The 576,716-nt window shown below is 37.8% G+C and overlaps 7 protein-coding genes and 1 long non-coding RNA gene across 12 annotated transcripts; 6 read left to right on the forward strand and 2 right to left on the reverse strand.

Moving 5' to 3' along the window:
• The first annotated feature begins 820 nt into the window (after window positions 1-820).
• Window positions 821-5,178, forward strand: LOC113996817 (alcohol dehydrogenase 1-like). Of its 2 annotated transcripts, XM_027738143.2 has the most exons (9): window positions 821-1,049; window positions 1,962-2,063; window positions 2,521-2,662; window positions 2,772-2,859; window positions 2,971-3,190; window positions 3,298-3,558; window positions 3,883-4,018; window positions 4,363-4,501; window positions 4,934-5,178. In XM_027738143.2, the coding sequence occupies exons 1-9, from the start codon at window positions 1,032-1,034 to the stop codon at window positions 4,956-4,958; spliced, it is 1,131 nt and encodes a 376-aa protein (XP_027593944.2). In that variant the 5' UTR covers window positions 821-1,031; the 3' UTR covers window positions 4,959-5,178. The 2 variants fall into 2 exon arrangements, with proteins under 2 accessions (XP_027593944.2, XP_039240168.1); XM_039384234.1 differs by lacking the exon at window positions 821-1,049 and having other exon boundaries at window positions 1,881-2,063.
• Window positions 5,179-8,819: 3,641 nt separating this feature from the next.
• LOC113996820 (alcohol dehydrogenase 1) lies at window positions 8,820-13,279 on the forward strand. The gene is given in 10 exon segments (XM_027738147.2): window positions 8,820-8,963; window positions 10,184-10,285; window positions 10,523-10,664; window positions 10,939-11,026; window positions 11,134-11,353; window positions 11,461-11,678; window positions 11,680-11,698; window positions 11,985-12,120; window positions 12,465-12,603; window positions 13,035-13,279. Coding segments are annotated over 10 exon segments (1,107 nt in total). The 5' UTR covers window positions 8,820-8,945; the 3' UTR covers window positions 13,060-13,279.
• Window positions 13,280-18,467: 5,188 nt separating this feature from the next.
• LOC113996830 (alcohol dehydrogenase class-3) lies at window positions 18,468-28,761 on the forward strand. 2 transcript variants are annotated; one of them, XM_027738165.2, is made up of 9 exons: window positions 18,468-18,557; window positions 21,501-21,602; window positions 22,524-22,665; window positions 23,263-23,350; window positions 24,150-24,369; window positions 24,915-25,175; window positions 25,912-26,047; window positions 26,915-27,053; window positions 28,463-28,761. In XM_027738165.2, the coding sequence occupies exons 1-9, from the start codon at window positions 18,546-18,548 to the stop codon at window positions 28,485-28,487; spliced, it is 1,125 nt and encodes a 374-aa protein (XP_027593966.1). In that variant the 5' UTR covers window positions 18,468-18,545; the 3' UTR covers window positions 28,488-28,761. The 2 variants fall into 2 exon arrangements, with proteins under 2 accessions (XP_027593966.1, XP_039240172.1); XM_039384238.1 differs by lacking the exon at window positions 18,468-18,557 and adding an exon at window positions 19,411-19,476.
• A 2,682-nt stretch (window positions 28,762-31,443) lies between these two features.
• Window positions 31,444-57,826, reverse strand: METAP1 (methionyl aminopeptidase 1). Its single transcript, XM_027738166.2, has 11 exons — window positions 57,684-57,826; window positions 48,063-48,114; window positions 45,926-46,038; window positions 44,158-44,218; window positions 42,936-43,027; window positions 42,129-42,212; window positions 40,474-40,612; window positions 38,625-38,756; window positions 36,093-36,236; window positions 33,710-33,775; window positions 31,444-33,545 (listed from the first exon to the last, which is right to left on the reverse strand). The coding sequence occupies exons 1-11, from the start codon at window positions 57,801-57,803 to the stop codon at window positions 33,385-33,387; spliced, it is 1,164 nt and encodes a 387-aa protein (XP_027593967.1). The 5' UTR covers window positions 57,804-57,826; the 3' UTR covers window positions 31,444-33,384.
• A 7,865-nt stretch (window positions 57,827-65,691) lies between these two features.
• Window positions 65,692-90,500, forward strand: EIF4E (eukaryotic translation initiation factor 4E). The gene is made up of 7 exons (XM_027738170.2): window positions 65,692-65,759; window positions 75,064-75,173; window positions 76,796-76,891; window positions 78,930-78,993; window positions 80,886-80,999; window positions 84,144-84,283; window positions 85,380-90,500. The coding sequence occupies exons 1-7, from the start codon at window positions 65,742-65,744 to the stop codon at window positions 85,492-85,494; spliced, it is 657 nt and encodes a 218-aa protein (XP_027593971.1). The 5' UTR covers window positions 65,692-65,741; the 3' UTR covers window positions 85,495-90,500.
• A 2,435-nt stretch (window positions 90,501-92,935) lies between these two features.
• LOC113996835 lies at window positions 92,936-101,107 on the forward strand. Its single transcript, XR_003543899.2, has 3 exons — window positions 92,936-96,854; window positions 97,648-100,362; window positions 100,915-101,107. It is a non-coding gene; the product is annotated as an uncharacterized LOC113996835 (long non-coding RNA).
• Window positions 101,108-112,752: 11,645 nt separating this feature from the next.
• TSPAN5 (tetraspanin 5) lies at window positions 112,753-197,574 on the forward strand. The gene is made up of 8 exons (XM_027738168.2): window positions 112,753-113,273; window positions 173,622-173,672; window positions 184,182-184,328; window positions 186,157-186,327; window positions 188,260-188,385; window positions 191,429-191,476; window positions 191,609-191,725; window positions 192,292-197,574. The coding sequence occupies exons 1-8, from the start codon at window positions 113,193-113,195 to the stop codon at window positions 192,355-192,357; spliced, it is 807 nt and encodes a 268-aa protein (XP_027593969.1). The 5' UTR covers window positions 112,753-113,192; the 3' UTR covers window positions 192,358-197,574.
• Window positions 197,575-200,290: 2,716 nt separating this feature from the next.
• Window positions 200,291-294,099, reverse strand: RAP1GDS1 (Rap1 GTPase-GDP dissociation stimulator 1). 3 transcript variants are annotated; one of them, XM_027738161.2, is made up of 15 exons: window positions 293,887-294,098; window positions 259,041-259,148; window positions 244,730-244,852; window positions 239,613-239,738; window positions 225,519-225,665; window positions 217,613-217,741; window positions 215,086-215,211; window positions 213,060-213,203; window positions 212,567-212,698; window positions 212,030-212,164; window positions 210,321-210,446; window positions 209,234-209,373; window positions 206,653-206,779; window positions 205,103-205,231; window positions 200,291-200,956 (listed from the first exon to the last, which is right to left on the reverse strand). In XM_027738161.2, exons 1-15 carry the CDS (start codon window positions 293,888-293,890, stop codon window positions 200,829-200,831), a joined length of 1,824 nt encoding a protein of 607 aa, XP_027593962.1. In that variant the 5' UTR covers window positions 293,891-294,098; the 3' UTR covers window positions 200,291-200,828. The 3 variants fall into 3 exon arrangements, with proteins under 3 accessions (XP_027593962.1, XP_039240170.1, XP_039240171.1); XM_039384236.1 differs by lacking the exon at window positions 244,730-244,852 and having other exon boundaries at window positions 293,887-294,099; XM_039384237.1 differs by lacking the exon at window positions 225,519-225,665 and having other exon boundaries at window positions 293,887-294,095.
• Window positions 294,100-576,716: the final 282,617 nt, after the last annotated feature.

Consider the following 576,716-nt stretch of genomic DNA (forward strand, 5'->3'; position numbering starts at 1 on the left):
CGTCAACAGGCGTCTTTTGATTTAGAAAAAAAATAAAATCAATATATGTATAATCTTGTTCAACAGCTAAAGAGTTAAGTTCCACTCATTACAGCATTCTAAACATTTCCTGATCCAAAAAGGATTTTTATTTCATTAGTGGCAGTCTTCTAGGAAATTGTCCCATTCCCTAGGTATACAAATGCACCCTTTCAAGGCACAGAGGAGGATTCCTTTCTAACCATGGGGGTTACGTCACCCACGGGGTGCTCATCTTGGCCAGGTTCTCCAACAAGCTCTTATTCATCCAATCCTCCCTCTAAATCACCTTGTCCAATGCCTCAGCAGAAAACAGCTCTGTGGGAACCCAGAGAGCCTGGGGTGACGGAACCCACTCACGGACCTGGTTCCATATCAGTGAAACAAATGCGTCCTTGGGAAAAAATCCCTTCCTTACACATTCTCCCCTACTACTCAGGTGAAAACAGCGGCAACAGCACAGACAGTAGAGCTTCAATCCAGAAGGCCACGTGTATTTGTACATCACATCATGTTTTCACTACCTTTTGTTTTACCTTTTTTTTTTAAATTTTTAATCCTTTAGCAAATATCTTGGTGTGAATCGCCACCAGCTCAAATGCTCTGCCTTGGCAACAAGGGGACTCCGAGGAAGCCCCAGCAGTGCTGCAAATCTCCTCCCTCCACACCTGCCAGAAAACAACAGGAGGGAAAAAAATCTTCCTATGCTCTTCATGCCTTTCAGGCAGGGGAAGCAGGGAATGGCCCGAAGGCAGAGTCACTGATAAAAGCCACCCTGGAGGACTTCTGACCCCATCCAGCTATCCGGCTCCTCCCCTCAGCACTCCCTGTGCTCCTCAGCGTCCAGCATCCGACACAGATTAAACACAGCTCTCTGCTCTCCAGCGACAGTGCCACACCGGGAGTGCTCCAGTTCCACAGCTGGGGGATTCCACAACACAGAGCTTCGGCCAGACAGGCAGCAGCTTCCCTCCAGCCCGATACAGCAACGGGAACGCCTCTGCTAAGACCACATGGCCACTTCAGGAAAAGTAAGGACAATGCCTTTTCCATCTTCCTTTCCGAGCTGCCCTGCTCTTGGGGAAATACTCTGCAAATGGCTCAGCCTGTGCACTGCTACTGCACGCCCTCTCTCCTCCCACCTTACTCCCCCAGCTCTTCCAAACCCCTTTGAATTACACGAGCTTCTGCTTTCCTACAACTGCACCTGTCAGTACCTGCATTAGGTAGTGCCTTTCTCCTCTGTCCCGCCCACCAGCTCAGGAATAAAAATACGGATTTGTACTGCTCTGGAAAAACCCTTCTGCTCAATCCCTCTCTGTGCCCTTGCTTTGGCAGGAAATGTAGCTCTTCAATGGTTCCATCTTGAAGCCACTCATCTCCTGCATTCAACTTGTCCATGGCAATACGGTTTCAATCTGCAAGTTCCATTTTGCTGATGTCAAACCAGCTTTGAGTTGATTGGTTGAGCAGGATTTGAGCAATGTCACACACAAATCATCCTTTTGGCAAGGGCAAAATGGTCCAGTTGTCAACCAGATGGGGACTGTTCCCTAACCCCTCTCAGTTACCTTCAGCCCAGTGTCTTACAAGGCTGACATCAAAGCTCTTAGTGGCATTGGCACTAGGTAGGGTCCACAGTCACCATGGGAGCACAATCTGTCCATTAACATATGACAACGTTAGGAAAAATCCCCTGAAGCCATAAAACTCCAATCATTTTCCAAGGTTATACCTGATACTCTTTGCGTGACAAAGCACAAATGGTGTTTCCTCAGACCCTAAACTAAGCCAGTGTTTACTGAGTATCACTTGGCTTCCGGTGAAGCTGAGCACTACCAAGTTTGTCCACCTCTGGTTTAGATGCTTGCAGGATGACTGTCCCCAAGCGTGTGCTAAAGGAAAATGTTCCCATGCAGCGTAATCCTCTTGGTTGCTTCCAGGTTATCAGATGCAGAGCTGCTGTTGCCTGGGCTGCAGGACACCCACTCTCCATTGAGGAGGTGGAGGTTGCACCTCCAAAGGCAGGTGAAGTCCGGATCAAGGTAAAAACACATTTCAATTACTTCTTCTTCACCCTTGTGGGAATTGCTTTTCTTGTGGCTACACCTTGGATATAACTCAGGGATCTGTGTCTGCCAGTAGGCTTTAATTGTCCAGAGCTGCCTTAGCTCAAAGGCACCATCTGCCAGGGCCTCTGTTTCAAACTAGTCCTTGCCTAAGCTGTCTCATAGGAATTGGCATCTCCAGCCCGTGCTCTGCTGGATTGACCCCTGCGATCCTCACTGTGGCCTCCTCTCCAGTCCCACCTCCAGCTCAGTCGGGAGGAAAGCCACATGGAGCATTCAGCGTGAGGAGAAGGGGAAAGCCCAGCCCAGGCATAGCGTGCTGTCATGGAGTGTCAGCACTGACTGTGGGGGCATCATAACACCCCGGGGAAAATTACTTCCACAAACTGAATAAGTCAGAGGCCAGGTCACCAACTCTTTCCTCTCCAAACAGCTTGTGGCTGCAGGCATCTGTCGCACGGATGAACACCTCTTGCAAGGCTGCTTTCCCAGTGCGGAATTCCCAGTTATCCCAGGCCACGAAGGAGCTGGAATCGTGGAAAGCATTGGAGAAGGAGTGACCTCTGTGAAACCAGGTAACTGGCACACACACAAACACATGCCCAGGATTCAGCTCTCCAACAGGAAGCACCCTGAGGGTCTTCCCGCAGAGGGGCACCTAACAAGGGATATGTGTTCTTCCAGGTGACAAAGTCATTCCCATTTGCGTCCCTCAGTGTGGGGAATGCAGCTTCTGTTTGAATCCCGAATCCAATTACTGCTTGAAATCCCAGTGAGTTTGCTTCACCTTCCCTTACACCTACACCTACTCTCTGACAATAAGTCTGACACCTCCCATCAGTATTTTAGTCAATGAAATACAAATGTTTGCACCTCCCTACAGTTTCTCTGAACCACAAAACCTGCTGCCTGACAAGACCACCCGGTTCACTTGCAAAGGGAAGCAGATCCACCACTTCCTGTGGATGAGTACCTTTGCAGAATACACTGTGGTCCCAGAGTACGCCGTTGCCAAGATAGATCCTGCAGCACCTCTGGACAAAGTCTGCTTGCTCGGCTGTGGGTTTTCCACAGGCTATGGGGCTGCCATCAACACCGCCAAGGTTGGTGTTCAGGCGTGTCGAGCACCCCAAGGCTGCCCTCACACCCTCACCAACCCCTCTCCTCCTCCTCCTCACGCTGGAGACTCACAGGGCCCTGTGCTGTGCAGGTAAAGCCAGGCTCCACCTGTGCCATCTTCGGCCTCGGAGGAGTTGGCCTCTCTGTTGTCATGGGCTGCAAGGCAGCTGGAGCTTCCCGCATCATTGCTGTGGATATCAACAAGGACAAGTTTGCCAAGGCCAAGGAGCTGGGAGCCACCGACTGCATCAACCCTCGAGACTGCCAGAAGCCCATCCAGGAGGTGCTCACTGACATGACAGGACAGGGTGTGGACTACTCCTTTGAGGCCATTGGCCTCAAAGAAACCATGGTAGGCAGCATTTTGGCACGTGTCTTCCCTCTCAGATCATTCACAGGCTCCTGGGAAATTTTCCAGGGAAAAATTCACGCAGGTGGGAAATTCCTTGCCTGCTGCCTGCACTGCTGGGCACACCTTTGTGAGACAAAGGCAGTCTGTTGGCTTGGGGAGAAAACAGTGTATGGCTCTTAAAAGAGGCCTCGAACTGTCAGTGTCTCCTGCATAAGGGAGGATGTGTTTTCAGATGAGCGGGGAGGGTCAGATGACAGCTCAGAAAGAACACTTTCCTGACCAACTCGCCAGTGCTTTCTCTAACTCATCTCCCTGTCCCATCAGATTGCTGCCCTGGCCTCCTGCAATATGAACACTGGCATCTGTGTGATGATTGGGGAACTGGATGCTGGTTCAGAGATTTCCCTTAATCCTATGATTCTGCTGACTGGGCGTGCATGGAAGGGGACCCTGGTTGGAGGTATGAAAGTTAAGAAAACATTTTAGAAATTTCAGCTTTTCCTTTCATGGCAGCTTACAAATCCTACTAAAAGAGGATTTTCAAGAAGAAGTGAACTAAAGAGGAGCACTGCATTAAAGAGTAGCATTAAAAATGCTAATAAAAATGCTAATAAACATGTATAGTTCATACAGTATAACATATACAACTGTCTCTGCTATCCCACCCATTCCAAAGAGGGGAAATTACCACACAAGAGAGTGGCACCAGTACTGGTCCCTCAGTCCTGACCCTCACAGTAACACTCCCTTCCCAAAACTGCATTTCTCTCATCATTCACTGCAGCTGTTTGCTCTTGTTTCTAGGCTGGAAGATGAGAGATTGTATCCCCAGATTAGTTTCCAGCTATTTGGAGAAGAAATTCAATTCAGACTTGCTGATCACGCACACGCTGCCCTTCGCTCAAGTGAACGAGGGATTTGAGTTGTTACGGGCAGGAAAAAGGTGAGACCCTGACTAGCAGGAGCGAGGCACAGCAAACAGCACCTCCTCCTAAAAGTCAAACAGCCCAAATGCTCGGGCAGGCAGAGCACACAACACTGTCTTCTCAAAAAGCACCTGAGTCTTTTGAGGAAGCAGGGCCCAGAGCCGAGTGTGGGGACAATCTGCCATAACGCAGAGGGAAGAGCCCACGTTCAGCACAGGGAACCCTGCAGCTCATGGTTCAGCTCAACCGAGATCCTGTGGCCTTATCACCTGAGGGGTTCCCTTCAGCAGAGATTTGAAGGCTCCCCCACTGCTGCACGTCTCAGGCAGCTGAGTGAGGAAGAGGCTGGAGGGAAAGAAGGCAGCCGGTCCCCAGGCACACCTGCCGACCCCGCTGCCTGCTCCTGAACCGCAGCACCAGTAAACCCTCCCTTCCCTTCCACTTTTCAGTATTCGCAGCGTCCTGCTCTTCTGAGGGACACAGCCATGGAAAGCTGAGAGAAGGGACCAGCCCAGCAGATGCTCTCCTGGCCCAGCCCCTTCTCAACCAGCCCCTCACCTGGTGGGGCACAAGGAGACGAGAATAAGGAACTCGCCTATGCTGGTGTTGCTGCTGGTCCTCCTGTGCCCAGGCAAGACCCAGAAGCATCCCTCTTCTGACAAAACGCTTTTACCAATAAAAGGTTTCAGTCAAACTCGTCCCATGCAGTGCACTCAATCAACAGAGGTCCCACGGGGCATGACGAGCTCCTCCTCATCCCGCAGGCCCTTCCACCCCACCCCTGGTCTCAGCAGTGAGCAGCTGCCTTTGCCCCTCCACTGCCACTGCCTCCCACCTTCACCCACCTCAGACAGCTCTGTCCCCAGCTCTGGCACACCTCTCTGTCCCCATCTCAGCTGGGTGAATGCTGCAGCCTCAACCAAAGTCCAGCAGGTAAATCACCGCTCCTGCTGCTGCTGCTGCTGCTGCTCTCTGGTCTCACTCACAGGACCCCAGTGTGTTCTGCTACTTGATGTTATCCCTGCGCCAAACCTGTCACTCCAGCACCTTGTATTTAAACATCTGGTTTTCTTATCACTTTACTTTGTACTAGTCTCTCCTCATTTTTCCTTCCTCAATTCATATTTGTCCTCTTTAGACCCTTTTGCCTCCTTATCTTAGTGTGGTGGCTTCTCTCCTGACCTAGCTTTGTTCTGGATAACAACTTCAGAGAAATTTACAGACTGGAATAAGGAAGAGAAATTCCAGGTGCATTTATGTCCCACCTTATGTAAATGTGGGTGCTAGAGGTACTCTACCTAGCCTTTCAGAAACTATAAAGCAAAATTGCTCCTTACATGGCAGAATTAAATTCTGTAGGAGCTAGCAGGATCACAACCAGTCTGGCAACTAAATTTGTTCTATGCACAAAATGAGTCTCTTCCAATTTGAGATATTCTAGGATTTTATCATTCTGTGATAGAATGGACTCACAATCAGCAATGGCTGTAGGAGTCCTGATCTTTATTTAATATATTATTCCCCTCTACCATTCTCCTTCACTAGAGTGAACGGAATCAACTGATTCTTTAATAGACTTGGATCAATGGTTTTCTTATATCTCTTCAGTGTAAAATATGTCAGGGTGGATCCAACTCTCGCATTCCTTACCTCCTTTGACTCGTCCCCCTTTCGTTTTGTATCAGGTATACAATATTTTTGGTCCTAATGGAGATGAAAGCAACAGGGCATGGTAGAGAATAGTGAGTTATCAATCCTGCAAACAAATGCAGGATATGATTCAGTTTGTCCTTCACGGTAGCATGTAAAAATGGTCTCTGAAACCAATGCCCAGGTACACTGAAGACAAAAATTTAATGCTGAGTCAGTAAAAAAGGCAATAATATCTGCCTTTGTCTTTTAACTAAACGTTACAGGGGACTTGAAACTGCCACCAGCAGGGGAAAAGGCAAGATTTGTACTTAACCCTCACAAGTGCATTTCAGGGTCTTTTCCACAGAGATTTCTGACAAAGATTCTTCCAATTTTCCACTGCGTTGATACAGACAGTAAACAAACTTAATGCACACAGGGGGTCAGAGCCCTGACTACCAAGATGAAGACAAACACCTTGAGGCCTGGGCCTATCTGTACAAACATCTGACCTCCCTGATCAATTCTTAAGTCTTGTCTAACACATGAATACATAGAGCAAGTCAGGATAGGAAATACTGTGGAATGGAGATACACAGCATCTACCATTAAGAAGTTAATCATTAAATCCGTGTCTGCTGACATACAAGTTTGATTTGATTTTCCCTCTATTAATTGGATAAGAAAAAAACAACCTCTTGTCTTAAGTATACACAAAGCTGCACAGCAGCAGGATCTCACTATCAACTCCCTGCCATAATCACACACATGTCGAATCCTTTGCAGAGATGCCAGCTACCCATGGCACTTCACAACTGCAAGCACGGCAGACAGCAGCTCTGTGTTGTCTCCCCATCAATGTTGGGTTTGCAAGTTTGGTGGACTAGAGCATCACATGGATGTTTTAAGGGAAGATAATATTACACCTTTGAAAGACCTTTCTACAACCAGTTTTTAGGTTATAAACTCAACAGCAGATACTAGACATGTCTTAACAGGGGTGAAATACAGGTAGCACTGTTCACATTTATGTCCTTATGTGTGAGATGAAAACATAGGCCAATGTATGGAATGTTATCTAGGAAGCAGTTGAATGATTTCAGTATCTGTTACAGCTCTTTTAAAATTTGTTGGTTTAAACTTTGAACACTTCCAATCACACAGGATATCAGCCATAGAGCATTTGTCATCTGGAATTGCTTTCCAACTGTGGTGCAATGTAGAAAATGGATTGGTAATCAAAACCAACCAAACTATGGCCCAAAAGCTGTGTAAAGTTGGCCTGCCTGAACCTCCTAAAGGGTATTTTTAGGTTTTGGCTAACCAGTCCACTTTCAGAGTGAAATGAGGATTGCAAAGCACATGAAAATACATGAAAGTCCTGGAGAAGAACCATATCTTTGCTCCACCAAATCTGTTGATTGAACTGATAGGAAAACAGGCATGAAAAAGAGTAGCTTAGATTAGATTTTAGTGAGAAATTCTTTTATTATATTCCAGTGGTCAGACACTGGAACAGGTTGTAGAGAAGTTGTGGATGCCCTGTACCTGGAACCATTCAAGGGCGGTTGGATGGAGCTCTGAGCAATCTGGTCTAGTGAAAGGTGTTCCTGCCCATGGCAAAGAGGTTGAAACTAGCTGATCTTTAAGGTCCCTTCCAATCCAAACCATTCTGAGATTCTGTGATTCTATGGAGGACATCAGAATCAATTGTAGAGCAGGGTGTCCTAAGCATGACTCTACAGAGTAATGCCTTCCTGATTCATGAATGCTGCATTTTTTTATGGTCACATCTACTCTTTTTTGCATCCTAACGTCAACAGGAATCTTTTGATTTCAAAAAAAAATAAAATCAATATATGTATAATCTTGTTCAACAGCTAAAGAGTTAAGTTCCACTCATTACAGCATTCTAAACATTTCCTGATCCAAAAAGGATTTTTATTTCATTAGTGGCAGTCTTCTAGGAAATTGTCCCATTCCCTAGGTATACAAATGCACCCTTTCAAGGCACAGAGGAGGATTCCTTTCTAACCATGGGGGTTGCGTCACCCTCAGGGTGCTCATCTTGGCCAGGTTCTCCAACAAGCTCTCATTCATCCAATCCTCCCTATAAAATCATCTTGTCCATTGCCTCAGCAGAAAACAGCTCTGTGGGAACCCAGAGAGCCTGGGGTGACGGAACCCACTCACGGACCTGGTTCCATATCAGTGAAACAAATGCGTCCTTGGAAAAAAATCCCTTCCTCACACATTCTCCCCTACTGCTCAGGTGAAAACAGCGGCAACAGCACAGACAGTAGAGCTTCAATCCAGAAGGCCACGTGTATTTGTACGTCACATCATGTTTTCACTACCTTTTGTTTCACCTTTTTTTTAAATTTTTAATCCTTGTGAATGGCCACCAGCTCAAATGCTCTACCTTGGCAACAAGGGGACTCCGAGGAAGCCCCAGCAGTGCTGCAAATCTCCTCCCTCCACACCTGCCAGAAAACAACTGGAGGGAAAAAAAATCTTCCTATGCTCTTCATGCCTTTCAGGCAGGGGAAGCAGGGAATGGCCCAAGGGCAGAGTCACTGATAAAAGCCACCCTGGAGGACTTCTGACCCCATTCAGCTATCCAGCTCCTCCCCTCAGCACTCCCTGTGCTCCTTATCATCCAGCATCCGACACAGATTAAACACAGCTCTCTGCTCTCCAGCGACAGTGCCACACCGGGAGTGCTCCAGTTCCACAGCTGGGGGATTCCACAACACAGAGCTTCGGCCAGACAGGCAGCAGCTTCCCTCCAGCCCGATACAGCAACGGGAACGCCTCTGCTAAGACCACATGGCCACTTCAGGAAAAGTAAGGACAATGCCTTTTCCATCTTCCTTTCCGAGCTGCCCTGCTCTTGGGGAAATACTCTGCAAATGGCTCAGCCTGTGCACTGCTACTGCATGCCCTCTCTCCTCCCACCTTAGTCCCCCAGCTCTTCCAAACCCCTTTGAATTACACGAGCTTCTGCTTTCCTACAACTGCACCTGTCAGTACCTGCATTAGGTAGTGCCTTTCTCCTCTGTCCCGCCCACCAGCTCAGGAAGGAGATACTGAATTGTACTGCTCTGAAAAACACCCTCCTGCTCAATCCCACTCTCTGCTCCTGCTTTGGCAGGAAATGTAGCTCTTCCATCTTGCAGCCACTCATCTCCTGCATTCAGCCTTGTCCACAGTGATACTTTTTTCAAGCTTCAAGCTCCATTTTGCTGATGTCAGAGCAGTTTTGGGTTGATTGGTGCAGGATTTGTGTGATGTCACACACAAAGCATCGCTTTGGTAAGGCAAGCAATTATCCAATTGCCAGCCAGACATGGACCATTTCCTAATCCCTCTTAGTTACCTTCAGCCCACTGAAACTCTAAGTACTGTTCTTCTTGCCTGAAGCTGCAGAAGCGCTTGTGTTGCTGTCACACCTGTCTAGTACACCAGAGTCTTTTCCCTTCAGGGATCTTCTCCATGTCGCCTACCAAAAGCCAGTTTGGAACTCACTTGGTGTTTACATGGCAAACATGAGAGGGGCCAGAGCTATCCTCAGCTTCTCCTTAGCACAGACCAGTCCAAGGCCAGGCAGATATCAGCACTCAGTGCTGTTGGAAGGGCCCACAGCCTCTCTTGTGCCACAGCAGCTCAGCCCTGCTGCCCTGCTGTCATCCACAGAGCCCTGTCCTGCAGATACAAGGCAGGTGGATTCTTTTCAGTTTCCAGGGAAAACACAACCCTTACTCTCTCTGGACTGGTCACTTTGTCTTTGCATTTCACTCTTCACACTATGCCAGTGTTTACTGAACATCACTTGGTTTCATGGACAGCTGAGCACTCACGTGTTGCTGCTCTCCCACCACATCCCACTCACCCAGCAAGATCCCCAGGAAACAGCACAGGACAGTTGTGTAGCTCCACGAGTGCACTGCAGTCTGCAGAGACAAGTGTTGGGCAGTTGTAGGTTTGGTGATTGTAGGACAACCATCCCCAGCCGTTTCCCAAAGGTGAACATTCCCATGCAGCGTAATCCTCTTGGTTGCTTCCAGGTTATCAGATGCAGAGCTGCTGTTGCCTGGGCCGTGGGCAAAGAACTCTCTGTCGAGGAGGTGGAGGTTGCACCTCCAAAGGCAGGTGAAGTCCGGATCAAGGTAAAAAGACATTTCAATAATTTTTTTCTCCCTTGCAGGAACTGCACTTCTTGTGGCTATAATTTGGATATAACCAAATGATAGCCACAAGAATATAACCCATGTAATAAGGCCTGGGGTCTGCCCATAGGCCTTAACTGTCCAGAGAAGTCCTGTGGAAAATCATTCCACAAATTCAGTTAAACAAAGGCTGGGCTATTTCTGAAGTTCATCATCTACTCTTTCCCCTCCAAACAGATTGTGGCCACCGGCATCTGTCACACAGATGAACATGTTTTGAAAGGTTGCATTCCTACTGTGGAATTCCCAGTTATCCTAGGCCATGAAGGAGCTGGGATTGTGGAAAGTGTTGGAGAAGGAGTGACCTCTGTGAAACCAGGTAATCCATGCACACCCAAACACATGTGCATAAGTCAGCCCTCAAAGTGGATGAGGCTCAAAATCTGAGTGCACACTCATTGCACTGGACTGTCACATACACTTTCCTGGTCTGTTCCTCATGTACATGAGTGGGGCTTGGAGCATTTCATCCTGACAGAGGAAGGCACGGGTTTGTGGTGGGTTGCTGCAATTGGAAAGCTCAGCAGAGGTGCTCCAGCACCCTCAGAGCCTGCTTAGCAAGAGGTACCAAGAAGGGATCCACTTTGTTGCAGGAGACAAAGTCATTCCCCTTTGCGTCCCTCAGTGTGGGGAATGCAGCTTCTGCCTGAATCCCGAATCCAGTCACTGCCTGAAATCCCAGTGAGTTTGCTTCACCATCCCCTACACCTACATGGGTGACAACAAGTCTGACACCCCCCCATCAGTACTTTAGTCAATGAAATACAAATGATTTCTCTTCTCCACAGTCTCTCTGAACCACAAAACCTGCTGCCTGACAAGACCACCCGGTTCACTTGCAAAGGGAAGCAGATCCACCACTTCATGTGGGTCAGCACCTTTGCAGAATACACCGTGGTCCCAGAGTACGCCGTTGCCAAGATAGATCCTGCAGCACCTCTGGACAAAGTCTGCTTGCTCGGCTGTGGGTTTTCCACAGGCTATGGGGCTGCCATCAACACCGCCAAGGTTGGTGTTCAGGCGTGTCGAGCACCCCAAGGCTGCCCTCACACCCTCACCAACCCCTCTCCTCCTCCTCCTCACGCTGGAGACTCACAGGGACCCATGCTGTGCAGGTAAAGCCAGGCTCCACCTGTGCCATCTTCGGCCTCGGAGGAGTTGGCCTCTCTGTTGTCATGGGCTGCAAGGCAGCTGGAGCTTCCCGCATCATTGCTGTGGATATCAACAAGGACAAGTTTGCCAAGGCCAAGGAGCTGGGAGCCACCGACTGCATCAACCCTCGAGACTGCCAGAAGCCCATCCAGGAGGTGCTCACTGAGATGACAGGACAGGGTTGGCCTCAAAGAAACCATGGTAGGTGGCATTTTGGCGTCTTCCCTCCCAGATCATTCACAGGCTGCCATCAGGGAAAAATTCACACAGGTGGGAAATTCCTTGCCTGCTGCCTACTCTGCTGGGCACACCTTTGTGAGAGACAGCTGTGTACAGGTCCTAAAAGAGGCCTCGAACTCTCAGTGTCTCCTGCATAAGGGAGGATGTGTTTTCAGATGAGCGGGGAGGGCCAGATGACAGCTCAGAAAGAACACTTTCCTGACCAACTCGCCAGTGCTTTCTCTAACTCACCTCTCTGTCCCATCAGATTGCTGCCCTGGCCTCCTGCAATATGAACACTGGCATCTGTGTGATGATTGGGGTACCGGATTTGGCTTCAGAGATTTCCCTTGATCCTATGATTCTGCTGACTGGGCGTACATGCAAGGGGTCACTGCTTGGAGGTATGAAAGTTAGGAAAACATTTTAGAAATTTCAGCTTTTCCTTTCATGGCAGCTTACAAATCCTACTAAAAGAGGATTTTCAAGAAGAAGTGAACTAAAGAGGAGCACTGCATTAAAGAGTAGCATCAAAAATGTTAATAACAATGCTAATAAACCTGTAAAGTTCATACAGTATAACACATACAACTGTCTCTGCTATCCCACCCATTCCAAAGAGGGGAAATTACCACACAAGAGAGTGGCACCAGTACTGGTCCCTCAGTCCTGACCCTCACAGTAACACTCCCTTCCCAAAACTGCATTTCTCCCATCATTCACTGTAGCTGCTTGCTCTTCTTTCTAGGCTGGAAGTCAAGAGATTCTATGCCCAAACTAGTTTCCAGCTATTTGGAGAAGAAATTCAATTCAGACTTGCTGATCACGCACACGCTGCCCTTCGCTCAAGTGAACGAGGGATTTGAGTTGTTACGGGCAGGAAAAAGGTGAGACCCTGACTAGCAGGAGCGAGGCACAGCAAACAGCACCTCCTCCTAAAAGTCAAACAGCCAAATGCTCGGGCAGGCAGAGCACACAACACTGTCTTCTCAAAAAGCACCTGAGTCTTTTGAGGAAGCAGGGCCCAGAGCCAGGTGTGGGGACAATCTGCCATAACGCAGAGGGAAGAGCCCACGTTCAGCACAGGGAACCCTGCAGCTCATGGTTCAGCTCAACCGAGATCCTGTGGCCTTATCACCTGAGGGGTTCCCTTCAGCAGAGATTTGAAGGCTCCCCCACTGCTGCACATCTCAGGCAGCTGAGTGAGGAAGAGGCTGGAGGGAAAGAAGGCAGCCGGTCCCCAGGCACACCTGCCGACCCCACTGCCTGCTCCTGAACCGCAGCACCAGTAAACCCTCCCTTCCCTTCCACTTTTCAGTATTCGCAGCGTCCTGCTCTTCTGAGGGACACAGCCATGGAAAGCTGAGAGGAGGCACCAGCCCAGCAGATGCTCTCCTGGCCCAGCCCCTTCTCAACCAGCCCCTCACCTGGTGGGGCACAAGGAGACGAGAATAAGGAACTTGCCTATGCTTGTGTTGCTGCTGGTCCTCCTGTGCCCAGGCAAGACCCAGAAGCATCCCTCTTCTGACAAAATGCTTTTACCAATAAAGGGTTTCAGTCAAACTCGTCCCATGCAGTGCACTCAATCAACTGAGGTCCCACGGGGCATGACGAGCTCCTCCTCATCCCGCAGGCCCTTCCACCACACCCCTGGTCTCAGCAGTGAGCAGCTGCCTTTGACCCTCCACTGCCACTGCCTCCCACCTTCACCCACCTCAGACAGCTCTGTCCCCAGCTCTGGCACACCTCTCTGTCCCCATCTCAGCTGGGTGAATGCTGCAGCCTCACCCAAAGTCCAGCAGGTAAATCACCGCTCCTGCTGCTGCTGCTGCTGCTGCTCTCTGGTCTCGCTCACAGGACCCCAGTGTGTTCTGCTACTTGATGTTATCCCTGCGCCAAACCTGTCACTCCAGCACCTTTCAGCCTTTTCTAATAGGGGAGATACTCCCGGCCACTAATCATCTTTATGGCCCTTTGCTGGACAAATGTTTTTGTCATACTCTCCTTTAATATGACTTTATCTCTGTGAAGGACAGTTTAGCAAAAAGCAAGGGAAGAAAACTTTCCCAAATTTCTCTTCTGCATGAGGTCAGTTTCCATGGGGATTCCAAGAAAGCTACAGAGCCAATCAATTAAACTAACACTTTCAAGGCCTGCGAAAGGAGAGCAGTGCCACTAAGCTGATAAAGAGCCCACAGCAATAGGATTGCCCAAAGCCCTAATGGAACAGGAACATTTAAAGACTATAAGTGAATACTACATATATCCAGGTTCCTTATCACCGCTGGTTTGTGTTTGTGCGTTGGGCTTTTTTCTTTTCTTTAAAACAAACTTTCACATGGTTGATACTCTTTGTTGCAGCAATCAAACTGTCCTTGTTTTTTAAGGATTGATCTCAATTTTTGAAGATTCTCACTAGAACTTAAACCTCAGTTTTGGCTGGTCTTACTATTTAACAAAATTATTTAATATTTAATAAATTTGTATTAAGAATGAATGTGTATTTAACAAAGTGCAGCTCACACAAATATGGGATGGTTAGCATTGAAAAGAAATAAGGGACAGTAACTAGTACTATACTATTTGAAGTATATTATATAAAGCAGGAGATAACTTTCTTATTATTGTGTAACTCTTATACATGCATACACGGATGTGGTTTCATTTTGGAAAATGCTGTTGTACTTTTAATATATTTCCAGGACCAACTTCCATAGAATATTACAGTACAACTATGCAAAATCTTCCCCAGAGAACAAGATTATCACTCCAAACCGGTCATTCTGCCAAATGGACCCTTCTTTCGGTGCTGAATATTGGACACATAACACTATAATGCCTTTTGACCTCTTTTAAGGCAACTCTTATCCCAGCCCATAGCCCTTTGAACTTTTGGAAACCCCTCAGCACAATCAGCAATTACACAGCATATCATAAACGCACAAACAAGCGTTCAAAGGTTAACAAATCCCATGCTGTCTGCCAAATTATAATAACTGCACATATCGCTTTGCCATTACATAAGCTACCCATAATTCTCTTAACTACTTTTTAAACATAAAACTATAAGACTGCAGGTAAGGAGATAACACCAAAATAAATCAATAAATGTTAATTAATTGAGTTCTAGCACTTGCCTACTGAGAAAACACTACAAGAAGTTTCTTCCAATAAGCAATGTTTCCCTAACATTGCACGTGCATCTTCAGAGTCTTAATTTTATGAGTGACAAAGTCTCAAAAAAAGTAATCAATTAGCCGAGTGTTTGTGTAATAAACACATATAAATAGATCTGTGCAGGATCGGCACCAAAAACAAAAATCCTTTTTTGAAAAAAATGCTAAAACTAGATGATACAAAATTCGATCGCTATAAAATAACTCTGCCTTACGACAACTGTAACTTGCACTTTTATCACTTATTTTGCACTGTTGCTACATGAGCTCTGTCGCTATAGCAGGGCCACCTGGTGGCCACCTGTCCCTGCTGTCTGGGTATGCTGTCCCACCGCCTTCTGAACATGCTGGAAGAGCTGGATTTCTGCACGGCTGGAGCCCCCTCCTGTAGCACACACCCGTGGCCGAGGTTTATCCCGCTCCCAGCGGGGTGTGAGGGCACACGCGCGGGCAGCTCCCAGCCCCGCACGCCGCCCTGCCACCCTCATTCCTAAGCTCTGCTCCCAGCTGCCACACAACGGGTGCCACAAGGAAGCTGTTCAGCTGCCCTTGCCTCGAGCCAGCAGATGTGTTACTGCATAACCCTTTCCCCCTTTTTATCTTTAAAATTTTCCTTGCATTAGTATAATACTAACATACGAGAATCAGCATATATTAGATCACCTTTTCTGCGTTTTATTTGATTTTCAATGAGAATATTTAATCATAAAACTCCCCAAATTACTTATGTCCATATCTAAAATATTAAAAATCTTTCAGTATCCCAGCTTCATGTGTTTACTGCAAAACTGTCATGGTCATTTTCACACTTATTTTGAATTTGTCTAATTAATATAGCCCTTTGTTTTGAAATGTTATTTTACTCTATTATACAGAATGATACTAGTGTTAATTAGCAACATTATTCCTAAAGTTTTTCCCTTGGAACCAATCATTTCTTGAATTACCAGATAATATTTTAAATTTATATTTGTGTTTACAAAACCAGAGTATTTTAATTACCTAAGAATTATCCAAGAAAATATCAACCAACTTTGAGCATTTTTGGACTTAGTCTCCCACTGCATCAAGGGAGGTTTAGGTTGGACTTTAGGATTAATTTCTTTACAGAAATGGTGATTAAACATTGAAATGGTTGCCCAGGGAGGCAGTGGAGTCACCAGCCCTGGAGGTGTTTAAGAAAAGACTGGACATGGCATGTAGTGCCATGGTCTAGTTGACAGGGTTGTGTTTAGTCACAGGTTGGTCTCAACGATCTCAGAGGTCTTTTCCAATCTAATTTATTCTGTAATTCTAAATTAAAATAATTTTGATTTTTTAAACGTTTCCCTTTTTCAACCAGCTATATTTATACTTTACAAAAATAAATTTATGCTGACTTGAAGAATGAAAAGAATTTCTAATTATTTTTTTATGCTATGCAAGTATTATCCTCTGATACTTCACAGGAAAATCTAGGAAACGTAAATCAGAATTCAAAATGCTGGTTTTGAGAAACAGACAACATCCTCCAAGCAAGAACATGATTGCCAGGGCTCTCTCCTACATGTGGTCTCACAGTGCTTCTAAGCCCTCCTTTTTTCTCAATTCAAATTGATATTCCCAATTAGCACCTAACATCTGCTAGAACAACACCAAAACCAACCCAGTGTAAAATCCAGAGCAGCACTGGGAGCCCTCACCTACAGAACTTATGTACATAAACCTGAAACACACATGACAAAGCATAAATAGTTCAGTCAAGAGCACAGAATGGTAACTTGATTTAAGTGAATGGTGCTGAGAACAGAAAGAAACTTGCAAAACCACTTCCCGTGTCCAGGGGCTTCCAATAGTACACAGCAACACTGGAGGCAGCATTACAAAACTGCAAAGGAAAGAAAAATGAAAAGCAACCCCTTTAATTGCTGAAATTGGACAGTGAGCATTAAGGAGTTAGATTTATGTATCTGTCCCTATGCCTACCGAAATCAGTGCCTGCAATTTCCAGAATGTCAAAGATACTAACAAAAGCAGAGCACCTGCAGAGTTCAGCTAAATGTAAAATGCTTGGAGACTTTTTGGAAGCACTAACAAACCAGGTGTGGCCAAGAGCACAAAATTCACAGGAGAGGTTGGCAGAACTGTATTTAACCAAGGACATGGACAAGGCCTGCTATGATTTCAACAACAAGGATTTGGTGGTAGCTCATGAACACAAACTGAAGAAGCCACTGGAAGCCTTAAGAAGGCCATTGGATAGATAGCCTGATCACACATCCTTTCATTCCTTCTCAACATCTTTCACCGTATGCGAAACCTGTATAATACTCTCATTGCCCAAATTACATTCCACCTAAGTGTCAGCTTTCCTGAGCCTACAGATTTAGTTTGTAATTTTAGTTATGTTATTAAACATTATGTTATTTTTATGTTATTTATTAAATGCTATAGTTATGTCATATTAATTAAGTTTAATTTTTCCCAAGCTGTTGCTATTGCCTAACTGTGGTATTTGCTAAGCTTTGTTAGCGTGTCACTGGAAAATAAAAATTCCATTTCTTACTGAGGGGGACTTAGTTACACTCTGAATTCCTCAAGCACCAGCACCTCTCATGTAAAATCCCAAGAGCCCATTGCAGAACCATTCCCCTGATCTTACATGGCCATGTCTGCAGGCCTCACAAGAAGCCTTTCTTACCGTACCAGGAGAAAGAAGGTTCTTCAGAAAATTAAACAACAGCGTGAGGAGTTTAACAATCCCATCCTGTATAAATAGCCCCTTTGCTTCAAAGGTTGGTGGATGCAATGTCAAGAGGCCCAGCCAAAACTTCCATCTCACTGCAGATCCCTTTGCCTGGCCTGGAAAGGGGCTGTCTTCACACAGTTGGAAACACACTGCTGCCCAGTAAAGCCTCCACCCCTGCAGTTTAGCCAGCTGAGAATAGATTTAGGTGCAAAGGACCTGCACTGGAGATATAGTCAGCTCCCACCTGTGTCCAGGTGAGATACAGGAGGTACCAAGCATCTCCAGAGTGGGACTGCCCTGCAGAGGCAAGGCAGGCACATGCACGCAGGGCTGAGTTCCTCAGGGAATGGTGCGGGAGGGGTCCATGACCTTCCGTTACTCGGGAAGAATCTGGGCAACCTGGTGCCGGCAGGATCTGCAGACAAGGCTCATTAGCCAGGACAAGGGGCCTCTTCCCTCACAGGCAGAACAACATCCATCTGCCCGTGAGACTGAAGGGACCAGGATGTGAGACGCTGGTGCAGCCGCCGGAAGCCACAAAAGCAGCCACATCGCAATGCAACACTGCGGCCACCGTCAGGAAACACACGGATCTTCCCGGGGTCTGCGGGAAGAAAAGCACTGCAACGGGAATGTGACCGGCCGCGGGCGCTCCAGCCCTGCGAGGGAGGGAGGGAGGGAGGGAGGGAGGGAGGAAGGAAGGAGGAAAGGAGGAAAGGAGGAAAGGAAAAGGAAAAGGAAAAGGAAAAGGAAAAGGAAAAGGAAAAGGAAAAGGAAAAGGAAAAGGAAAAGGAAGGAAAGAAGTAAGGAAAGAAGCGAACTGAGGGAGGGAGGGGCCAGTTCCTTCGACCGCCCCGGGGAGAGAGGCGGGAGAGAGGGAGGCGGGCTCCCTTTCCCCTTCCGGCGGGAGGCCGAGCGGTGCGCGATGGCGAGCGGGGTAAGGAGGCTTGCGCGGGTCTGCGTTCCGTGGTGGGAATGTCGCCCGGGGTCCCGCGGGGGTTCCCGCGCAGGGCAGGATGAGGCGGGCGAGCCCTGCCCTGCCCTCCCTGCCGGTGCCCGGCCGTGCCGGGGGACTGCCCTCGGCCGGGGGTGCGGGCCCTGCCCGCCCTGCCCGCCCTGTCCGCCCTGGCGCTGCCGCCAGCGGGAGCCGGGACACGGGGGGTGTCCCGGTGTCTCCGCGCTCCCGCCCCCGCCTGTTTTGTGGATGTGAGGGTCGCGGTGATGGAAGGACGAGCAGAAGACCTTGAGCTTGGCGTGGTTTCTTGTGGGCTTTGGGCAGATGTGACCGACTTGCGTCGGAGGAGGGGGTGCTCGCTCAGAAAGCCATTGCCTGGCAGGTTCGCTGCACTGCTCTGGGAACAGCGCGGTAGTCCAGACCTACTGCTAATCCTGCGCCTAATTCCTGCAGCTGCCCTGGGCCCGAGCGGGATGGGTGGCCTCGCTTGGCCGGACGCTCCCGGTGGTTTCGGAGCAGATAGGGCAGCTCGGTTTCGTCTCGAGTGAGAGAGCTGATCCTGTGTGTAGCTACAGGCAACTCAACAGCTGTGCTCCTGGACTAGTGTGTTAATAGAGAAGATGAAGAACTGCTAAAAGTTGGTGCTTTGGGGTTTTTTTTCCAGTTGTTGGCTTCAAGATTTTCAGCAAAGCAAAAGCAGAGAGATTTGAATAATGAGAGGGCAGAAGATGGGGCTTTCCTGATATCCACTTCTGAATAGTCCAGGCGCCTTTGTGGCTGTGTGAACTGACTGCAGTTTCAAAAGCCAGCTTCTTTTAAAAGTTTCTGAACCAGAAGTTACTGTTTGAAAATGTGCTTCCAGATGTGTACTCTTGGTTTTAGGAGGATCAGAATTTATCCCGTAAGGAGACACTTTTCCCTCCCCTCTTTAATTTCGCGTTTAACTAAGCTTGTGGAAATGACAGTTTTAGGAATGCGCAGTCTCCTGTGCAAGAACAAGCGATGACTTAATGAGGGGAAGATGAGGGATGGATTGAAAACCAGTAAATGATTTACCGAATGATGGCTCCTCTTGCACTTTGTGTTTGAATTTAGATTTTCTGGCAAAATCTTTGGTAGATTTAGAGATTATGACCGATTGCTCACACTGTGATTCCACAGTTGGTTACTTTGGCACAGTCTGTGCATTTTTGTAATATTTACCCTGGTAATAAAAAGCAGGAGAAGGAGATTTCATGTTTCTAGGTTAAGGGTGTTTGTGTCTAATCTAGACCCTGCTGGCTGTAGGAATGGATACCTGTTTTCTGTTACAAAGCTTTTAGGGCCTGCAGTATTTATTTTACCAAGTTTAAGCCAAGGTAAACATCTGCAATTCTGCTGTTACAGGTACACTGAGGATTTTAACTGGTTCTGCCAAAGTCTCATGTTGTTTGTTGTACAAGAAAAGTACAACAGAAAGTCATAGACTAGCCATTATTTTCTCCTGATCACAGGTGCTGAATCAGACCTGCCAAGTGCAACCATAACAGTGGTCTTGGCACTGTTATTTCTTCCAGACAGTGAAATTTCAAAAAGGCTGGGTGACTGTATATTTGGTCTTGGGAATTTGCATTAATCCCCTTTCTGTGATTCCATGGGAACACCACAGCTATTTTGAATGCACAAAATGTAATTTTCTTCTATTGGTTTATAGAGCATGTTATGAAATGCTTCATATTTCCAATAGCAATGGCCTAGACCTTGTTTAACTGGAAGAAAATCAGTGCAAGTCTCTGCTGTAACTGAATTATTCCAAAATACGTGCACACCATTCTGGAGTAGATTGCATTCCAAAGCAGTCTAGTCTGTGACAGCATTCCTTGTCAGGTTTTATGTAGATAAGGTCTTGAATTTGATTTCACAACTCATCTGTGTATCATTTAAGAAGCTATTCAATACCGTATTTGCTGAAAGATGTTCCTGTCAGAAAGCAAAATTCAGAGTATTTGATACACTGCCCACTTCATCCTGAAGGACAGACCTGGAGTCATCTTCATAAAACTGACCTCTAAGGGGACTCCAGATGCTTATCCTTTTAGCACCTGAATCTGTAATGCCTGCTGATTTTCTCAGTCAGTTGTGCATATGTACCTGTCAACAGAGTTTACAAATCCAGAAGCTCTGCTCTTTCATCCAGGCTCTGCACCGTTGGGCTTCAGAAGCTTCCTGAGATGTTTGGTATGGTTGCAGAGCAGGATTTGTCACAGCAAGTGCCAAGAGCAGCAGATGAAGACTTGCTAACAGTAAATCCATGCAGAGTTGTTAGTCCACAGTAACTCGCTGACAGGAGCCTTACAGCAAAGTTTCTCTGGTCCCTATGGATTATTGCAGGTCTCTGCTGCATGCACACACATCTCCTTGCCAAAATCCTACTTGGAAACCATAAGAAATTCACTCTTGATGTGTGTCTTGGACCATTATGTGTCCTCCAGTTTCCTTTAAGAACTTTCTTAACTTCGAACACTCTGTGCTTAAGGAACATACATGAAATGAATGCCAGTCTCTTACTTTAAATCAACATTTTTATTATGCATTATTACATTTATTATGCATTATATATTTATTATGCATAATCTTTGCATTCCTACTGCTCACTTCACTGCAGTATTTGAGTGTCTCCTAAGCACTCCTGGGCTTATTATATTTTTTGCTCAATAAGAGAATGACATCCAAATTTCAGATCATGGTTTGCTCATTATTATTTAGCTTCCTGAAAGCAAATGTGGGGCAATTAAACCTTTGTGTTGAAATTATGAATTTCAGATCTGGGACTCTTTCCAAAAATCAGTAGTGTCTCTCTCATTTTCTCACTTGGCTGAACAAGAATTATTTTAAATGAACCATACAACAGATGTCCTATTTTCTGTTGTTGTTTTTGTCTTTTAGGTTATTAAATGCAAGGCTGCTGTTGCCTGGGGGGCAGGTAAACCTCTCTCTATTGAGGAGGTGGAGGTTGCTCCACCAAAAGCTCATGAAGTTCGTATCAAGGTAATTAAATCATTTGTTAGCTATATGTATTGCATTTTGGGAGACTAAGTATTAAAGCTGAACAATTTGTTTGCCAACAGAAGAAATATTGGATAGCATTAGTTCATTAGTATCTCAGCTAGCCTTACAAATAAAAAAATTATAGTATTTAGATCTTCTGTTTTTGAAAAACACTTTTAATTTCTGCTGGTCTCACTTCACAGTCTGGTCTAAAGATAATGGCTAACCTTGGGGATCAGTTCCAGTTGTTACAGACCACACTCCCACAAACATCTGAACTGGGAACATCTTTGATCTTGTTTGAAGGGCGGCAGCTTGTGAGTTGTTACAGCTGTGTAACGTGCTGGATTTTACTTCAGTCAGGCCATAAGTTATGGCTGCTGAGCTGTGATTAGTCTCTTGGATTCCCAATACCCAAGTCTATGATTTCATCGGGATTTTCCAGTAGCCTATATCTGCCAAAAAGTATACATTAAGAGGAAACTTATTTCTGTGGAAAGGGTCTCTGCATGGTGCTTAAGACCATGGATTTATTTATTTTATTTAAAGTGGATTAATGCAGTACTGAGAGTTCTGTGTGGTCTCCCTGGTAATTTTACCTTTAAGAGACTAAATTAATTCAAATCTGAGATGCTAACCTACTTTGAGATGACATGGAGTACTGAGTTAAGAAACCACTTGTCATCTTTTACCCCTTTCAATGTCAGAATTTAATTGATGGAAATTATAAAAATGTACTCTCATGTCTTCTTAAAAGTAAGAAAAAGTGCCTTGCCAAGAGTTGAGGGTATGTTGGCCATATTACCACTGCTGCCAGAACTGGTAAATTTGACTTGGCTGTTGTTCTGAATTTCTGACCAAGTGGAATTACTTAGATCTGTGCTACTGTTCTGTTCTTCAAGATTATAAATTTCTTCACAGATAGTTGCCACTGCTGTCTGTCACACTGATGCCTATACTCTGAGTGGTGCTGATCCCGAAGGGTGTTTCCCTGTCATCTTGGGACATGAAGGAGCAGGAATTGTAGAGAGTGTTGGAGAAGGAGTAACAAAAGTAAAGAAGGGTAAGAAAATATCTTACAAGTCTTCTGCCTTTCTTAAAAGTGTTACTTTATTTCAAGGCCCACTGTCAAATTGGGCCACTGAAATGCTGTATTGCAGGAGTTAATGTTTTATTCTGCAATGTATGCCTGTGTGGATTCCTTTGTCTGTGAGATACAACACTAATCTATTCAATGTGCTCTTGGTTTAATGCTTCAAAGAGCCCAGAATATCAATTTCTTGCTCAAAGTCATATCAGTATGTAGTTAGAAGGCTGTTTTGGTTTTTTTTTTTCAAATGATAGTTCTTACCTGTTGGTTTAATAAAAGGCTTAAAGTGTTTATTCATGTTTTTCAGGTTGATTTGGGGTTGTTTTGATTTATCGTAACATTTCTATTTGTTTTGGAATGATGAATTTCTGATAGGCTGTCTGCTCAGACATGATTGGTTTATCTAACAGTCTATAAATGATATCATTGTGTACCGTAAACAGTTTTTAATACACAGAGGTTTTAAGTGAATAGAAAGTCACATAAAAACATAATGACCATCAAGTAACTTCATTTTTTTCAGAATGCCTTACTTGACTCAATAACTACTCACATGATATTTTTTATCAGGGGACACTGTTATCCCTCTATATATCCCCCAGTGTGGAGAGTGCAAGTTCTGTAAAAATCCTAAAACAAACCTGTGCCAGAAGATAAGGTCTGTATGGCTTTTTTTATTTTTTTGACACACAATTTGTTCAATGTATACCTGTTTTAGTTATTGATAGTAATTGACAGGAGTTTTCTTTGAAGAATAATTCTGTTGATGCATCATTTAATGACTTGGAAAGTACGTCTTTTAGGAGTCAGTTATGCACTATTTTCATTCTTCCTTAATTTTTTTTTTCTTCCCCTTACATAAATCTGTTTCTCTGTTTTCATGTATGTGAAGGTGCAAACCGCTAGCTTTTGTCCACAGTTTTGAAAACATAACTGCTGTGACTCCATATTTAATCCATATTTAAGGGAAGCTCTTCAGGGAATTTAGCTCTTGGTAGTGAACACCAAAGCTTTCAAGCGGTACAAAATTATATAGACAATGCTTTTTTCTTTAACACTTGCTTCCCAGATAATTTTCCAGCTCTTATTCTAAAGAAAAAGTCTCACAAACCCAAACAAAGGCCCTAGTGACATCACTGACAGGTGCTACTCAAGGGGAGGGTACTGAAGTAGGGGAAGATGGCAGTGTGGTACTGTGGCACAAGCAGTTAGCATTGGTAGCTAACAAGGTCAGCACGTTAATAAACTCCATTTCTTCCACTGCTTCCTTGGAGGAATTAACAACATGAAGTTTTAGGAGTTTAGCATCTAATTTCTGTAAACTCCTAGGTTTATTGAAATGGTTAAAATATAAAGGTGCAAGTATGCATCTGCCTCTCTGCTGCTTAGTTGATACTGTCTGGTGACAGTATTTACTGCTTAAAACTCTGACTGCACTTTCCTGTCTTTGCCTTAAGAATTACTCAAGGGAAAGGAGTCATGCCTGATGGCACCAGCAGATTCACCTGCAAAGGAAAGCAGATTTACCACTTCATGGGGACCAGCACCTTCTCGGAGTATACTGTGGTGGCTGATATCTCAGTAGCCAAGATAGATGCTGCAGCACCTCTGGATAAAGTGTGCCTGCTGGGTTGTGGCATCTCCACCGGCTATGGGGCTGCTGTCAACACTGCTAAGGTAAAGGCTGTGGTTGTTGTTACATAGCTTAGGGACTAGATTAGGACTGTAAACATCAGGTACCAAATCTATGTTTCTTCTTCCTCTTCAACTGATGAAGTTGAGCTAAGAATTTTTAACTTCTCCATAGAGGCCAGATCAGGTTAAAAGAACCTTGATGCCCTTTTGAGGAAATACAGGTAGAGAATTTTGCATCCCTTTTGACACCATGTATATATAAATTACTTTTCCAATTCATCTTCCTCTTGCTGCAAGTCATTATGCTAGTTTGAAGCTCAGGGTGAGACAGAGCTGGTAGGTGAGTGTACTTGAGTCTAGGGCAGGTTACGGGAGCCAAGTCTTTGGGGACAAAGAAAAGCTTAGTACCTAAAGAGCTTTTTGGATGTAATATCTATATAGTTTTCCTTATCTAAGTGGTAAAGTCTCATAGCCATATATATTTGCTTCCATTTTTTCCTTTAGCACAGGCTTCTTAACCTGTCTTTCCCACTTACCTGGAAGGATGGATTTTTTTTCTGCTGCTCATGACTCTGTTCTTATTCTAGGTGGAGCCTGGCTCTACATGTGCTGTCTTTGGTTTAGGAGGAGTTGGGCTGGCAGTTATTATGGGCTGTAAAATAGCAGGAGCATCCCGGATCATTGGCATCGACATTAACAAGGATAAGTACGCCAAAGCCAAGGAGTTTGGAGCTACTGAGTGCATCAGCCCTCAGGACTCCAAGAAGCCCATACAGGAGGTGCTGGTTGAGATGACCGACGGTGGTGTGGACTATTCGTTTGAGTGCATCGGCAATGTTGGAGTCATGGTGAGTGCTGCCTGACAGGAGTGCCTAGAGGGAGGGGCTAGGCAGCTGCCACTGGGCTGCTCAGCTAAATAGCAAAATGAGCTGCTTTTCTTCTTACAGATAACATGCCATACGCATTACATTTTTTTAAAGTAGTAATGATAACTGCTGTGACTAAAAAGGACAACTTATGTTCAATCGTAATTATGTAATGAAAGCAGCTGCTACTTCTTGGGTTGAAAATGGCATAACTTACAAACTTTTTTCCTTAATGGGACTTCTTTGAAATCCTGAATTTTTGTATGTTGACAGTTGAAAAATTAACAAAACTCACATAAAATATATTGTACAATGAACAGTAAAATCTCAGGGACTGCTCAGTATTTCCGTCATTCCTCAAGGATTTAATTTCACCTTTGGAAATGCAGAAGTATTACTGAATGTAAGGCTGTGTTTTCAGGAATTACAACAGCATTTCCAACTGCAGTAACATGGTCTGTGATTACAGTTCATCCCAACTCTCAGTGGGAGTTCAGAGTGACTTCTTTGGAAGCCAGATGGGATATAAAAAGTGCAAAGCGTACCTTTAACAGTATAAGGAATCTGAACCAATGGAAAATTTAATGTAATTTTCAGTGTATTTATTGTTCCTTAAATACTGGTGTGATTAATTAACTGGCGGAAGGGAAGTGCAACCTGTCAAGGCAGCACAGACATTAGCAATAAATGCTCTGCTTTGTCCTGTCTCCTCTTGAAGAGGGCTGCCTTGGAAGCCTGCCACAAAGGCTGGGGAGTCAGTGTGATTGTTGGAGTAGCTGCTGCTGGCCAGGAGATCTCCACACGGCCATTCCAGCTGGTAACTGGGCGGACATGGAAAGGGACCGCGTTTGGAGGTAACTCTCCTTTGGTGTGGGGATAAAAATAATCTATGGGTTAAAGCTGGGAAGAACACACCACCTCATTTTTGCTTGTGCAAGAAATGTACTACTGACAGGCTATTCATAAATGATGTATTGACTTCTAAGATAAAGACTTTTAAAATCTGTTATTCCTACAGACAGGGCACAAATTAACACATTGATGATATCTCACATATTCTAAAGAGAGAATATATCTATATGCTATTCAGTATTAAAGGAGGGGTATGCAGAGACTGCTTTATCACCAAGTGAAGATTTGGTTCAGTTTAGTCCAGTGAAAGTCTTTGAGGAGATGGCAACTTGCATCAGTATGTCTGTGTTGCTTAACCACGAAGCAAATTGTGGGGATAACATGAGAATGTGCTATAAAGATCTTTAAAATAAAAAGCAAGAAGTGCTTGATACATATTTTCTGCTATCAACCCAAAACCACATTGAGATTTTTACAGCTGCTGCTAACTTGGGGATTCAGTAATTGCTGAAGTTCATTAAAGTATTCAAATTTGGAATTATTACACTGCTCTTTGTTCAAGTAATACAAGACTTAAGACTTAATCTCTATCAGGGAGGCTGATAGAGATGCCAAGTGTATGCTTTCCTAGGTGAGGGCTGCTGTTGTGTTGAATGCTGAAATAGCTGGTGAAAGATCTGTGCACTTGTTTATGGCTAAGGTGTGCTTTTGCCAGACCTCTTGCATTCCTGGGGCAGGACGGACTAACATGTCACTCATCTTGGTTTCTTTTTATACTGATCACACAAATGCCTGTGTAAGGGTTGTATTTTTAATTTTCTGAGATGGATGGAAAGGGGAAAAACCAAGGCATGCTTGCTTTCTTTCAGGCTGGAAGAGCGTAGACAATGTGCCAAAACTGGTGACTGACTACATGTCCAAAAAGATCAAGGTTGATGAGTTTGTGACACACACCCTGCCTTTTGACAAAATTAACGAGGCTTTTGAGCTGATGCATTCAGGAAAGAGGTAATGTTCCTAATATTGAAAGGTGTAGAAGACATTTCTTGATGAGACACTGTCAAAATACAGGTTCCCTGCCCCTGTCATGTTTTAAACAGCGAGGCTAAAGTGAGACATACGCCATGCACATTCATTCTGAGATAATGACACTTTCTCTGAGCTTCCAGGCACGTGCCAAACACAGGCAGAGAGCAGAAAGCAAGCAACAGTGTATAAGGGAAATACACACCTGTGTAAAGCTGATAAAGGGGACAAGTCAGTCTCATGCTTTCAACATCCCTAGAACGTTCTTCCTCACGAAAAGAAATGTAAAGAGAATAAAGGAGGCTTCACGTTAAAACATTTTTATTAGTCATTAAGCTATTAGTCTATTTTAATTAAGTAGCAGATTTCAGTATATTTTTCAAATTACTTAGGGTAGATTACCAGCACAGTCAGTCACTTGGAATGATCTTTTAATATGCTACATTGTAAATTTTTTTTTCCTCTAGTCTGAACTGGGGTAGAAGGTTAATATGATGGGTTTGTACTTCACATACAGGAGTTCCTGCCTTTATTAAGATAAATGGCAATTTGGACTGTTCATACTGCAGACCTAGGCCATAGCTGTATAAACCTTCCTAGTGAGGCCCAACTCCTTTACATATTGGAGTGACCCTATTGCTGGTTAAAAAACCTGCTGGACGTGTGATGAGTCTTGCTGCACTTAAAGCAGTGTATGGTGCAAGTACTGATCAACTGCAAAAGCAGTGCAAAGTAGGGTATTCTGATCAGAGGATATGTTTGCACTAATGCAGGCAACTATGTTTATCCATATTTAGGTTCATCTGCAGATAGATAAATAGTTATGAGCATTATCTCCAGAAACCAACATGGTCTTTGTACTTGATCTCAGTCTATATTTATGTATTGTGTATGACTTTCTCAAAAATAGTAATTTTATCTGCTTAATTTCATGATTCCTATTTTTGGTAAATCAGTTAACATAACTGCATTTGTTACAATGCTGCCTTTACAAAAGTTTCACAAGCAGTTGCTCCCCTTTCCCTACTACAAACTTCTGTGACATTGCAGTGCTTTATTCTTCCATGAGCATGTCCTAGGAAATTAATAATGAAAGTTATTTAACATTTTCCAAGGAGCCAAGAGAGAATGCTTGTACATATTACTGTTCCTGATCAGTCTTCTTGGCTAGCTACTGAAAACTGACCCGTAGTTTGAAAAAGCATCCATTTTGATAACAAGCATTACAAACCCATTTTTAACCAGGATTTTTAATAAATATTATAAGCATAAGCATAACTCCATTCTTACAAAAGACAGAAGTTAAAATGTGTCAGCAATGAAGGGGAGGGCAGAGATAGGGAGAAAATGGACTTATTGGTAACTTTTTTCTTTTTCTTTTCCATTTCAAGCATTCGAACTGTCTTAAAACTTTAGAGCCAAACATGGATGTAGTCGGCCAGCACCATGGTAACTGCCTTTTTAAAATGGAATTTTTGATAGAGGAGGAATCAAGCAAATGAAAACTCACTGGGACTAGGAAGACTACGTATTTTAGGGTGAGCATTCTGAGTATTAAATAATAAATAATTGTTAACCACTGAATAGCATTACAGAATCAGTCTTGGCTGTGGAACTTCTATTTCTGTACTCCTTCACATTCAATAGTGGCTAACTCAATCTACTTAATAAAAGCTTATTTCTAAACACAGTGTTGGAATTATTGAGCATTAACAGTTTGACTATGATTGTTGTGTCTTGTTTTCCTCTAGTGATTTTACAGTGTATTGTGTATATGACAGAGGAAGAGCATTCTTCATAGTCAGCAGCAAATGATGTGGGATTCACTGCACAAGGCAGTTTGCTGAGCACAGCTGGGGTGAGAAGCAGCATTGTTTTGCTGCACCTGTGCTGAAAGTGGCCAGAACTCCAGCAGTTCTCAAGCTTCTGAGGCTATTCTAGGACTACAATAGATTGCAGCATCCAGCTCAACCTTGAAGCCAACCGTAGAGCAGAGTGTGGTTGGATGTGTGACTTCAGTGTCCAGGTGTACCCATGTTCACTTGGGAGGTCCATATTTTGCCTTATTTCCCTTTTGTCTTATTGGCAAGCCTCTTGTAAAGATCATAGCATAGACTACTCTAGTCACTTGCTCTAGTAGTGTCCTCCAAGACTGCAGTAGGGCAGTTTTGCCATTTCCTTAAAGTTACTGGCAAATGATGCAAACATTGCAGCCAACACTGCAAAAACAAACAGCGTGGAATTGTCACCTCCAGTGAGAAACAGGATCCATGCCACTGAAGCAGGAAATATTACTGTTAAAGCAAGAGTCTGCTCTTAACGGGTGCAGGGGAACAACAGTATAGAACATTGTCTGATGAAGGCTTCAGGGTTTTGTGGCATTTTTCTGTTCTTTGGACGGTAGGAGTTAAGGCTCAATTTTGGAGTTGCAGGTTTTCTTAACTCTAGTTGAAGTGATCTGACTGGATAAATTTCTTTGTATTGAAATGTGGAAGCAGTGCCTTATAGCCAGAAAAACATAGAGGAACAGCAGAAAACAGACTGCAAAGCAGAGGCAGAAAGACCAGCCAGTTAAAGAAAAGTCAGATACATAAAAACTCAGTGTTTTTCAGTGAACCGAGGACACTGATTAAGAGAGAAGTTTCATGTTTTAAGAAGCCTGGTGAAAACAACTGCTACACAGAATGCTGAATGCAAACCATAATCTTATTAGAAGAAATTCCTCTCACCACTTACAACTACAAGACACTGCTTGACAACAGGGAAAATTACATCTTTTCCATCTGTCATTAAAAAGATATCCCTAGAGCATTCTGAAAATAGTTGAGGTAGCTGCATTTCTAACTTCATTTCAGACAGCAAAGAACAAATGTGAATGTCATAAGAATTCAATTTTGAACATCAGGAAGAAATAAAAAGTGGATTTGTACCAGGAAAGTGAGCCCTCCAACACAGCAGTGAACTGATTCTCAGTACCTTGTAGCTCCAGAAAGGCTGGCTGAACATCAGAAAATTCAGTAGGCTACTTGCTGTTAGGCTGTTCCTGCAGGAGTACTCTATAAATACAAGATGGGATCAATACAATATTAGCCCAACATCTTGGCAAACTACTGCCCGCTAGATCTAACAGATTTAAAATACTTATACTGGAACAGTTGTTCCTCTATGCTGCACAGACTAGATCAAGACCACACAACCATGTCTGCATTACATTATTACTTCAGAGAATCTGCATCTCAGAGTGTTTGTGGTGATGGTAAGTGAACAACAAAGACATTTAGTAATACCAGAGCACTTGGGTCAAAGACATGCAGCTTCTTCCCAGCTTGAAGAACTGATGTCCTGTCCACGGTGTAGCTGAGCTTCCAGACTACTCTGTCCTGCAAAGCACTTGACTGAATGGAGCATGTTTGAAATAGTTTTTCTGAAGTTGTTGATCAAACAAAAGGACTCAAACACAAGAGCTCGTATTGCATGTTTGATGGTCAAGGTACTGCACCAGTATTGAACTGCACCATCTAGACAATGGTAAGAACTTTGGTGGACAAAAATTTTCCACCAAATGACTGTATGTGAAATGTGCATGTCCTCTGCTGGCTGTCATGTAAAATATGCAGTTTTTCACCTCTCCTCATGCTGTTACTTTTATTCAACACTATCAAATCTTCTGTCCTTAAATATTCATGTCAAATTGCAGAAACAGCATGAAGAATTTCCACACTCTCTTACATGATAGCAAAGGGAAAATATTTTAAAGAGATTGAACTAATTGTAGGATTATGTTTCTGGCAAAATTGTATATAATTTCTAAAAATGGCATTAGAAACCAGATTTAAGTTGGGGTTTGTATTTAAATGGATAGCAACTTACATAAGAATCAAAAATATTTAATTTCCCCAGTCCAGTCAGCACAAGTCTAATATGTCATGTTCAAGCAAAGACACAGATAGGTGAAAAATAGCTTTTCACAATGTTTTTATTTAGTAAGTTTTGTTCTGTGATGTGCCATCTCATGTTGAAAGAACTGGTATAGATGCTAACTAAGCTTTCCACTCTTTTAAAAACACTGTAGTAGTATGGAATCAGTATAAGCAGTTATCATGCTGTGATTCCCACTTATAGGCAGAAATGCATAGCATCATAGATTGCCTGTATTAAAAATGTGCAGAGCTAAATTTGGTTGTATTGGTGCAACAACAAAGAGGTATTCAAGTGGCACATGTGTGGGTTTAAGAGTGAGTTTTAAATGGTTGCATGCACCTGCCAGTGCAGCTTGCACTACTGCAAGCAAACCTGGATATAACTGAGAATTCTATGTGTGGTTTTGGATTACCAAAAAAAAAAAAAAAAGAAAAAAAAAAGGTTCTTTCTGTTAAAAGCAGCTGCAACTTTTATTTTATAGACCAAAAATGAAGCCCCCCCCCATCATACACACACACATAGAAAAGGCAAGACCGTTGTAGCCATTCAAGTGAATGATATGGTGGGCAAACCTCCAGGACAGTCATCTCCCCAGTACATCTCATTCAACACAGGTAATTCCACTCAAGTACTACAGTCTGTTTTGTTAAAAATCTATACACACACACGCATATGCACACACACACGCCCTGTATGCATCATTTCAGGTCACTTTACTGCATAATTAAAAATAATAATAAAGGTAATGAAAAGATCGCAATGATACTCTTACAGCAACAGAGGTCTGAGGCACTCAGGGCAGAGAAGACATTTTCTGGCAAATTTGGGAGTACACGAGTCCAGTTCTGTGAAGCACTAATTAACCCCTTTTCCCTAATTACCTAAATTCTGCAGTGCCAGGGGGAGCCAAGGGTATGCAGTACTTCACGTTCTTGGGTCTGTGGCAACAAATCCAAGTACACCTTGTAAAAGGTGTATTTTGTGCCCATGATTGTATGATTTAATGTCTGCATTGGTTTATTTCGTGCATTACAGTGGTGTAAGACTAAGTCTGCAATGGGGTCTGAAAAATTTTTAATTACAATTCAGAAGAAAAAACAAATCCCCTCAGCAGAGAAACTAAAGATTATGGAAGGGAAGTGAGCATGGGAAAAAAAAGGGGGGAGAGAAGAGAGGTCTAATCAATCCACTCTCCTTAACATAACAGTTTCCAGCTCATCATGACCCATTAAAAAAAATAAAGGGGTATATATACTAACACTGCCCACTCTATACCCAGTTTGAGGAAAAAAAGATCAGTTTTCATAGCTGCCCCCCTAAGACTTTCCAAAAGCATGAAACTCACTCAACTGAGGGGGGGGGGGAAAATGACCCGTTTAAAAATTACCAAAAGAAAACAAATACAGCATTGAACACATTTCATTTTCACACACTCAGACTGGTTTTGAGATATATACTCATTTCACTGTAAGTCTTGCAAATCCACTCCCCCACAGCTACTGTGGATGTACCTTTAAAAAACGCCCCACAGCTAACACACGTAGGGATCCCATGAATCATGGGATCTTTTTGGTTCTTGTTTCATTCCTTTACCTAGGCAAGTCTGATACATCAGCTTCACCAAGCTTTTGGAGCGGGAGGCTGCCTGTAAGTACCGCTTCGCCAAGAAGCAGCTTATTCCAGGGAGCTGCATATAGAACAGAATTTATTAATTTTCTCTGTAGGAAGCCCATACTATCCAATCTCCATCAAGAGAAACAAGTCCTGCCATTAACACAGTGTGTCACCTACAGCTGGAATCACCACAGAAGCCATCAGCAGAGAGATGGGGACAGAAGTAAGGTAGCCTGCTTTCAGAAGTATGTGTCTTTCTCCCTTCTGCCCCCTTCTCAACTGATAAACAAACAAGGCCCAGCCCATTAGAACAGTATCTGCAGAAGCAGGAGCAAGTCTTTGGAACTAGAAATGTTTAAAATCTCAGGTGCCACTCATATGCCAAGAGCAACAGGGCACACTGAAGTGGTGAAAAAAACCTGGATCCCAAAATATCAAGTCCCAGTGGGAAAGGTTACCCACACTTTTCTAGCTAATATCATGGCAGCAACAGAAGCAATTGTGGGTCTAATTGGAAGAAAGGTGCTAAAGAGATAATTAAAGAAAAAACGAAAATATAGTGTGAATGTTGTAGGTAGGAGGAAAGAAGAAGATTCTTTCCATTCTTCTCTGCTTTTCCAGACATTGGGTCAGGTTCTTCAAGATATTCCTCTTATCTACAATCACTGAGAACAAAGTAAAGGATGAAATCTTTCTATTCTGTACTCTTAAAAAAATGCATAGTACAGAGACAATAAAAAGTATGTATCGTTCCGATCTCCCTGCTCAGCCTGGGGTCTCACTGGGACATGAAATGGGGACGAATACTATCCAGCCGCCGGGTCAGGATCTCACAGCCTGTGTCGGTGACCAGGAGTGTGTGTTCAAACTGGGCCGATCGCTTTCCGTCTCTCGTCACCGCAGTCCAACCATCAGGCCATGTCTCATCCTGCCAACCACCTAAAAACAGAAATGGTGACTTTTTGCCAGTCTTCAAGTAACAGATAACAGTTCCCCAAAGAGAACTGGAAAAATCTGTCAGCTACACAGAATAGAACCAGCATCCTATTCCATCACTACTGAAGAGTAAACAAGAGTAACCATTTTATTGCTAAATTGCTCACCTTCACAGATCATTGGTTCAATTGTAAATACATGACCTGGCTTCATGACTCCAACTGCCTTATTTTCTGCAATAAAATAAACACAAGTTAGAAAAAGGGATACCATCTTAGTAAATGAATGAATCCTTGTCCTAGAATAATACTGTAGAGTCAGAAAAGCCCTTCCAAGATGACCTGTTCACTTGTCCATTTTTACTTCTACATTAAAATTTCCTTTAATTCTTTCCTTCTCCATCCATCCTCCAACACTAAAATATTTATTCAAGGAGCTTAAAATTAATTGCTGTCTTTCTCTCCAACAACAAGAATTTCAACCCTAGCTCTATAAAAACACTGAACAAATGTAATACAGGAATTTCTGCACACTTCTATAATGAAAAGCATTACTTTAAAAAACCAATAAAAAGAAGCACTTAAGATACCCAAAGAAGGCTTGAAACCTCCTTATTTGTTTCCACCAAGCCATTAGCTCCAATATGGTCAAAATATGACAGCGGTTAAGTAATCCCATGACTCCATTTATGCTCCCCTCATTACTCTGGGTAATGGGGTCATAATAGTGTCAGGGTGACAATGCTGTGTTCTTTAGCTAACATAAAATAGCAAAGAATTTCAAGGCACCCAAGACAAGAAGACAGGAGCTTTTTGATGTTATATGCACCAAAAATATTTAGGTGGAGGCACATGAACTGAAGCACAGCACGACTCTAGGAGGGTAGTTTGACTGAAGAAAGGTTTCAGCCCTTTTCCACTGCCCTGTTTCACCTAGAATGGCAGTGCAGCTTAGATGTGACTCGGCCTGAGGGCTGCAGGATTGCACAGGAACCATCAGCTCCAAGCTACTTTGCTGCTGTAGACAATTTGCATCAATTTTTACACACAGATTCTTCATCCCCCTAACTCTTAATTGTGTAAATTTATTAAACTGCCTCAACCACGTAGACGCTTTAAAAATCTCAGACATCAAGCTGCCACAACAGCAACCAGAATATTTTTCTTTTACTTAAATGGTCTTGTCTCTGTCTCAATCATCTTCTGGTATTTCTTGTCTCAACACTTACATTTAAGTTCCTGGTCTTCTGCATCTGAATAAATTTTGTCCTTTATTCCCTGTAGTTTTCATGGTTTTATTAAATAATTTAAAGGCTTATAAAATGAGCTTTTTGCTTTTCAAACTACTTTCACAGTAAGCCAGAAATAAGCAGCAGCATTCTTTTTATCTCATTTTCTCATGAGCCTTTAAGTCCCTCAGATCTTTCCACTTTGTTTTTGCTGTGAATCTGTATTTAAAAATACCAGGAAAAAAAAAATCCTGCACCTTTCTTTTTAGGAACACCTTTCTTTTTAGAATATTTGCTCAATGAAGGGGAAAAAAAAAAGTTCTAAATAGCCAGGAAAGAGAGGAATTTTCTTTTTCTCAGACTGAATTTTAATTGGTATAAAATGCTCTCCATCTCTGAAGAATCCAGATTTTCTTCATTCTACACAACAAAAAGTACACAACAGGAATCTTGATACCCTTTTACCCCACAATTAACAGATTTTTTCAGATGTTCTCTGAAAAAATAACTTAGGGAAATGATGACTTGAAAAGTCAGGAATCAGTAGTCTATAACCATAATGTGTTAAAACTCATTAGGAGATGAGAAGATGGAGGCACCTGTCAGGTCTGAGAAAATAAGTGACCTGTCGAGGAAGCTTTACAGCTCAAGTGAGTGTGAACTGTTCATCACAGCTTCATGATATTTACTCTATCCTTAGTTGTCCACTGGCATTTAGCTGTGGATGCTGTTCCTTAGTCCTGCTGGAAAAACTGTTACAGGGCCATGGGTATTTCCAAAAACCAGCACTGCTGGCATTATTCCTCCTCTGCCAAACATTATAAAGAAGCTTCCAGGAGTACCAGATCACAACACTCAAATGAGGAAACGTAAAGAAACAGGATCCGGATTCAGACACAACACCCATCTATACTATCCAAAATGCTTTTTATTTACATCTGGAAATGGGAGTAAGTTTTTGCTTAGACTTTCTAAGGAGACAAACATTTGCCTGTTCATGTCAGACAAGAATGTCTAAGGGAATTGAGTTAAGAATTCAGGCAAAAACTTTGAGCACTTAACCCGTACAGATGAAAGCTGACACTTACCTCTGGTGTAGGCACAGAATGTTTTATTATATAATATATTCACCTTATTTAGGTTCATAGAGGATGCTATTGTACAGAGTTAAAAAAAAAAGAACTCCCAAGTGCCAAAAGGCTAACTTGATCACTGTCAGGCAACATGCTACTTTAACAGAATATAATCAAGAAATAAATTGAGTGCATTCACTGCAAACCCCCTCTTGTCTACAGGACAGCACAAAGGGAATGAATACTCACTGGCATAATGTGGCACGTTAGGGGCCGTATGGAAAAGTTTATGGATTCCATGCCCACAGTAGCTCCGAACCACTGAAAATCCATTTGCTTGAGCGTGTTTCTGAATGATGTTTCCCAGTTCTCTGTACCGAACACCAGGTTTTACTGCAAAATTAAGGAGATATAGATGGAAATTTAAAGAGCTTTCCTTCCACATAACTAACCATCAAACACCATCTCTGTAGCGCTCATGGCTTGTATGTCCATCTGTTCTAGTATGTAACTTCCTATGATCACTTAATCCACTAAGTACATAAATGAGTGCAATAACATGAGAGAGGGAGGAAATGGTCTCATATAAAAGAAAAAAACAAGAGAGAAAGAAGAAAACTCCTCTTCCACAAGAACACTATTTTCTTCCTTTCATGGATGCAAATGCTTACACCCTGAGCTGCAGTGCTTCTTGCAATGAATGTATGAACTATATTTTAATACACACTTACCCCTCTACTACTATGTGAAAAATGTACACAAAGGACTAAGAATGTATTAAAAAAAAAGAAAAATGGGTATCTCTACTCTTAGACAAGATTCTCAATGACAACGCTACAGCAAATAAGTGTGTTCGTATTCAGGGCTAACTTTTTTGACAAGCCCTTTGAGAAGCCTTAAAGAGTGTGAAATGCATGAAAATGGTGTGAGAAATTCACTTTGAGCACTTGGACAAGGGAGTAATAATATCATAAAAGCAACAATGTTTCATCCATCGGCTAATGAAGATTCATACCAAACGCAACCTTGAGCCACTAAAAATAAAAAAATCATGTAAATGCTTTTTCAAGAGCATTTGCAACTCCCTGAGTATATGCTGTTCCTTCAGGAGCCAGATGTCATGTGGTTGTGTGAAGCCACCTTAAGCAGGGTTCACATAAAGCTAAAACTTTACATTAAGAAACCATTTAGTTCAATTCTCTGCTAATGTAAGCAACTACAACTGAAATCTCCATGTTAAATTTACAGAAAATAACAAGAAAATCAGATTACTGAAGTATGCATGCTTTTCCCAAAATTAAAAAAAAAAAAGTCTGGGCAAGAGATTAATCTGTTGGTTTTGTACCATCTCCCTTGGGCCTGACAGCACAAGCAACTCATTTCAATGCAGCAAGGAGCCCTCTGCTTCTCTCTTATTCAGCTCTCCTAGTTAGAGCTCTGCTGGTCCAATGCCAAGAAATTAAGATGATTTAAGGAGGGGAGAGGTGACCCTTTTTAACAGCTAAGACACTCGCTGCCAGAATCCCTACTTGCAGGCAATGTCTAAAATCCATTAAAACCTGTTACAGCATCTAAAAAGATGGTAAAGAAAACTTACAGTGAGAATTTAAATCTCATTATAATGAACACAGAGGGGAATTTCTGTCATAGTTTATACATCAAAGCCAGGAAATAAAAAGATAAGAGACAACACATGTAACATTTGCTATAAAAATAAAAATAAAAGTACAGGAGCAAAGATAAACATTGTTCTGGTTTAGCTCGGAAAAACAAAGCAGTCATTTCAGAACAATAATCCCACATAAACAGACAATCTACATTCTTCACAGCTCAACTCTGCAGTATTTTTGTTTGGATCATACAACGGATACACAAGACATCATTCCTATGGCTTTCTGTCTTTTCAGCTTGGCTGGCCATCTCCAAATTATTAACCAAATTTATATTCATTATAACTTTTTTTTCATTTACTTTTGATTAAATGCAAGTTTAAAGCCTTCCTATAGAACACCTTAAACTTCAGTCTCTAGAGGCCTTAAAGGGAGTAAATTATATTGGGAATTTTAAGAAGCTACAGGGTATAAAAGATACAGATGATACAAGTATTTCCAGGGACTTTGGAGATTTTTGTTTTTATTTTCAGAAGTTGAACATGACTGAGTTACCTTTCTCTCTCATTGTATGTCTCAATACAGCTGTCCTGAGTTATAACTAAGCAATATAGTTGAAGTTCTGTGCGTACTGAAGGATATGGATCTGTCTTCTCTGGCACATTCCCACAGCTGAAAATCAAGAGTTCTAACTTGCTTTATGAAATAACCATCATGTTTGGCTGGGGTAAAGAAATATGTTTAAGTGTTCAAAAGGTGTTTTACCTTACTGGTTGACTGTGCAACACCATACAAATTATAAAAGTAAGGTCTTCCAAAACACACTTTTGCTTGTAATATTCTCTAACCTACTCACATCAAGGATGTCTTATTCATCTAACTAACAGTCAAAAAAGGCTGTTTCCATGTAAATATAATCATCTGTGGGTCAGGTCAGCATTGAGTACATTTTTCTCATCAGTTCACATTCCAAACAGGAGTTGCAACCGCTGCCCACAGAACTGTGTCATTTGAAGGATCACTGTATTATACAACATCCATCATCTGCTGGTGACAACACACCGGTGCTTCTGCGTGCGGCAAGAGAAGTCACTCTGGGCAGTGGCAAATACGAGCAATCACATTTGAGAACCAAAACCTTAATGCTTTGGGCTCTGGTCAGAGGGTTTACCTGCATCGATGGCTTGCATTAGGCACTCGTAAGTTGTCTGGACAAGTCTCCTTGCACCCTCGTCAACTTCTCCAACATAAAACGTCTCGTTCAGATCTCCGTGGTAGCCATTGCGATAGACAGTAATATCCACTGCAAAGAACACAAGACATGTTGGACTATGAGCACCGTATTCCTCACTTCTTGATTTGTGAAGGGACAAACACAAACATGTGAAAATGGGGTATTCTAATTGTGAAGTCAAGATTACTTCACAGGTGTAAACTCTTCCAGCAGAATCAATCTGTCATGCTTATCTTGTAGATTCTATGGAATTAATTAATAAGATAGTGTTTCACTGGTCAAACATTTGATGTAATAAAAATGACTAAACCCCCTTATAGAAGGCGTTCTCTAAGGCTGAGGTACAGCCTTGGCAAGCAAATAGCAGAGACATAAGGCACTGTGTAGATGAAGCCAATCAAGTTGATTAGAGGGATGAAGAACCTCTCCTATGAGGAAAGGCTGAGAGAATTTGGATTGTTCAGTCTGGAAAAGAGAAGGTTTTGGGGTGACCTAATTGCAGCCTTCCAGTACTTGAAGGGAGGCAATAACAAAGATGGAGAGGGACTTTTTACAAGAGCATGTAGGGACAGGACAAGGGGGAATGGCTTCAAAATGAAATGAGTAGGTTTAGATTAGGTATTAGGAAGAAATTCTTTACTGTGAGAGCAGTGAGGCACTGGAACACATTGCCCAGAGAAGGTGTGGATGCCCCATCCCTGCAAGTGTTCAAGGCCAGGTTGGATGGAGCTTTGAGCAACCTGGTCTAGTGGACAGTGTCCCTGCCCACAGCACGAGGCTTGGAACTAGACGGTCTTTAAGGTCACTTCCCACACAAACCATTCTATGGTTCTATGAACTGAGCCTCTTAGTTTGGACTCCAGCAACGCCAGAAAAGCTGGCAACAGTAGAGAGCTGTGCAAAGGCATCATCTTTGAAATTAAAGAAAGATAAAAGGAGCTTGGCACACATTGTTACATGTACACATCAGCCAGACCAAACCTCCCCTAGAAAGGGGCAGCAATCATAAGACTTTTCCTGAAAAGGCTGGTACCCACAGCACTGAGATGCAGACTTAGTAGCTATTATTACATGCTAATATATATCAAATATCTGATCATCTAAAATGATTCCAACCTGCTTCTAGAGGCAGGCCTGGGACCTGCTGGATATTTATTTATGGATAAGAGAAAAACAAACCAATGCAATAAAAAAAGGTTCAAGTGTTTGTACGAAACAATTATCATTAATTTTTGCTGCCAAACCAGGATGAAAATGAAAACAAAAAATGGTCAAGTAATTTATAGAAGTATCCCTCACCACCTAAGAAGGTGTAAGTACCTTAAGTACCATGAGCAAAAAGCAACTGGTACTGTTAGGATGCTCAAAAAAAAGGATATGTTTTTCAATACACACCTATACCGTGCCTCACCATTAGGATCCTTTACAGTCATCATAATCATCATGTCCACAGCAAAACCATAAGGATCTAGAGCCATCTAATTAAGAATTCACATAGAACTAATCCAGCTGAATAATTCAGTACACATTTTATTCACTATATATATATATAGCCTGGAACAACTGGGCAGAAGAATTATGAAGCCCTAAAGTGGATCAAACTTTGCAAGTTATTTTATTAAATAAACTCACAAATTTAATAAGAAAAAATAATAAGAAATAAGAAAAAAAAGGTTCTCTTAAGAAGCTATTTCAATTACGTTGTCTGCGAATGAAAACACCTCACTGCATGGTTTTAACTGGACAGAAGGTAGAAATGTTAAAGGTCAATTTTCACAGCACTTACCATTAACGATATCTCCTTCCTGCAACGGCCTCCTGTCGGGAATTCCATGACAGATCACTTCATTCACTGACGTACAACACGACTTAGGGAAATTATAATAATTCAGAGGGGAAGGATAGCAATTCCTTGCAATACAAGCCTAAATAGAGAAAAGGCAATTTACACTTTACATCAGTAAGTTCTGTACAAAGAAAAAAGGTAGAAAAAACATAAACAACAGCTTTACAGTAAGAATGATAGGCTGAAAAGCAGTGACTCTTGAAAATAAGACTCTTCAAGCATTTCTTGGTATTACAGTATTTTGTTATGCTTTGCATTTCTTACCAGGATGAAAGTAAAACTACTTCAATTTTGTTTCTGCTCATTTTTATGTTCAACTACAGATGCTGAAATATTCAGGTTTAAAACAATGCATGGCAATATTTATTCAGTTAAAAAACCAGTCATTTTCAATTACTGTTTTTAAGCACCCGGTCTAAGACTCTTAAGTGTTTTTGCAAGACACACAAACAAAGTAACATTTAGCACCACTCTTTCACCCCTAGCTTTAAAACCTTAAGCTGCTTCCCTGGCACTCTAATAACACTTTTGGTATTTTTGCAAAATGGACACATTTTATATATACTTACATATACATACATACATACACTTTGTGACGTACTGAGCAAAATACTGGAAAAAAATATTGTGTTAACTTTTTTTTTTAATTTAAAAAAATAATACTGTTTTAAAACTGCAAAGTACCAATTAAGGATATCAGTCAGTATCAACAGTCTGCCACACAAAAGTTTCCAGAAACTGCTGAGGAGAGGTAACATCATTTTAACTACTAGTTCTTCATATCAGACATTATGGCTAAGCAAATAATTTGGTTTTTAATGCAGTTCAACACAAATCTCTAGCCTAATGAAACCAGAGTAAGTTCCTTACAATCTTGGCTCAAGAGCTGCAAATGCAGATAAAAAGAACCACAAAGCTCTCTAACAAACTTAACCATAATCGAATCGTTCCCTTCGTCACAGTGGACAGAAGCATCCTCAATTATCGGACTACTTGATTCATAGAAAAGACAGCAAAGAAAAAGAAATCACACAATTCAAATACCTATGAACAGTTAAGCCAGGAAGATTCTTGAACATGTATTTCAAACACTTCACTGGACTGTGGCTTTAATTTGTCTGACTGCACCAAAAATCTTGTTTCAATTCTCTCTGAGGCACCTCGGTTTTGATTCCAATCATAAATAACTAAACTTTCTCCTCTGTACATTTTAGCCAACAACAGAGAGCACAGGAAATCCATGGCTTACAAATTATATATAATGGTATCTGTGGAGCAAAAAGGGTTTAGAAGAAAGAAAATTATATGATGCTAACTGAGAAAGCAGGTGAAGAAACTTAGAAGAAACCTGAAGCCAGAAATCATGGAAGCTGCTGATACAGAGAGAGGCCCACGAGTTCCTAACTCATTCTGAATCTCCCATTGCGCTGGAGCACACTTCTACCATCTGCACTACCCACTAGCTTCAAACTGGGAAACAGTTCAAAAAAAAGAAAAGGAATTCATGCATCAAAGAAAACCACACAACAATCATTCAAGAACAGAGACAGCAGAAAGCACTTGGAAACACCAGAAGAAAAATAAAATAATCTTACTAAATGGACAGCATGATCAATTTCTTCAGTAGTTACTCCTGGTTTCACCATCATGGCAGCAACATCCAATACTTCTCTAGCAAGCTGCAAATCAAACAATTTAAAATAGATTTAAAATTGATCTATTGGCCTACTTTTAATTATTTAAAATAGGCCAGGACTACTCTCCAGAAGATTAGCAACTCATTTTGACAGCTACACTGAGATTGCTAGGAAAGCTGTGTGTAGTTGGGCTCTAGAAAGACTTTGAGACGTCTCCAGGTTACATTACTAAACCACATCTGTGAGATTTGAAAATACCTCATTTAAGATTTTGGCCACAATTTCCCTGAATATCATAATCTTAAATCAGACTACCTAAATACATTTCAAAGTTTGACTTCATGCACAAGGAAGTGATTACAACTGAACAGCTCTTTTTCAAAAATTGTTAGGGACAGGGCTTTGTTTTGCTGTTTTTTAGTTTTTACACAGTACTCCAAGAGAGGAAAAAATTCTGTTCTCATTTATGCACTATAAAACATATTCTTAACAGCAACGATGTCTCAGCCACAGATTGTCTCACTAGTAATAACAAAGCCAGGAAACAGATAAAAGTCATCTTTCTGCTTGAAAAACAGCATACTATGAATAAGGAGCCACAAGGAGAGAAAAAGCAAGAAAACATCAAGTTTCCTGAACTATTTTTCAGTGCTCTACAGTGGTTTGAAAGTTGGTACTCTCATACGTGCTGTCACAAACTGGTAAAATCACTACAGATTTTTAGAGAACAAAGGCACTTTGAAACAAAAATCAAAACCCCCTTACCCTACACACTACTCGCATCCCTTCTATATCCTCAGATGACAGTATTTTTATTTGAGAGGTTCCTTTTAAAGCCTGTTCTGATTCAGACATTCCTGAAAAGGGGGAGAGGGGAGGAAAAAAAAAAAGAAAGAAAAAACCCACGTTATACACAGAGGAGTGATTAATCACTACGTATGTCCAATCAAGCAACTTCCTTAGCGTGCCAATGGCAATGAAGTACAGACTTTCTCACCACAGACTAAAGTAACGAGCCCACCAAACCATAGCATTATCATCATTATTCAGATTAATTTGAATTCATAAGCCTTCCACAATATTGTAATGCCCACATGTGCTCAGAAGGCCCATTCACTTACTGCATAAACACAATCTTAAAAATCAGATTTACACGGAAATTATTTTACTCATAGAAAATTATTTTTAGCTGCTTTTAGAAAATAAATAGTAATAAATAATATTCTGAAAGAGCCATAAAGGATTATATGAGCTTGTGAATATATCTGGTTATACTACTGCACCAATCATCTGATAAAAACATGTAAATTCTTCCTAGCAAATTCCGTGCAAGCTCAGCTTTATAGATGAACGACACCCTAAAATACAGTATTTTGTGTTGTTTAAATACTTACATTCTGCAAAGAATAACTAAAGAACAGCATAAGATTAAAAAATAATGCTAACATACTTTATAGCTGCTCTTTGGGGAAATACAAAGTACAAATACCGATATCAAAAGGGGAAAATATCAAAACAAACCAATAAGCAAGTAATGCATTCCCTCTGTGTCCAAAAATAGCTGGAACTCATACATGAGTTTTCTTCTGGGAGTTGCTTACTGCAGGTTTTTCTTTTGTTATTTCATAACACATTTTCTACAGTTACACTGATGCCACTGAGAATGGCTTAGAATTCACCTGTGACAGTCAACTACTTGTTGTTTGTTATGAAGTCAACAACAGGACTGGGACATGTATGTTTAGGGTTTTTTAAATTCCCTGAACACCTCTCAAAGATAACACAAACTTTGGACTTCCAAAAAATACTTGTAACCATTATTTTTGAAAAATCAGTAAGTTAACAAGAGGAAGAAGTAAAGTGAGAAAAACAGATAGAAGAGGTTCCCTTCTCCAGTATCTCCTTCGTGCTTTATAGGCTTTTTCGATTAAAAGGAAAATAGAAGAATAGAAAGCAAACTCCATAATTGTGATTTGTTTCAAGTTACCTAGTGGATGATCAGCATAGTCAGGTCTCTGAATATAACTTGGCACAGGTCTTGTTGGCGTCTAAATAAATCACAGGCAAAGCTGGTTAGGTTGCAAGAACACTTACTATAGTCACAAAAACTCATGCAGCAAAATTAAATACAGTAAAATATGGCTAAGTCCACTTAGAAAAGGTTGTGAAGTATGCAAACACTGCAGAACAGTTCAAATTTTTATTTCTCAAACACTCTCCTGTTACTCTTTGTTGCCTTCATATTATACAACTTCTAGTATCCAACTCCACGCTTTTGTAAAAATCAAACTTTTATGTTTAAACTAAATTGGTTTTATGACATATTATCCCTGTTACACCGCAGTGTTTTTTCTGCTACTTTCCAGAGTACAAGTGCACTGGTTCCAAATACATCCTTCCTCTCTCTAGCAACATTGCTATTTCTAATCATCGCCGTATTCATTAGCACTAGTTTCGTTTGCATCAGTCCTGCAGCAGTCAGAAGACAAAAAAGCCAATGTTCAGCAATAACATCACTATTACTTGGCCGGTGAAATATCCAAAACACCCTTTTCTCCAACAACACTAACAAACTCACGTGGGCTCAGGCTCTGTTAATCTGTTCTCTGATAAGCCTGTAACAGATGGAGAAGACTATAGAGGGGATGCCACTGAGGCAGCATTTCCAGCACAGGCCAATTAGAAGAGACAAATGTAAGCAAAACACCACTACTCCTGTAAAAAAGCTTCGGCTTATTCCATATACAAACTTGTACCAATTCAAAAACACACCTATACTGAGGTCATCATCTTCTAAACCCACCTTTCATAGCCAAAGATCTTACTGACCTCTAGTGCTGGAGATTACTATAACCTCTGTTCCTTCAAAAGAGCTGTTCACCAGTTCAGTCACCAGGTTATTTCAAACCACTAACGTAAAATAATATAAAACCATTTATTTAAACTTTAAATTAATTCACCTGAGTTTTTCTGAAAATAGACTGCTTCATAATTGGCGAGGACACTAAACAGCTAGGAGACATCATATGAACTAGCAGTAGCTTTCTTGTAAAATAAATGTCAGCTAAAAGGTATGAGCTTAAGCCTGTTACTGATGCGTGTTACCCCACTTCTTTAATTTTAAATATACCAAGAGATAGAACAAGTTAAATCAAAATGAACCACAGTAAGGACAGTCATATATGTCCCTGCCATCAGGTTCAGAGTGCTTAAGAAGCTTGCCTCTCTCAGCTAAAATGTGGGAGGTAATCAGGTCAGGAGTGGTCCATTAGTTGTTACAGAATCATAGAATCAGCCGGGTTGGAAAAGACCTCTGAGATCATCAAGTCCAACCCTTGATCCAACACTGTGGTTACTAGACCATGGCACTAAGTGCCACATCCAGTCTCATCTTAAAAACCCCCAGGGACGGAGAATCCACCACTTCCATGGGCAGTCCATTCCAATGTCTGATTACTCTTTCTGTAAAGAATTTCTTCCTAATATCTAACCTAAACCTGCCCTGGCAGAGCTTTAAGACCATGCCCTCTTGTCTTACTGAGAGCTGCCTGGGAGAAGGCAACTCACCTGGCTACAACCTCCTTTCAGGTAGTTGTAGAGAGTGATGAGGTCTCCCCCCAGCCTCCTCTTTTCCAGGCTAAAAAACCCCAGCTCCCTCAGCCTCTCCTCACAGGACTTCTGTTCTATGTAGCAATGTAGCAGTTCTAGGTAGGAATGTAGCAGTGCTGGAGTAAGGAGTGGCACCTACTGCTTACCAGTGGATAGTGTGGCCTGAGTTTACCAGTATATCGATACCCAGACCAGGGATTTGTGTTAATGTCACCTTCCAGGGTCCATGAAGACACTTCACGCTTGGCTTTTTCATCTTCTGAAAATACAAGAAAAAGTGGGAAAAAAATTGCAGCAGCAAGATCAGTCCTACTTAAGAATAAGAACTGTGGGGTCTAGAAAATGACTTAGAGGTACGTAAGTCTAGATCTGACTCGTTCTGGCATTTTAGATATTGATACACGAAAGCATAACTAGCAGTTATCATTTTGTATTGCCCTTAAGTTCTTCGCATTCGAAATTCACAATTTTCCAACTCTATTCAATCACAAACTGGGGAATGTCAGGACTTAATGCACAAATGAGGTGTAGCAACTAAGTTGTTCTTCATTTGTAGTTTTATAATCTAGTGCTTGTTTTCATTCCTGGGAAAAAGCATATTTCTACAGAGACACTCACTATCCCTTCAATTAACACTCTTGCACATCCTTTTCTGTGATCTCTCTTAGCATCCAGGGACAGAAATGACCTGAGGTGGGAAAGAGACCACCCAGCTGTCAGTTTTGATACATGGAGCCTGCTACCTCTCCAGAGCTGATGAAGGGAGTGCAGGTGCTGCCACTTCTGCATTTCTGGACAAGCACCGTGCACACCTTATAAGATGGTCCCAAACTGCTGGAGGTTCCCAGCTCTCTTGACCTTGTGAAATTCATGCCTGATGTGGTCCAGTGACTAACTTCATTCACAAATAACACAGTCCTAAGAGGGCAGATTGAAGACGTTTATTTAAAGGCAAGTAGATTGCAAGCATTACCAAAAGGAGAAATATTGACTCAGAAAGAGGAGGTCAGGATTGAGGAAGAGCATGGTAGTATTAATCTTTAACTCGTAACATGATAACTTGTTTGTTTTCTCTTTTTATATCTCACCAGGATGAAGAGATGGCAAAAGGTCTGCCATACCAAGCCCTAATGTGAATTCCTCAGTCTCTGTGGCTTACATCTGAGCCATCTGCTCACATGATATTCAGTTTAGATGAACCACTGAGAAATAATAATTTAAAAATCCAAACTTTTTCATATCCATGCAGATGCAAAGTAATAGGATACAAAATGCAAGCGTGAACTATGAGATCCCTACACTGGGAAGGCAGAACAAAGGAATACATTCGTAATTGTCTGTACTACTCAAACCTATCATTTGATATTTATTATGGAAAAAGGAGCTTTACTGGGTTTTAGAAAAGGAGGTAAATTATTCGAGGATTTGAATTTCTGACGTCCTACCTCCCTTTAAAGCAGGGCTTAATGAAGACAGGCAGGGTGATGGGGGAGAGGAGGCAAGGGGGGCAGAACTGAGGACTGCTCTCTTTTTGGTTTTAAACTCATAGAGTATTTTCACTACTCAGATAAGGCAGAATCTACCAGTCTACTCGTATTTGTGTGCCAGAGCTACCAGCTGTAACTAAGGCATACAGATACTCTTATTACCTTTAAACTCAGGAAAATCCTAGTTATGACACATCCTCCTATCAATGGCTGCACCATGCACACAAGCATTTTCCCTTTTTTTTTCCAAAGGGGTACACTCCAAATTGTACAGAGCAGCTGCACTCTGACTTGCTTGAAACACACCAAGTGTCTGATCACAAAGACTTTGCACAGACATTTCCCACTTTATTGTCTTTTACTGCAATAGACGCCAAAATGCTATGAAGGAACAAGTCTGAAATAATGATTTATTATTCTCCTTGCCCTTTATTTCAGCATCCTTCTTTCTCTGTTCATACACCTGCCAATGTAGCTCAAGCAATAATTCATACAAATAGAAAAGTGTACAGAAAGAGAGACTGCTGTGCACTTCCGTCTCTGAAATTTTACACAACACTTTAGATTACTGCAAACTGGTCAAAACTTCAGACATGCAGAACCCAGTGCCCCATACCTTGGAAAAAACCCAACACCATTCTTAGACAAAGAAGCACAGAACAGCTGAGCTTGGAAGGGACTTCTGGAGGCCATCTGGTCCAGTCCCCTGCTCAAGCAGGGCCACCCAGAGCTCACTGCACAGGACAAAACCAACTCAAAACAATATTAAAGTGGACTAAAAAAAGAGTGAACTTACTTGCTTTCTTGTGTAATAACTTGTGAGTGGCCCAGCTTCCCTTAAAGCACTCCTAGAATTGCAAACAAAATATGTGTTTTAAGTAGCATTAACGTGGTCATCCTCACAAAATAGAGAAGCAACTGTATTTTAAAAGAAAACTAGAAGAGTGTTTTATTAACCCTTGTAGCAACATGCATGAAACTGCTAGTCTTAACAATAGAAAATACTACATTCAAAAGTTTATTAACCAGAATAGGCAGAAAGAGCAGTCAAACACTTGTGGTAGTGAGATACATTGACCTAATCTTATATACTAAATATTGTCCCTTTATCATTTTAATGAGTAACTAAGCACCATGGTTGCTCTGGGTTGGCTGAAGCACAGAGTCTATCTCTGTACATGATCTTACAGCATTGCAGCGGGCAGGATGGTCCTCCCTTGGCTCCTACAACCAGCCATCTCCTCCTGCTAACTGCATCCCTTCTGCCTCCTTCTCCAGCACAGGAAAGCAACAGAGATCAATCAGCACAATCACAGGGGAACTAATGAAGTAGATTAAAGGGTGGGAAATGAAGGTTGCTGAACAAAAATAGGAAATGGAAAGAAAAAAAAAAGAGAAATGTGAAATGGAAATCAAGAAAAGAGTGACTGTGGAGGAGTCTGGCTTTTTCTCTTTTTTCCAAGCAATAAAAGAGCAGTATCACAGACAATGAATCAGCAACGGGGCAGATGGAAATGGCTGGCAGCTGGAGAAGAATAAAGAAAGATTAAGAGGAAGGAAAAACATGAAAAAAGAGAGAGATTTAAGCAGAAAAGCTGCAGAAGGCAGCATTAAAGGTGATCCTTTAAGGTGCTAATTAGTAAATTACTCGGGTTTTAGCAGAAATTCTAATTGAATGGCTACATGCACTCAAAACAACCATTAGGAAACAGCTAATTCCAATAATTTACAATAAAGAGCCAGGAAGCAAACTGTTTTCCTTTATAAGGAAAGACAATACTAATGCTGAATCATCATTGTAGAACTACCATCCAGAGCCAACAACTGATTCAACCTAATGTATACAACACTCAAGCAGTCCAAGACAACAAATCTGTAAACTAAACCCAGTGTATAACATTCTACCCCTGCTTCACAGTTGCTACTGAGTGGTCTTAGCTGTCTGCTCCTGTCGAGCCATCTTCTCCCCTTTTCCTCTTTAGTTCTTGCAACCAGTAGTTACCAAAATGCCTCCTCAAAAACACAGTAAAGTGGTGCACAAGTACACCCACGTTCAAAAAGACCCTGCTGTGTGCTGTTTCCCTCATTACCAAAACCAGTTGCTTGCTGTCTTCTGCTTCCTACGCCACATACCAGGAGTCACCACGCTCTCTGGACCAGCACAAGACGTGCTGTGGCGCTACGAAATGGTCTGTCTGTGCAACAAGATGCTCTGAAACCAACATTTTGGATGACCAGAGAGAATGTCACTTTGAACGAGCAGCAGGAGGTTTTCCTGTACAACCCACTGCATACAGACCTTTGCAATGCACTAATTTCTGTTTTCTGTTGGAGAGCTGGGAGAAAAGGAGCAGGTTTTAACTGAGGCCTATTTAAAAAAAAGAAATTAAAAAGCTAAAAACGCTATTTTCAAGGACACTGGAAGCACCAGTATGGTTTTAATCCCCTTTCAAACGTGAGGTCTCTGTTCTGAAGCAGAAGGATTACACAACTAAGGACTTAGAGCAGCTACCAGGTATGCAAACCTAGAATCCACTTATTTGAATACAAAAGAGCATTTGGTGAATGAAGATGTACATAAGCTGTGGTAATTCCTGGCTGTAGTTCATTCTCTCCTTCCCTATGGAATTTTGGGATATACTCTCCAATGTTGTTCCTTTGTCCTATACCAACAGTCTTTTCCTCTTTGATGGCCTATAGCCAGAAAACACCAGGCAAACACGGCACCACTGACAGTACCCTAACCTGACAACAGGCTCCATTTGGGCTTTTTATCCCCTGCAGCTGCGAACAGCCGAAGAGGATCCTGCATAAGGCTGCCGTGAGTCTGAATTTTCCCAAACACGATTCCCAGATTCTACTTGCCCTCTATTTCTAGAGGAGCGGCAGCTCCGTCAGAACTCCTAGAGCACAGCTCCACAGGAGCTGCTGTACAGCGGGACATCCCAGACGTGTGGAGATGTGGACATCCATCCACTGCAACAAGCCCAGCGAAGCAGTAAGTCTAAAGCATTTTTGTGAGCACGGGCTATTACATGTGCAGTGTACAATTAATGAGTATCTCTGCCTTGGTCTGACACCTTTGGAAGTCGCTCAAAGGATATGCTGAACATCCACCTACAACCCATCTATTTTGTGTAAGATCAGTCATACGCTTCCTGTAAGCACTGGACTTGCCGGGTACACACAAATTATTTATATTCAACAACTTACTGCACAAGTACCACGTTGCACATGACTGCAGAGCTCTGCCTTGGCAATTCCAAATAAAACTACGGCAGCTGTCATCTCACGGGTTGGAGAATCACAGCCCTGGCAACAAAGCACTACCAAGGTACTACTGCACATTGCAAGCACCCTCACCTTCTATACCTCAGACTTCCTGACAAGCTATGGAAGAAAGTTGCTCTTTCTCTCCACCTGGGCCACCTTCTGAAAATTTTTTTGAAAAAATGATGCTTTTCACGGAGCCTTCTCCTGAGACATCTACTTCAATCTTCCTATTACCATTGCTGTCTCCTAACGATTCTTCCACGTTCCTATGCCCCTATACAGGTCAGGATAGAAAATTTTCAATGACTAAATAAAATAAACCTAGAAAAAAAATATCCAGGGTGATTTTTAATATTAAAATTAAGAAAATGAAGATTTTTTTTTTCCTGATATGGTGAAAAAAGGAACATGTAAGATGGCATGGCTATATTTTAAAATATTAAATAGCTTCATGGGGGAAGTACGCAGGAATAATATGAATTTGGCTTCAAGTTTCTTGGAAGACTTTCTGGATTTAATTTCAAAAACTACATTATCCATCAGTATGCCTGATATTAATACCCCCACCCTTCTTACCTGAAGCATTTTTCTTTTTATGGAATGTGGCTTTTATATAGCGAACAGGACAGACTTGGAAACACTGGAGAGGACTGTACAAGAAGAGAGGCTAAATGTACGACAAAAATGAAGGCAGAGGGGTAATCCTTGATTTGTTTAGAGCAATCCTGAGTACAACTATTCTATCAGTAAGAAACCTTTAACAACATTTCTGGCTTCAAGCCGTTCTTAAGTCAATCCCACCAGTTCTGTGTTTACAAACAAGCTCAACACAGTGTTCATCAGAACCTGTGCATATATGAAAAGGTAACCAAAGGCACAACCAGCATTACCATCCGGAAAGATTCCTTCTGGATCAACTTGTGGAAGCCATGTTATTGCTGTAAATGATTTTTACCTTAAGGACTCAGCCCAAAATCTATTTACTGGTTGAAATATTGACAGAATCATTCAGCATAGCAGAATTTGTTTTACAGTACAGTGCATTTTCATTATTAACACAATGATCACTACTAAACAACTTAAGCTTTCTTTTTTCTTTAAATCAGTCATTGAAAGAACAAAACAAAACCCTTTAAAAGAGTTACTGAACTAATTAGGAAAAAAAATTCCGCACTATGTTTATCGTCATCCTTACAGTAATAACAGAGAGTTTCTTATTCTTTCAGTTCATGTATCCATGCAACCTGATTAAGAGGTGGAAAAGTACAGCCAACTGCAAATTCCAGAGGAGAAAAGGATGCTAAATCAACCAAGATTAGGATACTACTACACTGCAAACCTCTGTATAGCACAGATATAACCAAACTATATTTAAATAAGCCACCCAGAGAAGTTGTGGACACCCCATTCCTGGAAGTGTTCAAGGACAGGCTGGACGGAGCTCTGAGCACCCTGAGGGTGTCCCTGCCCATGGCAGGGGAGTTGGAAGTAGGTGATCTTTAAGGTCCCTTCCAAACCAGGCCATTCTATGATACCCAAGCACAGGAAGCTATGAAGGCACCACAGCACAGAATTCAAGGCATACTCATAAATGGTGTTTCTGAACTGCCTTTGCATGGGAGTAGATCATTTAAAGTTAGCTCTGGAAACCCTCTATCAGCACTTTCCAGCCTTAAGGCTGGCACTCCTCTTCAGGCTCCCCTTCCCCTTCGGATATGGCTTCTTTACACAACCCGGCATTCGATACTGTCAATACACCTATTAGCAGGTATACAAAAACCACCCCACTGTACAGTTAGAGAGAACTTGTGTCCAACTGTCACAAAATTACTGCCTCCATCCTCTGTGCTCATCATTTAGAGCCACTGTGATGAACTTCCAAAAATACCTATCTCATAGCAAAAAAAAGAAAAAAAAAAGGAAAGAAAAGACAGTTGGAACCAAGACTGTGGGGACAGACTGTCTGTCTCTTTGCATGCCATTACACCCTGAATTGTAATAGACAAACATCTAGGAAACAGTGCCAAGCAGTACACTGTATTTAAAAATATTTTGAGCAATCATTTTAATTGAATTTACACATGTCCTTTAGAATGTAAAATTGTCTTGGGCTTAATCTGACATCATGCCGTTTTGCTTAATGAGAACTCGTTTCTAACCAAATACCTTGAAGGTATGCAAAACAGAAGACAAAAAAACCCCACTTAAGTACAGCATTTAGCTGAAGAAAAATATAAGGCTATCAGTGAGATATATATATAAACCACACAATACAAATTAACTGTACATTTTATCCATAAATACAAATATGTCAAGGAATGCAATAGGTAATACATCTGATGCTAAAATAAAACAGTTGCTTCTTTTCAGCATGCTGAAATCCTTCTAGGGCAGTACAAGCCCACAGAAACAGCCTCCGGCCTGAAAACTCTGTACAAAATTCCCAAACTAGCCTAAGCAGCATACATGAATAGTCAGTTTTCCGGAAAAGTCAAATATGTGTTTTCAGATTCAACTCCAATGGAGGCAGCTATACGCAGCATGTCGGTATCAGATCAGCTTTCTCCTTCATCTAAAGCATGATCTTAATCTGAGACTCCTAGATCCCACACAACCGAGCCCTTCCTTTGAGGAAGGGACTGCATTTTGCAGCTCTTCAGATTTACAGAGATATACAAGTGATTTTTGGGAGTAGTGAAGGAACAACAGAACAAAGAAATACAAACTGGACTATCCTTTCAGTATATTCAACACTAGCTCAGAAAGCCTGCCTACAGGAGTCTGAAGTTTTACTCTCAGAAAGTTATGAGGGCTCACTTTCTGTGCCTCAACAATAATCAGGCATTTAGCTCAGACACAGGTATTCATGGTGGTTTATAGGCAATTAAAAATGTCAACTTCCTGATGAAGGAAATCTGTCAAAAAGATTTTCTAGAAGATAGTATCTGCTGAGTGCCATTTATACCTGAAGTAATCCCTATGTGTTGCAGTTGGATATGAGCAGCAGGTTTTAGCCTATATTCTGCACATCAAAGAACAGTGAACCAAGAATGAAGTATGGCACTTATGTGACAGAGGACAAAAAATAGTTCCATCCAGGTCCACTGCTCCCACCTCCCACCCCCAACACACTGATGGTGAAAGGAAACAGCGAAGTGGGAGATGGGACAACACCAGTCTTCTCTTCAGGACCACAATTTTTCACAAATTACTGTGACCTTGAGTCACACAAGCATCCAGTCCACACCACAGAAAACCTACTGCTTTGTTCAAGACACTTACACAGATATTAGTATGAGAGAGGAAGTTTCCAGGAAAGCAACACAAAATCTTTAACAAGAGATCCATTTACCATTAAAAGGTTTGCATGAAAATGGTAACTGGAGATCTCACGAACAGTCACTACTTTCCCCTTCTTTATCATTAAGCCTCTTCTGGAGGAGACATAGAAGAAATGTAAATTGTCCATTTAAATACAAACTGTTTATGTATACTACATACAATTTACACACAAGTGACTGTGTCTATAAGGTAGATTTTACAATAGCAAATTCATCTTAACAAGAGAAACAATATGCCTGAGACGCGATGCTGCACATCTGTGTTATTTCCACATTCAGAAGCTAGCCTGAATTACTCTATCTAAGATGATGAACACATACAACACTGCAGTAGCTCTCTAAAAAAAAGAAAGCAAGACAGTGAAAGAAGGTAGCCAGTAGTGACAGTACTTGATTTACTAGCCTAAAATATTATTAAGGGTTAACAGCAGACAGAACCCCAAAGCAGAACAGTCCCTCATGTTATACCTTGAAGCAAAAGAAAAAAAATTATGCCAAGGTTCAACACATCACCTCAGAGCTCCTCCACTGCTAAATGCCATCCCTACCCTGTCTCCACTACCAGTTCAAAACCTCTCTGTTAGGTCAGAACCCGGCTGCCTTGGCCCCCTTTCCATGTATGAGCACAAGCACAACTATTATTCAACAGCTGTGCTCAGTTTCCGAGGTACCCCATAGCCAGACAAGAAACAGCGTTGGCTCAAAGAAATCTCAGAGAATGCTGAAGTACTTCAGCATGAGCATTTTCAGGGCACATTAGTGAGGCATATGTTTTGATGCAGAGAGGTGGGAAAAAATAAATTACCAGAATAATAGCCTTTCTCAAGGAAAGGAGAAACACAAATGATAAATCCACTGGGGAAATCATTGTCTTGATGCAATCTACTTGAAAAGTTCAATTCTTTATGTGCAATAATGAAAAATAATGCTTAATCAATCTCCACACTTCACTGAGATTCTCAGTCCTATAATTCCTGCATTTTCTTAGCAAACTGATACGTTACTAATTTATAATCCACATTGCTTCATGCTAGTTACCTTTCTACATCGGTACACACTTTCCTACTGTTTATTCTTAGCACTGGAGAATATAAACTCCTACAAATTTGGGCTTAGCTCTGACTGGAGTTTTGGCTGTATGAAAAAGTCCTTGTAGGCTTCCAAGCAGTTAATTAATAGAGCCTGTGTCCATACAGATGCTTTTACCCCTCAAGGAGACACCGGTAGCTTCTTGCTCCCACCCCACCCTCAGCCCAGAGTAAGTGCCTGCACACCCAACTAACACCACCGCATTCCATAAGGACGGGTTGACTTTACGGCTGGGCCAAACTGGGCCACAACACTCTTCAGCAGCATGTTCCCCAACTGTTTTATGACCCTGCAGTGCACAGCTTTGGAGAGCTAAACCAGCAAAAGAATTAATGCAACTGCTTGTCCTTCATTAAAAGAAAACCCTGAAAACCCCAGAGGTGGTTCAGCTTAAGAGAAATAGTAGAAGTGTGCATCCTTGGGTGCTACATAACAGCATGTGCTGTGAGGTGGAATAATATCCTAGGTCTGTCCGCTCACTAACTTATCTAACAGTTATTTATGCATGTAAGACCACAGTGGAAAGAAAACCACCAAAGAGAGAACTTAGGAAAAGTTTCACAGATGATAACCAGTCCACTGCTGTCAGCTGAAACTTGCTGGAAGTTCAGAGAAAATTTCCTGGCTTTTAATCTCCTTCACCTGTCATGTGCTTATCTGAGCAGGCAGCCAGGTCGTCAGCAGCACCTCACCTACCCCTCCTGCCTGTCCTCGCCAGACACCAGTGGAGGACTGTCCAAGGCTCCTCCATGGCACACACACACCAGATGATAGATGAGGAGAGCTGGAACCTCGGGGCAGTCCCGTACTGGGCCCCACAGAAGGTACTAAGGAGGTGCTGAGGGTCCTTGCTACGGAACATGGGCACTGCATGATGCTTCTTTCCTGTCTTTAAACAGGCTGCTGTTAATTTCCTTCTCTCTTCAGTAACACATCGCCCCAAAACCTTCAAAGCACCTTCCATGTGCTTACCTACTTTACTGATCGAGGCACAATTAGGAGGAATAACACACCCAAGGTCACTCAGAAGTGGGATTCCCAGTTCAATATTTTATTTTCTAGGCAGGACAGCTTTATAAGCATGTAGTCAGTTATCCAGCAGCCTATTTTAACAAGCCAATAAATATTTCAGGTAATTCCCCTTTTAGCTTACAAATATAGCAGATATTTCAAAAGAATTAAACCTAGTATATAGATAACAAAAATCTCTGCATCCTATATGACATTAGCTGATTTGGGGATGGGAAAGAAGGAAGTAAAGATGTAACTAGAGCTCTTCATATTGCCCTGTTTGGTCTGTTAAAAAATAGTTTTGCCATCACGAACTAATATTTGTATATGCTGAAGACACATTATGATGAGTTTTATATCAGACATGTCAAAACGGGTAGTAAAATGTAGAGCAAATCCTCCAAGCCAACTACAAGCTCTTACATGGGAACTAGAGATACAGAATCGTCAGAAAAATTTTGAGTTGCAGTCGATGTAACTTGGCATTGATTTCCAGCATATGGCACAGAGACTTCAGGGGAAAGTACCAGAAACTGTGCAGTGGGTGTGTCACATGCACGTGGGAAGTTTTCCCCTAGTTCTATGCAAACTATAACTATCAGTTTACACCCTAACTCAGAAGAAAACCCTGCCAAATAAATAAGTGAATCTAGCTGATGTGACTGTATGATTTTCTTATGTTAATCTACAAAACTTCAATGATTTTACCCTGGGTTATAATTGTGACAAGGAAGGTCAGCTGTAATCTCTGAATTAAACATGTGTCCTCACTGATTTTGACAGAAATTACACATACATAAAGTTCAAAGGATTGGATCATGTATTTTACTGCGCATTGTAAATTTAATAAAAAAAAACGAAAATACCACCCACAACCCAAAAACCCCACTCAACAGTCATAAGACAGTTCTTTCTATTTAAGGACCACACTCCATTACCACTGTGGTAATAGGTGAGGATGGCCGAGGCCTACAGAATACATTTAATTCTCTAATTTACACGGAGGAGCTGATGGCTGTATGACAAGTGGCCTAACCTGAACCTCCTTGTTAGGCACCTTTAAAGTAAAACATCAAAAGATATATATTAAAAAAAAAAAATAAAAAGGAGGAAAGAAAACGGAATTAAAGAAAAAAAGGAAGAGTATAAAATAATTTTCAAGAAAACCTCATAATTTAAAGAAAATCTGTTTTCAGAGCAACAAGTCTCCCAGTGTCTATCAAAGCCGAGCAACTCCAGAGCCAGAGCTGCTGCAGACACAGACACGCACCCGCTGGAATTTGATGAGCACGTCTCATTTTGTCCCACTAAGCCATTATTTTTAAGGGGGGCACAGGGACCACAGACACCTCCAGGCAGAGAAACACACGTGCCCCCTCTCACGAACGTCCCGGCCGCTCTTTAGCCCGCTCAAGTCCCGCATCGCCCGTGGCCACGAGGTGCGACGGGGCTCCCGCCCCGCCCGGGGCCGCCGGCCCGGCACCCCCGGCACCAACAACCGGGGAACCGAGGGGGAACTTCGTGCGGCGTCCCTGCCCGGACCCTCCTGCCCGGCGCTGGCCGGGCCCGGGCGGGCAGGGAGGCAGAGCCGGGCACGCCGGGCCGGGCCCGGGCGGCCGGGAGCCGGCGCGGGGAGCTGGATCCTGCGCCCCGCCGCACGCCCGGAGCGCGGCAGCGCGGCGCTGGGGCCGGGGGAACCTCACCTGGGAGCAGAAGTAGGAGCCCTGGATGCCCAGCTTGAGGCAGGTGGGACACTGGAGCTTGGCCTCGCTGCTGCAGCCGGCGGTCTCGCACACTCTGCGGGTCTCCACCGCCGCCGCCATGCTGCCGGGCGGCCACGGGGGAGGAGCCGCCGCCCGGAGCTGCCGCCGGCTGGGGCGGGCGGGAGAGCAGCGAGGGAGGGCAGGGAGGAGGTTGTGAGGTCTCAAAGCCCGGCCAACCTGGGCTTTGGACGCTCCCAGTCGCGGGGCATCCACAGCTTCTCTGCGCCAGCACCTCACCACCCCTCGCAGTGAAGAGGGTGTTTAGAGGATGTTTAGTGTGGAGAAGAAAAGACTGAGAGCGGATCTCATTAACGCATGTAAGTATCTCAAAGGTGGGGGTGCCAAGAGGATGGTGCCAGACTCTTTTCGGTGGTGCCCTACGACACGACGAGGAGCGGTGGCCGTAAACTAAAACACAAGAAGTTCCACCTCAACACGAGGAAGAACTTCTTTCCATTAAGGGTGGCACTGGAACAGGCTGCCTAGGGAGGCCGTGGAGTCTCCCTCTCTGCAGACATTCAAAACCCACCTGGATGAGTTCCCGTGTCACCTGCTCTAGGTAACCCTGCCGTGGCAGGGGTTTGGACTAGAGGATCTCCAGAGGTCCCTCCTAACCCTAAGAATTCTCTGATTCTGTGAAAAACTTGTGGTTTTCATCAGTGAGGTTATACCAGAAGTTTTTCAAGCATATCTTCTTTATTATGGAGTGTTGGTATGTAGGGCTGTCTCTATGGTTTATAACAATTCTTCCACTCTATTTTTAGCCCAGGTAAAACCATCACAAATTCAACATTCAGTAAGGCAGTAACTAAAATTAGAAAAATAAGCTGCAGAGTCATAGTGGCATTGTCACAGGAAGGACACTGATTTTCTTCCTGGAAAGAGAAAGATTAGATACCAGTGATCTGTCATAAAAATAAGTCTGATTAATACACACATTACATTTCTCCTATTTACATGGGTTGGTTGTGAAAAAAGATACTACCTGTGCCTGTGAAGCTGACTGTGCTTATGTTCTCTGAGGATTGTTGTCAAACTTAGTGTCAATATAGGAAAGACCTTTAATATCATCAAGCCCAACTGTAAATGTAGCAGCACCATCAAATTCACCACTAAACCATGTCCTAAGTGCCATATCCACTTGGTTTTTTAACACTTCCAGGGATGGTGACTCCACCACTTCCCTAGGCACTGTTTCAATGCTTTACAACCCTTTTCATGAAGAAATTTTTCCTGCTTCAATGTCATTGACTTCAATGAAACTACACCAATCCTTTTTCTGATCTATATACGCAAAATATTCTTTTGATTTCTTGGAATCCAGATAAATCCCCAGAAAGTGTGATTCAAAGTCCAAACTATAATCTCAGTATTTCCTGCGATTGTTTTATTCCCTGTGGTCTTCTGGCCCCATCTTTAACAAATAATAACAAAAAAAAGCTCTTTATCTCCTAGGCTTAGATGTTAAGTGAAAAATTCTACTGTTCCAGAACAGAAAAGTATACATCTTATTCTTTAGTCAGAATAAATGTATTCATATAAATATACTTGATATCTTATGACAGTGTTAATTGCCAAAAAGTGGCTAAATAGCCCTGCTGACTACAGGACCACAGCAAGAGATAAAGGATCTGACCCTGTTTTGCTGTGTGATAAGCGCTTTCACTAGCATGGTCAAATAACCGAAGGAATTTGATGCCATGCTATTACTGAAGCGTAGTTGCTACTTGTGTTTCTGACATTTCTCACCTTCATTTCTCTAGTATTGATAATACTTGTGTCAGACTACCATTTGTAGAAGGAGTGAATTAGGAAACGTTTCTAGGATGCTTGAAAAATGTAAAGATTACAACTATTATTTTCTTCACCGAGTGAAAATAGCTATGTACTGAGTCATGCAGCTCATGCCATGAGAGCATTTATGTTCAAATTCTGAAGACACGCAACCAGCTGCCAACCAACATCATCAAATATCTTTAAAGGGCACATTATTAAGTTCTTAGTTTAATCTTCTTAAAGCACAATGTTACTGAACTGGCAGAATCACTCTTAAATGACCCATGTTGCTAGCAGGTATTTTACTGTGAAAAATCAGTGCTCCTTTTCCAAGTAACCAACAAACAAAGCTATTAAGCAATGCAGGACAGGTACCTTTGTGCACTTTAGTTGCCTCTGTGCCATTTGAAGAACCCTAAAGAGTTGCAGACATTGTTTACCTGGTTAAGCAGGGTTTGCAAGTACTTGGTGACACTGACATGGTATAAAAAACCTGAAGCATACTGGTTGATCTAGTTCAATGTCTTCTGCTCAAATGTCATCACTTGCGTCTCGATGAGATTTCAGTATAACCAATATTAATAATTTAAGATACTTTACTAAATTTTATGAGCATCTAATTCACATTTAAATTCATATCTGAGTATAACCTCACAATATATTCCTATTTTTGTCTTCAGTATCCTTGCTTGAACAATGTCAGTAGATGTTTGTGCTCATTTTGCAGTGGTCGACAATGATGCAGGTTAGGAAAAAAGAGGACTCCTGCTCTAACTAGTAGATAAGGTTCCTCCTGTTACTCGGTTTTATTTATTTGTTCTATTTCTGCAAATTTGAAGCAAGCTGTTTCCCTGCTTCCTTAGAAAAGCCGAGGATGCCTATATTAATTAAACAGTTTAAAAATATATGTAATTTAAAGAACTGTGAGCACCCTAATTGAGGGATTAACAAACTTGCATGCTTGTCCTCCTCAGTCTTTGGAAAGAACAGAGTGCAATTGCTGGTCAACCTAGAATAACAAACTCTGGCAGATTTGACCTAAGATTTGTTGTTGAGATCTTTTTTTAAACAGCCCTGTATCATCATTCCCATTGTAAAAATTATGTGGTTTCTATGCTATTTCAATGCTTTTGTTTTCCAATTTGGCCCTGATTTTCTGATTTACTAAGTGAACCGACTAATACCTCCTGGAGGTCCATCCACTGACACTTCCCATTATCTGGTGGCACACTCATTCTCACTGGGGAAGTTCACTGATCTTTGCTGTGACCTTCCCTGAGTAGAGCTCTTTTTTCTCTGTCAGGCTTTTCATGTCACTTTCTAGCTGCCTGTCCCCCTGTGTCACAGACAAACGCACAGAGAGGCACATGAGTCAGAAATTTTATAGCCCATTCATGTTCCTTGATTTATGTCCATGCTGTCCTCCCAACTTCTCCGAAGTGATGCAAGGCTGGGAGTGCGTAAGGCAAGCAAACAAGGGCAGAAGGAGAGGTCAGCAATGTCTCATGGGTCAGATGGCTGCTGCAAAAAAGCCAGAGCAGCTGGCAGCTGAGACAGCTGCTGCTTAGGAAGAAAATGGCCACTGAATTTGACATTACTTAATTAAGAGAGTGCCTTAGCTCGGGTTCCCCCCTTTGCTTCTCTACAGTGCAGTAGTGGGGGCTGGGCAATCCCACTTTCCCAGTGAAACTCCTGGGCATCGTAGCTGTCTTCTGTTCAGGCTCATTGAAGACACAATTAAATGCCTCTTTGTTCATCGATAGCTGAAACAATGCAAAAATACCACCCAGGAGCCAGATCACATGCAAATGTGCACTGATGTGGCTTGGCACTTACTGAGATTCTCATACCAAATGCAGCAGTTACTAGGTTGTGTATGTCTGTATGGGCATGTAAAAAAAGAGAAACTGCAAAACCATCACAAACGGAAAGACAAATGTCTCAAAGATAAATATATGTAGCATGATCTTAAAAAGTAAGACAGCCCTGTAGGAAACATTACCCAGAGCAAAAGACAAACCTGAGGTCAAAGCAAAACAGTCTTCCTATGACCAGAGGGAAAAAAAAAATTCTTTGTAAACATCCTTGTAAATGAACAGAGTTGCATTAAAGAAATACCTGTCTCCGTTTTTCCTCTTTAAGGATTTCAGGTTAAGTGCAATTCTGTAAGTCAAAAGGCATTGCAATATATTTTAAGCCCCTGCATCACTCTTTTTCCTTTCAATTGGTGCAGATGCAAACTAAACTACTGAAAGGCCCACTCCAGCCAAAGTCCTGTCTGTAGCAGGCTTCCTTAAAGCTAATTCCAAGTATGCTTTAGCTGTGGTGAAAAGGAAGATCCTGCACATTCTTTTGTTTTGTTTTGATTGTTCAAGTGGCACTGCCTCTTGCAGCATCTGTATTAATATAGCACATCAAAATTACCGCTGTGATTTAAGAATGGTTCTCTCTGCATTCAAGAACACTATTCTGCTATCCAAGAATCTTGGCATTTTCTAATATATGCATATGAAACCGGTTGTTTTATAATGTGACAAGATCCAAGGAAAACAAGCCACATCTTTTTAAACAAAATGGTGTTTTATAAAAAGCATTCCTATTTAACCAAAAAGTTGCAAGCTTTAAAGAGAGAAACTCCACTGCTTGTAATAGTTGAAAGAATCCATGAATGTGTCTTGAAGTGGTGAAAAATTTTATTCTTTACTATGGAAACACAATAAAAGTCATAGAGTGAAGTTCTGGTCCAATGAATTCAACAGGAACATTACTGATACCAATAGGGATTTCACTCAGTCTGTGTCATCAGAGTCAAGGCCATAAAAATAGACTTTCAAGTAGCAAAATACGATCAGTATTTTATTTCCACTTTAGATATCTTGGACAATACTGTGAGACATTAAAAATTCTTTTTATTTTCAGGTTTCAAAATCAAACTAAGATGATCAGATTTTTAATCACATAAAATACAATGATTCTAACTCACCGATGTGAGGATCTGCTCCATTTCCACTCAAACCAGTGAGATACAGGTGTGCGGTTCAATTAGAGCTTGTACTTGCACACCTTTGACTTGGGTGCCACACTTTGCAGAATGAAGCAGATGTTCCCAACAGCTACTTAAATTCACACTGGAAATTGATAAATCCCTGAAGTGTGTGAGGATTCCTGAAGATGAGATATCCAGCATTTCTTTACTTCAGCCCCTTCTTTTTTTCCACTATAACTTCAAAGGGTGGGATTTTCTGGTTGTATTGATGATATCTCTTTGCCTTCTATCTTAAATTTCATTTTAGTTTGAAGACGATATCACTTGCAAGGCAGCCACATCACTTCTGAGCATCTTCTTTATTATGTGTGTTAGTGACTTGAAGAAAAGATTACAGTAGCTCATAATCCTCTCATTGCTACTATAAGTTGTTGGATAACTTTCGATGTCATCTTTAGAGGCTTTGTGCCTCCATAACTCAAGAAATCAAAGAAAAACATACCAAATCACAACATGCTTACTTCCTGTTTGCATAATAAGGAATTATGGCAATAAGGTAGGCCATGTTCTGAACTCAGTGGTACTATATTCGTCTATCTAATTAAACATTGTTAATAAGCATAGCTGTCTTATAAGGGACTTCATGCTGTTAGCCCTGTGTTGCATAAGAAACATGAAATAGCCAAATGCTATATGACATTCATTGATTTGGTTGTTATCACTCATTTATAGTTCTTCTCAGTAAAATGACTTTCACAGCTATAAAATTTAGGTCTGTGCACTTGGTTCATTGAGAATATAAATAGAAAGTTGAACACAGAAGAAGCTGAAGAAAAAATTATCAGGGAGGAAGACGATTCTGGGTGGATTATCTTTATTTATGTTAAGACACTTAAAGACAGGATTAAAACAGGCAGTCAAAGAATGTGCACGGCTGCCAAACAAGTAAAATGGAATATCAGATCCATCTGGCATTCCCCATTCTGGGAAATAAATAGGAAGACCTATTAATTACTCTATTCACATTAAAAAGCCTATAAAGAATTAGCAGAAACCAAATTGTATAAAATGGGTTAAATGGACAGTATGTCACTGGACAAAAAAAAAAAGCTGCTGCATGTCTTGGTGTACTTTCTGAATGTACAAATGTAATAGATTATGTTCTTATTTTGCTGTCATAACATGATTTAACATTATACAGTTTAGAGAGAAATATTTTCTTTCTCAATTTCTGTTTTATTGATGGGATAAAGATATGTCCTAGTTCTTTTACTTTGAAAACTGTTATGGTATTTATTATTATAAAAGGTTAAGAACTTAAATATATTTTTGTTGTGTTTTTCTTTAGAGATGTGAGGTGGCAGATGAAATATTACTTTATTGAACCCTCTGCCTTTGTCAAACAAAAATCAAATCATAACACTGAGCTGAATTCCGTGGCTGGGATTACCTGGTTTAACAGGCTGCCCAGGGGAGTGGTGGAATCACCAGAAAACATGTGCTTATGGATATGGTTTAGGAGTGGGCTTGGTGGTGCTGTGTTAACTGTTGGACTCGATCTTAGAGTTCTTTTCCAAAATAAACCATTATGTGATTTTACCTCTGCCAACATACGGCTTCCCACGGAGTTGGGGAAGTGAGGGGAAGAGATGGGAAGGCTGCATCAATGGGCTGAGATCAATGGAATGCAGTCCAACAAGGCCAAGTGCTGGGTCCTGCTCTTGGGTCACAACCACCCCATGCAGCGCTGCAGGCTGGGGGCAGAGTGCCTGGAAAGCAAACCAGTGGAAAAGGACCTGGGGGTGCTGGTCAACAGCAGCTGAGCATGAGCCAGCAGTGTGCCCAGGTGGCTGAGAAGGGGAATGGCATCCTGGCTTGGATCAGGAATAGTGTCTGTACTCAGCACTGGTGAGGCCGCACCTCAAGTCCTATGTCCAGTTCTGGACCTCTCATTTACAAGAAGGACATTGAGGTGCTGGAGCGAGTCCAGAGAAGGGCAATGAAGCTGGTGAAGGGTTTGGAGGGTAAGTCCTATGAGGAGTGGCTGTGGGAGCTGGGGTTGTTTAGCCTGGAGAAAAGGAGGCTCAGAGCGGGCCTTGTTGCTCTCTACAACAACTTGAAAGTAGATTGAAAGTAGCCAGATGGGGATCAGTCTCTTCTTCCAGGCAATAAGAGACAGGACAAGAGAACATTGCCTCAAGCTACACTAGGGGTGGTTCTAGTTGGACATAAGGAGGAATTTCTTCACAGAAAGGGTGATTAGACATTGGAATGGGCTACCCAGGGAGGTGGTGGAGTCATCGTCCTGGAGGTGTTTTAAGAAAAGACTGGATGTGGCACTTGGTGCCATGGCCTAGGTGACAGGGAGGTGTTTCGTCATAGGTTGAACCTGATGATCTCAGAAGTCTTTTCCAACCTAATTGATTCTGTGATTCTGGGAAGTGCCTCTTACTTTTCCCTTATCCTACAAACTTCTCTTTCTCCATATGTGGAAGGCATCCCACCTCCTGGCTTCATTCATTGCTGTCCCGTACTTCCCTGCCAGAAGTGTGAGCGCGCTCAGACAGGGGCAATCTCGCTCCTTGGATGCGATGGCATTCCCGACACCAAAATGCAGGTACCTCCTGTCCGTCAGGTTCGGGAAGAAGCGGAATTTCATGTTTGCTGCCTTTTTCTGCCTGGTGAGCCAAGGTCACCGGCCGTGTCCCCGGAGTGACAAGTCAATTAAGTGTGGAATCGGCAAAAGATCAAATTCAATGAAACAAACAAAGCGCGTGACCCGAGACACCGTGCCCGTCTGCGATGAGTGAAAGTTCTACTATGCCGGTAGCTTTTCCCTGGGGAGCACGGGGCAGCTAAAACCACTTCTCACGAGCCACCCCCTCCTGCATGGCCAATCCCAACGTGCCCGTTCCCGGTGTGGCCGGGGGACCAGGGGATGTGAATCCCGGTGACCCCCGAGCGCCCCGGCGGCTCCGGCGCTCCCCGAGGGCGGGCGGTGCCGCCACCGCCGCCAGGGGGCGCCACCCCTCGGCCGCCCGCCCCTTCCTGCCCAGGCGGGAGCGGGAGGGTTTCCCGGCGTCCCCCGCGCCAGAGGACTACACCTCCCGGCGGGCACCGCGCCCCAAACGGCCGCCGGCTCCACGTGACCTCCGGGCGGCCAATCGTGTGTGGTCCGCGGCCTTTACCCGCCCCCGCCCCGCCTCGCGGCGCGTCGGCGATCCGAGCGCTGTAAGATGGCGGCGGTGGAGCCGGTGAGTGCCGCGCTCCCTTCTCCCGCCCGCCTCCTCCTCGCCTTTCTCCTGCGGCATCCTCCTCTTTCTTCTTCTTCTTCTCCTTCTCTTCCTCCTTCTCCTCCTCCTTCTCGAGCTGCCGGCCGCGGCGGGCGCCTGGCGGAGCGGGCGGGTGGCCGGAGAGGCCGGCGAGGAGCGCACGCTCGCCGGGGCCGGGGCTGGGGCGGGGGAGGGGGCCGCGGGGCCGGGGCCGTGGCTGTGCCGGCACCGCCGCGCTGGTGCGGGGGGCGCGGTCGCGGCTCCGGGAGGGCCCGGCGGGAGCGGGTTGGGCGGCCCGGCGGCGCCCATTGTGTGTCGGCCCGGCGGCCGCCCGGCCCGGCCGGCGCATGTGGCGCGGTGGGGGTGGCCATGTTGGTTCCCGCCGCCGCGGCCGTCCGGGAACCGCGGGGCGGCTCCTGCCAGAGCGGGAAGGGCCGGGTGCGCGGCGCTCACAGGGCCCGAGGGGCCCCGCGGGGAGGGGGCGAGCGGTCGGTCGGTCCCAGACGCGCTTCTGGGGCAGCCGGAGCGACAGCGTGGCTGCTGAGACTGGGTAGACGGAATTGCCTTTTTCAGGCTGTGTCATCGTTCTGGATAAAAGTTATAATTTTATTCAAGTTTTTTTATAAATATATATCCACTATTCATGATAATAAAGTAATTCTTTCTTTTTCCAGGTGTTAAATTATGGTCATGGTACTATGCTCCGTCTTATAAATGTTGCCCCCAGCCTGCGCTTCCATAATGAGCTGAAGCATCTGGAAGTGATCCAAGTGCAGTTGTTATTCTAATCCCACATGATTGTGTATCATGAGGAGTAGACAGCAGAAAGCTGGGTGTTAGTGTTTCAAGAAAACACAGCTAGGGAAGGCTGGTCTCTTGCTGCTGCACTTACTAGCTGTGGTTAAATAGCCAGTCTGCTCTTTGGAGATGCCTTGTAACATTTAGGCAAAAACTACTTCAGTTTGAAAATCACTGGGTTTAAATAAAGACTAACCTTACCTTTCTGTGTAAGGGACATTGGTCCTTCTCCTAATGGTTTTCGTCAGTGAACAAAAGAAAAAATTTCTACCCATAAGGAAGAGATTTAGGTTAGTCAGCATTTATAAATTCCTTGGCAACAGTTCTGAACAGGAAGAATGTCAGTTATTAATATAGGAAGACAGACCACCAGCAACACCCTTCCCATGTTCTCCAGCCACAGTGTTACACTTGTTTTGCCATCCAAAGGCCAGTCTTTCTGAGTTGTAGCCCATGTATCTGAAGATGAGAGCTTACTGTCAGTGCAGTGCTCTGTTATGGCTGTGGAACTTGGCAGGAATTGTAATAAATAATTTTTAATATTCATAGCCTCTAAAAATTGAAATTACTCTAAAGACCTGGCTGTGTGGGGCTGTCTGCACCACGCTGCTGGCACAAGCCTGTCTTTGCACCATTTTCTCCACTGTTTATACATCAGTGTTAAGCTGGACATGGAGGTAGATCGGGGCCCTAATTTAGCCAAAAGCAAACAATTGATCTTGCCACACTATTTCCTAGCAGGATTGATTTGCCAGATCCAGCTCACCACGAGCAGTCATGCTAAGCTGGTAGAAGTGGAAGATGCGGCAACACAACTGTTCAAGTAATGCAGTTGTGCAGTGTTCTGCTGTAGCTGAAGTATGTTTGACTTCGGGAGTCAGATATTGGCTGTGCTTGCTTACTTTCCAATTGAAGTAAATAATAAAGTTTTTGTTTGTCCTCTTAGGTGGCTCACTTCTCCTGCCTAAGCTTAAGGTTAGACTCGTGTAGTGACCAAGGTCAGAAGATGCGCAATGTCACGGAAATGCTGTTGCTTTCCACTTGAACAATTAAATTGCGTGTGTGGTTAAGATTACCTCTTGATCATGGGGAAGCCTTTCTGTTCCTGACCTTCAAAATCTGGACTTGTGTTTCTAGAAATGTCATCTGTGATGCTTCCCTGGTGTGAAAATGTGTTTTTTGGGAAATGCAAAATATGACTGAGCGTGGGTTTGTTTGGTTTGGTTTTTTTTTTTAAAGTAGGCTCCTACTAAAATCATTGCTTCTTACTTCCATACTTTCAGATTGTTAAGAAGCTTGAAAAGTGTTTCAAACTCTTCACAAATATGAAAACTTGAGTTTAAAGTTGTGTAGAGAGTCCCATGAAAGCTGCTAAGAAAAAGATGATTATTCTAAGTAAATACAGACCTACTGCACAGGGGTTTACTTCTCCACTGCAGGGAAGACTTAACCCTTTGCAACACTGACAGGTTAAAACTCTTTTTTTTTTCTCATGTGAACCAGATTTTTTCTTTTAAGAATATTCTAGGTTAATTTGTGAGAATATGCAGGAGTGTGTCCTGTTCAAGTGCTCTCACTGTAGCCTTTGAGGATTAAATGTGATCAGATAACGCTGTGCAAAAGTCAACAAAGTCAACAACAAAACCAGTAGTAATGCTTTAGTAAATAGTAGTTTGCCAAAGGTGACTTTAAATTGTAACTGCCTGTAACTTTTCGGCGCATATGAATCTGATCCCTCATCATTCAAATTGGAAATGGGTGTCATGGTGTCATTTTTGTTTAATGGCAGTTATTGTTGTAAGTGCAATTCTTAGGAATTTAACTCTGCACTTTAGGATACAAGGGTGAAATTTCAATTACCTAGAATTTGAAAAAATGCTTGTTTAAGCAGCTAATTATCAGTAGGTGGGACTCAAAACTTATTTTAAATGAAACTATTATCTTAAGGGCTTACATAGTGGTGTAAGGCCTTGAAATTCTGGAAAGTTCAAAATAGCTCCTAAAATTCAAGGTAGGCTGAAAGGTATTTCTTTTGTATTATTTGCAGACAGATAACATGTAAGATGAGTGTTCAACTTTAGACTTGCTCTTTTGCTGGGTGTTTCTGCTGTAATAGTTGATGACCTGCTGTGGTTGAAGTCAGTACAGTACTGAGCTGCAGGATTGTGAACACAGTTGCTTGCTCATTGCATTTTTCTGAAAAGATACAGGATAGATATGTCTGTCATGCTGTTTAATAATTGAGAATATCTGTTACAAGCTTTTGTAAATTTCTGTCTGAAAACAAAGCTTCCTCTAAGAGGAGGAGTATGTTGGACAACTTAAATCTTTTGAGATAAATATTTTTTAAAAGCAATTTTGAAAAATTACATTTCACACAGCATATAAAGTACCAAGCTTATTTCAAGGTAATGCATAAAAATAGCATATGAGACGGAGCTGTGTTTCATTTACCAGTACTGCCTGCAGGTGTGGAGGTACATGGGAAACTTTGAGAAAATGTGCCCTGTAAAGTAAAGGTTAGTTTGAATTTTGAGGGGACAGAGGGAGAATCAAATAAGGGATTTGGTAGAGAGCCGGCATTGAGGAAGAAAAGTGCAGACTTTAGAAGTGAATTAATGCGACTTTCTCCTTAACTAAATTTTTCTTTCACTTTTGAAATATTCTAAAGTCAAGGCTAAACATGAGTTTGGAAACTGTTTTTAGCTTACAACAGTCCTCATTTCTTGAAGTTTGAAAGCCTCTTGCTCTATAAAATGTTCATGTTATGAAGGTAACAAGTGTGTGATCTACAGATTTAAGGGTACTGTGTAATATAAATGTCTTGTTAGCTGCCTGAAAGTGGCAGCTTGATTCTATATAGTGGATGGAAGCCAGAAAAATTTTAACTGTTTAAAAGTCCTTTTTTTCCCCTAAATGCATGGAGCAGTTGTTTAAATGAATGATTTTTTAAACAGTAGTCTGTCTCAAGCTCAGTGCTGTTTATCAAAGTAGCTTGTGTGTATTGCATCCTTTATAAGCATCAGGCATACCAGTAGTGTGTCCAACACTTTCTGTTTGAAGACTGACCTCTTGACATTATATGTTGTTTTAAATTCTTTTCTGAAGATTGAGTGTGTTCTAATTTTTCATCTGATGGAGAATTCTATGCTTAGTTGTACCAGTGACTCAGTATACTCATGGAAATTTGGAGTGGTTTTGTGTAGAGGTGTGTGGGGAGATTAGAGGGTTTTTGTCCTTTGAGTCATCTGAACTGTTCTCCTCAGTGTTTTGGGAAGTTTTTGTTTCCTTGTTAGAGTGCCTTAGAAGTTACAAAATGTTAGATGTGGAAAGTCATCCCATGGATAGATTTTATGTTCCAGTAGCAGAGGCAGCAGCAGAGTGCTGACTGGTGTGAGGGGTGTTAGCACAAGGGCAGCTTGCTTGGACAGCTACAAAATCACAAAGATATTGAAGTGTTTTGATGTTCCTTGTAACTTGTTTGATAATGCTAGTCGGGAGGTTGTGGGTTAAATGGATACGTTCAAGTGTATGTAACCCATTTTTCAGAAGTCAAAAGGGCTATAAATATCCTTTGTATCTTTTAAAGCTGAGGTGATGATTAGTATAAAACCTCTGACTTTTTCTCTTAAGCCTTTTGTTCCTGTCCTCGTGTACACGTGTTGCACTTCAGTTGTAATTTGAGGGGATGTCACTCAGTTAAAATCAGGTTCTAACGTTTGTGTTCTTCCTAAAAATCTGTGGTAGTCTAAATGATGCTATATGCAGTTAGGATAGTTGCTCTATATTAGGCCTTGTTATGTCACATCTAGGAATCTTTTCTCTGTCCTGGTGTCTGGAAGTCTACTTCACACTGTTAAATTGGTAACAGGTGCCTGTTAGTACCACTTTTCCAGTTGCTCTTACACTACCTGTGGTTTTTACCGCTGTATGCTCATTCCTCAGAGTTGCATATCAGATTGTTGCTTGGTTTGTTTTCTTACAGAACACAATACTTGCTTCTTGGGTGGGCTTTAATCCTTTTTGTTCTGTCCAGAATATTTTTAAATAAATAGCTCTTGATTTTGGGTCTTGTGAATTGTTATCCCGACTGTAGCATAGCAGCAGTTACGTGCAAGAAGCAGAAGAGCCAGGAGACAGTCAACATGTTTTTCCCTATACATCAGATAACTGGCACATACAGGTTTCTCATTCTGTTGTAAACCCTAAATGAGAAGGTGAAAACTCTGGAATGTGACTTATTTTGGTTTAGTGCAAGAAACCTTTGGAAGCCTTTTCCACTAATTAATTCTCTTAGCCTTCACCAAAAGTGCATAATAGTGCTGAGTTACATCCTTTTAGGCAATAAACGTTGCACTCCCTCAACTGGTCTTGCTGAACAGCTTCCGTAGACAATTAATGACACAAACGTGGTCTGGGCAGCATCTGAAAACCCTTGGTAAAACCCAGTCAAGCTTGTTGTTCTCTTCAACAGACAAACCTGATGAGGCAGTTTTTACTGTAAATGCTATTTGTTTCCTGTCCTGGTGACATGCACACCTTCCTTTGATATGTTGGTCATTATGTGCTGTGGAGAAAGAGTAAATAGCACCAATTAAATCTGCAAGTGTCAGAATCCAAGTAATGTGCAGATACAGTCATTAAATGCTGAGTAGGCAGATGTTTCGTGGACTTTTGCAAGCTGATTCCTACATCAAAAACCATGTGGGTAGTGAATAAATGTCACTTTTAATTATGTGCTGTCCTGTGTATGAGAAGTGGGATTGGCCATATGAAGCTTTCCAGTTTATCTGGTAATACTACTTCATGACATACATTTTAAAAGCAGCAAACCAAATGGTTACTTAGTTTAGTTCTAGATGCAAAGTCGATTTTAGGTTAAAGAATGCATTAGTTGTGAGCAATAGTCAAGTATTAAGAAGGATTTTAAATTTAGTAGACCAGAAACTACTGGTGGAGTCAATCTGACTTCAGGTTAATAGTGTTGCAATTTTAAGGTTTCAAGGTGTGAATTGGTAAAATGTGGATGGTGTAACATTAATTCATGTAGTATTTATAGAATAGAATTCTAGATAATTTCCTGTAGAATTTCTTGGATACCAGGGATGGACTTTGAATGACAATTAGTAAACTTACATACTTCCTGTTTGACTAATAATGAAAAGTGCTTTCATATACAAACACTTCAGTTTCATAGTCAAAAGAGTGAGATAAATGTAAGATGAAAAAATAGGAGCTGATAACGATTAACCAGCCAAAAATTAAAATGTTTCTTTTTGTTTTCCTTGATGGCTGTGGGAAATATAAGGAAGTGAATACCACCTGCTTTAGGCTTCTGTCTGAGATCAGCCACAAAACTGTTTTGTGATAAAAAGCTCTACTTCCAACTTTATACCTGGCACATGGAGCTGTACCTATCCTTGATGGGGCAGCTTGGTGTTTTAAAAAAAAAAAAAAAAAGTTTATTCTGGTTGGGTTAGTTTTTGAGGGGAGTGGCACAGTCCTGAGTCAAGGTCATAGTTAGCTAGGCCTTGGAGGTGAGCTGTCACGTTCTGTTTTTGGACAGGAGCTTGAAATAATGGTTAGTCCGAGTTTCATTAATGCTTTGTAGCTTTCTAAAGGGACTTGTTATTGTTGTGGCTTAACTAAAATGTGCTGAGTCAGATATCTTTCATTTGTAATTGTGCAGAGGGGGACTGTTGGTGTACTAGGCAGGTATGGAGGCTCATTGGTTTGTTTGTTTTGGTGGTGTTTATTTTTTTTGACTGGATGTGCTACCTTAATCCTTTCGGATATTGTCTTGTATTGGAAGTTATGAAACAGCATAGCTCTGCATGTCCTCAATGGCTTTGTGTTGATTGTTTCAGTTTATAGTTATGACATAGGGGCCTCTGGTGGTCTAGTGGTTAGAGTGTCTGACTCTCACCGCTGCGACCCGGGTTCAATTCCCGGCCCCCTGGGCAGGTGGAGCTCGTCAGCCGTGGAAGGCAATCCACCTAAGAGAAGGTCACTCTAAACAAACCTACATCCTGGGGACCTCACTGCCACTGTCCAAGCTTTGCTCGGCCCCGGCAGATGAACCTCAGGACTAAAGGGTGGGCTCAGTTCAGCGCACGCTGTGTCTCACCTAAAAATCCACTGCGCAGGCTGGAAGGGTAATGACCTTTCCCAAATCTTCGCTCGCGAAGACTGGCCATTAGATAGATAGTTATGACACTTCTGGAAGAGTGACAGGTAGACTTTGGTATTAGTTCTTTGTATATTGAAAACTAGTTGCTGAGCAAACGTGAATGAGATTCTCAACTGAAATTATTTTTGGAAGATAGACTCACTCTTGCCGAATGCAGACTATTTGTAAAAATTTTAGTATAATAGCACTTGTAAATGAGTTGTAAATATTAGATATCACAACTGCAGAGTATTGTGAATGAAAGCAAGCCTTAGCACAAAACCTAGTGCTATTCCAAAATATCAGCAAGATTTTTCTTGTATGGTCACTGTATTTGCGCATGTAATTTTTCTGAATCTTCTAGTTAGAAGTCCTTAAAGGGGCAACAAATTTTAGTTGTCTGTACTTGACTTTTTGTAATTCAACACAGATGATAAATTGAATGAGGAAATATTGCAGTGCCTCCTTGATGTATTCTGCAGCTGGTTGTGTGTAGTTAAAGATGTATGTTTGATACCATCAAGTTAAACATGAATGGGGGTAACACTAGAAATTTTATTCTAGGTAGAATTTGAAGAACTTAGTAAGTTTTTTGAAGATCTGTTTAGCTTTTTATGGTACTACACTTGAGGAGATATGACAGATTGTTCAACACTGTTTTTCGATGGGTTTGTTAGTGATGATCCCTTTGGATAATCTTCAGAAAGCATTTAGTTTTATTAGGAGGCAGGAATTTGCCCCTTGTACTGGATAAATCAAAGCACTGGCCTAGTGCTCCTGTTAGGCCTTCACACTTCAGTCTCTTTGCTGTGGACAGGGGTGCATGTGGAAGTATTTGAAATGTGATGTAAACCAGCTTTTGAACTGAGGTGTTTTTCTAGGTGAGCTGTTAAACTAAAGCATACTCGATTATTTTCAACCATGAAGGAGTAGCTTCTCTGATGTAAAACATATTGTGGTTAATAATGCTAAATATATTGATAATGAAAAGAAAATCCCTGTTAAGCCAGATCTTTAAGTGTTATCAGAAGAGCTTGCCAGCTGGGTCTGTGAAGATTGAACAGTGTTATCACTTCCAATCCATTCCACTTTTTTCAGCAGCTTTGGTGTGATGATAAACTGAGTTGTGTGGAAGCCTGGAGTAAACTGTTCCATTAATTAAATGACTTACCATTACTTAATCCACCCCATGTTAATTTGTTCTCTTAAGACCACAGAGTTTAAATTACTTCTTAAAGACTACTTTTGCGTTGCTGCATTTAGAAATGTCTGAAGTCTTTGAGTCTGTAGTTAGCTTTTGTTTGTATTACTGAAGTGGTTTTTCTTTCATGGGGTCAGCTGTATAGGCATTTTTGTGTTAGCTGTAGGGAATGAGCTATAGTCATCATTCCATGTTTCTGTGATTTTTCTAGCATGGATTGCCAGATTAGGGAGAGACGGTGGAAACTGGCAGGGACACTTGGCCTCACAATAAACCTTTGTATTCCCTGATTTGAAGGAATGGCATTAGAATTTCAAACCTGACACAGTGGCTTCTCGAACTGAATGATGAGCCTGAGAGAGTTTGCATGCAAAGAGAATATATTTTACTATTTTGTGTTTAAGTATCTTTAACGTTTCTATCACTGTTTCTAGACAGTTGAAAAAATAACACTTGGAATCAGTCTAATCTGTGCTAAATCAGTAATTACATTTATTTCAGTTTGAAATTTGAGAACCTATGCATGTTTAAATTCTGCTGTTTGGTTGGTGATGATGTTGCAAATACAAAGATAACTACTAACTGGCTTGGCTTCTATCTGCTTGCAGTAGTGGATTTCAGACCTCAGAAAAGCAGGTCTATCTTCTACTTGTCTTAGATTTTTCTAAATAACAGGGACTGTACACCTGTTTCCAATAATGCTTTGTCAGAAACTAATTAAAAATAATTTTCCTTCTGAAATCATTACTCTCTAAATTTATTTTAGATGTGCATATTCTAGATAACATAGTATATTGTATATTTCTGAAGTAACTCTCAAAACTGTTTCAAAATGACACAAGTATGTAAAGTGAACCATTCTGAAAACAAATGACATAGGAAGCAAATCACCGAACAGCAAAATGTGAATTCCTGCTGTTAGTATTTATTGTAGGGCCTATTCAGATGTTGAAGAATAAAGGGATACAAATTGTGCTTCCATGATGTGATTTAGGCCCTCTAATCAGAATTAATTGTAGGAACTCTTGGCTTCAGCCTTCTTAAAGTTACTTCAAAGAACAAAATCACCTCAATAAAAATTGAGAAGGAATGTATTAATAACTCCTTTCTTCAAACAGGAAACCACTCCCAACCCCCCTCAACCTGCAGAAGAGGAGAAAACCGAGCCAGCACCTAGTCAGGAGGTTGCCAGCCCTGAACAGTATATTAAACATCCACTACAAAACAGGTAAATAGTACAGAAGCATGATTGTAGTTTTGCCAAAGACAGAAAAATGCCTGTGACTTTGCAGTTCTTGTTTACCTTGCATTTTCTAGCAGTATTTTGACAGTTCTTGGGGAGTTTTTTTGAGGATTTTTGCAATGAGGTTGCAGATTAAATAGAATCTGATCCAGTTGTTAATATTGAGAGTCTTTTCAGATAGTGCAGTTACAGAAGGTGAAAGTCTTTGCAAATTTTCAAAATGCAGCCAGGTACTTGGAAAGAGCATGGCTTTGCTTTTAGTTGGAGATGAGCAGAGCTTTTGTTGCTTTTGTCTGGTGTGTTTTAATAGGCTGACACTGAGCTGAAGTTGCTGTCCAGCAGAACTGGAAAGCCTTGCCTTATACTTGGGTAAATTGAGGTGCCAGTGGTAAAAACTTGTAGTTAAAATTATAGTTAAAAGTTAGTGAGAAATCCAAGCCTTCCTACAGCTTCAAAGAGACCAACTAGAAAGTAATTTTCTCCAAATCAGCTGAAGAGTTAATGTGGGATGCTCAGTACTTTGTGTTAGTAGGTAGGCACTGCTCCAAAGTGAACCTTTTGCCAAGTGACACCTTACTCTTTTCCAAAGTTTTGAGTAAGTGTGGAAAACCATTCTACCCTGTAGTGCTATGCTGCATGCATCCCATTTTCCTTGTTGTCTTTCAGCTTCCATCCTTCCACTATTTCCTCAAAATGCCTTGAATAAATTGGTGCTGACACTCCTTTACAAGTGGTAGTGAGGCTATTACTGGAAAGGAGTAAACTTGTAAAACAAGATTTGGAACGTCAGGAAGGGTCAGTTGATTGATCAATACGTTCAGATCTGGTAACTTAAAGTTCTTTTCTGTGAGAAGATAAATCTACTCTAGTGCAAACCTGAGTGATTTCAACACTACTGGAACGATTGGAGTGAAAAATAAACCTGTTTAATTAAATGCCTCATCGGGTATTCTGTTCCAGCTTTTTAAATGATGCATTTTAAATCCAGAAAGAGAATCTTTATGTGAAGGGTTTGATTTATAATGTGTTGAGATTTGTACTCAGTAGAGATGATTTTTTTCATTTAGTCCTGTCTTTATATATGCTGATTTTAGAACTTGAAACAATGAACTTGTGGGGGTTTAAGAATGTTGCCGTTAGTAAGCTTAAGGCAGCTTCCCTTTTAAAATGTATGCTTTCTTTTATGTGCATGTATAGCTTTGGAGTGATATAACTAGCTTATGTAACCTCTACAAGGAAATTACTGGACAGGGAGCTGTGCTGCTGGTTTTATTAGTTGTTGGTTTAGACCATAATCAGTTATTTGTGGTAGGGGACTGCAGTTTAGTAGTGACTGCAAGGAGAAATGGAACGTGTGAAGTTTAGAGTCTTAGTAAAGTTCCAAAAATATTTAAAATGTTTACCTAAAGGGATTGATCAAATCTGCCATGATTCTTGTAATGGGAACACAAATATCGTTATCTGTAAAGTATTTGAGAACAGAATATATCATGTAGCTTATTGATGAAAACTGACCTCTGTGCTGATTAATATCTTAGGGTTTGCAATTAGTTTGGATATAACAATACTAATTATTATATTTTTTTATACACTTTATTTTCCTTTAGATGGGCACTCTGGTTTTTTAAAAATGACAAGAGCAAAACTTGGCAAGCAAATCTTCGTCTTATCTCAAAGTTTGATACTGTTGAAGACTTTTGGGCGTAAGTAAAAATTTTTCTATCTGCATGATAATTCTGGGATTTGTTGGCAAAGTTTATGTCAAAGTCAAAAAACCCGTTAAGTACTCCATTAACCACAAATTTTTGGGGTGTAAACTGAAATATTTGCAAAATTGAAGGTGAAGTCTATGCCTTGGGGTAGAATGTCACCTTTGAAGAGAATGTCAATGGAAAAGTTGTTCACAGTTTCAATGCATGTTGTCTTGCTGTAACACTGCAACACTGCTTATATTCATATGTACATGACACATGTAGAAAATCTTATTTGTGCAGTAGCTGTCTCATAGAAGCGTGGACTTGTAAATTCTGATGACCAACTGATTGTCACTTCCTTGCTCCTACATTTTCCCCCTTGACTAAATTCTCGGGCTGCTGTCTCGCTGCACATGTTCAAGGGTACCTGAATCTTGAGCAGAGTACTTGAGATTCATGCAGATTAATGGCATCCCTAAAAGAAGCGTGTTAGAGGTTACGGAAGAAATTACCTTCATTCTAATTTGAAGGTCTGTGAAAGAACTTAGGCTTCCAAAGCCTTTGAAGGTAGGCCCGTACTTTCCGAACAGTGGCTTCAGTCAGATTTGGGTGGTTGGCTTGAAAGGTTTTGCCTGCCATAATGATGAAAATGTAGAGAAAATTCAAGTGACATGAAATTGAGGGTGAAAAAAAGCACTGTTGCTTTCTTAGTGTTTCATGCTACATTGAGTGGTAGGGTTTTTAAAGTTTTTGTTGCATTCTTCTTTTGGATGTGATCAGCAAGGAAGAGACATGGTGCCTTAGTAGAATAAGATGACTAATTAGCACAAATAGAGAAGAAAAATGCTTCTGCATTTTCAGGAACTTCATCAGTGCAATTGTCACAGGGAGGGGAATGAGATTCTGGGCTCGTAACCAGATTTTCCATTCCTACTCTGGGAGTGATTAATGGTTGAGTGAACCGTAGTTTGCAGACTTGTGGTACGTGATGTGAGCTTTAAAGAAATTTAGCTGCCCTATTAAAGTTGGTTAAGGGTAAATTTTTGAGCTCCTATAACCAAGATTGTTTGGGTAATGAAAAGAAGTGCTTAATGGAGATGTCTGCAGTGAGGGTATAAAATCAGTCAGAAGCAACTGAGAAGTTAAACCTCCTTTGTGGTTGGAGTGAGGAATAGGTGTGTTCTTCTGGAAAGAAAATGTTATGGTCAAGATACACATTTACCAGCTTGCTTCTTTTAAGTTTAATGGCATTGTAAATTCCTGTGCCTGATTTCTCATTGTTAGAACATCACACTAATTAATTTTCTTTTTGATGCTGAACTGTGCCTGAATGTTAGTCTTGGGCTACAGGTTGCTGTAATATGTGCAGGCAGAAGGGAACAAAAGTAATCTCTCTCCTTGCTAGAGGAGGAGACAGTATGTACTCCTTTGAATGTTTTTCTCTGAATTGCACAGTTGTAAATTTAATTCTGAATATAAATTTTGTTTTGTTGTCAATCATCTGTTCTTGCCTTTTGAGTCCTTAATTCAAACTATCAGGCCTAGAACATTTAAACCTAGAGTACTGTATTAAATTCCTAAATCTTCGTTCACAAAGCCTAACCATGATGATGACTGTATTAAATACAAAGTCGATTACTTCTCTTTAAAAACATTCTCTGCAGTGAGATTAGCTTTAGAAATATAAACAATTATTCCATGTATGTATACGTCCAGAATACACACGTATGCAGGACTTGTTGCTGTGAAAGCTCAGTGAGTTACATTCCTAATAACTTTGTTAGAATTAGGTTTAGAAGAGGCATTGGTATAGGAACCCTACAAGTGTTCATAAACTGGCTTCCATTCTGCTGCTTTAAGACCAGAGCATCTTAAAGCAAGTGCTTTTATACTGTTGAAAAATACTTAAGAAGTAGGATTGCTTTTGAAATAACTTAATTGCTCTTTAATTTTTGGGTCTTGTTTGGTCATATGTCTTAGATTCTTTAAGAATTTTGTACTGTAAAATGATGCTTAGTTTTTAATCCCGCTTTTTTCCCTCCAATAGTTTATACAACCATATCCAGCTCTCTAGTAATTTAATGCCTGGCTGTGACTACTCGCTCTTTAAGGTATGCTTGCTAACCTTTTTTTTTTCTTTTTCAGTTATGGATGTTTATGGATGGTTTCCTGACAAAGCAAGATACTGTCCAGATATTTTACTTAAGACATTTAGGAACATGGTTGGGAGTATTCTAAAGGTGTTAGTTTTTTTTAGAAAGTCCCAATTATGTGCTGTCTGAAAATCAGGCTGTCACTAACTTCTGAAAATGCAAATACTTGCTTTAACACTCAGACAGTACGTTTTAATCTGTTACTGTTTGTCTCCATTCTACATTTGAGATTTGTGCAAATAATTGTGTAAATTTTTATAATATGAAATGTTTTCCAGCTCTGTCACTTGATGTGAAATGAGTTAAAATGTCTACGGGAGGCAGCAATGTTTTCCAGTATTCTTTACGGATTCTACTAGCCAAGTGGACAAGGCTCCTATTAATTTTCATGCTGCCAATTAAATGATGTATTACTTGTGTATGAAATAGAAAATTGTGCTCAACACGGACACGTAAAGCATGCTGAGGAAGTGCCCAAACTGGTGAATAGAAAATGCTTATGGGAAAGGGCACGTGAAATCGTGCCTCAGCTGGAGTGGAGATCTGAATTGGAGCTCTAAATTAAATCCTTACCTCTTGGAAGAGCTTCTAACATACAGCTTCCTTTCTGGATTCAAATATCTAAATAGTCCCTGAAGTACTGATGCCTGGTTCCTCCTTTGCTCATAAAGCCCAGCAATGGGCTGGGACTCCTCAGCAAACTGTACATTGTTTGTAAACCCCAGCAGCTTTAGATAGTGAAGAGGTGCTGCTGATTGGGTTTGGGAAGGTAATGATATTCTAAGTGACTGAAATTCCTTACTAGAATTTTTAGAAGCTGTAGGCCCTTCAGAGGGTAGGATATCTATGGATCATACTTGTATTTTTCACATGAATCTTAAATTTGTGTTTTAAGTACATGTATCTATCCTGTGTTTGCTTATCATCAAGCAGTAAAAACTTAAATATGTAACTGAAACAGGTATAAATTGGCAACTGTTGCAGGCTCATGAACCATCTCTTACTGTTGTCCTTCAGTTGTGACCTCCTAAGAGTGCCTCTTAAAGGTGATGAAGTAGTTTAAGATCTGCAGCTGCCAGTGAGGGTGTTATATTTAAAGTGAGCTGACACCACTCCACTCCACATCCTGCATGTTGAACACTTTTTGTTTTCAGCCTAAGTTCTGTAGTGCAGTTCTCTTAATGGACAGTTCTTAACCAAATTCCTTTGTCTAGACAATTACTTAGTTTTTGAATGACCTTCTGAAGTGCAACATAGCTGGTGGATCAGCACATCCAGAGTCATTTAATTCAGTGCAGGGCCATTGGTAAAATGTGAATCAGAACTTGCTTTGAAATGATGTGTCGATTTTTTTTTTCTTTTTTTTTTTTTTTTGTCCTGACAATGAAAACCCTTATTCTCACCTTGTGTGTGAAGTAAATCAGTGAGGTAGACTGCCAAAGGTGTCTGTTCCAGTGAAATAGTCTGTATGCATAAGTGAAGCGCTTGGCTGACATTGCACTGAGTCCAAAGCATAAAATAAGGACTCCAGATAAAATTAGCAGCTACATTCTAGTTTCATGCAGGGCAAAGTGGGTGGTTGACTTTGCCTGTTGCCTCAGGTTTTTTTAATGTAATATGTAGCTAAGACTTGCCTGGGCTGTGAGTCTTCTGTAGAAATAAAGATTAATTAGGGAAAGTGTACTTGTTGAGCTGTTTTGGAACTTTGGTATTGTTGTGAGACAGTGTTTAATGATCTTAGTCTATACATTTTTTTCTTAACTTAGTATTTCAGCTGTCATTGGCCTTTTGGTTATTCTATAGGAAAAATACAGACTGAGTCTAATGTAACTTCTGGCCATTTTTTGCAGGATGGGATTGAACCCATGTGGGAAGATGAAAAAAACAAGCGAGGAGGACGATGGCTAATTACACTAAACAAACAGCAGAGACGAAGTGACCTTGATCGCTTCTGGCTAGAGACAGTAAGCACTATGGCCTGACTAGTTGCAGCTGAGGAGTCTTGTGTTTGCATTAAAATATTTTTAACTGGTTTGATCTTTGTGTGCCACACTAATCTTCTAAACTTCTTGTCAGCAGTGTCCTGTAAGTTTTGATTGACAGGCTGTATTTGAAACATGATTTTTCAATAGTGATCCTTAATGTAGTTGTATTCTGTTCAATACTTCGTTGTAACAGGCAGAGAGATCTCTGCAGGGCAGATTAATCTTTTCCTGTGGAATGTACAGAGCAGCTGTTGAGCTACTGTGAAAATACTATGTTGTCTTGAGTGTAACTTGCAGATTCAACTGCTGGAATATAAAAATTTACTTTACAAATACTTCTGGAAAAATGAATAGTTCTCAGGTTTTGGCCTTGCTGAAACAAGGGACTTTGATTTATTTTTTTCTTCCTGTTTTTATCTTAACACCAGGGCAGGCAAGTAATAGCATGTTCATCCTGTATGTACACTATAAATATGTTTTCTATTGCTGTTCTCTCTTAGGAATAGATTTAACTGAATGGTAAATATATTTCTAGAGATTATGTGGGTTGCATTAAATGTGTTGTAGAAAAGGATATGACTGTATTGTTTAGGAACTGACTCAGAAGAGCCTAAAACAGTCTAGTGTGATCTAGGTTTAGAATCATGGATTGTAGACAGGACAACAAAAGCAGTCTTAGCAAATCTCTGATCTTTTTTCCTTGCTTGTGTGAGAGGCAAGAAGTATTGTGTCCCTTCAAAAGGGAGAAATGGCTTTCAGAATGAAAGCAGAGGTATCAAAAACACCTGAACTTTCAGGATCTTTCTAATCACTGTAGTTATGATTTGCAGAGAGGATTGGGAGCATTATGCTACTAGGCTGTGTGACTGCACATGAGTAAATTAACATCTTACAGTGTGCATTTGGCCTACACACGTGTATGAGTCCTGATTCCTGCCAGCCATTACATGTGGCTTGGAAACATGCAGGTAGTTTGTGTAGACTTAGGGTTAGAGGGCTCTGATTTTTGTTTAGCAGCAAGCAATGGCACAGAGCCTAAATACCCGGGTGACTGATATGTGCTCTAAAGCAACCCTGTCACTTCTAATTCCAGTAATTATATGTAACCAATTTCTCCAATAAAAACCAAAGCCTTTATGACTCTCATTTGGAACAAATTTTTTTTGTAATACAATGATCTTAACTGTAAATGAAACTTGAGTTGAGAAGACTTTTTTCCCCTGTTGTGCAGCATTCATGAAGAGTGTACCTGACTAGTGTTTATTGAGCATAGTAGTCATCTTTGCTTATGTGTGTACTAAGGCTGTTGATCAATATTTTGCATGTTTGTGTGTGGTTTAATCTTAGCCATTTATGGCTTGCATTACTCATCGAGTGTGTGCAACCTGCGGTTGGGTGTAACATTTAAAGCACAAGTTATACCTGATTTATTCATTAGCACACTTTGTCCTTTTTGTATTTCCTCGATGGGGCCAACCCTTGTAGGTCTCATGGGTACTGGAAGACCTGCTTTGTTTGAAAAGTTGCAAATGTGTTGAATTTCCAAATGTTATAAGTGATTCTGGAAAACTGATGTAATAGCACTGTATTTAATGTACTGTGCAAGTGAATTAAACAAGCGTTCATTGGAGATTAGTACTTCAGTGTGTAGAAGGATTTTTAATTCAGCATAGACTAGATGAATCTGTCTCAAAGACAAGAAACTATAAGTTTTGGTTATCTGTATTGCTTGTTTTATAGGTTGCAAGTTGAAGATTTTAAATATCACTTTGACAATTAGCATATTGTGTGGGGATGTGACCCCCCCTCAGTATGATGTTCCTGAAGTAAAATACCTCTACCAGTTCCAAGCTTTACCATTAGAAGCCTGTTGGGAAGAATCTTGTGTTACTTGTTGATATGGTTTGAAGCTGGCTCCCTGCCAAGTCTCCAAACCTTACCACAAGAGTTCCCCCCCTCCAAAACCTAAGGGAGAAGAGGCAGAAAAACAACCAAGAAAAACCTGAAACAAGAGAGAGACAACTAAAGTAATATATATAAATATATTTACACCTATGTTACACTTATATACAATTAAAATATATACAATTTTCCAAGGGAAGGGGGAAGGGAAAAGGAACAAAACCAAAATAAATATATATATATATATATATCTCCTGATTAGTGGCCTGAGATCTAGTAACTAAAAGAGTTAGCAAGGAAATATCTCACACTTTCCTTTGGACAACTGAGAGTCACTCTGGACCGATAGCCGGCAACCTCCACCTCCCAAGGTTGGCAAGGCCTAACCAGGCCTCGCTCCCCAACATGGCAGACCTGACAGCAGGGAACCGGCACCTCCAAGCCGCCGGAAGGAAAGAGAGCGAAGGCCTCTCCTCCTTTCTTCTTATAATCTGGCTTACGTAAAAATCGTAGGGAATACTGGGTAAATCTGGACCCTTCCTTGGTTACAAACTGGTCACCAAGGAAGGCCTAGCCCAAACCACCACACTTGTACGCTTGTATTGGTGCACTTGTATTGCACACTGTTCAGGAGCACTGATGCCCACTGTAGAGTTTATGGAAACACTGAAGCTTCCTGACTGTGTTGCTGGAAGTAGCACTTCATTGAATAGCACTTCTCATCTGACTGCAGTGTGATTTACCTCTGCATTGATAGACTTCGGCATTGAAGTTAAACCTTACATGGCTGATATTATGCAAATAGTTCTTCACAGGTACTTTCTAGGTAATGGATGGAAACAAAATTTCAGATTTGTCTACCTATGTTAAATGTACTGTAGAAAGAATATATTCCTTTAATTCTTACCTTGTTTTGGATTGGGAGTATGAGGAGAGAGGCAGCACTGTGTAAATGATCAGTTGTGTCAGAACTCGTAACTGGTGGGACAGGAGGAGGAGTGGAAAATTCAGAATCAGTGGAAGATGTCCTACTACACCTGAGTTGATGTTCACTTGTAACATTTGGAACTTCAAGAAGATACTGCAATAAACAGAAAATGATTGCTATACGGCAAGTGACTGTAGGCAGTAAAGTGTAGCATTCCTCAGTTCTTGTTGTGTACACTGAGTGTTTGCCTGTGGAGCAGGATTCTGACTCTGAACTACTGCTTTGTTTTCTAGCTGCTGTGCCTTATTGGGGAGTCGTTTGATGACTACAGCGATGATGTATGTGGTGCTGTTGTTAATGTTAGAACTAAGGGTGATAAAATAGCAATATGGACAACTGAATGTGAAAACAGGGATGCAGTTACACATATAGGGTAAGTAATGTGATTGGTGTCTTGAATATATGAAGTGTAACCATTCATTTAAAGCCAGCTAACTTAATAGAGAATGCACTTCAGGAAAATGTAGCCTGTGCAGAGCTGTATCCCAAGTTTTAAGTAATTCTGTGCCAAATCTGTGGTATGGTGTAGTTTTTTATATGGGCATGTGCTAGTAACTACTTTGTACTGCTGCACTGCCTTCATTGTAGATTAGAAATAATGAACAATTCAACACAAATCTTGGCAGAAGTTCTCATTTGTTGCACTTAATGCCTGTAGATAATGTGGGTTCTGTTGCAGTGTGCCAGTTTGTAAAGGTGGGAGGTAAGTAGCAGTAGAGCAAGGTAAGTTGTGTTGATCGTCAGCTGTCATATTGCCATGACTGAGGACAGGAGTGGCCCTTAGTGTCTCGTACCTCACTCACTCTATGCTAAGGAACAGTGTGTGTGTCTAAGGGAAGTACTGCTGCTTCCTTATCTTAAGACATAAGGTCCAAGCTGATTTTTCTTAAAGCTGCTGTTGATTTCTTAAAGCTTCTGTTGAGTAACTGATCATGGCCACTACCATGAGGAGGCTGCTTTCTATCAGTAGTTAAAGCAAAGACAGCCACTCCGCAATGGAGTTGTGATTGTTGATTAAAACTGACTGTTCCAGGGAATTGCTGTTTTGTTTGGCTCAGGTGACTATCATCTCAGTAGTTCTGGAATCCTGGACCATGGCTTATGCATGACTATTTTGTTGCTGTATGTGGGAATACAGCTTGCTGATAATAATGATACTCATATGAGTGCAGTAGAATCCTTGCATTCTACATTTATGTAAGCCTGTTAATTTTTTGCAAAGGCTTATCCTATTATATACGGTAAGTCATTTTACAAAACTGTAAGGGGGTTTTAGATGCAATAAGCTAGAAAAATCATATTTCAAGTCCTTCATTCACGTCTGAGAAACTGTTTCTAAGTAGGCAACTCTTTTTGATGGTGTCAGCATATGTTAAAAGCAGGTGTCCTGATACTAATTCCTTCCTAAGGACTTTGCTTAAACTGTTGTTCTGTTGTTTTTTTGTTTGTTTGTTTTTTTTTTCCTCCAGGAGGGTATACAAGGAAAGATTAGGACTTCCTCCAAAGATAGTGATTGGTTATCAGTCCCATGCAGACACAGCTACTAAGAGCGGCTCCACCACTAAAAATAGGTTTGTTGTTTAAGACGACACCTTCTGAGTATTCTTTCATAGGAGACTGCGTCAAGCAATCGAGATTGGGAGCTGAACCAAAGCCTCTTCAAAAGCAGAGTGGACTACATTTAAATTTGATTTCCATCTAAATGTTGCTAAGATTTGTGAGAAGTCTCATTCGCCTTTGTCTTGTACTTCTGTGTTCAATTCTTCTATTTTGGCTGAAGTAACCATTACCAATCAATTTTAGTACACTTCACCCCCCAAATCCATAAATGTGTTTCTGGCCCACTCTGTATTAGCTTGGTAGAAACATTACTATTACAAAAAAATTATTTGTTTATCCACAGTATTCAGAAAAGAAGTTGCATTTCTGTACCTGCAGGAAATTACTCTGTTCTACGTTTGCATTGTATGCAGTAACATTTTGCTGGTTTGGAAAAGAGTATGGTGCATACAGTTTTCTAGCAATTTTTTTATACAGCATCATCTTTGCTGTAACCTATGCTGATGGCTGCTAGATTAATTTATTTGTTTTCCCTATTTGATAACATTAGTGATATTTTGATTTCAGTTGTTTTTGCTCATGTAACACTTGGTGAAGAATCTGGGAATATGACAAAGGTGGAATAAACATTAATTTTGTGCATTCTTTGGCAATTTTTTGGGTTTTTTGTAACATCAAAGCTTTGCTACGAACTTATGCATTTCAGTCAAATCAGTGATCTGTTTGTGTGATTTCCTAAACATAAATGTGGATTTTTTTTTTTATGTAACACCGTAATTTACATTCCTTACTAGAAATAGTATGTCTGTTTTTGTATCTTATGCTGTATTTTAACACTTTGTATTACTTAGGTTATTTTGCTTTGGTTAAAATGGCTCAAGTAGAAAAGCGGTCCCATTCATATTAAGACAGTGTACAAAACTGTAAATAAAATGTGTACAGTGAATTGTCTTTTAGACAACTAGATTTGTCCTTTTATTTCTCCATCTATACAGCAAGTATTTGTACCTCTTGTGACAAGGCAGTCTCTACTGTGGCTTCTTTTGTAGTAGTGTCTTCCAAGAAAGGTAAAGTCTGGAGCTATAGTCTGTTGAAACTTTTAATAAATCTATTAGATAGCACTCTATATCAAAGTGAAATTATATTGATGTGGCTACTGTTTTTTCTTAGTGGTTGGTCTAATTGATAACGGTTTGCGTTGTTTCTCTTTTGGTTTTGTTTTGTGCCAACCAGGAATTTCAAGGGTACATAGAAAGCTGTTTAGTTTCAGATAGGAGCTACACTGAAAGTGCTTTAGTGAGTGATTCTGCTCTGAGGATGTAATTAGTGTACAAAGTACAAGTAAAGTGCACTAAAGACATGGCTACAAAACGAAAGTATGCAAGGACCTAGATAGTGTTGCTAACCGAAGTTTCATTTCACCATTTGAAAGTTGCTGTGGGAGCTGTAAGTTTGCTTGACTTGCAGGATGGGGGGAAATTGAGGGTCATTGAGTTAACTTGTTTTGAGCAAAAGATGAGATACTTTTTCTTTCCACTCATTTAAAGCAGAGTATGCAGGAAAGTCAGTGCTTTATTGCTTTTCATATTTTCTTACTTTGTGAGTAAAGGTCTTGCCAGGGCTACGTAGCCTTTCTTCAGTGAAATGTTAAGGCAGGTGCTTATTGGTGTTTTGATCTTTGATAACTCCTTAAAGGAAGTTTAGTCACTGTGGCAGTAAAGCTTCAGTTGAATCTGCCCGATTAAGGCACTGAAGTATCTGTTGTGTGCTAAAATAGACTTGAACACTTTTTTGCGTGTTTTATCAGAAACGTTTGTCATAAAGAGCATATCAGACTATACCAAAAAGGTCTAGATCATTAATTACAGTAATGTCTGGATCATTATTATGGCTGTTTAATAGGAACACTTAGAGTAGGTATCTATATCTAATGGTACTATGCCTTCAGTATCGGTCATTAACCAGGATAGGTGTTGGATGTGGAGAGAGCTATTAAGGCAGGTTTTTGTGGATTCTGGTGAAACTGGTTGCCTGTCCCGATTCTGCAGGTGTGCAAAGCAAGTCAGGTTAGTTTAATAAGACCACAGATAATAGAATAGAGCAATTCCTGCCTGTTTTCCAGCTTACAGCTTCAGCTACTCATCAGTAACGCTTGCATGCATGGGAATGTGAAGATGAATTGGCTTCCCGAGTGGTGACATTAGGTTGTCTTTGTGTGTGTAATTTGGGAGCGCTGTGACCAGGCTCACAGAAAGAAGTGTCATTCAGAAGCGTTAATAGTGCTGCCATTTTGTAAAGAGTGCTGAGATTAACTGGAATGCTGTTATGAGAAGTACATAGTATTGGTTTTGTTTCATTTCACTGCAAGTCTGAGTAGAATATTGTTTAGGGCAGCAGCATTTTGTTCATCTAGAGAAGTGATTGATTTCTTTTGGTATGGTCTCAGGTTTTTGAGCCTGAACCTCTTTAAGCAGCCAACTGACTTACACTGTAATATGAAACTGCATGTAGGTTGATTTGAGGCTCTTTGCTGCTCCTGTAACAATTGTGATATTTCTAGAAGACTTTGAGAGAAAATTAGCTGGCATAGTTGCTTTATCAAACATATAACCTATGCCTCTAATTCACTGTTAGAAGAAGTAAATAACCATGAACCCAGTTTTCTCCAGCTTGCAAATCACTTTGTGCTGCATTCTAATGTTCTTCTGATTATAATGGTGTGGTTTGTATTTGTGCTACAGGAGAAAACTGAAAGCTCTCCATTCTGTGTATCAATAAAACAACCACAGGCTCAAGAGAGGAAAAAAGCAGTAAATGTTTAAGTATCTAATGTTGGTGCAAAATATTCAGTGTTGTTAAACTCTGAAGGGTTAGTAGCCATTGTCAGCGTGTGGTTTTAGTAAGCCTGGGAAGACTAAAGAGTCCAAAGCATCTTCATTCAGAAGTGGTTTTCTGTGATGCAAAACCAGCAGAGCAAGGAAAGCAGAAGCTTGCTGTGTTTTAAGAGGTGTAAGAATGTGCCGAAATACAGCCTGGGAAGATGGGTAACAGATGAGGAGTATGTGTGAATTGTCAGCTTCTGGGTGTACTGGAAGTCTTGGGCTGTGCAATGCTTTTCATTGTCACTTCCTGTTTGTCTTGCTTGTCGCTGTTTTGTGTTTCAGGCTGTCTCTAGCTCAGGAAACTTAATTTTAATGTTAGCCAAATTCTGGAAACTTGGAACAGTAGCTTTTAGCCAAGCTTGGACTGAGCTCAAAACTTCCATCCTACCTAATGGAATCTTTTCCTACTGAAATGCTTGGAAAAAATGTTCTGGACTCCATGGGGCCTTTACTAAAAGAAAAAATAAATTTGTTGCATTTCAGTCTGTAAAAGTCACATATATCTTCCCTTCGATATATGACCTTCCCTGTTTCCGAGAAGCTTTATTTTTGAGTCTAGGCCTGATGGTTTTAAAACTAGATTTTAAGAACATCCTCCACTGAAGTACTCAATCAAATAGTTGAGCTTGATAGTTAAACCCGTAAAGCTTTCAGACTGGCACTTCACTTTTATATGACTTTTGTCCTCTTAAGAACAGTCAATGGTTTCTACAAAATTTTTTTGTAACTAGGTTTTAGTTAGGTCTTACAGTAAACTTTTTTTAATGCAGAATTTGTGCCTTTCCACATTGGGCAAGAAACAGACAAATGAAAATGACATGACCAGTAAGGACATAGTTATACCTGGTTCGCTTTGAGACATTTCATACCTGTCTATCCAAATTAGAGAGGAGAAGTGCAGAGCATATTAACAAGCAGTGTGGAACCAGACCTATTGAATGCACCTGCTGAACCTCTCCATCACTTCCAAGCTCCAGAAGCTGTTAAATCTTGAAGGTTTGCCATTTTGATCTCTGTGGGGCACCCATTTACTTTAGCTGCTAGAACAGATTTTCTGCCTTTTAGCTCTTAGTTTTGTATTCCACCAGAATTTGTTGTCAGGCATCTGGCTCTGGCACTGCAGCAAAGCCCTTAATAAGCACTTAAATTCCTTTCCCTGTGATAAAAACCATGGTCACTCCTGCTCTTGCCTGTTGGCTGCCTGGCACTTTCCCAAAAGACTATGGGATTCCCTTCTAGCCTTTCTATTTTGAAATAAAGCAGGTTCTGATGTCCAGAGATAAATGTGAACTGTGGCTGTGCACATGATGACTGTTATGTTTCCCAGTATTAACTTGTTCTGTGTGATGCCTTAAATGTAAAAACATCCTAGCTGAAGTCTGTCTGTTGGTATCAGTTTGCCTGCTAACCAAACATAACTCAGTTTTATTTTTTTTGTTACTCCCCGCTAGTATTGAGTGTGTGACAAGCTTAGCTGAGAATTTGTGGGGTTTATGGCTGCCTCTGCTTTTCTCATCTCCATTTTTCTAAATCCTGATACTTTTCAAGCCTTATTAAAACATGTTTAATAAAGGGAAAAATTACACTGAGTCTTAGTCACTGCTTTTTTAGTCACTGTGATACCATGGAGAATTCCAGGTGTTGCTAAACCCAGATAAAGACTGTGTGACTTCTTTGGCATAATAATCTGCTTATGGGATTTCGTTTTTTTTATCTCTAGCCATGTAAGTATGATAATAGTGAAAATGATACTTGAAAGTGTGTGTGTGAATATATCATATATAAAGGAAAAATGACTCATCTATTTTTTCAAAGTAGAAAACTGTTTTTTTTATTTCTAAAAGGTTTCTTTGACTTTCTGTAATGAATTATTGGATTTTGCTTACAATAGGTAGTTTAGATAATCTTTTTTCCTATGTTGTGCCTATTAATGTTATCAAAGAGTTGGAGCCAACCTCATAGGTAAGGTTTGGCATTCTTTGAAGTAAAGCTAGTTTTTGAGCCTTATATTCCTCCGTATGTACAGGGTAGTTTATCCTAGTGCATCTCACCCTGAGCCGTACAAATACACAGAAAATATGATGGGAAATTGGAAGGTACTACTTTATTTCTGTAGCTTGAATGAAAATAAAGTTTCTGAGGAACTAATGTCTCAGCTTCTTGACTCTGTCTGGGATGTAGAGAAACACAGATCAAAGATGAATGAGTGTGGGGCTACTTGGAAATGTGTGTTCACTCTACAGTTTGGAGCTTTTGCGTAGCTGGGGCTCCTTCAGCTCACCCACAGATGAGCCTTGTTCTGAACAGAACTGGAGTGAATCAAGGGCAGAACTGAGGTTTGATTTTTGTCAGGCTGTGATGGGTTGTGAAGTGGTGCAGACTAGTACTGAGCTGTAACAGCAGTAACTGTTAGGGCAACGTACTGCAAAAAAAAATTAAATCTGTTTGGATATGGATGGCTTCTTAAGCAATAGGTGGTTCTTTCACATTTGTGTGAAATGTGAAAATGATGCAAAGGGGGGAATTGGATTTTTTTCTAACAGATTTGTGGCCTTTCCTTGCGCATCGTTTCTTGGTAGATGTGGTGCTGTCCAGCCATCTCCCTGCACTGTGCAGCAGGGTCTCACCACAGTGGGCAGTGCTGAGGGCATACCCAAACAGAGAGCTCTCAGCAGTGGGAGCTGGTTCTCCTGTAAGCTTTTATCGTCACTGCTATTGGTTACCTTCAGGAAGCCCCAGGACTGAGACACTTCTACCCTCTGACATAATCTTCTCCAACTATATTTGTATTATAATGTAGAAACATAGTCCTGGTTCTGTGCACTTGATGTTGTTGCACTAACTCTTTCAGCTGTATGGTTTTCAAGGTTGAGATTGTAATCCAGGATGAATATTTATGTGAAATTCTAGGTGGTCTGCCTGAATAGGATTAATTCTGGTTTGAATACAGCCCAAACGGTCTTTCCTCTTTTATGCTCTTGAGGTTACATCTTAATTGCACTGGAAGTGGTATGGTTTAGGGTCATCTCTAGTTAAATTAGCTTGAGGCGACTCGGTCCTACTCCTTGTCTAATTTTAAAATTTTTCTAGGTTTTAGCAAGAGAGACTCAGCTTTTTGGAAATGCTGGACTGTATATACCTTTGTTGCAATACAGGTAAGCTTCAACTGCCGCCTAGGTCTGCCTTCCTGCCGCCTAAAAGAAGCAGTTACTGGAATTTGCAGCAGACTTGACATGTGTCAGGAAGGGAGTAAAACACCTTGCCAGCTGGCTATCCTGTTGCCAACTGCTGTACCTTGCAGTGCTGAGCCTGGAGTTTGTAAGGAGGTTTGTACAGGTGCATAACCGTGCTTGATAATACTTCTACCTTAAAATCATGGTGTCTTCCCTGCATTGTGTCAGTTTTGAGAGGCTTTATTTCTGCCTATTTTATAACAGTTTCTGAGAATTTCCCTGGCATTGTTGAGATGTGCCAAGATTTTTTAACATCTCTGGAACTGTATGTTGGTTAATTCACCTGCATGCTGGCTGCAGCTGGACTTGGCTCACTTGGAAAAGCAAAGAAGAGATTCCTAGCTGCCTGGTGCATCTATTTAGTTTTTTGGTTGCGTGGTTTTTTTTTCCCAAAGCTGACCTGTGCTATTAAAGTGGAGAGTGTACATAGCTATGGTAGCCTTTCAGTTGTACCCTTTAATATCTTCCTGTAGAGGGGATGGCCAGCAGCAGGTAGAGGAGCAGCCTCACAGGAATATGCCAAAGGGCAGTGAAGCTGTTACTCAAAAGTGACCGAGCTACTGGGTCAGTGAAACAGCTGCTTCTGAATCTGAAGAGGTCAACCCAAAATACTATTAAAACTTGTAGGTTTTGTCCTAAGCGTTATAGTTCCCTCTTTCCATAGGTCTGAGCCTAAATACTTCAGAACGTCTTCAAGAAAACATTTCACACTTTGCTCTGCATGTTTTAGGGGCCAGTATAAGCTGTGCTCATACAATTGATGCCACTTTGCTGACGTAGATAAAAGCTGTGTGAGAGGGGCAGAAGCACAGTGCTGATCCGCACAAGAGGAGCTGCGTGTAGAGCATGTTTACACCAGCCAGAGTGCCTCAAGCACTGAGCTTTTTCCAGCTGCCTTTGTGCTCTTCCTCTTCAGGTAATCTTTTGCTTAGTTAAGCTACAGCTGCTGGGCTGTAAGCAGTCAAAAGTCCTTTACTGGACATGAAGTTTCAGCACAGCTCAGAGGCACAGCATGTGTGAGCTGTTCCATACCTGGTGATGGCATTAGGGGATGGGTGACTTGTGCTGCAGTTTTCGTGCCAGTATATTCAGCAAGTGCCATCTCAATGTTAATTCCAGTGAGAAAACAAGTATTATTGATGGGGATAAAGACAAATTGAAGGCATCTGAGCCAAAGCACTTCCCTGGGCCCAAGCCAGATGCTGAATCTGAAATCAGATATAATAGAGATTGAACAAGTTTTACAACTCATCCTTGATCAGCATCAAATGCTTTTGATACAGCAGCTGCTCTGTGAGGTCAGGACTGTGCATGTGACAGTTTTATCAACTTTATTGCTTACCTTAATGCTATATTTTTGGGATTTCCAGTTTACCCCGTGCTGCTCCTTTACTACAGCAGACAGAAACTGGAGTTTCCGAACTGGTATTGTTGGACAGGGCAGTTCATATTTTCCAGTTTGTAGTCTAAGCTGTCCCTTGAGTCTTGAGACAATTGACTTTAAAAGGCCTTTTAACTGCAGAAGTCTAAATGGGAGTAGAAAATAAGTTTGCAGTTCTGTTCAGCAAAGTCCCCATATAAACATCAGTCAGTCCTCAACCTGACAAGAAAAGGCTTTTGCTGTGTGGACAGTTTTCTGCAGCATTAGTCCAATGTTCACCTCAGGGGTTAGCAGATGGCTCTGGGGCGACATGAAAGTAGTAAAGGGAGAGAAAAACAAGTTTTTGTCACTTCCTGATAGTTTGCCAGAGTCCATCCTGGTCTTCATATCTGTGTGGGGAGTGCTGGGGTAGAAAATTCAATCCACGGACTTCTCTACCTGTTTCCTATCTCTGTCCATGTGATATTTTACAGAGGAAGAATTCAATTGAGTTTGAGATCTTGTAGAAAAGGAAAAAATTCAGATAAGGTGCTACTTAAATCTTTTGTTTCAGCATTTAGTGAGACTTAGATATTTCCAAAATAAAACAAAAAATTAAAAAAAAAAATCACTGAGTTCTTGTTTTCCAGTGACTTCAGGCCTGTGGTGTTTGATCTGTTCTGTTCTGGCTCCATTGTTACCCATGGAGAAAACAGTAGTTGACAGCTTAAAAAACTTAGCTTGTTGGAGTTTTTTTTCCTTTCAGTGAAGTTCCTTTTGTGCTTTGTCATTAAGCAGCATGGGGCAATTTTTTGTGGTTTAGATTTTGCTGCAGGGGCTATAGAAACGGGTGGGGATAGGAATGTGTGGATTAAGAATTTCGCCCTGGAAAAAGCTTCTCAGTGGCACAGAACTGGAAGATACTAGGAAGATATAGCAGGATGATGTGCTCCCTTAGGGAGATGGTATGCTGGAGGCACGGCTTAGAACAGCTCCAGTCCAGCTGGGCAGCAAGCTCCCTCTCTGACTCCAGTGCTGTCCCTGGCTTTTAGGCATCCTCCCTTCTCTGCTTTGTGTGTGGCTGCACTGCTGAGGGAATGTAGCCTTGTATTTCCCTGCAGCAGGCTGTGGATGGCACACAAAGGAGTGTTTGAGAGCTTCACCAGGTGTGTGTATTGTTTCCAGATACGCTCTGGAAAGGCTTAACAGCTGGGCCTGTTCCCACCTCCTTCCTGGCTGAGATGATTGGATGCTAACTCAAATACTTGCAAGCACACACTTACCAGGTGCTGGCCTCCAGCTATCATCTGCCCTCATGCAGTAATAAGATGGTAGCATAAAAAATTTCAAGCAGTAAACACATGTGGAGGGAGACATTTTGCACAGCAGTAGGCAAGCATGTCCCAAACAGAACTCCAGTAAAAAGTGAGACAGAAACCAGCAGTGCCTTCCCTTTTCACAACAGTTGGTATTGTGTTTGTTGTGATTAGGATCACCTAAAAAAACTTTTCAGCATGTTTTCCTGTACAGCTGTTCATATCTGCCCCAGCAAGAGGGACTTAACACATTTGGAAAAATCAATAGACTTCAGCTGCAGGGGGAAGGGGCATGGGCTGGCTTTTGCACTGAGCCCTTTAGAGACCTTATTTATCTAGTGGCATGAGATGTGCAAGAGGAAAATAACTGTTACATGATTCTTGTGCCTTGCCAGAGTCCAAAGCAGGAAATGCCGTAATTACAGCGGTTCTGTGTAGTTGCCTGGATTAGAAAGGTAACTCTTAAACCATGGTAGATGTTTTTGAACTTGTTGAAAGCGGTTTCCGGCATGCAGTTTGATGTGATTGTTGCTCTCCCTTCAGGGCAGGAGGACAAAAATGTGAACATTTTTTGTTCATATAGTTAGTTGTTATCGCTATGAGTTGTGGTATAAATAGGAAAATTAAGATTATGTGTAACTATAATACTGAACTGGGCTGACAGGAACTTATGTTCTATAGACTAAAATGTCGCTAAAAAGGGGATATTCTTTACTTTGCAACATGTGGTGAAATCCAGGACCTGTTTATTCTTTGGAGGCAATTTAAAAGCAAAAAAAATCCCCCAAATGCAGGTGTTCCATTACTGCTAGTAGAGCTTTAAAGATACTTTATTACTTGGAGCATTCCATGCAGAAAATTAGTTTTCTAGCTCACTTGGGAGGCAGGAGCTCTGCTGTTTGCCTTCCTTTGGCACATACTGTATTCTTGACCATGCTTATTTGAATCTTGGGGCTGACAGCAAAGATGTCCTCCTATCTACTGACTTGGTTAAAATATTGACTGAACTTTGTGTCCTGTTTCCAACAGTAGCTCATGACAGATGATTAGGAAACAGCTTAAGAATTGGAAGATCTGTAGTGTAATCCTTGCACTGGGACACCTTGTTAACTTCTGGCAGAAGTACCTAGACCATCATATATAATAGCTCCTGATTGATCTGTCTCCATTAATTTGGTGAGTCCCTTTATGAATGAATTTATAGTATTGTTCTTCAAAGTTGTCATGGCAGTTGAATTTCCAGCACAGCGATGCCTTGTGAGGAGGCAGTTCCGCCTGTGTCATCCTCTGTAGCACCTTCCCACAAACAAACCTGTCTTGGATTGAACCTCCCCTTTCAATTCAGTCTGGTGTCAGACATGTCAAAACTACCACTTAACAGAGGAGGTGGAGATACTTGTCTTTGCTTTAGGTTTTGGGTTTTTTTAAAAAACCTATGCTCTCTACCAATCCCATTTACGGTTTAGCTTGCATATTTTGTTGGGTTTTCAGTTGTTGAATACTGGAAACCTGGTTAACAACTTCATTTCTTCCACCTAGGGCAATGCAAACAGCGCAGTTACAGTATGTAAATAAAAGTATTGCAATTTAGCAGACTATGTTGTAGAAAGGATGGAATTACAGAAGCAGAAAATCTGTTTTTCAAATTAAAAAAAGAAAGGGGCAACTCCTGATAATTAGTACAACTTTTCCAAAGTAGTTCTGTCTGCCTTTCTCCAAGTCTACCTCACCTTATAAAGCAGACCAGGGGTGTTTCAAATGCAAGCTTTATTTTTTGACCCTAGTAATAGTTAGATCATTAAGCCCAGATGTCACTTGGCAAAACTATCTGTAGGTACTGTGGGCTTTTCACTTTGCTGCTGCTGTAAATCCTCTTTCATTTAAAAGTAAGCAAATACAAATGGTGTATATTTGTAGGGGAACCCTCTCTCCTGTACTCCATCCTCTTGTGTTAACTATTTTAAAGCAGCTCCATGGGTTCCCAATTACTTTAGGAACCTTGTGCTCTAATAAATGAAACAGCCATAAACAAAGCCAGCTTAATCTCGTCACGTCAGGCATTTTGCCATGGGAAGTCATCGTTAGCTGGCTCAACTCTGTCAAATTGAAGAGGTACTGAGAGAGAGAGAGATGACCCATCATGTAAACTCATCTTTCTCTGTCGTGGTGAGAGAGCTTTATACATTGCCCTCTCTCTGGGCTCTGCAGACCAGGAACCACACTAACTCGACCAGCAGGACCCTGTTTGCAACTCTGCAGTATGAGGTGTATTTCCATGGAGCAACATCTCCTTGGGTGAGTACGTGCCTGTGTCTTCAGGTTGCCTCCTTCCAGAGTTCAGACTCCTTCCTCCATAAAAAAATGCTTCACAGGCTTTTGAGGTAGCTACAGTAGCTTGCTCTTTTAAAGCTGACCTTCAAAGGAATAAATGCTGTCAGCATGTTTGAGGAGGTCCTGATTACTTTTTCTTTCTTTTCTGCTTGTTCTTTATGTCACTGATTAAGATCTTGTCTATCCTGGATGACAGAGTGGCAGATCTGGAAATGTAACAGAAATGTGAATTCACAAGAGCAAAACTTGGATCTGCTTGAGGGTAAGGGTCTTTTTTTTTTTTTTCCCTTTGATTGTTCTAGAATAATTAATTAATGGTGAAGCTTGCAAAAAGGAAGGAGCTACTGTTCCTGATAAATAGAAATGTATATAAGACCCTCACTCTCATAGGTATAAGTTTTTTATTTTTTAGGGTATCTGACCTATTACTGGAGCCTGAATTTCAGGTGCATGGACTTTCCCTATTGAGAGACCTTGCTGTAATTGCTACAATTCTTCTTTATAGAACTGTTAGTTTTTCTCTGCCAAAGAAACATCTTATTTGATGTGTTATGTCGCGTCCTGAAAAACTTAACTCCTTTTTAGACAAATTCAGTTGAAGATAAAAATACTTCCAAAACCCATTGTGCTTCATTTGTGCACAAGTTTTGCCAGTAAGGGAAGTTTTATAAATATCCCTCATCTTGCCTCCATAAAATTAACTTTCATACATCTGTACTGTAATTTATTAATAAAAAATTTCTTAGTTCATAAGCTTACAAAAATACCAGCCATTCCACATAATAACTACTTTAAGATAAGTTTTTTACATTCCAGGAGTAAGAGGATATAAATCTTACAACAACTGATAGAAGACAGGCTCAAATAACAGAAAATTCCAGCTATAACCTACTTTCCCTTGGAGAAAAAATAAAAAAAGGGAGGAAGAATGTAAGATTTTATAAATATGCCAAGTTTGCATTTTATTTCAGTCCTCGGATTTAGTTGAAATAACTGTATCTGTGTTATGGACCTGCATTGTAATGCATAGGCTCTGTTTGGTGTCTTTACTTTAGGTAAAGTTTCTGGAGAGACCTGTAATGCAGCGGTAAACTCTGCGCACAAGATTCAAAAGCTGAATGTGAAAACTGGATGCTGGTGGTTGTTGCTGAGTCATGCTGACAGCTCAGCCTGGTTAGCTTTAATGAAGGTTCAAAGTGGAACAGGGCATCTTCTTGAGTAATGAGGTAAGACCGAAGAAGTCCTGCAGGCAGTACCCGTGCTCAGTCTGATTCCTGCTGAACTTGCTGTGCCTCTGAGCTGACAGTAAGGGAAAGAATTTGGCTTCTGATTCTCGGGTTTCTGGTGCTGTAATTAGGGCTTTGGCTTTTTGGCTCTCTGCAGAGCAGCATCTTAAAGCAATCTGAACAGTTCCTTTGCTGTCAGATATCACTGGGGTGTAAACAAATTTTCATTGACTTCAACGATGGTGCCCAAAGTTTTACTTTTTAATTTTTCTTAAATGTGATTAGGCACTCTTGCAGTGAAGGCTACCATTGCTGCCAAGGGATTCTGGGAACACATATAAAATACAATTTACATGTGAGTAAACTACGAATGGATGAACTTTCTTTTGATAACCAGTTAGGTTAGAACTCAATCGTGCCCTGGAAAGCCAGTGGAAAAGGGACATGGAACCTCAAGGCAAAAGTATTTTCTCCCTAAATCAATCCTTTGTGGTATCTGTCACAGGATGTCCTTTTGCAAATGTGTGTCCGCCATAGAAAATGGCTTAATGAAAAAGTTGTATAGCAACAGATGTTGTTTGTCTTCAGGTGGGTTTACTCAAGGTGCAAAGGATGTGCTTCCTGTTTTCTGACTTTGTGGGCACGTATTTGGCTGGGGAAAAAAGATGCCATTAGTGTGTGGTAGTTCATACCCTACCAAGGATAGAGCTGTTTGCCCTTTCGGTATGAATCACCCTGGACTAAGCACTGCATGATGCCAATCAGTTGTTTCATCCTGTTAGTTCTTGTGAAAAATAAAGTTTCTTGCTCTCTCACCTGCCTTGCATTAGTAATCTGGCCTTGCACATAAACTAAGATCACTCCTTTTCTCACGACCAAACAAAGCCCACTTTGAAAGTGCGCATGACTCCTGCTAGCTCTGACAGCTCTGGTCTGCAGCCCCTGTCAGTTATTATTTTGTGAAAGTTCAGGTTTCAAACTCACCTGTCTGCCTGACACTACAAGGTTTCCCTTTGGATATATTCATTGGATGTGACTTTAGCTTTATTTACCACTAGGCTTGTTTTACTGTTCCAAGTAAGGGCTAGCCGCTTCCTAGAGCAGAACGTGTGGTATTTGTCAGAAGGAGACTGCTTTAAGGCTTCCAGATAACCTGACCAGCCTGCTCCTCTGTAAACAATTTTGTGGGCCCTGCTGATAAGGATAAAGCAACTGCACTGAAGATGATTAGAAGATGCTGATATCTGTAGGGGAGCAGACTAGTACTGCTCTGGCATATGACTACCCTTGAAGAAAAGCACTTACAAACTTATGAACATTTATAACATCTTGTTACTGGTGATGGCACTGATCTGCAGTTTTTCTGCTGTCAGTGTATGCCATCAAGCCCCAGATGCTTGTTATTTTGTTCTGATCAGAATCCCTGCATTGGTTTGCAGGCCCACAAGAAACTCTCTGTGGCTCTTTGCAACAAACTAAATGATGAACAAACTCCCTCCAGACCAGTCTGGGTGATGTTTATCAAAGGGTTACTCATATAGATCTTGCCTGTACTGGAAAAGGTATTATACCCCTAGAATGAGGCAGCTGGATCCATGGAGCTGCTGGTTCCCCTAACTGTTCAATCTTTATCTGAAATTGATTTTAAGCCTTGCAGGATTTATATAAGATTTTGCAGTTAGGGATTACGTAGACCTATGAGGTCATGCCAGTGACATTTTGCTTGTTAAAAATTGTGTTGTAGATTAGATTCTAAGGGACTCAAGTATTTTAAAACTGTCATTCAACCTTTACAGGTGGACCAAATTTATCTGGTGGCCATGTATAATGAAAACCCTGAGAAGAAGAGTGGAGATCTGTTTTCTCGTTATAATGGCAGCAACAGAGAAGTGATGGCTTTAGGTTAAACCTGTCAGGTTTCACCACTGCAGGCAGGGTAAGGAGAGCAACACCTTCATCCTTCCAGCAAACCGGCAAATAGAAAAGCGAAGACTACAAAGCAGAAGAGGCTGAAAGGAGAATCTGGGGTCTAAGGAGAAGATGGCTCAAACAGAAGCACTGCGTATCCTGCAAATACTTGCTGTGTTGAAGCATGGGAAGCCATAAAAGCAGTCTGAAAATCTGAGTATTTACCATCTGCAGAAAGAGAGAAGGGGAACCAGAGAGCAGGTATTAGCTTTTTTTCCTCTGGTTCTATTGCCAGAGGGCCAAGACAGGTAATGGTTGCAGCTGTCTCCAGGATATGTGGGCAAACCTATCAGAATCCTTGCATTGCTTTCATTTCAGTGCAACTCTGCTCCTTACACCAAATTCTTTTAGAAGATCTATAGACTGCTACTGCCTGCCCTTGCCTTTCCCTGTGTAATTTTTGCAGGAGAAATGGATCAATTTTGCTTGATGTCTGCTGCTTTTAAATCAGCTTCAACTGATGTGAGACTCAAGTGGTGGCAGCTGGGAGACTGCTTAGCTTCAAGCATGGCTGGAGTTGTTCTGTGACCCGAAGAAGATGGCAGAATGCCATGCATTAAGGGTGATGGAAAATAGGTATGTGGGAGGAAGCCCTAACTCAAACAGTTAATACACCTAAATGTGAAGAAAAGAGGATTTGGTGTCAAAGTACATCTGTTGCCTGTGGTTTGATGCAGTCAGCATGACGTATTGCTAAACCTTTGTTCCAGCTGTCATAGGCACCTAAGTTTATGTGATTTTTCATTGACTGCTGCTTTTGAAATTTAGTGCTTCTGACATACAGGAAAATTTTTTTTCAAAGTGTGAGCGAGCCTGCAGGATGGGTGTGTTGGTAGTACATGGCTGACCACTGTGCTGAGAGCTTTAGTGCAGCAGCATTTAAACTCCTGGCTGCAAGGGTAGTTAGAAACAAAGAGAATCAAACTGGATAGCTCTTGTCAAGTCCTCTGATTCATAGTTCCTGAAGAGATTCTTGTCCTAGTCTACTCCTATGTGCTATATAAAGGAAAACATATAAACTCTTCCCTTTGTATTTAGAAAGCAGGCACGGATTAGGCTTACTAAGCAATAATCAGCTTTCACTGGTTTAAAATTAACTAAAACAGCACTAGTCTTTTTTTCTCTCAGCTGGTGGCAGTGGGGGACAGAAGATGTCTGGAGGAGGTGGCTCAGGCTTTTGTCACAGTGTGAAGAGAGATGTGACCTGCAGCAAGCTCTGTCCATTGCCAGAGGCATGGTGCTATGTCCATCCTGGATGAGTTTTCCTGGCCTATCTTCCCAGCTACCAGAATGGCTGTACTGGAGAGGTGAAGACTGCACTATTAGGGAGGGGGGAGGGAGAGGTGTTGTTCTGATGGGATGGGACTGCATGTCCTGGGGCTGGTGGCATGCCAGCAACAGCAGGTGTCCTTTGCTGTCCACCATCCTCAACCTGTTACCCTAAAGAGAATTTCTCTGGGCACTCTCCTCTCCTCCCCTGCGCTGATAGTTGAGCTATTTATTTGAGTTGTAATTGAAACAGGCACGTTGGGGATTTTAAGCCCCTGCCCATTTCAGGGGTAAGGACACTGAGATGCCTTTGCTACCTTCTCTTCCTTTGCTCCCCTGATAACATGCTAAGAACTTCAATGACAGAGGATGTTTCTGATAGCTCAGGTGAGTTTGGTTTTGTTTTATTTTGGCTGAATAGCAGCTAAAGTTTTCCCCTTTCCACTGCTGAGCAGTTAAGCCAATGGCCTCCTCCTGAAATCACAACTGCAATCCATTTTCTCTGTTAAAGCAGCAATGATGCAATAGTGCACAGCATAGCACAGAGCAGTGCCTAGGAGGCAACACTCACAATTTCTTCTGTTTGCCAAGTTTCTTCTGTTTGCCAAGTCATGCTGGGAGTTGTAACTTAAGGCTAAAAACCCTCCACAGGGTGTGGAAGGCCTATGTGTCAAGCATCTTTGCGTCTCCTTTTAGATGGCACTGAATAGTAGAAGGCTATTTTCCTTTTCTAGCATTAGGGGGAGCACAGCTGTTAAGAGAAAGATACTACATGGTAAAAAAAAAAAAGAAAAAGAAAAAGAAAAAAGATACAAACTGGAAAAAAGTTCTGAACCTTATGAGTCCATTTAAACCCTGTCCCTACACAATGGTCTGTTTATAATCCCTGTGCCACCGGTAACAAAGTGTCTGCAGGCACCCAGGACTGTAGGACCTTGCTCCCAGAGATGTCAGGCAAAGAGGAGGAATAGAAATGGACAGCCTGCTAATTTTTCAGTCCCCTAGAAAGAAGCAAATAAAACTGAGTGACATTAACAACTGTTTTAAGCTTTCTTGGCGTTCCAGAAACCACGTTGACAATGTTACAACAGCTATTCAGGAATGCTGTTATACCACCAGGGCTGTCTTTGAGAATTTATAGACTGTAATTTCTTGTTTTAGCTTCCAGTGGTGTCACTGATGATTGTACATAAGGCCTTGGCTACAGGGGAAAATACTCTTCTCTTGTTCCAAACCCTTGACTCTGCAAATTGATTTTGTTTTGCACTTTGGTAGGAACATTGCCCAATAAGCTGTGTGGTAAAGCCTCTCTACCCATAAAATCCCCAAACTCTTAATGATTTTCTCAGAGCTAGGATTTCACATGTGAGCTCAAAGTTCATAGGCCTATGTAATTCCTCTGCTTCTACCTCTACTGGCTTGTGCTTGCTTCCTCTGCTTATGAAAATACTTTATTGATCAGATCTCTTTAAAACCATAAGGATACTTCCTGGCTACTCAATGAGCAAGGCTAGCAGAATCAGTCCCTGTGTGCATAAAAGGTACCAGATAATGACATTTAGGCCAAATTCTATCAGGGATATTTTACTTCATGTATTTTTCCTCAACTCAGCACACGCTTTAATCATTGGAATGGACAGGCTGATTGATTGCTTGGCTGATTCCTCTACACTCAGCACCTAAAAATAAATGTTTAAAAGTTACATAATCTTGGAGTTAAGGCTGCTGTCTGCATATTCTTTGGAAGTGAGAAGTCCAAGTTAGGGCTTATGCTTTGGGAGAGCAGAGAGGATCCTCTGAGAGCAGACAACGTACCAGACTTGGTTTGTAAAGAAAGGTCAAGAGAGAGCATTGTAGTTTGATTCTGCTCTTTCCACAGGTGTGATCAGCCGGCTCTTGGTGGTGTTACTGATTTGGTTCTGTCAGGTTCACAGGAACATGTCAGCATCCATGCATCTCAAGCTAGTCCATTCTAGCACATGTTCAATTTGCTTCTTTAGGAATATACCAAAGTTAGTATTGTGAGGAGAAATGAAGGACAAAGTATTTAAGAAGAATTGTTCCTTCCAAGGGAAAAGTTTGAGATGCCCAAAAGAGGCATGCCTGGGTGCCAAACAATAGTACTGCTACCTGCAAGAATACTGTGCAAGGAGGAAAAATTGTAACTGGTACATGTGGATCTCTCCTTAGTAGTATTACTCGAGGAGAAGTTCCTATGAGACGTGCGATATTTGTAGTGCTTCCAGAAGTCAGAGAAGGAGAAGTGGGAGAGAGTTGAAAGGTACTAAAGAGGGAGGAAGAATCTGGGGAAAGGCAAGGAAGAAGGCCAGAAAGAAAAAACATTTGTAGGTCATTCTGTGAAGGGTACAAAGGTAACACATGCTCCAGAGGGACAGTGCCATGAAAGTTACAATAGAAATCACCAGTGGGAAAGGATACTCTTCTTTCCTCCTTTTTTTTTTTTTTAAATTTAATTCAAAAGGATAGCAGGAGCATGATGCAAAGTGTTATTCATATACTGGGGAAGACACACATATGAGGACATCTGTTTTAAGAAGCTGCTTCAAAAATAACCACAGGAGAGGAGTGTGTTTGCAAAGTGCAGCAGGCAACCTGCAGAGCAGTGAAAAGTAAGACAGCAGTGGTGCTCTGAGTGCAGACAGCCCCAAATGTTTACAGGATTGTGTACATTTATACTCGCTGCTGAACCATCTCACCCTGACCTCTGTGGGTGTTTTACAAATGGAAGGAGGTGCTGTTTCCATGTTTTCTGCATGAGAACATTGATCCCTTTTCTGTTGCTCTCCTTCTTGACCCCTTTTTCTTAAGTCAGCAGCTTCTAAATTCCAGTTTCAAGCCTCTAAGAAATAACCCTGTTTCAATGAATATCCAAAATGTATGGGAGAGGAATACAGATTTGAATACTACTCCATCCCAAAGATGAAGCATTATTTGCCTGGAAAAAAAGGAAAAGCAGGCTGAGAGATTTTGAAGCAGGATGCTCATATCCAGCATTCTACCCTAGCCTCTTACTGACTGCTGAGTACAGGAACAGGCAGCAACCTGGCCACTGATTTACTGAGATGCTGTGAGGAAGTTCATTACAGCTTACCTGTTGTTTCAGCTTCCCAATGGGTAAAACAGAAGTGAAAAGCACAACTCTTGTGCTCGTCTTCTTCCTAAAGTCTGTGGTTTCAGACAGCTCTGAAAGTGCTGTGGTGTAGGATTCAATGCAAGTATCAGGTGTGATCCATTAGTGAAATGAGAAGGGGTAAAGCCAGATGGCAGGAGGCATCCCACTGGGGAACACAATGTTTCAGGCACCAGGCAGTTAATTTCTTGTGTTAGCCTGGTAAGAGAGCATGTTTGATAAAGACCAGATGAACAATGAGCATAATTGTGCATTGGGAGATTCAACCTCTCCTTAAAACAGAACTTTGACAAAACATTCATGAAGAATTGTCATCCCTATGTATTTTCTAGTTTTTCGTAGGAGAATCAATGGCAAATACCACTTCAAAGTAGCAACCAGATGTTTCCCTCCTGCTTTTTTAGCTACCCATTGTGGGTAACAGAAACATTTCACAAATAGAAGTGAGAGTTTGATATATAGTAGCTGATATCAATCTAGTAGGATTTCTTTTCTGCACTAGTGGCTGTCAGCAAGTAACACTGAGCTGACTTGGGATGTACCCTACCTCAAGGGAAGAGTTATCCTCTGTACTCCCTCCAGTACTGTGTTTTCTGATAAAGAACAAATGTGTCTGCTAAAATCAGTTCATGCTGCAGTAACCAGTTGGAGCAAATCTTTGTTTTCAGTTATAAAAAAATCTCCCTTACAGCACAAAGTTAACTATTTGGAGTTTTGCAGAATTATTCCATATTTACCTGGCTATGCAGGGTATAACCCCAGCTGCACTTTGGCCAGTGTTCGGTAGCTGAGTGAAACCTGCAATGCATTTTCATATGTATGTAAACCAATAAAGGGATGTGCTTTGGACAGAATCTGATATTTCAAAAGAGTTGAGTAGCAGTCAAATTAGCTTGGAGTAAAATGTAGCAACAGGGAATTTAATATCATGCTGTTACTCTATAGGTTAAACAGAGATGGAAATCAATTGCTTGTCACTATGTAAGAGGCTGTATCTCTAATATTGGCTGTTTTAAGTAAAGTACTTACATTTACAGTTAAATAAACAGATGATTTGCTTTATGTTTTTACTGGGGCTCAATTCACATTGAAACCAATGGTCATTTAATGTCTAAATTGCTTATGCCATCCCGCTGGATACCTCTTCTCAGTGCCCAAGCAAGTTGCAGACTAGGCCCTGCAGGACTTGCATCTGACTGCTTTTAAGTGGGCTTCTAAGCACTGAGATTGCTTTTGGAATGGGAGCTCTGGCATACTGCACTGAATACTAAGAGGTATTCAGGCATACAAATTGTTTGGTTTTTAAACTTTCCTTGAAGTATTTCATGGTTTACTATTTTGATGTCACTTCAGGCTTTGCCAAGATTAAGCTTTTTCTATTACTTTGTAACCATATAGAAGATATAAAACAGTTCACTCTCAAAAAGCTTTTTATTCCAGCTAGGACTATGCATATGGCTTTCTGTGTTTAGTTGTTTGATTGCATCATTCTTGTTTCAGTTGTGACAATTTGGCTTACACCTTTCTCTTCTTGTGTGAAGTGAGATCTGAGTGCACTGCACCATTCTGTTGTGCATACCCACTGGACATGCTGTTCTCTGCTATGGGACTATGGAAAAATGCCCAAATTTTTCTCTGAATGCTGCTATACAGGTGCAGGCAGGGTGGCAGGTGTAAACTCATTGGGACAAAGATGTATTCTGAAAGAAGGACTGACTAAGCACTGTAAGCAGGCACCTGTAAGCAGTTGTACTTCTACAGTGTAGAACACTGACTGCAGGCTCCTCCTTGTCCACCCAGCCAAAGCTGACCTTGTGTTTGATACGGTTACTGCTCTTGTCTGTCTCCAGTTTGGCTGCAGGGTCCTGTGCACCTTAGCTAACTCCCTAGATGTCTCACTGCTGTCACATCCTGCACCTATTAAAATCTGGGCACTGTCCCTTTCTCCCTCTCCGGAGCACATGGAGGCCCTGTGAGTATCCCCATGGAAGGCTGACGCCAACAGGCTGCACAGCGGGGTAATTTACCACTAGATGGCTGGACCTCCTTATTGTCCAGCTCTCGGTTTTGTTCCCGGCTCAGCGTGACCATGCTTAGTACAGAACAATGGACTCGTTGTAAGCTCTCTGCCCACCCACTTTATAGCTTAACATTTTTAAACAGCTGATGCTTTTAGCAGATTTGCCTTCGTGATGACTAGTTCAAACTTTTGAAACGTACTGAAAGAGCTGTGGTAATATCTAAGAAAATTATAGCTATTTTGCAAGGTGAAAAGGAAAAGCTCCCTAGTCCTATTCTATTTTTTTCCATTCCATTATATATGTAATACAACATTCACAGAGTCTTTTATTTTGTACGTACAAACACAAGTGGGACACATTTAACAGTTTGTCACTCAGACTGGGATATAACATCATGATGTCCTGAGTAATCACAGCCACATACTTTGATCTGGTGAATTTGGTGATGTAAAATCTGTAAAACTTTTAGACACTGACATATATGTCACTGTAATTTGGGGCATAAATGTCTTTCCTTTAAGAAAAATTATTTTGCTCTCAGTCAATCTCTTCAAAAAGTTTAATACCTCTGAGTGAAAAATGTCAACTTTGCTGATGATTGCAGACTGATACATTATACAGAGCAAGAAAGCCTACTTCAAAAGGAAGATTTCTCCTGCCTGAAAGCAGACAAGAGGATAGACAAAGTAAACATCTGTTTCTTAAAGATATCACTTTTTTCCCCTTATCAGTCTCTTCACATTTTCAGCTCTATTACTTGTATTTACTGGGTTCACGTTGTATGTCTATAGATGTATTTGTATCCTTGGGTTGCAAACAACAGAGAGGGATATTTTTAAATTAAAATTACTTTAGTTGCTTTGCTGTCACAACAGTAGCATTTTATGCTTGCCATTTGCAGGAACACAGAGGAGTCATAGTCCCTTCCTCCAAGGTAGTATAAACTAAAATATCAAACCTGGAAATCTTAGGGCATGTTAACAGCTTTGTGAGAGCCTGAAGATGTGCCTAAAGAAGGTGATACATGGAATGGTAAGATACAGATGAATCTAGAAATAGATTTGGGGTGGGTTTTTTTATTTTTTTGAATATCAGTATCAGTCTTTCACAGTTCAATTTTCTTAAAGCACTATGACAGTAAAAAAAAAAAGGCTGATAGTATAATTAGTGAGCTAGAAGAAGAACAGGAAATTAAAATGAACTCCACCCATCCATACTCACAGAAAAACATAGGTAGTGAAGCATACAGCAAGTGACAAGCCTCTGAAAAAACAGACTTCAAAAGTAATTGTTCAACCCAACAAGAATATGGGTTGCTACTCTGTTCTCATCTGCAGGAAGGTTTCTGGTTATGTTAATGCAAAAGGTGAGAGTAAGAAAGGCTTGGAAATTTACACTTACTGGACTTGCAAACAAGTAAATTATATATTTTTCTGAAGTGTTTCTTTTTAAAGGTGCTTGAAGGGTAATGTGCAGGTTATTTATGAAGTACAACTTCATGCTTGGAAGTAGTCTGGACCCAGTTTACTTGCTCTTTGAACTCTTAAATACTGAAGTTCCAAAGTAAATAGAGAAATCACATGGCTAGCTTCAATCTTAGTTCTGGTACTTGATCCTGTCACAAACAGCGTGTTATTGCTGAGCACAGAAGATTGTCTGCCTAAGATGTAGCGTTATCACAGGCATTGTGTATTCCTCCTATGAAGTTATAGGAAGTATAAAGCCCTGACAACACAGCATGGCTTTGTAATCACTCTAGTACTGCTATTGGGAATGTTTAAAAAAAACCTTTATTTACCTTGTTCCGAAGCAGGTCCAGTGATTAAAAAGTCTACAGAATACTGCTGTGAAATACCTGTTCACTGGTGATATTACAAGTGCTATGTTTGCTGTGGCAGCTCTGCATAACATTTGAGAAATTAAAAGTGTCAATGGCAAGGTAAAGGAAATAGGTATCTTTGATCTAACTATGTGGTAACTGTCATTAGATGTGAATAAAAAAGGCATATATGAAGAACCAGACAAAAAATTGTGAGGAAATCAGCCTAAGCATTTCAACCACCTTCCTTTGGGATTATCAGCTCTCTTGCAGAACTCTTGTACAGTCCTAAAAAACTGGTAGAGGCCCAGGGTACACCCTGTTATGTAGACTGACAGACAGGAGACACCGATGTCACAGCAAAGATGGCACCCCTTCTGTCTGCTGCTCTTGCAGCAAGATGATTTAAGGACTTCACGGAGGTCTGGGGGCTGAACTCCTGACCAAGATGGCCAAACATATACTCCAATGCCTTGTTGCTCAATTATTGGCCAGGCCACGGTAGCAAATTGTTCTAAAAGCTGAGCTCTGAGATTAATTGTTCTGTCAGCCTCCCCTCCTACCACTTTGGCAGCAACTTACAGTTAAAGCCTACAACAACCAAATTTGCAGGCGTGCACTCTCTCATTCTACTTCCTGCTTCCACTCCATGACCTTCTGTCAGGTTCACAGATATTCTTGGCAAGAGATGCCAGAATGATTCCTGAGGGACTGTTTATGTGGAAAACTCTGATCCAGGCTCCCAGGAAAAACAAAAATCTGCACAGGAGGAGGGATGAGAGAAGCTCAGGCGGTTTAGGCCTGAGTTAAAGGAAACCCTTGAAGGGAACCATACTCAAAGATTACTTAAAATGGTGGACTCGCAGAAAATCTTATCACCATTACAAACACGCTCAGAGGAACTTGTTCTCACACTTGTTCTTCTGAGTGGTATTACAGAGGAAATAGCTGTTAAACCTCGGAGTTGTAGGTGTCTGAGGGAGGATGTCCTGTGTTATATGATGAAGAATCCCTGAAAGCGACTCGGAGGGCCTTGAAAAACCTCATGGATCTTAAGAAAATCATATGGTGTTCCATTTATAGGATAAACATTGGTTGCCCTTTTGAACAGAGCATTGTCAAGAATTACACCTGAACCCCCAGGTATACACAAGCAGTAGTCTGTGTTTGGGAGGTGAACAGTTTCCAAATTTGAAGTTTGTCCAGTGCTTTTAGCAATATGACGTTAGAAGGATAAATTTGACACTGGAGTCTAAGTTTATATCCATATTAATGACCATGGTCCCATAGCACCAGTAATGAAAGGGGAGGTCACTACCCATACTCTGATTGCAGTCACCCCTAATTTAGAACTGTAAATCTGTGTCTCTTTTTGTAGAATAATGCATATGTTTTATCTCATTAAGCCCTCTCACTGTCCTGTGCACGAAATGGTGGTAAGAAGTACCTCATAATTAATGCACTTTGGAGCCAGTTTGGTTGTAAGAGTGCTTGGAACCACACCTGCAGTCACTGTGCAGCAGTGAGCTATGGACCAAGTATGTCATATTATTCCTGCTTCACCGTTGTATAGACTCATCAGAGGATAATTCCTGATAAATTTCTGATAAGAAAGAGCTCTGTAAAACACTTCAGAAGAGGAGCTTGCTGAGGCACAGCACTACAGAAACAGAGCTGTGTGTCAGCGTGTTTGCCCCAAGCAACACCAAGGTGCAGCTGCAGCCCCGGCTGTTCCTTCGCTTATGAGTGCACAGTGTGGGGAGGAAGTGTGCCACCACTCCCACTCCTTCCTCCCACAAGCAACAGAGGTAGCAGCCTCGAAGTGCCTGACACAAAATGTACAGCATTTTGAGAAAGATAATAAAGACTCAGATGCACGTTCTCATGAGAAAGTAAAATCAAACTTAATGTGATTGGTTATTGGTTGTTATTTGGTCCTCCTTAGCTTCAGATTCTGGCCTGGAATCCTGTAGATGTATAAACATGTTTAATGCTTTGTGAATCATCATAACAATGTTGTTGTTATCACATTCTAATGATGTTGGGTTGGTCCTGCAAGATGATATCATTATCCAGTATTGAGAGCTAAGTTTCATATGAAAAAGCAGCTCACTACTCACCAGTGTTACCCATAAAAGTAATTAAGCAGTACTTGCACTTGTAAATTAATGAAATATATTTGTGTTATTCCTAAGAGAAGCTGAAGTCATGTTCACATCTGGGACACAGCATGTGATTCCACTAAGGCCAATACAACTTGTATTACTACTTGAGTTTAGACCTATGAAATTCTTAGCTCAGAATTCCTTTTAAACCTAAAAAAAGTCCCCTCATCACTGTTCACTCAGTTCCTAAGTGGAAAGCATGGCTGCAAAATTATCAAATGAACACAAATGGCGTTACAAGCTAGTATGGTATTTAGATTGAAAAATATTTTGAGGTAGGTAATACCTCTGACTCTACAAATCTTGTTTTATGTCAGAAAGCTCTATGGCTTCCCTACAGAAAAAGATTGCTCTCCTATGAATTTCTACTAAAATAAAGTGTCTAGGAAATACCTAGACTTATGGACACAGACACTGAACTTCTCTTAGACCACAACTCTTTATCTCAATAATTGTGGCATTAGATGAGATTGGCAATGTGATAAGTCCCTGAACTACAGTGTTCAATGTGCTGCTCTGCCATTTCTCAAGTCGCTCGGGCTTGCATTTCTTTTTCCCTGGAAAATGTCAAAGAATTCATAGATCAAAAACTGGGAGCTGACGCACAGACAGAGGTGCTGGATCTAAGAAGTGATTGAGGAACTGGGATGAGAGTTCTTGGTGGAAAGTAAGAATTTTAGAGTCCGCAACTCTACCTCTTTTAAGATGTGAACTTCTTAAACTTGCTGCACTTATTAGCATTAGAATTGGCCGGTCTTTAGTCAGAAGAAGTCCATTGATATCTACATCTTAGAGATGGGAAGTAGATTGTCATTTGGTGGGGACTTTTTCTCCAGTGTCAGTAGGAAATCAAGGCATTGCCCAGTGTTATGAAGCAGTGTGCTACTAGAAACATTGCTCTGTCATTGAAATACCATCCATTAGTACTCGTGACTCGTCAGATGAATTATGAACTAACTGAATTTGAGTAATTGTCTTGCCCTACTACAAGGACAGGTAATATTGCTCCTGCTTAGTATTGCCTCAGGCTTTTGTGCCAGAAAAGCACACTAGAATTCAATGTTGACTGGTAACCAACAGTGAATTTAAAGTGCTGTCACACTCATCGTGCTCAGCTTCCCTAGGTGGCCAAAACACATAAGAAACAATCCACAAGAGATGGCAAAAAGCTAAAGGATGGGGATTTTTTTAATCCCTGTTTGTTTAGGAGAGGAAACAAAATGTGTTTGTAAACCAGAGAGGCTGCTGCAGGTGTAGAGGACTTTGTTACAGCTGGCATTCTGAAAGATCAGTTACCTACATCAAAGCTGTTCTGCTGCCTTTGCTGTCTGCTTGCTTATTTCTGAGGCTGCACAGGAACCATACACACAAAGTGAATTAAAAAGAGCAGGGTTCTGCATTCAGTACCCTCTTTGAGTGAGCGGTCTAACCCTTAACACCAGACATCCCAAGTTCTCCTTAAGCTGATGAGATGATGGGACAAAGTGAAATGCTTTTGGCTTTAAAAAGACACTTGGCAATGATAATATTATGCTTGATTGAGAAAGCAAGTGAAATCATGTAATATGATGCTAGAAATGATGTAGGTTGTGTTTCAGTTTGAGTTGTTGACTGGGAATGAATGGATTAATAGGTAAAACATCTGAGATTGTTACTGAATTTATTGTAATAAATATTACTTTACAATATTTTCCTCCTGCTTGTGAAGCATTAAACTATTAAGGGGTGCCAACACATGATATTAGGAGTGTGTTATGACAGAAATATTATAAATGTTTAATATTAATCATTTAATAAGTATTACAGGTTGTCACCAATATTTGAAGCCACTTGTAAGAAGCACACCTTAATATACCACACTATTACCATACCCTACTGTAAGGCACCTGTTGTGCTTTTATCCACTGGTATGGAACATATGCATTACTGATGATTCACCTTTTTCTACCCTCTTGCCATGGATGGTCTTGTAAAGACAGTGTTAACAACAGACACAGGGATAAGGCTCATGTGATAAACGGTACCGTCATAGTTAGTGTATAGATGTGTTGCATTAATTTCTCATTTACCAATAATTTTATAGCTGTCAGGTTCAATATAAACTCAGAGTATGTTAAAATATAAATTCTAGCAATCACTGTAAAATAGTTCTTCACGCGTTCCTGCGCACACGAGGTCCCGTGGGAGGCGATCCGAGGGCGCCCATTCAGAACAACACACACGGTGTAATTACGGTCTGGCTCCTCCTCGTTACCGCAGCCAGCCTGGAACCGGGGCTGTCGTCCGTGCCAGGCGGGGCTATTCCTCGCCGTCTCGGCATTCCCGGGCCTGTGTCACCCCGGAGGACAGGGAGGGAGGGAGGGATGGCAGCGGGACAGGGGACGGAACTCCCGGGAGCGGCTGCGGAGGGAGCGGGGCCGCAGCTCCGCCCCCTCCCCGCCCACACGGGGCGGGCGGCGGCCGCGTGGTCTGATTGGCGGGGAGCGGCGCCAATCACGGGGCGGGGGCGGGGCTGGGCGCGCGCGGCGGCCGTTGGCGCTGCGGGGGCGCGCTCGGGGCAGCGCGCGGCTCCGGCCTCTGCCCGGGCAGATCCTGCCCCGCCGGCGCCTCTCCCGCTCCTTCTCTCCTCCCTCCCGCCGCGAGCAGCCGAGGGCGTCCTCCATGCGGGAGAAGAGGAGGAGGAGGAGGAGGTGGGAGCTGCTCGCCGGCCATCCCCGGCGCCCGGCAAGTCGGAGCCGACCCGCCGCCGCGCCGCTGCTGCCGCATCTCCCCGCGGCGCGGAGCCGGCGCTGAGCCCTGCCCGCCGCGCCGCACCCGCACCCCTCCTCGTAGTCTTACCCCCATCCTCCTTCCAGTCTTCCCAGCCCCCTCCTCCTAGTCTTCCCCCTCCTTTTTTTTTTTTTTATCCCCCTCCCGCCCCCCCGCGCCCCCATTTGGTTCTCACCCTGGCCGCGAGCAAAGCGTCTTCATGAGCGCAGAGGATGTCCGGGAAGCACTACAAGGGGCCTGAAGTCAGTTGTTGCATCAAATATTTCATCTTCGGCTTCAATGTCATTTTCTGGGTAAGCGGAGCCGGTTGCGCGGCGCTTCGTGTCCTCCTCTGCCACCTCCTCCTCATCCTCCTCCGCTTCCATCCCGGCCGCCGGCGCCCCCGGTCTGGGCACGGCCGGGAGCGACAGGGACGTGTGACAGCCAGGCGCGAGGCCGCGGGGGGATTTTGGATGGGGTGCGGGTGCGAGGCCGGGGGTGCTGCCGCCTCCGACACCCCCTCCGGCCCCGGACAGCCCTTCCCCGGGCAAGTTGTGGTGCTGCATTCCTCCACCTCCCGGGGATGCCGGCTCCTCTTCCCTTCCGGCCCTCCTAATTGCTTTTGTTGTAGGTGCGAAGAGGATTTCGTGCCTTTTTTTTCCCCCCCTCCTTTTTTCCTGTTTCCTCCTTCCTTTCCCCTCCTCTGCTTTGTGGTGGGGGAGGGAGGGAGCAGCCAGACACCCGGGCCTGGAGAACGAATTGATCTGCGTGTTTTCACGCTGACATCCCTGTTAGATGCAAATAATAATAAAAAAACCCATCACAGCTCAGATTCTCTTAACAGTGATGTTTAATGATTGCACAATGGTGAAGCTGAGTATGGCAAGGGATTGTTATGATTAGCTGTTAACACATACTAGTAGTAGCAAGCATAGAATGGAGGAGGAGGGAAACAGTATTTCCACCCATCCCTAAAGTTCAAGCCCATGGGAGGCTCGCTTGGGCATTTGTTGGGATTCTGGCTGTGATCTGCCTGCACAGTATCTTGTTGCACCATTCTGGCTGTAGAGTAGGCAGAACTGTATAGTGAAACGTAACCTTCATATACTAGTGCTTCTAGCATCTTCTCCATGTGTTGGATTTGAAAGAGAAGCAGCTGTTTTCGGATGTACATGCCAAATTTCAGAACCACAGAGGGGAAGGATGTGAGCATTCTCACACACGTGTAAATGATGAGGTCTTCTTACTGCATGGAATGTTCAAGTCGAGTGAAGGCTCTTACATGTACAATCCCCCTCTTGTCATGAGATGTTCCACATAACAATGAGGAACATGCACAAACCCAGGTAGAGTGAATGTGTTTTTGACGGGCTTTGAAAGCAAGTTGAATATATATCCAGTATAGTGGCTTGTTTGGACTAGAAAGGAGAATTGAGGAAAAAACCCCACACCACTTTGAAGTTTTATGGATGAAAGTGGGGAAGAATAGAAGAGAAAAAAACTAAGCAGTACTGAGCTTCTGATTGTCCCCTTGGTGAGAACAGAGAGTGGTTACATGGGCAGCAGGTATCCATAGCTAATCTCAAGTCTGTTTTCCTGGAAAATAAAGATACCTGAAGAGGATGTTTGAAAGGATGGGAGTTTTGATTAATTACATTTTTATACTGAAATACCTTTCCTTAATCAAGAAGGTATGCTGCAAGAGTGAACCTGACTCTAGCTTTATGTCGGTGTTTACTTGGCCCCAGGCTGACCCCTGAAGATGAGTGGTAGCAAGCTTTGTAGTATTCTGACCCGACACAGCTGTTTTGATTGTACTCTTACGTTCAGTTTTTAGAGGTTGAGTTTGCCATGGTTCTTTTCACTTGTCTGTTTCTTTATTTGGATTCTCCTAGGCATATGTTGCTGTGAGCATGAATATTTTTCAGCAGGAAACAAGTGCTGTGAGGAACATTTGAGTGCAGTGTCCTTGGACTAAGAGAGGGAGATTATGGTGAAATCTATGTTAACATGCTGTTTCAGGCACTGTCAGTATATCAGAGGCTATACACCCTATAATTGCCTTCATTTTGTCTTCTGAAGGTTAATGTGTGCAGGGTGCAAGTGGGAAGGTGGTATGTTTTCTGTAGCTACGCGTTTTCTAATCCTGTGTTCTTGAGGCTGGTGCAGCACAACTTCTGCAGATGTGCCTCTCTTGTAACTGAATGGGCCAAAGGATATTCCACTAGGCCAGAGGCTTTATACTACTGGAATGCTAATCTGAAAACCTGAAAAAATATAATTGTATTTCACCCACTCAGCCACTTGCTTGATGTGTGGCCCTTGCTTGCAGATTTCCTCTTTTGTGAAATGCTAATCATCTCATTTGTGTTCCTGGCAAAACTTCTTGAAATTTACGGATACCAAGCACTTTATAAGAGTTTAGTAATTTCTTTAGAATATTGTAATCTCTTTACAAGAAAGCCTGCATTTATTACCACATCTTTCATGATTTGGAGTGAAAATATAGGCAGTTACTCTCGTAGAATACATTTTAATATTGTTTTTACTGAATTAATAGCAAATCCTTCAATAGTCTATGATGAAACTGGGTCAGAAAAGCTGTAAATGAAAATTGCAAATTCAGTTGGCTGTTTACAGAAAGTAATTATCAAAAATAGCCACTAATGTAGTAATTTTATATAGGTAAAAATGATTAAGAGGTCATCATATTAATGCCACGACACTCTCCAGGATCTTGCAAACGTGGAGATATGTAGCACACCTTTGTTAGACCTTTTACCTGAGCATTGTTATATAGTTGTTTCAACACAATCTTTAAAAATTTTAATGTAAACAAGTGGGAAATACTCTTTATTCTGCATCATAAACCAGTGGACTAAAAGAGAATGAGTTGGAAGAGTAATGATTTTGACAAGAAAATTGTCAATGCCTTGAATAGAGGAATGTTATAGATCTGCTGAAATGATTGGGAGAGTGATTGTACATGCTACTTAAACTGAAATTATTACAAAAAATCCGAGGCTTTAAATGCCACAGAATATGGGCAAAATAAATTACCAGGCCTTTTTGTCTTTTTGGTTTTGTGCTGGTTAGATATTTCTTTCTTTAAAAACCACAACTGAATTATTAGAGCAATGACTATGGGAAAGTTGCACTCTAATGCTCTGTATGTAGTTGTGACTAAAGGTGACAGTATGCTTTTTGAAGATAGTTCTCAGACTTGCATCACACCAGGTAACATGTTCTTGCCTAAATATGTGCTTCATACCGTTGTAGAAGACAATATTATCTGCTGAGTCTATGCATAATTAATGTTTTAGTTATATTTGCAAGCTTAATTTCTTTTGGAAATTTGGTATTAATGTTGGTAAATACGCTGAAAGTGTTTGTTCAGAAAAGCTTATTTTATGAGACTACTATGCTGCTGTGGAACAGGAAAGCTCATTTTGCAGTGGTCAAAGTAAGATTTAGGAACGGAGAACTAATAGGCACAAATACATCTAAATCAAAAGTTAGAACTCAATATTATGCCTCCCTTCACATTGCTCAGCTGCTGTCCTTCTGCAGGTTGTTCAGGGGGCACACACCTGTGCTTTAACTTGATTAGCATAATGCCTGTGCAAAGCATCACATGGTTTGCTACCTTTCTAGGCTGGCAGCTGGTGGAATAGACAGTGCTTTTTTATGAACCTCTCTGTTTTTGTCTAGGTAAACCATAAACTGTAATATAAGGTAAGAGTAAGCATTTTTCTATAGTTAAAGAAAGCAAACAAATGATGCTCCTTCCTCCTTTTCCCCTTAGGCTTCCATGTACAATGTTGTCAAAGATAGAGTGCAAGAGGTCAAAGTAGGCCAGCCAGCTTCCCAAAGGCCAAGAACCATTTTTCCCTCTTTCCCCCTCTACTTTTCCAAGACAGTTTTAGGCTGACTTTAGTTCCAAGAGCTTTTTTAAATTGTTCTCTGTGCTTTATTATATTTGATGGAAACTGCATATATATACTATTGCTTAACTCTGAATTTCAATCCACACTTGATTCCACTGACCCTTGTCTAATTGGAAAGATATAAAAAGCACTGACAACTCAGAAACTTTTGCTTTATCTGATGATTCACTGTAAGTTGTGAGATATGCTGCAGTTATGATACATCAGCATATTACAAGTCATAACTTGTGTTTTAATTTGCTTGGCATCTGATGGTTTTGATGGCAACCATATGGGAGTCTAGTCTTCCGAATTACAGAGAGATAGCAGAAAGAAAATAAGGTTATGTAAGTGTGTTATGGGAAAAGTGTTGGAAAAGTGCAGTGACCTTTAAAGGACAACCAATAGATTGCTTTTTAAATTTTGTACATTGTTGATAGTTTGTTTTCAGAGGGGGAAAAGATAATTTTTGATGTCAGCTGGTTTTCAGATATCCACAAGGAAATTTGGATTATGTAATTTTCCCTTGCCAAAACAAATCAATGTTTGTTCCGTGCAATTTTCTAATGCATTCTGTAGCATTTGATCTTTAAAAATTTGCATTGAGAAGATGTCCTTGCAGTGGAAGTGGAAACATTCTGTTCATTTTCCTCCCTTCCCCCTTTTATGATCAAATGATTCTTATTTTTTATTTTGCATTTCTTAATAGCACAGATAGCTAAACATTCCACAAGTGGTCTTGCCAGAAGCAAAACAATGCTTGTTTTGGGCAAGTATCCTGCTGTTTTGTAACAGTGAAGGGCAGTGGTATATATATTGATGAAAGAGATGCGTTGTTGTGAGTTTGTGATTCTTGAACTCCTCAGTGTCTCTTTCAGCAGGTGTAGCCCCAGTATTTCAAATGCATATAAAAATTTAGTAGCTCCCGGCTCCAAGAGACTTGCTTCAGATTTGTAGAGATTGTTCATGGCATAGAATTTTTCCTTGCCCTGCATTCCCTTATAGCTTGGTGGTAGGCTGTGTCATTGGTCATACAAAAAGAAACATGGAAGGAACATGGATGAAACTGTTTCCTTTCACACAAATATTTGTTTTCCCAAACTAGATGTTTGTAAATGTTACTGTTTTAAGCTCTTCGATGTCTCTAGTTTCTGAAAGACTGAAGAAGTGTAAGGGCACAAGAGCTAGAGAAAACTCATTGTGATTGATTGTGTGGCTCCTCCTGTTTGATGTCAATGTACTTCAAGAGAATATTATAGAAACTATCATAAGCAGCTTACATACTTTTCTTCTCTGTTAAAGATGAATTTGGTAAATATATTTACCAGTCTCTCACCTTGATTGAATTGTCAGAGTAAGTTTTTTCTGGTTGCACATCTATCTCAAAGTATGAAGAGTCAATTTTGAATCCTTAATGTTCCAGTCAGAGAAAAATGTGAATGGCACGCAGAGTACAGTCAGTCCCAACAGAATACTTCTGCATGTGAAACATCTTACTGATATGTGTATGTGTAAAAAGAGGTGGTCTTTGGTCTTAATGTCATCCCCTTTGTTGCATGTTGATAATACTTCCTTAATAAAGGCAAGAAATCCATGTTCTGTAACACTGAATATCAGGGTGGACGTGCTACCTTAATTCTGTGAGGCAGTCTTGTAATTGTAAACTTTTTGGTGTATGGATTAGATGTATGAATATGTACATATTCAACTGCAGTGTACGATATAATAGGCATATAGGGAAGGCAAGCATCAGCTATCCTGGGGAAGAAAGGCTTTTTTCCCAGATGGGAACTCAGAAAACATATTCTTGTAAACAAACAAAAAAATTACCTACCAGGTGCAATAGATGTAGGATAATTTTCAGATGGAAAACGTGGGGGAGAAAGTTTTTTGGGGGGCAAGGGAGAAGGAGGGGTTTGGGTGGTTTTTTTTGTTGTTGTTTTTTTGTGGAGAGTAGAAAGAAGAAAAATGTAAGGAACTTCTCTATCCTCTCCAGTGGACAGGAGTTTGAAAATATGTATATAATCTGCCATTTAAGAATGCTCTCTAAAACCTAGTTCTATAGATTACAACAATCGTGATGTACTTCTTAGTGAACTTTTAATTTATTCTTTGTTCCTTAAACTCTGTAAGATGCAAGTTAATGATTAGTAGAGGATGAGAAACTTGGGCTTACATTGCTTCCTTTTCTTTTGATTTCCATTCCTACAAATAGACTTTATAAAGTCTGTGGTGAAAACAAATTAGAAACTGGTTTTGGCACCTGGACTACTACAAGTAATAAATTTGGAGCAAGAAGCTGATGTGTTGTTAAGTATTCAGGCTAAGTACTTCAACAGTTTATACTCCATTAACCAAAAGCAGTAAGCTGTGAAGATTTGCTGTGAACATTTAGAGTATAATGTTTTGCTTTCAATTAAAACTGGAGGTGAGAGAGAATATCTTTTGACCCAAAGAAATCGCTTGACCTAATTCTACCAGTTAGGGGATTCTAATCTTAAACCGTAGTGCTGTAGGAGAGAACCAGCCTTCAGACTTGGCTTTGCCCAAAATATGCAGCACATTTCTCAAGTGCATGGCTAGTAGTCTGTCAACAGGACTGTCATTGTTTTATTGATATGGACAGGAGCGAGAAGCTGAACAGCTCGTGAAGTAACCCAGCTCTGTTAGAGATGACCCAGAAGTCACTGTTAGCATTAGCCCTAAAAGTGCCTTCCAGTATGGTAATATTTTAAACTCTTCTTAATATCTGACTTTTCCATTAGCTAGCATTTCATAGTGACTTTGTACTCTTGTACCAGTTTCTGTCTTTGTTTCTCATAAAAGTTAGCAAGTATTGTTGCAATGCAGTAAAGAAGTAAAACAGAAAAAGCTTATCCATTTTTTAATAAATGTACTGAATTGCATTTAATGACACATTTACAGTGCAAAATCTAGGAAAACATTAGGCCTCAAATTGGTAAAGAATAATCTGTTTCTTTTTCATTGTACTGTTTGTGTGAGTTTGGAAAACATCCCATTTTTTGTGATTGTTCTGCTGCTCCTGCCACAAAATATCCTATCTCACGGATCACTGTGGATATAGATTTTCACTGATTTCAGCAGTATTTTGTACAGGTGTTAAGGGTTGTTGTGGGTGGATGTCACTGTTGGCACAGTGCTCGGTGTAGCTACTTCTGTAACGTACACAGAGATCTAGAGCAGTTCAGCCGCCTTCTTATGCTGGCATTTAAAAATGTCACTAACACACTGAGGCTTGCAGTCAGGGGTGCTTGATTTGGTATCAAACTCTGACTCAGTGTGATCTCATATAACCTCCAGATGGCCTAACTTGCGGAGATGCTAAAAACAGTCAGATCCTACTCCTTTAGCTTTATAAAATAAATGAGCCAAATGGCAGTACAGGTATTTATTTTAATGCACATCAGTCTCCACATCAGATTCTTCTGCTAATGTTTCAACTTCCCAGCCACTTTCCTCTGGCCACATTTAGAATAAGTATTTCAGCACACACAGAGGATCTTATGAATGAACTGTCAATTTCCCACAGAACTGGGAAAAATCAATATGCCTCTTCCAGGCCTTGAAAATCCCTGTGCTCTTAGTGAAGACTCCATTACATCAAATAATATTGAAAATCATTTCAAGCAAAGTTCCTGATGTATGGTGATGGAAGAGCTTTTTTCTTTTTGCAGCAAAGCAAATATTATGAAGACACTTTGTATATCTGTTCTGTACCTTTCGTCACCTGGTTTTCCTAACAACATAACTTCTTATGGAAAAAAAAAAAGAATTGTAGGAACTTTTGCTTAAATAGGTTCTTTTTCTCCTCAATAAGCAAGTAACATTATTTCTAAAAGTATTTGGTCCTTCTTTGTGGTATTAAATTCAAATAAAGCATTAAAAGGAGACTAGATATCTTTAGATACATGCAATACTTTGGATTCATAGAGGCTTCTGTTTTGTTTTCTTGAACATAGTGTTAATGAGTTAAAACCTGAGTATGTCTCTGGTCCTAGCTCCAGTAAGCTACTGTTATAGGGTAATGAGTGTGATAGAAATGATACTGCAAGGATGCTTGAAATAACTCAGCCTACGGGGTGTTTCCTAGTGTTAGTACCTTACGTTTGATGAGAGCCCAGCTTAATTTACTTTGATTTAGGGGCAAAACTTCTATGATGTGGAACACTGTTTTATGTCAGGATTTTCTCTGTGTCAAGAGGGCAGACTCTCTCAACTGAGCTCTGGTGCCCTAAGCAGAGATGTGGTAGCACTTTGTGTGGGGTGTCACCCCAAGCAGATCCACCTGGTATCTGTTATTTTGTCAGAGCCTGCATCACAGGTTCTGCCTGTTGGACACCTTTGCTTTATGTACCCATGTAAGCTTCACATATGCATATATTTACCCTTTTGAGGCTAGGTTCTCTGTGCTTCCCTCGCACTGAACTGCATCTCTTCTGCTGCATTCTGTGTTCCAACCAGCTGTGATTTAAAAAGAGCTTGATGGGAGTTCCCTCTACGTGCTGTAAATGCTTTATATATAAAAACAGAGACAATGAGGAAAAACATTTACAGATAATATACAGCAAAGGTTTTGCTGCTTCATGCAATGCTTCGGTTAACTGTGTCACCTTGTGGAAGATCACTCTCAAGTTTGTCTTTGCAATGCCATGAGGTTTGAGTGTTTCAGGCTGGAGAACAGAATTTCGAAATGGTGACAGTTTAAAACATTGAGTCCTACTAGGTAATGAAGAGGAGGGTTGGCAAGTATCCGGGGCTATTCTCAGCTGGGAGTATACAGAGGTGTTCTACTATGCACAGAGCAAGGGTTTCAGATTTTTTATTTTTTGCCACCTAAATATAAAACTAGAAAGGTTCCCTGTGGGTATAAGATAGCATTTCATAAAAGTTATCTTCCTGACTGCCAGTTTATGTGGGTGTATGTCAAAAGGAATATGTGTGAATTCAGTCAGTCCAACAATAATGAAATATAAAATTAAAATAATTTAAAAAGAAGAGGTAGAACTTGCACAGTTAGAATCCCTCTTTTCCAAGGAGTTATCTAATTAATTCCTAGATGAAAATTCAACCATTTGGCTTGTGAAGACTATAAAAATGTGTATATATAAATATGAAATATGTATAATTGTGCTTAAAAAATTACTAAGGTCCAGTTTCTAATCAATATTGCTTGATATCATGAACATTCTCTTGTTTCTTTTTCTTTCTGTAAGCATTAAGGGGTCATGTGAGGTGTTGCCTAATTCAAATTTTTTTCCTCTCTGAATACCTAGGAAGACCTATTTCTGTAGCAGGGCCACTTCCCCACCTTGGTTGGCAGTAGTTTCATGGCTGGTTTTGTTGTGCTGTCTTGCAAATTCTGGTGTCAAAATGAAAGCAGGGGGCTGCAAGTGACTGAGGCTGGCACAAGGCTGCAGAACCACATGTGTTAATACAGCTTCAGTGGACTGATAGCAGTCAGTTACCAGATCTGACTGAGAACTCTCTCATCTGGAACAATTTCTATTGACTTGCTGTTTAACTGCAAGAATGAAGTATGGGAAAATGATAGGACCATCTTCTCCTTTCCCTGCACAGATCAACTTTAAGTGAGTGTACAAGCATGGCCTGTCTCAACTCTAGGTAAAGTGGTTTTGGACTCAGGAGTACACAGAGGTGTAAGACATGCTGTTGTGTTAATAGATAGCTCACTCCAGTGAGGACTGTTATGTAGACATGGGCTACTTGGGAATACCCCTCTGGTGCGCTTTGATCTCTATTTTTGTAAGAGTTGTGGTGGTTATCTGTTTTCTCCTTAGTGCTCAGTGAAGTGGAGAAACAAAGAGCAATGTTTGTCTACCAAGTTTATTGCAATGTGAACTTAATTTGAACTTAAGGTTAAGTGGACAACTCCATCATTTACCTCTCTAGTTTCTTCTCCTTCCCATAAATGTCATTCTAAACACCATGCCACTCCCTGTAATAATGCAAATCCTTCATTGGAGTGGCCTGCTAGATGGGGTGGCAAATGATCTCTCTGAAGAGAATTTGTCATGATTATCCTTTCCCAGGTAGTATCCTTTCTGGTGGCTTTGTTACAAACAAAAGGTTAGTATGCATTTAATGTTGGAGATACATTTATATATATATAACACTATGCATGCATATGTGTATATATATATATATATATATAAAACATGTACATAAAATAACGCAGTACTAAAAAAATTTTTTTTGACTTGCTAGAGCAGAAGTTTATTATTAACTTATGTATTTATCTATTGTTATGTATCTAAAAGGAGCACTTGAAGGGACTGGAAACCCATCTAATTGCTGTTACGGGCAAAGGACTTTTTGCTTCCTCTGTCTATTGTACTGTTCTGTTCCTGCTGGGAGCTCTGGCATGGTCACCAGTTGTGTTCCCTCTTCAGCTCTGTGGGCTGGGTGTGGTTTGAAAACGTTGCTTTTTGTTTTGTTTTGTTTTCTTCGTTTTGAAGATAGGCAAAACCACTTCCTGGGTAAGTCTGGTGGTTTGTGGTGATATTTGAATCAATGTTTTATTCTGCAGAAACTTTTTCATGCAAGTAAGTTTGTGTTTGACTCAAGAACATAAGCCTGTTAAAGTTTTACATGGTTTACATCCTTGTTGACCTCTGCTTTCCTTCATTTTTCCTAAACCACTCTCATACCTGTGGGAGCGAAAGTAACTCCTGAACAGATGCAGTTAATAACTTTGCATATTAAAGAAAACCACTGCCAGTCCTGATGAGACTGACACTGAAGAGTTTGTGCCACTGTAAGAGGTGAATGAGTTGTAGCTCCCATCTGGCCATTTTTTTTGTTCTGAGTACTCTTCTCTGCCCCATAGTTTCATGACCCTATCAGCTGTTCTGCAGAGGGGCTGACCTCTGACAAAGGCAAAAGGACAGCAACAGCGGGCAACAGTAGCTTGTGTCTTCAACTTTTTCCACCCAGAAATTTCTCTGTATGTGTGTGTGTGTGTGTGATTTCCAGTGAACTCTCTATCATCCAGTATTTAATATATTATTTTAAATGTCATACTTAATAAATGACAGTGATGATGTACTCCACTGTTACTTGTGGCTTTCTTGTCAATAGCAGCTTATGACTGCCTGGATAAATCACTGTTCCTGCCTCTTGTTACCTGATTCTTGTTGGTTTTGCCCTCCTTTCAGTTTGTGCTGTACTCCAACTTGCAGAGACTGTTCCATTCTCCAAGAAAGCCCTTTTTGTGTCTTATATGTGTCTGTTCTTGCTCTTGTCACCTGGAGTTGAAAGCTCAGCTGGGTCTGTGCTGTTAGCCCACAAGGGCCTCTGCATGGTCATTGCCGTGCTCCAAGAGGCGCAGTTTGCTGGCTTTGTAACTGGAATTCAGCTACGTGTCCACAGGGTTGAGAGTTGGTGGGATTCCTTTTTTGTATCTTTGGAGATGATAAGAACTCCAGTGGGTATTGCTGTTTGTTTAAATCTCTGTAGTGTACCAAGGTCAGATTTTCATTTACTTTAAAAGGGTATCTTGCTCCAATCTGCCACTGTAACATGTCCTTAAAATGACTGCAGATGATGTTTATAGAGCTACACTTCTGGTGTAGCTGTGTTGTTAAAATTGTTCAAGTGAGCAGTATTAGACACCTAGCTTGAGGAATTCAAAGGACTTTATAAGTTGGAAGGATGGACTTTGCATTGTGGGATGTGATTGGACTTCTGTGTAAATGATGGTGAGAAGAGAAACCTGTAACTTTTCATAAAAAGAACAGGAATGGAATACACCACTTGTTCATAAAGCAGAAGGTGTTAAAATTTAAGAATGTAGTCTTTTAAAAGTGAGAGGATAGTCATATTTTGTCTGAAAAACACTGCCTTATTTTTTATTGTATCTCCATGTTGGTTTCTGCGAAGATACTTTTCTGCAGTTATTGTTATCAAAGCACCATTCTGGGAGCTCCCTTGTTATTGTTGCACTTTGTTTTGTTAGTAGAACTTTAGTTTAAAAACTTTCTACCTTGGAAAAAAAACCCACAAAGACAAACCAAAACAAACATCCATAAAGATGTCTCAGAATTCCGAGAAACAAACTATGGATCAATTATTAAGTGCCTTCCCTCTCCCTCATGCACTTCCTGATGTGGTATTAATTTTACATGAGCCCCCCGCATTGCCCTTCATCTACTTAGGGTATAGAGCACAAAGGCTTTCAGCACTGTAAATGATTGGGCACTTGTTACAACCCTCTGTGTAAGAGCAGATCCTGTTGACTTCAGTGGGAATCACTTGTTGGCAGCTGCATAATTGTTTTTCAAACAATGTAGTTTTTTGCAAAAAAAAAAAAAAAAAACAAACAACAAAAAAGGGAGGATGTGTGGGAAAGCTCAAAGAGGTACCCGAAACAAAACACTGAAAAGTCTTTCATAAGAGCTAGAGCAATTACTTCAGTTGCCTAAGTAGCTAAGAGCTGGCAAAAAGGGTGTTACAGTAGTCTAACCAGAAACTCTGGCAGAGAACAGTGGAGCCTATCAGGCAGTGTTCCTACTCATTTGTGTTTTAGAAATAAGCATCCTGTCTGACCATCCTTTAGCTGATAACTTCCCCTCAGTAGCAGGAGCTAAATGGGACTCTAATACTTGTAGCACTGGGAGAACTCAGCCAATGAAGCACATGGAGTTTGTCCTCAGCAAGCAATTGTGACTGTATTCTTTCTAGTTGTAGAGTAGTGGTGTGATTGGATGAAATAGCTTTACATGTGCTGAAATACCACTTAACAGTGGTTTCTGCAGGCTATGTGCCTTGCCACCAGTCTGGGCAGCGAGCTGGTCACCGGTGTAATTTTTTTATAACTAGCAATTCATAGTACTTCATTGAGCACTGAGTCCTGCTTTTGCCAGGCATGTACATAACAGCAGCAACTTCATGATAAATCTTTGTCCAATGGAGCTGCTAATGCTCAGCTCTAAAATACCACTACTTATGTGGTCTACCATTAGCCACATAAGAAATCTCCACATTTTGTTTATGGCATCTGAACTTCAACAGCATCTTGGGCTAAAGATAATGACTTCTGCATGAAATATGTTCCATTACTGCTAATGGTGTCTTATTTTATCCGACACACTAGCTTACTTGATAATTTCTGTAAACAAAGCATAAAAGAAGCCATGTATATAAATCAAGCCTGAAAATCAATTTATAGCTGAATGGGAACTGAACATCTCGGTCTAGTTTTGTTTATGCTTTGGTGATTGATAAAGAAAAAGTAAAAACAGTCCAAATGTAGAACTTGATGCATATTGCATTTATTTTCTACTATTGGGTTGTTTCAGCACTTTGTGGAAAAGCAATATGAGTAGGTAGTTATAGTCTGTGCTAATACCAATGATTTCAATACTATTAAAAGTAAACAGTAAGAGCCTTTCTTTTTGCCTTCGAGGAAGGCTTTAGAGAACTGTGCAACTGATTCTTATTGATGGCTCAGGCAAAAAAAAAAGGGTCAAAGTTAACAATCCCTGCTTTTAGATTCATTGTACCACCAAGGGAGATGAAGAACTTTGAGCTATTGCACTGAATCCTTAATCAGCTAAATTGTCATGTACCTTCAAATGAAACATTTGCCTCCAGAGCCAAAAGTTGCTCCACAGTTTTGGAGATGTGCTGAGCCTTCCCTTTTGACTAGATTCGATGCAAGGGAGTTCCCCAAGGGAAAGAATCTTGCTCTTTTATTTCTCACTAGTATGTGAAGAAACAATATATTAATGCACCTACAACTCTTATTAAAAATGTCAAAATTTTAATGGTTTCAAGTTTAAAAGTTTGAAGATCCTGTAGTCTGAATTTCTGTTACTTTTGTGTGAATTGACAACTTTTAAATACCTAGAACAGGTGTTAGTTTATTTTAAGATATATTTGGCTGTGTTTTGTACGGTGTGAAAGATGTGATTAAAAAGGCATTTTTGAATAATCTTTAATTTCCAGATGGGGTCCCATACAGATCAAAAGTAGTTTGGAGGTTTGATGGTTTTTTTTCCCAGAGGATGTTTCAAGATGGTATCCTTGCCAACTAAACTCACAGAACAGTTGGGCCAATGTAAGGTATGGCTTCATAAACCAACTGAGAGGCTGGTGAAGAGTGACATAAGAGGAAGACAGCTCCACTCAGGTGAGGATGTGACCAGGGGAACTAAACAGACCATTTTGCTACTGAAAAACCTATCTGGTTTAACTGCCTTGAGTTAAAGTCGTGTAGGTTTTGTTTTTATGAGTGTTGTCCGTGTCAAACACCAGCACTGCAATTAATATTTGGCATAATTAGTAATTTTTATGGACAGACCCCAATCTGGAAAAAAAACCCCACTGTAGACCAAGCAATGTCCCTTGAAAATATTAATCTTAATTAGCTTTGAAGTCTGTGGACAAGTTGTCATTTCCCTATTGTTTTCAGGGTCTGATACCTTTGATTGACGCCAGGCTGAGTTAAGAAAGCCTGAGTTGTGAAAGGTATGTTGAAATCTGCAGAGCTAGAGTTACTACAGAAGTTATGGAAACTAAACCATTAATACTGGTCTGGTATGACCCAGCAGGAGTTTGGAGTGGTTTTTCTGCTGTACTTTACTTAACGGTGGTAAAGGTGTGCTCTTTTCTTTCTCCCTTGAGCTTTGGGATAAATGTGTCTAGTGAAAATTCTTCTTTCAGGCTTAAGCTGAGATAATGCCAGCAGTTTGGACTGCATGATCTGTAAACTGTAACAAAATTTCAAAATGAATTCTCAGTGTTCAGAATGAGTTATATATTTGCTGTTCGTGAAATGTTCTCAACAAACTAAAATCATCAGTAAAGTAACCGAAAGCAAAAGGAGTAAATAATCTTAGGTTTCAAAGGTAGTATTGGAAGTAATTTTGTGAGTGTTATTAAAGGTAGCTCTGAAATTTTCAAGAAATTGTTACTTTAATGAGAATATATAGAATTGAAACGTTTGTTTAAATTCAGATAAACTGTTAAATCAGTGTCTTCCTTTTAATACAGATATTTTGCATTTAAAATAAAAGGGAATGTTCTTAGATTTGGATAGGATGCAAGATGAAAACTTGCAGAGGGTTGGGCAGAAAGTTGTTTTGAAGCTTTTATGGTGAAGTGCTGTGAGCTGTTCTAGTCTTTTCTCTCTGACATCTAACATTATGTTTGGATTGAAGCGTTTCCTGATATAGAATAAATAAGATATAGAATTCCTGATGCAGAATAAAGTAAGGCATCACTGTTAAGGTAGTCCTCAACCTTTTTAGAAGTGCAGCAGAGACCATACCAGTGATCATACTGGACCAGACAATAGGTTTGTTTAAGGTAAATATTCTTAGAACAGCAGCCAGCTGGTAAGAAGTATGAGAAACAAGGCAGGTAGTGATAAATGTTAGGGAGTATGCTCTGAATCCCCAGCCTTTCAGATCTAGAATCAGTATCTTTGTGCTTGGCATCCCTATATGGATTTTTCTTTGTGAATTTATCTGGTTGGTCCTTGAATCTCTGACTTTCTGAAGTGTGTGACATCCAGTTGTTAGCTGTACATTTTCCCTATTAGTATTGGCTTACTTTTGCAAGAGGTGGAGTTCCAACAGGCATCTAATAAAGCATTCTGCAGCTTGGAGTCAATTAACTTTCATGTTCATCTGCTTAGTTTCTGTGAAACCACAATGAAAATCCTGCATCTAAAGAATGTGGTTTGAAACACCTTTTATCTGCTCCCTCTGTACCCTGCCCCTGGCTTTTCCACACAATACCATTAAGAAACAAATTTTGGATACCTTCCTTTTCAGTGGTTCAGATGGTTGAATTACAAATGTAGGAGGCGTGTAAAGTCAAGTAAGTGTAGCAGTCCAAGGCAACTACAGCTGGATGTCACAGATGAAAAAGCTTTCTACTGGGAAGAGGAGCTTTAAGTTTCCAGATGGTGACCTACTTGGATCTTTACACAGCTCCTCCAGTTACAATGAATTAACCATTTTCAGCCCAGGCTGTGTTTAACAGCAAGGTATATAGTTGGCAGTTTTTATGTAGGATTCCAATTGCTTGTCCTTTTTCATCCTCTCTCTCCCTTGCCTCCCAAAAGGGAGAAATGAGCAAGTCTGCACTCCCAGAGTTCTTATTTAATTCTGACATTGGTTATGGTGGATCCTTATTAAGTAACAATGGTATACTAGGGCTGAGAGTTCTGCGATAGGCAGGTGAATCTGAAGAGTGTTCTCAGGCAGGTGCCAGACCGTTCCTTCCTTTGATTACTATTTTGGTAGGTTCTAGAAATTAGCTTTAACATAAAAGCTCAAATGTAGCACTTACCTGTTATTTTGGAAGGAAAGGTGGGAAATTCCTTTCTTGTCTGGGCCCTGAGAAAGTCCACGAGCAAGTCTGTGGCTTTTGGGCAGTGCTGCCTGCTGCCTAGGCTGTCTCTGAAGCAGAGGCCAATGTGCTAGGAGTACGACTTTGAGGGTTTGCATAAGGTAAATCAGTGGCCAGACAGTACAGCGGAGTCATCGGTGCTGTATAAGCATGACATCCCTAAGGTTGTGTTGTAGCCCAAGCAAATTTGTTAAGACAAGTTTATAGAAGTCACCTTACGTTATACCATGGCATTTGACACCTGGTAAATGAAATGTGAGACTTTTCTTGTTTATTTGCATAATAGTCATGGGAAGGGAGGAAGAACATAAGTGTCATGGGCGACTACTTGTATTTACTGGCTGACAAAGAGAAGACGAGATAGGCAAGAGAGCCACATAAGCTGGTGATAAGGTTCTTGCCGAAAAATACCAGATCCTTTAAAGCTAGCTGACCATGCAGAGGCTGACTTTAGATTTAAGTTAGTTTACTAGGCTTGGGGAAAAAAAAATGCTTACAGAGTTCTAAGACTTTTTGTTTTACTAAGAAATAATAAATGAATGCTTCTGAATGCTTTTGTAAGTCCTTATTCCCAGGGCCCAGGTCCATGATCTGATCCCACTGGGAACGGGATTTCCAGATAAACAACTTAATCTAAATTCCTGTTGTTATAGGAAATGAAAAAAAAAAAAAAGGAAGAAGGCCTGAGAAAATGGTTTGGTAGGTGTTCATCCTGAAATCTGTTTTATTTGCTGCACGGGGATCTATTTTAGAAGTACTTTAATGAAAACTTGCACAATAGAACAAAGTGCTTTGAGGCTTTACATTTAAAGGTATGTTATTTTGTTTGGTTGATAGTTTTGGTTTTCTTAAGTTTTTGGGTGTGTGATTTTGTGTGGGTTTTTTGGGGGGTGTGTGGGTTTTATTTTTGGTTTTTTTTATATATATGTGAACTACTTGGATTAATTAGTGTTGTCTTGGCAGCAACAAAGAGTGGTTCCCTCTCTTGCCCCCATCCTTGCTGTTTGCTGTATAACTGTGTTTTGCATCGTACCCTGATCTTTGATATGATAGATTCTACTGAAGAAGAAATAAGCCCATCCTGCAAACTGAATTTCTTGCTGTGGGCTAGGTATACTTCCAAAGGTGTAATTGCTACAAAACTATGGTTTCTACTAGTGTTAATAAAATCCAATGTGAGCAGTGTGTGCTAGGATGTTTACTTTTATATAAAGATATGTTTATGTGTGTGCATATAAATATATATACTTATTTTTTTTTAATGTTTTTCCCTGGTTCTGTTTTTCCACTTCTTCTCCATACCAATACTGCTGAAGCTCATTGAAGAGAACAGCTTTTGCTCTTGCCAGCCAGAATCTGTTTTTGCAGTGAGGGGTCCCTGCTGGGGAAGTCTTTCTTTTTCTGCTATCTTTCTTCTCTCTGCAGGGTATCAGGCATCAGGGCTGCCCTCCTGTCTGCCCTGCTGACAGCCGTACGTTCTCTGCTCTTACTGCAGCAGCTGCTGCTCCTCAGCCTGACTGAGAGAGCATAAATTAAAATACAAAAGTCTCCTGTGGCCACTCTTGGCTGACAGTGCAATGGCAGATCAGACCTTCCTACATCATCTTCACTTGACTTTCTTCTTTTTCTCAAGAATTTCCTCCGCATTTGTATCAGTCACAGTCTTTTACCACTGGGCTGAATAGCAGCAGCAATCCAATAACTCTAAATGTTTTATGTACTTGAGTGATTGGAGCTGTTTGCAGAGAAAAGAATCAGCAATGTGGGTTTCACCAAAAGCTCAAGTCTTTCTTTCTGCTTTTTATACTGCCTGAAGAAGGCAGGCTGTTTTTGTGCTTTTCATGGCTGCTGAAGATACAGGGCTAATTCATGTTCTCTTCTCCCCACGAAGTCAGTCGGAGAGTTAGAAACATCAGAACCATTGCATTGCCATTGTGTGTGTGTGTGACTTAGGGCACAGCAGTGAGTGGAGTGTTTTCTCAGATGAGTCTTTATTGTTTTGAAGCCTGGTGTTTGTAAAGGGGTTCTTAACTCCCAGAGGGCAGAGAGGGAGCTGCTTAGTGGTGGGATGGAATGCCATGCCTCAAAATTGGCTATGTAGAGTTTCTGGCCCAACTGTATTCTTTTTGTGAGAAGGTTGTTTTGTATTTACCCTATGTGTGTCTGACATAGATGTTCTTTGGCTCAGTGTACTTAAATGTGAGGACCCTTCCTTGTAGAGGTGATAAGTGATGAGGATGATGATTATTTTTAGTCTTTTTGTTAAAGGAACTATGCCCACCTTCTCTGCTTTTCCCTGCTCTGGATTCCACAAGCTGGTTTGACTTATTGGGCACTTGAGTGTAAATGTATTGATACATTGTGTTTGAATTTCATATCCTCTTTTAACTTTCAGGAGAGCACATAAAGCCACAAACGCTTTTCCAGATGGTTCATTTTGTTAAAAACTGCAGTGTTTTCAAGTTAGGTGGACACTCCCCCCTCAATCCTCTTCTAACATGTCATTGTGAGCTTTAAGTTCTGACTGGGCAGTTGGGGCATTTCATCAAAGCATTGCTCTGATTATCTGCATCTTCTGAGTGGAGAAACAGTTCTGGAGGGAACAGTCTCAACAACATTTTTCCAGGGTTCTTTGATGAAGCTAAGTGTAGCTGTCAATTTTTTTTGTTAAGAATTATTTAGGCCTTAACTGAACAAAAATAGGCTTCAAGCACTTAGAGAGTCTTACCTGAAATCAATGGCACTGCCTTTTGTTTACTGTGGAAAAGGGTTTTAATTTGCAAAAACTCTTTTCTCTGAAGTAAGAATTTGATAAAGCTTTCCAAAGTAGTGTAAGCTGTGGCCATCTTCACAAGTGGCTTCAGGCTGGTGGAGGCTGATAAGAATCTCTCATTGATAATACAGCAAACTGGAGTCCATGTTAAATGTTAATAGGTCGTCTAAGTGCTTTTTGAAAACTTGCCCTATTTTAAAATTATTCCTTAAAAATGTCATAGATATTATGGAAATTGTATAAGCATATGGTAATGTTTGGAAATAATCATGGGACTAACGGTGGAATTGCTGTTCTGCCTACCAATTGGACTTAACAAGAGCAAAATGCCATTACTACCTTTGTAATTAGATTTATTTTAATGTCTTTGAATAAAATACCTCTGAAATCAACTACTGAGTGCTTTAACTGCTTTGTTGCTGCTTAATGAAACCGTGGCCTTGCCAGACTGCCTGCTAATGGAGTGCTTGTTCTTTTCCTCCCTGTATATTTAGTGTCTGGACCATCTTCAGTAATGCCTAATGCATATGCATGCAGTAATGAGATTCAAGAGGAGCAGGGTTGATGTCCCTGTATCTTTAATCGCAGTTTTCATGTGTGGTTCTTATAATGGCAGACAGGCAGGATGAAAAGTTCTCCTTCTTTAAACTTGAAGGCGAGTAAACATTCTTCCAAGACCAGTGAGAAAAATGTTCCTCTCCACCCATCCCCACCCCTCCTTGGGTGAACTTCTTTGAATGAATCAAATACTCTTACAGCAGGTTTTACTTATACGGTAATTGAAATTTGCATTCAGTACCCATCGATCAGAATAGAATTATCCTGCTGTTAGGTTAGGTGAGGAGGACTATAATGGGACTGGTGACTCCTTGCTCACAGGGAGAGTGGGAGGATTCACTAAAAGGATCCGAGTGGTGTTCAGGATCAAGCTGTTTACTGTGTTTCTTTGTCTGATTTCCCAAATCTGGAAGCAATGAACAAATGTCAGTGGTAATTCAAATACCTCTCCTGAATGAATAAACAGGCTATCCCATTTTGTCATAGTAAATAATATTCTGCATTGTGAAAGCCTAAAAGCAAAGCATGCCTAAGCTTAGAACCTTTTAATCCACATTACATTAAAATGTCTTGATTTATGTAATTGATTTTATGGATTTGGAGGTAGGGAAGTATCAGGACTTGCTCATGCTGTTCATTTTATCATGCTGATTAGGCAACTGAAAGCTACCTTAGTGGTGGGGTTAGAGACAATATTGTGCAAGTAAACTGTTATATGAAAGCAAAAAACACACATGTGGAAAAGTGCATGTGTGTTTTTCCTTCGATAAGTTTAGTGCTAGTAGCAGGTACCAGATGAGTAGTCCTGTAAGCTGGCATCCTGTATTTCCATGTCACATACAGCAGGATGAATGGGAAAGCAAGTGTCTGTACAGCATCCATGCTGAGGTGCAGTGCCAGGGTACTTCTGTAGCTGTTGGTAGCTCTTTCCCGGTAACTGCACCCCAGCTAGTACAAACAATAGTGGCTCTTTGGTGTGAACTTGCCAGCTAGTGCTTGAATTGAGTAAGCTGGTCTTCCTTTGTTAGCTGCTCTTCTGGAGAGTTGCAGTTGTAACAGCATGTTGACTCTTCCTATCTTTTTTTTCTCCTTTTTCTCTTTTAAACGGTAAGCCTTCTCCTTGGAGAGAATGAGAAATATTTTGTGCACTGATTTGCTGTTTGTGGTGATGTGAAGGCGTATAAATTTCTGTTAAATTCTGGTCAGTCCAAAAATATTTTGGTAGAAAGAGCCCAGGGTGTGGTGAGATTACCCAAAAAGGTTGCTAAGGACTCATAAAATTAATTGTAGGAATTTTACCATTCCTGTCAGTTGATGGTGCTTACTTCTTTTTTAGTTCTGAAATTGTATCATCCTTGAATGCGTTTTTGTGAATCACTGTCACTTGACTTGCTTGTGGGTTCAGAAGATTGACTTTTGTGTAAAGTTCTTCCCTGTCCTTTCCTGGCTGATTAAATAAATAACACTTTCCTGAATTTTTGGCATACCTTTGTGTTTGTGTTATCTTTTAAAGGTGAAGAAGAGGACTGAGAAGCATATCTGCATCCTCTTCTATTTAATACCAAAACTTACAAACCCCACATGAATCATGAGGGCACCTTTGATGTTCATGCTGGTCTCTTCTACAGGCTAGAAGATAAGAAAATAGGAACAGTACCTGAAGTACATGGTAGACTGTAATTGCCTACTATCACACTGTGATTTGCAAAGACTGTAGAAGCAATACAAATAGCATTGGTGGAGGGTTTTTTTTCCCCAGGCAATGTTCCTTCCACCCTCAGTTATGACCAGTGCACTTTAGTTACAGCTCCCTAATATGAGCTGAAGAGACTTTTAGCAGTAGCTCAGTGTCAGAGAGAGAGTGTGTAGCTACAGTGTAGGATTCATTATGCTCTGAACTGACACTGCCATGATTCAGCTGATGGTTTTTACGCTTGCTGGCATGGCCTTTTCACAACATAAGATGCTTTGTTCATTTAGTATTGTGCTAGGTGATTGCCATGATTTCAAACAGGCTGATCATGAGATTTTGAGTTTTTTGACACTTGTTTTGGGTTGACTGCACTAGCCTATGTTTCCTGTGAGTGCTGTAATAATATAAATAACTGTGCTTTTTGTTCTGACCAAGCATATTCTTGAAATGTCATTTCAAGTGTAATAATGGAGAGCATGTTAATAAGAACAAGTGGGGAATGCAGCTGTTGAGTTGTTTTCTTTTTTGAGACTGACCTGCTCAACCTTCCCAGGACCTTCTTCATTTTTTCGTGGGAGCTTGGGAAACAACTGCTGATACATTACCTTCAGGACATTGACAAGTATTGTTCAGAAGGGTAGTTTGTTCTGTTCTGTTTCCTCTACTTCCCACTGCAGTAAAGCTTGGCCTGGCTTGTGTGTTAAGAAGCCAGTTACTCTGACTGAAGCTCTCTTAAGGGCTATAGACAAAGACGGTGAGAACTTGCCTAAAATTTGGTGATGTCTTGGACTGGAATAACAGACTTTGGTTTAGTGTGACTTGCTGTTGTCAATGCTTTGCTCAGAATTTTGTAGGCTGTGCAGATAGCTGGAATACACTTGCATTAAGAATATTTTGGCATTAAAACAACATGTATTTTCATACTGAAAGTAAAGCCCTTTCTTGCTGATCTTGCATTTGTTCCTAAAAAGCAGAGTACTTCAGAGATGCCTGTGGAAAAATAGAGATCATTTAGTTTTGAGCAGTTACTGAAAAACTAATCCTGCACTCCAGAATATAATGAGTTGTGGATTCTTCACTTCATTGAGTGAAATATAACTGGTGTGACCTACTTTATTTGCATATTTAACATACTGGATACTTTCTGTCGTTTTTGTTTGTTTTTTTGTTTTTTTTTTTTAGCTTGTTTCCTAGGAAACAAATGCCCTGGTATACTAGAGAACAGCTATTGTATGGAGAATGCTACCCTTCTGAGCATTGTTCTTTTGTAGGTGGAAGGCTTTAAAGGGGAAAGAGCTGGAGTTTTCAAAAACATCTTTCTTAACCAGAATAGCACAAGGATGTGTTTCACGCTGCTCTGCAACCCCTCAATGTATTTCTTTTTTTTTTTTTTTTTAGTAGGAGTATCTATGTTATAATGGCTTATCTAGTAAAACTCCTATATATGTTCCTATGGAAGGCATACCAAAATAAACTGAATGAGTAACTAATAAATGGTTGTTTTTGTCATCCTTGCTGAGCACCATGTAGATGCATATTTCTAAAAGTTTTATTTTGAATTATGTGGAATGGAAACAATAATGCAGAATATAGGGGTCGAGTAGACTTCAGGAAGTAATATTTGCATTAGTGCAGTAGATCAAGAGGGGAGAGAGAAACCTTTTAGATGTAAAAATTGTCTGCAGTTTGTTATGCTGCTGTGGGTTTTTAATTTCTTATTTTTATTTTTAGCCCAATGTTTATTGTTATGATGTTAAAAAAATAGTTGTGATTTTTGCAATGTTAAATTTGAAGCTGTGATAGTGGCATAGTTTTGAGATTGGTAATACTGAATCTTACTAAGTGGTGAAAGAAAACAAACTAGCTCACTGGTTGAATTGTCTGGTTAAATTACAAGAATGGTGGGGAGAGTGTTGTTGAGTTTAAAAATACTGAGCGAACTGGCGGAGAAAGAATAAAGGGAATCTGATCTTTTGGTAATGTGTGACAAATAGGGAATGAGTTCTATGGGTTGAAAGTACTGCACAGTTCCCCTTTGGTCTTTTTACACAGGCTTCAAAAACTCACATAATGACCAATGATCAATGGCACAGGTAACTTACAGCCATATCTCTTGTAATTTGTGGCTTATTCTGCTGTTTCTGAACTGCTTGAACTGAGCGTGTAGAATGTGGTGTAAGTCTCAAATACATATGTCACTGTAACCTGAGTTATGTGCTGCAAGGTCTTGATAGTTGTTGTTCTGATAATTTTCTTTAATTCTATAGTTTTCCTGTAGCCCACTGTATGTTGAGAAGGGAATAGTGGCAGGATGAGAGAAATCCGTCCATGTAGCTCCTTAATTTCTCGCCAGAGCTTTATTTAGTGCCCCTTTATTCAACGCCTTCCTGAGGGAAGGACAGATTGCTAACAGTAAGTGTGTGATCCTGAGCAAAATAAGGGGATGTGCTGGGGAATGGGGCTTGTTTGTGTAGAATTGCTTTTGGGTTTGAAATCCAACAGAGCTAATTCTTTGTCCATATTTGCCAGTAGTAGGGATATAATGCGTACTTCCTGCATTCTCTAGGGGTTACAACTTTCAAACAACAGAGCATGTTTCATATAGGGAAAGAAATTATGATTTTTCTTAAGAAAAAGCTCTTTTTGGGGTCAAAGGGAGGTTCAGATTCTGTGTGGTGACTTCTGCAAATGAATCAGATGGTGATCTCCCCAGGTGATTGTCATGTGATTTATCGAGTGGTTTTACCTTGTGGAGAGAAAGTAGATGACTGACATTGTTCTGGATGTTCGATACCAGCATCAACTGCTGTTCACGAGTACCTGTTCCTACTTGTGCTCGGTCAAAAAGATGACCGACGGCTAGTAATGAAAGATTTTACAAGTCTTTGAACTCTTCACATGCCAGCTTTTGTGGTTTGGGAGTACATTATGCCACTGCATCTCTTCACTGCTTACCAGGGAACCTCCTCAAATTGAAACAAAATTTGAAGACACAAGCATTATTTAACAGTCTCTCCAAGTAACTGCTTCAAGTTCTTTTAAAAGCAGCTGTACTTGATGTGATGTGCACCTCTTGTAAGAGCTATGTGCCAGTGAAACCGTTGATCTTGTCTAACTTTGTGCACATAAAATAAGACTTTCTCAACACATAGACAGAGGCAAACAACTTCAGGTTTCAACACAAAGCATAAAAATCGCTAGTTCTCACACAGAGCATCTAAAGTTGTTTGTCAGCATAAGGGCTGGAGTGGGGAGCAAAAATAGATCTAGGTGCCATAGATCTCTTGAAGCAGTAAAATATCTAGATTATATGACTTGAGCCAGTTAACTATTGCTGAACTGTCCCTTTGCATAATAAATACTCAGCATGTGAATGAAATAATGAGAAGCTGCTGGTTAGCTTGCTCTTCCACTGGTGATGGTGGAAGAATCTAGGGGAGAACTCTGTGCCCTGACTATTCAGTTATTAACGACCATGGATACAGCAACTAAAACTGCAAAACATGGAGAGGCCAAGCATTTGGGAGGGAAAATCTTTCTTTTAATTCCAACTGAGATTAAGTTAAAGCCTGTGAGCGGTGACCATGGCAAATTTTGCAGCATGCCATATTAATTTAACCATAAGAGTCCCCGTTCTGTGGATACATTAGTTAACACTGTTACAAGCTGCTCTCTTTGAAAATGCTGGACGCCTTCCCCTCCCCAAACCCAGTGCTTGCCTCTGTTGCCTTTCTTCTGGTCACCTTTAGAGACAAGGTAAAAGGAGGTTGAGATGACCAAATTGACAACTGCAAATAGGACTGTAACTTCTGTCTTTGCATTAAGCATTCCCATCTGTTGGATCTTTAATACTTCTTTTCTTTCACTTAGTGGCTTTTTTTCTCTTAATAGTACATGCCATGCACATCCATTGCTGCTCTCAGAGCATTTGTATGCAAATGTAAAACTCTGAATTGTAGTGCATTTGGGGTGATTGTGTAAAACAGTATTTGATTGTGTATGTGATTGCAAAGTACAGGCATTCTCTGCTGTGGAACAACTAAATGTGTCATTTAGGGCAAGATCTCAGCTGTTGTAGAAAATACAAGTGGAAATGTTTTAAGAGTTCGTTACATAACTGGGGCATCTGATTATTGTTATTCAAATCACTTCTCATAATAAAAGCCAAAAACTTGTAGAGGAGTTGTCCTTGTATGTTAGTGTCATCCTAGCTGTTCCAAAGTGCAGTGTAAATCTCAGAGCAACTCTGATACAGCAGTAGGGTGGTTCCCTCTTACAGCCAAGTTACAATTTCATTTAGTTTTACTATGCTTTTCATCATATATTTAATGACACGGGCATAGGAAATTTCATCCTTTTTTTCCCCCTTCAAGTAAAGAAGTTTTTTTTTTGATTTGTAACAGAATCACAGAGTTTCTTAAATCTGTTAAGATTACTTACCAGTGCTAAAAATAGCTTTTGCCTGAGGTTTTGGAAAACCTCAGATGCTCTGAGGAAATGAAACTGGTGGCCAGATAAAAGAGTAATATCAAGCAGTGGCTACAGCTGTCCCAGGTTGATGTAAACTGGCACTGATGATGTGGGAGTGTATTCTCACAATAGCTGCAGTGTTAGGGGGGTGCCTTGGTGTGGGGTGAATTGCATGTGGCAAAGATTATTTTCCTCCCTGGGGCTCTCTTTAGGGTGTTGAAGGACACGATGGTGATATGAGAAGCAGTAAACAAGGACTATTCTCAACTGTGCTGGTTCTCTGTTTTCTACACCACTGATGACTGTGATATGTTGGTCAAAACTTTAAAGTGCTCTGTGTGCAAAAAAAAAAATCCTTAAACATGGTGTCTAGATAATTGTCAAGTATGTTCTGGGCCTCGCAGAATAAATCAGCAGGAGAGCAGTGAGGTGCAAAATGACATGTCTGTTGCTTTAATTCAAAGTGCTTGGTCATTAGGGCTGCAAAGTTCCAAATATTCATATAGTAATACTGTTTTTTCCTGGTGCTTTCAGTTGCGTTCAGTAACTCCTTGCAGAGGAAAATAGAAAATCCTGTCCCCTTTAATGATGCTTAGTTTGTTTTGAAGAGCATCCTTACTTTCAGAAAAATTCTGGTGAGTTTCAGCTAGATGTAATATGAAATGACTGTCTTGGTGGCAGATTCACCATCTGCTAGTAGGTGACACTGTTAATTGTACTAGCATGATTGTTGGTTTGACAGCTCTCTAAACTGAAATGGTGAAATGATACAGGTTGCAAACATACAGAAAACCTCCTTTGTTTTTATGCCTTATTTTGTTTCCTGTAAAAATGACATAATTCATAGTTCCAGCTAAACAAAGTAGTGTTAGTGCCTTGAAGAAGAAGCAACCTCTGTCTCAGGGTGGAGGAGAAATGGGCATTGGAGGGAAGATCTCAGACTTAAGATCTGTTGCCGATGAAAGATTATTTGCATAACCTCAGATGAAACCCTGACCAGAGAGCCAGTCAATATGTGTCACATGACCTTTGAAAAGAAATAAGGATCAACTGTAAGAGAATGTAGTAGAACTGCTCTGTGGTGTTGTCAATTTTCTGCTTGCTAGGTAAATGCAGTGGTGCAGTAAATTTGAAATGGTAGAACCTTAAAAAGATTCAACCGATTTTGTTGAAGATTGTGGTTTTTAATGGGAATACCAAATCCTTATGATTTGGTTGCTTTTTAGCTACCTGTAGTTCCTGCTTTTCCTCATTGTTTTTTTTTTTCTCTCCATTTAATGCAAGTTGCTTGCTGCAGAACTATATAATCCTTTTTTTCTCTCAAATAAATTGCTGTATATTAGTATAATTAAACAACAAGCTTTATTTTGTTCCTTGCTTCATTGCAGTAGATCAGCAGTTCTCTAGGCCATGTAAATCTCTGCATTTCAGCATTGTTTTGCAACCTGCTTTAAACTTTTTTCAAATGCAACTTGCGTTTTTACTGTATACCTTAGAAATAGAGTTAAGTCATTGACCTGCAAAGTAAGAATGTGGTTTGGGTTATTTTGAACTGAAATTTCTGGGGTATTTTTTTTAGGACTGCATTACTGCTTGATTTTTCTTTTTTTTTTTTTGCTAGCACAATGACTAGTGCATGTATACTGCACAGGATGGGACGGAAAGATTCTACTTTTAGAGGGTTATTCTTAGCAGCATTGCAGTAAAGAGAGAATTGGTATTTTGATTTGCTGCAGTGTAGCCATGATCATGAATTAGGTGCATGAACAATGCCAAGAGAAGTGCTATGTAGCTGGTGTGCTGCCCTTTCACTTCTATTAGCTCTTTGCATGAGACAGTGACACCCAAACCTACTGGTGGTAATATACTATCTTTGTGTTCTGCCTGCACTTTGAGCCTGGAGTGGTTAATGTTTATCCGTGCCCACTCGTGAGTCACTCCCTTACAGTGCTTCCTTGATTAGCTTCAAGCACTGCATTCCTGCTCTGTTCTTAGGCGTAAGCTCTTCCTGCAAGGACTTGAAATACAACCCTATGCTCCTGAAGCAGCAGATGGAAAACTTTTTTTGCCAACATTCTTTTGTTGCTAGCTGATCCATGAATTTGAGTTTCTCTTCAAGTAGGGTTAGGTGTACTCCTGTCACCCTCACTAACTACTCAGCTGCTCATGCTTTCAGCAGACCCTCAAGGAAAGAAGCAGCACTGCTGGGAACAGTGATGTGGTGGAACTTGTTTATCATATACAAGAGCAGCAGAGCTACCTTCATGTGAAAAGGCTTTTATAGTGAATATGTTGTTCTTATCAGCTGAAGTGAGACTTTAAAGCTTCTGGAGGAAAATATTAAGATACTTTTGAGTCTGCTAGAAGTTGCTTTATTGTGGGAGATGTACTGGCACAGATACTATTGAAAACCTATTTTACATGACAACATAACAGTAAATTTAGTTGAATGCTTTTAGAACCTTTCACAAGAGCTGAGATTTAACACTGTAATTTTTTCTTGGGTTGTGTTTCAAAGAAATTGTTTTCTGCCTTCTTTGAATAATCTGTAGGGAAGCAAAGCAATTTAGATCAGCAAACAGGAGCTCCTCAAAATACATTTTTAGCAGCTAGTGATAAATAATCTTTTTCTAACAATGGATTTGTTGCTAAATCTAAGTACTGTTCCCAGGTATTCGATTACCTGAGCTGATTTTGTTCATATACTAGAAGTATTGCTGTGCTCCAGTCCTATGCTTATTGTCCAGGTTTGAGTGTATGTATCAGCACTGAAGATGGAGCTTTTAATACAAAAGACATGCAGTATCCATTTCCTTATTGTCTTGAGTGGAGCTGCCCCAAGCTGGCAGTCCTCAGACTGATCTGCAGCTGCTTTGCTGTACTGTGACAACACTGTGGCTGAGGAGAGGCAGCAGCAGCAGGCAGAGAAATGGGCTTTCCTGAATTCCCTTCCTCACAGAGCAGTTTCTGTTCCAAAGGCTTTGCTTTATGGGAATTCGGTGTGATTGTAACTGAGAATGAAGCCTACAAGGAATGCGTTTTGAAAAACTAAAGTTCAGCAAGTTTATGATGTTCATTCATTAGTTTAAAAACATTTTCAAATGAAGTAAAGGGTCTCATGGGGCCAAGTGTCTCAGTGTTGAGCCCACGCTGATTCAGTTGAGCTCACATCTGGGGATTGCCATGAGGGAACACCCGGAGTTGGGGAAGGGTAAAAGAGCCACGCTGTAGGTCTATTTGCCACCCAGCTCTGTATTTGACACAAGAGGACTTGCTGGACTGTGCAGAAAGTGTGAGGTGAGCACTGTGTGGGCTTATACCATGTGGTGCCAGTAACAGAAGCTACAGTGTTTTGAGTTGGTCAGGTTTGGATGGAAAGGCCTGAAGGGGCCTTGCTCACCCACCTGCGGCAGGCTCAGCACCCAGGCAGCTCTTGCTCCATCCTTGGGTTATGCCCTTGTAATTTCCTTTTGTTCCTGCAGAACAAAAAATGGGCTGAGTGCTGTTGCCACACATACTGTGTCTTTCCTTCTCAGTTGAGTGGAATGCTAGTTTTAAAAATACTTACTAATCACATACGTGGCTACACAAAATAAGTGCCGTGTTCTCAGACCTGAAGCCAGCGGCTCACGATGGTAATGTTCCCCAGTACTGGTTAACATGTGCAGGTCTGTATGACACCTTTTGTAAGTCTTACCTAAAGGGTCCAGCATTTGACTGTTGTTTCATCTCATTTATAACATTTTGCATTGCATTGCGCAAAATTTGTTTAAAGCCTTGTAGCCAATTTCTGTGCAAAGCTTACATTTGGAAGACTTATTATCAGTTCTAAAATGTTAATGGCTCAAATATAGTGCCAAATCAACAGTTTATTCAATTTTTAATTGATTATTTTATATCTGGCAGTTTTTTAATTGCCAGTCATCACTTTAAAAAAAGTGATCATTCTGCAATTTTTAAAAGAAGGAAATCAGGTTACTTTGGCTGTCCAGTTTCTCAGATTATTGTTCCTTCTGTGAGCACTTGGAAAGAGGGACAGTCCACTTCAGCTGATTGTGTTGTAACTGTCCTAGTGGCTATGAGAAATTGTATGAACTCTTCTGTACTTATGAGAAAAAAAGGAAATATAGACTTCATGTGAAGATCTGGCTTTATTTGATAAAATATATTTTAATTTGAACTTTCACTTGTTTTCAGCAACACTGCTAGCTTGATATGTTGATGCATAGTCTGTTTCTGAGGGCCCTTGAGTTGAAAACTACATGGAAGTATAGGTAAAGAATTTGGTTTCGTGTTTTACATTGTATGTGATCCTGCACCTGGAGAATTCAGTTGGCTCTTCCATGCAGTTCCTCGATTCAACCAGTAATTGTGTTTTGTCTTGTTTGGGTTTTTTTGTTATTGTTTGTTATGCTGATATCCCAAAATAGCAAGGCATATGTAAACAACCATGATAATTTATAATTACCTATCTTTTTTTGAGGGAGAGGAGGAATATATTGAATTGTGCAGAATCTTGGTCCTGTACCAGTGGGCTGTGACAATTCTGGTACCACCACTCTTCAAACTTTTGCTGACTTGTTGACAAGAATACAGAGGAAGTAAGGACCTAAATGTGTTACCCTCTCCTCCTTCCTCTGTAATAATTCTAAAATCCTTTGGCCCACAGCTGCAATATTTATTGGAGGGAAAATGAATATATGCCTTTGATCTTATCCAAACACCTTATCCAAAGGGATGGAGTAGGAACCTTCTGCAGAGGATCCTGTTTTATAGACAGGAATTCTTTGAACAGTTAAAGTTCCAAGTTGTCATTTCCAGAACTTGAAAAAGAGGGACAAGAGGGGAAAAAGAAAAAAGCTAAGAATAACTGAAGCGTCCCTTATTATTCAGATCCTAACTCTGTTGCCAAAGGAAAGCCTCAGCAAAACAAGAATTAACGATGAGTTAGCTCAAGGTCTGCACCCTTGAGTTACTAGTTAACATAGGAGGACGTGGCCTGGCTTTCGAAAGAAGCTGCTGGCAGAGCACTGCTTGATATTTGGCTCTGACATATTCACGATGATATGAATAGATTTCTTATGTTGCAGCACGTAAGCAGGATGAGAATGTGAGTCTACTACAGCAGTTGGTGAAAACAACATACGTGTAGTTTTGTGAAGACTTAAGGACAGATGGTGTCCCATAGAATAATTATATAACAGCCAAAATTTCCTTAAAAAATCTTTATATAATAGGTGTGATGATTACTCATAAATTGCCAATCATTGCAATATTTTTCTGTTACATAAATAGTACAGGGATCTAGTTTAGCCCCACTTAAACTCTTGGGTGAATTTGTTCTTTGGTTTAGGTTATTTTTTTTCACTTGCCTTGTCATTTCTAGTCTTCCCTTGTTTTTGACAAAAGGCCCAAGTGATGTGCGCTTCTGTCCAATCAAGTGAGATAAAGCTGAAAATGTCACCTCTCTCTTACATCTGCCTCTTTAGGACTATTTTCTTTGCCTTCATGGACTCCCGTGTTTTACTCCTCCCAGTCTCCGTCCAAAGGCATTAATGTTCCCCTAAGAAGTTGGCTACTGCATGTTGCCCTGCAGTCTGCCTGAGAGGAATGTAGTATAGAATTAAGATCTGTTTTCTGGGAACTGCTGGCTTTTGCCCAAGATTTTACACCCATTTCTTCAGCTGTTATCTTGGCTGTTTCTTGCATGACTCTTGAGTGGGCTGGGAATTTGTGCAGATTGCTGGAAGAGGGCTTTTAAAACTGGGAATGATCTGGACAATTACTTCTGAGGCATCAGTGTAGCAGCCTTTGAAGCACCAGTGGCCCTGATTGATCTGACATCAAGATGAACTGTCTGCTAGCAAAGGACAGTTGTCTTTTGTTGAGAATTTTAAGGATTGGATTTAACAAAGTCCTTTCTTCCCTCTCTGAGTCTAAGCCCTTTAGTATCCAGTAGCTCATAACCCATCTGCTTTCTGTATCCAAAGGGCAGTTTGCCAACTCCATACAAGCCACAGGTTGCTCCTTGACTGACATCATTTTAGGGGAAGTTACAGATAAAGGTTTTTTCCTAGCTTGTTGCCTATATCATGTCCATGCTGATTTCTACTTTTTCTATGGAAGGTAAAATAGGGCAGGGATTCAGATATATATGATGTTAAATAGACTGGCCAAAATTAGGGACATATTACATTTGGGAGGGACAGAATTCTGCTAACACAACATTTCAAGTAGTGCTAACCAAAAGTAGAAGCATATATTAAGCACTGACCAGTTTGTCTGCAAAGTGTGCTTCTTACTTAAAGGCCTCTGTCTGAAGCTGTGTCCCTGCTTTCCCCAAAGGAACATTGATAGCTTCCTTGCTAGTCATGGACCTGTACCAATCAAAACAGATGAGGGTTTGAAGAAGTAATTATAGGAAGTACAGCAGCGAAAGTACTTCAGTAAATGCCACAGTTTCTCATCTGGAGAAGTACTAATGTTGATTTCCTTTGGGACACCACACTTATTCTCAGTGGTAGATATGAGTGTGGTCCTTGACAATTCTACTTGAGTAAGTTACAAGAAAGTTCCTCATAGCAAGAGCAGCTCAGGACTGCGAAGTTGTAGAGGCTGCTTGTGTTAGCCAGGTCATTACTCTGAAAATGAATGTTTCTTTTGTGACCCTGTGCATAGCATAACTTACTTCCATGCTGTTTTATGAGAGCATCAGCCCCAAACAAATTCTCTCCAGCAGTCAGTTGGAAGCTGATCAAAGACTTCTGCTTGCTGGGGATGTATCTGTCTAGGTAAGGATCCTGGAAACTGGGCATTCACCTGCAAAAGCACAGATGGGGGAAATATTCTGGAGTTTGGGGAGTGTGCGAAAAAAGGGTATTTGTAACCTTTGTAAGTTACCAAATTAAAGCATTTCAGTAACAATAAATTAAGGAAAATCTCCCTTTCTAAGGAGATTTCTAAGTCAACCAACTTGCTCACAATCTATTAAGAAAGAAATGTCAGTTTGTTCAAACTTTAAGAAGGAAGTGTCTATTTTTTACTTCTCATTTCTTTTTAGGGGAAAGCATTTTTCCAATATGGAATTGTTTGGTTGGCTGGTAATACAGTTAATTTTGTCACTCTGTCTGCAGAAGAAATTCAAATCAGATTCAGTCCCTGGCTCAGACAAATTGAGAAATTAAACAGATGTCTCTAGCATCCTAAAGAAGTTTCTGAGCAACTAGACTCTTGATTACTCTGTGATAACTTTCATGGTCATCCATCAAAGAGATGTGTTGATTTCTTGATCTGGATGTTGTTAGGACCCTTGCAGGACACTTAAATTTCTTATTTTCCAAGTCTAGTGTGGTTTTTGCTTTACAACTTCAGGATCATCTTTCACATTGTCTATTTGAATTTTTAGCTCATTCCTAAACAGTCCTTTTCTTGTAGTGCACAAGATTCAGCAAAGTCAGCTGGCTGTGAGAGAGCAGGGTGCTGTCTTTGCTCACCGGGGTAAGACAGGATACCTGCTTTTAATGCAGTTGACCAGTGGATTACCCTTGAAGCCCTCTGAATGCTAGTTGGCATGGAGTTCCTTCTTGCTCCTGGTCATAAAATTGCAGTTTCTCATGATAGGTCTCAGCTTCTCTGTTCATCAGCCCCCTGACTTTGCTTGCTCACAGGCTCAGTGTGGTTTGTTGTCTTGCTTGTTTTTATTTGCATCTACTAAAAACAATATGACTGATAGTGGCTGTCTAATATACATACTCAAGGATTAATGACTGAATTCTGTGGAAAGGCAGTGAGATTGCCATCTCAGGCCTGAATTATTTTATATGCCTTTTTATCTTTTTTTTTTTTTTTTTTAGGGCTTTTTTCCCTCCCCAGTTTATTGTCAGGATTGATTTTTTTTTTTAACTGAACATTTGTTCAGATTTATTCTGTGGTATTCCAAGATGATTGAAATTATTATTTCTAAACCAGTGGTATAGGTGCCCGCATTCCCTTTATCATGGAGAGCTGCTCCTCATATTTTTCCATGTCCTGCTTCACTTCAACCTGTTAAAATGACTCCACTGTTCTCAGTCTTGTCCTTCTCTTATATGGAGATCAGGTTGATGCTTGGACAAATGAATTTACAAATCTTGCACATCAAACTTCATAGTCTTTTTTTTTTTGTGTGTATGTGTGTGCATCTTACATGAAACCCATTTAGGAATGAGATGTATTTTGTTCTTTGTTTAATCAGTTGGTCATTCTGTAACTTGCTTAATTACTGTTTGTATATAAATCAGGTTGAAAAGACACATAGTTTATATTTGTGAGTCTACAGAAATGCTTGTTGACCCGTTTGGTGAACAGTTATAACATTTGTTCTTGGTTTTTCACCCTATAGAATTACAGAATTTAATGTTGGATTATTTGCGTATTGAGTGTCTTAGTGTCACATATGGTAGTTTGTATTATTTGCTCTGAGAGACCTGTGGTTGGGAGTAGGACACCTCTGATCAGCAGAAATCTTTCTTATTTTGAGTCCCATGCTGCAAGACCTGGGAGTGCAATAGGATCACTAGGGATCCAGAAATCTTTTCCCAGAACTTCTAGACATGACCCATTTGTTGTTACAGCTTTTATGTCATGACTTCTTCTAACACTAAGTGGAAATTTGCACATCTTCCCTTGTTGCTTAACATGTTACACATACTAATTACATGCTTATTAAATATTTAATTATCATGCATGTCCTATAAAGAGCTTTGAGATGCCGAGACAGGCATTACCTATGCTGACAATTGCCCTTCTTAAGATGGGCTATAGGAGTTCAAGAGAAGGTTGACCTCAGATGTAACAGGATTGCTTTCTTATCTGTTAATAAAAGCATCAGCTCTCCAGTAAGATGAAGTGATAAAATACAGTCACAGTTAGGTGATTTCTAACATTGCCAGTGTAAGCCTTGAAAAATATCAAGGCTCCAAGATATGAGACTTGATTTTTAGTAATAATTTAAACTAATATAGTGGGAATTTTGGACTACTATTTTTTATATTTTTATTTGCCTCTGAAGACTAATGAGCCAAACAAAACAGAGAATCTCAAGTAACAAATAACTAGTTAACTCAAGCTAACAGTAATGAGTAGTTAGAGTTTTGTGGAAAAACTTAATTACTAAGAGGTCCATAAAACACTTGGAAGAGTTGATGCCTCCCTACTTTGAGGATTTTAATTTTCTAGTACTGAGAATTAAAGAAAGGCTCTAAGCCTAAGAAGTATTGCTCCCTGTTAATCAAAGGAGTTGCATGGTGGTGACCTGAAGGAGTAGAATGCCAGTGTCTTTCTCAATAGGTAGGAAACCCTACTGATGTTCCTGCTAAGCAGGTGGATATGTGTTGTTTTTTTGAGCGAGGAATAGGAGTTAGAAAAGTGTAAACTTTATTCTGTTTTGTTAGAAAACAGAAACAGAAGTTTCTGTTTTGTTTTCTGGAATAGTCTGAGAGGATGTAATTCCCCTTCCTCTTAAAAGGTTCTTGAGCATTAAATCCTGCCTGGAAAGGTGCTATTATTGTCCCTTTATTCAGAGACTGTTGCAAATTCTCATTGATTAATGTTGAAATAACCTAAGCTATGCTAGAATAATGCGTGTATAGATAAGTGTATTTATATATACATACATAAACACACAGATTTTTTTAATTGCTTTGTATCACAGAAATTGCTTAACACTTCTTGCATTTTTTTTCAACTTGATTTGCTTTGTCCTTCAATCAGGAAATGTTATATTCTTTTTCTTTATACATTTTTTTTTTCATTCAAGTGAGGGAAAAATCCCAATTGTTCTGTTATAAATATAACTAGCAGACATCTGCCATGTTTGCAAGTTCTTTTATTACTTTCTGGTAATTTAAATGTCATTTTTTGTAATATAACTTTTCTAATTTTCATGCTTTTAACCCCAGCTGGCAACAAAGCTCCATACAGCTGCTCACTCAGTCCCCCCACATCAGGATGGGGGAGAGAATAGGAAAAGTGAGAAAACTCACGGATTGAGATAAAGTCAATTCAATAGATAAAGCAGAAGCCACAGGCACAAGCAAAGCAAAACAAGAGATTCATCCTCCACTTCCCATGGGCAGACTGGTGTTCAGCCAGTCTGAAAGCAGGGCTCAGTCACATCGAGCAGGTACTTGGGAAGGCAAACGTCATCGCTCTGAACGTCCTCCCCTTCCTCCCTCTTCTCCCCTCTTTATATACTGAACATGGCACCATTTGGTGTGGGATATCCCTTGGGTCAGTTGGGGTCAGCTGTCCCAGCTGTGCCCCCTATCAACTCCTTATGCACCCTCAGCCTCCTTGCTGGTGGGATGAGATGAGAAGTAGAAAAAGCCTTGACTGTGCAAGCTCTGCTCAGCAGTAACAAAAACATCCCTGCGTTATCAACACTCTTTCCAGCACAAATCCAAAACATAGTCCCTACTAACTACTGTGAAAACAATTAACTCTATCCCAGCCAAAACCAGCATGCTGATGGAGGTGGGGACTGCATGCAAAAGAAAGGCATTAGGTCATAAAGCAGTGAAATGTTGCAAATAAAGTTTATAGCTAATATTTGTGTTTCTTATGTGATCCTTAAAATTAAGAGTATATTCTGTTCATTCTTTTGTGGGGAATGGCTAAAGAGAGTTAGAGTTTATGATGTTGATATTATTTTGGTGAAGTGACAGTTGCCAGCAGTTTGCAAAAGAATATTCTTTCAGATTTCTCCAATTGGTGCAGCTTCTTTGCCTCTTTTTAGCAGTAGGAGTCAGATAATTTAAGAAAAAAAAATCTCTGCTACTATAAGGCAAACTGCATTAATATTTCATCTATTCTAGACCATTGTATTGTGTGGAAGGTACAAGGTTCATGGGAATAAACTTATAAGCAGCAGTTAGTTGGTATGTGATTTACACACCATGAAAATCTATTTAACTGTTTTAGGCCTTTAGAGCCCGTGATTCTTAAGTGGATCTATTGTCTGTCAAAGTTGGAGGACAGAGGCACTTAGATCCTCAGGAAGATGCTGGTTTGGAGGAGTGAACTATCTCTCTTTCCAGCCTGGGGTTAAAAGTAGGATTGTCAGATTTCCCTAAAGTGATCATTTGCAGCATGATATTAAGTCTTTTATAGTGAGGAAATAAAAAATATGCAATCTTAAATGATAACACTGAGAGTGTTGAGGTGTAAAGGTTTATTATCCTTAGTGTATACTGCTAAGTCTGGGAGTCTTACAGTAGTCTCTTCAGTTTGCATTTTTTTGTTTCACTCAGAAAACCTTTTAATGCATTCAACTTGTTCTTGCTACAAGATAAAAAAGCTTTCAAAAGCAAAGAATGTGTATTCATTGAAGATGTGAGTGAGACAAAGCAAAATAATTATAATGACAGCTTGTAAGTTGGTCTGTACCAGCTTCAGTTATAACTTACTTCTACAAGTTTTTCTTTTTTTTTGAAGTGCTTACCTTTCTGGAATTTTTAACCCTACCTTGTAACTTGTCACTTGAATTTCAGAAATGTGAAAAAAAGATTTTGAATCCAAATCCGTTTCCCTTATTGATACTTGATAACAGAAAACTGCTAATAGTTTGATTTGATTGAGGTCTTTAAGGAACAAATCATTCCAGTGTGCAGGAGTGCTAAGAATGTCAGAAGAAGGGATGTTTAGCTAAGCAAGGAGCTTTAATGAACTCAAATGTATTAAGAGAGCGTAGAAGAAATACAAGAAAGGACAGGCAAGGCAGAGGTGCCTGCAAGCATCCTATGGACCCTAGGGATTCTACCAAAAAGACCAAAACCTAGTTACAGTTCAGACTAGCTTGGGACATAAAAAATTGTCAAGAAGGACCTTTACAAGTATACCAGTAGCAAAAAGAAAGTTCTTTGAAAATACAGGTCTGTTATTGAATACGGAGGCAACTTAATAATGGATCATACAGGGAAGGCCGAAGTATTCAGTGTTTTTGGCCTCAGAAAAGCAATAGGACAGAGACCTCCCAGAGAAGCTGAAGTGTTCTAGCGTTGTGCTGTGAGAAAGCTTTATTTGATATCTCATCTGAATCCTCTTTGATTAAATAACAACCTGTTGTTGTTTCTGTTTGAACGCAGAGTACAGGTTATTCTTTTTTCCTTATGCAATAAACACTATTACCAGTTTGCTGCCCTTTGCCTTGTAAATAAAGATCATAAGCTTGTTCTTTTGAGGCCAACAGTCATTTCTTTGCTTTCTTAGATACTATAAGCTGCCCATGTCTTTGTAAAAGTTAAGTGCCTAAAACTAGATGTAACATCCAGCTAAGCTTTACAGGGACTAAGTAGAACGTAAGGATTACTGTCTATATTTTGCAGGATATATTGCTTCATTTTTAAGCTCCTGTATGAAGTTTGTGGGGTTTGTATAGTAGCTTTTTATTGTTGACTTAACTTACAATTTACCTTAGGTCTTTAAAACACTTATTTTTAATCTTTAATTTTTTTTATTTATACCTTCTCAGTAAGGAAGCAGTGTATGACTGGTTTTGCCAGAGAGGCACATCGTTATTGTGGCTGAAACTGCAGCAATGCCTTGGTGTTGCTGTCCTGGAATGAGAAAAAGGATGGGAAGTGGGGGATTCTCCTGAGAAGTCTACGTGCTATATGTGTGCATATGTATATATATGTATAAATAGCTGAGACCTTTGAGTCTGGGCAGAATTTACTTGCGCTGAGAGTCTTAACAAGCGTCAGCCATTTGAATAATCCTGCATTAGATCTTTTTCTGTGAGGAACTGCCACGTGCTGTTCTTTGCACTGCACTTCTGCACTTGACTGTGTCAGCTTTTGAGTAGCTCCTTGTACATTGTCCCTGATGAATGGATGATTTCATTCTGTTTTGATCTCTACTCTGTTAAAATAAAATTGAGGTCTCATTCTGACTTCTGTAGCAAAACCTATTAAATGTGCTGTCTTCTTTTATCCTGTTGTTAAGAAAAATATTGAATAGCACTAGACTTAGGACAGGCACCTTGTCATGTCCTTCCATTTTGGCAGGGGGGTATTGGTAATTACTCACTTAGCTTATTCTTGTCATTCTTACTGTCGTCCTAGTAGATTCACTAAGACTACTTACCCAAATTTGACAATAAGAGCCTCTTAATTGAAATTCCTTCAAAATGCCCAAGACTAGTTAGTCTTGCTGGAGGTAATGGGGCCCAGGACAGGCACAAGATGTGGGTGGATATTGCTGTAAAAACGAGGTTTTCACTTTGTATGTTGACATTAATCAAAATAATTTCAGCACAGTGCACAGCTACGGTGTCAGTGTCCTCAGGGAAACCTTTTTGATCTAAATGTAGTGGGTGTCATTGAGAGCACTTAAAGTGCACAGGGGAAGTGCAGTCTTGTGGCATGAAATAATCTCAGAATGGTTTGGGTTGGAAGGGACCTTAAAGATCATCTATTCCAACTCCCCTGCCATGGGCAGGAGCACCATCTGTCAGGTTTTATTTTATAAAGAATACAAAGACAGTTGCCAGACTTTTTTTTTTTTTTTTGTATTTGTAGTTTACGTTTGTCTTCCTTTGAATGGAGGAAAAGAAGCTTCTATTCATTATTTGATTTGCTTCAGAGCCATTATTGGTTTTGGAAATTTGATAAATATCTGAGTTAATGGTTACTCTGTTGCTTTTTCAAGTGGAGCCGGGCTTGGCAGAGGTTTGCCCTGGTACGTGGCAAACATGATAAAACTTGTTATCAGGAGCCTGTGTTTTGATTCTGTAAGCTGAAAAACAGTAACATCAACTTATGATCCTTTTTCCACTGATTCCAAAAAATATTTTAAAAGATGCTCTCATGAGACCCTACCTGGAATACTGTTTTGAACTCTCAGGTCCTTGGCACAGGAAGGACATGGACCTGTTGGAGTGGGTCCATAGGAGGCCGTGATGATGATCAGAGGAATGGAACACCTCCTGTGCAGACAAGCTGAAAGCTGGGGCTGTTCTGCCTGGAGAAGAGAAGGCTCCAGGGGAAGATTATAGCACGTTCCAGTACCTAAGGGGTACCTATAAGAAAGGTGGGGACAAACGTTTTAGGAGATTCTGTTCCGATAGAACGAAGGTTAACAGGTTCAAACCAAAGGAGGATCAATTTAGATTAGACATAAGGAAGAAGTTTTTTGCAATGAGTGTAGTAAAACACTGGCACTGTTTCTGTGATTTAAGGAGATGCTACCTTCTGAAGCTTTCAAGCTTTAAAAAATTTAGAGTTGTTTCATGTCTTTGATATGCTGTTGTGGTTTAACCTTAGCTGACAACTAAGCGCCACACAGCCACTCGCTTGCTTTAACAACTGCCAATTTTGATGTAAAATTTACTTTTGTCCTGTCATTACTGACAGTCTGTGGGAAGTAGTAAAAGTATCTGAATGAGCAGAGTCACCATTTTGGATGGAAATATGAATCTTTTAGAAATCCTTCTATTTGTAAGTGTAACTTTTTTCTTATTAAATAAAACAAAAACCCTATCCAAAGAAAAAAACCCCAAAACAATCCAGCCTGCAACATAAAGAGACCATGAACATTCTAATTGGAAATTGTCCTTTAAACACCACTGGGACTGCACAATAAGTATTCAGTTGAAATTACATGAATTAGTAGTAGTTGCTTGAAACTGGTAATTCATATGGAAAACTCTAGATCTGTTTTGCTGTCTTCATTGCTAACAACATTGTCAGAGAACATTAAAGAATGAACATTTTGTCACTGAACAGTAAATTTATAAGATGTCATATTGCAGTGCACGGGATGGTCATTAAGTGTTTTTTAATTTTTGTTTCTCTGGAGGAGCCGATTAAAGCTGGTCGCACATTGGAAAAAGCTTCTGTTCTTGTTTCTTGGGTTTTCTCTTTGTTTTTAAAATAATCTAATGCAACTAATGCAATCTGTATGGGATCTAAATGAAAGAAATCTGCTTCAAGCAGATTTCAAGCAAAACAAGGATTTTGCTCCAAACCTCATTTCATAGGGGAATTTTTCTTCTGAGAACTGAGTGGACATGCAAAACAGATGAGGAAATCTGGAACAGACAAGATAGCGGGTAGCAAGTACTGCCACAGAGAAAAATGTTAACACACTTTTGGAATTTCCTTTTTTTTCACATTGTTGTTAGTATTTCTTCATTGTCTTGTCTGGGTTCCATCTGTGGTCTTGGTCCCTACCAGATTGGAGTTCCCTGAATTATATTTGTGATGTCTGAGAGCGGCAAAAAATATCACAAGGAGCAGTTTTCGATGTAGTCAGCACTTCAGATTACTCTGGCAAGGACAAGGACATGCAGCTTGTAGCAAACAAGCTTAGTACCCTTGCTCTCTTAGGATTCTCTATGGCATTACTAGACTTAATTGTGTTGATCCCAAATGCACTTTAATTAGGACAGGCAAGGAGAAAATGAACTGGACAGCACAAATCACATGAATCCCCTCTATCCTGCTTTTTATGTTCTTTGCTTTATTTTTCTCCCTCGTTTGATGCTCAGACTTTTATTGGGGGAAAAAAAAAAAGAAGTGTCTGGCTTTGTCAGACAAGGTAATTGCATCTTTTAAAGTATAGTTGTCTACTGTGACTAAAAGGTACCAAAACAGCCTTTAATGTCCTGATACTGATGAAAGTTTGTCAGGTGTGAATGGTTGATAAGGCTGCTGTTAGGTTTGTTTTCTAGTGACATTTAAGACAGGCCACTAGAAAAGATGGGCCTCTGCATTTCTCTTGTGTCTCCTCTGGGTTTTTCCTAGATACTTTTATCATACAACAGTAGTGCTACTCCTTTACACCTGCATTTATCTCTCTATTCTCTCCCTTCCTTTCCTTTTAGACTTCTTAAAATCCGTCAAATTTGTAACCCACTGTAATAATGTATGGCCGAAACCAATGAGTGTTCAATTTAGCATTGCTAAAATGAAACCTTTGCTAAATGCTTTTTCACATGCTGTGTTCTTTCCTGTATATTCAGTATGTTTGAGTGGAAGCGAACCAGCAATAATCTGTCATAAACCCCCAAATCCAGCCTTGTTTAATTGAACAATAAAAACCAGTGTTTCATCAACACTTTACCCTTCCTGAGCCTGAGAAACTACTGGGTTTTTTGCCTGTACAATAGGAATAGTATTGTACTCAACCGTCAGCTTTGAGAGAGGCCTTGTCCTGAAGAATTCAGTCTATTTAGACAAGACAATAGATGATAGGGAAAACTGAGGCACAGGAGGGACATGACCTGTGCGGGGTCTTGTTGCAGGTCAGTGGCAAAACCATGGTGAGAACTCGTGTGCTGTAGCTGTTGTCTCATTGCTGGGTCAGCCAGCGCTCGCTGTGAGCTGCCGCTTCCCAGGCACTCCTGATAATCAACTTGCAACATGCACTGAAGGTCAAGCTTCTCAGTGACTCTGTGGGTGGTGCTGTCATATCTGTTCTTTCAGTTCATTGTCTAATATATAGCTTTGGGTCTCTCAGCTTGTTTCTAAACTTCTTCATAAATCCGAAGACTAATCTGGAATGAGAAAATGTTAATTTGTAGAAGTATCTTACACCAGATTATAATAAGCGGGTCATTAAGCTGTCATGGTCTGTCGTGTCTGTGGGACTTGAGAGACCTTTAATCAGCAGATTATTGACACTACATGGCAAACAGTCTGATATGGAAATGAAAGTTCACAACCTTAGGAATTGCTAATAAAAGTTCCTGATTCAAGTTACTGCTGCTAAAAAAGAAGAAAGGTTTATATATATTTTTGCAGTTGTTTTTATTGTAAGGTCAGTGAGAGGTGAAGAAAGCAATGCCTTGTAGTTCAGGCTCAAGGCTTTTTATCAGCAACTGTAGCATTGCACTGCTGCTAATGTTCAATTTTGTCAAGCCTGCAACAGTTTCCATATGTTGTGCTGTAATCCTCTTTTTGGTAATATTTTTGTCAAAGTTGTTTCAAGTTCCTTTGACATAATAAGGATTTAAACAGTATGCATGTAGTTTTAGGGATTTGTTTATTTAGTGGTAGTAAACTCATACACATTTTTTATGTAGAGTATAAGCACTGTGCAGAAGGTTCAGTTTAACTGTGTCTTTGCACATGTAAAACTGATTAGCTGTTGCTTTGTAATGTTTTAGATGGTCTTAAAAACCAGAATCCTTCTCTGTACATCAAGACAAAATGCATTTTGCTTATCAGCCCTCTCCCAATTAAAGGTGTGAGAGCATCTAAAGTAGAGAAATTTCAGAGCCCTTCTCTAAAAACAGCCATGTTGTCTCCCCCGCCCCAAGCTCAGTGCTCTGGGACCAAAGTAGGTTGTGAACTGCAAACCAGAACTGAAAGGAGCTCCTGGATTGTGTGTGAAGTGTAGTAGTTTTGGTGCAGAATACAAGTACAGATGCCACAGTTAGTTTAGCTTCCCCAGAATTTCCACTGCAATCTCTTGTCCTTATGCAGTTGCCATTTTCCGTGTTTCATACCACAGTGAAAATGAAAACTAATGTTTGAAAACAACAGTTCTCAGGAAGAAGCTACAGCCTTAGTCCTTGGTGTCTGTAATTGACAATTAAAAGTGAATAAAACCAACAGAACTGACAATAAGCCTTTGCGGTAAATAAATTCTCTTACTTAGGATTTACAGAAGAAATTAATAATAGCTGACATTTTATTTTTCTCATATTGTTTAGACTTGTTGCCAGTGCTACTGCCTGTGCTACTCTTATTTTGAAGGGAAATATGTTTACAGTTAATTGACCTAACCCTAGTTAGCTGAATTTGGTAGATGGACAAAATTTTAATAATGAAAAGAATTACAAATTAATACAAATAGCTAATACTTTTGAATATTGTGTAAAGCATTCTAAATGTTAAATGGAATATGGGAATACAAAAAAAGCTTATTTTTAGTTGTTCATTCAGCCAAGTGTAAATCAATTAGATACTGTACTTCTTGTCTTATAGTAGTTTTGTCTTTCATACCAGTTTTACAAGAACCTTAGCTGAAACTTTGTAAGAAAGTGCTGTAGTTTTAGTTAAATGGGAAGGATTTTTCAGTGATGAATATTTCATACCACCACGTAATTTCGGAGCGTGAGGACTACCTCTCTCCGAGCTGGATCAGGGGAAAGACTGTCCCTGGGGGTGTTGAGACCCGATGGAAAGGTGGGTCCCTGGTGTGGAGCATCAGAAGGAACTCGGGAGACAGGAGATCAAAAGCGGGCACAGGCCGGAACTGCTCTCTCGGTACCTGGGTTTTGCCCGCTGGAGGACGGCGGACTCTGAGTCTTTTGCCGGAGTGCTCAACCTTCCTCTGCTGTTCAGCTGAGCTCAGACTTGGGAACCACCATAGCGCTGCTTTTTGAAGCACTTTTGGAACTATTTTTCAGTAGCCCTGGAGGCGCCACCAGTCCAGGAGTTTCCCTTTCTGGAGTCACCGCAATCTCATCTTCAGCCGTTTCGCTCTCTCGCCCGCACAAAGCGCCGCTGCCCCGGGGCCTGAGCCCACTTGGCCCCGCCAGCACCAGCCCCGCACCAGGTCAGCCCCAGCTCTGCCACCACACACACACGTGGTTTGCTATGCTGGAACCCACACCAGCAGCACAGGACTTTTTCAGTCTCCCCTCCTGAATATATTGTCATTAAACCAAGACAGAAGGCTTGAGTTACTAATTTCAGTGATAGAATACAGCAATGAAATATAATGAAATATATAGTAAGTATTAGATGTTAGACTGTTCAAGAGAAATACTACACTTGTTAGGTGTTTTTCTGACTTCTAAAATGTAGTTAGATTGCCATAACTTGGGGTTTGGGGGTTTTTTTAAATTTATCTCCACTGTAATGACATCAGTCTGTTGCTCCTAATCCCTCTTTATGGAAAATCTATGGGATTAAAAAAACACACTATACAATTTCACTGAAATGTACTCTATTTTTTGTAATTTGATGTATGTTCAGTATTCACTGAGTAATAGTTCAGTGAAGAATTCCCCTTGTTAATTCAATTAACGCTTCTTGATCCTTATTGTCCAAGTTGCAGCCTTCCTTTTGTGGAATGAAATTGAACAATTGATAGGAAAGGTCAATGGAAATTAGTTTGTCTGTGCTGGGGGACATGCAGCTTGTTCAAAGAATAGTCACTGAAAAGTAGATCAGGGATAATTTGTCTTATGTAAAAACTTTGGTGGCTTTGAGCTCATACACATGCTTCTATAGCAAAGTTCTTGCTCTTGTGTAAATAGAGAGGTGACGGGGACATGAGGTTGTTTCTGTATAAACATTTTTTGGCAACTCTTTTTCGGTAGAAAAATATAAATGATGACAGCTGTTGGAGTGAAAGAAATTTTACTTCCATAAGGAATTTTTTTCCTATGCAAAATCATTAGTGGTGACCTTATTCAAAAGTATTAAAAATAGCAGTCTGTCTACAATTTGAATGATAAAAATGTATATAGTTTTGCTAGAAGGCTTTTCTTGAAGGCATGAAAGGAATAGATGAGGGACCAGTGGTTAAACTGTATCACCCTTGATAACATGTCAGTGTTATGGATTGTTATTCTTTTAACAGTGAATCAAGGAAGATTTGAAGGTACACGTTCAGGGTAAAAAATCTAAAGTGAAAATTGTGGTACAAGGATGCGTTTAAAAAAAACTAAGAACTTGTTATTTCTAAATCATGAGATGGACTGTGCTGCATTGATTGCTTATGCAGACTACTAAAGTGCACCATCTTGGGAAATGAAGCGCATCCAGGATACTGCTTTGGGACTGGCAGATGTCATGTGGCACTTGGGGCAGATAATTGAGCACAGCTTACCTCCTCAGCTTTTATAAACAGGTATTGCATTTTTCAGGTTACTGGATTTTGGTTTTGGTATTTGTTTTCTTTTTTAAATTTTATTTTGCAGGTTAAGGCAGGGTGATATGTTAACTTTCATTTGAAATGAACTTATCTTGCTGAAGAAAACTTACCTGGATGCTTACCATGCAGCTTACCATACCGTGCATTGTATGTGCCAAGAATAGCATTATTTTTGGTATAATTCCTAGGGGACTTCTACAAGTAGGCAATTTTCAACATCACTGAACACAGGAATAAAATTCTCAATTTGTAAGATTAGCTGCAGTGCACTTATTAGGAAGGACTCAGAGCTACACACTCTAAAGAACAAAGAGAGAAAAAAAAAGGGAAAGGAAGAAGAACCTGAGATCCAGGTACTATTTTTATTAGTGTCTGATCATATTTTGTCTTTTAAAGCTAGAAAAATACTCTGATCAATATGAAAAATATTATTATAAAAATGTATCAAAGTTCTGGTTTTGCATTCACTAATATCTCTCATTACCCTAGAAGACTGTGTATTGGTGAGGAGAACTTTTGTACAAAGTTCTAAATGTGTGCTTATGGCCAGTGTATAAATACATGTATTCCTCGTGATTTTATCAGCTGTGTTATTGCCTTTCCTGCCTATACCAGGAGAAAAGGGATGGCTGGATTACTCAGAAAGCCCTTGGTGACGGGATTTGGAAGAGTGAATTAAGTAGAAAGTGTATGTCAGAGCTTAAGCTGAGCTCTTAATTGTATTGCTCCTGTCAGGTGAGATTGACCCACAGAGTAACCTTCCCCTGGCATTGTGCAAACCTCCAGTGTTTTCAATCCTGACTTATGGAAAAGCTACATGGAAATATAGTGAAAAAATATAGCAAAAAAAGACTCTTCTGTGGTTTACTGCAGTGCATAGGACACACTATCGGGCAGCTTAGGGTCTTTGGTTTCACTCCCCCAGTTATTGCTGATTCATATGGCAGAAATAGGAAGAGCACCAGGATGTCTGTCTGTGTTACATTGATCAGTGAGGTTGTTGAGAAAGAAATGGATGTATTTAATAAGCATATATGAGTATCTTATGACTCAAACTGGATGAAATTATTTTGTATTTACTGGGAGCCAAGAACTGAGGGAATCCCTCAGCTGATGCAAAGAGGAGAATCTGTATTCATGATGCATCTTTTTTTCTCCAGGGAATCTGTGATCTGTAAGATGCCTTAATTTTACAAGGGGGTAACCATTTAAAAAAGTAAACTGAGAGAATACAAAAACACAGGTAGTTATTCTCAGATGGAGATATAAAAATTTCATTTGTAAAACTGACTGCTTGCAGTTTTAAGTAACATAAGATATGGTAAGGCTGGTGGGCATTCTCATGTCTTTCTAAAATAAAAATTATTTTTAAAGAGGAGATGGAGCAGTTGACATCAAATGCAGTGGTACTATTTGTAGTCTTCTGATTCTGTGATGTGAATTAATGGTAACTGAATTAAGGAAAGCTTGCTGGTTTCTCATTATGTTTTTTTTTGTCCACTTCTTAGTTTTGTCTACAGGTATGGTAATAAATTGTTTCTCTGAAGTCAGGTACTGTGGACCTGACTTATAGGGAGAATTTTCAAAAACTTCTAGTAGTTCTTGGCTACTGTTAAAGTCAAAAGGAAAATTAGAGGGAATTGTGCCTCAATGAAGTATGTTTGTATATCTTGATTGTTGTGCATATTTTGCCTAATTTTTTCAAACATTAAAAAAATTTTTTTTAGTTGTGTTTCATACTTTTGGATAAATAGATGCAGTGTCTTATGGGGACAGACAGTCAACTCAGCCAGCAGCCAAAACTAATCCCCTAGTCACTGGAACATTGTGGGATGTGGGCTTTCTCCTTCTGCTGCTTCTTTCACAGCTTCAGCCTCCACATGACCCCATAGATGATCAGAAGCTCTTTTTTGTATGTATATGTAATTATGTTAGTTGAGAGTGCAGGAACTCATTTTACAAAATGGGGCTTGTAAGTTCTTGTAGCACAGCCTCAGACATCCGTGTCTTGTAGGAATTGTGTAGGAGAGGCAAGAGTAGGAGTACTGAACAAGTCAGTGATAGACCACACTGACAATGTAGAAATCTATGAGATAGATTTGTTGTCCTGCATTGTTATATAAAAATCATATGTCTTTACTGTAATGGCAGGGCAGGACAATAACTCTGTTCCTTAATTTGGGGCATACATGGTTTTTCCTTCTGCTCCACCCAAGGCAAGATCTGGTAGTGCTAATTACTGTATTAACTGAAGGAGACACAAAAAGCTATTGGTGGTGTCTCTTGTCTTCATACACACAGTTCCCCTTACTCTCTCTTTTTGTGCCCTGAGGGGGACTGCTGTAGAGTATAATTGTTTGATTTGGTGCATCGAGGGAGAGAGGGAGAATCTGACACGCCACCCTGCTCTTGTTTGTTCTCTGCCCATTTGGCAGTGACAGAAACCAAGGAGAGGTCATGTGAGTGCAGCCAGAATAGCGTGGCAGTGCCGGGAACGCAGTCGCATTACACTGGGCTCCTTTCATGCCTTCTGTCTGAATAGGGGTCAGTGCTGTACCAAATGTCATGGAATTAATTGGTGATTTTTATGCAGACATATCTAAATGGCATGCACTGAGGAACCCCACCCCGTGCTGCAAACAGCATGTTGTGCTTTCAGGGCAGATGGGAAGAGCTGACCATGGACTGTTGAATGAAGGTTCAAATGAAAATGGGAGTGACTTTGGAGTAAAGCAATTATGGGGCTGATCCTAGAAAACCCGTTTACCTGCTGTTTGTATGACACAAGCTAGATGATCTACCACGGAGACCAGAGTCTAGCAGTCACACAAGGATCTGCTGAAGACATGTTCCCTAATAAAAACACCTGCCACCCCAAAGTTTTAGGGGGTGTAATCTTATATGTTTCTGTTCGTGTGTTTGTACTTCAATGTACCCTTGCTGGGATGCCTTGTCTCCCTAGCATCGTTGAGGTTGAAGTGTAGTTAATGAATGTGCAGTTTTATGCTGACATGCCCAACTACTTATGAAGTGTGATGGTCCATGTACAAAAATCCTGAGAACTCAATTTCATTGCTGAGTGTTGATGGGGTGCAGTGGGGTCTCATGCAGGAGTTGTAATCCATATGCTTTAACTCTTAGAGTTGGGCACTGCCAGTGGCGGTGACATTTGAAAGAAGAGCCCACAATCATTTAGCAGGCTACAGCTGTACTAGTGATGCTGTACTAGACCTTTGCAGAGATAATAGAATTGAGGGAAACTTAGAGAGCAATTAGTTTCTTTCTGAGAATGTTTTCTTAAATGTCATGAAATTTATTTTGCCTTTCTATATTCCATCAACTTACTAGCTCACAGATTGATGCATGCAATTTCAAAGCTGTCTTCTGTTGTGTTCCCAATGAATAAATTTTCAGCTTATAGCAGGTATTTTCTTAGTCCTTAAGTATATGATACTGTGTTTGGATGGTTAAATTTCATTCCATCTGTGTGTCCCATATGTTCAGCCCTCCTACTGTTCCAGTTTGTTTGTGGTCACATTTCTTCACTAAGTTAAGAAAAGGACATGAGGTACTAAGGGAAGGATTCTTGCTGATGGCCCCACAGTCATGTTGATGGCCTGTTCTGCTGACCTCTGTCTCTGGGTAGCTCAGTGTGGGGTTAATTGTAGTTTTTGTGCAGCAGGGGAGGATCAAAGTTAAAGGTCTCTTTCTGTCTCCTGATGTTTCAGCTTAAATAAAGAAATACCTAAAAGTATACGAATATGGTTGTAGTGGATGTACTACAGCACAGGTTAATGGGGAAATCTCCTAAGCTGGAAATGGAAGAGAAGGTAAGAAGAGCAATCTGGATTTCCCTGGGCGTGTTGGTCAAGATAACAAATAGTTTCGGTTGTTTCAAAGAGGTCAGTAGATGAAATTATTGAAAAACAGTAAAAATATGTTTGATATTCCTTTTCCTTGCTCAATTAAATTTTTTTGGTTAGTTTGCATTTACTTCTCAAAAATTTGACTTCCAATTACACTTGTTCTTAAACAAAAGCAGAACTGAAAGCTGGAGAAGCTATGTTAAGAGTGCTTTCCTTTCCAAACCTTCCTCTGGGAAAGCATGCCGTTGCCTTTCAAGTTGTCTCCTCTCCTGTTGTCTCTGTGTTTGTCACGATTAATGGCTGGAAAGTGAAACCGACACTATTGTCTTTGGGTAAGACTTCAGCAGTGTTTTTCAGATGAGGGAAAACCTTCAAATAAGTTGTTATGCTTGCACTTTTGTGCTGCAAAATGTTTATTTTCTCTTCTAGCATGGATTCAAATTGCAGCACAGGCAGGGAGGTGTCAAAATTGATTTAGCAGTTTGATGCTGTGCATGTTCTCCTTTATACTTATGTTCAAGTTTTTACCCTTGCTCTACCAGGATACCTTCTTGACATTGGTATTTTTAGCAGGAATTAACTGTCTCTGGTTAGCAGCGGAGATACACCTTCTTTGCTGTATAATGTATAATTATCTGTTATCTGTAGTGTGGAGTTATACTCCTTTAGAAGATGAAGCCTTTTAAGCAAAGTTGAGAAAATGTCCTGTTTTGTGCTTTTACCCTTTTGTTTCTGTGACACGTTTGTTAAAACGCACATTTCTTGATCTCTTCCTATCCTTGACTTTAATATTTATGCTGAGAAATCTGCTGTCAGGGGTAGTCGTGAGCCTCTCTGAGGCTCTCAATCTGACAGAGGTCTGCTTGCCCTAACACATTGGTATTGTGTAATGTGCCCAAAGCATCACAATTCCAACGAGATCCTGTGGGACTCTTAAAGGCAGAGTTCTAGACAGTTGTATTATCTTGCAGTTGATCAAACCAACTGTAGTAGATTTGCCTGTAAGGCTGGAGTTGGGAGTCTGTGGATTGCAGATGTCCCTTTTGAGGTTCTATGCAGGGTTTCCATGGGGAAACAGCTAAAGTTGTTTAAATGAGTTTTACTGCTGGCAATCAATAGTAAAAACTAAATGCTTTCTTTTATTCTCTTCTATAACAATGTCCAGCTGGGCATGGAAACTTATCCAGTATTCATATTTTTATCATTAAATGGCTGCTTTGTACTGCTCATATACCTTGTGCCTTGAAACCCTTCTGGGGCTGAGCAGAAAGAAAGAAAATACTTTTCCTGCAAATGAGGAGTTGCAGTTCTTGGACTGAGTTAAAGTGACAGGTGAATGCATAAAGTCAAACCAAATCCAGTTCTCTGTGCACGATTGTTGGGGGGTTTTTTGGTGGCATTTGTTCTTGAGGTGTTGTTTCGTGTGATTTTTGTTTTCTTTTTAATGTGGGCCCCTGTTTGGATACTGAGGTGTGACATGAAGACTTTACTTTGAAGATCATACTAGTGTTTCCAAGGCTTTCTTAAAAATGGTCTTGAGGTACTGTCCTACTTGGTAATGACTATCTACAAGTATGTAAGGTGGGATCTTAAAAACAGCTGCTCTGCTTTTACGGATAAGGGAGAAAATTAGATTATCTGGTTGGCATGTACACTCTCTGCTGCAAGTTATCTTTGCAGTACCAGAACATCACCTTCATCCAGAAAGAATGGTAGGCAAAGACTGACTGACTGCAAGAGCACAGCTATGCAACACAAGGGTCTTAATGGTACAGCATCATTTGCTTTTCATAACTTTTCTCTTAGGGAGCCTCCATATGTACTACAACTACATTTCCACATCCTTCAGAGACATTTTCTAATCCTTGCTTTCCTACTAGGTGTCAACAGAGGGATGAGCTATTGGTGTTTGTGCAAAGCAGTGAAGGTTTGTGCAAACAGTAGGCAAAGGTAGTGGATTCATCAGGAACTATAGTTTATGGAAATATTAGTTCAAAGTGGCAATAAAATTGGGAATAAAAGTTTGCACTTACAAATGAGCATTTTATATGATATAGGTGATACTGCTCATACTGTTGTTTAAACTGAAATTATATAACAGTAGGCTCTGTTGTCGTGAACTGGAAATCTTCCAGTATGGTTCTGTTTATTCAATGCATTTATCCTTAAAGCAAGTTTAATACCCTCAAATTAAATTGCAGTGATATCGTTGTAGATATCTTCAGCACAAATCCAGCAAAGGTGTCAGCAGCAAAACCACCCCGGGCTGCCATATGTGATTTCAAGAGGCACCTGTAGAGAAGGGGAGAGGATTTTGTCTACATGTTTTGTCTACATGCCTCTTTTGAGAATGACAAATAATAGAGATGCTTTTGATACTACCTGGAAACTAGATAAAAGGGACAGCAGTCTGTTTCATTTAGACAAGCAGCTGTTTATAACTTTTTTTTTTCCACTGCCAAACTGTGGAACTTTTGCCTAGAAATAAAGCCTTCAGGTAAATGGCATTGTGGCCATTTGTTGCCTCTTGTTTGTTCCATTTCACTTGTGTTTGAAAAGCAACTGAAATCACTTTTGTTTACTTTGCCCCCTGCAAATAATATGAGCGATAAAGAATTTTGGCCAATATTTACAGAACATCTGTCTTGTAATTTGGCTTTGTGTGTCTGGATTGCTGGTAGTAACTGTGTGTGGGTATTGGAAAATAATTTTTTATATGTGTCTAATTGGCATTGAGCTTTATTTGTTTTCCCCACATTTCTCTCAAAACCCAAGGTATGCATAGGTATACACACAGCTGGTCTGACTTTTGAGGTTGTGCTTTTGTTTGTGTTGACAAAATAGTGCTGGTTTCTGTACACTCTTGGCTGCATCTTTGTATAGTGAAGAGTTACTAGGCTGTCAAATAACTCTTAATAAACCTACCACAGACCTTCTGGTGTCTGCTTCTATCCTGCATCCTCCAGCACTGGGTGCTATGACTATTGGAAATTGATTTAGCTTGTGTGTTAACATATGCCATATGTGTGTGTGTTTGCCATTGTAGAGTGTATAGTTCTGAGTCAGATTTGTTCAGGGGAGAGGTGTGATAGGCTATACAGTTACATCATATCAGGGTCGGGATTTAGGATACTTGAACTTGGCTTCTGGCATGTTGTTAAATTGCAGTGCACTTCATACCTTTTCAAGCTATGATTTCTTCATATATGTGATACCGATTTCTTTGTAAATGGTTTTAAACATATTACTGTGGGAGACCCTAAAAAAGAACCAGGAGTGAGCATTCGGTGAAGGTAAGAGGCAATAAAGCTATTAAGGAATTTGCTAGGAAAAGTTCTATGTGCACTTGCAGATTGAGGGTGTGTTCACCATTTGCTTGATGCTCACTGTTTTACACACTGGTTGTTTTTTTTGTTTTGGTTTTGTGTGTGTGTGTGTGGGGGGGCTTTGTTTGTTTTTTGTTTGGGTTTCTTGTTTGTTTGTTTTGTTTTGTTTGTTTTTTGTTTTCTTTTGTTTTAAGTAGGAGAGCCAGCTTACATTGTTTGGCCCAGATTTGTCTGTAAAGCTGGTGGGGTTCACTTGCCTCTCTGTTCAGACTTGTTCAGTGTTCTCATACTTCCCTCATCCTCCATATGCACTTGCTTCTCTGCTAAGTGAAGGAAATGAATCTCTGAGTATAATCCATTGAAACAGCCTGGGATGCGGCAGCTTCTGTAGCTGGAATAGAAGATCTTGGGACTCTCTCTTGTCCCTGTCTCAGCTGTGAGCACAGCTAGAAGCTGAGACTGCTTTCTCAAAAGGAAATGCTGAACATTCAGAATATCGTGCTGTGTTGACAAACCTACCTGTTTGTGTTTCCTGGCTCTGCACTCTGAGGTAGTCACCACTTCAATGAATTGTGTATGCAGCTCAATTGCCAATTTGTTACTAAGGAAAAAGACTAGCTCAGATTGTTTCAGTTTGATGTATCAAACGCTTGAATTAGGCGTTACAACTTTACTGCTTATAGCTGAAATAAGTGAATATTTGTGTATCAGTTTCCTAGTGAAACTTTAATCTATACTATGTTTTGTTCTGGTTGGGTTTTTTTTGTTTGTGTTTTTTTTTTAAACTTCTGATTTTAGTGGAACAGCAGCTTCAGGAAAAGAACATGAAGAAGAATCATAGTGGGACTGCACCTAAATAGTCTGAAGCTCAGGTAGGGTGGTTTGGGATGAATGAGATTGGCACAGTGCCAGGAAGAGGACAGCCGGAGGAGGTCTAGCTGTCCTCTGGGTCTGGAAGCTGCTAGTCCTGGGCAGCACAACAGACCTGGAAAATGACCCATTTACAATACTGCTTCCAGACCTTTTCCTTCACCTTAGCTTGAAACAGAACATGCTTTCTTTGCCTTTAAACTTTTTCTTAGCTTACAGACCAGAATGAGAAGACTTATGTCTTTGCACTGTGAAATTGCTGAAAAGAAGTAATGAGTGTACTGCTAGAGGATGTGGAATTCAGATTTAGTTTTTTCCCCTGATTATCTTATTTTATACTTTTCTGATGCTTGTATTTGTGTTTTAAACCCATTCTGTTTTCATACACTGCTACACCACCACTTACATAATTTTGGGCCATTTTAAAAATAGAAACTGACTTTGGGCACAGAAGCTGCAGTGGAGGACTGATCCAGAGATGGAACGGTATTGATGAGGAGAACAAGACTGGACAGGAAAAGTAGAGGGACATGGAGCACTTAATGTAGTTCAGAACTGAATGTGGGGAAGAGATCCTTGAAGAGGTGTGTGCAGCAGAATTTCTCAGTCTTTCCACAAAGTCTTTTGGGCTCAGGAAGAGCAGAGAAAAAGACTACTGTGAAACGAAGACGAATTGAGAGTGTAAAGAAGAGTAGAAGAGAAGGGATAGGAGCTGTGCCAGATGTGTGTACCAAAGTGACAGTTAATGGAGATGTCTTGTTACTTCAACTCTGTAGGCTTTTTAAATGTTTGTGTGGTAGTGGTGGTCTACCAAAGACCTTAATGATCTTTGGTTTTTGTATGGGGAAAAAAGGTACTGGTTTTAGGAAATGAGCAATATCCCATAGAAACAAAAATATTAAACTCTCAAAAGCTTTAATAGAAGAATTTAACAAGTGACTGTCATGAATAAATTTTATGTGCTTTAAAATAAATCTACTACAAATGAAGTATTTTCTTTAGACATCAGGACCTGAGTTTGAAGAGTCTGTGTGCATTTGAAAAGAGTTAAATTTATTTTATCTAGGCTTGAGAGGAGTTGTTTGAAAGTTGAAGCAGGGGAAATAGGGTCCAATTCATTCTCCTTTTTCTGCTTTCTTATATATCAATTTCTATGGACAAGAGGAGAGGGACTTCAGTCTTTAGGGACTCTTGCTCCAAGCCGTTTGGCAGTGCTTACAATTGCACCACCAGAAAGCAATAAAATAAATACACAGAACAACAGTAACAGAAAGCAGATGCCTTGCTTTTGCAATTAAAGAACTGGAGAAGGCAGTAAGAAAACAATGGCAATTGACTATGCGTTAGGACGGAGTGTATCTATCTTGGTTACTTGTCAAAACAGAAAACTGGTGAAAATGAAACATACGTTAACAGCCATAGTATCTTGCTTTGAAAATTTGGGTCAAATGTGCTTAATTTTTCATTAGAGAACTTCATGTTAAGAGTCCTGCAAGATGGAGCAGACAGCTTTTCTCATTGTGTTCTTGTGTCTGCTTTTCTACTTTGGATAATTCTATAAAACCAGTCAAGTCTCTGATTTAGCTGAGCAAGATGTGTGGAAACTGGGATCTCTTTTTTTTTTTTCTTCCGTATGTGTGTTTTGTATCAGGAGGGAAAAGGTGTTACTGAGACAGTTATCTGTGAAATATAGTTTAATGTTTTTTTAGAGGCTGCACATAAAATGGAAATATATTTGACATCTTGTAGTCTATATCTGAATGTCACCGTGAACTAAAATGGTAATTAGTCACCTACACAGCATCTTCATTCACTGACTGTCATACATGGAGCTTTTCTGCTGGTAGTGTCTCAAGGCAAACAAGAAATAGGCTTTAGGAGAATGCATTCTTTGTAAGCATTAGCATAACGTGTAAATGTATATGTATGCTTTTAGCAGTTTGCCTCTCCTTTTGTCAGCATGTTTGTTTAGCCACATGAAAATGAGATGCTGTAACAATTTGTGTTGAGAATGGGAAAGTTCTTGAGACTGGGGTGTATGGAAAAAGAAACAAGGGCAGACTTCTGATACCTTCCTTCCATGTGATATTGGTTCAGGCAAAAGCTGTAGGGTTGAGAAGATCTTTTTGCAAGAACACTAGCTGACATATTTTAAGCAGAGTACACATCAGTGGCATGAAGGGGAGAAAAAAACTGTGTGAAACCTTATTTTAATTTCTGGCTTGGTGCTTTTTCTGTCAGAGCTACTTAAAAACAAACAAGCAACAAAACCAACAACAAAATCCTTTGTGCTCTGACAGACAGAGCTCCTTTTTGCCCTGGCTTCAAAAGCAAAATGACTGATTTGGCATAAAGTACTTTAAAGAAAGCAGTGAGTATTCTGGCTGAAATATCTCTGAGTGAGTCTGAGCACAGAATGCTGCAGAGGAAGTGCTTAGGGAAAAATTGTTCATCTGGGGTTTTGGAGTCAGTCAGGAGCTTGTCAGCACTGCTTTATATATATACAAAGCTCAGAAGTCCTGTGTTTTCTTGATTGTATTTCAGGATGTGAAATACTACACTTCATGTTGTCCTGATCACCGCTGTGCTTGTCAGTAAAATACTGTACCTTCTATTTCTGTGCTGTGCTGACTTAACTCACACAGAAGGAAGTCTTGCTCTGTGAATAACCTACAGCATATTGCCATGGAAGAAACACCGAAGTGCCCACAGGAATCCTTATAGATCTCCTTGCTAACAGTCCTTGCTAACATTGTGTACAAAGTTCTTGCACCTTCAGGGAAGGGCAGGTGGAAGGTTTTCACGCTGCCAAAATATGAGGCTAAACACCAAAAAAGCTCTTGCAAGTAAGCTCTAGTTCTGAACTCTGACGATTTTGGCAGGCTTCTGATAGCGTGTTTGTGTTGTTATGGGGAAGGTGAAATTAGGTGGCTGCGCTAGGGTTCTGTCTCTCACAAGTCTTTAATGTAACCACACTTGTACATACACTGGTTTATACACGTGGCACATTAACCAACCTTTTACTGCTTGGCCTGCTGCTGTCATCCTTTTGGTTGAAAACTGGTGCCAAGTTATTTAAGAATGTCAGCTGAGATGAAAAATTCAGTATGTGAAGTCATGTCTGATCCCTCTACAATTAAGCTCCTCTCAAAGTTTTTCTAGTGTTTCTGTTAGTATTTGCCCCAGTAGCCTTTAAATGCACTGCTGTGCTGTATGGTGCTGCATCCCTAGCAACAAAGAATCATTTTCCTCCACCCAGGCAAGACCGAGAATAAGGTATGTGCAGCTTGAAACACTTATTGATTAATTCACTTCTGAAAACCGCATGTGAATTTTACAAGCAGGGTAACAGTAAAAGTACTGCTACATGTTCTATTTTTAAATACATATAGTCTTTATAGAAGAAGAAATTGGAACACATTTGTTTTATGTTTGTGAATAGAAAACCTATGGCTGAGAAAGTACTACTATGCCTGTTTTTTTGTAAGGCTAATATTCCAGAGGAATGTTTTAATATTCTCCTGCAAATTATTTTATAAAAAGGAAAAGTATCAAGATTTTACAAGCTCTGCACCAGATCCAGTGACCATTTATAGTTAGGCCAAATGGTCTTACTTGATGTCTGTGGAGAATTGAGACTTTTTCTCTGTTAAGTGTTTTGTAGATAATGAGGCAAACTTCCACCTTTTTATTGCTCATTGGAATAATTTAGTGGATATAAATTAAATTTTCTAGACTTAACTGAGATTATGTGTGTGCCATCTCACCATCTTCCCATGTGCTTCAGATGTGAAGAGATTTTCTTTATGGTTACAAGCAAGCAGAACAAGACTGTCTTTGAGACATCTGCAGAAGGGCTGCAAGATAATCAGGATATGCATCCAGTTTTACTTCTGGTTCTAAGAGCAAATAGAGGGACTTTTGCTAAGCACTTCCAGATATTTTTAGGCTATGCAGGAGTTTATTTCATAATTGTCAAGAAAATCCAAAGTTAATCCTGGTGAGAGGTGTAAGTCTTCTCATGAACAGCTGTCTTCTTCCGGTGGGGATTACTGATAACCTTCCTATGTGCTTTGTTGCCATAGCAGGCTGTGTTTCTGTGAAGGTGGGCCTTTTTAGGGTGTGATTGTAAGGGCTTAGGTCAGTGGTCTGTCTACCTCTATATTTTATCTCAAGTACTGCAAGTGGAGTTTCTCCAAGGCGAGAGACATTTAAACAAAAAGCATGCACACAGAGATCTTTCCCTGATTGTAATCTCCCAATGAGCAACAGCGTAAAAACTTTGAGCCAGGAGCTGCATCAGAATCACGTTTCAATAGCTATGGATCCTCCATTAATTTATCTGATCTCTTTTTTCTGAACGCCATTAAGCTTTTGGTTTCTGTAGTATCATATGAGAATTCATGATTTCATTCTGAACCTTTTTCACCTAATGGATCTGGTTCATTGTTCCTGTTTCTTATCTGCTCAAAAGAGCATTTCTGTTTTAGGGTATGAAGAGGACTGAGCAGCATGCAATTTTTTGAGCCTCTTGAAAACTTTGAGGGTTTGTTTTTTTTTTCTTGACAGAAGCTTGACAATCTCAGTTTTTTAGGTGCTTCAATTTAGTATAGTACAGTCTGATTACCCAGTCTGTAAATGGAGGCCTGGCTTGAGACCCTGTAGTCTAAGTCACCTTTTACAACCCATGAGGTAATCTTATCCTTAAGTCTCAATTTCTGGTGAAGGATCAGGACACTTGACTAGATTAAGTATGTAAAGCGAGTGGATCTGAGCCAGACTTGCAGCTGATGTGTATGGCTGTAAAGTTACATTCGTATGCACTGATAAAATTCTTTCATTCTTGTTTTCTACACTATCAAGCTTTTTGCAAAACATAATTTTTTATACCTCTTACCAATAACAATTTGCCACTTCCAAATGCAACTTATGGATTTTTATAATACTATAGCTATTTCCCCCCCCCCCCCCTTAACTCCTGTTCCTTCAACTATTGTGCCTTTGGCTGTGTGAGAAAGAAGGAAAGGAGACTGTTATTGCAAAAAAGATCTTTGTCTGAGAGGTTTGGAAACTTGAACAGCTTTATCTCAAATTTCAAATAATCACTGCAGTCAGGAGGATTACACATGCTCTTCTGGCAAACTTTATAACCATAATAAAAAAAGCAGTCATGATACAGGTAAGATGACCTTTTTTGGCTCAGGTAGTGTATCACAGGAGGCTGTACCGACTTTCTCAAATCCACCTTTCATACTTTATGAAAATTAAGGCTGTTGAAGTAAGACTTTCTTGACCAACAGTTATGTTTTTCCATCTAGGAAAAATTTCCATTTATCTTGTGTTAAAATGTGGCCAAGCCTGCAACGGTTTCCTTTGAAGAATGCTAACTTGTAGTATTGTTTAAATTTACAGTCATGACTCTTCAAGTCAAAAAAAAAAGTTTCATTCCCAGTATGCATGGTCCTTTGGGTAGCTGGAAAAGCACACTTGGAGGAGAAAGTCACAGAAATGAAATGGGCGCTAGGGAACTCCAGGGCATTGCAGTGAGCATAGTCCACTTGATATTGGGTTATGCTTTACATATATTGTTGTGGTACAAAGCTAAAAGTGCCCCTTCAAAAAAAAAAAAAGTGCATGTAAGGAAGAAGGAATCTTTCTTTGAAAACATTGAAATCACTTCTGGGAAAGCTTTTAAAGTTTATGTTCCTGCCTCCTCCCACTTTTCAACAGAAACCCACTTTTGTCCTGTTCTGCAAAGGAAAAATCATTAGGATACTTAACTGTTTACACAGATCTTAAGAGAAAAAGTACTTGTGTGCCAGAGTAAGTTCACGCCAATGCAGTGTGGAGAAACCACAAAGCAGACCAGAGTTTTATGTCTGAGCAACAATCCATTATGTGCTCTAATACTAATGTGAATATAGTTTTCTTTTTAGTTAGCGCTTAGGTTTTAAAAACCAGATATGCAAGTTGGACAGATGGACATTTGGAGATGTGCTCATACATTTGCTGTGTGTTTTTTAAACATTTTACATGATAGCTACTGTATCATGCCAGATATGCAGTAATGATGTTGGGAGATGGAATGCTTGTTCTGCCTGCGTTGCTTGTCTCACTGATCTTTGGTGTAGATTTTGTATGGAAACCCTGTAGATTTGGAGGGAGGTGATGCCCTCTAAATTATTCAGTGGAATGGAGAAATACAGGGATGTAACAAAATCCGGGACGCTGTTCCCTTTTCCTTAGTGGAGGAAAGGGAACTTTTGAGTTTGGAGCTTTTGAGTCCCTTGGAGGAGAAAGGGAATGTTAACTTCCTTTATTAAATACAGAAATGCTCAGTATCAGAAAAGTTGTAAAGTGTTGATTTCAGGGCTTTAAAAAGTTCTTAGTCTTTCAAACCAGTATTGTTTTTATTATTTCCCCCCCCAGTCATAGGTTATTTTCTGTGGACAACATTGCTAAAATTGATAATACATGTGTGTCTAGGACTTTCTTTTAGTCACTTTCTCTCACTGGGAGAGCACTGTGAGGACAGATGCTTTGTGCAGGTGGTGGTAATACAATAGTAAAATAATGTGTTGCTTGATGGTGGAGTCTGCTTTGAAAAGAACTTAACTTGCTCAATGCTGATAAAATGACACTTACTGCACTTACTATTCCTATGTGGAACATCCCTGAGTTGTGCAAGTTTTAAATTCTTCAAGTTACAATGGTTGAGTTGTGAAATAAACAACGAGATACATATTATAAGTGTCTCTCAGTCCTGATAAAATTGATTCTCCAACAGAGAAGATGAATCAATGTGTATGTTAAAAAAAAAAAATAAACAAAGAACCCCCCCAAAAAACCCTGTACAAAACCCACCATAAATTTCTAGTTCCTGCTCTGATATTTTTTTTCCTTTTCCTTTAGTTCCTTGGCATAGCATTTCTTGGGATTGGATTGTGGGCATGGAATGAGAAGGTAAGCTGAATATAGCACCAAATTTTGTTTTTCTTCTTAATCTCTCTTTTTCTGATGAAATGTTAAAATAGTAATATGCTGTGTATTTTGGGTCCACACACATTTTCTACTGAAACAAATCAAGCCGCTCTGTCAAATAAAACCTTGGCTCGGGTCACCTAGAGGAACATCATTGGCATTTTTCCCAAGAATACCTTGGCAAGAATCATGTCCGACACTCGCACATAAAATAACCATTTCAGGCCTTGCACACTCAAACTGCAGCTCAGATACCAGAACCCTTTACTGAGGCAGTATTGGCAGTGTGTCTCCACTCTGTGTGTCCCCAGGAAATGGAGAGGGAGCCTACATGTCTTATAAAGCAACTTCCTGAAAATAGGCCTGCTTGGCTTTGCCCTAACATAGCATGTTACTTGCTGTTCCTATTAAAACAACAAAAACAAAAAAAAGAGAAACAAAATGAGCCCTGAAAATCAAGGCAAACCTTTAGGGAACACTCTCTGTTGCAAGACTGTAAAATCATCTTCAAAATGGGCAGTGTGTATGTGTGTGGGGAGCAGGCAGGGAAAGAGAAAACATTTGTGAACCAGAGCCCAATTTTTAATTTGCTTGCTGCTGAAGTTGAGAAGAAGATGAAATATCAAGACATGCTATACAAAACAAGTCAGTATATCTGGGGTTACTGGATGAAGAGTTGGCTCGCTAAAAGACATCGGCTAAAATTAAAGCCAGAGTTTCCTTTTCTTCTTTGTTTAAAAAATTGAAAATAACAAAACCTGGCCGATAACAATGGTGCTATGAAGTTCAGTTACATAATAGTTTTTTCTTCATTTAATGGGAAACACTGAGTAAGTTACGAATTGATGTTCACTTAATGCATTATAACTGACACTTGCAGCAGAACAAATAACACATTGGAAGCTCTGAAGTTTTGCCACTTAAAAATTCACAACAAATTTTTCTGGTTCAGAAGTGAGTTGTTAACTTAGATTCTAATTGCTCTCTGTGTATGCCTTGAATGAAAGTAATACGAATACTAATGGGATATTAATTAACTCACACTATATACACTTATATATATATATTTATATACCATATAGTACTGATGTTGGGTAGGTTCAATAGCTGTGTCTACTTTCATTCAGCAAGGGTGTAAAAACATGTCTTTTTTAATACTCTGAGCATAATCTCAGAGCTTTGTACCTGTGTCTAAGCCAAAGAGAACAGCATTATTTTGGAGTGGTTTTCTAGAAGAGATTTAGACATTTTTGTTTCATTGCAGTAGGTAATAGAAGTGATTCCTCTTCAAAATGAATGAGCAGCCATAGGAAAATCAGCTGTAGTCTAGTGTTTGAAGTCTAAAGTATGCCAGTCCTACAGCTAGAAGGTGTTCTGGCAGAGTAGTGTTTTTTTTAGGGTTTACATATTTTCTATATGGGAATGCATGCACCCTTTCCTAGGAAAAATGTATTCAATTCATAGTTGCTAATAGCCAGAAGTCATAGATCATGTTTTTACTTGAGGTTTGGACATCTGTTACCAAGTCATCTTAAACCATTTTTAATCAGATTCTGAAAGTGGAAGAAAATGCCACGTTGTTTTTAAGACAAGCAAATAAAACCACCTACAGCAGTTTAATATGTGTTAGCTCAGGCTCCATATGTAGTAGGTTTTCCTTTAGAAATTAATAAATAAAATACTCTTTATTGGTATAAAGCACAGGTTTTTCCTTGAAAATGAGCATCTTTTCCCAGCTTTTTTAGCTGTTGTGTCTTGCAGTGCTTAGTGTGGACTCTGCCAGTTCATGGTTGTAACAAACAAAAAGCCATGTGGATGTAGCTGAACCACACAGCTCCTGAGCATAGACAGATTTGAGTTCTTGCTACAGTTTTGTCGCAGGAGATATGGAAAAATGGACTTGTGTCAAGCTAATTTGAGGTCTTTATTGCACTCAGCTCTCCAGAGGACAGGCAATGGCCAAAAGCTGCAGTCAGCAGGATCAGGTTCCAGATACATAGGCCCTGTGTAACTTAGTGGGGGGCAGATGCGTTAGATCCCAGGCAGAGTTGTTCTTACTGCAGATGAGGATTTGGAGATGAAAGCCAAGTAGGTGATGCCCAAGGTTTGAGAGATCTGTGTCTTAACTGAAAAGCACTTCTCTGGTTAGACTGATTCTTGCCTAAGGCTGGACTGGATATCCCTTAGGCTTTGTGGGCTGTAAGACAACAAAGCAGCTTGTCAGAGAAGGACACGGGAGTCCCGGTGTTCACAAAGTTGAACTTGAACCGGCAGTGTGTCTTTGCGACAAAGAAGGCCAGTGGTGTCCTGGGCTGTACTAGAGTGTTGCCAGCAAGTTGAGGGAGGGAATTCTTCCCCTCTACTCAGCACTGGTAAGGCCACACCTGGGCCAGTTCTGGGCTCCCCGGTACAAGAGGGACATACTGGAGAGTCCAGCAAAGGACTGCCTAGATGATTAAGGGACTGGAGCATCTCTTCTACAAGGAAAAACTAAGAGAGATAGAACTGTTCAGCCCAGAGAAGAATAGACTCAGGGGACTCTTAATGTATGTAAATACCTGAAGCAAGAGTGCAAAGAGGATGGAACCACGCTGTTTTCAGTGGTGCCCAGTGACGGGGGCAGTGGGCACAAACTGAAACACAGCAGGTGCTCTCTCTGAACATCAGGGAACACATACGTTTTTACTATGAGAGTGACTGAGCACTGGCACAGTTTGCCCAAAGATGATTTGGAGTCTCCCTCTTTGGAGATTTTTCAAAAGGAGTCAGGACATGGTCCGAGGCAGCCAGATCTGGATGACCAGATGACGTCAACCATTCTGCAAAGACTTGCTGCTGCCCAATGAACTAAGTCTTTATCAAAGTTGAACTTGATGCTGTTATTGTATAATGTATAAACATAAATTTGTAAGGATTTTTTGCAGGAGTGGGTCTTCAGAAGGACTCCTACTTAATTTGGTGCTATTGAGGATTTTGATTTACTTCTGTTTTGAATCGTGTGACTTTATATCCAGCTGTGTGGTTTTATAGCCTGGCCATCAACTTGTATATACTTTTGCTACTTCACAGAATCTTTTTAAAGTAAAAAGATAGCATTCCAGGCCACATTAAAACTGCAGGACAAAAAGAAATCCACACTTTTCAGAAGTCCCATTTGCTGCTGGCTAAAACCATTTATGGTAGATTTGTGAACTTGGTGGCTACTTTCTCTTTTTTTGCTAAGTTGTCTTGAATTCTCCCCTTTAAACTTTCTTGTAAAGAAGAAAAGCACAATATACAGTCTTGTGACCTTCCTTACGGCCTTTGCAGGGAGGCAAAAGAGCTCATTTGTCAAATAGGCAAAAGAATTGACTTGACAGCCAGTCAGCCAACCCTAAACAAAAACTGGGCAATTAGCATTCTGAGTCATGAACCTGAAAGAGAGCTGGGGTGGGTGGGGGCAGTAAACTCCGAGGACGAATAAAGCGATCTATACATGGATGTACTGTATAGCTCACAGTCTCGCAGTGTTTTCAGGCATGCTAGACTCGGGATTGTACCATAAAATAGTTCATCCATGGCAGCTGATTTCCACCCTCCTCCCTGCAACAGTGACATGAACATTTTTAACATATAAAGAGTCTATACTAAACTCCAGCAACCTATACTACCTTTGCTCAGCAGCAGGGGAAAAAGTTTATATTTCACTGGGTTTTTTTTAACCACTTCAAGTCATGCCTTCTGTTGACTCTTTAAAAATAAACTAGACTTGTACAAAAATGTCTATTTCCCTCCTCTGTTGTATATATTAGATTTTGTAATCTCTAGGGCTGTTCATGGTATGATGCCAGTAGGTGCTTTGGAAAATAAGCTTCCTGACTTCCTCCAGGAGATTTATATTCAAGAGTAGTGAACCTAATGATGAATTGCTGTTACGTCTTCTGAAACCTTACAAGACTGTCTATGGGGACAGACTTTTTAGAAGGAAAGAACTGTGGTTTTGGGGTAAACTCTTTAGAAGGTAGCAAAAGTAGAGATACTAAAGTAGGGAAGAAATCTGCAGATCCTTGCAAATTTTGTTGATTAAACTCAGTTCGTGTATTAAGTTTACTGAAATGAAGAGGGAGAAGTGGAAGAAGTTGATTATGTGCATAAGTTTGGTTTCTAGGCTTTTCCTGTTAAATCAGCATAACTGTAAGGCACTCCAGCTCAGAACAAGTTGTGTGCAGTTTGGAGTACCAGTATGGTACCTCTGTATGCCAGCATAGTATTCTTAGTGAGCAGGAGCTCTTAATCTGGATCTCAAGTTTTAAGGTACACTTTTACTTGTTAATATAAGGTGATTTGGGCCCGCTTTGGTGTTCTGGGAAAGGCTAAACTCCCTACATAGAAACAGTCACAATTTGTCAGACCAAGTCTGTCTCTCTTTACCCTGAAGTGAAAACCACAGTTGTTTTCAGGAAAAAATTCTCACTTCTCTTACTGTCCCAGTGAGTGGCAGACATCAAGAAGGAGTGATACACTAGTCACTCTATAATTGTTATGCATTCATGCCTATCATACAGTTCTTCTAAAAATTATTGCCAGCAAGGAAACTGTGCACGTATCCTGTGGTTCATTATGGGCTGAAGGATACCCAAAGCATATATCTTACCTCTAAGTCAGGGCTGTGTATGGATTTTACGTGATTGAGGAAGAGAGTGAGGGATACTAATATTCACTATTACATTTTGTTTAAATTTCAGTACATGAAGATGAGTAATCTAAACAGACTTCTAAATAGTTTACTAGTGTTCCAACACTTTATAGCCCTTAATCCTGAAAAATCTAAAAATTTGTATCTTGTAATGTATTTGTGCCGGTTATTCACCTATTGAACTCTTCTTTGTCAGGGCAAGAAAGTTAAACTAGTCGTTCTCCTTTATTAGACACTGCTGCTTTTACTGCTTGCTATGGGATATGCAAAACCAACACAAATCAAGGAAATAAGATTTGTAAACATCTCCCAGCTAGTTTCTTGCTTGCGGAGACAAAATTCCGAAGTAGAATTAATTTGGCATGTTTCAATGACTATTGTTCTGTTCCCCATTCTCATTCAGATGCGCAGCATGGAGAAACTGCATGGATTTTATGACTAACAAAGCAGAGAGACATTTTTCCATTTTAAAATCATGCATTTGGAAATACTTTTATTTACCATCACCCCCACGTGTTCCTGTTTGCCGGTGATTCTAAGTCCCACAGACAAGCCTGTGAAAAGGCTAAACCTCTGTTTGCAAAGAAGAAATCTTTTTTTGATCTTCTGGGTTGGTTGTTTTTTTTTTTTTTTTTTTTCCCAGTAATGGAATTCTGCAACAGAGAAGTTTTTTTTTCCCCATCTTGGAGGAAATAGAAAATAAAAAGTAGCTGATTTCTCCCATCCTACTCTCACAGTGTATTACCCCATTGTTCCCTAGGATGATGATTCTCCTAAGGTGTCTCTGACTCAGTATGCCTTGAATTTTCATTACAGGATCAGCTTTTCAAAATTGCTGCTGCCTGGTGTTTCAGTTGGTGCTGTTCTCTTGCCCTGCAGTGTGGTACTGGGCCTGCTAAATCAGCAGCTGTTCACAAAAACAGACCATCTGGAAATCTCACTAGCTTGTTAGTGCACTTGTGACTTCCTTCTCTTTGGCCTCATCAGGAACCCAGGATCGCATCAGACTGTACAGGTGTGACAACACTGAGGCACTGTTCCAGCCAAGATGACTGTCTTGCTTTGGGTTCAGCGTGCAGAGGCTGTGCCTGCTAAATGCAGACAGTGTGGACCAATAGAACAGGAAATGGTGTTGAAGATCCAGCTTGCAAACTCTACAGGTTTTGAAAGGGTTTGAATTCTCTTCAGCCTAGTTCTAGGGTGATCTCATGAACTGAATACCTGCTAGTGGTTGGAGCATGAATTATGTTCCAGGGGCACATCTTCATTTATAAGTAATCCAGCGTGTGTGCTCTGGGACTGATGTGGACTGAAGCACAGCTAGTGTGTGATCACGTCAAATGAACTGCTGGATCTGACCTGAAATATTAATGCAGATGTGCACCAAAGGCAGGAGCTGGAGTCAGGGACCTGTCTCTGGAAAGTAGTACAAGTTGTTCTGATGATCTTAAAAAGTACAAAATGGAGATGGGGTGGGGTAGAAATATGAGATCAGTCTTTCCTGTTCCATCTGTGCATCATTGCATCCTAGTGATTGAAGTAAAATACATTTCACAAATGAAGGAACTTTTCTAATAACTTCACTGTTATGTATTTTAGTTCACATATGGATGATGCTTTTGTTGTTTCACTACCCCAAACAAATTTTGACTTGTGTTGGATTAAAAGATTAATTAACAACTCATGCACTGTTATGTACAGCAAGCTATGGAGGATGGAGGAACAGAGCAAACAGATGATCTGGAGCTCAGCCAGGGAACATGTCCTACTGGCTCTCCTTGTGGGACTACAGCAGAGCCCTAAGTTGACACCATGGGGAGAAGTAAAATATTTGAGTATGTAGCTTTTTACAAACAAAGTGTTTCCTGCCAAATACAGATTATATACGTGCCTAAACTACTAAGAACGTGATGTGCATGTACCTCAAAAATAACCATGCTTCCAAAATGAGAATGTGTGTTTAGAGGAAAAAAAAAGTTCCTCCTTTTAGAAGTTGAAGTATCAGAGTACCTGCAACCATTTAACAATAAAGGTTGAACTGCTACTGGACAACTGCAGTAGCATTGCTGAGGAAAAATACCTTGCATTTGTAGAAAGCCTGATGCTAAACTACTTCGAGGTGGTTTGTTTAGATGTTGCGTTGATGCAAGAGAGAAGTGGACAGTCACCATATATGACAGTCAGTCACCATGACTGACTGCTCAGCCTGAGGATTCAGAGCAGATCACTGGAGGATGCAGTGTTAGGATATGAGATTCTTGATCCTCTTAGAATATGAGATTCTTGATCCTCTGCTCAAGCACCTCTGTAAACATTCCCTTCTGCTTTTGGCTAAAGATGGGATGAAGACAGAATTGATCACTACCAGCTGTTTTTATATTTCTGTCAAACTTTTCCTAGCAGTAGCCATTGCAGCCAAACAATACTGAATACTGTGGTAGTAGGTACAGTAGGCATTACAGAAACCTGTGGTGGATAGGAAGAGTATGTGCCTAGAGGACTGTACGTTTAGTTCTTCTTCACAGTATAAAGTGAGATAATATTCCCCAGTTGTTGCCCTGCTGATTGAAGCAAAATATGCTTTTCTTCAGGGTATTGCACCACTGTATCTTCAGAGAGCTTATCTTTAAGTGTCCAGAAAACTGTATTTCAAGCAGTAATCTTCTATCGACTACCCCTGTGCGTCTCTAGCTGTAACCACAGAGCACTGTCTGTGTTTCTCATTCCCACTGCTGGCTATTGTTTTATTGCCAAAGCCTCTCTGAAGATTGTATGTCCTGAGATGTCCCTTCAGAATACTGATAACTTGGGGTTCATATGCAGAGAGCATATGCAGTACAAACAAGAATTACACAGTATGTGCTTTGCATTGTCGGGATGTATGATTTGGGATTTAGCCAAGCTAGGCTTATGATAGCCATGTGTGCATTAGCAACAGATGCACATAAGATGCTTTCTAAGGACAGCAAACAATGGCAGATAAAGCTTGTATTGTTTTATTTCAGTACATGTCAAATCATTGCTGCCCTGAGAAGCTGGAACCTGGAAGAGATGAGAGATGGGATGACTTGTGCCAGGTGACTGGCCAACATGTTACATGCTAGGGTGCTAAGAGCCCAACTGTGCTAGAAAATCAAGTAAAGTGGGAAAGGGCACGATCAGAAAAACAGTATAAAACTGGTTCAATAAATTTTACTGCCATCGACTTTCATGGCATTGTGGCAAGATGCAAAGGGATGCGTTTCTTACTACACTTTATATTATGACTAGCTTCTCTAAGAGTCCACAGATGTGAGCTGAATTTCACCTGGATTTCTTTTCATTTGAATTTTACTACTTTCATATGGAAAGAGGTTGATTTAGCATAGTAATTTTCTTTGGAGTTTTTGTTGGGTTTTTTTTCGTTTTGTTTTGTGTGTTTTTAAAGAAAGACTAAGTGTCATACAAAAGGAAACTTAAATGGCTGTTCATCCATCTTGGATTTTTTTAAAGTAAATACAAATAATACAAAGGCAACATCCTTTATCCAGTGACTGTTTTTTCCCTCTACTATTCTATGGTCCATCAACTTCAAAATCAGCTAATATTAAAAGAAAAGAGTAGTAGTACTTGCTTTAAGGTAGAATTTATTCTCATCTTGTGGTAACTATATAGGCACAGAAGAAAGGACTTTAAACTTTGTGAAGACATCATTTCAGTAGCTTTTTTTTTTCCCTTGAGGCAGAGGTCATGCTTCCTGTCTTGTGTATGGCCATAGCCAAAGGCCCCGATTTTTTCAAAGGTTTCTGTGTTATTGGATTGTACTGTTTATATTCTGGCTTGTTAGCCAGAAAGTTGTCTTGGATTTCTTTTCTATGACCAATGTAATGAAACAAAAGTAGTGGGAAACTTTTGCACAAGCTGATGTAAGTGTTAATGACAGGTAAGTGTTCATTTCATGCTGGTGTGTACCATCTATTCACTGAGATGGTCCCAGAAGAGGGGATGGGCCAACTGGTTTACTTTGATAGTAGTGCTGGCTTTGAGTTGTGTTATGTCATTCCTTATATCTATTTTTGCGTTTTTAATGAATGACAGTAAGGCTAGTACTATATGTAATGTAGGAGGAAAGTGATGAATCTGATTTGTTTTAAATTTTTTTTTCATTCCTCTCTGTCAGGCAATAGCCTGTTGTAGTAGGAGGGAGAAGAATCCGCTTTGAGAATGTCATTCATGCTGTTGGATTATTGTTCATACTTTAGGATTGGGTCGTAGTCAGGTTTTTCTTTTGCTTTTAGCAAAGGCTGGACTTTTCTAAGGCTCCTTGATGTGTAGATTGGAGAAATTCATGTGTACATTTTTATCTAGTCTGTCCTTGTCTGCAGAATTAAAAAACTTTGAGTACTGTCTTTGTCTACTACTTGTTCAATGTCAGTTTTGCTTGGGAAACTCTATGAAAGTGGTTGCAGACTACATGAAGTAATGTGTTAGAAATATTGGTAGCATGATAATTGGTATGTTTTGAGTGGCCCAAAATAGATTTATATATATAAAATAATCACAGGTCTAAAGCTACGGTTGTGAACAGTCATCCATTAAAAATGTTAATATCAACTTCTGGAAATAAGGTTATAGTAATTTCCTTCTAAATTATTGCTGGTTTGGGACTATTTCAAAGAAACAAAAGGGATATGAACAGGAAAAAGGAAAAGGATGAAGAACCTAATAATTCTGCAAATAAGGAGCTGTAGATGTAAAGGTCTATATTGCTGCTTTTCAAGCCACAGCAATATTCAGGAGTTAGTAGGAAGCAGTAGCCAAAGTGCTCAACCTGGGTTCAGAGTTCTTTGAGGAAATGCAGCAGTGTGCTTTGCATTGACCTACAGCACCAGGGAGGGGAATGAAGAAATAGTAACACTTCAGCATTTTTTTTCTGCCAAAAGGCTTTAGGAAACTGTAACTGTTGCTGTGCAAACACACTGGAATAAGGGAGACTTTGTACTTGCTTCTTGATATGACCCATCTGTTCAGCATCAGCCAAGGGATTACTGGCATCACAACCCAAGCTCTGCTTCTAAGGCGAAAATGGCATTACAAGCAGACTGTGCTGACTGTCATATCTAAAACACAGCATATGTGATTTAACATATGATAGGTCTAACCTAAGTTAGTGTAAACCATATCCCAAGACAAGTCCTTAGACTGTCTTATGTCCCACTAAGAGACTTTACATTATTTTCAAATTTTTACTGCTAACTAATTAGTCGGTAGCCACTTTATTTCTAGAACGAGGTTTTGGCACTGGAGATGCCTGAATCTGAATTGGCCAGGTATGTAGTTTGTCAGAATTGAGTGTAAAATTTTTTGTTGCAAGGTGCTGCAACCTAGGATTAAATTCAAGTTGGTTTTATTACTGTTGACTGCTTTTTCTGTCATAGCACGTGTAACTGTGTGCTTACATAAATGGTGTATATGATATGTAAAACACACCTCATCGTGGGTAATAAGATTGAGTTTTGTTCAAATATCTCTTTTGACTTTCTGGCAGACTACTTCGTATTGCTGCAGAAGCAGGAAATGCCCTGTGGGTTTCTCATAGAAGACTCTAGAAGCACATTTTGTTGTTCATTCACATGTTGATTCAGAAATAATGTACATAATTGCACTTTTTATCTCTTCTGGAATGCAAAGATTTTCTTAATTGTGTTTTCTTGCTGTACTGCAAAACATTTATTTTGCTATAGTCTTCTACCTTTTTAAAAAGAAAAATGCAAGCAGAATTTGTACAACTGAAAGCTGAACATGGTAACTAATTCTTGGCATTGTCTCTTTCCCAGGGAGTGCTGTCCAATATCTCCTCCATCACCGACCTGGGAGGCTTTGATCCTGTTTGGCTCTTCCTAGTGGTGGGAGGAGTAATGTTCATTTTGGGATTTGCAGGATGCATTGGAGCTTTACGAGAAAATACTTTTCTCCTCAAATTTGTAAGTAGCCTTTGCAGCTCTGGCATTCATCAGTTACACAGTGTGTCATGTTATCTGTTCTGCTTAACTGTGTGAAGCTTTTAAAATGTATTTTGGGGAGGAAGGTGTTATCCTGTGTGAGAGTACCACAAAAGCACTTAACTTTTAACACTTTACAGCTCTTCAGTCTCTAGTGCTTACTAGTTGTGTTTTCTTAAGGTTCAAAACAATTGGCGGTAAGAATCATAACATGGAATTACTGCTTTTCGTATGGATATAGCCTAACGTTTTGCTTTCCTATCACAAAAAGAGAGAAATTTCTGCAGAGAATCTGTGTGTTTAACTTGGAGGCCATAATAAACTGCCTGTGAAATACAAGGGATGTACATACACCCCTGAATGTGACCATGCGGCTTCTGCTGTGCAAGTGCTCCCCATGGTACAGAGGAGATAGGACTGTTATGAGGGGTTGCTTGCTGATATCCTCAGTCTGTGCTGTTTAGCTAATTTGGAAAGGCTTCAATGCTTACTTTTCAGTGCTGGGACCTGAGAAGGAGGAAGGGAGGAGAATGTGCCCAGGATGTGTAAAGAAAATGCAACTTGTCTTCTTGAACTCTGGGCTGGACTGTTGGTTAGGAAAGGAGTTGCTGATATGCAGTCATACCTCAGTGTGCAGAACTCCTTTAGCTAAGTAGCTTGGTTCTGTTTTTTTGAAAGCCTTCCTCCTGTGAGCTTTGAAGATGAGGATGACAGTTCCATTTTAGATAAATTGAAGATTTATAATAAAAATGTAAGATTCTTTCCTCCACCACTCCCACTTCCAGAGGTGGGCACAGCCTGGGTAATAGCTGTGTCTCCATAACCATTAGCGGTTAATATATACATGAAAAGGCTTTCAGGGAAATAACTGCCTCCGAGTGACACATTTGGCTCCCACAGACATGTTGTATATGGGGAGGAGGCAACTGAGAGTTACAGTTCTTGAGGCATTTATAAAGCAGCTTGTAACACTTTTTTTTCTCTTCTTCCTTGCTTCTCTTAGCTTGCCTAAAATGAACCCATCTGCTGTACCAGAAATAGCTCCCCATACAGCAGCTGCAGGAGAAATTAAAAATGCATCTGAACACACACAGAGAGCATATTAAAATGAAATTCAAAGGCCCAGTTGCAAAAGGGATGGAGTTCCAGTATACCAGGCCCCCCTGTGTGTTCTAAAACAGTGTAGACTCAGTGGAAATGCTTAGAGAAAGTGGCAGATCATTAGTAATGCCTTTGGCATCCATTGCATTTGCATTAATCATAGCAGCCTCATTTGGTTTTAATGTGGATGTGAGTCATTTCATAGACATTCCGCTCTGACTTAGTCATTAATTAAGTTCTGCTGTTACCAATTTTTGCTTTGTCTACTTAGGCGAAGCTTTGCCAGTGAGAGTAGCTAAAGAAGAAGTCACGTAGAAAACATTTTACTGGCACTACTGGTTGTTTATGCCTTTGAAAATATAAGTGCCTATGCGGAAATTAAGATGGGTTTTCAAGGGCCTTACATGTGGTACTAGCCATTTCTTGAAACTTACAGTGAATTCTTTTGGATCTCTTTGAAAATCCTAGTGAAATGGCCAAGGTTTGAATTTGTTGGCATTTTTATTATTTGTTCGACTAGAATTAAGATTTCTGTACTACAGCCCTAATAAGAAATGGTATATTTTTAATTTAAAATTTCCTGTGTGTTAGAATGGCTTGAACTTGCACTGAAACAAATAAAGCCTTATCACTGGATATAATTATGAGCCTTGAAATAGTTTTTGATCATAAAGGAAAATAATTTTAACCTTTTTTATTTTCTTCATAGTTTTCTGTATTTCTTGGAATTATTTTCTTCTTGGAGCTGACTGCTGGTGTTCTAGCATTTGTTTTCAAAGACTGGATAAAGGACCAGCTGTATTTCTTTATAAACAACAACATCAGAGCATACCGAGATGACATTGATTTGCAAAACCTCATAGACTTCACGCAGGAATATGTAAGTTGGCCTATGTTTATTTTTTGTAAAGCTTACTTTAAAGAAATATTTTAGCATATAATACTTTTGAATGTGTATATGTATGTATATTTGTCTGTACAGAACTTCTACAAACAGTACCTGTGAAAAGTGGTTTATTTGTTGATGTATGACTGAGTAAAACAAGGTGGAGAGTTGGGGTGACTTATGCTGGAAGACTTAGTGTGTCAAATGCATTAAGTTGAAATATTTTATTGTAGGAGATGTCACATCTGTTTAAAAAATTATTCATTTTCTAAGCTTAATTGGGTTCTAAGATGAACGTTGGTGTAGTTTTAGCAGCGTTAGAGTTGCTACACCACGCTGTAGAGTGGTAGAGATATTTGGTTGGTCCAAATGAAACTACAGTGTTGTTTCTGCTGAAGTAGACTTAGTGGAATTGGGCCATTCATAGAGTTCTTGTGACTCTAAACTCTGTGACTCTTGTTCTCTAAGTGACACTACATCTGCACTTAGGAGGGAGTGGTGAAGCCAGAGATGTACCCACCTGTGAGGGTTAAGCTCTGTAACTTAACAGTGTGTGTAAAGGAAAATTGCACTGAGTTTTGCACACAGGTTATTCTATCAGTACCTTCTTGCTCCAGTACTCAGTTCTGGCCTGTGTTGATGAACTTTCTTTGAATTTGGCCCTGTGTGGGTAAGATGGTTAAGTGTTGTTTGAATTCATGTTTACTAATTTTTGTACATTCTACAATTAAGATAGTTTCAACATTTGATTTGCCTCTATGTGCCTGGGGGGAAAATGGCAAGTAACAGGATGTGGATCCTTGCACTGGTTTGAATCTTGTCCAGTTGGGAGAAGGTCAGAGGTCACTACATCTGAAAGCAGTGATCCATTTGTATGCAACCAAAAGCCTACAGTCCAACTTTGCAGTCACTGTATAAAGCTTTCTCTCCTTATTGGATTAGCACTCTTAGCAGATAAACCAGAGACAGCACAAGTCTGAAGAGCAAGCTACTTTTTCAACCAGTAAAGATAGTGCTTGAAGACATATTCAGGTATTGCAAAGAGAACTGTGCTACATCTAGAAAGAGAGAATTGCTATTCCAATGCTTTTAAAAATGTGGTTTGTTTGTGGGGTTTTACATTTTAAAACTTTTTTTAAGTTGACACAGATGGGTTCATTGGGCTAGCTTCTTAAATGCTGTAACCATCAGTGCTCCACTGATCTCCAGTCCATTCTTTGCAGTTCAGCAAAGCACACCAATTCTTTGTGTGTTCAACATGTTTTGCCAGAGACTAAGCCTGCCTTTTGGCAAATATACTCTTTAAAGAAGTCAGTAAAGATGTTATTTGTGCAGTGTGTGATGCTCAAGAAACAGCATGTTCATACAGTCTGATGCACAGACAGGCAAAGTTCTCCCAAACTGGCTAAAGTACCAGTGTAGCCCTCAGAGCTGATTAGTTTTGTTGAGAATCCAGGACACAATTAGACTGGACAGAATGTTACACTCTTGGCTCTACTGTCCCTTGGGCTGAGCTTGTAGGCTTGTGCAATTCTGTGGTGGTGTTTGGGCTTATCAGGTTTCTCTCCAGGGAGCAGCATAGCAGGGTGTGAACGTAACTTTAATCACATAATAACTTTAGAACAATTTACAGGTTTGGAATGGTCTTTAAAGAAACAACAACAAAAACAAACAAACAAAACCAATAAAACAAACAAAAAAACCAACAAATAAAAAAACCCAAACAAAACCAACAACAACAAAAAACCCAAACAAACCCCCCCCCCAAAAAAAAAAACAAAACCAAAAACCAACCAACCAAAAGAAGCCAGTGGGAGCATCAGATTTTGTTTTGAAAGCTAGAGGGAAACTGGCAGCAGTGATGCGTGTTACTAATGCTGAGATTTTTGTTCTGAAAGTTAAGAAGCTCTCCTTTCTTTGTTCTAGTGGCAGTGCTGTGGGGCTTTTGGAGCTGATGACTGGAACCTTAATATTTACTTCAATTGCACAGATTCCAATGCAAGTCGAGAGCGCTGTGGTGTGCCATTCTCTTGCTGTACTAAAGACCCTGCTGTAAGTGACAGTCAAGAGGGTAGGATGGGGCTGCCGTTCCAATTGTAAATCACTCTTCAAGATTTTTTTTTTTTTTTGGTCTGGAAATCATGCATAATCATTACCTTCTCACCCACCTGTATTCTTTCTGTTCTTCAAGCTCAGCTTACCACTAACTTTTCTGCAGACAGCAAAAATCCTAAGCTAACTTAAGTCTTCATTGTTTGTTTTCTGTTGCTTTTCATTAGAATGAGAGAACCATGGGCTTGGCTGAATGTAAATATTAATTTTAGCAAGTATAAAAAGCAGAAGCTCTTAATGAGTTGAAGGATATGAGCTTTCAATTGAAAATCATCAGAACAGCACCTCTTAAGATCAGACACACTGAAGGAGATATTATTCATTATTTAATGCAGCGTCCTGAGGCTGCAGCCAGTTTGACCCAGTTTGTTCCAGGTACAGTAATGAATGTCGGTCTGTGCCCGGAAGAACTGACATGTTTGCATTAGAATCTGGAGTTGGGTATAGACACCTTTACACACTCTTTTTCTCCCCTGTAAAATTACTGCCTGTCCTACGGTCACCTGAAATCAGACTTGAGAAGTCAGAAATTGTTTGAGGGAGCAGCTTTTTGGTAAATTTTCATGTCTTTTAAAATAGTTATAGTTCTGGATCAAGCAGAAAATGTTGGAGCCATGTATTGCTAATATGGACATGATCAAGAGTGAAGAGTAAAGTGTAGGAAAGCATTCACTAACAGTGAAAGACTTGGAACAGGGATGGCTGTGTACATAGAGAGTGTTATGCGCCTAACAGTGTATACATTTGACTTTCATATGGCTTGAAAGAAGCTGGCTTTGAGTGTTTGCATTATCTAGCAATTCAGCTGTGGCTTTTTCTCCACCTGGAATGACTTAGAGTTCCTTGAATGTATGAGTCTAGCACTGACTGAAGTTAGGCAAGTTTCCAACAGGCACCTCAGGTGCTTCCTGCCTTGCTAATGCAATGCAGTCACTGCTCCCAGCATCCAGTCACTGCTGCTGCACTCCTCTTCTCCTGATAAGGCACTGCCACTTGCATAAGCTGGTTCTGGTTCCTCTGCAGTGAATGTGTCTTTGCAGTAGTTTGAATCTTTCTCACAAACATAGCTGAAAATGTTTCAATGGGATATTAAAACAAAATGTAGATTAGGCTCAAGCATTACATTATGCTTTGGATTCCCTCTACTGTTTGCCTGTCTCCCCACCCATCCACACAGAGGTCATCACAACCCAGTTTTAAAAATATGGTTGTTATAAAACCAAACCAGTGACAGCAGTACAAGGTAATCCTATAAATCCTATAGTTCTCTCTCTCTTTGTTGTGTATATGGCTATGCAGTTTCTTAGAGTGTGATGGAGCAACCAGAAATTTAAAGATTAATCTCATTCATTGTAAGGAAGCAACACACTTAATTGCCTTTAAAATAAAGACTAAAAATATTAGAAGTCATGTATATAATGGATATAATTGTAAACAAGCTGTGACTGGTTCAATTGCAGTGATTAAATGTAGGTTTATTCTGCGGAAAAGCAAAGTTGTCCTTTCTGGAATTAGGATTCAGCGTTGGACTGATGCAAAGAGTTATGTGGATGCTTTATTGAACAGAACTTGCTTTTAGTTTAGCTTGAATCAGGAAGTGGTAAGTTTAAGGTAGACTAAAATAAGTATCTTAAAACAAATTTTGACTCCTGTAGTTCACTTTGCTATAGTTTAGCAGGTTCCTTTACAGACAAGTGTAGTCAAGTTTGTTTATTTCAATTGCATTCTTCATACCTTCTTTCCGTTAACAAATTCCAAGGCAGAAGACATTAATGATGAAGCATACAGTACAAGGAAGAAAACTTAAAATCCCTCTGTCAGAATCTTAGGTACTTTTACAGCCCTGAAGAACTTGGCACTTATATCCCGGCATTGAAAGATACAAGTTGCTCAAATCTTAAAGGTTCATTAAGGGAATCCAGTTTGGGCAACTGACAGAATGCAATCTGTTGTACTTCCTGCAGAGTGAGGAAACAGAGGAGCTTTAGTGCTGATAGGAGATATTTTTTTCCATATGGCTGCTTTTTAAAATCCATTTCTCCACTGCCTACCTTTCTCACTTCCCACAATTTGATTACGTTGTGGTGTTTTGTACACCTAGCTAAGATTGGCTGATTTTCTCACTTTCTTGAGTAGTTCCTTCTTCTGCTCATTGTTATTATATGATAAGCCAGTAACTTAATATTTTGCTCCCTTTGTGGATGACACCGAAAGTACTTGTTTCATTTTGTTGCCATGAAATAATTGTATACAAAGTAATAATGCATCTTCAGCTGTCAGTGGATAGCACTTGTTCACTAGGGAAAGTCTTCCAGAGGCTATTTTATTACCTGTGCTTTGGGAGCACTAAAGGAAAGGAAGTAGGGGAAAAAAACCCCCCTCCTTTCCCATTGGTATTAAACTCCTGTAAGAATGAACAGACAGTAAGAACACGTTCTGTTCTTTTTTCTTTCTGGTTTTTGGAAAGGAACTAGATACTGTATATATTTCTAGGGACATTCCCAGAAAGAACTTGTAATTTCTGCAACAGAACTGCCCCTTGTCACCTCTTCATTCTGCACAGATTGAACCCTGAAAATGTTAACAGTATTCTTGGCATATATTTTTTAGTATAGACAAAACCTTTTCAGCAGAAGGTTCTTCCATTTAAAATAGATGTTCCCTATTCCCTTTGCTTTGACTTCTGAATGCTTGTATCTGGAACATGAAGTTCACCCAGGTGGAGGGCTGGTCTTCCCAGCTTGCTGACTAAATCATGAAAAAGTTTTTTGACCATGTGCTTTTGTTTGTTGCAAATAATTAATAGCACTGAGTGGAAGAGGAAGGCTTTATTTTAAAGCAATATGCTAATCAAAGTTAAGGTGATTGTCTTATTTACATACAGGACCAACTCTGGGGAGCCTGGGAGAGGTGTTTGGGAGACATTTCACTAATTGTCTCTCTCTCTCTCTCTCTCTCTCTCTCTCCCCCCCCCCCCCCCCAGGAAGATGTTATTAATACTCAGTGTGGCTACGATGCAAGGCAAAAACCAGTAAGCTTTTTTTTTCTTTCTTCTTAATGTGGTATGTTAAGGATCTGAATCCCTGTTGCAAGAGCAGATTATTCTACTGATGGGATAGTTGAATATAATTATCTCTGTTTTCTTCCCTCTTCTCCTTGGCAGGAAGTTGATCAGCAGATTGTTATCTACACTAAAGGCTGTGTCCCTCAGTTTGAGAAATGGTTGCAGGACAACCTTACCATAGTTGCTGGTATATTCATTGGGATAGCATTGCTGCAGGTAAACGTCACGCTCCCTGTAATGAGTCACGCAAAGGAATAACGAATAAAGTGAATATATGAGGGGGGAAACTGTATATGAGAACTGGAAATACAGTGTCAGGTACCCATAGAAATATAATGTGCTGGGTTTAGTGAGGGGAACTAAATGTATGAGGCTTTCTTTGTGTTAAGGACTATTTAAATTTCTATCTATTGGGATGCATTTTTTTCTTTTCAACTCTCTGTAGGTCAAAACAAACACTCTCTTAGATAAAGCTTAGGTAGAGGTTTTTAGTCCCTACAGACTTACTGTTTCTGATGGTGTTTAAATGAGCAGCAGAAAGCCTTTAGAATTGCTTTTGTTGAAGCAAGACTAGAACTGTTCAGTTTCCTGAAAGCCAGCGGCACTATAAAAATACTGGCATTACAGGAGTTTTGCAATATTATTCCTTCTTGCAATTTACTGTTAATTTGATTTCTAACTGTCTGCTGCTTGTTTTCATACCTAAGTTCTATATAACCTAAGGAACTGAACTTTGTGAAGTTACCTTATGCTCTAAATGAATAAACTGTTGTCTCTTCCAGATATTTGGGATATGCTTAGCCCAGAATTTGGTTAGTGACATTGAGGCTGTCAGAGCCAGCTGGTAAAACTGCTGAAGTAACCACAACAAGACACTGGACAACCGAAACCCTCTGAAACCTCCAGTGTGTCACTCCGACACCAAGCTGTATGGACATGGGTGACAGGGAAGCCTTCTCTCCAGAGCAGTCTCAAGTCTAAGTTCCTGATATTGCAGTGAACTTGTGTTTCTTTGGGGTGGGGGAGAGAAGAGTGGGCTATTGAAAATCTGCTGCTCACTGACAATTTTTTTTCTTTTAAACCACCACTTTGAAAGCTGTTGAGCCGTGAATCTCTACTGTATTCTTGATTTTGAGTAACAAGTGGACACTTTTTTAAATTGGTGTATTCAGTGAGACAGAGTTGCATCGTTGTAGTCTGTGGATATGCTGTTTATTCTTCATGTCATGAGCTCTTTGGTAGCTGCCAAATATTCCTGAGATAGTCTGTCTCATCACCACTCCATAAAGGAGCAATCTTCTTGTTTTCACAGCTAAACGTAGCTACAGGCATAAACCCATGAAGCAGGAAGCAACTTTCTATGCATCTATTGTACAGTAAAAGAAATTGTTTTTAAAACAAGGGAAATTTTTTTTTATGTAAGCTTCCAACCATCTCCCTGTAGTACCTTGAGGTTGGAATCAGCAAGCTCACAGGGAGAATTGCCTAATTTTATCAAGATCTTTCTTCCTTCTCCACCCTTGTATGATGGGAAAGGAGTTTTATATTTGACAAACAAGGGTTGTAGAGCCTTTGGTTGCTGCCATACCTTTGGACATCAGTCTTTTAAGGCAAGGATGGGATATAACTGTATAAATGTATGAAAGCAGTGTGGATGTTGGGTCCAAGTGAAGAATAATATTCAAAGAATGATTTATATATTAACTTAAAAAAAATCAAAACATATGTATCTGATATGGCAAAATCTTCTGTTTCTCTGAAATTTAGTGTAACCTAATGTTTTTAGGGATCTTGCTGATATTAATGCTTTGAAATACTCCTGCAAAAATTCCTTTTTTTGTCTGTTCCTAGCTGAGGCTTTGGTCTTTCTTTTTTTCTTTTTCTTTTCACTTGCATGAGCTGTGGAGTAAGCATCTGTGACACTCCAGTGCTTTAAATTCGTGCATATGTTTTAATACAGTCTAATCCAATCTTATTTATTGGTAAACGCATGTGATTATGGAAAGATCATATCCCATTCTCTTGGAAGTTGGAGAGAACAGTTTTTGCCAGAGTAAATGCATACCTCCAGTGAACAAATCCTTGCTATGGAGATGTCTCCCTTTCTTGCTCTAAAGGCAACAAAAAGCTTTCTTGATGCAATGGAATAAAAGTTTTAAAATAGAAGTGTTTATTAGGATCAGCCAAGACAGACTCTTTTGAATTGGACAAAAGAGAGTAGAATTTGGAATAAAGCACAACTAGTGGAAGAAGGCTTACATCAGGTTCCATCCAGCTTAGGCTTTTTGATTTGTCCTTCTTCACTAACAGTAGTGAACTTACAGACCTGACCATGGCTTGGGTAGTTTTATTGCACTTTGTATAAATTTAGCTTGTTTTATGACCTTTCTCACTATCTGCAGAACTAGTCCTGAAAGCTGTAGGTTCTCAGCTCCTGCTTTGGTCAGACAGTGACAAAGGGTGTGCAGCACCTCTTTGTAAGAACTTAACATGTTTCTAAGTTGAGTTTCCTAAAACATGAGGTATGTGGAGTAGAAGAGATGAATGCATTGCTTTCAAAGCTTTTCTGTTCTGGGGGATGGATAGAAGGCTGATCTGATGACCTGTTAAGGCCCTTTCTGGTCCTGTGACTCTTAAACAAATGAGTATATATACCCTTGCACGTTTTGCCTTTCTGTGCTTTAGCTGGCCATGTTTTTTTTCCCCTCTGAAGGCTGGTGATAGGCACACCAGCACTTCACAGATGCCTCAGACAGACCTGTTGTCCTCCTGTCTTTGAGCATTACCTCATCCTCTTCTGGTTAACTCCCACTGACTGGCTCTGAATCAGGCAGCCTCCATATCCCTTGCTATCTGCTGTTAAAGGCCAGCCATGACTCAGAGTATTTTTTTAAAGCCTTTGAAAGCAATTATAATTCACTGTCCTTAATAAAATTGGTTCCACCTCACCACAGTGTTATGTTTTTCTTAGCCACTCCTCAACTTGAGGAGTTACTGATGTTTGTTTTGCCCCAAAAGGGACACACCATTTTGCCTGATAGCGGCAGGACAGGTATTGCTGCACTGAAACAAAATGATGCAGGGAGGAATCAGGGAAGCAGGGTTGAGGAAGTAACCCTTCCACCAAAGAGCCTTGATTGTGACCCAGGGCTTTGGTTTGGAGGAAAAAAAAGCCCAATTACAGAAACATTCCTTGTTGCCACTGATCTTGAATACTGCTGTTGCTGCTCTGGGCTTCTGAAGACAGCTTCGTTCTTCTACTTGAATTTCTGCAGTTGTACTGTATTGGCCTTTTGTCTTGTCACGCTGTTCTCTCAGTTCCAGTCTGCTGAATGTGCTGTTGGCAGTGTCAGACTGATAGGAGGGTAGATCCTCTGAGGTGAGCAAATCTTGTTCTCACTACTTGCATGTGTACACACAGATGTGCAACACTTCTGCTGAATCCCGGAATGACTGACTGTTCTTACAAAAACCACTAAATAACTTATTTTTCTAGAGCTTGTCTTTATTGCTGCAAATGTTGATCTTCCTCCCTCCCCCACTCCCAAGAGATACTTATTTTCCTTGTGTTCAAAGTTGTTTGATGTATGTGTACTGAATGTTCAGGATTAGCTGTCTATATTGCATATTTAAATCCCACATTTTCTTGTCTAAAGATCAGGTAAGATGTCCTAATAATGCCCCATCAGCAGCTGGGCTACTCAGCAGCTTAAGTGTCCAGTTTGGATAGCTTGTGGGGAGGCCTTGGAAATCAATGTATTATTGTTAGAGCCTGCTGAATACAAGCAAGCTTTCTTCCAGAAAACGGAAAAGTTCAGGTGAGCTGCAACTAAAGCACAACTGCTGCTACATGGGCTCAGTGTCTAAAGCAATAAGATACAGTAGGCATGAGGACTCCTTGGCAATTTCTAGCCTGCCTGGTGTGGTGGTGGGGTAGATGTGAGGTCAGAGGTCAGTGTAATTATCTTTAATGTGCAGTAGTTGTTCAGAGAATTGTTGTCAGGCTTATGGCCCTTTAGACTGTGAAACAGCTCTGTTTGTGTGATTCCTGTGGGATGGTGGCATTGCTAATGAGGAGCCTGGTAGCTTCAGCAGCAGCAGCACTGGGCTTTAAAGCCATTTCCATATACCCCATTGAGCCCTGCCAAAGGGCATCACAGTCCTTGCTCCTCTGCTTTCTAAATACTCTGTGTTCACAGACCTTTCTGTTGTTTGATTTTTTCCTTTTTTTTTAATTAATAGCCTAATTGTCAAATGTTTGATTCATCTCTGTGTGACTCTTTTGGTAGCAGTAGAATCTCTTTGTTTCAAAATCCATAATTTTGATTGTGCCCCTTAGAGTTTGAAGCTGTGGGGATGCTTACTCAAGTGTGCTCTGTCCTGAAAGCCTTCTTCTCTCCCCTTTGAGAGAGATGCTCATTGTAGTTCTGGTGTGTAAATAGTGTTTGAAATGTAAATAGTAGCATGCAGATTAAATGATTCTTGCACACGACTGCTTTTCACCCTGAAAGTGTTTATTGTGGATAGGAAAGGTGTCCACCGTGAGAGTTTGCTGGTGAGTCCTGTGTGGTGGTCCAGGCTGTCCCTCACACCGGGGGTGCGGCCTGAGCACCTCAGCTGCCTGCGCTTGCATGTCTGCCCAGCGGGCAGGCGGGTGGCAGCACCTCAGAAAGGTGGAGCCCTGGCCACCCTTTCGGGCTCTGGGCAATGGCAGGACCTCCTTTGCCTTTTCCCTTTGCTGCTTGGCATTAGAACAGCATTAGACTGTAAAGTGGAGGGTTGGTGTCAGCACCTCCAGTTATGGGAGGTTGCCATCCCTTTGTGGCGGGACTAAACATGGTGCTATAAGAACTGTCCTGGACGTCAATCTGTGTTTTTACTACTTTAGAGTTACCCTTGGTAAAATTGGTTCTGATTAATATGGTTGGTAACAAGAGAAACTATTGTGTGAGTTTTTGATTCCGTTTCCTTTCTTGCTGTGTGTGCCTTTTGGTGCATTGAAATGGCAGTTCTGCAAATACCTAGGAAGGAAATTAGACTTTAAGAGGTGTCAAGTACTCCTGAAGATTCAAGTTCCTCCCTCCCATTTTTGTTTTCTTTCTGAATCTTTTTCAGATACCTATAATAGGTGATGAAACTGTCTAAAGCAAACAAAACAATACTACCCTGATCCATTAGCTACCAAATTTTGCCACTTGAAGAAATAAAAAAATCAGTCTCCCTTAACATGCAGGATACAAAGAAGTGTTTGTGACTACTAGCGTGCACCAGGCAGCACTGCTAGCTGTCTTTTGTGTTTTGGCAATATAAGTGTGTTAATAAAAAACTCTATGCCTACATGTGTTCATGTTCACGCTGTGTACATAGTAGTGATGGACCTGAATACCACCTTGAGCTCTGGGGAGATTGGGATTTGGGTTTTGTGACTCAGACCCATTTCTGATACGTATATTCCAGATTAGTTCCGGCTGAATCTCTTTTTCTGGTTCATCCTAAGGTGTACAGCAAGGTGTTGATATTTACCCTTTGTGTATCATTCCTTTTTATATGAATGTACTCTCTTGTGTTCCTTTTTTTATCAGTTGTAAAATTGATTGTAAAAGCCAACTACACTTACCGATTGAAAGTATTGCTATAACAGAACTGCATGCCCAGTAGAGTTTGACTTGAGCTTTAGTTTTCTGATTTTGGATTGGTTCCCTTCAGTCTAGGAGAAAAGCATAGATCAGGTGCATAATGTATTACTTGTCATCTTTAGCATTAGACTGTGGTATTGTATCACATGCTGATCTCAATGGATGTAACTGGAGTCTACTTAGGAAGTTAATGCAACTTCCTGGTAATTCATTTTAAGCTATTGAAAGTGGTCTTGGTCATGCTACTTGTGTTCTTGGGTTTTTGTTTTTTAATAGAGGCATTTTTTAGGAATGTTTTAATACACTTATGATGGACAATACAATAGTTTTAATAGTCGTGCAGTATTCTGTATTTACTTGAAGTAAATCATTTTATATGCAATTTGTTAGATAATTACACTTTTATAAATAAAACTGTGTGAAATATGATGTTGTGAATGTGTACTCTTGATGTAGCACTTAATACAATACATTCATGCAAAATCCCTCCAGGAAAAGACCCCCTATCTCCATCCTCCAAAGTAACAGTGGAAATAAATCCCCAAGTCTCTCATCTATGGTGTAGAATACTGTATTCTAATTAAGTCACGAAACACATTATCACACCACAAGTGGCTGCCCTTAAATTAATGATAAGCTAATATGTGAAGAGCACGTCCTCACTTGAAGAGATCCCGTATCTGCTGTCAGCTCTTGTTAAAAGTCTCTGGCTAATGAACATGCCCTGCTTCTTTCCAACAGGTCGTTGGTGTTCCTCAAGCTGCAGTGACTGCTCTCTCCCCAGAATCATTTTGGTGACCCTGAAGTGTTCATAAGTTGCTGCTTTGCAGGAAACAGCACAGAGGGGATTTGTCACAACTTAAACTTTTGAAAGGGAGGTGGGAATTTTATTTGTCTACATGCAACATGTCCTTAAACAGAAGTAGTGAGAGCTGGCTTATTTTTTTTTGTGCAGGTAAAAATGGGTAATGATGTCTTATGCTTCTTTGGACAAAGAAGGAAGCAGCCCTTTTTTTTTTTTTTTTAAAGTATTTCAAAAACTGTAGATTTTGTACACAGACCACCACCATGACCAATTTGAAAGCAGGTCTCTACATCCAGATTGAAGTGGGTGCTCTGGATCCAAGGATCCATATTGTTGGGATTTGTGTCTTACCCAAAGTGAAAATTCTCCTTGTAATAAGGACATTGTGAAATGTAAAAACAGATGGTTTTTTATCTTTTTGGCTGGTGTGATGCTAGGTCTTGCAAACTTCCTAGAGATGCAGACAGGTGTAATACACGAGGCAGGCACTGCCTGCCCTGTGTCGTGTGGCCACAGAGATGCTTTAGCTTGGTTTACAGTGGTAGTAAGACAGAAGAAAAGGCCCCATGTCCAGCATTGCCATCCTAAAAACAGTCTGAGCAGCAGATGTCAAGCTTTGCTGAGATGTAATCTATCTAGTAAACATCTAATTGGAATTATTGTCAGCAGTTTCACTTAAGTTGCCTCCAGTCAAGTGAGTAGTGAAATACATGCGATAGTAACATCCTTAAATCCCATTTCTGGCTTTGAAGGTGCTCAGAGGATAAATGATTTACCAGCTACATAGAAATGACCTGCAGGCTGCAGCATGCCTCAGGACAGTGCAGTGTTTGTGTGGCCAGATACAGTCTCCTCAATTACCTCCTTCTACTGTGACATATACCCATCTTCGTCCTTATGCAGCCTTTCCTTCTTAGACTTAGCACAGATTTTATCTAGGAATGTAAGTCATTTGATGTTCCATCCAGGGAAACCATGTGAAAGTAGGGTATCACCATTGGCCTGTGCTTATGCTTGCTATGACAGTGGTATCCTTGCTTTGATGATCAGAATATGGCTAATGCTTAACCACAGCTACTGTTAGACAACCAGGCAAACGGGAATTTTTTCAGTGTCACAACTTTGTCCGCTACAGCTCGTACGAGCACTTGCAGTTTATGCCAATGTCAAAAGAATGGTCTCTTTCTAGAACCAGGTAGGTCATTGATAACTGGCCTTTCAAATATATTTTGGGATCTGTTTAAATCAGTTTCTGTGCCTGACAAAACTTGGGCTTGTGAGGGCCTATGACCTGTGACTGTAAACATGCTGGTTATGTTCAGCAGCAGTGCAGAGGTTCTGTGTTGTTTGAAGCCTGATGTCACAGGGTCCTGCACTCTGTTCACAGCTCTGCACTCTGTCAGTGGCTTTACTGCACTATTGCTAGCAAATGCCTTTTTGAATATGTGGGTTTGTTTTTTTCTGTTGTTGTTGTACAGCTTGGTGTTAGAGGCTTTTTCTGGATGTTTCTGGCACTGGATTAAATGATTAAATGGATGTGGAATCTCAGCAGTGTGAAAACTCCTGTAGCATCTGCTGCGTTTTTTCAATTACCTGGCACAGGGATCTCATGGGTGCTTGAACTTTGGGTTTGCTGCCTCTGATGATAAAAAAGGAGCCTGAAACTTCCAAGGCTGGCACTTCAGCTCTGGAAGTGCTGAATTCACTTTAAAATGTTATAGATCTTATGACCTTCGTGCATGGTGGGCTTGATCAAGCTAGGTAATGGTATCGCATAGTCCAAAATAACATCTGTTGGCTTGCTGGAAACTCGCAACTGCTCGTTGTTTTGCCAAAGTGGTGTCTGCTGATTTGCTCACAGGCATGTTACAAACCTACAAAGGAGCAGCTGTGAGATACGATGCTCAGACTGGCAGTTTCCATCTCCCTTACCTAGGAGAGGAGAAAAAGGAAGTGTCTTGCATCCTCCATTTCTCACTCGATGGGCTTCTGTTGAGAAACTGCTGCAAGATATGCCCTTAAAATTCCATCTACAAAAAAAACCCCTAGTAAACAAAAAAGCAATCCCAAGCAAGCCCAAGAGCACTTGTACGCACATGGCTTTATAGGATAAGGATTGTATCACGCACTGCTGCTCAAATGCATGATTGTTACACCACACAGTGCCTCTGTGTGAGCACACACAGCAGAAGTGGTTGGAATAGTTTCTTTTGTATCCGCTCAGCTGCAAGGCAGTGAATGCGTCGGGCCAGAGCCAGGAACAAAACCAACTCCTTGCCAGTGCACGGTAGTGCAGTCGCAGCTTCTGCGTGAGATTACAAAAGAGGATAAACCACAGAGTAAAGTGAGAGCACTGAAATTTTTATTTGTTACCTCTAGGTACCACGAGTTTGACATTAATAGGCAAGACCAGTGAATGAGCAGCAGTACATTGCATTCAAACCTGAATCTCCAAAGCACCAAAATTTGAGCTAGATTTACTTCTTAATCCTATAGTCAGCACACTAGTCTGGACTTGCTGCATCTCGTATTGTCCCTAATTTAGTAGTACATTGTTATGCAGTTAAGGGGCATGAGGAAAGAGTCAGTTGTGTAGTACCACTTCTACATCATCATAGGACTACAACATGCACATTCTACTGTGTGGCCCAAGCAACAAGAATACAAGTAGAACAGTTACGGGTGGAGACAGGTTCATGTTAACACCACCTATGAATTTGTAGAAACCTTTTTGGACGGGTACCTACAGCAGTTCATCAATCTGTGTGGGAACGTTACACGCATGCACGAGTGATACAGTGGAAAACAGCAGGAGTGGCAGCAGGACGGAGGACAAAGGAGGAATCTGTGATGGGATGCACTGGAAACAAGACCTTCCTCAGCTTTCTACAGCAAGTCTCTGCTCTGTTAGCGAGGCCTGCTGGGCAACAGTTTTGTTCTCATGGCTGCGGAGTTTTGATATGACTTCTAGAAACGCCATGCTCTGCACTTCCTTTTGAAGAGGCTCTGGAAAAGGAAATATTAAACAGTGCTTTGTATGAGACGGAAAGAAGAACAGAAAACTGTGAGCAACTTTTCTACTGAACCCTGTACACACATAAGCACACAGCTCTGTGTGTACACATAATCTGGTTATTTACTTTTTTGAATTGCTTTTGAGGAATGAGAAAACTCTTCAGGGCCTGGGGCATGCACAAACTCCATGGATTTCAGGTAATTATCAGTGATGAAACTGCTGAATAGCAGTTCAGAACATCCACCTGGACTGCCTTCTAAAACAGAGGCTTTGGAAGTATTTTTACTGAAAACATTTTTTCACTTTATTCCTTAAACCAGCCTGACCAAGTGAGGTCTCAGCCTTGACAGGCTCACTGCATTGTTTGTGTGTACCAGCTCTTACTGGTTGTGTGGGGATTGATGTCTTTAATGGATGTGTCATCACCTGGTCACTGTTTGCTGTCCATTCACAGCTCAGCTCTGAAGTTAATGCAAACACAACGAACGGAGCATTGCCCAGTGCTGCGCATATGGATACACTGCTCATGTTTTACTCAAAACTAAGAGACACTCTGGTAAATCTGATCCTGGATTGCATGGTACTTTAATAAGGAGAGGTTGTGAGCAACTCATAAAATCAAAGCCCCATACTCTAAAAATCTCACAATTTTGATCCAAAGCAGTTGGTTTTGTTTCATGCTCTGTTCAGGCAACTCCAGTGAAATCCCACTCAGCAACAAATGTCTACATGTATTGTGGAAATGTCTACATATTATGGAAAGCTGTCTACAGCTTTCCACATGCTGCTGTGGTCCTGATCTCTGAATTTCCCAGGAGAAAACCCAACCAAACCTGCTTCAGATAGCTACGCTGTAGCTGTGCTATTTACTTCTTTTTTTCTTTTTAAATAGCAGACTTTGCATTTGTTCCCATCCCTACCTTCTTTCTTGTTCACATATTTTTAGTTTTCACACAGTTTAACCCCCACCATGTCAGAGCTGGGAACTCTCATGCTGCTGTGCACCTGGGAACCTGTATGTGATGTCATCAGAGTGATGTCAGTGAAGCTGTTGGGGTGATTATGCCATGTAAGCACTTTCTTCTTTCTCCTGAGATATCAACATGTTTATACAGGCATTTTACTGTGCTTTACAGCGGTTGATAACATCCAGGTTCCCAGAGACTCTCGCACACAGAAGTGACTCTGCTTTTGATGATTCTTCTGTTTTCCATTATCCTCATTTTTCTTTCTCTAACCATTCACTCAGTTGCAAGAGAAACTTCCAGATGGCAAGAATCACATATAAATTGATATCTATTTACTGCTTAACACTGAATGAAGTTCAACAAAGGCAAAAGCAGGGTCCTGCACCTGGGGAAGAATTACCCCCTGCACCATGCTGGGGGCTGACCTGCTGGAAAGCAGCTCTGTGGAGAACGACCTGTGGGTCGTGGGTAACAAGCTGTCCATGAGCCAGCTGTGTGCCCTGGTGGGCAAGAAGGCCAATGATATCCTGGGATGCATTAGGAAGAGCATTACCAGCAGGTCAAGGGACGTGATGCTGCCCCTCTACTCAGCCCTGGTGAGGCCACATCTGGAATGCTGTGCCCAGTTCTGGGCTCCTCAGTACAAGGGGGACAAGGAGTTCCTGGTGCAGGTCCAGGAGAGGGCAACAAAGATGCTTAAGGGATGGGAGCGTCTCTCTTATGAGAAAAGGCTGAGGGAGCTGGGAAGAGGCGACTGAGAGAGGACCTCCTGAATATATATATAATTATCTGAAGAGACAGTGGCAAGAGGATGGAGCCAGGCACTTCCTGATGGTGCCAAGCAATAGGACAAGAGGCAATGGGCAGAAACTGATGCACAGGAAGTTCCACCTGAATATGGGGAAGAACTTCTTTACTGTGTGGGTGACCGAGCAGTGGAACAGGTTGCCCAGAGAGGTTGTGAGTCTCCCTCACTGGAGATATTCAAGAATGGTCTGGATGCAATGCTGTGCCATGTGCTCTAGGGTGACCCTGCTTGAGCAGGGAGGTTGGACCAGATGACCCACTGTGGTCCCTTCCAACCTGACCCATTCTGTGATCCTGTGAATACAGTTGTTGGCAATATCAGTTAAATGTGATGCCAGATATCCTGTAACAAAGCACAGTAACAACAGCAGTCACTGGAGAAATTAAACTTACCAATAATTAAAGCAGTGGAACCGCTTATAGTCTTTATGAAACTATACTGGGGTCTATTACTTTAAAATGACTACCCAGGTCTGTTTACAGTAGAATACAGAACATGTAAATGCTCACTGCGTGGAGACAGTGATAAAAACAGTTTAGAGTCAACAGAACTGGGAGAGAGGTGTACTTTAGTATTTTCCCATATAAAGGACATTTGGCTCTTTGATCCTCCTCTCCTTGGTTAAAATAATAAAAAAAAAAAAAAAGTTAAAAGTTAATTTGCTCAGTTGCTACTCTTGTGTTCTCACTGATTTTACATAGGTCTGTTCGTCAGGAAGCAGGGCAGAACACTGGGTCAGTCAAGTGCTAGGCCTAAACTTCACAGCTGCATAATTCAGTAATGTGCTGTCTGTTCGCTGGGAGCAGGGTAAGGAGCCTCATGTCTAGGCAGAGCTTACAGTGTGGTGGCAGACTGAACTCTGCCAGTCAGATAATCCTAAAGAACCTCCCGTAAGACAGGACTGTTCCATACTCTGGTGGACTAGAGAGACCAGTGTTTGACTTTAAATAACTGTCAGTCTTGCAGGTGACAAGACTCAAGGAAGGGAAAACGCAACTGTCAGGTGGAATTTCTGAAGATGAATATTTTAGTTGGAAGCAGGTAGGAATATACACAAGAACATCACAGTGAGGCTGAGTGGGAACCTTTGCCAAAAGAATTCTGCTCTACAATGGATGGATAATCCCAACCATGAAATGGCTCTAGAAGGTTGTGAGTAACAACTAAATTTACATGCCTTAACGTTAAAATGAATGCTTACTGGGAGCTGAGCCTGGTTAGCAGATTTAGAGCACAACCTTTGCACACCGAGATGTGTATACTCTCCAAACCCAAGTATTTGTTCCTATAAGATGGCAGTAATACAGCATTCACGTGCATGGATGTACAGGTCACCTGAATTACACTTGCAGTAGGCAATAGCTCTGTTTAAGAAAAAAAGCATCTCTGTTTACAGAGACAGAACATGCTTAGCTATGGTAACGTTTAATCAATTAAACTGAATTGCTGTAAATTCATCTGAATTCATCTCTGGAAAACCTCAAATATTTCACACTTGGCAAGTCGTGTGCAGATAGACTCTGAGTTTACACCTTTCTGTACTTAATCCAGTTGTCATCTTAGTTGTCTGTAAATGCCTGAAACCTTTATGGAATGAAATTAGTTCTCCTTCCACAGACTAAATACTTCTTAAAAAAACAAATTAAAGAAATGTAGCGACTTCTTGAAACCTCAGCTGGGAATCAAATTTTCCCCTCAATGACACCTTGCTCTTTTTTGTTTTGTGGTTTGTTTTGTTTGTTTGTTTGCCCACACACAGGTGGGAAGTTGCAGTATCAAACCACAGCCTGCTATACCACCCTGAAAACAGCCTGACCTTTAGCAGAGGGTGAGCTCAGAGAGATGAGAGTTTGCAGCGTCCAGCACTGACATGTGTTAATGCATGTCCTGCTCATCTTTCAAAGCAACCTAAACAGTTGTGACTGGTGGGCTGAGCACATGAGGGCTGCTGAGCGAAGGACTCTTCCTAGTGAGGTAAGTGTAAGGATCCTTCCTAAACCACCATCAGTTATAGGGAACTTGCAGCTTAAGATGAAAATAATGTTCTTGTTAACCTTCATATTTGCAAAGACAACCTGATACTGTCATTTCTTTCCTGTCAAAGTTTGAGCTAGCTGCACCCTGCAGAAACCAGAGTCTCATTTCTGCAGTTAATATCCCAAACTGATTTAACAGCCCCTTCCTTGACACTAATAAACGCTATCAAGAAAGTGTCATAGTAAATTGAACCTTTCTGTGTACATCCATTGCAAACAGAAAACCAGTCTCAGTGTGTTTGCATTTGCTCTATGTTCAGGCTGTAGGAGGGAACTAAGTTTACATCCATAAATCTCAGGAAGCAGCCTCTCCTGAATACTCACCAGATCCTATAAGAGCACAGATCAGCACCATGGAATTGTATTTTATTTCTGGAGCACTCCTGTCGTCTGAGAGCAGTCTGTGTAGAATCTGAACAAGCTGAGCATTTTCAAGATCCTTTTCAGCAGTGACTGAAATAAAGTGAAAAATTTTAAGTCTGTAAGTGCCACTTGCTTTGATGCTTCCGTGTGTAGCTATTTACTGAAACATGGATCTCTCACTGGAGTGAAAGGGGTGCTGTGGTACATAACTCACTGGTATGAAACTGAAGCACATAATTGATGGTATGATGACAGGAATCACAGCTCTTGCTATAGAAATGTGAAGTTGCTTAACTGCTTGAAAGGACAGCCACGGAGTTTAATGACAAAATCCAGTCTTAAATGTGCAGTGAGCTGATGGAAAAGCCACCAGGCTTTCTAGCTATTTCGGCCAACACTTGCAATATTTCAATTTTCAAGACTTCCATTGCCTGAATTTGCTTTTGGAAATTCTGTCTGAGTAAATACAGATTGTGAAGTTCTTGATTCCATGGTAGAGGGAGCTCAGAGTCCATTATAAAGGCTGTGAAAAACTTTTCAAGATCACAGTGTGAGTTACTACCTCTGTAGCTTTCTAAGAAACATTAGGTATTGAACTGAGGCTTAGCCTTTAAAGGCCTGAAGACAAGAGAGTTAGACGATTCATGTGACTAGGAACATCCTTCCTTTTATTTAAAACAATTCCCTGATGTATTGGCAGTGATTTGGAAGTTGAACAGAGCATTCCTGTAGTACGCACTTGATGACAAGAGATGAAATTAAGAGCAAAAATAAGTAATGCTATTTGTTTAGTTCCTTATCTTAGTTAATAAGCAAGGATAAACAGAACCTCAGTTGGCCATTTACCTTTCTGTTTGGAAATCTGAGGTACTACAAATGCAAGTCAAGCTGTGTAATCATCTCTGCCTTCATATGGCAACTCTTGCACCTATTTCTGTGGAACTTAATGAAGACATTTTGGGGGCATTATCCATCTGTGTTCTGTAGCCCTTACTAATTAGGTAAGTGAAAGCTTTATTTTCATTCTGCCAGTTGGTTAGAGCATGGTCCTAATAACGCCAAGGTTGTGGGTGCAATCTTTGTGTGGGCCATTCACTGAAGAGTTGAACTCAATCCTTGTGGGTCCCTTCCAACTCAGAACATTCTGTGATTCTGTGACCATTCCAGTGTAGGAACAGGGTCAGGTCATATAGTCTCCATTGTAAAGTACGTTCGCCTTCTTTTGGGTTTTGCCCAAAATCTGAAAGTTAAATTGAAGGGCCCTTCTAAATCATGTCAACACCTACCAGAAGGATGGAGCAGATATTGTAGAACCAGCAGTCTCCAGTTTTCTGCACAACATGACAGCCTGCCAGGGTCTTCATGAACCGTCACGTACTGCTGTGCTACCCATAGGCAGGTGGAAGAAGGAGGCTGTTCTACACTGCCAAAGAAACTCATACAACTCTCCCTCTATGGCTTCTCTTGGGCACAGACTGGAAAGGCAACAGGTGAACTGCTGGGATACTCACCTAACTCTAATGCCGCTATTAATGCCAGTGCAACGAGGGCTTCGTTTTGCATTATTACGTGTTCGCTGGTCGCCATGGTTACTAAATGCTTGATGCCACCACTCTGAACAATGGTCCTAATTACATCCTAAAATAAATAACACAAAGATAAAAAAAATCTGTATTGCATACATACTGCATTAAATAAGGAAACTACCATGAAGGCTACGTTATCTTCAGGTAAGGATCCGCTCACTGGCTTTATGCACACAGGATCACTTTATACATAAATGTACACACACACAGGCCTACAAGTTATCTGTTACTACTTTGCAACTGTAAGATACAATGTGTTAAACCAAGCCAGGTAACCCCATGACTAAGTTAAGATACACATAACTAACTCTTTTCCAGGTCATATCGTGTAACTCAACTTCTCACGATGTGCCATCAATCACCAAACAGTGAGGTGTTCAAAGTACCCAGTGAGCCACATATTTGGGATAAGGAAACAGAAGAACATTTTTAGAGTTTCTTCAAAATGTTCAGAGAGGTGAGATCACAACTATTACACCTTACTATGTAACAGAAATGGTGTACTTTAAAAAATATATTTAGAAATAGGCAGGAAAATGAGCAGCAGTCTCTTAAATATTGTGGAATTTTCCTTCAAATACAAAGGAAAGGAAAAGGTAGGTATGGGATACCAATGTGTTGGTTTCTGTTCTAATGCCAACCATTAAAATGAATTGTTGGCCAATACTGCAGCCCAGTATATAAGAAATTAAAATGTTGACTGGGTTAAATATCCCCTAAATCAGTTCAAAAATACACAGCTGAGATTCTGTTTTCAAGTCCAAAATTTGATCCAACTTACTTATGTGACAAGCATGAATAAAGATTTCTAGTCTCTGCAGGTACTTGTCAGTTATAATTTTAAAACTGATTTTGCACCTAATGTTTTCACCATTTTATGTCCCAAAAATTGCAGCCTAATAACTCAAGAGTAGCACATTTAAAACCCTTTTTTCCCCTAAATGACATAATGTATGCAAGCATTTAAGTATTTTTATATATATATATAAAATAGTTATATATATATTATTTATAGAGTGTATTTGCAATGATGTGTTTTATTATTTGTGATTTTCTGGTGGAACTCCAAAGTAGTTTTGAGACAATCTAGAAACTGCTAAGTCCTATTTGAATTGGTGTGGAATTTTGGCTGTATAAGCCCTAAGAATCAGTCAGCATCATTGACATCAAAATTTTTTATGGCTTGGTGCTAGTGTGGCTAAAATCAAAAGTCTCTACTCCAGTTTTTAAGAATGACTAAAACTAAACTACTGTTGCCTTTGTAAATATTACTCCAAATCCTTTAAAGTTAAAAGCCAAATTAAAATCTGACATGCTGTAAAGAACCATACAGTTGTACTCATATTCAAACCTAGAGGGCAGCAAAAGCTTAAAAAAACCCACCCCCTCAGCTCTGTTTTCTTCTTCCAGTCAAGTTTCGTCTATGAGTACATAAACCACACAAAAATTCACCTGTGACAATTCTGTTAACTGCTGTATTAATATCTATTCCATGCTATTGGTAGTGTCTCCATATTTAGAATTGAATTCTGTTTTCCTGTAAAGAATATTGATAAAATCTTGCATCTGTGGTGGCATTTGCCATTCCACGCATGCTGGGGATTGTGTGGGGTGGGTGTAGAAAAAATGAGAACTCAGAGAAATGAAACCTGATCAGTTTGAGAGGCTGAACATAAAATGGAGAATGGGTATTAGAGAGAGGTAATATTAGAAACCAGGAAAGATTTAAATCTCTATAAGGCCTGTTGACTTGTTCTTGGAGAGGCTCAGTATAGATCAGGCCCACACTATGTTTTTGACTTTGTAAATGCCATGCATGAATTAAGAGGTCACTGTTACAGTCTGAGTTCTCCAAATCACACTTGCTATTTAAGCTCAGTAATGCAGCCTGTGTTCATATCAGTGAACACGCTGAAGGAAGTCTGAGCCTGAAATAGCTTGTCTCCAGAGGAGATGCATTTGTCCCTTCTGAGGCTATGTTCTGCCTAATACTCTCCTGAACAAGGACAGCAGGCTTGGACTGTTTAGGTAAAGGTATTTGATTGAAAGGTATTGAAGGTGACGAGATAGACAAATGAGTTTCTCTTAACATCATACCTTTAGCCACGTGCAAGCTAGCTTTTGTTAGAATTTGGGATAAATTATGATTTCTAATGAATCTTTACAGAATCTTGTAACTCTGAAATATGCTATAAGAAAAGCAGGGGGACAGACTGTTTCTGGATCTCATTTTTATATAAATATATATAGCAAGTTCATAACAACTGAGCTCAATGATTCTTCACATGTAGCATCACTAAAACATGGAAAATATGGCACGCCGAACTGCTGCAGGATACATTAAAAACAAAAATGAGTCAAGACTTGGGCAGGGGAGATGTAACACGTGAATACCCAACCTGGCTCTCTAGAAGGATTGCGAGCTGAAGGGTCGGCTACCTACAGCAAGTGCAGAGTAACTCTTAGTTGTTACACTAAGAGTTACACTTTTTCACCACTAACTTACTTTTGATTTGCTGTGTCGTATAAGTGCAGAAAGTAGTCTGTTGGACTCTCCCATCACACCTGCGTGATCCTTGGCTTCACACCACTCCACCAATCGTTCCACCAGTTTTACATTTTTGCCCAGCTGTTCAGCTGCTTCTGCTACACGATGCCGGAGCCAACAACACAACAAAAAAGTTGTCACTTTTTTTTAAGCAAGTGCTAGAAAAACAAGCTGAAAGTTACTAACTAGAAGGCGTTAGTAGAACTTCACTAGCTTGCAGTACAACAGCAGAAGTCTAGGCTGCATTGAAGCAAGTAAAAGCCAGTCAAAATGGAAACACCTTATCAGCCCAGTTAATGAAGCTTATGCACTGATTAAGAGCAGGGAAAATACAGGTGATGTCAGACCCCCAGGTTAGCTATGAGCTAGCTCAAAAATTTAAAACCAGCAGGGACCGCTGCCACAAGGGAGCTCTGCTGTCAGTTAGATTAGGTTTGATAGACTAAGTCATGTAAGTTTCTTCAATGAATTTCTGTTTCACATGTAATAGCTTTACTAGAACTATAATGGATCTTTTGAAAAACTCTGCAGGACTGGGTCAAAAATACATATGCAGCTAATTTACCTCATTAACTACTTGTGTTTTTTAGCAGACTTCTGATTTTATAAATCCTCATCCTGGAATGTGCTGTTAACTCAAAGGTGCTTGTTCTTTTTGAAATTACAGTCTATTAATTAATAGAGTATTAGCCTGTTCCAAAGAGTGAGGTACAGCCAGGAAATGCGGTAAGTGAACAGCAAAACAGGAGTGGTTGCTTCAAGCACTCACGCCTCAATACATACTTGTGATGTGACAGTGTAAAGAAATTCAAAAGTAAATAAGTATTTGACACTTATTTGGAGGGTCCTTAGTAGTCAGCTTAGGAGTTCTGAAAGAAAAAATCAACCCACATTCCTCTCCCTTTGCATATGCATTAGATTTATTCCAAGACTTCAGGAATAAAATTTAAAAAAATTCCCTGCTTCTCTCTTTTAAGAATCTTGGCAGCATGTCACAGACTGAACCAAAGAGAATCACTTAACACAGAGAACAGTTTATTTTTACCTTGTGCATCTATTAACATTCTTAATGTTCCCAGCAGCTTGAACTGAACAGGGGGCATCTCCGATCTGAGAAATTTCAATACAGCTTCTGCAACGCCAGCTGATAGCATCTTAGCCTTATTTACAACTGCATGAATAAAGAACAGGGATTGATCTCAAGAACGTTTCTGGAAGATAATTTATTTCCAAGATGGTCTTGAAGCAAATCTTCAGACGTGGTTTGAAAAATAGGTTGTGAGCACAGACTTCAGGAACATGAGCGTGCACTGGTGCTACCGCATTATGGAAAAATGTCACGGCTCCTAAGGCACAGCTGTGAAATTAAGTGCTTTTTCCTAGCATGCACATCTAATTTTCAGTGTTCAGCCTGAACACAAACTTGGGCTAGACTTCTCCACTTGGTCTAGGAATGGCATCTTCCACAAAATGCATCAGGTAGAAGCCCAGGCTAATACTTGCACCCCAAATTATGAGGTAACTTCCCTGAGTCCCAACAATTCTCTTCTATTCCTCAGGCAAAGAAACTAAAGCATCTAATTAGCAGAATAACCTCTTACCCAGTTCCATTACTTTATAAGAACAACACTGGCCTGACATGTCTGGAGTCTGTAGTCCTTTTACTGCCCCCTACCCTCCCTCAACCTCTCTTTTATGCCCTCCGCTAGTCTACGCTCTCCGCTTTCGTAGAGCTCCCTGAAATGTATTTAAGGTGCAAATCCTGCCCAAAAGCATACTTAGAAAAAAGCACTTATTTGATATTCAAAATAGTGTTTTAACAAGCAGCTTCTCACTGAGGTCAGTCATTACTTGCTCATTTTTCTTTAACAATGTTCAGGGAAGCTTATTTAGGTCTCTGGCAGACACCCTTGAGCACAGGCTATAGGGAAGCTGACTGATGGAAGTGAGAAGAATGACTCACCTGAGAAAGGTAAGCAAACTGCATACCACTAAAGCAGAGTGGGTTTAGTTATGTATGCATGATCATTTCTAAAAAGTTATGGTTTGTCAAAACTGAAAATAGTAAAATAAGGTTAAATGGTTAAATGGATTTTTGGCTTGGCACAAGAAAGCATACCACAAGTATTACAGATTTGCTTTGTTTTTTATGTCCATGTGCTCTACCTTTTATGCTTGGGTAATCAAAACTCATACAAATTAAGTTATTAAAAATGACAAAATTGGCATTCAGCTCACTGCCTACAAACAGTAACTAATTGCAATAGGCTGGCTATTCTAACAGTCTACCTCCAAATCTAATTTGGCAATTTTCAAAGTCTCAGGAAGTTACAGTAAGGTGCATTGTTTCAACAAAGTGGACACTGTTCTCTGGTGGGGATCCTCAGCTGTGAGAAAGATCCCAAAGGAAGCAACAAAAAAACTCATAATGCAGTGCTCTGGGCAAAAAGGTTTGAGAAATCATATCCAAGGCCTCCTCACCTCCTTGCCTTTTACAAAGCTGCTCTTTTGTTGGTGGGAGATACTGTGGGATCAGGGGGGCAGAGGACGGTCACCAGGCCTGTGATGTATTTTGAACTGCTTGTCACAACTGCTGTGCAACAGACACAAAAGCAACGATGGGCAGAATGAAAAGCAGCAGTGTGATCTCCCTCTAGGACTGTCAGTCAGTTCTCCCACCCTCATTCCCTGGGGGGTGCAGTGGGAGAGCAGAATGTCACCTTTGGGTAGTTAGCAATGCAAAGAGAGGCTTACCAGGAATAGCCAGGTTTCTGAGCGCGCTCAGTGCAGCATGCTGCACAGTTACATTTCCATCCTCCACATGTCTGTCTAGCAGATCCATCAGCTTTTGAACTATGCCATTATCCACCATATGGATGCAGTTTCCATCTGTGCGAGATGAGACAAGTCACTCGTGAATGGAAGATCATTACTAAGATTTTTACGATAATGTCTAACGAATGGAAGGGTTATTTCCTTCCTCCTTTCTAGATTTCATCGTTTAGAATTTGACCACCATCATCAATGGGAGCTGCAGTGCTCGTGACAAACTTAGAAGAGTGATAGAAGAAACACTGAAGAAGGCAGAAATCCCCTATACCCCTCTAAAAATGCAAAACAGTATTTTTAAAGTAAGCTTAATGCTTTTCAGGATTGTAAAGTATAAAACTACTGATGTTGCTGTATAAACACCAGCTTTACTGTGACACAGGTTTTGTTTGTAGCTGTACAGATAGAGCATGATAGAAGGGCACACATAAATTTACATAAGCTATTATGGCATGTTCTTACCATTTCTGGCAAAATTTGCAATAGCCAGTGCTCCTGCAAGCTGTAGCTGATGACTATTGGAAGGAATCCATGAAAGCACTCTTTGGAACACACTGCCTTTTCCTCCTTCAAATAACTTCTGCATGGATTCATCTGGGGTAAAAAGCACAGACAGGTACACAGGGTAGAATGAAACCTAAATCTTTAGAGTTTGCAATTCTATCTAATAATTTATTCAATTTAAACAAGCTTTAATGCTGAAATGGTCAGCAAACCAAAAAAGTGTTTGTTAGGGAAACTTCTCTTTATATTTGTGAAGCTATGCTGGTTGCACTACAATTAATACAGTCTTGCAGTGGGATCAGGACAAAATCTGACCTGTTAAATGTTTGCCTGGTGGGTAGCAGGTCCTCTAAGTTATTTAGAAAATTAATGAATAGTGAAATTTGGCAGCCAAACAGCATTACAAATACCTGCTGTTGCTTTGCAGAAGACAGTGACAGCCCATACTTACCTCCAAGCAATAACAGAACCATAAGGTCAGAAGCTGTTTTCAGCTCTGCAATATCATCCTCTTTGTCACTGTCCACAGTCTTCTGGACGATCTCAAGTAAGCACTCCACCAAGCCTGCTTCAACCAGCTGCAGTTTAATGACATCTGAAGAATAGCATGGATAATGGGAGTCAGAATCAGGATTTTAAATACACCTATCGCACACACACACAGGACAGACTGTGAGAAGTAGTGAAGTCACTGGTTTCACTGACGGCTTGTGTACATAAACCTGCAACTCCTTTATTTGAAATTCTTAGGGCCAACTTCTGTTATTACTCCTCTAGCAGGCGCTCCCTGGACGGCCTTTAGAGCACAACCATACACTGAAGCTCTGTGGAGTCCTTCACTTCTCAAAAATGAGGATATTTCTCTACAGCAAACTTCTGGCATCTCAGTCATGACACAGCAGACTTATAAGGACTGTGCTGTGTTCATGCTTTCCACAGACTTTGGACTATGCTGCAGAACAAACTTAAGGTTTCTTATTCTGTTTCATGTACAGAATGTGTACATTTGTGACTTCACTGACACAAATAAGTATAAAATACAGAACTTTTTGATGAAATCTTAGACCAAGCAATTTCTCTTAGTTGAGGCAATATTTTTGCCATTCATTGAAAGGGCTGCAGCAGGAGTACAGTAAGGCCAAATCCAAAAGGCTGGATCTGGAGGGAAGTTTGTTGTGATTGAAGAAAAACTGGAAATTGATGAGGCAAACACATTTCTTAGTTATTACTAGAAACAAGGCTCAAGAAGGCAATAAATACGTTTTTCAGGTGGTGACATAGAACCTGGGAACAGTGTTTTATCTCCTGTTTCCACAACAACAAAATCTTTAACAGATACTTCCCTGTGAACTTGGAGCTGGGAATCTCCTCACATGCCTAAACTCCCTTTCTGTTAAGATGGAATGGCAAGTCGTCTGATGCTGTTATTAAGTCTTTTCACACATGAAAGTGATTCTGGTAGTTTTTGCATGCTGGTTTTGGAAAACACAGTCACAAAGCTCTGCAGAAGTGTGCAAAGAAATAGATTTCTCTCACCTTTCCGCATGAAATGGTGTTTTAACAATAAGCTGTTTAACCCAAGTTAAAATACTTGTAAAGGCCAAAGCTTTGGAAATATTTTTTTCTTATAGTTTACAAGCCACAGATGGGAGAGGAAGTGTATTCTACCTCCGGTGAAGGATGTGTCTGACTCTCAGTTTCCTGGTGTCAGTAGGCTTCTGGCCTGAGTGAAATTCATTGTTCCTCTAAGAGCAACTGACCTTCTCATGAACTTTGTTAGGGAATGTAAAATATCCCGTTGGGATTTTTTTAAGATAGGCACTTTTGCACTGAGGTGCTTTAAAAAATAGAGAATTCCCTTAGTTCCAGAATATCGGGTTGCAGATGTCTTGTGATTTGAAACTGAAATTGCTACACCAATGTGCTTAATCAACAACTAAATAAGAAACAAGCTTAAAACACCCCAACCACCAAAATCTAGACTCTGCAAATACTTAATTTAGATGTTTTTTTCCTTCTGACCTATTGCTAATTGTCTGCAATCAAAAGCACCTAAATAGTACCAGCACAGTGAACTCATTGAAGTATGCCTTGAATTCACAGTGGAAATGTTCAGCTGACTACCTCGTACATGCAAGCACCTGAGTTACGGTCAGCAGCAGTGAACTTCTCAAATCTACCTGGAACTAAAAAACATAGTCTAAGAAAAATTAAGCATTTGAACTGAAATACGTCAAATACACAAAACGTTCAACCCTATTCCATGTCAGTCCCTGAGAATGGAATAACTCAGAGCAACTTGCTAGTTATTATATAATAAATTAATATATTTTGGAAAAAATGTGCAGCTTTAGAACTGAAAGTGGCTTCTGAACAAAGCAGCCAGTTACTCTGCATTTAGTCCCTGAAAGAGACACCAATATACCAAAATACACAGAAGGGAATGAGTAAAATATAGTGCAAGAAAAAATTCTCACCATTTTCTGCCAGGGGAGCCAAAACTTCAAAAATCATCTCTTTTTTATCATGCTCTATTTGCTTCTTGAACAGTTTCACAAGCTCTTCAGCAATGTTTGTGTAGGCAAACTGCTCCTTACTTGACTCTGTGAAGTAGAAGGAAAAATTCAGTATGAAGTAAACAAACCACATCAAAAGGTAGGACTATTTCTTTTCTCTTTGTTACCAGGTTTATTCACTGGTAAAATGTTTATTCACAGTAAGATGACTAAGAGTGCTCTTGACAGACAAGAACAATAGACTCCTGCTTGTCACAAAATGAAAAGATACATGTCTCACACTTTCAGATAAATGTGCTGACCTGAATTTATTATGATTAAGGCTGTAAAAACTATATAAATATACGATCAAGGCTGTTGGGGCTGGTTTTGCCCAACAAAATGTAAAGGTAGCTATAGAAACAGTAACAGTACAAAAATATATATTAAGTCTTTGATTTCCCTCATCTTAACAGGAAGAAGAGCAGGGTATATACCACACTTTCTATGGGAAAGATGAAGATTTGCACTCAATGCTTTAATATTTACATGGTTTCACGATGTTGACATTTCTTTTTAAATCTGTGTGTGGCTGTTGCTGGGCCATCTCACCCTGCACAGAGAGCATAAAGCAGCTTTTAGAGATGGGTGGGCTTCCTACCAGCAGATTAGCCAGCAGATCTTCAAATGTACATTCAACAAAAGCATCTCTTATTCCACTGCCCGTATCATATTCCTCCTCCCTGGCAGTATTACAAGGGATGCAGGTGGTAGGGCTGGTGTTCTGCATTCTCCAGTTGCCACCTCCTGAGGGCCATCTGTAGTTAGAAAATCTTCCAGCACCTTTGCTATTGCTCTGATGGATGGTTAGGGATTATTTTAATCTAGAACTGACCCCAAGGACTCGGGAAAAGCATGAACTGAAGACCTAGACTCTTTTGTGCACATTCCATTATTGTTTTCTCTCACTCTGCACAGTTGCACAGCATATTCTAAGTGGATTTTCGATTTTTCCAGTATTTTTAAAAGGAGATTCATCACTCTTTTTATTGGTTTGTGCCCTGCTTTGGCAGAGAATAAGAGTCATATAATGCTTTCCAAGGGATCTGTGCAATGCAGTTGTCTCTTAAGTGATGCAAAATGGTAACTCCACCAAAAAATTCCCTGAAATTACAAGGCAAAAATAAAATAATACAGTTTCAATGTGATTGACTAAACTATTGCTTAAGGGAGAATAAAGTATTACAAACTAAATTAATTTTGTGCCAATCTTAAAGAATGAGGACCTTTTCATCATATAACAGGAAAGGAAGCAGCTACTGTTAAGCTTCTTTCTCATGGTTCTTGTTCCTCAACAGGACAGAGCTGGATCTTTCCAAAGAGGGAAAGGTGATGTAGTTCTCCATGAGGCTACCATTTCTTGTATTTAATATCCTTATGGTTTTAGTTGCATCTAAGCACTAGAATTTTCAGAGTATGACTCTTATTATACTTTCTGTTGTGCACATACAGTACACAGTGCCCATCTTGAAGACCTGTCATCTATTAACTTCTTTAGTGCTACTTTGATGGCTCTTTCTGTTGTTGAGTTGTTAAGAGGAGCTGTCTACTGTAAGTGAAGGTATCGTGTGTACGATCAGACTGCTAGATATGATGTTCTTTCTGGCCTTGGAATCTATGAACTCAGGCCACCAAACACTACAAACCAAACTCAGAGATATATTTTTCATGTTTTGAACTGCTGAATGTTCTCAGAAAAACAGGATGATATCATAACTGCTATATTATCCTAGTGCAGTGCAAAAAAACTCTTAAGACTAAAATTTCATTGAACAGGTTAGCAAAAGAACAGCAATGTAAAACACAAGTGATAATAAAACATAGGCTGTAACAACCTGTTGATTTACACTTGATCGAATTCCAATGAAAACTAATCCAGTTGCAAAGACATTGGATCAAAGCAGGGCTACAAACTTCAATTTAAATGAAGTTGTAACTAAAATTGCTAAAGATAACATCTATTCATGACTTATACATGGAAGCATTTAGACTAGAACATGTTAAAACTCTTCACCTAAAAGAATATTGTATAGGCAGATAAATGAACTGTGCCTGTCTCAGTTTCATTCAGAGATTTTCATGAGTCTAAGTTAATCCTGATAAAACTTTGTGGACCTACACCAGGACACAATATTTATATTATTAATAAACAATTCACAGTAAGTAGCAGTGCTATGGAAATACTGTTTGGATAATTTAAAACGTGTTTAGTTGCACTGAAGAACATTAACATAAAACATAAGACTGTATTAAGCACCCAAATAAATTTCAATTACTGAAGGCAAAAAAAAAAGACAATTATAGATTCTACGGAAAATAAGCAGAAACTGCTTGTCTATTATTATAGAATGTACCAAAAGGAATGGAACAAGCATCGGTGCAAAGCTTTTGTTAGTCTTTAACTAAGACTTAACTGAATGTGAATTTGAGATTAATATCATGGACTTACCGAGTTCTGCTAAATTGCCAAATGCAACAAGGCACATTTCTGTCAGAGCTGCATTTTGGCAATGAATACCCAACAATTTCACTAACGTAGGAATAACACCCATATTGATAAGCTGTGACTGCAACGTATCTACATAAAAAGAGAGTACAACAGTGAGTTAGCATTTCTGTTCGTAGTACCATTCCTTTAACCAAAAAAGCATTTTTCACACAAAGCAACTTCTAGGCTAAGCAGCATTTAAATGTCTGTCTCCTCTATTCTGCTACACTATCAGGTCCAGAGTTGAGATATGGACTCATAATTCTCCTTGTCCCTGGCAATGGGATGTATTCCCAGAAATATTCCTTCCTGATCTGGTCATAGGGTATAATGAGTTATGCAGCTACTGACAATTTTGTGGTTATCAGGTTCTTAATACATGTCGGGTTTGATTCTGGGCTCACTGAGACAAGCCGGCTGAAATCAACCTAAACTAGGTCAGTGAAATAGTTATTTATCTGAGAGCTTTTTCTACATACTCTTTTATTATTAAAGAGCAAAACTGGAAAATTAAAATTAGGATGAATATAAACTGGCACTGAAATAAACACGAAAAGTTTTATAAACACAGGAAGTCACAATGTAGATTATGAGGAGCTTGAGAAAAAAGAAAGTTTAATAAAGACAAAAAATGGAAGGTTTAAGAAAAGTCCTTAGAAGCCATTCTGATAATTTCTTGCATAGGATGAAGGTTTATAGTATTTACAAGTAAGAAAGTTATTGCTCCTAGATGTCTGCAAATAGAAAGATGCTTTGATGGTTAGGCAGAAACATGATTGTTTTGAAAGATTATTTATAACGATATTGTCTCTTACACATTTTACCTATAACATAGCAAAGAAGAAAAACATTGTTTTACAGTTGAATAGAATGAAGCAGACTTAAATAAACACACCAGATGTTGTTTAGTAATTTTCCTAAGCATCTTTTTTCCTTTGTTTCCAAGCACTTTGACTATGTTTAAATGTTACAGACCCAAAAGACAAGGATCCAAAGCCCCAGTGAAGTCAAGAGAATTGTATTACTTCATTTAGCTTTGGGTCAAGCCCTACAGGAGAATTCTGGGGGTTTTTTTGTGTTTGGGGTTTTTTTTTTGTTGTTTTCCTTTTTAAGGAATTCATTCTAGGCAACTGAAATCAGTTGGAGGTTTTATATCTGTGGGATCAGAGCCATAAAAAATTGTAGATTTTTACAGGGAGATAAAAACATATTACATCTTAAGTTTAGCAAATTTAGTACCATCTCATGCTCTCAAAAAGCTCTTTGCCCTCAAAATTCTGCCAAATGTGTTTGAAATTTTCATATAATAAAAATTATGAAAATATTCCAGAATATTTAGCTCATTTTTATTAAGCATAAAAGACTTTTATAATAATTATCAATTTGGTACACTAAGTAAGTAAAAGCCTTGGTTATTACAGGTTAGTGGGGATGAGCAGGAATCCTTATGGCTTGACATCTTTAATAAAACTGTATTACTTACCAGTAACTGAATTTCCTTTTTTGGGGAGAGGGATTATCTCTTCCACAGATTCATGATCTTTAGTGAAATTTATGAGAACGCCATGTCAGACACCAAAGAGCTGTTGAAGTTGTCAAATTTCAGGTAAGTACAAATTGTACTAGCGCATGCATTGAATGCCATTTTACCTCTGGCAGATGTGTGAGTCACTACTACACCCTCCTACTTCAATCCAAACTGACTGTAAAAATCTGTCTCTGAATAGGAAAATTGGAGCAGGGGGAGATGGTTCTGTGGAGAAAATTATTGTGTAGGAGAACTCAAGTTACTGGTAAATAATCTGTTTTTGTCCTTGTTTTGTGATTGTCCCCTGCAGACACTTAAAAATTCTGAAGGAAAACTGGTAGTCATGGAGAGTGGGAGAACAAAGACACAAACCACAAATGCCATAGAACATTATGTGGAAAGAAATTGCTTTGTTACTAGACTATACCTTTAGTCACTCTAAAAATCACTTTATCCAACTGTAATGGACAAAGAGACAATCTCTATGGACTTCATTCTGACATCAGAAGCATAAACTCTCAATTTTGAGGAGGGTTTTTTTTATCTGCTGTCTCTTTCTTCATACAAAATATATAAAAAGCATGGAGAAGAAGATGAGTGGAAAAAGGGAAACCACATCCATCTTTGAAAGGAAATAGGAATCTTTAGAGCCAAACAGAAAGATATATTGTTGGTCAGGAGAGCATGGAGTGCACTGACTGAAGGGCCTCTAGAATTTCCAAGTAAGAAAAAAAGGAAAAAAAACCCATATACTAAGAAAGGACAATTGTACTGGGTCAAAAGTCAGGTATTATACCAGACTCCATACCAGTCTCATTTCCCTGGAGTAGAAGGATGACACCTGAGTACAGGAATTGTCTCCAGTGGTAAGAATGGCATTACAAGAATTGTCAGTAGGGTAACCATTGCCTTAACAGCAGTAAGCGAAAGGATAAATTTTCTCTTTTGATGAAGACAGGACAACCCCATGAGTCACAAAGCTGCATAGGAGGTGAGATCTTTGAAAATAAAAGGCTGCCAGCAGCTATTTGCAATGTTTATACTTAAGCTTGGGCTTGCCATACAAATTCTGGACTTGACATTTACATCTGTCATTACCACCAATAGGAGGTTCTTTCTCTAGCAAAGTCTATTAAGCAGTTCAAGAGAAAAGCATTAGGCATCTCAGTGGTATTGAGACCTACAGCACTTTTTAGTTCAGAGAAATTAAAAGCATCTAAGTGGTTCAGTCTTAGCTGAAAAGACTGCCAGCAGTTCTGTATCTGTCCGAGGAAAGACCTCAGACTGGGTAACTTGGATTAACTGCGTATCTTGGCCTTTCACTGCAGGAAGTGTTAATGCCCTACCAGAGCAAGAGACAAATTCAGGGGACACATGCATCCATCCTACAAGCAGTTGCCTGACACAGGACTAAAGCAAGCCATGAAGCCAGGCAACATCGTGTCTCAGGATGAAACAGCTTCCTAAGCAGAACTTTATGCACAGTGAGCAGGAAGCATGAAAAACTGAATGCCTCTTCTGAATTTATGACTCAAAGCCACATTTTACACTGCTATCACATGTTGCACTAGTAAAATGCCTCTGTGTTCTTCTGGGGTGAAAAGCACTGACAGTGATGCTGTACAGATGCATATACAGGTATATAAAAGGCAATCAATACATGCGCCAGCACAAAGAATTACCTACCTAAAACTTGAATTTCAATGGCTCCATGTCCTTCGGTGACACACATGGAAACTCCAAAAGAGTAAGATCTGGGGAGAATATCCCAAATTGAGAACTTTATCGGGGGCATTTTTGTTTAAAACTCTGATTTAGGCTAGTTCATGATTTTGAAAAGAATTCCAGAAAACAACTCATCATTTGTGTCCCATAAGCAACTGTGATTATAATGCTGAAGGAATTTGTACAAATTGGTGGCATGATTTCATACCCTAGAGAAACCTGCTTGCAATCCCCACAGCTATATTAAATCATCACATAACATAAAAGTGATTGTATTGATTATCTCACTATCATAAGGAACATACTTTTCATCTGCTTTTACATACTTTAGGTTACTTTGCATTTAAATATATTTAAGTCTTGAAAGCATGCTAGACATCTTTAGCTGTGATGTAAACGAAACAAAAACCACGGCAAGCATGAAAATTAGCAAAGGTAAATCTTAGGAGGAAGCATTATTGAAATATTGCTTTTAGACCATAATAATGGTGTCATAAATCTCCCTTCCATTTCTTGTGTATTTACATAACTTCTGCAGATGGTCAACAGTGCACATCAGTCCCCAGCATTCATTCCAGTTGCTAAGAGTTTTGTGAGAATAAGAAAGGCTTGGCAGTTGTATGATTTAACATCGAGATGTCACCTTTTACAAAGGCACTGAAGGAAAGAGAACCTTGACAGACTGAAGTTTAATATGAAATGAAATGATGAAAGAATCTATAAACATAATTATTTTTATCTACTATATGCCCATATATATAAATGTATGTATACTTTCACACATCCATACTGTATCCAGCTAACTTCTAATCTCTAATTTGACTACCTAATAAGCCAATTAGCCTAGTTCTTGCATAACTTCTGTATTTCTTTAAAAAGGCTTTCATGGTTTGTTTTAGAGATCTCAAGAGACAATTAGTTACCTTACAGACTGATTCCATTAACTTGCAAATAGTCTTGGCTTACAGGATTATGAGATCTGCAGAATAACTACTCATGTTTCTAACTCAAGTAAAAGAGTGTTTGCATATGATTATTAGTTTTATTAGATTAGTTATTAGTTTTTCCCTCTTTATCCAAGCCTGCTTTGCTTCTTGCTCTTAAGCAGATTCATAGCTACACAGAGACTAATAATGGAAAGCAGGAATGAATTATTTGTGATTGAATTTGTGTAGTAAAATACGATTATGACAAGAGGGTCAAGATAACCTAAGCTGAAGGCAAAGGGATGTTTTCCATAAGAAAAAACCCCTCTGATTTCTAGCAATGCAATTAAATATCAACACTTTCTTTTCAGCTTGAAAGAACTGCAAGAGATGCCAAAGCTGAGTTTGTCCTCTTAACTCTGTAGTTACTAATAAAATAAGATACTAAGGAAGCAAAGAAAGAATTGAGAGACAGTAGGCAAAAATAATTCCTGAACACAAGCAGATGACACAAGAACCTTGTAAAAGGAATCTTAGTTTCAAAGCTTAGATAACAGTGTTATAAATGGAGTTACAACTGCAAGCTGAGCGTCCAGAATCAGGATGAGATACAAGTATGCTCCATTAATTTGCTCTGTTTAGAAAAAGGAAACCTTATTTGTAGATGCTCTTCAGTTGCCTTTTTTACATAACTCAGCGTAATAAATCCCTGAAAGTACTCAAGAACGAGTCTCTCATGTTAAAAAAAAAATGAGGTAGTTGATAGTTACTACTAATAAAGTAGTAGCTATTGGAAAAAGGCAATTGGTTGACTGGGAATGACAAACTGTTTAGAATCAAATAAAACAATTCATATACTCTTTGCTCATAAAATGGTAATAATTGGAAAATATTAGGGTGTTCACAGATAATTAGATGCAACCAAGAGCCAACTCTGCTGTAATGGTCCTTGTCTAGATAGCTAGTGCAACTTAAAAGAGTGCAAGTCATTAAGAGCAGTAAAGAAATCTTCAAAGTCCCCACCTGTGATTTTGTAACACAGCATGCTAAGCTGGAAAAGATTACAGAAACATGAAAAAAGAAGGTAGAAGTGCTATTTCAAAGACTGGAACACCTCCTCCTTACCTAATATTTTTCCTTTTATTTTTGTCCAATTGGTTTCCATAACTACAAAGAACGTGATTCTAGGCTGCAATCCCATACTGCTCATCCTTCAGCAAAACCAATGCAGTGTTTATCTTCTTCGTAAGCAACTGGGACCAAACCTTTGTAAGTAAATCCTGAAAATGATATTCACTAATCTATGACCACAATTAACTGTCAGGACAATCTCAGTTTTGATGTTTAACAGGTCAGCAAAGAACTGCATTTAGTCAGAATATTATCCACCTGATGCTGCAATGCATGGAAGTTAAGTGGTTATCTCAGGCTGACATTGACTGCTGTCCTGAAAATTTATGATGGCCCACAAGTGATATTTTTGATCCATTCACAACTATGGTCCAATTGTACTTGTGGTTCTTAAAACAAAATTGGAAAGACAGGTCAACTATGCATTTCTCCATTCACATGCTACAGGTACGGTCACTGAATTTTCTTCTAAAAATTTAGTCCTCTAAATCCTTTTTCTCCTTTTTTCTTAATTTTTTTTTAATATTGTTTTGGGGTTTTTAATATTATTTGGGGTTCAATTCAGTGGTTGCCCAAGTCAATGAGCAAATTTTACACAGCATACCCATGGGTGCTGGGCCAAACACGAGCTGGGTTCCCACCAAAAGGAACTCTTCCTCATGGAGACCACCAACTATGTGGGGTAGGGTGAAGGTTTGGTAAGCCCCCAGCACTCCTTCCTGATGTGGCGGCAGAACAGGGTGGTGGTGTGCACCCAAATCCAAGAGCTGGGAATACTCCTGCATTTATCACTTCTGACATTGGCGTCAGCAGCTCTTGTGAATATTGTGTCAGTGTGTGAGATGAAAGATGTTCTTTAGCAGAGAGGAGAGCAGCTAGTGAATCCTCCTAGTTGTCACTGAACTACAAAACTGCTTTACTGATTGCATCAGAATAAGCTATCTAACTAGATGGAATGAGTCATTTATTCAGTGTTCATAACAGTTAAGCTGTTCAGAAGCTGCTTGTTTGGGAGATTTATCTCATAATTAGTTTTCCTAGGGAAGATCTGCTGGGAGCTTGGTCACTGAAGCAAAACTGATAACAGTATCTCTACACATCGCTTTCGGACTCATCTGTCTTGAGCTACCAAGTATACTGTATGCTCATTAGTCTTACTTAATACACAGGATTCCAGTAGCTTAGAGGTGACAATATATTTTTTTCCCAAATATTTTAACCAAGAAAACATGGAGTTAACACTATGAAATGTAATAAATGTGACACTCATGCAGACATCAAGCAAAATAGCTCCTGAAGACTATATGAAATAAAGGAACTAGAAAGTTGCTCTTTAGAGAAGATGGAAGAAGTACTGGAAACAAGAATTCTTAGATAATACAAAGAAAAGAGGAGGAGAAAAAAAGAACAAGAGAAAGAGATGAGACACATACAACAGTTGTATTTGGAGCTGAATGAGTAACACCAAGAGATGAGATCTCCACAGAGATGGCACAGAAAACACACATGGAAATTATGCTAGAAGAGATGATAAAGCAGATTAAAAATGTATACAGTAAAACCATTCTGAAAACTAGAAGAATTTTAGGAACACAGGATCGGAAAGTGAGTAACAGGAAGTTACAGCAAATTATATCTTTCCAGAAATGGTGAGTAGCTAATAAAGAAGATATTTCTTCCTAAGATAAAACATTGCAATTCATGAAATGGGCATGACTGAAGGAACAAAGTGATTACTAACTACATTTGCAACCTGTGCCATTGCAAGTCAAGAGAGCAGCCCCTATTTAGCCTTCCTCACTTACCCCAAATTTCTTCAAATTTTGAAAGCTTGAAACTGTGTGAACACTATAAATATGCTTTGGCATATTAACATACTTGTGTGCAGAAGCAAACGAGGTACTAGTTTCTACAATTAATGTAGAATGCTATTTTGTTACTCTCAGTGGTCAAGGGTTTCTCACTTAAGATACTATCTTGGTTTTTGCCCCAGCCCCTAAACACCTCCAATTAATGGGATAAAGAACATAAAAATTTGTAGACACAGAACAATATTGACCATACCCATAAATGATTCCCCATTTAACTTAGAAGAACATAACATGTTGTTTTATTTACATTTCACAAGGAGAAAAATTATTAACTGTTTGGCATACATACCCCCAAATCATTAACAACACTGCATGTCTGCAACAAATTAGTCTTATGAAAAACAGAGGACTGAATGTAGCCTTCTAATTAACTTCTGTAATCTGGTTTTTTCCTAAGGCGTACGATACATCTTCATGCAGTGCTTTTAAAAGAAGTGAATTCCAGATGTTGATCTTAAAACTTTATACAATATACTATATGGAATTGTGTCAGGAATATATCTAGTATTTTTGGGGAACATAATTTTACTGACACAGAAAACTGTATATGTGAACTGAGGTCCTTCATCTTTTCAGAACAGCTTAGTATCCACAATGTAAACCTACAGATGACTTTAACTTTTTATCTTTTTTTTGTTGGGGTTGTTCTCCTGGTAGACAGAAAGCAAATTTTCGGTGTTGTTTACCATTCTCATTGCTATAGTTCATCAGCATGCCACAAAAGACAGTCAAGAGCTTCTCACTGGCTGGATCTGTTTTACTGCACAGTGACCTTAAATGGTCTACTACAATATGTGCACCACCTGCATGGTCAACTGCGTTCCTGCCCTCATCTGTAAAACAAAGAGTTACATTAAAAAAAAATGAAATCAAAGCCGTCGAATCCCAAACATAACAGTAATCATACAAAATGAAGTTTTTAAACAGAGTGAAGCCATTCTTCCAGTGTTGTCAAATTCATCTAGAGAGATGCTTGAGGGCCAGCTTTTAGTGCAACAGAGCTAGGAAAGTGAAAACACCTACAACAAAAGGGATTAACCACCTGGCACTAATACCTTTGTAAAGAAGTTCAGTGTTTGAGGCAGAGCTGCTGGAGCTGATAAATAAAATTCTGAAGATACATTCAGTTTAGCCAGAGGGAGGTTCTGGGCACTTTACAAAGCCTAGTCCATATACAGGTAAATTATTCTTACCATTATGCAACTTGAGAAATTGAAATACAGAAAATAAATTGCTTGAGTTACTTAAAAACAAAACGGGGAATAAAAAGGACAAAGCAGACAGAGGTACTAATTCAAAGTGACGAACTCTGTTCATGCACTCACTCTGCCACACAGCATGTTCTTTGTGCTTCTACAGCTGAAATTTAATAACACTATCAGATTCTTTTTGTATGGCTAAAAGAAAGATTTGCTCTACATCTATAAAAGGCTACAATGTTCTGAAGTGTTGTAAATAACACATTATAATCTTTGTATGGAAATCTTCCTATATAAAAAAATCAGAATTTGATGTAACAATTGCCTTCTATTACATTAATCATCAATACTGCTTTCTTTCCCAGCAAGCAATCAGCAATACTCAACAGTCAATAACCTAAATTCCAGGGCTTTCAAAAGAAAAGATATTTAAATGTGAGCTACAGTTGGAATCAACTGGAAAATCTGGATGAAAACAAAACCTTGTTCGGAAAAAGCAATAAAGCAAAAGTTTTTGCGTAATAAGAAAAAAAACCAACCCTCTCCCCAATTTCTTAATGGCCCCAAAGCAAATCTCCTCTTTTCCTTGTTATTCACCACTCTACCATCAGTCCTCTCTCCCCCCCATCATACGTGGAGGCCAAGCTACCAAATTTTCAACATTCTGCAAGGTACTCAGCATGAAAACCAAGGCTGCACACATCTATAATATGATCTTCCACTATAAAATGTTCCAGAACTCTGCAAAAAGAAGTTTTTAAATCTTCCAGTTCTTGTTAATATTATTTATGAGGCATACATACCCTTATACTAGATATAAAAACCAGGATTATAAGTATTGTATATAGGAACTGCAGATAATTTGCTGAGTGGAGTTGGAACATTAATTCTTGGTGGATCTTAACTATTAGGATTATTACCAAAGTGATAAGTGTTTTGCAGAATAACTGAGATACATGCAACAGAGAAAAACATCACTGCCACGACTGTTTCCACTTTGGACAGGATCAGGGTATCAGAAGACTGTGTTTTGCTGCAAGCATGTATACTCCATATTGAAAAAAGAGATAGTCATCTATTTACACTCAAATTCAAGGTAAGATTCTGTGTCAAGGAAAGACTATAAAAAAAAGGATAAATACAAAATAAACCTCTCACACATTTGATGTTATAACAAACATAGCCATACTGCTGAAATGAAAGGAAGTCCTACATCAAAATACAGTGAAATGATATAGTTAGGTGTTCAGATTCGGTGTTTACATTTACCAAATCTGCAGAGAATAAAATCAAATTCGGTTGGAATATTACAGCATTCTGCTTTATGTATACCTCTTCTGGTATTTTTTATTACAAAAGTAATGCAAATACATGATTTTGTATTTGACTCACCTGTTTTGTGAGTCAAAACAAGTAAGCAAAATGAAACTGAATCACTGATTCTGGATCAGAAAGGCTGAATGTGGTCCTCAATTACTATAATGCAATTAAAATCAACAAACTAAAACCATAATAAAGATTAGCTTCAGATAAGGATCATATCTCAAGCTTGTTCCTGTGTCATGATACAGAACTACATGTAAAATGTGTAAGTGAAGAATAATGTAAAAGTAGAGTCAGGTGAGGGTTTGGAAGCAAGGGTTAAAAAAAACAAAAAAAGGTTACAAGCCAAGTTCCTTACCTGGATGGAATTTGGCAGAACTCCACTGAAAATAATTGTGTGGCAATACTTCAAAACAAATTAAAATCTAAGTCATATATCCTTTAACTTCCATTTTCTCTGGTTTGTGAAAGAAGTTATATATTAAAAACTGGTGTTAAGTCTCTCAATTCAAATACATGACAAAATTTGTATCAACACAATATTTTTGTTAGGTAAATAGATAGTCAGCTTCCACTGTAGAGTCAGCAAAAATAAAGCAGAAAGAAACAGAAACAAATCTCACTCCAAGAAATGTCTCTGTCTCTATGGTATACTCAAAAAGTTAAGTACAAATGAACTTCAGGATCCCTCCCAAGAAGGTGGCAGGCTGTAAGTGCCAGACTTTGACAGGACTACATAGGCTGGCAGACTTGTAAAAGAGATGCCTTAACTGAGTTTGTTGCTCTATCTCTTTCCCATGCTAGAGCTCACCTTGCATGGCTGCTTCTCTGCCCTAAGCGGCTGAGTGAAGAACAGACCTGGGCTAGGGCTATAATTAGGATGTCCTGGTGCTGCCTTCTTTGCCCAAGAGGATTAACTCAGCTCATTAGTGCAGGGCCACAAAGAATCCTGTACCATATGTAGGAGGAACATTCTGAAGGTCCTGACTACCCACTGCAAGCACTGCTATGACACCCCGCTGCATCCACAGGCAAAAAGCTACTTCTGACTCAGAATGCTTCATGTACGTATTGCCAACTTACTTCTCACTACTCTGTCGCTAAGAAACAGATCTTGCACACAAGAATACTCATCAAAGTCCAAATCATTTACAGTCAAAACAAGCCCACAGCATGTTGCCGTGTCTTGTTCTCAATCCAACTATTACCTTGCAGTTCAGCAGCTCTATGAACTCCCACACTTAACGTGCTTCCAGCCTCCCAGAAGCTGTGTTGAATTTTTTTCCTGTGACCTTTTTAAATAAACATTTGCTATTCCTAAGAGAACACTGATTGAACAGTTTAATGAGAGCATTCACATTTCTGCTTAAAAATGCTTTACTACAGCCCACAAAGGGCAATGCTGTTGTATAGCTTTTTTTTTAAAGTACATGTAACACTGTCTAAAGATGCCAGAATGACAACAACCCAAGAGACCAGATATTTTTTCCCTGTAAAATGTACAGTAAGATTTATTACTGAATGAGCTATTACTTCCACAACGTTCTTTAGCCCAATTCAATACAATCGTCTCTAAGAATTAGTACAGTCTCTTTTCTCTATCCTGAGTTGCTGGAAGGAGTTTTATGCAAAAAGGGGTTTTAATGTGGATTATCAAATTACTGCAACTGCTCACATTCCTTCTATGAACAGTCTTGTCAAATTTTCCCATAGCTCAGCCATGCCTGCTCCAATGGATGCCCAAGTCAACAACCAAACTTTTTTTATTGTGTATGATTGTTAGAACTTTAAAATGCAGCATTTAGTTTCAATTTGCTTTTCCCAGGATGTATTTGCATGATTTTCGCTTGAGTTTTTGTCCATAGTTCACTAAGCCCTAAAACAAATCAGTCATAAAATGTAAACAAGAAAAAATAATTAAACTGACAGCTTAAAGAATGAAAACTATGTAAAGCATAAGCTATATACCGCCAGTGAGTTATTTCTAAACCACATGCACCAATACTTTGATTTTTGTCCTCACCGAAAGCTTATTATTTCTGGACATACAGCTAAATCAGGAAAAAGGGCTGTGCCACAGTATAGGCAGATACTGGAAAATATTTAGGCTTAAAAAAACCCACCCATTTCTCAAATAATCAGCTAGAAAACTATTTGACAGCATTTCTTAAAAATGATCTTTTGGGCTTGAAGTATACGATTTGAAATGTTCTGATTTTGTCTTGCAACTGGAAACCTGAATTCTTCTTTCCCCGATTCATGTTCTGCAAAAGTTTATTGGTGTAAACAGCTGCATAGTATAAATGGTGCAACTCAGAGAGGGAAAGGATCATTTGTATGATCAAGGTCCCTGATTTGTATATTCCAAGCTGCCAAGACAGCAACTTTTGGTAACGTGGTAAAAACAGTATTTATTTTAAAATTCTTTTTACTCTGCAATTGGCTCATAATATAAGTGACATACTTCCATTTTATTTTAATTACTACATCTTTATTGCATTTGGCTACAATCCTGCATTTTTTTTGACCAAAATATTGCTTAGTCCTGTAGTAAGTTTATCTTAAAATGCTGGCAGCTATCCTTAACCCTAAGGGTAAGCACTGAGGGTACTGTCTCATAAGCTATTCCTTTAGAATAATTGCTAAAATAATAAATATGTAATCAGTAAACTAGAAATGCTATAGTAGAATGTTGTCTTTTAAAACAGTCTCTTCAAGGATTGGAAATAGGTAGCATTGATCTTTTTGGATAAAACTGTTGCCAGCAATTTTGTTGGGTAATGACAGCTCATGCAGCAGCATACTGGCCTTCTTATGCAACTAGTTCATTCTAACAAACAAATACAAATTTTAAATGTTGTATCCAAATAGAGATGTAGGGGTGTTTTTGGTTGACTCCTCATAGTATGTTCAATGTGTGGACCACAGAACATCAATGCCAACAAGCCCTAACCTCTTTCATGATTTCTTTTGTCTACAGAGTCAGGAGTTTGGCAGAACATTTGAAGGGAAAGGTAAATGTGCCAGGACTGCAATCTCCCTAATGTTATGCTGAGGCAGCAGTCAAATGCAAGCCAGATTCTACTCCACAATTTAATTTCAGTAAAATGTACTTATTTGTCATATTCCTCTTATGTCAGATAAATACAAGAAAAATCATATGTTTCTGATTTCAGACAAAAGAACAGTGATGAGTTTACTGTTTAAGACTTCAATACTTCATTTCCAGTCAAATTCTACTAGTGGACCTGAGATTTCAATATAGCAGAAGAAATGTTTTTATCGACAATGAGGCATCCAATACTACTAGTCTGAGTATTGGCAAATTATTTGTTCTGGATTCCAAGGATACTTCAGAATGTAATTAAAATGTAGTAATTACCCGTACTGAATTTATTTGAAATTAAAGAAGCCAACTAGTATGAGAATGTTCTACTTAGATATAGAAAATTTAGGTAAAGGCCCTCAGAACCGAATTTAGCAGTTCCCCTTGCCTTCCTTTTCATGTGCAATATACTTACAACAGACTCTTCAGGTGATTTTATAACTCTATGAAACTCCACAGTAATTCCATTGCAGTCAAACAAATTACTCTAGGTTTATGAGAGCATAAGTCAGAGCTGAAGCCTGCCTAAGTCAGAGCCAGCCTATGCTTATTATTTCATACAGCATGAAATAAATCATGGAATCCAATTATACACTAAAACAGCAGGCAGTTTTTCTATACTGGTAAATAGGCATTTATAGCATCTCATGCTATTAACAGAATAAACCTGCACAGCACAATTAATTTAGAATTCTTACTCCCAGGCCTGCAGTGAAATGTTGTCTTCTAGTTTCAAACTATCCAAGAACAAGGGTGAGAAGGGAGCGTGGCATGGTCACAGTCTGGTGCAGAATAGGGTCACGCTGCTGACTGCTGCTGAAAGGAGCTTGGCAAGAGGCTTAGACTGGTGTTGTGTGACAGTGGTTCCACCCTCTGAAGGAGCTAAAAGGAGCTGGGTCTCCACCAAGGCAGCCAGAGGAGCAGTCACAGAAAGTGTATGACCCATGGGGATTTGGAGTAGATTAGGAAAAGCCCAAGAAGGAAAAAGCAAAACAAAGCCAAAAGAATCCACCGTAAAGCACATGTGTGAATCCTACTAGGCCCTGGGAAGAAAGAAAATTATTTAAAGAACTGAAAATTAATAAATGGACCTGGAATCTAGGAAGAGCTGGGGCAAGTCTTGCATTTAGGGTCAGTGCTACTTGCCCCAAATCATGAAGCCTAGAGGCAAGTGAGAGGACCTGGCCCTACAAAGTAAATCCAAGCAGCAGCATGTGAACCCATGCTTGTTGTACTCTCCTTGTGCAGCCTGCACAGAGGAGCTGACTAGTAGAAGATTCTTGTATCTGAAAGGCTGGAGGATACAGAAAGACCAGAAAACATCTTGTTTTAGGAAACCTTTTACTTCCTTAGCAGAAGGCAACCCACTGATTTGACCAGAGGGCAACTGGCAATGCAATACAACTGCAGAACAGCCTGAGCTCAAGAGGCCAAGTGGTACCAAGATAGGATTGATAAACTGGACACTGTCTTAGGTAAGTGACTCTTTTCTAAGGGGAATCTGAATGCTGTTGTAGACAGGGTATTCAAGGCATCTACTGTGATTCCTCAGGCCATCCTGCTGGCTGGACAACTAGCCAGACATACAGCAGTCTCAGGATCAAGGAGGCTTAAAGACCAACTTTGCTCATACACACTGTATTCCTAACACAAACCACTTTGCTAGTATGTGTAGTGTGAACTAACTCTTTCCTCACCATTTTTTGCCAAATACTTAAGCTGCAACTTCCTCTGGTGGGCACTGTCTCCTGACTGTACTACTGTACAAACAGCATTATTAGAACTCTCTAACTAAACGGAGTCCTGGTCCCCTGGCTGAGGCATTTAAGGGCTCCACTGCATTAAAGGACAGATTTTACTAACACAGTTCCTCCACAGTTATGTCCAGTTTCTGTTTCTGAGAGTTACACAGTATTCCTTAGATAGGAACACAGCAAATGTGATGCAATTTAAGTGGTTTGGATGTAGTATGTTATCTCTATACTGTTATTACACTGTAGGAAATGCTGTATAAAACCAGATGCCTGTGCAGCTATCATATGAACAACTAAAAGGCTTGGTCAATGCAATAGATGCATGGTGCACAGTGTTACAAAAATCTGCAGAAGTGGATCTGAGAGTACAACAAAATTATATTCTTCGGTATTATTTATGAAGCTGTCATTACATAATTAGACTGTATTAAAACACAAAGTTCAAAGGAGAAAAACAATGGCTGAAAACTTTAAAAAAGACAATAAATTAATAAACACATCCCAATTTTATATAAGCAATGCTTAGCAAGATACTAACAGATTCTTTCTTCTGTCTTCCATAGTAATCAGTTGTCGCTTTCTACCATTGCTGACTTAGTGACAGTCGATATTTCTAGTCACATAATGCCTAATTTTCTAAATAGAGTAAGCTAGACACTTTGCCCATGTTGAGACACTCAACTAACAAGCTTTGTTTTCTGAGGGGCAAGAAATCAACAAGCTGATTGTGCAGTTATCTCTAAAGATGAAAAATTTCACATATCCTTAACAGCAAAGTGAAAAACGACATGAAAAGGGAGGTTGAACTGAAAAGAGAAGAGGGAGCTACCCATTTTGGGTTGTTCACTTAGAGTTACTGAAATTCTAAATGCTTTTCCTCCTGATAAGAATTCTTTTTGTCATCATAAATATTAGGGGAATTCCACGTTTTTGCTTTCCTACTGTGTTTAACTTTGAAGCATGAAGAAATAGGTCAGTTTTCAACTGAAGTTTGAATCTTAGATTTCCTTTTAAGGTGGCAACAAGATCTAGCGAATAAGGGTTTCTTTCTAAGTCTGCTCATGACCCTGGAAACATCTTCCATAGATTTTTTTTTCCTTTTTTTCTTGTTGCCTGTGGCTTCTATTTTGACTGTTAATTAAGCACATGTCTCTGAGCTTGTTGTAATATGAGCAATACACAAACTTTACAGACTATGGATTAAATGCTGGAGAGGAAGAAAGGAAGGAATCAGAAAAAATCTGCTTGGTTTCCTAGATATTATTTTCTTTGTACCTGTACTGACAGAACAGCTATCGACTTATTCTGCTTATTCAAATAATCTTCCTGGAAAAAAAACAGGAAGAGGAAAAGTATTTGCCCATCAGAAAATAAACAGGACCTGTAATACCTATGGACTTTAAAACAAACAGAAAATTAGGCCTCATAGCTTCATCGTAAAGGAAGGAAAAGTTCCAAATCTATGGCAATTTGGTTTGGGTTTTCACACACACACACACGCAAACAAACTCTCCAATGTGGGCTTCTGTGAAGTTTTGGCTTAAGTAATGAGAATTTAGCCATTTGTTTCAGTAGAGTTAATATTCAGTGTAAATTTTAAAAGGAGTATTAGCCTGAGAATGAGAATTCATAGGTTTTGTATCACCTCTCAAATGGGTTTTTTGTTATGTTCTAGGAAGACTTCATCATCATTCTGATTCCATTTAGGCCAGCTATAACATAAATAAATGAGAATAATATTGTTTAATAGCTTCTTAAGAACATTCATGATTAATTGCTGTTAAGTACTAAATATTACTGAGAAAGTATGTGTTGGCATACATATGGTATGCTTAGTTTCTAGCTGATGCACACAAGGATTGCATCCCTAGAATTTTAATTCTCTGCAAGCAAAACAATTTTCAAGCAACAATTTAAGGACTCTGGTCTTGATTTCATGGTATTTCTTGGGAAACAGCTTAGTAGGTGGCATTTGCATTTGGTAGGATCTAGTACAATGATAAGTGAAAAATCATGGTAAGATGCTGCCTAGCTTCATGAATCAGGGTGACCTTCATAAAAATGATCAGCCAGCAGTGTGCTGTTATCAACACCAGTTGTGTTCTAGGACTCTGCTGGTTTTCCATATGGTAATGAAAAAAGTTATGCCATTTTCTAAAGAAAACTGAATTTGACTGCTTTCCAGTACGCTTAATTTCTTAAGTGACTGGCTTTCTGCTTTAGATCCTGAAATTAATCTTATCTCCTGAGACGGACATAACTGCAATTGAGTAGTTTCTTATTTTTGTGCTTAGCTTTCCTTAGCAGATCTCTGCAAGAGGTCTGTATATCCTTATAAGATGAGCAGCTGAGAATTTATAGCATGTGTAAGATCTTTTTAACAAGAAGTGGTATAACGTTCATGTTCCAGTGTTGAGGGTGAGAAAGGCCACATAGTCAACGTTCAGCTAGGAGTCTTGCCATCAATACAAGTAAGACTGCATAGATAACTGAAAAATATACAGCTTGGGAAATGAGAAAATGATCCAACAAATTTCCTACTGAGAAAGGTAGATAAGCAGCTGTCAGAGGAGAGCCTTTATAGAATGAGTTGGCATTTCTAGCTTCTTCCTAACTCTGTAGCTGTTTATATCATGATGTATGGTTGCTGAGAGCATGTACCCAGGCTGGTGGTTTCATGAAGAAACAAGGTTGTGGAGCAAAAAGAAATAGCTCTGAGATTCCCCAACGAGGTCTTTATGCACTACTATTAATATGAATATTGTGGAAGGGCAGATTGGGAAATTTTTCACTTCTGTTACAAGATATATGGAGAGCTTACTTCCCTTTGCCAGCTTTCAGAATATGTGTATGCTCTAAACAGCAAGGACTTGCTTTCTACTGGGTAAGAGTCTAATCTATTCTCAGCTGAGTCAATCAGAATCACTCCCTCTAGTCTGTACGGCTCCTGAACCAGGCTCTAAATATCCCAGCCTTTCAATTCCTCTTAGAATTATCACTTTTGTAGTATAATTATGGTAGCCTCTATCATATGCACAATGCTATATAAAAACACAGGAAAGTAGTTTGTCAATCAGTTCAGAACTGACGTGTGTAACAAATTACCTGTGGAAAGATGAGAGATTAAGACAGCATGTGCATCACAAACTTAATGATAAAAAAATATTGTGAGGCTATTATCAGCTAAGAAAATAATATTAATTTAATATAGCATCATTTTCCATTAAAATTCTTGATAAAATTTATTTGGTTGGCCTGATCTTTCATCTATACAAACTGCACTGCTGGGGGGGGTGTCAGAGTAGGACAGAGATCTGGCTACAGACAGGTTTTGTCTTTCTCCCACATTGTCATGTAGGTCTTGCAAGAAGGTAGGCCAAACTTGAAAACTGTGTCTCAGTCTCCCTGTCCCCCAAGCATTCAATCAGCCACATGAGTCAAGTCACCAGAGTCTGCCCAGTCTACTGGGAATGAAGCCAACAGAGAGAGCAGAGGTGTGTACCAGCCACCAGATTGTTCATTAAGTGATCAGAAGCTGCAATTTGGATAATGTTTTTCCAACTGCCAGAGCTGATAGTAGCAAATAATTTTTAGGCTTTATCTACAGCAGAATTAGCCATTCTGTTCTGACTTAAGACATTGCTTTTTGTAGCAAGAACCATGTTAGGTTATACATAACCTTCTCCAAACAATGGAGACAAGATCTTTATGTTGCATGTGGAGCCCAGGTGCAGGGAGGTATCCTTTATTTGTAACATTTGTACATCCATAAGAGACAGCCCTTAATGAACAAACTTACTGAAGAAATAGCACTGGGGAGAATGGCAGGAGGGGTTGGAAAGACATACAGTAGGAAGGTAGCTATAGTTTGACTCATGCATAAAGAGTGATGAAGCAGGTAGAAGGACAACTCTTGTGCTCTGACTGGACAACGCCTAAGAATTTAGCTTGGACTATAAGCAAAAAACCATAACTGGTGGCTAAAAGGAAAGAGTAGGGCTAGGAGCTTTGCATCTAGTACTATAGTTCAGATACAATTCTGTCTCCAAGTAAGGTTGTGGAACCCGTTGTCTGGGGATACAGAAGTACAAGCAGCTGTACTTGGTACAGGCTGTAGAGACAGTGGGGGAGAAAGCAGGAGAGAGAGGAGGAGAGATCATGTCTCCATTTCTTTACTTTGCACTTTCTGCTTTGACAAAAATTTGAGGGTTGAGGTGTATGTGCCATTTACTAGATAAAGCAGGTAGAACAATTACAGGCTGTACAAGAACATGCAGTAATGTACCTTCTTAAATTGTACGACTGCACTGAACAGTCTGCATGCTGTTGCTTCTGACAAGTCTGCAATTCATTGCTTCTGACTTAAGATCTTTTAGTCTGCCTCAATTGTTTCTTTCATTTCTGCATACAAAAGTAAGGCTGGGTGACTAGAAGACTACTTCACTACTTCATCACTTCATCACTACTAAAAATCTGCCTTCTACTCTGCTTTGCATTTGTATTTGCCTGTATTCTTGATGTTCAGAGATTCACATAATGCACATTTCTTCACAATACAAATACTCTAAAAAGGATGTTCTCAAGGCTGCTTGGTATAAATTTGACCTATTTTTTCCTCTTTAATTGTTTATGAAATGCATTTAATTCTCTGTATTTTCTTCCATGCTCGAATAGGTGATGCAGTGTTATTTTAGAGGGCCAACACTGATGAGCAGCCAGACGACAACACTCTGCCATGTGTACCTCAATAAAGAAGAAAATCTGTCAGTAAGTCAACAGGTTTTCATTTCATGTTTTTTGTGAGGAGATGAATCTGTTCAGTGAGGTCCTTGGCCAGCAAGTGTGTAATTCCCCTTTTACCTTGTGGAAGGTACTAAACCTCTTTCAGCATTGGGACTGAGCTATGAATTACCATTCCACAGCAGCTGTGTTCCAGGAATAGTCTCTCCTGAACTTATGTGGAAATGGTCTTGCCTTCATGTCAGCAACTCTGGGATCTGTCAACACTAAAAAACTACTGCCATTTTCCTTTAATCAAGAAAAAAATTTCAGGCAATTCTCTTCTTCAATGTCACTTTTAGGAGGCCTTCCCTGCAGAAAAAGCCATTTGTCCCACAACTTTCCTTCTGCACCACGCAAACTTCTCTCAAAAATAGAGACCCTATTAACTCATTTTTGTACAAACTGTCACTAAACCAAGTGATGCATGCTTGCTGGGATGAAATACAGGACAACTGGGGCTTTCAGTAAATAGAAAAGTTGCTATGAGCCATCCAATATGGGCTTTATTTCACAGTTTCATTCTAACACTGATTTAGGACTTAAAAACATTCCTCGTTATTGCATAGTATAATTACATGAACAATGTAAGTGAAAAAATGCTCATGTATATGCTAAAATAGTCACTGATGTATTTCAGGTTCTTATACAAGTCCCAGTTTTCAGAAGGGTAACAGCTGCATTTGTCTCAACTGAAAAGAAAAATACTATCAATATATAGCATTTTAATTAAAACTACTGGCCTCTACATGTTGTCTTTGTTATACTTTATGGCTCCTTGTTAGAAAAAACAATAGGAATAAATCGAAATATATTAAATTTTCTAGTAATAAGCATAGTGAAAGTATTTGTCCTAAATAAGAATTCTGGATAGGGTAGATAACAATTAAGCTTAATACAAACATTAAGCTAACATATAAAATAATGCCAGATAGGGTGGCTATGATAACTAGGCACTGTAAATAGCCTCTTCCACTCAAATCCAATATGCTAATCTTAATTTTTCTGACATTTTATTACATTTTATTCATTAATCTTATTCAAATACACAGGGAAGGTAGTGACTGTCCTCCCACAGGAGCACAGCAACACATGGCACACAGAACACATCACTGCCCTACTGTAGATTTTATCAGAGCCAGCTTTGCTCCACAGAAGGTGAATAACACAGCTTTTCTGCAGAGGATAAATCTTGCACTGTAGAAGTCAGCAGTAATCCACAACACCTAATACTGCAAAACCGTTTATGTGTGCCCTTATTGTACTTCATGAAGAGATGTGAGGTGGACAACAATGACATGAATAATTACATAGATTTTACTTATATGAAATAAACCAGTGCACTTGAAAGTGACCTTTCTGTCACACATGATCCTGAAATAAAATATAGTAAATAAATTACGTTATAGAAAAGCTCAACAGCTTCTACTTGGAATTTTCCACGGGGAAGCAGTTGTTCAGTGACTGGTCACCTTAAAGAAAATCCTAAATGAAAGAACTATACATTAACATCCTTAAGAGTAGTTATCTGTAAATGGAAATGCCAGCATGGAAAATACGATTAACTTTCCTGAGGTCAAAGGCAAGGTAATTTAAAACAATATAAAATGTAAATTTTCAAACTTGGATGAAAAAAAGGAGCAAGGAGAAAGGCTACAAATAATTCATTTTTTGTTTACCAGGTGGTATTCAGAACAGCAAATTTTTTAGTAACTACAACACAGTACACAGAAAATTTCTTGTCATATGAAATAAGGCACTAAATCTCAAGATAACAAAATGCTTTTACAATTTCATCTCACTTCCCATCTGCAGACATCCATAGCCTTCTAAATCCTTCATGTGCTTGAAAAAATGTTCCTGCTGTCTCTGCTTCTGCAGAGGCTTTTATCAAAATATTTAAAGTAAGGGATAATGAGGCCACATTTTCAAAACACTGCAACCACTGACTTGGTTTTGCAGATGACATATCTACGCACGTAATCAGCACATGGAGTTACAACTGCATTTCAAAACTCAATTGCTTCTCAGTGTAAAAATTTATTGTGTCCATACAAAGCTAAAAAAACCTCACCAACCTCCCCCCTCCATCACCTATGACTACCAAAAATACCAATATGTAATCTTAGGGTGATTGACTGGCCACGCAAAAATGTTGAGAATTAGCAACGTAGCTCAAACATCATTTCAGCCACATACGCAGCTCTTCACAGCTTTGTGACTGGCAGAATACAAATATTCCCTTCTGACTCTGGTCCCTTCCAAGACATTCTGTTTGAGGAAAAATTAACTGTTCAGGTCTCTGCATATGTAGCACCTGCTCCTTGAAAACCTAGTTCATTGTGTTTAAAAAATCCCAAACCCAGAATCATGAATCTTTTCTATTCTTATATCCAGTTGTATCACAATATTGAAACAGGTTTTTTAATCTTTCTGTCACAAAAACATAATCCACGTGTGACATTCAATTTTCCCATACAATCAGAAGAGTCGTGGTAAATAAAAAAAAAATCAAGGAAAGAGGAAAATAACCCCCCAGTACACAAAGTACAGAACACCAAAACACTCCCCTCCCTTCTACAAGAGCATCTACAAAATAGGGCATATTTCAACACTCACGGCTATCGTAGCATATATTGCCCAGGGCGCGTCCTGTTTGAAGCAATACTTCCTGGTCTTTGCAGTTTAACAGCTGCACCAAAGGAGGGATCAAGCCAGCATCCACACATGGGTTCCGCATAAATTCTGCGAGTAACACAAAGCCTGTTAAAGCGAGCCAGCTGTTTTCAGTTCATCAATTCTAGTTACACTGGCGTGGCAACTGGGCCTTTTGTGTGACTAAACACATGCATAGATAAACAGTGTAAGTTCTCATGAAAGTTTCTAGAGAATAAGCCCAAATCAGGATTAGGGCTTAGTTCTTTCCATTATTTGCTAATTTAGAAGGAATTCAGAGTATTTAATTGACTTCCATGGAAACTAATTTAACATAGTTCAGACTGTGAATATTTTTAGCATCACAAAGAAGTGGTCAAAAGAACAGTGAATTCACAATAAATTCAACATAAATTAAAACTACTAAATAACACAAAAGGTGATATTTTAGTACTTAAAAGTAGTATTCTAGAGCAACATTTTTCACTCTCTATTCTCTTAATCAGAATTCCTGAAAAGCTTTTGCTTTAAAACAATAAAAAAAATAAAATTAAAGCTCAGTAAGAGGAACAGAAAAAGAAAGAATGAGAAATACAAGAGATTATGTGAGCCCAAAGGCCTGTATCTTTCCACAGTCTAACTGATGCCCACCATGGGAGGAAAGGTAGAGGATCCATCCCTTGGGAAGCTCTATCCCCTTCTGTCCCTTCTGGCTGCTGTGTCACAGAGAACCAAAGTATTATTTCACACTCATACAAGTCACAGAATATGATCCTGCTGTCAGACAGATAAAGGGCTGATCTCCAGAAGGAGCTATAGTTAGGCAGGCACTGTGCTGCACATTTTAAAAACGAAGTTTATAGAAGGAACCACCTGATACATCAGTGTTACTTCATAGTCTACTACAGTGCACCCTTAGGGATGTAGTACTGTAATAGGTAAATGGCCAATATGTTTTTGATTTGTTGTGAATGGCAAATTATCACAGGTCATGGGCCAGGTCATCTGGTCCAAAATCCCTGCTCAAGCAGGGTTTTCCCAGAGCACATTGCATGGGACTGAATCCAGACAGATCTTGAATATCTCCAGTGGGGGAGATTCCACAACCTCTCTGGGCAAGCTGTTCCAGTACTCAGTCGCCCACACAGTAAAGAAGTCCTTCTTCATACATTGGTAAGGTCCCTCTTAGTCATCTCTTCTCGAGGCTGAACAGGCCCACCTCTCTCAGCCTGCCCTCAGAAGAAAGATGCTCCAGTCCCTTAACCATTTTTGATGCCCTCTGTTGGACTCCCTCCAGGAGCTCCACATCTCTCTTGCATTGAGGAGTCCAGAAATGGACACAGTAATCAAGATGTACCCTCGCCAGGGCTGAGTGGAGGGGCAAATTATGTCTCTTCCTGATCCTAGACAATGTTGGATCTTTCAAAATCAGTTTGCCTTTGTGTTACTTAGTCATTTATAAAACAGACTCAACCAGGGTGCACAGTCCCCCTAAAAACAGATGAAAAAGTTTTTCTGATTCTGGATGAACAAAATTCCTCATGCCAATAATTCAAAGATTTCACACCATGCCTGAAGTACAACTACATCTTCTTAAATACTCCCTTTGTTGCATCCATTACAATGTTCTTTGAAATTTCTGTAGCTTCAAAATCTAGTCTCTTTTGTAGTTAATCTCGCAGTGTTATTTTAGCTAAAGAATTGTCATAGAGGTAAGCGATAGCCCGTGATGATAAACTTCAATATATCAACAGTAGATTAAGAAGAATCAGCAATATCTAAACACTTGCACAGGTACAAGGGAATATAGTTGTGAGTGCAATAACATGCCTTCTTAAGTTACTGCAACATTTTAAAACTGTGGCCAGATGCTATAGTGTGATAAACAGTGATGATATCCATCGTAATGAACGTAACAAATATCAGATACATCTGTTCTTTAAAATTGGTCTTGCCATGTCCTTGTAATGTTCAATCTATTTCTTTATCACCCAATTTCATCTTCATTGCAACATTTGTTTGCTAAATGTAATTTCTTCCTGTCTTCTCTGTCTCCTCAGCCTCTTCCTCTCAATTGCCTGTAAAAGCTTTTCTCTGGTCCTCAGCTTCTGAAGCACTTTCTTTTACACCTACTAATTTACCATAGTCTCTACATCACCAAAGACAGATTTATGTTTTTCTCCTAGTCTGTAACGGGAAATGAAACCTTTTCTCTTCTAAAACATTGAGAGGTCTCAGTCTGTTCTGCTGTTTGTTTAGGTTCTTCCTCACATGGTGAAAAAGAGTAAGGAACCCTTTTTCCACCCTCACTCCATTTGGAGTGCACAGAAGCTTTCAGGCTCTCATTCAGCAACAAAACAACCAGGCAATATGCAGAGCAAACTCGTATTTATGTAGGTCATGTAAGGGCAAGAAGTAAAAGAAATGGTGCCATATATAGCAAAATAGATTTCTGAAACAGGAACAAAAATGTGATAACTGCAACCACATTTGCAGTTGACACTACACAGAATAGAAGAAAGAGGAAGTAATCGAGAGCAGAGTCACAAAGTTCCCACTTACGTGGCAGGGAAATGAAGCAGATCCTGTGAAGCAAAGAGTGAAGAATCGCTTAAGAAGTTAGGAGGAGAACCACCAAGGACAGAGTAACATAAACCAAAGGACAAGATTTTGAAAGAGAAATGTGATTGTGATCTAGTATTACAGACTGTGAAGATGATGTTCTCATTCTTACACCTTGGCAAAGAAGATGAGGCTAAAGACCTTGGAAGAGGGTTTAAAAGGTACACGGTGGGGAGAGAAACTCCATGTAAAAAGTGCATCTGAGCCTTCAGATTGCTCACAATTGAAAGGGAAATAGCTGTAGCTGGAAAAACAAGAATGACTAACAGGAGTTTTGTGTGTTTGGATACTCAAAACAGGAGACACTAACATGAGGTCATGCTGGGAGGAAGAAGAGCATGTGGGCTGAAGAGGTGAAACAGCAAGAGCACCAAGAGGTCGAAAGAAAGAGATGAAACATGACAAAACCACTAAAGCAAGTAGAGGAATTTGATGTGACCAGATGCGTGAACGTGTGTGTGTGTGTAAGACCAGATAAGGGGAATGCAAAAGGAAAACAAGAAGTGAGGAAGGAAAAGATGCTCTTTTATCAGTAACATCCAAAGTCAGTCTCTACTCCCAGCTCTGGCAGTGTTGCATGGCGTGACCATAGCGAAATGAGCTCAAGTGCCTGGGTTTAATGCCTACTATCCGTAGGATGTTGATAACACAAATCACTCTAAGTGCCCTGAAGCTTGTTGGAAACAGGTGCAGTATAAGCATTAAACTCTTGTATTTTTATGTAACAAAACAAAGAAAACAGCAGAATTCAAATGAGGTATTCCTTGCTATCCTGCCTAAGCAACTATTTCAACAGAGTTAGAATCCAATGAGAAATACCCAGATGATCTCAGTCTTGAAAGCACTGAGTACCTTAAATAATTTCTGAATACTGTCACTTTAACCTTGGCTGACAGAGGTCCCAGTTACACCTGCTAATGACTAAAAGAAAGATAAAAGCTATTTTGTATGATGAACCAGGTAAAATGCCAGCTTTTCTGAAGTTTGTACATATAACACCAGTTTAAAAGCTGTCAGGAAAAATGATACATTAGAAACTATTCAGACATTTCATGTATTATTTCAGATTTGAAAGGTACTGGCTAAAATGCTCTGTAAGAGAATCTTTCATGAAACAATACACAGTAATCAGTTTAGCCATTGTGAACACTGATTTTATTTTTAACTTTCCTCAGGTAGGAGCTACAAGGACTAACTGGGAGGATACACAGCTGACTTTGATATTCTAAATACACTTATTATGAATTCATTAATTACAGAAAAAACACATAATACTGTATCATAAATCTCTATCATGCTGAAACATTTCTAAGTTGAAATTTCTATGTTTACATTTTTTACTGGCTATTTATCTAAATAATTTTAAAGCTTAGAAAATAAACATATATATCCTTTTTTTGTTAATGTAGTTTCTGAATGTCCATATATAGCACTGTCTCAAATTCAGTAAAATGGGTGGAGAAGGTCACCATGGGGCTATCAGTAAGAAGCTGTATTATTGTGATTCCAAAGAAAAGGTGGAAATGGAATGTGGAAATAGTCAGCAGTAATGTAACCCTTTCTCTGAAGAGGCATCAGCATAAGAGTTTACAAAGGGAGAGGGATAAGGCTGCCAGGACAGCAGTTAAGAGGCATCCTACTTTTCTTTACCTGGCCTCTGGGGAAGGGAAGTCCAAAATGCAATCTCTGCCTCTTTTGCTGGGACAGCAGCAAGTCCAGGGGTGAGAAAAGTCGGCCTCTACCCTCATCACAGGGTCTGCCCGTAGTGCCCTCCTGCAGATATGAGGCCATTCTTCTGACCTCAAGGTATGCAGGGTATTGGGTGAGTTTAATATAATTCTTTATAAAGAAAAATTTAAATAGTCTTTTATTATCTCCTATGTTATATCATACACTATATGTATATAATACATATAAAGATGCAGGCCTAATTCTCATTTGGGACCCTGGACTCTAACACGTATAATGCTCTTTAGGTAGAAGTAACTGGTTTTGGTGTGGTATCAAAGGCCTCATAAAGGTAATAACCTTATCACAAATCTCAGACCAAAGAAATGATCTGCTATCCCTTAACTACCTGTACACATGCTACTGCTGTAACTACATGCACTATGCAAAACTGGCTGCACAAATGGTGTATGTCTTTTTTTCTACATGTATTTCATATAGAAATGCATTTCATCAGTGGTGTGCTATTTCTGCCCAATAAATTGCACTATTGTCTTAAAAACTAAATACCCTGAAAGTAAGAGCTAAAAAAAATCTCAGCAGGCCAAATGCTGTTTTGACTGTATTAAAAAGTAGAGAAAAAAAAATTGACAAAACTAAAGGAGTGAAAGGGAGAGACATGAAAGGTGTCTAATCTATAAAATGAAAACATAAATGAAGTAAAACATACTGACAAGTGAGGTGAAAAACTGAAGATGTTCCAGCAGAAAAGTTCTTGTAGAAAACCTCACCATTTCTGGCTACTTCTGCTATGATGTTAGCTACTTTTGCTGTGCAGGAAGATTGTGGCGTCAACAGATTCGCGAACACCTGAAGAACTCCGCTTTTCTGGATTTTTTCACTTGTCTCCATATCTGAAAAACACATCACACAAAAATGACTTGTGCATCAACTTGCTTTGGGGAAGAAAAGAAAGAAAAGCAGAAGGGAAGTTAAGTCTTCTCAAAAGTAATGATTAAAGTCATTATTTTCCCATATAAGAAGGCAACTGTTATTTCAGTAACCATATTTATTTTATCTGATGTGCTTGTAGAACTTAATACTTTGCCATTCCCAGTCAATTGATCTTTATAAGGTGACTGCTCTATAAGTAAATATGATATAAACTTATGCATACATAGGGAAAGTACTGGAGAGACTGGTAGAAAGACTAAAGATCATGGAGTGATATGTAGCAGACTAAGGTACTATGAAAAGTCAAGGAATGATATTCTGAAAGGATGAACTATTGGAAATGTTCAAAGAATTATGGGGGAAGTCCTTAGAGCTGAAGGTACAGCTTAATGCAGTGTAGGAATCAGGAACTGGAGAAGAGGGAGAGCTAAGATGATCCTGGTCTAGACTTCTCTTATACTCAAATATTTTTTATGTTACTCTGCTAAGCTACAGTAGCTCCAATGTAGAATCAGTAGAAGGAAAAGGGGAAAAGAACACTGAGTTTCCTGTTGTAGAGATCAAAGATTTGTGACTAAACCTTTCCTCTCTCAGCATGCAGTAGAGAATTGTGCAGCTGCCCTGTAACAAGGCCCCGCCTAATATTTTTGGCCAACAGCTCTGTAACAAACTGAAAATTAACACTGATTCAACTGCAATTAAGACAAGATACTATAGATGCTATAACATATTTTGCTAATGCTTTAAATAATGGCATATTTGAGAGGAATACTAGTGTGACATACAGCATGACTGGATGGCAGCTTAAGCTCCTTAAGCCGCTTATAACAGAAGTTGCTTCCCTTCTTCAAAAATGACTGTGAGAAGCTCCAATTGATGTCTTTCGCAAAGCAAAACAAATCACCTGAATGGAAGTCTGCTGTTTGAAAACCCTGTCTCACAGGGCCATTTTTAAGCAGTACAACAAGCACAAACCCCCTGACATCACTTTTAATTAAAGGCGTAAGTGTAAGTTAAAATTTAAAATAACGCTACAGTTTGCCAGTACTGGTGAGAAACAGATGTAGACCTTTCAGGGTTGAACAGACAGTCCTCTGAGCACCACTCTCTGCAGTTTCTTAGAAGCACCCTTAGTCTGGCCTAAGAGCCATCAAGACAGTCAGGCAGGGCGGGCAGCTATACTAGAAATCAATGGAATTTGGTTTTATAAAGTATCTTTCAAGTCCGTGAGAAAAGTGAGGGATACTCCATACTCTTGAATAGCAAAGGAGGAGCCTTAAACTAATCCAACAGTTTTTTCAAGTCAACATCCTCTGTTTTCCCCCTAAACAAGTCAACGCATATTTTGTGCACCACAACCAGCTGGTCTTATAGAGCAGCAGTTTGCAACCACTCTTTAGCTGTGCTTCACCTGTAAACTGGTAACAACATGTCCCTGGGCTCACCACTCACTCTCCACCTCCTCCCTTTCCCCACTCTCAGGGCTGCAATTGATTTTTGACTTGTGGCAGCCCCAGGACCATCCCGCTGCCTCCCAGCATGGGCGAAATCCACTCAAGCTGACTCCGAAAAGAAGCCAGGAGAAGCCTGGCAGAGGTGACTCACACGGGTTTTGTGGCTCACATACAGTATGTATATGCTTCAGTGGCTGGGAGCTGGTTATGTCTAGATAACAGAAAATAGATTAAAAGAAAGAATTTCAAGTCTGGATTGCAGTTATGCCTCCTATTTCTGTATTCAATTCCAATTTGGGATGTTGGTGTTTAGCTAGAACCACTCATCTACAATATGCCATTGATGACATTTGATTACAAACAGCTTAGGTATCAATAAAGGTTAATTCCAACATCTCATGCATAATGTAAATGCTAATTATTATTAACCTGTTTACAATTTACTTAACTGCAATTTTGGAAATACACTGAGAAAGCCTCTCAAAAGATATAACGTAAAGAAGTTTATGGCTTATTTGGAAGCTTTTATAAGTTCTAACATATAGCATATATTTAGGAGCTGTATTCTCCTGTGGATATATACAGAAGAAAGAAAAGTTTGAATTCAGAGAAAATCATATCAGGACTAAAGACTGGTCCAGACATCTTAGCTGTCTGCTAAGGAAGAGTTCCTCCTTCTCCCTTAAGTTCAAAACTCAAAGTACAGAATTCAAAATTCAAAATGTAGGTATCTGTGAACCAGTATCAGTAGGCAGGAAACATTACTGCACTGTCTCCTGTCATGCTGCTGAGATATACAGTATCCAGTCTTATTTTTATAATCTCTAGTTTGACGGACTCATTACTGTGCAAAGCATAAATTACATAAGTAGAACTAAATATAGCCTGCAAGAAGAGGGAAAATAAAATTAAATGCTTCTCCAGGCAAGTTGTGTGTAACCGATACACCCTGATTTATTTTCTTAAGATAAGCAAGTGAGCACCAACAAAAGCACAGACCTCAACAGGCCTGTCAGAAATTGGGAGATCAGCTAGTTGCGATCACATAAATGAAAACAAACCAGTGAATCTTTACTTACTCTTAAACAGTAGAGGAGGCACACCTGCATACACTCTTCCCTTCGAACCAATATCTGAATCTTTCTTGTTACCCAGATTGAGTATCAATGTCAAACTTTTGCTAATCATAAAGGAGAGAAGACTGATTAATTTGACGAGCAGTGAGTGAGTATACCTGTCACTGGGCAGGGACACTCCAACCTCTGCTCTACCCCTGGTGTGTGTTCAAGCATAATTATTTTGGGGAAAAAGCACATTACCCTGGCATCAGGCAGAAGAATTGCTACTAACTATGCAGCCCACAGTGCTCTCTGAGGTGTTTTTTGCCAGGAACTGCCTTAGGTATAAAAAATGCCACAGGGTGCTTCAGCTTGTCTACTCCAAGTCTACCTAACCCCTAACTAAGTTCTTCCTCTGCAGAACACATACAATTTACACTTGGTGTAATATACAAATTAATCCAGTTTCAAAATAGAGAGGTGACAGTATGACATTAAATCTTTGAAAGTAGTTTATAGTAGAACCTCCATATAAGGCATCTTAAGGGAATGTGCCAAGAAAATTACTGTTACATCCTCAGGCACATTACTCTGTTTTGTATCTGCAGAATAAATCCTTTTTTTTTCCCCAGGGATTCTGTGTTCATCACATGAAAGTTCTATTAAAGAAGGTGGGAAAAAATAAGACTGTGCTGAAATATGCAAATTAATTTCTTAAGTCACATGTAATTAGCAGATATTTTAGTTATAGTAAACCAATCTTTCTGGAGCTTTGAAATGCTTACACATGAAAGGGTATTTTAATTGGAACAAGATGTCTTATATATAAACATTGTTAAATTTTTATTTAAATTGTTAATTACCTTGTTAAATATAGCATTTTTGCTTGTTACTTTTTTATGTTCTTTTAAAGGAGGAAGACTTTACAGGCAAATGATGCACAGGGCTGCCCTGCAAAGTCCAGACAAAGATCTTCAACTACTCTTCAACTGTCTGAGAAGTCAACTGTACACTCAGTTCATGTACTAAGTGTTAAAATGCATGTAGAAGAAAATACCAAGTTGGAGGTCCTGAGGTTGATTTCAGCACAGCTATAGGTATATAAGTATTTCTCAGAAGTGCCCAAATGGGACAGTTACTTCATGGCTATTTGCAAAACATTAGCTAGCAGTCCTGTGAGTGACTCCGTGCACACACGTGTGTGTGCAGTTCTCAGCTCTGTTCTGTGGGATGCACCTGAGGCATAACTGTGCTAGGAGGGGACTACAGCTGCAGATGCACTGTAAAGCAAATAACTTCCCTTAATCAAACTAAGCCTTTCTACTCCTTTGGGTTTTTTTCCACTTACAACTGTAGAGTGGCATTGCTATTGCAGGAGCTGCCCATTCATTAAGGCCCATGCACCTCTGTCTCCTTTTTGTTCAGCTTCATATAACACAAGTCCTGTATAAATACGTAAAATATAAAGGGACATACACAGGGACATAAATGAAGGAAAGTGTGTGTGGTGTTATTCTTTGGAGTGGACAATGAAGGGTCATGTTCATACAGCAGTATTTTCACTGTGATTGTAAAAACCATGAGTTAGCGTTCTGCAGAACCTGAGACTGAAAGACCACACACCAATGCTTGCCAAAGGGCTGGTGCTCATACCACTGCCTGGCCCTGGCAGAAATACTGTAGGGTTTGCTGAGAGAATTATAAATTGCTAGTGGCTTTAGCATAGGCAACCCTCAATTCTTGTTTTTATTTGTTCTCTTCAGAGGCTGGAGAAGGCCTGACTGGCTCCCTGTCTGTGTGTGTATATGCATGAAAGAGGTATTATTTATTAAGAATATGCTTCTGCATGCTAGTTTCATTCTGGGTTTCCTAGTAAATTATTAGAGGCTAAATTATTTTGAAAACTCATTTCAGCTGTCATCTTTTGAATTGCTCTTTCAATGTATTGTCCACTGTAGTTAGAGCAAGCAAAACCAAAATATTTCTCTAGGAGCAAGAAAGATCTAGGCAAAATCTCTGCCACATATTCTTCTTCTGTGCTTTCTATACTGGCCAAAAAGGAAATTATAGCCAACATTTCCTTTAGCAGAATTGCACCCCCTTTCAAATCTGTTAGTTTTGTGTCTGAAAGAAACATAGAAATCTAGGTAGCCTGACATTAGGGTGCTAGACCTCAGGATCCTTTTGCTACATGCGATGTCCAGATTTCAAATGCTTTCTTTTAAAGCCTGATTTTCAGTCTGCTTGCACCAGCCCACCTCTGGAGCACCCACTGTCCCCTATCTTAAAGCAATGAAACTGTAGGACTGTAATAATGTTGCTTTAGAAACAGCCCATTTGCACACAATATAATAGTGATGTGCCACAGAAGCAAAATTGGGGGAATAACCCTCTAAGGTTAAACCTGCAGCTTTAGATGTCTCTTTATATCACTAGATATCAAGACAAAAGGTATGTTAGATCACATAGTGTCAAAATCTTATTAATGTCATAGCTGGGTGATTAAAATGTCAATATCCTTGCTTTTCGTGGTTTTTGCAGTGCCTGAAGTCAGAATAATAAAATGTGTGGGCAGGAAGTTTTTTTAATGCCATAGATCAGAGCCAGAGAGCTGAGCACCGTGGCTGCTTAATTAAGTAGCAGAAATCAGTATAGGAAAAAAATTCAGTGAGTGCCCCAAATTAAATCCTACACTTTCTCCCCTCTCAAGTCCTCTGAAATTTCACTTCCCTCTACTCACTCTTTTCTCCTCTCTATATCATTTTGTCTAACTTCAAGTGAAAGAAAAAGCAGAAAGGGGGAACAGAAGGGAAAGGCAAGGTGCATCTGTCAGAAGCGCTATACTACGCCCTCGCTAGCAGAAGAAAGCTATAGGTTCACCATAACTATTCTCTATAAACATCAAGTTTTAGTTACACTGTTGTTAGTAACTCAACAGTAGTTGATGGCTAGCATTGCAATAATTCCCATGTTGTGGAGCTTCACAACACAAATGAGGCTCACCACAGAATTGTAGATAAACAGCTTTGTGAGTGTCCTCTTTCTTAAACAAACCATGTTTGCCATGTACTCTTTTGAAAAACATGTCTTTCTAGCTGCAAAGATGTTTTATAAACCTACTGAAACTACTGCAGAAAATTACCTTGGCTTTAAAATGTTCCTCCTGCAGGTACTCTCATCAGAAAGAGAAAGATGAACACATGAATAAATGATGAGCCACATATATCATGAAAGGAACCTTCCATCTGCACTTTCAGGAGGCAGAAGGGAAGAGAATGAAGGGAACAAGGGATATCTTTCAAACTGGCACATCTTCCTAACCACCACAGTAAAAAGGTTCACAAGACCAAGAGTAAGTACTGATGTTCTCTCCATATACAGCCTCCCTCAAGCAATATCGTCTCTCTCCACAGCCTCCTACTGTATTTTTCAAACCACATAATGAAGATTTTAGTCAGACTACAAGAGCACAAAAAGTGAGTTGTAAAGAACCTCAGTAAAATTATGTGCTCTCATGCAACAAAGAAAGTACCACTGATAAGGAGGCTTTTGCTTAGCACACCTTAGTCAAAAAGGCTGTTCCAGTCATCGAGTCAGTTTTACAGAAAAAAAAATCCTTTAATAATAAGTTATAAATAAAAATAACTGTATAAATTTAATTTCTTTTTGGCACACTCCTCCTCACATGGGGAAATCCCCAAAAATACAATCTGCTTGCTCACTTATCCTTCAAATTAGACACCTTTGAGGCAGGGAGGGAGGATTCTCCCTTAGCTGTGCAAATGTTTCCATCATGGTGTTTGCCCTGTTCTCTTTCTGTCAGCAGCTACAGGGCAACTTCAATTCCTATTTTTAATGAAGAAACAGAGACAGTACACAGATGTTTGTAATTAAAATCTCAGTTCTAACATGGAAGGAAGGACAGATGGAGAGACAGATTCATCAATCAACTAGCTGCAGGATTCCCACTGATTAAATTCTCAAAAAGCTACATCCAAAGTAAAAAAGTGAATTTCAGGATGAGATTCCAGCCCTTGAATAGCCTGTTGCAGGTACCAATGAAGTAAGTTAATAAAAATACTTGTCACCTTTACCTTCAATGAAGAAATATGCATATTAATACTTCCACAAATACTTCACAGCACAAGGCAGAATATTAAAGTTAGGCAGCTCGGAAGCCTCGAGTTTCAGAACTGGATCCAGTTTAGAACCCTGACACATAGCTTGGTGGATTTATCTAAGCTGTTCCCCTGCTCCCACTTTCTGACTCACCCTCTCCAGGGTGTAACCACTTCAGTAGCAAAGCTGACAGAAGAGTTTGACATTTCTGCCTCAGCATCTTCATGTTCTATACTCAGCCTGTGTGGACATTCTCATCTGCCTCCTTTGGTACTCATACTAATTGGAATTGTTACAAGGTAAAGGGTACCATCATGCTTTAGGTTTTCAAACTTTGTAACTGAAATGCTAGGCCTATAGTGTAAAATCCTTTTTCCAAACTCGATTTAGTTTAAACATCAAATCAAACTTGAAAGCTGACCATTATATATGCAGGAAATGTTTCATGGTCCTTTTAAGTAATCTCTTAAGAGTGCTCTTAAGTGAGCTGAAATGCCTGCTGTAAAATTCCATCCTCTGCTCATTGAAAGAGTAGGTCTACATTCACAGGAATCTTTCACCTACTGATATTTTTAATAAGTTCTGCTGTCAAAGTAGCTAAAGGAAAGCCTAATCTATAAAAGATCACATTTATAAGTGACTGGAGCAAAACTAAGAATGAAATTTCAAACCTGAAATTGTGTATTACATGATGTTTAAATGTAACTTTTTTTAAAAAAAAATAGTAGACAGCTTCCTTTGCCTCTGCATTGCATTTTCAAAAGGCAGGTATTTTCCTTTGCTTCTGTATTGCATTTCAAAAAGGCAAACTGAAAAAAAAAAGATGTGTCAATTCTATTATCTGGAACTGCTATTCACTGACGTCTTCCAAAAGAAAAAATATGTAATAGTTAATCTTTATTTGGCACATTGTGTATTTAATGAATAGCACTTGGAATTTAACACTTGGATAAACATTTAACTATCTGGCACTAACTAAATACATCACTATTAGAGGGACTTTATGTAAAATATAATCCCACTAAGCGGTGATGATTACCATTCAGTATCATTACGGTAAGCCAGTTTACTGGGATACAGTCCAATAAAAAGCAGTCACCTTGATTTAGTATAGTTACATTGTAATAATATACTACATACAGAACTTATGATGAAACATTTCTGGATTATTTGTATACAGTGCTATGACAAGGCAACAACTCCATGAGCTAAGATGCAAGAAGCATCCTTCTTCAGCAAAAAGAAGGAACACTTTATTACACAGTATTTGAGCCAAAACTCCCTCTTATAAAATATCCATCAGGATCCCCAACTTTTAGCTGGACATTTGACTAGAAGTCTTCTCAGGTAAGCTTAACGACCTGCAATGAGCTTGATGGACTGAGCTGTCCAATTCAACTCGAACCCCTGGCTCTGCTACAAGAGATTATCCGCGTCAGAGGCAGACTAGAAATTCTTGCTTGTACGAGTGGACTGGTCTAAGATGTGGGGTTTTGGTTTGATAGTTTCCTACCAGCAAACCCTTACTGCTGACGCAGCTATATTGCCAAAAACTACAAAAATAATAGAAGTCTGTTTTGTTGGTAATGTTCTTTCTGAGGGACATGGTGTAAGGTACTGTAGAAACTGTCACTGTACTAAGGTGGTTTCCATTCTTGCTAGTGCAAAAACAGGCCTAAGCCTTCCCTAACAGCAGAATATAAAACCTTCATCAGCATTTGATGTACTATCTTCATTTTCTCAGCAAAAATCTGAGTGTAAGCAGCTGTTGTAAAAGGCAGTGGGAATCACAGAGGGATGGCATCCATCACCACTTAGGTACCCACATTTAGCTTGTTTTTTTCTTTCAAAAATGTTCTCTCTAAATCTTTTTCTCCCTTCTCCCATTTCTCTCGTTCCTCTAAAAGAAAATCTTATGCACTACTTTGATCCTTGTTACTCATCCCCTTAGTTTCATTTCTTTTTCATTTCTATTCCCTCTCCCTCCCTTGGTCTCAATAGACATTAAATGCATTATCCCCACACCACTGAAGTCCAAAGAAACTGGATTGAGATTTATAGAAGCTAAACAGACACCAGCTCATGTCTCCAATATGCAAAGAAAACAAATCGTACAGGGTACCGTGGGTAGCTCAGTGCTGCTATTAATATTTTTGTAGTTTCCAAGACAAACTAGGAATAATAAAGTAGTAAAATCTTTGTCATGGGCTAAGGCCACTGTCTTCCTAAAGAATACTTTAATTTCAGCAGATAACTATAAATTTTAGCAGCCAGCAATAATCCTGTTCCAACTCAAATATAACCTCAGTGCTAACATATGGTTGTGAGAACTGGAAATCCACCATAACATTAAAGACTAGATGTCTTTCAAAGCAAGTGCCTACAGAGGATTCAGGGCATTGGATGTAAAATTTAATCGCTGATGAAGGAATGTGAGAAATCTGCAGTCTCTGCAGAAATCCAACACTTTCTTAAGCATTCCAGATGCTAACACATCCTCCTCTGTGATGCCTTCAAATAGGAACAAACGCATTTCAGAAAACCCACTGGTGACTTTCAAGAGAAAACCTGAACAAGGTGGTTAAGGTAGGAGGGCTGAGCTCATGATTCCAACACCATAAAGCTGGAACAGCAGGAAGTGATTGATGGCAAAGGCTTACTAGCAGTTGCTCACGGAGTTTGTAAGAATGATATTTTCTCTGATACAACAAAATGAGTATATTCAAAACAAAACATGGCTGCCGCATATAGCCAAAATACATTTGGGGGCAAAACAAAATATCACTAAGAAACTGTGTTCATTATGTACAGAAGAATGACATACTAAAGTAGCCTTTGAATAATGCTGAGATTTCCAGTTTCAAACATAGATTCACAATTTTCATGGGTCATGTGATGGGTCCTTGAGTTACCAGGTATCAGCATAGCTCAACGAACAGAAAATAGGGCATCTTAGCAACCACATCTTTAAGGTAAAGTGTATTATTTCAAAGCTTTCCAACATTTCTAAATCCCTCTCAAAACTGGGGCCCTGCCCTCTCACTTAAGATTTTTTTTGCTGGTCTGATTTTGCTTAACTATTTTTACATGTAACATGTAGACTCATACTCTTAGTCTCCCAAAACGTATGAGTTAAAAAAATGTTTCAAACGCATGTGCCAGTCTTTGCACTTCAATTACATGTCAGACATTTTCATAGCCAAGTGCTGAAGGCTGGGATTAGTGGGCATATTCAGCCTCTTACATTGAGTACATCAGAGCCAAAAATATAATTCTCAAATATAATTTATCAAAACTGGGTTATTTATGTCTGCTATAACTTCTTGTATCTGAAACACAGTATGTCTGGACTAGCAATAACTTCTTTTTTTTTTTTTTTTGTTATTGCAATAATTATGTCCCAGAAAGCCTGTGGTTTAAAAAGAAATCTCTATTTCCTTTTTATTTTCTTTTTCTCAGGCAGTCCTTTCCTGCAGACCTCTATTTGGGGATCTTAGCTTAACAGCATTTTTTTGATAGACACGGTACTTATGAAATTACTTTTAATAGGTAAAAATTTGTATATATATTTGTTGATATAAAATTATGGCCAATATTGTTTTCTGTTGCATTTCCTTATACAAGACAACCAATTGTTCTCAATATCCGATAGTACATACCCATATTTTTCTTTGGGTGTGAGATACAAAATAAAGCATTTATATCACTTTATACTCCATATCACTGTAAACAGTCTGCTTCCAGATCAGCAAAATTCTTTCTTTACAATAACACATCAAACCATGTCTGTATAGAAAGAATCCAAATTCTGTGGAGCAGACAATGGAGTAACTTGTGTTAATACACAGTTGTTAAAAGAAAACACATGCAACATATGAATTTCACTTCTTGATTCAGTAGAAGCCAGTATTTCATTTAATGCAAGGTTGACTGTTTTTTTGCTCCTAATATTGCTTACGGATCATGTACCCCAGACTTCTCTTAAAAATCTGAATTAGGGAAAGTTTAGCAATCTAGAGAGGGTGAACGTTGGCAGGTGGAGAAAGACCAAGCATTCCTGTTTTTCTTTCAGAAACAAGGTGGACAGAATCTCAGCTTATGTGAATGAGGTAGATCCACAGAGGTGCAAAGAGCTGTGCCAACTCACATTACCTGGGAATCTGGACTAATGTTACTGCAGCCTTATGGCTGCAAAGTCCCCAGATATGTCAGTTAACTTCACTGGGAAGGAAGGAACTCCACACAAAATGAGGTATGTTCTTACTATCCTGAATAATTTCTAGTTTCTAATTTCTAGTCTTCTGTTATTGTTGCCTCTTTCATCTTGAACTCCTCAGTTTTACCTAGTGCCAGAAGCTAGGCCATATATGACTGGCCTCAGCCAGAAGTGCTGGTGACAGATAAGAACTAAAATACTTGCATAAATAGGAATATACATATTTCCAAACAATGTCTCCTAAGGAAACCGTCTGCAGCTTTTTCAGACCTGGCTCTCAGATGTGAAGGGCTACACAACTATCTCCCTAGACAAATAGTAGCTAAAACAATTTGAATTTGGTTTGCCAAATATTTACCAACAGTTATCACATTATTTGACTCATCCTTGTGTGTGTGCATACACCTTAATGTGACTGGTGTGACAAATAGCATAATATCTCGTAAAGTCAGACAGGAGCTATCATGTTCCAGGGCACCACCTGTCTAGGATTATCAAAACATCAGCTTTGAGAAAGAGCATGAAAAATAAAAGAAAAAGCATCAGATTACATAGAAAGAAATTAAAAGTTCCAATATTCATCATAACTTTGCCATCTCTTTCTATACAGTAAACATTATAAGAAGAAAGTAATGTTTTAACATAATGAAAATTTAAAACATTGTATGCAAAGTAAATGGAACCATAATTGTCACTGCATTGTTAGAGACCAGGGAACTTTGATTTCTGCAGCAACCACAACTCTATGCTGCGTGCATACAGATACCAATTAAAAGCAGCATAATCGTCACTGAAATGTTCCTATGTATATGCAATACACAGAATCGAAATTGTGCAAACAATTCTTTCCTTTGCTGAAAATCTGAGTGCTGTATTAATACTGGGTTTAACTGCTGATCTTGGCTGGCAGTAGATGGGAGTGGGTTGCATTACTGTATTAGTAATGTACTGAATTTAATATAAGATAGAATAATACTTTTGTCTCCAAGTCTTAATGAAGTGAATAAAACTCACTTCTGTGACTTACAATACCACTGTGAACTCCCAATGAAATCACAGTCCTATAAAATTATTTTAAAATAAACTCTATTCCTTGTGTGGCTTATTTCTCTAGTGTTACTCTAGTATGATGACTTACTGAACTATAAGCAGAACGTATACCTCATTAATACAATCAAACACACGGAAATATACTAAAAGAGAGCAGAATAACTATTTGAGAAATCTTATTTAAATTATTTCTGCATTACAATTAACATACTTTCATATTAAAAAAATTGATTTCTAATTATTACTGTGTAATAATTTATAAACTGACACAGAGGTACAGTGTGTATCTCATATCTAGATATCATATATATGATAATAAAGACTGTAACTAAAAATCAATAAAATCCATTTTAAGATGTTAACTGTATATATGAGAAAGTATATAGAAAGCTGATTCTGTATCTATTTGTTGAACCAATCTATTACATGCAATTTACCTCATAAAGTCTTTTGAATGTACTGCTGTTCTCACAAAATTATCCCAAACCAGAAGTTTGTCTTCTATGAGGATTTTTCTCCCCCCAAATCATCAGACTATCTTGAGAAATAAAGTCTGTTGTCCAAAGAGATTTGGTAAAACTTAGGTATTGGAAGTGTCCCGTACCCTTGAAAAAGCATCGATATACTGGTTCCTAAATTACCAGCAAGCTGTTGAAAAAAATGTCCTATCTAACCCATCTAGTTTTCAGAGTCAGTTGTTTAAGTTGTCCTCAATCTTGGGCAACTGAAAATATGTGGAGATACATATCATATGGCAGCTCACCAGGTTTATATTCATATTACTGACTTACATGCAAAGAGCCTGGTAAATGATGGAGAGATTAAATTTTCTGAAACTACCCAAAAGGAGACGTCAGAATCCTAATAATCTGTTTATCTGATCTGGCAGCTATAAGACTAAAAGAGAAAATATTTTGGAAGGAAGAGCAAAGCCCTAGACTGAGAGGGAAGAGAGTCATGTGGTTGCAGGGAAGCATCAGTAAGTTTTCCATACATTAATCAAAATTACTGTGCATCTGCCAAACTTGTTCTGTGACACATCTACGTGACCTTCAGAAGCAAAATGGTAAACTCAGTTATTTACACAAGTATGTTCTCACTTTCCATAACATCTTCTTTTAGTACTTATTGTTCAAGTATTAGACTTAAAGGTACTGGAAATACCAAAGCCAACTGGAGGTTGGATTAAAGTACTAGATATACCTTATAAATAAATCCATAAGAAAAATGATTCAGCAACTTCAAAAAATGGGTTATTCTAAACCCCAAATATTTTATTACTTCCTGGCTGACATCCCCTTACATAATAATCAGAATTAAAACCTGACTATCATTAAATGCAGAGGCCGTTATAATCCACTTTTTACTTGATATGGATGGTGCTAATATTCAGTTGTGAAAAACCTCATGAAGTATTTTACACCAATTAAGCTAAAAGGATGTGATTTGTAGAATACTATCATGGGAAAAAACCCAAGACTTATTAATAGTATATACTTTTGAGTGTACTGATATTTCCAAAGGGCTAACTTTTTTTTAAATGAAGAATTTTTAACCATGGCTTGTATCTATCCTGAGAGGTCTTTCGACTTGAAATTGTACACGCGTTTTTCTTCTGCCACAATCTGAAGCACTAAGAAAGCTGAATTCAAGAAAGTCTTATAAACTGTCATCTTCATTTACCTTACCTTTCTGTCTACTAAGAGTGGGGACATGCATTCTACAGTTTTTGGTGAAAAACACATCTTGTTCCATTCTGATGTTATTTTTTTATCATACTACATATCAAATTTGTACTATCTTTGGATATCCAGCCTAGTTCTGCTGATTGAAACTCTTGGAAATAAGACATCTGTGATCAAAAGCATGAGGAAAATAAATCACAAATAGGAAATCATACTCTTTCAATCAGAATTAGCAAGCAGCTCCCTTATCCCTCTCCTCATCTTATCAGGCTTATTTCTCCATCTCTGTTCTTTTTCTCTTGAACGATCAATTAGAAAAGTAATTGTGTTACTTCATCATATTGGTAAAAGGACTGGACTACAGCTGTTCTAAATATTCAAGTATTTACCTGTCACTGTCTTCATTGTTACCTGAATGTTACAGATATACAGGTTAAAAATACCCTCTCAGAACAGCCAATCCAACAGCCTACTGCTTGACTCAGTCTTTCTGCCACATTTTAATACCTCCATTTTAATTCAGTGATTTCATATGATTTAAAATTTGAAAGGTCCATACAACTTACTGTTTTGTGCCAGAGCTTGAAGCAGACAGTCCAAGCATCCCTCCAAGCTATCTGCTGTGCTGTCAGTGGTTGTTATCTTCAGCTTTTTCAGGGCATCACTTAAATTATCTGCTTGGCAAATACAAAAAAAGATAAATCAGTGTTCTCATCAATTTGGTAATAGCACTAAAGCCTTGAATGTAAATACTTAGTGTAAAATAAAGAATTTCTGTATCAATGAAGAAGGCATGTATGGTCTGTGTTCTGAGGATACAAAAAGCCAAGAGTCAAAGGTTATAGATGAAATTAAACTTGTCAAATTTATATGTACATTTATCATTCTGCATTTGAGAAAAGATGTCAGCAGGCACTTTATGAAATGTCACCGAATAGTAATCTAGCCATCAGTATTTTCTCATCCTAACTGGTGCAGAAAACCAGCAGCCATTTCTTTGCATCTATCTTTGTGTGCAAGAATAACATAGAATGAAAATAAGCATATCTTGATTTTTTCATCAATAAAGGGAAAATAATTGAAAATGCCCATTTCTGCATGCTGTGTAGGCTTTCATCTTAGTTATACATTCACAGATTCCTAGTGCTAAGCTTACAGCCCTTTAAGTATTTTGCCATTTTCCAAAAAGAATGTTACAAGCATCACTGCTTATATTTATATATGTTTTACTGTGTTAACTCTTTAAATTCAACTGATCTGTAGAAACAGATGGCATTTTCTTGAAATAAGAAAGTTCTGTTGCGGACTTCAGATAATTAACCCTTTCCCTCTTTAAAAAAAAACACTGCCCAATGCAAATGACGTAGTATCATTCTCAAAAGATGCACGTTTTTCCCCATAAAGGTCAGGGTAGTAGGACCGTTACCATTTTGAAAATTCTGTCTATTCACGAGCAAGGTTTAAGTGCTGGCAGCTGCAGCCTGAGTCTCCTTGGTAAGACTGCTGATGACTAACCTCACTCTGCATGGACTATTCTTTAAAAATGAGTGCTGATTCAGTTTCCATGCCAACTCTGACAGTAAGCAGAAAGTGTTACTCAAAACAAATAATGTTAAATAATGTCTAGCTGTCCCTTGTTTCCCAGGCTAATCCAAGAGCCTTGACCCAAACCCAACTGAACTCTAGGTGCAGTTTCTTTGCAATGCATCACCGGTATCTTCTGAGGCTGAATGGCAGCCAGCGCTGCCTTAAAGTTTCACACCAACATAGGAAGCCCCTTTCATAGGTTGGCACCTACCGTGCTTTGCCTCCTCTTCACCTGCCTACATATGGGATGCTGCAAAGGAAAGGAATGGAAACATAGCAGGCATCCCGTGAAGAGGGTGGAATCTCACTCCTGGAACTGCTCTGCTTCTCAGCCAAAGCTGTGGCTTTGTTCCACGTCCATTTTTTATTAGCACATGCTTTTGCAGTTCAATATCCCATACAGATAAAGGTAAGGTACTTAATTTTTAAAGTGCTCAGTATTTATATACGAAATTGTTTATATGTTTCTATGACCAATCTGTTCATTAATAAACGTGTTCTTAGCAACACTATAGCCAGGATTCCCATTACTCCTAAATGCAGAGAGCCAGCAGCATACTGGCAACTCTATAAAAGCTTTTGGGGCAACTGCACTTAGTTGTTCTCCTTGAGATCTTAAACCTGCCTCCCTACCATCTCTCCTTGCTATGCTGAACTCCCAACTCCTCGAACAAGCTAGAAGGGAAAAAAGCCCTAAATTTATTTTCCTTCATACTCATGTTACTCTGCAGCAGCTTACTGCAGCACCTTTCTTGAATGACATTTAACTAACAGTAAAATTGACCATGCACTGCAAAGTATCACTGGTTAAATACATTATTCAGGAAATAACATTGGAATTTGTCAAGAGACACAGGTGTAGAGTACTCAATGACCAGTCTCAGTACTACAACTGTGCACTCCACCTCCTCTTATATTTTCTTCACCTGCCTCCATCTCATATTCTTACCTTCAGTTTTCTGCTAATATAGCACTAATTCTCTTCCCCCCTTACAGGCATCTCATCTCCCCATATATTCACACACTTAACTTTTAAACTGTAGCAACATTTACAGTAAGAGGACTAAATCTACTATACAGATAAAAACCAGGGGCTCCTACAATCTAGGGAAGAAGAAAATGCATAGGTAAGAAATCCACCTTCACATCAGATTTTGCAGACTATGAGGAGAGGTTATTGTAATCAGAGAGCAGACACAGACTTTATTTTTCTCTTACAGCCTCTTCTACCTCACACGCTCAATAGATCCCACTTATTATTTCATTTTTGTGTGCAGAGATGGGTGCTTTATCTCAAATACCTGTAATTTCTTCCACTCCACGCCACATCAGAACCTGCAATAGAGTTAGGAAAGTCTCTCCAGTTGTTCTTCCTACCTCCCCATTCTGCTCAGTGCCATGTTAAGCTTCTCTGGGTGAAGGCCACTATTTTAATACTATACAATTGCATATGACATGCAGAATGATGCATTTAGGGCAAAATTGTCAAGTGTGACTGTCCAAATGTTTCATTCCCTAGGACAAACAATTCATTTTTTCATGGTACTGAGCATGTGCATGTCCCACTGACATACATAAACATTGAACTGCAAATTAAGACACACTTCAAGTATCAATGGACACTTGTAGCAACGGTATACCATATTACCTTTAAAATATCTTATGAAACCATGATGCACTATGTGCCAAACTGCTACTTTACTAGGTATACTTGGATGTTATAAGTACTTTAAAAATAATAATAGAAAACAATTAATAAAGCATATGCATTAAGTGTGTTTCTAAAATAAATTCCACTAATCCTTGATTTTTCAATAAGCCTACAACTCTAAACTTCTTGCAGCTTGGGATTTACTCACTCTGTGCTACAGAAGAAAACATAAGTAGGAATACTGCAGAAACAACAAATCTTTTGATACAATGTCAGAAGGCCAAGAGCACAGAGGGAAAGAGAACATCCTTCGAGAAAGAATTTATTTGCTCACTTTTATCATAGCTGGTCTCCTTTCTAAAAAGTCAACACCTTGAAAGATACAGTTACTGTCAAAACACGAGAATCTTGGACATATGCAAATACACCTTAAACAGATTCAGGAGCTTTGTTATTATTTAATTTTTGTTTCTGTTGTTGTTCTGAAAAGCACAAACCCTTACAGTCTGAGATGACACTGACAGGGATATTCAGAGAGAAAGGGCTGTCATGTTCTAGATGGCTCTTACCATATAATCACACAAGGCTTCCCGACTTCCGCAGTTTCACAATTGCCCTAAAGCTGTCATTTAGGGAAGAAGCTGCAGATTCTTGTCTTCCAGGTACAAAACCCCTGTTGTTTTCTTATGATCATCTCCTGCTTACTTTAATGTCTCTTTCTCTCCTTCTAGAGAAGCTGCTTTCAGTAGGCTTGTTACTGCATAGGCTGATCAGATTCTCAGTAATAAAACCTCATTGGAGAAAAACAATATAAATAGTCTTTTTCGCTGAGTATCACAGAAATCTGAATAAGTAGATTTTGTGGGCAAGGTGGGCAAGATTAGGATGGTAAAGGTAAAAATAGACTACTAATGTTCCCTATGGCACAGTTGCTCAACAATCTGGTATCAGATTGTGAAACTGTGAGGCATCAATTCTGAAGTTTAACAGAAGTATCAACTATTTTGTTGATGACCCCAAGCACAGGATGTCTCCCACACTTGCTGGCTTACTGTGCTGCTTTCAGAAGAATTAGTTATCTTATCTGGACAAAAAGCTCAGAATCCCACAGACCTTAATCCTATATAACCTAATGATACAAACTGGTAAGTGAGGAAGTGGAGTCTGCCAAGAGCTGTCAGACCTGTCTGCCCATTCCACCTATTGTTCAATTTTTTTTCCTCATAACTACTCCTGCACAAACACACCTAAAAAATAATATGGTTTAAATACTATGGTTGCCCACATTGCTTTTGGTGTCACAGTATTACTATTATCTCTTGCAAACTATTTCTATCTCTTGTGCAGACATTTTTACAGAAAAAAAATTAGTCAGAAACTAACATAAGTGAATGTTGTAATATTTCATTTCATTTCACCATACTCTCATTTTTCTGAGAGCTTTTCTACGACTCATTCCTATTTTCAATCACTAACTTGTTATATGCAGAAGACTATTCTTTTATCTTGTGAAAACTGGGTAGTTGATCAACCTTGTTCAGAGTCAAGACCACAGGAGTGCTGGTTAGACCACAAAAAGTCTGATAAGGTACCCATCAGGCAGCTTCTGTGGGCAAACCAACTTGCTAATTTTGCTGTGAGTTCACATCATCTTCACCAAAATCACAGAAAATGCCCTCTTTCCAAGACTGATATTAAAAAAATTATTTAGGATGTCTTAGTTGAGTATTTACATGGGCATCTTTTGTCTGGACTGTTTGTTTTTCATATATTTGTATTATTTTTCGAGTATGGATATTTTCTCTGAAAATGAACACTTTGAACATCTTAAGGTTGCCTATATCTTTTGATTGACATTTAGTCTGCTGTTGTTATTAAAGAGACTATTACATTATACATCCAACTTAACAGATAAGGAATTCAAAATTAATAGATATTGAAATGGGACATACTGAAACAGGCTGATCAGATAAGAAGTTCAAGCAGTTCTGCTATTATAGGGATGGTGGCTGTATTAACGCCAGAGCCTTTTGATTCTGTTTCACTGCCTCTCGGGAAACAATGACACATCAAACTGAGCAGAAGGAATGTGCCATTTTATGGGTCTCCTTGTAATAATGGCATAAATCTCTTAGAAATTTAAGTGCATATGACTAGACTTCAGAAACTACTTCATTTTCTTGTATGGACTTTAACTTATTAGAATTTCAGTACAAACTAACCTATATAGGCAATCCACCATGGACTCACCACAGTTGTTTTTGACAAAAAGTGTATTCTGAGGTTATATTATTTGAGAACCTAGGAACTGACACGAAGATCAGACTCATAATCCATTTAGGGGAGCATCCAGCTCCCAAGCCATCATTACCCCAAGCTCTTCTCTTCTGATACCATCAGTGTGTCTACTCTAATGCAGACCTTACACCACCAGCAGAGCACTAAACCGTGCTAAACCATATTCAGGGGTGCCTGAGGTGCCCTGTGGCGTATAACAAGTATCTGACCTTGATAACCTCCCACAGGGTGGTGGTGGTTTGTTGATCCTGAAGAGTAGGCGCATTTGGCCTGAATTATTTTTTGGAGCAGAAAGCCCAACAACTGGTGAGATCTCTAGCATGCCTTTGGTTTTTAATGACCCCAGATGCCACCTCTCCCTCTTTTCCATAGGAAACTGAAGACTGGCCCAAAATTAGGAGAGCCCCTTAGTTCCCAAGACATTGAATAAGCTGTCAGAAACGTACACGATAAGTCCTTTTTGAATCTGTATAAGGAAAAACTAAGACACTTTTTGGATAATTTATGAGAAGATATCTAGTCCCATAACAAGTGTTCATCCACCTAGACATGCAAAATACCTCAAATGCAGAGTTTATTGAGGACAAAAGAATTTTGTTCTCATACTTAGTCCATTGCCAAAAAATACTCCATCTTCAGCTGTCTTTGTAGACAGCTGCCCTCAGGTGCTCCCAAGTGTACAGTGGTTTCTGTCAAATCACATGAATCCATCATTAGAAAAACTCTTTGTTCTTAGTCCATCTGGGAAATTTCTAAAATTGGCATCTAATCAGGAGGTACCTATATGCTGTCAGAGGGTAGCGACAGGGGTAAAGAATTAATTTTTGGTAAGTAATGCCTGGAGACCTGGTAAGGACAGACAAGACCAAATGGTCTTTGACAATGCAGAGGTCAACGGCTTTGTTGGGAAACAAACAGGAAACAGAAAACGATTTTGCCACTGTTAAATTATTAACTATACACCCACAACCCACACTTTTAATACTGCATACATCTCCTGGCACCTCATGCTGCAAATGACATGCTGCAGAAGAGGCACAGGCACGGCTGAGCAAAGGTAAGGAACAACTGCTCCCCAAGAAGTTAAATAGACAAGGACTCTTCATTCTGTAAAAAAAAGGTGTAGATTTGTGGAATCAGAAATAGGACTAAGGTAACTAAAAGAAAGCTAATAATTACCGTTTCTTTTAACACAACAACTAAAATGCCAAAATTAAATTATCAAGCAACAAACTTAAAAACGACAAAGTATATTTTCACACCACACACAATGGAAACATGGAACTGTTAAGAAGCTGGAAATATAAACAGATTCACTCCATACATGGCTACTAATACTATGATATGTGTAACAATTCTGGATTAGGAAGTTCCTACATGCCAGATTACTGGAAACTGGGAGAATACCTCCCTGTACTTGTGCTACTCCTGTCCCTGCCCTGCCCACTGTTTTCCCAGACATGAGCTACTGGTCATTCACTGTCAGAAACAGAATAATTGGGTGCACTGACTTTTGGCTACAGGTGGGTGACATGGCATTTGTTGTCACACTGCGCCTCAGTGCCTTGGTTCACCAAGAGAAGAAGCTGGCCAAACACACCTACCCAGATATGTTTGGACTTTACTGGGCCATCTGCCTGGATCCAGCAAGCTGAAAAAGATTTTGGATTCTGTAGTTTCTCTACAGCCAGTGAGGTAATTCCCATGTTTATCAGTTGCCCCTTTGTGCTGAGGCTGATCCTGGCCCTAAACCAGATTAACATTTAAATCCATGAATCCAAACATCTTAATCAGGAAGGAACTTTTTTTTAAAAACAGAAATCCTGTTTATTTGTTTCTGTCCTACCCTGTCCATTGAGGTGGGTTAATGTTTTTTTTCCAACAAATTTTCTATTTCTAGGGATACTGATAGATCTTTAACTGCAGGGCTCCTGCTGCAACCTGTCTTTACTTAGGTACATTTGCTCTACTTTTCTAGCATAGTAACTAATTTTAATGAGAGTGCCTATTTTTGTCAACAGTTCAGCTGCTTCATTCTTAAACACTTTCTGAATCTTAGATATATACCATCTGGTCTTAGAGACTTGTTACTCTTTCATTTATCCACTTGTTTCTGCATCTGTTCTTCTGACATGGGACTTCATTTTTATTACCTGAAAATACTCACATGCAATGATTCATTGCCACCTGAGCATTAAGCTACCTAATTATTTTTTGTAATTATCAGCTGAGCCTATACACACTAATAACTACTTAGTCAGTTGTATTCAAAATCAGGATAGAAACCTGAAAAAAGTGACATCAGTCAGCATTCAGTTCATTTGGAATCTCTTGCCAATGCAAAATTTTCATTTTGTTGTTGAATTCTGGTTATTTTTAAACAAAAAGAGTGGTGTGTTGCTGGGGTCTTTTTACTACTTCTGAACTCCCTCAATAATATGTTCATGAGTAAAATTAAAAGGATCAACTGTTACTCTCTCAGTAACAGAGATTAGCTAAAATTACTTTTATTGCTTGTTTTCTGGTGGGTTTTTTTTGCCTTGGAGGAAATTTGGAAGATATTTGAAAATAATTTCATGTATTATTATTACTGTAGTCACAGATAAACAACAGACACTAGTACAAACATATGTACACTACAACAAAGTATATTGACCTGTAGCTACTGTAATTGGTTTCTGAACACTAATGATCCTTTTCCTACTATTTAAATCATAGGTTGCAAAGACTAGACTGTAAGAATGACATTTCAGAATATTTTACAGAATCTTAGAGGATTTTTGTCTCTTTCCTAGGAAAATGTGGTACAGATTTAGGTATCTTTATATTTCATAATTAAACACTGAAGATCTGGAATTATCTTAAGGTCCAAAGAAACTGATCAAAATTCAGTGAAATCAACGTAACAACTTGTACTGGTTTATAAAAAGCCCTAAGAGATCTTGCTTACAATCAGTCTTAAAAGAAGAATTACACTTAACTGACAGATAACTGCACATTTTATTTTCATATAGTCTGTTTTCTCCAAGTGCCTGATCTTCACTGAGTCACATTATGAAAACCCAGGAGACATACAGGGCATAACAGAAAATACTAATTGGGACTTTCGATAGACACAAGCCTTTAAATTCTCACTAGGGCCTTAGTGAGCAAGAAACACACAATATCATCCGTAATCAAAACTGAATCCACTTCAGTGGCTTTATTCAATGCTCCGTTATAAAACTGATAATAAAGAAGGTAGATGCCTGTTTTATCCTAAGTGATGTGTTGTGTCACGAGTAGCCAAATCTCAAGTGGTCTGGGTGCTGAATGGAAGAAAAATCTCTTATTGTCTCCACCCTAAGTAATATATGATTTTCCTCTGTGCATTTTTTTAATTCTCATATGTTCGTATGACTCTTACAAATACATTTCACAAAGTAATGCATATCACCATTAATTTCTTCAGAGTCACCCTACAGAATAGATCTGACCTTTTTCCCTTACTTTATAGACAGTTCTATAAAGACAATCTTTATGTGAACACACCATCATCAGAAATAAGAGCTCAGGCACAGATTTATGTCAAAACCAAAAGAAAGTTATAAAACGGATATCACAGCCTAAGCCTTTAAATACCAAGTTCTGTTAGGGCTCATTTTTTAAATATCCTGAGAATACATCTAATGCAGGCAACAAATACCTGTGCATCATGGTGCATATGGATTTTCCTTACTCTGTGTAACTGGCTAACAAAAACATGTTATTTAATAGATAAAATGTTCTCACATTGATGGATTGTGTCAAAGCCTACGCTACTGGCCAAGCTGTGGAAAAGCACTAGGGTCAGGGGCTTTGCTGTCTCTAGACAAATGCACTGAACAGGTTGTTTGGAAAAAAAGAAAATAAACATCCAATTAAGAATTTGAAAGCACTCTGTCTAAGAGCACCACTGTGCACCTCTGCTTGCTGGGTGCGGTGGGTGTTATGCTCCCTCCTCCTCCTGCCTCTGATCTGCAGCAATGCAATATGTGACGGCTCATGTGATGAATGCTTGCGAGAAGGGAGTGCAGGCTGCAGGTCACCTTGCTTTCAGAACTGCTTGTCTCCTTATCAGTCCTTGCTGAAGGACAAGAGAATGACCACCACGAAGTAGAGAGGTTTCTTCTGGGATCTAAGCTACTATAGGATGCAATGAACTGACTTTATGAATGAGCCAACCAGTTTGCCACCATATGTAGCCACAGGACTCAGTTTTCTCTTTATATTTTCAACCAGATTCTGTCTTTTTAACCCAAACTACCGGAATGAATTGTTTGGTTTGGTGGCCTACCACACCAGCTCTCAAGAACCGCTAAAATTATGCAATTCCCAAGTAATCAATTGTCACTATATTATCACGTACTAGCTGGTATTTTCCTCCAAAGGGATGACTCTGAGTCTCAAATACCTGAGAATATCAGGTTACATTTCTCAATATACATTTTTTAGCTTTCATATCTGGGAAAAACCCAAGAACTTGAAAATATAAACTAGATATTACAAGAGTAAACAGAAACAACCCAAAGGCTTACCCTTTACAAAATAATACCTTTTTAAGCCAATCTCAATTACTTTTTTCATGTTGCTCATCATTTGTGCTTTTCAAGCTTTACTGTGTTTTTTTTCCAATTATACACATACTTGGCACTGTTGCATTAAGTTGGTTAGATTTACACAAACACTATTACTTACTAATATAATTCCCCAAATAAGTAAAATATGTATCTGTGCAAAAGTTGCATGACTTCCATATTATAAGATCTCCAGATTTCCTTTATCTTAGACACAGGTATGCATATACAAATACATATAGTATATACATACACTACCACAAACAAAAGAATTGCTAAAGTGATATCAGGTTGCATACTCAGGTTTTAAAAACAAAAAAAGTTCCGGAATTAAATCAACCCATATATATTTCACCATGTAAAATATTTACGAGACAACACAGTGCATGTCAAGATGTACACATGAAGAATACTGTTTTAGCCAAGGGACACCCATCTCTTTCAGGAAAAATGTTCTGTCAAAGAACAGTTACCTAATATCTTCTCATATCCTCCTTCTTCGCAAGTGGTTCTAGTTTTATTTCCCAGATACTACGAAAAAATCGTATTCTGAAGGATCGCTTCCTTTCTCGCTGACAGTTATAAAGTTAGTATCATTACATTATGTCATCATGTTTCAAAGATATTAATGTGCTTGCTTTCACAGGGTATTTATAAGGTGTGAGTGAATGAGAGAATTGAAACTTGAAAAATTTAAGGTCAAAAGTATCTCTGTGGGAATTTGGGGTTTCCAACACAAGATAGCTCCCGATTTTCAGGTTCCAGAATTACTGCACATTCTGGATTTTTTCAGAGTCTTCAGATGAAGGTACAGATTACTCTCAGCACTTCTATAAAGCAGACCATTATGCATCATGCGTAGATATCAAGAAAGCATGAAATATGATAACAGATTACCAGGGATATGTTTTAAAAAATTGCCTACCATACTTTCCTACAGGAATTCCTACAGGAATTATGTGCCATGGGGCGGAAGTGGATCTAGTTCTTTGTGGGAACGTTCAACCATAAACTGTCAGACGAATGCTTCTTTACACATGCCCACCCCCCCTTAATTTGTGACACGGCTTCAAAGTACTGCAACGTAAAAAGCGACAGAAGGTCTCCACCACCAGATTATTCTGGATTACTGCCCACCCTATGCAGAGAATGAAAAAAATTTAGAGGGGAAAAACAACAGGACCAAAACAGTCTCTTAAGTGACTACTGACACTTCAAACAATAGTCCAAACCTGTTTCTTGCTCATGCTAAAACAAAAGCCCACCAAGCAAATTAAAATGGACAGCCTAAAGCAGACACTTGGTATAGCATATAGCTCTTCCAGAAGAGTCAGTATATGACTGAAACAGGATCTTGTAAATAAAAGGGTAACCTTAATAATAATCAAATCTATCATTCCCTACAATGCTATATTACATATAAATAGGCAACCATATGGAGCAGTATAGAAAAGACAAGCTGCATGTGTGCACGAGTCTATGCACACACACACACATGCAACTAGCAAGGCTTGCATCTCTCTACTAGATCTTTTTTTCATTCATCTTAGGTGTTTTATGATGTTCTTTTGTCTTTGTCCTCTGCTCCTCCAGATGATTTCTGCCTGAAGCACTTTTAATCTTGCAAGCAAGAGTCACTTTGTCAAGTCAAGACAGCAAGAACAGAGAAGAGGTAATTGAAAACACACTCAAAGAAAATTAAACTACAGAAATGGTACAGTCTAGAAACAGCATATGTGAAACTGAGAGCTCTTTAAGCTTTACCTTTTCTTTGGGATGATCTTTGCCTGTGCTACTGTGTCTAACCTTTTCTGACTGTACCTACTCTAAAAGTCTTAATCCTAACGTGATTCAAGTCAGCGGACTACAAATGCCAATATAGACATTACACAAACAAATAAGAGGAAAACACTTTCCTAGAGACATTTTTAATTTTTCATTAAATTATTTCCCTTACTGTATTAGAACAAACATTGATTTTTATAGATACGTGTTATATTAGAACAAACACTGATTTTTTTCTTGCATAATCTGAAAGAGCTGCCAATCGTCTATACTTTTTCCAAGTTACGTACAAAATACGGCTTCTTAGCAACAAAATAACACATATGTAAAGCTAGAAGTTAGTCTGAATGGGCATTTGTAGGATGTTAAAATGTGGGATAACAATTTAGACTTGAAGTATACGTTCCTAATCAATCTAACATTATCCTACTGATAGCCTTTTCAATAAACAAGTTAAAATTACTTTTTCCTCTTACTTGGCCTAAAAATAAAATACATAAATAAATTCAAATAAGCAACACAAAGCTGAGGATATAAAAGTTCCAGAACTGCCAGTATTGAAGAAGAAGCTGAGACTTCAGACTTCAACAAGCTTTGATTCTGGCCTCTGGCCTAAACTATGCAAGTAAGTACATATAAATTGTACAATATATGTATGCAGTACAATGTCTGTATAACTATACTTACGGTACCAGCTTGAGTTACTGAACAAACATAGGATCTGATTCTGTACAAAGCCCTCAGGCACATTTCCACCAGCAACAGTAGGAATTTTGCCTGAATAAGACACCCAGGCTCAAAATTGGTACTGATAGCTCTAATTGTATGTCACATCAGTGTTCTTCCGTCAGATGTTATGAAATACTGATCTGTAACACAGCACTCTTCCAGCTATCATGAGTTCCCCAAAAACCTTAAATATAGAAAGGAAGTACTTGAAAGGAATAGGGCTAACCATGAGTCCACAGTGTCTTACAGATTTTGTTTCTTTGGTTCTTAAACTGTCTGGTTTGAAGATATAGGATAATGGAATCATTAAGGCTGGAAGAGACCTCTAAGATCATCGAGTCCAACCTTTGATCAAACACCACCACATCCACTAAACAGTATCGCGAAGTGCCACGTCCACTCAGTTTTTGAAAACTTCCAGGGTGACTTTACCACTCCTCTGGGGACCGTGTTCCTGTTTTTAGTGAAGACATTTTTCCTAACATCCAAACTGAACCTCCTCTAACACAACTTGAGGCCATTTCCCCTTGTCCTGTCACTAGTTAACTGAGAGAAGAGGCTGACCCCCACCTTGCTACAACCTCCTTTCAGGCAGCTCTTGAGAGTGATGAGGGCTCCTCTGAGTGCTCCTTCTCTGGACTGAACAACACAACTCCCTCCACTGCTGCCTGTAGGACTAACTGTCATCCTGCAATTTATCGGAGACAACAGAGACTTCCAGTTTTCAGATATTTCTTACTGACAATAAATAAACCCATAATGATGACAGAACGGGAGGAGTCACATAAATCTGCATGGTCTTATACGTTTCCCAGAATCCTTAAATGGAAATCTGACATCACTACTATCAGTGGTTACTGATGTCTGAAATCAAGTTTATTTTAATACTTAGGTACTATTTATTCTTTCCTATAAAATACTTCTTTAAGTCTGTTTATTAAAAAGCCTGTTTCTAAATTCTCCTTTTAATATGATCACCAACTGTGTATATAAAACCACTTTTTAAAAATTCACTAAAAGGCTGCGATACTTAAATTACCACATATCTCATAACTCTTTTCTTACCCACCTTACAAAAATGACAACCTCTGAAGCAGTCATCATCTCTGCATTAAGGGAAGGTATATGTGTAATTTTGCGTAGTAGGAAAATATATCAAGCTTTCTGACACATCCTCTACAAGCATTTCAAATATAGTAAGTTAAGAAACAAAATCTCAGCCCTTGTCCTGTTGGGTGTTAATAAAATTCCATCTGGTCACTTAGGAGCTGTGCCAACATTACCACACAAAGAGCCTTTAAGCTGTTTGAATGTTCAAGAGTCATTTGACAGCTTTTTTATTTACCTTTTTTTTGTCAAATATGCACCTAATAGTGTACAGATGGCTAGGTTTTAACAAGTTTACTTGCATGTAAACATGAAACTAACCTTGAAAGTAAACTGCTGAGGTTTTGCTTTGGGTTGTTGCTTGGGTTATCCGTTTTTCTTCTAACATTTAAGATTGTTCAGTTTACTGCTACTCCAAGTTCCTTATTAGGCAAATACAAAGTGAAAGTGAAAACTTGGTGCCTAGTTTTCCTAAAACTGCAAACATAGTAAGAATCTGCTCAGCCTGCTCAGAGTCAACAGAATGGGAGTAGGTACATGAAGTCTCAGTAGACAGCAAGTTAAAGGAATGTTCACTGATAAAAATCTTCACAGGGGAAACAAATCCCAAGAACTGCTCTGGGCAATGAGAGAGATTTCAGCAGCAGATGGATAATAAGCTCAGTGTATACTAAGTATATATCTTTTAGTGCCAAAAGCAGTTCTAAATTTATTCTCTAGTCACTGTGATAAAAGATGTGTACTTAATACAGAAAAATAAATTTCACACTGTAATTTATATTCAAACTTAAAAAGCAAAATTGATTTGCCAAAAAAAAACCCCACCCCTCATTTAAAAAAAAAATGTTCTGGGTGATCTAGCTTCAGAGTTACCCAGCTTGGCAGAGGAGGCTGTATTAGGTGATGTCCCCAGTGGCTTCATTTTCTGTGTAAAGCTATTATTCCATGTGATGAGGTTGTATACATCATAAACACATAGCACTGAATTTGCCTGGCCTGTTCTGTTGCCTTCAATAATCATTCTAATAGCCTCTAAAGTATCAGAGAGGATTCAAAATGTTGCAAGATTGGCAGAGGTAATTTAAGTCATCCGCTTCCACACTACACTGAGCCAAAACAGACAGGTAAAACAACCCTGAATGGTCCATCAGACTCTCAGCTAGAAGATCAGTTGTCTGGGATGTGAGAAATACATAGTGAGAGAAAAATGCTATTTCAGTTACAAGAAGTGGTTTGGTAACATTCCCTCCTCATTCCTGTCCCTCAACACCTTTTAACTGAATCAAGAATAAAATCTGTAAATTAATGGAATTAATTTATATCTTAAATCTCTGTAAAATACACACTCAGTATACAGATAAGGGTCCAATTCTGTCACTATTTATCAGTGTTAACTCTTTCATTCTTACTGGAGTATTTTGTAAGCAGTCTTACATGTCTGCATAAACTTTGGGAGGTCCAAAGACCAATCTACTACAGAAAATAAAATGGGTCTGAGTAGTGGAAAATAGAGACTAACCTAGGAAAAACCACGAAGATTTAAGGAAAGACTATAAAAGATCTAAAACAACAGAACATAACAGTGTTTCTACGCATGTTCTGTAATTACTCAGTGCTATATTTTTAAAGGTATCTTGGCACCTTAAATGAAGATGTGTAATTCCTGTTCCAAAATCTTACACTTTTATCAATTAATAACTCTTTGGTTTGCTATTGGGTTTTTTTGCATGTGATTATGAGAAAAAAAAGCGTTGCACCTGCCTGCAAATGCATACCACTCTAGAAGGAAGTTTGGACCTTGAACATCTTTCTGAACAGTAAGCCCTTTTAAAAGCTCTTAAATTAGGGAGACTTGTATTTCCCAGTCCTTTTCTAAGCGAAGAAATTGTTTTGTTTGTTGGATATTCAAGCAGATAATTTTAAACTCAAGATTGATCAGAGCACTCTAGCAACCCATTTTCTCCTGGTCCAGACACTGACTTAAGTTTCTCCATGGCACTTGCTACCACCGTCCCGTGCAGAAATAGTTCCCTCAGCACGTATGCTCTACGAGAAACCTCTGACACCTGACACAGAACAAATAAATAACAGGTATTGAAAGGCTGAGGGCTCATGCAACACACTTCAATAAAACTTCAGCAAGGATAAGTAAATATCTACCCTGATACAATTATAATTTTGTATTCTATTCTTTTACATTTAATATTAATATAAAATAAAACAAATAAAAAAGGTAATAAGTAACTAAGCTTAGCAGTTTCTAATTAAAAAGACATAAAGGCATTCTGTTATGCAACAACACTCATGCAAGTTCCATTTTCCTTCTTGACAAGATACATATCCTAAACCAGCTGATCTACTACACTCATCCCTGCAGTTATCTTTTTATGGAAACATACAGTTTTTCCCCAGTTCTCTATCCCAGCAGAAGGCTGAGAGTTGCAGCCTCTGCATCTTGTCAGACTGGGGGACTTCACAATGATGCTCCAAAGCACACATATTGCTTAGATATGAAGTCTTAATGGTGGTTTATTTTGTTCTCCAGAGGACTTTAAAATTTGCTTTTGTTTTTATTTATTTTTCCCAGAAATGACAAAAAAATGTCCCTACTTTTAATTGCAAGCTACAAGATAATTACAAAACATGCATGAAAGTTTTCAGCCCTGAAAATACATTGTTTGAATTTGATGAGTGTGTGCAAACAAGTTCATAATGGAAGTGATGACCTGCCATTTTTTATTGTTTGGTTTCCAGAAAAGTTTCTTAGAAACAGGTTGGTTGCAATTCTAATGAGAGACTCTGAACCCCCTTTTTTACAAATGTTTTACAATTAAAAACTCATATGGTTCTAAGTAATTGTTTGCGTGTATTCTCCTACTAACATCACTTTCATCATTTTTGTCCCAAGGAGGGAAGAGAGGGAAAGACTATCACATAAAAATGCACCTTTCCAGCTGAAGACACAACTATTAAACCTGTAATTAAAAAATTTCCTTTAACCACAGAAGGGCTAATAGAAGTGTGACAGTTTCCTCATGCCATGGAGAAAAAGGCTTTTAATATTCTCTAATGCCAATGAAGGATACAAAGGAAATTAAGTCAGTTCTGGAAAGCACTGCTTCTAGGCTGGTGAGACTGTCTGATGCCACTGGTCCTTTAATTTAGCAGTTTAGCAAAAATTACTAAAATGGCCCCAAATCAACAACATGCATTTTGTAGGCAGATTGTGGTGCCCACATATCACAAACTGAAGACTAGGCTGTCAGCATCATTCCTCTATAAGCTTTTAGGGCCAAAACATACTCTACAGTTAGTCTGGTTTTATAGGTATCACGTATGGCTTTAAACCTGGTGTTACTAAGATTAGTAGACATCTGTGGTTAATCCCTCTAGTGATAAATATTTACCTATTAACACAGTTATTTGTTTTCACTTACGAATGCACAGGATGTAGAACAGCAACAAAAACACTGCAGTGATAGGATCAGCTCAGATCCTCTCTGAAGGATTCAACTGAGTTTTCATGTAAGACGGACATAAAACTGCAGAATTGGATGGCAAAATTAAGATGGTGTACAAACTGCTCACCCTATTTTAAAAAAAGATTTCCACAAACCCCATTAGTATTCTGCATGACTGCTGCAGTTACAAGTGATCATTAACCTCTGCACAGCATTTAAGAGTTTTATTTAGTAAAAATTATACAACAGTGACAATGCAGTAAACGTGATACTGATGTTCTGAGGCAGCACATTACAGTACATATGCACAGCTGGGTAAATCGTAATCCGAATGTTACAGTCCTCAAGTATTACTTCAAATCACTATGATGAACATTGGAATGAGTGAGACAGGACAATATGTATCCACTAAAAATACGTTTTAGGAGAGAGAAAATCTGACAGTACAAATAAGGGGGGGAAAAAAAATCTTCAAAAGAAAAGGCTACTTTATATGTCTTAAATCTCAGGACTCTTAATTAAACTGTTAATCCTCCATTCAATCAGCTGTGTTTGGACAGCATCCCAAAAACAAGTGAAATGCTCCCAAGAGACACATATTTACAGGAAGCTCAATAAAAAAGGCAACCAGGACTTTTTTTCTTTTCAAAAAGAAATATATCTTTAAAGACAAAACTTTTCTGCAAAATGCCACTTGCTACATTGAACTGCGAGTCATTTGCTTCCCCCACAAGCAGGATCTGAGTGTGCTGCAAAGTGGAGGAGTGATTTGCTTTCACTGCTTAATAACCATCTCTCAGACTAAGTAAAGAGTCATATTGACAGAAACTGAAAGGGGTCAGGCTCTGCATACAATCTGCAGGTCTCAAGGATGAAGGGCAGAGCTAATAGCAGACAGGGAGGACAAACAAGTCCTTGTGTTTCACAAGGGAAGCAAGAATGTGTGACACTTGGATACAGTTGCACACGTTATACCCCCAAATTAAGAATGGCCACCATACTCTCAAAGACATGTGTCCCTCTGATGGCCAAGCAGATCTTGACTGACCCTTAAATCACAGGGGAGGAAAAAAATCAGGTTTATATGCAGAGATGACTGGAAGGAGGAAACCTACCTCCCATGCTCCCATTCACCGGACACCAAATTCTGGAGAAATTTAACTATTTTTCCTTTGAAGTTCCACATGCATTCAGCTAAAGCCCAAATGCAGAACTCTCCTAGTTCTCTCAGGTAGCTTCATAACCAAATTTATACGTTAGTCTTACTGAGATGTCTGAGGGTGTGGCTCTTCTTGGCCCTTCTTTGAATGTGCCCCGTACACACAGGCAACAGGAATTCTTGGAGAAAGGCACCAGCATCTAACGGGAAGCGCACGGCAAAAATGTCAAAGTGCCTTTTGCACATTGGTCTGAACATGACAATAAAGCAAATGCTATCCTCTACCTGAAAGGATTTAAACACAACTTCTCAGAAACATACTTGAATCCGATTTTTCATGTGAGGACTGAAACACCTCTTACCTCTTCTGTTAAGATATATTTCATATTGGATGGGGCTTTGAGCAACCTGTTCTAGTGGAAGGTGTCCCTGCCCACGGCAAGAAGGTTGAAACTAGATGATCTTTAATGTACCTTCCAACCCAAACCATTCTATGGTTCTATGTTAAGCAATCGATGCATAAAAAAATAAGAAGTCACAGGAAAAGTTGCTGGAACAAAAAATCTCCATCTTTTAAAAAATATGCCTTAAAAAATAGGCTTTGACACACACCACTATTAGGCCTGATATACAGGTCTGTTTGAGGGTATAGCTTTAATTTCAGGCAGAGAAAAAGCTTAGACTTTTAGAGCTATTTAGAGCTCTTTCCTGCATAAACATGTGCCTTACACAAGGAAGGTGAAGGCGGTAGCTCAGTCGTGCCTCTTCCTCCATTCATGTTTGAAAAGAAGGCTTGAAGTTTTCTTAGAAATATCCACCTTTAAAAAATAATTTCAGGCCCTGGGCTTAAGGCAGAAATCGTGCTGATCAGAAAATAATATGCATATTAATTACGGGTGGTTTCCTGCTGAGCTCAGTAGCTGAGCCTACTCTCAACTCTCCAGGCATTTTTTATTCAGACAGCCAAAACTCCTGGCTCAGGTTTCTGAATGCCATACTGGAAACCAGCACCTCAAAACCAGAGCATATCTGTAATGTAGTCTGTCCCTAACCATGCCTCTACAAAGAAACTACCACTGCAGTAAGTCAGTAAGTATTTCAGGATATTCATGTTATTTATTTTACACAGACTCTTAAAAGGACTAAGCTTCTGATCAACTGCCAGTCTTCTTGCCATTAGGGATGAAAGAAGCAGTGATACTTCAGAAGGCAGAGATGCAGAGAACAGAAGTCAAAACTCAACATGATTTTCTGGGATGATTCCTGACCAGCTCCTGCATGTAACAATGACGCTGCAGCCTTCAGCATAACTGAGTGCACTGAGGAGTTATTCATGGACTGCTTAACAGCCAAGAGACACTAAGAATCTTCACAATGGTCTGTCATAGTCTGAAAAATTTCAATAATGTGCTCTAGCCCAACCTCCACTAGGCATCTTGCACCAACATTAAGGAACAGTCCGGTCCTCTCTATATCATATGTTTATAGTGTTTAGGTCAAGGAAATTCCTCTCGGTCAGCATATGTAACTCCCACAGATGCCAGCCACAAAGGGACCACAGTTGAGGAAAGAATCTCTCTCCTATTAAGTTTTCTGATTACGCTGGGTTTTTTTCCTGAAACTTTATTTTCTCAATTATAATTGGTCTATTGAAAGTGGAAGAAAGGGGAAGTGGATAAAAGAATAGCTCAAAAATTGTCACATGTTACAGGGGTAAAGCTTAGAGACACTCCATGGAGTAAACGTGTGGCAGTCAAAAGCTGCTGTCATTTTTAACCACTGTTCATACGCTGCGGTTTTAATGAAATGAATAAGACCAGGATTCTTCTGGATCAGCAGGCATCAAACAGTACAGCTTTGTTGCTGACCACATTTCATTTACTCTTAGAAGCTGCACATAAGAATAAAAATTTAAAAGAGCATTATCAGGTTTAATATTCTTCCTCTCCATTTTAAAAAACACACAAAAGCCTCATATGGAATGTTACTGAGGTAATATTAATACAGTCAGCAGTTGATCCATAAAGTATTATTTATCAGGAAAACTCTTAATTGTTCAGCTATAAGCACAAGATAAAAAAAAGGTCTTTCTCCTTCTTCAGGTCCCATTAGAACAGGTAGTTAGGCACAACGAATAGTAGTTCGGTCCCTGCTGGTAATTTCAAATCTCCTATAAATCCAACAGATGACAGGACACACATAGTTCCTTCTATAACTCATCTAGATATCAGGCCTTCTCAGACTAAGCAATCCCCTACTCTCCGTCAGCACTTCTATGTGTAGTAAGAGCCAGACTCCTCTATGCAAAAGATTACAGGAAGGCCCAGAGGGAGAGAACTAAAAACTCTACTCTACACTGAAGAATCTAAAATATCCCAGGAAATACATCTCTGTTCCTCACCACCCTTTTATACTGAAGTTTTTCTTCCCTTTGAGTAGGATCCACTGTGATAACCTCTTGAAAAACAGTGTGGTTATGTCCTGCTATGGAAGCATTATATGCCTCTGTCAAAAGGAATTATTCTCTGATCTAGTTGAGCAGAAGTTTTCATTGTCCTACAAGTCTACACCATGGGTGTCTAGAAGGATAGAAACTGTGGAAGATGCTACCAAATTACTCTGTTAGGATCTATCTTGGAAAAGCTTCCTTCTGCTCCAGGTTGATAAAAATGTATTACCGAAGATGAAAAAAAATTAATAATAATACACAAGTAAAATACAATGTGTTGGGATAAATTCACCTAATTTAGGTAGAGGCTTTTACCTCTACAGTTAATACAGATATGGGCCACAACAGACAGACTTTGGATATAACTAAACTGCAGGACTCAAGAGAGCTTCCAAGTATGGGTTCTGGCTCATCAGAAAGCTCAAGGTACGCACTCTCCCCTGCTTAGCTGGAAAGGAATACGGACATATCATAAAATCATAGAACCAGTCCTGAAATCCAAAAGATTACATCGACAACATGTAGACAAAGCGGGAACTATGGCACGATCAGCAGGGCCTTCACATGAAGACCTACACCCACTGGTTTCCCATTAATTGCTGCTGCAAGTCAATCTCAATGCATTTCTCACCAGCTAAATAAGTAATGTAGCACAGAAAGAGCTGAAATTCTATTTAGGCTACACCTGATAATCCATCTTTCATTCCCGGTGTGATTCTGCATAATTAAGCCTGTTGGGTGTGTACGAAGTAAGGTTTGACATCTTCTATTCACTTCCATTAACTTACAGTAACTCATGGTTACTTGTAACTGCAGCTACTGTAAGTTAAAGGTACTTGTAGGCTAACGAAATCCCCCAGGCAATTTTTCAAGTGTACAGACTTTAATTTTCCTTTATAAATAAACAAAAATTAATAGTTATTATATTTTACATATAAAATAAGTAAATAAAGTTTAATTTTCCTAGAGTCACAGTTACGAAGGGTTTATCATTGCTTTACTTATTATCAAGAAGTCAAATATAAGTCTACCAGCCCTATTCAGAAAGGTTAAACCACAGATTTTGAGTATGCAGTTTGTGCTTAAAATCAGTATAGCCTGAAGGTAGATATGCATTTGGAATCCTTGCAGACAACACTAAATTTGGGGGAACAGCTGGCATACCAAATAGGAATTCAGAGGCACCATTCAGAAACCTGGGGGCTGGATCAACAGAAGTCTCCTGAAGTTCAACAAGGGTAAGGCGTGAGTTCTGCAGCTAAGGTAGAATAACCCCAAGTGTCTATGCAGGCTGGGAACAAACTGTTGCAAAGACACAGGGGTTACAGAGGATGCCAAGTAAAAGATGAGGCAGCAGCATGTTCCCAAAGTAAATAAAGCAAACTGTATATTGCTTACATTAGGAACGTGACCAGCAGATCGAGGCTCTGCTTCATGCCTGCAAGGATTTGTGTCTCCCACAATTCTTTCTGTTTGGTTCTGTATGTCCCAGATCAAGAAGGATACTAAAAACCAGAGACAGTCTAGGACAGAGCTATCAAGATGGGCATGTTCCCACAAGAAGTAAGAGGAGGCTGAGGGCTTCTTTAATCTGGCAAAGAGGAGGCTAAGGGGGGGGCCTCAAGCTACCTGAAGGGATGTTACAAAAACTACAGAGGCTTCAAGTAGTAGCTATGCAAAGTCATAGCCGACCTGGTTCAAGTGTTGCCAACAGCCCTGCTTCAAAATCCTTCCAAATGATGATTCTGCATTTCTTCTATGAATCTGTTCAAATTTCAGCTCAAAACAATTTCACTCTTTCTACCACAGGACTTATTACAGTGCCTCCAAGTAGGACCTTATTACAGGTACAGCCAAGTCTTTCTGTATGACTTGCTTGGTCGAACTAAAAATTAGCAGAGCACAGATTGGAAAATTCCTGACCTGACTATTCCTGCTATCTACCTCTCAACAACAAATCTTTTCCTTTTCTTTCCAAACAGGTTAAGTACCTTTTTGTTCTACAAAACAGGAAATGGTTTGGGGCTCAAGAAGGAAAAGTCTCAAACACAAGTAAAAAGTACTCCTTTTACATCTAAAATTATTCCATTTCACTTGCCGATAGAACTAATTTTTATTATGAGATTCCTGTATTGCATTTACTCAAAAAGCGTGTATTTTTGGTACTGCTTTAATTCCCACATATATGAAGACAAAATTTATTGTAAAATACCATGGAAGCTAAGTCTTACTATTGGGAAAAAGCAACTTGCTAAGTATGCTGTAAAATTATCTTGACTTGGTAAGTCCTTCACGCTACTCCAGAAGGATTTGAGCACAACTCTGGAGAACAGAAAAGATGGACCCCCTTTCACTGTGGTCTTCAGTTGAAAAGGCAAAATAAGAGGAGCTTGACTGAGACTTGCCTTCTGTAACAGTATCTTAATACTGAGGAAAGATTAATTATTTCTATCTCTAAAGAAAAAAAGAAAGCATTAAAAATGTGACTTCTGCTTAAAAAAAAAATCTCAAAATACATGAGATGACAGTATATATGACACAAATGGAACACAAGCACCACAGAGGTGATTTTGTGAACTGTTTACTAGTAGAGCTGCAAAAGTATATTAACTGTCCATATTCCTATTAAAGCAAGCAATTAGGAACTTCTCAGACTATTAATCGTCAGGAGATGATACATATAGAAGGAAGTAATTATCAAAATACCTATAAACTTTACATTTTAAAGTGAACAAGGAGTTTTGGTCTGAACATAGGCCTTTGAAAATGCTGGTGTTACTATAATGCATTTTGCACCTTGACACCTCTTTAAGTGATGTAATATCACACTAGAACACCACATTTAGAAGCAAATGTTTTCACATATACCAAACCAATATTTTTTTGCACAGCATGCTTTTCATTTGTTATTCTACTTGTTTACCTTCACATTTCAGAGTTCAAGGTAAAAACCTAGTTTTCACCTAATTTCTATTGCCCCATTTGGGTCAATAATAACCTTCTGCAATACATTAACTTTACATCCTGAATGAAGGTGGGAGTAGAGAGGAAGGCAACTTTTTACAAGCCACTATCTTGGTCTTCTTGTTTTCACTTTTTTAAAGAAACAGATGGGAGGGGGCTAAATTTGAGCTTGGTTTTACTTATCTGCTTCACTTTTTATGTAGATAAAATTGTTGATAAATATTATCTTCACTCTTGCACTTAAAAGGCTATTTAGATGAATTAGTGTTTATAGACACCTCTGAAGAGGATTTTTTTTTAATGACAGAGTTCAGTGCTCTTATTTTATCAGTAACTGTCTGTCACCTGTTGCTAGCATGTCTCCCTTTTCTCTCTAATGCATGGGAAGTCGTATTTTCTCATCTTTGTCTGACATCATGATACACTGAACTGACTAGTCTTTTGAGACTACAACTCCTAATTCCCTTGTGCCACAAATGCTCCAGTGTACTAATCATGTGCAACTTTTTGTGGCTTCCACAGATGTGACTCACTGCAAAAAAACCCTGTATGCAGATCTTAAAGCTGTTAATTGTACTAAACCATGATGACTATTTAAACATGAGGCTTTGTCAAGTCATCTCAAATATGAAGGCACCGTGGGCATCATTTTATTGCACATCACTTTATTACCCATTATCCTATGGTCATTTATGTCCAGGCAGAGTATAAAAGCTACAGTTTGGGCCCAATTACCATCTTAAATCAAATCTGCAGTCTCTTTACGCATAATGCAGGGCAAAGGGGAACTGAGGCTACAATCTGATTACACAGAGGCTTCAGCAGCAAAGCTGGTTTCAACAGATTACCTTTTCTAAATGCTCTGCAACGAGGTCACTTACAGCACTGCACTATAGTGTCATTTAAATCTACAACACACGTTTAAACCTTTTGTTAGAGTTTTCTGTACTCAATTTAAAGAAGTCATGTCTCAGCACTGAATAAAAAGTTTTACTTTCATTAAATTAATGCCTCAATGCCTCTTTATAAGCTGTGTTGAGCATACAGATCTTTCATGTCAAAGCAACTAGACTTTCTTGTCTGATGGTTTTACGTTAGATTACATTAGATGAAGCAGCAGAAACATCTAAAATTAAAAGATTCAGATGATATGCTGAATTCTGGGGACAAAGTAATTCTTCAAATACAGAGCAGAATAGCATGCTCATCTAAACAAGCAGAATTGGGCTTCTAAACAACTAAGCCTTGGAAAGTCCAACATACGCTACAAGATCAAAGCCTACGCAGTAAAGAATCTGTTACGTAAACACAATAACCACAATGGACACCAAAACCCTATTCTGATTGTTCTTTGAGATTCCAGCAAGTAAGTGTTGAAACAAAAATTGTTAAAATATGAATATTTTAATTCCAAATTGTGATCAAACTCAGAAGAAGCCCTTTTTTATAAAGCTGCTTATTCAAGCAGCAAAAAGTCAGGAAGCAAAAAGAAAGAAAAAAATGAGGAGCTTGCAAGAATTCCTGAGTTTTCAAGTTTGATATCTACTCCTTGATCTCAGATTTATATCTCTGCCCAAAGAGAGTTCAATCTTAAACTGCAAGCACGCTCCTCAGCATATTTTCAATTGTAAGAAATAAATTTCTGGTAATGGGAAAAAAATTAATAGACTCATCTATTTATTTTTTAAGAAATAAAAAGGGTCAAACAGAAAAGCCTGTGTTTCAAAAACCTGTCAAAGATTAAGTCATTTTTTAAATGTGCCCACTGACCAGCTTTCAAAAAAATCCAGCAAGTTCTTTATGTACAGCCAAAGATGCTATTTTGTTGATGACCACTTACGATTTTAGAAATAAAGCAGTTTAGTTTAGCTAAGTATGCTCACTTCCAAGAGATACCTCTCTGTTGTGACCACTAAAGTACAGAAAACTGTTCAGAACTGGAACAGCTAAAACCAGGTTAAAACCAATCCAGTATCCCACAGCTGTTGCTTTTTATCAGAAAGCCTACTTAATATCAATTTAAAGAAAAAAAGAAAATGTAAAACAGGCCACCCCTTGCTAACCTGAAGTGCTGTATTATCTAGGGCATTTCTCTCTCCAGCCATCTGTTTTGAGCTGGGTACATGCATAGAACTCAAATTTTATGTTCACGGAAGAACCCTACCCATCTCTTCCAGAGACTGTATGAGAAGTCTTAAATTCTACCTTGTTCTCAACAGCCCAAAAAAAAGAATGGTGATACCTCGTAAAGGGAGAAGTTCTGGCCTTCATAAAGACATGCAAGCACTTCAGATAATTTCTGGAATGAAGTTGCGTTACAAAGAAGTGTATTGAACTGCTTTTTGTTTCTTTCCACCATTCCTACCTTCAGAGAACTAAGTGTCCACACTAGTATATATCTGATTAGAAGCATAACATGTAAAAAGTCTTGCAAAAAGGAGTTCCTAACATTTTCCAGGAATATCAGAAAGCATCAAAAGCCATCATCTAATGGCTACAACAAAGCAAGTTTTTGAAACAGAGTTTTGAAACCTTAATTTCTCCTTTTTCCCTATGCTGCTACAAGATAGAACAAAGGTCACTGTATGTATATTAATAGCTTTGACACCGTGCTTATTATTCCTTCTACAGGAGGATGTTCCAACATTATGATCTCCATGTTAAATTGGTTTCTCCTTTGATATAACAAATGATACAAACTACATACACAAACTACATAATTCCACCAGTTTTAAAGAAAAAAATCAAGTTCACCAAATCATTTTCTTTATCACAGAACATGGCTCTTTCTTCATCTAGCAAGTTCCTTCAGATGCTATGTATTAGTATAGCATCATACCTAGGAATAAAAGACATGTAAACAGTGCTTCTGATAGTAAAAATTGGTCCAATGTCTGCTATGCTTTCTCCAAATGTATAAACTGGAGAGCCAATATTACTACACCTTGAAAGGATGGGGTGACACACCGTTTTACATGGTTTCATCAAAACAAGACAGTTTAAGCTGTACTACAGCCAAGTCAGAAAAGCAGGAGCCCAATGACTTCAGTGGCACTCAGTGTGGGCTTTGTGTGGGCACAAGAATGCTGTATAAATAGCATTTATACAAATAGGGCCCAATTCTGTACAATTTCTTTCCTCCAAGATACATTCTTTCATATATTCTCACTTATTGTACATTAGGCAAAACTGAAGTAAGATTTTAAGCTGGCTATAGAAAATTGCTTCACCTCTTGAAATTAGAAAGTTGCACATCAGTTTTTCGATTCTTTCCCTAACAATGATGGTCAAAAGGGTAGATGATAAAAGAAGCTGTTATATATTTAACTAATAAAGACAGAACTTGAGGAGAAGAGAGAGTATGAGATGGAAGGAAAGATGGAAAAGAACAGGTAATGGAAGAAAGCTGTTGTAGAAAACTGGGTAAAGAAATAAAGAAGCCTGAAGAAATAGGACAGCTGTGAAAGACAGTGCAAAGAGTAAGAAAGGATTATTAGGCAAAATAGAAAAGACTGTAAGAAAGTAAGTACATTGTAATATCAGATACAGAAGTGTGGGTTTTGCCTGGAAAGCACGCACTGTATTTCAGGCACTACTGTATTGATTACTATCTTTTAACTGGACTGAAGCACCATTGTCCTATAAACAAACAGGTAATGGGATTTTGATTGCAAAAGCTTAAAGAAAATAATTTAAAAAGGCCAAAAAATCCCCCATGAGCCTGCTTGGTTCCTGTGAACAATCCCTTATGAACATGTTCCTTCTCTTTCCCTCAATCACCAATGTTTCCCTGCTCTTCCCCAATTCCATATGGCAGAAGCCAGCACGTCTATACATTCTCGCTGAGTTTTGCAGAGAACTGAGTAAGAAAGCCTGTCAGGTTTTGCAGGATGAGAGCAAATATATCTGTATAAAGTGTAGTAATGGACTTCTAAATTAATTTGATCATACCAGATATTTTTACAAGGAATATGTTCACAGACCAGTTTTCTGTTGTGGTTGTCCTTTTTTTTCCCCTCTCAGAGATCAACATCCTGATCCTAAAATCAGATTGATGCATAAACAAGGGAGAAGAAGGAGGAAAAATAATGGCTACTAGTTACTTAGGAGAGAGGGGAAAAAAGAGAGAGAGAACGATAAATGTGAAAATGCCTCGTAACTGTTCACTACTGCTCCTCTTGATGGTCATGTTCACTCACTCTCCACTCCCTTTAATTTGCTCACTGAAGTTCAGGCAGGGTGTCTTAGGTATTTGTACAACAGGGTTCTAAAATTGCCAGCAATCCAGTGACATCCAGCGTGCACACTGAAAGACTGCTGAAGGAACAGTGGTCATATATATAAGATGCTATTACCAAGTACAGCGGACTCAGTAAACTGACTTCAGTCAGTTCCTCCAGAGGCCCAAGAGGGGTAAGTTAAACATTCTGTGGACAGGGAAGATTTAGACAAGAAAGATGTGTACGATCCTGCTTCGGTTTCAAAACCCTTTTCTCTTCCCATGCTTTGTTCCTGCTGTCAAGATAAAATAGTGTTTCGATTTAAGGAAATTGTTCCAAAGCCTTCATGTAGCACAAGGAGTTTTTTGGCAGTACTGAACTTAAGTTTTGTCTGCAGGGTACTGGGTGCTGTTGACAGTGAGCACGATGGGATTTCTCCACAGAGAAGGGATACAGGAATGAACTTAGCAAGGCTGGAGAAAGGAAAAGGTATGCTACTGGTGGTATGCTAGTGGCATGTACTGTAAGGTAGCATTCAAGGCTAGAAGAGTTAAAATAGTCCAATTAATTTAAGTCACTGGACTGTCATATCCAACATCAAAGACAGGCAGCATTTCTAAATATGCCCCCAAGAGGACCTCCTAGCTGCCAGAGAGCAGGCCACCATCAGCAAGAGGTAGACCTCCCCAGCCAAACACTCCCCCGACCCTAGAGATTATAAAGGCTTGCAGACGTTCACATGGTGTGTTTCTGATATTTATGAAAAAGAGCTAGGCTTGCAGCATTTTCATCTTCCATTCACAAAGCACTGTCATAGAATTAATCCATGTGGTAAAATGCCATTTTATTTCCAGTCTGGGTATAATAAAGGGTAAAAAGGGGTAGAACAGAGTTTGTGAAGTGCTGGTTACAAGAGTTCTTTCCCAACTGTAGACCTCTACTGTACAGAAGATAGGATGAGAGAAAGATGAGTGTTCTGTTGTATCTGCCGTTCTTTTTGGAATGATGTATTCTAGAGGTAAAGACAATTACTGAAAGGTAAAGAATGTAATAAGGGTGGGGTTTTCAACTGCAGGTTTTGTGCCCGGTTGCTCTATATTAGTACATCAAGAAGGCCATACATGCACAGGCAGCTGACAGTGGATATGAGAACTCAAGACTATCAGGAGATGCTAAGCTGTCACATCCCCATGTCTCCCAAACACAGGCCTGTTCCCCACAGGCTCACTGACAGCCTCAACAAATTTCTAAAAGGTTTTGTTCTTTCTCTTCATGTCATCCATCCTATACTGCTTAGCTGCTCTCCTCCATGAATCACAGTCTTCTCACTCAGTCTCCATCTCTCAGTCCAGCCTTTCTCCCAAACAGATTTGCAGAGCACAGGCAGTAAGCCTGAAAAAAAGGCTGCTATTCACCATGTGAGTTTAATGACCTGTTTAACTGGGTTTAATCAGAAATGACTTGTCAAAACTGAACCAACTGATAGGAAGGGTCAACAAAAAAATTAAATTATACACAAGTTTTGCATATATCTCCAAAATCATTGTGTCCGTCAGGCTGGTAAGTATCAGTGGATGGAACCAACTGACAAATTCAAACACTGATTAACTTTTATGAACCTCCCTGAGTTATCACTAACATGAATTACTAGCTCAATGTTTTAATAGAAGCTCAGAATTGGCTTATGCCTCAGATGTTACTATAATACATGACTACGTAGCAGTAAGCTTGTAAGAGATGTTAAATATTAGGAAAATGGGACCTAATATTGAAATGGATCACTGAAGATATTTCCTTCACAAGAGTGTGATTTTTTTTTGTTTGTTTTCCCTGACTTTTCAGTGTGTAAATGTCATTTCTGTTAGAGGTTTCTGTCTGACCTATAAATGAAAATCATGCAAGCATTTAATTTATTTTAAACTGCAAAGTTTAACACAACTTTATACATGCATCTACAGTGTCTCAATTAATGTGTATGGTTAATTTCATCTACCTCTGATGTAAACACATTTATTCCCTGATATTTCTTATCATAATTTGTGAAGATATATCTGAAAGTGTTTCAAGTCAGAGATATTTCTAAGACACGTGCCCTGCCCGCACACACACTTGTAACAGTTCAGGCATGCTGTATTTATTTGCAAGTCCCAGAGCATCATGCACTAAATTCTGTCCTTTATCTCGAGTCAAATGAACAGCAGTTATCTGGTTTATAGATTTGACAAATTCTTCTGGATATCTGCCAGCTTTATAATCTACTTGAACTATAGCTTAAGAACAGTGTGAGATCACCAGGGTTTCTGCACAATTTCAAAGCTCTCTAAGCTAGAGCTGTGCAGTTCTCAGGCTGAATAAACGTCGCCAGGCTATGTGCACAGCTTTGAGGCTCCTTGAACCACAGCCATTTGTTTCAGAGGGTTTACAAATTCTATTAGGCATATCTGGAGCACACATAAATTCTAATATACATCATCTATTTTTTTGCACTAAAAGAAACTTCAACATTCAGAAATACAGGGCTTTTAACTGTCATTTTACTCTACCAAAACAAATTTCATTTAGTTACCATTATAATAAAATTTGTAAATAGAAACAATTTTCTATACCATATTTAACAAAAAGAGGCCCTGGGAGATTGTCCTTTCAGTGAAAGCTGCTACTTTTAAAATCCCTTACTAGGAAAAGCTCCTTGTCTAATTAAAATAAAACTGCCATTAAAAAAAATTCTCCATTAGCTGGAGAACACATATTAACATTTTAAGACACCTAATTTCCAGAAGCTTAGATGGAGTTTCTAATCTATTTTAATCTGGAAACAAGTTAGAATCTGAAATGTAATGCCTTCGACAGTATCAAGACAGCATGAATGCTCATTTTCTCAAACACATCATGTGAACAGACCCAGGTGAGCTAACCAACAGTGGAAAGTGGGTTTTCTCTTATGTAAGTAACTGGGTCACTGTCTAGTGTCCCTTTGTTATGGTAAAACATGAACTTCATCCTGTGATACAGTTAAGAAGGGATAATGACCAACCTCCTTGACAGATGCCACAGATGAATCTCCATAGCTTTCTCTCCTGTCAAATGGTAATGACATTATTTTCTCCTTTATTGAGCAAATGCTAGTTTATGCTAATCTCTTCTTTTTCTTTTACATATTTATTAATAATTAAATTCTGACAACTTTCAAAAATAATTCAGCTTTACTTGAGGAAGATGGAAAATTACATTGAGTCTTCTCAAGGACTGTCAACAGCAAACAACTGTTGTAACAACAACAACAACAACAACAAAAGAGTAAAAATTAGCTGATTATTTATATTACCCCAGTTATTTTCTTAATATTGGGGGGAGGGGCATAGAGTAGAACTCCTTTCTTCCTCCCATTTCTGTCTTCTGTTATTCTATTCATCCATCTTTCCTCTACTTCTAGTATTTCTCTCCCTTCACGCATTTCCCTTCAGGGATTTTTGTTCTCTTCTATTCTTGTCTTGTTAGCTTTCTCATTTCCATTATTACTGCTTTGTTTCCTTCACGTTTCAGCTGTTCTTTTGCCCTTTCTCTTTCCACTTTTAGTTTGATGCTAAGGATGTTCCTCATAGACTTCTGAAACTACCTCTGAATATTCTGTTCTCAGGAAACATACTTGTGAAAGAATCCTTTAACCTAAAGCTAAAGACACAATTGGTTGGTTTCAGTCTCACATAATAACAGAAGATCACAAACATCGGCCTGAACACAGGAACTTATTCACTGCGGAAGGTCAATCAGAAGTAACCTAACCTTTCTGCTTCAGAAGTACACTTCAAGGAGCATCAGTGAAGCAAAAGAGATGCACTCTAAAAGCAGTTTCCTTCATGTTTATGTTTTAAAAGAGAAGACTTTTGCCAAAATCAGCCTTGCTTTTTTCAGAAATGCTAATGCAAAATGTTATAGTTGCTTAAACTGGTGTATTCTGGCTGTCCAGAACTAATATGCTGGTGGTTTTAGAAGCCTCATTGTTTTAGCAAAACCTTTAAAAGAACTACAAATTATCTTTTTGTGCAATTGATATATCTCTTCTCCAAGCAGTTTATTAGTCGGACTTGCATTTCTTGTAAGGAAACTAGCAAAAGAGCTCTGACAATGGACAACTATTTTCATTAGCTGTCATTTCTCTCATCTGAGGCTACTGATTACAATTTTTTAATCACAAACATGCTAGTTTATCCCTATCTTCCCAAAAGCATTAGTGTACACAGCCATGCCTGAAGCTTCACACCCTCCCACCTCCTCTATTTCATGAACCTGAAGACAGGCTGTGGTTTGTTACACCCTGCTCTGTGGTTCACAGCTGGTTGCATATGCTAATTCTTATGGGAAACTGGGAGAGGAAATTGAGTATATTTGGAGGAGAGGGGCAATATAAATCCTTGTTCTGACAACAGCACAGCTAAATGGACAGTACTTAAATAAACCCATCTACACTATAGACTGGAAATCTGACATATCTCTTCATTGTGCTCTTAATGCTAGGTATTGTCAAGAGAGTCTAGCAAGCTGCTTTCGCAGTTTGTTGCCCCACTAGGCACCTAAGTTAGAGCAGAGGCTGCCTTCCATTTCCTGCTAACAAAACTAGTACTCTCAAAATGGAAGAATACTTTTATAAGCTTTCACTACTACAGACTGTAACTGACACTTCAAACAAAATGATAACTACCACAGAAAAACACTGTGTCCTGTATTTGTATTCTGCATACAAACACTTTTATATGGTGTTTCTCCTCTTTTGGGTTCAATGGATTACTGTTGAGTGGTCAATTTGCAACTGAGTTCCTAATTTTTATTTTATTAATTTATGTCCGTGGAATAATTGCAGCCTGCTTACAATACACTCCATGGGCCACTACTCTAAAATAAAAAGATTTTCTTGGATACAGTGTGTTTTCATGAGTATACCAGTTGTGTTTTTCGAGGTTACAAGCAAGAATTGACTGAGGAAATGGACCATTCATTGTGAAACTGAAGCATTACATTAATAAATGAAAAGTAAAAGCCTGTAACTGTTTTTGTAAAAACAGAACAAAAGTAGTGGTGGTGCACGTCATCTGAAGTATTCAAAGTTCTCTACTGAGAGCAGTACTCAAGGCGACTTGCCTCTCAAAGCCAGAAGTTGAATACTGTTTAAACTGTACTCAGACACAGCTCTAAAAACTATAAACGCAAGAAACAAAAGTTACAATTTTGGATAGAACCGGTATTAGTGAGAAAAAAATAGCTATCCTCTAGGAGGAAACAACTGCCATGATAATGTCTTCAGAGGAACACACACTTGGAAACAGTGTAGCAGAAGAGATATTTCTACACTGTAAAGATAATGCAGATCCATGTATACATAACAAGCATTTTTAACTACAGAAGTCTTTTGATTGGAGTTAGAATATACCTGCTTGGGCTTCCATGTTATATCTCCAGTATAAAAACCAGTTAATACTACACCAACATTCACAAACACAGAATAGACCATATCTTTTACCATAAGACATTACTGCACTCTCTGCCACAAACACTTGTTTGTTGAGCATCGTTTCAGGAGAGATATAAAAGCTGTTGGAAAAACAAATTCATCCTTGATTTAACTCTAAGGATTTTCAGCTTTTATGCAATGTGTTACGAAAAAGAAAGCTGTAAGCTGAATGGGGGAATCGAGTGCATTGACTGTATAAGTTTAAACACAGATCTTAAAAATGAAAAGTCATTACAGTTGCTAGCCAAGGTGAAACTGATTTCAGTTTTTGCCACTCACAAGAGTTGCTGCAGAGGCTAAAGTTTGCTCTGATTTTAAAGACAGTGGAATCAGACCCTGATATGTGAAGAAGGGGGAAAAAAAAAAGGTTCCTCAGTATTTTCACAAGCTGTATCTCTGGGCAGTTATGGACGGGTGCTGACAGATTCTACAGGAAAATTATTTCAGTCTTCCCGAAAATAATTATAACTACTCTTACTTTTGCAGCAAGCTGTAGCAGATTCTCAAGATCCTCAAGCTGTTTTCAAACTTGCCTGCAAGTGAAGCACAGTCTCATCTAAAAAGGAGTGCTGCGCTCATTCTGCACCAGCTTTTCTGAACAGGTTTTAGCTGATGCCCTGAAGTTATTATTTCTGCAAGCCAAAAGAGCTATAGCTAGACTTTAACCAGAATGAAGAGATTACCAGTCTTACTTGGTGAATGTAGATAGGAAACACATGCCAACTGTATCTTGGTGTCTTGTCTTTTTAACACTCATGGAGAAGAGTGACAATTATTCCTTATGCCTGACCCTGGCAGTTTCTAGCTTGAATCGTTCTCCAAAGGTTCTCCATTGCTTTAAAGGAGTTAAATAAGTATTTAACCCCATTTCACAACCAGAAAAACTGAGGCATTGCAACTGCTTCTTTCCATGGAAACTTCTAGTTAAAAGTGAAAGATACATGTGATCTGCAAAGAAACTACTGATATACCTAAGGCCACAGGAAGTGCTGATGTCAAACCCCCGAGGCAAATTCAGGAACTGCCACCTCCTTACGCTGGTAGAGAACCAAAGTTCCTTGCGCTCTGGACCTGCAACCTTGATCCCAACATCACATCTGGCAGACTGGCTGGGTCTTTGGCAGCTCCATGTGGGCAACCTCTACGTATCCCTGGGATCTACACTACTGCCAGATTTCTGGAAAATCTGTTTTATGATGGCTGTTTCAGACCGGGACAGCTGCAGCTTTGTGCAAGAGGATGAGGTGGAGAAGGCAAGACAAATTAACCAACAGCTTTGTAAAGCAAAACCAAACACCATACTTCCTAGACTCATATGGCATTTGTTGGACACTTCGTACAAGTGTCAATCAGCGTGAAACTACTTAATTAACAATCTCACGATAAAAAAGGAAGAGGTAACATGGCTGCATTTCTAGGCATGATTAATGCCCTAAGAGCTAAAGAAATACGAGGATCCTCGTCTCCCACAAACAATGAGCAAGAGATTACAAAACAACCTAAACGTACTACCCCAACTTGTCTCCATTATGCAAACAGTAACTGGGAAAGAGTCCTGGGGGTGCCTTATATAACTCCTTGCTCTGAGTCCCCCCCGGCACCGGGGGAATTTGTGCTTCCCCTAACCTGAATGCCCACCCAGGGCCGTGCGGGAGCCCCGCGGGCTGGGCTGGGCACGGCGGGCGGCACCGGCGCAGCACCCGCGCAAACTTTGCGCCGCAGGGGCCGGGCAGCGGCCGCGGCAGCGCCGGGGGCACTCGGGGGGCTCCTCCCGGGCGGCGGCCAACGCGAAAGTTGCAGCAGTCACCTCTCTCCGCCCGCCGGAGCCGAGCGGGCGGCGGCCTCCCGGGGGCAGAGGGGCGGCGGCAAGGGCTGCACGGCGCGGGGCTGGGGCGACTTACCCATGGTGCCGCCGCGGCCTCTTCCTCCTGTTCCTCCTGGTGCTGCTACTGCTGCTGCTGCTCCTGCAGCCGCCGCCTCTCCGCCGGCGCGGAGGGAGGCGCGGGAGGCGGGGGCGCGGAGCGGGGCGCGGCAGCGGCGCGGAGCCTGCGTGCGGCGGGCTATGAGTCAGGGCAGCACATCCGGGCACGGCCGGGGAGACACCCCGCCCGACCGCCGGGCAGCACCGTGCCGCCGCCGCCGGGGAAGGGCGGGCAGCCGCGCAGGGAGGAGGCGGTGCAGGGCCGGCGGCAGCGCCCCCGGCGGGGAAGGAGGCGGCTGAGGGGCGGGTCCGCGCTGGGAGCGGTGGCTGCCACCCCTCACCGCGGCCTCGGGCCTCCTTTGTTAGAGGGGCTGGGGTGGGGCCGCCAGCCGGGCTGTGGGGGCGGCTGGCGGGCAGGGAGGGAGGGAGTGCGGAGCGCCCGTCCGGCGTGGTGTCCCCGACACATTCCCACACCCAGCGCATCCCCACGCCCGCGGCTGTGGTTGGTGCCGTCCACGCATCCCACCGCATCCCCACACCCATATCGCGCCGCGCCGTTCCTCGGCCCGGGAGGCAGGTGGGGTGCTTTAAACACGGCGAGCGCGGTGTTTAAATTAATATTTAATGATACGGACTCAAGGAGGAGCGTCCTGCAAGAAGGAGGGGATTATGCTGGGTGGGTTAGTGGGATTTTATGTGTGCTGTGTGGAGAGAAGGATCCGTGGAGGAAACTGCACGTAAAGTCCGAGTGCTGCGTGTTTTGCTGAACCAACGTTACAGGTTTTACACTCGAAACTGAAAGACACGAGGTAGTTCTGTGTGGAAGGCATTTTTAACAAGAAAATAAATCTCCATGTTCAGTGGTGCCTCTTCTTTTCTGCCCTGGGGTGCTCAGTCTCTGTCTAGCAGGGAACAATAAGGAACTGCTTGCTGTTGCAGCTCTCTCCTTATAGCGCTTTCACTGGGAACCATTTGGGGCGGAGGGCAGTGGTGAAATTAATTGAGTACCTTTTTGTGGCATTTTCACATTTTTCGTTCTTTCCATTGTGCATTCACGAGTTTACCTGAGTAAATCCTGAAGTGTGGTTAAATAGAGTAGGAACAGTGTGATAGAGGGGTTTGCTTGCTCTGTAGAAATGGATCTGCCAGGGACAATTCAGAGGAGTGATGCAAAAAGAACTTTCAGTTGAATCATCCTCCACAGTGCCTTCACAAGTGATACCAGTAGTCCCTTTCACCAGAAGTCAGCAGCTGCCAGGGGTTTCCTCTCTGGAACAGGTCCCAGGAGCTTTCATGCCTATAAAAGGGCAGTGTGATGTGACAAGCAAAGAATAATTCATCAGTCCTGCAGACTACAGACTGAACGTGTTGGGGTTTATCCATTTACTTTGGCATAGCCCTGATTCACCAGCTCTTCCTTCCTGAGGACACTGCAGAATTTTGCAGTTGACTTCAGTGGGGTTAACCACAGTATGCAGAACTTGGCACTGAAGATATGTAATTTTATGATCAACTGATACTGAAAATCAGTATGCTTTTACACTGGCTAGACAACTAAAACACTTTTGTTACTGTTTTCATTGCACTGACGCTGCAGAAAATTCAAACCAGAACACGTTGGGGTTTTAACTGCAGGTTTTGTCTAACTCAGTAGTTTGTAAAACACAGGATTCTTAAATGAATCTAAGTGGTAAAAAGTTGTATTTTTTTCTGCTTTCTTCTATCTCTAAATCTTGTCTGAAATTCATCTTCGTCCTATGTTTTTGCCTCCTTATTTCTTTCACTCAGCAATAAATTTTGTGTTGGCTTTATAGCTGTGTCCCAAATGTTTCTTCTACTTGTCTGGGAAAAAAAAGGCAGCGAAATTCTCTTCTTACTGATCTGTTATTGAGGGATCATGGAAGAGATATTCCACATGGTATTCCATATGGGATAAGTCCCACCTGGGATAAATCAGAGCAACCTGTGAAATACACAGGCATCTCAAGTTTACTTGCATACCCTAACTGAAATACACACGTATATCTTTGCAGGACCTAGAAAAGTAAGACTGTTACCTGCTCCAAGAAAGAATTTTGAGGATGGTGACTTCTAAAGAGTTCTGCTTTCAAAAACACTGCCAGAAAGAGGTCTGGCACTACAGAACATCTTTGATTATAATTGGTTTTCGTGGATCCAAAAGAACCACGCAAAACTAGGGAGAGCTTTTGTTCTTTTGACTGAATACTTATTAATTCTAGGAGAGAAAGAGAAAGCTCCAGACAAGCTGAGGACTTAATTTTTGTCAATCTCTTAATTAGGTATAAGTTTACAAGAGAACAAAGAGGTGTTGTGAAAAAAAAATCCAAATAAAAGTCCTGCCATTCCTGCAGTTGAATGCAAGATCCTGTATGTATGGCTACTCATGGAATAGTGCAAAAGAGAGAGGGGTCTTCACGAGAGGAATGTCCATCTCCAAAAGACTATACAGAAGAGCTTTGGGCCATTAGGCATAGATATCATATGTGTACAAGATAATACACAAAGTCAGCGGTGCTGAATTTTTTTAAAGCGATCAGCACCTCTGAAATGTGGTCCAATGATACCTGTGAGAATATCTCATTAAAAACAATGAATTTAGGATGTTCCAGATCCAGATCACTCATCTCAATTGTCCCTGATGTATTCATAAAGGAAAAAATAATTAAAAAGCAAGTTTTTGAGAAAAACTGGCCACTAGGAGCATTATACTGAGTTATTGGTGAGGTTTGCAATAGAAATCGGGTAGAAACCTGTACAAGTGTATTCTATGGGTTTCAGTAGATGTTTAATTTTAGCAGTGGGGAAAAGACTAAAAGATCAGTTCATAAAAATATCCTTTAGGACAGCTTATGACTGCTTTTTTAATGTACTTCTAGTGCAGCTGTGGAAATTGAGTTGTAGACTACAGAAATTAGGAAGTTATTAACAAGTGCTATCTCTGCACTCCCAAACATTGACTCTCTAATGTCTTGCAAGAAAATGGACAATTTTCTTTGACCTTCCAATGCTTAATATTTTATGAATTTTCTTTCTCAGATCTTGCACCAGTTTCAAATTCTCAGCACACCTCCTCACCCCTGACATAGCAACTCCTCAAAAAGCTTCTCACATACATTATGTCATTTAATTTGGCACTAAGGCGCATGTAAGGAATATATTTTTAATTGCCTCTGTACTGATGTTAGAAATTTACATGAGCAACAGGAGCATGCTGGGGTGCTTGAATACATAAGGAAGTGTGATACAGGACCATAATTTAGTGGAATTCAGATAATCTGATGGGAATGGGCTGTCATAACTTGTTCTGTCAGTAATGAAGGGCAAAGAAAGCAAAAGTGTGGGTAGTGCTTTACTCCTATTAGAGGCACAGGAAACCCTTTGAATCCTGGCACCTTGAGAAATCTCAGTTCTTGTAAAACTAGAGGTGGAAATAGTGCAGAACTATCTGTGAACTTGCACATGGAAAATAGGACAAGCTTCTTCTTGAGACCTTCCTCTGTTATGCGAATGGGAAGACAATAAAAGTGTGCAGAGGGAAGTGTTGCCAGGGATGACTCGATATTCTTCTCCCTGAAGGTAAGCTACCTCAGATTTTCCATGGGATAAGAGGAGTTATTGATACAGAAGTGAACACCTGACCTTCTTCTATTATAATTCATTCATGTTCCCATACCTGCTGTGTAAGTATTCATGATAAAACCTTTCTAGTAAGTGCTGGAAGTTGAAATTAGGAAACGTCAAGCTAAGGTACAACTTTCTGTCTGTGAGTGCAGTTTAAATACAAGAATGGCTGACCTGAGAAAGTAAAATCTGAGAAACTCATGAGTTTTTTTGTGTTTTTTAATCCCAACCTTTCAAAAAACAAAGCTTTTATCTGGCTGAAAAAAACCCCAACCTGTATGTGAGTTTGTATGCAGTGTCATGCTATAAGACTCATACAGTTACCCCTTCTGGCCTGAAAATTTGGGGCTTTTTAATGACCAGTATCTCCTGCTTTCTCCATAGGGAGAATAAAAATAGCATATTGTATTTGGTACATTCATAACATATGAAGACAGTAGTTGTATGCTTGACTTACACTTTAGAGCTGAAGGAGTTTTCCTGCACAGTCAGAAGGGAATTTCTTCCTCTTTGCCCTCAAATTTAACTGGGTAGTTTATTTTTTGGTTGTTTGGGGGTTTTTTTTGTTTTGTTTTGTTTTTTTTTTTGCTAGTGTTTTGTATTTATTATAGCTTTTCTACAGACCTCAAGAAGAAATAGGAGAGAAACTGGAGGGGAAAATAGCTCTAAAGCTATTTTGTCTGTACCAAATCTGTTTGGATGACCCAGTCATAAGATCTGGGCTTAGGAAAAATTTTGCTTCCAGGTGAGATTGGTAGGAGCCTTGCCTCTATTTGCCTTTCCCTTCACTATGGGAGGTGGTTTGCCAGCTGAACTCTCCGTAAATCTCACCTAACCAGCATCCAGTTATACAGCTGTCTTGAGTAGGAGAACTTGGTGGTTGCTGTTCCTCAGTCATGTTACACAGCCGAATTTGACTAAATCCTATTAGGGCTCAGGTGAGTAAAGTCAGACTAATTATGGAATATCTTGGTTAAATTTATTGGCCTGTGATACGCAGGTGACCTAATGGCCTCTGCTTAGAGAAATAATTTGAGGCAGCTGAGAGGGCTGGGAGAAAAAAGTTGAAAAGGGTGAACTAGCTTTCTGTTTATATCCCCTCAAGGCAAGTGAGAAGTCAACTTCCTTCAGCAAATGTAAATATCATAAAATGAAAGAAGTTAAAATATTCACTCAAAGAGAATTCGTCTGCAGACGTTTCCAGCTGTTCTGTAAGTATATTCTTCCCAATGTTGACCAACTATCATCTCTTAATTTTAGTAATTTTCTTACTTAAGTTAAAGGAATGTGAAAAAATTGGAAAAAAAACTTTTATTGATTCACAATGTTTCTGAGATAGTGCTAATATGTGATCACATTCTTGTGTAAAGGTTTATTTTGGGGGGGTTAGATGTACAAAGCAATTATATGCTGCTCTTTATTTTTAATTGTATGCTTTTAGTGCATCTTAATTTGTGTAAATCACATGTTTTTGGACTTAATCTAGTGAAGGGCACACATCTGCAGCAGAGTTTGCTATGGTGTGCTTTATTTTGGCATTATGGAGCATTTTATATTTAAATGTTTTTTATTACTACATAAATAATGTTACTGCTCTAGTGGGATAATTATGTCCTATTTATTTCTCTGCTTCCATCAATTTCTCTACCTTAGTGCAAATAAAAGTAAGCTCTGAAGTAACTTCTAATTTGTAAAAACAGCTCCTGACCTGATAATACTAATGGAGATAATTTGAATTCTACCTGAGCAATGATAATTGCAAGAGCAAAGCTGTAGCTAAGTAATGCTACTGTGTCAACCATTAGTGGTACCTCAACCAAAAGAAAGCACAAGAAAAAGCACATTTTTAGGGTGGAGTTACAAAAAAAGACCCGATTTGAAATCTCACCTTTTATATTTCCCAGGTGCTATAGGCAAGTTACTTTAGTCTGTGATTGTATGATTATGAGAATGGCCATTCTACAACTGAGGGGTAACAATTGGTCTATTGTTCACTGTATGTGTTCTCCTAGAATCAAATAACCAAAAAAAGTCCAAGAAAAACCCCACTATGCTCTAGCACATAGTATTCCTCAGTGCCACATGAAATACTGCAGTGCTTTAATAATATCAGTAAACTTTCAGAATTTAAAAAAGACCTTCCAGAGATGTGTACACCAGCCTTTCTTATTTAAATCTTTCTACCCTTTTACAACCTTACAATTTTTTGAACTTGGGCTTCCCCAGTGCTCTTTAGCTCTTTCTTTATTTTGACTCCATTTGCTTAGTCCCTGTCAGGAAATAATTTTGCCACATGTGACAACTGAACTAATTCTGACTGAAGTTAGAAATGGGATATAGTATTAGCCAGATGACTCTCTTCAGAGGAACTTGCAACTCTGAGGCAATGTCTTGCCTCATTATTGCCCACAAGATGCTAGTGTTACTCTGGAGAAAGGAATATCCAGCTGCTTGGACTGTGTCCTTTTAAAGCCTGTCTTTAGTTGAAGCAGATGAAATATGAACTCTGTGGTTTATTTAATTTTTGATTCCTTGGTACACAGATTCAGGCTGTATCTTAAGGTAACAAAAGTTGTTTGGTACGTTTATATATGCAGAACCCTCTATGCTTTGTGGTTCCTCAGCTGTAAAGCTGGCTATAGTTTTCACTGAATTTCAGAAACACAACTTTCACTAAATGTATGTATGTCTATATCTTCACATATGTTTAACGTATGTGTCTATATTTGCACACAAATATGTATACATGCATAGCTGTTTCTGGGATATCTTAAAAATATAAATTGTGTATGAACTGAAAGAAGGTCTTTTTTGCATTTGTGCAAATGTGGAGTAATAAGTCTGAATACCACAGACAAAATCCTTAGGCTTTAATTTTTCAGCGCTGCAGAATTAGTAATTTTCTCAAGTAAGTTGCAGTCTTCACATTACTGTTGAATACAGCATTTTGCTGCAGCTGCATACCTTCCCCCCCCGCCTTGCATTTTGTGACTCTTTTTTCCTAATTTCATTTCTACTCTTGAGCTACTGCAACTTCTCTCTGACTGCATTCCATGACACAAATAATTAGTTTCACCCCATTTTCCTGGGTCTTAGAGGTAGGACCCACTTTGCAACCAGGCAGCTCCAGCTGCAACCTGGTGATTTGAAGTGACTCTTCGAGTTGTCATTTTTCCTGGGCAAGCTCTCAAAATTCATAGTGTGTTTGAGATTCTGCAAGAAACTTAGCCTGCAATAGCATCTGTGATGTCTGTAGCTGAAATCATGAGGTTCAGCAAACCCGAGAAGAATACTGAATTTTCAGATAGATGTCGAGTTCTGATCTGCTTACTCTCAAGCTTCTTTTTCTTCTACCATACAGCTCAGGAAGTTGGGGTAGAATAGCAACTTATGCTGTGAAAGTGATTAATGCATAACAGCAAATGCAGGGGATGGGGCTGTGTGTGTATAAAAGGTGCATAATGGAACAATAAGTGTAAGTGCTGCTTTAGGCAATGAAGATGCTGGTGTTCATGAGGGGATTGGCAAATGTCTCTCAGATTTGTCAGCTGTGAATTTTACATTCTTTTTAATTTTTTTTTTTAAATGTTGAAATCTAGATGCCAACAATGATATTGTCAGTAAAAACCACAACCATTGTAAGCATCAAGAATAAACTGTAGCAATTCTATAGAAAGACAGTGCCTTCCAAAACTAGAATTAGGGAAATTCTGCACCTAGGCACCAGCAGTGAGGCAATTATCTCCTCAGAATATTTTAGCAAGTGCTTAGTAACCTTTCCTGTTCACTGAGGCTGAGAATTTCAGAAAGACAATTTTGAGGTGTTCAAATGCCCACAAGAGAGACTCTCAGGATGTTGAAGCATTTAAATCTGTCTGTAACTGCTTGATAAGTTAAATCTAGATATTCTGTTCTCCAGATTTCTTGGAATTTGCACACACAGAGAGCTCGATACCTCAAAATGTTGATGTCAGTTTCTTCTTCCTTAAAGCCCTTTTCTTTTCCTCAAAAAAGGCATTAATCTAAATACAGTAGCAGGACATCTTGGAAGTTGTCAAATGTGCCAATTTCATGTCTCCCACAAAACATTACTAAACCAACTTCACTGAGCCAGGTTTCCCACTTATGGTTTGCCTTTGTAAGGTTTGGTCCATGCTAAAAAGTAAACATAATGATATTGCAGGCTCAAAATTTTTTTTTAGTTTACCTAATGGGACTGGAAATAAAAAAATATTGTTGTTAAAAATCATGCCTTTGGGAACACGTTCAGTTGCCTCTAAGTTCTTCAGGTTGTACATAAGACTTGTGTTTTCCTTGAGAAAGACTGAAATTTCACAATAAGCAGATGAATAATACCGGGCATCAGGATTGTTGATGAATGTGAAAGACAAGAGGTGGTGCTTAGTCTAGAATCTTTAAGATGATACTTGAAAGGGCTGTGAGGATGATTGGACTTGATGGATGAAGATTCCAGGTATATGACAGTGACCTGATAGCTGATGCAGTCCTTTCAGACTAGAAAGGACTAAGGAGTAAGACAGACCAGACAGAAAGAGTTTACAGTTGTAATGTAAAATTACACTTGAGATCAGGAAAAAAGAGTATTATTTGTTATATTCCAGGTAGTGAGAGAAAGCTGATCTGATGTATCAGGAGAAAAGAATGCAGTAGAGAGACAAAAAATCTGACATTTACCTTGCATAATGAAAAAGGATTTGTGGTCAGCTGTAGTGTTCTGACGTGGAGGGAAAGCTGCTAAGCTAGAAGACATCTGGGCTATAGCAGCAATAAGAGAGGATCAGATCATAGACAGAATTGAATGCCAGTGCAATTAGAAATGCAGAGATTATTTAATATTTCCGTGTCTTCATTATCTATTGAACAAGCTACCAAACCAAAAAAGAAAATAAAAGGTAAATTAAAGAAAAATCAAATCTAGGCTGTTGAATCATTTAAAGATTATTTCCATCAGTATCGTAGGCCAAAGTCTGGGTTATTCATTGTATAGAAGCCTCAAAATTGGCATAACACAAGAAGGTGCAAGAGGGGAAAGTTTCATTGTTCTTGTCCTTATGGAGAAGAATACTGTTGGATAGATGTGAGACTGTGACAGATTCACATTCTGAGTCCACGTGATGAAACTTGGACCTCATTTTCCGGCAACTGTACAAGTGTGCCTCTAATGTTTGGGACCACTCACAGGCATGCTGAGCATGACCATTTAACAGTGTAGATGAAGGCTGTGTATTGTACAAGTTGCACAAAGACTTGTGTTCACAGTCACAGCTTTATTTTCTAAAAACTGCTAGGCACGCACTTTTTCTAAGAGTGGGTATTAATATACTGGTTTTACTCATCAGGCTTTCTAATTTTAAAGCTTAGAGCTGATTTGAAGTTGCCCTATTTTAGTGCTGCATGCCTCTGTTAGCATATTTTTCCCAGCACTACTGCTAATTTAGCCTGTCAGGCATTGTGACACACTGCAGGACCATGCAGGTACTTGTCATGTCTGAAAACTTCATCCCTAACAGTGCAGGTGGGGGTGGAAATCGCAACAAAGGTAATTACCACGTATCTTGATCTTCAGGCAATGGAGATTGTGGTTTGGAGTGATTTCCCTTGGGGAAAAGTGGAAGGTAGGAGTCAGAGCCTGCAGTGCTGACTGGGTGCTCTCTGAATGGTTTTTGGCATGGTGAGAAGAGCTGCAGCAGCATAGGACCGGCAATGTGTAAGAGGAAATACAGCCCCTCAGCAAGGAGTGGGGTACAAACTGGAGCGAGAAGAGAGGTGGTGGGAGGGAGAGCATGTAAAGAAGGAAATTTTAAAAGAAAAGTTTTATGAGAGGTATATTATATTTTAGCCTTACAAAAACATTTCTCATTTAAATGGCAGTTTTCCATTATGCTGAACTATTGCGTTTTCTAGATATACATTACAGCTCTGACCTCCCCATCACCCCAAATGATGCTGTGGTTTGCCTGTTAATAGTTACTGTATAAAAAAAAAATGTCTCTTGATGTTAGTCTGCATTCAGGGACACTCATATATGTACCCATATCTCAGTACTTTTAGTCATTAAGGACCTCTGGAATTGAAACACTGTTGTCAACAACAAACTGAGAGGCCTTTGAAAAATTAGCTTTGAAATCTTAAACTTCTTGCTGCAGGGCTCACCACAGCTGCACTTCTTGCACTTCCTGATGGCAAGAACTGCAGGAATGTTTAAATTAAAAAGGGGTTTCAAATAATCTCATGTTGCTTTATGTTGCTGAATTTTGATTTTTTTTGGATGTTGCATTTGAGGTTATGTCTTATTTTTCTTTGTGTATGAAACTGGTAACTACCCAAGCTTTGAATTTTAAATCAGCTTAAGGTCTCCGGTATTCTTAATTAACAGGCCCCAAAACTGTTTTATTTTCACAATCCTAATTAATAAATTAAATACTAGCGGGAAAAAAATTAATGAAAAGTTATGAACCAGTATAGTTAAAATGGTTATTTGCTTCTCTGTTTGCTTTGATACATTTGTCCTCCATGAATCTTTACTGCCTGTTTTAATAAAGGAAGTTTTCTAAGCTCCTGTGAATGTTATCCTAAGTGGAAGCCCCCATGAGATTGCTGCTTAGTGAAAGCATATTTCTCTCCTTTCTTGGGTTTGCATTAGTGATGATGAGTTTCTGGAGCTTTCAGTGCTCTTGCCAGAAAGATAAGGCTGTCGTGTCTTTGCTGTTGTCATTCATTATAGTCACTGCTGCCTGATGATGTGCCAAGAATAGTTCAGGGATTAGTTGGAGCTGGGCCTATGGGCACACCTGTGTATTCATGCTAATATTGTGAAAATAGTAGACTTGGAAGTGTAATTCATATGTACTATGAAGTATGTGCAAATAAAATCTGTAATTTGCAGGTAAGAAACACACACGGAGATAGAGGGCTGAAAAAATGAAAACTCCTCTATTGCAAAACTTGCTTAAAACTGCGTAGTTAGAGATCTGTGCCTATGTCACTGTGTAGAGAGACAGCTTCATCTTTTTATTCCCTTTTCTTCTCCAGCACCTGCCCTCCCAGCCCCTTGTACTGTCTCATATATATTGTAATTTTCTTAGTTCACCTTCTCCACAGAGATTCTGTAGGGCTGTGCATTTTGTAGGGAAGCCTCTTCTCTTTGTGCTTGTCTAACTCCAGGTGACCTCTGTGTCTCCTCTAGGATAACAATGAGACCCATGGCTCACTTGAAGCAGCTGTGTGTTCTGACAACATCAATGCGCACCAAAGTCTAAGCTGAGCCTCCTAGGCCCCATATGGGCTCATACACAGATTCCTATGGGATCCACGGCTTATCAAAATTCAGAATTACAAATGGCTTATCTACATAAAATATCTGGAAGTGAGAGCGAACAGGAACCAGTGAAAGGCACAGTGATAGCATATTACCCTGATAAATTGAAATGCTTGAAAATAAAAAGTCCTTGGGTAATTTTACAGGAGGGAGCAAACATAAATAAATGGAGCCTTCGATAACTCTAACTTCTGCCTCAGAGTTTCAATGGAATATTTGATCCACTTTCCTCTTATGTCTTACTCTACTAAATTAGAAGCATTATTTATTGAGATGGTTGTCAGAGAGGGAGTCTAAAATAAGGGAATGCTGTACTGTGGTTCCTTGTAGGCTTTTGGACCCCTAGGTGTTTACTCTCAGACCGAAGAATTCTACTGCCCCTTAGGTTGCTTATTTTAATGGAAATTCTTTTGTTGTGCAGGGGAGATAGGATATAATGACTTCAAAATTAATTCAACATAATATTTAGCAGAAATCAAGCATTTCCAAAGCTTCAAACTTTGGGGAGCTGAAACTGCCTCTCTGACAGACAGATATTTTCCTCAGGGTCAGACTTCTGTTCTCAAAGATGAGTCAAACCTTGCTAACTGGCTTTATAAAACCCTGAGCTCTAAGAATTCTGCTGTCGTGGACTCTTTTGCAGAGCTTTTTATTTCCCAGGCAAAACCTCATTTGCATTGTGGTATTGTTATGTGTTTTCCTTTGATCTCCTACTTTGGATTTCTAAGATTGAGTACTTTTTTTTTTTTCTTGCAAATTTGCATTGCCCCAGGATATGAGAGGTTTGTTTGAACTCATTTAATTGGCCAGTGATGTGAAAAATGATCACTTTCTATATTGAAAATGAGCTCAAATAACCCTTTCATGGAGTCCTTATAACCTACTGTAACTTTCCATGCATTTTTACTGAGTCAGATTTATCTTGTCTGGAAGGAGAATGAACATTTCTAATCTTTTCCAAGTTTGCAGACATTGATTTTTGGATTTACAAGGCATCACAATAAAAATATAGAAAAATTGAAAGATAATTAGCCACACTCTCCAGTGTTCTAATTTCAGTGAAAATGATACAATTCCAATTAAATCAAAGAAAATAATCACAATAGATATGATGTGCCTAAGAGTAAAATGGAGTTTGGTTTTTTTACATTTGATTTCATACTGTTTATATTGTAATTTTGGAGAGATTACCTTTTATTTACACAGAGGCTAAATTTTATAGGATGTTTTTGGACAAGAAAAAAAAATTATCCTTTGAAAAGCCTGAATGCAAGAATCCAACCTGAAGTCTATAAAAGCTGTATGACTGCTCTTAAAAAAGAATATGCTCTATTAAGATTTTTTTATTAGCATTCATGACATCTTAAAATTACTTCTTGATTTATTAGAATGTTAGGGGAAAATAAAAGTGTATACATTAAATTTGGCATTTTATACTGAAATTATAAATACATTAGACTATCACTGTTTCTTCTATCAACTTTATCGACACTTAGAGTTTTCCAGCCATCTCTTTTGTCTTGTCCCTCTGCGGAATCGTCACCTGTAACATTTTACTCTGTTCACAGTTGCCAAGCCCCGCAACTAGAGGTTGCATATCTCCTTTTAGTCCTATATAAAAGGAACTTGTCTATACCTTGTAGGTGGGAGGGTGTTATCTTGGCATTATGAGGAAAAAATGGCAATTTACTCAGCTTCCATGCTGTTCAGAATCATCAGGTCCTACTATTCTTTTTCTCCCCCCCCCTTCTCAGCTCTTAATTTAAGCCATGTACAAGAAATAAGCTTGGTTGTGTGGTGTGTTTTGGAATTTTTTGGTTTGGTGGTTTTTTTTTGTTTGTTTGTTTTGTTTTGTGGTTAGTTTGTGTGATTTTTTTGTGGTTTTGGTTTTAAATAATCTTCAGGTGTAGCTGGTCTGTATGATCCTATGTGTTTTAAACAATGTACTCAGGGAAGAGTGGACACAGATTTGCTATTAGATCTAACATAGCAGTGCTTTAAACTCATTACTGAAGACTGAAACTTGTAATTGCTACATGACAGGATCCTTGTAATGACACAGGTGGCTACATGCATTATGGCATATTTGCTCTTTGTGATTACTGTGCCTTTGAGTTTGTATTTTTTTTATTGAAAATAATAGTTAATCTTTCTTCCTATTCTTCAGTGCCGTTGCTGAATTATGGTACTTTCATCCTGTTTGGTAAGAGCTGTGATCATTTTTCATCACGTAGGTTTAAATTTCTCTAAGGCATATTAGATATGGAAAAAAATGAACAAAATGGTGATGAACAAGTCTGAGGAAAAGAGGTGATTCTTAACTCCTGAAATATGTAGGGACCTTATGCCTTTCTCTGTGTAGTATAGAGCTAAATTACTAAGATGAGAGGGATGACCAATGTTTATCATTCTACATTTCTCCTTCTAAAACTCAAAGTAATGCCTGTTGTATGTGTTTGGTCAGTTGTAGTGCTCTTGGTGGTCCTGAATATAATCCCCTTGCTATGGGAGACTACTGCCTGGTTGCCATGCCAAGGCACACATCAAAGATATTTTTGAGCAATTAGCATAGTTTCGCAAACTGTTCAGCAGAAGTTCTGCGTAATAGAATTCACTTGTCATGCTTGGGCTTTCTCAAGAGAAATTCCAGATTGAAACCGAGACTGTCACTTGCATCACATGACAGAGAGTACAAGAAAATAATTATGAATTAAAAAGAACAGACAGATTGCATTCCAGGCATTTTAGGCTGTCTGCTTCTATTTTAGAGTGAACATGCACCACAGGTAGAAGTACCCAGACTGGAGAGATGTACACAACACACTGTATCATTTTAATTTTCTTTGGAGGAAGAAAATCCAGACCTATAGGTTCAGGTTATTGAGTTACTATCTTTCATGTTCCAGTTATCAGAGTTCAATGAATAAGAAATACTCTAGGAAACAAACACAGGATAATTTTTTTTTTCTGTAGAAGATTTATTTTTGGAATGATCCAAAATAAATGGTTGCAAAAGATATATAGGAGGCTAGTCTACAAGCTGTTCCAAGGATGGCCTCCTTTCAAATATTTGGAGCTTGTGAGCTCTCCTACATATCCAGGAACAGATTCAGCAAACTTTTTGGATGTATTCCCTAGTAAAACTTCAGTCTTTGATTTCAATAACTGATTTACTGATTTCTGTATTGCTGCAAGTGTCTTTAAGTTAATACCACAGGTAATATATGTTTGCCATTAAACATATGTTTGTATTCTCACTTCTTCTGTTAGTGTCCTAAATCTATTGTCTTAATTAATCTGAACAAATGTTTTTTTTTTTTGCCTTTTTTGTTTAAGTGCTGTATTCTTCCCCTATGTACCACATAAAGTATCCTATTAAAATCAAGAGCTGCACATAAACAAGACATGAAATATGACTGCAAGTTCACAAAACCCAGCAAGATACCAATTGTTTCATATTTGTCCTTGGCTAAAGGGGGAAGAGGATAAAACAGCTACCACAGGATACCAGTTCAATGCAAGCTTCTGGTGTGGACAGGTTATATTCACACCGTTGTGTGTTCCAGAATAGCTTCTCTCTGCAGACAAACCCTCAGATCCGTTGACAGGAATGATGTCTCATCAATGTATGTATGCATATCTTAATTAAGGGTACACATTGTTGGAGCTGACAAGAATATCAGGCTCTTTAGATTCCCAGAAATTCTCTAAGCCTGACGGATATGAAGCTGGTATGGGCTGAGTACATTCAGATAACTTTTCACAAAAGATGAGTAATTCCTCTTCCTGTATGAATTAGAACCGTTCCCAGAGTCTGAATTTTCCATTCCTCTGTGAGACTTTTTTTAAAATGCTTTACAATTCAGAGACAGACGTGTATATATTATAGTACTTAACAAACACTTAAATGCAAGAGTGTGCCATACTTTTGAGACATAGATAGAATTTTAACTCAATTAGAAAAACTCACTAAAGGCTTACCAAGTGTTATCAGGGACATATATTGAGATGCAAATATATCTCTTGTCAGAAATTCTGTTATTTTTCTGGGCAGATACAGAATAACTATGAAAGCATGATTAAATCTTGGAAAATATTAAGGGTTCTGTAGCTGAGGGAAAGGATGTTTTTCCTTGTCTTTCTACGTGCTTCATTTAAGTTATATCTTACCCAAACCTTTAAAGAACAAATCCTAAAATTGTGTGGTGCTATGAGTAGTTACTCTGGTCTACTAAATAAATACATGATTTTTTTTTTCTTTAAATATAAAACTGGCATACTGATAAAATCCCTAGTGTGGAAGCAATTTTATAGGGAATATGTACTTTAAGCATATATAACTAGCTGTAGCCATCACCTTTATGTGCTTATCAGTGTGTCAGTAAAATAGGTATTGTTTAACTATATCAATTGCATCTTAGTACATAAACCCAATTTTCTTTCTCAAATTTGGTTGAAGTAGTCGTTTTGGTCAGATCTGCACTACAAAGTTTTGCTGGCATAGATGTTGTTGCTTTTACTGATAACCACTGATTTCCTTTAATCTTTTATTCATAATAATCCTTTTCTTTGTGTACAGTTGCCAATAAAATAGTCTCTCAAGTAAAAGACCCTGAAAGTCTGAGATCTACCTGCTGGAGCAGGAATAGATACTAATGAGCTCAGTGAGGAAAACAGACTTACGGCTCGTGAGAGATTGTCAGAGAAATTAAATGGACTGGACATGAGGTTTTAGGCACAGGGAGAGCGTAATTATGGCCCTCAGACAGTACTGAGGAAATGCTTTGAATACTACATCTAGGACTGAGAAAAAAAATGATCTAAAAGATGTCAAAGAGTCTGGTACTGATGATAATGAAGACAATTTTCATGCTACTTGGAAGGTGATTGCTGAAATTGAGTATTTGTCTTGGTAGAAGCAGTGGTTGTAAGCTAAAGAATTGTGTAAGAGTTCAATTGTGTCAGAACTAAGTACAGTTTATTGTTTACTAGTTCAGTGTGAATTTTCTGACAACATTAATTTTGATTAGGGGCATTAGAGCTTGATGGTCCCCCAGCATAGGTAGAATCCTCCCATATATGTGGTTTTGTATCTCTTTTGTTGCAGTTGGTCCTCAGTTAAAGCAGCACAAAAATCTGTGTGGACAAGCCAGAAATGAAAAATCAGTATAAATAAATGTCACAAAAAAAATTATTTCAAAATCCATTAGCAGCAAAGGGTTAAATAAGAAGGAAGTAGCAAAGAACGACTACTTTAACCTTCCTACTAGTCTTGCTATTTTAGCAAAACAAGGGAGTAAATATGGGCTTGCACTTCTTTCAGTCTAGCCTCTAATCAAGGATCTGCTTTTTTCTTTTGCAATAAATAACATTGGGCTTAAGAGACTTCAATTAAGAGAGACAAGTACATTAATCCAGGGCTTTGTCTCCTCTTAGGTTGGTAAATATACAGATCCTTAGTAATACTTCCTCTTTAGCATCTTATAGATGTCTTGATCTGTTTCCAACATGGAAATTCAAGCTGTAAGATACCTCTTAGTGGTTAGATCTTATTTAGGATCTCTATGTAATTATAACTACCCATGTTCAGGAAAGGCAAATTCAAATTTGCTTTACAAGAAAATGGAGTATCTATATTAAAAGTGGAGTATAACCTGCATCGTTGCGTATAGATGGCAATTAGCCGACAACATATCTGTTATCAACATCAGAAAGGTGAGGTACTCCATGTTTGAGTGCTTTGGAGTTTGTGATGTTACAGGAATGGTAAGCTACTAGAATTCAATTAATTTCTTCCAACATTTAATATCTTGTGGCACTGATCCAGACTCATTGGGACAAGAGCTAGTCCTTAGACTAGTACAATTTTTCTAGGCATGCTGACAGTTCAGTGTTGTGTGGTTGTAGTGTGTGTGGGGGGTTTTTTTGTTGTTGTTTGTTTATCTGACACCAAACAGAAATGGTGCCCTGCAGATGAGCAGCCACTGCTTTGTGCCATACAGGAGGCACAAAGCAGCCTTTAACAGTAGCATCCCAGTCTAGGCACGATGCAGAGCTTGTGTAATGACTTCTGTGTTCCCCAGCTACCAGCAGAGAGGGTACTGGCAGGTAAAGAAGGTGTGGATGTATCATAGTAACTTTGGACTACTGGCTTTACCTGCTGACAGCCTCCACAGCTAGCCTGCTGCTCAGGTGCCATGTTAATGACAGACAGAAGACAGGTATTTGGACAGATGTATGTACACCTGGACAATAATGGACCTTGCTACCCCTGTCTTTGTTCTTCAGTAACCTTTAGGGGTCGTATGTGTGAGACAATAAAGTGCTATCCAAGGCATTCAACCTATATAGACGTCCTATAATTTTCTCTGTTGGATGGAGGCTAAACTTTGGTGTAGTAGTGTCAAAATCAGAGTTTCCAGGAAGAAAGTTAGTGAGGTGATATTTCCAGTAAGTCCAAAACAGAACTGTTATAGAGATGCTGAGGGCATTGAAAGGCAAACAAAAGATGTTAAAAGAAGTCTAAGAAATGGGACAAAAGAAATAGAGATTTTGAAAAATTAATTAAGATATTATTTCCCAGTCTCTTCTGGGATACCTCCAGTGCTTTGTCAGGGGAGATAAAAACTCTGTTAACCATGCAGTTTAAAGTGTCTGAGTGATGTGGAAGCCAAATCACAGAGCTCTCAGTCTGTAAGAGCAAGACAGATTGATGAGGTGCTCAGTGACCTGGCTGTCATGACCCAGAAAGTTTTCCAGGAAATGGAGGAGACATGGAAACTACTGGTCAACTTGAAAAATGCTGAGATAAGATACTGTAAGTAGTGCAGGAACTAAATAATTAGCTTGCAAAGAAAGAAAAAGATTTTAGACTGTAGTAGGAGCTAGCTTTCTGCATAAGATATGCTAAACATCCAACAGGCTTAGGTAAGAAAGGGTATTTTCCTAGCCTGCTCCTATTTTATACCCTATTTGCTCCTATTTTATACCCTATTTATAATCTGTGGAAAGCAGAGGCAAGAAATTGGATTGCCTCAGTTTAAACGACATTATCTTTGAAGAGAAAACTCCTGTGACCATTATTTTACTGTAATGGACAAAAAGAGGCACTTTGGTAGACAGCTTAGGTGACCCACATCTCAGGGTGCCTCAGAATTTATGCGCAGGAAAAGAAATCTCATCATCTGAAGCTTAAACAAGTCTGTAATATGCACCTCAGAACTACCCATCCATCTCAGTTCACCAAGAGACACTTGAGAACTAGAAAGAAAGAAAAAAGAAATTTTATTTCAAGTGTTAAAGATATGACATTTCTTCCTTACATAGCTAAAACCACTCGAGGCATTCTGGAGTAAATTGGTAGCATGCCAATTTCTTGTTCGTTGGAATTTAAGACTGAAGATAAAAAGTGCCAACATAAGACAAAGCAATGGCTAGTGAGAGTATTAAAGGGAGAGTGTTTTGTCTGTATGAATACTAATGTAGTATCGTCTTGCTCAAGAGAGTCTGAAAGTCAGTGTTCTTTACTACCTGGGCTAGTAATTTATAAAATAGTTAGAAATCCTGATGTAAGGAATCCAAAATCCTGTAACAGTACCTAAGGTGTTCTGTTGATTAAATTCTTCGTTGCACCTGGAGTTTTGAATTACAAATATTTAATTCTAAGTAAGTAAAAAAAAAAGATTTAAAATTTCAGCCATTCTAGTGCTTTTCTCAAGTCAACAGAGAAATAAAAGGATGTGCATCTGTTCACTGCTGTTTCTATTGATGGCATGCTAAACTGTCAACAGCGTGCCAGACTATAATCTCTTACACAGACTGCTCTGAACCTCTGATTATAGTAAAGAACCAGTATAACTTTGCAAATGAAAAAAAATTGGCTTATTGGGGTATTGAAGGTTGAAATACAGAAAGTGAAGAATGTGGCAGAGTTGGTAAAAAGCCAAAGCTTAAAGCCTTGCCCAGGTTTCCTCTGCTCTCTTACCAGGCAGCTCAGGTGCACAAATATCAGACTTCCCTATTAATTAGATTTTTGAAAAGACCCTGTTAGCTTGGTTGCAGTGATGGGTCTAAGGTGACTGTAGGCTTTTGCACTGTACTATGCCTCATGTGTAAAGCCTTTTATACAGCATAGAGCCCCAAGGTACATGCCACTTGGGCTCATCACAAGAAATTAGCTTGGAAAGACCCAGACTTATGAGCTCTCATTCGATAATTGTTCTGCTGAATGCATGCCAACCCAGAAAAGCACCTTCTCTAGAGTTCAGTTTCTATTTGGGAACAGGCTGAAGACTGCTTTCAGTTCTCTGATGAGATGGTAATGTTATGTTGCACAAAGAAGTGCTGGAAGCTTGGTCTGTTCTTGTGATTTGGAGGAGGAAGGGGCCATATGGGGGAGGCAGTTGGAAGGCATTGCAAGTTTTGAGGACTCCCTGATTCACTGTGTATAATGTCAAAGCTGAAGTAGCCTTTGGGCACATGAGATAATTCAGAAGCTAAAACTGCCCGTGCAAGTTCTGTATTGAGATTATTAACACAGATATTGTACACTGTTGATAGGATGCCTGTCAGCTGGCTTCTGTGTTTTCAGGGCAAGCAGTAAGTAACATTTGATGAGTTGTGACACAATATGCATGGTTTGTACACTGTCCTTTCCATTTCCAGAGGTCTTGCAAAAGGTCAAATGAATCTAAGCAGTAGGTACTTTGCTCACTGATTTAGTAGTTATGAGCTAGAACTACATTCCATGGAACAGGCACTAGGAAGAATTTGTGGACTTCATTCAAGATGAATTCAAGTACACTGACATCCTTCCTAAAAACTAAATGGAAGAGATACTCAAATTACATTATTTAATAAGATGGCTAAAACTCAAAAGTGTCTGCCTGGGTTCCCATGCCATGAATGCATGCATGGGAAGAAGTGAAATTCAGTTTGAGAAGAAGAAAACAGACTCCAGGACAGGCTAGTTGCAGCTGTGGTTGTCCATGGTAAGTTAGACACAGAAGGTAACTGGAAGTCAGAAAAAGTAAGCAAGAAGTAGAGAAGAAATCATGAACACGAATGCTTATTTAATCACTGGGACATTTGTCTCCTTACAATATCTAAAATTGCTCTCTTTTTATGCTTGAATTTGAAAAGATTTTGTTTGTTTTTTTTTTTTAATGTATAGTGAAGCAGAACTAAGTTGGATATGTTTCTGAAGATGTCTGTAGAAATCTATTCATTTTACTGAAAACTCAATAAGTGAAACAAATCTAACAGCTGTAGGTATGATTTGAGTCCAAAATTGGAAGAATCCAGGAAAGCTTTTATCATATTAAGTCAATCACCTTGCAAAACATATGTATCTTGTAGAAAACATCAATAATTCAGAAAATATTTGTAAAAGTTTGATCTCATGTCAGAGGAAATATTTACATAATGTATTTTTCCAAGCATAACACTGGAAGTGCACGATGTTCCTTAGCATTTTGGGAACAATCTTCAGGAAAGTGCTGATTGGAGTTATCAGTCACTACTCAGGTTTTACATTTGAACTGTCTTTATAACAGTGTGTTTAAAGCAAAAGAAATATTCCTTTCCCATTTCATCAGCAACCTGCAGGCATGTAGACTGGATCTTAAATTCTGTGTCACTGCTGTGTCTTTATTTTTGCTTACACAGCAGCTATTTTAGCAGCATATATAGATCTTAGCTAAGGTCTTCCACTCCCTGAAGAATTTACATTTCTAGAGGTGTTAATATGGTACATCCTTCTTCCTATGTATTTTTTGTACATATATTAGTAGAATAACAGAGTATATTATTTGGTAAATGTTCTGTTACATCTACAGTGTATTAAGAGTTTTATTTCTATATTAATATTGAACTGGGATTTGGTTGGGAGAGATCTGAGTTAAACTGAAAGACAAAAAGAGAATTTATACTTTATTTTCCAGGGAAGGAAAGGATGGAAGTAAGGTAGGCAGGGCAAAAACTAGGAGCTCAGAGGAACAATACCAGCCTTTTGGCATTTCACTGGATTCACCCTAACTCTATTTCCACTTTCATGCCAGCTCTAATAGAGACTCCTTTGCCATTAGCTGGAACACACTGAAAGGTTTTTGAGACTCTCAAGCCCACAGTGAACAGGCAAGTTGTGCTGACTTGCTGTTTCTTTGGTGTTACTTTTCCAGAAGAGTAATTTCTAATATAACTTTTGCCTCTACTTAAGGGCTGAACTACCAAATGGTGCTATACATTCACAAATGTGAATAAGAAGCTCAGCATTTACGAATGAGGTGGATGGGGGCCCACCCAGAAGAAAAGGAGTCTCCTAAAGTGCTGTTTGCATATTAGGGGGGAAGGAGGGGGAATTTAGGGAATGCAGCTGTAGAGCCTATAGTGCCTGCTGTGTAAATTGCCTACATTGCTTGCCCCTGAGCTCACAATACAGCTGGCGTGCTATCAAATATCCCAAAGGGTATTAGCAGTGGGACTTTAGTAAAAGCCTCTCTGTATAATTACCAGTGCTTTTTTAAAAATAAAAACTTGTCCAACAGTAAATAGAGGGGAAGAAACTAACAAAACCCCAGTTGTGCAAATCTTATTTCAATATGTACATGTCTTTGCAGAGCAAAGAACAAATACTGGGCTTTGCTGATGCAAATGTTGTTCCTAGAGATGGTTCACAGCTTTCCACTTTATACTCTAATTAGGTTTTCACTTTTGTGGTCTGAGTTTTCAAAATTTTTTGTCTTCTTTTCCCTCTTGTAATCACTTTTTGTTTAGCTTTGGACCCTGCCTTTTCCCTTCACCCTTGAAGTGCTGATCTAACTTCTAAAAGCTTTGAGAAATGTATATCTATGAAGTCCTTTCACCTTGACCCCTTTCTGTCTGCTGCTGGAAGTGCAGTTCTGTGTGGCATCTGTATGCTTCCACCTGTCTTTATAGTTACCATGGAAACCTGCCACAGGCTGCATGAAGCCACTGATGAGACAAGGAAGAAGGGATGATAAGCCTTTTAGTTCCTAAAATAGAATGATAAGTGTAGGACTGAGAGCAAATCTCACTCTAATTGTCCAGGACACACACCCAGCAAAGGATGAATTCTGGTAGTGCTGTAAGGTTGGGTTTGATGGTATTTTGTTAGAGGAAAGTCTTGGTCTCTTTTTCATTTGCACAGGCTTGTACAAGAGGCTTTTTTGGCCTGGTGAACAAGATTGAATTCAGCTTGCTTCAGTTCTAAGGCAAAATCCAATTTTTCCATTGAAAGCAGGTGATCCTAAGTATTCAGCAGCTTTGGAGTTTGAGTGATTGTTTTCAGCTGGGCAACATGAACATTGAGCACAAGTATTCTGCACTGATGGCCATTTATAGAGGTGGTGTGCAAATTGATCCCATAAAGTGCAAATTGAAGGCTGACAAAAGCTGCAGCCTGGCAAACCTGCAGCTGGTGAATGTAACAGAAACTCAGACATCCAAGATCAGGCTCAGCAAGCCATTCTGCTTCTGAACGTGGGTGGGATCTTGGGTGGCATCGAAGCGATAGCTCTGCGTGCCCAGAACACTGAGGACCTGGAAGGTTGAGTCATTTTCCTGTCTTCTGTCTTGCCCTCAGGTTTATGTTTCTCCAGTGGTAAGAATTTACTAGAAAAAGCCACACTTTGGATTTACCAAAGCCTCAGTTTGGTAACTTCAAGATTTAACAGGAGATAGATTTAGTTATCCAGGACTTTGTGGGTGTCCATTTAGCAGAAGGGTTAATGAACAGAATGCTCTATATACTTCACTGATTTCTTGATGGCAGGTGATGAAGGGCAAGAATGGCACATGCACTGTATATACAGGTGTGTTGAAGGCAAACATGAGCAAGCACAACTTGCTCTTAAAGCCAACCTGAAGTTACGTGACTGTACCACTAAGGTCCCGAGCTAAGGGTACTGCTGAAATTTCAGGAGGGCTTGTCAGTTCAGGGCTGGTGTGACACTGCAACCACATGGCTTTGGCCAGGGTAAAATATGGACAGAACTGCTGAATCTGCTGATTTGTCTTGCTGACAGTTTGTGATGCTGCTTTTTTCCAAGCCAGACAGCTGTTCATTGGCAACTGGAGTAAGAACACTGTACTCTCAGTTCCCACAAGCTGCTAAAAAGTTGTCAAGGGGAAGCTGACTTCTATTAAGACTTCTCCTGGCTGTATGTGATCGGAAATGACTTTGAATCCCGTTACCTGTACTTTGCTGGTGCTAGATCCTGGTCTCATTTATGGCTATGAATATGGAATTGTGCTTTGATTTCACCGTGCTTGCTTTTCACTTTAATTGCATTATGAATGAGGCAAGACTGACTCTCCCACTCCCCTCTATACTGTTCAACCTTACTAAAGTCTTCAGTACTTTATTTGTGTGGTCTCCATGTTATACTTCAGTGGGTCTTACTCAACCTCTTTGTGCCTAATAAAACTTAGTAATAGTTGTATTTGCAAGAATAGATTGATTTTTTTTTCTTTTGAAATTACTGTAGTTTTAACATAATAAAGAAAAATTCCTATGTACTAAATACAGTGATATTTAAAATGTACCTTTTTAATATCTTTTATCTTATTTGTAAGAGTATGAAGCTTAACTTGAAAAAGAAATTTTTCAGCTGTCAAGTGAAAAAATGCCACCAGTTTAAGAACAAATTAAAATATGTTACAAATGAGATTACTCTGGTGCCACATTTATATCAACAGTATATGTTTGCTTATCCAGTTCCTAATGAAAACAACAGATAGAACATAATAAATTTAGCTGGCTGTGTAGATTATGCTGTTTAAGCAGTTTCTTTTGAGAAGGGTGTACTTGTGAGTCTTGTATGCCACTAACCATATTTTTTTTTTTTTTTTACTAAATATGAATCCAGATTCAGTACTACTTATCAGAGACTCCATGGTTTATAGTCACAGATTGTTATTTCTGGTAATGCTCATGTGATAACAAAATAGCAAAATCCCCTGCAATTCTTTTTCATATGCGTGGTTGAGTATAAGGGGTATAATTAGAAACTTTAAACTAATAAAAATATATCCATGGCTGATAGTGTTCACTGTTCTACTTCTTGAGATAGCTGATGTAATTTGTTTCCAAAGGACCAAGCCAGCTATAATGACATTCCATAGCAGAAAATGGCTATTCTTCACAAAGCCAGCTTTTAATCAGCTCCTCTCGAGGGATGTTTCATCTGATAGCAAAGATACGTAGATGCACACACTACATATGTTAGTCAAAAATAATAAGCAGATAAAGGCAACTTCCAAACAATTTAATCTGTAATAATCACCCCTTTGGAGAGGACAATTACAAAATGTAATGTGTTTATATTACATGGTGTGAAAGCTGAGAACATCTCCTGGATCACAGCTGTAATATAATGCTTTTGTTTATAATATCGTCTTTTTTATAGGATCATTATGGTTAGAAAAAACAATCTTTAAAATAAGCAAACAGTGAAAACACAAACCTTGCTTCTTTAACCTTTTTTCCACTCTTTAGAAATTCAATATTCAGCTTCAGTAACGCAATATGCTACCTTTCTCAACCTGTACAGCATGTCTTAGATGTTGTGCAGTTGTTACTAATGTATTGTGGCAATATGAGGTGCAGATCTGGGATCATGTTTATCAAAGCAACTTGCTTATTTTTAAAATTTTTCTGGTGATGGCACTGGCATTTCTCTTTCTGCAAAATCTTGATATATATTAATGCATATGAACTGTACTTACTGCATGGAAAACTTAATCCTGAATTAGGTTGTTTGGATGAAACTGGAATACGTATAAATAATGATAAATAGAAAATGTGCATGAAAAATTAGAGGACAATACTGGAACTAAGGAAACCAATTGCAACAAGCATGTGTTTATACAAGACCTGTCTTCAGACCAGCGTCTCCATTTCTCCAGACAAACATCAATTTGTCCATTCAGTAACCCAATTGGTAACAATAGTTTCAGCTGCCTGTATAGCTATTTGGAAATGGGAAAAGGAAATTAATCAAAAAATCTCACGGCAGACTCAAAGAAGATAATGCAAGCAGAGTGAGGTCTGAGCTGCAGAAAGAATGCTGGTGGAAAGCTATGGTTAGATATTTTCACATGACAGGCTTGAAAAATGAAACAGATGCAGAATTTGCAGCAGGATGTAGAAAGAAATGCTAGAGTAAGGAGAATCATCTCTCGGGAATATTCTCAACAGAAAAAACATCTGGCCTAAGATTAGAAATCTGGACTATTTCATCTGAATTATCATAAAATATTTGTGATTTATTCTGTTGATGATTTGATGATCTCCAACTTCCCTGATCACTGTTTCTTTTATAATAAGCCCATTTTTTCTGTCTTCCCCCTCCCCCTTTTTTTTTTCCAGTTAAAATGTACTTCTTTATTACTGCTGTATTTAATCAGCATCTTTGTATAGTGGAATTCAGAGTAGGTTAAATTCAGAGTCTAAATGATAGTAGGTGCATTAGAAATAGTAATACAGCATTATTAAAGCATCTTTTTTTTTTCACGTTCACACCACAAAATACAGCTATTTTTTTTTTCTTTCTTCTGGTATTTTGGCAAACTTCTTATCTGTTAGTTTCACACTGTGCAATTGCTTTTCTATGGGGATGTCTGTGTGAGTTTTCTAAATTTTCACTGGAGACAAAAAGCGCATTTATTTTTATTGGCTTACTCTCCCTACAAGATTTTTATCCTACAGAAATTCTTTTCCAGGTTCAGATGGGGATATATGGCTACACACAGTTCAGATAAGGATGATACCAGAAGAAGAGAGGAGCAGAAGCCTGCACTTTTTGCTGCACGAAGCCTGCTCCAGAAATGATTAGAGAAGCAGAGATTTCCACATATTGAACACAGTTACCAGTACAGAGGTCACTGTCAGTCCTGAATCAGAGGTCCATTCTTGGGTGAACTCTGATCCTTGTCATGAATATTTAACACTTTGTTTATGTGAGAGCTCCATAGCATTTCCCATATGTAACCTGAATAAAAATCATGAATATTTTACCTAAGCAGGAAGAATATCACTTATGATAGAAGAGTTCTATTATTGATTTCCACTTGTAGCAGCTTTTAAAATTTATCCTTACTGCATATTATTCTGTAACATGTAAATGGATGTAAATGGAGCATGATATCTTCATGTGAGTAGATAATATGGTATGGGTATGTTTAATCTTGGAGCTGCAGTAGCCTGAAGATACTGTTTATAAATACTTTTTTGTTTGTTTTGTTTTTTTTTTTTTTTTTTTTTTTTTTTGTGAAAGCGCTGGAAATGGCAAAGCTTTCTGCTGCATCACGTTTGCAATGGTGAAGTGGGCAGAGTTCAGTTACATGCACGTAGTCTGATAAAAATAGGGGAGATACGCCATCTACAGCTACCTCTGTAGTATTCCTTTTCCTGTGATTGTGGGCTGCTTTTTTAGTCTTTTTTACAAACCTTTTGTTGAAAACCCTATCAAGAAATTCTACCTGTTAGTACTAATGAAGGGGAGTGAATATTTTTAACCTTGTGTATATTGCCTTTTTTTTTCACCTATGCCGGCCTAATGGTAAGGAAAAATAAATCTATTTAGAGTTAAATCCCTGAGTTTAAATTTTAATACTGTATTTTTAGGTTTTTAGGATGGGGACTAAATTCACTGCCTGCATAGCCAGCTGCAGTCTCTAGGAATTGGCACCATTTTTTAACAAATGCTCTGTGTGAATGTAAGAAAGATGCTCCTGGATAGGCTGAGGTATGTTTAAATAGGCAACTTGGAACCATGCCCTCCAGAGATACAATTTCACTAGAAGGTGTAGGTTGATGGAAATAGGATGTAAATGATTACTTGCTTGGAGGTAACTGCTGTATGTATGCTTGCCGTTTTTCAGCAGTGGGAAACACTTGACGTATCATTTCCCATCTGCTCCTTTGTTTATCTTCCCATATTTCTCCATGGTTTGAAAGGATGTACCAAGATGCGGTATCAAGTGTCTTTAGGAAATAATCTATACTCTTTAATGGTAAACCTAGTGTAAATAAACAACTTATCCAGCTGCTCCTGGGATCCCAGCAGAAAGAGGGCATATTTAAATGGAGGAATGGAGAATGCATTTTGAGAGGAAACACTGAGACCAGTTGTCGGCAGTTTGGAATCAGTGCTGTGCAGGACTAGAAACTGTCCATGTAGTTCAGGCACTGTGGTGTGGGAGCAAAAAAATTATGTGATCAGCATTTGTCATTTGGGGTTTTTTTGGGAAAAAAAGATGGAAAGAGTACAATATGTAATAACAATCATTATAATTATTAGCAATAATCATTCCAAGGGCTAATTTAGCCTCTTTTGAGGCTTGCTGGAGGAAAGCTTTGCTGCATTTTCCAGGCATGCTACATGTCTCCCAAAAGTCAGTGTTGTGTCCTCACCCTTCCTGCAGCTTCTGGAGGTCATGAGTATTTCAGCTGAGCGATTTCCACTACTGTCACTACTCTGTTGCTAACAGGTCACAGAACCAGGTAAGACCTATTAAAACAAGCACTGTGAGACTGTTGCCAAGCACCATCACCATACTTGTTTCTGGTTTACTGTGACTGGAGGTGAATGGAGGGTGAATGGTGGCAGCCACGATTACAGGATGAAAGTGAACTACAGCTCTGCTGCAGTTCAACGTGTTTAAGTTCCATTGAAATTTTAGAGGTAAACAATAGGGGAGAGTGGACTTGGACATGTGAAGTTTGAAACCTTGTTCTTAGGATGGCAACAATCAGCAGTCGTTTCATAACAGGTTTGGTTAGAGTAACCTTGTCTTTCAAGTAAGTTGGCCAACTACAGAAAAAAAATAGGAAATACCATTTGTTACAGTTATTAGTCTCATGTGTTCTCTTAGCTTCTTGTAGTTCCTTCTTATTTTTTTTTTCTGTAGTAAGATTCTTATAATGTAACCCCCGAAGGTGAATGCTATCTGATGTTTAAAAATCTCAGTTTTGCCTTTGCCTTTTTTGAAGACTGTCATATTTCCTAAATGTTTTTTTTTGCTACTTATTTGAAGTCACAGATTGTGCTGTAGCTAAAAATGTTTTTGTAGCCTAATGAACTAACAAGAGAACAATTTCTAAAGAAACAGGAGTTGTACATTAGTTTTAACCTAAATAAATATATATTTAGTATAAATATATGTAAGTATAAAATACTTGTCTGTAAAAGAGAAAAATGAATTCAGTTGCTGTTGAAAGACCTTCCCAAGGTGTGCAGATTGTTACTGCTTTATTTTACACATACTCTAAAAAAAAAAAAAAACAAACAAAAAAATCAAACCTCAATCAAACCAAAAACCAACAAAGCAGAGAATTTGTAAGTTAATTGTTCTTATGAAACTCATGTATGAAACCACTGCTTTGAGTAATTGTGGTGTGCAAATTACTATAATTTTGTTAGTACCAGGAGAACAGATGATGATGTGCATGATGTATTTTTGGAGAGTTTTTGCAGAAACAAGAAGTAATTTTGATTTAATTGATGTATTCTATAAGCATTTACAGAAAGACTTTGGTGTCACCAAATGAGTTTAAAGAAACTGAACTTCCACATATCAAGATTTAATAATTGTCAAGAAAATAGAAAACACAATGAGAAACAATTGCTGACTTTGCTATATAAGGGAGAATCAAGGAATTTATTCTAGGTTCTCTGCTGTCTAATATCCCCATAAGTGATCTGGAAAAAGGAGATGAAAGAGATGGTAAAGTTTGCACAATGCACTGTTTTATTCAAAGTAACAAAAATGAAATCTTGTTACAAAGAACTGTAGAGAGAGTTCATGATAATCCATGATGAAGTGATAAAATGGCATGTGAGATCCAGTGCAGATAAAAGCACTTGAGAAAACCAATCTTAATTTTCCACATTAAAACCAATGACACATTTTACTTGAGAAAGAACTTAAAATTATAACATTTCATTTTAAGCAAATGTTAGCTCAAAGCATGGTATCGGTCAAACAAAAGGGGGGCAGATATCTAGACTATTAGTGCAATTATACTGTTAGAAAAGGGATGGACAACAAACCATAAAACCTTATTATGCCCTTGTATAAATGCCATAGTTTGCTTGCAGATTCATTGTTACCTGAAGTTCTGGTTGCCCCTCTTCTGAAAGTGTATTTTAAAATAAAATATGTACAGAGAAGGATAACAAGGATGATCATAAATATAAAAGGACATTTTCTTAAGCTGCCATTAGATAGAGTAAGGTTTTTCATCCTGGCAAACCTTACAAAAAGATGATGGAAGTCTATGTAGTGTTGATTTCCATAGAACAGATGAATGAAAGCAACTGTTCATGATTTATTTTTTCTTTCTGAGGCAAAAAATGAGGGGTATCATATGAAATTATCCAGTGAAATGTTTACAACAAAAGGGTACACAGTTATGTGATCAAAGATTAGACAAGTTGATGAAAGCAGAAATTCTGAAGAGGTATTAAATGTACCTTAGTAAGAAGTGCTTTTGTTGTGGATTTCAAGAATCTAGCAGTGAGTATTAGGAGAAATATTGCTGTATGCTTACCCTTCTACAGCAGATCATCAGGGAAGACTAATACAGGGCAACATGGACTTTTGGGTTGATCCAATATTGTCATTCTTGTGTTTCTATGTAATAGGAACAACATGTGTCAGAGAGTGCAGAAGATACTTGTATGCCTTCCTGTACAACTGCTCAACATGCAGTAGGGGAGCTTTCACCATGGCTGCTGCACAGTGTGTCCCCTCTCCTGCTTTGGATCCTGACCTGCCCATGGCAGTTGTGTGAGGTCTCAAAGCTGAAGGATGGCTATGATTTTAGGTTAGTGCCACATAGTGTGGGTATTTTGGGCAGAGAGCATGAAATGGGGATCACGTGAAAAAATCAGAACTGCATGTGACTCTTGTGTAATCTGTGGAAGGAGCTGGACTTTAAGTTCTGCTCACTTCTACATCCTTGCACCACAAAGTGCTGCAGTTGCAGTCCTGTTCTTGGAATCAGAGAATTATTTAGGTCGTAAAAGACCTTTAATGTCACTGAGTCCAACTGCTAACCTAACACTGTCAGGTCCACCACTAAAACATGTCTCCCTGTGCCACATCTGCATATCTTTTAAATACCCCCAGGGATGGTGCACAAGTCTGATCTTCCTCATGCTTTCTTGAGTACTTCTAGGCATTGTAGGATATTCTTTGACGCTTTTTTTTCCTACCTGTTAGTAAAGATAAATGTGTGGGAACAGTGTCTCTTGCTGCTGGAAGCTGAGCAGGGATTCTGTTTGCCTGAGGCAGTATTTCTTATTACTCTCAGAGAAGAATGATGCTTAGAACTCGAAATGGAACATATCTTTAGATGTATAATTAAGTCCTTATGACAAGGAGAAAACTGTAAATTCAGCTTTTTGAACTTTAATATGTAGGGCAAACCTTATAAAACAAGAGCATAGCATGACTGCAGTAGTGTCAGTGCCCACAGCTGCAGAACACATAAAACTACAGAAAGAATTAGACTGTCTAAAGCATGGGACTAACTGATAATGAAAAAAAATTCATATTATAGTTATGTATGTCATGTATTTCCTTGCTGTACAATCATTTAAGACAAGTTGACAGCTATATACATTCCCAAGTGGGAAAAGGTGATAAAGCTGTTTGTATTAAATTTTGTACTAGAATGGTAAAATCAGTCATACTGTATCATAAACAGTGATGAACAATGAAGATTTTTTTCTTTTTTCCTGAGTATTCCTCAACCTTAAATTATGATGGAAAAAGAAAACAAATAACTCTTTAAGTAATGAAGTTTATATATGAAAACCTTTACTCTGTTTTTAGACATAATAGTTTGAAATTGGGGATGTAAATATAACCTACATTTATCTTTGGCACTTCTATTGGATTATCGGTTCTTCAAAGTGGAAGCTGGGAATCATCACAGTGTTTTATGAGAGTGTAGTGATGAGGACAATATGCTACAAAAGTTTACAGATGACAGGCCTTGTGGAATGGCATCTTCATGTTGCAACTGAGATACATGTTATGTGCTTCTGTTAATTTATTCTTGTGCTACACTGTTTTCCATCACATCTACAGTAAAACTGCATAAATAATGTTTTACACTGTGAGGTATTGTTGGTCAAAAAAAGCTATTTCTGAAAATTTACATTTAGTAAGGATGCTTATTTTAAAAGTATTCAGAAAATGCATTTTCAGTGGTTGACAGTTACAGTAGCAGCACTAACGATTAGTAGCTTGGAAATCTTCTAAGGTTTTTCTCTGTTTATGTATTTATATTTATATGTTTTTAAGTTTTTTAATTTCTGAGAGAGAGTGACCTCTATAAAAATCTACTGAAAGGAGAATGACCCCTCTATTCCTTCTCCTGATCCGGCTTTTGGATATGAAGAAACTGAGTATGACACTCTTATAAAACAGTACCCACCTCAGGGTCCAACTCGCTATCAGATATTATTTGTAAGTAACTTCTAGTGACTTGCACATCACTAAAGAGAAAATAATAAACAGTGTGCTGTATTTTTACTTTTTTACTAAATAACACAAACTAAACCGTTTCTGGTCCTTCTCCTCCCCCCCCCCCCCGACTCCCTACCCCCCCAAAAAGACTGTCCTGTTCTCTTTTCTCCTAGAATAACAAAAATCAAATAGCTGCCACTGGATTTCTGACACTATGCAGGATGTTTCTGGAAGTTATGCATACAAATGTAATGAAGTCTTGTTAGTACTGTAGTGAAGTAGTACCTGCTTTACTACATCCAAGGACATTTCTGTAGACTTGGAAAAAACCCTTACATCTCTGAAAGATGATGTACATCATTCCCTTTTCGTCTTGAGTAGAAAGGTGATATAAAAAAGGGCATACAGTAATTCTGCAAGGGATAAGAGAGAGCCTTAGGGTGTAAAGGCTGCAAGAAACCTGCTTATGCTTTTTTTTTGCAGTTATTAATTTCTTAAAATAACAAAGCCATGAGAAAATTGATTCAAAGAATCCCAGTATGCCTATGAATTCTAAAATCACAGATAAAACTGAATTGTAAGAATGCAATTCTAATACTGAATGTTTATAAATACATATTTGTCTCTGTTTTATTTGCAAATATTTGAGAGAAATTTCCCACTTTTTGACAATATTTTTCTTAACTATACATCAAAAAAAATTTCAAGGTATAGATATGTTTTTCCCACTTTAATCCCTTCATAAGAGGGGGACTAATATATGAAGAAATATGTATGTATTACACATGTGAAACATAAAATCTCTTTTAAAGTCATGCAGTTCTTTGATATGCTTTCTAAGCTACAGGAGGACTCTTGCAGAAAAGTCTTGAAGTTCTAGGATTTCATGTAAGAACACAGTATGCGAGACCTGTTGAATCATAGACTTCCTTGAATTATTTAAAAAATTTTTTCAGAATTTTGTAATTTTAGGGAAGTAATGACTTAAAAAGCAATGAGCTTTAATTCTTCTATGTTTTCAATATCTTTAAGTTGCCATATTTTACTGTAATGTCTGACACTTTTGAGAATACTTACAAATAGTGCAATTTAATAATATTAAAAATACTCGTTCAACATCTAAAGCATCTTGCAAAGAAATCTGCCTGCAGAGTTGTTAATACCACAGCCAAAAATCTTTAAGTGATTACTTTCCTGTTTATAACCTTTTATCTGCTCGTAGTTCTTGACATTTTCGTCTTTAATTAAAAGTGTATCATTGTAGGTCAGGACAGTAAAGTATTAATATCTTTTTCAAAAGGTACTGGGATTTGACTGTATGATTCCTGCTAGTAAAGCACTTGACAGATCTATATCAGTCTGGCAAAAAATGCTATTTTTCAAAGTCTGTAGATTGCCACATTATTTTTACTCCAAAGTCTTTTTGTACTGTCTGTATTTTTTTTAGTTCTAGGTCAACTTACTGCTTTCTAGAAGAAATTTATCATGTTTTCAATATTTTTTTTAGACTGTTAAATCACTTTTGAAGCTGAAATGCTGTAAATGTGATATCAAATCTACACTGAAAAAGAAAAATGTTCTCATAATTAAGCGAACTTTTATAAATTAGCAGCTCTACTTTAAAACCATTCTGAGACATGATAGATTGAAATTCTGTAAACTCTGGGTTATACGTCTTGTGTTGCAAGATGTGCATTTTTGCAATATTTTAGTAAACTGTGTTCTTTAATATCTCTGTCACATCTTCTCAAACAAATTACAGATTAAATGTGTTTTCCCTTTGAAAGGCCTCAATAGCTACTGTTCACTGTTCCTTATTACAGATGATTCTGAAGTAGTGACACCAGCTATAGATAGCATTTATAACAAAGGGGATGCTTGATTAGTACTAATTGCATGGACTGCATTATAGTTCATAATTAACCAAAATAAAGAAGGGAATAATGAATTCCTTTTTGGTTACTCTTTCCCCCTATGATTAGTTTTCCAAGAAATGCATTAGGGGGCAGCAGAGCCACGTGGAGACCCAGATCACAAGCATTTCTAAGTATTCGATGCCAAAGCTTTAGTATTCCACATTTTTGTTAGGAATCATATTTTCTGTGAGTGCTGTTGCGCAATTACAAGTCATGGTGTTTTCTCAACATTGAACAAACAAAATGCATAGTCTCTATGTAATCAAATATAGAATCTGGGAAGTTATCTGTAATTATTGTAGTTATACAAAGGGAGAACTAACACAAGGAGATTAAATGGTTGTGCTGGTTTTGGCTGGGAAAGAGTTAATTTTCTTCATAGTAGCTGGTATGAGGCTGTATTTTGGATTTGTGCTGGAAACAGTGTTGATAACAGAGGGATGTTTTTGTTTATTGCTGGGCGGCACCTGCACATAGTCAAGGCCTTTACTGCTCCTCTTATTACCCTGCCAGTGAGGAGGTTGGGGCTGCATGCAGGAAGTTGGGAAGGAACACAGCTGGGATGCTGACCCAGACTAACCAAAGGGATATTCCATGCTATATAGTATCAAGCTCTGCATATGCAGCTACCACATTTAGAGTGATGGTGTTTTGTCTTCCCAACTAACTGCTACATGTGATGGTGCCCTGCTCTTCTGGAGCTGGCTGCACACCTGCCTGCCTGTGGAAAGCAATGAATTAATTCCACGTTTTGCTTTGCTTGTGTGCATGGTTTTTGCTTTCCCTGTTAAACTGTCTTTATGTCGACTCAGAAGTTTTCTCACTTTTCCAATTGTCTCCCTGGTCCTGCTGGTGGGGGAATCAGTGAGCAGCTCTGTAGTACTTAGTTGCCAGCTGAGGTTTAAACCACAAAAATGGTATACTGAAAAGGTGATTGGGAATGTGAGAATTTCAATCTGAAGTAAACTTTTGATCTCTAGATTTGGATGAGTTCAGGTAGTATTTTAGCTACCTGTATGCTTTAGCTTTTAGCAAAGGAGAGACAAAGGGTTAAGGGAAGTCCCAGAATGCGCAACTGGAGTTTTTATTCCAAATCTGTGTTTCTTTTACATAATCTCTTCAGAAATAATTTTTGAAAACTAGATTTACCTGGTGATGTTAAAAGAATTTAAAACACTGTATTTTAAGAAATGTTGACCATTTCATCGCTGTTAAAAAAATCTAAGAACTGGAGTATTTTGTTCTGTGTTCTGGTGTATTTGAGTGCACAAGAATTACATAGCTCTTTGACGCAAAATTCCTTTGTTACCATTAATGTTGTTATAGAAGAGATGTTGCCCAATACTGGCACAATGGAGCTTAAAAAAACTGTGTAAGAAGAGCAGAAAACTTCTGTTGGATCTGGGGTCCTAGAGACTGTAAGGTATCTCTATCTTTCACCATGACAGCTTTCTTTTGATTTATTTTCTAGAATGGTGGTGTTTAAGGAATTTTGGCTACTTCTGAGGTAGTTATCCTACATAAAAGGTTAAAAAAAATAAAGCTGAGTATTTTAATTTTAATTTACCTACAATATTTATATATTGAATTTTTTTTAGTAAGACTCGAGTACAAAGAGGATTTTTGTCTCTGTCTCTTAGAGGAAATAATGAACACCTTCATGGGAAAAGGTGGGCGTCTTTCAAGTGTCTAATTATTACTTTCTATTAATGGAGCTGACCTATAACCAGACCAAAGTGTTTAAGTGGATCAGTACATTTCTAAGACAGGTCCTTACTGTAGATTATCTTAACAGTCATTGCCCTTTCTTTAACTACTGTTTTTTCTTATCAATAGGTTATAGAAATGTTGTAGCATGGTCCTGTTTATTTTTGATTTGCCTGTGTTTCTTGTCTAGTTCCTCTTGGTTTCTCTTTATAGATTTCATAATTTTCTTTGGCACTTCAGTTTCATTGCCCCATTTTAATCAGCCTTCAGAGCTGGATACAGTGTAGAAATCATGGTCTAGTTTAAGATCTTAGTTTTTAAGTACTAGGGTTAGAATGGAAAACATTTAAGTGATTCATTGGAGTCTGTTGAACTTGTTCTGTACTTATATGTTGGATTTAATAAAATGTTTTATTTTTCTTGATATGTTTCTAATTCGACTGTGGCAAAGATAATCATGGCTGAGTCTTTTCATCTTCCTATTTCTCTTAGAAATGGCCAATTTTTTATTATTTCTAAGGACTTGTTTGCAAGGTTATACTTCACAGAAAACCTTCTGCAGATGCATGTTTCTCTTAATACCTATTACAGAATCAATGGCATCAGTTAATACTTTGTATGGAAATATAAAATAATTTGTAATAATAGCCATCAAGGGTGTCAGAGGCACACACCAACAACACACAACTAAAGCATTTCTCGGGAGAGAAAGAGCCTTCTGAAACCAATTTTGTCTTTGGAGGGTTTTGAAGTGCTTTCTTGTTAGCAAAACGTACCTTATTATATATTTTTATTTAATATAAATTTGCTTAAATAAAAGCAGTGCATAAACTTTAACAATTTAGTGAGTTTTCACAGTTATAATAGCACAACAAGAAACAACATGAAAAGCAGATACAATAAATAAGCCCTTAAGTGGATAGTGAACTATTTTGAGTGTTCTTTTAGCACTTGCTGCAGTTGTTTTGGCCTTATTCTTTCTCTAGAGAAGTGACAGTATGTGTACAAGTTGTTGGGTTGAATCCCTTATTTTATTTTACACAACCACTATTTTTAGGTCAGAGCTCCTTCAAAGCTTAAGCCAGTCATCTAAGATTCCCCAAGTTTCTGCTTTTTTCATACTGTGGGTACATGTATTAGATAAGTCATGAATTCCCAAAGCACACTTTCACTGTGAAACAAATGTAGGCCTCAGTCCAGCAAAGCACTTAGATGTTAATAGTTAAATACATAGTTAGCTGTTGCATTTGACTGGAGTAGGACTGCTTACATATTTTAAGCTACGGACATATGGAAGTGCTTTAGTGGATTAGTGCCCACATGCAATGCCAAGGAAGAGAAACAAATTTGTGTGATGTTACTGAGCTAGATCCTCTGGTACAGAGATAGATCTGCAAAGTCCTCGATTAAAAAAAAAAAATTCAAATCCTATTTTTAAATAGCTAAAATATTTGCATTATAACATATGTATTCTATAAATATCACAGAATTAATTTAAAAAAACCCCAGCTGATTATTTTCTCTTGCTCTTGTGGGAGTTATTACTGTGCTTTGATAAGATTGACAGTTGCTTTAAAAATGTGTAAGGACTGGTGTATCAGGCTGGGACCCAGGGAGCTCTGCAAATTTAGATCTGCTTGCCCATAAAATATGGTTTGGAAGGAGAGCTGGAGAAAGCGAATGACTCTGTGACATAATGTGAGAAAATAGTGTGTGAAAAAAGCAGCAGTATTAAAAGGTTTCTGCTGAGAGGCACTGCCTTAGTTTAAATATTATAACCCTCGATGGTATGACTGTGTGAGTTTGTGCTGGGAAAGATGAAGAATATGCAAATAAGGTTATTTTTGAAGAGTGTTATATTAAAAAAAAAAAGTATTAAAACCCAAACCCGTGACAATTGTTATGCTAGAGCTTAGTGAGGTGACTATAAAAGCTACGTAATCACTGTATGTAGGTAATACAGGTGCATACATCTTCAGGCAAATTGTATATCAGGTCTTACTCAATGTGTTGCATCAATTAACTTAAAGTTTCAGGTAGTATTTCATAACATGAAAAATACATCCTTTTGAAACAGCGTGTGTAATCAGCCTAAATCTACTTTACAAGGCTGGGTATTCAAACTAAAGGGTACTGCTGGAGTCTGACGCTGATACATTAGCTAATGTTGGCAACATGCTGGGAACTACCTGTGTGCTGTAACACTGGAAGGCAGTCCATTAGTGCTTGAATTAATGCACTCAGGGACTTTTAATTCTTCACGGAATCTATTTCCATATTTAATTACGGGAAAGTCATAGAAAAAAGTTACAAAGCACCTTCTTCATCCATTTCATTGTCAACGGGAGTGGCGATTAGTAATTCTTCTTCAAGTTATATTGCAGTGTTCACTTAAAATAATGCAGCTCCTTGCTGAGTTTGCTCCAATTAAACCATATTTTATTTGCTAATGACTTACCAAGTTGACAATGACCTTGAAGTTGGTATTGTCAACACTTCTTGACATAAAGAGCTAGATGATTTAGAGTTATTAAGAGTGCATCCATATATTCTTCAGTCTTTGTCAGTATTTTTAAAATATTTTTAATTCCATTACAGATGGGATACTTTACCTGAATAACGTAGAGGTTAGTAAGTTAAGTAACAGTCAATTTATATTATTTTTTCTGCAGAGTTTAAAGATGTATATATAAGACAACATTTTCACTGTTTTTGAGTTTGCAAAAATGTGCTGGAATGGATTATCTTTACCATTGAGTAGCTTTAATAGCTAGAAATGCAATTTACTACTGTAACATTTCTGCTACCTGTAAGTCACTTATATAAATAAATTTATAAATATTTAAGATAATGAATTTCACTTTTTCAGAAGTTATACTTTATTGTGGTTCAATTTACTTCACTGTAGTATCACTGTAGTAGTACTAACATCACTTGCACTGTATCATTCACTAATATTTCACTGCTAGTATCATTGAATAGAATAAGATATTAATGCTTCTTGGTAATTTAAAATGAAGGTGAATAATAAAAATACTTTTATATAGTTTAGAAATGTTTAGGGCCTCAGTTACAATTTCATAATAACATGAAACACCTGTGCTTTTAGATATAACTTACAGTGGACTAGTTTGAACATTTTAGATCCAACACCGTATTTAATACAAATGAGTGCAGTAATGAAATCTCTTTTATCACTAGAAGTATCCCTGAACTTCTCAGTTTGTTGGTTTTTTATCATCTTTGTCTTTTTGGAGGCTGATGTTGCATGTTCTGTTAATCCAGATACATACATAATCACACTACCAATTCATGCACATTATTTACTGGGAACTATCATTAGTTCCTTTTTCTTCATGTTTTTGTATAACATCATACCTGTCTTCAAGGGGTAAAAAAATGAACCTTAGTGAGTTTAAAAGGAAGTAGATTTGAAAAATACTCTGGGATAAATTTCATGTTCTGATTTGATGCACTTAAATTGTATTACATTTTACTTGGTAAAAAAATGAACCTTAGTGAGTTTAAAAGGAAGTAGATTTGAAAAATACTCTGTGATAAATTTCATGTTCTGATTTGATGCACTTAAATTGTATTACATTTTACTTGTTAAGAGTATAGTTCCATATACTGAAAATATGACTTACTGAGTGCCATTTAAAAACAAAGTGATCAAACTACTAATTCGAGCAGATCTTTAAGAATATGCTCCTTTTGTTTTACCTTCAAGAATTGAGTTACTGTGCCATGAAATTTTACTTTAATGGAGTCATCACTATGTACAAAACTGTAACTAAGAAATCTTATGATCTAATTACTGTAACCTGTTTCTTTCTTCACTCTAAATCTCTCTTCTCAGTCTCTGTATCATGCCTAATAAAATACTATATAGGCTTTGGGCTGTTCAATCTAGAGATTGTGAGGTGCCTAGGATCTTCTGAATATTGAAATGTTCATTAATAGCGTGTATGTACATAGCTTGCTAGGGATTAGCAAGCACACGTTTCAGGTCTAGTTACTCAATCACATCCATAAATTTAAGTATAGAAATTATTATTATCTCTTTCTGTTAAAAATGACTTCTTATAATTGAAAAATTATTTTAAATAAGTAGAGTGAGTGCAGAGTAACAATGTGCTGAGCATTCTTCTGTAGGTGTTAGAATATGGCTAGAATTGCCTCTCATCTGATTGGATGACATATTTACATAGCAAAGTTTTCTTTCATATTATTTTTGTTTGGAAACATATGCTCATTTGAATTAGAAAGGGATTAAAATAAATTATTTTCCTTAAGACTATAGAGCATGACTTGTGTTTTAAAAGCAGAGATAACTTCTAATGTTTTGTCCAGTATTTCAGTTTTTATGTCAGAAAATCCTTTTTCTTCTGTGCAGTCAACTGTGATATTTGAAATTGCTCATAATTTCAAAATGGTTTTTTTTCAGTCATGGAAGTCTTACTGCTCTGTAATAGGGTATATACACAAAAAAGCAACATCTGCATAAAAAGAGAGAATGACTGCGCTTGACTTTGGTTTTGTTTGGTTTTGGTTTTTTATTTAGATTTGCAAAACATGGAACACTTTATACCTTGTGAAATATATATTTTTCATTATTACAGAAACTAATGGTATTGAAAATGTTTAATTTGTTTAAGATATGTTTTAAGATTTGTTTAAGATATGTTTCTAAATGTAATAGTCTTGTTCTGAGTAAAGTTCATTTACTTATCAAGTGTTGCCCCCAGAAAAGAAGCAAAAAGGTACAGATACTATGAGATTATTTATATTTATTTTTAAATATATATATATAAAATAAGATGACAGTCTGCACATTTTATTCTTCATAGCAGGGCTTTATATTTTTGCAGTTTATTGTTAGTAATTTAACTTAATTTCTCTACATGCATAAGTCCCTTCTCTTTTTTTGGAGCTGATGCTCTCTGGGTGGGATTCAGTTTGGTGTTCATTTCATATTTTTAACTGCCAGAGAAATCAAGTTTAACTGATGTGAGGCTCCTATCAGGTTAACATTTTCCTAGATCGTAGAGGACGTGTTAGAGAAGAAGGCCATTCAACTCTTGAAGACCTCCACCAGTGTGGTTAGAATGTACAAGACTTTTCCTGTCATGGTAAGGTTCTGTTCCATTAATAATAATAATATCATCGTGTTCTTCCTTTATTAGTGTTGTAATCATATGTAAGTAATTCCACAAAATTACCCATATAAAAATTCAATATGATTAATTCTTATTATAGACTTCAAAATAAGTTAGATTTCTGCAGGATCATAATCTGTCAAAATCAAAACTACTTTTAAGAAGTCCATTCAGTACATATCTGAACAATAATATTTTTCTAGTGTGTAGTAAACCAGTAGTAAGTAGTGCCTTACAGAACCACTTGATGGTGCTGTCACCCCTTTACTCTGACAATTCAGTTTAGCTCTCATGCTTCCTTTATAAAAATGATCATCCTAAACTTCTTTAAATAGTGAAGGAGGAGAAATTGTATAAGCAAGGATATTATTTATTTTTTTATTATTTGTTACTAGGGAAAGATACAACACTTTAAGAAAGAAATATGTAAGCCTGTGATTTTTTTTTTTTTTTTTTAATGTGAACTTGTGAGGAGGCATATACTGGATATAGAGAATATACATATCTGTAAAAAGGAATCTAATCTGAGGAAGACACTAGATGATATTTCCAGGATCCTGGTTATTTCTGCATAATGAAGGAAAAATATGACTGAGCAGTTTTTCTGAGATGTGACTGACTTCAATGTTAAAATTATTGCATTATAGAAATGTGCATGCTGATCCTGGCTGTACATTGTATTACTGATAGCAAAGTGTGGGTTCTTTTGGTTTTGGATTTTTTTTCCTTTCTTCAAAGTACTACAAAGATGATACTCTTTGATAGCCAGTCTTATTCCCAGCATGTGACTCTGAGAATGTTCTCTCAGCGGTCCATGTATCAGGTTTGTTAGAAATCATGTAAAACTTGCTGTGAATAATTTTGATGGATTTAGAATTGGTGAGTGAAACTTTAGATATATAATGTATTTGCTGAACTAGTTATTTTCTGATGTTTAAAGACATTCTGCCTACAGGCCACTGAATTTCATCTATATATGTACAGTTGAACATGGAGCTGAAAAGTTAGTAATGAAGGGAAAGGAAATATTTGTACAGACCTTTGTGAGTCAAGGTAGATGTGTTCTATCCAGTTTAGTACATTTAATTCAACCATTTACAACTCATGGCTTTATATAAATGTATTCATGTTGGACACCAGCACTTTAGGCCCCAACTTCGGGAGGGGGGAAAGGTGACATAAGGACATAGGAGAACTAAATGACAGAACATGAACATAAAATTTGTAAATCTTTTTATATACCTCACATTAAATGAAACTGTTTCTGCTTCTCAACTTCCGTAACATCTATTGAATAGACCATAGCTAGATGTGTGTTTGACAGCTCAAAAGATGACTATGAAGATGTGTGCGGAAAGTGTAATTGGAAAGATGTGTTAGACCATTGAGGTCTAACTGCTTGATGTGGACAATGATAACCTGATTTTTGCTATATCTGTTGTTTTTATGCACTCTGATCTATGTAGTCTGAGGCTAAATCGTTAACCAGTACTTTCTTTTCTATGACAATCATCACTGCATCTCTGGGAGAGACATCTGTGCTCTGTGTTGTGTATGACTTAGGAAGCAGCTCTGGATAAGGATTATAAAGAAAAATTTAACTTGAGTAACTGAAAAAAAATTTTTTTAAAAAAGTTTTGTTTCTACAGTGAAATAAGCTGTCTAGAATCACAAGCTGCTTCCCTGCTAGACAGCTCTTTACTTGTGAATCCTCAAAGCTCCCTTAGCTGATACATGAAGTTACTGTTTTCTGTAGTTCAGCATTACCCATCAAAATGTTGTTAGAGAAACAAACTGATAGTATTGGGGAATTATTAGTTTCACAAGCGCTATTTGTTTGCAGAGAACAGTGACACTGAAGGGGTTGGGGGTGGAGATATGTGAGTGAAATAGGAAGGAGAAAACCTGCTTGAAGGCCTTTGCAGTGTAATAAAATTAAACTGCTGTGTGGTTCATATTGTAATTACGGTGTAACTAGTAAAAAAACCCCAAAACAAACATCTCTATGGATAAGATTCGCTACAAGCATCAAAGTGATTTTTATACAAAGATTTTGGCTGGTAATTAATTATTTTATATTTTAGCTGTACTTTGTAGATAGGGCAAAACTGTGGTCAAGAAATCACAGAATTCTTTGACTTAAATTTATTTTTTCACTTTTGTTTCTTTCCATTACTTATTCTGCCTTGAAATATAAAGGAATACCTTTTACTGATTTAATTGGAAAAAGCTGTGAGTTTAAGAGGGTCCAGGACTGGGCAATATGATATAACTCAGTAAATAACAATATGCCAGGATATTTAAGTTTTTTATCTGTTTATTAAAAAATTGCTCTATTTATTCTTTAGAATTGATTTGTTATATTTTTTGTTTTTATTTCCATTGTGTTAATATATATTGATTGTCTTATGTTTTTAGCCATTTGGTTTGCAGCAGTCAGGCTCATTTGCTGTTCCTGAACTCTTATACTTCATGGAGTCTTTCCTTTCATATGCACAGACATTTCTGCTTGTTTCACTGGAAACATAATCCTTACAGTTATTAATTTTGCTGTGGTTTCAGAGCAGTGAACGCGTTTTTAAAGGTTTCCTTCACTGAAAGCCAATTTACTTTATACTTGATGGCTTGTAAAAATTATGATCTACTTTCAGTAACATAGTTGAGCTTTTGATTCATCCAGGCTGGTCTTCTGCCACACTTGATAGCTTTTTTGCACATTAGAATGTGTTTTGAAAAGAATGTTCTTGAATATCAATCAGCTCAGCTCTCCTGAGCCCCTTGGTCATTCAGCCCTATGGGATAGTCAAACAGATCCCTGAGTGAGTCAGAGCTAGGATAGGTGTCCTGCTGGGCTTGTTACTGATGAAAAAGGATGAATTCCTTAGGGCTCTGAAGGTCAAAGTGATGGTAGAATTTAAGATCCCGAGAAAAGCATGTAAGGCAAATAGTAAAATTAATCCTTATTTCACTAATCCTTAATTTAGCCCCTTCTCTTGACTTCCAAATGGTTCATTGTTAAAAAGGATGTAAGGAAGTATTTCTCCTAGTTGAGCTTGTAGCCTTGTGTAAAGAGGAAGGCAGCTCATTTATGTCTGTAACTTCCTGTGGAGGTGCTCATTAAGATACTCTAGACTATATATTTCTACTGCTGTATGAGTGGTCATTAAGATACTAGGAAACGTGTGTATGACCATTGTTTCCTCCTCTGTGTGACTTACAAGTATAAATGACCAGCTCAAATTTCTTTTAAAAATAACGACAAAAAAGGCTTCCAGTTTCAGATTGTGCATCCTATTATCAAGGTAAAAGTGAAAAACAAGATTCTAAAATCTCATTCAGTGACTCTGCTGGTTGGTTTAAGCAGCAAAATGATCAATATGCTGCCTCACGTTGGTTGCTTATGTTTGTAGGTAAGTAGTGCTCTTGTGTTTGTTATAAATGGCACTTAAGCATAAATTCCAAGCCTATGACTACAGACCTTTGCCAGTTTGCATCTTTGTGATTCCCACCCTTGATGCCTAAATTGCCTATTCCAGTTATAGGGTCTTAAGCCTTGTAAGTACTTTTTTTAAGTGTAATGTTAATTAAGTGTTGATGTTTGTGCCTGAGCAGTTCCTACATGTATTTCAGAAGCTTAGGCCCATAGAACTTTTGGATAAAATTAAAAATACGGATGAATTCTATCCGTATACTTAACCAAGCAACTGATTTGGCCTAATTTTTCAGTCTGCAGCTGTAAATTCATTAGAAGTTGGAAAAAGAAGTTTTTAAAATAAACTTCAGCATGCTGGTTGGTTGGTCTTAATTTGCTGTGTGAGCAGTTTGCTGTGGTTTAAATCCTTTCCAGTGTCTTGGTCAGACTTATTGGAATGACATTTGAAGTGGTCATAAAAGCTACATAAGTATTTTTAGTGATTTCCTTTGAAGTTTTTTTTTCCCTGAAATTAGTAATGAAAGGGCTCTCTAGAGAGTTGCTTCTACCAAGAGAGTTTTAAAAATTTGTGATATAGCTAGACCTGTTTTGGTGAATTACAGTGTTAAGTCTCATAATTAGAATTAGAGAATCATAACTCACTTGAAACTTTGTTTGATATGGGGTATCATCTCAAAAATTGTACACTGTCTTTTCTCTAAGCTTTTTTTTTTTTCTCCCTTGAATGGTTGTTGTTGTCATCCTGTGATAATAAATATATGATTTTGCCATTTGTGAAACAAGCTTTGTGTTGCTTCTTTGGGTTTACTGCATAATTGTATGATATTGTGGGACCCTTCCTATTTATAAGTAATTTTGGCTTTCATTAGTTATTGCAAGTAGCAGCTGTTTGTAATAGAATAGACTCTCACTAAATGTATTTAGATAAGCGTTTAAAAGTGAAGACTCATAAATCTTTCCTTTAACTTTCTAAAGGGAAACTGCACTGCATTATGAAAAAGTCAACAGCAAAAAAAAAAATGAGGCAAGAAAAAATATGACCTCTTCTTCCCACAGTAATAGAATTACAGAAGAAAAGGAGGTAATGGCACTTCAGCTTTTTCCTCCTATTTGAAAACTAATTTATACCCAGACTTCAGGTGTAAGGCTTTCATAATACAGTGAAAAAAAGACTACAATTTATATTGAAAATAAAAAAACCCCACTAGTTAAGAATGAAAATTCATGAGCTTTTTTATTTTTCCTCTTCTACTTCAGTGTAAATCCTGTGAAATAATTTAAGAGCATAAGCTCTTTACACTTTGTAGAAATTGTGAAGCTGGAACAGATTGCCCAGAGAGGTGGTGGAATCTCCAAGATATTCATGAACTGTCTGGACACAATCCTGTGCAATGTGCTCTGAAATGGACTGGCTTGAGCAGGGAGGTTGGACTAGATGACCCACTGTGGTCCCTTCCAACCTGACCCATTCTGTAATTCTGTATTTTCACAACTTTTGGAATGATATGTCAAAATTGTAATCAAATGACTAGTAACTCCTCTCAGAATTCGTCAAGATTCAATAAATATACATAAAAATATATTTATTCTAAATGAACAGTGCTGTTGTTTTGGTTTATGTTTTTAACTCAATGAATGAAATATTTCAGACCATTTATGTAACATGGCAGAATTTTGGAGCCTTTAGGCATATGTGGGGAGAGATGTCTTCAGCTGCAGGCAACTGCTTTAGCTTCATGTTTTTTTTCCTATGTAAAAATGCTTTATTTTAAAGTTTGCTTGATATATTTATATTTTTGGAGATTGCAGTTAAAAGCCTGAAAAAATCAATACTTTACCACATCCAACTGTATTTTCTCTTTTTACTGATTTTTCCATGTCTCCAGCAAAATGTGTTTTAGGTATAAAACTTCTTGTCATTGTACCCTCTTAGTTTTTCTACTTTCATTCAGTGTCACTATAAAGAATTGTAAGGTAAATTGGATAGATACTCCCAGCTTAAATGATAGAACACCAAGCATCATTTTTGAAATTTGAGCACTAGAAGTAACTAATAGAGTTTCATTAAACAAGTAACTGATATTGCTGGTTCTAAGGACGGAAACATTTATAGTATTGAGAAAAAGCTGCAAATGTGCATGTGAAAAGTTTTCTTAAAATTCAAGGAACTGAAGTATAGCTATGGGACTTGTGAATTTTGAAAACTTTTGTATGTAGGTGCAAAACTGAGAAAAATCGCTATTTTTGGCACACAACCTTGCAACTGAAAGGTATTCTAACTGGGACTGTTGTACCACCATACAGAGTATCCCAAAACTACTTGTTTTAGGATGGCATAAACTTGCAAAAGCTGTCCGTTGAGATTTTTTGAAATATTAAGAATGTCTTTTCAAATATACACTGTGAACCTAGGTTTCTTATTTAGAATACTTTCAGGTGATAATTAATGAGGAAGTTACTACCTTATCTCATTTAAAGACCGAAGGACTGAACAGTGACATGAATGGGGGGAACTGCATTAGTGGGAGGCAGCTTTTGTCTTGGCATATGATCAAACATGCTATGCTGAGTGATCCAAGCTATGCTCCTTTATGCTTCGTTTTTTAACTCCTAATAAACTAGTTTAGTCTTCCTCGGGTGTGTAAAGCTACTTTTGACATAAGAGGAAAACAGGAGCAATGATGTAAAGGGATACACAAGAAGCAAGATAAAAAAGAGGAGTTGAGATGACCTAGCACTCCTTTTACTAAGGAAGAAACAATGTACAAAGATTCAGGAGGAAGGGGGAACCTGGTGTTTCTAGGCAGGAAGTGATAAAAAAGGAGGTTTGGTTTTTCTTTTTTTTTTTTTTTTTTTTTTTTTTTTTTTTTTTTTTTTTTTTTTTTTTGCATGTTGGTAGAGACAGAGAATGTGTTGCTTTCGGTTTTGTTTTGGTTTTTTATCCCTATCTGGTTATAAATTTCAGAAAAGAATTGATGAATGAATGGTACCTATTTTTGAATTACATGAAATGTCTGATGGCACTATTCTTTTTCAGGTTTCTGTTAAGTGCTAAGTATGCAAATTTATTGGGAAAAAAAAATAATTATCAGAGAAAAGATATGTTAAGTGAGAATTAAAACTGAGAGTATATCCCAGAATTTGAAGCTGATGGACAGTGTGTTGTAATTACCTTAAAGAGATCTCAATTCTTCGTTGTTTGGGAAACACAGCTGGGTAAAAAAAGGTGTGTAGAAACCAGCTTTTGTCCTTAGCTAGGATGATACATGTAGTTAGAGCAGGCATGTGGGAAGTATTCATGTGAACACTTACCTGAACTCAGCCCTGTACTTTGGGACTGAATGCAGTAACCAGAAACCTTACTTTTGGAACCAAACTTAACCCTGAGCTTTGGGGTTGGATTTGCTGGTGTCAAGGAAAGATTACATGCTAACTTATGTTTTTTTCTGTAAAGACATTCATAGTAATTACTTTCCTGTGGACTCACAGATTTCTGATAAAACTTGAGTTTACAGTGCACTTTATTAATCAGAGCAATCTGTTTCCACAGATTCCTCATTTTTCTCAAAGTTGGTGAAAATTTTATGTCAAAGAGTCTGCAAGTTCTTAATCAAATTTGGTTAAGACTGACTAATAGGTTCAAAATTACCCGGAAAGGATGACTTGATTTTTATACCTAAAAGCATGTCCATTTTTTCCTCTAAAGACCAGGCTGCAAATTGAAATCATCAGTTCATTCTAATTTAGATTCACAAATGTTAAAATGTGCGGTGGTAACTATCTAGCTGACATAATGTCCCTTCTGAAAAAGACAGTGATTTCCTAAATTACCTTATTGAGAGTTTTGATGTCTTAAAAAATTTGCATTATTTTTTTTCTTAAGCTACACTTTGATTAGGATTTCCAGAGGTTAAAATGCTTGGTTTTGGTGTAATGCCTGTGTGATACATTGTAATTTTTTTTTTTTTGAAGGTCAATAATTATTTCCCCTACCTCCTTTTTTTTTTATGAATAAATTCATATAGATATCTTAATGCATAATAAATAAAAGGAGGCGGTGAGGTTTTTGGGATTGGTCTCTGATTTTGGAATGTGATTGCTGCAAACTTATGTATGATAACCTTGTTTCATGATGAACTGCTTCTCTCCCCCTCAGCTTTCTTAAGGGAAAAAAAATGATCAAATTTTATAAGGAATTGGATCTTTTAGCTAAAGCAGATTAAAAATAAAGCAGGACTGCTGGGGTGAGAAATTTATCAACAGGTAAAGTTGTAACAGCCTTGCTGAAAGTACTGGGAAAAAGTTTCTCAAAGTATGGAGGGACTTGTAAAGTTCATTTTGCTTATATTTAAAGTGAAAGGATAACAAAAGCAGGTAAATGCAAACTATAGAACGCTTTACAGTATCTTCTCTCCATTCATCTTCTTATTTTGACTGGCTCTCTGTGCTCCTAATAACGTCCTGAAGAGGAGATGTATTTTAAAAAAACAGACAACAGGTATTTTCTTTAATACATCCACTATACAAGAAAAGATTTTCTTAAAAAAACTAAATAGGATTTAAATTTTTTAAAAATGTTTTATGAATGTGCTTTAATGTATTTTGCAGTTCTAAGAATATGCACAACTCTTGCATGCAAAATATTTCTCTGCTATGTTTCTGCAGATTTGTAATTATGGTACTTACGCAAAAGTTAATTGCAGTTGTGCATCATGATTTCATGATTAAACAGGGGGCTACATGATACTACAAAACAGGATCTTATAACATAGTATAAAAAAAAAATTGAAATTTAAGTGAAAAAAGGCTCCATTCCATTACAGTGTATGATGGAATTGGTAGCATCTTAGATTGCTCATGGGCAGCAACATCTGACTTCAGTGCCTTAAGGTGAAATGGTTGCAAATGTATTGCCTTGACTTTGTTTAAGCTTCAGTAAAAATAGGCTGGGTATTTCTGAAGAATTAACTAAGATAGATGTAGTTTACTTTTGTTAAATAATGTTTCTTTTAAGGTACTACCATGTTTCAAAGCCTAGAGCTGAGCTTGGTAGAGAATGTGTTGTGTCAGCAAAGGGAGGGATATAGTTTGTGAGGAGGGATATACTTTGGCTTTAGCAAAAACAAAAGAAAATTCTGATGTGTCTGAATTAAAAACATTTGAGAAGTGGTGTTTTAAAATACAAGGTTAGGGTTTGTCAGTAGGCTGCTGCAGAAATTTTTGAACACTCCATTTGTTCGCTTCAGTATTTCACTGAATTTCCGGTTCCACAGAGCCCTTACCCATAAACAGAGTTAATGCCCTAGTTAGAGAAATAAGTGGTTGTTGCAGGCTTTGGTCACTAAAACCATGTGCAGGGTTGAGAGCAGAGACACCCAAACTGGCTATGCCAGAGAACTTCCATGTAGAGTTTGGCAAAATAAATGTTAATATATTTTTTTTTTTATAAATATATATATGTACATATATAAATGTAAATCAAAATTTGATAGCCAACTAATTTTGGAATTTTACGAGGTATAATTTATTTCTTTGCATTACAAGAAAGTAATCGTTTGTGCAGGAAGAAAGGTATGTACCTGTTTGTTGTGATTACTTAAATCAGTCTGTAAATAGTTTGTTGATCCTAATGTATTTATAGCCAATTTTTTGTTTCATTAAATATGTGCTTATATAAAGTGCTATGACCTTTGAATTAATGAAACAGCTTATAAATTAAAAAGCATGTGTAGGCTGTTCCTCTACCAGAAAGTAGGAAATGAAGCAAGGTGCTCATACCATCTCAGAAAAAAAGGAGGAGTTGATTAAAAAATGTGAAGCATTCACCTGGATGCTTTTTAAAACTTACTTCCTTCCCATTCTTTATTGAAAAGTCCATAAAACCATTTTTTCATTTATATTATCACTATGACACTTTATCTTAAGGAAATTAGGCTTTTAAAGACACTTCTTGTAATAACTTTCACTAAGCAAGTGCAAAATAATGTTTTCTTGAGTAATTTCAGAAAAAGGACTGGAGTCCCAGCTTTCAGTTGGTAGTGCTACTTATACAGTATGAAGAAAAATGCGTACAGCACTGCAGCAGTGCTCGCAGTTTCTCGTTTCTTCCTTAATATTGACATTTAGGTAGCTTTGTTCCAAATACCTTGAAGAATGCCAAGGAACAACAATCTCTAAGCTGTATATGTGTCAACATTGTGGCATTGTTGTGAAAAAGGGAATATGGCCAGATGCTCTGTTAGGACGTGTACATAGAAGTTTTACTTGCACTGAATGTGAAATAATTCTTGTGAGCTGTGCTACAGAGAGCAAACTTTATCTGCAGTATGGTGTCATATCTACCATATTTCAAGTATAAAATGTGGAGGCCAATCAGAGCCAGTTTAGAGGAAAACAAAAGAAGTAATGAGACATTTGGAGAATGTTCCTAGACAGAAAAAATGAATGAGTAAAGAATAAAGGAGGACTTAAAGTAGTAATCTTCAACTATGCAAAAGCTTGCTGAAGAGAGACAAAAAATAATGGGATTTCTAAATCCACCTACAATCAAGATGAGAAAAGAAAAGCTTTGGCCTAACACAGATTTGTGCTTCTTTCAAAAGAGTTCTTACCAGAGGCTTGTAAATTTGATCAACTTGCATTCTCTATGCAGATTTTGTCTGGATTTTTTCAGACTGAGGTTTCTGAAAGGTTTCAGTAGAATAGATTCCTTTATTTTTTGAGAACAAGGACATTTCAGATGAGGAGGGTTATACTTTGTCGCTAACAAAAACAAAAGCAAATTCTGACTTTGCATTTGATTAGCTCTAATGCCTTAATGGAAAATGATTCAAAAACTTGAAGCTTGTCAGTTTAGTTCTCATTTCATTACTGGGTTTATGCGTATGTATGTATTGAACTTGCAACATATATATAATCCTATGAAATTCAGGAGATCCTGAGGTTAAAAATATACTCGCCATACTGAGTAAAACAACACTCTTTTCCAACTCAACTTTTCTTCCAACACAACTGACTCTGTGTTGGAGATATATCCATTGCCAGTCTGGTAAGTATCTGATTCATTTTCTCAAATTGAAATAGTTGGAAAAAAAGTAGTACCTTGTGTACTACTATGTTACTATTTGTGACATGAGTTAATGATCTGCTATATTCCTCTGGATCTGCGAAGATAGGCATCTTTGTGAAAGGATGGCAGGAAATGTGTAACAGCTTTTTCTATATGAGTTGAAGATGGAATGTAAGGAAATGAAGTAAGATTTGGAAAGAACATTTTCTCCTCCCCCATCATATGTGTAATTAGCCGATCATTAGCTGTGTCCTATGAACCATCACTTGTTTTCAGATGATGTGTGACCACATGTTTCAGAAGTTTTGTTCATGGCACTCTTTTATCAGTCTTCCTTTCTATGATATTTACTTGTTTTACCTTAGAATTATATATGTAAATCAGTTTGCAAGTGAACCTGTGAATACTAACATCAGTTTTCCCTAAGCACTTGTAACCATCAGTGCTTGTTTAATGGCTGTGCTGCACTATTTAAGTATACAGCAGCATTTTTTTTCTTACTTGGGAGTCTCTTTTCTTCATGGGTGAAGGATGCATGTATAGGAAAATGAGATTCTGGCCAGAGGACTTTAAAAAAAAGTGTGATGATGGGAGGACTTAATTGGTAGATACTATTAGATTTCTGTGTTACTGTCATTTTTATCTCAACAAGGTAGGAATGTCTTCTCTATATGGACTGTAAATTTTTTAAACTGTCCTATACTTTCTCACTTGTAATTATACATTTAAAGGAAAGTGGGATACTATGCATAAAACCAGAACACAGGTCAATGTGTGTCTAACAACCAGATTTGACTGGAATTGTAAGTTTTTCTCATTGATAAATTGCAGGTCCTCAAATGGCAAGTGAGTTAAATGGAAAACAAAGCAGTCCCCTACAAAATGTTCTGCACACATGCTATTATGATGATATTAACACTTGAGTTTCTTTTTAAATATTAAAGGACCTATTCCTAGACTATGATAGCTTTTGTTTACCAGTGAAATTGTGACTAATCCCAGGAATGCACAATTACCATATTTTTGCAACGCTTCACCTGTATTTGATGCCTCTCACTCCCGAAGGTTTCTTTTGTTTTGGTGTTTTTCCCCCCTGCTGCTTTTAGTCTTCTCTCATAGGATAAATCAGTGAAATCACCTGTAAATGAATAAGTGAATTGACTATATATAGTTAGTTTCATCTTGTATGTAATGTTAGTAGCTTCTTGCAAAAGCAAATTCTCAGGATCATATACGTTGGAGTTACTGGATCTTGAAGAGCTTCTGTTGCCTCAGGCAAAATTCTGAGGCTGCTTAATCATTTCTCTTCTGGGAACAACAGTAAATCATCTGTGAATTTAAATCTGTTTGAAAAGGTAACTTACACTGGAATCTCTCTTGGCATATATTAGGCAAAACTGCAATTTATACCCTCACAGAGTAGGCATAAATTTCCTTATATTTACTAGAAATCATTGCTTATATGCAAGGTAAGCTTCCAAGTGTCACCAACTCATTAGTTTTATATGAATGAAAAAGCAGGTTCAACACACAGATGAGATTTACAACTATGCTGAATTCTGTTAAAAAAACTGTATTGTGACAGAAGTTGAAAGGGCTAGTTTTCATCTTATAATACTGAGAGTTAAAAGTTGTTCAGTGTTAGCCTTTGTTTATCAAAACTTTGAGAATTTTTACTAGGTTATGGCTTAGATAAAAATTACATGGCTTCTATCAAGCAAAACTCCCCTTTTATTTTTAGCTTAGGATAAGGATGTTATAATATTCTTTACTTCTAAAATACATTTTACTGTAAAATGCCAGGGCCTCCCCACCCTGTCATCCTCCCCTGTATGAATGTACTGAGCCTTGCAAAATGAACATGCTGGGATCCTGATGTTCAATTTACAGTTAAGAATATAGGGGTCTAATGAGGTTACAGGGTGTATTAAGGATTATTCAACAGATGAGCATGGCAAGGAATAAAATGTTGACTTCTAGTAAGGATGTCTTTTGTGTTTTTATAACGTCAGCTATTGATGCACTGGCCACCGTATCGGCCTCATAAGCCACCAGCGTGCCTGTAGCAAATGTGGATAGAGCCTTCCCAAATCTTCGTTCGCGAAGCCTAGCCATGATATTGATGCACTATATTATTGATTTAATGTTACTACAGGATTGTTTTTTATTGTGTATTTATTGTGTTATATGATATATTTCATAAAGAATCTTTTGTAGTGCCTGGCATATTTGGGTTTCCTGTCTACTGTTAGAGTTACATCAGAAATGAAGTTGGTAGATTCTTGTATGTTGTTTGAAAAGATATTAGTTGATTCTAAAAGCAAGAGAACCACTTCTCAAAAGCTGTTACATAAAAATACTTCTTTCTGGTTTTAACTTAATGAATAATTTTCTTACTTCTCTGTACTTTTGGATAGTGCTGTGACTTTGCTTTGTTGCGGCTATTTATTAAAAAATCCTGGTGAACCCTGGCAGATGGTAATGTTCTCTGCAGGTTTCACCCCACACTAGCTCAAAGTCATAATGTTTTTCACTTTAGAATGGTTTTGGTGTGGTGTGTGTTTTTTGTTTCTGTGTTTTGTTTTTGTTGTTTTTGTTTTGTTGTTTGTTTTTTTTTTTCCCCTTAGAGAACTTCACTTTCTGGAGTTTTCCCATTGTAACTCTTCCTGACATTTGCTCTCTACTTGAATTGATAAATGGTTGGATTTTAATCAATATTTTGTCACAAGTAGCTGGCTTTTGTGGTGCCATCACATTCATGTAGGAATTGACAGAATGAGTCAAATCCTCACTGGCTTTTGCGGTAACCATTATTACAAAAAAAATCCATTAACTTGAGGTCTGTGTGAATGGAGTTCACTGTTTAAAGTTCTTTCATATACTGCTGTCAGATTGTAGCATTTAGGAAGTGTGAATACCTGTAGGGTTTTGCAACTAGTAGCTATTTCCTTTAAGATTTTTGGTTTTACTGTTAGTGTCAGAGATCATGTGCTTATAAATTACAATGAATATGTTTTTTGGGGTAATAACAGTAGTGAGTCTTTCATGAGATCTTTGTTTCAGCCTTTCAGGTTATCTCATGGCTAAAGTAAAAGAGAAGCTAGCAGTTCTGGTTTGTTTTTTTTTTTTTTTTTTTTTTTTTTTTTTAAGTGTGAGAAGACAACATTAAAGTAAGTGTGTGTGTGTGAGATATCCTAGTAAGACTAATGATTACCTGAAATACTTGTCTGTGCTTTTGAAGCTTAACCCTTTTGCTCATCCATCAGTCAGCAGTGGCAGGTAGTGACCATTAGGTGGATTCATTAGCACCCTGCAGCCTTCTTGTACGGGGTGACCCACATCTGTCTTCATTAGAAGTTTGCTACTTGCCAGTAGTGAACAGATGGGTCATTATAGCCTACACTGCCCTCTGGGCATACCTGGAGGACGGGCAAAGTCGTCCGGTGCAGGACACAGATGTGTATTTGCTTCATAGAAATGGGACAATATATTTAGGATAAGTCTAATAACATCAGTTTTTTTCTTCAGACTGGCTAGCTTATACTTAGGAATTTTATTTTTATTATTATTTATTTTGTCTGATGCCAGCTTTGAGGACATGAAAGTATGGCTAAAACAGACTTGAATTATGTGTGACTATTTCTTAAAAAAATATTATGGAATATAGCATATAGCAGTGCTGAACTGTTAGTATTTTCATTTGAGCTTTAGGTGCCAATTTCAGCATCTCATTTTCTTTTTCTAGAACTGAGATATTTTCTGTAAAAATTAAGATTTATTTTTTTTTTTTGAAAGACTTCTATGAGGTAAGGCTGAAGGTAAAATGCATTCATAATCCTATTGTCAGGAGAGGAAAGTAAAAACCTGGTTTCCTTATTTCTTCATGCTCTTTACACTGCATGAATTTAAATCCTATTCTACCACCATGGTTAAAAACATTTTTGAATAAGAACCCACCCTATCTGTCAATTATTCACTATGAGTTGCCTTTTTTCAAAATTTTGGAGCAGTTAAACATGTATTTTCAGTGTTAGCAGCATTATAATTGATATTCCACTTCAGTGTTTTTTTGAGAAAATTCCTTTCATCACTGTGTTTAAGAATAGCACTCTTAAATGTGAGGCAAACTGATTACAGCCAGAAAGCCTGATTATGCCAACAGCTTCTTCCCTGGAATGCTCTCCCAAATGAAAGAAGAACTACCTTTACCAGTGAAAAAAGGCTCCCATTACCACTTTAAGAAAGTGTTGCTGCATTAAAAACCCCCACCCAATGTGTTCTCTCCTTTACTGGACCAACCTTGCCCTCCACTTAGGCATATTTTCTATAGGAGGACTTCAATTATTATCGAAAGATTTTTTTTTTCTTTAGCTTTTTGCAGTAAACTGCTACTCAATGGGAAGTTGTTTGCTGTTTTTAAATAAGTATACTGTTTCTCTCTTCATAGTTTAGGATAGATACTAGCTTTGTCCAGTTCTTTTTATATTCCATGTAAGTGAGTGTGACTATATGCTTTTTTTTTTGGTGGCACTCAAAGTAGATTTAAAGGCAAAAGTATTTCTGGACTTTGGTGTCTGTTCGTTACAACAACAAGCACATTCTCTTTAGGAAGGTATGATCTTGTCCCATAGTTACATCTCATGTAAGAATAAGAATTGCCTGCATTGTTTATATAAAAAAAATTTAAAATAATATGGTCATCTTCTTTAGTTAAAAATTAGGAACAACTTTTGTTTAATAAATTTTAAAATAAAATAGATGTTACATATTTAGTGAAAAATACCGTTACTGAAGTTTTTCATTCACTTGAATGAAAAAACTGTAACGTTTGGAGTTTTATTTGTAACAGACGAATTGGACAGCAAACAAAAAACATACTTTCTACTTGCAGTAGAAGTGATTAATTCTGCTTGGTGCATGGAAGGGAGCATTAATAATTTCTTGTGAGAAGTGCAGTATCTTGCTATTGTAGCTATGTCCTACTGATTTTTTTTTCATGTGTTTGTTGTGCATGATAAAGAGTTGGCAAAAGCTTGTTGCTGTATCTTAAGAAAAATACTGAAATTTATTCATCTTTTCAGTTTTTGAGAAATAGCATCCTGTGTTAGCATGTTCTATGTATTTACAATCTCTGATTACCCAGCAGTAAAGATGACATTCAGGGTCCATCTGGAATATTTGCATGTATTTACATTGTTTGCAAAAACCATTAAAATGATCTGAGAGGCTCTGATTTAAGATGGTGCAGGTAACCTCAATACAGCCGTGTTGTATCTGTAGTTTATGATACAATCTTTAATTATATGATGACACTATGTTTTCCAGAGAATCTTGCCTTAGGGTATACAGAATAGAGAGTGTTCACTGAGTGAAGTGCTTTTTCTTTATTTCTTTATCTTCCTGTTCTGCATGAACTCTATGCTATATGTGGCACATCCTCTTTACCATGTTCTGAAATGCAGGTGATTAATTTCCTTTCTAGTGTTCCTCTGCTGCTTGTTGTAGAGGTTTTTTAACCTTTTTACAAGCATAAAATGTGCCATCTTTCTGTGACTCCTAGTCATGTTAATTTTCACTGCTGCAGTCCTCTGTTCTTTTTTTGGTAACTAGCATTAGACCTTTCATTCTTAAACCCATTCTTTGTACATCTCTGATTCTCTGTTTCCTCATTAAACACTCCTTTTTTTTTTTTTTTTTTTTGACCCTTACAACAGTCAGCTTTCCTGATACAGGTGAAAATTAAAAGTCATTTTCATTCTGCTCTTTAGATATGTGAAAAGGGATATATTCTTTTGAACTTCTCTACATTTATTAAAGCCACTGATTCTGTCTGTGTTATGATGTGTTAATATAAATAGAAAGAATGGCAGTGTTTTACTACTTTGTTGACAACATGCTTACATTTACCATGATAATTCATAGTTAAGGGTAGTGGAATGATAAATACTTTTCAGTGGCTTCATAATGGCACATAGAAATGCAGTTACCTTTCAGTGTTTAAGAAATTGAAGAATCATAGATAGCTGTATAGCTATCTGTATTTGACAGACATTAGTTTTAAATAACTGGTTTGCTGTAGTTCTGCTAATCATTGTTTATATCTCCAGAACATTTTTTACAGACTTTAAAATTACAAACAGTAATTTAAATCTAATGACTATTTGAAAAATAGGTATGGGAATGTGGAAACCAACTAAAGGCTTTGTAATGACCCTTGATAGGAAACTGTAATCAATTTAGTTACTAAAACTAATAATTATGTATTAATGAACTTTCTATTGCCTTGTAAATAGTAGACCCTAGTAATTTTCAGATGGTGATTATCTGAAAGTGAGTTGTCTGATGACTTTTAGTTATCTTATATGCTGATATTTGTCAGTTCATTTAAGTACGTGCTCTTAAGGCATCCTGGAAAAGGTATTGTCATGTGAATACTATTTGCTGTGATTTAATTACTTCTATCATTGTTTAATCAGGTTCTCATTCGGGTTTGATAGGGCGACATACTGTGTTAGATACCGGCACTTGCATGTTCAGATGAACTACCACTGTCACGGTTATACGTTTAATCTGCGGTGTATCTGGATATCATATCTTCTTGTTTATGCAATTCTTTTATTGCATGTTATTTTTTTGTTCAAGAAATATGCTCTAGATGTTCCTATTCTTGAAGCGCTTGTATCGTTGTTGTGAGTTGCGCTCCACCTATTTTTACCATTTTATGTTGTATTTTGATCTTATTCAGACCTCTTTTTTTCTTTAAATGAGGAAAAATGATTTACCAGCTTCCTGAAAAAGTTTTCTGCAGATGTAAGAATTTTTATTTTTTGTATTTAAATACTCCTGACAAAAAATGAATCTGCAGAGGATGATTCTGTTTCCGTTCAGGTTCCATGTGTATTAGATTTGTGATGTGCTATTCTGAAGATATTTGGTAGTTTAGATTAAATCGCCTGCTGATGATTGAACTGGCTGGTCTCATTCAGTCATCCCACTGTGGAACCCCCTACCGTCCCCTATCAAGGCTACCTATTGTTTGTGCTGTTCTAATGAGACCCTCTTGTGGAATTCATGTTCTGGCCTGTAACCTTGTCTTGTTACAAACTGCTTTGTCTTTTAATATATTTGACTTCCTTATTCACAACCCAGTTTTTAAATTATCTTCTGCCAGTTTTCACAGATACTCTTTCAGATTGAAAAACCCATGTGCTGAACAAATACCGTCAAGGGAAATGAACTTCATATGAGTGTAGCAGCGTGTGTTAGAATTTATTTTTTTTTTTGAAGTGTGACATTTTGACTGTAGGATCTTAAAGAAACCACCATGCAAAATAAAAAAACTTTGACTTTTTTTGTGTAGAAACCTCTGCCATGTATTGTGTGTGACAGCAAGCAGAGTAGATAATCCATCAGGTTTACAACCAAACAAATAAAACTATGTTTTCTTCACAGGAACATTTTGTTAATTTTGTGCCCAGATAAAATGTGAAAGATACAATACAAATATTAATGTAGCTGTCAACACACTTTTTCTCCATTTAAAATATGACCTTATAAGTGTGAACTGAAGACCATCATCAAAAGTGTGATTTTTACTGATAAAATAATGCTACTTTGCAGATCATTCATTATAGCTGCTTGATCTTTTCGTCAGTGGGTTATCTCTTTGAATTTCAACAGGTGCTGGAGTGACTTTTTAAGACAGCTATTTATTCATTAGAAGTGGGGGCATATGAACTAGCACTCCTAATGAACTAACATGCTCTAGAATTTATGAGAATTAGTACTTGGCAATTACTGGTGCCGATCTGTATAGTGTGAAGTTATTGTGGGAATATAAATATCGTGGCATAAAATGACACATCAACAAAAAAATCTCTTAACAGCAAGGAAGCAATCTTATGTTAACATAGTGTTAAAGCTGCACTCTATTATGTACCTGTATACATCCTGGTGAAGACTACCTGATGCAGGATCTTCTCTGAAAACTTCAGGGAAGAAAATAGGGAGTTCTGCTCGGAGCGATAGGAAGAGAGATAGAACAGTGCAATTCTCTATCAGTTATAATCCTTTACTGGGTGGCTTGATTAAACATTAAAAAATTATGGAAGGAAATAATTTTCTTAAGTGGGACCTTTCAGAATTAGTGTTACTTCAAAACCAATTCATTTTCATGCCTGATGTTTATAGCTTAAATGTAGATCAACAAATTTGACCCTTTTAAAAAGATTGCTGCAATTTAGCATCATTAACTATTTTCAGCATGGTATTAAATAGAATATGCAAGTTAGTTGAGCTTTTTGTAGATTAAATTAATTTGATGGAGGCAGTATTGATACAGGGTAATACTGCTGTAATATTATTTTATGTTATTTCTCAAGAAGAAATTGTTTATTGTATAAAGAAATCAATAGAATTAGCTTTTGATATCTGTAGCTATGTAGTAATTTGTGTCAATGCTTCTCAAAAAACTGAAATATCAGAGGTCAAGAAAAATCCGTGATATGTAATGCTAATATAGCAAATTTTTGTCACTTCTAAACTTTTAGCCTGATTTGAGAGGTATGGAGGTTTTGACCAATTTGTCTTTAAGTATTATATCTTAGTACTTAGCAGCTGCTGGAGTCACCCTCCGAAGAACACAGATATAACTTTTGTTGTTCTTGGACAGGGCAGATGGGGAGTAGTATTAAACTTTTAGCTGTAAGTGTTTTACAGTTACAATGATTGTGCTTACATTAATATGGCAGAAGCATGGGAAGTTCTCAAGAGAGTAAGGTTTGACAGTTTAACTTGGGGTTTTTAAGGTCCTGAGAAGCTGTCTGGATGTTTCATGATGTCTTGGACTTCATTTAGGCAATCTAAATACTTTATCCAATCCTTATTGAATCAGTAGGAAAAGTTTGCTTACTGAATGGAATTTGGACTACTTTGTCTTTATCTGATAATAACGTGTGTCTTAACTGCAAATAGAACAAATCATTTGACTCTTCTAATAGCATAAGATTTGCAAAATGCATTTGTAAGCATATGGTTTATAGAAATTAGTATACCTGAAAAAAAATTAGAAATAATCTGCCTTGTTCAAAGAGAAATATGGGTTGAATGAGAGAAAGCTATGGGAGAATCCCCTGTTTTCAGGTTTTGAAAATGCGTTGAATGAAGACAGTTTGAACTTGAGCTGTTCTCTATTCAATGCATAAAATAAATGTAAGGGGACAAGGATCTGCGAAAAGCCTGTTGCTTGTCTGTGTTATGTGAAGTATCCAGGAGCCAGAAAGTGACAGACTTTTAAATATAATAATGCCACCACTTTCAGGTTCTGTGCTTTGATGTACCAGGCAGTAAATGGAAAAAAAAAAAGTAGACTGTGATATAGGCTTACAATCTACGTGTAAGATAGTTGTATGCTCACAACTCACTGTGCACAGTGAGTTTTATTTTAGCCAGTACAAACGGATGTGTTGTGTATATATAGTAGTTCACAAAGCCTAAGTGATTTTTGGATCAGGATTTTGTTTTAGTATATTTCCTAATACTTAAGGACAATTAATTTGATAGTACTTTAGACCTTTAAAAACACTTCTTATTTACACAGGTGGTATTTACACATTAGGGAAAAGTAATGTTCGCAAAATAGAGTGAAATTTGTAATATTTATTGAGAGATGTGCTTGTTTAAATGATGGCCTCTTGTTAAGCATGCAGATGTGAAAAATAGGTGCTTTAATTGCCACAATAAAGACTTCCAAGTCTTAGAAACAAAAATAACATATTGAAATCTCAATGGCTGGTGAGATTTTATTTTTTTTTTCCCCCTAGAAACCTCAATATGTGATTTATAGCTTTGAAAGTCATAGAATCAGCCAGGTTGGAAGGGGCCTCTGAGACCATCAAGTCCAACCCTTGATCCAACACTGCTGTGGTTACTAGACCATGGCACTAAGTGCCACATCCAGTCTCATCATTCCATCTTTACCTTTAACACTTTCTTTTTTCATCTAGTTCTTACAGAACTGTTGTTCCATGTTCCCTGTAACAAGCGCTTCAGGAAATACCATCTGGTTAACTATACAACTTCCTGTTGTAATATTATATGGACTGCTTGACCTATAAACAGTAAATCTGTTTATATTGATAAAGTGAATTATTATCTTGAAAATTTTCAGTTATATCTGATCTGATCCACTAGCATTATAAAATGATTTGATTATTTCAATTTCAATATCTTACAGCTTAGCTTTTGGAATTGTGAGGCTGCAGTTTTTATATAATTGGAAATATTTTTTTTTTTACTTTCATAATAACTTATCACTTGGCTGAATTTTTCCATTCTTAGTTTCTGCCCACAGCTGAAATATTGTTTTTGAGAAATGTGAGAAAAACTGTCATGGTGTGTTGTGTGGTTGGTTTTGGTTTTTTGTGAATTTTTTTATTTTTGCTCTTCTTTTGTTTTGGTTGGTTGGTATTTTGGCTTTTTTTTGTGTCAAAGTGAAGTACATTGCTGATTTATTTGTTTTGAAGAAATTATAAGATACTTTTTGACACACTCATAACTTTAAAAATAGATGAATGTTTTCTCTTTAAAATGAGCTGCTAAATGGATGTAACTCTGTTAATTGCTTGACTAACTCTAGTCCAGTATTCTAATTGTTGGTGATTTTTTTTTTTTTTTAACCAGAAGCTGTCTAAAATGAATGAGTGATTTATGAGCACAGGAGATAAGACATAGGATTACATCTCATTTACTAAACTTTTTACTGAGGAGCTCAGGGGACCTACCACTTTATGCATGGGAGCACTGCATGTTTAATTATCTCCACTGGTAAATATTTACATCTGAGGCATCCATCAACATCTTTCTTGGCCCAGAGGATGGGTTTTTAAGCATTGCTAAGTCCAAGATTGTTAGTCAGGAATAAGTTTATTAGCAGCAATTTTCTAAACTATGTGACAATAGAAAAGATTTCATTGAGATGACTAGTTTCACTAAGAAATGCTATAAATGATTGTAGACTCCCAGCTCATACCTGTACTCTATCAAATTTTGTATAACTGATATCATCTAGTGCACTCTAAAAGTCTGAATATGAGGAAAAAAGAGGTGAAGGAGCACTGTAGATACTTTCACAAGAAATGGTTGGCTTGCAATCTTGTGTTGAAAGCCTTCAGTGACAGCTCTGGCTGGGGAATTCTGTGCATCTGTCTTGCATATCAGATGCTCTGTCGAAAAAGGGTACAAATGAGTAACACAACTTGAAGATCTTATTTCCTTTTCATTAACATTAACTGGCCATGCTTTGCTTTCTCATGCAGGGTATTTAGTAACGTATATTTAACAAGGAAAAGATTTATCAAGCTATAACCTGCTAAAGCAGAAGAGCAATGCCTAAACAAGGTAGAAGTATCTAATGTAGCTGGCATTCTTCAAAATAAAGTCTGTTATATGTAAATGTCGGTTTGTTTTTTTCTTATAAGATAGATAATATATGAAATTAATGAGAAAAATAGGTTTCAGATAATCATATATACTGACTACAAACAGACAATGCCAAGGACAGTGGTATTTAAACACACTTTAAATAAAGGAAATTGTTACAAGTTGACAAGAATAAATATCTTTTCAGAACTCATTTTTTCCCCCAGAACTAGAGTCTGACTGCAAGTTAAATTTGAATTTGTATAACTATAATGAAGTATAACTATACAAAGATACATATATTTTTAATCTCCCTTATTTAACCCATCCTGCATTTTTAAGTATATTCTTCTCTCTTATTGAGGTTGTCAGTTGATTTTTATCCAGTAGGTAAACTCCTGAGGGAGAATTTCTTATGTCCTTGTAGTTCCATTAATTGATACTTGTACTGAATATGTGAGGCAAGGTTTTGGGACCAGGATGGGGAGTCTGCAGGTGTGTCCTCTGTGGGAAGAGGACAGAAAATGTCTCCTGCCTGACATAGCCATTTCCAGACAGCTCTGCAGTGGACCCCACACACAGAATACCTGAGCCCATCAGCTAACTTGGTGCCTCTGTAAAAACGTTTTCAAGAAAATGCAGAAAATGTCAGACAGGCAAAGGAAGAGGGAACAAAAAGAGTGGGAAACAGCAGAGAAGGAAGCGAAGGTTCTCCAGGCATCAGAGCACATTTTGCCCTGCAGCCTGTAGAGAGTCCATACTGGAGCAGATTTTTCTTGACAGGAACTGTGGTCTCTGGAGAGCCCGTGCTGCGGAAAATTTTCTGAAGGACTGCAGCCAGTTGGGAATCCATGCTGGAGTGGAATAGAACTGTGAGAAGGAAGCAGTGGAGGAGAGAAATCGGTATGTACTGTCTGCAACTCCCATCCCCTAATGCCACCTTGGGATGGTTAGAGGAGTCTGGAATGAAGGGGTGAAGTTGAGCCTGGGAAATGTGGGGAGGAAAGGTGTTGTTTTAATGTTTGTCTTTTTGTTTCTTGCTCTCTGAATCTATTTTAACTGGCAATAAAGGGAAGTCAACTTTCCATAAGCTGAGTCTATTTTGACCATAATGGTAATTGCTAAGTAATCTCCCTTGTTTTATCTTGATCTACAAGCTTTCTGTTTTCTTCTCCTGTCCCTTTAAACAAAAATAGAGGTTTAGCATGTGAAAATTGGTAGTTTTCTTGGTTTAGTTTAAAATTATCTATATAGGGAATGCTGAACCAGAAAATTGAGTTTATGGAAAGCACAGCGCTCTTCAATTTAATTCTGTGCTTTCTATTTCTGCCCAATAGTTGTTTTTCCATGTGATCCTCAGTGAGACTTTTCCTATGTTCTCTGTACATCGTTACTGACAAATAGACTGAAGTTCAGGATATTGTAAGTACAATAAGATAAAAATGGTCAATATATTGTCTTGCTTGGGATATAGCTATATCATATGTGTCCTTTGTCTGTCATTCCTGACCCTACACAGCAGCTGGTGGCTTTGTTGCTTGCCGGATCTGATAGTAGCTTCCCTGAGCTGTGGGCTTGGAGCTTGCAGGCTGTCAGCAGAACTCTTGTTCCCTCCTTAGCCTCCCAGGCAAGGTGAGGCCATGCTGGGGACTAGAGGCTTCCTCACAAGACTGAAAGTAAGTTATCACAGATGATCCCAGATTGGTTGGATCTTCTAGGAGAGATATGCACAAAGGCTTCCTCTGTCCCCACCAGACTTGGAGGAGATGGGAGTCCTGGAAGCTCTGGGTTAGTCACTGGACTGTTTAGGTCAAACAGACTGTAAGGATCTATGTATAGATTTGCCTTCAATATATTGGACTGGTGTTTTGTTGAGGTATTTCTTTATATACTTGGTGAGGAAATACAGATTTTGTGGATAACTTCTAAATCAGTTTTGGTGACCGATTTTGCTTAAATTTAGGACTAAAATCTGCGTTAGGGTTCCTGTTTCCTCAGTAAAGTAGGGATGAAAATGCTTTCAAGTATAAGTGAATTTATTAAGAATTTATTTCATTAATCCATGTGCAGCATTCAAAAATTTTAGATTCAAGAGAGTATAAATATCCAATAGAGTTTTCTGCTATACAAAATAAATGTATCTTAATTCATGATTGAAGTGGTTCAGTGTTCCTATACTTCCAAAATATACAATGGAACTTTTTGTAAGGGAAAAAAACATCTTTCAGTTGAAAGCACTAGTATGATTTTGACTTGTTTCCACCACTGATTGTAATTATATTCATAGGTATCTGTGAATCACAAGCAAAATTTGTAGTTTCTGTCACGTTTTGCTTGTCCTACAGAATAGAATAAAAACAGTTTCTGAACTCTTAAAGTCTGTAGCTGATTGCAAGTGTAATTGTGTGCTTAAATAGTCTTAAATTTGTTTGTTTGATATGTGTTCCCACTCGGTCTAGACTACAAAATACTCTGACGCTAGTATAAATATTCTGTTTTATCATAAATCATTCAATAGGACAACTTGTCCTGTAATATCAGTTTGATGAAAGGGTAAACGTGGGAATTAGTGATTTTAATAATAAAAATTAATTCTAATAGCTTTTTATAGCAGAGTTACTCAGAACAAAAATCTTTCCTAGTGTAGTGGTTAACTTGCATACAGCAGTTTTGCTGTATAAAAAAGCTTTTTTTTAATAAAAAAAGCTATTGTAATATAAATAGATCTTAATAGGTTGGGTAAAAACTTAGTAAAATAGAACATGCTGATCTTTAAAATTTAGGAAAATATAGCTAATATTACTAAATTTTATTGTAAGCAATATATCTAAATTAATTTACAACATTGTGTCTATTGATTGAAATAATTATATTTTTTTCTGAGAAGATTGAGATCCCATTAAGTGTTGAATATAACACTTCGTTTTGCATACTTATGAAGGCTTTGCTGTCTGTAAAGTTAGTAAACTTGTCAAATAATAAAATGAAGAAAAACGTGTCTATTTTTTTACTTTAACCTTGTAAGTTAACTTTGTCTCTGAGACTGGACATAATTTCATATCCCACGTCTGGGTTGCAGTGTGGGAGAGATCACTGTAAGAATGCTGTTTCATCAGGAGTAGTCAATGGGTCTTTTTAACATTCACTCCAAATAATAGTAATTTTTCTCTGAATTAAAGGAAAGGCAAATCATTATACAATAAATATTACAATTTCTGGGATGCTTTCTCATAGATTTTCACATTTAGTTGGGAACCTGATGCATCTTAGAGTTTGTAGATGGAGTAGAAAAGCTGCCTATGTATTACTAACCCAAGTCTGTATAACTTAACCAGAGTTAAAATGTTTCAGCTCTCCCCTGTGTGAAGTATTTTAAGTAATGGATGTGTTAGGACTGTAAGTGAAATAGTCTCAGTTGAACTTATTATTCTGGCATTTTCAAAATATATTTTCTCTTGAGTTGCTGGAAGTGGCTTTGAATGCCAGATGTAAGCGCTGACATTTATAATGGAGGGGAGAAGCTTGGTTAGGCTGCCAGGCTGCCAGGTATACATATACAGAACTCATATAATTCTTTTGCTGCTATTCAAATTCAGAACTGTTGCAATCCATTCAGTCTAAGGAAGAGACACATTAACACAGCTGTGTGCATAAACATTAGCTTGAATGTTATCTTTTCTTAGATTCAAAAAAAAATTTGTCATGTACCACTGCAATTTTCAGAGCAGAACTAAATCACAACTATTATGTAGGGTTTTATTTAAAGTTTTTATTCCAGGTACATAATTTTAAGGACAGCATCTTTCATTTCACTATCCCAGATCAATTCCAAAGTTGTTTTTCTATCTTCTTTAACCACATGATCTGTTTGTACTAGGCTTACTTGATCTAAACCTGTTTGATTTTTAAAAAATGCCTTGTTTTGATCATGTTGGACAGATTTCTTTTCTGAAAAACAGAAGCCATGATAACTCAGATTAATGTAATTTATGTTGCAATTGCATGAAGAAGTTCTGCAGATGTGAAATCCCTGCAGTTGTGTAAGTTGAAAAGAACATACTATGAATTAGGCACTCAATCGCCAGTTACAGTTCACAAAAACCCATTAGAATGTTGTATTCTAATAGCAATCTCTCTTGTTATTAAACATATATTACTCTAGTAATTTAGGAAAATGCTGAGTTGGTATAAGATTCATATCAGAAATTCTTTAAACAACTAACATTTTCCTAAAATTGTACTTAAATGAAATTGATTGTGCTTTTTGTATGAGAGGAAACACTTCTGAGGTGGAAATGTGCTTATGGTCTCAGTAAACTGAAAAAAATAGTGATGATAACAGCAATGTCTTCATTTGAGTGCTTCAAACTATGGAGAAAATGTGGAAAAGTTGATTATTTGGTAACATACTTAAAAGTTTTAGTGTGTTGTGAAGGTAGTTATTGCCTGTGGCAAAGGTATTAAACTCCTTTAGAGAATTACATAGTCACAGAATGCTCTTTTATAAGAAGTTGGAGAGATCTCAAGACTTCATATGCCCACACATCCTCCCATTGACTGGTTAGTAGTTGATCTATATTTGCCTTGAAATGTATCTAAGTGTTCACTTTTAACTTCACACAAAACTTATGCGTACGTTAAGCAATTGCTGGTTTACTTTTGTGTGTAGACAGTTGTGGCATGAGTTATGTTTTTTCAGGGTTTTCTGAGATTTGGGCAATATGAAATGAGAATTCTGTTTCAAAAGAGCAGCGTAAAGTAAGCCATATGTGTTTTTCTTCCTTCACGCGTAGGTATTGTAATAACGTGAATAATACAACAGTAAGGTAACTGTCGAGAAATAATAATTGTAGTGGTCTGTGACTGCTAAATTAATTGTTTCTGTGTAGTTTTGCATTTTTTAGTTAACTGTTGATGTTTATGAGATCTATATGAATATAGAACTCAGACATAAAAGTATTTGTGGACCAAATATGTGTGTTTGCGATCTGCTGGTATTCAGAGTATATAACCTAATATTGGTAAGACCAATATTCTAGGACATTAGTAATTAATCTTGTAATTGAAAATACAGTAAATATGAAATTAATTTGAAGTTTAAATACTCTAATGTACATACGGTTGTTGGTCAAAGGAATGTGAATATGGTTTCTAATTCAGCATTGTTTACTTATGCAAACTGATTTATAATGGTATGTTTGTTTTAACTAATTTATAGAATTGCTAACTAATGAAGAAGCACTATAAATAGCATCAGTGAATGATTTCTTCAAGTGAATGATTTCTTCTTTTCCCCTATTTAGGGCTATTGTTAAATAAGGCTGTTTCTCTAAAATACAAGTTCTTTAGTTCTTTCGTTTATCAACGAAATACCAAAGATGTAATCGTAATATGGAAAAGCATGATTTTACGTAAGTAAATACATGAACAATGAATTATGCTTTCACTCCACTGGCAAGTTTGCATCTTGCATCAGCTTAATAATGGTATGTGGCTGGGAGGGCAAGTGGGAGAATGTCTCTCTAAAAGACACATCCACACAGCTTGCTCTCTTGTTGGTTAGTGCGTGATTATGTAAAGTCACTGGTACTTGGTTGTGTACTAATTCTTTTTGGTCATCTCTTTTGACCAGTGACTTTCTTTAACAGTCTTGGTACCCTCTGTACCTTTTTTTCATTTGCTTCTCTTTGTTTTGTTGTTGAGTGCTCATATGTCACACAAGTCATCTACAACTCAGTGGTTCTCTTGAAGCTCACTTTTCACTCTGCTTCACTCTACCATTATTTTATCTGCCATTTAGACCCTGCACTGGAAAGGGAAATATTCAGAAATACCTTCTCAATGACATCACAAAGTAATAAATGTCTGATCTCAGACCCTGATCAGTTAGAATCAGAGTTAACTGCCCTCAGCAACTTTTATGATTTCTGTGCTGGGCTGCATGAACAACCTGTAGCCATTAACTGAAGAGAATGGTCAGGAGATTATTTTTCATACATCATCATAGTTCGAGGTGAATGTTCTGAGACACCTTGGGGGGAGTGTGTGCTGATAGTAATTACAGAGATTCAAGATACCACATTGCCATGTATTTAACATTTTGACATAAAGCCTTGTCTGACTCTTCTGAATAATGTTGTAGGCTTTACTCAGGAGGTGATACTCATTCTTTCTATATTCTACTCATTCTCAGTGCTGCTGGGGAATACAGTTTTGACTCCTCTCTCCTATGCTCTTGACAGATGTTAATTTGAAATAGCTTTTCAGCTCACCTGTCAACTCCTTACTAGCAAACCTTTAAAGTACACCTGCAGGACTTATGCTTTAATATAAATTTTCACTAGTTCATATTAAAACCTGCTTTTTTGCCATTACCTTTGACAGTAATTGTTTACTCAGCCCAATCATTTACTTGTGACATTATTGTAATGGTTAAGTCCCCACACTATTGAAAATGGAAGTTTAAAAGAAGTGTTTATTTGGCATATGTAAGAATAGCAGTATTTGTATCTTCAGCTCCTCAATGTTTATCTTCTTTTCGGAAAAGCAAGATTTTTGTACTTTTGTACTTTGACTCTGCTGATTATCAAGTAACTTTAAAAAATACGTCTTTAAAAAGAAGGTAAAGACACAAAATGTCTGTGAATTTTAGAAGGGTTTTTTTTTTCCAAATGAATAGTATATTTTTAAGAATTATTTGTACTTAGTGAAAAAAGAGAACTAGTCAATGAAAGGAGAGCTAGGTGCTGATTATGTTTTGTTCCTGTCTGCACTTTTGTTCCTGAATGTATATTTTTGCTCTTTTGTAAAAATAATGAGTTTAAAGGCAAAACCAATCAGTTTTGACACTTCTTGACATGTAAAGCAGAACATATTTTACTCACAATGGTATGAAATCTAGGCTTTTCTGTGCAGTTAAAAGGACAACTTATAATTAAGAAGTTATGCAATGTTAGAAGAAATAACAAAAAAAAGGTAGTGATGAATGAGATGTTACTCGCTCTTTTTTGAATAACATGTTCTTAGGCTCTTCAGCTTTCCTACTTTTATATTTTTGTTGCATATTCTTTCTGTTCTTTGTCACAAATTCCCTGTCTCTACTTCAAAATAATAATACTTTTAAAATATGTTTTTCCCTACTTGCTTAATGTGTCATAGAGTTTTATAACATATTGCAACCTGATTCTGTCTAAACCATTACCTACTGAAGGGAAGTGTTTAAGAACATGATTAATTCTAAGCATTGTAATGTTTCATTGCCAGAGTTCCACGTTTATGTTGCTGAAAGCAAATTATCATCTGTCTATGTTCAGAGATGGATAGCCTATAGTTTTTTAGATATATAAACCTAAATTTTTAGCTCTTCTGCCCTATCTCCTAAGAGAATCATGCTCATTCATCATTTTTGCTATTTTAACATTTAAATCTAATTTGATACAAATCTAGAGTGCCAAGACATAGTTTAACAGGCCAGAATGTAAGAAATGTGATTAGAAAGTGAGTAAGTTGGGAAAGTAAGATAAAGATCACAGTAACTGGATAATTAACAATTTTAAAAAAGCTAGGGCATCATATATATTTACAATAACCCCTGTATCCTCTTTAGCAGTAAGAAGACCCTTAAAACTAGCATAAATGTTTCTAAATATTCAATATAAGGATCTGTTTCCTACAAAGATTAATCTGTAGATTGGAGTGTGTTTTGTTCCTTTCCGTTTGCCACACTTAGTCAGTAAATGTTATACTGTTTAGAGGCTAAATTTGTGCTACATTGCTCATGTCTGAGGGGATTCTCATGCTCTGATTATTGCAAATATGATCATCACTCTCTTTCATACCTAGTTTTCCCATCTCCAGAAACTGGGATGATGGTTAGTGCCCAGTCACATCAGGATGAGGAATCACTGTGCAGGTAAGCAATGTGCTTTCACCTCAGAGTGTAGGAACACACATATCCTACAGCGTAAACGATTTTTGAATGAGTTATTCTTTGTATTGTCATGGCAGTTAATTGCAGATATATTTAGACATGACACTTGTTTAATAAAGAGCAGAGAGTACACTGAAGATAATTCATGTTTTCAGGCCTGTATAATAAAACCAGTTCCTAGCAAAAATTGGTGATTCGTGTCTTCATTTTGAAATGTTTTTACTTAGCCTTTTTTGGACAACAAAGCAGACACATTTACATAACATGTGCATACACATAGATATCATATTCTACTGATTGATTTAAGTAGACTGCTAAGAAGTTCGGAACCTTAGTGAGAAAACATCTTTAAGCCAAAAATATGCCTAAAGAATTAAAATTACTACAACATCTGAATTTTAAAATGTCAATATTGAGAAATGTTATTTAATATTATAAAAATATTTCAAAATTTGGAAGCATTCTTTCAAGATTCTTCAAGAAAATACAGTAATCTCAGGATTATTGTCTTTTTTTCTTTCTTCGTAAGACTTTGTATACAAACTTCTTGAAAGGAAAAAAAAAAGTTGCATGAAAATTGTGAGTAGTAGAAGAATATAAATACGAAAAGATACTTCTAAATCAATTCTACCCTTCCCTCCAGCTGTTGTATATCTGTGGTTGGTTCACCACTCACAGTAGTACTTCTTTTCTTTGCTAACACCATGGATTCTAATTTTTTTGAAAAGAACTTCTGAGTTTGTAGACTCAGGTCTCTAGCCAATTGCTTAGACTTGTCTCTCCTGATCATAGGGCTTCTTTGTGTCATGGGTTTTTACTCTTTGATATTTTTGTTTAGTTTGTTTTTAGAAGCAACCTTTTATGCCGTACCCAATTCATGTGACAAACCCTGTGTATGTGGCACTGGATATTGGAAGCCCTGCAGTATTGCTGTTGTCATGTAGATCTAGAAGTAGACAGTTAAAGGTGCCTAATTCACGAATTCATCCAGTTCAACTTGAGTTCAACTCTGTCTGTCTGCTTCTTTTCCTGAATAATCATGATGTACTGGCATCTCAGTGCATGGATCTCTGGTAACTTTTTCCTTTTGGAATTGGAGCTCACATTATAATAACACAAATACAGTTTAAGTCTCTGAGACTTGTACATGTTCTTATGTGTTTGATTGAATTGGATGAAGGAAACTGGAATAAAATAATTTTGATGTTAGACTCAGAGGATATTACTGTCTGGGTGAATGATTTAAAATGCTTGTATTGTGCATTGCAACAAAGTATGATGGATGCATATTATAACCTGCATGAAGTGTATTCTTTCATGGAAATTCAAATAAATTGTTCTTGTATTGTTAGTATAGCATTAAATAATTTTAAGAGTGAAGCTACAAATGTCAAAATGAAACTTAGAGGGTTTTTTGTCTTCAATATTTCTGATTCTTCTGACATTTTCTGATTCTTGTAGTTGGTCTTTACTTTTGCATCTATTACACAAATGTAATAATATAAGCATTAGAAAGTTATAATTATATAATACTACTACTATATAATGTTACTTATATAGTATAATTATCCATTATGATGATATAATTATAAATATATAAGTTGAGAAATAATGCAAAGCTGCTGCTTTTGCAATAACCATGTTTTTTTATTCTCCAAGTTTTAATATTTAATGATTTATTAATATAACTTGTGCTCTTTGTTTTAGAATAATGTAAAACTTGTCTGATATGAATGAATTCACTTCAGATCATTAGTTTTCATGTTAACAGGGTTCATATTAATTAAAACTCCAGAAGACAATTTTAAAGGAGGCATTTTTAAAAAGACTAACGTTTCTTTGTTCTCTACAATTTTCAGGTCAAAGAAAACACTGAAAAGCTACAAAACCCACTATTTGTCTTGTCAACAGCAGAAAGAACAGCAGTTGCCATGGTAAGAAAACTTCCCACGTTAATTTATTGGTTTTAAATTAGTGAATGAAAAAGAGTGGGTTCAGCCAATTTTTTGTGCATCTTAGCTCATTTGAACAAATTTTGTGTTATGCTAAAAGAAAAAACACAAGCTATCTCCTACATTACATATTCTTATGTGTTATGAAAATATTTAACCCTGTATATGCTGATAAGCTTTGAGGATGACACATGGATGTTATTTCTTGTTTTCAGCCAAATATTGCAAATTGAAGGGATGAGTCTTAAAGGTTTAGGATTTGTGCTGCAGGGCCTTCATTCAGTAAATAGTATCTGCATTAGAGTAGTTATGCTTGTCTAAATTTTTACATGGGACTGTGTTTGTTGGAAGAGGAAAATTATTTTTGTTAGAACGATGGATATAGCATATGTATGTATGTGTGTGAGGAGATATGAGAGAGGGAACAAATGATTTTGGGAGCTTGAGCCCTTCTTCAGGTGATGTTTAAAGAAATATTTCTGCAGGATGGTCACATAAGGGGATTTTGTACCTTTAAACTCACCTCAGTTTTCCAGTTTAGATGAACTACTCTAGTAAGAGGAGTACTGTGTGTGAATTTTGTACCTCAACAGAAATGCTAAGCCAGTTGAGTGCATAGGCCACTGAAATGAATGGGATTACTCATAAAGTGAAGCACATTGAAGGCCTCTTTTGGATAGGGACTTCAGAATCTGCATGTTAGTCTTTGTCAGTACTCTACTTCTAACCTTCATCAGTTGCAATTTTTTTTGGTTAGTCATGTTGCCTTGTGAAACTGAATTGTGTCCTTCCTGGCTATGTCATGGGTGTACTTGCATCCGCTAGCTGACAGGGCAAGTTAGATAATTATAGTCTAGCTTATGACTGGAGGTAACCTGTAGAAAGAGAATGGTTTTGTGACTGTTTAATGCATAACACCTGTGTCTATGGCAACATGCATGCTTATTCCCTCTGTGTCTATTTTGGAGCTATTTAGAAAGGACAGTTCCCTTTGCAATGCTTTCAGCAAACTAAAAATTAATCCAGTTATTGAAATCTACCATGGATAAGAATAAAGTCTCTGTAAAGTATGAACTATAAAATGAAGTTGGCAGGTTTAATCCCCTATGAAGCTGTAATCATGTAAACTGCTGCTAGACTGCCATTAGGCTACTGATAGTATGCACTACTCCTAAAGAGGACTTAATTAGATATAGTCTTTTATGGCCACTAATACACCAGTATAGTGTACTACTGATTCTGCCCTTTACCTGATCTTTAAGTTTCCATGAATCTGAAATGTATGGAGGTTGGTTAACAAAAATTGCTTGGATTAAAGAAAAAAAAAGTAAAATAAATTCTTTAGGAAGTGTTTAAAGATTTAAATCCATAGAGTTATTTTTGTTCCTATGACATGGATATGTTTTATTGTTTAGATGTCTAAATGTCTGTCAAGTCTACATAACACAGTATTTGTAGTTTGAAGGTCTGTATTTACATTTTTTGTGTTTTATAAGTAACTAATACTTAGGAGATATTCATGTTTCTTGGAGGTAGAGAATTTGCCTCTCACTTGTCTTTTATAATATTCTCCATGATTCCTTTTCTGTGAAATAGAAAAAAAAAACAACAAAAGATTCCAGCTTAAATCCTCCTCCTCTATCCTTGATAGTCTGGAACTTACAGGAAAGGGAAATAAATTGAAAGAATTCAGTAGTGACTTTCTATATAAGCTTTAGATAGTAAACATTAAAAGCATTTACAAGGTGTTATACCTAATTAAAAACTATTTTCTTATTTCTTTACTTTTAGAAGGCCCTGAATGATAAATTCTGCTCTGTGTATGTATGTATAAATGTCTTTTATGGTGTTCTTGTTTGGATTACACATTTTTATATTTTCATCACAACTGAAAACTTTATCTTATTGTATTCAAGTGTTGCATCTCTTAGTGCTGGACGTCTGCCTCCAGACCCTGAAATAAACTCATGAATTATCTAACTCTAAGGGGTATGGCAGGACTGATCACAATTACCCTGAAATAAACTCATGAATTATCTAACTCTAAGGGGTATGGCAGGACTGATCACGATTAAGGACGTACATTAATCCTAAAAAAAACCCTATTTTTGATGCTAAGATCTTTTCCAGAGAGAGCCAACTATAAATCCAGATAATTTGAAATTGAGCTCCCAGCTGCTCAGAAATGTCTTGAAGCTTTGTTTTTTCTTTCTGAGCAATCCTCTTGTAAGATTTATGGAAACTTTGTCTTAGAATTACTTTAGTTAGAAAACCCAACAAGATAACTTTAGTTATCACAGTGAGCGATGTAACAAAAACTTTAATCAATATTTGAAAATCTTGTCAACACTTTTTGTTTTTAAAGTAGTGGAAAAACAACTTTCTAGATACCACTTCATGGAGCTAGCAAGCAGATTTAATTAAGTAATAGTAGGAACAGAAATGCTCTAAAGAATATGGTCTGAATTACTAGTGAAGTTAAAGTCCATGAAAATACAGAACCTCTTAGTTTTGCAGAACTCTGATTTTAGCATGCTTCTTGATTTAATCAAGCACTCTAACCTTTTGCAAATAAATAAGGGATCAAAAAAAGAAGAAATTATCACAAAGGAAGCAAAGGCTTATAAATGTTTTAAAGGATAAAGAGAGAAGATTGTCTTGTGAGAAAATATTCTAGACTTGTAGACTAGTTTAGTATGAGACTGTCTTAGAGGGACAGAGGGGAGGAAATAAAGATGGGGTGATAGTGATGAAATGAGATTGGAGAAAAAGACACAAAAAGAAGTCAGGAAAAAATTGGATTTGATTTACTGAAAAACAGTAAAAAAGAGAGCGATGAAAAAACAAACAAAAAGTTATGTGGTTTAGTAGCAGTTTTATATTCAATCATGAATGTGAAAGAAGGCAAGTATAGGAATCGTACTAATTGTGGTATTCTCTGTCATTAGGTGGAATCTAAAAGATTGTTGAATTTTTTGTCATTTGGAATTTCAGCTTTTTTACTGATGGAGAAATAGAATGCCGAACACTGGGTGTTTTTTATTTATTTATTTTCTTACACAAATAAGGGGAGATTATAACCATTCTGATTGTGAAATGTGCAAAATGAGATTAGATACAGTTCTGAAAACACTAAGGTTTTTAGTGTTGTTACTATTTTTCTTTTTCGTATTAGTAAAATTCTTGTGTTATTAAAAATAACTGTCTTGTAACTTGAAAAATTATCTCATTATTAAGTTGTGAATATGTTTGAAAAGTTAAATTTGGTACCCAAAGAGAATAGAATATACACTGTTTTGAGTAACTAGATTGCTTCTAACTTTGTTCTCTCTCTCTAAACATATCTTACATATGCAGGTAAATGTCTTCTATATAAAGGCTAAAACATTTTTAGTAGATTGTCAGAATTATGGTCTTCATACTGAATCACTAATAGATTGGAGCCATATTAAAACCAGTGCCTTATTAAAACTTTGGAGCCATATTAAAACTAGTGCACACCATGTGCCCCAGTTAATTGCAGAGCTAAGACTTGCCGAGTTATTTTGTGTAATTCTGGATTGCTGACCAAAATTGTTAATTTAGAATGTGGATATACAATACAGAGATCCAGCTCAGTCTTTTGTATGAATTCTCTGTCTCCAAATAGGTTATGGATGTTTTAATTACTTAAAGTAGCCAGTTATACTATGAACAGTGAAAAGTTTTTGTTACATCGGCAGTGACAAGTTTCCCAACTTTTGCATCTATTTAAGCCTTTTCTTAGTGTTTATTGAATGCTTACTGTTTCCTGTTTTTACACAACAATTTTTTAATTGAAAAAGACACAACACAACACTTTGACCTAATACATAAGAAAATAAAGTCAATGAATTTATGATTATTAAAGTACTGGTTTGAAAAGCAGCAATTATGGTGTGTGTTTCAAAATTGATATGCAGAATAAATGTTTTATTTACTGTGTGCATACTTGCTATCAATTTATTAGTAAGGATTTAATATATAAAGGGTGATTATTAGGAGAAAAGTAGGCAGAGTAGCTAAGAAAAATTATTTTCAGGCAACTAGCTTATTTGTAGCTAAAATGGACTTAGCATAAGGAATAGTTCAGGTATCATACCCTATATATGGCATGGTATGCTGATGTTAGTCTTGTTTCTGGAATATACAGAAGTGGAGTGACTTTTCTCCCTGGTACAGAGAAATCTGTAGGAAATTTGTTGTGTAGTAAATTAGGGAAATCAAAGAAGGGCCTTGGAGAAGGGCCTGATAAGAAAAAGCAGTCATCTGGTTTCCTCCAAAGATCACAGGTGAAGAGAAACTAGAGATGCTGAATGAAATACCTGTTACTTAATGACAGCAAAGTTAAAGTTGGAGAGCAGCTTGGGGTCAACAGATGAGAAAATATCCTTGGAGGTGTCAATTCACTCAGAACAGTTTAATACAAATGTCTGCCGTTGAAGCAGGTGCAGGTAGAGCTAGAACAGAAAAGAAACTTTCTAACTGAAGTATTAGTACTCTAGGGCTGTCACAGTGGGTGTGTTCAGTGTAAATACAGAACTAAAACAACTACATCAAGGAGATGTGCTAAAACTGGTGTGTTTACTACAAAACATGCAGCAGGGACTGAAAAGCAGCATCTTTGTCAAGTGAAAGACAGACCATTCCTTTGAGGCATTTTCCTCAGTTTCCATTCCATGTGATTCTGTGGAAAAAGACATGTTTCCAGGAAACAAACATCTATGTTCCAGGCTGAATTATGCATGTAGGTTAATTTTTTTTTTTATTTTCTTCCACTGTTCTTAACTATCACTTTTCACTTGAGAGCAAGTACTCCATGTTTACCATCAGGCTGGTGTGTTTTGCCTTGGGGAGTGTCATAGATTCACTGCCTCGCTTTTCAGTCATAGGAGTGCACAGTTCAACTTCATGATCTATTTTACCTCTGGTATTTTGTATTAAAGCTATATTCCTACCCCATTCAAGATGAGCAGTCCCACTAACATGACATTTAAACTGGCTGTTTGGGACTTAAAATTTTGTTAGGTAGGGTTAATAAAAATTTCCATTGTCTGGCATTTATGATACCAGTAATTTCTTGAGACTACAGTGCTTTGAAAACCCATGGTGTATAAAAACTAAGCCAACAGTAAAATCAAGTGCAATGGAGGCTTTCTGCTTACTAAGGTATTTAGCTCCTGGAAATTTTTGCATGATTTCATGTGGGATTTTAAAATTCATTTTATGAGATAAATTACTCCATTAATTTTACAATAGGTTGCTATTATTTTATGCTCATCTAATGCTGTGATACCATATGGCAGTGGAGATCTGTAAGCCTCTAACTGCCTTACATTTATTTCTGTCATTTTGTAGTAAATTGTATTTCTGGGAAGTACCACCTTTTATGGAGCTACTATGATCATATTTAGATACCGTCATTACTTTCCAAATGAGTTTTTAAAAAGTCTGTCTCAGTTTGTGTTTGGGTAATTTTGTGTTTTAACCCTGTTATGCAAAAATAGTGTCTGTTCTTCCAGACAGTCAGTGGTTTTTTTGAACAAGGAATGTCCTAGGTCAGGGCTATTGATGATTTCACTTTTTTAATATATGTGAGCTTTATGATAGAAAAGAGTGAAAAGTGCATTTTATTTTTTGTCTTCCTTCTTACAGTAGCATCTTTGGTGATGGTCTTCTGCAGGAATGCAGTTTTTATATTCACTGAGGATTAGAAAAAGACCAATTCTGGATTTGAGTGTTTCTATGAACTGTTAATTCATGTCCAAAGTCCTTTTTAGTTTAAATTTGTATTTAGGATGAATTTGGTTTTCTAAAGTTGACTTATGAGTTGTAGAAGTTAACTTGTCAGATTTGGAATGAGATTTTTTTTGTCCTCAAAGGGATAATTCTTATTTAAATATGACTTTTTAAAATTCTTTTTTTTGGCAGCTTCTATATTATGTTAGTAACAAATATACTTTATTGTAACTGACACATTGCACAACAGTGTCCCAAAAGCCCCTTGCTGTCTTTGCAGTGCAAACCCCAAAAAATTAACCTGCTGTGTTGATGACCAACTGTGAATGCCAGCTTTATGACTCTCATACATACCTGCTGTGTAAAGGTTAAGTTTAGTAACATAAAACGTTTCGTGTCATGCTGATTAATTAAAGATAGCAACTGATTAAGTCACTACACTGAAGTCAGAAATTCCATACCTTCTGTACTGCTTGACAATAAATTCTTAAGAAATAATGTGATACCACAGCTTTCTACTGACCATCTTGTATATACAAACAGATTGGATAGATTTTCTGATAAAATGAGCATGCTAAGAGCTAATTCTTCATCAGAAGCACAAGTCATGTAGAAATAAAGAACTTCTAGGCTTTTAAACTGCAGATTGATTTAATACTGTTACATCTTCTGTAAGAATAGATCTTTGCCTTACCATGACATTGATACAATCTGTATGCTTGGGAAACTGTGAATAAACAGGTTTTGTGACATGTCTGAATTACTGCTTACCTGAGCAAAGTGAGAAAGTGTCGAGGGAAGAAAAATTTCCTAGTTTAGTAAAAAATGAAGTAAAAGCAAGTTTAGGTATAGTCTTCTGTTCCAGTGGATTATCAAAACTATTTATTCATAAAGCAGTAGCAATGATATGTGTATTCTTGGTTATGTTTGTTTTGTCACATAAAGTTACAGGAATGTTTAATTCATAGTCATTTTAATAGAACACAGAACTCTGTAACTACTGCCATTGGCCACAACTAAAGAAGAACAATAATCTTTCTTTTAAAGTAATGTAATAATATGATAGTTTCTTTTAGTGTTGCCAAATACTTGACTTCCCAGTTTTTGTTTTAGCTGAAAAGTTTGTGAGTTGCAATGCTAATGATGTTTACATTTTTGTTCCAGTACCTATTTTTATGCTTCATTTCTATGAAAACTGAGATAACATCATCTTATGTGAGCAGAGGAATATTCATTCTTTATGTAGTTTTTATTTGCAATGTATTGTCTTGTTTTAAATATTTAATATTCTGTGAAAAATAAATTGTTTATATATGAGTATTTTTAAAAGGGAAGAGAAGTGTATTGATTTGAAAATAAAATTTCACCAGTCTCTTCCAAGCACCTATTTTTCATTTAAAAAAAATTTTAAAAAAAATTAGAACCTACTCTTCACTTAGAACTTCTCCTTGTTTTTTTGTCATCCTATTCTTACCAAGCAAGTTATAATTAGAAACCATTGACAGTAGCAGTTTTGGATTTAATTTGTGACATTTTATTATGGAATGTAGTATAACTATGTATGAAAAACTTATGCAAGCTGTATGCATCAAAAGTCGGGGAAGGAAATATGGGTATGTTTAATCCAATTTAAGCCTTCAAAGGGATCAGAGCATCATGAGCAGAATCTAAATTTATATTTAGGTGGTTGCAATCTAATTAGATACATGAGAAAATAAAAAAGCAATTATCATTATTGAAATAATAACACTAAAAAAATCCACCACGTGTGAGTGTGTCAACTGTTAACTCTAAACCATCTTTTTTTCATATCAAGCTGAAAAACCAAGTCCTGGCAATATGGACTCACGAAGAGCTATATGGAAGAAATGTTCCTTACTGACTACTGCTCTTATGTGCTGGATCTTGATCAAAACAGTAAGAGATTCACATTCCTAGTTCCCAGTTGCTGCAAGACATCTGAACTAACTTGTCATGGAACAAGAAACAAACTTTTTTCTGTATGAAACTTTGCTGCTTATCTAAAGATGGTTTTTCTGGTAAGTACTAATCATTTTGAGACATACTAATTAGTAATGAGAGAACAAAATAAAAGATGCAATAAAAGGTACTGCTTATTTTAGTCTAGTTGAACTGTTCTTCCGACTTCCATCACTAATGAGGTAAGCAGAGTGAGAATAAACATGTGACTCTAAAAGTGATAGCTGTGAAAATTGGGGTAATTCTTTAAAAATGGAGTATGATGGAAAAATTAGTAATCAACTATATAACCCCTTTTTCCAGTGTTTTTAAAATGTTTCAGCATAATTTTTTTATTTTTGGACAGTACTTGCTCTGAGATCTGATTTTGCTTTCTGTATCTTTATAAAGAGCTCTGTGTTCTGAACATCAGTACATGAAAAGAAAATGAAAAATAATGGTCATTTTCTGTACTTAAGCACATGCCAGTCTTTCTGAAAAAATCTGCTGCAACATTGTAGCCTTGAGAATTTGGCATGTGCCTGTAGCATCCAGCTGCTTAAGTTCCTTACATCTTGCTGTTTGAGAAGTCAATTTATTTTTTACAGAACTTATGTTCTTATACAGATAAATTTGACACTATTGCAAAATGAGACATAGTAATCAATTTAAACTCAGCAGTTGCCTGCTATTAATTGCCATTTAGACACATTTAGATGCAAAGCTCATGATAGCTCTGATTCATAAAATGTTAAAGATATTTTTAATATGGAAAAAAGTTTTGAACTCTGTATGTGGCAATAAGAATTTGTATTCCTGCCCAGGTAGGCATCTTACAATTCTTTAAAGCTTTCCCCTCAACACAGGTTCATTATTGTGTCTTTGAAAGCTGACCAGGAAGATATTTCTGGATTTGCAGATAGTGTGTATATTTAATACGGAGTATAGAGCAATAAATTGTATTAAAATGAGGTTATTTGACCAAAACATGGTCTTTAATGTGTTTTGATTTATGTTTATCCTTTGATAACATTAGCTGATAATAATGATAGATTCTCTGGCTCTCTGAGTTCTTGCTTTGTGCTACCATTGTTCACAGAAAGCCCGTACAGTTCCTACCTGTATAATCTCATATTTGGAGGTGTCACTGTGACGTCCTCATATACTTTGTAGTTAACACTTATTCTGGAATTAGTTTATGGGAAATTTATGCATTTTGTTAGCCCAAAGAAAGAATTTCAGAGAACATGATAAATGGAAAACAACTTGCCCCAACTCTTTAATTGTCCATTATCAAGGTAAAATATTACCTATTATGAACTTTATATATGTAATATGTGTGTATGTGTGTCTATATACGTATATGTATTGTATCTATTACTATTAAGACTTAAATGTCAAATTTATAGTGTTCAGATCATAAAGTCTGACTTTCCTTGGTTTGTCCAGAACTACACTGTAAACAAGGCCAGCGAAATTTGCTTCAGAAGGTTTCAAAAGGCATCAGGATACTGGATCCAAATAAAAACTGTGTGAACTGCAATTAATTTCTTCTTATGTTTAGTTTTTAAATGCACAATGTGTTCCTCTTTTATAACAAAATAGAAGGTAGAAACATGAATAATTCAAATTATTCAAATTCAAAATGAAGCAGTTTTATCAGTCATCGGACAAGTGATTTTGTTTCAGAAACTGCTTGATGATGCCTGCAGCAGTGTCTGGACAGATTTTGGTGATTCCATGCAGACAACAAATAGTAATGAGATGTTGCCAAGGTAAAAACATTGTAGTGTAAGCATAAGGTCTTTTCAGAGAGACAGTCTGAGAAAAGTTGTTACCTTATCCTCTGAAAAATTATAATGAAAAGTGCAATTTCAGATGAACTCAAGCTTATTAATTTGATCAAAGAAATTTAATTAATTTAATAAAAAAACTGAACACCAGGAGTCTATAATCAGTCAGGCATTTATACATTGACATCTATTGCCACTCAACAGCAGATAGGTACAGAGCTAGGATTCAGAACAAATTGATGGTATCAGCAGGTATGCTGCAGTTACATCACTAGGAGTAAGTTGAATTTTTCAGATTGTTTTTATTTGAGACCTAACCAAACTTTTCCTCGAAGAAATGCTTTTGTCTCTTGACTATCTTTTCTCTTGATTATATCAGGTGGTCTGGCAAGAGGTAAGATGTTACCTCTTCCTTAAAACCTTGTGTCATATCTTCAACCACAACTTCCATGGTTTTGTTTTTGGCATCTAAATAGGTTTGAAGGAAAAAGGAGGGAAAATCTTCAAAAGCAAATCCTTGGCAAAATATTCCTTAATGTAAAAGATCTAAATCCATGTGGAACGCTTTCTGCCTTTTGTTTGTATAGTTTAAAAGCCTAATTCCTTTCTCCTCAGCCTGCATGTGAACATGTGAACATCTGGGTGAGTCCGTTTAGTTCAGTGCCGTGCTGAAGCTGAAGGAATAGTTCTGTGTAAATCTTCTGGGGTTCAACAAAGCCAAGTGCAAGGTGCTTCACTTGGGTGGGGCAACCCTGGGTGTTGATACAATATGGGAGATGAAGGGATTGAGAGCAGCCCTGCTGAGAAGGATTTGAGGGTGTGCTGTGGATGAAAAGCTGGACATGACCAGGCAATGTGATCTCAAAGCCCAGAAAGCCAAAAGTATTCTGGTCTGCATCAAACCAAAGTATGGCCAGCAGGTTGAGGGAGGTGATTCAGTAGAGTTCCAGTTTCGAATTTATAGTACTAATTACTTTGTGTACTGCGTATGAACTCATTTTGATATGTAAGAAACTAGAAATTATACATTAAAATGTAGTGGCAGGAAAATATCTGAGCAGAAGAATGGGCATGGTAAAGGAATAGACAGTGAATAATGGGAAAACTTGTATACCAGGTTTTTCTGAGCTAACATTCTCTGTTAATTCAAAACAATGTATCCAAGAACTTAGTTACAATTATGTTCCAGGTGGTTGCATATAACTTTCCAATTTAATCAATTTATTCTTATTCATTTAATTTTAGATGAACTGGGTCCACAGTGAGGGTAAACTGATGTATTTCCATTGTCTTCTGTAGATGCAAATCTAACTAGTATCTCCACAAGCCTCCTGTAATTTTGTTTGTTGTTTTCAAGTTACATCTTGAGAGAAATATGTTACTTAATTCTCCCTTGTTACGATATGCTGTGATGAATTATGCAAATAGGCCTTATTTCCATTATTTTCAAAAAACTTCTAAACAATGCATCTCCTAAAACTTACCATAAAATTGTTTTATTGTTTGAATTTACAAAGTTTTGATTTAGCAACTACTTTGCAGCAAGGGCTTTAATTTAATTTTTTTTTAATAGCTGCCATTTCTTTTTTATTTTTTTAAATTAAATTTTGGTATTTTGTTTTTAACCTGAAATCTCAGAAACCCCAGCGTGATGTCCAAACATCAAAAGGCAACAGTTTCTCAAATGAATGAAACTATATTCATGCTCAAATGGCTTTAAGAAGTCGAATTAAGCTAAAAGGAGGGATGATGAGCAGTGACAAAATTGTCTAGATACTGCATGTGCACAGCTTTACTCAGGCAAGGTTCAGTGTCCTGAGCAGGATGTTAGAAGGTCAAAATAGCTACTCTTGTCTAGTTACAATTAAAATCTAATGACAGGTTCATCACACAAAATTGTAGTGTTTTTTAATTACTAAAATGCATTTCAGCAGATTAGATGAACAATGCTGAGTATTCAAATATGTTTCTACTGTGAAATTATGAAAGAATTTGTTTTGGAATAAAGTCATTCTTTGGATACTTTCATGCTCTGAAAGTGATTTGTAGCTGTCCTCTAGATGCTTCCATCCTCTGCCAGTTTTTTAATGATCTTGTAGATCTTGGACCTTAAACACCCGTCTCATAAAGAGCAGGGGTCTCCTGAATCGTTTTCCTTCTCTTTATAGTGTGATGTATCTCAAGATCTGAAGTAGCTCAGATGAATCTGTAGGGTGAACAGATAAGTCAAATTTTCTTTATAACCATGAATGAAATTTTAACCATTTCAAGTAGGAAATTTTTAATGAGGTGAGGACACATTTTGAATGTATGGGTGATGAAAGAAAAGGGAATAAAATGTTGATGATTTAGCTTCTTTGTAGTTGACTTTTTTGTAGCTTAAAGGCTATATAAAAGTAACTTGTTGTTCTAAAGTATGTCAATAATGCCTTGAATGAAGTAAATTGCAACTGTATGTTGCAATAAAAAGATGAAATTTGCTATATTCAACATGGCTGGGCTTCGTGAACGAAGATTTGGGAAGGGCTCTACCCACATTTATTACAAGCACGCTGGTGGTTTAAAAGGCCAATATGAGATAGACACGTCCAACTGCAAAAGGCACAGCAGGAGGACTCCTTATATGATAAATTCTGCAAGACACGATTCTTTCTGCATTGTCTTTTCTCCTCGAGAGTGATCCTGTGTGCATTCTTAAAGGAAGCAGCAGCGTTATGGATAGTATGTCTCCAGACCTCCTGATTGGAGGCCAGAGTAGACCAGTTATGTTGTTTCAGAGAGTCCTTGTATCTTCTCTTTGGGGCTCCTCTCATGCGGCAACCGGTGGCAAGTTCACCATAGAACATGATCTTAGGGAGGCGGTGGTCCTTCATCCTTGAGGGGTGCCCTGCCCAGCACAGCTGTGTTCTCAGCAACATGGCCTGAATACTTGTGACTGCTGCTTGTTCTAGAACAGACCTATTAGTCACGTAATCTGACCAGTGGATGTTTAGGATTGTACATTGGTGGAAGCGTTCTAGGAGTCGCAGGTGGTGGTGGTAGATGACCCATGATTTGGATCCATATAAGAGAGTAGACAGCACAGTGGCTCTGTAAACACTGATCTTTGTACTTTTCTTCAAGTGTTTATTTTGCCAAACTCTTTTATGAAGCTTTCCAAAAGCACTATATGCCTTTGCTAACCTGTTGTCTATCTCTCTGTCAATCTTACCATCCGAGGAGATGAGGCTACCTAGGTAATCAAACTGCTGGACTGATTTGAGCTCTGATTCACCAATGGTGATATGGGGATGTTGAAAGTCTTCCTGAGGTGCCAGTTGATAGAGAACTTCTGTCTTTTTTAAGCTGACTTCCAGCCCAAAGAGCTCAGCAGCATCTGCAAAGCAGGATGTTAAACGCTGCAGAGCTGCTACTATGTGGGCGACAAGGGCGGCGTCATCAGCGTAAAGCAGCTCCCGGACAAGGTGATCTAAGATCTTAGTATGGGCCTTCAGTTGCCTTAGGTTGAATAGGCTTCCATCAGTACGATATCAAATGTAGATACCATCCTGATCATCGAGGTCTGCAGTGGCCCTTTGGAGCATCATGCTGAAAAACGATTGTGAATAGGGATGAAATCTACTATATTAATATAGAAAGTACTTACCAAACTTTGGGTAATCCTAAAACACTGGGTATCTTCAAAAGTATTTTTACAATACAGATGCTATGACAGTAGACCATTAGAGTGCTGTGATGATTTTACTTGTTACAGCAACACTTACTCCTTTTTCCAGTTAGTGCCCTTATCACGGACATCTTCCCTATCACTTAAATGCATGTGTGCTGAGATTTTTGTAATAAAAACGATGACATCTAGATTTTTTTTTTTTACCATTAAGTTCACTGAAAAATAAACATTTTCTTTACAAATATATTTAAGAAGGACATAGTTGTATTTCAATGTGCATATAAATACATTTCTGTTATATGTATTTGTGTGTGTGTGTATATAAAGGATGTATCTAGTTTATATGTAAGCTACTGTTCTATACATTGAAAAACCAGGTTTGTATCTGGGTCATTAAAATGCAAAAATAATTTTGAAACTTATAAGGGCCAATGATATTTTTAGATCTCTCAGTATAATCAGATGACAAGTATTACTAGGTTTCTGTATATTTCTTTTTTTTTTTTTTTAAAAACATTCCTAAGCTTTGCCACCAATAAAAGAAGACTGGTTTATTTTATGACCGAGGTAGAACACTGAAAAAATCATGGTTTTGGGGAAAGGCTGACGGAACCTTAACTATAGTAGGAGCTAGCAGGTGTCACTATAAAAAAAATAGTGATTGAGAATGATGGCTATAAATAGACGAGCCATTTTAGTCATTTGCCTTTGAAAGCAGTTTAATAATTCCATGCTGAGCCCCCTTTCAACAAATTTAATGAAAATCAGCATGATGTTGTGGCAGTTACTATTGGATTCTTTTACCATCTTCTTGTGTTTCATGGTGTGAGAGATTAAAATAGCATCTAATAAACTACATTAGCAGTTCTACGTGTCTTATCTGAGGCCCAATTGCATACAATTTCTCCTCCTCTGGAGGGTGCCCCTGTTTTTCAGTTCACTGTTAGAAACTAAAAATTCCTAAATAGCAATTTTGTGGCTTTATTCCCTATTCATTATGGTTGACAGAGTAGAGCTACTCTGAGGCATTTTGAGCAGGAAGTAATGATTTGATATGCAACCTACTGTGAAAATTTATTAATCTGAATGGACCCTTCTGAAATTCTACTCTATGAACAGATGCCTGTATGAATGCTGTTATCTATTGGTTTCCATAGATATAAGGCAGAGCAATACTGTAAGCTTAGAAAACGTTCTTATCCAAATATGAATCACGTAAAAGTATTTTTTCTCTTGTGTTTTTCTTTTGCATTTATGATCAAGAATCAAATTGTGTGTTTATTACAATGCTTGAGGAAGATTTGAGGGAGTTCAATACAGGGTTCAGTTGCTGGGAACTTTCTCAAAATTTAATTATTTTTACACTTTGTGGTTTCCAGTTAGTTTGCAGAGTATAGTATAACAAAGCACAAAGAATGGTAACTGCATTTTTTTAGGAACTATTTTAGAAATAGTGTTTGTGTTTTCTTGCGAAGCAAGAAAATGCTTCACAATCCTACTGCTGGACCAACAGGAGAGATTTCAATTCTTCTTGGATTCAAGACGCAGTGTCTATAGAGTGCTCTAATGTTCTCAACTTTTTTAAGTTTGGGAAGTCCTGTTGCTCTTTAAACATAAAAAAGAAAAAGTTAGCTATGGTGGAAGGTGATTTAGTTGGATGTTTAAACTATCTGGTATAAAATATATAGACAATATATTTTTAAATTAGATGCTCCTTCTCTAGCAAATAATAAAATTATAAACTAACCCGAAACTTATATGCCTCAGGCTTGACCAAGAGAGATGTCTGGGAGGTCCATGGACTTGCTGCTTTCCAACAGCAATACAGGCAATTTTAAAAATAATTCTGTACTGTTTACTTCCTAAGTACAGGAAATCTTATTTCTTGATTTATTTTGCATTTCAGTTCATGCTTCCTTTTCAGCAATAGTATGGTCATGTGTTCCTGAAGGTATAGTCTCAAAGCTTTCCTGATCCTCTGGATTTCCACACTGAGACTGATTTCTCCAAAATCCTCTTCTGCGCTTTCAGCCAGGTCTCCAAAATGGTCTCAAGTCCTACAGGCCTTGGCATTAACTGGTCTGTTAATTTTGCTGAGTTTGTGGGGCTGAACTGGAACAGAAGTTTTGTGGTAGTCTCTTGCAACCAATGGGTCTTTACAGAATCTTTGGATGTAAAATTAATCCATCTGGAGGTTTTTCTTACCGCAACATGTACATAAAATAATATTAATCAATGATATTTCCTTCAGTTTTCTACATGATATCAGCGTCCAGTTCCCTTGTATTCTCCCCACCCCCAGCACAGACCTCTGACTTTCTCATCTGTGGTGTAGTTTTCATTAATTGTTGCAAGAATGAGGGGCTGTGGGAAACACTGGACATTTTTGAATTTTTTTTTGTGTTTAATCTGCTTGTTAATTCCAGGTACTTTGATAAAACACAGACTTTTGGAGTCTGATGCTGCTCTGCAAAAGATATATGTTTTTAAAAAATTGTGAATTCAGTGAAATAAATTCCTCTAAGTGGGTACTATAGTGCAGCATGTGTGAAGACATCTACTGAAGTAACAATCCATTAAAGGACACTGCTTCTATATGATTTTTCACTAATACACAATCAACATAGAAGCTTTGTTCATGAGAAAATTGCCTTTATTTTTTTGTCCCTTAAAGACTAGAGAAAATGATTAATATTTCCTTATGAAATTTCCTGTTCATTTGTGCTGGTTGCATATTTGAGAAATACTGTATTGAGTAATTCTTGTGAAATGAATATGAAACTGTATTAAACTAGGCACAAAACTGTAAAGTGTAGAATATTTTATGAAGAATATTTGTTCTTGCAAACAAAATAAACCAGCCTCCACCCCCCTTCCCCCCCCCAAAAAAAAATATAGAGGATAAGAAAGAGGTTTGGGGGATTATAAAGACTTTTAAAAGCCACTTGAAAAGAAATGCAGCACACCATAGGTGTCTTTGCTTTTTCAGAAGATGCGGATGGTTTACTTTCAAATACAATCTTGTCTTCTCTTTTTTTCCTGAACTAAGAGTTTGCATTTCCACTGTTGAAACCAGATGTAGTTTTTAGTTCAAGTAAGAATGAGTTTGGCAGCCTTTGTGTCACAACTGATGTGATTTAATGGTTACCAACCTAAAACTGAACAAAACAAAAAGGCAAAGATGGTATAAGGTATTATTCAGGATAGCAATTAAGTGTTCTGCCCAAAAAAATAATTTGCCCAGGTGTATGTCAGACTATAACTGCTCAATCTTCATGTAACCACAAATTTGAATGATAGCAAGGCAAGTCCAACTGAACATTCACTAGCTGGACAGCTGACTTCTAATTTCTTTAATTTTTAAGCAAGCAGTGAAAATGGTTGGAAATGGAAGGTCTGGAGGGCATCCAGGGACCAAATCAATAGAAGCTACTTTTTACTCTTTTTGTAGTAGAAAGATTTCAGAATCCTTTCTGTTTTTACTTCATATACTCATTGAAATAAAGAAATATCAGGGATTTTTTTTTTTAGACCTAATTTTCCAGTGCATGCTAGGTATATACTGTCTATTTCATTTATTATTATTTTTGTTTAAAAGAAGACAGATCATTGCAACCCTAGAGTACTGGCCTGGTGGTATATCTCTTGGGTGCAATATATATTGCATCTTCACCATTAGTAAGCAATTGATTTTGAAGCTGGTTTTTGATATTGATGGATTTGATACACTGATTTCTTGGTCTGATTTACTGAATGTTGGTTGTCATCAGAAGGAGTCTGTTTCACACCAGATGCAGGGGAGCATAAATCAACTTGGACAAATGTCATTAAAGCTTCAGAACTCGAGCAACTATGAACGAATCGTCTGAATCTAGAGAGACTGTTGTTGTGCATTGCAAACATTTTTGCAACTTGAAACTTGAATATTTTGCATCACAAATAATTTGAAATTAGCTTTAATCAAGACATCTCTTCTGTACATTTCTCTCTGTGTTGTTTCCCTCCTACCTCCTTGCCCCCCATTTCTTATCAGATGATAATGCAGGCCAGGCTGTATGACTTCAAAGAACAGCTTTGGTCCTGTTTCTACATCCATGGGAAAAGTACATTTATTTCATAACATAGATATCTTTGAAACATTGCAGATTTACTCTGATGTTGATATTTATATAACACAAATTCAAAGAACATTTCATAATTAATTTCTCTTTAAGTGAGTAACACTTAATTTAAATATTCTGTTTTGTTAGATACTTAGCAACTATCAAGATATAGATGTGTGACTTGGTCAGGCATGAGCACATTAGATTCAGATGTTCTGTGTTTTGATTATTTCTTGACGAAGCAATGGTGATACTAAAACCTTTTCTTCCCATCTAAGATATGTTGGGTGCCCATGTTCAATTTTTTGCAGCAGGAGGGCTGCAGGGGTGTCCTCTGTGAGGAGTGAGCAGGGGCTGTCCCGTGCCAGGCACAGCTGGTTCTAGCTGTCTCTGCAAGGGACCCACCACAGCACACAGGTGAGCTGCAGAGGGAAGCTGCTGTGGACTGACTGCAGCCCTCAGTCCCCATCACCCTACACCACTTGGGATGGGAGGCAGTAGAGAAGATGGGAATGGGGTAAGATTGAGCCTAGGAAAAACTGGGGGTTGAGAGAAAGCATTGTTTTAATATGGTCTTTGTTTCTCACCACCAAGGTCTATTGTAATTAGCATCAAATTAAATTAGTTTTCCACTGGTCAAGTCTACTTTGCTTGTGGCAGTAATTGGCAAATGATCTCTCCCTGACTTAATGATTTTTTTCTCATAGTGTTTTTTTTTTTGTTTGGTTTTTTGTTGTGGTTATTGTTTTTTTTTTTTTTTTTTTTTTTTTTTTTTTTTTTTTTTTTTTTTTTTTTTTTTTTTTTTTTTTTTTTTTTTTTTTTTTTTTTTTTTTGTTTGTTTTGTTTTGTTTTGTTTTGGTTTTTTCCATGTTATTTTCTCTCCCTGTCCTGTTGAGGAGGGGAAGTGCAAGAGCAGCTAGATGGGTGTCTGGCAGCTGGCCAAAGTCAACCCTCTGCAGGAAGTTATCACTGAAAAGTAATACCTGTGGAGAGCTTTGTTCTGTTGTCTTTAAACTTAAGATGACTAGTAGCTCATCAAATAGTAAGATCTTAAAATACTGTATTATCAGTTCTTCCATAGTCGTCTTTATAGTGTCTGAAAAGCCTGCAAACTAGTTAATGCTAACTGTATACTTAGCTTTAACATTTTTTAAATGTCAAAATGCTGATGGTGAATAGTTCTGATCTCATTTGGCTTAAAAGTGTGTTTTAAAACCTTTTAAAATCCATGGAAATCATGGCATTGATTCAAATCAGATTTATGTCAGTCTGAGATGTTTCCTTGATGTTGCATAAGAAACTTTTATGACTTCTTTTTTTAAAAAAAATATTTGCTATGATTCTCTAAGTAATTAATATATATTTGTAAAAGATTTTTGGTTGTTTGACAAACATAATTGTACAGTTAGTAGTTTATTAATTATGACTACTTATTAGTGATTGATAATAACATAACAACAACAATAATAACAATCTCTGCCACAATTATAGTCTATTACATTTTTACAGAAATTGATGTTTTTACTTGCAAGTTGAATTTAGAAACCGAGGTTTTTAAGTATCTTAAACCTTCTGATATCTGTATCTGTACATTTATATATTATTATACATGTATAAACCAGCTGGATTTCCATTTGCATGAGCCTGCATCTAAATCCTGATTTTTGACTGATTACTAAGTCACTTTGTAATACTTCTTGTCTAAGGAACAGAAGGAAAAAAGTATAATACTATGATATATGCTTCACTTTAATAGTTCTCATTGCACGTGAGAAATTGTTTCACTTCTGTGGTTTGGTTTGCTGCAAAAGAAAAGAATAACTGAAAGGGTTAATACTATGTACTACCAATACAAGATAAATACAAAGCAAATCTTTGCACTTAGGTAACTAAAAAAAAAGGGATAAAGTAGGTATTTTTTTGAGATAATTGTCTTTGAAATAAGATTATGTATTTAAATCAGTAATGTCAGTTTTTCAATGAAGTCATAACATTTGAATAAAAGGGCATGCTGCACTGTAAAAATACCATAAAATTGCTTTTATAGGACCATTCAGAGGCAAATAACAACTTCCTGTTATATAATAAGCTTATAGTTATTTACTTACATGAAAAAGATTGAGTCTTTTTAATATGTTTACTTTTGGCCTTTGCATTTTCACAGTATATACTATGAATCAAACAAAACATTTTAAAGTAGCTTCCTTTTGAGTATATTTTTCACAACTACTTTTCATGGTTTGCATTTTTACAGTGAAAAATGTAGTTAATTAAATTTTTATTTATTTGTTTCAATTCAATGCATTTTGAAGAGTAAAATTTACAAAGACTCTGTGATAATTGAAGAACATCTCCCTGTTCATGTCCCCATGCCCAGATATCGGTGCTAACTCCTTTTGAAAATAGAGATACCTGGTGTGTATCTAATGACCTAAAGTAATGACAAAGCAGGGAATAACGTTTTATCCATCTAAAGAAAATGTTTCTTTCCTTTAAGAAATGTTCTTAAAACATTACAACATAATAGAGTCCATAAATAGCGAACTGTAAATTAATCACAATGATATGATATTTGACAATAGTAAACAGAGTACCTCTAAGAAGAATTAGGGTACATGTGTATTTTGATGATATATGGCTTACATAAAGACTTTTCCAAGACTAGCATATGATAGTTATTAAACTAAAGAACCAAACAGTACTGAGAACTTTCACATTTTATAGAAGTGCATATATCAGCTGCCTACCCATGTGCATCAGTACTTTAATCTGAATAATGACATTCAGAGTTCTATTAAACTATGTTATGGTTTTGTAACTTAGATAGGAATTGAGCCACTGACATATAACATTTTCTTGCGCCTTCCAAATAATAAAATATTACTTATATAGATTTTGAAATTAACTAGCCATTGTTTGACGAATCTGAATGGTTGATGGAATTGACAGTATTTGTGCTTTTTACTTACATGTTCTAAATGTTATACCCAATTTTTTTCTGTTTCTTTTTGATGTATTAAGCTATAGATTCAAAATGACTGTGATAGAGACATTAAAAATTATGCAATAAATAATGCAAAAGACAATTTAGTTTAATCCTTCAAAAGACGTGGTGAAATTCATAAGTAACTTTTTAGTATGACAGTTCCTCGATAATATTAATGAATGATATGGTCCTGTATAAGGTGCCTCATCTTTTTATGTCTTATATAGAGATTAGTAAAATTGCATTATCTTCTGAATCAAATTGAATTACAATTATATGACAGTCCTTATGCATTTAGATATTTGAAATTGATTTGAAAACTACATGGGAATATAATTATATTTTTAAAGGATATTTCACTGAAGAATTTCTGTTCCTTAATAATTATTACCCATCATGAATATTCCAGGCAATCTATTATGTCTGTTGCCCAGTGGAAATAGACAGCAAAATCAAAATATGGAAAGTAACTAGGAACCATCAGCCACCTACAATATGAACAGAAAATCTCTTTTTGGTTATACAAATAATGAAATGCGAGATGCTTGGTGTTCAGATGAATAAGGATTTGTCAGCTTCCAGCTCTGCTGTGTATTGAGCAAAAAATGAGAATAAAATACAGAAAGATATGAGTCTAAGATAAAAAAGCCATTTAACTTATGTGCTTTGATGCTTTCTTGTCTTGGTCCTCCTGGCATGTGGTGTGTTTACAGACGTTTCAAAACCAGCACACCAAAAGGCATGGCATAGGGACTAAAGATACTTCATTTTTTATTGTAATGTAGTCACTTAAAAGCTTGTCAAATCACCTGTATGGGATATGTAGTGAGTCCTCAGTGAGGAGCATTCCATTTCTATTGTCAAAAATTGTTACAGTTATCTTGCTTGTTAAGTCCTGGAGAAATGGGGAGTATTTTGTTAGTGCATAATCTTTATCTAAGGATTTTGAAGGTTTCAAAAATGGCAGACTCTGTGGAAAGTGTATTTCTGAAATGAAGTCTTAGAACTTGAAATACAAATCAGCAACGGTTAGCCTCATTTTACAAAGTATGGTTTGACCATGTACAGTAATTGTAAAGGTGCACCTCTGAAACTTTCAGGTGTAAAAGCATTAAAACTGTCTTAGTTTATGTAATCTTAGTCCCAGTTCCACTACAGTGAAAGAAATCAACTGCTTTATATGAGGTCACGTTTCACTTGTATTTATTTATAACCATTTATTTATTTATAGTGTCAATATTATTATTTCATATTGGCTTTGATGTCACATTCAGTATGCTGTTTCAAAAATTTACAACCATTAACTCTTTTCCCAAGGAATAGCTTTGCTTTTTATGGAAAGCAAACAAACCTATTCATTGGAGTGGGAATTGGAGCCTATGTGTCCCTGTCTTCAAAGTCAGTGCTGTAACTGCCAGGCTTAATGTGGATCCATTAAGATGAACTGAGATAAACTTTGCAGTTCTTCTTCATGAGTTAGGAAGAATGAGTGCAAGAGACTCAAGGCAAGCTGTGTAGTTATGAAAAGCAGAAGTCTATGGCCCAGAAAGTCCCAACAGACAGCATTGCCTCTCCAAAGCTATAAAAAGGCAATGTCTGAGACCAGCAGTGGAATTTGTCTGAGTTGAAGCTGGAAGACTCTATTTGCCTTAAAAAACCCTCAAATTCCGAAGGACCGTTTGGTCAACAGATTACTCGGGACTCAAGTAAGAAGACTGTGTTAGGTGCGCGGGTAGGTAGGGATTGGGACTGGGATTTTTGGATAAAAACTAAATCAACTGTGCCTTATATCTCAGTAGTTACTAAAAACTATATTTGGAACACTGGAATGGCGTTAAGAGATGCAACTGAGATCAGCTTCTTACCAGAATAGTTTATAGCTTATTTCTTGCAAGAAAATGCAGTCCTAAGCACAGAATGTTGAGTAAAAAGGAAAGGAGGTAGACAGTGATGGTTGTATGAGTCTACCTCTTTGTTTCCTAATCTTTCGGTAAAACTTTTTGAAGACAAAACATAACAGATGAAATAGGATAAAACACCTTCCTAGAAGCTTTACTCTGGTACAGACTCTACCAAACTTTCTGTATATGAATGCAGAAGAGAAGGAATTGCTCTGTTACTTCTTTTGGAACACAGTAATGTCTACCCGAGTACTATATTTGAGCCCAAGACTGATTTGTACTTGATAGAAAAACACAAACCCTAATTCTTAAATTGAAATTAGCGGAGAGGGTAGTTTCTAAGTGTTCTCTATGGATTATTAGATGCTTGTCATGACATTGGGGAGGTTTTTTTTCTTCTTCTTGTTTCCCTGAAGGAAGCTTGAATGAATGTCTGAAATTCTACTGAAGAATGGATCCCCAGTTTGCACCAGTTGCCTTTCTTTTGCCCCTGAGGATTTTTTCAGGCCATCATTTTCTTCCACAGCTTGTGGAGAGAGAGCATAGGTAGTATAAACTCAAAGTAACTATAATTACATTGGCAACATCACATAGGAAGGGAAGATCTAAGTGCTTCTAGCTCTGTTCATTCTAAGTCAGGAGCTTTTATATTAACAGAACATCCAGATGGCACATTCACAGATATTCTTTTATCTGGTAATATTTGAGGTCTTTTTTTCTGGGATAGAAGCATTTATCCCAGTTTGTTTGAGGAGATAAAAATCCATTCTGCTGAAGCCCAGTAGATCTTCTAATACAAAGCATGATGTGTCGTTACTTTGAACAGGCAAAAGTACTTTTACTTGAAATAAAAAAGGCTGGCCTGTTTGCTATTTCTGTTATGCACCTTTTGTTATGCACCTCTGTAATTAGCTCATAAATAGAATTTTAAAGACCTTCTAAAAATTATTAAACTGTTACATGCTTTATATAGTAGGCATTTATGTATTGTGCTTTGTAGTTGGATCTGAATGTCTCCATGAGATTCCAAGTGATTGTTAGCTAACTGACTGGCTGTTTAAGTGAAATGCCTGGCCTAACAAAATCCTTTCATTATAGTTCTCTGTAGAGAAGGAATTTTCAGTTCATATCTCTTGTAAACCAGGGAGAGTTGGTGAAGAAAAGTTACGGTAAATCAGTTGCAGTTGAGATCATTAATGCCTTTCAATCAAGTGATTGCTTTTGTCCCATTGTTAGCTAAGTTTGTTAAGAAGGAAGTATTATTCAGGCAATTTCTGCTCTCATGTATACCTGTAGTTAGCCAAGATGTATTTTCCCTCACTTTACTTCCTTCGAACAATATACAGTCTAGAATAACAATGGTAAAAAAAAAAAGTAAAACTTCAAGATAAGAGAGTTTCCAAGCTTTCCTTTTGGTATTTCTGTTTTTTTTTTTTTTTTTTTTTTTTAGCCTTGACAATACTCATACCCTCTACTAGAAAAATTCCTAAGCAGGAAAAAAATCACAAGTGCAAAACAGATTCTTTCAAATACTAAAATTCTAGTTTGTAATAGAAGAAAAACATCTTATTCTTATCCAAAAATCATATGCTGGTTAATGACAATATTGATTAATATTTTTAAACTGTCTTGAGGTTATAGCATTTTGAGAAATGTAAATGCTAGCAAAAACCAAAAAATTAGAAAAAACTCCTCAGTTTCATCTGAAATAATAATGGTGAAAAATCACGCTGAAGTACAGCAAGTAATTTTATGTTATGTTGCTGACCAGCGTATTCTGAACTAAGAAATTTTAAATGCTCATGCATGGAGCTTAACATTTTTCATGGAATTTTAGAGAAGATGCTCATAAGGTGAAAATATTTTTGTCTATCCATTTACAGAATATTTAGTATATAAATAATGATCTCCCTCACTTCATTAGCATGCTGCAACATGCAGGTGTTTATTTTATAGGTAAATAGTACTTCCTAAAGCAGGGGTTCTATGCCTATTGCTTTGCTAAACGTCTGTGTTCTGTGTTGAAGGCCTTGGTTAATGAATGTACCTTTGGCTTATATTAAATCTGGCTCAGGCATTCCTGGCATAATACAGTGTGGTATTAGATGTCTTCAGCTCTAGGCAAACTACACAGAATAGGTCAACACTATTCAGAGAATCTGGCTCTGGTTCCAAGAGTCTTGCTTATTACAAATTTTCATTATATTGTGTCCAGATGTGACTAAACTGATTCTAAGTCAGGAGTTATATTATATGGCATCCAACTGGGAATCTGTTTACTATCCTCCACTGCTTGGTACATATCACACTTCTTCAAAGGAAAAGAGGTCATACTTTGTGGAGAGTGAAATTGTGTTGAACAGTTAACACATTGGAGTTAGGAGTACCATTAAGAGGCACTCTTAATGTCACCTGCTAAGAGTCCTGGTACCAAGTGTGTCAGACCAGGCAGTAAATTACCTTTCCTCTGAAGTGATCTAGGAAATTGCCGTTTACCTCTCTAGAAACAAGCAATAGTTGCAGCTTAAAACACACACACACACACATATATATACACACTTTGCAAAAGCTGGCAAACCCATTATGTTTTGCTTTAAGCAATATGAATCTGGATGTTAAAAATGTGAGTGTTTTTTAATATGTAGTTTTCCTTACTTCTGAGTGTTCTTTGGTCTCCTTAGAGGCTTTCCTTCCCATATAATTTTTTTAATCTGAAAAAGAGAATATTTCCTTTTGCTGCTGTCTTCTTGTTAGCTGAAAGTTCTCCTTATTTCTTCTGTTCTGCCAACACTTGATTTTTCTCTACTAGTCTTTTTGATTTGGCTCTTGTACTTCGTCCTGCTTTCGAGAGTGTACTTTGTAAGTTTGTCTGAGAGGATTTACAGTGACAATGGTATTTTACTTCTACTAGAGACAGTGTGTTATGTAGTTGGCTTCATCAGCTGAAATTCAGTTTATTTCATGATTTTGTTTCTACCTGTTTAATTTCCCATCTATTAGACTCTCTATGGCTGCATGATTGTGAACACTAGTGAAGGGAAGAAATAGAAACAAATATGATCAGAGAGTAATGTGGAAGAAAGAGTAGCTTTACTTACCAGTGATGTAGACAGCCTCCACCATCGGTAATGCTCAAGAAATTGTTCAGTCTAGAATGTGATTACTGCTACTGTTCTCATGAAAGAATGCTTTATGCAGCTGCTAACTATTTTTTGCAGAAACACTGAGTGTAGAAGACATCTCTGGAGATTATCTAGCCCAACCCCCTTCTGTGCAAACCTGGGTCAACTACATCAGGTTATGCAGAGCCATATACATTTGTGTGTTGAATATGTCTGAGGATGGAGACTTTGCAACTACTTTGGGCAGCCTGTGTTTGGCCACCCTCACAATAAGACAAAACCAGCCCAAAGTCAAAAGCAAACCAACCAAAAAAACCTCCAACAATCAATCACTTCCCCCCAAAAAACCCCAAAACAAAGTATCCTCCCTGCCATTTCTTATATTTAAATGGAATTTCCTGTATTTTAATATATGCCTATTGCTTCTTTCTGTCACTTTATACCACTGGGAAGAGTCTGGCACTATCTTTTTTACTTCCCCATATCACATATTTATATACTGTGATTAAGATCCCCTTGAGTCTTTTATTCTCCCGGCTGAACAACCCTAGCTCTCAGCCTCTTCTTATATGACAGATGCCCCAGTCCCTTAATCATCTATATGGCAACACTTCTTTCTGTTAAACTGCTTTTCAGACATTTAGTCCCCAGTCTGTACCAGTGCATGAGGTTGCTCCTCCCCGTGTGCAGGACTTTGCATTCTCTTTGTTGAAGTTCAGTTGGTTCCTGTCAGCACTTTTCCCCATCCTGTCCAGGTCCTTCTGAATGGCAGCATGGCTGTCAGGGTGTATCAACTTCTCCTCCTGATTATGTGTTATCTGCAGGCTTGCTGAAGGTGCACTCTGTCCCATCTTCCATGTTCTTAATGGAAGATGTTAAACACTGTTGGTCCTGTATTGCTACTGGGGAACCCCACAAGAGACTGTCCTCCCACTGGACTTTGGGATGCTCATCACAACCTTTTGGACCTGTATTCATAGATGTGAAAGCACTACTTACTGCCTTAATGTAAAAAAAAGGGAAGCCTGCCAGTTCACAGGTGTGCAAAGACATTTGGCAAGTGCCTCACTAGAATCCATTTACTGATATGAGCATTATACATGTTTCATGTGAAAATACTAATGGGAATTTATTTTGCCTTGGAGGTTTGTTGAGGAGTTGTGTTATTGGTGTGCCCTTTAGATTTTGAATTCTTTTATTATTTCTCTGATTGATCTCTGTCATTAAGTGCTCAGATGCTGAAATATCTGAACTGTGAGACAACTGTCATCTAGTCAGAGAAAGATTGTGTCATTTCAGAGAACATCTGCTCTCAGAAAGCATATATATAGACAGAGAATTATTGTACATGCAACATAAATTTCTAACTTATTCCTGTAGATTTATTAAAAATACACATGAATGTACATTAAGTTGTAGCTGATAACTGTGTCAAAGCACCTGTGGCATACAGACAGAGAAAGATAGCTTTTCTTCCTTAAAGCTGTAAAGAGGTTCTGAAGCTGAAGAGTCCAGATGATATTTGTTTAATGGGTTTGTTCCTTCCCTTTGTTTGTTGCTCGAAAGTGTAATCTTCTGGATCATAGCAGTGGTTACTGTGGAAGCTGTAATGTCAGAAACATGGAATTAAGCCTTTGTGTAGAGTACGGGCCAATATAAAATTAAAGGGGAAGATTTCCTTAGAAAAATCTGTAAAAATAAAAATTTCATTATACAAATACAATAAAAGGAAACAAAAATGTGAAGTAAAAAAAGTTGCAGTTAAATGCAAGTTTTAATGTCCACAGGAATTTTAAACTGTTAGATTTTGGTGTATGAAACTTCAAATATCGGTCTAGATTTATTGTCATAATTATTCATACTTATGTTGCTTTTATGTTGATTAAATTATTAATAGAGAAGCACAACACTAAGAGTTTAAAATGTTGAAAGAGTAAGTGCTTTTGCTTCACTGAAATTATTGAATCTGAATTAAGTGGGTTCATCCTTTAAAATAAATACAACTCCCAAACAAGAATGAAATGAACCGTTCAGTTAAATGCTATGAAATCAATAGAGAAAGTATATTTACTTCCTTATTGTGTATATATTTTACAGCTTTTAAAAACATCAGACTTAGAAAAGTAAGGGTGATCAAACTTGTTTTCCTGCTTTCTTTATTTCAGCGGTGTATATCAAGGCATAAACTTTGTTTTGGTACTAGTCTATATGTGCAGATCTCACAATGTTAACTCATTCTGGGTCCCAGGTTAGGTACTTTGTTAGGTACTTTATTAGGCCTAAGGGGAAAAGAGAGATGCTTACTGGTCAGATCTATGATCTTTGTCTCATTTGTCAAACCTTATTGTCTTCTAGGCCACTGCAAAATATATTTTCTGTCAAGGACTTGTCCTTTACCATAGTTGAAGATGCACAGTTCTGTTCTATTCTGTTCCTAGGGATTTCCCTTTGCCTGTAATTAATTACTTTGAACTCTGCCCCAAGGGAGAAATTTACCGAATTGCCTCATCTCTCAGTGTTGCAGTCTGTTTGACCACACACCTAAAATAAAATAACTGAGACTAGAGAGCTGCCTATAAGAAGCTACTGGCTTTTCTCCGTTATTCAGTCATATCAATTCCCTGAGACCCTCCCTTAAATGGAAGTCAGTGGCTCTCTAGAGTCATCCTTGAAAATGGTCCTTCATGCTCTTCCTCTTATCTTGCCAGTTAATATTTGAAAAACGTTTTGACAAGCTTAAATGAACCAAATGTTGATTTAGTTTATAAGATGTACAGCTAGGAAATAGATGGTAAGAACCTAATATAGATCCAGAGTGTTAGTTTTGATCTCACCTTTCCTGGTACCACAAAAAATAGGAACTTCTTATTCTTTGATGACAGGTCTTCTTCTGTCAGTTTATTGATCCTAATTAGGCCAAGTTTAGTCCAGGATAATGTGCGTTTTGTATTTGTTTCCTTCTCTGGGAAGGTCTTCCTTGTTATGCTTGTTCTGGTAATTGTTTAGGAAAATGGGAGTGTGCAATTAGCATGTTTCATCATGAAAAGTGATATCAAGTAAGTCTAGTGAATTTTCCTTCATAGCTTCACAAATGATTTTACATTATTGACTTGAAAATCATTGCATTAGCAATATATTCTGAGAAGTATTTCATCTTTTGTTCTATATGTGTCTTGTACAGCACAGAATGTGTGGCAGATACTGAGTGGGATGGACAAAAAGAAGTACTGCGCTACAACAAAGTCTCTCTGTTACAGAGAAAAATATATTGAATCTTCAGCAAAATATATTTCTAGAGACAGTCCTAGAATAAATTAGTGTAGGTAACAAATAGAATTTATGTTTAAAATTAATTGAACATATCACACAGAGGTATTTTTTTCACTTTTTTCAATGACTACAAGGAGTAGCTTTGATATAAAAGTCAGTATTCTGTGAAAACTAATTATTTTTCCTTTTTGCTTGTTGGATTGTAATAGTGTGCATCTAGAAACACTGAAAAGTTTTTTAAACAGTTCTGTTCTTTGATTATTTTATTGTGCGCATCCAGAAGTTTTTACTAGTCTTTATGGTAAGCTAATTAGAATTGGCCTTTTGTTAGGGAAAATTTCTTTTGTACTAAAGTGTAGTCTTATTTTAAATCATATTGGTTCCCCTTCTTCCAGTATTCTGTATTTACAGTACTGGAAAAAAAAAAAAATCAGTTGGGGTGGTTTAACCCCAGCCAGCAAGTACCATGTAGCCACTCTCTTGCTCCCCTACAGTGGGATGGGGGAGTGAATTGGAAAATTAAAGTGGAAAAACTTATGGGTTGAGATAAAGCTAGTTTGATAGGTAAAGCAAAAGCTACATGCACAAGCAAAGCAAACCAAGGAATTCATTCACCACTTCTCATGAGCAGGCAGTTGTTCAGCCATCCCCAGGAAAGCAGGGCTCCATTGTCTGTGATGGTTATTTGGGAAGACAAAAGCCATTTCTCTGACTGTGCCCCATTGCTTCTTCCCCCCTCTTTATATGCTGATCATGACCTTCTGTGGTATGGAATGTCCCTTTGGCCAGTTTGGGTCACCTGTCCTGGACATTATCTCTTCTGGCTTTGTGCAGCTTCTTGCTAGCAGAGCAGAAGATACTGAAAAGTCCTTGACTTAGGTAAACCTTACTTATCAGAAGCCTAAACATCAGTGTGTTTTCAACATTATTCTCATAATTCTCACTTCAAAAACCATGTCATTCTACCAGCTATTAAGAAGAAAATTATCTCTGTCCCAGCTGAAACCAGGACATCAGTTCAATTTGACTCAGTGTGTCTAAAACACCTTCAAAACTACTTTCAGTATTAAAATAAAGATTAATGTAATATACTCACAGACTTTGATGTTATAGTACAATAGCCCAAAATTAGCTTGATTCCTTTTTAGGTTTGGTTCTTCCATTTTTCATGCATTAGTAGAACTAGCAGAAGAAAGACCTTGATCTGCCATCTTATTTTTTGCCCACGAATTAAAGCATTCTTGCTTATAATATGTTTATATCCTTAGGATATTTCTGTATACAAGAACTGTTAGGTTCCCTGTAACTAAAAACCCACTTGTAATGTCTGTTGCTTTTATATTTTTGTAGGGTCCATGCTAAGAGAGAGAAACCAATGTAAAAGTAAGCTGCATTTAAATATTTAAAAATTTTTTAATATTTTAAAAATTACTTTTTAAAAATTAGCTCAAGATTTATTGCACTTATTTATTCTGAATCAATCATACAAAAAGAAGTCAGAGAGAAAAATTATTTTATCATTCAGATTGTGATATTTTTTACATGAAATGAAACTCTGGAAAAATCTGTGCTGTCAATTGCAAAAAAAGACTGCAGGTGTTAACAGAAAAACTTTACATCTATAATTTGCACTTACTCTAAAATACTGTAGAAAAAATTGCTAGAAATAGTAACACCCTTTCTGGTAAAATATTTTTTCCTTTAACAGAGTTTAAGGTCTTTGGCTAACTTTGTGTTTGTTCTGTGTCAACATGCTCCGTCTACTTCCTCCATATGTTCAATTTAAACACAAGTGTCTCAACATACATTTCTATTGTGATCATGAATGTTGGTAGTCAGATAGAGTCAAAGGCTTCTAGTCCCTCACTGCAGTAAAGAATACAGTGCAAATTCTCTCCTTACTAGAGAAAAATCAACACAGCAGAGAGGTTTTATGAATTCCTAGCTACAGAAATAACTTCAATTGGAGTGTTCACTTATTAGACATCAAATAAGTCAACCATGAAACAAGAAGCGATAGAAAACAGAGTATCATTAATTCTGTTGCTTATGGAACAATTTATCTTTGTAATGTATTGAAATAATTTGTCCATGAAGTACTAAAATATGAAATTGAAGAATATAAATTAGAAGAAGGAAAAACTGAAGAGAAGGAAAATTATTCAAAATCATGTGCAAATGGAACATATATGTAAGAATTATGTTTACTTTCAAAAAGTTTTATTTGTTTTTGAATTATTACTTATTCCTAACTTTCAGTATAAAAATATTGTAATGAAAATGGATCTCAGGTTATGGGCCTGTTCTCCAAGAGCAAGAGGTCATAAATATTGCATTCCAAGTTTTGTATATTAAAGTATTCTCAACGTTTCATGTTGATATATAATGATAATCTACTCCCATTACATCTGCTAAATATCCTGAATACTTGCTGTTGCACTGTAGTTTGGAATACTTCAAAAGCACAAAATTTCGAGGTAAGTCTGCTGATCATCCCTAGTTTCTTCACTTTGGTTCAGGGCATAGTGTATGATCAGAGTATTTGAATACCTTGCATACTTTCTGAAGGAAACCCTAAATTTGCAAGTATTCTCCAGGTAACAAAAGAACAATCTGTTCACAGTCCTGGGTTAGAAAGTAATTATAATTGTGACAAGTCTTAAAAAGAAGGTCCTTGTTTGTGGCACTTCAGCAATTTTTTCTTTTCCTATTACAAAGGTCTCTGAAATGTTTCTGCATTCCTAAGTAAGCATCTAGATAGGTCTGTCATTTTCACTATCATTGGGTGTTAGTATAAGAAAAGTTACAGGGCTATTTTTTCTGAGGCTGTAAAAGAACAGTAGAAGGTAATTTTACGTTGTTTCATGGTCCAATAGATGATAGAGGAAAGTTGATTTGATGTTTTTCCCAGCAGGGCATTGAAAGTAGAGAGAGAAATGAGTGGACAGAGGAATTAGTGCTTCTACAACTTGGAAAAATGTGACGGGCTTTCTCTGTGAACACATGGACAGGTTCCAAGTTTTGCTGCTTTTAACAAGAGCAATGACTTTTTACTCATGACTGTAGGAGTCTGCTTGGTAAAAGTCATTTGAACTCAACACAGATAAATGACTTTGAAAGTTCCTTGACTAAAGGATACTCCAGGAAGCCATGACCTTCCTGTGTTGAGCTGCAGGCTGATACACAGAGCCTTGGCTGTGTAGAGATGGTGTTGGTGGCTGGTTTTCTGGAGCTGAGGATGTAGTCTGAGTGGGTCAAGGACAGCCTGGGTGTGGGCTATAGGAAAGGCAGTGAATTGCTGTGAAGTTACCTGAAGAGGAATGGGGCTGTAGAAGATTGAGGGTCTGTGTCAGCAAATTGCTGGGCTCCTTAAGCTGTGAGAAGATAGGGATGAGAAAGAAACAGTGGAATACCGGTACAATTGAAGGAGGATCTAATTCTCAGCTCATCAGCTGTGCTGCATGAGTCAGGGACAAATACTGTTTTCTCTGCTGAGTCCCAGACCACAGCTGCATTTTAGGATCTACACATGCAATTCCACTGGTGCAACAAACTGCAGTGAAGGAAAAGGCAGTTGTAAACTCAGCCCAATGCTCTGTCTCTCAGCTGATGACTAAGAAGATATAAGCTACTGAATTATCAATAACCGAAGAGTATAGAAATATTCTTGCACTGTTAACACTAGGTTGGATTATTGACAGTGGCTGAGAAGGCAGATTTGCATGTAAAACATGACAGAACTGTCACTTCAGATGGTATTGTTTATCAGATACCCTTAATTCAAATATTGACTCAGTCCTTTCCTATTTACTTGATAAAGTCTAATTGGAATACAGCATGGAGTGATACAGCTGTAGTGTATTCTATTCTTTGTTTGTACATTGTTTAAACCTCAGTTAAGTGGTAAATTAAGAATGAGAAGGAAAATAAATCTTTACATTTGGGAAAATACTTTGTCAAATGAATGAATATAAACAACTTACCCATTTCTTTCGAATGAGGAAGCTTTTATCTACCTGTCCCAAATTTTGAGTTTTTAGGCACCTACAGAGTTAAGTAAACAAAACATGGTTAAGGAGAGTGATACTAATCTTGGAAGAACATGCTTATGGAGTTGTCCCTAAAGCAATATAAAAGCAATCAGTTGATGCTAAAACATTTTGAAATAATGAGGCTTTTGAGTGTAATCATATAATCAGGAATTCTATGAATCTCTGGCTGTTAGAGCAAAGTGCCAGCAATGTATTATAGAATGAACCAATCCAACAGGATGAATAAAGCTGAAGATTCATAACAAGATTATTATTGTAGTCAATTGTCTAATATTTATGAAGATAATTCAGTGCTCACTTAAGCTCTTCAAAGTGCATTAGAACTTCTAAAATAGCTGCAATGTCAACAATCCACTTAAAAATCTTGAATTTTTCCAATATTATGGAAGTGGCAAGGCAGTGTTATTTACTTATGATGCATACTGAACACATTTGAGGCTGTGAAAGCATTGCTTTTGTCTCTATGGTATTACAGAAATCACAATTTTCAGATCATAAGCTGTTATATTGAGTCTTACAAGCTGTTGTCTTGAGTTTTAGAAAATCCATTTTTCCGGATTCTTGGGTTTTTCTTCAACTCCTTTCACTGATTATCAGCTTGAAGGACCTAAAAATGTAGCTGACTGTCCCTTTTCTAAGCAGTGCTTAGAAAGGGTTGTTCTTGATCGTTGGTGCTGGTGGAAATGTAATGGAGCAAAGCTTCACTCACACTGCTCCAAAGACCTTGCTGCCATCTTGTTCCTTATGCATCATAGTAGTTCTGAGAAGAACTACTATGGTTCAAGGTTTTTCCAAGGCATGTATGAGCAAATATGCAAAGAATGACTGAAGATCTACCACAAAAGCCTGTAGAAACAACTAAGCCTACCTTTTTTTATGATTTTGAAAATGATAATATCATGGAAAAATTAAGGCGGAAGGGACCCTCTAAGTCATCTAATCCCCCTCTGACTCCAAACCATAGTTGCCTTCACAGTTGGATTGAATTGCACAGGACTGCGTTGGGTTCTGAAAATTGTTCCTTTTCCTGGTGCAGTTGAATGTAGTTAACCTTCATTGCTGTAAGGGTGCACTCTTGACAAAAAGTACTTTATCTTCTAGCCACCTTGCCAAATCCACTGCTAGAGTGAGTCCATGTTTTAGTGATTGATACACATGCCATGAATCATACAGGTGATATGACTCTAAAAGTCATCTAAGAAAGATGCATTGTGTGCCATTTGCTTTTCCATGTGTTCTGCAGAAATAACAGAGATGGTAAATCTGTATTTAATTGCTGGAAGTTTTAAATTTTAAACCTGGTGCATGATCTGCTAATCCTACCTAAATCTGTGATATGAGAAATGAAAAGAATAGCATCACAAATTCAAAGATTGTTCATAGCAGGAAAAAGTTAACACACTCAGCACAACAATATTTTGGTGTCCCTTGTTCTTGCCCCTCTTACATAAGGCACTAACAATTTCCTCAGTGTGGTTATTATGTGGGTTTTTTCTTTTTTCCCCCCCTTCCTTTTCTTTCTTTATATTTGAATCCTTTTTTGTTTGTTTGTTTGTTTTTGCCTTTTGCAGTGATCTTATGCTGGATAAGTATGCCTTATTACTTTTCTTTTAGGCTGGTCTTGAGTTTATCACAGAGTTTATAGAATATTCTGAGTTGGAAGGGACCCACAAGGATCATCAAGTCCAACTCTGAAGTGAATGGTCCCTACAGGGATCAAACCAGTAATCTTGACATTATTAGCACTGTGCTCTATCACCCCTACATGTCAAATGACACAGCTGTTTTTTTTTTTTTTTAATTTCTACTCTGACTTTATTTGAAAGACAAAGAAATGGAAAAGAGCAATGTATCAAAAGATGACTGCTGCTTCTACTAAATGAGGGTGATTCTTTTGTACCTGGGGTGGTTTTTTTTTTAAAAGCTGGTGCTTGGTGTTGCTGCTCTTGCTGTCTTTGCTGCTGCAGCCACCAGCAAGCAAAGGTCTAGTTGCCTCTGCAATTTCTGAATTGGATCACACTTGGGTCTGCTGGGTGGGATCTGCATTCATTAGAGAACAGAACCCACTGCATGGCAACTTCTGTAAGGACCCTTATGCCCTCTAAACAGTTGTTTTTAATACTGCAAACAGCAGACACTTTCTGCTTATATCTGAAGCCCATCAAGCAGCTGCTTGTTTAAGAGGTTAGAAAGCTAATGTTTGCTCCTAAGTGGTGTATTTTTTTATTTCTTGTAGGTAGTCTTCATTTTATTAGGGATAAAATATGTATATTTATTTAACAAAACTCACATTTAAGCAAATACTTTATATCTCACATGAAGACCAAAGTCTCACTAAGAACTGTTCCATTATTTATAAATACTGCTCAGTAAACAGGATATGCTTATAGGAGAAAGGACTCTAGGGAGAAATTGGAATGGGAAATGTAATACTCCAGAATGTGATAGAAGATTGTCTCAGCATGTCTGAACAGCTTTAAGACTGATGTTGATCTGCAGCTCTATTGACATCTAGATACTAATTTTAGTCATATCAATTTTAAGTGGGTATTTTTATTTTATGTTGATAATGTTAATTTTCTACATGGAGGTGTTATTAAGCAAAGTAAATTGCAAACTTTGCTTTGGAACTTGCACATTACAGTCTTTTGCTAACCTCATCCGTCAGTTCAAAGAATTACTTTTTATTTTGTTGAAGGATTTAATAGGGGTTTTTAAAGACAAACCCCAAAGATAAAAATAAAATAAAACTGACCCCACCAAATTAACTATTAAATGTAGTATGTAACTTGTTTAGTTGGAGTATCCCAGAATGACAGAATATTCTGATTTGGGAGGGACCCACAAGGATCATAGTGTATGTTGTTCTCAACCTACATAGTGTGAATAACTGTTAAGGTGAAAAAACCTGTTTGTTTTGAGATTATTTTAATTTCTCACTTGAATTTAATATGTTTTTTAACATCTGAAATCAATAAGGCAATGTAAGTATAAAAATTGTTTTTCTTTGGATGGGGCTGGGGAAAAGAGAAAAGCTTTGGGTAGTGCTTCAAGTGAATTGTTTTTATGATAAAAATACCTATACCTGTTAATGACATAATTCCATTTTTCAAATGTTGTAGTGAAGAAATTGCACTAGCAAGACAATGTTTACAGCGAAATTTTTTTCCATTGTCAATTTAAATATTGACATAGAGTGCTGTGTATAATGATGTAGGAACCATTTCTTCATAATAGGATTCACAGTGATTGCTCAGAGGATATCTTTGGTTGATTTGTAAGTTACTCATAATCCATGACTGAGCTAAAACCTTTCCCAGAGGCAGGTACCTTTGAAAAATGACACTCTGCAAGGAGAAGCAAACCTAAGTTTCAGTTTTGGTAAGCATGAAGGGGAGGAGTTAAGGATATGCAATAGGAGATCCAGGGAGTAAGGAAATACCTTGTCCCAGGGCAACTACTAGTACGTACAGTTGCTGCTGTGACCTCTGCCAAAGTACTGTTGAACTCTGCTATCACCAGTAATGATAACTGGGCACATTTGTTGGCAATGATTTCCCTCTGTGTTTCCCAGAGGAAGATAATTCATGGCATTAAGTATGTGGGTCTAGCTTAAGTGAAGGACTAATTTCAGTTTTTGAGTGTGTAATGCTATAATGGGAATAGATATGACAAATCCTTTGAGTTTCTAAAATCTAGACCAGAGTCATTCTGAGTTGAGTACCACTAAAAAGAAGGTGGGCCCATTGCCTATGAAAAATCTCACTGATGGGGGGTTACTAATTATTCTGTTTTCAGAGATTTCAGTTAGCAACTGTGGTATTTGTGAGAATTCCATCTGGAATGTAAAGATTGTTTTCCAGTTGTAATGGTAGTCATAATTGTGAAAATATAAATTTGAAATGTAGTCAACAACAGAGACCCAAATAAGTAACAAAAGTTGTATTCATATAATGTAAAATCATGTGATTAATTTCTCTGTTAAATCTCCAAGCTCTTTCCGTACTTCTGTATTTCTTTCAAAAGTAGCTCCTATCAAAAGTAATTCATATGAAAGGAAATTAAAAAAGCCCACATTTGTCTGAAATATAGGAACTGAAGTAGTAATACTTGGGAAGTATTCTTGTTTAGGGGGTTTTTATATGGTTGGATAACAATGATCATAACAGTTGTCATTAAGTGTATTAAAAAGACACCATAAAGCCTAAAGATTAGATTTCATCTGTAACAGCTTTTATGCTAAACTGAAGTTGGAAACGTTTTCCTTAAGGCTTTGAACATGTCAGTGGAAACAATTTATTTTTTAAATTAAAAGGAGCAGAGAAGGAGATACTTAAGGAGTCCAGGAAAGGAAATGAAGATCTTCCATTTCACAGAACGGAAGCCAAATAATAGATATTAAAGAGCAGGTTTGGGGGGCTCAATTAATTTGATTCAATCAACTTAAAATGATCATGGGATGGTTTTAAAATTGTTGAAAATATTTTAAAAAATAGTATCAGAATGGGACAGACCATGGAATACTAGCATAGTACGAATGTTTTCCCAACAGAAGTCTTCAGAGTATTATTCATTAGTAGGTATAATTTTAATACCTTCTCAAATATTCCTAAAGTAATAGGGCAGTCATTTTTAAGAACATAAAAATATATGTTAATGTATTAATAATGAGGGTTAAACAAGAGGAAATTGTTCCAGGTTACTGTGCCTGGCATTAAAATACTGATGTTTACCTGCAATTAGTAGCTGCAGTATTTATGGCCCACCTCATATTCAGCAGGTGGAACTGAGCAGAAGTGTTTGTTTCTTGTATATGGTAAAGATCAATATTTGAATGCTGTACTTTATGATTTAATTTAATTTTTAAAAGGTAGAAAATGGAAAAGATTTCCATGGCTTATCCTGACTTTGGTAAGATATTAAAATAGTTCTAACAGAGTTCCCAGAGTGCCACTGCCAAAATGTAGATTAGATGTGCCTAATCCAAATTAGAAACATAAATTTCTAAAATGGACAAATAGTATTGCTCTTGTTTTTTGCCACATATGAAGGACTGAGATTAGTTGTGGAATAATCTGCTAAAATTTACAGTTTAGGTTTCTCCCTATCCTCCATTTCCTAAGATATTTTCCTTTCAATGCTTTCTTTGCCAAAAATACTCTTGTTTCACTTCTGGCAGGATGAGGATGAATTCAGTTCAAGAGCTGCCTCATGAAGAATTCAGCTCCTGAGAACTCAGGAGCTGATACTAAAATATTAACACTGTTGAAATCAAGGACAAAATCACAGTTTCTTTCAGTGGTAGCTCTTAGCACAGAGGCCTTCATACTAAAATATCTGGACAGCGTCACTGTTTTCATAATAGTTGTCCAAACTAAAAATGTTCCTATTTTCAAGTGGCATAAGCATTTATACTTTCGTAAGATGTTCCTTAGGTTTATTCTGATACCAATAATTTTTTTGAAGTTTGGTGAATGGCTACCCTGGATTAATATGAGGCCAACCATTGTTTTCCACCAACTTGGAAGTTTTCCAGACACTTCAAGTACATTAAGAAATTTTAAATAACATTCCAGATTGAAAAATTCTAACTTGCAATAGATGACACATTCGAATTTAACAGAAAATGAACAGTGAAGAGCCTATTCTGTATGATACTTCCTACCAAATTTTTTATGCACCTCTCAATATGGTAAATTCTCTACAAATGGTATGTGGAGACCTAAACAATAAAACCAATGTTGATCAACTGTTGTTTATTGATGTTTTATAAATGTATTACAAAGATACAAAAGTTAAGGAGAAAGTGTTGTTCAAGTTCTGGAGGCATTTTATCATGTGTATTTCCTTTCTCCTCATGGCTGTATTGGAAGGAATAATCTCATTCATTAATATGCATTCTGAATTACAGCACTGTTATTTGGTGTTCTAAAAGGGGACTTATTGTCTGTCTATGAAATTAACTATACTGAGTATTGTATATTGTGATTGTAAGCTATACCAGTAGGTCTAGAGATGTAAATACTTTTATTCCAGAAAACAGTACTCACATTTTCCCAGTTTGAGCTACTTGCTGCACTGAGAGGGAAGGTGTGCGTAGAAGAGCCTGTGTATCCACAGCCTGGCTCTTCAGGTTGATCACAGCCTAGTGGCATGCCAGGCAGGAGAAGTAAACACACCAGCTCAGTTTATTTTTTATATAGTGGAAAAGCCAATAGACCTTTGTTACTTCATGTGTTATTTTCTAAGTTTTTCCAAAGAAAGGATTTAAAACAAGTGAGAAAAACCAGTAAGTTTTTCTGTATTTTCAGAAAAAATGGAGTTGCAGGTAATGATCTTGCTCTTACCTCCTTCCCTGATCAGCAGCCAGTGACACCATCTAATGCTTTTCCTACATTTTACAAGTATTGGTTAGTACATTGAATATTAGCTATTTATTTGCACTGTGTTTTATTTCTGATACAATTCTAACAAAAGACTGCTATTTCTTTTTTTTATTCAAATTAAAAGTAATGAGGCAAAACAACTATTAAAAGACATTATCCAGCTCCAGTGGCTTAAAAAATTAGTTTTTCTCCAACATATTACAAGGCGATGTGAAATATAGGTATGCAGGTTCATGTATTAGTAATGGACATATGCATATGCTTAATTTTAATTTGCTTTTCTATTCCAGCATGTTCTTTATGAAAGAAGAAAATTCAAAATGTGCATTACTAACAGTTTGCCAATCAGTGTTTTTACAGTGTTTTGCAGTTAAGCTAAGCAGGATACATTCATGCTAAAAGACCATAGAAGTCTTACCTCTCGATGCAATTGTAGATGGTTATGGTGAAGGGTTTTCTTAAGTTTACGTCTTACTAATAGTTACTCAAACATTTCCAAATATGTTTTCTGGCACCTGTATTAGAGCCATCTTATAAAAAGTGGATTGGCTTAACTTCTATTTTTTTCCTTAATGTTGGGTATTAAAAAAAATAAAATTAAAATACTGTAGAAGCGAACTGAGAAAAATTGGTTGATTTGGAGCATAAACTTCACAAGTATTCCGTATCCATTTTTTAAAAATACGATGCTGCTGTTCTGACTTTCATCCAGAACCTTTCTAATTTCAATGATTTCTGAACCCCAATGAATTTTAAAGTATAAATCTGTAATCTTGGTGGACAGCAGCATCTGTAGTTCTATAACAGAAAGAGTCTATTCTACAAATGAAGCTATTTGACCAACATCTGAATAGGAATGAATACTTTTCAATAAATGAGCCAGAGTTTTTGAATATGCCATCTCAATTTATAGACAGTACAATCTAAAAATATAAACATTGGGAGGACAGATGAAGGAATCAGAATATAGAACTAAAGTGATTAGGATAATCACTTACATCTATCCGTTAGTAAAATGTAATTATGTATCTTTACCATTATTTTACAGTGAAAACGTTATTTTTTTGCTTCTTTAACAAGCATTTCCATTGTTAGAAAGCACTTTGCAACTGTTTGTACTGCAAAGATTAAATTTTTATCCTAATTCCTCCTAATTTGCATTCAAAGGCCGATTAGTGTAGATATTATAAGTATAATAAGCATTACTGAAAGTTAATGTATTCCGAACTGGTTTTTAAGTCCTAGAAATTTCACTTCTTTAGTAACCTTGAAATTGCAAGAAAACATCACTATGTAAAGATTTGCTCTATGCAACATTGACAGCATTGATGATCAACAGATTTGATCTTATATAATAACTCAGCTACTTTTCATGTAATGCTGTTCACCATTCATGAAAGCAAATGTTAAATAATCTGCTCAAGGAAATAAAAGCCAATAAAACTGGTAGGAAAAAATGTAATGCTTTTTCCTGGTCTTATAATTATTGAACAGATATGAGATCTGTTCTGAAGCTCATATTGCAATCAGCTTGGCCATAGGAAGGCCAACTAATTGCTAATATTCAAAGATGTTGTTCAAGGGTTTATACTAGTAAAGGGCAACATAAACTGAATATTCTGTGTATCGCTACTTCTTGCTATATTTTGTATTGCTTCAGAATAAAAGCTGATAGAAATATCTTGATACAATTTATGCAAAATGAAGCTTTAAATGAGCTGAAAAATGATCAGATTAGGTAATAGCAAAATGAAATGCCCCACCCTTTCATCTTTCCTAAAATTTAGGAGAAAATAGGGACAAAATAATAAAATACCCGAAAAAAATGGTGTGAACTGCATTATTTCAAAGGAACATCCTTCTATTGTTTTAATATGTGTTGTTAGATACTTTCAGCTGTAAAAAAACCAAAGACACATAACAAATACCAGGGGAAAAAAACCAACAAACCATGTATATTGTAAGCAGCACTATTTTTAGTTCCTGGGAGTCCCATTTAAGTGGTGAACTACTTCTGTTGATTCTGATGCATTTCTAAGTGAATACATGTTTCTAAACTGGTACTTAACTGGCATTTAAAATTTGATCCAGATTCCTAATCAGTAACATCTGGTATTTGGTGAATGAAGAAAATAGTTCTCATTGATGAGTGAACTTTGAAGTGGAACCTCAGTCTGTAACTGATGTGGGTATTCTTCCTTCTTTTCTTCCCTTATTGTAGGAATATACTGGGAACACCTTAAAAGGAGATTATAAATATAATTTTGATTATTTTCATACTTCTATTATTATCTAGCTGTGTGGTGTCTCTGATGATGAGAGAAACTAATTTAGCTAGATGCAGTGAAGCATATATGCCAGCTTCAATAGCTGGAGAGCTACGTTATTTCTTTTTGTAGCATATGCTTATATCCTTCTGGATGTACCTGTACACAACATTATTAACTGCAAAGGATTTAACAACCCACATAAAAACCTCTCTTTATGTGCATTCCTTTATTATCTTAATGAAGATCCTTTAGACAGTTTACTGAAATCTGTTATGCTAAAAGTGTAGTTATTTTAAAACACCGAGTGTGAAACTTTCAAACCACTTATGTAAACCAGAGGTTATTTTTCTGGTTTGTGGTTGAGTTCCTCTTTTTGTGGAAGTTTCACTTTTAGGAGACCAGACATACGTTTATGCTGAGATCTGAGACAATGCTAAATGTGAAAACTTCCGGTCGTGAGTGCTATGGCTGGATGTACTTCTTAAAGGCAGAAAACTAGCTGTGTGAACTCAGCCATAGATGTGCTTTCACAAAGCTTTGTCTTTAAGGGATGTTAGAAGAACTGAACCTGTTGTTTACAGCACTGATGTCCTCCAGTTCAGAAGATAGTTTGTCTGTTAGTGCGTCCTATTTCATTTATGTATCAAGATATTGTTAATAATTAACCATATATTATTAATGATTATTAATAATTAATGAATGTAAGTTTATTTTCTTAGTTCCATGTACTATTTGAGCTATGATGAAACTTCATGAATGTTTCACAGGGAAATAAATCTTTCCTGAGTGTCTTGGTCTACTTCTATTCTGTCTGCAAGTGTCTGAGGTTTTGAAAACTAGTGAAGTGGGTCATGGTGTATCATCCTAAAACATGTCCCAGGACTGAATTGAGATGTTTCCAGGGTAAAATAGAAGTTGAAAAACACTTGCTGGTCCTGCCTTTTATGCATAGACTTTGTTTCTTTTTCTTTCTGATATTACTTCACCACAGCAGACTACTTGCAACCTTTTCTATTCTGAGATTACCTTATAGTTTCCTCAACTTAGTAGGGCCCTTCTTTACATTCCATTAAACCATCCTTTTCTTAGATTGCTATCTTCATATATGATGAAAATATCTTTTTCCACAGTCTTGTGAGAAATTCTGATACAACATTGCAAATTATTTTTATAGGTTTTTATGTTACTGCTGAATTAAAATTTAATTTCCCTTTATTTTAATATATAGTGGAACAAGTTTTCTTCTGCCGAGTAAGAAATTAGTTTTCCTTGTAAAACTTTTCTCTAGTTATTAGTGTACTTGTATTACCTCTGTACTGTACTGTGTTAAAATATTTTTCTATATGACTTTGAAACAATGATTGACTCCGTATGTTCTTTTGGAAAACTGTTATGCTTACTCACTTTCTCAGTGCTTGAATTACTGTGACATTGATGATGAGCTTTGCTGGACTCATTACCTCCATGTGTTTTGACAGTGCCTGCAGTTTCTTTCTATCTCTTCTAGGATACTTTCAGGCTTATGAAAAGTCCTAATTCTATGTTCTGAAATTCGTGGGAAAATCAGAGCATGAATGGTGATAATTCTTTAATTCTTTCTCATTTTAGACCTGGGGAAAAAACCATCTGCAGTGACTAAGTAGCTGCATTTCAAATGGAAATTTAGGTAATATGTGTGTTGTAAATGTTAAGACTGGAAAAGTTTTGTCCTGATACTTCTAGTGATGCACTATCATCTGCAGTAATTCCTGTAAGTGGTGTAATTGGAGTTATTCATGGTGAAGTTTGTTCCAAGTTATGATTAAAGCTGGAAGCTTGTGACCCTACATAATCTTTTTTTTTATAATTTTATTTCCAGGTCCTTGGTTTTAATCAATGTTATTCAATATATGTATAAATATAAATTCAATATATGTATACATATAAATATATGTATATTTAAAGCTGTACTGCATTCATTTACTCAAAAGGCTGTTCTTTACTTTTTTAATTCCCTTAAGGAGGCATGTATGTAAAATATTACTGAATTTATGAGACAATAATTCTCTTATGTCTGTGTTTGTGGCAGACAAATCCTAGTATTTCTCCATCACATTTGTGAGTACAGGATTGCTCTGTGGGGATCTCTGCAGTCAGTTTGACACTTTGAAAGAAGCCCTCAATGTCAACGCTTCATTTTTCTCCAGGCTTCTGGGATTTGGATGTCTCCAAACCTTTGTTAGGTGGGTTATCAAGTACTCCTGTGTTGAAATGCATTTCCATTGATGTACACATAGACCGGTGGCTTGGAACTCTGTTAATGTTTACTTTGTGGTTTTTCTGACTTAGGTGCAGAAGAACATGAGTCCTTGGTAAATTTTAGTCACTGAAGTAATGTGAGGATGTTCTTAGCTGGCATTGTCAGATTGTGTCTGCAAATGTTTGCCTATGAGGTTGACGACGCATCGTCTTTTCAGATTGGTTCGAGCTACCTCATATTTGTGCCTTGTTAGGCTGTGCAATTCATTGGCCAGTGGTAGGAGGAAGAGAAGATGGAGCTGGAAAAAACCCCAAACAAACCCATGTCTCTTCCAATCAGTTGCATCTATTGTAAGCTCCTTGTTTTTATTCAGCTCCTAAGTCATTGCATGAGTTCTTTGAAGCTGCCAGCAGTAAGTCAGGAGGCACACCTGTCCTTGCCTTTCTTCATTTCAACATTAGCATTATCTTTTGTGACAAAGTGGAACTCCCTACTATGCTTATTTATGTGTATAGAGAAAAAATCCGGCACAATTTTAGCATTGTTCTTCCATATCACTTTAAGAGATAAAATGGTACATTTAGTCTTTATTTGGTTGAAGGTGTATATAATTCAGATCTATTGTGGACCACCAAGTTTTTGGTGGTGTGTGTTTGTGGGATTTTGTTTTTTTGATTGTTGTGGTTTGTTTTTGTTTATTTGTTTTATCAGAGGATGTAGCTGTAGTATGTTTTTCACTGCTGGCACAATGCTCAGGGGATATTTGTGTACTATGGAGTTTGTTTACAGAGGTGTGCTGAATAGCACTTATCTAGATTCTAGTATTACTTCTCTTTCTAACACTGAAAAAAATATAATCTGCTAGATCTAATCAGAAAGTAGAGAATTACTTCAGCCACAGTATCTGGCTTTTGGAGTATGCCTAAAGCTTACAACTAAGACTGTTATTCTCAGAAATAGCTTTCTTCATTTTGTGTTCATTTCACATTCTTCAATTCAGAAAGAAGCGCAATCAGCAGGTTACTTGTGGGGCTTCCAGTGGGGACTAGTAGTCCTTTGTGTGTTTGTTTTTTAAGTAAGAGATCACAAAGGTGGATTTCGTAATAGATTGTTTTGTAAAAACCCTTTAATTTTCTTAAGTGACAAGCAAGGTTTTCAATACAATATAATTTAAAAATAGGTGGATATTCTGGAAAGCCAGCAATGTGTTCAGTGGATTTCACTATTTATCCTGTTGCATAGAGCTGCACGTGTGTTTCACTGGGCTACTATGCCTTGAAACCTTTAGCTAAGGGGCAAATTTTTGAATTAATTTTGAGTAGAATAATAAAGTTTGAGGTAAATTTAATGGGAACTAAACCACTAGTGAAATAAGCTTTTGAGAGCAGATAATTTTTGATCTTTCATTGCATCATATGTGATTCAAGAAGTCTTTATTTGCTGCTGTTATCCATTTTTCTGAATCTTTCTTTGTTTACTACATGATAAGATGAACATTTTCCCCACTAAGGAAGCCAGGCAAACTCAAAACTTGGGTTTATTTAATAACATGTAGAATATTTGTCATGGGTTTTTATCTGTTTCAAGTTAATCTAAGTAATTTTTGACAACTCAAAAACTGTACTCGCTGCAGGGAGAGAAATGGCACCTATATAAAATCATAACATCACAGTAGAGTATGAGGAGAGATTATAGTTATACAGTAAGTAATTTTGTTTCTTTGCAAATGAAATTCACAGTACAATATTGCTTTCTGAACTGTGTTTTCCACTCAAGTTATTTTGTAAAGATTAAATTAAATTCATTCCAGGGTACATGCTTTCAGAGACTGTAACAGTTCTTGGTTGTTTGAAATATACCATGACTTTCTTAACAATGAAGGAAAAAGTTCAAAAGACAGTTTTCCACCTCATTGCTTCTTTTCATAAAAGTACTCGTACTTCAGCTGCAGGATTTTATTGAATACAAATTGAAGTGAACCTGTGTCAGAATGGAAATAGCAAAATCATATGGTGGTGCCGTGCTTTGCTCTTTGCAAGTGGGGGTAAATGTTGTACCACTGTGATTACTCAGAGCTCAGGCAGAAGGCTTGTGAGATTTGAGTAATATCCATAGTTAAAGTAGTATGAATGCATAGTACTTCCTCTACATAAATCTTTTCCACTGTATGAGTTTTACCTGCTTCTGAAGTAGCAAATTCAAATGTGACAATCTGACCTTTCACAGGAAAATGGGAAGTTTTGGGAAGGTGCAAATGCCTGGCTCTCTATTCCTAGAGATGACCAAATGAACACATTTACTTTGTGTCATCACTAAGAGAAGTGAAAATACTAGATTCCAACTGGAAAGAGTAGAGAAATAAAATTTTTGCATCGCAGAACCTGTATTCCTGGCAGAAATAAGCCCTGCCTTTGGCAAATCCCAAAGAAACACTTTAAACTGGAATTCCTTGTGTATATTGATGTATTGTGTATATTGATGCAATGTTTAATTCTTTTTTACTTTTCTTCTGCATGTTATATTTATTGCAGTGATTGATTGAAACAGTAATAGATTTTATTCCTGGAAAAGCACAGAGTTAACGTACTATCTGATATGTTTTTTTTAAATTTTGAGGTCTGTCCTTCTTTACTGTGAGATGACTCTTCACTCCTCAGAATAGTTTCACAAAAATTGATATGATTGTGTAATTCTCTTCAGGTTCAGCCAAATGTTACCTAGTTTTTTGAAAAGTGGAGTTGAAGTGGCTGCATGATGACAGGCTTTCCTCATCTTTAATTCTCTGTGGATTTCAATGCTACTCTGAAGATTGACTTTCATCTGGCAAGTAATTTCTAGCAAACTTATGTAATAGATTTCCTTTTTCCTACAATGGATACAAATGTAAGAAGCAGTAGCAAATAATGTTATCTGGGGTTCAGCAGAACTTTTTTGTTTCTGTTAAAAAGTTTGTTGATGTTAACATACAAAGCTAACATCTCCTAGACCCTAAAACAGTGTCTGTGGAGAGCACCAAACCTTTAATACCCAGTGAGTACACCTTTTTTTTTTTATATGTTATTTACCATCTGGTTTGAGGAGTGTGCTAGTAGTGTTGTACCAGTTAAGCCTCCCTTCTCTTCTTTCTTTCCTCTTTTCCTTTTTCCCCTTTGCCTATAAATATAATAAAATTTAGAACTAAAAATAGTTGGTTATATAATATAGCACATTATTTCCTTTCAAATAAGTGATCTGTGAGGTCTAAAGTGTTTGTCTCGGTCTCATAGTCTGTCTTTCTTGCATGTATCCCTTGCCCTACATTAGATATTCTTAAAAGCCATTGCACCTATCTATGTCTTGGAAAAATTCTAGTTTCAGAATTAATCTCTTTTTCCTCATATATAAAGCAATTTTTAAGTTGGCTTAAAAATTTGCCACCAAACCAAACCAATCTCATTCTTCAGGTGACCTGTTGATTCTCCTGGGGAAATATAGCTTATCATATATAGAATCTGTGTGAAACCTTGTAGAAACCGTGGCTTCAGCTTTTTAGGCCGGCTTGGCTATAGGAGGGCTGAAAAGTCATCAGCTTCAGTTCCAGATCAGATTATTGCCTCAAATTTCTTTGCCATTGCAGCTCAGCGTTGATGACTTCTTTTCACACCATGGAATGGTTTCTTCGTCTCCTTCTGCATTCAGTCATGTCCGTAAATAATTTTTTGTTGTAACTTCTCTAGAGACTTCAGTCATCTTAATGGTCAAGCACTGAATGACTATCACTTAAATTTTGTAGTTCCTTTAGATCTACTTCTAATTCACAGGAGTAGCCAAAGGGCACTAAATACCTGCAGCTATAAAATAAAAGACACCTTTAAGTCCATTATGAGATCAGAACTCTTCTTTTGGAATTCCTAGTCTATATAAGAAACTTCTTCTAATGTTTTTTACTAATTAGTATTGTATGTATCCAAAGGTTAATTTTATCACTCTTTTTTATGCACCCAGATTCTATCGTTATACCTGGAATTTCTTGTAAATGCATTTAATTAGAGAAATCATAAAAACTTTTTCATCACAATAAAATATGAATCTTAAGAAAATATTTAAATGATGCCAATATTAAATAGCTCTTCTAACACCAATCCTATGACAATTCAATGTTACTTTATAATACTGCAGGAGCATTTGGTCATTCTCAGTTTTTTTTTCTTATATGACTTTAGCATTTAAATGCTAAAATTCTAAATCCCATGGTCATTTATTTTTCCTAACTCTATATAATTAAACAAAAACATGTGATAATTATTCTCTTTAAACAATGCTGCACATTTTTATGCCAGTGGAAACAGGACTTTTTTTCCTTAGAGAAAAGTTTATTATACATTGATGTAACTTTATAATGCTCATCTATTTCTTCTTTTGAAAAACATCTTTTAATCTAACATCAGGAAGCTCATAACAGCCTCTGAATTGTTGAAAAGCATGACTGTATATTTACAAAAACATAATTCAAAGAAACCTTTCTCTTTATGAAGGGAACAAAAGAAAAAATGAATTAGGAAAAAAATACACTCCAAACTTGCAAATGTTATGCATGGAAGACTTCTGATATATTTTCCTTTTTGTTAGTTAGCAATGCTATTTACAACAATAAGAACAAAAGCAATCAAAAAGGTCATTTTTGCTTCTTTGGTGATGTACTCATGGCTGATTACATGAAATGGCAGAATAAAGAGCACAATTTCCCTACCCTAAGGAGCTCTTTTTTTTTTTTTTTTTTTTTAACAACATTAATGACAGATATGCTATCAGCTAAGTAATTAAAGGTTCTTTCAGAAGGGTATAGAAGCAAAACAAAACTATGAGCATCTAAGAAAGATAATTCCATATTTAATTTGGAGAAAAAAATTACATCAGTGAATGGCTTCCAATCAGCTGATGATAAAATACCCCAACAGAAGTCAGTTGTTGACATACTTTTTCTGAAAGTATGTTTTTAATGATTTTTCTTACTAAATTAGGCTAATTAAGCAGGGAGAGAAAAATGTGTGCTTAATTTACGTGCAAGGCAATGCCCAATATTTGTATCATTTTTAATAAATAAAAAATATGAGTGGTTAAATTTTCAAGATAGTAACATAAACTTTTCAGTTGTGAACACTGTGTTCTGCAAGTTTGCTGATAAACTAGTAAGTCTGCTATTCAGATACCCAGTCTGATACATCTTTATAGTGGAGTTACTGATTCCTTTCAAAAGATCATTATTCCCACCTATGTCAGAGTGAAATGCAAAACATTTTACTGTAGAAGATTGTATTTTCATTTGCAGGAAGAACTTTTCATGATCAGCTTTGTTGCCATTAACCTCAAGTGGATTTATCTACTTTACCAAATATTTTACTTTGAAAATATTAGTAGTTTAATGTTTATATTTTGAAAATATTAGTTTAGTTTAATAGTAGTAGTAGTTTAATGTGAATATTTTGAAAGGGAGATGAGTCAGGAAATAAACATATTTTGAGATTTAGGGTCTTGTGTAAGGAAAGCTTTTTTTAGCCCGGGCTGTATTTATTTGTAGTAGCCTTCATTTTGAAGGCCTGAGCATGAAATACTCAGCAATATCTGCATATTTATGGCTACTGTCAACTTCTATTTAGGTCAGTGACAGATACTTGTTACTTTGGAGGAGGTGGAAGAGGAATCTGGAAGGATTTTGTATAGAAAATTACCTATCTTCAAGAACATGTCATAGGAAGAAGTGTGTGTAGGGTTAGTCTATTATATTTATAGTTAGGTTAATAATTCTCACATGACAAACATGAACTGAAGAATGCATAGAAGAAAAATTTCATAAAACTCAGTGAAGGAGGACTTTGTTTTTAAAAGTATCTAATTTAAACTATAACCTATAAAAGCAAGAATCCACACAGACAAAGACAGTGGACCAGAAAACAATTTTGTATACATCTTTTAGTCTATCTATCTAGGTGATTTGAGCTTTATGTAATAATTTTTTTGTACTTTTTATGCATATGAAACTTGGGGGGGTAGGTTTGGGGATAAAAAAGAAATTCAGAAGCCTTTTTTGATTGTCTTTGAGTAACTACTTAGGAATAAGTCTGGAAACACTCGTGTCAAAGCTCTAATATCTGTAATATAGTTTCATATTTTCAAATGAAAACAAAATTTATTTTTTAACATTTCTCTGAATTTTTCATTGTTCTATCATACACAGTCTTTAAGTTTCCTGTGCAACAGACACAATCAATGAGCAATTAAATACAAAAATTGCTATTCTTGGTCATTCATTATTTTCCATAATCAGCTCCTGACTAGGAAATCACAACAGAAAAATCTCTCACAGCTTTCTGACTCTATTGATGTTCCCTGTTATTCACTCATTCTGGAATTCTTCCCACACATGACACTTTAATATCTTCAATCCACTTGTATTGGAATCTAGAAGTGTACATTACTTAAAAATTGTAGGTTTCCCCTACAAGCTTTCTCAATTCCCAGCTTGAAAAATTCAGCTTTTAATTTTATTTTATTCTTTCTTTCCCACCCAAACATGCAGATTCTGTAGGTTTATAGCAATGTGGATTGGATCTTAGACCTTTCCTGGTATTTTCCTCCTTCCAAAGTCTGATTTGGTTTTGCCCTTGTATATCTACACTCTGTCAGTGATTTCTGGATTGTTCTTCACTGCACTTCCTATCATACAGAATAAGCTTTCTCTCCAGCTGAATTTCAGCTGCTCAGAAATTTTATGAAGAGCTAAAATGCAATTTTTTCACTTTTTCATATTTTATCTGTCTGTTGTTACTTATTTAACTTTGTGTCACTTAAAATAACTCTGATAAGCTTTTCTGAGTTAAAAATGCTGTGCCAAAGAAAATATTACGTTTATTTATGTGTCCTGTCCTAATCACCATATTTAGCATAGAAGCCTTTGCCTGGAAAATTCTGCACTGCTACTTATAGATAAGATGGTGTCTGTGGGTATTTAGCTTTCCCATTCTGTTTTCCATCTTTGCTTAGACTAATGGTGAAAGCATTTCGAAGTCAATGATAGAAATAACGTCAAAATCCATTTGCATTGGCAGATCCAATAAAGAGTTCATTAAACATGCAGCCTTTCTTCCTGTAATCAAATGGCTACTGCAGCAAGGCTCAATGCTCTCTGTGGTCTGAGAAAAGCAAGATGACACTATTTAAGATGAATTTAAATGTGAGATCAAAGCTGAGAAACAAAGAATACATATAAGTGATTTTTATTTTCTTTAGATGAAAATAACACTGGGGTTATTTAATACATTGAAAAGTAAGAGTTACCCACATATGTTTCCATGTTGTATTGAAAGGATACTTAGACCTTCTGAATGGAGAGAAATGTTTACATCATATAAGATCAGAAAGATATTTCTTATGTGGCTTTAAAAGAAGTCTAAGAAGCTTTAATTTCAAAAAATAAAGAAAACCTGAAAGAAGTTCTTTAAGGGTATTTTCCTATGTTTTAAAGCTTATTTATCAGACTGTTTGAGATTTCACTATACAGAAAAATAAATTCTATACATATATGTATAGAATTCTTCTAATTGATAAGGAGCATTTAGAATCTAGCAGAAACTTTGTTTAAAAGGGTTAGAGTGACCCATTGTGATTTCATTCCAAAGTTACTAAATAAAGTAACAATAGAAAATATCTGCCAGTGTTGCAAGAGACATAGTATCACTTTAAAACTCTTATTATTTTATTCATGTGGAATATAGTAGGATCAATAGAAGAAAGATTTTACCAACTTTAGAAAATCATTACCATTTTTTTTCTTAATTGTGATTGATTTCAGGACTAGGAGCATTCATGTGACAGTGTCACTGACAACAGTTTCCTGGAATTGTTCTTCCATTTTAACTTCCAGTACCTATGTTAATGGAGATCCTCTTCTTAGGAAAAACATCACACATGTTGAAAAATTTTGAGTGATTTGTCTTGGTTTCAATAAGTTTCAGGGATCCTTTGTATTTTTTGTCACAATGATCTTATCTCTTTGGTCTGAATATGTCTTGCTTTAGTGTTTTTTTTCCCACTTTTTGTGTTTTTTCTTTACCCCGTCCCTGCTGCTTTCTGTGCTTGCATCTTTACCTGCTAAAGTACAGTACTCTCTACTAACTTACATGTCTAAGGAAGCTAGTAAAGTTCATAGTATGTGATCCTGTCATAATTTAACTCTCTCTTTCATATAGTAGGTCTTTAGGTTTTGGTGTATTAGTTTTTTCAGTCCTTCAGCTGTTCTCCAACCTGTTCCCTGAGTCTTCTCCAAGCTATCAACTTAGTTGTTGAATTCTGGAGTCCAGAACGTGACAGAGTCTAGCTAGGGAGAATTCCTATGTATAATATAACAGGGTTTCTGTACCCTCACTTCATCTTTGTCTGCTAGATATATCTATGGGTCTTCAGTGTAACTCTCAGGTTATCAAATATATAAAATTACAGAGCACTTGCATATACTCTTTAAAATCTGCAAGGAAAATCCAAGCTCTATTAACTTATTAGTGGGATTCCATACATCTGAGGTGTTGGCAGGTAAACTAGAAAGGTGGGAGGGTATAATTTCAAAATATAGTCAGAGAGCAGTAAAAGTGTCAAGAAAATGTGACCACTGATTCTACTTTCATTTTGAAAACCTCATTCAGAGTTTAATTTTCTTTTATGGAACCTTCCTTTAATAATAAACACTTTTACTTTTAATAGAATTAAATTGTTATTAAGGGCAGAATTGTGGAATGAAGATGGCACTGTCTTAAACATCTCAAATTTAAATTCTGGTCTTCATTTACAACATAATGAGCAAGAACATACTTTTTTTAATATGTTCTAATTTTGCTGCTGAAAGAAGCTTGCTGTAAGTGGAGGTACTGTAAGTTTTGTTCCATTAATGACTCTTTAAGATTGACAAAAGTAAAAGTAATATGAAAATTGGATGCTACCTTGGAATTTTTTCATATTTGTATGTGTATATATATATGTGTGTGTATGAAAATTATGTAACATACAAACCTGAGGCTGAGATTTGGGGAAAAAGATACTGACTTAATAACAGAGAATAACAAATAAGAAAATGCTACATTTTTTTCTGTGTGTGAATCATGTTATAGCAAACATCAAATAAACATTGTGTTTCATGTCCAAAGGAGAAGATAACCTTTCTGAATCTCTAAATTGCTTTTTAAGTAGTCTGGTAATCTCTTACAGATAGAAGATTATTGTCTTGGAAACCTCTCAGAACCCGCTTTGTTTCCTTCTGCTATTTTTCTTTGCTTTATTTATAAAAGAGGAAAACCACCTGCGTCAAGTAGTAGCCTGAAGAAAGTTACCTGTGTAAGAACCAGTAAGAGCATGAGGGTATTTGGTCTACTCAAATCTTAAAAAGGCAGAAAATCAAAGCAGCTCAAAACTATTATTTTTGTAGGGGGGTTGTAGTTTTCCTCTTTAGACACATAGTTTTGCTTTTCCTTCACCTACTAATCTCTAAAACAAGAGCACCAAGGAGTTTTTAAAAACGTGTGTCGATTTGAGACAGTTTGGAGAGGTGGAGACCTTAGAAGTCTCGTCCCTTGGACTTAATGATACCTGGGGTTTCTCCAATACAAAGAGAGAGACCAAATATGTCCAGATATAAGTGAAAAAGTAACTCTTTACCAAGAAGAGTGCTAATAACAATACTGATAAAACTGCAGAGAAACTTCCCAAGCCCCACCCACTGGACCAAATCGAGATGGCAGCTGGCCATATTTTGATCAAATTTATTATCTTCTATATAATTTATTTTAATTACCATATACAAGTCTATGGAATCATACCATCTAGGTTAATATGCCTCCTGTCTGTCTATATGCAAAGTAATTTGCATTTTTTTTCATAGTTAAAGCTCCAGTCTGACTTTACATAATAACTAAACTGCTGATGGAACAAAAGTTGTTATTAAGGCAGTTTTATATTTTCCTAGTACTCTAAAGATTTTCTGGATAGCTTTGGGATTTTAAATTTCTTCACACAATAACAATAAGGATTTTAATTTTTTTTTGTTCCTCATTATTGCAGAGTGTTTTGCAATTAAGATACTTTAAAGTTTGTACTATGAAAGTGTGCAGATACAAATTAAATATTTCTTAATTTGTACACATTCGAAAAATCTGAGATTTTCAGATAGAAAAAGTAAAAGATGAAAACCGTGTTGACTTTACTGGTTCTTCCTAATCTTTCTTTCAACCTCTCTGTCTCCAGACAGTCTGATTTAAAGCTTGCAGAAGGATTATTTAAGTGGGTTTTGACTGAGGTTGTATCAATTCAGCTGCAGATTGTCATTGGAATAATTGGTGTGGTACTAATTCACTTGGTGTCTCCCAACCTTCTTGCAATTGCTTAGTCTTTATGTTTGATTTAAACCTCATTGGATTCCACCTTGAAAATTCAGTTTTGGATAGCCTTACGTGCCTCTACCGTGTCTCTGAGCATGCATATATATATTCTCCCTGTTGCTCTTCTCCCTGACAATCTGCTCTCAAAATGTCATACTCACCTGAGTTCATCCACAGGAAGCTAAAATCTGGCATTATTACCTCTTTGACTTGTTTTCTTTTAACTGCTTAAATAGTATCTTGAAACACAGATAAACTATGCTGTATGCTGGCCTTCTTTTCCTTCTACTAAGATTTTGCTCCTTTAAAGCAGTTTGTTAGCTAAGATGTATTGTTAAATTTGTCAAACTTGCAGTAGTGGTGATTGATTGATAAGCTGAGAAAGAGCTGCTTTGTGAATAGGCAACAACTTACTTTAAGAAGGAATCTACAAGACCTACAATTCTAACTAGAGAATTAGAAAGAAATGAGCATCAGAGAATGAGTTTATTACCCTTAGGGACAAGTAAGATGAAGGAATTATCTCTGTTTTTGAAAATTGTTCCAGAGTCTAAAAGCTAGGTTTGACTAAAAGCTGTCGCCTTCATTAGGTGACAAAATTAATCAATAATAATACATTAGGGAGAGACCAAAATTTAGTTTTCTTTAGGAGGATCTCTATCTGGTGTAGAGGGGAAGTTCTTTATTAATTGGCTAGACATAGAAACTGAGTTTGCATTAATAGATGATAATGCCTGAAGCTAAGGTATACAGAGACAGACAAGAAAGACAAAAGCAGTAGACTCCTGTGGAGAAATTTGTAGTACAGAAATATGTTATTCTAAGGTCCTTATGCAACAGTTGGATGGTGTTAACTCTTTCCCAAATATGAAAGTGAGCCTTGAGATGCCTTCATTAGAGATTATTCCAGTCATAATTGATTTCTTCTGAAGTAATTTAATAGTATTATATGTCATTTTTTTTGCAGTGCTGAATCCAGCCCAGCATATTATTTTTCTGCTTTAAAGATTGATCTAGCATTTTGCTTTCTATTCCTTAAGGAAAATATGACTTTGTACTTTATTAGATGTGGTAATGGATGAGATCATGTTCTTGGTGTGTCAGCCTTAAATGAAGCTCACTTTGGCATTATGGACTAATTTAGAAATGGGAGACTTACAAACCAGGGATGGAGTTACCACATGGGTACTTATATCACACATATATACAATATAGCTGTATGGGGGTGGTTTTTTATATATTATTGCATAATGTTCTACCATGTAAAAATGTACATTTTATCAAAAATCATTGAGGCCTATTGCTTTCAACAGAGAAAACACTTGCTATCTTAGGGATAATGGACTGGAATTTAGTTTGTCAGCTGTTAGGTGCTGAAATCTCTTACTTTTTTTTGCATGAATTTGGGATTAATATACATAATTCTCCTGTTTGTATATTCATCAAATTTGATGATGTTAACACAATATTCATTTACCTGACTGTGAAAGTTTAAAATTAAGTTTAGTTTGGCTTTTGTTGCTTTTTGGTTTTTTCGTGTGGTTTTTTTTTTTTCTTTCTTTCTTTTTTTTTTAATTGTGCTTGGAGTCATTTATTGTCATTTGCTTCTTGGAAACTAGAGGTACACAAAACACTGTTAGAGTAATAAGATGTTATTGCTTTTATGTTTTTTAAATTTGCTGCCTTTCACAGACTAAAAAGGAAAAATATCCTTATTCTATGAAAGTACAAAAAACATAAGAAAGAAGGAATAAAATACAGTGACCACTGCAAAAAGAGAATTCAACTATTTTGTAACTAGTGAAGAAATATATAATAGGAAAAAAATAGAGAAAATGCTTAAAAAGGCCCACTAAAGCAGGAATGAAAGAATTTGCCTTGAAAATGGATACAGTCATCAAATTAGTGCTGAAAAGATAAACTGATACATTTAAGGATAAACTATTAAAGATCTGCCCTGTTGAAGCCATTTATTCCTCCTGATGATTTTTTTCTTGTAATATTTCCTGGAATGAATTTAGCCTTTGTTGGTAGCAGAGGGAATATTATGGTTTCATTCTTCAGTGCAGTAAAGTTTACTACCTTTCTAAAGTACTGTTCTTAAATCAGCATGCCCGTTAATGGTTGTGCTGTAATAAAAGCTCTATCACAGTGCCTTAAATGGTATCATATTTCATATTATAAATTATAGATGTTTAACTGTCTGTATTTACTTTATAAGTACAGCAACATTTTTTCCTACAGACAAAATAATGCTACCTGCTTGAGGAATTATTGTTTTAATATTTTAAAGTGGATTTGGACTAAGTTATCTCTGCTTCTCTTTCAGCCATGTCCTTTCTCTTTACCTGCAAGCTTACCTCTTTTGTACTCCTAGACATCTGTGTCTAGATAGCTGTAATGGGTCAGCTGTGTTCCTTAGTGATAGCAGCTAAATGGTTTCAACTACCAACATGCAAGAGATGTCCTTGTTAAAAGATATTATTAAACACCTTTACTTAAAAGGTGAAAGCAAATCAGCTGAGTCTTTAGTAGCAGTGATTAAGATGAAGATGTGGAATGAAATGAACACAGAAGCAGTGACCCAAATTGGTGCTAAAAGGATATAAAGTCATGTTATGTTTTTGTAAAATCTTAATCTGCAAGTAGTAAATTGTTGTTTAAAAAAAAGCCCACTTTTTTTTTTTAGATAGTGGTTTGTGAAACCACAATGGTCTGTGAAATTTTGATTAAATGTCTATGTTTTTGACCAAGAGAATGACAAAAGAAGTCAATGAAACTGATATGAAAGGCATCTATATGATATAGGAAAAGGTGGTACATAGCTTCATCCAGAAATGCATAATTAATGGAGACTTCTTTATGCTGCATTTCAAGTGCTGGTATTGAATGAAGGAGTTATAACAAACTGCGTGAAAAATTGTTAGTGTGGGTGGCAAGAAGGATGTTTTTACTTGGTGTGTGTATTTTGTTCTATACACAATGGTATCAAAGATGTCATTGGAGAAAGGTAAAACTGGAATGAAAAGAGTCATTACTCAATAAGAACTGGCTGGATTACTGTAATTTGAAAGGGAAGTTATAGCTCTGTAAGAATAGTGTTTGACCTAAAGGACTGAGTATTTACACACAGTGAACAGATGAAATACACAAGTTTTTCTGAAGTGTTTGAGCAGTCTATCCACAGCAGTTTATGAAATAAATTTACCATTGAGGTATACATGCCAAACTCAAGCTCTAATAGATTGCTTTTCAGGAAAGAAAATAGACAGGATCTATTTCCATCTCCAACTATGTCTATGAATTCAAGGCACATGATGAAAGCAATCCAGGTTTCGCTATCAGTACATGTGTTGGTGCTGTGTGTGATGTAGTGACTGCTGCTGATCTTGAATTCTGTATTATTCTATAATTTAAAAAGAATTATAGAATATTTAAAATGTTCTGTAATACTGGCTCTATGTGATAATCACATAAAAATATTTAATTTTTTTTCATTAATTTTTGAACTGGTTATCTTATGCTTCAAGTAAACCTATTCAAGGACATTTTATAATTTCAGAGGCATGTAGATTTTTCTGAAGTATGGGTTATATACATAAAATACAATTTTTACCTTTCTGGGTACATTGTTAATCTTCTTTTTTTTTACCAGCTTTTTAGTTTTATGAAGATTGCTAATATTTTGGGACCATTTAAAAAGGTGTAGTGTTTAATTTTATTTCTATTAAGAAGTGTGTTTTTATAGATAGTAGAGGTCTCCAGAGTGCTAGTTATCCACTCATTATACACCAAAGTGAAATTTTAGCTGTTAATTTTCTTTCATATAAACTCGAGTTGTCTTGCACAATTTTTAATTTTCTTTTGCTTTCATATAGCAGTCCCACTAAAATTATAGAAGTGTGACTAGATATTTTGCCCTAAGGTAAAGATGTAATTTTGTTTCTTTTTTTCACTTTGAAAAGTATTACTAATCTCGAAAATAGAACAACACTTGCAAAAGCAAATGGAAAAAAAGACCCGAAAAGTACCATCAGGTTTGAGGATAACGCTTCTAATCGGGGCTCAATTTGAGAAAATATCAGAAATTTCAGGTTTTTCAAATGCCAGGTCTGACAAAATCAGAATATGCCAGGAAGTTACTCAAGGTCATTATGATAAAAGAGTTTATATAACAGAAGGCTTTGCAAACCTAATGATAAGCTCAGTCCATTAATAGAACGGAAAATGTTTTTCCAAAATTTTAAAACTGAAGGTGATGGAGATCATCTCTTTGCCATACCAAGTGTTTTTCACTTACTTCACAAGAATAAATGATGCGCCTTTTTTTTTTCACTGAGTATAATAGGCTTATTAACATGTGAAAAATGAGCATTCAAATGAGAGCACTACACCCAAAAAACCTGTATCAAGTATTGACCTCTACTAAGAATAACATAGGTAAAGCTCATTTTTTTGTTCTTCTTGTATTGCTTAGGAATAATTGGATGGACATAAGCAGAACTTGCTGAAGCGATGTTTGTGTTTCTGCAAATGTCTAAGTACAAATTGTACAAGGAGTTGTAGTTACTTTTCTGTTTGTTAGTGTGTTCAGACAGTTCCAGGGATGGTGGCTTACAATTGTATTAGAGGGCAGAGAGCTGCAGCAGAACTTCACCAAGTACTCCAGCAAACCTCTTCAGTCTCTCTCAGTTGTCCGATTTCACTTCTTCCTTTCCCCTTTATCTTTCTTTTCAGTCTTTTTTTTTTCTTTTCACCTATCCTGAGGATTCAAGTCTTAAGTCAGAAATGGAATACCCTGTATTTTAAATTGCTGGCTGTTCTGTGGTTCTGACATGCAAGTGTAAGATAAACACAGGCCCTTCCTCAGGTCTGAGAGAAGCACCAAATTTAAATGCAAAATACGAAGTGTAAACAATTGCTTTGGATGTAATTGACTGCATCAGATCATCTCAAAGGAAAGACAGCTGTCACCTTTGGAAGGGAGACAATTTTGGTGAGCGGAAGAGACAGAAAGAAGAGGTATGAGTGTTATTTACTAGGGAAAAAGAAGACAGATTATAAGAAAGCTAATGGAGAAGAGGAAGGTGAAAGCTGAGTTCTGCCCTAACAGGAGTACCTCTATGGAGTCTTTGGTGTTTGCTATACAATAAGGTTATAATTTTTTGTTTCTATCTTCATTTTTGGAAGGAATTTGAATCTCTTAGAGGATTTGAGAGAGAGTAATTGGTCTATAAAAGTATCCTCCCCTGTGTTACTAAATGTTTTTTAGGTTTTATTGATTAATTGAATTAGTTCATTCTGGTTTGTGGAATTTGATTTTTGTTTGTTTGCTTAGCACAGCATTAAATCTACTGCTTTTCAGGAAATGTGAGAGTAAAATGTCAGTTTTGGAAGTATTTATCATGAGATTTTGAAAGTGTATTAGCAGATTTATATTTTTCACTCAGTCACAATTAGATTAATTTGGTGCTTTCCAGACATTTGGGAATTTGCATCTAATGTTGAGTTAAACTTGGTAGCACTTGAAGGCTAGGAGGCATCATTCTGATATGATTTTTCTTTGCCAGTGTAGATCATAATGGTTTAATGATTTATTGTATAAATGTCTTGGTAGGGTAAAATGTGACAACTGGAATTACATTATTTGTATTTTGGTTTTACATTAAATAAAAATAATTTTATTTGGTAGCTTAGAAAAAATATATTTCTTATAATTTTCGAATAAAGGTCCATTTAGGTGGGTCCCATATGTGTTTTTTTTGTAGCAAATGAGAGCAAATTTGTAGCAAATGAGAGCACCTAGCTGCATGTTGAAGGTTGTTTGAGACTGACTTGGTGACTAGTTCAATGGAATGTTGTGTTTGTGGATTTTCTGTATATGAAAATTTTGAAGTTGACACTGTCAGTTGTCATCATGGTACCACATCATCTTTTTATCTAGAAATTGAACTTATAAAGTGTATTGTGTTGCCTAGATTGTCTGCTAAAAAACTGAATGAATCCTATTGTATGAAAGTCAGTAATTCTGCATCATCCAGTCATTTTTCCTATGTTGAGAACTTAAAATACGCATTTTTTTAACATGACACTTTATATTAGATGCTAAGATACAAAGCAGTAGTCCTGACGTATATCAACGTGAATCTGAAGTAAGAGTCGTCCTTCCTTTCAAGAAATACTGAAATGGTCAGAAATGATGCTTTGTTTCACCCAACCCCTTCATCTTATATTAAAAGCTTAAAATTTGTGTTGAAAAATTAATTGGTATTGAGCAGTTTGTAGGTTCTAAGGAACTGAGAGGTATGACGTTAGTCTGAGGCATGAAAAGACTGCAATCTTTGAAAAATGCATCCTTTTAGTAATGTTATGAATGCTATCGTTGGCAGATTTCGACAGCAGCAAGTTAAATAGCTATGGCCTTTCTAATAGTGTCACTGTAGTCAAAAGGTTTTGAGGGAATATGAGATAATTTGATCAATGAAAAGGTCAAGGAAGAGGTGCATTGGGGGAAAATTTTAGGCTTTTTTTTAATATCACTTGAATGAAAATTAACACATAATTTTAGGGATTGACTTGAGTGTTAAGAGTGCTATGAAGTTAAATAGGCTATAATTGCTTCTTACTGGTGTAATTTTGATTTATTATACCCATTAAGGAAATATTCTTGTTCTTCTGTTCTTCATATTCTTTTTGTACCACTGAAACTGGAACCAGAGGTCGAGACAGTTCAAAATTTGAATGAAAGCATGACTTTATAAGACTTGAAAGTGAAACCATGTTTCTTACAGTCCTTCTTAAAATAGAGTAGCTATTGAGTTGCCTGTCCTTTGCTAGAACTAATCTGTAATTTGGGATAAGATCATGTGTGGAGTTGCTGATTCAGCAAGATCCAGAAGAATCTCCATAACAACACTTGTTAAACATCCAATTTTACTTAGGAAGTAAAGGATTGAAATAGAGAAAAATATATGCTTAAATAACATGACGAAATTAAAGATTCTTTGTGTAGCCTGCATTAAAAAAACCCAGGTTTTGTAGTTTCAGAAGAAATAACATTGACATTTAGATCTTCTAGTTTCAGTGTGACTAGTAATTTTCAATAATTTAATATTTTAGATACCATTCCACATAATTGAGTGCACTGTTGCAACTGAGCAAGCGAATGTCTGTATGTAAGTTAAGGAGTGTGAAGTCGCTGTACTTGAGCATCTTTAGGAGATGGATAAATCAGGCCAGTTTCAAATTTCAGAGCACCCCTTTGCTTGGCTGATGTTCATTAGCAGGCAATTTGTGCTAATGGTCAGCTCTTACTCATTATCAATCATTATCACTAAGTATTCCAACAGATGGTCCTTAACGATCACATCCCACATTAGCTGTGCAGGTACAGCCCCGTGGAGCGGATGCTGCACCGTTATTGCTGGTGGCTGTGCTCTGCACTGGTCTCAGCTGCCGAGGGGCCAGGCTCCAGCCCTCAGAGGGGAGCTGAAGCCAAGCAGCGACCTCTTCCTTCCCCATTGTTCAACACTAATCTTTGTTATTTTATGGTCCTCACCTGCTCTTCAAAAGAAAAGGGAGAGGATTTAATCTGCTCCAATCAGTTCACCTCATCTTAATTTTGGGACTAGGGCTTGTTTTGGTGCCATCATGTGCACACCCTGCCTGTTAAAAATCCTTTCTCGCAAGTTTTAGTGCTTGCACAGGTTTTCCTGTTCCCTGTTTTGCAACGACACCACAAATCTCCATCTGACCATGTGTTACTCATATGTTGTTTGTATACCTTTGCTCAGCTATAGTAGAACATGCTCATGTGTTGTTACTGGTTATTAGTTAGCAATGCTACAGAATACTTACATGCTGTCATTTGTTAGTTTAGTGTGCTTGTGCTGTGATTCAACTCAATCAAGTATTAAAATTCTGCTTAGTTTAATTTTGTCTCATAGATGCAACATACCTCTCCTTTGGCTACAGCATGCTGAGGTATTTTTATCTTGAACTGGGGCTAAAAGTAGCGGAGGGGAGAGTTTTCTGGCTCTGCTGAATGAGCTTTGCAAGGTACTCAAGAGAATTCCTCAGAAATAGGATTTATTTAAAATTATATATTTAGAGAATGGATTTTGGGGTAGTTGACTGAAAATCTGGAATAAGAAAAAATTTTAATTTGTCTTTCCAAAGAGATCACAGTACACTGTCAGACTTTCCATGCTGAGATTTTAGAGAATTGACATCTTATTTATAGGCAGGAAGGGTGTTTGTTTGTTTGGTTTTAATTATTTGTGGTTATTTGTGTTTGTTTTTTGTTTGTTTGTTTATTGTGGGTTGTTTCCCCCCCCCCTCCCAAAATCAGGCACTATATCCAAGCTGGGATTTTCAGCCATGAAATCAGGTTTTCTCAGAGGCTGCCTTATTCTTTGAAGATTCGTATTCTTAAAATAACAATGTGTGATCTCGATATTTTCACACATTCTTGTGTTCATAATTTAAAAATAAAAGGAAATAATATAAAATTGTTAGTAGTCAAATGTGCATAAAATTACTTTGTAGCATGAGAATACACTTATTTATAAGGAACCAGTAGCTTTACAATTATCAAGTTGTTTCTAAGCAAGGATAAATGCATTTTATATAATAAATTGGTATGGGAAATAATGTGGTATCAATTCTCATCTAAGTTCAAAACACACCAATTCTCTTCTAGACTTGAACAAATATTACATGAATGAGGGCTCTTGTAAAATGTTATGTTTTGAAATAGATTTCTTTAAGGCTTTCCAGTGATAATTTATTTTTTCATTTATGCCTATGTCTCTCCTCATACTAATAATAGATAGCTTATTTGCATATAAATAGATTTCACTATTTGCTGAGGCAGAGACTTAATATGTTTCCCTTTTTTTCATGGACATTGTTAAATAAGAATATTGTAGTGATCAACAGTCATGAATTGTAATAATTTTCTTGGTCAAAACTCTTTAGAGTGCTTCACTTCTGTAAAGATCTCAGAGTTGAGATATCACACTATCAAAACCATGATACTTTTGTTGCTTATAAAAAGGTGCTTTTCATGCTATCTGAGAAATATTTGCCAATAGATACCGAAACTGGTGGCTCTTTGGGTACCTCTTCTTTATTAGTACTTTGTGTTTTCTTGCTATTTCTAATCTAGTAGTATGTGGATATTTTTATAATGCAAACATCACACTGCAAATGAATATAATGTAGTTGTCATTTGTTTTTCTTGATTATAATGATCTCATGGTTCCAACCAGTTTTCTTTAAATTGGAGAGGTACATTGAACAGAATGGTGGTATCATTCTGATATATCTCAAAATAAATAAGTTTAAATTATCCTCCATTAGGATATGTGAAAGCAGAGATAAATCTTAAGACTGGTTTTTATTTACTAAAAATAATGGGCAAATAAGATTTGATTAGATCAGTTTATGAACTCTAAACCCCCCTTTCAAAATATACAAGGCTGAATTCCAGATTCAGATGTGTCTTCCAGAAAAATGACTGGAAGAAACTATTCTGTACCGTATTATTACCCCAAACCTACATGTAAGAGTAAACTCTAGATTTATACTTCATTTGCCACTAGTTGTTCCATAGCTGCTACCTCAAATATGCTGCCTATAAACCAGGTTCTAGCTGTATAGTTCTTTAAAAGACTCTAGGAGAAAGATAAACTGATGACTCTACAAAACTAGTCAATGCTTCTTGGCCATCAACATTCTGAGCATGCAAACATTTTAATTTTTTGTATACATCTACTTGATATGGAGAAAAATGAATGAGAATGTGCTTCTGTACGTGAGTGCATGTACATGACATAACTGCGAAGGTGCTTTTAGTGAGGTTTTAACCTGTGTGTCTGTAAGTTATTTTTGCCAGCAGAGGTCACTCAGGGTAAAGTGAACAACTACTTCATCTTTTAAGGAAGACATGAACTTCATTACAGGCTGTGAGATGCATATTGTAAAGCACACATCTTCAAAAGTGCACACAAGCAACGTGCTATTCCTTGCCTTCAAATCTGTCTTTGTTACTTCATGTAACTTTTATTCTTAAGAATAAAAGATCAAACATGTTAGAAACTTGTAGGCTTACAGTGATGCCTACCAGAGTGCAGTCAGCAAAGTATTGGGCTGTAAGGGTAAGTATTTTTTACTGCACTTTATAAACCAACACAATAAATACGTTAAGTTTATTCCACATATTACTTTACCACAAATAGGTAGCTTTCGTGTTTACCTCATTTCTTGAACAAAGTCTGATTAATCACCATTAATTAACAGTTATTTTAAAAACTGGTATATAGTAATGGTTACCATAGTGCTTACTTTTTTTCAACCCCCCTCTGCCTGGTGACTTTGTAAATGCTGTTCTCTGAACAGATTTTCTTGTTGTATATATCTAATTGTATCTAGCACTTTTAGTTATATTTTAAAATAGATTTTATTCCTGTCACTGTTGTTTTAAGGCAATTTTTTGAGAAGAAGGAGGATATATTCCCCTGTAATATGAATACAGTGAGTTGTGTGGTGTAACTGAGAATATACTGTAGCCTGCTGTGACGAAAGGCTACACAGCAGGATCTTTATTTATTTGATAGTGATGAGTAAGCAGAAAATGCCCATCATGCTGTCAGAGCTCAGGAACTCACAGATGTTTGTGAACTGAACAGAAGTAGTTGAAAGGTGATAAAAGTAGATACTGATGTTGCTGTTACATTCACTTTTCTAAATAGAACTTCCTTTGAAGCCATCATCAAAATAAAAATAAAAATGAAGGATCAAAAGTTACAGTATATTTCAGTTGTCATGAATGAAATTGTTTTAAATATGGCATGTCTTTCCTGGATACCAAATAGAAAATATGTCCAGTTCTCAGTGCACCCACAAAAGCCCCACCTCTCTGAAGAAAATATATAGGGTTTTTAATATAACAGTATGACTGGTTAGACAGTTGTTTAAGTCATTCTGAAAGGGGTTTGTCAAACCATTGGACATCAGAATATTGCGTATCTATGCGAAAAATAAAAAAATGAATTATTTCAATGTTATTAATGCTACTTTTTGTGTTTTCTTTAAATCCATAAGCTTGGTGTTTCCTTTGGGACATTCACAGGAGTTCACAGATTTTAAGCTGATAAACAACTAAGTTGAAAAACTAAGGAGATAAGGAAGATGGCTAATGAGCTTTTATTTATATGTATGTCTGGTGTTTTTCTATAACTTGTATCTTTACGCATTGTAATCATCTTCTTAAAGTTAAAAGAAGCATCTGGCATTACAGTTACTTACTATTTCACTTAAGCTTTCAGGAAAAGCCAAAAGATACTCGTGAAAGAGCTTACTACAGGTGAGAGAACAGGTTTTCTCTTTTCTTTGTCCTACTGCCTTTTGTGCTTGGATGTCTTAGTTATAGAGTTCAAAGTTCCTAAATTTGCAGGCAATTGTAAAGGATAAAATTTTAAGAATCAAAACAATAGATCTTTGTACTCCTCTGTATCTGGTGAATGTGTCTGATATTCAAAGGAAGAGAAGTGGTTTAGTTCTCAAGTAATTCAGTTGGAAATATTGAATTTAATTCCTTTTTGAAACTAGACAAATACAAATATATGCATGTGCATTGTATGATAACAACAGTTTAGACACTCTAGAGAACAGTTAAAAGAAAAGGATTAAAAGATTTAAAAGTTTAAAGAAGGTTATGGGCTAGGGATATATTCATACATATAATACTGCGGTTACTGGTGAACTTGCATCTGAATGGTACAATAGGAGTATCATATCCTTTTTGCAGTTTTTTGTTGTTGGTGCCCTAATAATGTGAATCAGAAACATGCAAATAATTTACATTAAAAATACAAAATAGTGATGTTTGAGTCAGACTAGGCTCATAAAATTATTTTGATTGATGTATATATTTAATTTTATTTGGCTACATTTCCGTACACTGAAAGAAGTAATGCTATACAGTGCTTTTACATGCTCCAGACACTAAAGTTAAGACAGTGAAGTATTTGACTCTCTCTAAATGTTTCCCACCAGGGATTCAACAACCTCTTAAGTTTATAAGTCTGTTTTTTATTCCTCTCTAACATTTCTCTCTCTGGATACAGAGAGACTATAATGGCACCCCTAACTGTTCCAGTGCTTAAGTAGCCAATGAGCTTAACTGGTTTACAGAAATGATATTGGGCTTTAGAGGATATTGCCTTTCAGCTTCTGGAATCTTTCTTCCACTGCTTGCAAAACTGTACTATGCGGAAAAATGGTCTTGCTGCTCTGTTTCTAGAAAACAGGGCACGAAACTCCTTGCTCCCTGCTGTTTAGAAGCCTAAACCAAAAAATATACTTTTATCTCTACCTTTCCGCAGTATTTGTTTCAGTATTCATCTAAAGCATGCCTCTCCTATGCATTTGTAATTAAAATATAGTTGGAGTAACCAGAGCCCATATGTATATTTACTTTCACAGCCTAAACAGAGAATTGTAAACGATAAGCTTTACAGTGTGCTTAGAGGATTAACAAGTCAAGGCTCTAGTCAAAGATGGTTCTTCAGCATCTTGTTGTATGCCTCAGACCTTCCTAACCTGGAGTAACTCATAAGGTATAAAGGGATCCATTAGATAAGTGTATAAAGCTTTAGCCTAGAAATGAGAAAGCTTACTGGTATGGTCACAAATTACAGAATTATCCTTTGTAAAACACAACAGCTCATTTACTGCCTCACACTTCTCAATAGTAGAGAATTTTTAAAAAGAAGTCAATCTTGACGTGACCAACATGCAAATAATTGCTGTAAAGTCCTTGTCCAAATTGGAAAAGAAAACATTCATTCATTTTCTGGGTACCATACCTATCCGTATTCATTGGTAGATAAAGTCCCCCTGCCTTCATCTTTTCCCTGAGCATCTCATAATATCACAGGTATGGAAAAGGAAGGGACCCTCTTCGCTGCTGTTGGACATCCAACCCTCATCACAAAAGGGTGGACTGAACCAGCAACATGCAGAACAGTGTCACTGATAGGAAACCGAGGGAGGAGACACTGGGAAAGAAGAGAACTTTGCTATATATGTCTTTAAAGAAAGGATTTATCACACATAGCACAGCAGGAACTTACTGAATTACACGTTGGAAAAGATGTAGATGATATATACAGATGTAGGGACTAAGGCAACTCTGAGAAGAGAGGGTCTGCCCAAATTCCTAACATCTACTTGAGCGAGGCAATTCTTATTGTTATTGTCTAGTAATGTTTTTTGAACAAATTGTCTACCTCATTGAAGGAACTAATGTAGCACCAATTGCATCCTAACAAAAGGCTTCAGGTTAAGTATTTAAAAGGATTTGTGTGCTTAGTTTTTCTTGTAAGATAAAATGTCGAGATTTTTTTTAAAGGTTTTGGAGTTGTTTGATGTTCATTTTACTTAAAATATTCAGTAGTTTTTCCCATTATACTTTATAGCCCTGAAACTATTATTGTAAACAAAAATCAGATCACTCAAGTCCAGTAAGGTCTGATACAGTCTCTTCTGTGTATGTTCCTGTGCAGTGTTTTACTTTGCATACTTCATGTTTTATTAAAATATAGATTAGTTAGTAATAAGTCTTTGTTATTTTGTCTTTTTTTAATCCAATACATCACTGACAAAAGTATTGAAAGAATAAACCTCCTGCTTCTTAGATGGGAGTGTATTATCTCCATTATACATCCATTTTCCCACTTCTTGCTGCTGCATCAGAGTTTGGGGAAAGGAAGATCAGAATATGTCAGAAACAGAACTTCTCAAGACTCCTCTATGAAATTGCACTTTAGTGTATGTGCTTTAATATACCTTTTTATGCCTCAGAATTCATTCACAGTAGATTTTTCTAGCTTGTGTAAAATATTGTAAAGGTAACTACCAGCAACGCAGAGAAACAAGTGAATAATATGTGTATAACAAAGTCTTTCTTCATTGCAAGGACATATTAATGCTTCTGAGCTAGTTTGGATTTTAAATCTCTTATTTGCAAAAGTAATAATTCTCTAGACATCTTCTAACGTAGTAGAATTCTCAGAGTGTGAAACCAGAAACATAGAATTTCATTTTAAATTACCCATTCCTCATGTTCTCTGCGGGTTTTTTTGCCCTGTAGCATTGGTTGACATTTGATAGAGTCAGCTACCATAAGGTTGTAAATTATATAATTACAAGGATCACCCACTTTTCTGATTTTTTCCCATTATTTACCAATTGGAATGCAGGCATACCTTTCATAGGTATTCGATTTCTAATGAGAAGGTTTTATTCTTCATTGACCTGTGATTAAAGTGTGGCATTTTAGTAAATAGATGGAAGATACTTTTAACATAATTCAGCTCTGAAGTTATGCTTGATAGGCTACCCAGGTCTTTGACCCGTGTCATGTGATTCGCAGCATAATTTAGAATATGTTCTTAGATAAAAACTGTATAATACAGAAAATGCTTAATGTTTTAAAACAGGTATAATATAGGAAGAGAAAAAACATTACATCAAGCAGCATGTCAAATTCTGTCTTTTTTTATTACCCAAACAGTGAGAGTGGTTTAAAAAAATATTAAAGTTGATGAATTAAAAAATTAATAAAAATTGTTTCACAGTATTAAAACTTGCATGCATGCTTTGGGAAAGGTGATTGGTTGTTGGTTTTTTTTGTTTGTTTTTTTTTTTTTTTTTAATTTGTTTGTTTGGTTTGGATTTTTAAAGTAAGCTCCCAACAAATACCAAGAGCAGAATACTTGTTGGATATCAAATTATGGATGGATAACTTTCAAAACTAGTTCACTAGAAAGTGTGTTCAGGTTCTATGAACTTAATCAGATCTTGATCATAAGATGGTGTGTATTTTCCTTTCTATTCAGATATTAACCATGATCTTGACACACAATTCTTAAAAAGTGATATTTTGATCCTGTTCTAATAGACTTTGTTATTTGATGCAGCCCTACATGCAGTCATTTCCTGGGCACTGTCTAGGAAAAACAGTCACTTATTTTTTATCACAGCAGTGCCTGGGAGCCCTGATCAAGGTTCTGCTGTGCACATGGCTATACAGGTATACACAAAGTAGACATCACTGAGAAGACAAACATTACATGTCTGGGCTTGGGTAGAAATCAGAGAGTAAAAGAGAAAAGAAATTCACAGTGAAATTCCAAACTGATACTGGCAAATTGAAAATTATAAAAGGACGATTTCCTATCTAGTGATCCTTGTGTAGCCATTTCCTACATTTATGGTTAAAATTAAATTAATCATGAAGTTCCTGTCATTCATTAAGTAGTAACTGTAAGAAAAATATCAATTCCACAGTAAAAGTAGAAACAGTCACTTGGAAATGTAGCATGAAGGGTTTTGCATTTATGGCAGGTAACATAGTATTTGAATAAGAAAAGGATTGTATAACTCAATATCTATCCATGTGTAGTCATAAACATATTTAATATTTCTCAGAAGTTGAAAGGCAGTGGAATACATGCAATAAAATAAATCTGAAGAGAAAAAGGACCTGTAAAAAAGCTATTATTTAGCTACCAGATAATGAGAAGCTAAGATATATTTTTACAACTCAGTACTGTAATTACTATTTCTAGATCTAAATGGTGCAACATCAAACATTGTTTCTGCTTTCTTTTCAAGTACAGTGGCAATGATTGCCTACTGCATTGCAAAACCTCTGTTTATTTGTACAGTTTATATATCAAATTTGTTGGTAAGAGTTTCAGTTTTTTAGCATAGTTCATATGCTATAGTATATCATGGGTAAAATATAAATGTGAAGATCATCTAGAAAGTGGAGTTTATTTTACCTTATAAGAGAAAGAATTAGTGGGTTGCCAGTTAATCTCACTGACACAGTCTTTGCAGTTCAGGCATACTATAACTACTCCTTGGCTTGTGGGTTTAATAAGCAGAAGATTTCTGGTTCCAAAAGGCATAGCTGATTTTTAGTGTGGGTTCCCACATATATTTTTTGTATATGTTCACTGATGCTTGGGCTTGAAAGTCCAAGGTGTTTACCTTTGTACCCTCTTCCTTTCCCAGCTTGTACGTTATCTGTGCAGGGCATTACATTGTCCTGTGTATCTGTACTCCTAGTTTCTTGCTCAGATTTTGCAAAAGTGGTATTTAAGACAGACTGACTGTCATGATGGTCACTGTAAAAGCTCCTTGAGTGAGGATATTTGAGAGGGAAAACTTGCGTAACCCGCTAAGAGAAGCAGAATGTTTTAGTTTACTTAAGGAAAAGAGGTTAATTGGTTTATGCAGTGCAGTAATAAGCATCTAAAGCATGAATTGCGGGCTAAATGACAGTTTCAATGTCGAATCTGGTGATCCATTTAATGTATTTCATCATGCTGTATTCCTGGCAGGACATGCATTTTCTGTGTTCCAGGGTTTTCCTAGTTCACAATGAATAAACACTATTTTTTCAGATACCTCAGAGGTTTGCTGATGGGAAAAAACATCATCAGGAAAACACAAATTTGTGTTTACTTTGAAGAATGCTGGACAGAATTTATGGAGTGGCTTTTGAACTCAAATCAACCCTGTAGTGCTGCTGACTTCAGCAAAGTTATCTTGTTTTATTCCAGCTGGATGCCTGATGTTATGTTTCTGTTTTAAAATTTTCTGAAGATAACTAAACATTGGTTCTGATATTATTTTTTGATCTGAGTGCTCCTCCCCTTGCCATGTAAAAAAAATAAATTAATGTTTACAGAATACATGCAGATTTCAACAATTTTTTATCCCAATTTGTAAGCATTTTATCTTTCAATAGAAATAGCATTCATAAGAGTTTATGGCAATTGGAATGACATAGTTTGCTGCCTTCATCTGGCTAAGTTACCCAGTGATTGTCCTTAGTGAATTCATCTTAATTACCAGCCTAGTGGAGCTCATCAAGATGTTCTGATTGATTCTTCTGATTGACTGGTTAGGATCACTGACTTGGAGGAAATGTAGTGATATGTAGTGGTGTAAACCAAAGTAGACAATTTATATTCTTTGTTCCTCATTTTTTTCAGTTACTAAAGACAATTAATAAAGTGGTAGCTGTAGTAATTGCAAAGCAGAATTAAATATCCCTAGAATATAACAACAAAAAAACTGTGTTATTATTGTGAAATTGCTAGCCATTGCTCAGTTTTAAGTGCAAGAGGCTTCTTATTTAAAACTCTGTGCTAGAATTTATTATAATCTAAAAGCTTCATTGGTTCTGTGATTCTTTGAGATAACTGTTAGGAGAAAAAGCATTGAAAGATGAGAGACATCCCATGCAAGCCAGTTCTGAGTTCTGTGGCTCAAGAAAGCAAAAGGAGCTTATGTATATAGTGAGAGTTCAGCATAAGTCTATATTTTTTATTACTTGTGAATATCATAGATATGATGTTGCTCATGATTAACGTGTAAGAGAGCACAAAGAATGAAGCAGAATTCAAGTTTCTCTTTGAATTTTGATTAATAATTTCCTATTATTTCCCCTTGTCATGTTGACTTTTAAGTCAACAATTTGAGGCAGAGGAACATGGTAAGTACTATGGAAAAAGGAGGATTTCCTTACTGATTTTCTCTAACTTTAACAGAGGTCTTTTCACAAGAAGATGATACTATTTGACAAAGTAAGCAAATAAAGTAGAAGTATCTATTTTTTTAAAAGGGCAGTTCCACTTGGAAATTTGATATTTATTTTTGCTGACCTGAGGCAAGCACATATTTGGTCTAATTATGTACCATACAAACCATTAATGCAAAATGTACAAATCAGAGGACTCTTAAACTTTTACAGCAACATTCATAACATTTAGGAAGCTAACCAGCAAGAGTAATTCAATCACTTTGCATCTGTTTGTATTTCGAGAACAAAGAGTGCTTTCCTTTTATTTAAGCAGAATAAAAATCAGTGTGAGTTTTCCCTCCTTTAAGGGAAGAAAAGCATTGAGTAAGTTTACAGAGGGTTGGGGGGGGTCTTTGGAATTTTACTTTAATGAAATTAGAATTTTCCTTTGATTTGGAAAGGGAAAATTTGATTCTCAGTGTACACAAGACTTTTATCCTGTTCTAAGAAACAAATGTACGTGTTTGTATAGCATCCTTAATTAATAAGTTTGTGTTTCTATGCCACTTCTGAAAGAAAATATATTTTCTTAGGTATTTAAATTTATCAAACTGTATTTAAAGAAAGCAAACACAAATTCCCCTGCCCCTGAAATAGCAAAACTGTATTGCATGCACTCTTTTCCCTTTATTAACTATTTTACATAATATTTGTAAAGAATACACTTGAATTTGCTTGACAAGCCTAGTCTTAATTACTCTAGTGATGACTGTTATTGGGATAGCCTTTGGTACTAGCTCATAAAAACACTTCTGGAGAGCAATAAGTTTCTTTCCAAATGCATACAATTTGATTAAATAGTAAGCAGTTTCCTGCAAAATTCAGAGGGATGGATACACTGAAATGATTCATGAGAAATTTCTTTTTTTTTAAATTTTGTTTAAAATGTATTAATATAAGTATAGGCATTATGGTGCTCAAAATTAATGTTGTCTGATTGAATTTTGTAGAATGAATAAAAAATGGATTAATAGGCAAAACAAAAAATTGGGTCATGGGAATTTTAGGGAAAAATACAGCATGGCTGATATATTTGAAATATATTTCATAATTTGGACAGAGAATAACCGAATCTTACATGTAATTTGAAGGAAAGCATTATTTTTTAAAGAAGTGTGACTGTAGTAGTTGTAGCGGTTATAGCCAGATGATGAGCCAAAAGTTGGGAATATTTTTTTTTCCAAATTTATTTTTAATTTAAAAACTTGGTGAAGATTAATACTACTATATGTAGCAAGTTTTTAAGACACAAGCTGAGATTTGGGCTGGAGGATATTGAGATATGTGTTGTTAGAGACTTAGGGTTGATTGACCAACTCACAAGGAAAGACTTATAGAAGTGAGCACAGATAGAATGCCACAGAAGAGAGAGAAAAGAAATAATAGCTTGGTGACTGCTGTGAAAGAACACAGAAAAGAAAGCAAAGGAAGTACCTAGAAGATTTGATCAATAATGTTATACAAAAACTTAAAAATTGAGGAGTTTTACAGTAGAAGAATCTCTGTACCTTGCCTTTCAGTGATTATTAAAATATAGGTTAGGTGAAAGACATTTCAGCCAGCAGAGACTATAAAAAGGGACATACTGGTTGAGACAAGTGGTCCGTGCAGCCAGTTATCCCTCCTGTGATGATAAAAAAATACACAGAGACATTTGACCCAGTCTTAGAGCAGAGGGTGAGCTCCTCAGCTTTCTCTGTTTATCTATAACTTTAATTTATTGTCAGACATGGGAGTAACCTGGGACAAAATCATTTGGAGAGAATCAAAGGAAGCACTGAAAGGATGGACATTGAAAGAAACCTGTAGTAGGCAGACCTGTTTGAAAAGACAGAAAAATTTTAGTTGAGCCATGTAGCAATATATTTGACTAATGATATTATTTGTTGTTGAATATTACTTTACGTTACTTTAATTTATATTATGACTTTAAATTACTAATTATTTATAATATTCCTTCAAATTACTTATTTGTCATTGACTATTACTTTAAATGCTTAAATACTTGAAAAATTAGATTTTTTAGAGCCTTTTACTCTGTTGTCTAATTTCCTTGATAACTCATAATTTTTAGTAATTTAAATGCTTGCTCCTATTGCTTGTACATGCCTTCGTATTTTTACCTTTGTATTGCAGAATAACAAAAGAATAAGTTGCTTAGAGTCAGGAAAATAATAGAATTGGCAGATCATACAAACCACCTGAGAAGTCCACGTGTTGTGCAAGTGAGTAATATGTAATGTGATTCAGTGTTATACTGGATATGCTATGGAAGGCTGTAATTTACAGGTGGTGAGTGGTGCTGCTCGTTGTTATCATGAAACTAAAACTACAATGATGTTTTATTAATATGCTTTTACTTATATGTTTTACTAATATACTGCACTTTTATATGCCCTGTAAGAATAGTTGTACTGGATTAGACCAAAGCTTTGTAGCTAAGAATCCCTTCTCCAGCAGTTTTTAAAAGCAGGTAATCTAAGGAAGCAAATAAACTTGGGACAAGTAAAGAGCAATACTTCTATGAATAACTCTCCCACTCTCTCTAATAATTTGCATCTCAAGAAGATTCAATGCATGTTTCTGTGTACTACTTTTGGGTAAGGGGTTTCTCCTTCATTAGGCTGTCTAAGCTTGTTTTGAACGTGTGCAGACTTCTTGCAGCTACCACAATCTGGCTGAAGGGAGTTCTGCAGCATAATGATGTTATATGAACAATTCCTTTCTTTAATCACTTTAAAATTCATTATCTCCAGTGGCTGCTCCTTAGGTCCTTTATTGGAAGAAGCAATAAGCTTCTGCTCCTTAGCAAATATCCCCACGCCTCTCATGATTTTACAGACGTCTCCTATAGCAGTGCTTCTCAGTTGATTATTTTTTCTCCCTCCTTCCTTTCCTTCCTTCCCACTCTTTATGCAGAAAAGTCCTAGCATGCTTAGTGGTGGTTGTTACATGCCTTTGGTCACCCTTGCTACCTTTCGCTGAAATTCTTCCAGATCTGTGACTCAGTAATACTTAAAAATAGCGGGAAATAAAATGGTCCAAAATTTTTCCTGCTGCAGAGTATGCTCATAGATTTTATCTAGTGTTTTAGGCCATGTGTTATTGCTGTTGGCAAGTTATGCTTGGGAGTTTTTCTGACATCTGACTCTGCAGTACTAACCTGTTTCAGCATTAGTCTCAGACAACTGAGTGTAATTTTCAGCTGCAAAAGCAGCAGAGAGGACTGCTTTGGAAATTTGTGGTCTTTCCATGTGTTGGAATGGGGCATGCAACAGTTGCTGTTGGTGATGTGATAAGGAAACTTTTATACAAAATTCACTTGGTTTCTACCCCAGAATATAACAATACAAAAGAGAAACAGTGTTATCAGGGGCATGGAGAAATGTTTACAGAATGCACTTGGGGTGTTTTGTTTGGTTTTGTTTTGTTTTTGAGATAATTATCATGTTTTTCCACTATCTTTCTGCTGCAAAAGTACGGCATGTAGCAAGTACTGAAGGACTACATTGTTGAAATTATACTGTAACTTATAAATGAGACAAAATCAACCACAATAGTATTATACTCAAATCATCATTTGTTGATTCCTGTAATTAAATTGCTCTCATAACTATAACTGGTTCTACATCATCTCCTACGAAAACAGTAGAGTTATTAAAAAACAATAAGAACCTTGTCACTTTGTCCAATAATTTAACACATTTAACTATTTATGTTTTAAACTATCTTGGTAGGCATTCGTGTTCTTCAGATCCTTTTATTTTCTTTAAAGTAACCTCCAGAGACTAGTTATTTAGACAACATACCTAGTCAAAATGGAAAGCATTGCTTTGAAAAGTGGGCAACTCCCCCTGGTTTTGTAGTGGAGTGGGGGATGCCTTACATAGTAACATAAAAAATATGCTGTCTTTATATTTAATTATTGAACTTTTTTTTCTCTTCTGTTGTAGTAAATTTTTGCATACACAGAGGTCTGTATTCTGAAAGGAAATGATCAGTCTGGTGCATATAAAATTACTAGAAACTATAATAATATTTAGCAATTACTATAGTCTTTGACTTTCCCACATTTTTTATTGTCAAAACTGCTGCATTGATCCACTGATTTTTGTCTGGTCTTGTGACCACATGGTTAGTGCTTACAAGTGCAAGCATTTACAATAATCCTTGTATGAAAGTTTTGAGGACCCTCAAAAATTAATAAAAACTGTTAATAATTCTGAGTACTTTTTAGCAGTGTTCGGGGGTTATACCCAGTTCACTCCATGATAACACTTTCCTTACCCATGTGTACTGATTTCCCTAATAATCTCATAAAAGGCATGCTATTAAAAGCTTTTGAAAGATCTAGATAAAATGTGTCCACTGTCCCCTTAGTCCATGCTTTGTTTGGCATCCTCAAAATATTCTAGTGGTAGAAAACAGCACGCTGTACAATTACAGAACTTATGTTGCGCTGTCCCTGTTTTATCTTTTTTCCTCTGTGAATTTTTAAATTCCATTTAACCCTTCTGAACCAGTATACCTAATGCCGAAGTAGTCAGCATTTAGTCTCTTATTCTCAGGTTACTTTTAGTGCCTTAAAAAACCACAAACAAAACATGAAAGCATGAAAGAAAGAGATCCATCTATTTCTCTGGTAGAACTAGGGACTAGAAGCAAAACTGTTTCATTTTTGAATAATTTTTGTACTGGTGCACTAGCTAGAAATGTTCTTTGATGGTATTTCCTGTGCATTAAAGTGAAGGCAGCAAAATAAGCAAATGAAGAAAGCTTAAAAGAATGGATTTAGTTGTCATTAAAATTATGCTTAAGTACTTTATTTGACTGAATATATAGTGCCAATTTTCCGTGTTTTGTATGTTCTCAAAGGGTATGACAGCCTCCATAGGTAAACAGGCATATGAAAGGACGTTAAGGAATATAGTAACAGTGGAAGGGAGGTATCTGACTCTTGCTCGGGTTAGTTGCAAAGTTCCTATGGATTTCAAAAGGAGTAATGTATTACCATTTCCATACATCCATCAGGATCACTCTTCCTTCCAAAGGCAGCCAAACCTAGTTCAACTTGACTCTCCCATCTGACTTGACTTCCCCATCTAATGCGACTTCAGAGACTTTCTATAAAGTTATCAGAGACGTAGAAGTATTTAAGAGGCCAATCTATCCCAGATATGCATTTATATCAACTGGGATGAGACACCCTTTGCAGTATAACAAGTGTCTCTACTGACTGCAGAACCAGTGTAGGTGACTGGTTTGGACTAGATATCCAATTTCTTTCTGATAAGGTTAGATTAGATAACCAAACTCAGTCTTCCTGAGTAATTTCAGTAGAAAATGATTTTTAATATAAAATTTCAAGCTATTCCTGTCTCCATAGGCTGTGGCATCTCCAATATTATTAAAATTAAATAATGCACATACATTTATTGTATTTGTAAATATATTTGTATATATATATATAAAACCCCACCTAAATATTTGGAATGACAAAAATGTATGCCCAAACTATAAGTTTATGATTTTGTCTGGAATGTATGGAATGCCTGCATGTGAATAAAATTTAGGTCACTTCAGTAGAGATTTACCTGAGTACAAATTCAAGGTCTAAGCCTAAATTCTTTACATCTGTAATCACTGTAATTTTTAAAATGTGAAAGTTGAACAACCAGTACATATGTCCTTATGGTGGTAAAATGTGGCCAAAAGAGTCAGCGGTTTTTAAATTGTTGTCATTGATGAAGGTAGAGATTGATTGTAAACTTGAGTGAGCAGGTTGGAAAATAGAAATATATATCAGTGTTAAGGGTGCCCTCAGCAATGGCGTGCTTTATATCTATGCACTGGCCTAGGCAGTATGAAATTCAGGAATTTCCTTCAAAAGCTAAAACTGCTACTTTTAAGCTAACTGCCTTGCTTTCGTGTAGTGTAATCCAGTCTACTTGATCTGTATTGTTAGAATGCAGCCTATCCTGTTAGGATTATAGCTGAAGTTTGGAAGGACTATGAGAAATATTATGACAGTAAAGACCTTCAATGGATTTGGAAAAGGATCTCTTAAAAATCCATTTTTACAAAATAGGGCTCTGTAATTTCCCTGTTAGAAGGGAAACAGTATAAAAATATACTATTTGTTCACGTTTTACCTTGGATATTTAACTCTTGACAAATTAAAAGAGCTTCTGGGATATGAATGTGGTGAACCTCTGTCCTTCCAGAAATGTTTGGTTTAATTGGCTTATATATCCAGATACAAAATTAACTGCTTCAAGCCCAGGTTACTTCCCACATGATGTAGTAGTTACATACCCTATTTTGAAAATTGGAAATTTAAATGATCCCTGGAGGGACTAAAATACATACCAGTGCAACTACCAGACTTAATTAAAATATGCCTTCAACTACTCATAAACAGTGTTAGATTTAGACAGATGGGACAAATTATTATCATCATTATGGGGAAAAGACACTATCATGACCATGAACATTCTCCCTCATCTCATCTCCATTTGTAAACATACCAACAGAAATCCCCAAGATAAACTTTGCTGTAATAAATAACTTGCCAGTAAAATTTTATGGGATTGCAAAAGCACAACAAAAGATCTATTACTTAGAAAAAAAATCACAAAGATGGGAGGAGTAATTTCCTAATTCTTGTCAAAATTCATCATATCATGCACATTGCAATAATTACTACAAAGACATGTCAAAATTACAGGAAAACTTAGCAATGGCCTTTAAAAAAAAAGAATACAGGTGAGGTATTGCCTCCTTTCTTATCAAAGTAAAAAGTTTAAGACCCAGATTCTTCAGCTGATTGTGATTCTTTTCAGTGTTTTTGGCCCAAGGCAGGTCTGGTTTCTGTTTTACTTCAGTATTTTTCAGACTGTGAAGCCATACTACAATGCAAGACTTTTATGGTTCCCCTGCATTTTAGGTACAGGCAAAGTGAAACAGGGCATAATCCTGAAAATCTGTTTGCTGACTTTGACAGCAGATGGGTGTAATGACCCTTTAACTGTAATAGTCCCACAAATACCAGGAAGTTCAAAAGGATGTGGGGAAAATCCCTTTTGCCACAGTAATTTTTGACTATATTTATTACAGGTGTTGTTAGCAACAAGATCTGTCCTGCTATTATGATTTAGTACAAGAGTTTAAGATTGCAAATATTTATAACACTATTGTGGAAGTGCAAACATATTTTATACACACACACACATATATATACATGTGTATATATATATATATACATACATATCTACATAGCTGGCAAAAATTAGTTTTAAGATGCTTTATCTTTTCCTTAGAACTGTTCAGTACTTTACTGTGAATTTAGCATCATAATAAAGAAACCTGTATGTGGCTGGAGGCCAGAGGTAGTTGCTTGCTCTCCTTTAGTCATTAGATGTAGTCAAGGTGCCTTTCAGGAAGAAGGGATGACAGATAGGTAACGTCCCCACTATCAGATCCACTGTCACGGGATGCTCTTGTCAGGGGACAGCAGGAGACAGAGTGCAGGGGGATACAGGTGGAGCTTTTCCAGCACTGTAGTAAGATGAATGCACTTATTGTCACTGCTCCCTTGCTTTTCTGTAGCCATTAGTATGACAGTGCAGTAAATGATTACCTGACATAAGACCTGTTTTGAAATTTTTCTCTTTCTTGAAGCTGTCCTTTGAGCTTTTTAATAGTGTATGGTTGTGTACTGTCTTTCTAGTTCAAGATCTACAATCCTTGCAGTGGCAGAAAATTTTATGTACTTATAACAAAAGAAGGTAATATTTAGATTTGATAGCTATGTTATTGGCTGTGCATGGCAATGGTCTGTTATGTAGTTAATAGTGCAGGTCAGGAAGATACTTATCAGAGTGAGAATTGTCAATATAATTTAACATATCAATTTACCGTAGCAACATACTTTGTATGCTAAATCTCTTTATTTTACTTATATGTGTCCCTCTGGATGCATTATTCAAAATGAAAAAAGAAAGAGTTCACTGGTTCTGCTGGAGACGATGCTACGTATCATAGATCATCACTATGCATTATACAAATTAAGTGCATGGAAATAGAGAGCAATCCATAACAGAATGGCCAGATTATGAAAAACTCATTGTGCTTCCATTCTAAAAACTGCCTGAAAAATATTGACTCGTTCAGAAACTATTGGGGAATATTTTTATATTTAATTATGTTTTTAGGCTTTACTTTATAGCAGCTCATAATCTCATCAATACAACACATTTGGGAATACACCAAGAGAAATATTGTAAATTGTTTGGTAGTGTCCACAAAATGTTGCCATATTTCCAGTACAAACTCTCCTTTTCACTCAATAAGGTATTCTTTTACCTTGGCAGGTGTTACTGGTAGTTACAAGTGTTTGTGAAAATGTATTTGACTTTTAATTTGAGATAACTTTTTTTTAATGTGGTGCTTACTTTAAGTCAAGCCAGAGAAGAAATGTTCTCAGCTCACTAGGTTATTGGTAGCCATGTGTTTTATAGGGAAAGGTGACCATTTAACCCATGTTTAGATTTGTTCACAAGCTTATACTCAGCAAATCAGTTTCTAAATATGTAAGGAATTTTGTATATTCCCATTCCTGAGACATACTCCAGCAAATTTAGAGATGACATAGTATGGATTTAGCTCTAAGTGGTTTGTTTCTAGTTTAAACCTGATAAACAAAAGAAAATCCTACACCAAAGCAGAAGGCAGGCATTTTAATGGGTGTGGACAGAAGAATTTGTGGACTCTCATATTTTGGGTCTGTATTTCTGAATTTATGAGAATGTTCATATGCTAAAATTACTCAAGGTTTTTCAACTATTTTTACTATCCCTCAAGGAATATGGACAGAAAAATATCTTTAAGAAACAGAAAACTGCTATCAAAAAAACCTGTCATCATTGACGTGAGAAAATGGATGATGTAATGTTTAGATGAAATTTTACCACAAAGCTAATAATGCTATGATAATTTCCTATATTAAAAAATAACTACAATCAAAGAGATGTTAAGTTTTTTATGTTGCATTTACTCACAAGCATGATAGATAAAGGAATTGTCAGAGGAAGACAAAGTTCATAATTGTGTGCTTAATGAAATTCCTAATATTGTTAATGATACTTTCTTTTTATATTATTCTAAGGAGCTGCATGTACTCTGGTCATGGATAGCTTTGATTTATGACAACAGTCATATTTATAGGGCTTGTTAGTCATTCAGAATTGTTTGTTTGGGCAAACTGTTAATGTCAAACTAATATAATTTTATTGATATAATTATTTCTTTCATTATGGCAGTGCCTGCAAGCATATCTATAGTTAGTTATATTAGCATTCTGTTCTAAAACCTGCATTTCAAGGATTTATAAATTAACATTAAAAACTTGCTCCAAGCTAAATCTTGATATATAAAGCGCGAAGCATGTTTACAGTTTGGAAAAGTTTCAGAAGACTTAATCTAGGGTTTTTTTCCTTGTTTTTTTCACCTGTTATTTCTGAAGGATAAGCAGAAAGCCTGGAAGAAAAGTGCCAACAGAAGTATGCTTGTACATATGGAGCTGAGAAAATGGTATTCTGCTTTGAAAGGAGGGAATATTATCTCAATGTAAATTCTTAACTTAGTCCTTTGTAATATTAGTTTTCATTGATGTGTTGAGGCAGATAATGCCAACTGCTGTGTTATACATTTGATGTCATTCAAAAAAGGTCATGGCAGGCAGGCTCAGGGTTGTGGAATTTAAGCTTCATCCATGTAACTGCCATCTAAAAACTGAATCTGAAGGCATGATGGTGTCTTGGCATTCAAAAGTTTCGGTGTCTGGGCAGGGCTCTTAAGGACAGCTGTGGGAAGAAATGTGTGTGAATAAAGAACAGTACAAAAACTGTAACGTGATGCCACATTTGGCAGAAATAATACATAATCTTGAGGTTTATACGATAAAGAAATGAGAAAATATCCAATTCTGTCAAGTGTTGCGCTTTATTATAGTTAAATCCTGAAACATGTTACTTACCTCAGGGGACATTAGTTCAGGAAACACAGTGAATGAATTCACGTATTTCACTTATATGTGTAACTTTGTGAAATCGCATGTGTAATTTTTGGAATCAGATTCACAGTTGATAGTATCTTTTGCATTAATCAGCCATTTATGAATAATGTACATTTTAATGTGAGGAAATCAGTAAGTTAGGGATCATTTAGCAAAATAAAGGACAGCTCTGCATAGTTTCCAGATGCGAGAAACTCTTTTCATGGATGTGACACCTATGTTATTTTATTCCAACTATCTGATGATTTGTTACATTTTGAAGATTGAAAGTGATTGACAATGGCACTGCGAGGGCCTATATTGTTTGTTTCCAGAGTGACTGTGCTAAACTTGGTATAAGAACAGGTTGGCTGGTCTTTAGTTTGCTATCCCTCCAAATTATCTCTTGTATGAGAGACAAGTTGTCTTCTTTGCATCTTCAGTGAAAAGTTGCCAGTGATGGAAGTTCTGCAGGCCAGATTTCACCCTGGCTTTCTCTCCTCTCATTCTATGGCTGCACAATGTTATAATTGCTTGTAGTCTGATGTTTTGTTCTTAACATCACCCAAAAAGTGAGGTAACATGGCAGTGTGCATCAACTATAAATATGGTCAGTAAAGTCCAGTGTCACTCCTGATTTTTCTTCCAGTATGATCCAACCTTCCAATACCTCTTTGGTTCATACAAGGTTCATACATTTTACTATGAGCAGCCTTTTTTGGTGTTTGCAGGATTAGGTCACAGTTCCCATGACTGCTTTGTGTTATTCTCTTATCTCTTTCAGCTGTGATATGGTGTTGAAGTGTTTTAAAAACTAAGGTTTTGGCTGCTCTGTGGAAACTATGTAGCAATTCTCCTTATTTTGACACTGAAACGGCACACATGGCAACTTCTGATTTTGCTGAAAAGCATAATTTCTGTGTGTGACTTCAGTGTAACTGTGTCCTGTGCTGTCTTCCTCTGCAAGACTGAACTTGAAAAGGCCAGTGGTAGGAGGAGTTAGCTAACTTATGGTTATGATGAACCTGGTCTTCTCTAATAGCTTTCTGGGAACACAAAGAGCTGTGGCTGGCTGTTTCAGGGTCTGCTAAGCGCTAAAACCATACTGGGAATGTGGTTGGGAAGAAAAGTGTCTTAGAACTGTTTTCAGCTGTCACACGGAGACTTATTTCTTCCCTCTTCTGTCAGAGCTGAGGGAGGACCAGAAGCTCTGGTATACCTGCTGTAACTTGAGTCAATGGCTCTAATATGCATAGTGGTTTGGTTAAATGGTTGCTTTGTTTGCTCGATAAAAAGGCAATAGCAACTCCTGAGAACAAAGATATGCACCATGTTGAGAAAGTTTCTTTTCTCTTTTGTTATTGTCTATTCTGCCTGCTGTTTGGAATGTGTAAAATGATTCTGACAAGCTTGATATGTGCCAAAACCCAGCATGCCCACTGGTGGGAAGATTATCATCACCCAGATATATAATAAAAAGCTTCTAGAAAAGTGCCTCTAATGATGGGCTGCTTTTCTGGCACTGACAGAGTTTTCTATTTGTTTTAGCAACACCCGCTAGCACCACTGTAGCTAAAGGCCTGTTAGCATTTTCATTGGAAATTCATTCCAGGACTTTATAACTCAGCTGGAAAATTTGCTTTGAACTCAAGAGCCACACAGAAGACTTTTATAGAGACTCTTTTATTTTCTTGTATTTTTGCACTGAGTAAAATTAAGCTATTTAGTCAATAATAAATGAATGGGAAAACCCAAAACATGTTAGCTACTAAGAATTTCACTGAGGAAAACATGTAGTATGTGTTTGAGATCATCATCTGAAAACTAAAACTGTGTGTAATTACTTGTTGAATCTGAGCTGAGTGCCGTGGTGTTTAATGCAATGGAATACTATTCTTTATGAGCAGTAAAAATGTGGTATAAGGCACAAATGTGTGCCACTTGCCTGCTTTCCTGCCTCAAAAGCACATGGTTGTGACTTTTGCAGTTACAATTATGATTTTGAATATTATAATCACTGTTCATAAGTAATAATCACATTTTATTTCAGTCCTGACTGACTCTTTTGTTCTCAGAAGTCAAAGATGCTGGCTCAAGGGACTTGACTTTATTTTTTTTTTAATGTTCAGTGGGAGGTAACCAGACATTTGCTTTTGAAAATTACTATTATAATTGTCTAAAATTTCAAAATAATATTAAGATACCTTTTATTATTAAAACCAATTTAAATTGATGCAAATTTCTTGATACTAAAGGAAAAGAACATTATATATGAATCTCTTGCTTTTGTTATGTACCTTAGAACTATTTAGGTGTGCAAAGTAAGCTCAAATGAACAAATTTGAAACTACTTGTGTAATTGAATGAATCAGTGAAAAATGAATTTGGATTTAATATAAGGATAAAGTCAGCAAAAATATATTTCCATGGAAGGCCTGTCTATACATAAATAGGACAGTGAGACTTTATAGCATTAGTAGATATTCATATGATGATATTTTTGGATTATGTATAACTTATGAACATGTCTTTATATCCTCAGATTAATATTTTAATTTTTTTTAAAAATACAAACTTTTTATTGTTTTTTCCACCAAAGCTCCTTATGACTGTGCAGGATTTTGTATTATTGATAAAAATCTGTGGCATGCTTACAGTAGTTATATGATGCCTAGAGTGTAAACAGCCGTATCAAAATCTGTCTAGAATGAGCGAAGATGTTAATGGCATTGATAAAAACAATTCCCATGCCAGTGTTTATAAGCTGTAATTTTTTTATATACTTAACCACAAACATGTCAGATGAGATCGTCATGATGGTTTAGGGGAGATACTGAAAAGGCTTCATTCCTGAGACATTATGGGGGGAAGTTGCATCCAGCTCACTATGGGTCATCAGTGTATCCTTGTAGCCAACAGGGGAAACTGCATCCTGGTGTGCATCAGCTACAGCGTCACCAACCAGTCAAAAGAGGTGATTATCCCACTGTATTCAGTGTTGGTGAGTGCTCTGTGCAGTTCTGGGCCCTCAGTTTAAGAAGGAAATGATGGTTCTTTAATGCATCTAGAGGAGGGCAGCTGAGCTGGTGAAAGAGCTGGAAGTTATGTCCTGTGAGGAGCAGATGAGGACTCTGGGTTTGTCTAGGGTGGAGACAAGGAGTCTGAGGGGCGACCTCGTTTCTGTCTACAGCTTCCTGAGGAGGGGGACTGGAGAGGGAGGTGCTGAACTGTTCTCCCTGGTGCCCAGTGGCAGGATGCATGGGGATGGCTCCAAGCTTCACTGGCAGAGGTCTAGACTGGACATTAGGAAACATTTCTTTATGGAGAAGGTGGCCAAACACTGAAACAGGATTCCTGGAGAGGTGGTCGATGGCCCAAGCCTGTTGGGGTTTAAGCAGCATTTGGATAGTGCCCTTAATAGTATGCTTTAACTTTTGGTCAGCCCTGAAGTGGTCAGGCAGTTGGACTAGACCATCACTGCAGGTCTCTTCCAGCTGAAGTAGTCCCTTCTATTCTATTCCTCTGTATTTCACTAAGCAACAATATAGTATGTGTTATATTCATGCCCTAAAGAGTTTCTATTGACTTCAGCCAAAACTGCATCTGGCATTTCAAACAGGTGCAAGCATGTAGCATTGTCACCATGTAGAAGAGTAAATTCAAATGCCATGTATGCTTATGTGTGACCCTCTATGCTTTTTCTGGGCCAGTAAGAGAATGCTCTTGAACAATGAGCTTGTGCATTTGCAGAGTGATAGAGTAGAAATAAAATCAATATTAGTCATTAAACCAACACTCCCCAGCTACCTTTGAGGATCATGTTGCTGATGCATTACCAAAGCTATTCAGTTGATGGAAAAGACAGTTACATGAAGAGGATTTTAGTAAATACTTTCCCATACGCACTTACTTCATTAGGTGAAATTAAGTGAGATTTATTTTGTATTTGCTATTGAAATTTGCAGGAACATAAATAGCTCAAAAGTCTAATATTTAAGAAGTGCATCTCAACAGCTTCTTGAAGTGCTATCCATTAAAACCTTTTAACTGATGGAAAAAATATTGCCATCCTGTTGCCATCGTGTAATCACAGCAAAAATATTTGAAAGGTCATGTGCAGAAACAAAAGAACATACAAACAATTTAAGAGGCTTTGACTTTTGCAAGTGTTGAAAATTTTTAATATCTAAACAGACATGTCTCTCAAGTTAGAGAGTGGACAAGATTAAGAAAAAGTGGATCAATAAGAGATTTTTCTCCAAGTTTTTAGCTGTGTTGTTCAGCCTGCATGGAAATGGTCACAGACTGATGAGTCCCACTGAGCAACAACCTTCTCGGTGTGTACAACCTTTAAAATTTATTGGTATGTACAGCACATTCTTGTTTTTTCCTGTTAAATCTTAGAAAATGGCTGCCACTTCTGCCACTCCTTTCTCTGTGGAGGTCTTGCACTTTGTTATATTAGTAAATAATGAGTACTGGTTTTGGAAGAAAGTACTGGAGTGTTGTGGGGGTTAAAAATTCCAACATGGATCTGGAACCAGGGGAATTTACTACTTTTGAACTCTTACCTTTCCCATCCACTGATCTTCTAGGAGAGTTATAATTTTCATGCTTTCTGAGGAATGAGGACACTTAATGTGTTTCAGTAGCACAGCTATCAAGGCATGTTCCTGGAAGGCATATTCTTTAGCTTTAATTAAAGTGTAGAGAGATTAATTGTTTTCAGGAGAAACCAACATAATGGTGCTCATTGACCTCTTATACAACCCAGGCCACAGAGCTTTGCAATAATTCTCACATCCTGCTCTTAACTTCTAGCCAAGGAAAATGAGCCTCTCCATTTGAAGTCTGTGGTGATTAACAGTTCACGTACACCTTTAGATAAACTGTTCTCATTGTTCATTATTATCAGTGTTAATTCATTTTCAGTCTAATTTGTTTAGTTTATTTCTGGCCTTTAGACCTTATCACATCTTCACCTACTTGAATCAGAAATCTGGTCCCTCTACTAAAGTACTTTTACATCCTAACCAAATCACTTCTCAGTCTGTCCTTTGATGATTGAAATGGAATTCGCAAAGTTTCCCATTGAGAGATATATACCCTTAAGACAGAATGTGAAGAAAGGCATGGAGCTGAGCTCTACGGCAGTAGTAGGGATGACCAGAAAGCTGGGTGTAGGTGACAGCAGCTTGAGGTTGTAATCACTTTTCAGATTACAAATTAAGCAAAAAAAAAACAACACAAAAAGAACATCTCCTTGAATGGCTTACTGAAATAATTTGCTTCAGTATATTTATTTTTTCATTCTTTCATCTCCTTTCACTCCAATAAGGTCTAATGTGGAAACCGAGACCTACAAAAGCTGTTCAATTGCAGTACGCTTACAAAAACATACTTGGCAGTCCTCCTGGATGGGACACAAAAACTCAGACATAAAATTGGCAGTAGGCAGAGGCTCAGATTGCAGTTTTTCTGGTAAGAGCTGCTAGGAACTTTAATCATCCAAAATTAATGTAATATTTCTGTGTCTTCCTACAACAATAGCTTTTTTTCCTGAGCTCCTGAAGTCACTTAAAAGATACATCCAACACTAATTCACATTGGCTTTTATTTGAGTTAGCAACATTTCTTTCTTCAGGGAGGAGGATTTTGATCGTCATTTTAAACATTGAATAAATCCACCTCTTAGTGACTTATAAAATTTGATTTATCATAGGATGAAAGCCGTGGTCAGGCAGTGGCTGCAGTCATTTCCAATAATGAGCCTTAAAATTTTATCTGTGTCCCAGGAAAGGGATAGCTTTCTCCACAAATTCAGTAAATATAAGTTTCATTTGAAATCACTACCTAAGTCAAGAATCTCAGAGGCCAAATATGACTAAATAAAATTTGCTTAATTTTACCAAAACAACCTGTTTTGTCTGTGCTATGACCCATTCATTTTATTAAATGAGAAAGGCAAAGGAATTTCTCTTAGATCTTAAGAAAACAATGGGATATTTTTACAGATACCTTGTAACGCTCAAAATAATCCAAATTTTAAAAATACACACAGCTGTATAGCTGTAACATCTTTTGTCAGTTTTCACACCTATAGATGTCCTGCTGAAATAGCTGTGCATGTGCAAGTTTCATTTGAAGTTATGTGTTGGGACTCTGTTACTAGTGTTTTGTTTTTAGTGGAGTAGGCAATATTCTCTTCTTTTATTTATCATATAAGTAAAAAAGCCTCTGCTATTTCCTGCTATGACCTCTTTTTGTCTTCAAAGTGCAATTCATGCAAATAACAAGTCTAGAAAATTTAATTTACAAAGAAAAAAGCTATTTCTTAATACACATGTTTTAATGTAATGCATTTCGTGTAGGCATCATCCATATATGCTGGAAGCTACTGAACAGAAGTACAATTTGAGCCTCAAAAAGCTCCGCTTCAAACGTTAATATGTTAAGAAATGCAAATAAGTGATGTATGAAAAGGAGAAAATAGAACATGAGAAACAACCTGATCATAATTCTAGTTGAATAGCTCAGTAGGCAGTATCGTACCTAGGTATTCTTCAGAGAAAATGGCAGATTATTTTCTTGTAAGACCTTAGCCTTCTCCACTAATATTGAGGCAGTTGCTGTTCCCTTGAGGAAAACACTTGCACCTAAGAAAAGGTTTCTGTTGCAAAACGAAGCTTGCAACTCCTACTCAGAACTTGAGGTAACTTTTGTGTTTCTTCTTTAAAACCTGCAAAATAAGGTTTGCAAGATTTTCACTACTGGTAGCAACAATATACAAGTCTGTCGATGCACAAAATGAGGTAGAATACAGTCTACTTAGTCTTGATTTTGACCCTATGCTGGTCTAGCAGTATTAAAAAGTGAGAACAGCTTATTTTTGTCAATAGAAGAAACAGATAGAATCATAGGATCTTTTAAATTAGACCTCTAAGATCATTCTGTCCAACTGTTAACCCAGCACTGCCAAGTCCACCACTAAGCCATGTCCCTAAGTACCATATCTACGTGTCTTTTAAATACCTCCAATGTTGATGACTCAACCACTTCCATGGGCAGACTGTTTCAACACTTCACAACATTTTCACTGAAGAAATGTTTCCTAATATCCAATCTAAGCCCACCCTGGTGCAACTTGAGACCATTTCCTTGTCCTATCATTTGTTTACCTGTGAGAAGAGGCTGATCCCCACCTCACTACAACTTCCTTTCAGGTAGTTGTAGAGAGTGCTAAGTTCTCCCCTGAGATCCTTTTCTCCAGGCTAAATGATCCCAGCTCCCTCAGCTGCTCCTCACAAGACTTGTGCTCCAGACCCTTCACCAGCTCCTTTGCTCTTCTCTGGACTCACTTCAGCACCTCAATGTCTTTCTTGTAGTGAGAAATCCAGAAATAGACTCAGGACTCAAGATGTGGCCTCACCACTGGTGAGTATAGAGGGATGATCACTGCCCTGATCCTGCTGAACACACTATTCCTGATACAAGCCAGGATGCCATTGGCCTTATTGGCCATGTGGGCACATTGTCGGCTTGTGTTCAGCTGCCTGTTGACCAGCACCCCCAAGTCCTTTTCCACTGACCAGCTTTCCAACCACTCTTCCCCCCAGACTGCAGCGCTGCATTGGGGTTGTTTTGACCAAAAGGAAGGACCTGACTTGGCCTTGTTGAAATTCATACCACTGGCCTTAGCCCATAGATCCAGCCTGTCCAGATCCCTCTGCAGATCCTTCCCACCCTCCAGCAGATCAACAGCCTCCAGCAGATCAACTGGCCCAAATACTGACCCCTGGGGAATACCACAGTGTTCCCTGCTGCTTCCCACAGTCCCCACAGGGACCTACTGCTGGCTGGATTTAGTTCCATTCACCACCACTCTCTGGGAGTGGCTGTCCAGCCAGTTTTATACCCAGTAGAGTATGAGCTTCAATAAACAGAGAGCACATTTAAAAGATAAAATGTTTATGTCATTCTTTTCATGGTGGAAAGACAGTTTGGTGTTTGTCTCTGTAATTAAGGGAACTAAAAATTTCTTGTCTGTAATTTCTGCTTCATCATCTTTGTAAAAAGAGCTGTCATGTGAAATGGAGTGATACATGCCAGACTTCCCTGGACTGTCTTTTTTCTTCCCTCACTGCAGCAGAATCTGATATAGCTAACTTGAAGTGCTTTCATTTTTGCACTTTTTAAAAAATTTTTTTCTTTTTTTGCATCATGGAAATTAGAATATAGCTGTTTTCTACCTGCCATGGTATCTGAAAAAGAAATTAACCACTTTGTCTCACATTCTGAAATGTTTCTTTCAACTTCTTTTACCTTCAACCTTCAGTAATATTTCAGCTTTTAAAAGAACAGAAATCATTATAAAACTATTATCATTTGAAATGACATATGTTCAAAAGCTCTTCATCTCTATATTAGTCTGCTTTTACCAATTCTAGATTTTTTTTTTCCAATGAAGACTGTTCATGTTCTATTCAGTTCATCTTCTAAAACAGAACTATTGCATTAAAGGGTCTTTAATAATAAATGCTCTCTCACTAAATTTCTGGAATCCCTTCCTCACTGACTTCTACAACTACTTGTTTGCTTTAAGCCTCACAGTTCATTACTTGTGTAAGAAAAGGCCTTACATCTAATAAGTTTAATCATTTAAGCAAAAATTATTTTTTCATTACATGAGCTTGTGCGTACCACATTATGCAGCGGTTGTTTCAATGCCTTTTTGGCACAAATATATACAGATAGCCTCCAATGAACTCCCTAGTTCAACTTTTACCTTGACTAATGTAGTCATCATCTGAAGCTGCTGCTAACGTAGCTGCCAGAAGATATCTCTTGTAACTGTGCAAGCCTGTCATACTCATATGTAATTGTTAGCAACTGGCCCCAAACTTTGCACTGAGTTTGCAGGACTGGGGCACATCAGGCTTGCTCTCTGAACTTTTCTTGGCCTCCTTACACCTTTGCTATACTTGGTTTAGATGTAGCAGCAACTTCTCTAACTGTGTGTGTCTGCAGCAAATTTGCTTTACTTGAAAAATTTTTTTGTACAGTATGACTATAGTTCTTATAGATATCTGGAACAAGAAAATGTTTTATGCAAAATGAGATATTTATTATCTAACATAATTTCTTATCTAACACAATATCTAATTTCTTATCTGTAGTGTAGAGGAGTGCATTCCTGGTAGCAAATGTCTGTGAAACTAGAAGTGTATAGAATGAATTGTAGAGGAGTACTGCTGTGGGATGATTAGAGATGGGACAAAGACAGACACTGCAGATGTCTCACTTATAAATGAATCACTGGTGGTCAGTTAAAGATAAGAACACCTGGAACTAGACAAAACTGGGTTTAGGGGTAGTAAAGAAAACAAATAAAATATATCTCACCTGTATTGCTGCAGGTCAGTGAAGACAAAGCAAGGTGTAGAAGTATGTTACCTAATATATAAAAATTACATCAAGTGAGATTTAGACAGAAGAAGCCATTGAGAGATGATAAGTAACTATAGCATCCCCCATTGCCAACATCAGAATGACACCACTTTGGTCACATATGAAGTACGAGCTTAATATCAAGAAAAGAAACTAAAAGTTTCTTGAATATAGAAGCAGTTTTGCCTTTTCCTCATAATTACATGTGTACTCGTAATGAATCTTGGATTAGGCTCAAGATTTCAATAGTAAAGACAAATTGGATTATTGTACTAATGACAAATTCTTGGCTTTTTTTAATCTCCCTATAAACAAGATTTTGAGCATAATGCTCTGCAGTAGTCAACATCCATTTGTATCTCAGACTTTGACTGATTTCAGAAACCTCCATCTTCTAAGTATGGTGAAACAAAACGGTATATCTGGCTCGCCAAAGAGACTTGATCAGAGTGAAAAATGAGCTATACTCAGATTTACTCAACTTTTAAGGAGGAAAAGTTCATCATCCTCATTGTTTATTCTTCTTAGGCTTTAGTCATTACCCTATTGATGTTGGTTTGGAATTCACCTAGTTAAGGGTTTCAGTTTCCCTAAAGGGAACTAAAGATTTAATGGTACAGGCTATTCATATACTTACGTATGAATTTTACAAGCATCTATTCTGGATGTGTTTGTATTCTCACTAACAGACAGCCTTATCCCTCAAGAGAAGCAGCCTTGTTCCAATATTTAGATGGTGGCATGATGGCTCAACAAGCAACATTTTGATTTAGCTTTGTTCATCCTGAAGCAATATTGTGAAGCTTTTGGATCAACTTGTAGCTAATAGTTACTTAAAAACTATTCATATGGACCTTCAGCATATCTCACTTTGGCTACTTCCAAGAGACAAAAAGTATTTTTATCCAAATGAGTAGATTACAGCTACAGTCAATGCAGTTCCTTTATGGAAGGATTATCACTGAGTCTGCACAACTGAAGTACACTTCTCAAAGTCTTCCTTTTACAGGTAAATGCTCTAGGCTTTCATTTAGACTGCCTTGATCTATGCCAATATGAAAGACTGCAGCAAAAGTTTTCTAAAGTGAAACCTAAAGTAAACTGAGCTGATATTTAACACTGGATAAGTGGTCTGAATTTCTCCATCTGTTTTTACTTGAAAGATCATATTAACTAAGATAAAAGATTCTTGATTGTTAAAGTTACAGCTCAAGTAATATACAGACTTTCCATCTACAGACACTTACTTAATCAATTTGGTGAAGTAAGTGATTTATTTTCTAACTTTGCTTCTTATTTACAGTTAGTGGAGGCTTCTGTGACTCCTCTGCACTGTGGGATCTTCTAGCATGGAATTACTAGGAATTGAAATAAATCACAGTAAAAACACCTGGCAGAATGCACAATAATTTTCTCTTAATGCCTGTGCTTGTGTTAAAAGTTTTCAGTGAAAACAGTCTGCCCTAGGGAAACCCAAACACACCCCTGGTATGTAGGGGGTGGATTATAGAGAATTTAAAGTGGATGAAGAGCTTTTGTCAAAGATCCAGAAAGATTAAAAAATCCAAGAGATATCACTGTTGAGCAAAACTAGGCATTTTCTGTAGCACAAATGTTTACTTAACATTTGTGATTCTGTAGAGATAGGGCTGATGCAGAACTGTATCACTCAGTGAGGAGTTCTGTGAGCTGTTCATCTAATGTCTTTAGAGGGTGGTATAAATGCAGCAGGATTGACTCAAGTGTTTGGATTTGTGTGCCCTTGGCCTTGTGAAGCTGTGCACAGAGAGAAAATGTATTGCATCAACCCCACGTCCTCAGGCAAGCAGAATTTAAACAACGGTAAGCACCAATTTTTATGCACTTAATGCTGGAGTTGCACAATTGTGTGTGTAATCTTTCTTACCAGTTATATACAGAAGTTCTGGGTTTATAGCAGTGTGTCCCCCTTTTTTTTGTAGTACTTTACTAAGTAAGAAGAGTGTAACATAGTGCTGTAGACTATTTCCACTGATTTTTTTTTTTTCTTCTAAGAGGCAGTAAAATTAATTTTTTTTTTTTTTAAATAACAACCAGGCCTGCTAAAAGTGGAAATAGTAATTTGTTGTTGTTGAACTCATGCTAATACCTGCTATGGTAGCTGTGTGATATAGACCTGGTTCTTACTCAGAGGTCCTTTCAACATTAATGCTTATAAATTCAAGTTGTTTGAGTGGTAGTGCTAGAAAACTTGCCTTTCTTCAGGTTGACTCATCTGTACATAAAGCTCTTTACTGAGGCTTAACCTTTAAATTACATTTTTCTATCTCAGTCCAGTAATAGACTCTACAGGATTTTGTGAAGCAGGGTTGACGTGCTGCTTGTCTCTTCTGTAATGGCTGAGTATTGCAGTTTTTGCCCATGAAGTGAAAGATCTGATTCAACTCTCTCTGAGCAATCTCCAAATGAATGGTGACTTTGCGTGTCCTTATGTATTCTACTAAAGCTGTGAAGTTAAAAATCAAGAGCTGTGTCAGAAAAGAAATTATGAAAAGAGGAATGTGATTCTGTGATCAGAGCACTTACCTAGAAAAGAGGAGTCCTGCAATTAATTTCTTGGTCTCAGGATTGTTAATGAGTTTCACCCTGTGACTGGTTAATGTAAAGAACAGAAGCAACTGCTAAGCTGTGCTGCCAGCAGTCCCTGACATGGTTTATTTTGAATTAGCCATGATGTTACATTGATACAGCATTGTATTTTGCAAATGAGATATATCCACAGCTTATTAAAGCTCTGTCTATGCTCATCAATGAAATAGGAAAGAGTTGCTGGAGTTGGTAGCAGTTTTCCTTCCTAGGATACTGGTGTAACCACTGCTGGGAGATAAACTTAATTCAGATGGAGTGTCATGCTAATATTGCTGCACCACTTTCTACGCAGAATTGCTATGTCTTATGTAGACAAAGTATCTCATTGGGCTCTCAGTGCTGTAATCCTTGGGGTACACACTCAAAATGAGCCAGACTTGAGGACTGCCAACAGCCCTCGTTCTTCATTAACTTCAGAATAAGTTGGGTAGGTTTAATATGTATGGTAGACAAATGAAAATATTTAAAAAACCTGTTCCTGATTTTTCTCAATTAGATTGTTTCATGAAAGATTTTCAGGTGTTTTGCATGTTTTGCTGTACAGCTGAACTCTTTCTTTTTTAGCAAATGAGTTTTCCCTAGACTAAAATGCCAAAAACAGATACAATATTTTCATGCGCATGTAATGCCTCCTTAATTTTTCCTTCTGTACCCAGATTTGCGACTAGAAAATAGCTGAGTCTAAACGAAATCGATGGATAAGAAAATAGATTTTCTTTTTCCTTAATGTAATTAAAAAATATTATATTACTTTTTAAATAAAAAAAAAATCTTAAAAACGGGAAACAAATGGTTTTCTTTCGGTTTGTGTTCGTGCTGCTTTGTACTGGAAGATAAAGTCACATCGCTTTCATTATTTTAATTTTTGAGGACGGAAGAAGTGGATGTGTTTCATTGGTTATACCTGACCCAAACCAGGAAAAAATCAATGAGGGAAGAAATGGTGCAACAACCAGTGAACTTAATAATTTCTTTTAAAGAAGGGGAGTCTGCAACTTCTCAGTACAATATCTGCTTTCACATTTTGATGAAAGTGAACCATGAAACAAAAGGATAAAGAATAGGTGTATTCAATATTCGTGACTTGTTTCTTTACCAATATTTTTTTTCCATCCCCATTAAGGTATAGAAGAAAATGTAGAAGAAAACGGCAATTGCTTTCAGATTGAAAGAGTTCAGAGATTTTTACCTCTTTGACACAATCCAGCATTATGTACAAAGGAAAATTCAGGAAAATATCTTTTGCTTTTGTGCCTCATTTTAGGATGCCTTGTTGAAGGATATGTTATCTCTTGAAAGCTGATTTTCATTTGTTTGCAATATTAATCTACTGACTTTTCCTATGATCAGTTACATACCAAAATACAATAGCTCATGTAGTCAAAGAGATAATAAGGTGGAAAAAGATAAGAATGCCTTAAACTCTTTCCTTACAAGGAAGATATAGGGCACTTGGGTAAAAATCATGACTGTAAGGAGGAAAACAGTGTGATAACATTGATATAGTATTTTCCCTTTATATTTGCTGTTTTGGTGGGTGAATATGAAACAATAAAATTCAGAACATGAATGTTTATGTCAGTTTGTAGAAAGTGGCACTTTAAAAGAAAGTGATTTTGCAGTTAGATCTAGTTTCACCTCATGGTAATAAGAGCCTTTTCAAAAATTCCATGAGGTCTAGAAACTCTTTCACTCTCGTCTGTGTTGATGCTCTTATTAATTTTTAAATTTCCCTTATTTTTTTAATACAAAGCATATTTGTATTTTTTTTTTTTTTAGCTTCTGGAACTCATCCTGTCTGAAGATATTTGACTGTATGATACCATTTTGTATTTTTAAAACAATACCATTTTAATTTTCCTAACAATGATTTGTAACTTTGAAAGAAAGGACATTGGATTAATTTGAGAGAGACGTCTGGACAGATGTATTCATAAGAAAGTAATGTTAAATTTCTCCTCCGCACTTGCTTGTGTTCTCAAAAGTACTTTTTGAATTCCTATGTCCTCCGTTTTCCACCAGAAAGCCATCGATTTGAAGCTAAAATAATTTACAATCACAATTTGACTCAAAAAAAGGACTTTTCTAGATCTCAAGCTTTCAGTGCAATGTTTTTATTTATGTTGCCCTGCTTGCTCTTTTCATAAAACATGTAGATCATTTTAAGTCATAGGTTTGTCCTGTTCCTTCTGCATAACCCACGTGATTTTTTTCTTTTAAGAGTCATGATTCTGCAAGAGATTGCCCATGAAGTCTTTGCTAGAATTTATTACTTTGTGTGTGGTAATACAGTAGTGCTCTAAATTGTGTTTCTGAAGTAAGAAGACTAATGTGAATTTTGTTTCAGAGGGTTTGTGACTTTTCTGCCATTTAGAGGGATATAAGCTTCTTTTGTAGTCAGTCAATCCAAGAACGTTTCTTGAAAAAATAAGTTCCTGTTGTCATAGAGACAAAACCAAAAATAGATGGTATAGTGTAATAAACAAGCAGATTAAATACAGCCTTTAGAGAAACAGTGAGGCCAGAAAAAATTGCTAACTGCTGAATTTCTCAGTGAAAAAGAAAATCTCTCTTATTTTAGTATCTGATGGTTGCTTGTGGAAAAGTCAGCTATGTTATATTTTACAAAAAAAGTTTGGGGACATTCTTATTAATGTCTGGTAATTCCTCTTTGCAATAATCATGGATTAATTTAAATTTAACTGCTATTTTTAATTCTAGGGCTTTAAAAAGATGGTGTTCTAGTACAGATTTGCTTTCAACTTCGGATAATTTTTGAGGCAGCTACACTTTCTAGACAGGATCATGTAGATAGTCTTATGGATAAGTCAGTGTTCTGTTTGTCAGGATTAGTCTTGAATAGTCAGGCTCATCTTTGGCATTAACATGGTTCTTTATCAGATGCTCACTGTCTTGTTTTTCAGGATTTAAATGAGACCAAGTTATTCATTATGTCAATGTATAGACAATATGAGATTCCTAAAATACGAGATTGTGGACTTCTGTATTACTCAAAAAGGGAGCAATGTTTAATGTTCTGTCTACAGCAAAGAGAATAACTAGGCAGTGTTTTGGTACATTTTTCTGGGCAGTTTTTTTTTTTCCACTATACAGTAGAGAGACAGGGAAGATATTACAATTCAAAGTCTGGATTGGGGTTCAGAAGGGGTTTTTTTCAAAAAACTTTTTTTCTTTTATTTATAAAATGCTTTTACTTGCCTATCCCTACAATAATACTCAGGTGATGTAGAATATTAGGGTAGTTAGTAAGACCCACATCAGCCATAAAATGCTGGTATCTGACTCCCAGAGTAATCTCTGATGCTGTTTTGGAAGATGTTCTGATTCAGATACAGAAAAAATCTGAAGAATTCTCCATATCTTTTTGGACCTAGACAGGATTATTATTTTTAAGAATAAAATAAAAATGAAATGTATTTTTAAACCTTCTGGTGCTAAAATTAAATAAAGAAGTCTCATGACATGCGTTTCAGTGCCAGATAGCCTCCAGATTTATTCCACAAGAGATATGGTAGTTTTGAAGGATGCAAGGTTGAATTAATGATTTCTATAAAGCACTTTGAGCACTTTATGCTTTTACACAGTAGTATATTTGAGGCAGAGAATGTTGTTGCAGACTCGTACACTTAGGGAAAGCAGGTGAGCTGTGAAAATCTTCATTGCTTGCTAGAATGAGGTTCTGTCTTAAGTAAACTTAGTTTCACACATTTATGCTTTCCAGCATCCTCAGTGAACTGTGCAGATTTTCATTCAAATGATTGCCCATATGCCCATTCCACTGCTGGTGCGAGTGTGTAGCTATCTGCTTGAGTCCTGAGTCTTTGCCCAACAACCACGAGATTATTATTAGTGCTTTGGGGAGTGAAGTCCAACAGCTGTACTTAACTTTTGTCTCACACAAAATGTAATTTCTTATTGTCTAAATTTAGGAAACCTATATTTCTTTGGAGTTTTGGCAAATTATCACTAGATACTGTTTTGATCTGGAAGTCTGTTGACTTTCAAAACTGCCTTACAACCTCTTGAAATACTTGTCTCTTGTAATCAAAGCATCATGAGCAAGAGCCTAAAGAAATCCTGTATCCCTGGATTTGCTCTGTCTGTGAGAGGAAGCTCAGTTTCATACTTATTTCCAGGGTGTATCTGTGTGGGAAGGCCAAGGTCAAAGGCCCCAGGGTCATTCATGCAGTCTTCAGAAACTTCAAAGCATACAAGCTCTTCAGGTCTGTCAGAGTACCAGCTTGTACTCTGGATGTAGCTACCCCGTCCTGCTTTGACAAGGTAGAGAGCAGGGGCTGTTCCTGAAACATCCCTCCTTGTTGGTTTTGTTGATTTTAAGGACTGACTTTGTTAACATGAGAACCTCTTGCCCTCTCTCACTTCTCTGTCCCAAAACATTTCTTGAAGGCCTTCTAAGCTCTTGAAGCTCAGAAGTTGGATGAGATGGTGTGGCCTTCATCAGAGCTATGGTATCCATCTGACTGATGAAAGGATAGCTTTGCTGGGACAACTGAACTCCAAATGCAAAACACAAATCTTATATTCTGAAGTTGTACTGGACACACAAAAGTTTTGACCCTCTGTTCTTTCATGGACATTGTATTTCTCCTGACCACCACCAAATCAATCTGCTCGAAAGTATCAGGAGAACCCTTGTTTTTCAAAGGGATGGTAGCTCAAATAATGAGTTTAAGCACCCTCTTATTGCTGTACAATGTTACTCTAGTTACTCCATCAAAGGTATTTAATATTCAGATTGACTGCTGCTCTCCTTTCTAAGTTTGCTTTTTTGTCCACTGAATTGAGGTGTACTGTATGTTCAGTAAGACCATATATCCTTAAGGAAAAACTGCTGGAATTTATAATGTTAAAGCCAGAGCCTATCATGATTGAGTGTTGCCTTATGCGCACTGATTGCCATTTTATAATGCTTCATTCCTTTTTCTCATTACTTAAAGTTAGTTTGACAGAAGTATAAATCAAATTGGCAGCATGAAAGTTATAATTTTTTGTTCTTAAAATGTCAAGATTTATGAAAAATTAATTATGATATTCAAAATTTTAATGCGACTTAATTTATTAGTATAATTTCCTTTTTTATATATTACACTGGAATATATCTGTATATATATCCTTATGACATGGGTGTCTTTATTTGAGCTCTTACATTTTTGAGAACTGGAAAAAGAGGTGGTTTGTCTTTTTTTTTCTAATGTTAGACCGTTACATCTTTTTCCCTCTTTCTATTACTAACTGAGAGGAAGAAGTCAAAAGATACGTATTCTGCTTTTCTCACAGTGCACAGCCTTGCACTGTCAAAAATGTCACAGGTTAATGGTACAACTGAGCTCCATTTATCTTATTCTGACAGCTTTTCCAACGTCGTACATCTAGCAACAGCATCTCTCCTAAAGTAAGTGACATTTTTAGCCTTTGTTCTTTTCGTATGGGCCTATTGAAAGGATTTACAGTAATTCTAAACTGAGTTTGTAATACATTGCTTCTTATTATATGGAATTACAGTGAAGATTTTAGGCTAATTTAGTTCCATAGAATAATTAATACACTCTTGAAAATTAAAGTCTTACCTTAGAAGTCTGAAATTATAGGAATGGATTTTATGAAAAATGATGGTATGTATTTTTAATTTTACAACCTTTCTATTACACTTATTTAATTATTTATGGAAGCTAAAAAAGGCCAGCATGTGGTAGACAGCAACTTAATTTTATCCTCAAAAAAAGTATGAGTCCTAACCAGTGGTTACTTATTGATGACTTACAAAATGTATCAAAAATTTTTTGCTGAAATGAGTTTTATAAAGCCAGAGCTAATTAAAATATGAATATTCCCTTTAAAAAAATTAGATTGTTTCATTAATTCTCCCCATGTTAAAACTGACTATTGTGTCTTTATAGGAACAGCTATATGAAAGCAAACTGAAAGCTCTCCCAAACTTGTCACATTTTCAAAGATGCTTGATTAAAATAAATTCAATAGATTTAGGTGTAATTTTAACTTGGATGGCAGAAAAAGCTGGAAATTTTACCCTTGGCTTAGAAGAAGGAGTAATTGAAATCAAGTGGTGTTTCAAATGTTTTCTTCTTAGTTTAAATAAATTGAGTGTTTGATACAAAGAGAGGTATTTGTCTTTTATGGTCTAGGCACAGTGCAGCTTTATTGAATTCTGTGGAGAATAGAACAGAATAAAATATTTCAGTTGGAAGAGACTTACAGTGATCACCTAGTCCAACTTAAAGACTGTAGTCTTTTGAGCATGCCTGGACAGGAGTTCTGGATGCTTCTGTTTTTTTGGCAAGTCCATTCCCTTCTTAAAAGTTAAATTTTTAATTCAGAGATTTGAAATAGCTATTTCCTTTGTGAAATATCTGAAAGCTTCTCAAAAAAGGCCTATCTGGTTATATATTTCTTTTTTCTTCTCACTATATTTTTAAAAAAGCAGAGTCTATGATCATTCCAAGACTATTTTATAACAATAAGAATGTTTTCGTCCTCATTTTTACAATACCTCGACCAAGTGCTGTATGATGTCTTCTAAATCAATAAATTTTTATTCAAAGTATTTACCATTATTTTACAATATTTTTCTTTGTGTTTTCACATTATTTCATAATTTTTCAGTATTATTTTGTAGAAAGAGTAAAGTTAATGACATTTCTTTGTAATTTTTAAGTCTCAGGAAATTATTTACATTTGATAAGGTGCGTACATATTTCAGCACAGCTAATTTGAGCATCAGGGAGCAAATAATGAAAGTAAGAGATGCTGTCTTTAGAAATACAGTTCACTGGAGAGAAAAATAAAACCATAGCCCGTCACTACATAGCACTTCATCCATCTCTCCCCAAAAACCAGCCAACAAACCAACACTTCGTCCTTAAGGTTCATTTTGAACTTTTGCAGAAATACTATGGCTAAAAAGGCTAATGAGGGTGAGAAGAGGGGGTGTTTTGTTTGTTAGGTGTTTTTTTAGCTAAAAAGCTATTATGTCTAAAAGTTGACATGGGAATCTGATCCTTTTTATGCATGCAGCATTAACAAATTTGAGATCAAACATTAATCAGCTTAATATTGGGTACAAGTTTGGTGTTCCATTTCAGGAAGGATAAAAGCGTATTGGGATGGATCTAGAGGATAACGACATAATTCAGAAATTTGTGAAAAACAGATTCTGCGACTCTTAAGGAAGAATAGTCTGATATCCCACTATGTGGTCCGATAGACAGCTAGAGGTATAGTGGCTTTAACAGAAAACCCCAAACTGGCATAAGCAGTGCTGATACTGTATGAGAGCTGGATGGTGTCCTTTTACTCGTGTTCACCCAGTGACAGGCTGCTGTGTGTTTCTCGGTCTTTCAGATAAAGGCTACAAAGTATCCAAGATTAGAACTTGAGCAAGTTCAACTGTTTTTTTTTCCTAGCACACAGCAAAAGAAGTTTTGGAAAAGATTATCAGAGGCCATTACTTGTGGACTTGAAAATCAGACTGGTTACCTTTAAAAGGGTGTGCTTTTTCTGCCAAACTGAATGGAACTAAGAATAATCTGAGAAAGAGGGGAAATGGAATCCAGATTATATATCAGAAGTCAGGAGATGTTAGTTTCTGGTTTTCCCAGAGTCCGCTAATCCATTTTCTGATGAGAAGAGTTAAAAAAATACATATTAGCAATGTATGTATATACATATATAAAACCACTAGTTTTGCTTGGCTGGAGTTTATTCCCTATAATCAACTATGACAGACGAAGGAATATAACACTACTCTTCAAGGTGATGTCATATTTTCAATCTATTTTTAAAGTACGTTATGTTGTTTGCTAAAAAATAAGCCACTTCAGTCAATCATTGCTAATAAATTTCTAGTATAATAGAAGTTTTCTGACAATAACTCGAATTTTTTCAGGTGCAATATTGTAGTAGATTGACATATGGTAATAATAACCAAAATTATTTTATTTCAACATTAATAGTAGTTCTAAGACATTAATAAATCAAATAGGCATTTTGAGTTCTTGCATTTTACATAAAGGTATCTGTTACAAATAGTGATGCTGTATCATCTTTCACTGAAAGTTACTGTGAAGATATTTTGTATAGGTTGAAACTCATGCTCTAAAATTTTATTCTTTGGTCACGTAAATCTTTATTTTTGGAATGTAAAAATAATTATTACTTTATGCTATTTTTTGGATTATGGTGTCCTGTCAACTGTAGTTAATAAAAGAATAATACAAGCATAAATAGAGTAAAATTCACACTCACCACAAGTGTTAACAGAGTATATTTTTATAAAATAGCTAGACAAAATTAGCATTAAAATTAATGAGTTTATGCAGTGATATGTTTTTCAGTAGCATTCATGGATTTTTTTTCCCTTCTCAAATTTTTTTTTCCTTTTCTATTCTAATCACATAACCGTCTATTAACATCATATTGTGAACATTAACTTTTTTTCTTTTAATTGCTTGAATGACATTACCTGCAACTGACTGTCAAGCTTAACAAGTAGATTCCTTCCAGAGTGAGTTTTTATGCTCTGACAGTGTCAAGAAGCCTCAGGTAGACTCTTATAATTTAGAATCAGAAGGAGCTCAACTACATTGCTATCCAAATGTTACTGGCATGTAAATAGTTTAAGTATTATTGATTATTTTAATGATGGGCTTTTATTCAGATGTTGATTTAATAGTCTCTGACACAAACCAATATATAAAAACCATGAAAATAAGATCTGAAGGAAATTAAGTTTAAAACAGTTAATCAGGAAATTGTTAAAGCTATTAGTGTATAAATGAATCCATTGTGTATCATAGAATCATAGAATATCTCATGTTGGAAGGAACCTAAAAGAATTGTGGAGTTCAACTCCCTGCTCCTCACGGGGCTACCTAAAACTAAAGAGCATTTTTCAGATGCTCCTTGAACCCTGACAGGCAGAAGTCTGACAGCTTTGAATAATCATTGCAATAATTTACTGATTACTTTAACATGAAAACCCCTTTGCCATTTTAGGTGATTTTGACCTTTGTAATTTTGAAGGATTTTGATGGCAGGGAGGGTTTCATTTGCCTCAGCACTTGTGAGGCCACTCCAGGAGTGCTGTGTCTAGTTCTGATCTCTCTACGGGAAGAGAGACATGGAGGTTATAGAGAGAGTCCAGCTAAGGGCCACAGAGATGGCTCATGACAGCAGCATCTCTTATATAAGGAAAGGCTGAGAAGGCTGGGACTGTTCAGCCTGGAGATCAGAAGGCTCGGGGGATCCCATCTGTATGTATAAACACCTGAAGGAAGGATGCAAAGAGGACAGAACCAGGCTCTTTTCCATCATGTGTAGTGTCAGGACCAGAGGCTATGAGCATGCTCTGAAATGCAGCAGAGTCCATTTGAATATGGACTTTTTACCTGTGGGTGTGATTGAGCACTGGCACAAGTTGCCCAGACATGTTGTAGAGCCTCTAATTTTGGAGATATCCAAAAGTCATCTGGACATGGTTCTGGGCAGCTGGCTTTAAGTGGCCCTGCTTGAGAAGGTGGGTTGGACCAGCTGACCTCCAGAAGTTCCTTCCAGCCTCAACCATTCTGTGATTTCTTACGGATGTGAAATGGACTGTTTAATATATACCAAATACGAAAATAGTGGGTCTGGTTTTAGTCTGATACAAATGTACCTACAATACTGAGCTGTTCTAGGTTTACTTCAGCAAGACTGAGACTATGCCCACAGCTATGTGGCAGGCCAGTGGCACAGCATAAATAAAACCAAGGTCCTTATGTAGTTCTATCTGCTTTCTTGAAAAAAAGTGTCACTAAGAAAAGTGCATCAAATGTTCTGTTTTTCTTCTTTGACAAAGGAAGCATTCTCCAGAATTATGTATTCCTTCTCAGACTTAGGAATTTATTTGCTCATTGAATTTTGTTGGCTTTTGGTTTGTCTTGTATGTCTTGAAGTCACCACAGTTTCTTCCCTAGGCTCCAGTCTTTGTGGATTTATTCTGCAATGGGAACACACTTTAAAGGGCAAAGTATCTCGGGAAAGGAGTGAAGGACAGTAGGTGTGAGGTAGATCTATGGTCCTTTCAGAAGTGCTGCACTGACTAATTGCTCTATGTAACAGTTTCACAGAACCTGATTAATTTCTCTACATAATACGTATAGCAGAGGAAGGAGATTTCAAATGCAAACATTTCTCACTCAGTGGTAGGACAGATTATCTTAGACATTACAGAAGAATTTTAGAACTGTGGATGAGAACACTATCATTGAAAGCTGGAATTTAGCCAAGAAAATTGAATAAACATGTCTATTCCTGGAAAGAACCCTTATATGTGACCTCTCAGAAAAATCAGGTGTGCTTCTCTTTCAAAGTACTTCAAGTGTTTTAATTCATTTATCATTATAGTCCCAGCATATAAACGCTGCATAAAAGAGTCAGTTTGGTACTAACTGAGTAAAAGGAATATTTCTGAAGTGAAGTGCAGTTTATATTAATCTTTTTTGGCTACACAAGATCAAATTTTCAAGGGTATTTTTATTATTTTTCCCCTGTATAGTGAGTGAGTTTGATTGTATGATAAGTCATTCTATTACAGAACTCTTTTTTCACCTATGTTTCTCACTATCCTGCTGAACATAAATCTATCATTTCAGAATATAAATCTTCACAGAAATTTCCCCTGTGTTTTTATCTTTTGTAGAATTGAGCTTTTGTCACAAATAAGCATTTTTTACTAGTATTTGGGCTCTACATTTAAAGCTCAGTACCATGCTACTCTACACTTCATCTTACTCTGAGAAGCAGAGGGAAACTAAACTTACACTGTGAAAGCAAAAGAAACTACATATTTGAGCTCCCCTGTTTGCTATTGTGCCATTCTTAAGTGTCCCTTGAAGATATGTTTTGCAGGTCAGTCCACCCAGGCCCATTGCCATCTAAAGTGATTGATGTTGCTATTGTGTCTGGTCTTAATCAACTGAGCCAGTCATCCATCATGACATAGTAATAGAAGTCTCTAGTAGATATTTATAGCAAATCAGTTTATTAATGTATGCAAGTATAAATTCTTACAAGGTGTAGGTGAATGGAGGTGTTCACATGGGTGCGTTACCCAGCTGGGGAGGGGCTTACTGGGTGAAGGTCAGTCAAGCATAGACGGTAACAGCTGGTCAGCTAATGTAACTATTGCAGCTGCTAGAAGGGTTAGGGAGAGGAAGGAGGTCAGAATCTTTTAATGAATGTGTTTGAAGTAAGTAGGTTTGTGCAGAGGGAGAATTGAGTCCTACTAGGATTTCTGGAGAATCCCCCCCAAAAATAACTATAATCTCCCCTATATACAACTATAAAATCTTGTTCACTAGATTAGGGTTTCCTCTGTGGTATGAACTGAAGATGTAGGACATACAGGGAGATATTGTTCTTAGTTAGGGGATGTAGGGAAGAAAAAAGATCGAAACATCTGAATACAGGCAGATATTTCTAACCAGACTTCCATTTCTGATCTCAGTGTAAATCAACTAACCCTGATTTTTCATCAATTTCTTCACTTCTCTCTTTTATAAAGTATTTTAAACTATTTTGGATGTTGAAAGTAAATATTTTTATTTTAATCTGATTTTAGATTAGGTGATTTCAATGCACCATCGTGACATCAGTGTGTTCCGCATATAACTGATGAAACTACCAGAACACTGTAACAAGGACCAGCTCCTCAGACTGTTTCTCGTGGGTACCTGGAGGATAAGAGAGCATGCCTAATATTTCACAGGTTAGTTTTGATTACAGGTACTATGGGGATTAGGAAAGGAAAAAATGCTATTGTTGACATATGAGTATCCAGAGGAAGTTTTTGACAACCCTCAAAAACATGGTTTTAAGAAAGGCAAACTCTTACAATACCACTGATTTTTAAAAGGTCTGTTCAGTCACTGACTACATGAAAAGCTATACCTGGTTTTAGCAAAGTTGATTTGAGAAATTCTGGTTTAGGAAAAGTGTGAGAAGTAAGTGACCTTTTCACTGGTCAGAATCCCATTTCAGTGTTTTTCACATTGCATTTATTTCAAAGTGCTTCATTAGTAAGCATATCCACATTCATCTTGAGCAATCTGCGGTTCTCGTAACAATGTTGCTGCAAGCTTTTACAGCGCCACATTAGTAATACTGGCAGGGAAGGAGAGAAATAGTCTTTCCTAGGAAAAACGGGATGACCTTTGGGGCTGTTGTGGGCATGTTCTGAGAGGACAGCTAATGTGCAGTTATCTTGTTTCTGTACTTTTCCATTCATCTTGGTGTGCCAAATATGCCCATGGCTATTAAAAGGGAACATTTATGCCCTTTGTGGGAACCAACAGTGGCTCCTGCTCAGTGTTTAATGAGGTTGGTTTGATTCCCAACTCTGTATCAGAAAGTACTGGGCATAACAACAGTATGGTCCATTATTTTTCAGTCAGTAGAATAGTCTAGCTACATGTATTTAAATTGCTATCAGTTCAATTTGCTAACTCTTCCTCTGTTCATTTGTCAGATAAGACCAAGGAACAAAAAGCTGTTGTCTTTTTAACTTAATGAAAAAAAACCCCAAACCCTATATTTAGATACCTGGAGCTGGAATAGAAGTTTCTAGCAAACTGAGATGTCCAGAGGGCTGCACACAGTCTTGCTAGACAGGTAGGAAGTAGGTGCAGAGAGGATGTAGGTTTTCTTTTGTGTGATAGTGTGAAGGTTAGAGAGAGAACCCACCCAGAAGCAAATACCTCAGATTCCTAGCACCCAAGAGAGACGAGAAGGGGAAGGAGGACTCTGTTAAAATAAGCCACTGCTCTAAGAATGCCAGAGGTAAAATTAAAATCTCTAAAATTAATGAGATACAGACTAAGTAAGGGGTCAGGACATTGTACAAGAGCACTGCCTGGTAGAAGGAAATCCTGGGTTTGTGATCCCTGCTTCAAAATTATTTGCAGAATTTTTGTTTGGGATTTTGTTTGTTTTTAACCCAGTTTCTAAAACACAAACACTCTTGAGACAGGAACAGGAATCCAGTATTACCAATTTCTGGTCAACTTGTTTATTTAAATGCTTTTACATACTTGTGAGCAAGCTTACCACTGCTTTTCAGCACCTCTTGCTCCTTCTCTCATCACTGGAGCTTTTTTACTGCAAAGGCATGCTTGAGGCACTAAATTGCAGGAAATACTGTTGCCCTCCTCTGTGTGTACCTGATTTGTGGCTTTTAGCTTCCTATCAGCTGACTTAATGCCTTCTTCCCTGCCAGTGGCCTGTGCTGAATCACATTTTAAAATGTCCACTTTTCCTCATTTAATGCACTGACAGAGCAATTGTCAAGTCTGTGTCTGTGCATCTCATTCTAGACCTCCTCCTTGCACTGAGAATCTAGATGTGGTGGCACTTAGTGTTAATTGAATGTGATAGGAGCGTTAACATCAGCAAAGTTCACGTCTTTCTAATGTTGCACGAGAGACCATTATAGTTATTGATTATGATCAAATATCCCATTGTCAATGCTGAATAATTGTTGTAATTTACAACTAATGAATATCTATGAGTTAAAAAAAATGTTCAGTTATACCCTTAGGTATAACAGTACAGTGATTGTCTAATAACATTTTTTTTCCCCTCCAAAAACATATGTGCTAAAACATAATTTCAATGAGTGGACTCAATGTCAGAAGCTATGATTAGTCAGGGGAATGAAGTATGGACATAAATATATGAAATTCTGAAGTCATATTACTGGTTGAACAACTTTCTGTTCTATTTGAATCCTTTACACAGCTGTGAAAAAGTCTAATTTTTCTCTATAGAAATTACTTCTTTCCAGTGTTTGTGTGTGTGTGTGTGTTGCGATGTTTTTTAAAGTATATTCAACAGATTTTTGTTATTTTTAGAAGAAATTAAAATTCCACTCAGACTTGAATGATGTCATTTTAAAACCTGAAAAATGTCTCCTTAAAAAATATATACTATCTAAAGATATTTTTAGGATGTGAAATAAATTGTGAAATTATCTAACTAAGAGCAAGACAGCTTGATTTTTTTCTAATCAATTGTTGTATATACAAATAATGATTTTTACATATGGGGGCTATGAAGACTAAAGAATAGTCTTAACAAATTTTGATGGTTTTATTAAACTGGAAATAAAACTACCCACTGGGTGATCCAGAAGAATATTGGTTTTTTATATGTGTCTCTTTCAGTATTGTCCATAAAATCAGGTAACCACTGAGGTAATGTGCTGCTACTTCAAGTCTGACCTACAGTTTTGTTTCTCTGATGATAATTATTGTACTTACATTGCAAACCTAAAATAATTGTGTTTCTTGCTAGATTAGGTGGATGTATAGAAAGAGGAGAAAGTGCATAGTGTAGGATGTCCTTGGGATGGCTACTGAATGTCTCCTATAGAATCTTGACTTTTCTCAGATTCCAAGTTAATGAAGCTAAACCTGTAGTAATTGCTTTCATAGCATGATTAATGGTGGCACATTTGGCCAGTTGGGCTCTGACCCAGCAAAACACTTAAGCACATGCTTATCTTTAAACATGTGAATAGTTTTGAGGAAATCAATAGTAGTTTCACTGCTAGGCCCCATTTTTTCCTTGGAGCACTTTGTTGTATTTGTATTTTGAAAAATAAAGAAGCTAAATTCTTGCAAATGCTCTAGTCTTAATTACAGAATTTGTTTTAGTCACACATTTGACAAGTTTTAATTAAAGTAGTTTTATATAATTTATAGGACACTTGATATATGTGCCCAATATACATTTATGTGCTCAGAATTTATCACAACATCTCTTCAGTATATAAATGTTATTGTATTTATGTTCTGTAAAAGCAATGAAGTCATAATATTATCCTATAATAACATTTCATTTTGATGTTAAGTCTTTGGTGACAAGTGTAGTGAAGTATTCAGGGGTCTTGGTGAAGTACCACACAACTGGAAGACAGATTAATGTTTTCTGCATATGTAATGAAAGTCTTGGCATTTAGCCTGGGTTAACATCCCACAGAATTAGTTCCTTATTCTGATACAGAAGTAAATGAATGCTCAGTATTGGAAATATAATAGGAATCAATATAAGGAAATTGAACTAATACTCTGCTGAACTCTGCTGAACCGGAAAGTACTGTTTATCTTGGTTTGTGCCACTTTGATAAAAAAAAAAAAAAGTGTTCCTTTTCTGTAAGAATTGTTTTTTTCCTGAAACCTGAGTGTTTAGTTTGGAGCATTCCAATGAAAAACCCAAACACAAAGAAGTTGGTGTTTTAGGCTTGAAAACACGTCATGAATTTGATCATTAGGGATTATTTTGAATTAGTTTTACTACTGAAAGAAATTTTTTTAAAGAGCTAGGACTGTAGACATGGGCGACTGTTGCTCTATTACCATGGAATGTATTGGCATCAGACACTTCTTTGGAAATGCAAATATCTGGATCAGCAGTAAGAGCTATTCAAGGAGACTAAACTTCAGGATGCTTAGATTTTTGAGTGAGAATTTCCATTGTGATATATACTTCAGTATAATGGACTATAGAAAATTATTCAGACTCATTCAAAAAGCAAAAAAGCAATGAGTATATATATAAATTCTAGTGTACAGTGTAACACAGTTTTATATTATATGTGTGCTATTTTATACTAGCATTTAAAGGATGATAAATTAATAACTGGGAAGATTACAGAAATAACAGGAAATTAAAGGCTTTGTAAGACTTATGAACTCATTTGTCCTACTGATGTGCGGTCAGAAGTCAGGCAGCTGTAGAAGTGTCCTACTACACTGACAGCAGAGGTGATCTGCCTTATATGGCACTTCCAGGACCAATAACACACTTGGAGAATATGTTAATTGTTCAATCTCCCAGTGAGAGATTGTCTGCTTTTCCAGGCAACAATGTTGGCCATACAATTTGCATAGAACTGAGATGCTTCCTTACCCCTGTCCTTCTGTCGAAGTACAGAGCTAGATTTGCAGCTTGGGAAAGTGTAAAAGGGTTTCTCAAAACCATGCTAAAAATCAGACTGGGAATAACGTGGATTTCCAAAGCTCACAATCATGATCTTCCAATGAGCCACCCCGCACAAAAGGGGACAGAGAACCTGTCATGATTCCTCAAGTGTAGTCATAGATCACATTGTTCACACACACTTGCAGTTCCATAATGAGGATTTTCCATTTCATGTGCAGCTTTTGTTCCAGTCATGATTCTAAATAGGGTTTGATACTTCTGCTATGGCACTAATACATTTCATCTGGGATTTTGGTAAAAGCAGTATAACATAAACAAAATTTCCATATATATCTCATTTTTATTTGGATCATTTACTATATTTCTGATTTAAACACAGTTATTTTTCTACCATATATTTAAAATTGTGCAAAATTTTTTTACTACTATAATGGTAGAAATCTGCTTGCCTCTTACACACGGATTTATTTATTGCTAGTGGCAATCCTGGTTAGCTGATACTTCTGCAGCCTGTAACTTGCTCCAATCATCCCTTATGCATGCTGTTTTCATCTGAGAAAGTCACTTCTGAATTCAGTGACATTATGTGAATATATGAGTGTCTAATACTGTTGTTTGATCAGATAAAATCAATGTGGACATCTACTTTTCATCCATTGCTACATAATTATGAACTAAAAATTCATAATAGATGAGTGTTTTATATATTGCAAAAAATGTGGACACCCATTTCTTACATGCCAGTGGAATTTCTTCTGAGAAGTTAAAAATGGGACTGGTTTTGTGTGATTTCCAATTTTTAGTCAGATTCAATTTAGCTAGGCTCGATGAGGTTTTGACTGGAACTAAAACTGTATGTTGTGCTTTAGATACTCTCTTTTGCAAAGATCACTGTGGTATTGAATTTGTGTTTTAGAATGATGATATTTGTGATGATACTCATTTTAGCTCAACACAATGGCCTGAAGGCTCTTTTACTGCATTCCAGATTGAGCTACTTTTTGGTCTGCTGTTTAATTTCTGGAAATTTAAAGAAGAAAGGTATAGGAAAGAATAGAATTTTTTTTTCTCCTTAACTGGGTATTTCTTCATGCATTTTTCCTTTTAGAGACATTCCAATCACCTCAAAAATTTCCCTCCAGAATTGCACTGAAAGCATTTTAGCATATGTATGTTTAAACTGCTTGCATTGATATTAATGTTGCAGATGAAAGGATTTTGAAATTATGATAAGTCCAAGAATTTTATATAGAGATAAAGCATAACAAAGAACCGAGTAAAAATGAAATTATAATAGTGTGGCTTGAACTACAAAAGGACCTGCTGCTTTCTTAGCACAATCTGCCTGAAACATAGAGAAAAACTTTAGCTTTTACGTTCAAGAAAAGAGGTAATAGACTTTTCTCAGTCACTTCTAGATCACAGGGAAATAGATTCAAATTAGATATAGTTACATAATAGAAGAATAAGATTGTTTAAATTCTGTGCTTAAACAGAGTTACTAGTAAGGGAAACACATAATGCTGATACAGTTTTGAAGTTTAAATACCAAGTAGTCTCCACCTCAAAAATATTTAGAAGGCTAGACTGCTTCATTAATGTTGAGAGATACATTACTTATGAAGTTCACAGTATACAACTGGCATATAACTGATATTTGGTCATGTATTTGATATTGGTATTTGTATACTATTGATATATAAAGGTCTTGCAAGGGTTGAAGGATGAAAATTTTGATATCCTCCTTCTGCTCTCTAGATTTCTTCAGGAAAAGTTGTTCAGTCTGTACAGTGTACAAGCTGTCCAAGGCATTCCTCAGTTCAATACAAATATCTGTGCCTGAGGTTTTCCAGTCTGTGGTCTGAGAAATCTGTAGATAGACATTAAGAGTTCTGAACCCAGGCAACCTTCTGAGAACACTATAGGAAAGGAATTTATGGCACAGCAGACTTGAGACATCCATCATCTTTTAAGAGTCCTATTTGTTGCTTTTTACTACAGCCCATACTGTTTTACACTTGGGCATGCAGTAGATGCCAGATTTTTTAATATATATCTTATATGATGTAATGTACCCCAACTTTAACATCTCTGCAGAGTTTGACCCTCAGGCATCCTAAAGTATTGAGACTCTTGGATGGAATATATTGCACATGTGGGAAATATTATTTTTTATTAGAGGGAAATAGCCATAATTAGTGCCTTAGCTACCTTGTTAATTCTCTTTTAAAACTCAGAGTGATTAATGTGGCAGTCTCTAGATGTTCAAAATGTAAAGGAAAGTGTTTAAATACGTACTTTTAAAGAGTTTTAAAAAAATTAGTGCAAAAGTAAGGACCAAAGTAAAAGTTAAATGTTTCAGAAAAAATGCATGCAGATACACAGAAAATTGCGTGCCAATTTTATCTAGAGTTTTTTAAAATAATTTGCAATTTTAAACTCATTTTCACAGAGTTGCTTTCCTTGCTATTTTCTTGTTCAATATGTTTGTACCTCCAAATTTTGCATTCATGCTTCCCTTGCTACTACTACCTTACTAAATATGTTGGTATCATAAAATTTGTTCTCTTATTCATACACAACAAAAAATATTAAGTAGCATAATTTACTTTAGCCTTTGACTGCCTTTTTAAACTCTAGAGTTTTTAAGTTTTAATTTAATCTCAAGTCTAATATCTGTTGTATCAGATTTATTGGATAAAACCTCTGCAGACAGTTACTTTATTTTTGCACCTTCAGTACTTAGGAGTTTAAGATAGAGAGGAACAATGAAGTAATTTGATTGGTTTTTTTGTATAAAGATTTTACAGCAAATGTTTAATGGTTTGCTATGGATATTACTAATTGCTATAGCCACAGAAAGTTTTTCTCATTACTGTCTTGTATTTCTATGAAGATGCTACTTGAAGCTTAGAACGACTAAGATGCTCTCTGCAGTTCCACTATATGTTGACAACCCCCCCACATATAGTCCCATATGACTTTGATGTGTATGTTTTCTGCTGCATAGGTCTGCTAGAATGCCTGCCATGGATAATCAGTGATGTATTTGTTATAGCTTCATACTAAGGGCACTTAATTTTCATTCCACAATTTATATACAAGTTCTTCAAATCCCTGGAGAGATTTAACATTTTTATTGGATCCAGATCCTATAAAGAGAGAGAAAATCTAACTGTGGAACTGTTAATCTTCCTATCCAGGAAAAAGGTGAAGTCTGCAGTATTTCTTTGTTATCTTTGTTGCCCAACATGATTTAGTAACTGTTTTTCTCTCAATAGGTCTTATTTTAGGAAAAAAAGAAGTTCGTTGGCCTCTATTTTCTCTTGACCTGATATATAGAATAATGTTAGGCAATTTTGCCTTGCTCTTTTTAGTACCACTCTCTTCAGTACCACTTTTCAGTACCTCTCTCTTCCTAGAGAGTTCTGTAAATCCCTAAACTAGCAGATCACTCTTCTTTAGCTGAGATACTGCTACTTTAGCATTTCTCAATTTTTCTGACATCCGAAAGGTTTTAAAGACCTTTATGGGGCACGGGAAGAGGGAAAATAGTCATTGCTGCTTAAGTGAATGTCATAAGAATATCTGTAACACATTTCAGGTTCATAGTCTGAGATATCAATCAGCAGTTTAGCTCCACTGTATTTGATCAAATAATGTCAGAAACTAAACCCACACAAATTCATAAACCTTCTACAATTAAAAATTTTTGATGAATGTAATGGATTGTTGTTAGCACAGTAGGCTATGTTGATTTGACCTTAGTTCTTGTTGATCTATAGAGTGGATTCTGAATTAACCATTTATTTGAAGTTTTATAGTTAAACTTGTCCATCATCTCATTTAACAAATTAACACCCAGTAATTTTATACTGCAAAAGCAGCAAAGCAGACAAGGGAAGAGAAAAAAATGAAAAAATATTTCTAATATTTCTATTATTTGTAATAGAAACTTATTCTTTTTGCTAAAAGAGTTAATAGAAGAATGCTGTTCATTTTGGTATTCATACAATTCTTCAGTTCCTGGAAATATCATTTGCTCCTTTTTGGTTATTGACCAAAAACTCTTTCCTACCCTAAAGGAACAGAATATTATATTAAAGTAGACAGCCTGCATATTAGACACTACGGATTACAGATTTATGTGAAAATATAAATTATATGCACTCTGAATTTCTCATTTCTTGACCTTAGAATAAAGTTTTCTCTTTAGTAGTTTAAATATTTTAAAGACTGTTTGGATAGTATAAAAATGTTCACTATGAGTTTTATATGTAATAAATGTTCTTTTTAAAATTAAATAATTACTTTTCTATAGAATAAAAAGATCTTTTAGTAAAAGGTTTTTTAGTACATCTTCAAAGACTGCCTTCTGCGAAAAAAAAGTTTGTATTTTGAAGATTTTACAGTTCTTTTTACTGCACCTGCTTGAATTTCTGAAAAGTGTGATGCAAAACTATTAATCTCAATATTTTGGAGCTGATTTTCCAGAAAATGTTAACATATTCCATTGTTTGCAATTTAAAATGCACCTCCATTCTTTCTCAAGAAAAATTCCCGATTTTAATCTCTGTCTGACTACATACAAAATCTATGTACTATAGTGAGAATTTTGAGTCCTTAGCACTCACAAAGTTTTATTTTGTAAACTTTGGAGTGCATTTTTCGTTAATAACCACTGAGTAACAGAAGATAGAGAATCCTTGGGAAAGTTTCTAGGACTATAATTTTCCATAGAATAGGCCTGTAAATTAGCCAGTATTTCTAGATTTAAACCTTTTTCCTTTACTAGCAGTTTTCCAGATTTTTTTTTATTTTTTATTTTATTAAAATTTTGGGGTGGATGGGAGTTGACTCAATCACATTTGTGCAGTTTTTCTGCAAATATCAGTCAAATAACAAAAATACTAATTATATCTCCAGATGTTATTCTACATGTATGTTCTGCTTTTAAAAAAAATAAACCTTGTTTCATCACTTCTGTCTTCTGTTTGCTTTGGAAATAAACCAATCCAAAGCAAGAAGTGAGTCCCCTGGCTCAGGTGCCAAAGTCTGAGGAGAGACCAAAAGCTCATGCAGATTCAGAGGGTCTTAACATTTTTCTGTTTAATTCATAGACTATTATTTCTGGTTCTCTGTTTTACCAAGGCCTTTTACCTCTGAGAGCATCAAAGTAATGCAGATTGTGTGAATTCAGGTGTAGAGTGTTTTCAATAGCCTACAAATCATAAAACGTAATTTTCTCATTTAGTTCCTAGTTCATAATACTAAATGGTTTAGAAAATTGTATTAGGTAATTTTCTCTAGTGCATTTGATGTAAATTGCACTAATATTGTGAAGTGCTTTTGTTTAACGTATTCTTTGTAAGTTAGATAAATGGAGATTTCTGAAGACTGGAATTAGATGAAGCTCATTATGATGAACAAAATCACATTCAATATGGTTAATTTTTTATACTAGTGGAACTAAGCCATGTAACTTCACCATTCCTTGTAAGACTGGCTTTGCTTGTCTATGCATTTAAGGAAATTTCCTCAGTCATATAAGCATCATCTAACATGTTTATTCCTTGAACCTCACCAAATTGTTATCATTAGCCAGTGATGGTTTTCCCATGAGTGTAATGACAGTTTTGCACATTTTGTAGTTTTGAAAAATGAGAGAGACCAGAGAGCAAGACGATAAAGAAAAACATATATGGGCTTTGTGATTTCTGCATTAATGATCCTGGGCACTAAACTTGTCATGAGGTCTGAAATGCAGGTCGTGTCCACCTTTTGCCCATGTTGAGTAAGAAAGAACAAGTACTTTTGCCAGTCCTCCTGAATAGTAAATGATAGTGGAACCACAATTAATTTGTGGCCTAAATTGGGTGCAGGCATTACTAGTTCTTACACTTACAACATCTGAAGGCACAGAAGGGGAAGAAAATGTGGCTTTTAAAATGTTTAATTTAACATCCTTTCTTATTCCTTAGCCATTCTGAGTGGATTCAGTAGATGTTAAGCACACTGAGAACATACATAGAAACTGTTAATAGTGATGAGTTTCCTTTAATAATGAACTTGAAATTTGATATTCCTACTGTTACCAAAGCAGTGGTTCATTTACAGAAAATTCTGTTTTTCTCTTTGTGTGATCCTTACAATAAAGGATTGCCGGCATTTAATGAGAATATAGAAGTATTAGAACAAGGCAGATCACATGATTTACTGCACTTGAGAACTCTTTGAAGCCCAGCACTACTTGTTAATTGGTAACTGCAATTGGAGTAACAAACACTAAGTTTCTGACTTTTATTTTTTGATCTTTCTGTAAGTGGAACATCCAGAGAGGAGAGGGGAAAAAAAAAAATCCTAAAAAACCCCCAAACAACTCAGGCATACGTGACATAAGTGAAAGTGAAAGCTTTTTTTTTTTTTTTAGAGCTGGACTGGAAAACTGTAATACAAAAAGTCTTTTATAGGAGAATTCTGTAGTAGCATATGAACAGTGGCATTTCACTCTAACTTCAAACACAGACTTTTGTCATAGAAGTATAAAGTTGAACTTAGGCCTGAATAAAAGGAAATTGCAAACTTTTTAAGCTATGGATCTTGTATTTTTCATATATTTTCACCCAGTAGGCATATGAGACCAACTGGATACTACTTGCTGTAGAACCCTAGGTTTTTTATTTTGGGAATGAATCCTATTTGTTCAGAGAAGGTGCTGTACAAGCATTGTCTAGAAAGAGAAGTATCTGTTTGAAAAAATAGATCCATTTTCCTTCTTGACTTCCTGATATCTCAACAAAGAACCCATTTAGTCCATCTAATAATGTCATATCAAAATTCATCTGTCCATGTGTTAAAGATGCTGCCTTCCCATACAGCAGGGCAGTACCCCCAGCTGGGACAAATCATTCACCAGACACAGTTTATAATAGGCCTGAAGAGGCCCATGGCCTCCTTTTATGAGCTACTTGTGCAACTGAATGGCCACAATAGCATAATGCTAGATCAACTGAGTGACAATCATAATAGAGGGGATACTGCTAAATGGTCAGGGTATATATCTGAGGAAGGATGACTGTCATTAAGTGCATGGCATAACATTTAGATTTCTGTCACTCAAATAACTGAAATTCTTCCTTATCCACTCTTTGGCACTGAATCCAAAGTAGATGCTCCTATTCAAAATGATTGTGTAAAATAATTGAACAATTGAACCATTATTCACAAAGTGAAGAACATCCCCAAATCAGAAGTGACTCTGTGAATACGCATCAGATAATGCTTAGAAAGTGGCAATTTTGAAAGGTTCAGTGCAGCTTTCAGTGCCAGGCCTCTGGGGATGTGAGGATTAGGAAGGACAGGGTATGTGCCCTTTATCCAACCATCTCTTGCACACATTTGTTGAGTATCACCATTTTGAAATGAGGTTCTGATAAATCATGATGCTGTTCTGTCCCTTTGACCTGATAGACTGGTTTCAGACTGAGAGTGGACTTTCCATCACTGTAATCCTACAGTTTTCCCTTCCTCTGGCTTTTCTGCCACTAGAAACCAGTAATTTAATTGGATCTTGTGTCTTTTGGGTATCTTTGCATTTAGTCATTTTCTATAATAAAATTTTTATTATGATTAATTAACTGCATGTTAATTCATAACTTATTCCCTCTGTTTTATAAAGTAGGGAAGTGTGTGTTCATAAGGAACTGGAACAAACAGAGGAGTAGTTGAATTATTGATATAGAAATAAGAAATATTCATAAGAAGGCAGAAAGTAACCAGAATCTTCAAGAACAAGCAATTCATATGACACTGCAGTATCCTTACATCTGTAATTCGTTATATTTCTAAGTTATCAGAAAACAAGGTTTTACCAAATAGTCTGACAAAATTTATTGTTATACATCAATGGATATAACCTGAATACCAAGGAGTGGTAGGGAATGCACTTCTGTCCCTGTCCCCCCCACCCCAATAAACCCCTCCCCCAAACCACAATATAAAATTTGCAGAAAACATAATTGCAGATTTGAACACACTTTTTTATCTCTAAAAGTAGTTTGAGATTGATCTATGTATGCTCTTTTTAAATACTATCATTGTAAAGTCTGCTCTGAGTTCATGAAGATTTGCTGAAGGCAGTTGAGGATTTATGCATGTCCAGTTTGCTTCATTAAACATTTTTTATGCATGTTTCTGTAGACAAAATGCTGAACTAGACGGACCACTGATGTGCTTTATTATGGCAATTACAGTCTCCAGTTTCCATTTATTCAAAAATACCTATCCATTTGATAAAAGCTATTAAGTTTAGTTCTTTTACTTTACTGACTTACTAACTTTTACTCTTTGTTACTGCAGAAGAAATTTTTCCTGGAGAGTAGGATTAAATTCTGAAAAGCAAGTCTGTAATAGGTCTTCACATTTTGTGCTTATTATCTATAGGTGATTTTCAATATGAAATTTGACCAGATTGGTAACAAGTCTGATATTGTTTATCAGGATGTCATTCTGAAGTCATAGTTATTTGTGCAAATATCAGCTATTAGTTGTAACTAGTTTTTCATTTTAGGGTTTTGAATAACTTTTAAAAATACTTCTAATTAATTTCCTCTAACATGTATTAATTATTATAATAGAATAAATAGTCATATTTGTTCTTTTTTTAATCTCCTGGATGTTCTTATGGTTCAACTTGCTTGAGATTTGTGTCATTGTTACATGAAGCTTCTTATAAAAAATGTAATTAATGAGAGTAAATAATATGAGTATGTTTGGGGTTTTTTTCCTTAGCTGTATTTTGATTTTATAAGTTTTTTATCCTCAGTTTTAGCAGAATGGTGTGTGCTTTATATGTATAATTTTCAAGCAAATACTTAAAAAGCATAGTCATCGGATTCAAATCTCTCTTTGTCGGAGTTTTGGGTGTTTTTCTAAACCATCAGATTTATTATTTTCTGTCCCTGACAGATAACTTCTAATCTGGGTCATTGTTGTGGTACTCCGCTTACACGTTTGTGTTTCTGTTTCAAATCTGAAGCATTTCTTTGCAGATGATGAAGAGATTGACTGCTGACCTAGCACATGTTGAGAATCTGTATACAATGGGCATCTTGATTAAACTCTAATGAAATAGGACAAATAAATTGTAATTTTAAATTTGTTTTCTATAATTTAATTAAGTAACTGTGCCACCTGCAGTATGAGGGAAGTGACTTTTTTGGATAGCATCTCTATTAGATAGTAATACATCAATTGTCATCGCATGTCAGAGAACAAGTAGTCTGGCAAATAGAGGTTGACATCTGAATCTCCTTTAAAAGTTAGCATGAGGTACTGTTTTACTTTTTCGTACTGTGAGGGGCACACACAGAGCATTGAACCGTCAACTTTCGCAGATACATTTGGTCTCTAAATACCACAATTTGTTTGGCTTTTTTGGGCAGTGTCTGTAGGTGTTATGATACTATTTCTACTCAGTGCTCAGAGGAATCCTTGTAAGAATTATTATATTCATGAGGCAGCTTGACAGAGTGGTCAAAACTGTAATTGAAAAATAAAAATAAATGAAGAGGATGGTGTTTTATAATAGCTGTACTTGACTGGTATTTAATCTGATAGAGAAAATGCACTTTTCTATTCATAAGATATTTTCTCTACCAAATTTCTAAACAGCTGTGAGCAGTAGCATCATTTGAAGTTCTTAAAAATTAGCAGAACCTTTTAAAGGAGTGTGAAGCAATATATATTTCAGTCCATTCATATATTCCTTTACAAAATATTTCTCTTACATAGAAAACTTAATATGACTTGGCATTCTGTAATACATAGATTACATAGTGGCACTTATGATATACTGATGAAGATTAGGCTTAATGACTTAGGCACTGCAATATGCGTTCCATGGGATTTTGCAGATTTTTGTGAAACAATTAGACTTCTTAACAACCTGTATTTCTTTTATCTCTCTAAGCAGACACCGGATTTCCTGGAAATTTGTAATGTCATAAATATTAACATTTTTTTTTCAGGGTTATAAATAATGCTTTGCTTCTTTAAAGCTAGTAATACAGATTTTAGCCAAATTTTCACTTCTATATAATAATGCTGTCATACCTTCAATTCACCATATGCCTGATGATTTCTTCAATATCAGAACTGGTAATTAGGTTCCTGTAAATGGTAAATAGGGAGTGACATGTGAATCTCCTTGAGAGTTAGTGTTGAGGTTCTGTGCATGCCCATGTCATTGTACACATCCACATGCAGAGAGACATGCATTCTTAATCTATGTTTGGCAGTCAGCTGACTATTATACACAGTACAAAATGGTCTTGATGATAGAACATAAAACTTTTCTTTAAATGCCTCCTAGGAGGTAACAGAGGTTCTTTTACAGATTACTTTGGTATTTTATAAAGACTCCTGAAATTTGTTAGGCAATTTTCAGTAGCTGAGAAATGCAGACCATCTGACTATTACATTCTTTACATGCTGGCCTATACACTTGTAGATGCCTGTAGAAGAGGCCTATACATTTTTAAAGATGTTTTGTGTTACTGTACTCTGTTCCACAGATACTGGAATCATTAATACTCAGCTAAGTTTGGGTGTTACAGGAAAAAGGTATTGGAATATGTTTCAGGGAGGAAATTAAAGTAGTTATCTATGTTATTTACTTAACAAAGCATATAATCCAATGGGAGAATTTTCTATCCTGAATATAGTGTCGTTTATTTGTAGCCTAAAACCGTGATTAAAATATTTTCCTAGGTATACTTACTCATCTTTTTGAATCACAAACTAGGGTTTTTTTTGCTCCCCAGATCTGAATAAAAGCACACTTTTAGTAATAATATTACTGTAACATGAATATATGGAATTTTCACGCGATGTGTAGAATAGAAAATTGAAGAAGCTTCAGTTTCAATAAGTCCAAAGACATTTTCTTACACCTATAATTTCGTAATTCCACGTTTAGAAATCTCATTAATCATATAATGTACTTTTTAATAAAGAACCACTTCTTGCAATGTTTACTCAGAAGTTCCCATTATATTAAAGAGATTTTTATCTGATTAGAGGTAAGAAATGTCAAAACTCTAATGTTTTTATCTGAAGCTTTTGGATTTCTCCAAATAAAGTATCTTTTTTTTTGAAAAGTTCAAACCTTGGTCTTTTATGAACATACAGAAAAACTTTTCTAGTAGGTAGAACAACAAACTAAAATTGATGTATACCAGAAGAGACATTTTATTTTGCATATATTCAGGGTATTAAGTTACAACTTTCATCTTACATTTCTGTTAATATTTTGTTAGGGAAACCTCCCAAAAGAATACAAAGGCCTTTTGAAATACTACAGAATAAAAAATGCTCTGATTTCATATAAAATTGTAAACAATCGCTAGTGGAAATAATATTTTTTAAATGTGGCATTTTTAAGAAGCACACTTTCATAAGAATTCAGAATGGGTGAAATTTACTTTTATGAAAGGAACCAACTGAAGTGTTTCAAGTCACTTAAATCTCAATTAAACTCTGTTATGAGAGTCTAAGTGGAATTATGTGTGAATTTTATTCATTACTATTTTACACTGCTTGATTAACTATTGAAATAGTCTGTCTAATTGTCATGTCCAATACTGAGAAAGTGTGTTAATGATCTTTGAAAAGATTCCCCAAACAAACCCTAAAAAGGACTAGAGTTACTTAGTCTCTTTCTTTTAATCAAGGGTGGGATAATCATAGAAGACTTCACATGCATCTCTAAGAACTGTGTCCACCGTAGGATTGAGGCATCTACAGCTGGTTTGTCTGAAATGAAAGCAACTAATGTCAAAATTGCAGTCCTGCAAAATATTTGCTCAGATGTCACTGCTTAACTCTGAATGTTCCTAAATTCACTGTGAGCTTCTTCTCTGTGTGAGTGGCAGTTTTACATGTACCAGGGCTCCTCCATGTGCCCTGAGCTGCTCGTGCTGTGTAGCTCAGCACTTAACGTAGCCTGGCTGCTGTCACAGAATTGTCACTTCTCCATCCTGATCTCCAGAAAGACCCAGTTATATGCATGCAAGGTTTATGAATTATCTTCCTTACTATGCAGGAGTCTTACTCTCATGTGGAAGCATGTGCAACCTGCGACCTAATGCAACTTCAACATTGCAAGGAGGCCTAGAAAATCATCAAATATTTAGGGTCTGCTGGAAATGCTTGACCATGGGCCAATTAACATATACATTTGACATGTAAAGTGACAGTAACTTTCATTTAATTTACAACTCTTAGTGGTTGCTTTCCTCCAAAAGAAAGAAATCATTGTATTTCTGTCCTTTGAAAATGTAGACAGAAAAAAATTGCTTAGCACAATCATTTACGTGGTTATTGTTTTCATGTATTTTTCAGGATCTCTTGGAATGCAATTATATGAAATATTTGTAATTTCCCATATCTCAAATGCATTCTTGAGTTATTTTGTCTGTGCTCATTTACATAGCACCATTTTTTGGGACTTAAAGAAGTACCATTCATAGTGTTTTGGATTTTTTTAACAGACAGGGGGATTGTTTTGGTCACGAAGATGTAATTTGAATCTGTGCTGGATTTTAGTTAGCTTCATGGTTTCTATTAGCAGTAGACACACATCAGTTAATGTCTGTCCCAATAGTTGTATTGGGGTGCATGATAAAACAAATACATGTGTGTGTGTGTATGTCTTTAGTTGTTTTTAAAAACGTTCAATATCTGATGTTTCATTCATATATATAGATACTTGTTTTATGTTTTGTATAATAATCCCATATCTGTAACTTACTGAGATTTGCATGGTAGTATTTCATATTTGAAATCACAAACAGGTTGATTTGAGCACAGTTTTGTCTGTTCTTCTAAGGGTACAGGTGAATTACAAACTACAGCTAGGAAGCTATTTTGTGCTGTTTAATGCATCTTTGCGTTTATTCATCATTTTGGATGTATTTTCTATTTTTAAGCAAATATGGCTTTCGTATAAGCTGATGTATCACACAGATGGAAAAGATGACTTTGTCAAGGATGTGCAAAGATAAAAGTAAGAAAATGTTATTAAATGTCTGAAATTAAATGTATGCTCTGGGTATTCTGGACCCTTTGTTTAGGAATCTTTGTTTAATTTTATTCCATCTATTGGGTTATAATGATAGTGGTTAGGGTCCAACATAGCTGTACAAGCTGTTTTGCAAAATCAGATGAATTTGAGTGTCTAAAATTACCTGTTGCCCCATTTTATTTACTTTAAAGAATAAGCTACTGAAGCTAATGCAGAAGCCAAACTACTATTTTAGTACCAACTGATTCCACAGGAAAAGCTTCCACTAATTCTACTTGAGACTCAGGATTCTCAGAAATCAGGGCTAGGTTACTGTGGCCACCACGTGGATAGGCATAGGTAAAGGAGAAAAAGTGAGTGGTCACAAACATGTAAGCAGACTGCCAAGTCTGAGTTCTTTCAGTGGCTGCCTCTATTGCTGTTATACCATAGTCAGACAAACAACACTATTTCTGTCGTGTCGCTTCTGCTAAAGGGTGCATGTATTAGGATTAGGACTCTTGCACTTGCTTCATAAATCCACTAAAAAAATAATACCGTGTGCTTAATAATATGCTTTAATAATATGATTTTAAACCAATGCCTTAAAAAGAAATGGTGCATGGTGCTTGTCTGTTGGTCCAAATGATGTCTTTTGTTTCTCTGGCTACTTTTAGATTTGTTTCAAATTGAATCAAGGCTTTGGTACTTGAAACCTCAAAGGTATATTTTTTAAAATCTTACATAGACTTGCTTTTTCTAAGCAATTTGTTCAACTGCTTTTAGAGATAACAAGGCAGAACTCCTTGAGCATGTAACCTCTTCTTCCTCATTTTCTAATATGAAAAACTATTTGCTACTGTAGCTATTGTTCTGAACATTAAATTTGCATGGGATCAACCATGAATCAAATATAAGGGCTGAGAGAGATACCATTGTCTTCCTTGTAGGTATGGGGTAAAATCTAGGCAGGAGAGGGAGTGTGGCAGAAAATCTATGTGTATAACTCAGATTTCCACAGCAACAAACCATTTTGCTTTTGCCAGAAATCTGATATGTGAATTTTGTTAACTATACATTTAGACCAGCACAGACCATTTCAAAGTTATTTTTATTCTTTTGGTGCCAAGAACCCGTTTTGTTGCAAAGATGCTACTATCAGCACCCTGATATGTGTTGGCTAAGAAATGGGGGAGCCTTGAGAACTGGTTGTTATTCTGTATCACAGCATGCCTGCGTGCACTGAGAAACTATGGGGAAGACTGGGATGCTTTTGCACTTTCTTTATACTTCCAGAATGAAATGAAAATTTTGGGGAGTGGGAGGAAATATTACAGTCCCTGGTGTGGATTACTCACCTGAAACACAGTGTTATTTAAGTTTCTGTTATGAACCACCTGTTGTTTGTTATTAGAACTGCAGTAACTGATCTTTCCTCATTATTGTTTTTGCATATGAAATGAGCTCTATTTACTTGTTTCCCCTAGGCCGTTGCTTCAGTCATTCTGTTTATTTTGTTACATACTTATGAAATCTTTATGAAAGAGGAATGCAGTACAATAGGCATTATATAAATGTCTTGCTCCTGCAAAGATGCTTTCCAGAGAGACAACGTATTGCTCAAAGTTCTTGTGTTTATACAGGCAAAGAAACTCTGTAGTCTGTTCTTTCCTTCCCCCTACCCTCCTTTTTTCTTTTCCTGAGGATTCTTTACTAGTGGGTTTAGGTTCTCCCAACAGTTTGTACTGATTTGAGATATATTCCTGTGAAATGAAGGATTGCTAGACATGGAATGAACCATTCCTTCTACTGCCTTGGGTCCAATTTTGGATTAGCATCTGATAGACGGATTTTTGTGTCAAAGGTTTATGTTCTGTGATGTCAGAATTCATAATTTGAAAATTAAAAAACATGTTTATCTGTGTGTAGTTCATAAATCTTAGGCTTCACAGATTGAGTAGGCTAGAGCTTGACCCACATGCTGGCTGCTGTGAAGATTTATTATGTGCTATAGAAAAGAGTGCATTACAATACAGTTCTTAAAATTGTGTTAAAAAGAAATTGCTATTGTCAAAAGAGAGAAAACCAAGCAACAGTGCTTGTACTAGCTCCAGAAGTGATACATCTGAATCCTTAGATTTGTAGAGCTGAAACTCTGTTTTTCATTCATGCAGAACAGGTTAATTCATCTATTAATGCTTTTACATTAGGTTTTCTAAACTTGTTTTCAATGTTATCCATCTCTATGCAATGTTGTTTGTTACCCTTAAACAAACTTGAAAAACCTCACTACAGTAGTAAAGTGTTTGGGGTCATCTGTTCCCTAACATTGCACTCTTTGATCATAATCTACAGTATAAAATGCATATGTAAATCTTTAATCTCTGTTTCTATACTTGTTTATTCTCATCTGACATGTACTGGCGTTGCATTCTGTGTTTCTAATTGAACACAATGTGTGTACATTTTCAGGTGAGCAATATTTCAGTTCATTTTGATGTATTTCAGTGTCGTATAATTCAAAGGTTTTCTTTCATTTTGGATTTTCAAACTTCAAGCGAACTTGGATACAACTTCCATATTTTTGATGCATTTTCTTGTCTTGCTTAACTAAAGAAAATCAAAACATGTTAGCATGAGACATGGCTATCTTTCCTCCCATCAATTGGATTTACTTTAACCTAAATCTTCACATTAAAGGGATCCATGTTAAGAAATTAGTTAATTCTTCTGCATATTGTACCGAGTAATACATAATTTTTATTTTATGTCTTTCATTTTTTTTACAGAAGGAAGTTGTTATGATTTCTAAATACTCTGATGTAATTAAGTAATTTTAGTATCTCCTTCACCTGTGTCTCATAAGAATGCAACTTAATTTGAGGTGACCAAATGTTTTTGTGTTTTGGCCACTTGTTTTTCACTTGTCCTGAAAATACTTTTTCTATCTAGAGGATCTTTGATTTGTTTTGAGGAGCAACTATTAAGTTGCTACTGACATACATATATAGAATTTCTAACTCTGCATTATATGAGTCTTTGTCATCACAGCATGATGTCATCAGAAGAATTTTCTTTTAAGTGCTTTTAATGGTGTTGGCAAGAGCACTTTCCAGACTTTTTCTTTTGCTGATTTAGTTCTAGGGAACAGTAGGCCTGCAAATGGAGTGTGTTTGCGACATCCAAATGTTAAATCTTTCTTGAAAGCAGCTTTGTTTATGGAACTAATGCTGGGATTACAAATTGGTCATGCCACAAAGGTTAGGCTAGCATATTCAGGCAGTGAAGTGCAATAGTCTATACTGTGCTGTAATAGTGCATTACATTAGAATCCATTTCTATGTTACCAGAGAACTGAGTGCATTGGGTGTAGCTACAAAACATTTTACTGGTAAAGAAATATCAATGGCTGTCATCTTCTGCTTCAAATATCTGACTATTCAAAAGCCTCCAGGAGGGCAGAATGGCTAACAAAACATCTATATTTATAGATGTATGTATTTCTGTATTCATATGTAGTGTTTGAATGTTCCAGCATATCATAGCTGATGTGTAGCATTGATTTGGCTAAATCTGACTGATTGTTCCTAACAGGTAAAAACTTGTCTATGGAATTAGTTAACATTTAAACCTGAAATTTCTGTATGCTGTAGAGAGAAAAGAGAAATTTTTTAAAAAATTTTTTTCTCACCAAAGGCCCCCTCGGATTTTTTTTTTCCAAGAAGTATATTATTTGTTAAAGATTATGTATTTATTATTAAGATTCAAATATTCTTGCCTGGAAAGAATAAAACTAAATATTTATGTCAAATCATCTTTTTCCGTATGACAACAATGAAAAACATGAGACCATGTATCAAACTCTCAAACTGGAAACTAGAATTTCTGAATAGGAGCAACAGAAATACAACTGTAGCATGTTTTTGAAATATATTAGTACCTTTTAGTTAATAAATCATGCTAAGGAACTTCCGAGTATTAAAGATTTTCTGTTATTTTAATTTTTTTTAGTAGAATGGTAATTGTGCTATTTTACTGACAATAACCTGTTTCTAAATTCAGTATTTATGAAAACAAGATTGCGGAAAGATATGATTGAAAATCAGTCGACTTTTAAATATTTATGAATCACTTAAAATATCACCCATATTCTTGCTGTTCATTTCAGATTATAAAATAAACTACAGTGATTTAAAATGTGTCTTTGGCTAAATATAGAAATAATTTATGGCTGTAGACAATTAACATCCAAGTGTTGATGTCCTTAATCAGCTCTTGTTCTTGCAAAACAAAAATTTAGCTTTAGGTATGGTGATTTGAAGGTATGTTTTCCTAAAAGAGTTAACTATTTACATGCTGAAAATGGTTATGCTACAAGTATCAAATATGAGTTTAAGGAAGGCTATTTCTTGCCTGGCATTTGCAGACTAGGATGTGGAGGAAGTAACAGTCTCTTCCAGCTGGGTTTTTGGCAGGAAGGAAGTGTTAAATAACATAAAATATACCTTGTGAAAAGCTTAAGACTACTTTCCACCTCTTTGCTTTATATGCAAGCAAAAAAAGAAAATCAGTCCTCTTGAGTAGCTTTGAATGTATTGAATGAGGGTTTAATTAGAGGGTTTAATTTTTTGATTTCGTATCATGTAGTTGTATATTTCTTTTCACATGTTCTATCAAGAGTGAAAGACCTACACAAATGTTATGAAGCTATGCTATCTCTAATGGTGATTTTGTCATCTGAGGCATGATGCTTAAATGTTCAATAAAGCCTCCAGAATCCCAAAAATCCCTGCGTGCAGCCTCAAGCCAGAAGCACCTGTTTGCTCTAAGTAATCCCAGCTGTTGCACAACATCACAAAGATATTTCCTAGAAATTACTCCTATAGAGCACTTTAGTCAACAGACCATGAGACAGTGGTACTTGATCTACTGAACCAGTTTATGAAACAATACATGTGGGGGATGAAAGAGTGTTTTTTAGATTAAAGGAGGAAGAAATGTTCTGCATTCTTAATTTGTATTTCAGAGTAATTCTTGTCTTAGGAAAAATAAACCTGATTGGGAAAGAATAAAGTAAAATGATTTGTAATGGCAAAGATCTCTTTTCCATGATCTCACTAATTTACTTTAGGAGACATCTGTGATAATTGAAGAAATCCAGAAATGCATTTTGTTCCAAATTTCAAAGGTTCTAAACACAGACTCAGGTTTCATTACTACCATCTGCTGCCTCCTAAATGGCTTCACAAATTTGCACCATTTTACAAATCACTAATGAGATTTTAACATTTTTCTCTGTGAAAGAAGTGAAGTGAGCAAACTGAGCACTTTTTACCCTGATTCTCTTAACCTCTTTTTACCGAAGTGGCATTGTTTGATAGTACCAGCCGTCATTTTCACATAATTGCCTTTTTCATTCACGCTTGTTTTCTCTGTCAGTGTATGTAGCAGACAATCCTCATCTCAATGTTTTTGTAGCTTCTTAATTATGCGCTGTCAGCGTTGAATGAATGCTTCAAGAGTGTATGAGTATCTACATACTGTTTTGTCACCTTTCTTAACTTTGCATGTCATATCAAAGACTCCTAGTAATTACTGTAATAGTACTTCAAAGAAGTTATGTCAGCCTGCACATACCATTAATGCATTAATGTGTCAAAACAGCAGTGAATGACACAGCTCTAGGCAATCTTAAAAGCTACTAATGGTAGCCCAACTCAGAGGAATTGATTTGTAAGCAACACAGTAGCTATAAAACCTTCATCCTGATATATGGCTTCACCAAGTCTTTTTCTATCATCCACCTTACATTTAGTGCATGAGGAACAGCTGTTTGAATAAAGCAACATTCTGTGATTCTGCTACCTTTCTTCTGGCAGTAATACTCTACCATGAATGGCATGAAATGCTTGTCCTTACAGACATTGCAAAAGAAACCCCAAAATACTGCACTGTTCCACCAGCAAAAATCTAGAGTAGTCAAAAGATGAGGGGAGTACATCTTGAGTTAAATTTTAATGAGTGAGATTGGACCTCTAATGTGAAATATATTTATGTGCTAGTAAAGAAAAGATTTAGTAACTAGAATAGTAAGAGGGTAAAGAAAAAATAACAAAAATACCTGGGGCAGTGGGATGATTACACAGGTACAGGGAAAACTGTTTTCTGATGGCTCTTGGGTTCTGACCTCTCTATGTAACACTGACTTCAGCAACCCGGAATTAGGGGTAGTTTTCTGTTACCTAACTGGATGCAGGGATAGAAGACAGCACATGAGAGAGGAGAATTTCAGAATTTCACAGAATTACAGAATATTCTGAGTTAGAAGGGGACCCTCAAGGATCATCAAGTCCAAAAGCAGTTGCAGCTGCAAAAGTTTGAAGAATATAATCTCTAAAGGATAGTGCATTCAGAAACATGTCTTGTGACTCCTACACCCACATACTATGTGTGGATATGAGTTAATTTTTACCATCATGAATAGGGTGTGCAGTTTAACTTTTCTGAAGTGATTTATTTATCAAAAATCCATGTGCAAAACAAACGAAGGGGAAAACTATTTGGAAGTTTCATTTCAAATGTCAGTACAGAACTAAAACCCTGTCTCTGCTGATGTCAGTGAGAGCTGTGTTATCAACTTCAATGAAACCAAAATTTTTCTCTATATATTCATATCTTATCTCCCTGCAGAACTGAGGGCTGGAAGGCAGGAAGATGAATTGCTAGAAATGAAAAATAAAAAGCAGAAAAGGGCAGGTGATGAAAGGCCAGGTTATTGTAAATGAAAAGGCAAAGAAATAAGAAAAAAGAATAGAAATGAGATTAGGCGAAGGAATGCTGAGATGAGAAGAAGGAATGAAAAAGAAAATTATGAAAGAAATTAATAATATTCATAATAGTTGAAAAGTTTAGGATTTTTGATCAACATGGTTAAGTGCTCTTTTTCTTCAGTGTCAGGCTAGCAACAAAGCATGGCAGACACAGCCACTAACCTGGAGTTACTTTTAGAGCTCTCCCATTTAATGAAATGTGCAGTTTGAATTGGAGGTACACGTGTGTGTAACAGAGCAGACTGAGGAGCATGCTGAGAAACCATCTCTTTGTGACTCTGAATACAATATTTGCCTGCCTCCCCACAACAGCTGGGAAATCACTCTGGGAAGCCAGAAGTATTTTCCACTACTTCATTGAAGTACCAACTGCCAAGTGAAAAACATATAATAATTTTTAATTAGTGAAAAGAAGGGGAAAGAACTAGTTGCTGAGAGTTGGAAAATAAATAAATTCTTCAGTCTTTGTATTTCTTTCTTTCCTCTTCACATATTTTTATTGTAGTTGTGGCCTGAGGGCATAGGAGGCTTTATAGGCAAGTTTATTAGAGTGATTAGTGTTCAGGAGAAAAGAGATAAATTTTTTACGTACTCTAGGGAAAAAAGTGTCCTTATGTATGCAGAAACTTGTCTAATATTTTGTCTTGAAAGTGTCCATTCTATGTTTAGAAACTCGGTGTCCTCTTTCCCTTACCTGCTTTTTATGGGGATATGACGGGGGGGAAAGTCCCAATGTTTCATTTTTCTTTTCTATTCACTGTGAATTTTTAGTGCCAGAACTGATCTGCATCTCAGCAAAGGCTGATAATTACCAGCAAAATACACAAACTACATTTTAATGTCCAGGAAGTTTTTTGTTGTTATTATTTTATGAGATGCTTAATAGAACTATAAAGGGAGGTTTCTCCTCTGTTTTGTTAATATCCACAGTTTTAAAGTAAGAATGAGTAGGAACATTTGTAGAAAGTAAAATATAAATAAACTTGGTTAAAAGTTGTGTTATTAAGCACAAGATACTTCAGTAGTCATCCATGCTATGTTTAGCAAATTGCTGTTATATTACTCTTAATGATAACCACTGAACATCAAAGCCAGAACTGTTTATAATTCGTAAGTTCAAATTTAAGCTCTCTCATATGGTACACCCACCCTGTAGATTCTGGATTTTTCTGGATCCTTTCAATTAAGTGCACAATATATTAGTGTTAAGTTTTTTGTCTTCTAAAAAATTACAAATTTTGTCTTTGAATCCAGGGTTGCTTTAGCTAAAGTCTTAGATTTTTTGAGAGAGAGGGAAAAAAAAGAAGATAATTTATGTTACTCTTATAAGCATCATGTAAAAATCTTCAATCTAAGATCTAGCAAACTTCTTTTTCAACCTTTCAAGACTCATATTTTTTTCTTAACTATTTTTCATGTCCTAAAACTTTCTTACGCAGGATAATGCCATTTCATAGGATTGATTTTAAAAAATACACTGAGTGCCATGCTAGAGCAGGAATGCACAGTAGACATGTTTTAAAATAGCGGAAAGAAATCTTAAATAATCTTTTGGATTTGCAAGGATAAGGTGACTGAAATGAACTCTTGAAAGGATAATTAGGTAATACTAGGTTATCTTAACAGAAATGACTCTCTTTTTTATTATGTGTGGAACATTAATGATTGTAATGTGATTAATATGGATTACCTTGAGATGGATGCAAGAATTATCAATATTTAGGAACTTAGCATGTAACGCAAATCAAGCTTTTAACATGAATCAAGAACATGTTGTCATCTGGAGTCTTTATGTATAGAAATGCTGTGTGGTAGCTATCCCAAAGATGTTAATTGCTCTTAGTAATGCATTGCAGTTGCCTTAAATCAATGTTTACTTGCTTAATAATTGAGTTTTGGTTTTGTTTTGGTTTGGTTTTTTTTGACCATAATTCCTTTTTCAGCAAAAATGATCCCATTCTTTCCACTCTGTCTTTGGTACACTTGATAATATTTACTGTCATAGTAGGCAGATATGTCAAATGAAAACATTTAACTTTGTAAAGAAATCCATTCCTTTACAGTGGGAAATATATTTTGTTTAATACTTCCTGCACCAGAACTAGTGTAGACACTGATGTACAGGTACTTGTACTTTTTTTATTTTTCTGGCCAAATGTCATGACACAAAATATAGCCAAAAATGATTTTGATTTTAAACGGAAAGTACTTTTATTGACTGGCATAACTGAACAACCTCAAACTCTGGGAAGATTTAGATCACAATTGTGTTTGAAGGCCATTTTTGTCAGAGAGGTTTGAGAAAGACAGACATCAAAGGTCAAAAATCTAGATCTAAACTTTATGACCAGCTGCAGTCTCGGGAATGTGATACGATTTACAGAGTTTATGGAGGCAACTCATTTATCCAAAATTCATAACAGCATGCTTCTAGCTGTGGAAGTAGGTTCTGGATCTCTGGTAGCCATACACTTACCTGAGGTCAAAAGTGCATCCGCCATCATCTGTCCTCAGCTCCAAGGAGTAACAACTGTGTGTTACCCTCACAGTACAGTTAGCTACAAATTCTGCATCAGCACCTGTCCTGACCAGGGGCCACCATGGGGGTGCTTCCTACACACCAATCAATATTAGACTTGCTTCTTCTTGCCTTTAAATCACCTTCATATTCTGACTTCACTTAGCTAATGAATATTTTCATTCAAAGAACTGTAAGGAGATGCTGTTATTTCAAATAGCTAGGACAAAAGCTTCATTTCTTTTATCCATTAAACCTGAAAGTTAATGGCAAAAAGGTACTTTGGGAAGTACAAATCCAAGATTTAAAACTTTTATTGCTTTTATGTAAATTTGCCTCTGAAACACTTAAAATTTTCCTTGCAAGGTTAGAGAGACCTAGAGACAGCAAATTATTTTAAACGACTTATAATTCATGTAGATGAGGTAGGCTTTTTGCCAGAAAACTGTTTTTTATCCTTTTACAGAAAAATGTCCTGCTAACCTTAATCTGTTGAAGTGAGACATTGCTTAGATACTGAATTATTAGAACAATATTGTAAAAGAGCAAAAGTTGATGTGGAAAATAAACCTGCACTGAGAAGACTATAAAATGTTTAATATAGTTACTGTCACAATTGCACTTAATAGTTCTTAAATAATAGCACAAATGTTACAGTACCTCTGAGTCTTCAAAAATATGCATTCCCTTAAATAGCCTCTTGTAATCAGTTGGGACATAATGTTTTCTTCTATGCAGTTTTTATTATGAATGAAATTAATTATAGTTTACTGCTTTAATCCTTCCATTTCAGAAAGGCAGGTGAGGCACTAGCTACACACTACATGTAATATACATATCCCTCCATTTGCTTAAATTCCTTCCTTGTGTAATATGTGTGTCACTCAAAGAAGTAGCATCATATTGTAGAAATACTGTAGTGCCATAAATGTAATACATAAATGTATTTTTTTGTACATTGTGAACAAGCGCTTTGAAGTAGTCTAGTAACTTTAATCTGAGAGAATAAAAAATGAGTTTTAACTGCAATGCGTTGGAACGCATTAAGTCATCACCCAAAATACTTTTGTTCTTTTAAGAATGGTGACATGCCAATATATCTTTTTTAAATCACTTTTCTATATAGATGCTTTCTGAAATTTTTTGGAAGATAAGAAGTTCTGTACATATCTGGTGTGCCTAATATAGAAACTAACCAATTGTTTTACTTACTTCATCTTTTTCTTCCCGTCTTTTTATGAAATCACAGAATGGATCAGGTTGGAAGGGACCACAGTGGGTCATCTAGTCCAACCTCCCTGCTCAAGCAGGGTCACCCTAGAGCACATCAAACAGGATTGCATCCAGACCGTTCTTGAATATCTCCAGTGAGGGAGACTCCACAACCCTTTGGGCAATCTGTTCTGGTGCTCAGTCACACACACAGCAAAGAAGTTCTTCCTCACGTTCAAGTGGAACTTCCTGTGCATCAGTTTCTGTCCATTGCCTCTTGTCCTATGACTTGGCGGCACCACTGAGAAAAACCTGGTTCCATTCTCTTGACACCCTCCCTTCATATAGTACTAAGAAATGAATAACTCTGTTCTGTAACTGCCCCAGTCCTTTTGCTTCCTTACAAGCATAGTGGTGCCATGTTTTACCGAAGTCCAAGATGCTGTGTGCAGTGGCTGAACACTGGGATGGTCTACTTGGACAGTAGGATAGTCCTATGTATGGGAGAAATGCTCACGCCATGAAGGTGCCAGTAGCTGAAATGTTCTTTGTCCCTCAGCTTAATGTAAGATCAGGCTATTTGGCTTCACTCGACAGACATTATTTGAAAGTAGCTTCTGCTACAGAGCGTGGAGGCTCTCCGGTTGGCATATGGAATATGCTGAGCTGGTCATTCTTGGAAGTCATCCAGTGTCTTACCTTTGCAGAAGTTGTACTAGATCTTTGGGCATACCAGTTGTGATTACTTTTGGTGGAAACACAGCACTCCAGTGAAATGTTCCTAGCATTGTTCAGACTAAAATTTTTTTGAACTGCTTTTTATTTACTGCTCGGACTTCTAGTTTGGCTTATTACAGACTTCCAGGAGTATTTTTCCCCTCACTAGATCTTCTATTGAATATATATATGAACAGGAAAAAAGTTATGCTGTATTTACAATGGATTCAGATTTCTGCATTTGAAACTAATTTATCTTAGCTTTCCATATGCTTGCTAATTAAAGACGTCTTGAAGTGATGCTATACACTGAATTACAGGTTGTGTATTAACCTGCTTTGTAAACAGGTGGTCATATTGGCTAAATGATTTGTGTTGTAAAAGTACAAGAACTTTTGCTCTGCATAAAACCTTTATCTGTTTTATAAATCAGTATATAAATGTGTATAAAATTGTGTTTAGCTATAATGAACCTCTTAAGCTTTCTATAATATACTTCAATCTTAGAAGGAATGGCAGTGACAACATCTCTATTGTCTAATCAGTTTATAGAATTTGTCTCTGAAACTGTTGAAGCCGTCAAAACTTTTTATCAACAAGGGAGAATATGATTATTTTTTCAGTTATAGCCCTAGATTTGCGATTTTCCATTGAAGAGAAGTACTCTTTAAAAGACATTTCAAAGCTCATTATTATTTCTTAACATTTTAAAAATTCTTAACATGCATAATACAGCATAAATTCATTGAGCTGTTTTCTAAATCAATAACAAAGTTGCAATTGTATACTAAAATGTATTCTGTTTTTTTTATAACTTTTCTTCTCCAAATATGAGAAAATATCTGAGAAAATTAAAAAAAAATAACCAAACCAATATGTTTTTCATTTCTGGGTTTCTCTTGGAATTTCTCTATCTTATACCTACAAATTCTAGCAGACTGCAATACACAAAAATAGAGACCTTTAATGAAGTGTCTCACAGCTATCACTAGGGTTGAAAACCATTCTAGTACATTTTACCTTGGCTCATATTTTGCCTCGGCTCATATTTTGCCTCAATCTTTTGTACTACTCACTTTGTACTTTAAATAATAAAGCAAGAGAATACAAAAGGAGAGAATAAAAAAATGTAGTCAAGCAGGAAAGTGTTTGGCAAAAACAGTAAATGACTGATGCTGATAATAGTTCTGGGAAATAGCATAAGGAATTTGAGATATGGTGGAGGAGAAGAATAAGTGTAATTGCAGAATGTGAAAAGATAAGTGTCTGGGAGGATCTTTCAAAAAGGATACTAGACACGCAAAGTGTATCTATCACTGCTCTATTTAGCACAATACCTGAAGACTGAACGGAAACTATGTATTAAATACATTATAGTGATTTTCTATGACTATATATACATGCATTAAAAAAATGGTTAGACATTCTGTAACCTATAAAGAGAGGATTTTTGAGATTTTTCATTGGGATAGTCTGCAAAAATTCTTGTTGATTTCTTTAACAAATGTTAGATCCCTTTACGTGTAACTGGAAACTCCCAGACGTGAGTGACTGTGTGTGAGCCATTATCTCCTCAAGGAATATCCTTCTGTCTTATTTTTCATTTTAGTAGCTGTTTTCTGGATGTTACATTTGTAGGCACTGTCTGGTCTTTTGGATTCTCAATCACATAAATTCTTATTGCTGAGGATATTGCTTGATATTCTGAGTAATTCCCTCCATAGATATGCAGGGAGGGGATATGTGATGTTTACAGTAACAACTTCATACCCTTTCTGTCCATCACTCCTTAAGTAACACTAGCCTATTCCTAAACCTGACACAATTGCCCAGGTCCTGCCATGTACAGCATGTACCTTGTTATACAGTACAGGAGTGGAGAGCTTTCAGTTCTCTCATTAGAAAGAATACCTCAGATTCTATTCAAGAGTTAGCCCTCTATCCTTGTGCTTACATTTGAAGAAAATCCAGGAGGGGACTTGCTTCAGTTCTAGGTTTTAAAATAGCTGCCAGCTTTTCCATTACATTGGAGGCACTGACAATGCCTCAGGATGCTGTTAACAGCATGCAATTGCAGGAGTTATAATGAATGAATGTTTTCTGTCAGGCATTTAAGTTTGCATGGTTTCTCTTGAGAAAACCACAATTTCTTTTGGTTTTTTTGTTTGTTTTGGTTTGGTTTTGTTTGTTTATTTTGTGGTTGGTTTTTTTTTTTTCTAATTATTATTTTAAGAGAGTTTCTTCAGCTAGTGAACTGGAGGCACTGACAATGCCTCAGGATGCTGTTAACAGCATGCAATTGCAGGAGTTATAATGAATGAATGTTTTCTGTCAGGCATTTAAGTTTGCATGGTTTCTCTTGAGAAAACCACAATTTCTTTTGGTTTTTTTGTTTGTTTTGGTTTGGTTTTGTTTGTTTATTTTGTGGTTGGTTTTTTTTTTTTTAATTATTATTTTAAGAGAGTTTCTCAGCTAGTGAACTGATGTTTTAAAAAAAATTCTTGTAATGTCTTTGGCAGATAACACTAATGTGTTACAAACTGTTGGGCCACATTCAGTGTACTGTAAATGAAGTAGGTCACTAGTATGGTATTTTTGAGATACTCAGTTAAACTTTAGAGATATGTAGCATGCCTAAGTGCAAAAGGTCTCATGTATATATAAAGTTCCAAATAGAAAGGTAATTTTTCTTCACAGACCATCAATTTTTTTGGTAGCCCTCTGAGCCTACCATATATTTTACCTTGTAACCATGGCAGTGCAATAATTCTCAAGCTGAACCTTTTCAGGGAATACAGCTTAAGTTTCACCAGCAGCAGGAAGCATCTGACTGAAAGGCAAATCATGATCTTCTGCAGATGGCATGCATGCTGTGTAATTCTGAGTTCTGCGTGGGTCTCGGTAGGGATGGACAAGTTTAATAAATTTCTTCACAGAGGCAGTTTATTTTCTGCTGCCTGGAGTTACAGCAGGCACTTTGTTCAACTGCTAAACTTGAAATGCACAGAACTCAATTGTTAAAATCAAATAAAAAAAGCTAATAATTTTTCTACTGCTCTCCTGGTAGTCCATGCTGATTGAAAAGTTTGCATCATGGTAATCAAAGTGGAGGTGTTACTTCGATGTTTTTACTAACTTTTAAAAACTGTGAGAGTGAAATACAAATGGAAAATTAAGCTATTAATGAGGGAAAGAGAAATGTAATCCTTATATTTAAAACACATTCTGATGGGTTGTAGGTCCATATCTCTGCAGCTCACTCAGCCCCTAATTGACTGTTATACTGAATGCATCATGTACTATATTCAGTAAAATTGTAAAGGGATGACATGATAACCCTTATGAATTGTACCATTCTATGCACTCTGCATCTATTCATTTTGCCTATTCAACATTTATAATATCATGGAGGGTTTATTTATGACACTTCAACTAGTTTGTCCTAGAACGCTAAAAGACTATGCAAGCATACAGAGAACCATTTGTGTACAAGAGGCAATTACTCTTCTTTACTGGGACTGTTTCAATATAGTGAGTTACGGAGCTGTACACACATCAGCTGCTCTTCCATGAAAGTATATCTTATTTAAAATGCAGCAAGAGAGAACTACCTGAAAACATATTTCACCCTTTCGTTCTGCTGTGCATTTGGCCTTGATCCAGCTTACATATAAATTAAATTGGTTGTTTTCAAGTAATTTATTTTTGATCATATTTGTGTGTCTGATTGACGATAACAGTTTGCTTGCCTAATAATAACAGTAACTTGCTTATGCTCACTGCTGTCTTGAAAGATAAACTTACGACTGGACGTGATTTATACATGAGCAGTTATACCTTTCTGAACTAAGGGGTCTGTGCCTGGCTCGTATATTAATGGTATATTAACATTAACCATATATTAATTCTCAGAGCAAGGATCTTTTGAAATATTTTACAGCAAAATAGGAGGACATCCATCATTGTCATAATTCCTGTGGGAATAAATATTTTGTGATACTGTAACTTTGAGATTCTAGCCCTGTAGATTTTGCATGCCCTAAGAGTTTTTTTGTGTTAGAGTAATGTTCTGCAGCTGGATTTAAACACTGATGTTAGAGAGATGTTGGTAGCAAAAGTCTTATTTTTCCAAGGAAAGTGGAAAAATACTTTTTGCAGTGAGTGTTTATCTGCAGGGAATATTTGCAGGGGAAGTAGTGTGAGCTTTGTGGCAGTAGAATGATGCATTTTATGTTTGGCTTTTTTTTCCTTTCTTTGGATGTAATATGCAAAGCATAGCTGTTAGAAGAGTTGGTTTATTACCAAATTACTCCATGAAAATTTTTGCATGTTCCTATTACTGAAGAGAAAGCTGTTTCTTTTGTTTGTTTGTGTGTTTTAATCTGTTCAATGAGTTAAGGCATTAAAATTAAGCTAGTTGCTTGGCATCAGTTGGAAAAACAAAGCAAGTTTCTGAAAGATAATATAAATACAGAAATTAACTATTAAAACTGCTTGTTGTTGTAGAGGACAAAATAAATTTTAAAATTTTATGGGTTTAATAAGAACATATTAGTGAGGATTCCCTTTCTAGCTTTTTACTGTGGTGTTACTTATCAGTTATGATCAGCAATTACTGCATGAAAATGGTCAATGATTTTCAAGTCATACAGCAAGCCAAGTTCCATAGTATAGAATACTTTCACTTAAGACCTTTCCATCCTATTTATGGTAAAATGCCATGCACTTATGTCCAGTCTGAGATGTCTTCAAGGCTAGCATATTTTTTCATGAATGTAAGTATTTTGAGATTAAATAGGAGACAACAGTTTGAGCTGAAATTTATAGAAATTAGAGATACTTCTTTTTCAAAGTGGAACAATTGCTATGATTCAATTTATTTTTTCTTGAGGCAGATTCCTAAGGTGGATTGTTACCTTAGAGCACCGGGTTTTCACTAGTTAGGAATTTTAAAAAATATTTTCCTTAATATCCATAGTAAGTGTTTCCCGGAAACTATAACTGAATCATTTAAAAGCATTACAACTTTAATTACTTTCCCTATTTAATAACATCTTGCTTGTCTTCTTGTTTCTGTAGGAAGAAATTTGGACGATGGGGTTTAATTTCACTGCAACATCATTAACTTGTCTAGGAACACTGCTCAGAAATTAATCATGCAGTGTGGGTCATTGTCCCTTCATTGATTACTTGTAGTTGTTCAGGGTTTATGCTGTCAGTCTTCTTCCTACTAACTTTACTCCAAGTAGTATCTGAGACCCTGCTGTGTTACAGTTAAGCTGTTACTACTGAAAAGAAATTGTCTTCGTGTTGTAACGAACACTGAAGGTTTTGGCTTCCTTGCTACTCAAAAGGCATTTCCAACTCCAGTTTATCAGAGACCTCAACACTCTTATGAAATGAAAATTTGACTGGACCCTTGTTGCCAGGATACAACAATTCAAATATCTTCTCTACTTTCTTATCTTACAAACAGAGTACAGTCAGTTGTGAAAATAGCGTTTCCATTCCAGTAGTCATTTTAAAGTGCCAGAGGAAACTAAGTCAGTGCCCAGGCCAGGTATGGTCAGACCATCACAGGTAGCCGTGGGGTGAGAAATGCTGATTTTGTGTGAAGATTATGTGTGATCACAGGCACGCATTATCAGTCATTGAAGTGAACTGTAATGAGTCCCCTTGCTGTCATCATACTCAGCCTCCAGCTGAGTTTAGTAGATGTCCCTGGAATCTACAGACAGCTTCTTCCTTCTAGCGATGTAATGCTTTTACGGTTCTTGTTACAGATGATCCTCTCATTTTTCTATTTAAATATGGTACCATCTAGAACTTTTCATGATACACACTGATGATGGTTGCTTTTGTAATCCAGGATAAATGTGTTAATTAGTAATTTTATAGATGTGCAACCTGGATATCATTTAACTTGTTCTAGAAGGGGGAAAATATGAAGTAAATGTTCTCAGTATGTTTTGTGAAACTGGCACAGCTGGAATGCCAGACAAAACAAGTTAAGAAACATCCTGTAACAGAGTGTTTTTTGTAGGGCATTCAACATGTCTAACACTGCTTATGGCAGTCTCTTATTATTTCTCTGGAGAATTAAAAAGTCAATGTGATTTTTCTTTTCTGCAAATGTGTTTTAGAAACAGCAATTTCAAGAAGCACACCCAGACAGCTCTTCAGCTGGGAATTAGTGAGCTTTACAATGCTTTTTCCTTCATGTGCATTTTTTTTTCATATTTTTGGACCAGGTGAGCACTTTTTTTTTTTGTCCACAGGACTTTTACCTTGGAGAAAATGACATGCTGAGTCTTAAGGGTTGTGTAATTTCAGGTGCCATTTGTGACATGCAGAACCTAGGTTCTGACTGTCCTGAAGTTAAAAACCAAGAATACATTACAAGCTGTGGTCTTTGAAGGGTCCTAAAAAAATATTGTCCTCATCTGTAGAGATGTCACATTGCTGAAATACTTACGTTTTGTCTAATTGACATGAGATGAGATGCTACTTGTGTGAAGATTTACGAGCAGTGAAACATCCAGCACTCCTACCAGGGATTGCTGCTAATTAACTGTAGTTGCATATCTTGTAGAGATCGGTCTTTGAAAGTGTAAAGCCCAGTCTTTCCAGAACTTTTTCACCTCCAGTGCTGGGAGGTGATTTTTATTCAGAAGAGAGCAAAGTCTGTTTATACAAATTTTGTAAACACATTTGTTTCTGTCTGCCTTCTTGGTTAGAAACTAGAAGTTCTTGGCTCTGTAGTGTGTGTGTGCTGGAAAGATACTTGGTGTCTCAGAAGTGTGGTTCTTTTTGAAAGTAAACAGCAGAATTTTGCTCTGCAGGATGCTGCTGTCAACACATGACTATCCATATCCAGCCTGAAGCTATCTCCATACATACTAGGACAATGTGACTATTTCCAGAGAAGTCATTCTGCTGTTCTGACTTTTCAGCTGAGAGACTTCTCAAGCAAAATGGCAGGTGTGCGCTTATCTGCTTCCAACATATTTGCAGAAAATCAAAGCTGGTATCTATGTTCTCCCAAATGATAATGCCAAGAACTATCATGAATTGAAAAAGACAAGTTTTACACTTTGGAGAGAAATGGATGGCTTTAGAAATGGTTTAGAAATGGATGTGCTTAGGAACCATTAATTCTCTTGATTATGAGGAAGAAAGGTAAGTTGTGAATGAGGATGGGAAACAGCTTTTCAAGATATCTTCTTGTGAAATTCGAAAGGTTTAAATGGATTTCAGTTTACATATTTTTAGCACAATAATCCTCTCAGTACTAAATCCAGACCAGATGTTCATTTCAGGAGAATGAAGTTTCTGTTTCTTTTAATTAATGCTCTTCAGCCTTCCTTTTGAAGCCTGGAGTCTTGTTAGTCTTCTCAAGAGAATCTGCTAAGTTTGTACCTTGAAGGAGAGAATACAGTTATTTTCTGGCTCCTGCTCTGTGAACATGTTGCATCTGCAGAATTTTGGCTCTTCAGACTTTGAATTTTTATAATTGTCCTTCCAATCCCTCCTATCTCCTATGGCATTGATTGTCCACCTACTCTGCACTGGTGCAGCCTCACCTTGAATATCATGTGCAGTTTTGGTCACTGCAACATGAGAAAGATATTAAGCTCAAATTTAACTTTCCATTTATATAAAAGGAGACTAGTGAGGAAGGCACTCACCTTTACCTGAAGGTCAGATTCAGATTGCTTTTAACTACAAAGGTGGTGGGGTAATAAATATTAACGAAACGCAGCCTTTGCTTGAAATGTTAAAATTTTCACAGAGGAAAATGTTTTACACAATTTCACGATTTAAATGTCAAATACCAAAGGATTGTATTTTTTTTTTTTTTTTTGTCCCTTCGAAACTACAAGGTCTAGGGCTTAATTTCAGAGAAGTAAGTGGTTGCATATTTCAAAATTTTCATGGACTGATTTTTCATTGGACTCATTTTAACAAGAATATAGACAAAAAATCTGGAGGACCAAAGAAAGATCTCATTGTAGATTTACAGTTCACTTACAGTCTGTAATATTAACTTATTGAGCTTATGGTAGCTCAGTTCAGGTTAGACAAAGCACTTTCCTGTATGTAGTCTATTATAGAGACTATGTGGAGATTTAAAAAATGCATAAAAATCCTGGCTCTGATTAATATTGAAACACTTTAATAAAATTGCATCAGTAATTTTCACTTGTAAGTTTCTATTAATTGTTTTCCACATTGGATCAGTGTTTATAATCAAATTTCAAAGTTAGGGACATCCTCAGGAGTTTGTACACTCAACTTCTCAATCCACTGCACCTCATGTGAGGCTTTGATCAGAGACAACACTTATAATCACTTTTCCATGTAAACTTTCCCTACTTTCCCAAGAGTTTGTCCCAGATTTCTCAGTCAGACTCAGAATTAATAGAATTTGTTGTCTTTGAGTTTAATTATACTCCAAACTGATTTTATGCAGGTATAAACAAAGCATGTGTCCTGCCTTGCTAATATAATCATCTTACTTGTACCACCTGTAATACAGTGTAGGAATACTTGCCCAGTTTTCAAAATATTCTGCAGATTCTTGATTGCAATGTGCACTAGGATTTTGAATTATGTTGTCTAAGTTTAAAATTATTCTGAGCCATCCCATTTTGATGATTCTGTGATTCTGTGAAGAACACTGAGGTGTTGGAGCAGGTCTAGAGAAGGGCAACGAAACTGGTGAAGGGTCTGGAGCATGAGTCCTGTGAGGAGCAGCTGAGGGAGCTGGGGTTGTTCAGCCTGGAGAAGAGAAGGCTCAGGGGAGACCTCATCACTCTCTACAACTATCTGAAAGTAGGTTGTAGCCAGGTGGGGGTCAGCCTGTTCTCCGAGGCAACCAGCAATAGGACAAGGGGACACAGTCTTAAGATGTGCCAGGGGAGGTTTAGGTTAGATATAAGGAAGAATTTCTTCACAGAAAAGGTGATTAGACATTGGAATGGGCTGCCCTGGGAGGTGGTGGAGTCACCCTCCCTGAAGATGTTTAAGGAAAGACTGGACATGGCACTTGGTCATAGGTTGAACTTGATGATCTCAGAGGTCTTTTCCAAACTAATTGATTCTGTGATTCTGCAATTCTGTGATTTTATAACCTATTACAAGGATAGATACAGTATAAAGCATCTAATGTTTTTATTTACTGGACTCTTTATACTACTTACTGACCTGTTGCTATATTTTGGTTGGGTTTTTTTGTTGTATATGCTGAATGTAAGTAGAAAATCACATTAAAATTTAGTCCTATGCCTATTATTTTCTATTTATATTTCAACCCAACCATAAAATCCCAAATTTTTGACGAGCCATGACAGCACGTTTGTCTTTCTGTCAACTGAATGCTTTTTTATGTTCACTCTTAAAGCTACTGAACTCCACTGTGTGCAAAGAATTGTAAAACTATCTCTAAATACTCAGGAACACTTTATAATCTAACCAGCTGCACAGTCTATCCATTTAGTGCCATAAAAAGAATTGGACTCTGTAAGCCAAAGAAAATTGGGTTTTACCTCATCTATGATGAGGTAATTTTCCTGAACCAAGTTCACCTATAACTAGAAGTTTGAATACAGTATTAAGAATGAATGTTGATTGCCAGGCCATGCAGCTACAAAGGAGAGTTAGTAAAGAACATCTTTCAATGGCTGGAGTGATACATTTAAATCTCAGGAGGAAAAAAGTATGTGTATGCGTGTGTACACAGTACTTCCATACTGGTTGGATCCAATTGGAAATAAAAAAAAAGTAGTATAAAGAAGCAGGCAAGATCTTTTTCAAGATATACTTAATGCATAACAAATGCCATTTCAGTAAAGTAGGATTTGTTTTGTACATAAAAGTCAGCCTGTATTTTCACTGAAAGTTCTAGAAAATACTGAAAATGAGAATACCTCCATGAATTTTCATTGGACTATGTTTTATCTCTGAACTTTTAAGTGAAATGTAACATTTGCTAGGCCATGGTTCTCTACAGAAGCATTGCCATTTCTACCGTTTCTACTGATTTTGTATTCACTAACCACGCACTTTGTACATGATTCCAATGCAAATCAACATCAAAAAAAAATCTCATATTCAATGCAGTTGCAGTTGATAAGTGATAAACATGCAGTTACACAGCTCAGCCCATATTTATCAACGTGGCTGTGAAGGAAAATTGGGTAAAATGTTCCTGATAGACAGGTTGCACGAGTTCAAAGCTTAAAGTCTTCCCAATGAAAATGTTGAAATTATAGGTGTTTCCAGACCAGTCATTTCATCACTGTTTATTCAGCAGATTATAGTGTAATTCTGATTTCCTCTTGCTATTCAATTAATATTCACAGATGGTGATATGAACACTGAGTCACTTATGCATGACTGCTTGGTTATGTGAAGGAATCTTTCCCCTTAGTTCTTTTCTTCAGATTATTATCTTTGATAGTTTGTTTGGGTTTTTGTGCAGTTTTTCTTTAATGTTTTCTTCATTAGTGCTGTCTTTTTGGAAACCACCACTGATTATCTTTCCTTTCCAAATCATGTGGTTTTTCATACAGGTTTACAGACTCCTTCCTGTGAAAAAATAACCGTCAGTGCAGAACTTTTGGTCATTTAAAGTTTCCTTCTTTCCCACTGACTTTCCCCCTTTTTTATTGTTGTCTACAATTCTTTTTTCTGTTCTGCTTTCTGATCTCCCTTCTTTCCTCTTCCTAGCTATCTTTTAATGGCATAATCAAAGTCCTCAGAAATACATGCTATCATGTACTTTGCTGTACTGTGACTTCCTGATGCTTCTCCAGGAAGCATCCTGTGTTCCTCATGTACTTTTGTGACAGCACTTGCTCTTACTCTCTCTCCCTTACTTCAGTATTTATGCAGGAAACAGAAGATTCCTTAAAACCTGGTTTAGGAATGCAGTCATTGAATAGAGAGCATGAAATGCCTGAAGTCATCAGTATAAAGAAATATTTGCAAATGACATTGATGCTGAAATGTGTTTTCACAAATAGGACAAGTACAAATAACAGTGAATCACATCATGGGTAATCATACAAAAGGAATCATGTGCAATCATACAAAAGGAATGATATTTGATTAAATACATTTTAAAATTATTTTCAAAGTAGAACTCTTGGCTTTTACCTAAAAAAATATAGTTGTTGCAGGGATTGGTAGAAACATCTATTTAATTTCAGATATATGTTTTCTTTCTGTGGATGTGTGTTAGAGGAACTGAAACGTTATTTAAAATAAAATAGAGATGGCAGGTTTCTCCATGCTGACTTTAAAGCTTGCTTCCCAAACAACAAACATTTCTCCTAATACTGTCACTTATGCAGCATATTGTTTTTTGAACTGTTTCAGACTGAAATGTATCTTCTGTTCTATTAGAATCTTGTGGGATGGTTTTCCTTTTTTTTTTTTTTTTTTTTTGGTTTGGATATATTGATACCAGTTATATCTCCTCTCCACCTAAATTAATTAGAATATTTCCTTACTAACTTCCCAATTTACAAACTTTTTCTTTTTTTTAAGGTGCCTTGATTATCCCATCCTGTCTTTATTATTTGTAGAATTCCACATTGCATTCTAACTAACAGAAGAATTGAATTGTTCATGTAATTTTTCATCTAATACTTGCAGATTTCAGTGGCTACGAGATGCATTCAGCATCATTGGCCTGTCAGCTGAACCTCATATTGATGCAACTTGTTTTCCTGGCACCAAATTTATGCAAATCTGCATACTAAGGGACTACAAGTAAAGACAGTGAGCACTTGAGTTTTGTTAAATGATGCAAATTGGGTGTGAATTGGAGAAGATGACCAGGAATTGGAAGGTACATTGCGAACACATCCAATTGATCGATTAACCTTTAACCTTTCAAATCACAATGAAGATTTTGTTTTAAATTTCTTCTCTGAAATCTCACAGTTCCTTCAGCAGTAGTAGTTTTGCTCAAAACTATTGGCCACAGACATATTCAAGTTAACGTCTCTATTTTTTGGTCCACCAGATACATTCTGCTAATTTCAGGGTGGCTAGTAATTGCAAGTAAAGATTTACAGTGAAGCCTAATACACATAGATTTTGATATGGTTCACTAATTACCTACAGTAGCTGGATAAATCTCTTGGATGCAACCATAAATTGTGTAACCTTATAGTTGTGCAAAATGTGGAAGCATTTGCTATCTTCAGTATGGAGAATTAATTTACATCCAGACTGACCCAACAGAGCTGAAAACCTGTCATAAACATAGAAATAAAGAAAGGAAAACCTGTACTGTTCTTTCCATGTTGAAATCTCTACAGCCTTTTAGCGGAGGAAATACTTCCCTTGTCCCTCCCCTTTTAAGGGTGTTCCCCAGCATCCCTAGAGCCCTTGTGAGAGGCTCAAATCTTGGAGAACAGAATCACAGAATCATAGAATGGTTTGGGTTGGATGGAAGAGACCTTAAAGATCATCTAGTTCCAACTTCCCTGCCATGGGCAGGGGTGCCATTCACTAGACCAGATTACTAACCTGGCCTTGAACACCTCCAGGGATGGGGCATAACGAATGCAGCAGAGCAAGGTAGACAGCTTTTCATATCTGATTCTGTACTTCTGGAATTTATTCAGCCACCCACCTGCCCCCCTTTCATTGAAATAACGTTGACAACCACACTCATACGTAGCATCACAGTTGGAAGGTGTGACCTACAAGTACCATTACTTGGCCACAGGCAAAGACTTCCTTGCTATTAAAAACATGTTAATCCTTGGTGACAAATACAACTCAGGTGAAGGGAAAGGTATCTTTAAAGAGATCTGTGGGCATCATCCTCCTGAACTAGGACAACAGGGTAAACTTAGACAATGGGGAGAATGGTGGAGTCATTACTTACCAATACTCATTTTTTTTTCATCCAATTTCTTAAAGAGAGCAGAAAGTAGAAATAACAGAAAACTATTGATTTTGATGGTGGATAATGACAGGGACAGCCAGTACTATTGTGCTATTCCAAATAAGGGCATGCTATTGCTCTTATTTTCCTCTTAAGTATTCCACTTAATTTTCCTCATAGTTTTCCTTGTGTTTTACAAGAAACTAAACTTAAAATATGGCATTGTGTTACATTGTGTACCAAGGGGAAAAAAAAGCGTGTGGCTTTAGATGGCTTTCATTTATGCAAACCTCAGGATACTTTGAATAAAAATTCAAATACTGGAATTTAAATAATTTAAAAATAAACAAACAAAATCAACCACAATAATTTGGAAATTTAGGCAGTGTCTTTTCAGGATTTTTTATCTCACAAATTTCTGCTATTGGAAAAATATCAAAATTGCCTTGCTGGAGTAAGAGAATTGTCTGACTGCCAAAGCTATATTACACATATCTCTAACTCTTATCACTAATTATTTATGCTGAAAACAGTATTCCATAACTCACACCCTTTAAAAGTAATGGAGAATATTTTTCATGGAATACACAGAGAAGATGACCTATATAATGTTGTTTAATAACTTTTCTCCATCTTTATTGTCACTGGTACCACTCCTTAGAAGTGCTTGAGACATTGGTATGAACAACTGAAAAGAAGGGTAGAAAATCTTAACCACTTAACCATGGAAAAAGCTCCCGAGTCTCCTGGAACGAGGCACACCCACGAGATAAATGGTAAGTGTTTATGTGTAACACATAAACGATTGTTCCGTAACTTTTCATACTACTATTTGATGTGGGATGGAACCTTTAATAAATAAGAACTTTTGAAAATGGAAAACATGTTTGTCTGCTAATTCTGTTTAATGATTTTGAGAGCAGATGTAAAAATTACTTTGTGTGGGTGCTGAATAGATGTAAGCTGCAGGTCTAAGCAAAACACTGAAAGCTAACTACCAATTAAAAGCATTCTGCAATGTATCACTGCAATGCTCAGCATTTAATCAGTCTTAAATTCATTGTAGTCAATGGTAACTTCTTTTTATTACAACCTAATAAGGTCAGTACTTAGCTACTATGGCTCTTCCTACTACAAAATCATTCTCAACAATCATAGCTCTGCAAAATTCATAGTTCAAAGGACTCATGAACCCCATTTAATCAGCAAACTCAAGCTGGTAACAAATCTCTGCAGCCGTTAAAACATGTTTTGAAACATTTTTGAAAGCAGAACACTGCTGAAAACCATTGATCTTTTGCCTCAAATTAAAAAAAAAAAGAGCTGTATGAAGATAAGTGCTGTATTTATAAGGTAACTAAACAATGCACAGCACAGTCATCATAGTCTACTGGATAGCTCTTAAGGGTGAAAAATATTCCAATCATGCATTGGTTTGGAATAACTCATTTTGGGTTTGTCCTGCTTCACTAATCTGGAACATGTTTCTTTGAAGTTCTGAGCATACCTGACTTGATTGTAAAGACTTCTGTTTTATTAAGCACCACAGAAAAGAACCAATACCCAAATTTCTTAGTACAACAGCTCATATTGATGTTAATAATAGATTCTGGTGTCAGGTTGAAAGAGAAGGTATTTTCTCATAAAATCTGTGCTAAGACTTAAGGGACTTGTATGATCACCCTTTTTGTTTTAATAAGAGCTGGTAAAATAATAGAAAATATTAGAATAATTAACTGCCACAAAAAATTAATAACTCCATGTAAAATTTAAATATCTCAGATGTTTCCTCTCTTTTTATTTACTGAAAAGTATCCTGACTGGCAATACTCAAAACAAGATGTGTTTCCTGTAAGCGAGTCTTCTCTCTTGCTGTGGTGACTGTGTTTGAAAGTTGAGAATGGAGCAGTTCAGGAAATACATTGCAAAAGATCAGGTAAAAAAAAAAATAAAAATTACATTTTCCATTGCCCATTTGCTTGCACATTTGTCTTTTGTGGCTTAAGTGATAAAAAGGGCATGTGAGTGCTGAGTGTGTATATATATATATGCAGAACAGCCTGTGACATTTTCATGCATGTATTGCAGATACAGCCATCGCAGGAATCACAGTATGCACTGGTCCACAACAAACTCATCACTCCCCTGTGACAGAACTGAGTAAGCACTTCTCAGTTTGAGGTGACATTTAAGGTGGGTTGGTCTTTGCTCATTAACCTAGAGAATTCTTCCAGGGTAAGAAATACAACAGGGCATTTAGCAGATCTTGCAGCCCCTTCAAGGTGGTAAATCAAAGTTTGATTTTGTTTGCAGAACGGGCACGTGGTCAGTCTGTGCCTTCTCCCTGCAGTTTTAAGCCCACAGGGGAAATTTGTGCAAGCTATGATTGTACATTTGAAAAAGACACAGTATATGCTGTGGGCAGAGCTTTGAATTTAGTGTGTGTGGGTTCAGAGCTGAAGCCCATGGTGGGCTGGTTGTTGCCTCAGCAGATGCAGCTCTTTTCAATTAAGTTTATAAGCAAGTATAACTTGTTATATCATTAAAAGATCCCAATGAGTTTCCTGTTTCTCACTCCGTATCCAGCACTGGATACTGTTGTGTGTGACTGATGCTGTCCTTTTAATTCCTTTGTGGTTGCCTTTTTTTTTTGTTTTGTTCTTCTCACTTCCTCTTTGTTGCTTCAAGTACACAGTTGGGTTCCTATCATGAATATGAATTTGTTTGAGGATTTTTCAGGGAGTCCAACAGAAGAAGAGGAAAAATTTCTGTTCGTTCTGTATTTTTTGTCATTTGGACTTAACACAGTATTATTTTTTCCTTTTTTTCCCCCTTAAGTTTTAAAATGAAAAGCAAGTACAAGTTATAGCTAACATTTACAAATACCTTGGAAAAAATTGCAAGGTAAAGTAATAATTAACTTGCTTGATAAATTAAATTCCTAATCCTTTGAGTGTGGAGAGATCCATATTCTTCTGTTTCTGCGTTTTGAAGGCACCGAAGAGAATAGCGTACTGCACTGTGTTTTTGGGCCCTTGAAAGATACTGGCACATTGTGGAAAAATTAACAAGTTCTATGGAAACCAGCTCTGACTAGTGGATGTGATGATGCTACAGTCATACTTGTATCCCCCCGTTTATCTTATGAATTCCTTAAAAAAACCCAAGTGCTTCATTTTTTGAAGGGGCAAAACCAAATCAGACCATTGCTGAGAGTCTTCCCCTTTGACAAGGAAAAACACTGCCCTTCCAGCAGTTTTTGTTCAGCAATGATACTTTAAGTTTGGGACAGTGACAGAACCTGTAGGTAGCAGGGGCTCAGGAGTCTGAAACTCAACACCGTGCACTCCTGTGGATGTGGATGAAGTAATTGGTTATTACCAGTTGGTCTGGAGGGCTGCCTGGTTCTCCAGGAGCCCAGGTGGGCTCTGCCATACAGAGCAGTTTCAATTCTCAGCTGTCTGTTCTCCATTGGCCCATGCAAGTTATGGGCCAACAGCGCAAGGGAAGCTCAGGGGAGACCTTATCACTCTCTACAACTACCTGAAAGGAAGTTGTAGTGAGGTGGGGATTGGTCTCTTCTCCCAGTTAAAAGCAATAGGACAAGACAAAGTGGTCTCAAGTTGAGCCAGGGGAGGTTTAGTTTGGATATTAGGAAAAATTTCTTTACAGAAAGGCTGACCAGGCATTGCAACAGGCTGTCCAGGGAAGTGGTGGAGTCACCATTCCTGCAGGTATTTGAAAGATATGTAGATGTGGTGCTTATGGACATGATTTGTTGGTGAGCTTGGCAGTACTGGTTTAATGGTTGGACTTGATGATCTCAGAGCTCTTTTCCAACCTTAATGATGCTTTGATTCCAAGATTCTAGCTGCACGTGGTGGCAACAGTCGGGACTGAAGGTGTTTGTGATGGATTTCTTTATTGAAAAAAACCCCAAACCCAAAAAACTATACCCACTGTACAAACTCTTACAGTCTGAACCCAAGCAAAATAGCCAAAAAGGTTGAGGAAGAGGGGAGGGAGTTGAACTAGACATCCTGACCTTGTAACAGCCACAGCACTTTGGTTGAGCTTTGATACTGATTTTCAAGGACTTTTTTCTGAACCTTCAATTGTTAAAAATTGGCCAGTCCACAAAAGCAAGGATTAAAGTTCCATTTTTGTTCTTACTTTCTGCTCTTAGTGACAAAAGAGCTGGGGGGATTGTTTTAAAGGTAATCCATGAGCACTTATCTTTGGCCTCCAGATAGCACAGGCTGCTGCTGAGCAAGCAACTAACTATGATGTGTAAACCATATTCATTAGGAGTACTGACAGGCTGCAGTTTAGCTCTGACCTCATGATTAACAGTAGAATGGGAAGGGTTTGTGTGCGGGGTGAAGTTTTAATCTCCACCCGGGAGTTGCATGAGTAAATCCTATTAGAAAGAAAAGGATCTGAGTGCATGGGTTTCACACATAATTTTGTCCATGTCCCTATTAAATACTTTATGTGAATTATGTCAAACCACAATGCTGGTAAATTTAAAACAAAATAATGTGTCACCTACATTTCAGAAAAAAATTGGGTTCAGAGATTTTATTTCTACTTTAACATTGCTTAGATACAATTTTAGAAGGATCTGGGTTTATTGGAGATTAATAATTCAAATCCTTCTCTCCCATATTTAACCTTCCTTACCACTGAATTAAAAAAAATGTAGTAAAATGGCTTGTCACCAGTTGTGGGGACAAATGCAGTGCTACTGTTGCTATATATTTAGCCTCTAATAAAAAGGAATTTTGTTTCTTCTGAAATGTTTTTGCTTTTGGAAAAGAGCAGTTAAAACAACACAGGAAATTGTACTCCTGAAAAGTCAGTAAACAATCTGAGCAATGCAGGATGTCGATGCCTTTGTCCCAAGACAGGACATTCAGCTTCAAGAGTGTTTCAATTCTACAGCTAAGACCAAAAACCTGAGTCCTCTTCTTACATCTACATCTTTGCCAGTTATTTTTTGTATTAGTAAGAGTAACAGTTTAATACTAGGAAAACTGCTGCATAATTACCCTATGATCTTAATTTTCAACAGTTAATTATAGAATTTTTGGTATTATCTATTTTGGGGGTTTGGTTTGGTTTGGGTTCTTTTCCCCTCTATTAGCAAAGTGTTGTTATAATGAGTTTAATTAATAGAAAATGCAGGTTGGCCTACAATGTTACAAAAGATTGCTATGTGCCAATAAATCATAATTTATTTCATTTACTGTAATAGTAGGAGTCATTCTCAATCTTGGAACTTGTAACAAATGTTAATTGTTTCCTTAAATGAAAAGCCCTTGCAATTATAAAGAAAACAAACCAAAAGCCTAGATTTGTTAACCAATACCAATGTAAGGTTTACATTACAAAGAATATAATTGTTTTACTCATGAGAAGTTATTTAATGTGATAAAGTGTTAATATCTGGGGTGCCTGAAGGGATTTAACTATGCCTTATATTTTTGAAAAGTGGTTACTTGTTCTTTTGCTGAAGTGTAGTTATGGTTAGGGCAGTGATACGGTAAAATGTAGAGAAGAATTCCCAGAGAAAGCTTTGGGGCTTAATTGTATAGAGCAAAGCAGTTTGAACATGGACTATGTAAACTCTGATCATTATGAGTTAAGAACTAGGACTTTTAGGGTTCGAATGTGTAATTTAGAAGCGTGCAGTGAGCACATGAATGTAAGACTATGGGATTATTCAGATGAGTAAGTACTATGCTAGTTGTAGCTTCATTCAACCGTATTTTAAAAAGGAACCAACGTTTTGTTGTGGTCCACTTTTTCAACAGTCTGTGCTTACACACCTGCTTTTAAATTAGGGGTTTGGATACATCAAAATGCTTCTACAGAAGAACTGTCCTACCTGTAAATGTGAGGAAGCCTTTAGAGGGAGAATGTACTTTTCTGTGTGTTTGGAGAACATGTAGTATATACTGGGGCACTGCTGCAGTCAGTGCAATGAAGAACCCCTGCATACCCTTTTTTTTTTTTTTCTGTGGCAGATACTAAACCATTGTTTCTTCCCTCTCACCACCAGTCCTACGCACATACACTTTTATGAAGCCCAAAGGGCTTAATGTTACAGCCAAAAGAAAGAGCTTGTTTCTGCTTTCATGGCAGTTGGTCAGAACAGTGTCAGCATCTCTGATAACACTGATTTAAATTTAGACTTTGGAGACCTGCATTAACAGAGGAAAAATGCTGCATGTGCAAGTGTGCAGGGAAAAGAAAGAAAGATATGAAAGTTTTATATTGTAACATTTGGATTCTTTGGATCCTGTTTACACACAAGGTAGAAGAAAGACTTCAGTGTGGACCACTGTCATTATTGAACTTGTAAAATTAGAATTATTTTATTTGTTTCTCTGCTTATTTTTCTCAGTTCCTCCAGTCTTCACAATAGACAATTCTGGGATACAGGGATTAGAAGCAGCTGCAGGCCTTCCTGTGATCTGAAGGGCACAGTAGGAGTATAAGGAATTTAAATATCATTCATTTTATTTTCCTTCGCTCCTTTTCCCCCCGCCTTCCCCATGCCATTCTGCATGGGAAACAATCAGTCATTCAGAGCCATGGACAATGACCCCCTACCTTTCACAGCCCATATCCAAAAATCCTTTGGCAAAGCAGACCTGGACTCCAGCTAGCTCAGCACTGCTGGAAGTCACATTCTGCACTGTCGGACACTGGATTCATGAATCACAGGCTTGCACTGTATACTGAGTACCTTCAATCATTTGTCAGAAACATTGCCTGACCACTGTCTGAGCACTCTATATACTTCCACTTTTGTTTTAGTGCCTTTTCAGTTTTCACAATGAGCCTGTGGAACCTCACCGGAATGAAGTTCCTTTCTGATTAAAATGTCTTGTCTTTAAACTCAACTTTGCAGCAGGGACGCCAGCCTGAAGGGCGCAGCATGGCCAGGGTGTACTTCTAGTGATTGATACAACTTCACTTCCTTGATGATCATCCTGAATAAATCTCATCGGCATTTTCAGCCATGATGTAGATGCCCTTTACATCCATATAAATCTTCAGCAAGGAGAAAATTAGCCAAGCCCAGACATTGATCTTGTGAGGTAAATTGTACCTAGGCAGCAGGGGCTCCATTGATAAACAATGAAGCAATGCAGATAACTTACCAGCTTACTTTTAATCAATGCAACTTCTCACAATGTATTATTCCAGCAATGGGTCTAAATCACTGTGCACTATAAGAGTTGTTTTCAAAACCTTTTAATCTAATTGGAAAATCTTCCTTTCTACTGGTAATAAACACTCACTAAACTGTCTGCACCTAATTGAGCTGTAGTAATTTATGTGAGCTCCCCACAGCTTTTTCTCTCTTTAATCAGACAGACTGCTTTATGTCTTTAACTAATGAAACCTAAGACTTCGCCAAGTAGATTTGATCAAATGTCACTACTGAATAAATCTTCATTAACACTGACATGTCCCACATCCTCCCCATGTCCCTCTTCATCATTAACTCAGAGCAACATCATCATAGAACAGTGATGGCCACTACTTTATTTACATATATAATTAAGCAGTAGTCATCAATGTCACACCAAATAAGAATGTAAAAAGAAAATTTATTGTAGCTTTTTGTCAGGATATAATAATAGTAACTGCAGTGATGCATTTTTTCCTAGAAAGGAGATCTCAGTACCCCAGGCATGTGCTAGAAATGCCACCAGCTGCCATATATGTTCCTAGAAAATCTTTCCTGTTGTAAAGCTGTTCAGATCTGTCCTTCCCCTTGATAAATAAATGTTCCTCCCCACCTAGAAATGCTTTGCAGAGGCATTGAAGTCAGCTTAGGTAAGGAGAACTGTAGAACTGCTTACCACAGGATTATCAGTGATCCACATGTGTTACCTGGCACAAACCCTTTGATGGTATTGCTGGATACTAACCTAAGCAGCATCTGTCATTACTAAATAGAATAGTATAAGGTAGTACTCCCGTGCCTGCTAAGGGAGAGAATGAGAGAATTTTGCAGAGTAGGCCAATATTGACCAGAAATAAAATTATGGGGGAAAGAGAAGCAAACCAGCACTCAATGATGCAAAACAAAAAAACTTGGTGGTGCAAGAAATATTTATTTCAACCAATGGGAAATGAATGTTAAGCATTGTAACAGAATTAGTGTCAGGCAAAGTTCTTGGGTCATGTAAAGTGGCGAAAATGTGGAAGAAAATGCTTTTTGGATTTCCTCTATTGGCATATGTGACTATTTTGCACGTATAAAAAATCAGAGCTGCCAAAGGAAATGTTCAGAATACTGGTTGTGGGTATTTCGATATGCTCAGCATTAATTCCTCTTATAAAGTTGATTTTGTACTGTCTTTCGCTGTAAAGTCAGTGGGAATGATTGCTTTAGAAAGCCTCTGTGTTACTCATCAAATGTTTAGTGAGTGGTAAAAGATAAAAAAAAGGTGGCAATGTGAATGCTGATACTTTTGTGGGAATTGAGTGCTGAAAGATGAATTGGGAAATGGACTTGGGGGCAGGGACTTTAAGTTGCTAAAATGGACAAGAAGCAGTCAAGAAGCAGCTCATGATGGCCAGTGGTAAGGTCAAAAAAGTTGAAAAAGAAGATGATTTTGACAGTGGAGTTTTTCAGAAGTCTGATATGTGACAGGTAGTGAAGGTAGGACAAAGATGTTCACAGACATGCATGTACCCACCTGGACATGTTTAGTTTTGCAGGAAAAAAATAAAGCTATGATTTTGAAGACTGAATACAGCCACATCTGACTTGGCTTGGCGTTTTCCTTGAAAAACTTCTTGAGCTTTCCTTTTGTTTTGCAGAGTGCATGCATTGATTGAATTGGACCTACTAAACTCAGCAAACATTTCCTGTTTGCAGCAGCTACTGGTTTTATATATATATATATATATATATATATATATATATATATATATATACACACACACACACACATGTACATCTGTGAGCATGTGCTGTATCTGACTCTTTCACAAACACCATGTGAGTGTTCTTCTCATAAGCCTTCTGGTCCCTTCTACTTTCAACATTTCTTTAGTTGCATGAAATGATGACAACTGGGCCAAGGTGAGAAAAGAGGAGGCAGGACTAGGATAAAGCAATACGTTTATACCCTGTCATGGAGAGTGAAGGAAAACTTGAGATTTAAGAGAGAGAGTGCATTTAGATTTTCTTTAGGCCTTTGTTTACTATATGTAACTTTTAAAATTATGAATCCACAGAAAACATTTTTAGGGTTAATAATAGTGTCTGGAATGTATTTAACAATCATTGTGTGGTTTTTCATCCTAGACAAACTACTTAAAATAAATGTAAGTCATAGATGACTTTGGCGAATAGCTGTAGCCTGGACAAAATTTTGTTTTTCAAGGGAAGATTTTAGCTAGAGATAGCTCTGTTCACTTGCATTCCTGAGGGGTTTATATTGACTAGCTCTAATGCTGGAAGATAAAGGAAAATTTATAGTAGATGATTCATATTATATGAATTAGTTAGATTCTGCATTTCTTTAATCATGAGAAACAATATCAGTTCTGCTGTACAAAAATAGTCTTAACTATGGAAGGAACAGACTGTTTGACTGTGGGAGGAACATTATCTAAAAGGTGAAGATGAAAGTACAATTGCTGAGAACACTTGGAAAGGTAGAAACAGGTGATGATTTTAAAGAGATACCTGCTGGCCTGTAGTTAATGTTACTAATTTGTTACACTGAATATAACACATCTATTGAGTATATTCCAGAAGGACTTGATATCTATCACTTCTGGAACTGCTGAGCTCTTCTATAGCAATTGTAGAAGTCCTATAGCTTTGGCAGACTCCATGACTGGAAAATATATGGTGTAGATATAGACGTGCTTCTTGTATGCATGTGTATATAAGAGAGGATATGTAACTTGGTGTAATAACTCATTTGTAGCCCTGCATTACACCTTTTCCACTATAAGAAATTATATTGTTGCCTTCAGATACCTGGTATATACACACATGTAAAAGTAAAAAAAGTATGTATGTAGTTTCTGAGAAACAGACATCACAGAATTTTATTCATACATAATTTATCTGTCTGGGCTATTATCTCAGCATATCCAGCATATCCATTAGAAGTGCATGTGATCCATTTGGGGCAATTGTCTGCCAGTAACTGTATTCTCTTGTTTTCTTTTCTTCTGGATTAGCCTACTTAATGTGAAAAACTGATCAACTTGAGTATGCACACAAACAGAACCAGCAGATTAGAGCATGTTTTACAGCTTATGTTGTTCTACTGGAAACCTGTACGTCAATGGCACTGTTTTATTTCTTTTCCAATGATGGAAGAGAGAAAAAGATGAACTACAAGATGATCAAAAAGCATTTTTCCACTGCTGCTCCTTGATATACTCTTCTCTGTAATATAAATGCTGTAATAAATCATACTTTCTGTTTGTTCCATATCTTGGGGTCAGCGTTCAGCACTTTCAGTGGAACCACCTTTTTTTTTTATTTTGTTTCAATGAAAGCATGTGAATAAGCTCCAGCCAGCTTATCTGATTGTTTGTTCTGCTCAGCTAAGCAAACCATACAAGTGTGCCTAAACTAAATTACCTGCAGCAAGTCTATACTGGTGTCATTCCACCAGAGACTCTTCCATCTGTTTTATTTCATTCCCTTTCTTGTGTCTTTTTCCCAGTCATTGTTCATTAAAGGCCGTTGAAAACAAAAATAATCATAAAAAGAAGCTTTATACAATTTCTTGTGACAGGCATATCTGATCTAAATGCCAAAATATTTTAAATTCAAGGAATGGTCTTTCTTGACCTAAAGTGAATTTATTAAAACAGCCAGTGTTCTTGGTCTTCAAATTAATAGAATGAAAAGTTTACTAATTTTAGACACAAATATCTGTCAGCTGTTTTTCCTAATTTTATTGAATAGGAATGAGATGTACCAAACTTCTGGTTGTTTTAAAGAATAATTATAGCAAGTAGTTAACTATCTTAATTGAGTTATATAAACTTCAGGCACTAGGAATAAACTGTGGGCAGATTTCTTGGAAAGAGGAGCTGAATGGTGAGACTGGGAAGGCTGGAAAGAAGGAGCAACCAATTTCAAAAAGCATTATACAGCTACGAGGACTTACTTAAAATATTTTTTCCTTATGAGTTTCTGAACCACTTTGAGAATCCTACGCTAAGTCTTTTGGGGGAGTGAATATGTGAAGGAATTCCTGACTGGACTGTGAGACTAAGGGCTTAAAAATCTTCAACTGAGCTGTGATCAGAGACTCCTCTTGGAGAACAGAGTTTAGCAAGAAATATTTTGACAAGTATGAGAGAACAATTATCTTTGATAAGGCATATCATCAACCCAACAACATACAGGTAGATGGCTGAAAATTTAGAGAATATTTTTGCCATGTATTACACAACTTACTTTTTCCCATTGTCACATCATGCCCTCAGATCAATGTTTTATATTTTGCTTTCCATGATGGTCTAAAAAAAACCAAACTCAGTTTCAAAGGATTCAAGATTATTTTCCTAGGCAAAACAGTCTCATTTGGCTAAGAGTCTTCCTCGCCAATGAATCTTTGAAACAAGTCTTGCTGAATCGGGGAACAGTGTTATTTAAAACCTTCCCTCAATTGCAAAAACACTAAGGAAATCCATGGATGAGATAGTACCTACCTGGAGTCATAGAGATGTCTGTCTGATTAAGAAGAAACATTAATGCCATTTCATGAAATTGTCATTTCTCAAGATAATATGCAGGTGCATATGCACTGTCTGCATCTAAACAACTTGTGTTTTAACCCTAGCTGGCAACTAAGTAGCACACAGCCTCCCAACTCACTACCTCCCAACTTCCCTCCTGCCCCAGTAGGATGGGGAGGAAAATCAGAATGTAAAACCCATGAGTTAAAATAAGAAGAGTTTAATAATTGAAATAAAGTAAAATATAATAATAGTAGTAATAGTAATGAAAAAGAGAGAGAGGAATAAAACACAAGAAAAACAAGTGATGCACAATGAAATTACTCACTACCTGCTGACCAATTTGCAGCATGTCCCCAAGCAGCGATCAGCAGCTCCTGGCCAGCTCCCCTCAGTTTATATCCTGAGCATGATGGGCTATGATATGGAATACCCTTTGGCCAGTTTGGGTCAACTGTCCTGGCCATGCTCCCTCCCAGCTTCTTGTGCACCTCCTCAGTGCCAAAACATGGGAAACTGAAAAAGTCCTTGAAGCACCACTAAAGCAAAACTAAAACTTCAGTCTGTTTTCAACATTATGCTCATATTAAATCTAAAGTACAACACTGTACCAACTACTAGAAATAAAATTAACTCTATCCCAACCGAAACCAGGATACAACTGCATGAAGATAATTTGCCTCTTACATTTTTTTTTTCTGAAAAACTTCACAACAGCTTCTAGAATAGCAGGACTACTTCTTTTATACAGAAACAAAATAAAAAATGGATTCAATAATGTTATCATGCCTTAAAAGTGAAGCAAAATTCACATCCTTAATTTCTACCAAAAATTTTTCCCTTTTCAAAGTCAATTTCTAGTAAGACTTCAGAAAAAAGTTGATGTGTGTTTATGACTTAACCAATGTTATGCCGGTCTGTTTTGCAAAATCAGAGATAACATTCAAAATTTTTCATAATCTTAAGCTCCCACGGGCAATGTTTGCTTTGTCATATGGCAGAAAGATAAATGAACTGTTAAGCTTAGATCCAAGTCTGAACTGATTTGAAGACCTTGGTCATACCAGTTGGTGAAATGGTTTGCTTCAGTACAGATACAGACATCTGTTGTGAATGTCTAAACCTGGATGGCAAATTATTTGTGTTGCATGCAGTGGTTTGAGTTTCATTTGGAGTAAGACAGAAGCATAATAATCAGTAATATTTTCAACAGAAATTTTTGTAGCGTACAATTTGTATGGATAAGTGACCTCTGAAAAGGTTTGAAATTGCTGTTAGTTCAGGTATCAAAGTCTAAACACATTTTATAAGCTTTGCCTAAATAAGCCAAATCTTATAATAATGTCAAATGTTCTCAGATAATAGGCTTTGTCTTTGGTGACTTTATTTCATACTTAAACACATTAACAGATTTCCTTCTTCTCTATTTCGGTCTTATTTTATTACCTAATCCAAAGTCTGCTGAAATTTCTGGGCCAGGAAAATGAGTTTTGCTCTGAAATTCTCATGAATGATGAAATCATCCATTCTTTTTTTTTAAGGAGTTGTAGGGTGTTTTATTTTTGAATTAAAAATTTTAACAGAACCACTAGGGTTTTAGGTAGAGGTTTGTATTATTTTTTGATGCTGTGCTCTGTACTAACTCTCTTGTCCCTAGTTATTAAGGTTCTGCAAGGAAGACACTTGTCATAGGTAATTTATATTTGTTGCTTTCCTCAGTAAAGTGTATATTATGCCATTATGCTCAGAGCAGAAAACTCGAGTCACATGTTTCACACTACTGTAATTAGAGAGGGTAATAAGACATCTCTCTGCAAAATCTAGTTTTTCAAAATGAATTTTTTTTTTACTAGGTCAATAAAATAGAAAAATATTTACTGTACTATTTTACAGTTAAACTTATAAATACTGTATAAATACTTATAAATACTTTGAAATACATCTGAAATTAATTTCTGTTTCTCTTTTAAAGCTGATTAATTTACCTGTAAGGTAGTTTTCTCCCTATTGCATCATACTCATACACTTCTGCTGCAGAAGGCCCTCCTGTAAATAGTAAACATTAATAATACCTTTCAGTGGGAGAAAAAGAAGCCCAGCTGCCAACTTTTCAGTGGGATAACTATACTTCAGAGCACATCAGTCTGTAGTCCATGTGTGTTTTCTAAGGAAAATTCATCTGCATAGGTAAATATGAAATCAACATTTAAATTGAGAGAAAGATTGAATAGAAGACAGAGTGATTCTATGATTGACAGATATAAAGTCATTTTCATTGTGAAAATTATTGGTGTTCCATTTGCCAGAGGAAGTTCATAATAAGCTGGAAAATGCAGGCGAGCTGGTTTGATTGAAAGGTAGCACCTATCTCTTGCAGTGAGAGTGGCACAATCTACTAAAAGAGTAGTCTACTGACTGCATAAATGAGGCATTCTCTTTCTTTGTTTTAGGTGAAGATTCAAGGTGCAATATGTCTCACATAACTGTACGTGTCTAAATAACAAACATCCTCGCTTTAGTTAATTCCCTTTATAGTCAATGGGCAGCAACGGACACTTCCAGCCAGGGATTCACATGACAGATTATCCTTGAATGAGATGAGTCATGACTTAGATGTGTCTCTTTAAGTGTCAAAATTTGGCTGAAATGACTCTTGCTCAAATGCCCTCCGTGAAATATAATTAAGTCATGCTCAGATGACTGGAGTCAGAGATGGGCCAGTGGACAAATTCTCCATCCTAACTGAACCTCTAAGGGTGTTACTGATAGAAGACTATCAGACCTGCATGATCTTAACTTCTGTGAAGTGCCAGAGCTTGAGATCCTACACCCTGAAATGCTCCCTTTGTGTCTATAAAGTGTTTAAGAAAATTACCATGTCTTTTTGTATCTACAAATCAATTGAGACTTACCATACTTGTAGATGTGGATGTCCTCTATATAGGTATACTTAAGAAGAAGGGAACTTAGTACCAAAGTAAATCATATATATCATAAATATTATAGATGAGAACGTAAATATAAAATTGAAAAATTTTACTAGGTAAGTGTAAGGCTTCAATTTTTATGCTCCTGTATTATATATTTTTACAGTTCTATCCAGCTGTTCATTCTTTGAAACTTGGTTAAAGTGTTATATTCAAAGATTTATGGACTAGTTTCCATACAAGTATAGCAAAGTCTAGCCATGATGATGAACAGGCAAACTATGACAAAACTTAATCACTGTCATTTGTGCCTTGGAAATAAAAGGTCATGCTATATTTATATTTGTTTGAGTTTATGCTATCAGGAACACATGAATTTGATAAAACATGGTGCAATAATATTTTGTGAAAATCACAGAATACCCTGAAGCCAAATGTCAGTGATCAGCTGTTCTTTGGGAATTGCAAGAATTTGCAATCAGCTATATTTATTTTCCCTGAGTCCCTGTGAGTCAATTTTGTGTCCGTCCTGGGGGTACCTGGCTGTTATAAGGGGATAGATCTGTATTATTATTTACAGACTTCCCAAAATATAGAAGTGATTGGGATTTATTTTTTCCCTATGTAAATGGTAACTGAGTTGTAAAGTGTGGAGTGAAGGTGCTGTTTTTGTTCCATATAAATTCCCACAACTGTAAGCATGATGGATTCTGATCCAAAGCTCAGATTAATGAGTTGACAGCATGGGAAATATAGTGGCTGTGATCCTCTCATGTGTTGAGTTGTTACTTTCTGACTTCTTTTCTTTTTCCTCAGGGTTTTATATTTTGTAAAGCTGGTAATTTTAATTTGAGTTACTCTTGCAAGTTACTCTTACACATGCTCTCTTACCTACATGTTAGTGAAATAGCAACTACTCAACAGCTACTTAGAGTAAAGATGAGTTATGCAGGGGATCTTAACAGAACTCAGCCCTGGCTATGGAGTAGCTGAACAGCACAAGACTGAAGTAATCCCAGGTTTCAGCTAGTGCTGAGGAAGATGCCCATAAAGCAGAAAACAATTAGGCTGTCACATAAAAAAAGCCTACTTTGAGACTCAGATTATTTTTAATTCAGTTGAGTGGTCTTTTCTGGACAAACTACCAAAGAGGAAACAGATCATGTTGGTCATGCTTTGCACTGTACCTCCAGTCTTTCGAAATGTTGAACAATTTTCAGCTGGTCGGTTTTTATCTTGAATTGAATTCATGCCATAAAGTACATCCAGGCAGCTGTCATTCCCTAGCTCCTTTATTCCCCCAACTCCAGTCTCAAGATATCCTCAGTCACTCACTGATTCTCAGCCTATGCATTAGGGCCTGAAACACTGAACTGTATCTCTCAGATAAAAATAGCAATCCTCTGTCATCTACCAGCTTGGCAGGCCTCCCGGCCAGACTTGCACAGATTGCTCTTCCTGCCTGTGCTTTGAGTGTGTCTCCTGCAGTAATGGCATCAGGGCACCCTTGGCACGGCTTCATTTGGCTACTATGAAGAAATGCTTTTACTGATGGTGTGTGATGAGAATCAGAATCACACTGTCCTACATAAGGACTGGCATGGTTGACCACCATTTCACTGACTGTCTGCTCTAATCACCCCTCTGCAGTCTTTCTTTTTACTCTACCATGGTTTCTTGTTCCTCAGCACCAGAGGATGGGCCAGGCACTCCCAGTCATAGGTTTGCCTTCTTTCCTGGAATATGTAGGCACACGAACATTGCAGTCTTCTGGCCTCTTAAGACACAGTGGTACGCACATAGTCATCATCTTCCTTACCAAAGGTTTATCAAAGTGATCCCTGCCACCATTCCCTTGAAATTTGCCCTCTATGTTTCATAACTGCCAGTCATTTCTCTGCTGCCAGTCATTACTGCTGTCACAGCATGAGCCTAAACGTTGACATCTTTGTTATCACAGATGATAACTAACAATAGCACCAGCTGCAATAAGTTATAGCTCCTTCACTGCTTTTGGAGGCGTATCTACTGCTCTGGAAACAAGAGGAAACAAGTTTTCCGCTTCAGGAAACATATACAGCTGCATTCTTGCTTGTGGGACCACTGCCAGGCTCCAGCCTATGCTGGTTCTTAGTGCAGTTTGCTCACAAGTCACTCAGGATGTTGGTACACACATGCGTACACACACAGACAAGAGACAACCCTTGCAGTACCAATACACAAATACCATTCCAGTGGTGTTTTACGTGAGTTTTCTGAAGTTTCTTCCAAGCTGTCACTGAGAATACAAGGCTGGTCCACAGATGTTGTTGCCAAGAAGCTGCCTACAAACATCCCCTCAGTGCACTGAGGGCAACATCACATGTGCTAGCTAAGTGGATGGTGAGATGCAATGCAGTATGGCATGTGACACAAACAGCACATCCCATGTAATTATGTAAACTTGCCAGAGTTTCATTTGTAACCAAAAAGTAACCTAGCATTGCTCATGTTCTGTATTAATCACAGAATCATAGAAACATATAATCATTAAGGTTGGAAAAGACCTTCAAGGTCATTGAGTCTTACCTTTGAACAAACACCATCGTGCCAAGTAAACCATAGCACTGTGCCACGTTCAGTCATTTCTTAACCACTTCCAGGGATGGTGGTGCTCCCTGGACAGCCTGTTCCAATGCTTAACCACCCTTTCAGTGAAAAAATTATTCCTGATGTCCAACCTGAATGTCCTCTGGCACAGCTTTAGATTATGTCCTCTTGTCTCGTCGCTAGTTGCCTGGGAAAAGAGACTGACTCCCATCTTCCTACAATACACCTTTCTTTTCTCTTTTTTTTCCCCCCTTCAAATCTGTGTAATACCTTGAATTATCTAACAAGAACTTGATGAATTTTGTAGGATTAATGGGTGGAATCCTGAGCTAGTACAGATTTTGATTGTGTTTTAAATGTAGAATCTCAGGAAAGGTGAAATTTTGCTATGACAGATACATACGTGAAAGCATGATTATTTAATACACACTGCCATGGAGGGATTCCTCCTGTTACTGCAGAATATGATGGTGTGAGTATAATGAGCGGAGGACTCTAATGCAGAAGAGGAATGGACATAGCTGGGACAGTAAGCCTTGGTTCTTGAAAATATTTCTGAGCTGGGCTGATTTTTGTCTTTGGTGAGTAATGACTTCAGCGCCTTGGCCCGTTTCCTAAAACGATTCAGCAGGCATCCCTGGGAAGTGCCTCTTTAATCCAAGTCTTTTCTTCTCATCTGCAAACTGCCTCGGGATAAGTCTCAGTTGGTTGTGGTTTGGGGGCCCTGGTAAAAGTGTTCAGTGCAGAGAGGCTTTGTGCAAGACAGATGGCTCTTATTACAGGTCTTTGCATTACAAATCGAGGGTAACCGATTGCATGACAGGGGGTCCTGCTCTTGCTTTCTCCTTCCAGGCAGGTGTCCTTCATATGAAGGTGGGCTTTCAGGCTCTTTCCAAAGCCAAAAGCACAGAAAAGTTACAGGAAATGAGCTGCCCCTTTGAAGTACCTGTGATACCGTCTGACTCAGTATTTTGGCTGTGAGCACAGGATAGTAGCTTATCCCTAAGGAGTTTAAAGTAGAACAAAGTAAGGAAAATTGTTAAGAGACCAAAAACTCCACATCTGTCCATCCATACTGAATTTGATCAATTCTGGACTGTAATTTAACCAGGAGAAGAGTTGTTATCTGTACTTCAGCCTCTCTTATTTATCACAGTATATTGTATATTGAGGCAACTGTATTTTATCCAAATTCCACAAAGAGGGTTTTGTGTGAAGATAAGTGGAGTGCTGTTCAGCTAACACCATTTCTATGAAATAGCAGTACTTACCAAACAATTAATCATCTTTTATACAGTCTGCTTTTCTCTATTTTGTTGCATTTCGGGTTTTTTTTTTAGCTACTGGATATTTGATTTAAGTTAAAGAGACAAATTTCAGGTTTGATGCCAGCTCATGACTGTGGCACTGCAGCATGAAATGTTGCTGATTTCCTTAGAATCAATACATCCCTTTGATAACATAGCTTTCCAGATTTCAGTCTATTTGGGCAGAGTCTCCATGTCTCTCTGTCTCTCCTTGCTGGTACTGATCACAGCACATTTAGCCCCAGCAGATTGGAAATATGGTTACCACTTGTGGCTGATGCATGCTTATAAAACATTATGGAAAAGGGCTAGGAGGCATAATAATGAGGATCAAATTGGGGTTTTGTCCTGTTTTCCTTCATCTACATGGACAAAGTGCATAGAATGAATTGTGTAGCAAACAGAGTAACAACTGTTGTCAGGTGTGTTCTTGTATTATAGCTCAGGTGATACACTGGGAGTTACCATAATGCATTACTATATATTCAATATTTGAAAAGGCATTAAAGTCTTATTTTGTTGGTTGTTGTGAACATTTTTGCCACTCTTTTGTGTGCAGGTTCAAACCAGGACACCAACTCTGGCCCTTATACATTTAAAAAATTTCAGAGCTGGATTGAAATGTTACAGGTTGGTCCTGCCTGTATCTGGTAATCTTGCCTGTATCAGAGGGTATGAAGTTTTCTCCTTTATGCTATTAATTTTAAACCCTAGGCAATATATGTAACAATGTAAGCTTTAGAAAGTCATTCCTGGGTTTTGCCAGTTCCCTAATTACTTCAACCTGCAGTAAAATGTCAGTCTACCTAATTATCTGGTTACTCCTCTCCTGGGTCCAATATAGCCTGCAGGTGTGCACAGTAATGTGGTTAGCAGGTCTGACTGACCTAGTCTACCTTCCATTTATTAGACTGGCCTTTTGCAGAGTTGGTCAAACCTCTTGTGTCTTCAAGACACTGTTATTAATTTGAACTTCATCAGACAAGGCTAGATCTGAAACTTTAGCAGACTATAGGGAATTGTGAGAGCAAGGCTAGAGAATCTTATGTAGACCTAGAAAGAGTGTGTCTGATTAACTAGGTAAATTGTAGGCTTTTGGGCTTTTTCAAAATATCTGGACAATCTTACTCTGAATTACCTGTTTTAACTGTTTCTGTGGTTTCAATATACAAAAGGGAACCTGCTGCTTTGTTAATCCTGTTGTAGCAATGTTGTGTAGCTGTAAGGAGTCTCTCAGTATGTTTGGCTTTTGTTCTCTTGTTCTTTTAGAGTTTTCTTTAAAAAGCAAACAAACAACAAAACTTGCTCCAAAACTAACAGCTCTACACTGTCCCTATTTACTGCCTCTCAGTGATAAATACAGTAGCTGCATTTAAACCAGCTGAAACTACTAAAAATTCATTCCTCCCTAACAGGAGCCCAAGTGTTCAGATTAGGTTTGAGATGCAGCTCTTTATACTGAATCAAATGAATGGGGAAATGACATTTCCAAATATCTCTCCAGTTTTATACTTGTACAGTGTATTCCTTGGAGGCCTATTATTATGTGTGGGAACAGGTATGCTGTGTAGGTCTGATGGTTGATATATACTTCATGTACTAACAAGAATTAGTTTACACAAACATGCTGTGGTGAATGAACACAGCTCAAGCCTGTTGAATTATTTGAGGATTCAAAAGTGCTGTGTTAAACTTGAAAGGATTGGAAAATATCTGTGCACTTCCTAATTTTGACCAGAAGAGGAAGTGGAAGTACTATCATGTGAAATACCATTCCTACAACAGTTTTCAGCTGATAGTACAGTGCAGATTGTTGTGCAACTCTACACCCCTAAAATTTAGTGAAACTTTATGCAGAAAGTCTTTCTAGGCTCCAAAGCAGGGATAATTTCTTATATACTATTTTCAGTCATATACAAATTGATCCAAATTGAAAGAGGAAAGAAGACCGAAAAAACTAATAATTAAAGAAGTTCATGAAAGCTAATAATTTTGTGTCCTCTGCAAAACCTTTTGTTATGGGAACCTGATCAATTCAAGTGAGTATGCTTAAATTTAGTAATGCAGTTTAAACAATTAGGGAATCAGGTGTCCAGTACTCAGAGAATGTCTATATGATTTTTTGATCCCTATAGGGATTTCTGAAATTCTCAGTCCCAATCAGATAATTAATATCTAACATATTACTCTTCCAGACTGTGTCAGAATTATTTTGTTCCTGTACAAAATGCTACAATCCCTAGATTTTTAAACAAAACATTTTTCTTTTCATTAGAATTTCATTATAAGCTGCAGATTTTTTTAATTGGAAAAAATGATACCCCGAAGCATTTTTATAGGCAACATGTAATCATACAGAGATTTTAGGGGGTTTTTTGCATATCTTATTGTAGTCTCCAATCCAATTTTCTGATCAACCCTACTTATTTTGGAAAGCAAAAGAATATGAGAAAACTACAAACAGAATCAGAGACTGAATATTAGTATTTCTTGTTTAATACTGATAGTGCATCATGCAGCATTATAGTACTAGAAATTATGTAATAGGTTTGAATCTCAGGGCAGAGATATTTTATAAGAGGTGAATCTCATATGACAAGGGTAACAATTTCACTTTAAGCATTTTTGCTGCATTTAAAATGAATAGCTACTTACTTAGGGAAAGGAACAATACATTATTTATTCTCTAACATGATGCCACTGCCTGTGGAATGAAAACCTGCAACCAAATTGACGAGGGGAGCTGAAACAGCGGGCTGGGCATAGGCTAAGAGCATCATATTCATTACAAATTTAGATGGTAAGATAACACCTTCCCAATGAGAAAAGCTGCTGAAAAACCCTGGCCTTTATTAATGGGCCTCATGAGTCAATCTGCAGCAGTGATGTATCATCCTCATTTAGGGAAATGATGTGCTGTGAAAATGCATAATTTTAAAGAGCAAGAGAGTAGATTGAAACAAGTATACACCATAAGAAAGCTCAAATCTCTCATGATGTATGCTGATTTTCGGGTGGTCCCCATTTGCATGGCTGTTTAAGCAAGCACTCTAAATGGAAATGCACTTGACATTTTTGTGACTAGCTGTAATCAAACAGCATTAGAATTCAGCTGATCTCACAGAAGACGATTAAACAAATTTCTTGTTCATTCCCGGTTCCTTCTAATGGGAAAATGGAGGGAAAAGACACACTGATGAAAATTATCCCAGATGGAAAATGGTGTCTTAAAATGAGCTTGGAGAGGAATGCCAACTTCTTGCCCCTTTTCCTAAAGCAAGAGTCCCATCACTGTATTATGTCCATAACCACAGGAGCCAGCATACATCTATGATTGCCAGACACTCTTACAGAATAAATATTCAGCCTTGGGACTTAGTCTTACACTGACAGTGTGCTGGGTGCTAGAGGAGGGGAAAGTAACCCCACTGGTTTTCAGAGTACTTGCATGAACACTTTTCATTCAGTGAGAATAAACTCTGCTACCTGGTAGCACCATTGCTTATTCTCTCAGACCATAATATTTAGAGCAGTATGTCTTTCAGCCTCCATGAAACTTGTTATTGCAGTACATGAATAAATTTTATATAGAGTTTAGTGTCTGGTATAAAACACCAACTGGGCTTCATAAAGACTCTGGACTTCTAAAGGTTAAAAATCCTGGTCTTGGACTACAGCAGTGTTTGGGTCTCTTATACAGTAGTCTGGGAGATCTGTTTATTTTTTCTGGGCATTTGTTTACTTCAGTAAGTGGTTTTTTTGCCGTGGTTAATACCATTGGGATACCAGAGGGTGAATGTCATCCTTGTTATGCTGGGAAGGCAGTATGACAGAAGGAGGTTTTGCAGGGTTTTCTGAAGGCAGAGTCGACATGCTCCAAGTCTCCTCTGGGGCTGTGGCTGTAGCATCCCTGCAGCTGGCAACACTTGGCTCCCCGCTCCACTGCCACTGCAGCACTGTCATCTGCCTTGTCCCAGAGGATGGCAGCTGTGTTGACAACTCATGGGGCAAAATTCAGTCTGCAGCTTATACAGACTGGTCTGGCCATTGTTGTGATGTATGTGTATGTGATCCAGACTTATTTCCAAATGCGCTGATGTGTGTCTGTGTGTGTGTGTGTGTGTTTGAGGGGCTGGAACAGGAGTTCGCCATGCTCACAGACATCAAAAACCAGAGAAACCGCACAAGGGAAACTGTTAGCAAGTCAGCTCTGGGTGGAAACACACGATGGCACTGTAGCAAGAACAGATACACACTTGTTTTATTTACAAGAAATAACCCACACCCTTTGCATGCCAGCAATGGCCTTTGAAGCAGGAACTGAGTGAAGAGACTGAGACCTGAGCTGCCTGCAGGAGCAGGCAGAAGCCAGGCAAGTTGCGGGGCTAGAGCATGCAGGGCAGTGAGGGCTGCTGTCCCTGTTTAAGCACCTGGAGAATGGGGCCAAGTGCAGTCCTGAGGGGTTATAAATACTTCTGCACAGGCCAACCCAGGGCTTTTGCCTAGTGAGAGCTGTCACAGCTTCGTTTTCAGTGGGTCTTTGTACATGTGGAGCAGCTGGGAGGGTGGGAGCAGTCCCCCTGAAGAGCAGGGGGACTGAACACACCTGAACAGGACAGTGGTCTCTGAGAGGAAAATGGGACTGTACAGAATAGGGTGCCTCTTGGGGGATGGCAGGAACTTGCCAGGCTGAAGCCATGAACTGCTCCCTCCAACAAAACGAGGTGGTGAGATGTGGGCTGCTCCCATGCCCCTGCAGCTGCTGTGGTGGAGAGCGTGACCTCACTGCTGCCTGGGGTAGTGGGGCAGCAGTGCTGCCCCACCCGAGCCCCTGGCAGTGTCTCCATTGCTCTATTTCAGCTAGAAATGCCTAAAATAATGCTTTTCTCTGGCTGAACACAGAACCTGACTATTCATAAAGACCATTTGAGGGGGAGAAATGTGTCTTTCACTTGCTTCCTCCAGAATACAATTCTCAGAGGCCTTCAGGAGGTGACCAAATAAACCCCCACCCTTGCCAAAGGCTCCCACAGAAAGAAAAGGGCTTTGAAATCTACCCTGTGAGCAGGTGGATGCACAGTTTAAACAGCCGATTTCAGTGCTTGCAGTGAGGGGGAAGTGTTTTGGGAGGATAGGTCTTTCTCCAGCTACAGCCAGGAAACGCTGCTTCTCACAAAAATGACAAAAAAACTTGTTAGCTGGTCAGAAATCCCCCAAGCTTAGGGTTTGTGAAGTTCAATTCTACCCAGTTCTAGAAAAGACCAATTTCCTCTCACAAACCCTAATACCTCAGTGAGAGACGGGTTCTCTGCCCTTCAGACACAGAGTCAGTTTACTGCCTTTGTGCAGGATGGTGCCTGGAGAGGTGAAGTGTTTGTGTCAGGTCTGAACTGGAAGCTGAAGGGGAGGAGCAGTGGTCTCACAAAACACAAGCTCTTGCCTATATACCTGCCAGGATATTTCAGCTCAGGGGAAGCTCAGAGGCAGGAGATCACGCCTTCCTCAAAGGCAAGTCACCATCAGTCAGATTCCCTGAGGTATTTTGTTAAGGTTACCACTAGTGACAAACCACCTTGAAGTTCTCTGAAGGCCTGAGTGTAGGACTGAATGAAAGAATTCAGCTTTACCTGTCTGGACAATAATTGTATAATTATCTTACGTTCTTTTTTTAAATCCTACTTCTGCTTACTACCCTATTACCAGCACTGTTACTTCATAAAATCCTGCTGTTCAGTTGCCACCTCCAGTTGCTAGCTGATTTGGTTGGGACTATTTAACAGTTTTCTCAAGTTCAAAGGAAAATATGGTGTACTTTTCCTTTATCTTTTTTTTTTGTTTGTTTTAGCATTCCATTTTCCTGTTGCTGTTTTTTAAAGATAAATTAATATTTTATGGTAAATTATGAAGTGTCTATTATTCACCTCAGCTCCCAGAACAGCTCCAGAAACGTCACTCTGTTCTTTCAGAATGGATATTCTGTAGCAGTAATTGTTTGCTTTTATATATCACTTGTTATCCTGGAAACTAAGGATTTAGCAAGCTTTCACTAATTTTATATGTATTCTTTGCAGCTATATAATTTATTTGAGAAGATCTTCATCAGAAATTCCATTGATATCAGCTGAGTGTTGCATTATCATGAGAGTCACATCTGATTACAGTTTCCAGGACTCAGATATACAAACATGCATATCTCTCCTGTGAAGTCAGTACTGAAGATCTCATCACTCTTCATGTTGCTTTTGGGAAAACTGAATTGCAACATGTTCATGGAGCAAATCTCGATTTATGCAGTGTCTGTAGAAGAACTGGGACCAGAATTTTTCATCTTTACTCTTCAGACTGTTCCTCCAGCTGCTTAACTTCTTTGTGCTTTATTTGAGTAAGGCATTTAGAAAAACATGCATTTATTTAATCTGATCTCAGTACATTGCCCCTGTTTGGAGGATCAGATCCTAGTGTCCTTCCCCACTACTCTTCTGCTGAAACTGCACGGGTCTTCTCAACTTTGTTAGACCTGAATGAATGTCAGTTGTCCTTTGTGATTATTAGTAAAAAACTTACTTTCACAAAGAAATTAAAAGGAGTCCATCAGGCGAGTGTGTGGCTGGGCAAGTTTGTGTTATATATCCAGCAGAAACAATGCTTCCATTGGAGCTGTTTGAATCTAGACTGTGCTTAGACAGTGTGGACTCTATATAGATTAAAATGGATTTGGTGGAAAAGCTTGCAATGTATGCAATACTAATCTTAACTTGCCTGACTTTGTTTTGGATAGGAAGCAACTGCTAAATGAAGTTGACATGGAAGAAAATTACTAAGTGTGTGTTTTATATCAAAAGTTTTGGCAGAGGCAGAGATCATTTCCATGTTGTCAAACTCCAGATAACCATCTGTTTATTGAGTATGATCATTTTGAAGTTGATGTATATTTAAAAAAAGCATTTAAGCTAATATTTTAAAAAATGAAACATTATGTCAGTGTCGATCCATTTCTCCCTGGTCAGTAAGTCTTACCAATAAATCTATTGTTCCAGGATAGGCGGTTGTCTCTCAAACTAGTGCCATTACTCCACCACCGTATCCTTTCATCACTTTTGAGGTTCAGTGTATGCATTAGAAGACTGTTGCTTTGGCAAATAGCCACAGAGGCTAGGGATTTTGAGAGAAAACTGTTACCATGCTTCACAGAACCTGTATTTGTGTTGTTTAGTGTGCCATGGAAGCTCTGAGTTCCCTTAATGAGAAAGAGCTAAGCTGCCTTTGACATGAACTCCCTTTGACATGGGGTGGTTGCATGCATTTGGGAAGTTACCACAAAGCAACTGAGACAAAGCAAATTGTTTCCATGTAGTATTATTTTGCATATCAAAGCCTTCAAAAATACTGCAGGAGGGCAAAGAGCACTCATAGGTAATTATGATAGTTGTTACAGCAGCCTTCCCTATGAAATGTCTTTAGAATTGAAAATAGATTAAAAGTTTTCTTCCAAAATGTATGGTTTATATCTTCTCCAAAGAGATTGACCACTCTCCCTAATTTAAAACTTATTCTTTTATGTAGACGTGCAAATTTTGTCCTCTCTTTTGAGCTAGAAACTTCAAGGAAGTATGGATTTATTTTAGTGTGGAACAAAACTCCAGTTTGCATGCTTCAGTTCAGAATGCATCTTTCATGGACTTTGCATCCTATATCAATCTATATATTTGAAGACATACATGCCAAAGTTTTCCATATCTCCTTTATGTTGCTTTTTTACTGAGTCTCAATTGAGATGAGATGCAACAGTAATAAAATCTTTTGGGGCGAGTTTTTCCTAGCCTTTTTACTCAAAGCATACCGCAGCACTCTCCCTGTCAGTAGTCCTGGTAACCTTGCCCCAGTGTGTCGCTGAAGATGCAACTGCAATTTATTTCAGCAAGGTCTCTTGAACCTGCATGACACCAAGCAGAATTTTGAGAAATGTCGATTTAATGATGATAACAGTAAAAGAAAAATATGCAGCTCTTGAGACTCTCTTCAGGACAGAAGGACGTACTTGGTTGCCTACTGGGGAAACTTCAGTGGGGAGAAAGAAGCAAATAAAATGGTTTTCAAAATCCATGTTGTACACCTGCGCACACATGAGAAGCCTCAAGTGATTGATAATCCTCATGGATGAGTAGCTGTGCTACTATGTGCCCTTTCGTTTAGTGCATTGGGAAAAAACATGAGTTGATAATTTTCAGATGGACATCCTTTGACTATGTAAAGTCATTGTGAAAGATAAAGTGCACATAACCAGAGGATTCTGGAAAAATCTTGTATCTGTCCAGTTGTTTAAATTGCCAATGCCCTAAAGAAGCCAGTGGCGATAGCGTAGTTGCCACAAGCTGGAGGAATGTCTACGAAATCTTTGTCCTTGAGATTTCCTCTTGACACCTGGCATGATTATGTACTGATGTTATTAAATTGTTCAGATGCAAGGAACTGATGAAACGGTCTACTGAAGAAGGTTTGCTTCTCTAGTGGCTGAGGGTGATGAAACGCTCTACTGAAGAAGGCTTGCTTGTCTAGTGGCTGAGGGTTTTGGTGAGGCACGATAGGGAAATGTGTTCTGCTGCTGTGTGGCACCTATTAGGAGAGGGCGTGCATTGAACATCTAGGTTTTCTTTCTGAACCTCTTCTGTATACTCTAGTGCTTCCCATAGAAAAGGGGTTGCATGGAGTTGCAAGGGGTCAAGATGAATGTTGATTACCTCCCCCATGAAGGGGATCAGAGTGAGAAGCAGCAGGTTGTGTTAGAAAGATCATGAGTCTCCTGTGCAGCAACTTTTCTGATGTCATCTCACACCACTGAGGGAACCCAAAAAGGGACTGTTTGCAGAAGTGTTGAACTTGCAAAAAAGTTTCCCAGTTTGTTAGTGTTTGCCAACAAATCTGTCTTGTTTTTGTAATTTAGTAACAGCTGCTGTCTTCATTATCACTTCTCTTATTGCAGGCCTTTATCTGAGTGATACTGCATAACAATTTGCTCTACAGCTCTGAAGAAATATCTGTGCAAAGCAGAGCTCTGGATGGTAGTAGTTCATGTCAATTTTAAAACAGAAATAGAACTTTTAATTAAAGCAGACTTACGAAGATTGCAGTGCGTACTAAATATCTACTAAAGGCATATTTTCTATTCAGGATAAATCACTGTTCTGTTGCCAGTGTTTGAAATATCCTGATAGAGGGTGCTGGTGCTTTGTTTTAACATCCAAAAATGGGTCAGCTTCATTTGCCTTTGTTTTTAAATCTCACCGTGTTTTTTGTGTTGATAATAAACCCTTAGGAAAAGGCTGGATATTTTCCTTGTTTTGTAATGAAGTATGCTAGGATCAAGTCTTGCAACAATGCCTTAAAAAATAAAGATCTATTCGGGAGAGTATGACCAGTTTGATTTTGCTGAGTGTAGCCAAATGCTGAAGTTAGTAGGAAGATTGTGATCTTTTCTCATTCCAGCTCTCTCCTGACAGTTTCCCCTCCATATTTTCCCAGGGTAACATAACACCAGAGGCCTTATGTCCCTTTACTACAAGAAAAGAAAGAATTTACTGGAAGACCTGTAGGTGGCTACTGTGACCAGGTACTCCAGCAAGGTATGAAACAGCATAAAGACTTTCTTGAACATGGTTTAAGACTGTGGATTGAACTCCCACAAGAACTAGGATCAATACAAACTAAAGCAACTTCCATGCTAAGTAAAAAGTGCATGTTTTACCTTGTTTTTCCTAACACAACATATACAAGTCTGTGTATATACCTATTAAAAAAAAAAGGGCAAAAACTACAAAACACTACTGCGTATACTCCTACCCCTGGGAAGTGGACGAGGGAAAGAACACATGACAGATACCAGTCACATCACTTCATGAACTACTGGAAAGCACTCAGTTGCTCCAGTGATGATGTGGACATAAGACCTTAATGGAAGAGAATGGGATAGAAAATTGATGGCCATTCCCACTATTTCTGGCCTAAAATATACATACCCCATGAAAGTACACTCCTGAGGAAAGGCACAAACCATCTAGCAACAGCATGACAAAAGCATTTTCCACTCACTTCCTAGAACTGAACATTTGCTTGTTACTGTCCCTGCTGCAATGAATTTTGTCATAGATGCATCCACTGGGAAGTGTGATTATGAAGATAACATGTCTCCTATCAGCTTGCATAATCCTGTTGATGTGCCCCACCAGGATGCATGTGAAACTAGTTCATTTTCACACCTGAATCCTCTAAGGTCATAAGAGCCTGCATTTAGAGTGCAATGTGAGGAAGGGTATTAAGATTTGGGACTTTAGGTGCAGGAATATAAAGGCCTCTCCTGCTAGAGAGGATTTTTCACTGGCTGTCTAATGAAAGTGTGGAAGTAGCACTGGCTTGTGTCCTTGTGAAAAATTGAGAAGAAAGACACCACTTGAACGTAGAAGTAGTTGTGGTGCCCTGTGGCATAGGTGATCAGCATTATCATGAAATTACTACGTAGTTTTATCTTGGAGCTAGTGGTAAGTGAAAAAAGAAGTAAAACTTAAAGTATTTTTCTCCAAGTGAAAACTTTGAAAAATGTAGTTTCGGGCTGATCCAAAATTATTTGTTTGTTCCTGACTCAGTAACTTGTTCCTGTTCAGCTTAACAGGGAACTACAGAACATTTTGCTCCTTAGGCTACAATCAGAAGATCAGTTTCTTCTCTGATATCTGTAATGTCAAAGATCTAGAATGGATACTTTGGCTTATCACTGGTGGTTAGGCAGTTCTAAACAGAACTCAATTTCCTCTGCCAAATGAAGTAGTGCAAAGTAATAATGGGCTTTGGATGCAAAAGGCTAGTTCTGTGATTATTTGAAATACATATGAGCTGCTATGATACTCCTGAACTGAAAAATCCAAGTGCAAGCTCCTTGTCTGTATTGATAGGGTATTTGCTCATGTTTGATACCTTTGTGGAAATGTTTTTAGTGTGTATGCTACTGTTAATTGTTTGCATTTACTTGCACTTCTGCTATCACATTTCAGCTAAGTTATGTCTCATGGAGCTTTAGCTTCTATGTTGTTTAATGTAACATTCTGACTATATTTTTGATAGGTACTTTTAAAAGCAAGAGATTATACTAGTCCCTACCTGCTCCAAAACGCACTTTCTTGTAAATGAATATCTTTTGCAGGTACTGATTAAACACAGCTACAGCCTCAACTGAAAAAAAGTAATCCTGAAATTAGGAAGATAAATCCCAGCTTTAGAGAGACTTAACTAGTACAGCAAGATACAGAAACCATAGACATAAGCTTTACACAGGAAATCACTAATGGCATTCTTTTCTATATCTCAATAACATGTGGAAATGTAAGACACTTAGCTCTGTCAAATTCAGACGTGCTCCCAAAAACTGAATAAATAACTTGAGTAAGAACCATTTTTAGATCATCAAAAATACAGGCTGTTTTGTATGGGTTTTTTAATTTTTTAAACAAAAAAACCCTCAAGTACTTTTAGCAGCAATACTTTCTGTTTTGAGAAATGGAAATCATTCATGGACTTGGAACCATTCTCATCTCCTCAGATGCTTAGTGTCCCAAAAAGGTCATTTTAATAATTGCAAATAGTGACTATTGAATATTACTGTTTGAATCCTTCTGTAAATTGCTAGGATGTGCTTTTGTATGTGTTATTTACAATTCATATGATCTGAATATAATGTCATAACTGCTCCTCCAAAATTGCCGTAGGGTCATGGAGTGGGAATTATGTTAAGCCAGCAGAAATGCTTTGTGCAAACTCAAAAAGTCGAGGGAAATCTCCTGCGTGGGCACAGACTGTTTAATGAATGGTGCTAAGGTACTTCATATGCCAAATTCTCTTGCCAATGCATGAAGAAGGGATAGAGATTAGCTCCTGGTTTTAATGTAGGTTTTAGACGTAGGGAAGGATGTCGATTAATATATTGAAGAGACATATTGACATAAAAAATAGAAGAAAAAGAAATCACAAAAGAAACATTTATTCCTTTCTCTTAGTGGCTCCTGACTTGGATTCAGGCAACTGGAAAATGAAAGAGGAAACAAACTGGACATCTTGACTTTCCTCCAGCACTCATGTACTGATCAACAAAGTCTCCAACTGTAATATTGTGGACATTTTTAAATGCAAATTCCTGTGTGTTTGTCTTGGCAATTAAGAGTAATCCAAAATATGCTTTTCAGTGGCTTCATGGGAAGCTTGTATTAAAGCACTCTGGTGTTTTGTTGGATAACACTAGGATACACTGAAATATCACCACCCAGCCAGTGCAAACCAAAGACTTTATCTTCAGAAGAGCCAACAGAAGAGATCGCATTCCCTTAGGTAGCAAATATATCTCAGCTGGCTCAACAGTATTTATTTGTGGCTGGAACAAGGGGATTCACTGTCCTTGGATTGGAGTTTTTGTTGTGTAGAGCCCTGCCAGATACACTAAGCACTTTAAATAACTGAGCAGATGCCTTCTGGAGGGAAGCACTGCCATCAGTGTCAGTAGGCAATTTTATTGCTTACCTTATGAAACCTAGACTTGGTTTATTTAATAACTCTGAGAAACTTATCTCCCTGAGATTAAGCTACTGAGTTGCTGCATTTTCTAAAGTTTTGCTTTTTACCTTCATCAGTTTAACTTCATGGTAATGCCATTTCACCAAATATTGATATATCTCTGCCTTCCTTTTCCTTCAGCTCCTTTCTCTGTCAAACATCCGGACTCTCTCTTTCAAGCCTCTCTTCAGGTCCCAGCTTTTTCCACATTTCTGCTTTGCCCTCTCATTAGGTATCCCTCACCCTCTGCACTTTTCAGACCATCATTACTCACTTCAAAGACATTACTAAGTCCTGAGAAATGTATAATAGACAGAAATTTATAGAGAAGGAGAGGGAAATAGGACCTTTGTCCGGCTCTCTGCTTTTTTATTAACAAATACCCTTTGGTAATGAAGACTTCAAGGGAGCTTCATTAGGGTTTAAGGAGAGAACAGCATGAAAATTAATTACCTGGAGGCAAGAATTGGTATTTTCCCTTCAGCAGTCCAGTAGTACGCTTTAAAAGCAATCAATGGAGAGTTGTCTGGCAAACATTCAATCTTTCCTTGAAATGTTCAGTGTAATTAGAACTTCTCCTGTCTGTCATGACAAGACAAATTGTGGACTGTTAGCAGTTGAGTACTGTAGTGTGCCTCCAACCTTTATCGTAATTATATTACCAATATTCGTGGAAATTTCCCAAAGTGAGAAATAGGAACTTATTACTAAGCTAATTGCTTGATAATGAATTGCTGGTTTTCATGTAGAAATACTCTATTTATTTTTTCCCCTTTGTTTTTCTTAGGGCCCTCAGTATACACTATGCATATACAAACCAATTTAGAGGCTTTCTGTAAAAGATTAATCTATTCCATTTCTATGGCTCATTTTTGTTTCTAATTGAAGTGATGAACCACTGTACTGGGAAAAAAAAACAACAGACAGTCTAACTCTGTCCAAAATTAACTGGTTGGAGAGACATAAAGATGTCATTAGTTTCACAGAAGCTACTGTCAGCTACTTATGGGAATAATGATTTTGGAGTTTTTCTTTGCTGATACTTTGTCAATGCTTTAAAGCCACTATGCCTTTGTGTGTCGCTCTTGCCTAATAATTAGAAGTCAGAAGGTAGTTGCTATAATGCAAAGGCATATGGTAGCCTCAGCCCAGCAAGGATGATAGCATATGTGTATGTGTGGGTTGGATGTGTGGTGGAAGAGTTGATTTGGGTTTAGGAGGCAATAATAAACACTTAATAATTTCTGGAGTGTTTTAGTGATAACTCTTGTTATCAAGCCTTCGAAGAAGATAAAGAAGTTTGACCCAACCAGTTAATCGTATTGAATAGAAAAGTCAGAGGATGGATGAGTCACTTCTGTTTGCTTTGTCACTTTCCAAGCAGCTGATGTTTTATAACATTGAGTCATTACAGTGTGTGTGCAGGGGAGCTACAAGATTTTTAATATAAAAGGCTGACCAGGTTCAGAGTCAGATACAGATGAAGTAAGTTGTCTGTAAAAGAGGATACCTAACATGCTACAAGAAAAAGAAAGTACATATCTAGGCCAAGTTGACCAGGAGATTTTGGATGAGGTGCTCAACACAAACTGCAATTCAGCTGCCTCCTTCCAAAGGAGGTGGGAGAAAGGGGGAATACTTCAAAATTACAATTTTCAGTGAGGCTGTAGCTATTTATGCCAGCTGAGGGTCTAACCTAAAATATACAGGTGCATTGTGATATTTCATTCTATGAAAGCATTTAACAGGGAGCAATAGGGATGCCTTCATATTTAGTATATTAGATCAAATAGACTGGGGCATAGAACTTAGCACCACAGAAGGTAAAGAAAACAAAAATATACTATCTTGTATGCTCAGTTTCATACTGGTGGTGTGCAAAACCTTACAGAATGAAACAGAGCATGCCAGTTGCCTAGCTTAAAAAAGCTGCATGTCTCTCTGCATTGCTGCTGAATAACTGATCTGCATCACATGTTTCTTAAAGTAATATACCTACTTACTGCTAATCTCTTGTTCCTGTTTGGAGCACATCCCTGATATGGTGGGCTCTTCCCAGTTTGGAATAAGACCCATTTCACTGTTCACCTCCCCGGGTTGTTTTGCATTTAGTATATTTTATTTTCTGTGTAAAGTACTGTTCAGACCAAGCATGTTGTATCGACATGCAGCCTTTTGATTGATTCCCCAGTCATGGCAACTTCTCTTTTCATAAAGCTTTCCACATAGATACGCTTTGCTTCCTCTCTTACCCTGTTCTGTGTCCTGTCCCAGTATGTTGTCCCTGGTTTCTCTCTCATTGTTCCCCTGAGTGGCATTCCTTCACGAAAACATATTTTGTTTTCCTCCCTGCTGTTTTTTGATCACTTATTTACTATTATATTCTCCAGGGTTATGCTTGCTCTTTTTGTTTCCTGTCTGTCTAGCCTATATTGACTTTTTGAACATTAAAGATGTTAAAAGCAGTTTGAGAAACATATTCAGAACTCTTAATTTCCTAAATGGTATTGTCAGCTTTCTTTTCTGCGCTCAAACAATTCCTATCCCCTGTGGAGGCTGAAAGCATGGGATTGCTTTTCTCTTTTTTTTTTTTTTTTTTTTTTAAAACGTGACTCGCAAACTGATTAGATATTATTGCAGAGCAAAATGTGATAAGGTGAAGCCTTGACAGATCCCTGTGCAAGGGGTTCACAAAATGATTGACGTTGCTCAGGGCCACTTTACAAGGTCTATGGTAGGAAACTCGATACCTTCCAAACACTGGTTGGAGTCCTCAGCCAACTTTCATGCACCAATCAGCCCCAGGGTAGGATTTCTGTTGATGGGATGTGGTGCTGAGGTCTGTGTTGTTTTTCTGGGCTTTCTCAGTGAAGGTGGTCCAGAAGACCCCATGCAGAAATAGTGTGTTAATCATAGGGAGAGAGAAATGGTGTTAGAGCTAGTGGGAGAGGACAGTAATTATTTGCTTGCAGCTCTGTGGCTAGCCTTCCAAAACTGCTCCTTCCCATGTCACTCTTCTGCCAAAATTCAATGAAAAGGCATTTGATGATCTATGCAGAGTGACAATCACAGAGCACAGATTGATGACAAAAGTGTGATGTCATTTTTCTCAGTCTGAAGCAGGCAACACCAAACGTGGAAAAACTGAGGTACATGGAGGGCACTGGGGTGACAGAAGACGGTGAGTTGTTCTGAAGTGGATTCCTCATTTATTTCCTTATTCCTGGAAAGACTTAGATTGAGATTTTTAGAAGAGTCCAGAGAAGCCTGTAACTGCATTTATGGTCACTGTGATGAATGCTCATGTGCAAGACAAGATGATTGCTCAGCTACTTTGTACCTCTCTAGCCCTAACTCTCAACAGTCAACATTTGTGGACTTTGGAGGTTTCATAAATGCCACCAAAGTGAGAGAGAACAACTCACATCCAAGTAGCAGTTCTGCTACTGTTTGCTTCGTTCCCAGTACATTCAACTTGTTGTTTTCTGCCTCTCATCCCAATATCTGAACTCTAATGCAGTTTTGAACTATGAGAAGCATCTGTGATTTTTGGAACTTGTGGAATAGTTTGAATATTTGAATGCTCTTTCTACAGTTTCCGGTGTCAATAAAACTGTTACAGACTTTCAGAGGACAAGTTCACCTGCATGAAGGGTCTGCAGGCATTGGTAGCAAAGATAGCAAGGGAATGGGCTTATGCAAAATTAGCCAAGTTTTATTTTGACATGTTAAATGCAACATATCAATACCAAATAAAGACAACTTAAGGTAGACTTTAAAAAAAATCCAGCATGTGACTGAGTTTGGTCCAGCAGTTGTAACTCATGATTTGTATTGTCCTTGTGATCAGGTTATTCAGAGGCCTGCTGCATGATGGTATCTTAAAGCCTGTACTGCTTTCTGTTAAAAGGATTCTCAGGATGTTATTGGCACTGCCTTTTTTTTTTGAGTTTTTCTTGATAAGGTCACATCTGGTGAGAGGAAGCGCCTTGCTGTTGAAACCTCAAGATCAAGTAAATAGCCTAATGATTATCAGGCAATTAATGACATTCAAACACTTGCATATTTTTTCTGTAGGCTGGTGAGAGTTAAAGGTTTAACTTTTATTAAAGTAGCCTATTCAAAAGTAAGCCATGCTGACCATGTAAATTGTCACATGATAGTGCCACATCTGCCACCAGCCCTGAGGGGTAGGTCAATAGCTTAATTAGTAGCTACTCATCAGCAACCAAACATTTTCGTGTGGGAAAGCATACAGTTTCTAGGTGAAAGTAAGCCTTTAAAATTACATTTTTAGGGACAGATTTTTTTCATTTGAAGTAAGGTAAAACGACTGGATTATCTAGTAGTGGTTCCACCACTAAAATGTGACAACAAATACACTTATACCCTGTATAAATGTTGATTGATGGATATTTCCTCCCTGTGCACATCTGATTTGCAGATACAGATGTTCTCTATAATCTCCCATGTTTCTTACTAGGCTGTAAATTCTTTGAATAGAATCTTTATCTTGTCTATCTAGCTTCATCTAGTTAATGATTATTCCTGTTCCTAAAGGTGATGCTTTTTTTTTTTTTAATATTGGGTTGTGAGAGCCTGAAGTGACGTTCCTAAGAGACATAATTAAAATGTTTCGTTACAGTATGTCTTGCTTTAGATTAACAAGTCTTTTGTATGTAATACACTACAAATGAAGAACAGTACTTTTTGGATGCTCTGTTCTCCCTCCCCCTTTCCTTCCTCCTGCTGTTAGCAAGGAAAAGTTTGCAGCCTGTGTATTATAAGTATCCCTCTTGGCACCCTCGTAAGCAGCATCTTAAAGGTTACTCCTAGAGCCTGGCTAAATGTTACCAGTTCTTTAGGGAGAGTGACAAAGATATGCACTCATGTGGAGCTGAAATCTTTTAAATCTTTTAAGTCTGGTAAACCTTATGATAATAAATAAGAAATACTTTACCTCTAATAGTCCATTTCATGGTTTAAAGCATACCTGTTCACCTGTGCTTTATAATCAAAATTAAACATTAGCAGCTTCTCATTAGTATTATAAGACTTTTGGTAACATCAAGTTTCAGGATGAACTATTTATGTCAGTCTGTGCATGAGTTTTCAAAATCACAGATGCCGAATGTCTCAAACTCCCACTTCCTTCTATTTCATAAACAGCTTCCCTCCTCATGAAAAAATTCCCATGTGGGGAAAAGGAACCCCTTGGCATAGTAGGTATAAACTACTAATTGCTCCCTGAGAACAATATTTTGGATTTTCTGTGGCATCACTGCATTGTGTCAACTAGATACTGTCATTGATTAGTGGCACCATTGGGTAGGTGTGACCCTCAGGAAGCAGAAGAATATTCAGTGCTTAAATATTACAGTTATTGTCCCTTCATACACAGACTAGTTTTTAAAGAGCTTAGCAGAATTTTCAGTGGCTTTATTGAGACTAGAATGGGTTTTTCAGTCAGCTGTCTCCACTCGTACGTGTCCCATACCTCTGGAGTGTGCCTGGCATGCACAAATCTATTTTCCAATGAAAAGCGTGTTTTACCAATGCTCTATGCAAAGAAGAGTGTTACATATGAGTTTATTTGTCTTAAAATAAAGGAAATTTGAGAATAAAAGAAAGGTAGTGTCATTTAAATTTGTATGCTCTCTTCAGAGTCACTTCTGGATTTTTCACCACATGGGAGATCTTGCCCAGAGTTCAAATTGAATTGCACCAAAATGCAGTAAAAATGTAAATGAAAACTCTGCTACAGCCTTGGGAATCACAAAGTGAACCCTGCTACAATGCAAACAATTTCAAAAGCTGAGTGCCAAATTCATCTCCAATAAAAGCCTTCTGAATATACCTAAGACGTCTCACATATTTTACACTGGTAAAGGAAAGTAATTTAAATAAATCTGAGCTGTGTCAGATCAGCAGGTTTCTAACATGAGAAACTAAAAAAAAATTAGGTTATTTTTTCCATTTGTATGGAAGTATTTTTTTTAAATGGATCTCTATTTTTATCTTACTCGCTTTTCCCCTGCAAATATTTTAGAGACAGTTGAATGCTCAGGAGGAAAATTATTTGTTGTAGGCTTTGAAACATTGTACATGGTTTCACTGCAAATATATTTACATTAAGTCTACAATAGGTATTTTTTAATGTAGGAATTATGTAAAAATATTATAAGTAACTGCTTATGTATTGATTAAAAAATAAATTTAATAAACAAAGTTTTTATATCCTATTTTTTCCCCCTGGCTCTACACATCTGATACAGACGCTGCACAGAACTCTACATTTAAATTTCTGGATGGAATGTTTTAGATATGTGAAAAGCTACAGAAGGCTTGGACCAACCTGGGATAGCCATCTTATTTCTAACTGACTTTTGGGATATTTTCCTTTAATACTAAAAAGGAAAGAAAATGTCTTAGAAATGTCTTAGAAAAAAAATCCTTGTTTTTTGAAGGCAACCAAAGTCTATTGGACCTTGCTGAAACTCTTAAGACTTCTACTTTCCCTCTGATTAACTGATCAATCAAGAGATTTAGTTTGATGGTTCATCCCCAAACATAGCTGTGGTCATGTCTTCAATCCTATGTGCTACATTAGCCTTTTAGTAAGGGACTGATTTCTCTGATTGTTTTGGGTGAGCTGGCAGCACTTCCCTTTGTGACAGAAGGCTTTTCCAGTCTCAACTACAAGTCAAGTCTTCTTTTTCCAGATTCCAATGGAAAATTTCTGTGGAATTTCGTGGTAGGAATTTGAGAGGCTGTTACTTCAAAGGTGTTTTCAGTATCTAAGTATTGTCTCCCAAACAAGGAACTGAGTGGGGGTTTGTTTGTTTATTTGTTTTCTCCTGCAAAATTTTGCACTTAAAATTCAAAGGAATTCTTTGTATTTTTTATGGCTGCTGGATGCTTCCATAAAAACAGGGGGAAGTAGAGAATAGAAATCTGATGCTCCATCATTTTGAAAGTGTGTTGGCTGCACGTCAACTGTTCTGATTTGCTGGTAGTCCAGAGTCTGTTCAGAGGCAGTAATCCTTTACCAATTAGGTTTCACAAAGATGAGAGAGTTTGTGGTCAGGTATATAAATTAAAATTATAATATCTGGTAAAGGTCAGAGCCATGGAAAGCTCAAGGGAGTGTTGTTTATGGCTCAAAAGCAGTTTAAATACTGTGATTTAGTTTAACAGCTGTGATTCACAGAGGGTCATCAGAAGGAAAGGAAAAAAACAAGAAGTGCTAAATTTAAGGAGGTGTGACCATATGTTTTAATACTTGTCTAGAGAGTGGGATTAAGTTTACAGATACAAGGGTATGATTGGTAAAGAGAGATTTCAAATCTAGTATTGGAAATTATGTTGGTGTTGCTGTAAAAAGAGGGAAAAAACATTATTTGAGATAAAAAGGCTGCTCACACAGTCAGTCTAATCCTGGTGCTTGAAGCTTTGTTCTCATCTGCTTTTGAGAGTCCCTGGTAATAGTTTAATTCAAAATTGGGGGGGAAAGTGCATGTTGTGAACTCTGGGCCTACAACTGCATTTCAGCTTTTTATGAAAGCTGAAATGTTTATCCACACAGTTTGATAAACATAGTGTGGAATGTTGTGCACTAGTTTGTTTTGTACAGCATTTGACACTGTCTGTTTTTAGCAGTGCACACAGCAGGGAAAATAATCTTTTGATTGTAGCATATCACAGATTGCCATGTCAAAAAGAAATAGCAAGATCTGTCTTATTTCTTTAGCTATATTTTGAGAATTAATACAAATAGAGTAACTGCATGCTAGTTATTTTTAAAAATGGGTTACTTGGCATGAATATTACTATAAATGTACTATTTTATTTATTTATTTATTTATTTTTAGTAAGTGGAAGTGATCAAAAAATGCTGTTTGCATGTTTGGTGCATTTGCTGATTTACACTCAGACAAGAGTGCCATCCTGGGAAAATGCACCATGTTGATTATGATTTATACCAGAGGAGTAAGATTATTAATACTGACTGCATCATTAGAAAACTCCACCACAAACTGACCCCAAAAACCCCTGAAAAAAATGCACTTTAAAATTTCTACTTGGATTTGAAAATTAATAACTAAGGAGTTCTGTGATACTATAAATAGCTATTAACATAACATGTTTTATTACCAAACATATAACACTGGAAGTAAACAGTATGGCACAATGGTTATGACATTTTCTACATGGTCAAATGGTATGCTATTGTATGGAGATATAGTGAATAAGGAGGCTTATTTGGCTTGGTATAGAAAGCTGAAACAGGGAGTTTTTTCCATATCCCAATGTTTGATATTCTGCAGTTGTTCTAAATTTGGACTTTCCTTTGAGGATTTTAAATAAGATTGCCAGTTGGACCCAAAGAAAACTGTGAATTGTCAAAAGAGGCTTTTTTTTTCTTTTCTTGAAATAAATTATGTAGTTACATTTGTCTCTGTCAGATATGGATCAAATCAAATGTTGCTGAATCTGTTAACCATGATTCCAAGATTTTTATATTTTAAAATTCTCATTTGAGTGAAAAATAGATTATAATTATATTTACCATCATTATTCTTTAGGAAGAAATTTTTTATGGAAAGAGCAATCAGACACTGGAATGGGCTGCCCAGGGAGGTGGTGGATGCACCATCCCTGGAGGTTTTTAAGATGAGACTGGATGTGGCACTTAGTGCCATGGTCTAGTAACCACGGTGGTGTTGGATCAAGGGTTGGACTTGATGATCTTGGAGGTCTTTTTCAACCCAGTTGATTCCATGATTCTATTCTTTACAAACATGCATACACGTGTTATTTAAAGTCTTCAGTGATGATGTAGGTGAAGGGTTCCAGTGCACGCACAGCCAATTTGCAGATGACACCAAGCTGACTGGTGTAGTTGCCACACCTGAAGGATGGGGTACCATCCAGAGGGACCTGGACAAGCTCTAGAAGAGGGCCCATGGTAACCACGTTTAACAAGAAGTTTAACAAAACCAAATGCAAGTTACTGCACCTGGATCTGGGCAACTTCCAATACCAATACAGGCTGGGGGATGAACAGACCTAGAGCAGTCCTGCTGAGAAGGACTTGGAGGAGCTGGTGGATGAGAGGCTGGATATGACCCAGCAATGTTCTCTCACAGCCCAGAAAGCCAATCATGTCCTGGGCTGCATCAAAAGCAGCATGGGTAGCAGGATGAGGGAGGTGATCTTGCCCCTCTACTCCACTCTGGTGAGACCCCACCTGGAGTGCTGCATCCAGCTTTGGGGTCCTCGGCACAGGAAGGACCATGGCTCCGTTGGAGCAAGTCCAGAGGAGACCACCAAGATGATTAGAGGGATGAAGCACCTCTCCGACGAGGAAAAGCTGAGAAAATTGGGTTTGTTCAGCCTGGAAAAGAGGCTTCAAAATGATGTAATTACAGCCTTCCAGTACCTGAAGGGAGCTTACAAGAAAGATGGACATTTTATAAGAGCATGTAGTGGCAGAACAAGGGAAAATGGCTTCAAACTGAGAGTAGCTTTAGATTAGATATTAGGGAAAAATTCCTGACTGTGAGAGTGATGAGGCACTGGAAAAAGTTGCCCAGGGAGGTTGTGGATGTTCCTTTCCTCTAAGTGCTTAAGACCAGGTTGGATGAAGCTCTGAGCAACCTGGTCTAGTGAAAAGTGTCCCTGTCCATGGCAGGGGGGTTGGAACTAGATGATCTTTAAATTTCCTTCCAACCAAAACCATCCTATGAATCTATGATTAGCACAGTGGGATGAGGGACAACACGAGCTGATTTGAAAGAGAGATTAAACTTAAAATTATTTCACAGAGAGCAAACAATAAAAGGCACAAAAATCCTCAGTGCTTCTTTCATTTGCGGTCGGTAAGAATGCTTACAAATTGACATCACCTGAAAGTGCATGTCTTTCCAGTAGAAGTTACCTGCCATATGAGAGAGTATTTTGGGAGAATACTACTGCAAACTCCCACTATGAGGTGACTGGATGTTAGCTTTTCCTGTGCTTCTGCTCGTGGGTTGGTGATGTGTTTCCCGGGTGCACTCTATGAGAAGCCAAAATCTGCCTGGGCAGAAGAGACAAGCATTGAAGTCTATCAGTCTTTACATAAGTTTTCTATGGATGCCCCTCAGACCTCCATCAAGAGTCTCTGAATCCCAGGGGTAGTGACATGACAGTGATAAGCTTGCATTGACCACTTGACTGCGGCTCGAGGGAAAAGCAGTCCTCCTTACTTTGGCCTTTGCCCATGCTTTCTGGAAGTGGGACAGCATGAAGGGAGGGGGCATTTGTCATTCCCTACTCTTTCCCTCCTGCTGACAGCGTGTGTGGGGATCAGGCTTTAATTAAGTGCCACAGGTCTCCCCAAATGTACAACTGTTCCTTAAATGCAAACTCACTTGCAAATACACCAGTCTGTCATGACTGTGTCTGTTGCTTTCTCCTTCTGTCAATGTTGTGACGTGGAGCTGGGTTTGCCTTCTGCTTCCTGCAGTCAAAACTGCTGCAGGTGGCAGATGTGAAGGCTTGGGATGGTTTCACCCTAGCATTCATCCACTCAGAGGTATGGGGAAACCTGAGGAGAATGTGCCGTGTTAGTGCTCTATACTAGAGACAACTACTGCAAGAAAACTACCAATAAATGTGGTGCTGTCTGCCTAAACCTCTCTCTGCAGAGGAAGGGTGGGAAAAAACAAAAGCCTGCAATCTCAATAAGTTACCTTTATTCTAGGCAGGCAGCTTTCTGGTTTGAGTGATTCTAGTAAGAGTGGGCACAAAAAGCAGTGTTTGGAGGTGAGAACAGCAAAGTGTTAATTATCTATTCTTGCTCAAAGCAGATTGTGCTGGATGGAATAGCTGCTTGTCCTTTGGCTTAAACCTGGGTCGGTACAGAAAATTAAGCCCAAATTTCATAGAAGTGTAAGCAGGCATTCAGATCCTGTGGGGGGAAAAGTTAGAAAGACTAAACTTTGCTATCTTGTGCAAGCCTAATAATGAGTTTGTGGGTTTCTATGCAAACTCATGGTGTCTGGCATGATATGCTATTCTCAGTTAGTGTTTCAGAGACTCAAAATTCTTTTGAACTTTATTTTGGGAGCAGAAGCCCCATCTTCAACTTCTGGCTATAGAAGAGGGAAAACAGAGGAGCTTTATGTGGGCACTTTTACACCTCTGTACTAGGTCTTCCTCTGCAAACCTAGCACTTCTCAAATTCGTCACTTGACCTACCTGATGCTGAATGGTCTCAGAGCTGGGAGAAGTGTTCAAATATTCTGAGACTACTTTTATACCACTTTTCATTTCATAGTCATTCTGAATACTGTAAGCACTTGTGATCCGGACCAAGCTGTCTTTTCCAGCTCATTTTTCTCATTTTTAGTATATGCAAACTTATCTTCTTTGCATTGCCAGGGGAAATCCCCACTATAAACCAAAATTCCTTGGTGGCAGAACTTTCCAATCCATCTGTGGAAATACTAGGGGTTTGTTTGTGTTTTTCTTTCCTGGGAGTGAATTGATATTCCTTGAGGTACAGAAGACAGGCAGCAAATAATGGCTTTGCTTGGAAGCTGCAAGACGCTCCTGGTTGCAGCTGTGTTGTATTTTTGAAAGGACCTGTTAAACTGTAGGAAATAGTGCTCTCTGCTCTTCTTCCTTGGCAAAAACAGGTAAGATCACTGGAGGTATTACAGGAGACATGGTTAATGAAAGAGCCTCCTGCTTGAAATTTACTGTGTAAACTTTTTTTTTTAATCAATGGTTACTTTTTTTTTCATTAACTTTGTGTCAAACTCTGAAGAGACCATCCATTGTGTGTGTGGGGAAACACAATGAAAACAAATTACTTTGCACATGCAAAAAGCCAAATTCTTGTTTTCCATTGATGACTTTTTTCCCCCAATTTTCTAGAACAACTTCTTATATAGACTTCCCCATGTGACTTCATAAACTAGTAACTTTTTAATATATATTTAATTCAATACTTACAAAAACTTCATGATGGTCCCTACTTTCCTGTTTTTGCAGAATTCAAATGGTGAATATACATGTAGTTCCAATTTCCCTTCTAATTGCTTTTGGATGATTGTAATATCAGAAGGAAAGAAGGGTTAGCACTAGAACAAAATAAATAGAAAAAAAATTCCCCGGTAGGGGATATGGTAACATAAAAATGGTGTTTAGATGACGCTGTTACAGCCTTGGGTGTGAACATTCTAGTCTTTCAAAGTTTCCTGGGAACCAGCAAAGCTTCCTGTGCTAGAAATGCAGCACAGCCAGAACAACTCTGGGTATTTCTTCTCTTTATCAATATTCCCCACTTCTTGATACCAGTCCCCAGCAGATATACAATTGGCACTAAATTAATGGTATCTTGGACTTCTAGGCTAATTTCCTTGTGTCTTTTGCTTGGTACATGTATGCAATACAATAACAAACAGGCAAGAGTTATTTCCTTCTCTTCAGCAAGGGGATGAGGTGCTGGTTTTGAAGAATGGAACAGAGACTTGTATGTTCAGGAACAACCCCCTTACTTTTCCTCAGTGAGTGAGATGCACTCTGAGGATAGAAAGAAACCAGGAGCCATCTCAAAAGACAGGACAGCTGGGCAGTATTTTTGGCAGGAGGTGGTAGATAAGACAGATAAATTGATTAAAAATTCTGTTTGCTGCTTATGTTTAAGGACCCTTCTATGGTCCTAGCTTACAAGAGTTTGTAATGTCTGTCTGGTCAGACTTGCTGAGGTGCTAGTCTATTCCTACAATATTTGCCTGCACAGGGTGTAGCACAGTAGTCCTGCTATGAAATCTAAATTTTGTATATTATTGCTTAAACTGACCACTGGAAACAAGGATAGAGTAGATAGAAAAGACAAAGAAAGAAACACTGTCTCATCCTCCCTGTCTGTTCTTCCAGATCTTTTTAGATAACCTGTGCAGATTAATGGCAGACCGTAATATGGTGCTTAATCAGATTTTATTGTTTTCATTTGCTTTTCACTTAAATTTGGTCCATCCCATCCATTTAAATAATGATTTGTCTGATTTTAAAATAGTAAATTCTCAGACATCTTTAACTCTTTTTAGCTGCTTCTTGGTTATTATGGTTGTTGGATCTTCCCTGTGGACGGGGAAAGCTATGAGCTAGTGGGAAATGCTTTCAGAATCACAAAACATTCTGGTTTGGAAGGGACCCACAAGGATCGCTGAGTCCAACTCTTAAGTGAATGGCCCATACAGAGACCTAATTCACAACCTTGGTGTTATTAGCACCAGGCTCTAACCAGCTGAGCTAATATCAGGGTTGCTGTGATTCCCTGTTATATGATTCCCGTTATATGATTCATACTGTATAGTGTTTTGCTTATTGTTTTAAGGTATACAGAGATATATATGCATATATAGTAAAACTTCTAGAAGTTGGCCTAATGGGATAGACTTATTTCAAATTTAGGTAATAATGAATTGGTTATCTAATTAGGAAATAAGACCAACTAGAGAAGGGTGAATCCATGTCTAAAATGATGTACTGCGCTTCAGTATAAACCCTTTTTTTTTAAATAGTTCAATGAGTATACACACAGACATATATATAGAAAGAACCTTTTATAATCACAAAAGATGGTTAAACATTTCTCCTCATTTTTCCTCTCTTGTAAGAGTAACATGCATTAACTTCTTGGCATCATATTTCTCAAGCAGTTTCTACTTCCAGAAAATGATTTATTAACTAGAGTTCGGCTGCTTTTTCCTTTTGTTGCTGTTGACAAAAGGCATGTTTAAGCATGCTAAATGAGCTTAATGCAGTGGACAAAAATGATGGCTAAGAGTAGCAGAACTTGCTGCCAACACATATTTTTTCTTTGTAACATTTATAAGGAATAGTTAATCTGACCTCAAAGACAAGAAACATATGCTCCACCAGATAAGGTGTTAGAGATGAATGAATCTGTCTGCTATGGAGCATTTGTTGGAATAAGGGAGAAAATATATAAAAAAAAAAAGTGGAACATGAGGAAAGGAAGCCTAAGACAGCCAAGTGCCAGAAGGAAAAAGTGAAGTAAATCTAGGAATTGACTAAAATAGTGGATTGAAAGAAGAGAAGGTAGAGTAATGAGAGAGAGAAAGTAAAGAGGCAGGTCTGCTGGCAATCATCCCTCCCTTTAGGGCTTCACTTATTGTTTTGCCCTAGGTACTAGTTCAGGATTTTGGCTTGCGCAGATTGAGCCTTCTAAAGAGTTGGGCTAAAAACAAGTAGTGCTACTTGAGGGGAATAGTTTTGTAATTGCATAATATTAGTAAACCATTCTCTTAATAGGATCTGCTGGCCTCAGTAGTACATACAGGTGCATGTACATTTTCCAAAGGGATTATTAATTTTCATTTCAGTCTAGTTCTAAATACACAGAAAGATAGAAAAATCAGCTGACTGGCTAGAAGCTTGAGATAAAGTATAGGTTTTTACAAAGGAGGAAATTAAAAATAAGGGAAGCATAAACAGAAAAGAAAGAGGAGAAAATGAATCTGAAGCACAAATCTGTGTGACTGTGTAGAGGCAGCATTTCATATATAGGCTGCTAACTCCGGTCTCCTTCAAAGGCGGTGATAAAGATAAAGGAGTAAGATGATAGGGTTGATGGACTTGATATCTGGACATTGGGACCTGACCTGAATTTCAGCTTCTTTTAACAAACTGCTTAGAGACTTAATCTCTGTCATGTATTTTTGGTATGTTTCATGTGTCTCACGATGGACCAGGGGAAGTATATTTGAACTTTATAGACACAAGGAAAATTTCTCCTTTTGTCTCTGCATTTTAACTGTTTTCTCTGTATTTACTATTATTTTTAATACATTCTATTATGACTTTTTGTTTTCTCTCCAAATGGCAAATTTTGGTTACCATTAGCTTGTAAATATGATTTGTTGGATTATTTTAAAATATCGCAGCTACAGGCTGAGTTTGAATGTGCAAATTTGTATTTGTACTTTTTTAAAAAAATCCTGATCGATATTTGTATCTTTATCCTGTTGCTCAGCTTTTGAGTTAAAGCTGTGACCACATGTGATCCCTCCCTCACCTGTATAAGAGAGGAGTGCAACAGTGCATATAAGTGATTTTTCCTCTGTGTCACAACACATGATGCTGTCATTAACAGTGGCAGTGCACATCTCCCCAGGGTCCTGAGAGTTTTTTTCCCTTCAATAATTCTACTAATAATGTAGTACCTTTTGGGAGCTAACATTTCATCCCTAACACAAAGGTAAGAAGTCAAACGATTAAGTATAAATATAAATTTAATTTTAAAGTAGTGTGCAGGTAATACTGAAATCATCAGTGCTGTTCAGATAATTAAGCTTTTAAGTACTTCACCTGTGGTAGGAAGTAAAGCAAATAAAATAGGCTTTTGGTCTACCTAGAAGAGAGCTGCGTAACTTCCATGAAATTGAATCAAAACCTTGTTTTTAAAGTAAGCCGGTGAACAATTCCTGAACAGGAATCTGTGAGTGAAGAGAAGGGCACTGCACCATAACTGAAATAGTGGGCTCTCTAGCCCACCCTGGCTGGCTGTGAGTCATCTGCAAATCATGGTCAGTGTGATATTAACAAAAAAATCAATTAAAGCAAAAGAGCAACAAGGCAATAAAAAGAATTTCTTGATATCAGCAATGAGCTTGACCAGTCCCTGAGGATACTGCAGCCTGAGGCTAAGCCAGAATTAAATGTTTTCATGTTTAATAGATTTTCTTTTTCCTTATTTTCTACTAGAAATGCTCTCATGGCATGTAGTTGGCAGCTGTGACTGGACTGTGGTTAAACAAACTGACATTTAAGGAGAAGAAAAATTGCCCTGTAAGGTAGTCACAAGCAGTCAGGCTCACTGACAGGCAGATGTCACTATAAAACCTCTCACTCAGTGATTGGCATCAGCAGCTAAACTGCCCAAAGCCAATTGATAAGTGAGAAGGACTAGATAGCAATGTCTGCCTGCCAGTACAAGACTGCCTGGTCAGGGCAATTCAAGCTGACTGCATGTTTCAACACTATCTAGGGAGGATAAGAGAAGAGACGTGCTGATGCTAATGATTAACTTTTGCCTATTTTTTTTAATGAAAAAAATTAATGTTGGTAATTAGGGCATTAGAAGATCAGGAAACCCCCATTCTTGAGACTGGTACTTGATATGTTAGGAATTTGAAGAATAGGTATGACACACACAGTATTTCTTGCAAATTCAAATTTGCATTTAGCTATGAAAATAGCAGCAAATACTACAACATGTAATGTGCCAGAACTTCAGGCTGATCTTAATGTAACTAAAACTTTTTCTATTTGTGGTTATTGGCAAGCATGATTCTTGTTAAATTGCAAATATATGTACCACATTGTGTCTGCAGACAATTACTCTGGCATCCCAGTGACAGCATTTTCTGTGTCAAAAAGCTTCTTGTTCAAAAACAGGAACTAAATTTAGTAAAATCTGGGTCAACATGTAAAATATAGCTTAGCTGACATGAATGTTCCGCTATTTGATTTCTCTTTTGTGTGTTTGCGGGGGGCTGCAACATTTTATATGCGTCCGGCTGTTGCTATTTGTATTATGGGATAGATGGAAATAATAATAGGAAAATAAAAGCAGTAAGTTGTTCTAAATTGATTTGGCACTGCTAGCTCAATGTGTTTGTGCCTTTTCTTTGCTAAATTGTTTACACAGCCATCTCGGATTTGTTAAATCATGCACTATGGCAGAAGTGGCATTGGCTGAGATACCATTGACTGAAGCTCCCGTGACTCCTGAGATCTGTAGTCACAGTGTATGAAGATAGGAGGGCACTTTTTACAAGGTAGATCATCTTGCTTTGAATAGCTTCTTCACTAGTTTGGAGTGAAGAAGCAATGAGGGTGTCTCCAACAGTGCTGTATCCCAAATTGTCTCTGCTCTCCCTGCCAGTATTAATGTATGTATTGCAGAAATTTATGTGTATACTTATTTTCGTAGTTATGCATTGTTGTGAACTAAAATTATTTTATTGTTTTTAAGGGAAAGGTAAGCAACTGTCTCTTTCTCTGCTTTCCTGCTTTGGAAAATGAGAACACATCTGATAGAAATGTCTTGGACCAGTCCTTAGGAACATGAATCTTCCCTTTGAGGAAAGGCTTGGTTTGCTTGCACAGTTTTCAGTACAGTAAAAGAGAGAAAGAGACCTGCTGGCCTTGCTGTGCCCCTTCATTAAGTATAGAAGGTCTGTCTAAACTTTTAGTAGACCTTCAGTAGACAATTTAGTCACTGATTTGTCCCCAGTCTGTTGTTTGGGTGTTGTTTTTTTTTTCTTTTACATGTCTTTGGGTTTTTGGTTTTTGTGGACAACATGACCTTTCTTGAAAATAAGACACCCCCCCCTCAACATAGCAACTCAGATGAACCTGTTTTCTTTTGCTTTGTGGTTTTTTATTTATTTATTTATTTCTCCCTCCTCCCAATTTCCCAGCTGGCAGACCTGGCATGGTGACATGATGTGTCAGGTTGCATCAGTCATGTTGTCTTCGGTGACATCCTGGCTCAGAAGGAGATGTGACTGATGAGAGGTGATAGTGTCACATCACAACTGAGGCCTCAGCTGGAGAAGTCTGAGCAATTTTCTCAACCATCATTAAAAGGGACATGGGATTGAGACCTGAACTCTGCCTTACATCCCTTCCTTGCTCTCCAGTCCCTTTCACACAGCATATTTTGCTAGCTGGGTCACCTCTGTTAGCCTGGATCAAGAACTGTTGTAGCTGAACAAGTTTCGAAGGCATGTGGAAAGGAACTTTATGACATCTGTACTGGTGGCATTAATCTGTGGGCAACTGTAGTTGCCCTGAGTCTGATGAACCTTGTCACCATGCCCTCAGCATTGTCCTAACTAATTACAGCCATCATGTTGTGAGCTATTCCTTACAATCAGGGAGATGAATTAAAAAGCTCACAAGCTTCCCTCGGGCACTGTCAGAGGTCCGCAGCTCGCTAATGTCATTAAATAACAACAGGCAGTTCCGGCTCCTTCCTGTATTAACGGAGCAGAAGTATGTGTTGCAGAGCTGGAAAAGTGAAGGTCTGAAACAGTGATAGCCCTTGTTAACTTTCCAGTTATAGCTAAAACAAATAGCTGAGATTCCCTCGCTGTCTGCAATATCTCTTTGTGCTCCCCTGCAGCAGCTGTAGGAAGTGCTCTCGCTACTGCATATCACAGATACATTTTCTATAAAAGGGTGTCAGTAGGGCTCTGAGCAAGGCTAGGCAAGATGGGTTTCACCACTTAAATGAGTTTCACCTTTTCAGATGAGTGGTTGCTTTCCAAACTATGTTTTTCAGCTGATTGACAGCAATACAGTGTTCATTGGTGAGTTGCCTATGTTGAAAAAAACATTATTCTGCAAATCATGTAATAAAGCTGTGAATTTTTTTTTCCTGGTATATGATTGGCAAATAAGACAATTTTGAGAATAGGAAGGCAGCATAATACTTGTTACTCCTAGGAGAAACTGGATGAATCATTAGTTATCTATTCCTGAATCTTGACCCTGGCTGAAAATTCTTACCACCCTCAACTTCAAACACAGCTTTTAACTTGGATTTTCCTTTAACCTGACATCTATTTTTTCCTTTCTTTTCAGCTCCTTCATTTATGCCTATGAAGGAAAATACTTCTCATTTTCTACCTCTTTCTTTGTTTTGATGCTTTTCTGGGCCATGTTTTTTCAATCTAAAATGTCTTAATTTTTTTTACTCTACTCTCATACCTTTTTGTTTAACCTTCTTGAAATAGGTTCTTCCTCTCTTATGACCATTATATTCTTCCTTGATATCATTGCTAACTTTTTCTGTCTCCAACTCTGCTGCTTCACCTCTCCTGTCCCATCTTTCTTCAGCCCTCACTAGTTTTTGTTTGTATTCTGGAAGGAGTCAAGCTGTCTTTTTTTTTTGGCCCATATTTTCCAAATACCTCCCCATTTTTGCAAAAGAAAGTCAGTCTTTGCTTCTGCCTTAGCTCTTACTGGCTACTGAACTATTCATAGGACAGAGAGTCAGAGAGAGGTGTTTCCTTACGAAAAGACTCACAGAAGCTGGTGGATCTCTGATACCCACTAGGCTGGTTTAACTGTCGTGAGGATGGATTTACTGAATTACACTGTCAAATTATTACAATAGGCTCAGCTGATAAAGATTTCATAGCTCAGGAGCTCTTCTAAACAGTACTTGCTGTGATGAGTGTTGCTGATTTTGACATTTTCTCTTAGACTAACCCTGGGATGCACTTTGGCATTGAGAGTTTTCCTGTAGGAATCTACCTGATATGAATGGGTTTGCTGTACTTGCATGGGCAAGCAAACTGAAGCAAGGGTGTTTGTCCATCTTTTAAGAAAATGAAGGGAAAGGTCTATATGTTTTTTGATGTTGCTCTTTCCTCATCTCCTCTCTAAGTGTTGTTTCTCATTTTTCCAGGACTTTGACAATTTGTTTTCCTGGGAAAACATGCTTTGTAGCTTCCTAGGCACTGCAGAGTCTCAGGGCTTACTGGGTGGAGCATTGGAAAACATACCAGAGTATTCAAGTGCTGATTTTTTTATTTTGTCCCGATTTTCTGTATCCCAACATATCCATGAGCCTGTATTACAGATACTGCCAGGCTCCACTGTTGAGACGTGGCTTGTCTTTGGTCTCTTCTCTGGGAAATATACCAGGAAGATGGGCAAGGGTGGGACACGGGGCAGTCCTGAGGCTTGCCGGGGAGCAGATCTGGTAGCGCTATGCAGTAGGCAAGGAGGTTGGACAGCAAGGGTCCATACACAGGATATCAGTCTCTCTCTCCAGTCTCCAGCTTCTGTTTTCTGCTCGACTGCACTCTCCGCCTTCCTACTGCCCCTCTGGGAATTGCCCTCTTATTACCACAATTACAATCTGTACACATTTCATTAAACTAATATCGCTTCGCGCAGGCTTTCTCCACCGAAGTGCACAGCTGGAGGCCCATTTCTTTTCCTCAGCTTAAACACTTTGACAGGTTAAGAAAGCTATTATGGCTGAATAACAGGTGTTGCAAAACAATGTGCATTTGATGTTTAAATGAGAGAGCTTCTTTATTGACTGCCTTTATTGCATCGAAGACTCTCCCTTTTCAAGATGACTGGATTTTTATTGGTTTTACTGCTTTTTAAAGTGTATTCTGTTGTTTCAGAATAGGTCCGGAGTGGCTGTCTGCAGTTATTTGTTATTCTGATGTCTTTTTTTATTTGCACTTTTTTACCTTCTTATCCAGGTGAAGGATACTGGTGCTAAATAGAAAAATTTTATTTTGTCTCTGTCTAGTGCCAGTATTAAGTGCATCTTGTTCCTGGGCAGCTCCCGGTGGAGCTATAAGACATTCTGCTCCATTACTTTGTCTTTGCTTATTATTCCTAAGCAGAATTGATTCACTACCCACCTATGTATACAGGAGCATCTAATTATATGTATCTAAAATATATGTGGCAGTTTACATATTTAAGTTATAGCTGGGCTTTAGAATGGTTTGCAGAAATTTTCAGAATGTTGCAGGAGATTTGGGCATACGCTGAACTTCCAGTGGCCCAAGTCAATCACATTTGTTTGGGAATCTCATTGTTTGTGATTACTCGGTGGTGCTATGCGATATGATTCATAGAGTGTGTTCACAGATGATCTAAGAGGTAGCATGGCCCTGTAAAAGGAGTCTGTGATAATCAGGAATTCAATGCAATGTGTCATTTAATTAAACAAAACCAATATATTATAACCAAAAGAAATACTACAAAGATAAAAAGAGGATGAAAAGTAAGATTTCTAGATGTTAAAAATAAAAGTACTCTCCAAGAAAAATAAATTAATTCCTAAGTAATCTCCCCATCTTCCTCTCCATACCTCCCACCTGGTACTCTGGCTGAATTTTAGTAAAACTTTCTGCAAGCAGAATGGTGCTTGCTTTCTAACTCCCACAAGTAGATTTTGCCTAATGCAAGTGGTTTTAAGAACGACCAGGGCAGAAGAAAATATACCTATGTGTAATAGTAGAGTAAGGACATCATGATTATGGCCTCATATTTCTTTTCTGTCCTACTACATATTTTGTCTTCCAAAGTTGTGAAAGAAGAAATTAATAGCATGGCATTTTAGCAGCCGGAAGTTCAAAGGGGCTAAAATCTTACATTGGGAAGGAGGACAAAATCGGTTCAAGCCATCTTCATTAATATGAAATCTTTTCCCTGACTGTAATTCCTGCCACAAATTATGCACTGATGCAAGGTCTGGCACACTGAGAAGGGAGGGAGGTTGTCTGCCAGTTTTGAGGGAACTGGGGGCAGTACTGGGGAAATCTCACAGGAGGTCAAGATAGCTGGGCTTATTACACTATTTTGTCTTACATGAGTGATGTGAATGCCACATGAATTATGTGCAACACCAAACTGAAAGTAGAAGGAAAATTGTGTGTAGATGAAGAAGAAGGTGGGAAAGCAACTAGCTGTCACCACCACCATATATTTTTCACAATAGGTAATAAATTACTCCTGTGAGCCTCTGGAAAATTACCTGTAATAGAGGAATTAGCTGTTTCTCGTTATTATTTTGATCTTGGGTATGTTTAAATTCCTGACAATGCTGAAGAAAAGTGAAATGCTAATTACTACATATTTTTTTCTATAAAGTACTCTGTCCATAACTGAAGAAATCTGTTGGGATGTTGTCAAGAGAAAATTATGCTGTTTCTTTAGTTGTCTCTTTTCTTTTCCCATGTTTCACAAGTCAATTTGTGAATATTAGGTTTCAACTGTTGTCAGCCTGCATGTTGAAGAGATTATATCTCAATGCATGTGTAGTTGTCTTCAGTACACCTGACGTATAACCTAGTCCCTACAGTGTACATTAACAAAAAGGAAAATTTTTGGATACCTAAAGGAATTGTCCTGAACACATCACAACTTATCTAGATTGATAATGGTTCTTCTCCCCTTCTCAATAAAACCTAAAAAACTTTTTCCTCTGAGCTAAAGTCGTATTTACTATTTAGGTGTTCTTGCCTTCTGAAAATATAAACTCCTTCTGTAGTTATTGGCTGTTCATTCTGTTTATTCCATACTTGAAAGGGCAAGAGACAGGATCAAGATACACTCAGGAGGCTAGCGAGTTTCCAGCTACTCCTTCCTCTTTCAACTTGTCTTTTTTTTCAATGTAACTTCAGGACAATCAGGGAAGATGCTCAGGCCAAAGCAGAGGACCTGGCTCTTCAATGGAAGGGTGCCTGGATTCACACGAGAAGGGGAGTTGAATGGAGATGAGGCAGTGAGAATGGAGAGGGTGGCTGTATGCTGGTGGAGAGACAGCAATATATGGGAATGAGAGAGGGTAGTGTGTGTATGTGTGTGTGTGTATTGCAAACTGCAAAGAGAAAGAGGGGTAGAGTGACCAAAAATCAGGAGACAGGCTCTGGCTACTGAAAAGGCAAGGAAAAAGGCAAAAAGGCATTAGAATTAAAGTAGTAGCTAATAAAGAAAAAAAATAGAGAGGGAGGGAAGGATATGTTAATCTGTATGGGGAACAAAGGAGAGACAAAGGAACAGGAATAGAACAAATTGAATGAAGGTAATGAATTACGAAAGGTATGTTGTTATTCGGCTTTGGTTTGCATTTATTTCTCTCATGGCTGACTGCAAAGAACAAATTATAGTAGAAGACATGAGTGGAGTGTTAGAAACGAAACGAGGATAAGAAAATCTGAATACTGTAAAGGTGTACTTGTAAATAAAACATAAAACATCAAACTGGCTCAGTAGGAGCTTCGGGGAAGGTAAAGAAATGGTAGTTCCCAAATTACCTTTCAAAAAGTCTTTGTTTCTATGTTTTTTTAAAAACACTGATGCTGCTATTTTTCTTCAATTTCCTCCACTTCATCATCAGTTTTGGTTCTGCCACAGGTCTGAGATCTCTTGACCACTAGCGGTTTTCCTCTTTTGAAAAACACTTCCCAACTTGGATTACAGCCACCCGCACTTTGACTTTTGTCTGCAGCAGCTTCTGGGAGGTCCGGAAATCGCTCTTCTTGTTGACACACTTCTCAGTGTAAAAGAGCCTTCTCTGTGGCTTGCATTTCATTTATTTACACTTATTCCCTTTGTTAATCCCCTTGTCTCTGACCGTGTCACTCCCACATGTCTCATCAGGTACCTTTTGGCTTTTGCTTTTTGCTATGAGAAAGCGAATTGTGGTCGGGCGGTGGGTACCTGCACCTCTGCTCCTTTAAAATGCTGTTTCTGTGAGTTGGCTGCACTTGCCATGACCCAGAGGTATTTGCCCTGTTTTTTGGCTTGTATTGTTTTCTGTCCTAGAGAGTGACGCCTGTGACTTGGGAAGGTCTGGAAGCAGGTTGCTTGTCTTGCGGCTGACAGGATAACAGGAGCGTGAGGGCAAGTGGGCTTCGGGCTACTTGCAGTTGACATGGGCAGGGGTGGGTGCAATGAATCAGTCAATGTTTCTGTGCCAGGGAGCAGAGCCTCAGAATTTCCTCTGCTTGTACCTATGAGCAACACAAGGCTATTTGCAGGTACAGTCATAGGTAAACTTCAGGTAAAGCACACAGTGGCCCAGGCTGTGCTTTTGAGCTGACCCCGTTGATTTGACAACATATATCCAAATAGGGACTCCAATATCCAGGCTGATACATAAATTGTTAAATGTAACCACCATTATATGCAGACTGTGTAACTCTGAATTCCGTATCCTGGTATAAATAAGGTGCACAGCTGAAGTATGGGAAAGAAGAATCAGGCCTTGAACTGACTGAGCTGGGAAAAGGAAATCCATGGATTCATCAGTGGGAATTTTTGTGTCAGCACCCAGTGATAGGTGCCCCCAAAAGTAATGCTTTTTATCATTACAATGCTGTCCAAAACAAGGATTTGCAGATAGCCTCAGCTGCTACTATGTAGAAATTAAATGTCTTGGGATCTTTCATAATCATTCCAGTCAAGGCTTAGAAAAAAATTATTGTTCATAAAAAGAATCTCCTACGGGCTTTCAACCCTAACAAGCTTGTTTATGGAATTATAAATTTATAAGCATCATAAAATTATAATGGAAAATCAGTAAAAATACTTAGAACTGTTTTTTACCTTGTTTGCAAGATTATTTCCATAAAAGAGAGAAAACATATTTCTGTGGAGCTTTGCTAGGCATGGAGAGCCCTCATGTATCTCTAGGCTGAGATCAGGATAACTGAGGAATAGAGAAGTGAATACTAAGAATTTCAGTTAAGGGTTTATGTATTCTTTACCCTCTCATTTCAAACAAAATTTAGTAGCAGTTGCATGCAGTTTTGGACACTAAAGTTTAAAATAGTTTCTTAAACAGAGGAAAACTGAGTGCTGTGGAGCAAATTTTTCTCAAATCGGGCTGTAAAATCTTTAATTGTGAATAAAATGCATCAATATAATGTGCTGACCTCTTTAGATTCATTCCTTGGAACATAGTTATTATGCAGATGTTTCTTCCTGTTAATATAAAGATATGTGTGGGCATGTGTCAGTATATTTCTGTGTAGACAAGGAAAACCCAGGTTTTTTTGGAGCTGATCTTGGGCATATTGCCATTTTGTTTTACATGAAGCTTGCTACTCAGAAGCTGTAAGGGAAGATTCTCTTGGACCACAGGTAGTTTGTGTAAGTTTGGAAATTTCATGTGAAAGAGTCTTTAAATTAAACTTAAACATGCTGAGAGATGAACAATACCCAGAACTGCAGTTACCAACTCTCATTTTCCTTTGTGAATCACCATCCCAGCAGTGCACAGTCATCCTTTTGTATTCATTTTTGTCTTTTACCTCTGTCTAGTTTCAAAATGTGCATTATCCCACGTGCTAAGCATCATTCTCAGTTAAAAGAGAAGAAGAATTGCTGCTGATAGAACTCAAGAAAATATATTTTAAGGTTCAGGTAACGGTTCTGAAAAAGTTCTGGAGAATGGAAATTCTTTAAATTGTCTAAAATATTCTCTGGAATAGAATTTAGGATTTTGGCTGTAGATGATTGTCAGGAAGAAATAGAAGTGCTATAAAAGTCACCTGCTTTTTCTAACACTATTTGACATTTATGAAAGGACAAATGAGCTTTGTGGTGAAACTACAGAACTGTACTTTAGTATTCCAAGTTTTTGGCTCTCCTGCGAACTTCCAGTGGAACTTTATAAATGGCTTTAATCTATTTTTTTTTCTCCTTTATTAATCTCTACCTGCTTCTGTTATCACTCTGTAAAATGGGGGAAAAGTTACTCATATGACACTTACATACCTCTTATGGGCTACAAGCTTTTTAAAATGGGCATTTTCTTTGAATTTCTTGATGCAGTCCTTGGGTATTAGATACAAGTTAGATTTTTGGCACTGAAACAATAATGAAATATTTTCTTAGATTTGTTTAGTTAAATAGACCAATAACATCGGAATACCATCAAATGCCAAGATGTGTGCATTTCAGGAAAGGAATATGTTAGAGGAAACTGCAGTTTTAATACAAATTTAAATAAAAATCAGTCTATACATTAAATGGTCAGGAAAACATCAAGCTCTGCCCTTTATTATTGTAAGATTGAACACCCTTGATGATAAATTACACATGATGAATTTGTCAGGAAATTAAAGTGCTGAATAGTGGACATCAAAGCGCTATCAGAAAAATCTTATGTCCAGTGGGAGCATTGGCACTAGTGAAAGGATACCTGTGATAATATATAAATTTAATTGGAATGTGTCATGACAGTCTGACCAGAGGCCAATGAAAAAAGCCTAGGAAAAGGAAGGCAAGGTAATGACTCTTTTTTCTTTTTTTTTTTTTTTTTTTTTTTTTTAGAATGCAACAGTGCAGTATCTTCTATGATCAGTACAAGGTCCTCTGATGAGGAGCTCAGTAAAAGTGGAGAATAAGTGCAGTGCTACCACTGAAGAGGAGGTAGAAAAGGGCTGCCATAGGATTCCTTTTTGAGAAATTTCCTGTTAAACCTTCAGTGTAATGGGTGATGGTGCAAAACGGTGCACAAAACATTAATGCCAAGGCATGAGCTAAAATCTCCTTGTGAAATCACAGTCTTAAGGAAACAAAACAACCCCCTGTATAACCACTTCTGGGTTCTGATGGTCTTTAGTCCATAGAGAGGGGACCTGAGGTGTAGAGCATCAGCCTCAGCTATTATTCAAACCTGCATGAAGAAGCCTCTGGGGCTGAGTCGCCCACCTCAAGCCTAATCTTGTAGGAAGGTTCAGTGAGAAAATTTTTCAGAGCTTTTTCCACATTTTTTTTTCACTCCCATACAAAAAACCACAAGCAACTTCCACCTTGTTTCTCTTTTGTAGACTTTTCAGTCTGCTCACAGATAAGACCCCAAATCCATCTGATGAGTTGAACTTGAATTCAGAACAGATTTTCTTCTGGTCTGCTTTTTGTGGGCATACATCATTCCTGATGGATATCACTTGGTCAGAAACTACACAAGAACAAAGAAAAGCAATTTTGTTGTCTTCTGCTTTCACAGTGTAAACTTACATCTTCAGCAAAAAGCTATGTCTGTGGTGTACTGTGTGTGAATATAATCACTTTATTATATGCTCTGCGCTGTAAAGTTCTGCAACTCATATCCTGTTCACCAAAATATGTACTCCTGTTGATTCAAAATCTTGTCCTTCATTGTTTGTTATGTTGGACCGGGATCAAGTTTGGTGTCTGTAAGATGAACATAACTTACTTAAAAAAGAGCCCTGCTCTATCAGTTATTGTGTGAGTGTTGTCTGTTGTTTCTGGTGAGGATACTTGGCTCTGTTCCAGGTTAGGGAAATGAACATATACTTTTCTGTATTGAGAGCTTGTTGAACTAAAGTAATTTTAATAATCCCAACCAAATCAGATGTTCTGGAGCACCAGGAAATGTATTAGAAGTTGTAATATGGAAAGCTTCTAGTATTTGGGTACTTTTCCAACATAAAAATGTGTAATTTTGGTAGTTCCAATATTTTTAATTGATGTCTTTATTTTGTTTTGAGCCTTGACATTAGGCAAACATTAGAGTCTCTTAAAACATCATACTACAAGGAGAAGTAATTGAAACAAGGAAAGCCAAACAACAGCAATAATAATGAAGTTTAAATTATTGATAAAAACTCATTAAAAATCTTCAGATACACTTCTGTGTTGATTAACACTGTATCTTTTTTGAAGCAACATCTGAAGAAAATTTGAGAATTTGGCCCTAGGGCTTGAAAACACATCTTTTACAGGGTCAGCTTCCTCCTTTAAAAGTGCATGCATTATGTGTATTATTTAGAAAAAAATCAGTGCTAAAGACAAGGGAAAAGAAATTGAAAGCATAGTTTCAGACTCCTGCCTTACAGAGGATGGAGGCAGAATGTGTGGGAGTCTACTGTCTTGTACTCTGCCAAAATGGATCCTTTTCTGTAAGAGTGTATCCAGTCTTTCTCATCAAGCTCCCAGCTGCTTGGGGATATGTTCTCTTGGCTCCTTGTAAGCTTCCTCCAGTGAGGGTGCCATCACCTCTTAGATGACTCACATCTCACAGTCAAATTCTGTATGATTATATAGATATATATACCTGCGTATATATTTTAACTTTTCAAAGTTGCATGAGGGGCTCTTTCCCCCTGACATTAATTTCTCCTTACCAGTCTCTAACATTAATCTCTGAGTTTCTGATAATATTGTCCATTCTGTGCTGTTAGCCATGGTTGTTTCTAGCTTTTAACAGTTGTTTATTGTGAAGGAGTAACTCCTCGAACACATGTGCTGTTGACTCTTCTGTCGCACTGGCAAGGACATATTGAGTGGTCCAATCTTTTCCAAAGTTCAGAAGGAAAAAGCAAAGAAGGCAGTCAGCCCAGTGGAAATCTCGAGAAGGTAGAAAAGCTTATGTTGTACCTATGCTTGCCTTTAGCCACTTCACAATTTTCTGTGGGTTGTGGTTTGGGTGTGAGTATTGTGCTGTGGAAAAACACTGAGGATGTGGTCCTGGATTTCTAAACTTGCACTGAATTCCTCAAGTTATGAATCACTTTGGCTTCATTTCAAAAACTCTTTAAGAACAAAAAGGATATCCCTTCCACTACATACAAAGCACTACAAATCATTCAATGTAATGAGAAAAGCAAACTAGAGCTGCACAGGAGTTTGTGCTCTTGTTGAAGCTGGTGGGAGAGGTGTGGAGAATGAAGGGGCTGTGTACACCCAACTGCAGCTTTTCCTACCTCCTCCTCAGATAGCACGTGGCAGGTCACCCTTGGTGGCCATGAGCCCTCTGCCACAGCAATTATTTTAAAATGATTGTTTCACTTGCACCAAACACTGTGGCGCAAGTTCAAGTCCCTTGTCAGTGCCACATTCAATTAGAAGGACACAGATGAGGCACTCAGGGGGCCCACAGTGCCCTGTCTGATCTCATCACTCAGCAGAGAGCAACCTCAGGGCTGACCCTGCTGTCAGGTGGCCCAAACACGTTTCCCATCCCAGGGTGGTTCGGTGCCCCGTCCCTTTGCCAGGGTGGCGTATGGCAGCGCGGCGAGGGGTGGCTGTGGCGGGGCTGGCAGCTGGCCGGAGCATGGGGGCAGGTGGTGCCAGCCTGGTTGCAGTTGGGGTGGCAGCGAGCTACGACCGCCTTGACAGGCCTGCAGATGTCATTTTCCACTCTACTGGTTACAGCATGTGACAGACACCTAGCACTGTTGCACAGCCAGGCACGGCTTTAGGAGCGGGTGCGACAGCCTGAGGACTTGTCTAAAATTGGTTCTTGTGCAGAAAACCATTCACTGAGGACCGTATGTGTGTGTACAGACAGGACCTGCCCTTCCTGAACCTTTCAGCTTTTCTGCTTATCGTTTCTTGTTTCTTGTCGTTGTTTTTGTTATTTTGTTTTCCTTTTTCTTTTCCCTGCCAATTAGATCTCGCTTACTCAAAACTCATCTCAGAAAGTGGCCGTGTGAGCCAAAATGCCTCCTGCTGATACACACAGTGGGCTAACACTTGTGAACTGAGCTCTCTCCTGTGATTATTGTTTCAGATTGGTGTAGAAAATTTGAAAGTGACCGGTTAACACCGTGTCAAGTTAGGGGACATTATGATGACTTAGATGGGGTGAATGTGACAGTTATTTGGGAAATTAATTTGTCAACAAACTGAAATTTAGACCAGAAATAGACACATGAGTAATTCTTTAAAAGTTTGTCATAAGAAGTGAAAGGAGCAGAAAAAAACCTGATAGCAAACATTCACAGGATGACAGAATTGTTGATAAGAAGAAGTTTCTTAGTTTTTTAAGCTTTGAAGAGTTGAAAATGGGGTTAAGACATGTATTTTTGGCTATATACTTCAAGTCATTGGGTTGACTGGGATGAGTGCCATGACACCTATTACTGTTACATGGCACATTCATCAGATTAAATTCAGGAAAATCATGGAAAGTTGGCTTGGTTTTGTTTTGTGTGGTTTTTTTTTTGTTTTGTTTTGTTTTGGTTTTTTTTTGTTTGTTTCTTTGTTTGTTTTTTTGTGTTTTTGGTTTGGTTTTGGTTTTGGTTTTTTTTTTTTTTTTGTTTTTCAAATCTGCAAAAAAAACGAAACCAAAACAAAACCCCAAAGCAACATAAACAAAAAACCAACAAAACCCACAAAAACCCCCAAATATGTAAAAACAAAACAAAAGATACTGCTTTCTGAATCCAACAGAAAGAACAGGGACATTTCCATTAATAAAGAGATGTGCAGTGCTTTTTTTCTTTTTTTTTTTTTTTTTTTTGGTAATAGATGATTTGTAATTATATCTGTGGTCACTGTTGGGAAGGTAAAATGAACACACTGCAATTTATTACTAGAGGTGGCAACTGAGATTTAGATTGTATTTCAGATGTCTAACCTGTGCCAGTAGCTTGCCAATATCAATGTTATTAGTGGAACGGAGCATTGTAGCACCTGCCTATCAAATGTGCATATTTTATTGTCTTCACCTCATTTTAGAATATTCTTAGCTTTGATTATTATGCTATAAAGCTTTCTGAGAGCCACAAATGAAACCCTTTTTGAAGCATTTTAAAAAGCTGCACAGTACCTAGTCAATCACATAAAAAATGTCCACGAAGGGGCAATTCTTCAATACTCAGCCAATGTTCAGCAGAATTTATTGTATTAATGATTTTTAATTAAATGAACTTGCAATTTCCTGTGTATGTACAGTGAACAACAAGAGTAGTAATCCTTTTTTAGAATAAACTCTTATTGGAAAATTGTATACGATAAAATATGGGGAGCTATTCTCCAAAAGGAAAATTCAGAAAATTTAACTGGCTTGGATATATATTTCACAGAATCACAGATTCATAAAATATGCCCCATTGGAAGGGACCCACGAGGATCACCAAAGTCCAACTCCTGGCCTTGCACAAGGCAGCCCCCAGAATCACACCATGTGCTTGAAAGCATTGTCCAAACACTTCTTGAACTCTGTCACACTTGGTGCTGTGACCACTTCCCTGCTGGGAAGCCTGTTCCAGTGCCCAACCACCCTCTGGATGAAGAAACTTTTCCAAATACCCAACCTAAACCTCCCCTGATACATCTTCAGACCATTCCCTCGGGTCCTGTCGCTGGTCGCCAGAGAGAAGGGGTCAGTGCCTGCCCCTCCTCTTCCTCTCACAAGGAAGTTGGAGACTGCAATGAGGTCTCCCTTCAGTCCTCTCCAGGATGAACAGACTAAACACCCTCAACTGCTCCTCGTACAGCTTCCCCTCAAGGCCCTTTGCCATCTTCATTGCCCTCCTTTGGATGCTCTCTAATGGCTTAATATCTTTCTTATATTATGGTGCCCAAAACTGGCCACAGTATTCAAGGTGAGGCTGCACCAGTGCAGAGCAGAGTGGGACAATCCCCTCCCTCAACCAGCTGATGATGCTTTACCTGATGCCCCCCAGGACACGATGGTACGAACATCCAGAGTTGCCCCATTCCAGGTGCAGAATCTGGCACTTCCCCTTGTTGAACTTCATATGGCTGGTGACTGCCCAGTCCTCTAATTTGTCAATGTCTCTCTGCAGGGCCTCCCTGCCTTTGAGGGAGTCAACAGCTTCTCCCAGTTTTGTGTCATCTGCAAACTTGTTTAGTATCTCTTCCAGTCCTATGTCCAAGTTGTATTTTATAACATGAAACCATAAACCATTTATTAGTGATCTAAAAACCCCAAACTATTTAATTTTAAGGGGATCAGGTTTTTTTTTAGCCCTTTACTCCCAATGGAACTGCAACATGGAAAGCATCTTTGGCTACAGTAATTAAAACCAAGGAATTCCAGGTAAGGATAAAAATGAATGTATGTTTGAATCCCTTTATATTCCTGAAATGTCCTTGATCTCCTTGTAAATATCTTTTTACTGTCTCCTACTACTCACTTCATTGCAAATGAGGGTTTTTTTTCTTTCAATCTATAAAAATGAACAGTCCTGGAAGTAAGAATATGAAATCGAATTCTTCTTTAGGCAAAAAGGGTAAACCAGTTATTATGTGCTGAAGTCCTGTTTGGGTAACTTAGCTAGGGAACAGGCTTTGACTATGTCATTTGCACAGGCAAATATTCTCAGTGTAAGTGATGAGGATCCAGTACAACACTGAGTCTAAATGAGAGGTCTAGTTTAGTTGCCTTTGTGGTATTCTTTAAACAGTAAAATCCTCAATAGTGTTACATTACTCACATTGTATTCTACCAAATTATTCAATTCAAAAGATGTTTAACACTAACTCATTTGATAGTGATGATGCAGAACATTTCTGATGTAAAATTGACAGTGTATTTCACTTAAAGGACATATATTATTATTACACTATGAAAACCCTGAGTCTCACAATGTGGTGGTGTCACTTCTGTGTACAGCACTAGCTGCTCTGCTTACTTTTCCAAGGACCAGATATACCTTCCCCTTGGGTAATGTGACTGCAAATGGGGAAAAATAAGTAAAAAAAGAAAAAGAGGAGGGAAAAATCCAAACAAACATCTCTGAAGTCCAACATGCTTTTTCAGTGATTCTGCTTTGGTAATGGGCATGAGCACACTTCATATTCTAACTGATTGTGATTATTTATTGGTTGCTTATAATCATTGTTTCACCAGTATCTGCTGAAAGGATTCAGAAGTGCAAAACCAAATCCCAGAGTCAAGTGTTCTTGACTTGCAGACTGTAGAACCTGAAGATCTCTGACTTACTTCCTTTCCTGTTGATAGCATTGTATCATTTGGGAGAAAAGCAGGGGTGGCCAAAATGCATCCTAGGACCAAAAAGTCAAAGATTGAGTGATGCTGAACTCTTGCAACTTCCTACAACATCATTTTGCAGCATCAGGGACCAAATGTGGGTATGTTCACTGCTGTCTACAATAAGAACCTGATGGCCTTTTTATGTGACAGGCACAAGGCTGCAAACTCCAGTGTCTATCTGCCCTCTGTAAAGAAATCCGCTGTGTTGGTCAGCAGTCAAAAAAAGAACAAACAGCAGGCTTTCAAA

Source organism: Pipra filicauda, unplaced genomic scaffold (assembly GCF_003945595.2).
Source record: "Pipra filicauda isolate LSUMZ 115617 unplaced genomic scaffold, ASM394559v2 scaffold340_size778089_pilon, whole genome shotgun sequence".
NCBI lineage: Eukaryota > Metazoa > Chordata > Aves > Passeriformes > Pipridae > Pipra > Pipra filicauda.

Bases quoted from the DNA above. Each gene is read 5' to 3' on its own strand.
- LOC113996817 (XM_039384234.1), top strand. From the start codon at position 1,893: ATGACTGTCCCCAAGCGTGTGCTAAAGGAAAATGTTCCCATGCAGCGT. The intron at 2,860-2,970 runs GTGAGTTTGCTT...ACCTCCCTACAG, and splicing joins AATTACTGCTTGAAATCCCA to TTTCTCTGAACCACAAAACC. The intron at 4,502-4,933 runs GTGAGACCCTGA...TCCACTTTTCAG, and splicing joins TTGTTACGGGCAGGAAAAAG to TATTCGCAGCGTCCTGCTCT.
- TSPAN5 (XM_027738168.2), top strand. From the start codon at position 113,193: ATGTCCGGGAAGCACTACAAGGGGCCTGAAGTCAGTTGTTGCATCAAA. The intron at 113,274-173,621 runs GTAAGCGGAGCC...CTTTTCCTTTAG, and splicing joins GCTTCAATGTCATTTTCTGG to TTCCTTGGCATAGCATTTCT. The intron at 191,726-192,291 runs GTAAACGTCACG...TGTCTCTTCCAG, and splicing joins TTGGGATAGCATTGCTGCAG to ATATTTGGGATATGCTTAGC.
- LOC113996830 (XM_039384238.1), top strand. From the start codon at position 19,426: ATGTGCTTCCAGATGTGTACTCTTGGTTTTAGGAGGATCAGAATTTAT. The intron at 24,370-24,914 runs GTAAAGGCTGTG...TTCTTATTCTAG, and splicing joins CTGCTGTCAACACTGCTAAG to GTGGAGCCTGGCTCTACATG. The intron at 25,176-25,911 runs GTGAGTGCTGCC...CTCCTCTTGAAG, and splicing joins TCGGCAATGTTGGAGTCATG to AGGGCTGCCTTGGAAGCCTG.
- EIF4E (XM_027738170.2), top strand. The intron at 76,892-78,929 runs GTAAGTAAAAAT...TCCCTCCAATAG, and splicing joins ACTGTTGAAGACTTTTGGGC to TTTATACAACCATATCCAGC. The intron at 84,284-85,379 runs GTAAGTAATGTG...TTTTTCCTCCAG, and splicing joins GATGCAGTTACACATATAGG to GAGGGTATACAAGGAAAGAT.
- METAP1 (XM_027738166.2), bottom strand. From the start codon at position 57,803: ATGGCGGCGGCGGTGGAGACCCGCAGAGTGTGCGAGACCGCCGGCTGC. The intron at 46,039-48,062 runs GTAAGTTCACTC...TTGTATTTTCAG, and splicing joins GTTATTACACAAGAAAGCAA to AAGATGAAAAAGCCAAGCGT. The intron at 44,219-45,925 runs GTAAGCAGTAGG...TGATTTATTTAG, and splicing joins TCAGGCCACACTATCCACTG to ACGCCAACAAGACCTGTGCC.
- RAP1GDS1 (XM_027738161.2), bottom strand. The intron at 212,165-212,566 runs GTAAGAACATGC...CATCTCGCACAG, and splicing joins TGCAAATTTTGCCAGAAATG to ATGGAAACTGCATCCATATG. The intron at 200,957-205,102 runs GTGAGTATTCAG...TTCCTTTTCCAG, and splicing joins CTGTGCTCTTATAGGATCTG to AGCCTCTTCAAAAGGAAGTG.